This window comes from Lepidochelys kempii, chromosome 3 (assembly GCF_965140285.1).
Source record: "Lepidochelys kempii isolate rLepKem1 chromosome 3, rLepKem1.hap1, whole genome shotgun sequence".
Taxonomy (NCBI): Eukaryota; Metazoa; Chordata; order Testudines; family Cheloniidae; genus Lepidochelys; species Lepidochelys kempii.
In genome coordinates this window covers 139,268,070-139,844,785 of record NC_136382.1, presented here as the reverse complement: position 1 = coordinate 139,844,785, position 576,716 = coordinate 139,268,070, and the positions used below count along the sequence as shown (strand labels likewise).

Sequence of the window (576,716 nt, the reverse complement as noted above, 5' to 3'; positions counted from 1 at the left end):
CCAAAAAAGAAGGCTGACATTCAATAAATTTTAAAGTTGTAAACTTTTAAAGTGCTGTGTGGCATTTTCCTTCCCTCCTCCACCACCCCTCCTGGGCTACCTTGGTAGTCGTCCCCCTATTTGTGTGATGAATGAATAAAGAATGCATGAATGTGAAGGAACAATGACTTTATTGCCTCTGCAAGCGGTGATCGAAGGGAGGAGGGGAGGGTGGTTAGCTTTCAGGGAAGTAGAGTGAACCAAGGGGCGGGGGGTTTCATCAAGGAGAATTAAAGAGAACTTTCACACCGTAGCCTGGCCAGTCATAAAACTGGTTTTCAAAGCATCTCTGATGCGTACCGTGCCCTCCTGTGCTCTTCTAACTGCCCTGGTGTCTGGCTGCGCGTAACCAGCAGCCAGGCAATTTGCCTCAACCTCCCACCCCATCATAAACGTCTCCCCCTTACTCTCACAGATATTGTGGAGCACACAGCAAGCAGTAATAACAGTGGGAATATTGGTTTCGCTGAGGTCTAAGCAAGTCAGTAAACTGCGCCAGCGCGCCTTTAAACGTCCAAATGCACATTCTACCACCATTCTGCTCTTGCTCAGCCTGTAATTGAACAGCTCCTGACTACTGTCCAGGCTGCTTGTGTACAGCTTCATGAGCCATGGCATTAAGGGGTAGGCTGGATCCCCAAGGATACATATAGGCATTTCAATGTCCCCAACAGTTATTTTCTGGTCTGGGAATAAAGTCTCTTCCTGCAGCTTTTGAAACAGACCAGAGTTCCTGAAGATGCGAGCGTCATGTACCTTTCCTGGCCATTCCACGTTGATGTTGGTGAAACGTCCCTTGTGATCCACCAGACCTTGCAGCACTATTGAAAAGTACCCCTTGCGGTTTATGTACTCGGCAGCTTGGTGCTCCGGTGCCAAGATAGGGATATGGGTTCCCTCTATGGCCCCACCACAGTTAGGGAATCCCATTGCAGCAAAGCCATCCACTATGACTTGCACATTTCCCAGGGTCACTACCCTTGATATCAGCAGATCTTTGATTGCGTGGGCTACTTGCATCACAGCAGCCCCAACAGTAGATTTGCCCACTCCAAATTGATTCCCAACTGACCGATGGCTGTCTGGCGTTGCAAGCTTCCACAGGGCTATCGCCACTCGCTTCTCAGCTGTGAGGGCTGCTCTCATCTTGGTATTCATGCGCTTCAGGGCAGGGGAAAGCAAGTCACAAAGTTCCATGAAAGTGCCCTTACGCATGCAAAAGTTTCACAGCCACTGGGAATTGGCCCCAGACCTGCAACACTATGCGGTCCCACCAGTCTGTGCTTGTTTCCCGACCCCAGAATCGGTGTTCCATCACATGAACCTGCCCCATTAGCGCCATGATGCATGCATTGGCAGGGTCCATGCTTTCAGAGAAATCTGTGTCCATGTCCTGATCACTCACGTGACCGCGCTGACGTCGCCTCCTCGCCTGGTATCGCTCTGCCAGGTTCTGGTGCTGCATATACTGCTGGATAATGCATGTGGTGTTTAATGTGCTCCTAATTGCCAAAGTGAGCTGAGCTGCCTCCATGCTTGCCTTGGTATGGCGTCCGCACAGAAAAAAGGCACGGAACGATTGTCTGCCGTTGCTCTGATGGAGGGAGGGGCGACTGACGACACGGCTTACAGGGTTGGCTTCAGGGAGTTAAAATCAACAAAGGGGACGGCTTTACATCAAGGAGTATTTCAGGCAGGACTTTACAGAGGGTTCCAATAAGAAATGGTGCACCTAAGTTATTGTTCTTATTGGAACAAGGAGGTTAGTCTGGCCTCTGATTGATATATGGCTAGATTTACCTCGCTGCACCTTCTCTGTGAGTGACTGCAGTGTGACCTAGAGGAATGAGTCCCCTAGATGTGGGGGGGGAAAGCAAATGAGTACAAAACAAATCTGGTCTATTTCTTGTTTTGATCCACTCCATCTATCTTTTACATCTTTGGCTGGCAGCAGACGGTGCAGAAGGACTGCATGCCATCCACATCTCATGGCTGCTCGGCAGAAGATGGTGCAATACGACTGCTAGCCATCCTCATCTCTTGCCTGCCCGGCAGAAGATGGTGCAATATGACTGCTATCCATCCTCATCTCTTGCCTGCCCGGCAGAAGATGATACAGTATGACTGATAGCAATCCGTATTGCCTGCCTGCTCACCATAAGACGATTCAATAGGACTGACTGCAGGACTAAAGAGAATGACCTGGTCAAGTCACTCCAAATTTAGTCCCTGCGCCCATGTCTGCCCAGGCGCTCCCGGCCGACGTGGCCAGGAGCACCTCGGACATGACGATGATGGCTACCAGTCATATTGCACCGTCTGCTGCCAGAAGGCAATGGGTTGCTGTTACTGTGTAGCAATGCGGTACCACGTCTGCCAGCACCTAGGAGACATAGGGTGACGGTTACCTGAGCGGGCTCTATGCTTGCCCTGGTATGGCGTCTGCACAGGTAACTCAGGAAAAAAGGCGCGAAACAATTGTCTGCCCTTGCTTTCACGGAGGGAGGGAGGGAACGGGGGCCTGACGATATGTACCCAGAACCACCCGCGACAATGTTTTAGCCCCATCAGGCATTGGGATCTCAATCCAGAATTCCAAAGGGCAGCGGAGACTGCGGGAACTGTGGGATAACTACCCACAGTGCAACACTCTGGAAGTCGACGCTTGCCTCGGTACTGTGGAAGCGCTCCGCCGAGTTAATGCACTTAATGCACTTAGAGCGTTTTCTGTGGGGACACACACACTCGAATATATAAAACCGATTTCTAAAAAACCGACTTCTATAAATTTGACCTAATTCCGTAGTGTAGACATACCCTAAGTGGAACAAGCAATGGAAGGGAAGCAAAGGCGAAGACCAACAAGAATATGTCGTTCCATAGCCTAACTTTGCATACAGCTTGATAGTCTGAGCACTGTAACACTGAGAATGCAGTAATGTTAACTTGGCCACATTGCAGCAGTATTTTTTATTCGTTTCCCCTTTTTTGTACTGTGAAATGAATAAATAAAATACGCAAGATGTGGAATATGGCAGAGTTAATGTCATTTCAGGAACCTTTGCCTTTGAGCTTCCAGACTCCCATCTTCTTAGTTTCTGAATATTTAGTCACATCTGCCTGAAAACTGGTGTCTTCTGGGGGTAGGACAGAAGTCAATGGCTCTATATACACGTACAAAGGTTTGCCCCAAAGATTCCAATTGCAGGATTAGGGTCTGGTTTACGTGCAAAAATCAATTGCTCTCAATGGGATTCTCCATCATTACTGTGAGATTCTACACCATTTGAAAACAGAGTTAGAAAATGGAAACTTAAAGGATTTACACTAACCCTAAGGGGATGCTATCAAGTTAAAATTCACATGGGCTCACTTTCCTTCCCATTGATTTCAATGTATATGTTTATGGCAGCAATATTGGGCTCCTTGTTCTTTAAATGCATTTTCTTCCCTGTGTCACTAATGATGCCTTAAATTATTAAAGGACAATTTTAAAATAATCTTGTTTCTTATGCACTATTTATGCTGTTAGCTTCTATTGTGCCTTTCACTCTGTTTGGGCAATGAAGATAGAGGAGTCCATTTCTAATTATTTTGATTTCCTAGTTGTCACATTAGCAAGAAGCTGCAGTGGTAGGGTTGAAAAAATGGCTAGGGAACTTTATTCCTTTAAAAATAAATAATTTCTATTGAATCTGAAATTTAGAATACCAAGGCAACAACAGCTAGGCCATACTTCACTGGCTTGTTTTTTACCAAACCAACATTTGGGGGCTGAGCTATCTTCACCTACGCACCCTGAACATAGGAGCCCAGAAGCCCCTTTCAGCTGTGCAAGGATGTGGTCATTTAAATGAATAGGGCTGGCACCAAATTCTTTTCTCAGCCTTGTCACTACCTTGAGTATTTTGGATTACTAGTTTTGCATATCCTGACTTCTGAATGTTCTTTAAATGTGCCCACTTTACACAGATTATTATTTAAAAATTAAGACCTGATTCTGCAAACCCGTAAAATGGGACTTGTTTACATGATTCGGGATTACAGTTATGCAGGAGCAAGCCCTTAAATTGTACCTTTTACTTACAAAAATGTACATTAGTGTAATGTTATGCATTAGCAGCATGTATATAGCTGCTTAAAAACATTGTTTTACTTTCCGGTGGTAGTGAATAGACAAAAAGTTTCCTCTGTCCTTAAGTTTCTCCCTTGCTCTATTGATATGTGTTGTAGCTATATATAGACACAGTGAATAATCACTGGGCTTTCATCTGCCTTTAAGGCTAAAGAATGGCTAAGAGAACAAGGAAGAAAACAAATGCTAAGAGATGGCTGTAACAATCCTAGTTAAGAAGCTGAAGACAGGGTAATCATTTTTAAAGAATACTGTGGACCAGCTGCACAGAATGCTATGACTACTTTGTTATAACCAGAGTCCCCTGGATTTTCAGAATTCAGAGCAGGCTTCAGAAAGGAGCTTTGTCTAATTCCTGAAATGGAATGTATGAAACACTGACAGCAATCTCTTAACTGTGTCTCTTCTCACTCCTGGCTTAGCCAGTGTTTCTGAAATGGGGAGATAGAATGTGTGAGAGTCTGCAAAACTAGAAGACTGCTGGGAGGAAAATGAAGGGGAAGGAGAAAGGGAAGGGAAGAGGGTGAGGAAGAGGGAAAGCAGAGTGCAGGAGAATGAACAAATGGGGAGGTCGGTTTTAAAACATGCCTCTCTTCCTCTCCCAGTCCCCAAATGAGAATTACAGAATCCCATTCAGTTTTGGTGATAACCATTATTGCTTTGTGTCTAAAGCAGAGGTCTGGGAGTCAGGAGTCTTGGCTTATATTTCCCAGCATGCCAAAGGTCATACAGTGACTTCACTGTTGCAACCTCAACTTCCTCAGCTGCAGAACCAAACACACAACACTTTGAGATTCTGAAACATACTTCAAACCACCAAGAATATTAAAAGGGGATTTGAAATTGTATTAAACCCACTCACATGCTGACATTACAATCATTACACATTGCTTACATGCTAGTTGGCTGGAACTCTGTAACTTTCTTTACATGTACATGAGATGTTGGGTTTTCTGCAAATTTATAGTCAGTGGATTCTGCCAGCACATCCAAGTGATGCATAACTGACAACAAATCTATAAAAAACACTGCTGCAGAAATGATCCATGAAACACTGGTGAATTTCAGGGACTGTGTTTATAATTGAGGCTCAGAGAGCTTTCATCTTATCTTCAACTGTTTCCATCTCACTAAAAACTCAGCTGTGCATGTCTTTGTCCTCTGAGTTCACATTCAGGATGTTGTAATCCCTAGCCGTTTTCAGTGGAATTCAATTAATAATCATTGCAACACCACCACACACGAATTCATTTCCGGAGCTCCAAATAATGGGTTGTGGTTTCTCCCTTCCTGCAACTATAACATTCAGGGTGAAGTCTTTCCACTGTATTCCCAATTACTTGCACACGAGTAAGACAAGCAGGGTTTGGCCAACAAATAAATTAATAGGAAAGAGAGCAGTGTAATGAAGATGGATCTATCTCTTCTAAAATATATTTCCTGTAGCTTTAAAACAGCCTGAAAATTTGAGAATGGGATTGGCTAAAGAAGTTAATGAGATGACCTGTATTGTAACTGCATTGGATCTGCTTTCTGGTGAGGCTTTATATGCTGTAGTAAATAGGGCATTGGACTGAGAGTTAGGAGTGTGTGTTCTGCTCCCAGACCTGCTGTAACACCCGGGGAAGTAACTTCTCTTCTTTGTGCCCCAGTCTTTCCCCTCTGCAAAATGAAGATGATTATGATAACTTCATTCCTTTGTAAATGATGTGGAGACCTACAGAAGAAGCATTATAGAACAGTTACAAATTATTCCCTGTTTGACAAGATTAATCATTTAGGCATTACCAGGTCAAACATTAGACCAGCTGCATATCTGTGGATCTATTTCATTTTGTAAGGAAGAATTGCAAAATTGTGTGTGTTGAGAGGTGATCTTTGTCCAATTCCACTTATTAGTTTTCTTGATCTCTCTCATTTTCTGGAAATCCAGAAGGCCTCCTCAGGGAGCTTCCTGTTACTCATTCCCAGGTGTTTGATAGTAAAAAACTATTCAGTGGGATAAGAAACCCCCAAGTGCATCCCAGAATCCAGCACTTGGACAGTGCCCAGCATAACATGGACTGTTTTGCTCTCTGACTTACACCTGTTCTATACTAGCTACACCAACATTTGTACTATTATTAAGGCTGCATTTTCATCATGGCTATCACGAGACCCATGGATCCCATGATTTCATACTATCATTTCCATTTTTACACATTCTCTGTCATAACTTAAGCTCAGAATTTTCAAAGCTGACAAGTTACACCCTGCACAAAGTCCAGAATTTAAAAGGGAACAAGACAATTCATGATTAGGGCTAGCTGTCTGTGACTGGAGGAGCAGAAAGAGATCATGAATCCTGCTTGTAGGAAAAAATCATGGAGTATGCATATAGCTGACATTAAAAAGTTGCTGGCTTTGCCACGGCTGAATCAGGAAAGTGGAGCTGAAGGTGGGACCTGAACTAGCAGGGATTGGGAAAGAGGTTTTAAATTGTTTTCAGCCAGTGGCTAAATGTTATTTAATGGGCTTTGAACACTTTTTGTTTGCAAATTGTAAGCAATTTTAATTAAAATAATGTGACCTGTGATTCTTCGCACTGTCTACTATTAAAATGATTTGCTTTTTCTGCTTCATATGATTTGCCATAACAAACCAAGCATCCTCATTATTATTTTGTATGTATTTCTAAGGCAATCACCACCACAAACACAATTTCATTTGTAAATATGGCCAGTCCCTTGAAGAACCAAGTTCTCAGTCTATCCCCCTCAGTAATAAGGCTGCATATATTTAAAGGGGAAAATAATCCAGGTGTGGCTTGCTTCCCAGGACATGCAGCCAGGGCTATTCCACAAATGAGTTATGTATCAGAACCCCATTAAAGAAATGAGTTCAAAATTATACCCTAGACAAGAGAAAGGCAGACTGGCTCAGCCCAATTTACCTCTATACAGCACACACCTATTTTCTCTGTTTGCTGCTCTAAAATTGACAGGGGGAAAAAAAAAAGTGAATCATATAACAGAGATCTTAATCCCAGGCTTAATCCCACACTCCTTCCCCCAATGGAAATTTTGCATGATGGAGTACAAATCAGCCCCAATGTTTGTACATGCAAAACAATAAATCTGACATTTTGGAGAGAGCTGGGTGACATGTGGGGTGACCAAACTGGACTCTTGCTTGTGACAGTGGAAAACTGAAAGGCAGGATAATATAATGAAAGTGAAATGCACCTACCCAATCTTATTTATTTAGATGGATGTTTCCTCAAACTGATTATTCACAAAGAAGATTTCAGTTACTACATTTAATTTTTTTTAAATAAATCCTACAAAAGCAGAAATCTCTTACAAAATACTATAAATATGAATGAGGAAAGGAAGCAGCTTTCAGAAAACACAGTTTTCAGAGTAACAGCCGTGTTAGTCTGTATTTGCAAAAAGAAAATGAGTACTTGTGGCACCTTAGAGACTAACCAATTTATTTGAGCATAAGCTTTCCTGAGCTACAGCTCACTTCATCGGACGCATACAGTGGAAAATACAGTGGGGAGATTTTACATACACAGAACAGGAAACAATGGGTGTTACCATACAGACTGTAACAAGAGTGATCAGGAAAGGTGAGCTATTACCAACGGGGGCGGGGGAGAGGGGAGAATCTTTTGTAGTGATAATCAAGGTGGGCCATTTCCAGCAGTTGACAAGAACAGTAGGAGTGTGCCCTTCTAAAGAAACTAAAATAAAATGAGGTGCTCCCTAGATTTTCAAAGGCATCCTCAGGACAAAGGCTAATGGCATAAAGCATTTCTCTCCCCCCGCCCAGCAGACAGGAGGGCAGAATGAATGTCTCTCCAAACAGTTAATGTTTGCCACACGGAAGGCACAAAGAGAACCGGACACATCCACCCAGCTATAAAATAGCTCCTGCGTGCACGTCGCTTGACTACCGTGGCCAGTCCCAGAGGTGGGAGGTGTTTGCACGACCGGCAAGCGAGAAGTATTAGCATCCGCGCGGAGCCGTTTGAAAACCCCTCTCAAAAGGCAGGATTTTGCCGCGTGTTTTCATGGGATGTAAAAGTGCCCCCCCCCCCGCCAGGGTGTGTGTGTGTGTGGGGAGGGGGGTGTTCCCCGATTGTCACAGCCCTGAAGTCTCCATTCAGAAAAGCCCGCCGCCGCCCGCAGTCACTGGCAAAGCCACTGGCTCGGCCCCGCCGCGAGTGGGAGCTGGCGGGAGCGGGCAGCCGGGCTGGCGGAACCTCCATCGCCCCGCGGACCGGGGGCGGGGCGGGGCGGCAGCGCCGGCGGGTTTTCAAGCCCTGCCAGCGATGCCTAGACTCGCTCGCATCGTGGGAGCCCCGGTGACCCTCCCCTAGCAAACACCGCCACGCCCGGCACAGCCGCACCGCAGCCCGCACGCCCCAGGCTGACCCCGCACCCGCGGCGAAGGGGGCCACGAGGGGCGGGCGGCGGCGGCTCCTCCTCCTCCTCTCCCTCTCATTGGAGCCGGCGGCGGCGGCGGCAGCGGCGGGATGAGAGGAGCCGGCAGGGGGCCGCCGCCGCTGCTGGACCCGGGGCCGCGCCCGGCGTGAGCAGCCTCCGCCCGTGAGCGGGGAGCCGGCGGCCAGCCCCAGAGCCATGTACTCCGGGAACAGCAGCCACAGCAGCAGCCAGGCGCCCGGCCCGGGGCAGCAGGAGCAGCGGGAGGAGCTGCCCCTCTTCAGCCCCAGCACCTACGAGCTCCTGGCGCTGCTCATCGCCACCATCGGCATCCTGGGCTTGTGCAACAACCTGCTGGTGCTGGTGCTGTACTACCGCTTCCAGCGGCTGCGCACCCCCACCAACCTCTTCCTGCTCAACATCAGCCTCAGCGACCTGCTGGTCTCGCTCTGCGGGGCGGCCCTCACCTTCGTGTCCTGCCTCCGCAGCCGCTGGGTCTGGGACGCGCCCGGCTGCGCCTGGGACGGGTTCTGCAACAGCCTCTTCGGTAAGGGGGAGGGGAGGAGACCGCACGCCCCCAGCTCCTCCTCACCGCCTCCCACCTCACCCCCCGCCCGCCTATTGCCCACCTCCACCCCCCATTCGCGACCCACTTCCCCGCATTCCCCACCCGCCTCACCCTACTGCCCTCCACCACCACCACCTATTCCCCACCCATCACCGCCTCCCACCTCACCCTACTGCCTATTACCCACCTCCACCCCCCATTCTCTACCCACTTCCCCCCATTCCCCACTGCCCTCTACACCCTCACCCTACCGCCCTCCACCACCATCTATTCCCCACCCATCACTGTCTCCCACCTCACCCCATTCCCCGCCCATCACCGCCTCCCACCTCACCCCACCGCCTATTGCCCACTTCCCCGTATTCCCTACCCATAACCACCTCACCCCACTGCCCTCCACCCCCACCTCACGCACACCCCTCATTCCCCACTTCTCCCAATACCTCACCCCACAACCCCCACCCCCTATTCCCCACCTCACCCCTCCACCCACCTCACTCCACTGCTCTCTACCGCCATTTCCCAACCCCATTCCCCAATCACCACCTCCCACCTCACCCCCTTCCCCACCCACCTCACCTCATTCGCCTTCACCACCTCCACCCTCCATCCACCCACTATCAGAGGTGGATTGGGGGTTTATGGGGCCATAGGCCAGAGCAAATGGGGGTCCCTCCATACCCTTTCTGTCTGCAGAATCCCTGAATGAGCACTAGGCATGTGGTGGGAACAGGGTAACCACTGTGCCCCAACCCCACTCTCCAATGGGAACACCAGGTAGGCAGCAGCTGGGGGGGGGAAATTTTTCTGCCCCCGCTCCCTACAATTAGCTGGGACCCCTGGCTATGGTCTGTTGGCCCTGTGGCTAATCTGCCACTGCCCCATATCACCACCCACCTTACCGCCCTCCACCCACCCTCCCTACTGCCATCCACCTTCTTTCCCACTAGCCCTTCTCCTCTTTCCCCATCCCTGTCCTTCCACTTCCATTCCCCACAACCCTGCTACCATCCACCAACCTATGTACAATCATCCTTTCCTTCATTTCACTTCCTAACTCAAACCTCCACCCACGCCACTTTATCCCCTTCCATCACCACCCTAGCCCATCTCAGTCCCGTTACCACCTATTTATACTACTTCTACAACATGCACTACCTTATCTCCAACTCCCCTATCTGCATAACCTGGTCTCATACCACACTCTGGGACCATCCCAAACCACCATCAATGTATTTTCCCCACGTCACTACTGACCCTATGCCATTTTATCTCTCCACTACCATATCCCTCCAATTTCATCCTCCTATTGATACTATTCCTTTTTTTCCTCCAGCACCTGCCTTTCCCTTATTAGGTATCAATAATGTCCAGAAAGGCAGTTTTAATGTGAAGTCCTGGCAAAAAAGATGGTTTTCATGAAAAAGGAATGGGGGAAAACCTGCAGTCTCTGCTTACCGTGCTTTTAGTATGTAGGAGGCTACTGCTTGAAAGTTTGTTTCGTGTAATGACTAACATTTACAAAAAGTAAGCTCAAAGACTGGGACCTTCTGCATGGAAACGTACTTGTGTAGGGTAGATATTATAGTTTATGCCCCTTTTCGGTAACTTTTATTATCAGAAAGAAAACTACTGAAAATTAAGCAGGAAAGCTATAAATGAATCAGAGAAGTGTGCCTCAACATCCCCTCCTTGCTGCCAAAAGGGTCTGTTTTGAAAACATAGAAACCTCTTCAAAGAAAGTCCTTGATTTATTTGAACATTGTGTATCATCACTCCTAATTTGTAAGGAAAAACCTTACGGCAAAGGGAAAATTAATGACTTTAATGACACACCAGACACATCTCTGACCAGCCAGACAGCAGAGAAGTCTGAATATTATGGGGGCCACATCACAATGTCAGGAAATTTAGAAGTCAGCTAGGTCTTTGTCTAGAAAGTTATCCAAAACATGGAACATGTTTAGTTTTTTTCCACTCTCTGCATCAATTCTGAAGACACACCCATACTCTTGATTTGTCTGACTTGTTTAAAAAAAAAAATCATTAGTAACAAAAGTGTAATTTTGATGCTTCTCTTATCTTGAACGTTCACTTCACCCACATGAAAAACAAGTAGTAATGGTGTTTGTAGCATTCCTAAACTACTGAACACTGTAAAGTATGATTTTTCTATAGTGACAAGTATTTCTGAAACCCTTATTTACATTTTTTAAAAAGACATGAACATCTTTCATATTTTACTTTAAGTAATTTTTAGAGACAGTTTATGGAAGTCTGATAAAACACAGGTTGTATTCTATCAGTGCAGGCTGCTGGAAATAAGAATTTTTCTTTAGTAATTGATAATGTTGCAAAAGATACAGCAATTGCTGTAAACAATCAGAAGTAGTTAGAAAGCCAATACTCGTATTTCAAGTTCTTATCAGAAATTTGTTGACACGCGTATAAAATACAGAGATGAAGATGGGGTGTACACAAAAAAAAATATGCACCCGCTCTACAGTCTACCTCCAATAAGCAACTCCTTTATAAGATTTCCAAACTTCCCAATATAATTTTCATTTTATCTTCAGCTATAGTTAACCTCTAGTAGACAATCAATTTGGTGGTGGATTAGCTGATCACTTATGACTAGTTTCATTAATGCTACTAACAAGCATTTCCACTGTGCAATGGAGGGATGTTGTGGGTGCAAGATGCAATTAGACTGCAAACTCACTAGAGCAGGAACTATTTGCTTGTTTTGTATGGTGCTTAGCATGTTCCTGGGGGTCTTAAAAGTAAACCCATTAGTGCTTGCCATGATAGTAGGACAGAACCCTACTAGCTAATGTTATCTATATCAGTCAGGTATTTCAGACACTTAAAAAAACCAATGCATCTACCAGTGTTTATTTTGCATGTTACCTCATCCAGAGAGTTTACCATTAAATTTACTTAAGCAATTTAAAAACGCCATTCAATTTACTATTCTTTTTCTCACATATTGCACTGACTTCCAACAGCTGTTTTTTTTACATTTGTGTTTAAATACATATCCAAACTAAAATGCAAGATAAATGCATTATTATATATAGTTGAAATCATTTTCATTTCCTTTCTAGAAGTGTTAATGCCTTGTCTTTTTTTAATATATCCATACAATTGATTGCTACAACCCTCTCCCCCCGCCACCAACCCACATTCACACAAACAGAACCACCTGCCCACACAGAATTGTTCCAGAAATTCAGAAAAACTTTTAAGGCTGCATCTAGAAGCTGGGCCAGTATTTACACCACAGAATCACTGATGCACATAATTACTTTCCCCCTAGAATTTTCTTCCTCCTTGAATTGTGTAATGGAATCTGATACTTTAATGCATTTTGTTCAATTTCCATATAAAAACAAAATCACTTAACTATATGTATATATAAATAAAACCTAACTATCTTAATTTGAAGATAAATTACAGCTAATCTGAATTTTGCTTTTTTTTTTGTTCCCAATAACTGTAGAAAGAAGACTGTTTGTTTATAATCTAGACACACATGAAAAAGAACAGAATAGCCAGGCTGTATGTTTACAAATACACCAGTCACTTTAAAAAACAGGTGCATTCCAGACTACCCAAATTATTGAATAGGAAGAGTTTCACTTACACTTGCATATTAGCGACTTCTAAGGTGGAACTCTGACTCTGTCATGTGTACCATGGCATCTTTCTAAACGTGAATTTAGTGCTTAAAGAGAAGTTGAAAATTGACAGTTCTGAATTTTCTGAAGTTCATGTCCTTTTGTAAATAGACCAGGTGCAGCCTTGCACATTCCATTCTCTCACTGTCCCATGGCATAGTGACCTAACAGGGTCATTTCTAGAGTGAACAGCTAGTTCAGTCATCACACATATTGAATTCTTGGCCTTGCAAGTACCAGTTAGTGTTAATTGTGGTTAGTTTTTGTGTTGTTGACACATGTCCACTGAAAACTTGACTCATTTCGCACTGAACAACCAAAAGAGGTTTAGCTATAATCACTGTTTGTGCTCACATCTTAAATACAGACCAAGGCATTCCTCCCTGGCAGAATAGAGGCTTATTGCATTAGCTTATCACCTACAAAGGCCAGGTTTCAACTATAGTGATCTCATTATATCCTCTAGTAGAATTTACTACCATCATAAAACCACCTCACAAACTTAGGGCTGACCTACAAATGGGATATTAGAGTTAAGCATTTGGGATTGAGTTATATTAACCAAGCAGACTGGAGAACATCAGCCCACTCTATCTATGCCTGCTTTGTGGATTTCTAGTAGGACATAGTTACATGTAAATCCTCTCTTTTCTCATTCTTCACCTCTTGTGCTCACAGATTTCCCCACTGTAAACCTGAACTGTCTTCAGTTGAACAGCTCACATTCTAGGGTGGAGACAATCTTAGGTATCAGAGTTATATTCTGCACTTATTTCTTCACACACCACTTGTGCACAAGTCAGCTTTGAAGTGCTATAGGCAAAGATTTTCAAAAGTGATGTCAGGTTTCAGAGTAACAGCCGTGTTAGTCTGTATTTGCAAAAAGAAAAAGGAGTACTTGTGGCACCTTAGAGACTAACCAATTTATTTTAGCATAAGCTTTCATGAGCTACAGCTCACTTCATCGGATGCATACTGTGGAAAGTACAGAAGACGTTTTTATACACACAAACCATGAAAAAATGGGTGATTATCACTACAAAAGGTTCTCTCTCCCCCACCCCACGCTCCTGCTGGTAATAGCTTATGTAAAGTGATCACTCTCCTTACAATGTGTATAATGATCAAGGTGGGCCATTTCCAGCACAAATCCAGGGTTTAACAAGAACGTCGGGGGGGGGGGGGTTGGAAAAAACAAGGGGAAATAGATTACCTTCCATAATGACTTAGCCACTCCCAGTCTCTATTCAAGCCTAAGTTAATTGTATCCAATTTGCAAATGAATTCCAATTCAGCAGTCTCTCGCTGGAGTCTGGATTTGAAGTTTTACTGTTGCAATATCGCAACTTTCATGTCTGTAATCGCGTGACCAGAGAGATTGAAGTGTTCCCCGACTGGTTTATGAATGTTATAATTCTTGACATCTGACACCTACAAGATCTCTGTCAAACATTCTTACAACTACAATACCCACCTGTGGAAGTGAAGAAACAGATTGATAGAGCCAGAAGAGTTCCCAGAAGTCACCTACTACAGGACAGGCCTAACAAAGAAAATAACAGAACGCCACTAGCCGTCACCTTCAGCCCCCAACTAAAACCCCACCAACGCATTATCAAGGATCTACAACCTACCCTGAAGGACGACCCAACACTCTCACAAATCTTGGGAGACAGGCAGTCCTTGCCTACAGACAGTCCCCCAACCTGAAGCGAATACTCACCAGCAACCACATACCACACAACAGAACCACTAACCCAGGAACCTATCCTTGCAACAAAGCCCGTTGCCAACTGTGCCCACATATCTATTCAGGGGACACCATCACAGGGCCTAATAACATCAGCCACACTATCAGAGGCTCATTCACCTGCACATCTACTAATGTGATATATGCCATCATGTGCCAGCAATGCCCCTCTGCCATGTACATTGGTCAAACTGGACAGTCTCTCTACGTAAAAGAATAAATGGACACAAATCAGATGTCAAGAATTATAACATTCATAAACCAGTCGGGGAACACTTCAATCTCTCTGGTCACGCGATTACAGACATGAAAGTTGCGATATTACAACAGAAAAACTTCAAATCCAGACTCCAGCGAGAGACTGCTGAATTGGAATTCATTTGCAAATTGGATACAGTTAACTTAGGCTTGAATAGAGACTGGGAGTGGCTAAGTCATTATGCAAGGTAACCTATTTCCCCTTGTTTTTTTCCAAACCTCCCCCCTCCCCCTTCCTCAGACGTTCTTGTTAAACCCTGGATTTGTGCTGGAAATGGCCCATCTTGATTATCATACACATTGTAAGGAGAGTGATCACTTTACATAAGCTATTACCAGCAGCAGAGTGGGGTGGGGGGAGAGAAAGCCTTTTGTAGTGATAATCACCCATTTTTTCATGGTTTGTGTGTATAAAAACGTCTTCTGTACTTTCCACAGTATGCATCCGATGAAGTGAGCTGTAGCTCACGAAAGCTTATGCTCAAATAAATTAGTTAGTCTCTAAGGTGCCACAAGTACTCCTTTTCTTTCTGCAAAAGTGATGTGTGATTTTTGGATGCCAATTTAAGCCATTTTAACACAGTTTAAAGTTGGTCTGATTTTCTGAAGGTGGTGGGTTCATGACAGTTTCTGAAAACCAGATCCAAAATCACTAGTTTTCAGTCTTATTTTAAACAGCAAAGTTGTTTTTACAAGACTGCTATTGATTATACTTTGAAGATAGATATCAAAATGCTGCTGTGTTCAACTAGAGCATATCACTACTATAGGATAGGAGTGGCATGTACAAAAAAAAACATTGAGACAGCATCTGCTTTTGTATGGCATATTGTAGTTTATCATGTAATTTCTGAGAGGTCAGTAAACAAATATAAGGATACTTATTTCTGTAGGGATTTTGGAACAGTGCACTTTTAAGAGTTCCTGTTTAAAAGAGCCTTTCTTTTAGAGAACTGTTTTGACAGATTGCATGTGTCTTAGCTCCAAAACTTAGACTTTGTCAGCAAACTCCACATTCTAAGGTTTTTCAGTCAGGGGAAAAGTAACAGGTCTTGGAACTCAACTCCAATGAAAGCTGACTGACTCAGGATCCAATCTGCTCCAGGAATATACAGAGCTATTTGTTATGTATTTCCTGCAGTATCCTACTTTTGCATTAATTTTGGTTCATTAGCTGACAAGACCGTGTAGCAGTGGCTACAATCCAGGCAGTAATAGGTTGCTCGGGGCCTGCTGTTCACCATACCAGGCTCTCAGTCCGCTATTATCTTTGGAACCAGGAAGGGTGGTTATTGGTTTTGGAAAAGAAAGGACAAGATCAGACTGGAAGTATTCTGTGTGATAGACTCCCAAACTCTTAAATCATCTGCAATGTAGGACTAACTTTGTCCTTGTTTCATGAATAATAATCCACTCCTGGTTGATTTTTTTCTGAGCAGAAGCAAGGGGAAACTTACCTGTATATGTATTCACAATGGGGACTTTGAAAAGAGTGGGCATTTACACCATTACTGTGCCACCATCTGCAGGATTCCCTATACTTAGGGTGGGAAATAATATGGTAAATTTAATTACTACTCTTAAATTTTTAAGTGAATTTTACATTACCTTTCCCAGATCGTAGCCCCCATATAGTCCATTAAATCATAAGTGTGGAGCCACAGTGTTTCCAATATGATGGGAAGAGAGGTACTCCAATTAATAGGTGTATTTCAAGCTATAGGAGGTCTCCATTCTGATGGCTTTGTAGGAGCTCTGTACTTGTCCTGGTGAGCACCTCTGCCTGTGAGAATATGAACCTCCTTCCCCTCCTCCCAACCAATGGGGGCCAGTTTGGTAGCAGCTGGCATCTTAATTATATTTAGTCATAAGAGCTATATTCCTGAAGCTATCTGGAAGATTTCCTGTCTAGCATACATTTATCTATCCACGTGCTAGAGAAGATATGTGATAGCTGAAACACAAACCTTTTTAACAGACTCAGTGCCCATTAACTAAAGCAGGAATTTTGCTAAAGGACCACAGAATCAGAGAAACCATTAGATGTACATCTGGTAGCTTGTCATGAATCTAAAAATCTATAGCTAGTAGTGACCACCTGCAGACAAATTCGCAACTGCATATTAGGCTGTTTTGAAACCTAATATATGCAGTAGGGCCATGGTTTATTATCAGGCATAGGATTAGTCCTGTACAAGTGATAATACCTCCTGAGGTTTCAGAAAAATGCCTGATCCTCTTGCTACATACACAACTTCAGCCAACACTGATGAGGGTTATCCACCTATCAAAAATAGTATTCCCATAAATGTTTGCAAATACATTGAAATTTGTCTGATGCAAGCTCTCAAAAGAATGATGAATTGGTTGCATACAGAGATGGTCTTAAGAAAGGTTTCAGAGTAGAAGCCGTGTTAGTCTGTATTCGCAAAAAGAAAAGGAGTACTTGTGGCACCTTAGAGACTAACCAATTTATTTGAGCATAAGCTTTCGTGAGCTACAGCTGTGGCTCAGGAAAGCTTATGCTCAAATAAATTTGTTAGTCTCTAAGGTGCCACAAGTACTCCTTTTCTTTTTGATCTTAAAGGTATTTTTGAGGCAAGGGTGTTATCTTGCACAGATTTCACTGTCTCATTCCTAGTGATTTTAGGAAGTTCATGTAATCAGTTTGTGGGAACAGTACTCTAATTATGGATGGAAAGCCATGTCCTTACTAACAGCATGCTTTTTTATTGTAAAGATATATTTTGGAACATATCTTAAACTTCCAGCTCTTAATACCCATTTGTCTGAAAATATTCTTCCCACACTGTTGGAGAGATCATAGTATATGCAATAGCTAAATTATGGCTCATTAGCTTCACTGATCATTGGATTCTTGAGCTGCAGCATGTACAAATGACATTCCTTGAAAATTAAAGTCTGTTCTAAGTAGACCAGTTTATTAAAGGTGAACTGCCAAGTAAATATTACAATTGAAGGTTTTATGGTCTCCTCCACTAGTGTGAGGAATAAAACTAGAAAGTTTTCCCAGCCATTTTATAGCCTTTTCTCTCTTGGGGAATGCCTTGGAGAACAATGCCACAAACAACTCTTTGCTAAGGGTGAAATTCACCTAATTCAAACCCTGAAAAGCTTCAAATCATCTTGTACTAAATTGACAAGGAATTTTTCCTTTTTAAAAAAATTTAAGACCAGCTGAGTTTTTCCTTGAAATGTTAGAAGATGATATCCACTGCCAGAGACTCATCTGAAAGCCAGATTCTGGTGATAGGCTGTAAAAAGTCCATTTGACATAGATTCACCAGCTATTCAATTAGAAGCCCTTCCATACCCAATTTGAGAGCATTTTGCCCTCCACTAACCTCTCTCACACTGTCACCATATGTTGCATTCATAGCTGTATTCCCACTGAAACTAATGCTATCTGCCAGACAGCTTCATGGACCTGTCCTTTCTTGCAGCAACAAAGAACTTGCCAGATATACTCTTAGCTTTAGTCGTTTGTCTGAAGCAAATTAATTGCTCACAGGTGTGAACAGTGGATATTAATTCTACAATTGTTTGATAATAGGCCTCTAGACAAAAATATATTTGAAGTCTAAGTTTAATATTTCTTGAAAAGGATTTCCTTTGATTGAAGGAAATGCACTTAGTACTAAATATTGCTGAAAATCCTCAGTGATGCATTGTTGGTATCACCAAGAAATGTTCATTTCTTGACTTATATTTGTTTGCTAAGTTAAACCAGCTCAGATAGGGATTGTCAATGGGACGTAAAGCATCTTATTAGCATGTTGTTGTTTCAGGTCTTTGACCAGAGATTGCTACCATTTGATCGCTGTTCGGACTTTCGAATGAGTGGAGTCTGCAACTGAGTGTGGCTCCTCTCCCACATTTCCCCCCCGCAGAAACAGCATGAACTCCAGGTTGTGCTTTCACTGTATTCCGTATCCTTTTTATTTTAAGTTCCCGCCACCATGTCCCCAACAATCTCCATGCAACAGTCTATTTACAGCACCACCAGCACTTTCTGGCCCTCTCCCCAGGACCTGAAGGGAACACTAGCCCTGGTGCCCCCCACCATTTCCTTCCTGCCTCTCTGTCAGCCTTGGGCTGATTGGATGGGATAAGGAACCAGTTTCCCAACCTGATTGTCTAATTACCCCATCGGCTTTCTCCAGGGGCTGTAATTAACAGCTGAGTGATCAGAGTGCAAGCTTACCTCTTCACCCCTTGCACTCGGTCATAGGCTCTCTCTCGGTCTCTCTCGATGGGCAGGACACAAAATTCAACACCACATTTTGCAATAAGTCGGTGGCATCAGGACGTATATCAAGGACTGAACGGATAAGGAGAATGATGTCCTCTGACTAAAGTGTTAGTTCTGTCTGTGAAGAGTGGGAAGCAGGAATTCAGGTGCTGGGTGAAGCTGAACAAAAACCAGAATTTCTGTATCACGGGAAATACTGATATTTTGTCTCAACTTGGAACAAAGTCAATATCAAATTGTTTTTGTAGAACAAAATGTTCTGAAAAATGTTGATTTGGAAATGTTGAACACTTTCACTTTCACATTTCCAATAAAAGCAAAATGTTTATATATTCCCACATTGAAATGTTTAGTTTGTTGAACTGAAATGTTTTGAGTCAGTTTGATATTCTACTCCATCTGCCTAAGTTTGCCCAACGCTGCCTTACGGGGTATTAGTTTAACAAAGTCTTTAAGCACTCCCAGGCCTGGTATCAAACTGCACCCCCAGGGCTTCCTCCCTGAAGGCAATGTTTTCACCCTTTCTGGGTCTGTTCTGGCCATAGCTCTCTATCTGGGCCTCTTAACAGTTCAGATTCCCTTCTGGGGATTTATCACTGTCTAATTGTAGGCCACTTCTCCAGTGGTCTATGGTGGGGGACCCAGACACCCACAGTTCTCTAGGTCCCAGCCCAGGGAGCCTAAGAATAGCAGCCACGCATCACCATGTCCATTAAACAAAACTGCTTTCGGTTGCCTGGGCCACTTCCCCACAGCCCCAGCCTTCACCACTGTCTCATGCTTACCTAAGGGCTCTTGTACATTCAGGCCCAGGAGCTCCTCATTGCTTCCCTGGCCCCTGCCAGCAGTGAGCTGTCCATGATGCTGCTGTTTCCTTTAGCCAGCCAGGAGCAACACCTGCACTCCTCTAGCTCCAGTAAGGAGCTAACTCTGGTCTGCACTGCAGCTTCTTTTATACTAGCCCGTAACCCTCTGATTGGCTAGCCCCTTGCAGCCTCCCCTCCTGATTGGCTGCCTCCTGCTCAGTCTCTCTAGACCACTTGGAAGACTTAGCTCCACTTCTCCTTTCCTGGGAAAGGTGTGGCAGGAACCTGAGGTCTCCAACAAGGTTTGACGTTTAGAAGTAGTGAGATAGAGATGTGACTCCTGGGAAACTTGGTCTGATATCATTACATATATACTTCTACACCTTTAGATTCATCAGTCTAGAACTGATGGGCTCACTTTAACTTCTGCCAACAACAGGAGAAAACATCTTTGAAACATCAGTGAATTTGCGGTCTTTACTGCACTCAGATTTTCCTTCCAACTTGAGTTCTTATCAGACCTCCCAGCAAGTAAAATAACAACAATGGGTAACAATACTTCCTGTTATTACCCATTTTTTCTGCCTCATAGAAAGTGTGAATCATAAAGAATATCTTCTTAGACAGTAGGAAAGGGAAAAGAAAGACAGGAAACATATCTGAGTAATGGGGTTTTGGCAATTTTCTAAATAAGCACACTGAAGTAGGGGAACACCACAGGGAGAGCCCTGAATACAGAATTTAATAGAATCATCAACAAATTGAGGAATCTTCTCCCCTCCACAAAAATGTCTATTTAGTTTTAGTAATTCTGTGATTAGGATTTTTCCCCTCCTCCCCTCGCTTTCCAGTACCAATCAGTACTTTGAGAGTCTCTTAATAACTCCCACTGCTTAAAGGAGATGATTTACTAAATGCTAGTTCAGCACCACAGGGGAAGTGTGGCATTGAGGCAGACACAATACATATTGGAACAGTGCTAACTGCATTTGAAGTGTGGAATTGTTCAGTACTATATCTAGAGACCACTCAGGCTAGATTATCTCACAGGGAATAGGATCTGTGAAAAATGCATGCACATGGTGTTCGGCACAGTTATGAGCACTTTTACTCTGAAAAATAGGCTGACTAGCCAGCATGCCTCTAAATAACTCTCACGCACAACTATGCATAGAAACTTAGGAAAGAAACAGTTCATTGGACTAAATTTTTTCGCAAAAATACATTTAGCCTGAAGAATTCATTCCCACAGTATACAGAGGCTAATCCACAGTATCGTGAGGCTAACAGTACATTTCAAAATATGAGACCATTTATATGAATAAGAATAGCACCTGGAATTTCACTAGCTGAAACATAATGACAAAGGCCATCAATCCTTGTCATAGGATCATAGAATCTTAGGGTTGGAAGAGACTTCAGGAGGTCATCTAGTCCAATCCCCTGCTCAAAGCAGGACCAAACACCAACTAAATCATCCCAGCCAAGGCTTTGTCAAGCTGGGCCTTAAAAACCTCTAAGGATGGATACTTCAAGTTGTTAGCAGATAACCCAACCAGATCAGGAATAAATTGCCAACCCCTCTTATCTGTTTAATATTGCAGAATTATGCACTTTGTGGGGTTTGACAGCATAGACCATTATTTGAGAGTCAGGTAGACAAACAAAACTAAATCCTCTTTGTTTTGCTTAGACCTGTCTATGCAAATATGGCTGGAAAAAGAGGAAAGAATTCTAGATTATTAGTGCTCAGACACGGCTAGTGTTCGACTAATAAGAGGCTGATAGAGTTCAGCTATTCATAGTTGGGTAAAGCATGTGGTGCTGCGTCTAGGTGCCTTGTTCCAGCTTCCAGAAACAAATTCTTTATTCTCTAACCTGAGGATACAAATATCATCCTAAATTAAACTATAATCTGATGCAGATTTGTGTTCTGTTCAAACATCAGGGTGATCATGGATCTCTGTTTCCCTGGGTGGTTTTTCCAGAAGTATCATGTCAAAAAGACAGGGAACTTTTAACTCCTGGGGTGGATGTTCCATTAAGTCCCTTTTCCTGTCACCATATGATCCATCTAGTTCAGTATCCTATCTCACATAAATTTGCCCCCATGGGAAGGTGAAACTCAACTGGTGCAAGTTCCTCTGAAGCACAGATGAAGCCAGCAAATCAACATTTTTACATTGCTGAAAACATATTCCTTCATATGAAGCTCTTACCTGTGATCTACCCTTTGCTCCATCAATCCTGATGATGCAAGGATTTAGCTTTAGTATTTAGCAGAGATACAGGAGTGTGTATTGGCTATGGAGACTTAATTTTTAAAATGTAAATTAAACTGTCCTCTGTCTAATGAGAAAATTTGAAAAATACAATGCACTGAAGATAAAAGTATAGTTGAAATAAACTGAGCTGAAACCCAGTATAAAAAGGAGAATCTGGAGAGTGAAAGCATTCTAAATATTGTAGGTAAATTAAAAAACAAAAAGTTAGGGGTCACATCCTTACACAGACAAGACTTCCATTGACTTCCGTATGAGTTTTGACCGAGTAAAGACTACAGGATTAGGCCCATAAACTCTTTTCACAATGAAATATAAACAACTTAATTCAGGAACCTCATTGATGATATATCAGGAGAGAATTTGGATGTAATCTGTAAACTAAATGAAAAAAGCAAGCACTAAATTTAATGAATATGTAATTGTAAGGATGAATGCAATGTAGGGAAAGTTACATGTGCTTTTATTTTTAACTGCATATTTGAAACCACTTATTCACTTCTGTTAACTACATTTTACACCAAAACCAGCAGATCAAAAGGATTAATTTATATATATATATATAAACTTACTTTGAGTCAACAGACCAGGTTTCAAGGGTAAGCTGATAGATATACACACTGGGTTCTGGGTTTTCCAGAAAGTAACTCTGATGACAGATGTACATTCTGGAGATGCTGATAGTGCCTTCATATTTAAGGTTGCTTTCCATGTGCACTTAAGCAGGGCTTCGCTCTTTTTGCTTTGTATGAAGAACCTACTGCAAGTGATCTTTGATTTAAGACTGACTTTTCTAAAGATCCTCAAGTAAATCTGTTAATATGTTCAGGAATTAATTAAAAGTTAGACCTTTAAGAAAACTTCTATTTGTGTTATTTTTGGGGCCTCTCAAATCAATGGCTTCTTACTAACCCTTCAAACCACTGGTGATCAACCTGTGGCCCGCGGGCCACACGCAGCCTATCAGGATAAACCACTGGCAGACTGCGAGACAGTTTGTGTACATTGACTGTCCATAAGCGTGGCCGCGGTTCGCCGTTCCCAGCCAACGGGAGCTGTGGGAAGTGACAGCCAGCACATCCCTGTGACCTGCGGCTTCCCGAAGCTGCTATTGGCCACGAACAGTGAACCACAGCCACTGGGAGCTGTGGATGGCCATGCCTGCGGATGGTCAATGTAAACAAACTGTCTCGCAGCCTGCCAGTGGATTACCCCGATGGGCCACATGTGGCCTGCAGGCTGCAGGTTGCCCACCACTGCTTCTCGCTGTATTGTTAAAACTCACTAAAACTTCTAGAAATAAGTATATTTGAAGAAATTAGGTTATTATGAGGTTATAAGTAAGCAAAGTTAACAATTATTCTTTACCTGTGCCCTCCCTTGTCATGTTTGATTATCTTGGTCACTGAATACATTTGATATCAAATGGATTACATCTAAAAAGAAGTCATGTTTCTGACCATCAAACTCCAAGTAACAGCAGGGAGAGATATAGCTGCCTCACTGGTTGATAATATCCTAATGGATGTACAAATTTCAGCAACATAAATCTTTTCCAAGATGTCACATATGCCCCAACTGTTGCTTGAAACCTTGGGTGAAACCCTGGTCTCCCTCCATGTCAGTAGTAAAACTCCCATTGACTTTAATGAGACCAAGATTTCACGCATTGCCTCTAAGTTACATATTTCCTTTTAGGCTTCACTAAACAATGAGTAGAAAAATGCCATTCAGAATATGTCTACAGTGGAACTGGAGGTGTAATTTCTGGCTTGGATAGACATAGCCATGCTACCTTTGATCACACTAGCATAGTAAAACTAGCAGTGTAGCCATGGCTATGTAGGTGGTGGGACAGACGAGCTGCCTTGAGTACATACCTAGGGTTTCACATTGGAGCGTACTCAGGGTGGCTAACCTGTCCTGCTACCTGTGCAGCTGCAGTTATGTTGCTATTATTAGTACACATCTGTCAAGGCTGATTCTGCACTCTGGCACTTTGAGTGCAGAAGGTGGGGGCCCACAAGGATTCTAAAAATTAATACTGGCCACTCCGGGCTTGTATTAAACTCCCAAGGTTACAGCTTTTCTCTGACCTTGGATTGGTAAATGCTGCCAGCACTCAAGTGCAGAACCCCTTTAAAAGCCCAGGAAGGCGCACTTGTGGGGTACCCTCAAGCCCTTTCACCACCTCCACCCCCACGGGGAAAAGCTGAGAAAGGAAAACAAAGAAAATTAGCTGTTGCCCCCAGCTAAAGAAACATATGCACAAACCTCTTAGGACGCCAAAAATCCAATCCTGTTTTTAAAAAAGGTAAATTTTATTAAAAACAAAAAGAAAGAAAATACATCTGGAACTTAGGCTTTTGCTAGATTTAAAAAACCCACTTACAAAAATTAAACATCAACAAGAACCTTCTTGAGGTCCAGCTTAAACGTTACAAGCAAAACAAAAAAGCATTTGGGGTCAGCACAGAGGAGACCAAAAGCTAATAAGAAATAAACCTATTGCCTCTTTCTAGACATATTCTGATTTATGAGGTGGTTTTAGGTATGATCTGATGATTTCCATACCTGACAAAAAGCTTTTTACAGCATAGTCCCAGCCCTGTCTCTGCTCTGTCCCCTCTGCAGAGAACAACAACAGAACAGACAAAGGGAAGTTTTTCCCAATTTTAAAAAGTTCTAGCCCTCCTGTTGACTCTCTTGGTCAGGTGCCCACTCTTTTCCTTTTACCTGTGGACTTTTTTAACCCTTTACAGGTAAAGCAAGTAGAGAACAGCTACGAAGGGGATTTTATAGCTAACTGGCTGGCTGGGTGTCCATAAAAGGGAGTTACCCCCATACCCCTTTCATTTATCACAGCATCAGAGCTAGCTCAAGTAGGCATAACTGGAAATTACATCTTCTGCTCCTGTGTAAAAATACCTTCAGTCAACTGGAGCAAACCATAGAAGCCTGATCGGCTTGAGAGTGGCAGTACCAGAAAAAACAATTCCATATACAGCTGAAGTTTCCCTCTGAGACTAAGGCCCCTATTATTTTTTCCTTCTAAAAGGGTGTTACACACATTTATGTAAGAACAATATGGTGCACTTTAAATAGTTACAATCTGTCTGTGTGTTTATGTTTCTAGGAGAATGTTGTCTGTTGGAGTGGTTGCCAATGTCGTGAGGTAGAGATTACGTTGCATGTTACAATGAAAAAGTCACTCTCGTGGACTCTAGTTCTTGTTTCAACTTTTCATATAAATAGTCATTCCAACAGAGAGTCTGTGGTTGAGCCATGTATGGAAAACACACTTGACCTAAGCAAGTGAAAACTGATTTGCCTAAGAGAGACACCTCATTAGATGTCTGTATGAGGAATGATTGATTCGAGTGGGCACCTCACTGTATGTCTCCACTTTCACATTTCAGAGTAAAGTTTGTTTAACAATGTATTTTGAATATTGTCACTGAGAAGAGCATAGTCCAGGCTAATGACAAGAGGTAACATTTTCAAAAACACCTATGTAACTTAGTGGTCTAAAGCTCCTAAGTGCCTCATTCATTTCTGAAAATGGGACTTAGGCTCCAAAGTAGAGCTGAATGAATAATTGATATTTTCTATTCAGCCACTAAACAAAAAAACCCAGAAGGTTCATTTGAACTGACACTGAACCTTTCTGTTTATTTTTTTTCCTTAACAAATGAAAAAAAATTTTTTTGCCCAGGTCAAACAAAACTTTTTGAATGTCAGTTTGAAACATTTCATTTCAAAACAAAACATTGATTTAAAACAAAACAAAAACTGGTTCTTTGCGCAAATGTTGATTTGAAACATTGACATTTCTGAAGTGTTTGTTTTTTCAGCCAAAAATATTTGCCAAATTCAACCCAAATAGTTTCCATGCTCTGAAAAATTATTTGTTTTCAGCAAATTTACTATTTGTCAAATTTTTGTTGCCCAGATTTACTCCTCAGTCACTTAGGTGACTTTGAAAACTTTACCCAAAGCCTCTTCTAGAATTACTTAATCTAAAATGCAGAAAGTTGCAACAGGTATTTCAGCATTTTCTGGGGAAGGTACTTAAAGAACAGCATCCCCACATCATTTTTGTTTGTTTTGATGGTGACTTCTCCATCCTCATCAAAACCTAAATGCCAGACTTCACAGAAATGGGGGTGCGGAGCACCAGTGTCAAGCTATACATATATTATTCCACATTTCCATGAACTTTGTGTAGTCACTTACAGTACAGCAAAGTGAGTGCCAATAGTTACCATGCTAATTTGGTGATCTTTAAATTGACACCCATGTTGCAATGGTGTGAGTAGCTGCACAATGTACAAGCAGTGGAGAATCTGGCACACATGTTTTTGTTTGGCTGGCTCTAGTCCTGGGGATGTAAATTGTGTGTCCCCTATGCCTTCTTGTTGCTGTGTCCTATCAGCACAAGATGAGCCTCTGACAGATATGACAAACACAGGCATAACTTGAGACTATTGTATCCACTCTATAAATGTTATCTGTATCTCAGAGACAGGGATCATAGGCCGCTGGTTGGGAAGGGTTACAAAGCTCCACCCAGTAACTAAAATCCATATGATATTAGCATACAATCCTTTTCTAATTCCTGATCAGCTCTTTTGAAGCCCATGCTCTTCAGTGTAATTTGTTCTTGATCCCGAATCAAATACGCTGCCCTGAAGAACCTGTCATTAAAGAGCTTTCTTCCTAGTTGACCAGAGAACCTTCTGTATCTTCACTTCCCTCTCCTGCTCTGATAAAAGCTACTCTTCTTGCAAAGAATCCACTGAAGAAACAAATTGTGCAGGATTCAGGGTCAAGGCCACGTGCCTGGTTTTCTATGTGCTAGACACCATTGTCGAGTCCTAGCTACCATCTTCCTTTTCTTAATGATGAGTTTGCAGATACCAGCATAGAAAGGAAGTTCTCATACTAAAAGAGAGCTACCTTGTTTCTACAGAGTGTCTGGTGTTTTCTTCTTCCATCGAGCTTCAATCAGTTAATGTTCATGAACCCCTCTCATTACTTCTAAGGGAGGTATTCTACTATTACCACCACCACGTGCATTGATTGTGTACCTTCCTTACAGCGATCTTAAAACAATATCTTACTAACATTTATTAAGCCCCCCCAGTACTCCTGTGAGGTAACCAATTAATATTATACCTGTTTTACTGATGGATACTTTGACACAGGATACACGGAGGCAGAGACAACAAATTACATCTACCTTCACACATGCTTATTTGCTCCTCTAAAATTAATTTTAATATGGTGCCTGCTGAGACTACTGTTAACATCTGTTATATTGGTCATCCTTAAGGCATAACCGTTTCCCAAAGTGAAAAAAGTTTCAGTCGTCTATGATTGACTTTGAAGATTTTCTTCAGGGCATAATGGGTTTTCCCATTTCAGGGAATAATAAGACCTGAATGTTCAACAGTCTCACAGCAAAATAAAAGCTGATTTTGATAAATACAAATCTCCATGCAGAAAACAAACATTTTTTGTGTATGACAAAATATCCATTCTATTAGAAAGGACATATGTAAATTCTATTAGAGAGATTTGCATGAAATAAATACATTTGTCTTTAGGATTTGCTGTTAAGAGAAGAGACACACTTGCTAGATCAACAGTGGTAGCACAGGGCTTTGTTTGACTGAAAATTGCACTATGTGAACAAAATAGACATTGATCATTAATTTCCACAACTCAGACAGAGTCAAATCCTGCAGTCCTGATTGAGGCAAAACTCCCATTGAAGAGAATGAGTCACAACAAAAGTGCTGGTAGGATGTACTGTTCAGTACTGACCTTAATCTAAGGCTCCTGTCATGCTGTATTCATTAGAAGTGTGGGCTTGAAATGTGCCCGCAATTCAAAAGAAAAATATGGTGTTGAAACTCCCACTGTAGCTTCTGTGAGAGTTCAGCTGTCAAAAGTTGGAATTCTACCTAGTCATGTTGTTTGGGAGATTTAACTGTGCCTTTCAGAACATTCAAATGTTTTGATTGCTTTTACATTTATTCTTCACTCTAAATTTCCTGGGTTTCTAATAGGTGTGGTGGTTTACAACAGCATTTCTTTTATGGTGGTTTTACCCTTAAATGTACCTGCAACATTAACTCCCACTTAACCAAGCTGTATTTATGACTATATAAATTAACCTGACCCTTCTTCCTCTTCCATATGCCACGCATAGGCTGTGAAGTTCAGAAGTTGCATAGCAATCAGATTCTGAGACCCTTACTCACTTTGAGTAGTCCCTTTGAAATTGATGGAATTATTTGTGGAGGGAGCTGCACTCAATAGGCTTAAAGATGTCAGAATCGGACCCATAATGTGTAGTTTTTCAGTGACTGATGAGAGGTGGTAAGCTTCCCCTGCTGACAGACTACTAGTGGGATGACAATATATTCATGACTCTCTACTTATTGGTCACAATTACCTTTCTTTCCTTTATTTCTCCTTACAGGAATTGTTTCCATCATGTCCCTCACCGTTCTTGCCTACGAGCGCTACATTCGAGTCGTTCATGCAAAAGTGATTGATTTCTCTTGGTCCTGGAGGGCCATCACATACATCTGGTTGTACTCGTTAGCTTGGACAGGAGCACCCCTTCTAGGCTGGAACAGATATACACTGGAGATACATGGACTAGGTTGTTCAGTGGACTGGCAGTCAAAAAACCCCAGTGATGCCTCCTTTGTGCTCTTTTTCTTTCTTGGTTGCCTAGTGGCACCTGTTGGGATCATGGCCTATTGCTATGGCCACATTCTCTATACAATACGAATGGTGAGTTGAAACAAGCAAGCAGCATATGCAATGAATAATTTCAGTGAAAAGGTAAATGAGTAATTGGTCTCTGGAGATGTACATAGTCCCCAAGGTTTTATTAATAAGATATCCAATGCAAAGTTAATGTACATAAAGGGTGGGATTTTTCATGCCAAATTTCCATTCATTTTAATGGGAATTTGGTATCTACATCCCTTTGGCAACTTTGACAGTTTCAGCCTAGAGTACAGTGCTCTTTATCTCATGTAGTATGGGGCAGCATGGAGAATCGTGTACAATAGAACCTCAGTGACAGACACCTCGGGAATGAAGGTTGACCATAACTCTGAAATGTTCCGTAACTCTGAACAAGAGGTTATGGACTTCAGCCACAGGGGAAGGGAGTCAGGGCTTCTGATCCTTGGGGTGCCAGGTTTCCTGACAGAGGGCTCAGGGCTTCTGCCCCATGGGAGTACTGGGGCACAGGGCTTTAGACCTGGGGGGTGTAGAGGCTTGGGGCTCCCTAAGGCTGTGTTCTCAGCTTCAGCAGGTGCCGGAGCTCTAGTTATGGGGCGAGCACTGGGGCTGAAACTGGCACTCCCCTCGTAGCTAAAGCACTGAGCCCTGATAACCCCCACAGGGCTAAAGCAAACAATGGAGCTGCAGGACTGAAGTTCGGAGCCCTGGAGTTCCCAGCAGGGCTGAAGCTGTGAGGGGAGCCATGGGGCTGAAGCCCTGAGCTCAAGTGCTCCCCTCTGGTCGAAAGCCCTGAGTCATGATGCTCCCAAGGTCAGAAGCCCCAAGTCACCCGCGCCTGGGACCCTCCCCTCCTCACCCGCGCCTGGGACCCTCCCCTCCTCACCCCCTGATGCGTGCAGCCCCGACCCCCCTTGGCTGAAGCCCAGAGCCCTAGGGCTAAAGCCTGGAGGCACTATCGTATTTGCTGGAAATTTTTTTTTGTCTGCGCTGCTGCCTGATTGATTACTTCCAGTTCCACAGGGTGTCCTGTTGATTGGTAAGTCCATAACTCTGGTGTTCATATCTTCTGAGGTTCTGCTGTACTGGCAATTCTCATGCTATGCATAGTCTATATAGATAGATAGAAATAAATCTCCAGAATTGTTCTTTCAGCACCACCATATTCATACAAAATTTGAGAAAAAACAAACAAACACAGTCAGAGACCAGAAACTTTCTATGTTAATGGATGGGTGCATGTTAGTTTCCTAAAATGCTTACGTTTTAATGAAGAAAAAGTAATCAGAGGTCATTTGATATGTCATTCTTCAGCACATTCATTTTCCTGTATCTCCTCAAACTATATCTGCACTTTATTGACTACACATCATAAATGAGCAGGAAAACAGCATACACACCTGTTCAGTTGCAAAAGAACTAAAGAGTCTTGAAATGGGATTAATAGTCTCTGCTCCTAAAAAACTGTAGGCTAGGGAATTGAGAATTAACAAAAATTAAGAAAAATTAAGCTATTCATTGCATTTGTTTTCAGCCTTTTCCCTTTTTCCCCCTTGCAGCTTCGCTGTGTTGAAGATTTTCAGACCATTCAAGTGATCAAACTCCTAAGATATGAAAAGAAAGTGGCTAAAATGTGTTTTTTAATGATCTCCACATTCCTTATCTGTTGGATGCCTTATGCAGTGGTCTCCCTTTTAATAGCTGCTGGCTATGGCAACCTTGTAACTCCAACAGTGGCTATCATCCCATCTTTCTTTGCCAAATCAAGCACAGCATATAATCCAGTCATCTACATCTTCATGAGCAGAAAGGTAGGTTAATCACAAACTTACTTACCTGAGCAGTCAAAGGAAGCATATGGCACAGCTGTGAGGATTATAGTGGATATGGAATCCAGTTTTCAAACCTGAACACTTAAATTAAGGGAAGTTAATCACTCTCATTAGCAAAAGGTCAGAAATTGGCACTGAGGTGTCCAAATATCCACCCGAGCACACAAATATGGAATTATTACATCACATCCTCCCCATGGCAATGTTGGCAAACGGGGCGAAAACCAGACTCTTCCATTCCTCTCTGTCATTTGCTGCTGCTTCCATCACAAATATGGAAACAGATATCCAAACTTTAGGTGTCCAAGTCTGAATGTGTTTAGCTCAATATGTCCTTTAAAGCAGATCAGACTGGAAATGTATCCAAACTGTACCCGTATTGCACCCAGAACTTTGGTGATTCAGAGGAAGTTCAACCCAGATCAGAAGCATCCCAGAGCTACAGCAAGGCCTCTAACATCCATCTTTAATTTAGAACTGCTATAGCAATCTAATGACAGGTTTCAGAGTAGCAGCCGTGTTAGTCTTCTTATAGCAATCTAGCTTTACTGTTACAGTTTAGCAGGTTGCTGCAGTGCTCAGGTTAGGGTCTCTGAGAGACTCTAGATTGGATTAGAGAAATAATGATACCTAACTCTTTTATAGCACTTTTTTTATCAGAAGGTATCAAAGGAGGTCAGTATCATTATCCCACTATACAGATGGGGAAATTGAGGCACAGAGAGATGTGATTTGCCCAAGGACACCCAGGAAGCCAGTGGCAGAATCAGGAATAAAACCCATGTTTCCTGAACCTTAGTCCAGTGTTCTATCCCCTAGACCACAGTGTCTGGGTTTTACTATGAATTTAAATAAGACTTTAGTGGAATGCTTCTGCAATGAAATCCCAAGAGGTATGGATGCTTTAAAACAAAAACAAAACAAAAAAAATAAAATAAAAAAAAAACCCAAACACAAACCACACATATTTGACTAAGGAAAGTTTTACACAAAGTATTGATGTGACACTTTCCCGAGTTAACACTTATATATGAAAAAATAAGTGTTATTTTAACCAAAGGTATGTCCATTAATATATTAAGATAAGGATGTTCACTAGAGCTGACTGGAAAAAACAGATTTTTGGTAAAAAAAAAAAATGTATAGATTAAAATTTTGTTTTGTCACAAATTGGGGCAAAGAGTCAAAATTTTGAATTTTGTTCATGAAGTTTATTCCAGAAGTTTCTTTGGGCTAATCAAAAGGTTTTGTTAAAATAAAACAGCAACAACAAAAAAACCCCACACATTTCATTTTGACTTCAACCTTTATTTTTTTATAAATAAAATACAAAATACAATATTTCTAATTTAAGTCATTTCAAAAATAAAAAAACATTCTGTTCTGAAAATGTCAAAAATGTTTTGACGTTTTTATTCCATTTTCAATTATATCAAAATGAAAATTTTGTCAAAATTGACATGTTCCTGTCGAAAGTTTGCTTTGCTAGTTTGGCATTTTTCCAATGGAAGGATGTTCACTCAGAATAATTTGTGAATTGTAGCGAATTGCATTTTGGAGCAATTGAAACAGGGGAACAAAACAGAAAACACTTGCTTTGTATGAGAAAATGGAGATTTAATTTTATAGGCTTCTTTCCTAGTCTTTCTTCTGAGCATTAGGCTACTTCTCTAATGGCAGTAGCCAACGTATCCAAATAAGCTTTTACAGGACAAAAGGGAATGGAGATTTACAGATCAACATATTTATAAAGACACTTGTGAGGAAGCTAGGCATCTCTATGAAAATTCACTTGTATCATAATAAAGATAACCACCACTATGAAGCAAAGCATCATTTGGCAATAGCCTGCACATTGCAGCCCATCTAAACAAACTTCCTAGTTTACTTTAAGCAGAGTTTCAATACAACAGAGTTCTCTATATACACAAAGTAGCATAATGTGACAAAGAAAAGAGAAGTGTGAATGTTTTCTGAAAGACTTTCCCTGACTTTTGGTTACCTTTTAGAGATGAAGTTTTCCAGGATCTCCCACTTGGTCTTTGCAGTCATGTACATAAAGAACATTTGGAACTGAGTGATTTTGATGTAGCAGATCTGACTAAATCCCCAGATCACAAACTGATTCCCAGTACAATAGAATAGCAACCACATAAACCTGAAGCTCATGGGGACCCATCAACTGAGTGACATTCTGTAGGGTTGATTTCTACATGGGCTTAATTCATCCCAGACATAATGTCTAGAGCTGGTGGGAAGTTTTCTGACAAAACATAATTAAGTTTCATTGGAAAATGCCAATTTTCTAGCCCAAAATGTTTGGTAGACTCTACTGCAGATAAGACAAAACGTTTGCCAAAACACAGCCATGTTTCCATTGGAGATCTGCTGGGGTTCCAGTGTGAGCAGCCCCATAGCAGAGAGCCTGGTTGGAGTCACATTTCCAGGTACTGTTAGGCTCACTCACACCACTCTGCAGCAGATGGCTTCCCAGCCCCTCAATTGGGGCTGGGTCTCCAGGAGCTGTCAGCAGAGCCCTAGGGATCATTGGAAGTAGGCTGTCTACCAGGCAGTATTCCTCAGGGACACAAAGATGGGGAAATGATCGCAGAGGGTAGCCCCTAAAAATGTGGAGGGGTCAGCCACCAAGGACTCTCCCACCCAGATCCTGAAATTGAAGCGGGGGTGCTGGGGCTTTTTCAGAGCGTGGTTTTTGTGGGAATGCCCAACCATGATTCCAGTGATTTCTTTAGATCCCCTTCAAGATGTTGCCAAATTAATTTGTTTTGTGTTAAACTGGTGAGTTATCTCAGGGATCAAGTTCACTTTGAGTTTTTCAGGTTTGTGAAGATTTGGAAGTACTGTACACATGTTCTCATGGTGAAAGAAACCATATTTGCCACATTTAACACAGTTCTACTCTTGGAAGCTTAAAATTCTATCTAATCAGGAGAGTTGCCACTGAGTATCTTGCACTACATATCTGTAAAGTAAGTTCACATGTATCATAAGTGATTGTGGTTAAAATCAGGCAGACAAGTGCAGATCACATCCCAGATCTAAATCTATTAACGGGGGGAAGCATTTAATAGTTTTCCTTCCCACTACTATTTTTACTCAAAAGGAAATTAGTTAGTTCATTGTTGCCAACCATTGGAATGCTATTGCAAATTCATAAAATTTGGTGTTTAACAAAGTTCCAGTTTCTGGAGCCACACAAATCACAGGAGAAACTCCGATTCTTTTATTTTTTTTTAAAATGATTGTAGAGTAAAAAAAACTTACCATTATGAACTCTAGAGGATCCAAAATCTTGATTAAGCCAAATTCATGATTTTTGCGGTACCTGACTGATGATTGTTGAATATTTGAAGTTGGCACTATTGAGTTCATGAAAAAAATTATTAGAACGATTCTAAAGCAACATATGCTCATATGCACAGTAACCAACCCCACCACAGGGTGGGGCTCTGTGAGTGCTGTGGTACACCACCTCCCCTCCAGAGGGGCGGTACTGTACTCTGTAGAAAAGAGCTCAGAGATAAGCATTGCGGGCTGCCTTGCCCCCTCTCCATAGCCAGTTCCTAGGCTATTGTGCCTGGCCTACTGCCCTTACTTGCATGAAGCCTCTCCAATTAGCTCCCAGTCTCTCATGAGTCCAGTTCCCTGTTCCCTCCTTTTCCTGTTCTCTAGGGATTATGGAGCCCTCTACTGGCAACATATTTAACTGAGTAACAGCGATCTCAACCGGCTAGTTGTTCCCCTCCAGCTCATTTGAGTGTGTGGGGTACATAAGGAGGAAAGGTACCCAGTAATGAGCCAGTAAATTCATTGAACTACTCCTGATAATTCAAAACCAGTTGGCAACTACAGAAACTGGTATAACAATTCACTGAGAACTACTTGATACACTTGTCATCACTGGATGCATTGTGTGAAAGTGAGAGTTTTGAAAGGTGTAATTTAAGTCTAATTTTTCCTCTTTGCAGTTTCGACGATGCCTTTTGCAGCTCTTGTGCTTTCGCCTGCTAAGATTCCAGAGGACCATGAAAGAAATACCAGTGTTAGGGAATGAAAAGCCAATAAGACCAATAGTTATGTCCCAGAAAGCTGGGGACAGGCCAAAGAAGAAAGTGACTTTTAGCTCTTCCTCAATCATTTTTATCATCACTGGTGATGACACTCAGCAAATGGACAACAGCAGCAAACACAATGGCACGAAAGTAAATGTGATCCAAGTAAAGCCACTATAAGGGCTAAGCTACAACATGTGTCAGAACCTGAATGGACTTTAGCCAATTAAACTGTTCGGTCATCTTCTTTGATGATAGTGTAATGAAGAAAGCACTGTCCTTCAGCTGTGAAATACTGAAGCAATTCAGTGGGTGAAACTCTGTGAACAATTTAATCATGGTAACAGTATAGAAATATTTACATTTGTCCCCAAAATGTTGCTGGACTCTGAATTTTTTAAAACATGATCAATCAGCATTCCTTGCACCGTAGACTTACCAGGGAAATGCAGGGAGTTTCTGAAGTAGGACTTGGGTTTGCTGACCAGAACCTGATCTTGACAAAAAGAGTTGACTTTCAAATTGCCCCCTCTACAGTCAGACACAGTACAAAGCCAGTAGAAAGTTGCCCTTTGTTTAGTCAAAGTTGTCCTGTTGTTGTTTTGGTGCTACTCATTAGATGCGCTTAACCACTCTGAGAGGTGTTCTGGAGAAATAAAAATATATATTTGTAGAAAAAGGAAATAAAGGCACTGGTGAAGAGATGACAAAAAGGAGAGTATCCAAAATTTTACACACCACTACATCCTGCTTTAGTTTAAAAAACCAAAAAACCCAACCATCCAAAAAACAAAGAGAGGAAAATATAGATCAGCAGGGACTGAAAACCAAACCAAACCCATACACACATTTATCATTACATGGAACAGAGGCCCTGACTACTTTTTGATAATTAATTCTGCTGTGATATTTTTGTGAGAGTAGCAGGAGTCAACCCAGCTGCTTCTGCTTAAATTTCAAATTTGAGTGATAACTTTTCCTTCTTAAAATGCACTCAGCAGAACAGTTACAGAAGTTACTCTGTACTTACCTTCGTAAAAGGTCATGGGAATTATTGCTGGCACAAAATAGTTGCAGTGCTGCACTCCAGAGGTAGCTGCATTTCAGCAGTAGCCAAGTAATTCCTGTGTTGGTTGGACTAGAATCAATACACAGGACGTGAGTCTCCTCTCCACTACAATTAGTTTTACACCAGTGAATGGCACATAAGTCTATGGAATTTCACTGCTATGTAATGGAGTAGAGAATCAGGCCCACGGACTCCCTGGACGGGTGTTGTTTTAGGCCACCCCTTCAGCACTTGCTGCCAATAGGGCAATATGGAGCCCTAAATATAGCTTGCAGCTTCTCCACTCTGATGGAAACTGGAGGAAAACCAGACATTGGGGCAAAGGGACCAGGCTGGACACCTGTCTGCACTAACAAGAGTTGATCTGGCCTGAAAGAATTAAGCTCTCAAAGTAATCAATAGGGACCATAAACATAAGTTCTCAGCAGGAGCCTGATTCTTGAAGATACTGACTGAACTCAACTCACATTAAAGTGAGCGAGCCAGTCCCCTCCCTTTCCTTTTTAAAGAAGGTAATGACAGGTGGTACTAGCTTTGAGCAGTCCTTGAGCTCCCCAGACACAAGACTGAGATATTTTTTCTTGCATTTATGCAGGGGTGAAGTGGCATGAAGTACCTTGTATACACATCTCTCTAATGCATCTGCACTGGTAATCTGGCTCTATATGCAATGTTTTAAACACACACATACACACACGAGCATAAAATCATTAGTTCATCTGGGAAAGGACACAGATGAAACGCTTGTCTACTTCCCTCCCACTGCACCCCGACAGGTATTGATTTGAGCTGTTCCATGAATTCAGAAACATGTCCTTAAATGTAGGTTATCAGTTTTTATGTCCAGGACCCTTTTCCCCCCCACCAATGATCACTACCTATGCACATTTGTTTTTACCAAAGAGAAAGAACTGCACCAGAAATCCATATAAATTACCATCCTTTCACAGAATGTGTACATTTGATATTTTAGCATTTTATGTATCTTGAGCCTTTTATGAAAGATTACATTTACCTTATTTATAGTACATTAAATTATGGTCAAGTATTTTCTCCTTTTTAGAAGGAAATGGCTCTTAGTACTACCTACTGGTCAAATCTAGAGTTTCTTAGGAACTGACAACAATAGCTTTTCAGCTTTTGGATGTAACCATTTTGCTTTTTGCCCTGTTGAAATTGCACAGAAAGCTACTGATTTATTTTATAAAGAACTCTTATACAATCAACCTTCTTCAGAGATACACTCTCATGGATTTTATCCCCCCACTTCACGTGGGTAAGGAGTTACCATGAAATTAAAAATAAACGAACTACTAAGATTTTAAAATAATTTTTTCCCCTGCAGTATTTGCAACCCCAAAACAATATATGTTATGAATGTCACCGTATATAACTAAGTATGAGTAAATAGTAAATGAAAAACAAATTGTGAAATTTACTAGAAATTGGTTATTTCTACACAAGGCCATTTTAAAGAAATAACAGTACTGAAATTGATTTGTATATTTCTCTTGTGTGTTTAGCACACTGGTATCCCATTTCCTCACCATTTAGCTTCAACATTATTTTTGTTTCTTTGATAAAAGCAGCTTTGATGCAGACATTACAGCCAGCCACATGGGACCAGCTCCAGGCACCAGCAAAGGAAGCACGTGCTTAGGACGGCACAATTCCAGGGGCGGCATTCCGGGGCCACCCCCTTTTTTTTTTTTTTTTTTGCTTGGGCAGTTGTGCTCTCCGAGCTTGGGGTGGCAAAAAACCTAGAGCCGGCCCTGCAGCCACAGAATTCAAGGAAGCTAATAGGCAAGCTAAGGACCAACACCACATTTAATATCTTCCTTTTCTGATGTCCCCAAAGTAATTGGCTTAGTTTGTAGCAAGGGAGATTTTTATCTTCAGGTGACCTCTTGAAGTCCCTCACAGTCCTTTATTTCTATGGTTCTTCAGTCTACTTTGAGGATGATCATAGCTCATCAATCCATTTTACGGGAGACTTAGAGCCTGATCTAGCAAAGTGCTGAGTGAATGGAATGGGATTTAAGGGTGTTCAGGAGCTGGCAGAATAAAGCCTTTAACTGTCTAAAATAGCCGAAATACAAGAGAAAAAAAGAGAGATAAGAAAACACAGGTGTAACCGTCAGAGTTGGGGCAAAGGGACCAGGCTGCCCGTCAGAGTTGGCAGCAACAAGGGCCGGGTTCAAGATCTAGGGGATCCATTCCAATAACACAATGCAAACCGGCTCGAGCCCCCACCCAGTGACCTGGGACAAATATATACCACCCCCGCTGGGCGCCTCCAAGAGGCAATACTTCCCCTCTCGCAAGTACACAGTCTGAGTGTAGCAAAAAGCCTTTTAATAACAGAGAGAAACAATGTGGCATTATGTTGGGGAAACACCACCAACAGGATTCATAACACAACCCATGAGCAAAAAACCCACCCCAAGCAAATTGGGGCATGCCCTTTCCCTTTGGTTCTTGAGTCCAGCAACCCCAAATCACCCAAAGTCCAATGACCCAACAGTCTCTGTCCATGGTCAGGGCAGCCCCAGAGTTCGAAAGTTTATCTGTGGAGCTTTACCTCCCAACCTGGGTGGAGATGGGACGGGGGTAAGAGGCACCTTACGTGATCTGAAGCTGACCTACCCACAGCTCCATAGATCTCCGCTCCACTCCGCTCTGCCAGCCGCCCCACGAACTCCTTCGCTCCGCTCCGCAGCCCACCAGCAGCTCCCGCCATCCTATGAACTGCTCCACCAGCCTGTCCACAAGGCACTCCAGCCATCCCGCAAACTGCTCCACAATATAGCTTCAGGCTCCCCCACTACTTAACACAATGCTCAGTGATTTCAGCTCTTAGTCAGTTCAGCTCTTTGGTGAATTCAGCTTGTAGTAGGGGAGCCTCAGTGCTGGTGCACTATTAGCCCAAAGTGACCTCAGCAGCCTGTAACTAGACTCCTAATGGAACCAAAATTAGCTCTGATATTCCACAGTGGAGAGAGGAGGAAGTGCAATTAGCATGTAAGGCCCTCACCAAGCGGCCCATGCCACCAAGTATTAATACTTGTCCCCAGCCTCTCTCCCTTCACAGAGTTTTAAAACCCATGACCCTTGCCTAGCGAGTGCTACTTAGTTGATGGTGATTCCCTCCATCATAACAAAAGGCCAAGTACAGTTCCAAGCACAGTTCCCATAATCAGGGTAATAACAATTTATTCTTCCTGCCCCAATAACAGAGACACTGGGGATCCCACAGCAGCCAAAGTGACCATTTGGGCAGCTCTGGCCTCATTGTAGGCGGGGTGGGTGTGCCTATGCAAATGAGATCGGCCCCTGAAGTTCTTTTCCACAACTTGCCACACCTCACCACCAGATGTCAGGGTGGAGCTCATCCTGACACTGCTTACATCGGAAAGGGAGAAGGAGCAAAAAAAATTGATAAAATTTAGAAACTCTTTAGACAAACCTGTTGCAGAGCTGAACTTTCAATCCATTCAGTGTTTAAAAAGAAATAATCCAATTTAAGATGTTAAATTATAAAAATAAGACAAATTTCAGCTAGAGTGGCTAGAGCACCATTATGACCTGTGGTCAGCCCAGTTCATTTAAAATTTTGTATAATGGATTATAGCAATATAAAAGAAACACAGGTAATAATTTAGCATACAGAAAGCTATTAATAGCTTGGCAGTTGCAGTAGATTCAGAGGGTGAAATTAATCTGTTGTGTGGACAATCAGCTGAAGGCCTGCTGCACCACACAACCCTCTCTTTGGGGCTTTGTGAGGAGACTGGATAGAGTATAGCAGTTCAGAGGCACCTCCACAGCTCCTGCATGCCATGGAAGTGGTCCTGACACCAGATCTACAAAGGCAGGTATGAAGGGTTGTGGTGAATGTTGAGGATCTAGCTGCTCCAACATGCTGCGAATAGTGTGGAGGGGATTTGGCAGCTATTCTGCTCCACTCTGTAGGATAGAACCTATGAGGACAGGTGCTACTCTGCACCCCCGCTCTTTGGGTTATGGGGTGGGTTTCATTACTTCACCTCCCACAAAGAGTTGGATTACTTTGGCTTTATGCAGAACTGGACTTGATTCATGAGGAAAGGGAGAGCCTAGTCCTCCGCTTATAAAGATAAGTCAATTAAGTACTAAATCATGACAAGCATACTATGTTTCCAACTGGTATGTCTTAACTGAAGTGATTACTGGAGCACTGCATTGTGTTTAACCATCCAGAAAGAACAGTCTAATCATTGTCAAACTGGGTGGGAGGGAGGGGCATATCTAGTGGGCCCTGTAGGGGTCTGTCCTGGTGCTAGTCATTATTTTCATTAATTATTTGGACAATGGAGTGGAGAACATGTTTATAAAATGTGTGGATGACACCAAGCTGATAAGGGTTGCAAGCACTTTGGAGGACAGGACTAGGTCTCGATAAATTGGAGAATTGGTCTGAAATCAACATGATGAAATTCAATACAGACAAGTACAAAGTACTTCAATTAGGAAGGAAAAATCAAACACGCAAACATAAAATGGAGAATAAACAACTAGGCAGTAGGACTGCTGAGACGGATCTGGGGGTTATAGTGAATCACAAATTGAAGGTAAGCCAACAAAGTAATGCAGTTGTGAAAAGGCTAATATTCTGAGGTGTATTAACAAGCATGTTTTGAATAAGACACCTGAGGTAATTGTCCTGCTTTACTTGGCATTGGTGAGGTTTAAGCCCTGATCTACACTGGGGTGGGGGGAGAGAAGTCGACCTAAGATATGCAACTTCAGCTATGCAAATAGCATAGCTGAAGTTGGTGTATCTTAGGTCGACTTACCTGGCTGTGAGGACTGTGGCGAGTAAACCGTTGCCGCTCCCCCGTTGACTCCGCTTTCACCTCTCGCAAGCTGGAGTTCCAGAGTAGATGAGATGTGACAAATTGATCCCTGATAGATCGACCACTACCCGCCAATATGGCGGGTAGTGAAGACCTGCCCTTAGCTACAGTACTGTGCCCAATTCTGGGCACTACACTAAGAAAGTTGTGAACAAACTGAAGAAGGTCCAAAGGAGAGCAACAAATATGATAAAAGGTTTAGAAAACTTGTCCTATGAGAAAGGTTTAAAAAAGTTGGTAGGTTTCACCTTGAAAAAAGGAGTCTGAGGGGGACCTGATAAAAGTCTTTAAACATGTTAATGGCTGTGATAAAGAGGGCTGTGATCCATTGTTCTCCATGTCTACTAAAGGTAGGACAAGAAGTAATCAATTTAAACCTTCAGCAAGGGAAATTTAGGTTAGATATTAAAAAAAGTTTCCTAACTATAAGGATAGTTGAGTTCCGGAATAGGCTTCCAAGGAAAGTTTTGGAATTCCCATCACTGGAGGTTTTTAAGAGCAAGTTAGACAAACACCTGTCAGGGAAGGTCTAGGAGTTTTACTTGGTCCTGACTCTCTGCAGGAGGCTGGACTAGATGAACTCTCAAGGTTCCCTGCAGCCCTATGGCAAGGGTACACTTATACTACAGCTCAGGAAGAGAGAGAGAAAAGGGGCAACAAAATCTAATAGTAATAATGGAAGATTTCAACTATCCACATATAAACAGTTAAAATAATACAGGAGGACAAAGATTGGAGAAGGAATTTCTTGACACCTTAGCTTTTAATAATTGCTAGTTCTAGAGCACATTAAAGAAGGTTCTATTTTCAACTTAATCATATGTAGACTCACAAGAGTTGATTATAATTGTAACTATAGTTAACACACTAACAGTGGCCACAGTATTATCAGATTCAAATCCTAAAGGAAGGAACGGTACCAAAAACTAGCATGCTGACAGTTCACTTTAGAAAGGGGCACTTAAAAAGAAATGGGCGTGGGCTAGTCAAAAAGACTCTAAGATCTAAATAAAGACAGATTTCTTCAATTTGGCATGAAGTTTACTTAAAGATACAGTAACAGAGTCTTGGAAGGCATGGATATCACTAATAAGAAAAGAGAAGGCCAGTATGGCGAAGTGGTTAAGTGCAAGAGGTTACTCACACTAAATAGAGATCCTTCTCAAACTGGAAAACCAACCCCAGTGAAGCCAACAGAAAAGATCTTATGGGAGATATTTTCAAAAGCATCCAGGAACACAAGTCCGATTTTCAATGAGATTTGTACCCCTATTTCCTTTAGGAACTTTTTGAAAATCTCACCCACACAGTGCAGCAGAAGGAAATTTGGAAGGAAAAGAAGGATTCTTGAAGAGCAAATTGTCAAAGGTTTGAGACATTATTGAGCATCTTAGAGACAGGAAACCTGCAAGAGAACTGGTTAGTTCAGTGAGTCACCAAGGATAAGAAAGTTGACAGAGAAGGTAAGTGATTTCTTTCCATCTGTTGTCAGCCCAGAAGACGTTGAGGAAATGCCTACTCTGGACTCACTCACTCTTGTCAGGTAAGAAAGATGGGATACCATCAGAGACCATGTGTCAGAAAAGGAATAAATGGATAAAGTAAAGAGAATCAAGTGTCCATGGCTAGATGGTATATACCCAGGAGTTCTGAAGGAGATAAGAATGAAGTGGCTAAGCAGCTAACAAAAAGATGAAATCTCATTGACAGCAATGGCTATTCTGGAGGACAGAATTGCTTGAAGCAATAATTAATAAAAATAGAATTGGAAAAATATAGGCTGACTATGATAGGGTCTAATTATCATGTCTTCTGCAAAGGAAAATTGTGCCTAACTAATCTACTAGAATTCCTTGAACACATCAAGGAAACAGAGGCTAAAAGACAATCAGCTGACAATGTTCATCTTAGGGTGACCAGATGTCCTGATTTTATAGGGACAGTCCCGATTTGGGGGGCTCTCTCTTATATAGGTGCCTATTACCCCCCGCACCCTTGTCCCGATTTTTTACACTTGCTATCTGGTCACCCTAGTTCATCTGGACTTTTCAAAAGCCATTGTCAAAGTCCCTTAAGAAGAGGCTGGTAAGGAAATTAAGTAGCCATTGAGTAAGACTCAAAGTACTCAGACTAGAAAACTGACCAAGAGAAACCAAACAAACAATAGAAATAAATGGCCAGTTTTCATCATAGAAGCGGGTTAAAAACAGGGTTCCACGAGGTTCTGTTGGGAGGACCTCTGTTGATTAATATGTTTATTACTGTCTAGGGAAAGATGTGAACTGTAGAGTGGCAAAGGTTGCAGATGACAGTTATTCATGTTTGTCAAGAATGGAGAAGACAATGAGGAACAGAGTTGGTTAGAAAATGGGGTTTTCCCTAGAGCTATCAAGTGATTTAAAAAATTAATCGTGATTAATTGTGCAATTAATCACTCTGTTAAACAATAATAGAATACCATTTAAATATTTTCTACATTTTCAAATATATTGATTTCAATTAGAACACAGAATACAAAGTATACAGTGCTCACTTTGTATTTCTTTTTGATTACAAATATTTGCACTGTAAAAAACAAAAGAAAGTGTTTTTCAATTCACTTAATACAAGTACTGTAGTGCAATCTCTTTATCATGAAAATTTAACTTACAAATGTAGTTATGTACAAAAAATAACTGCACTCAAAAATAAAATAATGCAAAACTTTAGAGACTACAAGTTCACTTAGTCCTACTTCTTGTTCAGCCAATCACTCAAACAAGTTTGTTTGCATTTGCAGGAGATAACGCTGCCTGCTTCTTGTTTACAAATGTCACCTGAAAATGAGAACAGGCGTTTGCATGGCACATATTGTAGCCGGCGCGTTGCAAGATATTTACGTGCCAGATATGCTAAAGATTCATATGTCTCTTCATGCTTCTCCCACCATTCCAGAGGATATGCTTCCATGCTGATGACAGGTGCTGCTTGATAACGATTCAAAGGAGTGTGGACTGACCCATATTCATTTTCATTATCTGAGTCAGATGCCATCAACAAGGTTGATTTTCTTTTTTGGTGGTTCGGGTTCTGTAGTTTCCACATCAGACTGTTGCTCTTTTAAGATTTCTGAAAACATGCTCTACACCTCGTCCTTCTCAGATTTTGGAAGGCACTTCAGATTCTTAAACCTTGGGTTGAGTGCTGTAACAACTTTTAGAAATCTCACACTGGTACCTTCTTTGAGTTTTGTCAAATCTGCAGTGAAAGTGTTCTTAAAACAAACAACGTGTGCTGGTTTGTCATCCGAGACGGCTATAACATGAAATATATGGCAGAAAGCAGGTAAAACAGCACAGGAGACATACAATTCTCCCCCAAGGTGTTCAGTCACAAATTCAGTTAATGCATTATTTTTTTAAATGAGCATCATCGGCATGGAAGCATGCCCTCTGGAATGGTGGCCAAAGCATGAAGGGGCATATGAATGTTTAGTATACCTGACACGTAAATACCTAGCAATGCCATGCAAACACCTCTTCTCATTTTCAGGTGACATTGTAAATAAGAAGTGGGCAACATTATTTCTCATAAATATAAACAAACTTATTTGTCTTAGTCATTGGCTGAACAAGAAGTTGGACTGAGTGGACTTGTAGGCTCTGAAGTTTTATGTTGTTTCGTTTGAGTGCAGTTATGTAACAAAAAGAAATAAATCTACATTTGTAAGTTGCACTTCATGATAAAGAGTTTGCACTTCCGTATTTGTATGAGGTGAATTGAAAAATATTTTACCATTTTTACAGTGCAAATATTTGTAATAAAAATAAAGTGAGCACCATACACTTTGTCTACATTTTCAAATATTTGATCTCAATTTACAACATAGAATACAAACATCCAAAATATTTTATACATTTCAATTGGTATTCTAGTGTTTAACAATGCGATTAAAACTGCAAATTAATTTTTAATTGTGATTAATTTGAGTTAATCATGTGAGTTAACTGTGATTAATTGACAGCCCTAGTTTCCCCCTCCTACCACAGAAAATTTCAACTTTGTAAAAAAAAACCTCAAAAACCAAAACATTTTTGATATTTAGTTTTTCAACAAAGTGTCTAATTTTATTTTCTGTAAAAAAACTTTTTCAAAAAATCCAATTTTCCATAAAAATCAGTTTCAACAGAAAATTTTGGATCATTTAGTGAGGAACTTCAGAGCGACCTAATAAAGCTCAATGAATGGCAATACAATGGAAATGAAATTCTCAGTTTATAAATACAGGGTAATGCACACTGGAAGGGGTCATTTGAATGACTTGACCACCTTTCTGAGTTCTAAGTTAATGGTAACACAGGAAAAAGAACTAGGCGCCACTGTGGAGAGCTCACTGAAGACCATGTCCAATGTGTCCTAGCTATCAAAAGAGCAAACAAAATGTTAGGGGGCATAAACAGCTGGGGTGGACTAGAACACTGAAATGATCATACCATTCTACAGATCAACGGTGCGCCCTCACTTCAAATACTGTGTTCAGTTCTGACCACCCCATCTCAAAAAAGATACAGCAGAAATATACGGGGCTCAGAAGCAGACCGTGAAAATGATTAAGAGCATAAAAAATACTCTATAGAAAAAATTGAAAAGAATTTCTGAAAGAAAGACTGTTTACATTAGAGAGGGGATGAATGAGGGAACAGGATAAAGATATACAAAATAATGAATGGCATAAAGAAAGTAGGCACAGTGAATACACTTGGCCACTTATAATACAAGCAGATGGGTGCAGTCTGGGGGTAGGTCTACACTTCGGACTGGAGGTGTAATTTCTAGCTCAGGTAGATGTACACTCATGAGTTTTGATTGCACTAGTGCACTAAACACAGAAGCGTAGCTGTGGCAGTTTGGGTGGCAGGGTGGGTTAGCCACTCAGGTACAATCCCTAATTAAATAAATAAACAAACCTAATTAAATAAAAAGGCAGCAAATTTAAAGGCAGTAAGAACTACTTCACACAATGCATAGTTTGCTTGTGGAACTCATTGCCACAAAAGAATTTGGATGCCAAGAGTTTAGCAGGAGTCAAGAAATAGTTGGACATGGAGACATTATCCATATGGATAATGAGAACAGCCAAAATGACAACAGTAATGATTTAAAAGAGAGAGTTTTGGACCTGATATAAACTCTTAAGGCAAAAGACAACCTCTAGCCCAGGGCAATTAGGAGGAAACACTCTGCATAGATCAGTGATTCCTTTCATTTGCTTTGTGTTTGGAGAATGGATATAGTGGATGAATCAGGACAATTTTGTTCAGCTCCGCTGGGTAAAAATGTTGTGATTATATTCTTTAATTTTTGTAAATTTTAAAATCTTGGTGCTTACACCTAACTACTTAAATCTGAGTTACAAGATTATGTGAATTTTCAAATGTGTATTTTCAATGTTATGTTAAAGAGGACTAAAACTGAAGCAATCAAATAATTTTCAGAAAAGTGTAAATTTTCAGTGTTTTGTTTTTAACTAATAGAGATTACATCAATTTAAAATATGTTTCAAAGTAATATTGCACATTTGACCAGAATTAGGGAACTCTTTATATCCAATTTTAAAGTGTTTTATCACTCTCTAAATAAATAAATGTAACTTTAACCTCTGTAATATAGTTATTCAATTAGTAAGAAAACACAATCTATACAGAAATGAAATTGAAGAGGAAATCAAGGTTTCTACAACAAGTGAAAATACAAGTTACTATTTGCAGATCCACTAATATCACACACATTTAGCAATTTTTCTTTTCTGTTGCAGTTGCATTCTCAATTTCACTATACTTTCTGCATTTGAGCTCCCTCTTGTGGCTAGTTCAGCTAATAAGTTTATCCAAACAGAGAAGCCTACTTGCAATAGTAAATTGTTTCCACTAAACATTCTATCTGTATCTGGAAAGTTTCAGTGTGGTTTGGATGACTCTCTCATTACCATTTTGTCAAACCAAAAAAATAAAGCTTAACGTCAGAGAAAATCTGGTCTATTGCTATAAGAATGCCAAATGTTTGTATTCTTGCACAGCTGTAGAGACCACTATATGGACATAGCACAGGACCTGTAGTGGGAAAGTACCTTTAAGACAACTTTCTGCTCTCTTCATCCTGGACCTGTTTGTGGAAAGAACCACCCGTAACAGAACTAGAAGCAGCCTAAGAACTGGTCTAAGGTACTCCAGCTAGAGCAGTCCACACATACTCCCAGGCCAGCCAAGGCTCACTACATTACAGTATGGTCCATCTCTGACTCCTTCTCCCTTGACCAAGTCCAGGAACACCTTGCATGTCTGGCATTGGGGTGAAGGGTTCCACAGAGCTGGCCACACGGGCTTTACACCACCTAGGGATTCAATCTCTGTCAGCAGAAATCTTGCCTGCCTTAAGCAATGCTAAGCGCATGGGCCCAAAGACTGGGATGTAGCCCCAAACACACATAACCCATTTAAATAGGTATACTAGTGTATAAAGCCAAAAAGGACTGAGGCCACCATCCTTCTTCCACTGGCAAGATTCCCATCCACTTTAGACAGCCATCAGGGACATTTCAAGGGAAGTTGTCTCTCCCTATGGATTTGGGCCCAGGAGGAAAGTAATAATTTTTCATCTCTGCTCATCCTCTTGGCCTCCTGCTTTGTCCAATAGCATCTGTAGCCAGGGGTGCAAACAGAATTACCTGCCAAATAGCACAGGCAGAAGAGATAGAGGAGGCAGCATGAGATAGTGGTCCGGGGTTCTGGGAAATGAGGAGCCTGGTGTGAGAGAGACTGAATGGGATTCTCCCTTTTTCCCCTCCCACTGGAAAGACTGGAATCTCTTCCACCACTCCCATCCCACAGGGTAAAATCTATGGTCAAGGGGCTTCCCCACATGATATTCCAGTCTTAGCATCCTTCTAGCATGTCTGAGCACAATTCTCCTTTCATTTCGTTTGCTGTACTAGTTGTACTCGGAAGGTAGGTTTGGGGTTCTCCCACTCACACGGGAAATCTGCAGTTACTTCTTTGCCAAGGCACATTAAGGCCTGCAGACAGGGGTGCCCACAGAGTGAGAAAGGTATTTTTTCCCCTCCACCTGCAAAAGTATGCTGTAAGTCTCACCCTGCTGTCAACTCGGCCCAGGGAGTTGCTCCACTATGGACACGTTAGGCTGATGGATTAGAATGCCCATCCTTCACTGCTCTCAGGGCATTGCACAGGGTGTAATTGAGCAGGGAATTTAACCCGGTATGTTCATTTCTGAGCCCTCTTACTCATACTTAGATTGTAAGCTCTTTAGGGCAGTACCCATAGCTTTAATGTCTGAAGCACCATACTCAGCAATGGTGTGGATGCATCATCTCCATATCCTATACTGAAGCACATGCTACTGTTGCTGAAGTAGGGAATGGCTCCCATATCAGCTTCCACTATTGGGATCATTGACTGGTAGAGCTGGTTGGAAAATGGTAAGAAATAAAAGAATTTTCACCCAGGTCAGATTGGCAGAGACCTTGGGGTTCTTTGTTCTCCTACCTCTGCAGTACTGGACATGAGTGAGAAATGCTCTGGCTAATTACCCAATTCCTGGCCAATTCAGGCGCCTCAGGCATTGGTAGATCTTAGTCTGTCCTGTTCTCTGCCAGTGTCAAACAATAGCTTAGGCTCCTAAGGGCTGTAATAGTCACTCTAATTCTGTTTGCTAGGCTTAGTGTAGAGGTGGCTGGGTGGTGTTTGTGGCCTGGGATATATAACAGGTCAGACTAGATCAGTGGTTCTCAAAGCCGGTCCGCTGCTTGTTCAGGGAAAGCCCCCTGGAGGGCCGGGCCAGTTTGTTTACCTGCCACGTCCGCAGGTTCAGCCGTTCGCGGCTCCCACTGGCCGTGGTTCGCTGCTCCAGGCCAATGGGGGCTACAGAAAGCGATGCAGGCCGAGGGACATGCTGGCCACCCTTCCTGCAGCCCCCGTTGGCCTGGAGCAGTGAACTGTGGCCAGTGGGGGCCGCGATCGGCTGACACTGCAGATGCAGCAGGTAAACAAACCAGCCTGGCCCACCAGGGGGCTTACCCTGAACAAGTGGCAGACCGGCTTTGAGAACCACTGGACTAGATGATCTGGCAGTCCCTTCTGTCCTTAATCTCTATGACTCTAAAAATGCTATGTATTTGTTTCTAAATTTTCCAGGTCTTCAAAAACGGGGTGGGGGAAGGGCAGCTGGGAGGTGTTCAGGGTTGTTTTCCTGCCCCTGAACTAGGATATCTACTGTCCCACTAGTAACTCAGAGACGGGTAGTAGAGAGGGAGGGACCCGGGCCCACTCTCTACTCTGGGTCCCAGCCCAGGGGCCCTAGGGGTAGTGGCAAACTACTTGAACGAGTGCTTCCTTCCCCTGGGCTACTTCCCTCTCCTGCTCTTCAGCTTGTGGGGCTTCCTGCCCTCTCTCTGCACAAGCTAAGTGTCTCTTTACCTACGGTCTTGGTCTTCTAGCCAGCCACGGCACTTCTCCAAACTCTCCGCTGCTCCAACACCAAACCACTCCGCTCCAAATCCTTTCCCTGGCTGATTGAAGCAGGGGGTTTTTAATCAGGTGACTGGCTTCAGGTGCTCTAATTGGCTTCAGGTGCTTTTAATTAATCTATAGAAACCTTTCTTCCCTCTACAGGGAATGAGGCTTCTCCTCATCCTGGGGCTTACATATCTCTCCTGCTGCCTTCTGGCCATGCTGTATCACACTATCTATACATTTCAATTATTATTGATTAAAATATTTTGTTGGTTTGTGTACGTACAGTGAAATTGATGTTTACTGACATTTACCCAATCCTTGCAAAGCTAGCAATAAAAAAAATGTACCCACAAGTGGGGAACATTTGCTACAATAACAGTAGTGAAATAGTTGCAGTAACTGGTCCTAGAATAATAATCCTTTAGACTGATTTGTCATCTAACTACATTTTACACATCAAGATCAGGGTATCTGGGTTATCCGGGCTCATTTTTTAAAAATGCACTCTGGAGGAGATATGGTTTAATTTTCCAAGGTGAAATGGTCAATTGGTGATTAGAAATGGATATGTTCCTGTGTCAAGCAGACAGAATTTTTCCAAGGATAAACAACTATTCCAAACAGTCTACAGAAGTCTTACCTTTCAGCCACCTTTTTCTACTAACTTGTCCATAACCCGCTACAGAGGGGCACAAAAATGCTTCAAACACACAAAATTATGTCCAAAATATTGCAAAATCTGGGCTATGATGGTAGCAGTCACTTTGTAGTTGTTTGTGGGTCTTTATCATTTTCCCTTATGATCTTTCAGATTTAAAGTATGAGGCATTAATTTTCTTAGTAAAGGCCTCTAGCACGGATCTATTTCTCAGTCTTTCAGCCAACCATGACTTCTTTAGAAAAGAACAATACCCTTGACAAACAGAAAATCCCAAATGGCACATATTCTGGTGCTCACACAGAGAGCTATAATGAACTTTAAGAGCAGAAAGGACTTAGACTGTAAGCTGCCTGGGGAAGTGGCTTTTTTTGTTTTGAGTTTGTACAATACCTAGCACAATGGGGGTACTGTACAAACACTGGGGCTCCTCGGTGCTATGGTAATACTCATGATTAATAGTAATGTCAGCAGTACACTGAATATAAATTTTCTTGAAGTCATGTACGTTCACTTGGATATAACAATAAGTCAGGTTTTGCTCTTTGACTAAGAAGCATTTAGGGAAACATCAGTTATGATAGGCAGACTCACTTTGTCATGACAAAATTTCATCCTGTGATGGAACCATTAGAATCCAGACAAAACACCCAGGAAATTACAGCTTTTCAAGATTCATTCATTATGGTATTTTATTGCAGGAGCAGCTGATTTTTATAAAGAGGCTGAAGAGAGATGATGATTTTAGTTTTCTGCAGACTTTGCTATGTTTTGCAGAAACTACGCTCTTGCAGTGTTGTCCCTCCTTGTTGTGAAAATTGCCTTCATGCTGTTTTGTCTGCAAATGGATAGTCTGACGCAAGACAGCAAAAAGGTGCCCATGCTGTACCAAGAGCCCAATGATAGCACCTAATTTATGTAAAGTGGAGCAGATTACAGCAGACACTTCTTTAATACAGAAGGTATAGCATGCATAGCCTGCAGGTCCATGTATGCAGTGGGGCATCTTGATCAGAGCAGCATTCTGCTTTGAAATATGAACTTTGCATAGTGGAACTCCTACTGATAACACATGAGGGAGGCCACAAGGTGGAGCACTATGGTCCATCTGGGTCAGTCCAGAGCCCAAGGCCCTCTGACCCTCTCTAGTCCCAGTCCGGAGGCTTCTCCTGCTTCCAGCAGCTCATATTTAACAACCCCACATGGCCCTTCCCCAGTCCTTTGTCCTCCAGCTGGTCACACACCACTGGCCTCCTAAAGAGGGTGGGCTATCCATTGTCATTTGCTGCGAGGTGCCAAATGTCCTGCTAATTGGAGTAGCCATTGTCTTCTGGGACTCTCCAAGGGCATGGGGCCTCTGGCTCCAGACAGCTAGGCATCAGTCACACCTGTATCTTTGGGCCTCTCCAAAGAGTAAACACCCTTTTCGCACCACCTAGTTAACCATGCACCACATAGGGGAAACAGGCAAACACAACAGTCTGACAAATATTATAAATAATTCCCACTCTATCACATGAAGTGGCACAGATGTACCAGTTTTGGTGTGGCCTCCGAGAACAAAGTAAAGATGAACTAGCTTGGGTAGAGACTCCCACAAGCCTGGATACTCTCATGGACCTTACCATCTGTATAAACAACCGGTTACAGGAACTACAAGGGCAAAGCGGGAGTCTGGAAACACTCCAATTCAGGTACTATGACCCTTTCACCACTGCCTTCTGCTGAGCCAATGCTGGTGGATGTGGGCCATTGACAGCTCACCCCCCTAGAAAAGGAACTAGGGAGTCAGAACTATCTCTGCATCTACTGCAGTGAGTCAGGTCACTGCATCTTTGCCTGCCCCATATGAACTCCAAGAAAGCCAGGAAAAGAGCTCCCACAGACTCTAGTCTTGACTGGAACATGCCCAGAGCCCCTCCCGAGAGCTTCTCACTTGCAGGTGCTGACCCTGTAGAGACTATTGACATTTTCCTTTTATTTTCTGGTCCAGATACAGAAGAAACAAATGCCCCACAAGGCTGTGATTCAGCGGCACCAAGAGGTGTTACAATTTGGTGTGATCCATTCTCCACACTTTCCCCTGGTCTTCAGTATCTCCCAACTAGCCCTACACAACCCAAAAATTTGGTGATACGCACAGGAGATCTGTTTTCCCACCAGAGTTTTGTTGGCAGCTCTGCTGGAGATCAGCAGATCCTGTGCCGGCATCCAAACCTCAAGGGATTCAGATGGAGGTGTCCATCTAGGCAGATCCTTCCACATCTGAGCTCCCTTTGAAGTACCAAGCTATGCCAGTGTTTTTGAACAGAAGAATGTGGAAACCTCTACTTCTGCCCCAGGACTATGACTGCCCAATAGAGCTGCAGCTAGGAGCCAAAATACCATTTGGATGAATTTATACCATATCAGAACCTGATCTGGCAGCACTCAGAGAATACCTCCAGCAGAATCTGGCCTGAGGATTTATCTGCAAGTCAACCTCGGCAGCAGGCACACTAGTCCTGTTTGTCAAAAAGAAAGATGGCAGTCTCCGACTCTGCATGGATTACCACACATTGAATTAGAAAACTATCAGGAATCATTACCAACTACTCCTGATTCCTGAGCTGCTGGACTGCATTGGGGCTGCCCATATATTCACCACACTGGGCCTACTGGGGGGGGGAGGAGGGGGCGGGGGGTGAAGGGGAACAACCTCATGCAAGTCAGAAAAAGGATGAGTGGAAGACTGCCTTTTAGCTCTGGTATGGCCACTACGAACATCTGGTAATTCCTTTTGGGTTGACCAATGCCCCGGCTACCTTCCAATATTTGATAAAGGATGTGTTCTGATACATATTGGAATGGTACATAGTAGTCTACCTCGATGACATATTGATCAACTCCAACGACCCAGAGCAGCACACCGCTTTATGTCCAAACCCCCTGGGAGCGCTTGCGGCAGCACAGCCTTTATGCCAAGCTCGAGAAGTGAACCTTTGATCAGACCTCCACAGAGTTCTTGGGCTTCATCTTATCTCCAGAAGGGATCCAGATGACCCCATGTAAGGTCCAATCCACCCAGGATTGGCTGACTCCCCACATGGTGCAAGGCCTCCAATGCTTCGTGGGGTTTGCCAACTTGTATCGATGATTTATCCTGAATTTTTTCTAAACAAATTGAGCCCTTCACTCCTCTCCCCTGGAAAAAATGCCCAATCACGTTGGTCTCCCGAGGCTCAGCATGCATTCGAACAGATAAACTTCTTTTTATGGTAGTGCCATATTGGCTCACCCCAACATCACACAAGCCTTTGTTGTAGGAGCTGATGCCTCCAACATAGCAATCTAAGCAGTCCTTTCCCAGTGAGATGGTCCCAAACAAGTGTTACACCCAGGCTCTTACTACTCTAGGAAGCTCACCCCTGCAGAGCCAAACTATGAATTACTTGAAAAGGAACTCCTGGTAGTAAAAACACCTTTGCAAAATGGCAAAAGTACCTGGAAGGAGCTCACCACCCCGTCCAGGTGTTCACTGACCACAAAAACCTGGAATATCTATATTGAGTGAAAGCCTTAAACCTACTAAAGCTTCAGTGTGCCTTGTTTTTCCTCACAATTTGATTTCGCTATTACCTATTGCCTCCACTCCAAAAATGGCAAGGTGGATGCTCTGTCCTAAAGTACCACTCCACAAGATCCCAGCCAGGTACCAACCTCATTCTTAACTCCCACAACTCTTGGGCTTAGATCACTATAATCTGAAGGCGAGGAAAAGAAGTTTGTGGAGCCTAATTAAATAAATACTTTGCTAAAGCCAGGTACACTTTGGAGAGAGTAGCACATTAGCCATTTTATACCCAAATGTGTTCTTTCTCGCTGCTCTTGTAGTAGGCAGCGCAACCTGTGATGCAGGGAAAGATGGCTAATGAAGCGGGCAGGGTGGGGGAGGCAGGTTAGCCAGTGTGGAGAGCTGCACGAATGAAAGGTAGAGTGGGATCTCAGCCCAAGAAGCCCTGGAATGCAATTCCTTCCAAGGACATGCTCGTTTGAGATGTAAGGCTATTGACTTGGTGTGCAACAGAATGTAGTAAGAAGAGCATGGAATGGATTTTATTAACACTATAGAGCTACTTGTGAATGATTTGGTGACTATAAATATTGGGGACTTCTTTCTCTGAATGTCACTGTAATCGGAAGTGAAAGTCACTAGATTAGTCACTGATTACTTTGACACTTATTTCCTTACTTGGGAAACCAAAAAGTTGCTAAATCTAGTGACAAAGTAGCCAGTTGGCAACAGGGCTGGGAGTTGGCTGCAGAGAGAAGTGCCAGTGGGATCTGGGACTGAAATGCTCTGCAAGAGCTGGGCTGGGAAGTTTCCAATTGCAGCCAAGGGGAGGCCTGCTGCTCGGAGGGGACCTGCAAACAAGGGGACCATGTGGATGGGTCTGAACAAGACAGACAAAAGGATGGGGCTCTGGACAGGGGATCTGCAGGCCAGACCAGGAGAGGTGGCCTGGAGTGAGTATCCGTGGCACTAGGCCCACCTTCATACCCCTGATACTGGTTTTCCCCCCGGCAGCTGAGTAAGGAATGGTTGGTTCATCTTTTGGTAGTAACTTACAGCCATCAGTCCAAGGGTAACTGCAATGGTTGCTTCTGACAGCCCTAGTAAAACAGCTCTTAATTATTGATCAGGCTTTGAGTATTTATGGGAATCCACTGAGAGCTGGGCCTAGTGCTAGGAGCACCTATAACACTTACCTTAAAGTGTGTGGCACACCCCTGCTCACTGCCACACACCTAGGGGCCAGCAGTGGAGTCAGTTGCATTGTATTTCTTCTGATGCGCTGGGGTGGGCAGGGTGCTCCTTAAAACAGATTTCGCAGCATGGTGAATCTTATAATTCACAGAAAGGAACTATTAAGTATTTCAGCACTATTTCTGCATTGTCTGATCGCACTATACAGAGGCATTGCTAATGTCAATGGGTGTGCAAATCATACATCATGCATTGCTTTTTGCACCATCTGATTGCCCTATTAGCTCGGAAAGGGTCTTTTTGTACTTTCTATAAATAAAATGTGCACATCTTTATATACATAATAATTTCAGGACTTGCCTGAGGGCTTTTGGCATCTCAAAGCAAGCAACTGCTAAAGTAAATCAGGATTATGGGCTTGATCCACAGATGGTTAATGCCACTATAAAAGATGTAGGAAGAAACTGTTTAAAACCTTACCACTGTAAATCGTACTCCTCTTGTACTAAATAGCTTTCCATAGGAACAGACTATCAGGCTGACAAAGGCAACTTTGCCTACCTGAACTGTGAGATAAAAGCATCAGTAACTGTCAAATTTGTTATCCGTGTGTTCTGAAAGGCATTCAGCTTAATGCTATTTGCTAATTTGTGGATGATTCTTAAAATGTTTAAACAATGAAAATGTGTTGGAATTTACTCCAGTGGAAAGCGGATCTAAAATGCTACTGAATCAGGTTGGTGAAGTTTTACAACCCATTTGTCACTCACTTTGCCAAATGACTACACAGGATTCAGGGCAATAGAGAATCTAGCACAAGGTTTCTCTCATAGAATCTAATCTACCCTCATTTTACAGATGCCCTAGCCATTGGACCATCCTTCCCCTCGAAGTGCTGCCTTCCCATTGGGAATAGAACTTCTGACACTTTCATGATGGTCAGGGATACTTTCCACTAGACTAGAAAAAAAAAATAGAGCTGAGAGATGTTCCTGCATTGACTCATTGATGGCAAAAGTGACAGTCTCCAGCACTGCTTTCGTTAGCAACTATTTTATGATCCAGGTGTAAATGAATGTTAAATTTAAGTCTCGTGCCTAATTATTTTTTAGTCTTCACTCTAAAAGGGCATCTGAATAGAAAGGTCAGAAAATGCTAACTATAAATTTCATGGGTCATTGTCTTTCAGTGGTAGGTTCTATTACCAGTAAAAACATCACCCATTAAGTAGATAATGTGCCCTAAAATCTGCTTTATGCTCATTGTCTCAATTCACAAAGGCATCCCAAGCCATGATGTTCGAGTGTAAATTTGAACACTTGGAGCTTAATGGGTCTATTGGTCCGATACAAGTTTCCCTTTCAAGCTGTGCCGTTAACATTATTAAAACTGGTTGGCATTCCACTTTACCAAGAACTGGTTTAGTCACAGGGGACAGTGATAACTATAGTTGCTGGGGTTTTTTCCCCCAGCAGAATTTATAAAACTCAATACATAATTCTCAACAGTTTAAGTCTTCAAAATGCTGTGCAATCATGACCTCATGGAGCCTCACAACTTCCATGGGAGGCAGAGAAGTTATCCCCATTTTACAGATACCAAAATAGAGCATGGGTAACTTGGCCAACCTCTAAGATAAATAGGAAATTGTCAGATTCAATTATTAAAACACTAGATTTCCTAGTTCTCATTCCTGTGTTTGGCCTGCTATACAGTAATGCTGCGAGAAAAAAAATAGATGCAGGTAGGGTTGCCAACTTTCTAATTGCAAAAACTTGAACACCCTTGCCCCGCTCCTGCCCCGTCCCGCCCCACCCCTTTCCCGAGGCTAACTGAAAAATCCTAGGTTAAGGCAATATTACAGGCAGGAAATATAAATAAGGTTTGCTGGGCAACACTAATTCACACACATCAATTTCAATTAAAATACAACATATATGCAAGGCAAGGAAGTTAATGTTGCCCTGAGAAATTTTAAAGGAAGCTGACAGCTTGAACTGTTGTCAGTTTTTTGTTTTTTTTTAAAAACTTTAAGTAGTTACCACATAAACAACCAGAGAAATGGGGAAACTTACTATATACTAAATGCATTCAAATGTACTAAATGAACAAACAAAAAGAGAGGAAAATATTTTCTCCTCTAATCAATTTGAGTTATAGTATTTTCAGGTGTTACCTGTGAGACAAGACAAAAATGTGATTTTTAATTATAATGACATCCCTTAAGTGTTTCACTTCCTGACTTTTGAGTGTTTAAATCTGTACTCTGAATGCTACATAAATAAGATTACAGAAAGCTAATAGTCAGACTGTGAACTTCTATGGCATCATCCATATGTGCCATCTTCTGTGTGCATCCAACTCCTGCTTTGTGTAGTTAGAATGTCACTTAAACAGCTGCTCCAGCCGAATCCCTACTAAAGGCAACAGCTAGTTCCTTTCCTCCAACTTTACTCAGTTATTACACCACCAAGACTCTGATCCTGCACTGGGAGTAGTCCCATTGACTTCAGCAGAGTTCCCTTGGCCACAAAAGTCTGCCCACACGGAGCTCTTTGCAGGAGCTAACCCTTTGTTTGGGTGTTCTCTTTATTTTTCTTGGAACGCAGCAGCCCCAAGTCTCCCATAAAATGCGTGTGTGGTTTCATGAGCTGTCTCACTCTTTCCCCTACAGCTGAGGATTAGTGTAGGTATTATCATTATTGTGCATTTATACGGTGCCTTCACAAGGTATTAGGCATTTGTCAGAATCCAACAGCTTAGACCGGAAGGCCTCACGCTGCAGACAAGCAGGCATTGTCTGGGCTTCTGGCACTGCTCCCCACATGTGGGAGCGATCCCACACAGCAATTGGGACATGCACCTTCCGGCTCCTGAAGGATCATATGAGGGCAGCGGTCGGACCCGCAGTGCTGATCCCCGGCAGCCACACAATGAACCTGGTAGCTTCGGATTCACGTCCGCCACAGCTTCCCAGCCTATGGGAGCTGCAGAGCTGGTGCTCGGGACAGTGCCTGTGAGTGGGGGCAGCACACAAAGACAGATTTTTTTTTAAATAATGCTGTCAACATTCTGTGCATGCATGCCTAGGAAAGTGGGTGAGAATACCTCAATGTGTACTTATGAAATATGATTTGCAAGGGTGTACGTGGGATATGACAGGAATTTACTTTGATGTAAGCACTTTATGGCTCATGTGACTAATAATGGGATACAGAGGTTTTTCATTTCCAGGTCACAAATCCGGCCCAAGCAACGAGTGACAGAACAGATGAAATGGCCAGCAACTGGTCTCTCTCACCAGCCACTACCACAGTTGCCACAACTGATATGCTTTGTCAGTCTCAGCAGAGAGTCCCAGAGACTGAAAGGAGCTGGAGAAAACTATTATTTTTAATGCCTCAGATAATTCTCCGCAGGCCAGCCTGAATTGCTGCCCATGTTGTAGCTTTTCTGTTGATGAAATATGGGGCTTCAGTTTGCAGGCATAACAATGAAAAACTGTTTCTCCAATAAAAATATACATAGGAAATAAGCAAAAAGAAAAGGAGTACTTGTGGCACCTTAGAGACTAACCAATTTATCTGAGCATAAGCTGTAGCTCATGAGCTGTAGCTCACGAAAGCTTATGCTCAAATAAATTGGTTAGTCTCTAAGGTGCCACAAGTACTCCTTTTCTTTTTGCGAATACAGACTAACACGACTGTTACTCTATAGGAAATAAGGTTTCACATGCAGTTATGCACTGAACAATTAGCAACCGCAGTCAAGTTGCTAGCTATTTTGCAGAGGCAAATGAGATTAACTCTCAGGGTATATCTACACAGGGATAAAAGACCTGCTGTGGGATCTTTGGCTGCTGTGGGATCCCCAGTTTCTCTGTTGTTGGGGCAGGAAGAATAAATTATTATCCTGATTATGGGAATCAAGGACAGTGGAACTGTACTTGGCCTTTTGGTATGATGGAGGGACCTGCCATCACCTAAGTAGCACTCACTAGGCAAGGGCCATGGGTTCCAAAACTCAGTGAATGGAGAGAGGCTGGGGACAGGTATTAATACCATCCGGTGGTATGGGCCCCCTGGTGAGGGCCTTACATGCTAATTGCATTTTCTTCTCTCTCCACTGTGGAATATCAGAGCTAATTTTGATTCCATTAGGAGTCTAGTTACAGGCTGCTGAGCTGAATTCACTTTGGGCCAATGGTGCACCAGCACCGAGGCTCCTTTACTACAAGCTGAAATCACAGAAGAGCTAAACTTACTAAGAGCTGAAATCACTGAGTGTTGTGTTAAGTAGTGGGGGGGCCTGAAGATATATTGCGGAGCAGTTCGCAGGACGGCTGGAGCGGCTCATGGAACAGCTGGCAGAGCAGAGCGGCTGGTGGAGCAGAGCAGTTTGTGGGACGGCTGGAGCAGCTCATGGGGGTGGCTGGCAGAGCAGAACAATTCGTGGGACAGCTGGTGGAGCGGAGCAGAGCCCCACAGAGAGTGCCCCAGGTTGGGAGGTAAAACTCTGCAGATAAACTTTCGAGCTCTGGTGTTGCACTGAGCAGGGACAGAGACTTTTGGGTCATTGGACTTTTGGGACTTTGGGTGACTTTGGGTTGCTGGACTCAAGAACCAAAGGGAAAGGACACACCCCAATTTGCTTGGGGTGGGTTTTTTGCTCATGGGTTATGTTATGAATCCTGTTGGTGGTGTTTCCCCAACATAATGCCGCATTGTTTCTCTCTGTTATTAAAAGGCTTTTGCTACACTCAGACTCTGTGCTTGTGAGAGGGGAAGTATTGACCATTTGGGCAGCTATGGGCTTATACTAGGCGGGGTGGGTGTGCCTATGCAAATGAGATCAGCCCCTGAAGTTCTTTTCCACAACTTGCCCCAACTCACCACCATCAGATGTCAGGGTTGAGCTCATCCTGACTCTGCTTACATCTGTATTTTGTATAATTTAAAATGAAGGATAAAGAATGTATTAAATGTATTGGTGTATGATTTGACCATATTCTGCCAGCCACCCTTTCTGAAAGCAGAAAGGAATGGCCTAATGGGCCATTGGTAAAAATGCATCAGCCAGAATCTGTATCTGAGCTGATTTCAAAGCAGTAACACACGTTTTAGAGTTACCACTTCGTTGTAGGTTTAGTATTATTTTAAAATAAGTAAAAGAATGCAATGATTGTTTTCTCCTGCATTGCAATTTGATGTTCCTGTTAAAATGCTCTGTGTAAATCAATTCTGTGTAGTGTGTGAATGAGGTATGTGTGTGTTAGAAGATAATGTGAAAGCCATCACCGGACCTGGTTTCTCCCTAGAACATCTAAGACAGATGTAAGGAGGTTGCAACACACCCCTATTGAAATGTCAGAGAAGAGCAGATTGACAACTCTAAAGATGAGACAGGCACCTATCAATGGGGACAAGATAGCAGTGACCAAAACCAGCATGGGATAACTCCCTAAGAAAAAAAAAGCATTCAAACAATTGATTACAGCATAACGGTGCAAAATTCATTGGTCCCAATGAAGGAAAATCACTATATGAACAGGGTGCCTTGCCATAAAACTTTGGGTTTGTCCTGCCAAGACTTCCCTGGCTCCTACCAACCCACGATCAACTTAGCTGGCCACTAGATTGATCCGGACTCTGGACTGGTAACTGTAACATCAACTGGTGGGACTGTGTGTGTGCATGTTAGAGATTGAATGCATATGCTAATTGTTGTATCTTCAATAAACATGGCTTATTGCCTTTTCCCCTGAAAAAGATCCCGTGTGCTTCTTATAAGCGTAACAATACCCTCAGAGGACTACAGGACCTATGCTGAGCAGATCCTGGCATAAGACAAACCCAAGCCTGAGTTTTAATAAAACAGTCTCACTTTGTGCTGAATACTGAGCTTGTCCCAGGCTATGATGTCATAGGGACCAGGAGGGAAATTGGAAGTGCTGACAGGCTTCCAGCTGCCGGAACAGGGTTGAATTCTATTCATGAGAAAAGATTGAGCTGTATCAGCAATCATGCTTAACTCCTTCCTTTGTGCATATGCAATTCAGTGTGGTCTTTAATTACGTGATCATGTTTTTTAAGCAGTGTAATCAAATGGGCAAGGATTTTTTCCTCCTTTTAAAAAACTTAGGCCCAAATCTCACAAGAACGCATGTATTCTGTTAGCTTTAAACATGGGAATAGGCCCACAGGACTTGATCCAAAGCTTATTGACGTCAATGGGAGTCTTTGGTGTCCAAGGGCCTTGGGGCTATTTCCCTTTAGTCCCTTGTCTTCACATGATTTGCCATTTATAAACACAAGAAAAGATGTAGAATATCTAACTTTTCTTAAAGTTGCTGTATTGTCATCTTTCCAGCTCATCTCAGAGCAAGAAGGAACCACTTTTCTTCCCACCCTTTGCCTCCACGTAACAGTGGTGTAGCTAGGAGTGGAAATTTGGGTGGGCTCAGACTTTGGGGTGGATGGGCAACGACAGACGGTGCTATATCAGCTTCTCCCGACAGCACGCCCTCTTCCTTGCCCTGGTGTCCTCAGACACAGGGCTTCAGCTGCCTAGCTGGCACGTAAACGTGGCAGCTCAGAAAATGGCAAGGCAGAGCGGCCCGAGCGTAGCTTTCTGAAGGGTGTATGCAGAGCTCCGTCCCGGATTTCAAGTGCCCGCGTGATGCTCCGGGCCGCTGTGGTAGCACCACACCCCTGCCCAGATTAGATTGGGCCTGGATGTTAAGTTGGGGGGGGGGAGGGACCACAAGGCTCACCTGCCCCACCTGTAGCTATGCCCCTGGCGAGTAAGTACTGTCTCTTTTCCTCTAGAATGAGCGTGTGCTTTGGATGGTGGGTTTTATCCTCTGTGCTTCAAAAACAGCTGACAAGATTTTATTCCCAACAAGTGGGTTACTTGCAGCTAGAGATGAAGCATTGATGGGGTCAGCGGAAGAGGGTTTAATAAAGACGGCGTGTCTTCAACTAGGAAACTTTAATAAACTTTTGTAATCTTGACTAGCTTTTACTACCTGCAAAGTGCTATAATGAAGCGCTGTGAAAGCCCCGAGGGCCTCTTATGCTCACACCACATATTACTTGTTCAGCTTGTCATTCAAAATAATACATTTTTAGAGTGGAATCGAGTGGCCCATACATGTGACAATTAGGGCAGCCCTGTAGCCCCTAGCAGTGCTGAAGCCAGTGGTTGAGAGAAAAAAAAAAAGCTGTTGGAGGTTAATGCACTCAGCTCTTCAGGTAAGAGGCATTTTTGACTTGTTTTATATAAAAGATTTATATGGACTCAGCATGGGGTTGTAGGAACGTCACAAGGAAATGTATAAAAGTCTCAGTTAAAAATAACCAGAAGTTTAGGCATTAACAGATATATTCCTCCATCTAACTGTTGCAGTATATTTTGGAGTCAGGGCATTACTGGCCTTGGGACAGGTAATGGTAAATTAAGTCATTGGTTTAAAATCATGATTGGTTTAAATCCAGCCCAAGCAATTTTGTCCATAAGTCTATACCACCTAGTAGGTATGTGGTGGCCCTGCTGAAACAAACCCCCTAAGAACTGACACGTGTCCACGTCATCATAAAGTCCTCACAGACAGTGCTCACAGTGGGTCAAATGGGTATGGAGAGTGAATTTTCCTTTTACCAGGGTGGAGGTATCTCCTGAACATGATTAAAACACATGGTTTCACAACTATGCACCAGTGCTGTTGGCTCTGGTCTGTTAATAGAAGATTCAGGTTTCAGGGTTTTTTAGGTTTACACATTTAGGTAGTTTGACTTCTATAGTTGGTGGGGGGAGCAGTAAGATGCTTAACTGTAAGCATGAGAGTAGTCCCTCTAGTCTAAACAAAATGCGCTCAGGCCAGGATCTCCGCTACAATCGTTTTGCACTGCTGAGGCTACACAAAGCAGTCATAAAGGGGGCCTCAGAAGATTCCCCTGTTGCTGAAGAATCCACAGGTGATGGAAAGCTGTGTAACCCTCAAGCTCCTGGAAAGTACTTAATGCCATGCTCAGCTTGGCGATGTTTGCAAATATATTTTAAAGTAAGACTTCCCACTTGCTTCCCCTCTGCTCTCTCTTCCCTCTCTCTCATTAAAACCAGGTTATATAAAAATGATTTTTAAAGTCTTGAGTGATGCGTGTTTGGGGGGGGTGAAGGGGCGGAGACAGGAAAGTAAGTTTCAAGAATAGGAGCGAAGAGAATGTCGCAGTTCATGTCCTCTTCAGTGATTAAGCATTGTGGGAGCCATATGGCTGTCAAGGACAAGAAACCTGCCACTGCTCTCTCTTTCAAGAGGTTTTTCTAAGCATAAAAGTCCCAGTTTAATTAGCAGAAAAGCTCATCCCTGTAGACATACTGAAAACAGTGTTAGTTTCAAGCTTACAGGGGGATGAAGGGGGGGGAAATGTTGCTTGAAGGCTTCATTGAAGTACACTGCTGTTTAATAAATCTGTGCCTATAGGTATTTCACTACTTGACAGCTGCTTTCCTCCCCCTGCCCCCATGTGCTGATATCACATTTACTTAATTTCTGAGAATTTAACCTTCAGGAATTAAAAACTGATGGAGTGCACGACAAGTAAGGGAATAATGGAACTAGTGAAAATGAAATCTTTCATTGATTTTTTTCTTTAAAGGAAAGGTGACCCCACTCCATGCAAGGCTGTAACCATGGTAGCAGTGGCAGAAGGGAACAAAAACAAAACAAAACCCACTTAGCTGTTACAGTAGGAGGCAGCAACGGACAGAGATGAATGTTTTCAAGCCCATGATTGCAGGTGTGAGACATTTTAATTTAATAAGCTTTGACTTTGAAGATCAGTTGTCCTACTGTAGCTCTCTAGAGAAGGGTGTCAGTAGTAACACACACAGTAATTGGGCCACACAAGCACCAGAGAAGCTGAGGGATATTAGTATTAGAGGAAAGCTGAATCTGCTTTGATAATATTCAAGAATGAATAATCTGTGATAGGCAGCCCTAAATCTGTAGGGCCTGGTTGTCATTTACAGGAAGCCCCCTTTGTGTCACTCTGGCAGGGTAACCAAGCCATAAAGTAGGGGTAAATGGACCTTAGTGTAACTTAGAATTCAGGCCATAGTGCTTAAATAATGCCCAAGAGGGAGGATAGAATTGAAAGTGAGGAAACAAGCTTGAGTAACTTGCCTAAAACCAGAGAGAGAGAATAAATCTGTATCAAAGCTGGTGTTCGAATGCTCAAGTTCTTGTCTCAGTCCAGTGCTCAGAACATTCTTTTATCACCTGTTCATGCGCCAGCTCTCTCCCACTGTGCCCATGCCTCTTGCAGCCCCTTCCCCTCCTAGCAGGGGAATGCCATTTAGTGTCCTGTTAAGTTAGTTCTCTGGTCATCCTGATTTGTGTTACTCTAGAACATTTGGGGTTGGATTCTCAACCCCACCGATGTTCCATTCAGTCATGGAAAGTGGAGGCTCACAGACATAAGGCCAGTTCGGGTTTCCTCGTTCAGCACCAGCTAGTCCCAGTAGAAATTAAAGCAACTGCAGGCCAATTTATGTCATAGGCATACGGTTATGCCAAAATGGACTGGCATAGCCGAAATCTACCTCACTCCTCCCTGTCCTATCATCCTTCTGTCTCTCCCCTTATGCTGGATGGGAGCAGAGGCAGCTGGCACAACAGTAGCTCCTCTACCAGCCTTATAACAGTGAAGAGTTCCTTTATACAAGGGATATTCTTCAATGGGCTGCTTCAGCTAAAAACAAGAAGGTGAGTGGCATGGACCAGTGAATCCACCTTTCAGTTTATGGGTTGATTCCATCAGAATAGCATTGCAAGACCTAAGGCCATTCAAACTCATCTGCAGTGGACACAATTAAGATTAAGGTGCCTCTTTCTCATATTTCCTTCCTATGTTCAAGGTAAAATATGCAGCAGAATGGAGGATTGTTCAGTATACAAAGACATTCCCTGGGAAATGAGAGATTTCAGGCCACCTTGTCCTTAAGAATATTTTTATTGAAAGTGCCAGATAAAACACATCCCTATAAACTTGTGGTCCTTGTGACTCAAAGCAGATGTGCACAGGCACTTTGTGTGCAGAGCTTTTTAATGGATTAAAAATAGAATATCAGGGTTGGAAGGGACCTCAGGAGGTCATCTAGTCCAACCCACTGCTCAAAGCAGGACCAATTCCCAAATGGCTCCCTCAAGGATTGAACTCACAATCCTGGGTTTAGCAGGCCAATGCTCAAACTACTGAGCTATCCCTAACCTGGCCCAACCACCGGGGCGGGAGTGGCAAAGAGAAAGAACAGCAGACCCTCCCTCAGGGCCACCAGCAGTGATTGGGCATTGCCTCTGTCCGGAGACAACACCTGGAAGAGCAGGCGAGAGTTCCCCACCTTCTCAAGGATGGTGGAGTCAGACTCCAGCCCCGGGGTGGCGGACTCCAGCCCCAAGCTGACTCCCTGATCGCTCCTGGCCCCTGCTGCCTCCCCTGGTGCCCAATCAACCCTGGCCCCTGTGCTTCCGTACCCACCTCCCCATCCAGGGCTTAATTTGTCCCTGGGCTTGCTGGGGGTGCGTAAGTCTGCTGTGAAAAGGGATATTTGTATGTTTGTTAATACACAGTTTTCAGAGCAGACTGAATAGTCAGCAAGATTTTTTTTAAAAAAAAACCAAAAACAAAAACAAAGCAAAAGAAACAAGAAAAGAAAAAAAGAGACAAGAACATGCAAAGTGCCTTATTTGTTTTTCTACTCTGTTTAGGTCCAGTAAAGAATAGAGATAACTGTACATCATTTTTATTGAGTCTGCAAAAAAAAAATCCTACATAAATAGATTACAATGATTTGGAGACGTATATGTGCATATTTGTTTGTTTTTCCTAAAGTCAGGTATTTTAGGAAAAAAATGTCAGAGCAGCCACCAGCAAGAGTTGGTGGCTGCACTCTGAGGCCACCAAAAAAAAAAATTTGTTGTGAGAACCCCTGATTTAGAGGCATATGTTGCTTGACTGGTGTTTCCTAAATGTACACTTTTAGGAAACAGTAAGAGCACTTGCACTCTGAAATCTATCGATGGAAATATTCCATGCATTACAAAGAAGCTCTAATGCACACAGATCTGGATATTCATACTATTAAACAGTTCTTTAGGACAGTGGTCTCCAAAGTGGGGTGCGTGCACCTCAGGAGGTGCACAAGATGATCCATGGTGGGGGGTGGGGCGGGAAAGGAAGGGCAGCCGGAGGAGTACAACCTTAAGATTGGCCGGAGTGCCACCCCTTACAGTGTGCCGCCCCAGGCGGGTGCTTCCTACACTGGTGCCTGGAGACGGCCCGGCAAAGTATCCTGCGGGAAGAGTGGGAGTTCCACAACATGGAGGGGTTGACAGTGGCACCCTCACTCATTCGCTCGCTTTCAGAGTATTGCGACGTATTGCCCGGTGAAGTGGATTTACGGATTATCTTATCTAGTTTTAACTAAACTAACCCTCATAAAATGGACAAGTGGCTTAAAAAGATTCCTGCAAAGAAACCGTGGATTGAAGAGAATACTAATAATGCGAGCATAAGCGTACAAGAAAATGGCAGAGCTGAAAGTTCACCTACTCCTAGTGCAAGCTCTTCGTCAGCCACATTACAAGGTAAAAACCAATGACGATCTAATCAGATCTGACAAGAAGTCGGCCAAAAAAATTCAAAATCATCAAGAAAACTATTTGAAATATGGATTTACATCCACTATCGTTAACGATGAACCTCGCCCTAAGTGTATATTGTGCCTTGAGATATTAGGCAATGATAGCATGAAGCCATTACGATTAGCAAAACATTTAAAAAATGAGCATCCAGAACATGAAGACAAACCTCTATAATTTTTTCAGCGATGTTTAAAGTCATGCAATACTCAATCCAGTACTTTACAAAATTTCACTAAACGTAATAAGTGTTTAGAAGCCTCTTTTGAGGTTTCTTACTGAATAGCAGAAGACAAAAAGCCACATACCATTGGGGAAAACACTTGTTCTTCCTGCCACGGTAAACATGGATGAAATAATACACGGAAAACAATATGGCGACAAACTAAAATGCATTCCTTTGTCAGCAAATACTGTTGGAAGATGCATAGAAAACATTGCTGAAGATTTGAAGAAATAAGTATTAGAACAAATTACACAGCGTGGGAGGTTTGCTATACAGTTGGATGAAAGTACAGACGTTTCTAACATGTCTCAACTTATGGTATTTGCGAGATTCAGTTTCAATGATGAAATACATGAAGAACTATTTTTTTGTGAGCCACTAAAGGAAAGATGTACCGGAGAAGACATTCTCAACAGTAAATGACTTCTTTAATAAAAAGAATGTCTTATGGAAAAACCGTGTAAGTGTAAACACTGATGGAGCAGCTGCTTTGATTGGAAGAAAGGATTCTGGGGTAAGGTTACAGAGATAGCACCACATATGAAATTCATCCACTGCATCATTCATAGGCAAGCTATTGCAGCAAAGAAGTTGGAGCCAGAAGTGCACAAAGTGCTACAGGATGTCATCAATGTGGTTAATTTTATAAAAAGACCTTTAAATAGAAGAATCTTTATAATACTTTGTAATGAGATGGGGAGTGACCATGAAAATATTTTGTACCACACAGAGGTTCGCTGGTTATCTCGTGGCAAAGTGCTTAAAAGAGTTGTCGAACTTAAAGATGAGTTCCGCATTTGTTTTACAAAAAGACAAGTGTTCCAAATTTGCTGACCTTTTCTGTGATGACAAGTGGCTGTCAGTAGTATGCTAGCTAGCAGATATTTTCAAAAAAAAACAAAACAAAAAAAAAAACAACACACTTAGTCTGTCCCTTCAAGGTAAAGGTGACGTTTTAACAATGAGTGAGAAAGTAACTGCTTTTCGAAAGAAACTCATGCAATGGAGAGAGCATTTTGAAAACGGATGTTTGGAAATGTTTCCATCGTTATGTGATTTTGCTGCTGAAAACAATGTAAGTGTGTCACCTATAAAAAAAAATCTAAAATCTGCATACTTAAAAGACTTGGAAACAGAATTTTCTAACCGGTTTAAAAATCGTCCAAATGAAGAGTTTCAGTGGGTTTTGAACCCATTTGTTAAAAATATAAAAATGCAACACCTTCCGATTAGTTTACAACAACAAACGATTGACATCAGGGAAGATGGAAATTTACTAGCCGAATTTCAACAAAAACCTTTGCATAATTGGTGGATGGGATTGAAAAAGGAGTATCGTGATTTAGTAAGCGCAGCCAATGATGCACTTCTTCCATTTGGATCTAAGTATCTTTGTGAGGCATCTTTTTCAGCTATGACAGCCATTAAAACCAAGGTGTGAAATAAACTGAACTTAGAACCAGATCTTCGAATCGCTGCACCACAAAGTGTTAAACCAACATTTTCAAAAATAATGAAGCGTATTCAATCACATTGCTCTCACTAAATCATTTTTTTTAGTGAGAGCAAAAAGGTTTTTTGTACTGTTAATAAATAAATTTAAAAATATTATTTCATCTCTCATCCTTTTTTAATTTCTATTTTGTGTATTTTTTATAATGTACATATTAGTACAGTAGTACATGTATACAATTTATACATACACATTTTTGGGGGGTGCGTGCTCAAAAATTCTTTTACCGACAGGGGTGTGCGATCAAAAAGGTTTGGAGACCACTGCTTTAGGGTATGACGTGCCCCACGTACAAAGTGCTTCATAAATATCCGTTACAAATGTATTGCAAAGGGAAACGTGATGCAACACACAATCCTCTGTTCAAGTGGTTCTGCCAAATGGGTTAATGGAATATAATAGACTTGGTTTAAGAATCAATGTATTGGAACCCAAAAATGTTAATAGTTTCTTCTAACATGTACATGTTCTTTAGACTAAAAACATATTAAACTCTGTAAAGCTCCTAGGGGACACTTGTATTTCCTTCACTGACAACTGTGTGGGCTTACATTCCAACAGAGAGGATCAACACGCTAATGAGGGAGTCTGATGTGGGTGACAGTACTGAATCCCCACATAAGTAAATGCCTGAGGCAGATGCCTATTAGTCTGAGTATACAAGATATACATATTTGAAAGGTCTGCGCGTGAGCCAAGCAGTAACTTAGTTTTGAACACTAGCCTTGGTTAAAGACATTTTCTGATCAAGCTTTCACTCATTGCTTGACCAGAAAATTTCACCACATTTGGAGACAGGGGGATTTATAAAATGGAGGATGACTTGGCAATTTGTTTTGTTTGTCTTGTTTTACTGACCAGCCATTTCTGACTGCTTACCTACTTCAGTTCATTTTGAAGAATTCTACTAATAATCTGTGATACAGAACGCCAGACAATTGCACCCAGTGAAGGCCACCATTGATGTGGGAACAGTGCTGCAATGCCAGGCCACCTCTGCACATTTGCCCTTTTCTCTCCTCACCCCTTACAATGATGAAAGGAAGAGAAGCAATAAAGAGTATGGGATAGGGTGGGGGTAAAAGTGCAGCCTAACCAGTTCACGTGAACCATTTCTCCTGTGATTGTGTATGAATTTGATTTGGTTAACACTAGAATTATAAATGAACATTGAACTACAGTTGATAAATTGAACAAAGTACATCACATGACACATGCATGTCTACTTGCTCTTCCACACAATTCAGTCTGAGGGCCTGTCATGGGGTTACTCACCACACAGGTGTCTCCTGCTAGACATTTCAGGAATTAGCTCAGTCCCAGTGGGTTCGCCCTCAGATGGTGGTGGCTCTTCAGTCCTTGGCTCCGCCTGCACACCCGTTACAGCTCCTTTGCCCTCTTCCCAGGGCCTCGAGCCTGTAAGTCCTGGCAGCCCACCAGGAGCCCTCTAGGACACCAGTCATCTCCCTAGGGCTCCCTGCAACAGACTCCCTCGCTCTGGTCTGCAGCTTCCTTTTATATGGGCCAGCTGGGCCCTGGTTGGCTGGTCCAGCTGCTGCCCTAATTGGCAGTTTCCTCCTGCAGTCACTCCTTTGGCTGCCTGCCTGCCACTCAGCCTCCCTAGGCTGGTTTTAACCTTCTCAGGGCCTGTGCAAGGCAGACGCCCCCTCACCGGGCCCATTGCCAAAGCTGTACTGTATCTAGCGCTTGGTCATGCTTGCCAGTCTGCTTCATCCATCCACCCACCCAATTCCTAAAGTCCCCCTACTTACACAGTCGCTTTGCATGCTGACCAGCTGGTATATCCCTGAAACCTATGCATCAGACACGAGCAAAAGATTGCTGAGGCAAGAGAATTGGTTAACACACAAGGAAGCAAAGTCAGCACCAGGGATAGAAATTCTCTTCCAGAGGTCTCTCCCGATGTGAGGGTGGGGACTGGTCTTCAGAATGTGATGAGCACGGAACTACATATCTGAGCTACAGGAAAGGGACCTTTAAGCCTGCCAGATACAGGAATATGACCTTGCACAACCAAAGATTCACGTCTACACCCTGTCTTCTCAAGTCCTATAACATCTGAATGCAGTCCTCTACATAATTTGATAGTTACGAAACCCCATTACTGTATAAATAAAAAGACTTGTTCATTTGTTTAATTCTGACTGAATATTCAATGTCTTTTATTTAGTGAAGTCTTGAAAAATCAAAATTCCTGGTATTGGCTATTTTTCTTTTGAGTCGAGTCCTTTTGTTCCCTGCTCTGAAGGCTACAGAATTGTGTGTAGCATTTATTAAAGTTCAGTCGTGACATTTAAGTTTCTTCCTGGCTAAGACGTCTGGCTAAGACGTCAATCCTGCCACAAGGTGGCACACACACTGTATCGGTTTGAGATTACCACTACCTTTCTTAATTCATAATATACACTCTTACATGCCCTTCTGATTGACTTGCATTTTATAATCTGCTGATAATCATTAGCTCAGAGGGGCACTTCAGAAAACGTCCCTCCCCACCCCCGAAAAAAAAAAAAGATGGGGCAGAGTGCATCATCACTAATTTTAAGTTTGTGTTTATTCCAATTCACCAGGCCTTTCAAGGCATGTGCACATTAATTTGCTCTACATTCCATTCCAAAAAGAGTATGTATTGATACTAAACTGGGAGGAGTGGTAGATACGCTGGAGGGGAGGGATAGGATACAGAAGGACCTAGACAAATTGGAGGATTGGGCCAAAAGAAATCTGATGAGGTTCAATAAGGATAAGTGCAGGGTCCTGCACTTAGGACGGAAGAACCCAATGCACAGCTACAGACTAGGGACCGAATGGCTAGGCAGCAGTTCTGTGGAAAAGGACCTAGGGGTGACAGTGGACGAGAAGCTGGATATGAGTCAGCAGTGTGCCCTTGTTGCCAAGAAGGCCAATGGCATTTTGGGATGTATAAGTAGGGGCATTGCCAGCAGATTGAGGGACATGATCGTCCCCCTCTATTCGACATTGGTGAGGCCTCATCTGGAGTACTGTGTCCAGTTTTGGACCCCACACTTCAAGAAGGATGTGGATAAATTGGAGAGAGTCCAGTGAAGGGCAACAAAAATTATTAGGGGACTGGAACACATGAGTTATGAGGAGAGGCTGAGGGAGCTGGGATTGTTTAGCCTGCAGAAGAGAAGAATGAGGGGGGATTTGATAGCTGCTTTCAACTACCTGAAAGGGGGTTCCAAAGAGGATGGCTCTAGACTGTTCTCAATGGTAGCAGATGACAGAACGAGGAGTAATGGTCTCAAGTTGCAGTGGGGGAGGTTTAGATTGGATATTAGGAAAAACTTTTTCACTAAGAGGGTGGTGAAACACTGGAATGCGTTACCTAGGGAGGTGGTAGAATCTCCTTCCTTAGAGGTTTTTAAGGTCAGGCTTGACAAAGCCCTGGCTGGGATGATTTAACTGGGAATTGGTCCTGCTTCGAGCAGGGGGTTGGACTAGATGACCTTCTGGGGTCCCTTCCAACCCTGATATTCTATGATTCTATGTAAACTATAAATTGGGCATAATCAGCAGAAAAAGACGACGTTTCCTGCTTACAATAGCTAGTGTAGTACTAGATCCTCACCTGAGATCCAGTCCTGCTGTGATACTCTGCTTGAACAAAGGGGATGAAGAGCAGCTGTCAACTCCCCTGCTGAGGGTTGCCTATTTAAGTACAACTAGGCTAGACTACAGAGCATAGTGTATGCATCCGATGAAGTGCGCTGTAGCTCACGAAAGCTTATGCTCAAATAAATTGGTTAGTCTCTAAGGTGCCACAAGTACTCCTTTTCTTTTTGCGAATACAGACTAACACGGCTGTTACTCTGAGAGCTCCTACACAATCCCTTTCAGTCCCTGGCATAGGGGGTTTCAGAGCATAGCCAGAGAATTATTGGTTTCCATCTATTCTTGGCTGGTATTAAGGCACCCTGGGGCCATACCCAATAGTAGAATTTAGGTTATGGTGGTGTCAGAGCAGATGTAAAACCAGCACCAGAATTCGGGGACCCGTTGCCAGCTTTTTTGAGACACTTGGTGCAGCTGAGCATCAGGCCCATTCAATTTTGTTCGAATAGTGTGTCTCAGGATGTCAAGATGCCACGGCTAGAAATTCAGCAATTAATTAATGAAAGGAGAAGAAAAGGAAGAAAGTCATTGTGTTGAGTAGGGACAAACCTCACCAATTGTGCAGAATGCAAAATATGTCTAAGTGATTCAATAGCCAAAATAACTAATGTCTGGATTTGACATACTGTTCTTAACCCACCTCATCTGGGGAAACACACCTTGCATAAAGGTTAAAAACAGGAAGCCCATTTTCTTGCAAGGGCAAACTGGAGAAGGTTGCATGTGACATTTGTCTTCCTTTATGCAATTTCCCAATTGTGATTTGAGAAGTAGCTAAATGAAAATACCTGTGGCAAAAATACAAAACTGCATGATTCTACATTGCATACCACATGAAAGCTACCTATGAGATGCAGTCAGCAAAACTTACCTGTGCAAAGGGAGTCATAAGTTATTCAGTAGCCCATACAGAGATGGTGGGCATAGTGTACACCACATTAATATAATACACTGGATATTTAAAGTGTTGGGAAGTTGTTAACTGAATGTATGCTCTTCCCATAACTATGTTCATGCATGTCTAGTATCTATAACACTTGGGAAGTCAGCTTTGTCATCAGAAAATAGGAAGCCTGTCAAAACCATAAGACGACATATGAATGGTATGTCCTGGCACAGGTTGAGAAATACCACATTCCAAACCAGCTGTGTGTAGAGATAAGGAAAGGTATAGACCAACAAGTTCTTCAAGGAAATGGAGCCACAGAGCCCTGAGTTCAGGTGGTCATGGAGTAAGATTGTAAATCCAAGAAGACTCCCTATAGAAACAATACCCTAAAAGGAAAGGACTTATTTTGAACTAGATTTGTACCAGGGATGGAAGGGTCTTTCTTGGGCCCTGGCAAGATAGATAGATAGATGACAGGCATGTAATAATGTAATTCTCACAGTAACGAGGTGATGATCTGTTTCTTCCAGACTAGGTAGATTGAATGATTGACATGAACACGCTTTCTTGCTTATCACTAAAAACACTTTGCTATAAATTATTAAGCTGGACAGAACTGTAAAAGCCCACTTTTTCCCTACCCTTTTCAGCTTGGGCAATGAAATGCAGTCAGTTTTCACTTCCTTCTGTTGCTCCAGTAATAATTTATCGGTTTAAAAACAATTGGGCCTGGTTCTCATTTACACTAAAGCTTTAAAGTAGGAATAAGTAACATTTATACTTACCATTTGATCTCTTTATGCTGCCAGAGTGAAGTGGGGCCATGATGTAAGTGAGAATCAGGCCTAGTTTGTACTAAATATAAAACATGGTCCAAATTTGAGCTGACAGTGCCCTTCAAGTTTTACATGGATCTAGGCCACTATTCTTTTCCTAAGTCACAGAAGGAATGATTCATTGTGTGATTCCCTGAGCGGACAAAAATAAAGTTGTGAAAACTGGTGACTGTGCATGAATCTCACCAAAGCGACAGTTCTTCTGTGTGTTTGTTTTACAGCACAGCTAAAAATAGTTGGTACGATGTTTCGCTTAGATTTACTGGAGCATATTTCCTGGAGCACTCCCCAACAACAAAAATCTTTCAGTGACTTGGTAACACTGGTGCAGATGCTAGAGAATGACTAAAGATACAAGATCTGGATATTAGAGAGACATGGTGGGGGAGGTAATATCTTGTACTGGACCAGCTTCTCTCGGTGAAAGAGGTAAGCTTTCAGAAGACCTGTGTAATCTTGTTTCTTCTATTGGTGAGAGAGAGAAGAGCTCTGTGTAAACTCTTTTCTTTCTCACCAACAGAAGAGACAAGCTTCTCTATTTCACCAACAGAAGATGGTCCAATACAAGATATTACCTCACACACCTTGTCTCTCTAATATCCTGGAATCAACACAGCTACAACACTGCAAAGATCTGGCTATGACACATGAACAGGTTCTTAGGAAGGTCAGCGAGAAAACTAGTTAACAAGAGATGTGTTTAAGATATTTGTACCCTTAAATACATGAATGCATGTTTGCAGGTAGTTATATACAATTATTTACTTGATTATGTTCTATTAATACAAGAGTTAAAAATGGTAATAAGCACAACTTTGTTTTAAAGGGCCACTTCTTACCCTCAGTTACATTTATGTTACCTTATTTACTTCAATAAGAGTTGAAGTACTCTACCTGAGGGCAGAGTTGGCCCCCACATGATTTTAAAGCAAGTAAAATATGGTAGCAGTAGCTTCTAGTGTACTGATCATGTAGATGAACTTTCACTCTAGCCATCTCTTCTCTAACCCATAACCATGATTAAGCCAATGTTTCTTTTCTTGATTTTTCAACAAGATAGGAAAAGGCAGCCCAGGTTGCCAAGACAGCAACGAATGAACAAGGGGAAAGCCGACAGGAGCAGAGGAGCATATGATTCAGATAGACAGGGATTCTCTATATTAACAGGGATTCTCTATACCCTAGTAAGAGAAAGATAGAAGTACAGGTAGGAACTGAAGAGAAACAGTCAAATGATAAGTCCTATTCATTCACATCACATAATGGCAGAGAACTAAGAAGTAAGAAATTGTATAAGTATTTCTATAAACGTGCTAGAAGGCTAAATACTAAGATGGGTAAACTAGAGTGCCTGGTATTAAATAAGGGAATTGATATAATAGGCATCAAAGAAACTTGGTGGAACAATTATAATCAATGGGACATGGTAATACCAGGGTACAAAATATATAGGAATGAGAGAATAGGTTGTGCTGGTGGGGGAGTGACACTATGTGAGAAAGCCTAGAGTCAAATATAACAAATAATGAAATGAATCAAACTGTACCATAGAAGCTAAATACATTCTTTGCATTGGTGTTCACTGCAGGAGGTGGCGAGGCAAATTCCCTCACCTGAGGCATTCATTTTAGGTGACATCCTAGGAACTGTTCCAGATTGAGGTGTCAATAGAGGAGGTTTTGGATCAAATTAAGTTAAACAATGATAATGAACACAACAGATTGGGGAAGAGAGTCAACCCAACCCTTTCGTAAAAGGTAATCGTGGCTCACCAATTAGAGTTCTTTGAGAGGGTCAAACAAAAATGTGGACAAGGGTGATCCACTGGATATAGCGTACTTGAATTTTCAGAAAGCCTTTGATGAGGTCCCTCACCAAAGGCTCAAGCAAAGTAGGCGGTTGTGAGATAAGAGGGAAGGTCCTCTCGTGCATCAGAAACGGATTAAGAGACAGGAAACAAAGCATGGGAATAAACGGTCAGTTTTCAGAATGGAGAGAGGTAAATAGCAGGCTTCCCCAGGAATCTATACTGGGACCAGTGTTGTTCAACTTGTTCATCAATGATCTGCAAATTTTGCCACCTCACTGTTTGCCTCTTTTTTCCAGATGATACAAAATTACTCATAATAGTTAAGTCCAAGCAGACTGATTAGTGAGAGCCCTTTATAACTTAACTGCGTGACTGGGCAATCAAATGGCAGATTAAATTCAATGTTGATAAATGCAAAGTAATGCACATTAGAAAAAAATCCTAACCATACATACAAAATGATGGTTTCTAAATTAGCTGTTACCACTCAAGAATGATCTTGGAGTCATTGTGAACAGGTCTCTGAAAAACATCCACTCAGTGTTCAACAGTAGTCAAAAAAGCTAAAAATGTTAGGAATCATTAGAAGAGGGATAGATAAGACAGAAAATTTCACAATGCCACTCTATAAATCCATAGTACTCCCACACCCTGGAATACTGATGGGAGTTTTGGAAACCCCATCTCAAAAAAAGAGATACAGTATGTTAGAATTGGAAAAGGTACAAAGAAGGGCAACAAAAATTAGTAGTGTGTGGAACAACTTCCATATGAGGAAAAATTAGAAAGACTGCAGCATGCGGGGGGAAAAAAGATTACTTGGGGGGATATGATAGAGGTCTATAAAATCATGAATGGTATAGAGAAATTATTTTATTCAATGTTATTTACACCCTCCGCCCCATGTAACACAAGACCCAGGGGTCACACAATGAAATTAATAGGCAGCAGGTTTAAAACAAACAAAAGGAACTACTTCACACAAAGTGTGTAGTCAACCTGTGGAACTCATTGCCAGGGGATAGTTTTGGCCTTCACAACATAACAGGGTTCATAAAAGAACAAGATAAATTCATGGAGGGTAATTCCATAAATGGCTATTTGCTAAAATGATCAGGGATACAACCCCATGCTCTGGGTGTCTAGCCTGACAGAAGCTGGGAGGTGATGGATCACTTTGATAATTGCCCTGTTTATTCCCACTGAAGCACCTGGCATTGGCCACAGTAAGGAGACAAGATACTGGGCTAGATGGACCTTTGGCCTGACCCACTTTAGCCTTTCTTATGAAAACACTAAGGCTACATCTACACTATAGAGTCCATAACAACATAGCTATGCTGGCATAACCCTCTGGTATATATGCAGCCTACACTGACGAAGAGTTTTCCTCTTGGTGTAGGAACACCTTCTCCCTGAACGACGTTAGCTATGCTAACAGAAGTACTTCTCTTTTGCCAGAGCTACATATACATTGTGGATTTTGTCAGCCCTGACTGACTAACTGTAGACCAAGCCTAAAAAGCAGCTGTCAAGCTTGGATTCCCTAGGACAGAACTGGGTTAGTGAGTGAAGCCCAAAGTAATGCTCTTCAGTCATTTTATCAAACATAACAGGGAGTTGGATGGAAGGAGGGATATAGAACTGTACAAAACAAAATATTTTGCAGCCTGCTTCCATAGCCATTTGTTTAGCTATGAAGTAGAGGTGCTCTAGTACATTGGGTTAGTATAGTTCCTTAAGATATGATAAATACAAAGCAGATACTCCCCAAAGGTTAATGGCTACAACTGATGCTTGTATTGAGTACTACTGCATCAGTGCCAAAGATATTTTTCATGATCACCCTTTATGTATCTTATTGTATTTTTGAAAAGATACTTAAACTTGAACAAGTGATCTATTTCAATTGCCAGACGAAATCAGATATCTGACTGCTTGACAGACCTTTTTCTCCAATATATTTTACCATTGGATTCTGGAGTGAACTTCCTGTTTTCACATATGCCCTTAGAATGTGTAATTAATTAATTCCTCACTAAGCTTTTTGTGTGTGTTTCCTGCAGTCCCCTGAGATGGTGTGGTGTCCTTGCTATCCCAACTGCTGCTACAGAGATTATTAGAATGCTTGTCAGTTTGGTGTACTTTCTGTAACAGAAACTGAAAGTGTTTAAATACTCTTATACTGGAATTGCTTGGATAGGCAGCCTCGGATTTTGCAAGAATTGACAGCTAATACAGCTACCACTAGGAACAGCAACAAATTTCTCTCTCAAGTCTCAGTTTTTAAATGTCACTGTTCCACTATTGATTTATAGCACTCCTTTCATAACAGGTCCCATAAATGTTATATATCCACAGCATTGCTTTTTTCTTGACTGAAGCCAGACTACAGCGAAACATTATAAGTGATGCTCTTTGTGTAAGGGATTAACTAAATCAAACTTTTGGGGCTTTTCAAGTAGCAGTCATCTTGCTTTAGACAGAAGATTGTGCAGTGTGTTGAAAATACATTTACATTTCTCTGAAAGATCATGGTTAGACAGTCTAATTTTATATATTTGCATAGAAAGCCTGCAAGTGTGTTGTATGCTTACAAGTGCACTTTGAATTTGCCTCCCAATGTTTCACCTGATTGCTTTAACGTCATGAAAGACACCTGTTATATAACAAATGAGGTTTTCAGTGCACAAATCAGGAAACTCAGTTACACAGCAAATTTAAGATTGCTGTTTGTGTTACATGCTGACGCAATACACTGTGGTCACCAAGTCAGGATTTGCCAATAGTTGTGTCTGAGACAAGTGTTAATTCCTATTCTAAATATAGGATGAGATGTGTCTTGTTGCAAGACTTGTGGAGCTTAGGAGCTCTTTAGGTCTGCTGAGCTGCAGGTAGGGAGCCTGGGGAGGGAAGCTCGCTGTTGAGCTGCATGAGTGATGGGAAGCGTCAGAGTTCAACTCGCTACGTTGGGGTCTGTTGAGGTGCTGCTGATGGTGGCTGTCACTTCATCTCTAGTCACTAGGGCAGACAGCCTAGTCTGGCACATGCTGTACTAGTTGGCAGTGGTGTTCAACAAATTCACAGGTTTTGTGATTCTCCACCTATTAACTGAGCCCCAGGACTTAGCTTTGGTCTTTGCCAAGGGGAAAAATAATTTACCTTACCATACGGTAAGAAATCACAGTTCTGTTGTCATGCTACAAAGTGCCTAGCATGATGGGGTCTGACCTTTAGGCACAACTGCAATACAAATAAATAATCCTCCCACAAAGAGGCTATTGGCCCTCCCTGGAGAAATGGAGGGGCCAAAAAGGAACTAAGGGTCAAGCAATTACTTGGAGAATTCCAGGGCAAAGATCAGAGTGTGGACAGAGGTTGAACAGAAGAGGGACACTGATTAGATACCCCAGACAATGCAGACACTCCATTTGACCTCTGGAAAGGGTGTGGAGGCCCAGGAGCAATGATTGCCTCCACCGCAGAAGTGAGGTTATATGAAATAGATGGAGATCAATTAAATGTCTTGTACAAATATGGAGGGGGGATGGTGTTATAGGAACAAGAGAACCAGAGGAGATCACCAAGCAGAGGACCCGGCCCCAGACTGAATCAGATTTGTGCGTAAAAAGCATCTTATGTTTTATCTATGAACAGGTAGCAAGTTCAGAAACTACATTAACTATCCATACAATAAACTCTTACTTTGGGAACCTCCATACTTTCTTTAAAAACTGATCTTCTGAAGCTATAGAAAGAGTTAAAATTAAGTCATTTGCCTAGTGCTCAAACATATTTAACACTGACAACTTTCCATGCAATATCCAATACCTGGCCATGGAATAGAAATTGAAGGTTTCAGTGGGTAATGTTACTGTGCATTATAAGAACAGTTCATATCTGGAGAAATATTATAAGCGATTCATAAGCTTTAAAAAAGTAAAACAATGAATAAAAGCAGATTTTTAACATTAAAACAATTCATATGCTAGAAATGAAAATATGGAGCTGGAAGGGTCCTCAAAAATTCATCTAGTCCAGGCCGTTCATTGAGGCAAGACCAAGTAAATCTAGACCATTCCTGACAGGTGCTTGTCCAGCTTGTCCCTAAAAACCTCCAGTGATGGGGATTCTACAATGTCTTCCACTGCATAAGTATCCTTATAGTTCACAAAAGCTTCTAATATTTAACCTAAATTTCCCTTGCTGCGGATTAAGCCCATTAGTTTTTGTCCTACTTTCAGTAGACATGGAGAACAATTGATCCCTATCCTCTCTATATCACATCTCCCCCTTTGTCTCCTTTCCTCAAGGCTAAACATACCCAGTCTATTTGTTTAACTTTTCCTTTTGGTCAGGTTTTCTAAACTTTTGATCATTTTTGTTGCTCTCCTTTGGACTCTCTCCCATTTGTCTATGTCTTTCTTAAAGCGTGGCACCCAAAACTGAACGCAATACTCTTGCTAAGGCCTTACCAGTGCTGAGTAAAGCAGGACACTTCTGTTTATACACCCCAGAACAATATTAGCCTTTCTGCAACTACATCACATTGAATACAACAATTTGTAATCTACAACAACCCCCAATTCTTTTCTGCAGTACTACTGCCTACCCAGTTATGCTCATTTTGTATTTGTGCATTTGAATTTTCCTTCTTAAAATGTACTACTTTGTCATTTTGTTGATTTCAGAGCAATTGTCCAGTTTATCAAGGTCATTTTAAATTCTAATCCTGTCCTCCACAGTGCAACCTCTCTCAGTTTACCGTCATCCACAAATGTTATCATAATTTTCCACTCCACTATCCAAGTCATTAAAAAGATATTGATTAGTACGAAACCAATACATCCTCCCAGCTTGACAGCAAACCATTGATAAACTACTCTTTAAGTACAGTCTTTCAGCCAGTTGTGTACCCCACCTTACAGTAATTTCATCAAGACCACTTTTCAGAAAGGCAATATCTTGAGGGAATTAAAGATTTTTTTTTAAAGTCTGTGCCATTTCATTTAAATGGACATTATGAAAATCCTTTAAGTTTGCTTACAATGCACAACCCCTACAGGTTTGAAATTTGAACTTCCAATAAATGTTCTCCTTCTTACCACACATTAGGGATGAAATTCAGAGAAGGGATTGACTCTTAGGTAAAATTCCCAAGTTGCCAGTGAATATTCTAATACACTTTGGGACCATGTGGGGCTCCAGTGGCATTTTTCCCTGAGACATAAGGGTTAGCTGCTTCACTGCCCTCTCTGTTAGCCCTGGTCTACACTAGGACTTTAGGTCGAATTTAGCAGCATTAAATCGATGTAAACCTGCACCTGTCCACACGATGAAGCCCTTTATTTCGACTTAAAGGGCTCTTAAAATCGATTTCCGTACTCCACCCCTGACAAGTGGATTAGCGCTTAAATCGGCCTTGCCAGCTCGAATTTGGGGTGCTGTGGACACAATTCGACGGTATTGGCCTCCGGGAGCTATCCCAGAGTGCTCCATTGTGACCGCTCTGGACAGCACTCTCAACTCAGATGCACTGGCCAGGTAGACAGGAAAAGAACCGCAAATTTTTGAATCTCATTTCCTGTTTGGCCAGCGTGGCAAGCTGCAGGTGACCATGCAGAGCTCATCAGCAGAGGTGACCATGATGGAGTCCCAAAATCGCAAAAGAGCTCCAGCATGGACCGAACGGGAGGTATGGGATCTGATCGCTGTATGGGGAGAGGAATCCGTGCTATCAGAACTCCGTTCCAGTTTTCGAAATGCCAAAACCTTTGTGAAAATCTCCCAGGGCATGAAGGACAGAGGCCATAACAGGGACCCGAAGCAGTGCTGCGTGAAACTGAAGGAGCTGAGGCAAGCCTACCAGAAAACCAGAGAGGCGAACGGCTGCTCCGGGTCAGAGCCCTAAACATGCCGCTTCTATGATGAGCTGCATGCCATTTTAGGGGGTTCAGCCACCACTACCCCAGCCGTGTTGTTTGACTCCTTCAATGGAGATGGAGGCAACACGGAAGCAGGTTTTGGGGACGAAGAAGATGATATTGATGATGAGGTTGTAGATAGCTCACAGCAAGCAAGCGGAGAAACCGGTTTTCCCGACAGCCAGGAACTTTTTCTCACCCTGGACCTGGAGCCAGTACCCCCCGAACCCACCCAAGGCTGCCTCCTGGACCCGGCAGGCGGAGAAGGGACCTCCGGTGAGTGTACCTTTTAAAATACTATACATGGTTTAAAAGCAAGCATGTGAAAGGATTACTTTGCCCTGGCATTCACGGCTCTCCTGGATGTACTCCCAAAGCCTTTGCAAAAGGTTTCTGGGGAGGGCAGCCTTATTGCGTCCTTCATGGTAGGACACTTTACCACTCCAGGCCAGTAACACGTACTCGGGAATCATTGTACAACAAAGCATTGCAGTGTATGTTTGCTGGCATTCAAACAACATCCGTTCTTTATCTCTCTGTGTTATCCTCAGGAGAGTGAGATATAATTCATGGTCACCTGGTTGAAATAGAGTGCTTTTCTTCACGGGACACTCAGAGGAGCCCATTCCTGCTGGGCTGTTTGCCTGTGGCTAAACAGAAATGTTCCCCGCTGTTAGCCACAGGGAGGGGGGAAGGTTGAGGGGGTAGCCACGCGGTGGAGGGAGGCAAAATGCGACCTTGTAACGAAAGCACATGTGCTATGTATGTAATGTTAACAGCAAGGTTTACCCTGAAAGAGTGTAGCCACTGTTTTATAAAATGTGTCTTTTTAAATACCGCTGTCCCTTTTTTTTTCTCCACCAGCTGCATGTGTTTCAATGATCACAGGATCTTCTCCTTCCCAGAGGCTAGTGAAGCTTAGAAAGAAAAAGAAAACGCACTCGCGATGAAATGTTCTCCGAGCTCATGCTGTCCTCCCACACTGACAGAGCACAGACGAATGCGTGGAGGCAAATAATGTCAGAGTGCAGGAAAGCACAAAATGACCGGGAGGAGAGGTGGCGGGCTGAAGAGAGTAAGTGGCGGGCTGAAGACAGGGCTGAAGCTGAAATGTGGCGGCAGCGTGATGAGAGGAGGCAGGATTCAATGCTGAGGCTGCTGGAGGACCAAACCAGTATGCTCCAGTGTATGGTTGAGCTGCAGCAAAGGCAGCTGGAGCACAGACTGCCACTGCAGCCCCTGAGTAACCAACCGCCCTCCTCCCCAAGTTTCATAGCCTCCACACCCAGACGCCCAAGAACGCGGTGGGGGGGCCACCGGCCAACCAGCCACTCCGCCACAGAGGATTGCCCCAAAAAAAGAAGGCTGGCATTCAATAAATTTTAAAGTTGTAAACTTTTAAAGTGCTGTGTGGCATTTTCCTTCCCTCCTCCACCACCCCTCCTGGGCTACCTTGGTAGTCATCCCCCTATTTGTGTGATGAATGAATAAAGAATGCATGAATGTGAAGCAACAGTGACTTTATTGCCTCTGCAAGCGGTGATTGAAGGGAGGAGGGGAGGGTGGTTAGCTTACAGGGAAGTAGAGTGAACCAAGGGGCGAGGGGTTTCATCAAGGAGAAACAAACAGAACTTTCACACCGTAGCCTGGCCAGTCATGAAACTGGTTTTCAAAGCTTCTCTGATGCGTACTGCACCCTCCTGTGCTCTTCTAACCGCCCTGGTGTCTGGCTGCGCGTAACCAGCAGCCAGGCGATTTGCCTCAACCTCCCACCCTGCCATAAACGTCTCCCCCTTACTCTCACAGATATTGTGGAGCACACAGCAAGCAGTAATAGCCGTGGGAATATTGGTTTCGCTGAGGTCTAAGCAAGTCAGTAAACTGCGCCAGCGCGCCTTTAAACGTCCAAATGCACATTCTACCACCATTCTGCACTTGCTCAGCCTGTAGTTGAACAGCTCCTGACTACTGTCCAGGCTGCCTGTGTACGGCTTCATGAGCCATGGCATTAAGGGGTAGGCTGGGTCCCCAAGGATACATATAGGCATTTCAACATCCCCAACAGTTATTTTCTGGTCTGGTAATAAAGTCCCTTCCTGCAGCTTTTGAAACAGACCAGAGTTCCTGAAGATGCCAGCGTCATGTACCTTTCCCGGCCATCCCACGTTGATGTTGGTGAAATGTCCCTTGTGATCCACCAGAGCTTGCAGCACTATTGAAAAGTACCCCTTACGGTTTATGTACTCGGCGGCTTGGTGCTCCGGTGCCAAGATAGGGATATGGGTTCCCTCTATAGGCCCACCACAGTTAGGGAATCCCATTGCAGCAAAGCCATCCACTATGACCTGCACATTTCCCAGGGTCACTACCCTTGATATCAGCAGATCTTTGATTGCGTGGGCTACTTGCATCACAGCAGCCCCAACAGTAGATTTGCCCACTCCAAATTGATTCCCAACTGACCGGTAGCTGTCTGGCGTTGCAAGCTTCCACAGGGCTATCGCCACTCACTTCTCAACTGTGAGGGTTGCTCTCATCTTGGTATTCATGCACCTCAGGGCAGGGGAAAGCAAGTCACGAAGTTCTATGAAAGTGCCCTTACGCATGCGAAAGTTTCGCAGCCACTGGGAATCGTCCCAGACCTGCAACACTATGCTTATCCACCAGTCTGTGCTTGTTTCCCGAGCCCAGAATCGGCGTTCCACAGCATGAACCTGCCCCATTAGCACCATGATGCATGCATTGGCAGGGCCCATGCTTTCAGAGAAATCTGTGTCCATGTCCTGATCACTCACGTGACCGCGCTGACGTCGCCTCCTCGCCCGGTATCGCTTTGCCAGGTTCTGGTGCTGCATATACTGCTGGATAATGCGTGTCGTGTTTAATGTGCTCCTAATTGCCAAAGTGAGCTGAGAGGCCTCCATGCTTGCCTTGGTATGGCGTCCGCACAGAAAAAAGGCGCGGAACGATTGTCTGCCGTTGCTCTGACGGAAGGGGGGGCGACTGACGACACGGCTTACAGGGTTGGCTTACAGGGAATTAAAATCAACAAAGGGGGTGGCTTTACATCAAGGAGTATTTCAGGCAGGACTTCACGGAGGGTTCCAATAAGAAATGGTGCACCTAAGTTATTGTTCTTATTGGAACAAGGAGGTTAGCCTGGCCTCTGATTGATACATGGCTAGATTTACCTCACTGCACCTTCTCTGTGAGTGACTGCAGTGTGACCTAGAGGAATGAGTCCCCTAGACAGGGGAGGAGGCAAATGAGTACAAAACAAATCTGGTCTATTTCTTGTTTTGATCCACTCCATCTATCTTTTACATCTTTGGCTGGCAGCAGACGGTGCAGAAGGACTGCAAGCCATCCACATCTCATGGCTGCTCGGCAGAAGATGGTACAGTTCGACTGCTAGCCATCCTCATCTCTTGCCTGCCGGGCAGAAGATGATGCAATAGGACTGCTAGTAATCCGTATCGCCTGCCTGCTCACCATAAGACAGTTCAATAGGACTGACTGCAGGACTAAAGAGAATGACCTGGTCAAGTCACTCCAAATTTAATCCCTGCGCCCACGTCTGCCCAGGCGCTCCCAGCCGATGTGGCCAGGAGCACCTCGGACACGACGAGAACGGCTACCAGTCGTACTGCCGTCTGCTGCCAGAAGGCAATGGGTTGCTGCTACTGTGTAGCAATGCCGTACTGCGTCTGCCAGCACCCAGGAGACATACGGTGATGGTTACCTGGGCGGGCTCCATGCTTGCCGTGGTATGGTATCTGCACAGGTAACTCAGGAAAAAAAGGCGTGAAATGATTGTCTGCCCTTGCTTTCACGGAGGGAGGGAGGGAAGCGGGCCTGACTATATGTACCCAGAACCACCCGCGACAATGTTTTAGCCCCATCAGACATTGGGTATCAACCCAGAATTCCAATGGGCAGCGGAGACTGCGGGAACTGTGGGATAGCTATCCACAGTGCAACGCTCCGGAAGTCGACTCTAGCCTCGGTACTGTGGAAGCACTCCGCCGAGTTAATGCACTTAGAGCATTTTCTGTGGGGACACACACACTCAAATATATAAAACCGACTTCTATAAATTCGACCTTATTCCGTAATGTAGACATACCCCTAAAGGCAGTTAGCCCTCCAGCAGCCTATTTAAGGAAGAGAAAGACAGTTGATGGGTTTTGGGGAGTCAATCTAGTCTGTCTACACTGTGGGAAGTTTTTGTTTCACACCAGCAAACAAGACTGAAGAGAGTATGTTTGTTGCTTTCTTTCTCCCTATATGCAAGTCATGGGAGGGTTATGGCCAGCCAGAAAAGGGTTAACCCAAGAAAGAGAATGGACTTTGCAGGGGCTGTTTTTTGTTTCAACACATTCTTGAAGAAAGAAGGATTGGGGCTGTGGGTTGGTTATTTTTATGCAGGACTACACTTAGCTTTGGCTTTTTAAAGATGGGTGGAATTCCAGAGACTATGGCTTGTCCTCTGCCTAATTGACTTGGGTCGCACTCAGAAACAGACTCCCTTTTGGAGAGGGGATGTAATCTTATTAAGGCAGTAAAGGATTTGTGCACCCCTTCCAGAAATACAGCCTTTGCACAGGTCCTGAGACTGGTGCTCCCAGCTAAAGGAAGGGTGGGACCCCCATCCCACATGATACAAAGACCATCAAATTAACCAGCCCAAAATTGTGTGCCAAATTCCATCCCCAAGTACACCTGTGACAGTGAGGTTTTAGAGCAGAATTAGACCTATTTCTGAGTGCTGAGATGTTTGTTTGGGTTTTGTTTAAGAGAAATTAGATTGACAACTTTAGAAAAGTCACCACACTGACATGCACTTAATTTATTTTTTTTTATTAAAGTCAGTCAATTGTTGAGCCTACTGAAATGAACAGTCTCTTGATTGTGCTCCCATTGAAGTCAAAGACAGAACTTCCACTGATGTAAATGGGAGCAGAATTAGACAAGTCCTAAAGAATCAAAGCGTATCTAACTTCTAGCTTTGGTGACCCGAGTTCCTGGGCATCTTAACGAATGCTCCCTCTCCAGCCCTAGAACAAAGTGGGTTGGGGTTTTGTTTTTAAGTGTCTGTAGGGCCCAGGAGAAGAGTTGGACTAACACCACCAGAGACTGAATTCCTCTATCCATAGAGCAGGTATTCTGGCAATACAGCCTCCCTTCAACACCCTGCTGATGTTTACATTAGCATGGAGGGATCACTTCTTGTGATGGGGGGGGATTTATTGGAGTGATTCTGTTACATGGGATATTTCTTCACGACAAAGAAATACTATCAACTTGTGTTTCATATAAGACACTGAAAAGACACTGCTTGGCAATTACAATCCAGGCTTCCTGGGGCAGAAAGTACCAGTGATCTAGCTATGAAAGACCCCCTACCTAATTGCCAATCCTGTGAGCCATCCAGTCTGTCAGAAGAGAGAGTGTGCTGCATTTGCTCCTGAAAGTAGGGTTGCCACACAGCAGCATGATGCACTAGCCATTGAATTCACAAGTGTTCTTGAAATTGCTTTGCAGCAATCTGTCATCTAACTGTGAGCTATAGTTTATTTCAAAATCCTGATCCACTCCTGCTGTAACAGATAGTCTCTCCACAGCCATTTCCAAAATATACATAAGATTGTGTGTTCTCATGAATATATTTGACCTTTAAGATGTTGATCAACATGCATAGTCAGTGACTAATGCAGCATGATTCCTTTGTAAACGGTGTTTTGAACCGGTCTACAAAGAAAACACCTATCTTTTTCCAGTTGGCAAAGGGGTGTAGCTATATTGCTGGCTTAGTTTGTGCAAATATGCTTTTATTTAAGCTCAAAAACTGGAATTCCAAACAGTTGAGTTCCCAGATGAGACATGTTATAGCATCTAGAGGATTAAGTTTAGATGAAGCGTTAGCTACTAATCACAACAAGCAATGTTATCCTGAAAGTAGCTATTCCAGCCCACTAAGTGAGCATGATTTGGCCTCAAATTGGGACGACAAGTGCACTTTTTATCCAGTACTGTATAGCATCCATGAGATGGCAACTTTGTAAAGTTCAGTGTTATGCCTTCAGACATGTATAGCAAAAGAAAAAATAGCATGATGGAAATGAACAAAAGTGCAAGCAAACACTATAGATGAATAATAGTTAAAGGATGATAACCAGCACGGCGAACTTATTTAAACAAAAAACAACACACCCCTGATGCCTAGATACCCACATTTTCAGAAACTCATTAGGATGTGGCCTGACTTAGAGAGGTGCTCAGCAACCTCAGCTCCCATTGTGAATTAAGAGACTCAAGCTTTGCCTAAGTCTCCTATTAAATAACTTAGTTAGTAAAACAGCATGTAAGGCTATGTCTACATTAAAAGAAATAGAGGACTTGTGGCACCTTAGAGACTAACACATTTATTTGAGCATAAGCTTTCATGACTTACAGCTCACTTCATCGGATGCATTCAGTGCACTGAAGGTGAGCTATTACCAACAGGAGAGAAAAAAAAACCTTTTGTAGTGATAATCAAGGTGGGCCATTTCCAGCAGTTGACAAGAACGTCTGAGGAACAGTGGGGGTGGGGAGGTGGGGAATTGAAGTGTTCTCCAACTGGTTTTTGAATGTTATAATTCTTGACGTCTGATTTGTGTCCATTTATTCTTTAAATGTAGAGACTGTCCAGTTTGGCCAATGTACATGGCAGGGGGCATTGCTGGCACGATGGCATATCACATTGGTAGATGCGCAGGTGAACGAGCCTCTGATAGGGCCTAATCACATCAGCCACACTATGATGGTGTCCCCTGAATAGATGTGGACACAGTTGGCAATGGGCTTTGTTGCAAGGATAGGTTCCTGGGTTAGTGTGGTGTGTGGTTGCTAGCACTGTTAACTAAAACGTTTGTCAGTCAGGGGTGTGAAAAAACCTCACACCCCGACTGACAAATTACACCGACAGAAGCTCCGGTGTCGACAGTGCTATGTCAGCGGGAGATGCTTTCCTGCTGACATAGCTACTGCCGCTTATTGGGGGTGGGTTAATTATGCTGATGAGAGCACTCTCTCCCCTATCGGCATTCAGCGGCTACACAGGAGACCTTGTACCGATGCTGTAAGGTCTCTAGTGTAGATCTAGCCTTAGGATCAAAACAGCCAACTGAGCTACCCTGTGCAAGAGACAACCCACCAATTCCTTGCCTCAGACTAGTCTTTTCTGGACTGCAACTAAGGTTTTGCTTTAGAAGAGTCAGTCTTAAAATCAGTAACAGGTGAGAGGAAAAAACAGTCTTTCCTACTGGAACAGCGTGAGTGCAAAGAACAGAAAGACAGGTTCAAGAGAACTTGGTATTACACAGGGCCACCAGATGTGAGCCTTCTAGCTATATATTCAGCATCTATGATGAATAAGGGCTATAGTTAAGGAGTGGCTGTGAGCCTCAATGACAGGAGAATTGGGTGGGGGAGAACTGTGTTTCAATGACCTCCTAACCCCTGCTGAAGTTGAATATCATAGCCCGATATCAGTAGTGCTGGTGCGACATGTCCAGAGGAGCCAGGTTGAATGATCTTTTCATTTCACCCTCACATTCAGAGCACTGGAAACTAAGGCCGAGCGTGTGGCCAACAGAAGCAACTACATTTTAAATGGCATTTCCATCTAGTAATAGCAGGTACTTGGAACCACGGGTCTTGCAGGCCAGTGGCAGATGGAGTAGGTCCAGCCAAATTTTAACTGCCATCTTACACACTAAAGCATGAGATGAAAGCGCTAAATGTTATTAAAAAAAAATCTATTTTCAAATGCATTGCAGTTTAAGGTGGTGAGAAGTGCCGGTAACTCATGTGAATTGTCAGACCGTGCTCAAGAAGATGGTGCTGCTTTCTTTAGGAGATGTCAGCTACGGGACAAATAGTTACCAATTAGGTACCTAATAGGGATAGGATACAGAGGGACCTAGACAAATTGGAGGACTGGGCCAAAAGAAATCTGATGAGGTTCAATAAGGATAAGTGCAGGGTCCTGCACTTAGGACGGAAGAACCCAACGCACAGCTACAGACTAGGGACCGAATGGCTAGGCAGCAGTTCCTTAGAAAAGGACCTAGGGGTGACAGTGGACGAGAAGCTGGATATGAGTCAGCAGTGTGCCCTTGTTGCCAAGAAGGCCAATGGCATTTTGGGATGTATAAGTAGGGGCATAGCGAGCAGATCGAGGGACGTGATCGTCCCCCTCTATTCGACATTGGTGAGGCCTCATCTGGAGTACTGTGTCCAGTTTTGGGCCCCACACTGCAAGGAGGATGTGGATAAATTGGAGAGAGTCCAACGAAGGGCAACAAAAATGATTAGGGGTCTGGAACACATGACTTATGAGGAGAGGCTGAGGGAACTGGGATTGTTTAGTCTGCGGAAGAGAAGAATGAGTGGGGATTTGATAGCTGCTTTCAACTACCTGAGAGGTGGTTCCAGAGAGGATGGTTCTAGACTATTCTCAGTGGTAGAAGAGGACAGGACAAGGAGTAATGGTCTCAAGTTGCAGTGGGGGAGGTTTAGGTTGGATATTAGGAAAAACTTTTTTACTAGGAGGGTGGTGAAACACTGGAATGAGTTACCTAGGGAGGTGGTAGAATCTCCTTCCTTAGAAGTTTTTAAGGTCAGGCTTGACAAAGCCCTGGCTGGGATGATTTAACTGGGGATTGGTCCTGCTTTGAGCAGGGGGTTGGACTGGATGACCTCCTGAGGTCCCTTCCAACCCTGATATTCTATGATTCTATACCTAATTATTCGCATGGGGTGGCATGGCATAAGCTTTTATCTGTGTATTTATAACTGCATCCCCTCCTTTTGGAGGGAAAAAAAATCTTCAAGTATCAAACCAGGGAAAAGGAGTATTGCTCTTTTTTGGTTAACAGTAAAATGTGACAACTTAGAATTTTTGCAGTGAATATACGATTCAGGTACACATGATGACCTTGCGGACAATTGTCAGGAGTCCCGACAGCATATGGTCTTATCTGGATCATTCAGCTAACTTTCCCTCATGTAAGTTTCATAGGAGTACCATATTAGCTATGTACTCCAATCTTTGCCTGAAATGTTGTTGCCTATGTGAATGTGTTCTAAATCAGAAATCTAATTCTGCAACATATTAACACCTGGTAATGAAGACAAAACTGCTTAGACATTCTATAGTGCAAGGCAATAGCATTCTTTAATATATTTCTGAAAGTCCAAGGCTTTATAAACAAACTGCTGCATAATGTGCCTTATTTCCATTACAGCAAAGTGCAATAAAAATCCTTGCATTTCTGACACCTCAGAGAATTGACTTCATTTATATCTATCAGATGTGCTGTCAAAACCCTCCCAGTTGAATCATTTTGCCATATTCCACAATAAAAAGTAAAACATTGTATTTATTAGTATAAAGTTAATATAATCATTTGTGTACACAGTAATATTTTCAATTTTATATATTGAATTGGTTAGTAGAAATCCCTCCAACAACTCTCTTGCTACCTACTGTGTGTTCCTACTCAGTATTCCATTAAAACCAAACCTCCTTAAGGTAAGAGCATGCTAAAGGCACAGAGTTGAGAACTCAGAAGTCAATAATATGCTAAGTTAAGGTTGAACATGCAATCTTCTCTCTCCCTCCTTGTGCACTAAAGTTTTTAATGTGATTATTGCTTGTAATGTACTTGAGTAATTTTCTCCAACCCAACAGGCAGCATCTACATAGCATGTGTGAGAGGCACTTCTATGCCAGAAGTCCCGATTCACTGGCTGTACAACTTACAATTTTTTCAGGCACCTTTTGTGATATTCCTTTAGAAAATTAGTATGATTATGTAATTAACGATGCATATATAGAAGGGGCACAAAAGGTTACACATGCAGCCTTATTAACTTTTGCATTTCTTGATTTATGGGTATTCAAACATAGTTATACAGCTCACTCAAAAGGAAATTCCATTAAAATTAGGTTTGTTCTACGAGAATACACATTTAAACCAACTGAGTTCACTGTGTTTAGACCCAACTGAACGCTCTGTCCCATACACATGTAAACTCAGTGATGCAAGGACTCTGATCAAGCGCTTGGCACTTTCTCAATGTTTTCGCTCAAGATTTCCTTCAAAAAGTCACCTTTAAGCAAAGGCCAAGCTTAGACTATTCTAGACCAATAGATTAAAGTGTTAATAAACCTATAAGGAGCTCAGAACACTAGAACTGAAATGATTAAGATTTCCATATCTAAAAACCTAATGCTATCACTCCATCTATAAATAAATGCAAACATCTGATTAATTCAGCCTTAATTTCCACACTTAATTCTAACAATGAGGAAATGAAAAATAAGTTTCCATCAGCATTAGCTTGACTGCATTGCCTCTCCTTTTATAATCGTTTATAACACATTTGATTAAAGGTGTCACTTGATATATTAAAAGAATGGAAAATGTTAGACACAGAAGACACAGCTGTGTTAGTTGCTGTGACTTCAAACCTGACCTGGTGCATTTCCTCACTTTGCAAGAGCAAGGCCTTAAGTCACTGGTACAGAATTACACACTGGCCTATTGAATTCAGTAGTGCTTTTCATAGACTCAAAGTCCACACTAACCAACCCAACTGCACTACTGGGGTCTGAGTGGGTAACACTAACTTTGTAGCATCACAGATCAGGCTTGGCTGGGTTATTTTTAAAATTACTAAAGCCTTTGGAAGAATAGAATATTGCTAGTAACACCTCTGAATAAGCCAGTTCAAAGATGACAACCTCCTAAAGCAGAGGCTGTGGGAATGAGCTAGAAAAGAAGGTTTAAATGCTCAAATGCTTTTAATGGTACTATGCCAAGAAGCGCAGGAGTTAAAATGAAGAGCCAAACAGGTAGAAACACATACTTCTCACAAGCCCTCATGTGTATTTTGATAGGCAGCTCTTAAGGAGAAAAAAAACAAACATTCTTCTCTAGCCTCGAAAGTAACAGTCTCCATATAACCAGAGGGTAAATTTCGCTGTCAGGAAGGTCCCATAAACCACCCACCCTTTTTACTAAAAACAAAAAAAACAGAAAAAAAAAAACCACCCCCACATACCCAAGTTGATTGTAGGACTCCTGAAGGTACATCCCACCTAGAAGAGCAGCAAACAGCTTCCCCGCTCCTTGGTAAGGGGGTCTGCTCCAAGCAAGGTACAGGGAGCTCAAAAGAAGTTCTCCCCTCATTAAGATTCATTTCAACTCTCCCCATTTGTTTACAATGGTAATGTCCTGCTTTTCAATCACTTTAACTATTACAGCAATAGAGGCCTGTCAAGGTTCCTCCCCCACTCTGAACTCTAAGGTACAGATGTGGGGACCTGCATGAAAACCTCCGAAGCTTATTTTTAGAAGCTTAGGTTAAAATTTCCCTTTTCCCCCTGGACTTTATTGCTGCCACCAAGTGTCTAACAGATATATAACAGGGAAAGAGCCCGCTTGGAAACGTCTTTCCCTCCAAAATCCTCCCCAAACCTTTCCTGGGGAAGGCTTGGTAAAAATCCTCACCAATTTGCATAGGTGAACACAGACCCAAACCCTTGGATCTTAAGAACAATGAAAAAGCAATCAGGTTCTTAAAAGAAGAATTTTAATAGAAGAAAAAGTAAAAGAATCACCTCTGTAAAATCAGGATGGTAAATACCTTACAGGGTAATTAGATTCAAAGCATAGAGAATCCCTCTAGGCAAAACCTTAAGTTACAAAAAGACACAAAAGCAGGAATATCCATCCCATTCAGCACAACTTATTTTCTCAGCCATTTAAACAAAATAGAAATCTAACGCATATCTAGCTAGATTACTTAATAAGTTCTAAGACTCCATTCCTTTCTGTTCCCGGCAAAAGCATCACACACACAGACAGAGAGAGACTTTTTTTCTCCCTCCCTCCAGCTTTTGAAAGTGTCTTGTCTCCTCACTGGTCATTTTGGTCAGGTGCCAGCGAGGTTATCCTAGCTTCTTAACCCTTTACAGGTGAAAGGGTTTTTCCTCTGGCCAGGAGGGATTTTAAAGGTGTTTACCCTTCCTTTTATATTTATGACAAGGCCCCAACGCTACCCTATGTTGTTACAAGTAATTGACCCAGGTCACATCATTCACATGGTATAACTATTCAAGATACTTTTTAATTAAGGTGGCATTGCATGAAACTTTATATTCTCTAGGACTTCAGTGAGTGGTGCAGGGGGAAGCCAAATTGCTTTGAAATCTGTGAGGGGAATTAGTCAAAGGGGGAAAAACTGGCTATTATTCCTCACCTCCCCATCCTGTTTGATGCCAGTTTGCACGTCTGAGACTAGGAGCAGTGGGAAGGAGCTATATTTCATGACCTGCTCCTCCCCGAGAGCTACAGAAGGTCCACAGCAAAGTCAAGCTTAAGTTTTGCATCAAGCAGAAAAACTGTCCTGCACATTCAGATTCCCCTCCAAGAGGGCACAAAGCACACTTTGGGCCTTGAGGACCAGTAGAAATTCATTGGTCCATCTGAGCTGTAGGTGCTGCATGAACAAAGAGTCCCTCCATGCAACCAGCTACTAGGTTTCACAGCATTAGGGTCTGAGACTCAGATTCTAACAGATCCCTTGTTTTCCACTACATTTTCTGAAGTTGTTTCCTGGCTAAGTCACACCTGACAGGGGGTTTCAATTTCCAGCAGGGGTAGGGGATGGATAATAAGTAAACTGTTAGATCAGAGTTTTGAATTAGTGCTCCCCTACACCATCTTTTGCACAGAATGGGAGAATATTGGCCTCAGTGCTGAGCCATTTTGAAGAGTAACTGTGAAAACAGCAACTTCACAATCAACAGATGTGTTTAGCTTAAACAACAAAAGTTTTTTATTCCTTTTAGTCCACAGAACTAGTACAGCTCAGACTGTGAGCTGGAGTCTATTCCACTTTGTGCATCATCAGGAACACTATAAATTCCCATTACAGACCTGTTTTGTAGCATACGTGCTGTGTGCACATCCCCTTGTGTCAGAAAGCAACACTGCCAGGGGTCCTACAGGGGATGCCAGAAATGAGGACACCAGTTTTTGCACACCACTCACCTCTAGAGTCTTGCATAAGCTAGTCCTCCAGCCAAGTCTCATAAGAGTCCAAAAACCTCTTCTGTCTTAACAAAGAGGGCTCACTGCATATCCAAGTGAACCTCTAAACTATAAGTCTTTCACTCCCCTCTCTCTAGCCCCAGTGAAGTACTCTCACTGGCCCTATTGCAGACCCTACCCTACAGCCCTCAGAAGGTACCATCCTGCAGGAAATTCCTACCTCTACTCACTCTCACCTAGTAAGGTCCCTCAGCCTGTTCATGAAGCCCAGATGACTAATAGCTGATCATCTAGCTCCACCCCCTCTGGCTAGGATGAACCACACAGGTGCTGAGCATGTCACTAACTGAGGTTTGTTTTTCTTCTGTAGGTGGTGATGGGGACTTATGCCCTCACCAGGCCCAATCAGCTGCACCTGTGCAAACCGAGTGACAAAAATAAACACTTACCATTGAGAGTAGAGTGTCTGTAGAACCTTCATGCTACGTGAGGATGAATCCAGGTCACATTTGCTAGCCTGGCAGTTGCTGTAAAAACACCTTTTTGCTTGTTTTAGAATTTTGTTTTAGAATTATTGACACACAATAAACATAGAATCCCCATAATGTCACTTTCATAGAGCATAGCTTAATTTCAGCTGATTAGGAGGACAAAAACCCCCTATCTTTATGAATTCAGATATCTGGTTTAAAAAATGCTGTCCAGGTCTTTTTCCTCACTGTTGGGGGGTAGGGGGAGGAACTCCCTTATTGAGAACTCTCTTCCATAGAAACTCTTGCCTACTTCATCACATATTCCACATGAAGCAGTAGAAACCACTGCTAGATCTCTTCCCATGCAGGGTATGTAACACTCACAGTGTGTGGTATGCAGTACTGGGACCACTTTTGGAGTTCTGGTGGTTTCTGTGTAAGTGAGCAAGGTACAGCACTTAGTTTTTCATATCAAACTTTTTATCTGAAGAAAATATTAAGGTTGCAAAGTTAAGCTCTCAAAAGTATGGAAATATTTAAGTTAAGACTCCCCATGCAGTCTTAACTCTGCCTGCTCAAAGGTATGCATTACAATAATATTTAATATAAGCTCTAACAACACCATCACATGCTGTTTTTGCAAGACCTCCTGCCTCAATCATGTGCATGCTGGACAGAATTGTCATGTTGTGGTTAAGGCATTAGATTGGGACTCAGGAGATCTGGTTCTTATATTACTGCTTCTGCTACAGGTTTCCTGGGTGCCACCTTGCACAAGCCACTTAATCTGTATGCTTCAATTCCGTATCTGCAAAATGAGGCTAATTCTAATCCATGTCCTCCTGGGATACTGTAAAGATAAATTCATTAAAATCTGAGCAGTTGAATACTATTATGATGGAGCTATAGACAACCCATGGATTGGACATTCAGCACTGAGTGAAGTATGGTGCATAGCAAATGAAGTAGGGCCTCCTCCTGGTTCAAATTCTGTTAAATTAGAAGAGCGGAAATCTGGATTAACTCCAAAAGTAGAGTTAATTTAAAGCAAAATTTGGTCCTCATTGTGTAGGTTGGATGGTGTGTAGTACAAAGGGCAGTTGAAAATAACTTATGCATTTTTTCATGGATTAATGGATTCCCTTAAAGAAAAGTGATTTAAAGTGTTAGTTGGCAGCAATTAGCAACCGTAGCTTTCAACTTCACTAATCTTACTAATTTTAAAAATATTACACTTTTTTCACGTATAGTGTTGCACTCAATTTGTTCACTGATAGAAGCATTGTTTCTATGGAAATAATCATCAGTGAAAACTACTGTCATGCATTAGGGGGCTTCATTATGTTTGTGCATTCAAACATTGGATTTTCTTGACTCTTAAGATCTTAAAACTGCAACCACAGTGTTCTCACTACATATTCTTTTGCTCTCTGTGTGTGTAAATATGGGTGTATGGCCCAAATTTTTAAGAATGACTAGTGATTTTGGGGTGTCTGTCAGAGGGTACACTTACTGTTAGTGGCACCTCCTCCTAGTTACTCTGGGAACTAGCTGGCCAGGCATTTCTCCCTCCTCTGGCGCTCTCTCTCCCATCATCCTCTGACTCAGGGTGTTCCCCCACTTATGACTCAGCCCACCAGTCAGGTCACTATATAGTTCCCCCTGCGGGCAGGGGTGGGATTACAAAATCTTTCCAGAACAAATTGTCCCAGACTATCCACTGTCCTTTCCTTGGTCTGTCTGTGCCACATTCCCAGGGGCTGGTAGGGGAACCCAGGGCCACCCCCTTCTTTGGGTTCCAGCTCAGGGGCCCTCTAATCAACAGCCAAGAGCTGCACTCCTGTTCCTTGCTATTTTCCCTTCTGAGCCTTCTCCTACCTTCTTGGCTCTTCTTGTTTGCCAACCTCCCCACTCCTAGTGACTGCAGCCTACTGCCCTACAACCCCTTGCTGGTCTCAGCTCCTGAGCTTTATCCAGGCCCTCCAGTTCCTGTCCAGCTGAGCCTTGTGTCTAATTAATTCCCTGCTCCCTAGCTCCTCTTCCAGGTGCAGCCTGGGCAGTTAATTGGCCCACCTGGCCATCCAAACTCCTTCCAGTCTTGTGTGGGGTGGATGCCCCATCACAGTGCCCAACCTGAGATACCTTAAAGGGTGTCTGGATTTTCAGAGGGCAGCTAGTCAATACTCCCTGAAAATGGTGTTTCTTTAGGGTTTCCCCAACATAGGTATCCAGAACTGCTCAGTCGCTTTTTAAAAAATGTGGGTTGTTTGCCTGTGTATGTATGTGGAAGGTGCTCAGAAACTACGTTAGGTGAGTATCAAAATGTGGGTATACAGAGCATAAAAAAAAAAGAAAAGAAAAATGAGATGCATGAGGGTATGGACTTCAAACAGAATAAATGGTTTATCTTAAATTTATGCTAGTCAGACTATAACGTTAGTAGTGATGTAGCAACCCTTGAGGCTATCTTCAGGATTGATTTATATAGAGATATTAAGGATTAACTCCTTTTACAAGGAGTGCCTCTGCATTTATTATACCCCAGAAAGATGTTTTAAATAAAGATAATTTCTCAGTTAAAAGAAAAAAAAGATCTAATAGGACAAGAGATTGTCCACAAGAGATTTATTTTTTTCATTGAAGACACTGTATTTAAAAAAACCTGATTTATCATCTTCATTGTATGCTTATCCTACAACACCGCAGGAAACCTGGTGATGTTTCCCTTCTATTATTAAGCATAAAAGCTTCATGATATGTTTTCTTTGAAAAAGAATACTGATGAAATCATATTTGACTGCATATTTACCACCTTATCTACTATATGAACCAATACTGTTCTCGTGTCACTGGCATTGCAGTTATGAAATAAGACTAGGGCACAATTATCATGCAGGGTTTTTTACTCTAGTGCTCTCATGTTACATTTCATACAGCATTCACTCTTGTATTTCAGTTAACCTTGATGTTTTACGAATGCCATTTATAAGTCTGATGTCGAATGTAAGCGCTAAAACTCAGTCACCTGCTTAGAAAGCTTTACTGAAGCAAACACCGAACCCTAGGAGTATATAGGCTATGGTTCTAACAGCTAAGTTAATAGATCTTATGGGCCTGACCATTTTTTCCCCTTGTCACTTGCACCAGGGTAAATTCAGAAGTAGCTCTACTGAAGTAACTGTAAAACTTGCACAAACAAGAGGAGAGAGTCAGACCTAGTGTCAGGTTTCAGAGTAGCAGCCATGTTAGTCTGTATTCGCAAAAAGAAAAGGAGGACTAGTGGCACCTTAGAGACTAACCAATTTATTTGAGCATAAGCTTTTGTGAGCTACAGCTCACTTCATCGGATGCATACAGTGGACCTAGTGTGTTTGTGCACCAATACAGTTGATTTACATTAATTAGAATTAAAAGTTTTGCTACTGTGGCAGAAAATAAAGTCAAGCAGTCAGATTCTTAATGATGTAGTTCCTAGCTACCAGCAAGAAAATGAATACACAATAATTAGGCAAACTGAGTTTGAATCCCAACAGAAGCAAGAAATGTTCACAGGAAACTTGCATGGTAAAGCTTAAGGGTATTATGAATAGTCATGACGACTTGCTCACTAATTATTTGTTCTGAACTTAGCTACAGTTATTTTGATCTTATGGTTTTATCAGTGAATAAAGTTATTCAGTTTTCCTTATGTGTCAGAGGGGATTTGCAATACCTAAAGCTCTCATATACCTCTGATATTCTTCTGTTTATTTCCCTCATCCAGCTTTTGATGAATCACTGGATTATCTCTAAATCCCAAACACAGTTTGATAACAAGCTTTACTCATGAAATATCAATTTTTTTAAAAAAAAGAGGAGAAAGTCACATCAGATTAAATTGGTATCTGTGAATCTAGCTTTAAAACCAATTTTAAATAGATCTTCCCTGTACATGACTTTTTCAAAGCATTACCAAAAGCCTGGTATTGTGTGATTCACTTTAATATATATATATATATATATATATATATACACACACACACACACACACACACACACACATATACATACACACACACACACTTTAACAATGTACTTCTGTAGCACTTTCAATTTGAGTTTACAACTAGAAAACCCATTAATGAATTATGTTTAGAACACGGAAATAGATCTGTTCTCCAAAAATAAACATTAACTTTACTGTGGTAAATAAAAGAGGGCAAAAAATGCCAAATATTTCAATTTTCAGGAAAAAGAATTAAGTTTCCCACATTTTTGGTTTACACTGGGTTATGGAGCATAAATGAATCTGGGCCCTAGGCCATGATCTTGAAACAAGAGCTGCATGGTGGGAACCAACATGCTAAGAAAAATCATAACACAGTAAAGAGAGCAGGGTGGCACCACGAGTAGTGCTATATGCATGAGCTGCTGCCATGCAAAGCTGTAAAACCCACAGGAAGAACCGTACAGGCTATAACAGCAGACAGGCCTTTCTACCCCATTATCCAAATGCTGGTCCCAGCAAAGATGCAAGCTCATTTAAAACCCCAAAACAAAACTGAGTTTTGCAGCCACAGTGAAGGGGACATCAAGAAGACAGCACAAAGCTGAAGATAGGAACATGGGTGTCTCTTCCTCAGAGGCCACAAAAAGAGCTGGTTGGTTAAAAGAGAGAGAGAAAAAAAAGAAATACACAAACATTTTCATGAAACAATTTTTGACACAACTTCTCACCAGCTGTAGTTGCACTGGGTCCAAACACTGTAGAACTGCTCTTCCTCTAATATCAACACCAGCAAATTGAACACTGCTGTATTCTCTAGAAATGGTATGAGGGGAATAGAAAATGAAGTGCAACAACCCTGCCCCAAGACACAGATGACCATGGATGGAATCAGAATGTGGAAAGAAACTTCTATAAGAAAACCTGGCATCAGCTGTCCTTTGAATTCTGTGAGGTACCGTATCTAGTATGAACTTGAAAAGCAAATGCATTTGACCACGTTATGCTCTGTGTACACCAGAGCAACTTCATTGATTTCTCTATGCTCAGTGGGAATAGATTACTTTGCCCAAGAGCTCTATTTCACATTACACACTAAGAAGTTCACTTTCCTCTAGAAAGTAAAGGGGGAGGAGGGGGGAGAAAGGGGAGGGAAAAGGGAGGAGGGAATGTAATCTTCAGATAGACACTCAAGTCAAATTCAACCCACAAATTGTTAGATTTTATTTATATATATTATAAAAAGATTTTACAGGCTGCTTTTTCAACTCCAGATTCCTGTGACCAGCCCTGACACTAGGTATTTCAGAGAAGTGCTCACACCTGTGCTCTCAGCCCTATTACATAGTACTCCAGCCCTAGCTCTCATATCTCACCTACAGTAAAGAAGTAAATATCTTATTTTGAATGGCTGCAGTCTGTATTTGAGACTTAGCTCCCGCCTCAAAATTCCCCCCCCCCATAGTCTTTCATTTATTTTTAATAGAAGTTATATTGAATTATTGAGAAACAACCCTTTCAATTTCTTTTTTCATATGTTTGTGCTTAAAAGTTATAACTTTTTGTAACTATATTTTGACACTTGTTACTTTTTAACACCCATAACAACAGTCACCCCTCAAATTTAGGCAGTTGCTAATTTTATTTTTTTGAGGTGGCAGGGGACTTGTAGGTGGTTTTGTTTTATACATTTGATTTGTTCGGTGAGGGGTTTTTTGGAAGGATTTGCCTAAGAGGAAGGATTTAAAAAAATATATCTATTTTAAATGACACCTGAAAGGAGAACCTGTGGGAACAGCCCATTATCTGAAGCCCTTGCATACATTTTTATGGTTTGGATTGGCCAGAGAAGGTAGATTACAGTTCATCTGCTTCAGTTAATCCCTCTCCCTTCAAACTATATTTCTTGGAGTTTAGTTTTGTTTCATTTCAATGCAAAGGACTTTAGTGTTACTGCACAATTTTATGCGTGTTTATATTGCGGGAGGGGGTAGAGGGGATGTATATGTATACACACATTGTAATTTTTTCTCTTACAAATAAAGAGAGTTTTAAAGAACTTAACAGTAACAGAAGAGTTCCTTTTCAAGCAATTCCAATCAAAACACTATTAAAAAACAAATCACTTACACTGCTGCAACCCAGGCAGGCCTTATTCCTGGGGGAATTCTGCACCACTGCGCAATGCAGAATTTTGCAGAAATTAATGTTTTGCACACAGAATTTCCTTTCCCCCAACAGAAATAGGCTGCAGTGCTTCTGGACTCCATTAGGGGCCACTGGACCCAGCAGAGCCCAGCTCGCACATATAAAACACTGTCCGAGGGAGGGAGCTAGAGGTTTCCTGGCAGCTGCAGTTCCCAGCATGCCCCGAGGGAAGGAAACAGCAGTGCGCAGGAAACTCCATGCAAGCCTGGGACCAAGCATCAGGCTGTTTCTCCTTCTGGGTCCCTGGGTGGGGGAGGGGAATGGATGTCTGGGCAAGGGGTTGGGCATGGGTGGGGAGATGGAATGCAGCTATCTGGGCTGGGGGGAGTCCACGGCTGGGCTCAGGGGGGCAAGAAGGTTTCAGTATATTGTCTGGGGGGGGGGCACTGTGGCTAGGCTCTGAGGCGGAGGGGTTGTAGATGTCTGGACCCGTGGCTGGACTCTTGGGGTGGGGGAAGGGAGCAGGGAAACAGGAACTGAGTTGTCACAGGGGTTTCTTTAACTCTCTACTCCTGGGAGAAATTTTGTATGTGTCTGTATTGCTACAGACATACTTGCTGACAGGTATTTTGAAATAAATTACCAAAATAATTGAAATTGGTTGTTGGGATAAAGATATTCAGGCCAGTCTGCAAAGGCTGGTACTTTAAGAATTTAGGTGTATTCTTATCACTTGGCTAGTTCTAGAGGTATAAAAGAAAGAATCAAAATCATCGTCTGCTGGTGTAAGGGCCTTCTCTTACTGTGACAGTTTGTGGCCCTGTGCTTAGGCTCAGGCCTTTGGCTAAGCAGCAGAGGCAGCCATAAGCTAGGAAGCGAACGGTCACATCCTCACATTCCAAACTAGTCATATTGAAATAAGGTGCTATTGGTCTGTTAGGCACTATCAGGACAGAATTGTATTCCTATCACCTCCAGAGAAAGGGAAGTGCCTAGAAAATGTAAAAGGAAACTTAGTTTGATAGCATCCTGTCTGGCAAGAACTCACTTATCAATAGCTGGGATGTGAAATCCTCACTTCTGTATTGTTTTGTCATTATAGTTCCCACTTTGCTATTGTTTGTCTGTATAAACTCTCTGGTTCTGTGATTGTTCCTGTCTGCTGTATAATTAATTTTGCTGGGTGTAAACTAATTAAGGTGGTGGGATATAATTGGTTACATAATCATGTTACAATATGTTAGGATTGGTTAGTTAAATTTCAGGAAAATGATTGGTTAAGGTATAGCTAAGCAGAACTCAAGTTTTACTATATAATCTGTAGTCAATGAGGAAGTGGGTGTGGGTGGGAGGGTGAGGGTGAGGGAAATGGGAGCAGGGAATGGGGGTAAGAAAATTGGAATCATGTTTTGCTAAAGGGGGAAATGGGAACAGGGAATGGGAGTAAGGAAGTTGGAATCATGTTTGGCTAAGGGTAGGAATGGGAACAGGGACACAGGTGTGAGGCTCTGTGGTGTCAGAGCTGGGAAGGCGGATACTAAGGAAGGAAACTGGAATCATGCTTGCTGGAAGTTCACCCCAATAAACATCGAATTGTTTGCACCTTTGGACTTCGGGTATTGTTGCTCTCTGTTCATGCGAGAAGGACCAGGGAAGTAAGTGGGTGAAGGAATAAGCCCCTTAACATTGGTGTGATTATGTAATGTTATGTTGACAAATAAAATTTGCAGAATTTTAAAATATTGAGTGCAAATTTTTAATTTTTTTTGGTGCAGAATGCCCCAAGGAGTAAAGCCTTGCACAGTTCTTGTGCATGAGAAAAAGTGAAACTGACTAGGAAAAAAGTGAAATGGAACATTTTCATGCTCCAGCAGAGAGAAATTCCAAAAAAGTAAACATCATAAATGGTGAAGAGCAAATTTGACATAAACCTCTTTTAGTTTACTAATCTGGAGTATTCTTAGTAGAATCTCTGGCCTCAATCCTCCAAGCTGTTAACTTCAGTGTCTTTATGGAGCCCTAGTGAATTCCAATAGGGCTCTGAGTATACAAAGGGTTTATGTGTAGAACAGCTTGAAGAACTGGGGTTTAATGTTTTATTCTGAAGGATTTTTTAAAATGAAAAAATGTAATTATAAACCAAGAGAAGGCTTAATGGCACAGTGTACAAATACCTGTGGCAGAGTGCCACAAAGACTATATCTGCTCTTGCAGCAAACAGCATGTCAACGGGAGGGTAAAATTTTCCGTAAGGGCCAGATTGATATATTTACTTATGTTGACCAATACATTACACTACAATGGGACTACTTGTGGAATTAGAGACTACACAGTGTGAGCAAGGGTATTGCAATCTGGACCCCAATGAACAACAGTATTGTTAGAAATGTTAATTTCTTGAATGATTATGTAGTTTATGCTTTCATTAATAAAACTAATGGCAAAAAAAGAAAGCCAGATTTGTCACATGCACACTAATGGAAAGACAACACCAAACTACAAATTCTGCACGGTATTAGTTGAGTGGAAATTACTCAATTCTGAGGTAAATATTGCCTTGGACAAAGCTATTTTATATGATTTTAGAGAGAGCTGTGCTAAAAAAGAATTTTCTGAAACTAGATGTATGAGATAGCATGGAGTAAGTCCCATTCTGGGTCTACCAGAAACACTTCTTCCCTGGTCTGAGCTCATGATACAATCTGTTCCCCTCTGCTGCCTTTTCCTGGTGTCTTATTGAAGCCACTCTGTGAGAGAGCAGACACACTGGGAGGTCGGGGGAGAACAATGAAGTGAGCTGTGGAGTAAAGTCAACAGTGCTCAGAGAGAAAAAAAAACAAAGCCTTCAATTTTTTCCACTTGGTGTATCACTCTGCCCCACTGAGTGACTGGGCAACAAAGTGGCAGATGAAATTTAGTGTTGATAAATACTAAGTAATGCACATTGGAAAACATAACCCTAACTATCCATATAAAATGATGGGGTCTAAATTAGCCATTACCACTCAAGAAAGATCTTGGAGTCATAGTGGATAGTTCTCTGAAAACATCCACTCAATTGGCAGCAGCAGTCAAAAAAGCAAACAGAATGTTGGGAATCATTAAGAAAGGCACAGATAAGACAGAAAATATCATATTGCCTCTATATAAATCCATGGTACGCCCAGACCTTGAATACTGTGTGCAGATCTGGTCGCCCCACCTCAGAAAAGGTGTGTTGAAATTGGAAAAGGTTCAGAAAAGGGCAATAAAAATGATTAGGGGTACCTAACAGCTTCCATATTATTAAAGATTGGAACTTTTCAGCTTGGAAAAGAGACAACTAAGGACGGATATGATAGAGGTCTATAAAATCATGACTGGTGTGGAAATTAATAGGCAGGAGGTTTAAAACAAACAAAAGGAAGTATTTTTTCCGCACAACGCACAGTCAAACTGGAACTCTTTGCCAGAGGATGTTGTGAAGGCCAAGACTCCAACAGGATTTAAAAAAAGAACTAGATAAGTTAATGGAGGACAGATCCACCAATGCCTATTTGCCAGGAAGGGCAGAGATAGCGTCCCTAGCCTCTGTTTGCCAGGAGCTGGGAATGGGCAAAAGGGGACGGATCACTTGATGATTACCTGCTCTGTTCATTCCCTCTAGGGCAGGGGTCTCAAACTCAAATGACCACAAGGGCCACATGAGGCCTAGTACATTGGCCCGAGGGCCGCACCACTGATCACTGCCTCACCCGCTGCCCCAGCCCCACCCTCACTCCACCCCTTCTACGAGACCCTGCCCCTGCCCTGCCTCTTCTCACCCCTTCCCTGAAATCCCCACCCCAACTCCACCCCCTCCCTGCCCCCAGGAGGTGCAGGGTGAGTCAGAGGGCTCAGGGCAGGGGGTCAGGGTGCAGCAGGGGTGCGTCAGGGGAGCCACGGCCAATGGGAGCTTCAGGGGAGGTACCTAGAGGAGCGGCCAGGGCAACACACAGACCCCTGTACCACCCCCCGGTGCAGGTTCTGGCCGCTTCCTGGAGTGGTGCGGGGGCAGGGCAGGGAGGCAGGGACCCTTCCCTGCCCCTGGTGCGCGCCGGGTCAGAGCCACTCTAGGAAAAGCTTGGGGGAGTGGGGGGGGGGTCAGCAGGGAGCTGGCGGGCCGTGTGTTTGAGACCCCTGCTCTAGGGCACCTGGCATTGGCAACCGTTGGAAGACGGATACTGGGCTAGATGGACTTTTGGTCTAATACTTAACTTGACTGCTGGAAAAAAAGTAAGCATTTTGCTAAGGTGGTTTAACATATCATTGATTGAGGGTGAGTGAGAAAGGAGGACAATCCATCCTGTTAGCTGCAGGCCACTAATATAGTATGTGATAATGCTTTGCTGTCTGGAATTTTCCTGTTCTAGTGCTTGTTCTTTGCAATAGACATATTGTAACTGCCAATGCTAAAGAGTGAATAAAATGGCAAAAGGAAAGTAGTTGTGAGTGGCATAAGCACTCCTGTTTAAAAAAAAAAAATATCAAGTGCAAAACTTCAGGACTGCGTACCCATAAAATACAGACAAAATATAATCACTTGGTAACGATCACTTTAAATTATATTTGTTCTCCATCAACCTAACAAAAAACAGAGTTTGACAAGATATCATCAGAACTATAACAGCCCTTCTCTGCAACCTTATGAGGTCTACCAATACTGAGTTTACTCAAAACTGAGACCAAACTGGGTTTGCCTATGCTGCAGCTGGACACATGCTTCTAGCCCAGGGAGCCAGACTCAACTACCAGCATGCTAAAAATAGTGTGGAGGTTGCAGCACTGGGTAAGCCACCTCCCTGGGTCAGAGCTCAGATCAGGCAGACTCATACTCTGGCAGCTAGCTTAGGCTGCTGCCTGTGCTGCCATGTCTACACTGTTACTTTTAGCGCACTAGCTCTGCTCGAGCTAGCACATGTCTGTCTACCAGGGCTGGGAGGTCGTCTCCCAGCTGTGGTGGTGGTGAAGTCCCTAGACACTTAATCCCACTCTCCCACCCAAAAAAATCACATGACATTGGAAAAGCCTTTTTATAGGCAATGTGTTTTAGTTCTGTGTACATACAATTGCATTACTGATATTCAGCCAAGTCCTGCTCACTTGAGCAATCTCATCAAAGTCAATGGGATTACTTGTAGGATTTGGTACACAGACCGATGTGCATATTACTGACATTTGAGTTTCTTGGTTACTTGTGCTCCTTTTTGATAATGAGAAATAATCTGAACAAGGATGAAGCAATTAATAAAAAGGAAAAGCAAGCCTGCCAGCCATATAAGTAAAAAGGTATTCTTTCCTTTAAACTCCAGAAAATATGCAGGTGCCAGCCACAGTGCCTGTCCAAGAAACCACAGAAGGAGAAGCAGAACACCCCGCTGCCAGGACAATCTCACAACAGGCATTACAAGGGGCAAGAGGCAGAGGTACCAAAGAAAATATTGAGATGTGCACACTTTGTTAAAACTTACAAAAATAGCAGTATGTAGGAAACAACAAAAGACAAGGTCTTTGTAATAGGCTAAGGACACAACTAGAAGAAGGAGCAGCTGTGGCAGGAAAGCTACAAGTCCTAGGGCAAAACTCCATTCACTCTCTGCAGTCAAATACAGCATGTAGAAATAGGGGGAGAAGTTATGACGGATATCCCTCCTGGTCAAATGGTAGAGGTAGGTATGTTCCAAAAACTCCCAACCATAGAGGTAATAAAATGAAAGACTCAAGGCTGCAAATGTAAATCCACTAACTGCCACAAAAAGCAATACATCACGGTTCAGCAGCCTTAAAAAAAGCTGCCAGACAAGAGTAAACTTTGATTTTTTTAAATGGATAGTATCTGCTGTCCCTTTTCCACAGTATCCATCATTCTGCAGATGAAGGACTACTGGCAGAACATAAGTCACTGGGTAAATTTTCATATGCACTGAAAAGCCATAGAGTATAGCAGATTTCACTAGGTTTCCCTTTTCTATGTAATACATGGTGGCAAGCACAAGTACTGCTACAAGAGACTCTGCATTTCCTCTGCTGGACACAGCCATTGGTAGAGGATTGAGAAGCCAGAAAGCACAGTACCCGAAGGCTTTGCTGGAGTCCACTCCTCTGAGCAGCAAGATTTGGTATATGAGGTATGCAGCTGTTATATCACCAGTAATGAAAAGCAGCTTTCCATAAAGAGGAGTAAGGTAGATGTTTGGAGTTAAGATCCAGCCCAGCAGAGGGGTGTACCGGTAGGTCGCTCTTTGGTATGGAGAGCTCCCCTCTGTTACGAATCTGGCGGCATCTGTGAACACGTGGTAGTCGATGTCCGTATATTTTACCAGCATGGTCCTGTCTTGATAGACTCCGTAAAAGACTAGAGCAAGTCTGAGGACGACCGCCGTGCCGATCAGCACATCCCTCCTCAGCAGGGCCGTGGCCACTTGTTCGCTAAGAGTCGGGTGCGCTGGCATGTGTGTGGGGGGGGTGTCAGTCACAGGGCAACTCCAGAGGCCGAAACCGGACCTACCCTCGGCCCAGGCTGCTGCTGCCGAATGCGAAGCTAAGCTCGGCCTTTCCTCCCCGGCTACCTGCGGGCCGCCAATCCGAGCCAGCGCCGCCCCGGGGCCACGGCGAGGGGCGCTGCCAGCGGGAGCGGGCTGAGGCTGGCCAGGGTCGAGCCGGGGCCCCCGCGCCCTAAGAACCCGGGGCGCGCGTTCCAGCCCCGCGGAGCCGCACCGGGTCCCCTCCCCGCCGGGCTGTGAGGGAGGCCGCACGGGGCGGGGTCGGTACCTGGCCCAGCCGGGCAGGGAAGACGCTCCCGAGCTCCACCGGACTCGCCGCGGGAGAAGAGCCCAAACCGCCACTACTTCCGCGTTAGGGGGGGCGGGGCACCAGAAAACCCCGCCCCTCCACCCGCCGCAGGGAAGGCTCGGGCGGCCAGGAAGGGCGCATGCGCATTAGAAAACCTGACGCCGCTGCCTCAGCGCCCTGCCCGAGCCGGGGCGGGGCCCGGCCCATCGTGGGTCCTCTGCTGCGGCAGCGGCAGCGGCTGGTTTGCGTGGAGCCGCGTCTAGGTGTCTGAGGAAATCTCCGCGCCCCCAAGGGACACGGTTCCCAGGGGTGGGAGAGGATCCCCCCAAAACCCCAGCCCTGGGCGCAGCTGCTGCGGTGTCACCCTCACCGGCCGCTACTCTCCCCCGAAGAGTAACACAAGCCTCACACCCTCGCACGGGGGGGGCTGACACAGGCCGGTCTGCGCTGCCCATCCCTCTCTCCTCTCCTGTCACAGGGCTGCCAACACTAATTCAAAAATAAGGAACTGTTTTCTTAGTACCTCCCACTATTATTATTGATTAGCATTATTAATAACAATAAGCAGTACTCACCTACATTCCCCCCCACCCCCCACCCCGGGAGTAATTCTTGCTGCTTTTTGTAGCACTCTGCAACTCCTCGTCTTACTGTACAAAGATGGAAAAATAAGGGACTATTGGGAACCCGTCCTGCACCTCATTTCAGTCCCCCAGGTACCCACATTCTACCTGAGCTCCCTGTCCCCTCCTGGCTGAAATCTAGGAACATCAGAAATTAAGTATGAAAGTTCCTGCTACAGTACAAGATATTTACACTGAGGGAATGGATTCCACAGTATTTTGTTTCCTGTATGAATATTTTGGGGGGTTTCTCCTTCTTTAGGTCTCCATCACATTTAGGCTTTGGCAGGTTGACAGTTACACCAAGGACAGGGCTCTGTGCCATGTTTGGGTTTTTATCCCCTGTATCCCTTTCTCACTGTATCACACAGAAAGGAGCTGCCTGATGGGTGAAACCCTCCTGCCCACCATGTAGGGGTTTTGGGGGGCTGCAACAGGGAGTGTGTGAGATAGGAGCAAAGAGGCAGTTGTTAAAAAGCTAACTTCTCTAATACCTGGAGCTATCTTCTTTTTCTGTCTTTAATAACAAACAACAATTTTAATGGTGGCTGTTCCAATGAGAATAAGCCAGCAAAAACTTAACACAAAAGTTCAGACCACATTAACTGTGTAATATTACAACAGTAAACAAGGGATTTATTAACATCCTTTTTTCTACACAACATTTGTGGCCTCCCTTGGTGGGTTCAAAATGTGCTCACTCAGCCACAAATTGTGGGATTAACATCTGCCATCTGCACCAAAATTTGTAGGTTCAGATCCTTCTCGGTCTACATAATAATTGGCATGGGGCAACAAAAATGTTTTAATATCTTATGCCTTGTTGGGTTCAAGACAGCCACTTATCTACATAATATATCCCCATGTCTATTTGTCAGTTACTGTACATTTCTGTTCCAGGCAGGATGCTACCTATTATGACACTATTCTTGCCATGTCTCTCCCTTCCTCTAGGATTTTGCACAACTCGTCCTTGCCACCTTTTAATGGACCATAGGTTATCATTTCCAGTCCTTTGAGGAAATATCTTATTGTGACAAAGCTGATTCTTTCCTGCCAGAGTAGATTTCAAATAGAGTTTGGGATTTGAAAGTGTGAATATTCAGTTTGATGTGACTAAGATCAATAGTTTAATGGTACTGAATTTTAAAAAAAAGCCTTCACTAATTCACAGTGCTGTGAAGTCTTGCTTTAGTCAGGTTCTGTTTTCCATGCTGAGGCAAAACTCCCATTGATTCAAAGGGAACAAGAACGGTATGACTGTCAGCTTGTCTTCACTCCAGGGAAGTGGCATGTCTGCAGTGCCTGTTGTAAACACAGCCTCTGTAGGAGCAGGATTGTATAATTGTACTATAAGAATAGAGGTACTAATGTATGTCTTGATTTCATTTTATCAGCCACTCCATTTGAATAGCAGAAAGAAATGACCCTTTGGGGCTAGGAGAGATTCTGTTTCTCATGCATTACAAATTAGGCCCTTTTAGTTTTTTGTTTTAAGATTTAGCTAGTAAGAGACAGGATCCTGTATTGTGTCTACGTTAAACAGATTAGAGGAACGTTGAAGGCTTGGGCCCCAATGTGAATTCTTTTGGTTATAAGATGTAGAAAGCTTTAATCTATAATGAAACTTTAATTTACAAAGTCTTTTCCTTGATATAAAATACTGTTGTTTGTATTTTGAAAGGTCTCTGTGAAAGACTGTTTATGTGAATGAGGAATGTATGCATCAGGAAAAGATAAGGTGTGAAGGCCACTGTTATAGCCAGATGGTGAAGGAAGAAGGAGTGAAGAGACTTAACAACATCAGAGAACCGTCAACGTGCATCCATAATGAAGGAAGGGCACATTGAAGACCCTGAGGTGGAGGCTGGCACCCCTAAAGAAAAGACAATTGATTAAATCGAAACCAGGACAGGATGACCCTCTTGGAGGTGTTTTGGAATGTTAACATCAAATGATACACCAATTAAGGAGTAACCGGTCACAAACCGACACAGCAAAATCCATAGACTTCAACAGAGAAAAAAAAAGACTATGAGAACAGGGTGCTTGGCCATGGGACTTTGGGTTCGTCTTGCCACACTCCGGGAGCATTGGATCGCGACCGACAGAGCCCTGCTTTCCTCTGCGACCAATCTGGCTGGCCACTAGATTGACCCAGACTCTGGACTGGTAACTATAAACATCAACTGGCAGGACTATGTGCATGGTGTGCGTGTGTGTGTGTGTGAGATTGAAAAGCATATGCTAACTGTTGTATTCTCAATAAATGCGGCATGCTGCCTTCTCCCCTATAAAGATCCCATGTGCTTCTTATAACACCTATGGCAATGGAAGGGGTTTTTTACATTGCTGCCCGGACTCCACCTCCCTGAGCTGCAATAGCTAGGTCATTGGAAACATATTTCCATCGACCCAACCATATCTACAGCAGGGGTCAGGTTGGCTTAGCTATGGCACTCACAGGTGTGGATTTTTCATACTCCTGAATGATGTAGCTATGTCAATCTAAATGTTTAGATCAGGCCTGTATGAAAAGACAGCCCCTTCCTGGGGCCCTTTTCCTGGGTCAGGCCGTAGATGACCAGAATGCCTGCCTCAATTTCTCCTTTCTTCTGTAGACCACCAGTAACATCATTCAAGCTTTCCAAGCATAGATAGCTGTTTGCAGGGTTAAGTTATTACAGAAAGAGTCCCGCACTTGTAAACCAGAATCCCCCAGCACAGTCCAAAATGTATATTCACTCTTTCAAATCCCAACACTCCAGCACCAAGTACAGCTCCCATGTCTCTCACCATGCCTCCGCTTTCCAACACATCTCAACACACCTCACCCCAGCCAAGATGTTTCTCTCCACCCTGTTTAATCCTCAGGTCTGGTTCTAGCTCTCCCCTACAAAGATCAGCAGGCACACCTTGTCATCATTCTCTGGCCATCTGGTTTCAGCTCTCCAGCTCAGTAAACCAGCAGGCATCTCCGTCTGCTGCTCTCAGGTCTCTCCAGTCATGGCTTTCTAGCCTGGGGAAGTTTGAAGGCACCCCACTCAGCTGCCTACCACTAGCCTGATGTGAATCTACTGCTCACCACTCCTTCCTTAAGGGGCACCTCCTCCCTGAAACTCCCAGCCCAGCTTTGCTAAGATCTCTCTACCTTCAAGTCTCTGCATCCTGAACATTCTCACATTTGGTTCTGATCTCAACTCTAGGCTCTCTTTTCCCTTGGTTTGGGCTGTCTCCCATGTATAACTCACTGGGACACTCCTCATTACACCAAATGACGTCATACCTCAGCTGAAACAGGAGAGCTGGGGCTGATTTCATTTGTGAGTGTTTAACTAGATCCTGAAAAAAGAAAGTGTAGATAATTTCATTCAAAAGGGAAATGAGGTAAATAAAATAGTGAGTCTGCTTCAGCTACTGTTCTGTACTAGTGTGATCAAATGACATTTTCTGAGCTAAAGAAGCCATTGATTTTAGTTATCAATAATTTAACATCCTGAAAGAAAGCTTGACGCTCATCAGAATAATTAAGATTCTTCCTTTGAAGCAGTTTTCTTCAGGAGTGGTACCTGCATGCGAAACCTGATTGATCATGATGTATAATAATTTAGAGCAGGAAGGAGGATAGTCTTATTAAAACCATGAATCTGTTGTTTCTGTAAAACATTGATTTTAGTTATACAAGCTACCAGGAACCACTTTTATAACATGTCAGGAGAGAAAACTAATAGAAACATTAAGACTGAAGTTGGCTGATTTCATTGCATATGAAGGGGACAAATACATTGTAAAGAAGAAGGTGGTTTCAGCCACAGTTGCACATAAAATATAAACTGAATAAAAATATTTATGTATTCCACAGACATTTTCTTTTATCTTTCAGGTCCTTGCTTTGTAAAGTCTCAAAGTCTGTGCCTTTCAGATGAGGTCTTAAAAGCTGAGGTCCTGTCTACTCTGTATGTACATTAAAGATTCCATTGTATTTTGATGATAAGAGGGTAAGAGTTTTTTGCCCTGATCTCCTCATCAAAATTTTCCCTCTTCATATCTTCATGCTGTGTTGGTTGCTACCGTCTCCCTTAGAGGTAGAAGCATTTCAGTGAGGTAGTGTACAAAGACAAAAAAAAAATTGTTTCAAAACCCAGCTATGCTACTGTTGTTATTTAACACTTTACTGTGGTAGCCTCCTGGAGACCAACCAGGTTGGGGCCCTATTGTTCAAGACACAGATATATAGAAAATGAGTTTACAGTCTAAAAGACAAGGAGGATGATAAAATCACAGATTCAGGGATGGAGGAGATGCAGTAACAAAAATGATAGAAAACGTGCCCAATTCTTAGCTAGTCAGGAACGGTAATCACAATTCACCACCTGTCTGGGTGTCATCAGGTTGCTGTTTAGTGTGTGCATTATGGAAGAGTGGAGTTTGAGAAGAGAGTTGGTGGTGGCTTTTCAGATTTTAACAGCTTTCTTCAAACTAAAGCAACCCAAGGGGAAATGTGGTTGGCATCAAGGCCAGAAAGGAGATTATAGTAGTCAGGGGGGCCTGAACAAGAACCTTGGTAGCCGGAACAGACAGAAAAGGTCAAATGTTTGAAATATTATGTAGGGAGAAGCAAAAAGTGGCAGCATTTACAAAACATAATCACTTAAAAGCAAGGAAGTGAATGTTGAAGACCAATATGTGGTCAGTGTAAGGTTTATTATAAACACATTCTTAGCAAGTATTAAACTACTGCATTTTTCATCATACCACAACCTCAATTCTGACCTATGGAATGGTTTTCATGTATGATTTTGTTATGTTACTTTTGGAATCTAAATATTTTCTTTTAAGGGATATTGTTAAGTGGAAAATACTGTCACTTAATATACTTGTCAACTGACAATAGAGTTTAGAGAAAGTAATTACAGTAGTTGTTTCTTGAAAGTAATATTGTATATGTAGTTTAATAGGAAAAGGTTTATGGTAGGCTGGACTTGCATTTCAGGCTGTCCTCCTCTACTCTAACTTTCCATATACATTTGAATTAAATTCAAGATCTTGGTTCTTATCTTCAGCGTGCTGCATGGCTTAGGCCTAGGATATTTTAAAAATTGCCAAAATCTCCAGGATGAAGACGATGGCCAATAACTACATTCCTCTGGCACAATGGAACTCTCTACAGTAAGGGTAATACTCGACTGTGCAGGAGACAGAATTGTCTTGGGGGCCAGTCCACGATTGTAGAATGAACTGCCCCAGAAGCTAAGGACCATCAAAACCCACCGCCTTCTGCTCCAAGTGCAAGGTGCCTTTCTTTGGCATTGAATTCTCTAACATAAACACAGATCAATATATATATTTTAAACCAACAAAACACACCAAACATAAAAAAATACAAAAACCAAACCAACCAACTAACGAAAGAACCCCTAAAATCCTACCAGAATAGGACACTCCACTCTACACATGTCTGCCACTGGGGAGCGGATGAGAAAATAAACATGTGACAGATGTGTAGTCACATGGCATAATACATTATTGGAAGGCACTCAGAAACTACAGCAACAGTCAGCTTTGGCTCTTTTTGGAATAGTGCTTTTATTTTTATGGTTTGCTAAAATGTTTTAAAAATTATTGTAAGAAAGCAATGGTGTCATTCCCTGTTTTCACCTTTGTGTGCAGACCTGATCAATGAAGTAGAAAATCTAATCATTTGATTTCTGTATTGCTGTGCCATCCAACAAACCTTAAATGTGACTGTCTTGTCTCATGAATAAAGATCTTAACACTTGTTCTAAGTATCTCCAAGTTGTGGTATCATACTTGTTTTTCATAGCCAGCTCCATCACAATCAGAGAGCATTTGTAATACAGTTATTTTCTGGTGGTGGTTGACAGGTTGGAGGCCTGTTCCCCCACCTCCCCCATTTTTATTAGTGACATACTGATTTGTCCACTCCCTATCTTATGTTTTTGTGGAGTGCACAGAAAGCATGTAGACAAGAGTAGGGGTTAGTTCTCTTTTGAAGGCTTCTTTAGCTTTCCTTGATTCCACCAAAGGCATACAGGCACTAACATTCTGCTCTTGCTGAGGAAGTAGTTAGAATGACACCTCCCTTTTGCAGAACTAAGGGTAGGGTTTCACAAGCCTGTTCAGTAGTGGGTAACCAGGGCCTCCCCCAATCACAGTGGTGTGAGTAGGGTGACAAGATAGCAAGTGTAAAAAATCGGGACGGGGGTGTGGGATAGGTGCCTATATAAGAAAAAGCCCCCAAAATTCGGACTGTCCCTATAAAATCAGGACATCTGGTCACCCTAGGTGTGATACATCCTATTAACAGTTTTCAAGTACATAAAAGGTTGTTACAAGGAGGAGGGAGAAAAATTGTTTATGTTAACCTTGAGGATAGGAAAAGAAATAATGGGCTTAAATTGCAGCAAGGGCAGTTTCAGTTGGACATTAGGAAAATCTTCCTCACTGTCAGGGTAGTTAAGCACTGAAACAAATTGCCTAACCTGTTCTCAGAAACATCCAGTGACAGAGATTCTACAACCTCCATGGGCAAACACCTGTCAGGAATGGTCTAGTTATTACATAGTCCTGCCTTGAGTGAAGAGAACTGGACTGGATGACCTACTGAGGTCCCTTCCAGTCCTACACTTCTATGATTTTATGAATATCTATGGACAGAGAGAGCAGGGTCCACTCCTCTTCTCCCTTCCATCAACTTGCCAGAGTTCTTTGAAATTCAGGCTAAGTTAGGACAACACTCAGGTACCACCTCTGCTGACTCACTAGGGTGTGATGGCCCATTATATTTCAATATGCGGATCCATTTGTGGGATTATGGAGTTAGTCAAGTTTTTCATGGAGGGACTTTGCTCCATACTTTTTATGGCTATGGTATTTCCCTTAGCAATACTTTATGTCAGATCTTATCAAGTTCTTTTTGAAATCCAAGCAAATTATCTTCACTGGGGCATTTATCTACATTTCCCTGAAAATGGAAATTCTTCAAGAATTCTGAAAGGCTGTTGAGGCTTCATTTTCTGCTACAAAAACTGTATTGGGTTGGCTAATTGAAGCATAAGCATCTCTTTTTAAGAGAGAATGTCATTTTATGATAGACCTGGGGGTGGCCCCTGAGATGTATATGTGCTCACTCATCCTGCTGAGTATTTCACCAGCTCAGTCAATTGATGGTTCCTTCAAGGCCAGTCTGCAGGAGTACACAAAAACCAGCTTAAAACACTGTTTTCTGTAAAACTGAAGTTACAGGCCCCGAAAACAAGGATAGCCCTTATTTTATGCAACATATGGTTACCATATTTATTAATAAAACTGAGCTCATTCACACTAGTGTTGCGGACTGTATGCAGGATGGACAAGACTGAGTTGAAAGTATTTCTGTTTGTTTGGTTTTGGTGTGTGAGTGGGAAGAGGCAGGGAAGGTTGGTGGCAAAATGTTTCACGCACCTGGCAATGTATTAAGGCTGGCCCTGATTACTGTCTCTGAGTAAAGGAGGTAGTAAATGGCTTCCGTGATCAGAACAAATCAGAGGCCAGAAGTGCAGTACAATCAGTACATTTGTGGGAGCTGTTTACTTTGAGATAATATTTACTTACACTCTATTGCACACTCTGCTTTTGCACAACAAAAGAGCTTCTGCTGAGATGGCTCTGAAGGGTTCTTTATTTTGTAAAGGTAAATATTTTGTTAAGGTTGAAAAATATGGACAAGTGTCTTAGAGACAAATATGAGCAGCAATATGACACAAAATGTTGATTGGCTGTGGGAATGGCAATTTTCAACAAAATGCATTATTCCTTTTTTTAAAAAAAAACACTCAGGGCAAGTAATAACATAACAGAATTACTGGTGATGATACCAGTGTGACTGCATAAAGGTCCAACGAATAACTAATGGAGTGAATTCAAGTATCACTTGTTTTATGTTAATATATGGGTCTAAAAAACTGAAGGAAAATTATGTTGTAATTTTAGACTTTTGGTGGCAATAAATTACTCATTTCTTTTACTCTGTTTGTTAAATTTAAAATGCACTACAAAAAGATAAGAGATTAGACCTTCATAAAATACAATATCAACATTTTAGTTCTAGCTAAAAAACCAAAACCCGAAAAATGTGTACTTGAAATTAAGCTTGCAGGATCATCTCAGTGGCTAGGGAAGAATCATAGAATCATAGAAGATTAGGGTTGGAAGAGACCTCAGGAGATCATCTAGTCCAACCCCCTGCTCAAAGCAGGTACAACCCCATCTAAATCATCCCAGCCAGGGCTTTGTCAAGCCTGACCTTAAAAACTTCTAAGGAAGGAGATTCTACCATCTCCCTAGGTAACGCATTCCAGTGTTTCACCACCCTCCTAGTGAAATGGTTTTTCCAAATATCCAACTTAGACCCCCCGCCCCCGCAACTTGAGACATTGCTCCTTGTTCTGTCTTCTGCCGCCACTGAGAAAGCTCAGGTTTTTTTTTTTAATTTAAATTAGAAATCCAGGAAATTCAGTGATAAGAAACTCAAATCTTATAAAGTAGTGAAATTCACACGTATCTTAACTCTGGCCTCAGAGACATCAGCTTCCATTCTTCCCACATTTGGAGAGAGAATATAAAAAAGGTGCACCACAGAACACTGGTTTTATCTTAACATGGGAATATGTGTTTGTATATGTGGATACAAAAGCTGTCTATTGACACTTGCATTAATAATTGGCTGCCACGTAGAACTATAGCCACTGATCCTGTAAGATGCTGAATGACTCTCAGAACTTCGCAGGACCATGCCCTTAATGAAGAGTGGGGAGTTGACCACCTCCACCAATCTATTAGTTTCACTGTGAACTTGAAACATTTTTATGTATGCTATGTATAACGATGAAGTGGGTATAACACTTTATATCTAAACATAAAGAAATATGGCAGGCAGCAGGCTTAGGAGCCTGGGAAAGTGGGAAGAAACCTCTTCTTCATTTTACTACTCCCTTGCCCCATGAAGGGAGTCATGAGGAGTGAAGAATCCCTTTTGTGTTGCCCCGTGTTGATGTTCCTGGGGAATGAAGAACTCCCTTGTCACTTGTTGGACACGTCACCATCCTACCTCACCCCCAGTGAATTTTATGTTCAGACTATCAAGGACCTATAACTTTTTTACTTCATCTAAGACTTAAATATACTGACCATCAATCAACGATATATGGGGGAGTAAACTTATATTCAAACATTTGATGAAGGAACACAAGAATTTATCTAAAAAGATGTTCTCTTCTGTTCCTTCGGGGAATCACGGAATTCACAAATTCTTGATGTGAGAGATGGTTTCTAGAACTCCAGGCTTCTGGCAAATGTATATTCTTGAATCAATGAACTCTAATAGCCTTGAGTCTGTTCTTCAGACTTTTGCACAAAGACTTCAACAGCTTACTCGCACTAAGCATCCAATGCTGCTCACTGTATTAGCATGAGATGTCAAAGCTAGCACGTACTGAAGTCAAGACAATAGCAGCATTTGACCCTACATGACAAAAACTTAATGACACAAACAATAAAACTTAAATTAATAAACCCTCCTCTGGATGATCCTAAGAAGTTTAATGAGAGAGACATAGGAAGAATCTTGCTCTAGGGAGGCCTGTAGCAATATCTGGTAGCTTGTGAGCTACATTCAGCCTGCCAGATTTTTTTTTTTTTTGGCCTGCCAACCACGAGCTTTGCCACGGGTTTGCTGTTTTCAATTCCATTGCCTGGACCTGGCATGTCCTGCAGCAGCCAAAAGCATCAATTGCAGGGAAAGCCCTGCTCAGGCCCAGGCTGGGGCACGCCCAGAATTGAAGTCTCTCAAGATTCCATAGGTTGTGAAGATCGAGCAAGCCTTTACTGTCCATATGCAAACTGTGACTTGTTTCCACAGTAGCCAAATTTGAGCAGATTTTCATGGAGATGGCAAAAGGCACATCCCTGACACAAAGGCCAACCCGTGCCAAATTTTAAGTTCCTGCTCAAAGGCCTGGGAATGCGAGAGCATCTCAAATAAAAGGTTGTTGGGATTTTTTAAAATTGGGGGTGGGAGAAACAATGTATTTATTTTTCCTTAGAAAAATTGAAATGTCTGAACCCTTTGCAAATAATTCAGTCTGAAAAAGACACCTTCCATGGAAAATTTCAGCCTGAACAATTAAAGTTTGGCAAATTTATAAGCAACTGAAAAGAGGGTCTTATAATGGGAATTATCAGGCAACCTTAATCATAGGAGGTGCTACCAACACTGCCTGTAATAACATCCTTGGGATTTTGTTTTCTTGTTGTCATCTGAATTTTTTTAATTCATCACAAAAAACTTTGCTTTGTCTGAGCATTCAGCATGCTGCAGAAAGCAGGGGTTCAGTCAAGTATATGACTTGAACTAAAACAGAAGTTGGGTTGAGTTGATCTAGAATATGCACATTCCTTAGTGGAGGACTGCTGGTAGCACACACTGTATTTTAATAATATGATGGGTTGGGTCACAGATACCGCCTTGGGACTGCCACCTGATGTGCTGAGACTGCCTCTGAGCCTGCTTTCCCTGCCAGCTTGGGACTTCAGTACCTTGACTTGTTGAGCCAGACACGCTAGCCTGCTGCAAACACAGACACAGGTCTGAACCACATCCCCCCAAAAGCTGCAGACTTAACTGAAAAGGCTTAGTGCTCCTGTCTCTATCACCCAGATACCCAGTTCCCAATGGGGTCCAAACCCCAAATAAATCCATTTTACTCTGCATAAAGCTTATACAGGGTAAACTCATAAATTGTTTGCCCTCTATAACACTAATAGAGAGATATGCACAGCTGTTTGCTCCCCCAGGAATTAATTACTTACTCTGGGTCAATTAATAAGCAAAATGTGATTTTATTAAGTATAAAAAGTAGTTTTTAGGTGGTTCCAAGTAATAACAGACAGAACAAAGTAAATTACCAAGCAAAATAAAACAAAAACATGGAAGTCTAAGCCTAATACATTAAGAAACTGATTACAGAAGAAATCTCACCCTCAGAGATGTTTCAATAAGCTTCTTTCACAGACTAGACTCCTTTCTAAACATGTTAAATGGTCAATCAAAATGATAACTTTCCAAATTTTAGAAATAAAATCTTTTCACTGAACTGTAATTATTTTTTTGGATTTTTTGGTTTGCAATTAATTTTTTATGGATTGACTTTTTGTCCTGATTTGAGATGGGAAAACCTTTTTCTTTTTAACCTCAAATTTTAATGGGACAAGAAAACTGTTTCCTGCCCTGTTCTAGTAACAACCTCTCCAACAATGTAAAAACATTCCCCATTTAGGTGATTTAGAAAACAAACTAACCTCTCCAATGCTTCAAAGCTTCGAAGTGCTGCTCCATGAAGGACAATAAAGTCATATCTTAAGCTACGGTCAAACATGGAACAAGGTGTCTATCTCTGACTTGTTACACATCAGAAGTGGTTGTTCTAATCATATGTCTCATCTCTTTTACAAAGATCCTGATATTTTTTTCATGTCTCTCTGCTTCTTCATCAGCTCCATTACTTACCAATCTTTCCCTTGCTTGTTTTGCTTCCCATGATGTTGTACCTTCCTTATCTCTACTTATTAAGCAGCTAATAAATTCCCTTTCTGCTCCCAACCAGTTTCCTCATGCTATCTCATTTGTCGTATGCTGCTTTTGCTCCTGCTTTATTGCCCCTCCGGTGGAATAAACTCCCTCTTTCTACTTGTTCCACATATCATGTGTGATCCAGCTCTGTTAAAGGCCTAATGCTTCCACATGGTCTAGGAACCAGTGTCTTAACCAAGGTGTGCCCGCAAGGGCTGGGGGGGAAGATACCAGCGAAAGGAGGACACTCAGGCCTAAGAATAGTAAACTACGCTTTATTGAAGGAAGAAAGGACTTATGCTCCAATCTGCGCTGGGAGCCCCTAGGACGCGTGGAGGGGCTGCAGGGGATTCTGGCCGTTCGGGACAGCTGACCAGGCAGGACTCCGCCGGGGGAGGAGTCCTCTGCGGCGCTATATTTTCTGTGCTTATCTTGGGGTTACATGGGGTCAACAGCTGGCTACATTCTTATATGTACGATTTATGCTTATTACATAAACTGACTCCTTTACAGGCAAAAATATGCTGAGCTATGCTACAATGTCTTTTGGCAGGGTCTGTCAGACAAAGTTCATTGAAACTGCCTGCATCCTCCGCTTACATCCAGTCATATACTCAGTCCACCACTTAGCTCCTCGCCAATCTTCCGCAACCTTGCCCCTACACAAGGGAAGTTCTTTGGCTTGAATATGGAGCATAAACTGTGGTGTACTACAGACAGAAGCTGATGCACAGCGTGTGGGTGGAACTAACCAGGGCCACATCTCCACCCCAGTCACATGCCCTCTGAGACATGGAGTAAAGTGCTGGTCAGCCTTTCCTCATTCGTCCTGTATATGTCAAGCACTGAGCCATCCAAACTACAGATGCACTTAGAACCACCTCCCCATCATAATTTTATCTTCAGTAACCACCACCATTCTATTTAAGTACAAATTCTCCTGGTATCGTCTTCCTTCTCCCCCTCCCCCCCGCCCCGCATCAGACCAATGTTGGACAGACCTAATTAGTCCCTTATTTTTGACAATACACCAGTTAAACATTTTTTTGCCTCCCTCATTTCTTCAGTGGGTTGTCATTTTTTAAAAAAATTGTGCATTTACCTTTGGTAATGAGATTCTGTTACTTCTGTATTCTCCTGGTATTAGGAATAATGCAAATACTGAGGTAATGCCATTTAGTCACCTAGGCCACCACAGAAAAGCTTTTAAGGGTGACCACTGCACTTGCATTTCATGTCCTGTCTCAGTGTTTATTGGCTATTTTTTTTCTCTCCAACTTTATATTGGTTTCAAAAGTTTATAATAATGTTTCTATTAATAATGCTAAAGCACCAGGGTCAAAAGCAGTCGATAAGAGAAGAGATGCTAGGTTATTTATTTTTAAGTGTTGTGTGTCTACATTTGTTGGCCAGTAATTCAGTCTCTGGCATCTATTATTCAAGGACAGTATGCATTTAGTTGGGGTACATCTAAGGCACGCATTGCTCACGTCCAAGCCATTTTATTTAGAAAGTAGTGGTTCACATTTGGTTTTTAGTTCTTCAGGGGGAATTTTGCCCTTTAACCATGTCTAGATCTCTGGCAATTTGTAACAGCTCGTGGCAGCCTTTATTTTATCCTTCTTGGTCATTACTCACCAAGGCCCCCAACCAGATGTGTTAGAAACACTGTGTAATGTGTACAGCACATTCTCTAGGAGCACATAAAAACTGAAAAGGAGAATGATAGTCACTGAGGTAAGTGTCTTGATTCCCTCCCCCGCACAGACTCTGGGAAGAAGCTGGGCTGTTATATTATCCTCCCTCATTTGAAACATTTCTCTTTCATTTAAATGTAGATGTAGTATGGGAAAGAGGCGGGGGCGAGAGGGGAGACTGCCAGTAGAGAAATGAAATGCTTGCTGACATGTTGATACTGGAACGCTCTGTAGCTGAAGGTTGGAATTCAGACCCCACTGAACAGGTTGGACTTTGACTTCACCACACAAGGAATGAGTCTTTTCAGGTCAGTTAGCCTTTCGCTTTCTGAAGCTGGCATGTTCCTAATGAGGGAAAACAACACAGGAAAGAGAGTAGTTTCTCAGCAACCCGTAACTGACTCATGCTGCTGGCATCATAACTAGGTGTGAGAGAGCACTGCAGGATCCACAATGAAGATGTTTCTTTGGTAATCGTGACCAGCCCTAAAGAAATGGGGAAAGAATTGAAAAGTAAATAAGAGACAGATATTAAATCAACAAAAAAAGAGAAACTATCACTTCATTCCCAGTACAGCAGGCTGCTTATGGAAATGAAAAAAAACACTTCCCCTCAGGCTTCCCTAAAAATACGAGGCTTGCAACAGTTCATAATAATGATTCCAAAAAGGGAACCAGTATTGCATGGTCATGATACACACAATTGGGGAATATAGCTGTGGTTATAGAAGAAGTGTATGGGGTTGGACAAGACACATGATCATAAAACAAATGCAAATCCTACAAGTATGAAAGCTGTCCAGTTAAAATCAGAAACCACCAGGAAGAAGAAATGTTAAGGTACCTACAGCAATATTAACTCAGCCACATTGCATATGGATACTATTCCTATTTTCATCTGGTTCAGTGTATAGCTTAATTATATTGTTTGTTAAAAATGTATCTCAGAAGATATACAAGAATGTGCAGCATGGCCAAATTAATGTTGCTGTGGGAACCTCAACTCTTGCACTTCCAGATTGCGCATTTTTATTTTCTATTTTAGGTTCTGATTCTGGCACTTAAATATATGCTTAAGTTCATGTTAAATTTTCAGTTGGATTGAAGCACATGCTTAAGTTCCCTCCCTGAATCAGGGCCTTAATATTGTATTCACTTAGGGGTTTTAGCATTTAATTTCCTTTCTTTTTTAAAATAGGGGGGAAAGATGTCACATGTGCTCATAGTTAATATTAACATTTAAAAATGGTCCCAATTAGGGCTTGAAGGTGGCATGTCAGCTTTTGACCTTTGTTTCTGCTGTTTTGGTTTGAGACAGTTTTTTGCTGTGCTGGGTTAGAGGTGGTGTGCAGCTGCTCTGCTTACATTATGATGGCTGCATTTTGGTAATGGAAGGGTAAAAACCAGGATGTTAACATTTGTAGAATACAGCAGAAAACATTAGACATTAACACAATAGAATCTACAAGTTGTTCATGCCTATGATTTTATCCTTTTCCTGATAAGATAGAGTGGGACCTCTGTAGCATTTTGCTGAGTAAATATGCTGTTGAATCCATCACCTGCATACAAATTATTGCAGCAGCATCCTAAGAGCAGCGGAACCTGCCCCTGTCTACCCCAAGCCTCTGGGGCACGCTAGGCAGAGGGAAGGGCCATTGTGAATGTGACACAAAGGGTGTGGGACTTTACTGTAGTGCTAAAATATTAGCCGGTGCCTATAGGATTTTTATTTCAGTAGCTTATAAATAGCTACACACATATTTTTTTTAAAACTTGGTCGTGGACATTTCTCAGCAAGGCCTAGTTACATACCCAGGACTCAGTTCTGCCATTTGATAGATGGGCACTAGATGGTACTATGTTATAATAATTATATGAAATTAAATATTTTTATATTAGCTTTCAAAGGCCGCATTCTGGATTGGGAACCTCCTGTTAGGCACTCTACAAATGCACACTTAGATGTGAACTCAGCCCAAACATCTTAGTGTCATTAGACAAGTGAATGTAACAATGATAGGAAAGAAGGACGAACAAGGGTGAGAGTAAAACAGTATTGTGGTTATATAGGTTAAAATGTGCACAAAGTCACATTAGATATTTCTCTGACTCCATGGGCACCTTTCAACTTTGCTCCTTTCTAGATTTTGACTTTTCAGTTCCTCTCTCTGACTTCCAAATGAGCCCATAAGTCCCTGGTCTTTGCTTTCCCTGTTGCTGGTCTCACTCTGAGAACCTCTAGAGGAAATCCTGTGAGCTACACTGACTTCCACCACTGTGAGTTTGTCCTGGTGTTTGCAGCTCAGGTTTATTCTTTCTAAATAAATATCTTCACAGATCAATTCCTACACTTTAAAACCCCAGCAACTCTTCCCATTTGACTTCAGCCTTACTCCCTCCACTTATACCTAAGAACCTGATCATGCAAATTAATTTAAAGACAGCGGGGATTTACATTCCTTTTCCTCTCAATTACGTACTTTAACTTTCTTTTTTTCTTTTCTTTTTTTTAAGACTAGTCTCCAATTTGGTTTTATTCCCTTGGTCTGACTTACAGAACTTTCCTCTACTGCTCTCCATTGTTCATTCTCTTCTGGTTCTTCTTTCAGACACCAAGCACACTTTAAGTTCTTTCCTCAGTCCAACCCTGCATCTAGTTTTCTTTCCAACGTACCACCTTAATCATCTCATCAATTTCTCACAGTGAACTTGTCAAATTCTTCATCTTCCAGAATTCTCTGATTTTCCTCACCATTGACAACTGCATTATCTTCTGTTAAAAGAAAAGGAGTACTTGTGGCACCTTAGAGACTAACAAATTTATTAGAGCATAAGCTTTCGTGAGCTACAGCTCACTTCATCGGATGCATGCAGTGGAAAATACAGTGGGGAGATTTATATACACAGAGAACATGAAACAATGGGTGTTACCATACACACTGTAACAAGAGTGATCAGGTAAGGTGATCTATTACCAGCAGGAGAGCGGGCAGCGGGGGGCGGGGGAGGGACCTTTTGTAGTGATAATCAAGGTGGGCCATTTCTAGCAGTTGACAAGAACGTGTGAGGAACAGAGTATGTGTGTGTGTGTGGGGGGGAATAAAAATGGGGAAATAGTTTTACCTTGTTACACTCAAGTTTACAACCTCAGTTTGCTTTCTTCTGTCTCTCTCTCTCTCTGTTTCCCACTATATACACATTCTTACCAAATCATTGTGTTTTCTCTATAACATACCTAATGCTCTCGCAGGCTCAGACCCCACTACTAAAACCCTGGCTCATTCTTTTTTTATCTCTTGGCTTGATATTCCACTAACCTGGAGGTAAATTCTACAACAGAAAAAGACTTAAAACTTGTCTTGTATCTCAAAGCCTTCAGTGCCCTACTTCTTGAAGGATCTAGATTTGTTTTTGTTTTGTTTTAACATTCCTTCCCCCAGCCTTTTTTTTTATGATTTCATGACAATTATTGCCAAAGTACTATTTCACAAATTCCTCATTTCTCTTGCCAGCCATTTAATCTGAGCTATAGTGTAGTCTCAGATCTTAGAATCTAACTGGTGCATTGTTTCAGGCTCCCCACAGCGAGAGTGCCTGGGTGTGATTAAGCAGAGTTTCCACCTCTCAAGTGCCCCGTCTAGACATTCCCTTCCTCTTCTGATGACTTAGCCCTCCAGCCAGGTCACCTACCATTGCTCCCTCTTTCTGGTTATCAAAGTCCCATATTCAAAATAGTGTAACTCTGGTTGCTAATTTGTCTGTCTTCAGGTCCTTCTTTCTGGACCCCAGGGCCCTCAGGTTTCCCCCTTGGGTCCCTGCACACTAACTCAAATATTTCCCACTCCAGCTAACCCCCAACTTAAGTCCTCTTCCAACCCAAACTTCTATAGGGAAAATTCGGCAGTATGTAAAACTTCCAAACAGATATTTCTCCTTGTATTAGAATGTGTTTACCTACTATATATTCTAACAGAAATAATCAAAATTGGGCTTAGTTCACCTAGCAACATGGAAGTAGCCCAGTCCATTATCAGTTCCATAACAGTAATGTGATCTTGTTCTTAGGGTATGTGCAACGTGCCTCAGGTGGCATGTGACCAGGATTCATCACCAAATTTGGTCTGTTGGTTGGATCATTAGGTTCCACAGCCCTGGCCGGGTACTGATGGAGAGTGTGATGTGAACACTGATCTATGCCCCATGACATTTCTTTACTGTATTCTTTCTTGTTCAGTCCTTGCAGAAGTGGGAACTTCTTCATTGTAATGTTGGAAAAAGTAAGCAAGAAATGAAGAAAATGCACCTGAATCAAAACTTTAAATGCCAGATCTATCTCTTGGGGATTCTTATCTATCATCCATTTGTGGTCTTGTCCTGCAGTTCTTACATATGCAAAGCTCCCATAAGAGGTCTGCAAAATTTTAAGATGGAAGAAAATTTCCACGTTAAAAGAAAATGCAATATACACTCCTCACTGAACTGATTTAACATGACTTATCCCTTGCTTGACTTGTGAGGTTAGTCAAAACAATATAAAAAAAAGCATAAACAATGTTTTAGGATCTGTGTGGATAAAATCATATACTGCAATTGGGAAGGCTTCACCTTCAGTCTTGCTTGCTACTTTGATGTGGCTGTCAGAACAATGGAAAAATTGGATGGGTTGTAGAATAAATTAGTCCTCTCCTTAGCAGAGTATTCCACTATCCCAAAGAAGTACAACTCTGCCAGAATTTGAAATTGGAATAGTTAATAGGAAATGGATACATCAGAGACACATCTTAAAATATAGATAAGCTTGGAAGGATTAGATTTTTATCAGTAAATGTTGGTAGACATTGATTTCACTGTACATACACAAACTGAAAAAAAAAATTCTATTGATGACGATACCTGATGTTTACAGATAGGTGAAGTAAAAAAATGCTGCTTGAGAACTTATTAGAGTTTGATTTATTAATATTTACTTTTTATATTTTGATATGTCAGGTAGACAATTTGTTTTATTGGTCATAAAGCTTTCAACTTTTTGAATCTCAACATCTACTATCATCAAATTATTCAGGACCCCCCACTTGTCTGAGTCCCTCATAATTTACTGCAACTGTGAAAATTTAAATTGATAAAATAGAAAAATGCTTAAAAATAAACATTGATATCTGTCACAATTAAAAAAAAATCAAATTCTGCCAAGCCTAAATATAAACTACTTCATCCATACTATAAGGATTCCAGAACAAATTGGCTTTCTTCTTGTTGGTTCTCTCACTTAAATCAACAAGATGACATTACTGTAAGAAAGTAATATAATATAACAATATTGGAAACCCACTGGTATTTTCTTCCATGCCATTCTAATTCATACTATTATTAAAATGCATTCTCTGTTCATTATCTGAGTAATTGGAAGGAAGGAATATATGTGAATCTTTAATATTTTCCTGTGAGGTTTTACAAAAGATAAAATTGCATTTAAAAAGGTACTTTGTGCCATTGCCATTTATAGCCCCCTCATAAAAGCTGTTAAAATGCAATCTGATACAATAAGTGTTTGAGTTTGTGCTGTTTTTGATGCTCCCCAGCAGGTTAGGTGATTTGTGTTCTTAATACACCTTAAGAACTATGTTCTTCCACTGTATCTATCTAGTGCAATATAAAACCCTATCACTGAGCTATCTGAGCTCTTTAGTACTCTCCATTCAAGAGGTGATGCTTAGTTTGGAACCCCAGATGCATACTTTAGGAAATGTGGTTTATTTCTGTCTCTAATGACTGGACTGAATCACTGAGTCTGAACAAACCTGAACTTTTGGAGGTTCAAATTTGGATCCAAATGTCATGACTTGGGGACCATATCTAGTGCACTCCATGTGCATTCTTAGCAGGAAGCAAGAATATCTTCAGCCCCTTTGCCCACTCTTCAGTTTCACATTTTCCACACCCAGTATTTTCACTCTTTTTCACCTCTTTTCTTCTTTCCTTCCCTTTCATACACTCACCAAAATCTTATTCTTGCTCCTCTTCTTTGCTTTCCTTATGCTTCTCCCTCCCATCTCAAAGCACCAAACTATTCCCACATTCAAATCCCTCCGTCTGATACCTCTTTTCTCTTTCCCTCTGCCCCATCATGTTGTTCTCCCTCTCTTTCTGCTCCTCAGCCTAAGAATTCCATTTTCTGTTGCTGCTTCTTATCCCCACCATGAAGCATGATCGCTCTGACATTAACCTCCCCTCCTCTATCCCTCAACATCTCCCCCTTTCAATTCTGTCCCTGTTGACCTTCATTTTCACTTTGGTCACCTCAACTTCTGCTTTCCCGCCAGAACATTCCCACTCATCTATCAGATCTCTCCATCCTCTCCCCCAGTCTCTGTTCCAGAGACCCCACTCTAACTTCTATTCCTCCTCATCTCTGCTTCAGCCCATTTCCCTTTCTACTTGCCTCTGTTCCCACAAAAACCGCAACTTGTCTTTGTCCTGCTAAAAGACTCTCCTAGATGTGCCCCCCCTCAAAAAGCAAGACGCTACTATGCTCCAGGGAGATGACACCCAAGTCACCTCTGCCAACCCCAGAGGACTTTAATGGTCCTCACTCTCCATGTACCTCTGAATCTGCAGACTTGCCTTTGTCCTTTTGAAACCACCCTCAACTTTCCTAAAGAGCCCCTCAGCTGCCACTGCCACCCAACATCTTCAGCTTGGCTCTCTGATCTCCTCTAACTTAACTCTGTCCCTCTCAGAAGCACTCAATTTAACTCTTCCTTCCAAAACTGGTTCTATCCCTTTAGAAGTTCTTAATGTGGTGGTTTCTCCTCTAACACAGTACGTTGACTCCACCGCTTGCCTCCATCTCAGTTCTGGGTACCCAGAACCTCTCAGTTTGGTCTCCGTCCCCCATAATGCACATCATAACACCAGACTTCCCCTTGCCTGTACCTTCCTCTACGCAGAGAAATCATAGAAATGTACGACTGGAAGGGACCTCAATAGGTCATCTGGTCCAGTCTCCTGCCCTGAGGCAGAACTAAGTTTTATCTAGACCTTCCCTGGCAGGTGTTTGTTTAACTTGTTCTTATAATCGTCCAATGTCAGGGATTCCACAGGTGCTCAGCTACCCTCACAGTTAGGAAAATATTCTTAATGGCCAAAATAAATCTCCCTGGCTGCAGTTTAAGCCCATCACTTCTTGTCCTGTCTTCGGGAGCTAAGGAGAACAATGTATCACCCTCCTCTTAATACCCTTTATATGCTTGAAGACTATTATCATATTCCCACTCGGTCTTCTTTTCTCCAGCCTAAACAAACCCAATTTTTTCAAACTTTCCTTGGAGGTCATGTTTTCTAGTCCTTTTAATCATTTTTGTTGCTCTCCTCTGGGGACTTTCTCCAATTTGTCCACATCTTTCCTGAAGTGTGGTGCACAGAACTGGACACAATATTCCAGTTGAGGCCTTAGCAGTGCTGAATAGAGAGAAAGAATTACTTCTCATGTCTTGCTTACAACACTCCAGCTAATACCTCCCCAAATAATGTTTGGGTTTTTTTGCAATGCTATTACATTATGGACTCATATTTAGTTTGTGATCCTCTATAACTCCCAGATCCTTTTCTGCAGGACTGCTTTGTAGGCTGTCTTTTCCCATTTTGTATTTGTGCAATTGATTATTCCTTCCTATGTATAGTACTTTCCATTTGTCTTTATTCAATTTCAAATCATTTCTTCACTTTGTTAAGATCATTTTGAATTCTAATCCTATCCACCAAAGTACTTGCAAATCCTCCCAGCTTGGCATCATCATCATCAGACTTTATGAGTGTACTCTCTATGCCATTATTAAAATCATTTATGAAGATATTGAATAGAACTGGACCCCACTTGATATGCCCTTCCAGCTTGATTGTGAATCATTGATAACAACTGAATATGCTTTTGCAACCAGTTGTGTACCCACTTTATAGAAGGTTTGTCAAAGCTATATTTCTCTAGTTTGTTTATGAGAAGCTCCCCTATCCACAAAGCTTGTTACCCTGTCATAGGTTGGTTTGACATGATTTTTTCTTGACAAATCCATGCTGACTGTTACTTATCACCTTATTTTCATCTAGGTACTTACAAATTGTTTATTTGCGCCAATATCCTTCTGTGTACAGAAGTTGAGCTAGCTCATGTATTATTCCCTGGGTTCTTAATCTTTTTTTATAGTTGGGTCCCATATTTGCCCCTTTCCAGTCCTCTGGAATCTCTCCTGTCTTCCAGGAGTTCTCAAAGATAATTGCTAATGACACTGAGATCTCTTCAGCCTTAAGTTTCTATGATCTATTTCATCAGGCCCTGCTGACTTGAAGACATCTAACTTGTTTAAGTAATTTCTTAACCAGTTTTTTCCCCATTCATGATCTGTTATGGGAGGGTGCTGGTATATGTGGTGGACAATAGGCCTGGACTCCTTCTTTGAGACATCTCTGCTCTTCTACCTTCACAGCAACAGAGAGCAGACTTCCTCTATCAGTTCGCTTGTAAGCTCTTTGAGGCAGGGACTGTCTTATTTTGTGTTTTGCACAGCAAGTGACACCACCGTTGTAGGCATTTAACAAATAAACAACTTTATTTCCCGGTCAGCTGCTGATTGGCTGTTTGCTGTGCAAGGAAGAGCATCTCAATCAGGACATGTCTGGAAGGACAAAGTCATTATCCTCTCCTTCCCACTGCTGAGAGAGAGTCTGTAATTATATACAGGGGTCTCTTCCAGCTCCAATTGCTATGATTGTCCCAAAGCACGCTCCTCAAGAGGCAGCATGCCACAGGAAAATCTCTTCACCCTAAAAGATGGCTTACTCCTCCTGCTGCTATTACCAATATTTTCTGTTAGAAAATTTTAGCTTAGCAAATTTGGATGCCTAAAATCCAGCTCCCTAAATAAGGGGTGTAATTCCCCTCCAGAGGCGCTGATCATTCCCAGTCTCCGGGGGAGTCAATGAGAGCTGCAGCAGCTTCACCATTTCTGAAAAGTAGGCCCTTTCGCCATGAAAGTGGCTCTCTATGACCCAAGTTTTAAAAGGCTGGCCTCACTCCCTAAAAACAGGCACAAGCCCGGGCGCAGTGGGTGATCAGTCAGGGCCGTATGCTGGAGGAAGAGAGCGGATGTGGCACTTTCCCCCACTGCTGCCCCGCTCAATCATCCATCCCATTAGCCCGTATTCTATTCTTGGCCAGCCCTCCCGCGTTGCCTAAGCCCGTTGGCAACTTGCTGCCAAACCTGCAGGCAGCTGCAGCTCCTTGGCTGCCTCCCGCGGGGGCGGGGAGGAAGGGCTGAGCGCAGCAGCCGGAGAGCGGGCGGGATTGCCAGGCGCCTGGCGCTGCAGCCGCAGCACCTTTGACGTTCCATTGCCTCACGTGACGAGGCGGCTCCGTTCCAGGGAGGGGAGCCGCGGCCGCTTGTGCAAGGCGGCGGGGGAAGTCGCAGCCTCCGCGGCGGCAGCGGCAGCGGCAGCGGCAGCCGCCCGGGTGCGCATTGTTTGTGTGATGACCGATCCTCGCATCCCGCCCTCCGCTGCCGGCTGACACGGACCGCGCGGCGCGCGCCGGGGGGAGGCGGAGGAGAGGAGCCGCTGCCGCCGTGCAGCCAGTGACCTTGGCCCGGGGAGGTAAATAGGCAGGGCGGGGAGCGGGGTAGGGGGGGGGAGTTCGCCTCCCCCCGCCCCCCAGAGCGGCGCGGGTGAGGTGCCGGCCAGCCCCGGCGGCTGAGGGCTTCCGGGGCTGCTGTCCGCGGTGCTGAAAGCCCAGGCGCGGGCTTCTTGCCGCAGGGCAGAGCCGCCGGCCGCGCCAGCCCGAACGTGCCGCGGGGCTGCCTGGAGGCGCCGGGCCGGCAGGAGAGCGGAGCCCCCCGGGGCTGGCGGGGGGCGGGGCGCGGTGAACCCTCCCCCCGCAGCGGGCTGTGGGGCTGGCTGCTCAGAGCCCGGCTAGCCCTCTGCAGCAGCCGGCGCCCTCCGCCCGTGGAGGCGGGGGGAGGAGGCGACGGAGCCGGCATCGTGGGGGGCCGGGGGGCTCCCCCCACTCCAGGGGCTGGCACGGCTCTTTGTGCAGGGGGGTGAGCGCCGCACGGGCCGGGGGAAGCGCTGCAGCGGGAGATGCCCCGGGGCGGCTGCTGGGGCGCGGGGTGCGGGGCGAACCGCCGGCTGAACAGCGGGGCGGGCAGCCGGCTACTGGGCAGTCCCTGGCACCGGGACACAGGCGATGGGAACGATGCGGTGCCCAGTATTCGGGGGCGGGGAGGGAGCGTTGGGTAGGGAGATGCCTCTACCAGAGTGTGCTCAGCGGGGAGGCGGGGGGTGTGTGTGTGTCAGCGGAGCGGTGTGAAGTGACAATTCATTAAAGTGGAAACTGAGTTAGTACATTACACTCATTCAGTATTTACAAGGGGGTAATGGCAGTAAACGGGGAATTAGCTGTTTTGCCCCAGCGTAAATGTCGGGCGGAGAAACGGATGATGGTAAAGTGATGGGAGTAAGTCAGCTCTATTAATCACCGTCAGTAGGGGGAAGGAGACCTGCTGCAGCTGTATCTCACAGAGATCGCTCTTACCTTTCACAGTGGCCAATTGCTCAGCGCAACCTTTGCCAGAGGACCATAGCATTGGGACATGGCGCAAGGAAATAATTATGGGCAGAGCAGCAACGGGGTGGCTGATGAATCCCCAAACATGCTGGTGTACAGAAAGGTAGGAGGCTTTTTAATTTCTCTGAAACAGCTGGGCAAATGACATTAGGAAACTTTCGCTCCTGATTTTTTCCCCCCAGAAAATGTAACTATGTTAACATTTTGCCTCCAGTTGTCTTGTTACAAGCTGCTGCTCTGATGCTCCATTTGTAGGAGTACAACATGGTTTCAGAACACCAGAGATATCAGTCCTTTACTGTTCGAATATTATTGGAAAATTTGTATACATGATGTATACTTTACACTACTTAAATAGCAACAGTATGAGCGTGTGAAATGTTAGCTCGATATCCCAGTCCGTTTATCTGTTGTCTTTTATTTTAAGAAATGACCTAATCTCTTGCTCTCGATTTTAAAACACAGATACATATGCCAACTTTGCAAAGTGTTCAAGAACGTTTATTCTATAATGAATGCTTTAAACATTCATTTATGTTCGGCTCATTTTATGTATCAGATGGCAGAGCTGCAATATTTAGTTTATTTCACCTGCTATTTCCAGGTGCTTGGTACAGCTGATATGTGATGATAAAGCATTTTAAGATTGAGTTAGACTATTCCCTTCTAAAATCATTTGACTGTAAAATGAGTAAAAATATTATATACTTTATATTTTAGTTTTCAAATAACAAACGTGTTATGATTAATTAGCCAATTATTTACATTGCAATTAAAGTGTTAATTGCACAGGAAATTTGAGGAAAATAATTGTGTAGATTTTTTTTGTTTTGCAATCAATAGCATTTTTAAAATTTATATTCCAAGGATTCTCTCTGCAAATAGATTTCCCAACATGATAAATGTTTTAACAACAACATCAATAAACAAACTCCCAGACATTGACCTAAATAATGGGATTTATTTGGCTACTGTACTTCAATTAGAACAGTTGCTTGGGGAATTTGAGATAGGTTAGTGTGGAAACAGATTGTTTAAACGAAGAGGATAAAGTTGTCTTTACCTTTGAATTTGACATCTTTAAATAAATACAGCTAAATTATAATTAAATGAGAAAATTCTTAAATTGTGGTAGTGGTGAAAGAGAATCTTTCACACAAACTTGGATGCAGAATGTTTTAACTACCTGTTTACTCCCAGAATTTAGGGAGTTGCAATTAGTTTGTGGTTATTTAAAATAGAAAAATCAACCCTTATTTTGTCTTATAGGAGTTGACACTCCCCCCCCCCCACACACACACATATTGACTGCAATAAAAACATTCTCCGATTAATGACAGTGCTTCTTCAATAGTGAGAGTAATTGATGTGTCATCAGATATTGTGGTAATAGACTGTTCTTTCCAGAGATTTTAAATATTTTGTTAGTCTCAAATTGATATATAGTACATGCTTTCTTATTTTCAAAGGTACTGCTGACTTCAGTGGGATTTGGGAATGCCCAGCACCTCTGAAAATCAGGCTACTTTTATTTACTTGACTAAATTTAATTTTAGGAATTTGATGCACACAAGTTTGGAAAACTTTGCATGTGTGTGTGTGTAATGTCACTGGACCACCTTTCCATTAACTTTACAATTGTGTACAAAAATTTTGTCTATGCACTTATGTATATTTATATAGTAAGCAAACATGGGCAGAATGGTTATCATAATATGATATTTCCTAAAATTTTATTGCACCTAGTTGATTTGATTCAGTTCCCTCAAAAACATAATATTTCATTACATTTTATATATACTTAAGAGCAAGTTTATATATACTTAAGAGCAAGAGCAAGTTTCATTGTATACTGGATGGTATAACTATTGCCTAGGAGATATTAAAAGTACGTGGGCATCACAGTTGTTGCTCTAAAGGTGCTGTACTCAGATACACCTTTTTTAAAACCCGCTAAACTGATTCTTTTCTTTTTTTAAAAAAATATCTATCTCATTGCTGAAGTGTAATTTCCGGACATATGTAACATGTATAGGAAAGTACAAACACAGTGTTTATTTACCTAGTTTTTCTATGGTATTTTTTTAAACAGAGTTGTATAGTAGGACACTTTTCACATATCTTAATCTTATGCAATATAATCTGTCATGTTATTTTTGAGGTTGGGAAAGAATTTTACTCTGGGTCAGGTTGGCAGAGACCCTAGGGGTTTTTCACTTTCCTCTGTAGTGTGGGTTCCAGGTCACTTGAAGGTTTAAGCTACTATAAATGGTGAATTCTCTGTAATTTTAAGTCTTGAAATCATGATATGATGACTTCAGTAACTCAGCCAAAGGTTATGGGTCTATTACAAGAATGGGTGGGTGAGGTTCTGTGGCCTGCAATATGGAAGATGTCAGACTAGGTGATCGTGATGGTCCCTACTGGCTTTACAGTCTATGAGTCTATGCCTGCTTTCTTTGATTCCTTTAACTACTCCTCTTGACCTATCATACCATAGATTGTACTGACAGGTGTCACAGTCTCGGGTGAAAACTTCTAAGCAATGTTCTAGGAAACAGGAAACAAAATAAGATCTGGTATTTTATGTATTTTAAAAGTACATAGGTGTATATGACAGGATGCAAATATGATACTACCGTCAACAAATATAGAAGACTTCTGGGTTTAGACTATGAAAAGAGGTTTTTAAAGCATAAGTCATTTGACCTCAGATATTACCAGCTGCTTTTGAAGTCTTCAAATATGATGGTTTAATAGTGGCTGCTACATCACAGGAATTTTGTAATAAATTTCAAAACATAATGCTCCTCCATTTTCTAAGAAGACGCTGCAATGACTAGTAAATTTCGCTGCATTTTGCCATTGTATTAGGGATGAATGAACGGTGATGAGTAACTAGAGTACGGGCCTGCCAAATTAATTAGAAATTTTTTTTTCTAAATTAATTAGAAGTTACTTGAAACTTACTTATTAGATTAGATATTAATTAGAAGTTACTTGAAACTTACATTGTCTAAATTAATTAGAAGTTACTTGAAAAAGTTATGTACTTTTGTGGTGGTTGTCTCTTGGATGGAATATTTAGAATTCAAAATCTTTTTACATTTTGAATGCCATGGCTTCAATGTGACTGGGTTGAACTGTTTGTAACGATATGATATTTATGCAGCATGATTGTGTGGGATGGCAATCTGATATTTGTACCCATGAGAAAAAGAGGAAACATGTAATATTTGTTGTGATAGGTAAGAGACAGGCCTTGACTGTAGTGAATACAAAGCAAATTCTTTATTGAGGATGCTGAGCACAAACATAACCCTGTCATTCTCACTGTCTCTCTAGCTCCAGTCTAATTAAATACAGGCTGGACTGCCTAGAGTCACAGCCCAGGTCTTCCTAAATCCTGGTCTAGTCAAGTCATGAAAGGACCAGAAAACTTGAAGAATTGGATGATTTGAGATGATCCTGAGTCACAATGTTTGGATCTGAGATCTGATATGAATCTGCATTTTTATGAAGTTTAGGCGTATTTGGATTTAGTATTGAAGTTTGGTCCATCATAGAGAGAGTCTGAATTCCAAGGTCTGGATCTGACCGTTTTTGAAGGTCACAGGGTTTATAGATCCAGTGTTAATTTTCAGAGATGCCAAGCCCTGACAGAACCACAAAGATTACAGTAAACAAGCTCATCTCTCACCCATAGTTAGTTTCTGGTTAGTTACCAAGATAAGGAAGTTGAGAAAGATGATTGGTTTGTCTAGAAAAGGAAGATGAAGAAAACATAGTAGTATAAAATGAAACAATCTCGATTTAGGTCCCTTCTTCCAGTGTCCCATGTTCATATCCACAGAAAGTGTACTGCACATTTAGATGATTTTTTATAGAAAACTCAGATAAAATATTTGAGTTAAATATTTAGTGCATAAATGACTTGTTTAAATCTGTATTGCAAAAGGCACTAGCACAAATAAATAGTTCCTTATATCAGTATCATGCCACCTCTGAAAACTCTTTTACTTTTTTTCTTTTAATAGAATGTCACCTGCATTACTTTTTTTAGATGCTTGCCTCATTATAAAATAATGAAATATGACACATAGGTGGTGCCAACATACCTTAGGAAGAGTCCTAAAATTTCCTGGTATTAGCTTCAGACAAATATGAACATTTTGAAAGTATTACTTTTATTTCCTTTCCTACTGAGTCTATGTCAGTCAGCAATTAAAAGCCGAATTAGAAGGTGTAAGAACACTGGAACCATTAGTGTTTGAACATCATATAGAAATCTTTGATTTCAGCAACACTTTCCATTGTGGCTAGAAGTTGGATTGTAGAGAACTACTAATATTGGCTTTTTTTGTATCTTATGAGTTTAAATTTTCAGAACTTGAGGTTGTTTTCTTTCTTCAATTTGTGATGTGGAGAGGATAGAATTTATTGTTGGGAAAACTTCTAATTTTAGGACCACTACCCCATGCTGTATTTCCTTGAGTTGAAAAAAGCCATGGGATTCTAACTGATCACTCTCCTGTTCTGTTTTAAATGAGTCTAAGTTGAACAAGTTGAATCCCCCTATGGGGGATTATGAACTCTAATTTACAAGTTTACTTGCTTTATTATCACCTGTTTCAGATATTCCAATCCAGCTTTGGCCCTTTTTGTGATATCAGGACTACCTTTGTTGGAGTAATTAATTATATTCTTGTTGACTGAGATTTTGAGTTACCACCTCTCTCCCTGCCCTAAATATTAAAATAGCTTTTCATGTAGGTAATCATATTTTCATAGTGTTTGAGACTAACATGTTCTTGGTTCTATTTCTGTTCCAGTAATCAAAGGTCATACTTGCTGGTACCCACATATAGCAAAAGCTAGACTTGTATTATAAGTTTATCTGCCACTCCACTATAATTTGACACTACTCATAGAAGTGTGATATTTACAGGAATGGGGTCTTGCCATTCCTATTATCATTGTTCCTCTACAATCTAAGCCGTGGAAATGGTGATAACTCTCTTTAGTGCCCCCCCCACACCATTTCAAAGCTCCTCCCTCAAAATAAATGAAGTGGCAGTCAAATAAAATTGTATTGGTAATGCGTGGGTATTCTCAAGTATTCACTTAAGGAAAAAAGTTACCCTGTGGAAGTTAGCCTGACTGCAGTCTTCATATTTGGGAAGGACATGAAGGATAGAATTTTAAAAATGTTAAGCAATGGCCTATAGGAGACTTAACATTGACTTCAATAGGAGAAGAATTCGTCTGGCACTGTGTACTTCCGAATATGCCTATATTATGCCGGCACTACCACTGATACATAAATGAAAATATAAATTGAACCTACTCATGGACCTGAGAGCACTCCACTCAAATCCTTCCAGAGTCATCAGAAACATCTTTAACTGTTATATATTCATCCGTGTCAGCTATGGTTTTAAAATTATTATAGGGAACTCCTGGTGCAAAAATTAAGTTACAAGAACTGAAAAAAGTTGGCCTTTTTGTCCCCAAAATAACTATTTCCAATTTTCAGTGGCTCATTTTTAATTTGCATGTAGCAGTATCCCCATGGGCTATGATCACATTATACCTGACCACACAGAAAGGTCTGAAGGCCCAGTTAATATTTTCATGGAAGATGCAAATACCAAGAAAGACTGAGGTACTATGGGTAACTGTTATGATGACTGAGTAAGTGGTTCTCTTATTGTTGAATAAGGATCCATGAAAGTATTAACTCGGTCATTAGATCTCTCTGCTTGGTCAGACACACTGTGATCACAGCCCAAGGTAATATTGCTACAGGCACACTAAAGCTGAGCCACTGAAAATTGGAAATAGTTATTTTGGGGACAAAAAAGGCTGATTTTTTTTCAGTTTCTGTAACTTATTTTTTTCAACATGAATTCCTTATAACTTTAGATCCATAGCTGATGTATGTATAAAAGCTAAAGACATTTCTGATGACAGTGGGAGGATTTGAATGGGGGTGCTTGTAGGTCCATGAGTAGGGCCAACTTATACTTTTATTTATGTATTACTGGTCATGCCACCATAATGTATATTTCCTTCCAGGAGGTGGAGACAGGGAAAAAAGCTTTGAGCTATGTCACTAATACTATACAATTGGATTACTAGCTGCAAGACTCCATTTCTTCTGTCTTCAACAGGTGGAAGGAATTTCTTCTGGCTGCACTGAGGCATTGGCTGGCTTTCTTCCTTTAAACTGTAGTCTCACAGAAAGTTCTTGATAGAGCTGTTTGCCTGCTAGGAGGTGTTACTGCCTAAACCATTGTTTGGTCCACTGTTGTGGCTTATGTGGTCTGGTTGCCAGTCATCAGCTTCTACCTCCACCTTAAGAGGAATAGCACCATGTGATGTGGTGTCCACCCCACACAAGGCCTGCACGGGTAAATTAGGCCAATTAACCTATAGGATGCACCTGGAGGAAAGTAAGGGCATGCTAAGGCCTAATTGCTGATGAAGTCCAGCAAGGGGAAGAGCTGGATGAGGTTTATAAAGACAGGAATTGGTGGTAGAAGGGTTTGCAGGGGAGATAGTTTACAGTCACTTCCTGGGAGAAGGTATGTGTACTTGGGGTCCTCCCAAGGAGGAGGGAGTTTGGGCTGGTAAACCCAGAGATGGGGACAGGCAGAAGGTAGAGCTGAGAAGTAGGAAGGAGTCCAGGAAAAGGGCAACATAGTCTGCCAGAAAGGAGGCCACTGTTGCTAGAGATAGGGTCCCTGATCTGGAACCTGGAACATGGGCCTGTCCTCTACCAGACATTGGAGGTGTGGCATGGTCAGGGCAGTGAAGGGAAGATTGTCATTTTTTGTATGGAGGACTTTGATAGCCCAGAAGGGGAGGACTATAGTGACCTCTCTGGAGGGCTAAGTCATGAAGATAGAGAGCCTATAGGGGAAGGAACTGACAGAAAGGGGTGTCAGACCTGGAACCAGCTAATCCCCAGACCAACCAGGAAGCAGCACTCCAGCGGTGAGTGGACCCCATGACACACCTATAGGGAAAGGTCCTGCATGTATGTTGGGCCCCAAAAGTAAGTGTGGTGGTTCTGTTAGCTGATAATCCTTGCTGGGCGGGGAGAATTGAAACCTAATGCCACCAAGTGATAGGCATCTTCCCCTTCCCCCCCCCCCCAGTGCTGTAAGCTTGAAATTACAGCATTACTTGCCAGTGACTGAAACAAGTAGAAAAATGTTACAGCATGCCACGCAACCATGACACTTCTTTCTTATATCACATACATGCAGTTTAATACTTTATACGCCTGTGTGGATTGTACATTGTCACTTTTAGTCTCTTTGCTTTTTCCCTTTTGAAGCACTCTACATTAGTTACTATGGAAACAACCATTCTATTGATAGTGACGTGTGGTATAGTCACTTTTTTATTATGATTTTAAATTTACAGCATGTTTTTTGAAATGCCAATGTTCAATATATGTCTTATGATATAAAAATTGAGGGATTCTCAGCAAAGCAAAAGAGGACGTCTGTAAGACTGCAAATTCAAAGTTCACAAATAAATACAACCTGTTAAAATATATTTTTTCAGTTTAACAATGTTAAATGAATTAAAAAGGTGTTTAATAATGGATTAAGGAGAACCCAACACCATCCCCCATCAAATCAGAACATAAAAAACATTTTCTTTAAAATAAAGAGTTCCCAAATTCTACCCTGCAAACCCAAACTTTAAACAACAAAAATCTACAGAGGACATTAAAAAAAAGTCAGTAAAATATACTTATTGCATTACATTTCAATATATCTGTTTTCAACCCAAATGCTGGAGAAGGATAACATTACAGCAATGTATAATGATAATACCTAGCACTTTTCATTTGTGGATCTCACAAAACATTACCGAAGAGGCACATACCATTATCCCCAGACCTAACCAATCAATTTCTGCTGCTTGAAAGAGAAGAGAATGCTGAGTATGGAAGAGAAGAGACATCAAGGCTGGTCTTGCAAGGTACTAAAAACTGTCTGGGGATGCTGAGAGAGCAGGCATTACTAAATCAGGAGAGTTGGCAGCAGTGCTTTTTACTTCTATTTAAAGGCTAGTTACTTTCCAGAAGGCTCTTAAACACAAAACCAGAGTGACTGAGTTGCAGTTCTCACAGGAGAATATTTAAAACCAAACACCAAGACAATTCCATTTTAAAGTTGAGAAAAAAATTGAGACTTCTGAGGTATATCAGAGCCACTGCAGGCAGGAACAGAAAATAAACAGGCACAGGAGTTCTGGGAAGCTCTTCCTCTTGAAGGAAAGTTGGAGGGTCAAATCTTCTAGTCCTTAATCCAGTAAAATTTCTATTGCCATCAGCGCCTCCACTCATAGATACTAACATCACATTGAACAAGTGAGAACATGGTCAATAACTATATACTTCATACTTAAATATCTGAGCCATCTTATCCAGAGTACACATCTTATACACATTGGCTCAGGGACTACATTTTCTGGCATATTCTGAACAGTGCTGTGCACACAGATGGTGCCCATTGAATAATACAAATCATGACAATAATAGTCAACTTCATGGACTCTGGATGCAATCTGTTCTTTGTTCTGGAATTGGCCTGGATACAGCTGAAACCCTAGGAATTTGAGGCATAAACACATCTGATACTTGTATGACACTCTTTGATTCCTTTTCTCAAACTCGGAACAAAATATGACAAAACAAAATGGTTTTCAGTTATTTGCACAACAGCCATTGCTCTACAGCCCAGCATGGAGCAGAACCTGCCACCCCTTGGGAGTTAAGTGATCTCTTCTCATTTGACTCTCATTCTCCATCGTTCCTGGTCTCTGTGCTGCTTTTCATGCTGCCATCCATGACATCCGTCCCAACCTCCTGGGACCGTTTGCTGGAGTCTCAGAGAACTGTCCGCCTTGGTTTTGCTCCCATCTATCAGATCCTCTTTTTTTGCAGCATGCCGCAGAGCAGTAGGCTGATCTGCTGGATAGGGATCTAGCTCTGAAAAATCTGGGTTCTACTCCCCCCGTGGACTTCCTGTATGACCTCAGGCCAGTGCCTTAAGGACCGAGTTTCAAAGCATTTTAGGCACCCAAAGATGCAGCTAGGCATCTAGTGGGGTTTACAAAACACCTTAACTTCTAGGCACTTTTGAAAATCCCACTTGGTGCCTAAACACGTTTGAAAATCTGGCCTTTAGTCTGTGTGTGCCTCAGTGCCCCATCTATACAATGGGGATAACAGCACTGCTTTACCTTCGCAGGGCTGTGAGAATAAATAAGTTAGACACTGTGAGGCGCTCAGATACTATGGTGATGCGGCTACATAAGTACCACAGGTAGAGTGGGAACTTCTCTATACCATTGCTATCCCTTCCCTTGATTTTGGCCCCTTCTTTTCACCTATGCCCCCAAATCTCCCCCTTTTCTAAATGGCACCCCTGTGGCGAGCTCTCCACTGGTTCTAAAGTGTGTGTGCATGTGGGTGGGAATGAAATGAGGAAGACACATAGCATGTGGAGGACCCCTCCATACTCAGCTCAGAGAGGGTCCAATTTAACCCAAAGTAAATATTACCCGAGAAGAAAATGTATTCCTCTGTTCTTTGTGGTTTTTAATAACCTGCATGCTTATGTTTTCTTTCTTTTATGGCACAAGCCTGCAAAGAGTGCCACTGGCAAGTAGTCCTGTGCCAGCAGAGTCCTGCAGTATATATTAAGTGTCTGCTTTCCTGTCACACTTTGCAGGATGGGGACTCTAGTTTAGTGTGTTTCGCTGTGTTCATTTTATTTCATTTATTTAAATCCTTATTTGATCAGATATTTAAATAAGCAATGTGACCTCAGCTAATTGAAGTCTGGATTGTATTTTTTTTTCTTTTTGGTACTTGGAATATTAGCCTGGCAAAACCCAATTTTCTTGCATGCTGATTGTTAATGATTCATAATTAGCCTTAATTTAATAATCATGAAAATAAATGTTTGCTTTTTTGTGCATTTCGCCTAGATAATAAAATCTCCATCTCAGACAATTAATATCCCTTAGAATGATGATATCATTCAATGCTATTGCAGTTCGTCTTCCACATAGTACATCTCCTCCTGATCGTATTTATTTCTCCATAGTAAATGATATTCATGACTGTTAAAAACAAATCTGAAATTCCTGGTGCTTGGAGATTCCATTTTGGAAGATTAGGTTCTGTGGCTTCTGGGGGAAAATCTCTCATATTTTTCCGTTGTATAGATTTGTCTTTGATATACTGTATTATCAGAACGAAAAAATGATTTAGCTCATTTCCTTTGAAAGATAGGGACTTGAAATAGTTCATAAAAATGATTAATTTTATTGCTTCTTATTCACCCAAACTCCTAGAAATCTCCAAGATAGAATGCAATGTGTCTTCCATGTGGGCCAAACTCATGGCACCTCTTAATTTGTCATTAGAAGCCACTCACACACATTTGAACTGGAATGGACACCAGTAATTAGAATGTGAATTTACAATAAAAACAAGATTCAAAACTAGGCTTCCTCTGAAGCTGTTTTTTTTTTTTTTTTTTTTTAAAAACCCTTCTATTTTATCTTTTTAAATCCTTGCCCTGTTCCTTCTGAAAAGGGGGAAAAATAGTGTAAGAAATATAAGATTGGGTGGCTGTGCTACAAAATCCCTGATTTTTAGTAATTTTCCACAAATTTTGTCATGCAGGTACATAGAGGCAGTGTGGTCTGGAGGAATGAGAATGAGACTTGGAGTCATGAGGTGTTCTTCATTCCAACCCTGGCTATGCCACTCACTTACTGTGTGGCACGTAACAAATTATTTTGCCTTTTTGTCTTGGCTTCCTCATCTGTAAAGGTGTTTAATTAGACTCCCAATCCACCTATCTCTCAGGGGTGCTATGAGAATTCCTTGGTTAGTATCTATACAATGGCTGGAGCATATGAAGCACTATAAAAATTCTAAGTTATTATGAATGCAGTAATTTAATTAAAAACAATTAAAATGCTGTGAGCAATACAACTCACCCACCCACTCTCTCACATACTTACAGTAGATTACTAGATTTGAAATTTTGTGTGTGTGTGTGTGTGTGTGTGTTTTCAGAGTTGCCAAGCAACCACAAAACCCATTGAAGTCAAATGGGAACAAGAGGTGCTCAGCACCTTTGAAAAATCATGCAGTACCTCTGTTATTAAACAATGGGATCTTTTGTATTTAACTAAGTTAAACTAGATGCTCAGATCCTGGCTTCTGTGTCTTGAAGAACACAGCAAGATCATATACATTTCCACTTTGAGTAATGCTTCATTTTGGTTTCCAGGAGAGCTAGATGCCTTTCTCCCACACATGTGCAGCAGGAAAAAGCAACATAATGCTTTGTCTGTACCACTGCTTAATTTGTAATGAAAGAGGTGCTGGGTGCTGATGTAATTAGGTGCTGGGGCGCAAGCAATTTTTTTACATTCATAACTGATGCAGCAAGCCCAGAGGTGCCCTGGCACAAGTTAAGTACTGATCTGCACTAATGCCAGCTGTGACACTAAGCCCCATATTCTTCAGAGAGATATTGTTATGATATGATTATGGTGTAATTATGATCTATTTTATGCAAGATAGATCATGTGAGATATAATAGAAAAGGTTATGATTTACTGAATATGATTATCCTATTCGTATCTGAAGTTAGGAATATTGACTATGTCTGTATTACAAATACATTTACACCTGGGGAACGCCCACTAGGCAGAATGCAATCAGTCTAGATGGCTGGCTGGGAAGGGCCATTAGGGAGAACAATAGGTCTTAGAAGATGCTAATCTCCCACCAGGGAGCCTTCTTGAGGACACTACAAACAGTTTCTGACTCATGGCTGCTATGGCCCTAAAGAGGCATGTAACCAAGTCACCTGGTACTGGACTCCATCATAGAATCTTACCATGGTACTGTATGGCCTTGTTTGTATTTCAAAAGATCATTTCTTGTTTTTAATCATTGAGAATTAACACAATATCCAAATATTTTTCTTTGACTATTTCTTGATGTACAGGATTTCTTTGGAGTTTACATCTATACCAGCTGTCACCACCAATACATCATTTTAGTTCCTTAGAAGGCAATAAGAGCAGGTGAGTGAGAGTCTAGAGACCTTATTGTTTCTGACTCTTTCTCAAAGTCAAAATGAATCAATGGCAATCATTCAACCATTCTGGGTTTCTATTTTAACTTCAGAGGAATAAACCCTGAGCTGAGTGCATTCCCTTCCTGCTGTACCGCACTCATCAAATATGGCATATTGAAATCCCCAAATTGACCTTTAGACACCAAAAACTTCAAATAACGATTAAGTACATATATATTTAAAGGTGTAGTATGCTAAAATGTCCTACTTCTTCAGAAGATTGTTTGATTTATGGCAGAGATTCTAAAACTGTGGTCCGTGGACCACGAGTGGTCCGCGAGCTCCATTCAGGTGGTCCGCGGATAGTTCACGCTAAGGTGCACACCTGGGCGGCCGCACATGAGAGAGGCTGGCGTGGCTCCAATAATTAGGTGCCTGGACCCTGGAGATGCACATGTAGGGTGAGGTGGTGCCCCTCGGGGGAGAAATAAGGGTAGGTGGGAGGGGTAGTGGGGTGAGAATGGGGGGGGGCAATTTGGGATGTGCAGGGCTGCTGCGGCCAGAGAAAGAGGCAACTTTCCCCAGCTCCAGGGCTATGGCTGCTGAGGAGAGACCCCCTTCATTCCCAGCCTCAGCTCTGTGGCTGCTGTGACTGGGGAGAGACCCCCCTGCTTCCCAGCCCCAACTCAGGGGCTGCTGCAGTGCAGGAGAGAGGAGAGAGCCCCCTCCTTCCCAGCCCAGCTCCGTGGCTGCAGTGGCAGGAGAGAGAGGGCACACCCATTGTATTAGAAAGGTAAGACTACTGATATTAAAATATGAGTTGTGTGCTTTTATTTGTAGAACAAAAAATGTTAATTATTATTAAGTTTTTTTTACATAGTGCTTTTATCCAAATCACTTTACAGTTGTTAGCTAACAGTACGAACCTTTGGGAAGATCATTAAGTGGTCCGCCGAGACCCTCAGCAATTTTCAAGTGGTCCGCGAAAAAAAAAGTTTGAGAACCACTGACTTATGGGATACAGTTATAAAGATATCTGATCAATGAAATCAGAATATTAAACACACACTTTATGTACAAACGTGAATGAATGTAATTTCATACGTAAATGAACTGGCCAAACTTTGCTTTCACTTACCCTGGATTTACACTGGGGTAACTATTGACATCAGTGAAGTTGTGACAGACTCACATCAGTATGAGAGAATTTGGCCATTCCTCTTTTGCTGTCTTAAAATAAGCAAAAGATCTACTATACTCATATATTAACAGGGTAGTGAACTAGTCAGTGTGCTTTTAAGTTCTTCATTAGTACTCTCACTGGTGGACAATAGGCAACATTTTTTTGGATGAAGTGTGATTTCCTGCACGACAAAGATTGGAGGTGTACAGTTCACCATGGAAGTCTATTTAATATTTGAGGATTATTTCCTTATACAATAAAACCAGACCTGTTTATCCTAAAACATTCCAAATTTTGTGAATATTTTTACTTATTTTAAAATTATTCCTCCCCCCCCCGACTGGTAATAGGTTCTGTCTGAGTGAAACGTGGTTTCAAAATTTTTCATGTTTCTGTGGTGCTCCACCAATTGCTTTGTCAAAATGAATTAGCGGTACAAAATTGTCCAAACCAAAATCTCAACAGTGTTCAAGTGAAATGTCTCAAACACTTCAAATAATGTTGTATAGTTTTTACTAGTTGTATGTCTAAGTCACTTCGTGAAATCAAGTATCAGATTTGTGTTGGGAGATGGTCTGCATTGCTATAACTGGTTAAGAAATTAAAACCTAATCAGAGGGAAAATTTTTTGAAGTTGATTTTGTTTCAGAGTGTTTGAAATGGACCATTATTCATTTTATTTTTTAAAAAATGAAGCTTTTTAACCATTTAATAACATTTAATAACATTTTCATTTAAGTTTTTAATGACTAAAATGACAGTTTTTAGTAAATGAAAAACTTCAGTAATGTTTCTTTAAAAAAGGATGAACCAGCTCTACAGGTAACTAAGAACCATATTCTGGATCTAGATAATGTTTTCATAGTTCTGGAAAGCTGCCTGGTGATGGGATGCTAAATGAGGAGGGCTCTGAGTTACTACAGAGAATTCTTTCCCAGGTGTCTGACTGGTGGGTCATGCCCACATGCTCAGGGTCTAACTGATCACCATATTTGGGGTCAGGAAGGAGTTTTCCTTTAGGTCAGATTGGTAGAGACCCTGGGGGGTTCGCCTTCCTCTGCAGCATGGGGCACAGGTCAGTGGCAGATTTAAACTAGAGGTTTCAGAGTAACAGCCGTGTTAGTCTGTATTCGCAAACCTGGATTTGTGCTGGAAATGGCCCAACTTGATTATCATACACATTGTAAGGAGAGTGATCACTTTAGATAAGCTATTACCAGCAGGAGAGTGGGGTGGGGGGAGGTATTTTTTCATGCTTTGTGTGTATAAAAAGATCTTCTACACTTTCCACAGTATGCATCCGATGAAGTGAGCTGTAGCTCACGAAAGCTTATGCTCAAATAAACAGATTTAAACTATAGTAAATGGTGGATTCTCTGTAACTTGACATCTTTAAACCATGATTTGAGGACTTCTGTAACTCAGCCAGAGGTTAGGGGTCTATTTCGGGGTGGGGTGGGGGTGTTAGGTTCTGTGGCCTGCAATGCGCAGGAGGTCGACTAGATGCTCATGATGGTCCCTTCTGACCTTAAAGTCTGAGTCTACAAAAGCGCTTAAATCAATGTCTATTCAGACCATCCCTTAAGCAGTTTTATCACCTCCTTAAATGTTGTGCTGAATAGAGATACTTCTCTGAATTGGCAGCCAAGTGAGTGAATTGATCAACCTTTTAGTTGCAGAGTGCTTGATTTAAAATTATGAAATGAAGTAATCCTGTGTGTGATTTCTTAATTCCCCCACCCCCATATCTCAAAACTGTGATATAATCAAGCACTGATTTATAATAGCTGTGCAGGACAGGCACAGAACTAAAATAAGGGCAGTATAGATAGGGACAAAAATAATCTGCCAGAGATATGTACTAAGCCTTTCACAGCACCTGCTTCCAGTGTGTTGTGCCTGGTTTGTGATGCTACTCTAATTTCTTCTGTCTTCATGAATATTATTACATTAATTTTCCATAACATGTATATGAAAAGATGAAGCAAACTATGAATAATAAATTAGCTGGTGATGCTAGGATGTGGATTAGAAGCATTTCAAAGGCTTCAGTAAATAAAAACAAAAAGCTTATTCTTTTTCACTCCACATATTCCCAAAGATTTTGACTTCTTAGAGGCTTAGTTTAATAAATACCTTGGACAAGTAAATGTGTAGCTACTCCCTAATGAAAATTAGGTGATGCTGGGTCCTGTCTTGTTCCCATTGAAGTTGATGGAAATATCTGAGCTGACTTCTGTGAGATGAGGCTCAAGCCCACTCTTCCTTCAGGTTACAGGAAAAAAATACTCTGCAATATATTTTCTGATGGCTACAGTTAGCTCTTGGGTAGAATTTAGAGGTGATATTGTGGAGTAAAGGCTTGATCATGCATCATTTATGTCAAAGGGATTCTTATAATTAACTTCATTGGGATCAGGGCCACAGGCTCTGATTCAGGAAAGCATTCCTATTCAGGAATGGCACTTGGAATTCAGTGAGACTTAAGAAAATGCTTAAGGAAGTTAGGTGCGTAAATACCTGTAAATATCTTGCCCATGTTTAACTGCTTCCTGAATATGGATGGATGTAAGCATCACTTTTAACTGTAGGCATAGGCTCACTCCCTGAAAAATGAAATGTTGGGTTTTGTGGTAGAAAAAGCTTCATTGGTAAGATTGCTTTTATTAAATTTTATATTTGCTGTTTCCCCCCCAAGTTACGTTAGTAGTATTTTTTCATTTTTAATAAATTGACCTTTACTCCCAGAGTAAAGCTGAATTGCCATTTATCACTCTTTACATATCATTTAACTCTGAAATACTGTGAAAGACTTCTGGGAAGCAAGAGTAAATTAAATGTTTGTTAGATGAAATACAGCAAGTTAATATACATTTTTTTGATGAAAGAGGAAAAATGTCTGCCAATAATATTCTGCATTAGACTATAATAGAAAAGCACTTGCAGACAGAATAGTGTACTAAAACACAGTAGTAAACTCGATCACTGGTAACAGAAAACATAATTGTTGCAACATTGTGAAGAACTATCTATTGTTAACATATCCCTGCTCTTTACTGGGGAGAATTGGAACAGCTCAACTGAATCTATGCTATGGGGAAGCAGTGCATCCTAGTACAGTGACTCTCAGCCTTTCCAGACTACTCTACCCCTTTCAGGAGTCCAATTTGTCTTGTGTGCCACCAAGTTTCATCTCACTTAAAAACTACTTGATTACAAAATCAGACATAAAAACACAGAAGGGTCACAGGTTTCAGAGGAACAGCCGTGTTAGTCTGTATTCGCAAAAAGAAAAGGAGTACTTGTGGCACCTTAGAGACTAACCAATTTATTTGAGCATGAGCTTTCGTGAGCTACAGCTCACTTCAGCACACTATTACTGAAAAATTGATTCTTTCCTCATTTTTACCATATAACAATAAAATAAATTAATTGGAATAGAAAGATTGTACTTACACTTCAGTGTATAGTATATAGAACAGTATAAACAAGTCATTGTCTGTATGAAGCTTTAGCTGCTTTAGCTGTACTGACTTCACTAGTGCTTTTTATGTAGCCTGTTGTAAAACCAGGCAAATATCTAGATGATGTACTCCCTGGAAGACCTCTGCATACCCCCAGGGGCACAACATGTACCCCTGATTGAGAACCACTGTCATAGTGCATAGAACACTAGCCTGGGATTTGGGACATCCGCATTCTAACCCTGGCTCTGTAACTGGTCTGTCGCATGACCTTGGAAAATCACTTATCCATGTCTTCGTTTCCTCATCTGTAAAATGGGGCTAATGTAAAGTGCTTTGAGATCTGCATATATATATGACACTGTTTTTCATCTGTAGATGAAATAATATATAAATATATAAATAAACTGTTGAAGGAGACTTTCACTTACCTCAAGTTGTAGGTTTGTTACTAAGTAGAAGGATTTGAGGTTTATCAAAGTAACACGGACATTTGAATGGCCATTGTGTGCAGTGTAGTGACAACTGTGAAGTCCTATGTGGCTGTGGAAGTGTTTCAATATATATTATGAGTACTGTTTTTGTGTCTGAGGAACAATGGTCTTGTTTCAAGTAAAGTACTGGACTTAGACAATCTGGGTTCAATTCTCATCTCTGTCACAGATTTCTTGATTGATATTGATGCAACTTACTACATACCTCTGTGCTTCAGTTCACCACCTGTAAAATGGGGATAATACATCCTGACCCCATGGGGGGGGCAGGAATGATTTCATCCTCACATGGTTGGCACACAGATATGATGATGATGATGCAGGGATGGAGGGATATTTAAATATCTAGATAGTCAGTACTGCAAAATTTTTCTAGCATGTAATATTCCCAAGGCATTCCAGTTTCATAGCAAACTTTAAGTCTTGACCTTTTACTATTGAATTAATGGGATCTCTCTCATGAGTAGATCTTCATCAAAGCATCTGGGGATTTAGCTGTATGACGCCCATTAATGTTAATGGGAACTGTGTGGCTAAATCCCTGTGCAGAATGTGAACTCTTTAGTGTTATTGCTTCTGTATCTTTATCTACTTTGAATTCCTCTGTGAATGATGACAGGGAGAGAAGCTGTAATGTACAAGACCTACAGAACAGGCCCATCTGTGAAAACCAGATGGCATCTGTACCATTTTCCCAATTATTTGGTTATTTTCCCTTCCATTTCCTCTAAATTGTCTAGGGAAAATTTGCAAGCTGAAATGAGCAAGTACAATGGAGGTTCTGATCTTTACTGACAGAATGGTATTTTGTGTTTTCTTACCAGCATGGGCTACTCTTTCGTAGCTAACATCCTTAAATGGATAAAACACTTGCTCCTGTTCGCCAACATATGTTATTATGTATTGCACATCACATTTACATTATATACATTATATTATATGTGAAAGTTAGCACAAAGCTATGCTAAGTTGTATTATATTCACTGTTCCTCTCTTTTGTCAAGATATATATAACCCACAACAGTCTGCAAAGCTAAACATAGAGTTTGGCACTAGCAATATAAACCCTGTCAAAATCAAGATACATAAGTGTTCTACCCTGGTACAATGTACAGAGTGTCTTCATGACCCACCTGATTTGGGAAGCTGTGTTCAAAACTGAGAGATAAGGGGTACACTATGGTACAAGAAAAACCAGGTAAAAATCTGATTGGTGAAATATAATCTTAGGTGATCTACAGAATGTTCTTGTAAACTGGTATACTATAAATATAGCTAGTTTTTGGGACGTATTTTGGGGACTGCACCTTCTGTGTAAGGAGAACTGAACAGTGCTGCAAGAAACTGCTTCCTGGAAGGATTGGTATCGCACTAAGGCTTTGTCTACACTATGCAGCTTTACGAGGCGTGGCTGTGCCGTTAGCGCCGTGCCAGTGAAAGGCGCACAGTGTAGCCGCTGTTTGTCGGCAGGAGAGCGCTCTGCTGCTGACAAAAATCTTCCACCCCCAACGAGCTGCAGTAGCTTTGTCGACAGAACAGGGTTCCTGCCAACAAAGTGCTGTTCACACCCGTGCTTTTCCTCGACAAAACTTTTGTCTTTCAGGATTGCGTGTGGTTTTTTTAATGCTTTTGAATGTCAAAAGTTTTGTCGTTCACTTGCCAGTGTAGACAAAGCCTTACACTCTTTACTGTATTGATTTTTTTTTGTTTTTTTTTTTATCAGTAGGTTGGCTATATTTGGTTATTTGGTCTCCTAACTCAGGATCCAAACTTGGGGGTCTTTGGTGCTATTACGAAGAGCAGATGATGTTCACACTAAAGCAAAGTCCGCAGGCTGCATTCTTGACGCTTTGGTTTTAGTACTGTAATTAATGGTTCAGGAGAAACGCAAACACTGAACTCAGGTTCCGGCAGGCATGGTAAGTAGAGAAAATTAGTTCACAACTATTTTTGGTCCCAAGCTGTTAAATTTCATCATAAAGCCATTGTAATCATCATCATACAGGTATCCTATCCTGTCCTAGATCCTCCAGTCCTTTTTCATGAGAGAAGCCCTTGCTCGCATTAACATTGTTGATGATTTCAGTGTGACTATGTTGTTAGTAAAGGTTAAAGGAGCAGGTCCCATGTAATATAATTTAAGCCAGGTCTGATAAGGAAATAAATATTGTGTCTATAGTATGACTGACGACAGGGCTATTGTTGTTGGTGTTTAACCTCACCATCTGGCCTTGGTTGGCAGTGTTTTTTATAATCTCTACCACACATTCTCAGTACACACACAATTATGCTTCCATTCAGTTGTACTTATTCGTGTCCATATGAATGTGTCTCTTTCATCTGTACAGATGTAAACCATATAGATGAAGAGAGAAATCAAGTCTTGTGCTCCAAAATAAAAGGAAAGAATCTTCTGGGGGAGAAAATCTGCAGGACTAAGCAACTAAACACAGTGCATGTGAGTTGCTTGCTGCTGCAAGGCTAGTAGGGAGCTCACATGTTGTTGGGGCATTTAATGGTCAGTCTACATATCTTGTTTTAAATTTCTTGGTTATGGAGTGTTGAATTTTATTGTAGATTTTGGAAAAGATAGAATTAGATAAAAACAAGTTAGAACTACTATCTACCAAAATATGTGGGCTAAGCAGGTTGGTTGTGTCCCTTTTAAACTAAATCACTAGCCTTGTAATTCCTTTAGAAATTCTCATGTTGAAGCACTTTTTCAGTTATTCACTTACTATAAAAACTACTTGCCTTGATGATAATTTTCACTTGCTGCCCTCTACACCACTTGTTACATTTACTTAGATTTCAACTGGTGCCATAAGCTGTTAGCCTAAGCGTCACACTGTGAGTAGCACAATTTCTTTCCTTGCTTTCAAGGAAAGAGAGTCTGTCTTTCATTCTGTTCTGTATAAGACGAGCCTACAGCAAATATCACTCGAGCATTTTTAGTATGCAGTTTCCAAAATCTGGAGTGCTAGTCTAATATCTTTACTAAGTACACATTTTCATTACAGATTCTTGGATTTTGGTAATTATAACTATAAAAGAGTTACACTTTAGAACCAATATTGCTTCAAATGTCTACTTTAGCCATTAGTTGATAGACTCTTGCTAATGAGGCTAAGTCATTATCCTGGAAGGTGAGATGATTTATGTTTCTGATCATGCCGTAGGTCTAGTCATACTGTTTCCAGCTATTGTCGAGGATCACATTTGCAAAAACGTGATTTGAGAGAGAGAGCTATAGTAGAAGGCAGGAGCATACAGCTTCATTTAGGTTGCATTAAGTTATCAGAACCTCTGATTATTGCTACAGAATATATCTCCTTCCATTTGGAGTTTGCTCTTCACAGCTTCAATTTAATACAAAATTAGAACATAGATTTTTTGCTTTCTTTGGAAGGCTTAAGTTTTGACTGACAGATAAACAGAGCAGTTCTTGCATTTTGTTACTAGGTTTATGGTTCCTGTTTCCTCAGATAACTGATGGTTGAGATTTTTCTTATGAAATCCTAAATTCTGAAATTAATGGATCACAATTTACCTGTAATGCAGAGATAAATGTATCATGTCAAATTTCTAATGTGTAAATTGTATACATCATTATTATCCAAAAATGGGTACTCATGCGACCGAAGCTATTTGCAAGTGCAGTCTAGGAGACCCAGTGAAAATCATGAGCTTCAGCAAATGAGTGAGTAGGACATGGTCTACCACTCCGTCTCATGATGTCTGATCTTGCACCACTGAAGTCAATGGGAGTTTTTCCATTGATTTCAGTGGGTGCAGGATCAACTCCATATTGAATAGTGCATGGAAAATAGAATGGAGAACAACATTCCAAAAATGAATGGGATGTACATTATTCAGCAGAGCACCTGAGAAGACTAGCACTGCTTCTTCATATACCTGTTGTTCAAGCATGAATAGAATAGTTGAAGCAACTAAGATCCATGCTGTAGGTACTATTATAATTGTGATGAGGAAGAGCGCAAATTATTGTTTTTCAACTTACAGGACCCGTTGTAAGTAGTTTAAAAATGACTAAGTGTCCTCTCACTGTGAAGAAGCAAAAATTTGTCCTTTTGAGACTTACTGAGTAGTATGCACAAAAAAAAGGAGTACTTGTGGCACCTTAGAGACGAATAAATTTATTTGAGCATAAGCTTTTGTGAGCTACAGCTCACTTCATCGGATGCATGCAGTGGAAAATACAGTCGGGAGATTTTATATACACAGAGAACATGAAACTATGGGTGTTATCATACCCACTGTAACAAGAGTGATCAGGTAAGGTGAGCTATTACCAGCAGAATATGGAAATAATAAGGAAATGGCCCACCTTGATTATCACTACAAAAGGTTCCCCTCCTCCCCCCCACTCTCCTGCTGGTAATAGCTCACCTTACCTGATCACTCTCGTTACAGTGTGTATGGTAACACCCATTGTTCCATGTTCTCTGTGTATATAAAATCTCCCCACTGTATTTTCCACTGCATACATCCGATGAAGTAAGCTGTAGGTCACGAAAGCTTATGCTCAAATAAATTGATTAGCCTCTAAGGTGCCACAAGTCCTCCTTTTTGTTTTGCGGATACAGACTAACACGGCTGCTACTCTGAACACAGCATTTCAGCTAAAGTTGCACTGATGTTTACAGATGTTTTTGTGAAACTAGATATCCTTTCAAACAGTGTAACAAAGTGCTTGCAGTTGCTCTTTCTGGGAAATAAACACAATATTAAGCAAAGAAAATTAATGTCACTCAGAACATTTTAATTATAAATAATAGAATTCCCCCAGCCCCTTTGGCTCTTGGTAACCCCAATTAGTTTTCTCTACTGTTATAGCCTTTAGCTCAGTTGTACACCACTGTCTATTGACTGTGTTTCAGCGAGAAGGAAAGTGAAAATGCTTTTCATCACATGGTCTGACAAATTGATTTCCTCTACAGAGTACTATTGGATCTCCATGCTTAAAAGAAACACCAGAATAAGCTTTGATGTCCTGTTAATGTCCCAGATCTATTTCTGTTTGCTGTTCCTGAAATGGAATTGATATTGAAATGCAATATCTATTTTGCTGTCTAAACACTGTCTTTGAAGACAAGAAGTTTTTAGATGCAAGGTGGTGGGAGAGTCAGATACATTATTTCATTGACTTCACCCTCACCTAGCTTTTTCCCCAAAAGTGGGGTCTATGTTAGTTGCTTACATGCCACTTTTCTTTAATTTGTTGAAGTACTGTAAGTTCTGTGGTTTCTATTTTTTTTAAAGCTAGAACTAGGGATGTTGATTAATCGCTGTTAACTCACACGATTAACTAAAAAAAATTAATCGTGATTAATCGCAGTTTTAATCACATTTTTAAACAATAGAATACCAATTGAAATTAATTAAATATTTTTGGATGTTTTTCTACATTTTCAGATGTAATTGAAATCTATATAACACAAAATACAAAGTGTACACTGCTCACTTTATATTATTTTTATTTCAAATATTTGCACTGTGAAAATGGTAAACAAAAGAAACAGTATTTTTAATTCACCTCATACAAGTACTGTAGTGCAATCTCTTTATCATGAAAGTTCAACTTACAAATATAGATTTTTTTTGTTACATAACTACACAAAAACAAAACAATGCAAAACTTTAGAGCCTACAAGTCCACTCAGTCTTACTTCTCTTTCAGCCAATTGCTAAGACAAACAAGTTTGTTTACATTTACGGGAGATAATGCTGCCCACTTCTTATTTACAATGTCACCAGAAAGTGAGAACAGGCGTTTGCATGGCACTTTTGTAGCCGGCATTGAAAGGTATTTATGTGCCAGATATGCTAACCCTTGGTATTCTCCTTCAGGCTTCAGCCACCATTCCAGAGGAGATGCTTTCATGCTGATGACGTTCATTAAAAAAATAATGCGTTAATTAAATTTGTGACTGAACTCCTTGGGGGAGAATTGTATGTCTCTTGTTCTATTTTACCTGCATTCTGCCATATATTTCATGTTATAGCCGTCTCGGATGATGACCCAGCACTTTCACTGCTGATTTGACAAAACGCAAAGAAGGTACCAGTGTGAGATTTCTAAAGATAGCTACAGCACTCGACCCAAGGTTTAAGAATCTGAAGTGCCTTCCAAAATCTGAGAGGGATGAGGTGTGGAGCATGCTTTCAGAAGTCTTAAAAGAGCAACAGTATGATGTGGAAACTACAGAACCCAAACCACCAAAAAAGAAAATCAACCTTTTGCTGGTGGCATCTGACTCAGATAATGAAAATGAACCTGCATCAGTCTGCACTGCTTTGGATTGTTATTGAGCAGAACCCGTCGTCAGTCTGGACGTATGTCCCTTGGAATGGTGGTTGAAGCATGAAGGGACACATGAATTTTTAGCAAATCTGGCCCCTAAATATTTTGCAACACCGGCTACAACAGTGCCATGAGAATGCCTGTTCTCACTTTCAGGTGACATTGTAAATAAGACGTGGGCAGCATTATCTCCTGAAAATTTAAACAAACTTGTTTGTCTGAGCAATTGGCTGCACAAGAAGTAGGACTGAGTGGATTTTCAGGCCCTAAAATTTTACATCGTTTTGTTTTTTAATGCAGATTTTTTTACATAATTCTACATTTGTAAGTTCAACATTCATGATAGAGAGATTGCACTACAGTACTTGTATTAGGTGAATTGAAAAATACTATTTCTTTTGGTTATTTACAGTGCAGATACTTGTAATCAAAAATAAAGTGAGCACTGTACACTTTGTATTCTGTGTTGTAATTGAAATCAATATATTTTAAAATGTAGAAAACATCCAAAAATAGTTAAATAAATGGTATTCTGTTATTGTTTAACAATTCAATTAATCATGCAATTAATCGCGATTAATACTTTTAATCACTTGACAGCCCTAGCTAGAAAACATGGAATATAAATTATTTTACATATTTAAAGCACTACACATCTTTCACACAACTCTTTTTTTAAAGCAGTTGTGAGGAAATCTGAAAACTGACTTGTACACCTATTTATTTAGCTATAAAACATATTCAGACGATTAGGTTAGTACCTTACAAAAATGGTCAAGGATGAGTAGAGTTGTGGATCTTTATGCACAAGTCAAATCTTCCAAGAAACTTTGTGACAAATGTCACTAGTAACTAAGCAAATAGCTTAGTCTCATAAGTATTAACCAAGCCATGATCATTACTTTCCTTTTCAAGGGTAATGTTTTAAATATATAAAAAATATTGCTATAGTAATGGGTTACTGTGGATAACTAATCATCCATCCATCCATCCATAGATTGCTGTTTGCCTGTATGATATACAACCCCAATTTAAGAGCATCTAATTGCACTAAACAGATATAACTTTTACATTTTGTTCTCCAATATTTAAGTACAAATGACTTCCATATTAGGAATCTGTGACTATGAGCTGACAGAACTTGTGCTAGATATCTCTAGAAATTCCTCAACACATGAGACTCACAGGACCTCTCTGGCTGCTAGAAATAACAGAGAGGTGGATTTTCAGCACTGGCTTCTCATCTGCTAGTTTCTGTACATGCAGCCTTTTCCTTTTTAGTTGCATGAAGCTCTAAGTCTGAATTGCATGGCAATGGCAAAAAAGACTTGCTTGTAATCTTTTGGATAACCAGCCTTGTTAAGACTTAACAGGAAACAATCAAGCCTGCTGGGGATTGCGGACCATCTGCCAGTCCATACCAGTAAGGCAGCAACATTTATCAGCCTGAATAAATGTTATGAATTTCTAAAAACTGCTTGAAGTTCAGTAAAGCTACAAGGAGAATGATTCATTTTAATAACCAATGGCAGGTGATCACGCAGATGAATCAAAAACAAGTGGCATGCAATCAATAGTGGTCTTGTTCATATCTTTCATTTTTTGAAGGGATTAAACCAGTATAGCCTAACATCAGTGATGCATAAAATTCTTGTCCCAAGTGAAGAAAATGGATAAAATAGCCAAAATTAAAGTAGGAAGTTTATTGCGATATTGATTTCTTAAGTATAGATACATATGAGTATTGCCATGGGTATATATTAAGAATATTCAAATTGTCTGATATCTGATCTGAAATAGTGTTTCACTACAAACTGATCACTGTGACTATATATCCTGCAACTTTCTCACACCTGAAGGAGTTTTCCTTTAGCTCATATAGTACAAGCATATAGATTTGGTGTTGAAGAGTCTAGGTTCAAACCTCAGGAAATGCAGTATCTGTATGAGGCTAACAATTATTACCTTTAGCATCTAGACACCATCTTTACAAAGCACAATAATTAGGTGAGTTAATGGACTGAACCAATACCAGAGATCTAATTTAATGCCTAATCCTGTCATCATTGTATGACTGAAACTCTGACAGAAGCAAGTAGTTCTGTATGTAGAACAGCATTTTCCAGGAATTGAAATTAGTGGGGGGAGTTCAAATTTAAATGGTGGGGGGTGGGGGTCAGGACTGATGGGGGTGAGACCGTGAGGGTGAAGGTGGGCTGTATGGCACCATAGTAAAAACTGAAAAATGCTTCTTCCAGTACTTTTTCAATGGATAGCTCTCTGATCCAAATGTAGCTTCTATTGCTGGACAAAGATCTACTACTGTTGTAGCAGATGCCTGGATGGCATTGTTTAATGACCCAAGTGGTTTCAACAGTAGACTTACAAGAGAGAGAATGGCAAGAGTCTTCTCTGAACGTAGTAGCAAAAGTAATCCACCAGCCTCACTACTTAGATCCATCCCATCTTGGTAAATACTTTCCAAAGCCAGTAATAATGGCTGGTGTAATTTTAAGACAACAACCAAGGATCACTCATGAGAAAGCCAGAGGGTTTTCCCAGGTTTTCCCTAATTTGAACTTCAGTCCAGTGTATCTTCTATATTTTCCAAGATATTCAGACTTTTTGCACTCTTGCTGAAAAAAGAATATAAGGAAGACATGAAATTTATAGCTTTTACAATGTCTTTTGAAGAGTCTGCAGCTCGTACTAGCGCTAGTTGGAGTAGATGGCCTCTGCAGTGTGTACAGGAGAGACTAGGGTTACGCTTTCCTCTGAGCAGAGCTTGTGCTCCACCATGTCTTCCAGAGAAGTTTGCAGTTCCATCAAATACACAAGCAGCCATCTGTTAGAGATCCAATTGACAAGCATTTAACTCTTCTAAGATGTGGGTTGTCACAGATGCAGCCAATCTGTCTTCTATAACTTGAACATCTAGAAATGCATGTACTGGCCTACCTCTGACATCAAGATAACATACACAATGACTTAATACTTGATGACCATTTGCATTGGTGCATTCATCAGCCATGTATGCAACTGTTTTGAATGTGGTGAGAGAGTTCTTCACTTTTTCAACTGTTGAGTCTTTCACTGTTGTACCACATGCGTCTATCCATCAGTTGAGTTTCTTGCAGAAAGATAGCGAGCTGGTCTTGTTCGGAACCAGTGTTCAACTTCAAGATGAACAAGTGACAATGCACTTAACATTGGCCTCCAGTTTGTAGTGTGTGGTATCTCTTGTCTATATAGAAAGTATGATGCCACAGCCATGCTTGTTCACATGAACTGTGTTGTGTAACAGCCTCATTAACACTCACCAGTGTTGTCCTTGGTCAGTGGAGACTCAGAGTTCAGAGGTGGTTTCACATGAGTTCACCTCCCAGGTTGGGGGCAAGAAGGCGCCTTGCTCATTCCTCCAGCTGCTCACTGTTTGCTCTGGCCACTGTTGTTCATTGTGCCACTGTTCACTCCATCGCTCTGTTGCCAATGGCCCTGCGCTGTCACCTTCTGCTGCCACCTGCCACTGTGACCTCTACGACTTGGTCTCTTGAGGTTCCAGCCAGCTCTCAGTGATGTCAGCTGAGCTCTCAGTGGGGGAACCTCACTGCTAGAGCAGACTGGGCCATCTCTTCCACAGAAACACTGTCCCACAGCAGGTCTAAGCACTTAGACCTGATTATCAGTGATTTCAGCTGTAGTGGTCACTTAACACAACAAAAGACTATCTATGGAGCCTAATCAGCTCTGTCTTGAAACAGTGGAGAGGGGCAGGTCAAATAGTACTTGTGACTCAAGCAAACCCTCAAGCAAAACACCTGTCCTCACCCTCTCTCTTGATGCCCTCAATCAGCAGAGAGAAAGTACAGTTCTACTGCCCTTTACTCACACAATAAGAACAACAACATTTCTTTATTCCTCCCCTCCCCCCGCATTCAAGTGATTTGTAACCCAATCCCAGCCAAAATCTATCACTTGGGCAACACAGCTCTATTTGCAGGATACCTAGGTAGATTAGGTGTGAATGTAAATACAGTCTGGTCCTGAAGCCTTTCCCCCTAGCTCATGACTAGCTGTCAGGGAGAGCTCATTTAGACTTTGCTTACAAATCATAATTTCAGGTTTCAGAGTAGCAGCTGTGTTAGTCTGTACCTGTAAAAAGAACAGGAGTACTTAAGGCACCTTAGAGAATAACAAATTTATTAGAGTATAAGCTTTCATGGGCTACAGCCCACTTCATTGGATACATAGAATGGAACATATATATACAGATAAGTTGGAAGTTACCATATAGCAATGCCCCTCTGCCATGTACATTGGCCAAACCGGACAGTCTCTACACAAAAGAATAAATGGACACAAATCTGACATCAGGAATCATAACATTCAAAAACCAGTAGGAGAACACTTCAACCTCTCTGGCCACTCAGTGAAAGATTTAAGGGTGGCAATTTTGCAACAGAAAAGCTCCAGAAACAGACTCCAAGGAGAAACTGTTGAGCTTGAATTAATATGCAAACTAGATACCATTAACTTGGGTTATAATAGAGACTGGGAGTGACTGGGTCATTACACATATTGAATCTATTTCCTTAAGTTAAGTATCTGCACACTTTCTTGTCAACTATCTAAATGGGCCATTTCGATTATCACTACAAAAGTTTTTTTATTCTGCTGATAATAGCTCATCTTAATTAATTAGCCTCTCACAGTTTGTATGGTAACTTCCAACTTATCTGAATCTATATCTATATATCTTACTATATGTTCCATTCTGTGCATCCAATGAAGTGGGCTGTAGCCCACGAAAGCTTATACTCTAATAAATTTGTTAGTCTCTAAGGTGCCACAAGTACTCCTGTTTTTTTTGCAAATCATAATTTGAAATTATTAGGTTGGCCAACAGAACAACAGAGGCTTGAGCCATATTTTCCAGTCATCCTGATTTTGGATGGAATAGTTCTGGGTGCTTCTGTCTACTGGCCAGTGGAAATTGAAGGGATTTATTTATTTATTGTCCAGAGTTTTTGCTTTCCACTTTATGGGACTGTAGGTCTGTGGACTTGGAGGCTTCTTGTTGTATTTCTTTCTGGCTTTCTCACTCTTTGCTCAGGGAAGAGGCAGTGTAGATACCACTATTCTCTATTCGACCTCAGTGATGGTTCACTGACAAACTAGATGAAGCTTGTAGGAAGAAGACAATATCTGTGGCACCAATTCCCTTTTGGAGGTATATGCCATTGCAATAAAAGAAACAAAAGAGAACTTTCTTCTCCTTCTGCTATCTTGGCTAGCAGAGAATTTCCAAAGTGAACTGGCTAATCAACCCAGAATGCATAATCCAAAGATCAGAAAAAGGTATGACTTGTGCAAAGCACTCACATGCTTTGCAGAGAATACATGAATATAACGTGTATTTGTTAGGACCAAAAACTCTGACAGAACAGATTGGTGTTTGACCTTGGTCTGCTGGTGTTTGGCCCCATTTCTTCTTCTTTCGTATGGTGATAGTAGAACAGTAAAAGCAACGGCATGACTACTGTTGGATTTTAAGATCTCTTGTCCAGCCCAGAGCAGAGGAGATAGTCACTTGAATGGCTGCAACACCTCCAGAATGAGCATATATTGGGCAATTCTTGTGATACATCTGACAGTTTGCACCATGGTGATTCCCTCACTTTCCTACTATGGAGTAAGTATGTGCATCTTCCACACTGCAGGTACAGTTTAGAGCTGTCCATATGCGTTATGGGGTGGAGAAGCCCAGCACTTGTACCATTGGGTCATCGATTAGATTTCTGTTTAGGTATGTTGGCAGCTGCCCAGGCTTCAGAAAATCTTCTGCAAACATCTTTATGGTTTCAGAGTAACAGCCGTGTTAGTCTGTATTCGCAAAAAGAAAAGGAGTACTTGTGGCACCTTAGAGACTAACCAATTTATTTGAGCATGAGCTTTCGTGAGCTACAGCTCACTTCATCGGATGCATACCGTGGAAACTGCAGCAGACTTTATATATACACAGAGAATATGAAACAATACCTCCTCCCACCCCACTGTCCTGCTGGTAATAGCTTATCTAAAGTGATCATCAGGTTGGGCCATTTCCAGCACAAATCCAGGTTTTCTCACCCATTACCAGCAGGACAGTGGGGTGGGAGGAGGTATTGTTTCATATTCTCTGTGTATATATAAAGTCTGCTGCAGTTTCCAAGGTATGCATCCGATGAAGTGAGCTGTAGCTCATGAAAGCTCATGCTCAAATAAATTGGTTAGTCTCTAAGGTGCCACAAGTACTCCTTTTCTTTTTGCAAGCATCTTTATCTTTCACAAGGAGGACTGCGGCATGAGACAAGAAGGGTTTTCTTGATTTTTAGTTGATGGCAAGGGGTTTTTTCTAGGTCATGGTGGAGTGGTAGTGTGGTATTTGCCATGATGTTTATGTACTCCCTGTCACAGTGTCTCATCGGACATTTGATGGCACAATGTTAGCCAATCTGTTAGTCACAGAAGTGGCATTGATGTTAGGGTGCCGCTGATTATGCAAAGAGAAGTGTTAATTTAGGTGTCCACTAAAATGGTGTGTGGGCTCCTGCTCCAAACTGGGGAACAGAATTTCACTGTGTAATGGACCAGGGCTAGGATAGATATTTGGAGTGTGCCAGCGTTGCTTCCACAAGGTGTTCCTACAAGCTTCTGTATGATGTTGACCCTGGCCTTTGCTTTCCTTTTGGCTTGTTCAAGGTGCTGATGGAAACTGAGTGTGTGGTCCAGGGATATCCCCATGTATCATAGATTATGATTGTGCATCAATGGTGACCCATAGAAATGGATGTTTAATGTCTTCTTGGTCTGGGTATTATTCAAATGGAAAGCGGAGTCCACTGTTTTCGAGACATTTGGCTTTAACTGTTATGCCTTGAAATAGGTTTCCAGTGATTTTTAGGTCCTGTCCTAGAACCTTTTCTGAGGCTTCAAATGAGGAAACCCTAGTAGCCAACACAATGTCATCCACATACATGAACTTGCAGGAGGATGTTGGTGGAATATCACTGATATAAAGGTTGAAAAGTGCTGGAGCTGGAATGAACCTTTGCAGGAATCCATTTTTCAGTCTTCGTGGGCCAGCAAAGACTGACTTTGGCCCCATCATATTTGTTGAAGCTCAAGAAGACTTGTGAAATATGAGACAGCACTTTCAAAACAGATCTGTGCCTTTCCCAGATAGTGAATGCCAGCAAAGAACTCTGTTCATGTCTAACAAAAATAATCAATGAGTCCTTCAGAGAAGTGGACCTACCAATCATCTTGAAAGGCACAATAGACCACCTGGTCCTCAATACTTATATGTGATGCAAAAGTTTTTGTCAGCTATAAGCCTGTCTCCAAACTCCCATTCCTAAGCAAAATCGTTGAGAAAGTAGTGGCAGTCAAGTTCCAACAACATTATGAAATCTGCTAATACCTTGGATGCTTTGCAATCTGGCTTCAGATTAGACTTGGCACAGACAATGCCAGTTTCAATAACAGCTGACCATTGCCTTCTGGCAATGGATAGAGTGCATATTTCAATGCTTATCCTACTCTTTCCTAAAGTCTTCACAGCTTTTTGACAAAGTCCAGCCACATAGTACTACTGACCAGCCTACATAATGTAGTTGGATCATTCAAGTAACATTACCATGGTGCAAATCATTCCTTTCCAACAGAACCCAAAGGGTGGTGATGAGCAATGGTTCCTCTTATATCTTTGCAGGACTCTGTTGATGATGACATTTTTTGTCTCACTTCTTGGAAAGGTCATGATACATCACAGCTCTGTCACATATATAAATGACAGATGAATATTGCACTTTCTACAAATTAAACCAATGACATCACTGAGATATCCCAAAGCCTCCAAGAGATCAGTCCCTGGAAGATCAGCTGCTCAGCCTGCCCCTAGGCAAGACAAAAGTGATGCTAGTTGGAAGTGGAGATGTTGTTGAAGAACGAGCCAGGACACTGATTTCCTTTCCCACTGAAGATGTGTGCCCTCCTGTAACAAAGTGACAAGATTATCTTGCTTCCCCATCCTATTAGCAGGTGTTAAAGTGCCCGAGATAGCTTTCGTTTGGAGTCTGTGTGAGTGGAGACTCCACCATCTCATTAGTCCATATGGTACAAAGTCTTGAAGTTCTGTTAGACCTTGGATGACCAGGTAGTGAAATGTCTTTATCCATTTTAGCTAACCAGAGACTTGACCCGTTTCCTCTCAGAAGAGGATCTGGCTGCAGTGATCTACATGCTTGTTGTCTGCAGACTAGATTACTGTAATTTTCCATGTATAGGATTTAGCATGAAATTAATGCAGAGACAACCTGCCTTTTCAGTGGGATGGGCTGTCATGAGCACATCACCCCATGCTCCAATCTCTCCATTGGCTCCTAGTTTGCTTCTATTGTCAGTTCAAGACCTTGCTCCTGATCTCCAAATCCATCATTGGTTCAGGGCCCAGGGACCTCATCTCCATCCATAACCTGCCAGGAAAGCTGCTATTCTCCGAAGATGTACTTACAAACCAGGGTAAACAAGGGTTGTTCTCAGTTTATGGGGCTCAGCTATTACAGTGTACAGAAACTGGGTTGTATCCTTTTAAAGAATTTGTAAGTCCTCTAGTGGAGCTCAGTGTGTGTGTGTGTGTGTGTGTGTGTGTGGTTTTTTTTAAGAACCTTGCCAGGGCAGCTGTGTGTATGTGTAGCAAGGCCTTACATTTTTATATTTATATAAAATATAGTTAGTAAACATGGTTCTTTGGACCTCACTGTATCAATTTGGTTTTTTTATATTACACTTTGTGTACAATGTGAGAGACACAACAGCTATTAAATCAACCACAAGAGGAAATTAGACTGTTAGTCCAAATTTTGACAGCTTTTAGTACACATGCAAAACCCTGTCATGGCTGGAATGAGGACACTTCACCCAAACAGTTTCCTACAACCTGGGAAAAAAGAACAACAGAATACTCCATGAAGTCCACTATGGATCTTGCAATGCATATCTAATTACACATGGAAAATTGCATTAAAAGAACATGTCAGTCTTGGACATTGAATGAGGCATGGGCTCTGTGGGGAAAAAAGTGATCATGTAATTAGACTGTATTAAGATCGCACAGGTAGCCATAAACCTGGCACTTCCTAACTTAGGAGGGACTAAGTTTTTTTTAATGTAACTTTTTGTATGTAACTTCCTAAGTTTATTTAAAGAAAAAAGTAAAAACAAATTCTGTGTTGTGCAGTTGTGACCCCTTCCCTACACCATTGTGAATCATCAGCAATATTTGACACCTGCACCTTTAACACTGTAGCAGAGACTTCTTCTTGAGCAACAGGGCTAACAAAGACAACTGTTCGGCTGTTTTCCTAGAGTGAGGAATGAGTTGTTGGGTCCAGATGCTGGATCTGGTAGGGAGAACCCCAGAGAAGCCCAGCCTGACCTGGGTTTCTCTGTCCCGCACCTCTAGAATTGAGAGAGCTCCTGACCCATGTGCTGCCACCAGAGATGGGGACTGGCTACTGGAACCACATCCTGGGTCCAAGGGATGGTTGGGGGCACCCAACCCATTTCTCTCTCTACCCAGGAACAGGGGCAGTTGTGCAGGTTGGGGGCAGTTGTGCCTCTGTGTGTGGGTGTATGGGCCACTGGGGCCATGTGCTGGGTACATAATTTACATAGTGTGGGAGTTCAGCCTGCCTTCCCTCACTCCCCCAGAACAGCTGCTTTGGCAGCTCCCTGGTATTCTCAGTACAGAACGTGGTGGTGGTGCTGATGGTTTGGTGCAGTGTGAGTCCAACCTCAGAATGATCTGTGACTCTGGCAGGCTGCCAGAGTTTTCTGGAGGAACACAAGTGAGAGGAGAGAAATGGCAATTTTTAACACTTTTTAAATCTCACCCAAATCTAAATAAAATTTCATAGGGCAAAGAAAAGGTGCTTGTCTAGTCTGATGGTGTTCCCATTGTCAAATATCAAAGATCTGCTGCCAACAAAGGAGGAGTGAATGCTTCTCCAAAAAGTTGTCACAAGAATCCTTTATAATGGAAAGTGAGGTACCTTAAATATAGGGTTCACTATCAGCTCCCCCTGTAATATCCCTGTGCAGTACTTAGACTGTGTTAATAGAGGTTATAGAAAATCCTCAGAAGCGCAGGTTATAAGACCTGAGCTGAATGGCATTAAACACAGTGGTGCGCTGTGCAAGGGGACATGTGGCATACTTGGCATAATCCCACTTAGGGACATAGCAGTTAGAAGACAATATTGCTGGGAAGGTTTTTGTTTAAATCTTTTACTACACTAAAGAATGCTCTGCTTAGCAGCAACAAGATCTAGCAAGGTTTTCAGGCAGAAAAATGTGGACATTAAACTAATAACTACAGCAGTTAGCAGTGTGTGTTGATACACAACTCATCAGTCTCCTGAAATGCTTGCAGTGCTGTGAGAAGGCAGTGAAATTGAGTTGTGTGGTAGCAGAATTTTTTTTTCACCCAAGAAGATTCAAAGCTGCTATTTTCTCTGAAATGTCCATAAACAGAAATTCTCTCCTTATCCTGGAGGGTCTACAATACAACTGACTGATGCTGTTATCACTTCTCTTCCTTTTGCTTTACAGCTATTTCTTGACAGTATTTTTTGTTATGGGATATACATTTACTATTGAGTTAGTGTATTTACTTATTAATGGTGTTTGCGTTCATTTAAATTGTGCTTCTGTTTATTGAGAATAAAATTTGTTTTATTGTTACCATTTTTCATTAATTAATGCTGGCACGTTTTATTAATTAGCTGTTGTATTTTAACTCCTTGTTGCCATCATTAACTTGTTGCCATTTTTAATTAGTGAAGTGCTCAATCTACTGACTTGCATTTGTGTTGTACTGACGTTGTACAAGCATTACTACCTGTCTTGCCACTGACCTGTACCTGTTTGCTCTGATCTCTTAAGGTGCACCTTTTGCTCTTGTCCTTAGATATATGTAGACTTAAATGTGAGTTGAAGGCACTGAGTCTGTAGCAGGATTATTATCCAGTTGAAACTAACCGAGTTTAGAAAATTTTGTGAGTACATGAATATCTAGCTATAGCCAGAAACTTGCATTTGAAGAGAACAGCTTTGTTTAGATCAGGGGTGGGAAAACCTTTTGGCCTGAGGGCCACATCTGGGTGGGAAAATTGAATGTGGGGCTGGGGCAGGGGGTTGGGTTGCGGGAGGGATTGCAGGGTGTGGCAGGGGGTGTGGTGCGCAGGATGGGGCTCAAGGCAGGGGGTTGGAGTGCAGGACCGGGTGTGGAGTGAGGGAGGGGCGCAAGGCAGGGGGATCAGGGCAGGGGGTTGGAGAGCAGGAGGGGTGCAGGGTGAGGCAGGGAGCTAAGGGCAGGGGATTGGGGGCTCAGGGCACGGGGTTGGGGGCTTAGGGCAGGAGTGGTTTGGGGTGTATCAGGGGGCTCAGGGCAGGGGGTTGGGGTGTGGGGTGAGGCAGGGGGCTCAGGGCAGGGGGTTGGGGGCTCAGGGCAGGGGTTTGGGGTGCAGCATGGGGCTCAGGGCAGGAGTTGGGGTGCAGGAGGGGTTCACGGTGCAGGCTTTGGCCCGGCACCACTTACCTGGAGCAGCTCCGGGGTGGCAGTGGTGCACACCGGGGCCAGGGCAGGCTCCCTGCCTGCTCTGGTCCCGTGCCGTTCTGGCACCACGTCCCTGTGGCGCCTGGGTGGGGGCAGAGGGCTCTGCGCTCTGCCCTCGCCTGCAGGTACCTCCCCTGAAGCTCCCATTGGCCGTGGTTCCCTGTTTCTGGCCAACGGGAGCTGTGAGGGGTGGTGCCTGCAGGCGAAGGCAGCACATGGAGCCCTCTGCCCCCCTCATTCCCCAGGGGCCACAGGGACGTGATGCCTGCTGCTTCCAGGAGTGGCACAGAGCCCGCGGTGCCACTGGGGTGGCAGTTCCATGGGCTGAATACAAAGCCCTGATGGGCCGGATGTGGCCCATGGGCCGCAGTTTGCCCACCCCTGGTTTAGATGGTGTTGGTCATAGTTAGCTTCATGACCAATATTTCTGGTGATATCAACACTCTGGACTAGATTATCAGAAGTGACAAGTGATTCTGACTGCCTCAATTTTTGGGTGTCCAATTTGAGATCCTAAAAGGAGACAGATTTTTTTTCCCAGAGGATTGGTGCTTAGTTCTTTCTGAAAATCAGGCTCCTTTAAGGTTTCTGAAGTGGTGCACACAACATCCAAACATCCAAAATCACAAGTAGAGCTAGGGGATTTTTTTTTTTGAGTAGTTTATTCACTGAAAAATGTAGTTTCAGTCAACAGAGCCAGCCATAGGTGTTTTTGTTGCCCAGAATGGAAAACATTTGTGGTGCCCCCTCCGGACAGCCAAGGAAAAATAACCACCCAATTTGTGCCCTCCACCCCCACCCGATGCTGATCCTTATAACTTTTCTTTTATCCCATTAGTTAGGGCACTCACTTGGGGTGCGGGAAGGCCCAATGACTGTTTACTGTCATCATGAATATGAAGTGCTATTATGAATGAAAATGAAGAGTCACTGGGTCACAAATAGAGTAAGAATAATTCTGTAGCCTGGTGGTTCAAGCTCTCCTGTAGGCTGTGGAAAACTCAAGTCCTACTCCAGTAATTTAATTGTTTATAAAAGATGGGACAGCTTCAAAATGAGAAAAGGAGAAAGGCCCCTCCCCCTGAATATTCCATAGCCCAGTGGCTGGGCATACTCCTGTAATGTGGGAATCCCAAGTTAAAACCCCTTCTCCATGTTGTGGGAGACGGGAAGGAATTGAACTTGAGTATCCCATATTCTAGGAGTGTGCCCTAACCACTGACTTAAAAGTTATAAGGACAGCAGTTCCATCTCCTCCTGCAGCTGTTTTGAGAATCTAATCATCCTTTGCATTTGTTAAAATATCTGAAATGAAAACAAAATATTTTGAGTCACATAAAATGAAACCTTTTGTTTAAACCAACTCTAAATGTTTTGTGACTTTTCAACTCTCAGAACATTTTGAAAAAAAAATCATTTTTGGTTTGACCTGAAATTAAATTTTGTCTGATTTTGTGAAATTGCCAGCAAATAAAAAAATTCATTAGTTATTCAGTTGTAATCATAAGTCACTTTTGAAACCTTGGCTTCCCACTCTTTACATTCAAATTTGAGAATGCTTATACCTGAGCCAGCCTCATGGTCTAATTTGTTACATAATATTTTGTGGGATATTTCTGGACAAGTTTCTCATCATGTATCTTGGCAAAAATTATAAATGTTCTGGACCGAGCAATTTTAATTTACTTGATCAGTATCTGGGGAATCCCCAATTTGCTTTTGGTAGTGTACTACCCCAGCTACCGCAGGCATTCATTCAGACAATGATTTCTTCAGAAAGGTGGCTGTGCTGCGTCATGTTACTAGCTGCCAAACTAATATCTCATTCAGGCACCCAGCCCTGATGCTATGTGGCAAAGCAGAATATACTGTTTAAAGGGGGTTGTATGCTTGTGGAAAATGTGTAATTCTCAATGCATGTGGTACCTAGTGAACAAAAGTTACAGTCGTGGCAGATTCATTAGAAAACTCAGTAAATGAAATCTCTAGCCTAAAAGTTTTTCCTTTATTTGTGTTAGTTTATATCTTCAGTTACATCACAAGCATTGGAATGTTGGCTAATGGGAGCTACTAGGAAGTATTTGGGAAGTCACTGCATTTTCCTCTTAGACTGACCTGTGCCATGCTTACAAATCTGTCAATAATGACTAAGCAGGTGGTGCCTTGAGTGCTGCCTAGTATATGCAATATGATCATTTCATTGTTGCCTTGTCCTCCCCACCTTCCATTTCACTTCCCTCCCACACACCATTTTTTTGCTGTCTCTCCATCTGTTGATTCTTGTCATACACTCCACTGAAGGCAGGGCATTTTTTATTACATAGTTATACAGTGCTCAATCTCTGAGTGGAGTTTCTACTTCAGTACAAACAATAATAATATTGTATCGTCAGACAGCTGCAAATGCCCTTCTCATTTATGGCTAAATGCTCTCTTGTGAAAAAAAACAAATAAGGGCAAATTGTCCTTCCCTACAAAACGAATTTCATGGTGTTGCTGCTGCATTCTCTTTTCTTGGTGAGGTTTTTGGTTGTGCAGAGGGGGTGAGGGGGTGACCTAGGTATTCTGACAATAGCAAATTTCATCTCCATAGGTACGAGGTATCTATGTTGAAAGGTAGCACCAGTGCACTGTTTCCTGAATGTCCCTCTCCTTTGAGAGCATGGCTTACGCAGGAGCTGTGCTCCCATTTTTTCTCCTGGCAAACTGGTCTCTTTATGATCTTCCACCAATAGAGATCATGTAAAAAGAAAAAGAGTACTTGTGGCACCTTAGAGACTAACCAGTTTATTTGAGTGTAAGCTTTCGTGAGCTATAGCTCACTTCATCGGATGCATACTGTGGAAACTGCAGAAAACATTATATACACAGAGACCATGAAACAATACCTCCTCCCACCCCACTCTCCTGCTGGTAATAGCTTATCTAAAGTGATCACTCTCCTTACAATATGTATGATAATCAAGTTGGACCATTTCCAGCACAAATCCAGGTTTTCTCACCCTCCGCCCTCCCCCCCCACACAAACTCACTCTCCTGCTGGGAATAGCCCATCCAAAGTGACCACTCTCCTTACAATGTGTATCATACACATTGTAAGGAGAGCGATCACTTTAGATAAGCTATTACCAGCAGGAGAGTGGGGTGGGAGGAGGTATTGTTTCATGGTCTCTGTATAAATAATGTCTTCTGCAGTTTCCACAGTATGCATCCGATGAAGTGAGCTGTAGCTCATGAAGGCTTATGCTCAAATAAATTGGTTAGTCTCTAAGGTGCCACAAGTACTCCTTTTCTTTTTGCGAATACAGACTAACACGGCTGTTACTCTGAAACCAGATATCGTGTAGTGGGCAGTAATACCACTGGGAATTTACAGGCAAAAGATTGACTGGCTTGGAGAGGAGCTGAGGCATAGGCTGGATATTCTCTGGTTTCTCTCTATATATTGGCTCTATCTCTTCGCACTACTTTAAATCCCCCTGTGTGTTTTATGAAGAGGAGCTTCACAAGCCCATGGGAACGGAGAGGCATGCTACTTAGCTGCTACTTCCCCTTTTGTGCACAAATGCCACAGTCTGACATTTGTGAGTGTGCTTCTCGCAAGGGTGTTGCGAGGATAAATGCGTTAGAGACTGTGAGGCACTCAGATATTACCATGATGGGGCCCATATAAGTATCTATAATAGATAATATTTCCACTTGAATTTTGGCCACTGTGTATATAAACACCTAATGGAGAAGTTGGAGAAATACCTGTTGACTTGCAGTGCTAGGATAACCAGTTTGGAAAGACAAGATAAATGGGAATCACCTAGAAACAGCATATTTGGATTGGGTGTCGGAAGTTTTTGGACCACTGGGTTTTAAATGTTCTGTTGTATTTGGGTAAGGTGCACATCCTGAAAGCAAAATCTTGACAGCAGTGCAAAGGTCACAATAAACAAGCTTCACATTTCTTTTTATGCAGATTATTTAGCAGCAATCCAAAGTAGGAAAGAGAAGTACTACAGAACTGAATGTAGAGTACCATTTGTTATATCCTGCTACTGTATATGTCTAAATTTAGTTGCCATATGATGGATTCTCATTGTCCATATGGAAGTGGAATCCTATGTGGATTTCTGGGAGGAAAAAATTTTGAGGCAGCTTTAGAAGAGGGTGAGATGGAATAGGACTTTGGGGCCTCCACTATATCAACATAAATATGGTTTTATTCACATGTATTTCAACATGTGACATAAGACCAACATTTTCCAACTTGGGAGGTTAATGTTTTGCTTCCTACAGTAAAGCCAGCTTAAGGCACTTAAAGTAAAACTGGACTTCTTCAAGAGTGCTGAACGTGCACAAATTACACAGAAGGCAACAGGAGCTGAAGATGTTCAGCATCTTTGCACATCAGATCAGTTTTATGTAGATACCTAAATTTGAATTTAGGAGCCTAACTTCCTCCAATGTTTGATAATTTTGATCATGTGTGTATGTGTATTATATGCATATGCCTATTTAAAAACTTTTTGTGGTTTTTATAATGCCCATTGCAAACATGGGTTTCTATTATTTGAATCTCCCTCTTTACATGCTTAATTTTGCTTTAAGCAAATATGAAAACCTTTTTTTTATTGGCCCCCTCACAGCGGATGAAAGGATTGGTTGAACATCTGGTTTTCCATATGCCCAATTCTAACACATATAGGTAATGGTCCAGGTTTTCCAGTCTCCTAAATTACGTGGTCCATAATGGATTTAGACTAGCTGGACATTCCCACAGGAGACTTACTTCTGTGTATATGTGTGTGTGGAGGGGTCTCTGCTGGTGTAAAGCTGGCAGAGGCAGCATAGCTGCCTCTTACACCAGCTGCTCCCCATACTCTCAGCATAAGGGAAAGGAGGGTGGAACCCAGCTCTGCTACACCTGATGTTCCACTGGTATACATTTGAAGCTTATACCACTGTTGTCAGAGTAGTTAAAGTAGATCTCCTGCTGCTCTAACATCTGCCGGGGCCAGGCAGCCGAGGATCAGATTGCTGCAACCAGCTCCCTGTGGCCGTCAGTGCTCATTATGTCCAAGCTGTGCACAACCAGCATGATGCAGCTTTTTTTGTGCGGGGGAAAGGGGCAGGTTTTTTTAAGGCAAATGTGATCCTAGGATCTACCTGTCATAGTTTAGAGCAAGTGCTCCTGAATTTCTCCTCAGTGGTACAGCAAGCGCACCTGCTCTCAGGATTCCAGCTTCCCCACCATTGCCTTTCTTGGGTGGAGACCAGCGCCTTGATCCCTTCTGACTAGGATATTTCTAGGCTGCATTTTTCCTTGCCTTCCCAACAAAGACAGGTTGCCCATGGTTGCCCATAGTAGTGCTAAGATCTCATATAAAACACCGTGTGCAGTTCTGGTCACCCATATTTAAGAAAGATTAATTCAAAATGGAACAGTTGCAGAAAAGGGCTACTATGATGATCAGGGGAATAGAGGGTCTATCTTATGAGAGGAGACTAAAAGAGAGGGTATGATTGCTCTATCTATATTCATCAGGGAGTAAACATCTGGGAGGGAGAATAGCTATTTAAGCCAAAAGACAATGGTGGCACAAGAACAAATGGCGATAAACTGACCATGAATAGATTCAGGCTGGAAATTAGAAGGTTTCTAATCATAAGAGGAGTGACTTCCTGGAACAACCTCCCATAGGAGTAATGGAGTAAGCAAGTGAACTGGTTTTGAAATGGAACTTGATAAATGTATGAAAAGGATTGTGATGGGATTGCCTGCATGACCCAGGAGGTCCCTCCAGTCCTATGTCCTGTATTCCAATGTAATACCTTCTTAAAGCATGTCTTTTTTTCCTAAGTTTTTGTGGGCCAACTTACTTTTCCAAGTCCTCTCCTGGATGAAAGGCCTGTTCTTCGTTTTAGCAAGGGATAAATGTATTGGGAATATACTTTACAAGTTGGTACAGCATTAAGAACAGGAAACTATCAAATGTAATTTATTTTCTGGCACATCCACTAAAATGCTCTTGGTAGTCTTTTACCACTAGTCTTATAGTAGTACAAGGGCCACCAGGAAACAAATCTAACAAATTTAAGTATTTCCTAAGTGCACAAGTTCAAAATAATTGATTACCTTTCATATAGTGAGATCAGGAGCTAAAAATGCAGCTCCTTGCTGCTCCCTGTGCCAGATTTCCTCTCGCTGACACAGGGAGGAGCAAGGAACTGTTGTGCCACAGAGGTATGCACCTCAGGGGAAGGGTGTGTCCACTGCCAACTTCCTTTTTTTGAGTTCCATCTATGGAAGATAGCTTGAAGCTGTGCCGGGGCTGCTTAACCAACAATGTACCCCTCCCTGCCCAGTGTCACTTCTGGGACAGGGCTGTCTGCTTCCAGGCCCCCAGCAGCGGGAAATCTGGGGATGCATACCCTTCTACAACTGTCCCTTTTGGTGAACTTTCTGCCACTGAAGTTCTCACATCATGAGCCTAGATTGGAATTAATCTGACCTTTTCAGTAGGAATAGTTCTGGTATCTACCATTGTTCATGCTAAGTTTGTGCTATCCTTTTTTTTACTAGGTACTAAGGTGTAACTAATGTTCTGAATTAATATACTCATATAATTGTACTAGAGAGCACTTTGATTTTTTTTTAAAGACTCAAAGCAATTCTTCCTGAACCTTACTTAATCTGTTAGCTAAATCGCATACTGTACCCTGTATATTTATTAAGGATAATCTGTTTCTGCTTTTAGGACAAAAATGTTAAATGACAGATGCCCACAATTCTAACACCAGATGCCGCTGATGGAAAGGATTTATGACCTACATACTCTTAAAGAATTTCCTTCCTAAATGTGCATTCACAGCAATATGTGGTCTCACTGAATTAGGTACCTGGAGTGACTTCTGTTATCACCAGTAACATTAGAATAGATCTGCTGACCAGGTACTGTCAGTATCTTTTAGTTTGACTGGGAAAAAACACCTTGTTCGTGTAAAAAATACAATATTTCTGATAAATTAGCACAAGGACTAATTTCGGGCTTAATCTGTTCAGTGAAATCAGTGACAACTTCCATTGACTTTAATGCCTGCGGGCATTGGCTTATTGTTTGTGTACACACATGCAATACAATACTATCTGTATTGTATCAGGCCTGACACACCCATTACCCCCAACACATTATTGTCATAATATGTGTATTATTGTCATAATATGTGTCTAAAAGGTGTCATGTAAAGTATCCTATGTAAACTGATGGCACTCTGGTCCTGAAAATAATTGTGTAATGTATGAATGAGTTGTACACACAGAGTTATATATTTGTGCTGGAAAGATGTTCTTAAAACGTGTTCTGAAGGCAGTGCATAAATCCAGCCTGCCCTGAGCCAAAGGAATGTGGATTTACCAGTCTGACCAGCTTGATTACAGGCAGAGGACAATAAAAGAACATTTACATAGAAGGTAAACAATGCCATCAAGCTAATGAGTGGCAAAGAAGACAACTTAGTAAGCTCACTGAGGGACTGAGTCTACACCTCAGAATGCTTGCCTGGTTGTTGAGGCAGAGAAAATGAGCTTTGGATAATATAAGGGAAGAAAGACACTTTAGTTATCTATTTTTTAGGGGACATAGGGAACAGAAGGCTGTGAAACTTGTATCTTCTTGGCCTAAGGCCAGGAGCTGCTTATTTGCTGTGAGTGAGATTGTTTTAGGTAAAGATATAACTTGCTAAACGTAAGTTTTAGTCATAGTGTATTTTGGTTTATTGTTTGTAACCATATCTGTCTCTATTTCTCTTGCTTAGTATCTCTTAAGTCTCTGTTCTTTGTTAATAAACTTATTCATGTTTCATTACAAAATCATCCCATTGCTGTGTGTTAAAGTAAAGTGTGAATCTTCAACTAACCTAATAGGCTGATGTGTGCTTTGTCTCTTTGAGTGTCTAGTGACAGCGACTGGACACTGCAGGGGAACTTGGGAACTGGGTTCACTGATTATTTCTGGTAGGCAAGGTTCAGACTGGCAGAGTCTTGAACAGTTTGCTGGCAAGGCAGACAGGCTGGTGTATCAGGGAGCTAACACACAGTTTAGCAGCAACAACATTCTCACTCTTGCTAAGGTAGAGGGGTAACACAGTGGCTCACCGTTCTGGGTATTCTGAGCAGAACGTCACACAAGTTTGCCAGGGACCCTGCGTATGTACTCAGATTTTTAAGCCATGCTGAAGCCCAAGCCACTGAGTATGTACCCAGGGTTCCTAGAAGTCTTGTACTCTGTTTGCTAGCCTGTGCTGCTGCATTTTTATTATGGACCTGGGATAGCTAGATTAATGCTAGTGCAGATATACCTGCCTGTGTTACATTTACACCTTCACCTGTGGTGTAGATATACCTTTACTAGAGCTGCAGGTGCTAAGCACCTCTGAAAATCACGCCACTAATTTTTATATATTTATTTTTTGAAACTTAATGCTCCCAGGACTGTTTGGCAGTTGAGATACTTTTTAAAAACATATTGCTGAATCAGCTTGTGCATGTGACTTTGCAATTTATTTTTCACACACATTTTTGCCAGTAAAACTAGAATGTTTGAATGGTGTATGATTATCATTGGAAAGTATTTGGGAAATATAAATACAGCTAGAAAAGAGATACAAGACAAACATTTGTGCAAAAAGAGCAGCCAATCTCACACAAGAACAAGAGAAAATGTGTTTGACAATTTCAAGCTAAAGAAACAGCAAGAAAAAGTGGTTTGCTTTGGAGTCAATTATCTACCCTTTTCCTTGTGCCTTTCATTCTAAATAGAACAAAGAGAAACTCTTCTCAAGTTTACATATTTCATCAAACAGTATAAACCTACACTATTATTTCATAGCCAATGATCACTTAAAATAATTTCCCCAACTCTCTACACAGACAATTTCAAAATAACTCCCATAGAACTTGTTATGATTGTCTTTGAAGCTAGCAGTAGCTCACAAATGGAAAAAACGTGCAGTACTTTTTAGTCTGCCTAATATGGAGAATAGATTCTTGAAGAAAATATTTTTGAGATGAACTAGATGGAACAATAGATCTCTCCTTACATGACGGAATAGCATTTTTTTTCAAGGATACAAGGCTGGGCTAGCTGCAGGGATTGATATCCTTCCAACACACATGCTTTGGAGAGTTCGGAGATTTGGTGGTGAGCATCATGGAGGAAGTAACTCTAGAAAGGAAAACAAAAGGTAGGGATTTCTTTTTTGCTCTAGAATTTGGCTGAAGTGAGTCCAATCTATTATATTTACTTTGGGTCTGGAAGAGGGAAACACTGTTATATTAAGAAAAGGAGGACTTGTGGCACCTTAGAGACTAACCAATTTATTAGAGCATAAGCTTTCGTGAGCTACAGCTCACTTCCTCAGATGCATATCGTGGAAACTGCAGCAGGCTTTATATATACACAGAGAATATGAAACAATACCTATTCCCACCCCACTGTCCTGCTGGTAATAGCTTATCTAAAGTGATTTCCAGCACAAATCCAGGTTTTCTCACCCTCCACCCCCCCACACAAATTCACTCTCCTGCTGGTGATAGCCCATCCAAAGTGACAACTCTTTACACAATGTGCATGACAATCAAGCTGGGCTATTTCCTGCATAAATCCAGGTTCTCACATCCCCCCCACCGGTGTGTATGGGGGTGGGGGGGATGTGAGAACCTGGATTTATGCAGGAAATAGCCCAGCTTGATTGTCATGCACATTGTGTAAAGAGTTGTCACTTTGGATGGGCTATCACCAGCAGGAGAGTGAATTTGTGTGGGGGGGTGGAGGGTGAGAAAACCTGGATTTGTGCTGGAAATCACTTTAGATAAGCTATTACCAGCAGGACAGTGGGGTGGGAATAGGTATTGTTTCATATTCTCTGTGTATATATAAAGCCTGCTGCAGTTTCCACGATATGCATCTGAGGAAGTGAGCTGTAGCTCACGAAAGCTTATGCTCTAATAAATTGGTTAGTCTCTAAGGTGCCACAAGTCCTCCTTTTCTTTTTGCGAATACAGACTAACACGGCTGTTACTCTGAAACTGTTATATTAGTTTGGCTCTGAAAGCAGTGAATCATAGATTTCAGCTATGAAATCATTTACCATGTGGCATTAATAACGTTCATAGAGATAATGACTAGGCATAATCAGGAGCAGAGTTTCAAAAATAGATCTGCATAATTGGGCACACCTGACTTGACATGCAAATAGTATATTTGTGCATGTTAATGTATAACGGGACATGCCTGCTAGGAAAGAACTTATCTGTACACACAGTTGTGATATTTGCATGGGTTAGATACACTCTATTATGTACCATCAGAGGTGCACACTCTTCCTTGAAAACCTGCTCCATAATTTTTGGTTGATTTCGTAGAGATCTAATGTACACTGAATGTGCCTGTCTCAGGGATGGATTTAGATACACTAGTGTGCATAATCTATACAGATGAATTTATATGCAGCTGGAAATAAAGATATGTGTAATCTGATGTAGGCACTATATAAGCTCATCAGAGGACACATTTAAATGCATCCTTCTATGTGGATTACAACTGTTAGGTATAAGTCACAAAATGAGTGGAATAGCTATTTTAATATATTAAAATTTTATATAAAATACAATAACAGTATTCGCAAAAAGAAAAGGAGTACTTGTGGCACCTTAAAGACTAACCAATTTATTTGAGCATAAGCTTTCGTGAGCTACAGCTCACTTCAGCATCCAATGAAGTAAGCTGTAGCTCACAAAAGCTTATGCTCAAATAAATTGGTTAGTCTCTAAGGTGCCACAAGTACTCCTTTTCTTTTTGCGAATACAGACTAACACGGCTCCTACTCTGAAATAACGGTACTATACATGACTTTAAATTGTGGTAGTGTGTGTTGAACAAAACAGTTTTACTGATGTGACCTTTAAGATTTTCAGATTCATTTGAAGAACTGAATTCATGGCAATTCGTTGCTTTCTTAGACTACTGCTTGAAAGAGAATTGCACATGGAAAGGGTAGATGGAAAGCACAGAAAGGTGGTCAGTTCAATCATCACATTTCTAGCTAACCTAGGAGAATAATATCAAAATGACCAGTAACACAATAGAAGATCTGTAAGTAGTACTTGTTTAGACAAGAAGTGTTACAGCAGGTGAGCAAACATTGATATGGCTGCCATGGGATTCTTCTCCATTGTGTGTGTGTGTGTGGGGGGAATGTATGTGTGTGGCAAACATTCATTTTTTTATAGATGTAAAAGAATAAGTGACATGAAAGGACATTCTGGGGAAAACATACGGTTTTTTTCTTATTGCACAAGCTCATATCCTGAAAGGAATAAATGGCTAAATTTACTGGGCCAAATTCTGCGTTCTAATATGCTCAGATACCATGGTGATAAGCACAGTATATTTAGATGGGTGTGGGATGTTCTCATTGACTCACACCCAATTTCTATATAATTAGAGCTGGTAGAAATTAGTTAACAGAATGTTTTTTTCATAGGAAAATGTCAATTTGTCAAAACTGGTACATTCCCACAAACAGTTTTGTTTTCGATTATTGTTTTGTTAAGAAATAGTTGCTCAGGTCCAGAATGGAATGTCTAGTCAGAGAAAGAAATGCACCCCTCATTCAGGCTAGGGATTGGAACCTGGGTTTCCCACATGAGTGCGCTGACTACAGTGGTATTATGTACACTCCCTTGTTCAATGAAAAATCAGAGAGAAACTTTGACAGGTCTCAGTCTCATCCAAATGTGGAACAGTGACATTTTCAAAATGTTGGACTTTCCACAGGACAGGAAAACCATTTCCCACTTCTCTATCATCAATAGGAAAATTGAAAGGTGGATAGGGAATTGGTTAAAGGGGAGACTACAACGGGTCCTACTGAAAGGTGAACTGTCAAGTTGGAGGGAGGTTACCAGTGGAGTTCCTCAAGGATCAGTTTTGGGACCAATCTTATTTAATCTTTTTATTACTGACCTGGGCACAAAAAGTGGGAGTGTGCTAATAAAGTTTGCAGATGATACAAAGCTGGGAGGTATTGCTAATTTAGAGAAGGACAGGGATACCCTACAGGAGGATCTGGATGACCTTGTAAACTGGAGTAATAGGAATAGGATGAAATTTAATAGTGAGAAGTGTAAGGTCATGCATTTAGGGATTAATAACAAGAATTTTAGTTATAAGCTAGGGACGCATCAACTAGAAGTAACGGAGGAGGAAAAGGACCTTGGAGTATTGGTTGATCATAGGTTGACTATGAGCTGCCAATGTGATATGGCTGTGAAAAAAGCTAATGTCGTCTTGGGATGCATCAGGAGAGGTATTTCCAGTAGGGATAAGGAGGTTTTAGTACCGTTATATAAGGCACTGGTGAGACCTCACCTGGAATACTGTGTGCAGTTCTGGTCTCCCATGTTTAAGAAGGATGAATTCAAACTGGAACAGGTACAGAGAAGGGCTACTAGGATGATCCGAGGAATGGAAAACTTGTCTTATGAAAGGAGACTCAGGGAGCTTGGCTTGTTTAGCCTAACTAAAAGAAGGTTGAGGGGAGATATGATTGCTCTCTATAAATATATCAGAGGGATAAATACCAGAGAGGGAGAGGAATTATTTAAACTCAGTACCAATGTGGACACAAGAACAAATGGATATAAACTGGCCACTAGGAAATTTAGATTAGAAATTAGACGAAGGTTTCTAACCATCAGAGGAGTGAAGTTTTGGAATAGCCTTCCGAGGGAAGTAGTGGGGGCAAAAGATCTATCTTGCTTTAAGATTAAACTCGATAAGTTTATGGAGGAGATGGTATGATGGGATAACATGGTTTTGGTAATTAAATATTCATGGTAAATAGGCCCAATGGCCTGTGATGGGTTTTTAGATGGGGTAAGATCCAAGTTACCCGGGAAAGAATTTTCTGTAGTATCTGGCTGATGAATCTTGCCCATATGCTCAGGGTTTAGCTGATCGCCATATTTGGGGTCGGGAAGGAATTTTCCTCCAGGGCAGATTGGAAGGCCCTGGAGGTTTTTCGCCTTCCTCTGTAGCATGGGGCATGGGTCACTTGCTGGAGGATTCTCTGCTCCTTGAGGTCTTCAAACTACAATTTGAGGACTTCAATAGCACAGATATAGGTGTGAGGTCTTTTTTAGGAGTGGTGGGTGAAGTTCTGTGGCCTGCATTGTGCAGGAGGTCAGACTAGATGATCATAATGGTCCCTTCTGACCTAAATATCTATGAATCTATGAATCTATGAATCTATCTCTAATATACAATAGAGCTAATGAAACTGAGATTTAGGGCTTCTCTACATGGCGATACAGTGCATGGCAAGTCAGGGTGTGAAGTTACTGTTGTTCCAAACAGCACTGTATGTCAGAGCTCACAATGGAACTTCTTTAGTGTGTTATAGCATCACCCACGTGGCCACTTAGAACAGCAGGCTAGTGTGCTGGAGATGCACACCCTGGTTTGCTGTGCCCTAAATTGCTATGTAGATAAGCCCTTAGAGAAATGTATTAATGAAATGCTCAGGAAGGCATGCATATGGGAGTGAAGCTGTATCTCTGTGGAATAATTTGTTCAATATTTATGAAATAAACTTTTGGAGTCAGTTTATACTCTACTGTCATTGTTTGTGAGCAGTTATTGTAGAACGTTTGACACACTGTAAAGCATTACATTTGGAGAAACCAACTTCTCTGATCCTGCCTATTGTTCTGGTTTCCATTAAAAATAAAGTTAGCCCATTTTATACTTTTTTTTTTTCCAGGAAGCCTTTTCCATGTTGGAAGCTTCACTTTGAAATTTAAAAATGCAGTGAGTCAGATCTTTCAGATAGTTGTAGCTGTGCAGCCTTACTGAGCTCAACGTGGTTGCACCTAACTAAAAAAAGAGAATCTCTCAACAAAGCTTATTCTCTTAGGCTTCCCACCCCACTCAACTTTAACAACAATATTTTTCTTGTGACTTCCTTTTAAAAGAATATATATATATTCTTATCTCAAAGCACTTACGCTTTGAAAGCTTTAAACACTTTATTTTACAACCCATGGTGGTGGGGTATGTATGTGTATTTAAAAAAAATACATATGTAATAGATTTCCCCCCACGTTATCCCTTTCTTCTGCTGATCATTTGGTTCGCTTTCTTTATCCTCATCATTCAAGATGTTGGAATTCATGATAGGGTTCTCAGTTTTATTCTAGAATGAGTATTTCTCTTCAAAAAAATTTTGCATTGTTCTCTTGCTATTTTCTAGCAACCTAGAACACTAGATGAAAGTAGGAGAATGGGCTAAATTATTTTTTCTTTAGAAGATAGTGCCTACACAGTAATTTACAGTAATTTATCTGTAATACTGATAGCATATTAACATACTAGAATTTTAACATTACATAGGCTCATCCCACAGCTCACTTTGGTTTATGGATGACCTGTAACAACTGTAGTGAGAGGGAAGATGATTAGAGCTTTGGGATAAATGTGGCTATAACATGGATTCCTAAATGTTTTGGCCACAATGCTTATGCTTGCAGAAAGGGATAAAATAAGATCCAACCCAACCCTGTTCAACTTTTAGAAAAGTTTAATTAGCTTTACTGACTCCACACTTCCTAGTTGACTGTGGAAGTAGAAAATCTGAACTCACAAGAAAACTTGTACTCGTGAGATTCCCAAACAGTCCAGTTTTCCAGAGTGTAGAAATGGACATAATTTGTACAAGATTCTGATGGTCATCCGGGCTTTTGGGTGTTTTTCTAAACTGAGCCATTTGGAGGTTCACTTGTCAATTTACATGCGTCAAATAGGACTACTTATTGATTGAGACATCTTCAGACTCTAAAACGCTTATTTGAGAAAGTTGGTCACATGTTCCTTTTTGGAAAACAGAAACAGATGTCTCTGAGGAAAAACACTGTGAACCAAAGCTCTCCGTGCTGCAGAGCATGCAGGCAATAGCTAGTGCTTTCATTAAGATAAGCAAACAGATAATAGCAAACCGGTTTTCTTTCTATAACACTCCATGACTCTTAATATGAAATAGTTAACACATATCATGGCTGTAAAATATGGTGATAATAAATCAAGTATACGAGTACCAAGTGACATGGTTAAATCTGATCAGATACAATAAAAAGGCCCTCAGTGCTGCTTAGGTGTATGTGGTTATTTGTTGATTTGCAACCATAAGGAGATGGCATACCTGAAAATCAACATTGCATTTACAAATTTTAAATTACATAGACCTCATATGTTTTCTCCTCAGACAATTCTTGCCTTCATGAGAGATTGGACGCACCGTGATATTCACTTTAAATAATTTCCTAAATATCTCAGTTGCTATAGCAGCCAGTGCTGAAGATGGCATTTACATGCAGAGCACTTAGTGAGACGATTCACAGAAAAGTCCTCAAAAATGGTCAAGTTAGATTTTTTTCATAGCCCACCTATAAAGCAGTTCATTATGCAACTCTTTTCCTCAGGAACCAAAATATGTTATAGCTGGCAAAGCTAGAAACACAATAGAGGAGAAATTAAGGCTAAAGCTGCCTTCTGTATGGTCTTGGCTTAGTTTAATTAACTCTTTCAGGCTCTCACTTTCATGCAGGAGCAAAACCTTCCCTATTTTCCATTTCTCATATTCAGTAACTTAAGCATTGCCCTGTGATTTTTGCTAATAAAGCTGAGCTGAATACATTTTTTCTTTTAAAATGAAGACTAGTGTAGCAAATACATTAATTTAAAATTATTTTAATGTTTTAATGTTGATGTGAATTTCCATGGCCTCTGAAAGGGTTCTAGATTCACAGCTTTGCAGATTGAACTCTTCTGTCCACAGAAGAGTTAAAACATGGGCATCTTTTCCTCATTGCCTTACCAATCTACCCCAACCAAAAACTGTAGGTATCACCACTAGGTGAGAGGGTAATTCAGTCTCTCCCTCAGGCTTAGGTCTCTTAAGTTGCTTTGTGTCCTAATTGTGATGGTGACTTTTTGATGTGGGCACCTGAACCAAAACTCATTTCATGTTGGCCACTGAAGCATCATAGAAAAAGTTGAGTTTAATGAGTGCTGACCTGGGATGAATTTTAATCTGTGCTATAGCAGTGAAGGGCTTTTCTAGACCCAAACCTGTCCTGGTTGTGTGTTGGTCTTTCTATGGTGCTCTTCACTATAATATTTATATGCCTCCAGAGGTAATAGATTTAACCCCACAACATACCTGTGAGGTAGGAAAATATTCTGCATACACTGCTGGTGAGAAAATTGATGCATCAAGGTGAAATAATTTGCTCAAGGTCACAGACTGCATTAGAGAACAGATTAGAACAGAACCCTGATATGCCAGTCCAGTGCCCATAACCACAAGACCATCTTTTCTCCTCTTGAGCCAATTAGAAGAAACAAAATATTGCCTTACTCAAATTGGAAAGATCAATTAAACAAAACAGCATTCTGTTTTTGGATCCACATAGGTGGTAAAGTTGATTGGCAGGACTGGCCCTAGATTTTGAGTGATCCTGTAATGTAAATATATCCAGAACTCAAGACCTGGTAAGAATGATGGATTGTAACTACCCAGACATCCACTGGAAAAATAATATGGCAAAATACAAATGTACAGTAAGTTCTTGGAATATGTTTCAGATGGTGGAATAAGTAACCAGAGGGAAGCCATTTTAGACTTGATTCTTGCTAACAGGGAGAAATTAGTTGCAAATATGAAGGTGGAAGGCAACTTGGGTGAAAGTGATCATGAAATGATAGATTTCCTGATTTCTTAATAAAGGAAGGAAAGAGCAGCAGAATAAGAACGATGGACTTCAAAAGAGTGGACTTAACAAACCCATAGAACTTGTAGATAAGGTTCCATCGGAAGAAAATCTGAGTGGACAAGGGGTTCAGCATAGCTAGCACTTTCTAAGACACAAGTCATGAAGGCAAACTCTCCAGATGCAAAGGAAAGACAGGAATAATAGTAATAGGCCAATATAGCACCATCAGGAGCTCTTTAATGCTCTGAAAATCAAAAAGAAATTCTACAAAAAGTGGAGACGGACAAATTGCTAAAGATGAGCACAAAAGAATAACACAAGCATGTAAGGACAAAATCAGAAAAGCTAAGAGACAAAATGAGTTACATCTTGCAAGGGTCACAGAAAGGCAGTAAGAAGAGGTTCCTTAAATATACTAGGAGCAAAAGAGAGACTAAGAAAAGTTTAGGTTCACTACTTGGAGGGGAAGGAGAGCTAATAACAGACAACACCAAGAAAGCTAAGGTATTTCATGTCTATTTTGCTTCAGTGTTTGCTTAAAAAAACCCAAACAAACCAAACCCCTCCCTTCCCAAAAAACTCCCCTAATTGTGACTGTATGCTTAACACAGTTAATATTAATGAAAAGGGGGAAGGAATGTGAACCAGAAGAACAGATTAAAGAATATTTATTTCAATTATATGAACAAACTATTAAACAATCAATTTGTAAGCACCTAAAGGATGAGAGGATAAGTAATGGCCAACATGCAGTTGTTAAGAAGAAATCAAATCAAATCAATTTAATTTTCCTTCTCTGACAGGGTTACTGGCATAGTAGATGGGGGGATGGGAAGCAGTAGATATGATTTATCTGGATAGTAAAATGTATGACACATTCCCCCATGACATTATCACAAGCAAACTAGGGGAAAGTAGTTTTAGATAAAATTACTACAAGGTAGGTGCATAGCTGGTTGAAAACTGTATTTAAAGAGTAATTATCAATGGTTTGCTGTCAAACTAGGAGGAGATAGCTAGTATGGTCCAACAGAGTCTGTCCTGGTCCAGTGCAATTCAATATCTTCATTAATGACTTGATGTGACTCAAGGCGCCCCTGTATTCACTCCCTACACACTATCATAATAATCTTCGTACAAAATATACTTGTGAGGTATAATTTGAAAACTAATAACTCATTGGTTGATGTTGCTACACACATTTTATTTGTAAAGTTATAATTAGTTGTGAAATTTTTGCCAGAGAAGTCTGGGTAAACCTGTTTTTCAAAGACAAAGGACAAACTTACTCACCTAAGCAAGTGTCATCAAAGTTGATTGGCAATCATCTTGTAATTGGCCATTCTTTGGCAAGAAAGAGGGGCAGGAACAATCAGATCTGCATCTTAGCAAACAGCATGAACCTCCTTTCACCATGAGATTTCTTGTCTCCATCCTCACAGTGGGAATGAACTCTATCTAGGGGTAAACCTCAGAAAAATCCATTTCAAAGGGGGGACTGGACTATAAAGTGATGGGCAAAAACACCCCAAGTATTTGTCCCTATCTATCCATCTGTCTCTCTCTCTTTCTTTCAACTAAGAAGACAAAAGAAACAAACTTTTGACTTTGGGAGCAGATCCTTACCTGAGAATTTGGTCAGCAGTGTCACGGGGAACATATGGTAAGGGACTTCACCTTGAACCAAATCCAGTTTAAGTTTTAGTAATAGGAAGCATTTAATCTTTTTTCTCTTGTAACCATTTGTGACTTGAATGCCTTATACTTATAGTGAGAATTTTTCCTAAGTACTCAAATAGGTTACCAAAGGAGGTTGTGGAATCCCTGTCATAGGAAGTTTTCAAAGTTTCAAGTTACACTTTAGACAAATACCTGTCAGGGATGATCTAGATATGCTTGGGCCTGCCTCAGTGTAGGAACGATGGACTAGATGACCTTTCAAGGTCCTGTCCAGCCCTACATTTCTATGATTCTCTGTAGGGACTCATGCGACTCCTTCTATGTGCATTACCAAGTCCCCAGTGGCTATCTTCTTATGACAGTGAGTGGAAATATTGTGGTGCTTTTGAGCTTGTGGACTTGTACATAACAGCCACAAGGGGAAAAGATCAGACCACTATTAAGAGATTTCTCTGGTAGGGAGCACTTGCTAGAGGGTGACATTGCACTATGCAGACAGGTAGGGAGAAGGGGCTGAGAGAGATGGTGGTTCTGTTACTGAATTGCTGTGATTCATTCCCTGGTGTATAGGTTCTTGCCTTCAAGAGAAATGTGGGGAGTACGCAGCTACCAGAAAAGAAGGGACTAGTTCGGGGAGAGCTGGAGCCAACTAGAACTAGTTGATGCTCACTAACTAGTGACATAATTGGTTGGTTTAGGGTTATGGTAGCCTCTGACAATATATGACAATAAGTGTCTTTATCAATTACATATTTTGATCTGTATCCAAAATGTGATGTATATTTTTGACTTCTAAGATGCGTGTTAGACTAACAAAGGGGCTCAGACAGTTTCAGTACTCTCACCTCCAGGGAAGACCTTCTCCTGAATAGACCTTCATAGATATTCTGGCTAACTGTGGAAAAAAATGTCTCAGGCACTAGGAAACTTTGTGCCTAGGACCTAAAACTAAGAAGCAAGGCGGAAGCCTTAAATCCATCTTTCCTGAGAGAGAGGGAAGCACAGACTGACACAGGATAATCTGGGCTTGCTGGGAGAATGTAAGTTGGTTCTGTTCCATTCTGTAACTTAAAAGTTGTGATCAGCCAGCAGATGGCTGTCCTGGAGAATCAATGACCTAGAGGGGCAAGAAGCCTGGGGATTCCAGAACAGTTGGGAGGAGCTGGGTCAGGCTCCATCTTGGCTGTAGTATGTGTGGAGAGCCCCACATAAGGAGGAAGGACCATGTTGCCCTGGGTGCGGGTGTGCATGAGCCCAGAGAAAGAACTGTGATAGACATGACTAAACTAGGGTATGTGGTGAGCACTTTGGATGTAGACTTGTGTGTGTCCTGAGGGAAGTTGAAGGCTGAGTAGCCAAGGAGCAGTGTACCCCACCAGGCGAGAGGTCCAGACTGAGCTGCCATCTCAGCAGGTTGTGCATCTCAGATTTATGTGCACCACTTGTGTGATCAGGTGGGGAGTAAAGGTTTTAGGTACCTCCAAAGGTGGGGGAAGGAATTGTGCTTTTGTTTCATTGTTGTTGAATTCCTTTACGTTCCCCATCTCCTTTCAGCCCATTGCTTTGTCCCCCTTCCTTGCCTATTATTCTTTTATGTAAATGGCTTGAATACTCCTCTGTGTACAATTGGGTTTTGTGTCTGGGGTTTTTAGATCCATGTAAGCCAAGGGGGGAAATGCTTGACCTGGAAAGGAATAGGTGCATGCTCACTGCTTGAGGACATCTGCTAGTACCAATGTCCAGCACAGATGGGTAGTGGGGGTGGCAGGTTTGTTCTATCTAACTTAGCTTGTAAGTAAAGCATAAAAGTAGATGAGAGTAAATAGGCATGTAGCCTGTTGTTTTAAAATCCCTTCTTCTCTGGTGCTTTGTTTCAACTGCTAAATAAAAACACTTTTTTGTTCGTTTGTTTGTTTGTTTTAAGAAGGCTGTTGGTCATATCACTAGTCACATGCTCCCACAGGGAAGAAAGGCAAGTGCATGAACCCCACTAGGTTTTAAGTGGTTGTTACACACAAGCTACTATACCTGGGTCCTGGTCTGAGACTGGAAGAATCACAAGAGTCCACCCCAAGGCAGGTAAGAATAAGAAGATCAACACCTGAGGAAGGTGCACTCAGAGACCAGAAAGAGGTAAAGAGGAGGCTGGCCCTGTAACAGTCCATGACTTAGCCATAAAAGAGCATTAGCAGCAGCAAATGTAGTCTCAGCAGAAGCTGAATTCTGAGCATGTATTTAGACTGGGAAGGCTGAAATAAGACATACGGAGAAACCACTTGTTTTGAAAGCACCTTATTAGTAGAGTGCCTGCTCTACTGTAGGGAACTAAGTGATCAAAATCCTTACCACAACCCCTCAAATCATTACACCATCAGTGGTTTGACTGATTGTGGTGCTCACGCAGCTGTCTCGGGATGGTACCGTAAATGAAAGATTGTGAATGAGAACTGCTTTTGTACAACCTGCAGCAGAATGGCACCCTCAAAGGGAAGTACAGTATGAAGATGAGGCATTCTTTTTCCTCTACTGTAAGTTAACGCATGGATTAGCCACAGTACTGAGAGGGGAGAGCTTCCATTCATTGCCCCATCGATAAGCAGGGTCCCCTTAATACTGTATTCAGTTGCTTTCAGGAATAGTGAGACAAACTGATAAGTTGTGGACCTGCTTCTGTTCCCAAATAGATTCATTCCTTTTGCCTCATCCTCCAGTCCACGTGCAGGTAAAACTCACTTCAAGCTTAGTGGCAATTTTGTTCTTGTGTGAGGACTCCAGGATAGGGCCCACTGTGTTTATTCAAAATATGAAAAAGACAATCATGACTGTGATGGGATGTGTTCCCCACACCAGCCCTGATAGGGTTAACCGGGGCCTGAGAGGCTGGTTAGCTGACCTGGCATCATTTGAAAGAAAGAGGGCCATGCTTAATTGAGTGAAGCCCAGCAGGGGAAGTGCTGGGCCAACACTATAAAACCAAGAAGCTGAGAGCAGAAAGAGGCTGACCACTAGGAAGTGGGGCCTGACCTTATTTAACAATATGATAAATAATCTCCCAAAATGAATAAGTGCTGGGTAGGTGTCACTCTATTAGCTGAAAAAAGTAAAGGAGTACTTGTAGCACCTTAGAGACTAACAAATTTATTAGAAGCATAAGCTTTCGTGAGCTACAGCTCACTTCAACAAGTATATTGAAGTGGCAAAAAAAGAGACTCAATAAAGTCTTACGAGAGATCTCTGACTGGGAAAATGCATGGGGTTTCAAGTTCTTCATTGCTAAAACCAAAGGATTGGCCTTACAAAAATGACAGTTACAAAGGAATGTAAACTGTAGCAGTACTGGGCAGGAGGGTATAAGAAGACACTGCTGATGGTATACAGGGCCTTAATTGAACCAGATATTGGCAGTCATAGCCATTGGGTCAGCATCAAAATTAGAATTTAAAAAATTAGATTTAATACAAGCACAGGTAAGCTGTGTGCAGTGCATTTATGACCCATGTAGATGGTTGCTAGTGAAATGCCAGTTACACTACGAATGAAATCACTGGACCTAACTTTCTGGACCAAAATTAATGGGAATTGCAATGATGGAACTACCAAGTAAATACATAAGGATTGCTGGGAATTCAGTATGCGAACTATAGCACACAATGTTAGAATTCCAGATGTCATTCAAGTTAAAGTGCGACCAGAGAAGGTGAAAGACAAGGAAAAGCTACACAAAGTCAAAACATTTTTAGTCATGGGAAATTGGTTATGGATGGAAAGTTGTATGTCCAAATGTGGATTTAGATGGATTTTATAAACTTAAAAGTAAAAAGAGGTATTAAAAATGAAGGGTATCAGTATTCTGATGAAAAATGGAGTTTTTTTTGTCAATATATATATATATATATATATATATATATATATATATATAGATGGGTCCAAAAAAGAAAAAAAACCCAGAATATTGTATACCAAAAGTTGGAATTAGTACATCTAAATGAATATTTGATTTTGTAGCTGTCATGACAGCTGGAGTAGCAGCAGTAATGCTAGTGTTAAACTGGATCTGGGACTTATGCCCAGCAATGGTGGGGGTCTCAGTATGAAGAAGTGATTTAATCAATTAAATTATATTTCTAATAATAGTACAGATGGGATACATGTAGCATTAGCATGGATCCCAGTACATATTGGGAAAACAGGGAATGACATGGTGGACAAAGCAGATAAAAGGGCTGTAAAGAAATGAAAGGATTTACAAAGAAATACCCTTGTAAAAAAGAGTTCAGAACCCTAGTACAGATAAATCTAAAAGAGGAATGGCAAAAACTTTGGATTAATGAAAAAAAGAGGACATTTTTTTAAATTGTGGATAATGAGGATACTTGACATATTTCAGGGCTGGATAGGAAAAATGAAGTGATTTTGTTTAGAGTACTAACTGGCCATCGTTTAAACAGAAATCTTTTTAAGAATACATACACATAAAGATGGACTATGCATGTGTACTCTGTTCACTGGAGGAAATGATTGATCAATTTTTATGGGAATGTAGGGGCTTTGATAAACAAAAGAAAAAAAGCTTTCTGAGGAATTCAAATGTCTTAAGGTAACAAATGTCTTAAGGTAATATATAATATCAGGGAAATGGGGTCTTATTAGAAAGACATTGTTACATTACCTGTAAGACAAGGGCAGAACAAGAAAATACAAACAGGTAAGTATTGAGGAATTATAGGTGGTGGCAGCTATTGACTATTCAGTCAAGTCTGCTTCACCCTTAAAAAAACAAAAGAAGAAAAGAGAAAGAAAGGGGCTTCCCAGGAAGGATTCTGCAGTCACTCCCTGGGAGAAGGGAGGAAGCCAAGAACAAGGAGGAAGTCCGGGGAAAGTAAGCCCTGGGGTCCTGCCCTGGAGGAAGGAGTCTGGTAAGAGGCTAGGCTGGGTGGAATAGCCACAGGGAGTAGAGTGAGCTCCAGTGGTAAACCGAAAGCCAAGCAAGAGAAAATAGAGATGTTTGGTAGGAAGGAGCCCAGGGAAACAGCAGCAGGGATAGGGATTGAAGACCTGGACTGGTGGTTATAGAGCCTCTGGGCTGGAACTCAGTGTACTGGGTAGGCTCTGTTTCCTCTGACAGCCACCGGTGTAATGTCACAGAGCCCAAGCTGAGGCCCAGCATCTTCTGAAGAAGGCATTTGGACAGTGATCTTGTTGAACTTCATAATCCTGGAAGGGATGGATTAAATGGTGACCTGGCCAGAGTCCCAAGTAACCAGAAGAAAGACTATGAGCAATGAGAAGCGGGCAGCTGATGCAGCGAGAGCTACGTTCCCAGACCTAGATGCAAGGAGGTGCACTAATGGTGAATGGCAACCTCATTACAGTGATGATTTGCACTTCTATAGCAGCTTCCATTAAGAATTCCAAGAGACTTGCTACATCAATGAATTAGCTCACAACATCCCTCTGTGGTGAGGAGGTCACCTTATTCACAGTTTCAGATGAAAACTCTCCATCTGTATTTTTCACCACTAGTGGGCACCTCTGGCTCTCACTAACTTCTGACGAGTGCTTAACGCTTCTGATAATTGGGCCCAAAGTTGGAAGCCACATGTTTGAAAATGCTGGTACGTCTTCTCTGTAGCAGACAGAGAGGTAGAATCCAGAAGTGCTTGAATTCCAAGAATGACCGTCTCCTCTTGAATGGAGCTTGGACACAGCCTGCTTTCACTGCGGTGTGTAGCTACACATGTACTGCCTGTACTCCTATATGCTGCCATCGTGCAGACAAGGTATTAATTCATGGCAAGTTGGGATATAAAACTACCATGCGCTAGCCTGCCACACACTAAAGTGTCCATGTGGACCCTACTGCCTTGCACTAAAAGTTCCCAAGTGCACTTTGATCTTCTACCATTTTAAAGAGGAGAGTCTATGTAAACCGCTCCATAACAATTCTACGTCGTAGCTTCTGCCATGGCATTTAGAACTTTAAAACTACATTAATATCAGAATCACGATTCTCCTTTAATAAGGTTACTGAAATGTGAACTTTGATTTTTTTACAATCTATTTGGCAAGATTACTCTTAACTTTGAACTAAAAATTCCTTTTAGATGTAAGAGGGCCATTAGCACTTCTTACAGATTAATGGGCTTCACACAACAAAGTCTTTCGGCGGGGAAGCAAACATTCCTTTAGTCTTTTACTTGAGCATATAGATAAAAAGAACAAAATGTAGGTCACATCACGCCATCAATGAAATAATGCTTTCAGGAAACAAAAGTAAGATTTTAAGCCTTTCATATCTTGTAGAGAGGAGCGAAAAGTAAACTTTAAAAGCAACATTGTTTTCTTCTGGAGTGTAACTACCCCCATGGTTGTCAGATGATTTTAGTTTTCACATTGGCTATTCAGTGTTTCATCTATAAAAAAGAGCTTATACCACCCACTTCAAGGTTAATCAAATTCTGAAGATTTACATGACTGAGAAACAGGTACAATTTCCAACTTTTGGAAATTAATCACATCTGAAGTCAGGATTTTGTGTTTGTTTGTTTTGGGTGGGTGGGTGGATTTGTTCTCTTACATTCTGTACTCAGCCATGGAGATTTGAATTTTTCATGATTTTCTCATTGGTGACAAAATATAGTTGAAATAACTTGTTTGTCACCAATTGTGTGGTCAGGTTTTCAAGAGAATGGAAGGAAGCCTGTTTATGCGGCTCTGAAACTCTGTAATGACTTCCCATATTTATTTAAGTTCCATCTCTCTTTCAGATGCTTAATTTTACAGAGTAGACTAATGCACACTGCACACTGGAGGTCAGGTTTACGTTATTGTTCCTTATCATATACTCCTGCAATCAAATGTGACCCTTCGACAACATTGCATGTGTATAGCAAAGATTGTCTAGACATGAAGATGCCTCCATAGCACATGAAGATATGTACTTACGAAGTGAATAATCTTTGACATTCAAGGTTGCAAAAATTAAATGTTACATTGCTGTATGCTAGAAGCAATGAATATTAATTAAATTCTTAGACCTCTGGCATAACTCAGTTTGAAAAAAACCCAAACAAACAAGGAATTGCTTAGAAAAAGAAAAAGAAAAGGCCTATGTGCTGATGTACTTAAAGCCTTTAAGATTGAGTCTAAAAAAATGCATTTATTCACAATCTGTAACAATCGATCACAAGAACAACACATTCTTGGTGCTGAAAAGAAAATGTAGCCATCAAAACAAATACACTCAAAAAAAGGAACAAAGATAAATACATGAAGGACCTCTGTGAAAGAAGAGTCAACGGAGTGGAAGGATTTTCAGCACACTGCTTTCCCCTGTGGAAGCTTTCCTATGCAATGAAGGGCTCTGCCATAGAAATGACTACACAAAGACCCTCTAGTTCAGAGCTGTTTAGCTAACAGCTCTGTTAAGGTTGAAATAGTGAATTATATTGTATGCCCTGCCCTTTATTTCAGGAAGGAGTGTATTAGGTGTGTTAACTTAATGTAAGGAAAACTATAGTGACAGAGGTTAGAGAGACACTGTTCATACCTTATGGAAATAGTGAAACAACTTGTTAGTAGGCTTTTATGTAAAACATGCTAAAATATAACGTTTAATAAGCACACAAACATTTACTAATGTGATAAGGTTAAATCCTAAATGAGGTGAATATAATGGCTAATATACTACAGGGTACTCATCACTTTTGGTGATCTAGCAGTTTATTTATATAATGACTCATGCAGTTCACTTTAGGCACCTGCTTTTAAAAATCTTGATGAACGTCCCTAACATCGAGTGGTATGTTACATTACAGCCATTGTTATGGTTATTGTTATTGTTATTGCTTTGTAAGTAATTGGAACCCTATTACTCTGGGATCTGTAAATATGATTTAAACTTGGTCTTGGGCTGAAATCCTACAGTCTCAGCTTCAAAAATGGACCTGCCAATTGCTGTAAACTGTGATGGAGTCAGAGCTGGCTGTGGTAAGTGGGTTACATTTATACCTACTAGTCATTTATACACAGATTCACTAAAACTGAGAGGGCCATGTAGGCTGAACAGCAGCCTGTCTCTAATGCTTCTATGATGAGCTGCATGCAGTTCTAGGGGGTGCCCCTACAACTATCCCACACATAAACGTCGCCTCCTGCAAGGGATTCTCACACAACAGGGATGAGGATTTTGGGGATGAGGAAGATGATGACGAGGTTGAAGATAGCGCACAGCTGGCAAGTGGAGAAACCGTTCTCCCCGATAGCCAGGAACTGTTTATCGCCCTGAAGACAATATCCTCCCAACCCAGGCTCCCAGACATTGAAGGCAAAGAAGGCACCTCTGGTGAGTGTACATTTGTAAATATAATACATGATTTAAAAGCAAGCATGTTTAATGATTAATTTGCCCTGAAGACTTGGGTTGCATTCACGGCCAATACAGCTATTGGAAAAGTCTGTTAACGTGTCTGGGATGGAGCAGAAATCCTCCAGGGACATCTCAATAAAGCTGTCCTAGAGGTACTCCCAAAGCCTTTGCAAAAGGTTTCTGGGGAGGGCAGCCTTATTGCATCCTCCATGGGAGGACACTTTACCACGGCAGGCCAGTAGCATGTAGTCTGGAATCATTGCATAAGAAAGCATGGCAGCGTGTGGTCCCAGTGTTTGCTGGCATACAAGCAACATATGTTCTTGATCTCTCTGTGTTTTCCTCAGGAGAGTGATATCATTCATGGTCACCTGGTTGAAATAGGGGAATTCTATTAAGGGGACATTCAAAGGTGGCTGTTCCTGCTGGGCTGTTTGCCTGTGGCTGAAAAGAAATCATCCCCGCTGTTAGCCATGCGGTGGGGGAAGAGGTGAAGCGATCATCCCAGAGAATTGGGTGTGTGTGTGTGTGGGGGGGGGGGTTAGTTGGGTTTGTGTTGCATGTTAACCCAAAAATCCTCCTTTTAAATGGCTAATGTGTCTTTTTCAATTTTACTCTCCCTTTGTTTCCTCCTGCAGCTGCAAATGTTTCAACGCTGCTACTAGCATCTCCATCCCAGAGGCTAACACAGATAAGAAGGTGAAAAAAATGCACTCGTGATGAAATGTTCTCTGAGCTCATTCAGTCCACCGAAACTGAAAGAGCCCAGCAGAATGCGTGGAGGCAGACAATGTATGAGTCCAGAAAAGCACAAAATGAACGCAAGAACAGGAGGGATGCGCGAGAGGACAGGTGGTGGGAGCAACAGGAGACGTAGCGGGATCAAGAGGAAAGGTGGTGGCAGCATGATGAGAGGAGGCAGGATGCAATGCTGAGGCTACTGGAGGACCAAACTGATAAGCTTCGGCGTATGGTTGAGGTGCAGGAAAGGCACAGACCGCCACTGCAGCCCCTGCGTAACCAACCACCTTCCTCCCCAAGTTCCATAGCCTCCTCACCCAGAGACCCAGGAGCGCGGGCGCAGGAGTGGGGGCAGGACCTCCAGGTACCCAACCACTCCACCCCAGAGGTAACAGAAGGCTGTCTTTCAATAAGTTTTGAAGTGCAGTGTGGCCTGGTCCTTCCCTGTTCCCCCACCCCTCCTGGGCTACCTTGGCAGTTATCCCCCTATTTGTGTGATGAATTAATAAAGAATGCATTAATTTGAAACAACAGTGACTTTATTGCCTCTGCAAACGGTGATCGAAGGGGGGGAGGGGAGGGCAGTTGGCTTACAGGGAAGTAGAGTGAACTAAGGGGTGGGTTTTCATCAAGGAGAAACAAACAGAACTTTCACACCGTAGCCTGGTCAGCCATAAAACTGGTTTTCAAAGCTTCTCTGATGCGCAGCACACCCTGCTGTGCTCTTCTAACCGCCCTGGTGTATGGCTGTGTGTAATCAGCAGCCAGGCGATTTGCCTCAACTTCCCACCCCGCCATATACATCTCCCCCTTACTCTCACAGATATGGTGGTGCGCACAGCAAGCAGTAATAACAATGGGAATATTGGTTTCACTGAGGTCTAACCAAGTCAGTAAACTGCACCAGCACGCTTTTAAACATCCAAATACACATTCTACCACCATTCTGCACTTGTTCAGCCTGTAGTTGAACAGCTCCTGTCTACTGTCCAGGGTGCCTGTGTATGGCTTCATAAGCCATGGCATTAAGGGGTAGGCTGGGTTCCCAAGGATAACTATAGGCATTTCGACATCCCCAATGGTTATTTTTTGGTCTGGAAAGTAAGTCCCTTGCTGCAGCTGTTCGTACAGACCAGAGTTCCTGAGTATGCGAGTGTCATGTACCTTTCCCGGCCATACCACGTTGATGTTGGTGAAACGTCCCTTGTGATCCACCAGTGCTTGCAGCACCATTGAAAAGTACCCCTTGCGGTTTATGTACTGGCTGCCTTTGTGCTCCAGTCCCAAGATAAGGATATGCGTTCCATCTATCGCCCCACCACAGTTAGGGAGTCCCATTGCAGAAAAGCCATCCACTATGACCTGCACTACCCTTGATAGCAGCAGCTCAGTGATTGCATTGGCTACTTGGATCACAGCAGCCCCCCACAGTAGAATTGCCCACTCCAAATTGATTACCAACTGACAGGTAGCTGTCTGGCATTGCAAGCTTCCACAAGGCTATCGCCACTCGCTTGTGAATTGTGAGGGCTGCTCTCATCTTGGTATTCTTGTGCTTCAGGGCAGCTTCCGGAAAGCAAGTCACAAAGTTCCATGACAGTGCCTTTATGCATGCGAAAGTTTCTCAGCCACTGGGAATCATCCCAGACCTGCAACACCTTGCAGTCCCACCAGTCTGTGCTTGTTTCACGGGTCCAGAATCAGATCAGTGTTCCATGGCATGAGCCTGTCCCATTGCCACAGGATGGCCAAATTTCCAGGGCCCGTGCTTTGAGAGAAATCTGTGTCCATGTCCTCATCACTCTCATCACCACGCTGCCATTACCTCCTAGCCTGCTTTTGCAGGTTCTGGTTCTGCATATACTACATGATAATGCTTGAGGTGTTTACAATGCTCATAACTGCTGTGGTGATCTGAGCGGGCTCCATGTTTGCCATAGTATGGTGTCTGCAGGAGACCAGAGTTGCAGGGGAAGCGGTGGTTGGATGTCCAGTTTTGCAGACTACTGCACCGTCTGCTGCCAGGACACAACAGCTAAGCGGGATGCACGCTTGCCGTGGTATGGTGAAACGAGCAGCCGAGCAGAGTTGCAGTGGAAGCGGGACTGTGAGATCACCCGCAGAGCAGAGTGCCAGTGGAAGCGGTGGATGACAACGGTCATATAGAGGACCTGCGAGATGGATTCATAGCATCAGGAGAACAGGAAAGCAGAGTGGCAGCGGAAGCGGTGGATGATGATGACTGTTAGCAGTCCTACTGCACCATCTGCTGAAAGCGGTGTGGTGCCCGCACGGAAAAAAGGCGCGAAACGATTGTCTGCCATTGCTTTCACGGAGGGGGGGCGATTGACGACATGTATGCAAAACCACCTGCGACAGTGTTTTTGTCTCATCAGGGATTGGGAGCTTAACCCAGAATTCCAGTGGGCGGCGGAGACTGTGGGAACTGTGGGATAGCTACCCACAGTGCAACACTCAGAAAGTTGATGCTAGCCTTGGTACTGTGGACGTACTCCGCTGACTTAATGCACTTAGTGCATTAGTGTGGGGACACACACAATCAACTGTATAAAATCGCCTTCTAAAAAATCGCCTTCTATAAATTTGACCTAATTTCATAGTGTAGACATACCCAATTGTAGTGAGTGCAGTGCTGTTGGGATGTAGTTATTAGTGCTTCTGAAAAAGCTTTATTCCCTCTGAATATCCTGAAATTGGTGTACCTCCCATATAATCAAACAATCCCCCAAACGGCTTCTCAGGCCGGAGATCTCTTCTGGACACACGCTGGGTTTTCTGTTACCTCTTTGAGGACACAGCAAAGAGGTTGTTGGTAATTGCTAGAGAAATGTATTCTTTTATGGATTTTTTTCTGAACAGAGAATTCTTTGATTTGAAAGTTTTATAGTTTTAGTGCTTCAGAATGTCACTGCATGCTGATAAGCAATGTGTCTTTGAATGGAATAGGTATGCATTTTGTATGTTGATAATCAAAAGGTCTCGCTCCTTCAGAATGGCAACTTGCTTCTACATATTAATAAAACCTTTTAGAAAAGGACTTTGCTGATTTCAGAGGCAGCTGTTTCTATCTGTCTTTGAAAATTATTCATCCTGGAGCATTGCAAGACAGAGCAATTTTATTGATATGGGAGAGTGGAACAGAGCTGTAGCAAATGAGAACAAATAGCCTAAATGCTAAATGTTTTGCTGAATGACCTCAATGCCATTTAGCCTCCTTGTCCTGAGACGAGTGTTTCTCTCTCCACTGTAATCCATTAGGTTAATGGACATAGACTGCTTCTGTTTTTGTTTAGACTCTTGGACATATCAGGTCTCTTCTCATAGATCAGTTTAGAATCAGTTTTTATGATCTACAAACCTGGCAGTACCCAGCAGTTCTTCTGCATTAGTTTTTTACAGTTCTTTTCAGCCTGAGCAACAGTAGAAGGCCAATTAGGGCTAAGAATGCAAATAGAAATCTACTTAATGGAAAAAAATGTATAAAAGCAAAGACTTCTGAGCACCTCCAAAACATTTAACTAATTTGTTAAAAAATATGGTAAATTGCATCAAAGCTGAGCCTTTAACGGCACATACTGATGTTTATGAAGCTTTTTTTAGGCTTCTGTAGGGAAATGGAGATGATCAAGTCGAGCCTCACAGACGTTACAACTTCAGCAGAGTTCAAATACAAACTCAAAGAGCTGAAATATTACTGTAAGGGGAAACAAATCTCCCAATTATAGCACAGGTAAAAATTCATTTTCTAGTCTGAAAGCTGAATCCATATGGTCAATACAGGTCAGAGTATTGAGAAGGTAAGCCCCAACTAACATTCCCCCAAGGACAAATGGTGAAGACCAGAATAAGGTGCTGGTTCCAGAAATAAATAAAATAAGGGAATCAATCTCATCCCCCTGCCCAGGCAGGGTCCACTTACATACCTACTCATGTTCCAAGTGGTGGACCCTGGTCTCAGGTCCTGTGTTGTCTCCCCCACGCCTGCTGGAGGCCACAGCAGTATGGGCTGGGACTCCTAATCGCTGTGTGTTGTCAATGCTGCACCCCAATTCCTGGCTGCCAAGCAGAAAGCAGCAACGAAGTAAGCCGGGTCCCAATCCCTGCTGTGGGCTGGGCCAGATGGCTGGCACCCTGTGATGAGACACACCATCTCACCACCCTTCCCCCACTGAAACCAGCTGAATTAGCCCAGTACCATGATTTAGCAGCAAAATCCGCCCAATTCCCACTTTCACCTCCCCATGGATGGAAAAATCCGGGTACTGGGCTAATTTCATGATTTCCGTGCAGTCCGTGAAATCATGATTTATGCAGGGCCTTGTTAATAATAACCTAAACAGTTTATAATTGGGCAAAGGAAGTAATCTTAACTAAATCCTATGAATTGAAGAAAATATTTAAATCAGTTACTTAGAAGAAGCCATTTAAAGAGCTATCTGGAAACAGGCCAATTATGAATATTAATAATTTTAGATCTGTTAAATCCCACTATTTCTCTGTTTACTAGTGTTTAGACCCTGTGTCATCTCCAGGAATACATGGTCTAACCACTTGGTGATTAACACTTGCTTGTAGAGATTGACAGGATGAGTTGTGCAGTGCTAGCTGTTTAAGATGGGTAACAGAGTTTGTGTTTGTGTGAGGGGTGTTTATGTCAGAATTCTTTCTGCTCCTTCCTTCCTATTTCCATGAATTAGGGAAACACAACTCTTTCACGGTTGTTTAGATTCAAAGTTAGTTGCTGTCACCTTTTTATTGGCTCTATGTCTTCATGGGCTGTGTTTAGGAGCCTCTTTGTCTTATGAATAGTAGTTTAATGCATATATGCACTGGGATTGTAATTCTTTCTTGACAGTTATATTTCCTTTATCTTTGTGTCAGGGAGTTTTCAGATATCTTTAAGTTTAGAGAACATAAGAGCGGCCATACTGGGTCAGACCAAAGGTCCATCTAGACCAGTATCCTGTCTTCCAACAGTGGCCAATGCCAGGTGCCCCAGAGGGAATGAACAGAACAGGCAGTCCTCAAGTGATCCATCCCCTGTCATGCATTCCCAGCTTCTGGCAAACAGAGGCTACAGACATCATCCCTACCCATATAGAGTTTTAACTCTTTCTTTTAGTTAATTTTCTGAGATATCCCATTGGTTCCATTAGGGTTTAATGAGAGCTGAAACTGTGTTTCAAATGAGTCCAACTACTCCTGTTCTCTCTCTCAAAGTGAACTCTCAAAACAGCTTATTAGAATTAAATTTTTAGAGACTTTAAGCTTAAATGGTCATCAAAGAAGGTATTGTTTTTTTCTTTTTGGTAGCCTTTTTAGAGAAGGTCGTCTTGTCTTCATGAATTTGGTATGGGGTTGCCAGATAACTAATTTCCTATTAATAGAAATATTCTACTGCAGTGTCTTCTTACTTTAGTAATTAGTTTAGCAATGTCATGTTCCATGTTGATACATCAATCGTTTTACCATTTACGTAGAAAATTAGCTTTGCATTTAGCTAACGTATTTGTAAGTACTGTATGTACAAAGGTGTTTGCCATTTCAACATTTAAGGAATAAACCAAACGTTTAAAACACTTTCAACTACACGTTTTTTCTAGATGCTTTTCTGAGTGATTTTTTTGGAGTAATTATAAAATTCATTTCAAGTAAGATATTTCTAGAATTCTTTGAGTTTACGTTGATTTATTACTCTGATAACACACCCTACATTCCTTTCACAATTAGGTCTCTTCTTAAGATGTGGTTTGGCTTCTTGACCTAAGCTCCTTTGAGTTACAATCTATCTGTTACAATTAAACAATTACATATTTTGTACACATTTCAATAACCAATAAATCCTTTAAACATAGCACAAAGAAAATAGTATAAAGTTAAAGCAAGCTAAAGTTTAAAATGCAGCTTTTCTGAGTTTGTGGAAAACTGAGGGAAAATAAACATGATTATGGCTAAGGAGAGGTTATTTGCTTGTCTTTGGGGACAGAAAGCAGAAACCTCCTGCAATGTCTTTGATTATTTTTAGTCTTTCTAACAGAACTAGCTAACAGAAGTAGATAAGCATAATATGTATTGTCATTTTTTTTCAAGTGTCCTGGCTATAACATACTTGTAGCTATATCTTAATATTCAGTAAAAGCACAAACAAGTTAATAATAACCTTTTAAAAAGTTAGAGACAAGGTGGGTGAGGTAATATCTCTTTTTGGACCTACAGAAGTTGGTCCTATTAAAGATCTTACTTCACCCACCTTGCCTTTCTAATATCCTGGAACCAACATAGCTACAACAACACTGCATATTTTTAAAAGTTATAATTTTATAAATACCATTGTTTGCACCAATATTGCTCTCCTCTGAAAATAAAAATACCCAACAAACTAGGAAGGCTTTAACCTTGGAGTTTACAAAACAACATGAAAAATAATTATTCTAATGCCTCGCTAAAATGTGCAACACTAGCATGGAGTAAAGCAGTTTGTTATACAGAGATGGGACAGTTGCTAGTTAGTATGGTGCACAAAGAAGCAGCTTAATTTATTGGTTGGAGCATGGCCTGGGGGTAAGGTGATATTGGTTCTACTTGCCTCTTAAAAGAATTCTGATTCCCCCTGGTTGTTTTGTGCAGAGATCCAGTTGTATGGATTTGCTCGCTGTAGGGGAATCTCCAGGTGGTAAAGAGCTGGTTATGCCACTGACACATGGGGCATGTTGAGGGCATGACTCAAAGAAGGGGGTGTGGCTGGAGTCATGCAATGTTTCCTGTCTGCTTATTGAGCTTCTCTTATAGAGTTGTTGCAGCCTGCAGAACTAAGAACAACCCTAAAATTACTCTAAATTACAGCAGCGTCTGAGCTAGTTTTTGACCGCTCCAAGATTAGGGTATCACAAAGGTGGCTGAAATTAATTTTTATCCCCATTCTTTTCAGCTGTGGAGATCTGGCATCAGATATCATTATTAGTGTATAGTTCAGACTTCTTCTATTAGGGAGCAGTAGAGTGAGCTGCACTGATCAAGATGGCATTCTTCAGATAAGGTGTTACATTGAATAGAAGTCCTTTCTTCACATCTCTGAGTGTCTGTCTAGGTTTAAGTTAAAGATCTCAAAAGATATAAAAAAGCAACTGAAGTTGATTAATTTCTCTTCCTTTAGAAACGTTCCCACCAAAAAAGGATGTGTTCCTTAATTCTATCACTTTTGATTTGAATAATGTTAAGATGAAATGAATTGTGACATCCAGAAAAATATAGATCCCTGGGAATTTTCCTTTTAAAACTGTACTAATTTTGCAGGGATTCGTATTTTGTTCTTTGGGCCTGTACTATTGAACTTGCAAAGTAATTGCAAAATACTTTGGCATTTCTGTAGTGCCTTTCATGTGAACAGATCAACATGGCTTGAAAACATTAGTGAACTAAGCCTCAAAGCACATGTAGGGAAACATGCATTATTCCAATATGTGTACTGAGACACCGAAAAGGTTCAGTGAGACATCCAAGTTCATACAGCAAGTCTGGAAAAGCAGAGAATTCAGTACAAATCTCCTGATTCCCAGCCCTCCTCCCCTCAGACTTCTGGTTCCAATCTACTCCCTCATGCCTCCTGCAGGTCCAATTTTTATTGTCTTTGCATTTGAATCAGGCAGTTTCCTCCTCCACACTGCCTGGGTACCATCCAGGAGATCACTGAGAGCACAGGAGAAACAGACCTCTTGCTCTCAGCTCAGGTGCCTGGACCCAGCACATTCCATAGCAGCCCAACACTGCAATTGCAGGGAAAGTACTGCTCAGCCCCAGGATAGTGCATGACCAGTGAGGACAGAACATTTAGGGAATTTAGCTGCTAAAATTTAAAGTCTCTATTGAGCATGTGAAAACTGATTTTTTTTCCAGACGCTTATCACTTTATGTTGGCAGATTTTCACTGGGATGGCAAAAGGCTCATCCCTGGCATAAAGTTCTACCCCCCCCCCCCAAATTGTAACTCCTGACTGCAAAGCACGGTGGTGCTGGAACTTATTAGAGACAAGATAGCCAGAATTTTTTAACATGGGCAAAACAGCAAATTTTCTCAAGCCTCATTCTTCAAAATGACCAAACAGTTTAGGGTGACGAGGAGGGGAGAGGATCTGCCAGAGCCATAGACTACACATGGACAATTACAGCCCAGATGGTTAGAGTTTGGCAAAATTATAAGCCATTGAAAATTGGGTCTTACAATGGGAAGTGTTGAGCAACCTTAATAACGAGGTATTACCGCTCATGCCTACAATAAACTCTTTCTGTTATTGAATTCTGGCAGGTATCCAGTTGTTGGGATGGAAATTTTATGGTGGGATATTTGGGGTGTTAATATAGCAAGAGAATGGCAATTCTTTCTTCTTAGCTAGTTAGGTGGTTGGTGGTTATTGATTTACTCATATATAGTTGTTTTGTAGGTTCCCACAGCTGTATTAAGTCAATCCAAAACCCTAGGCACAAGGATACTGGGCTTCACATTGACTCACCCCTACAGCCTTGCCCCCAGTTGAAGTGGCAGGGGGCTGTATCTGTTACGGTGGGCAGACAGGACACACTGCACTCCTCTTCTGCCACACACACAGGCCTCTGTTGCGGCGGTATTGTTGGAGTTTTATATTTAACATGCTATTCAGATAAATGGGGCATTGATACCTCTCATAGTTAGTGTTTCAGGCTCCCTATAGACTCAGGCTGGCATTATTGCATCAATTCTGATGACCTAAAGTGGCTTTAAAGCTTTAAAATTCCCATGAGTCAGCTTTTAAGCTTCCCTTAGTCATAAGTGGGATAAGTTGTGGTGAGGTCTGTGTTCTGCACTCTTTGGTAGAGTCAGCAATGTATTCTTCTGTTTCTCTTTCTCAAGAATCCCCTTCACTCCTGTGCAAAGGTTTGTTTCATTTGAAATGAGACCACTCCCATCCTGGTGGGTGAGATAGTGGCAGAGTCTTACTATTCCATGGTCTTTATCAGGGTCAGCTTTTCAGAACAAGAAGGCTTCTCCTGGCAGCCCTTATTAATTAAGTCTCATCACAACAGGAGCTGCAGTTACATAGTTCTCTTTATTGCTAACCATCCTTATTCACTGTCTCCCTGTAGCAGTTAACCTTCAAAAGTACTGAGCACTGAAACTCACTTCAATTTATGGCAGTTGCAGGTGTTCTGTACCTTGTCAGATCAAGTGCAAGGTAACTAATATATGCAGCATCCACAGTAAGCCAGGGCACCTCCGAGAAGTATAATATGCAGCCTTTATTTTAAATAAGTGCAGCGGTAAAGACCTGAGGCAAAAAGACTGTTTGCTTCTCAAGCAAAAAACTATCCAATTAACTCAATACAGTTCCCCTCTGGTATAACATGACATTTGTAGAATATTCTTTACAACAAGATCTGTCAGAGTGAGGTGTGGAAGAGCTGCTTCACCACTATTTTATACCACCAGAAACTCATCCTATCATTAATAAATTGTGAATTTATCTTAAGTTCATTTTCAGAAAATCAAAGGATTGCTATAGACCATGACATTAGAAGACACAAAATCTTATTCTTAAGGATAAGAGTCAAATGAGCCCTTGCTAATTGCTAGGTCTCCAAAGAAGTCAATAGAATTAGTCCACAGAGGAATTTGGCCTTATGAATGTTATACTTGTCTAGTCATTTTCATTACATTTGTTTGTATATCTTCTAATATATGCATATTGTTTACTTAAAGCTAATACTCAGTTCCCATATTAACATCCCATGTATGCTTGTTTGAAAGGAAGGGATACTGAACTTAAGAGGAAGCCTACTTCCATTTCATGCTGTTGGGACTGGGCATGTAAACAAAGCCCTGCATACTCCATGACAAGAATGACTTAAATTCTGCAGCAGGACCCATACACTCTAGGGCAAAGGTTCTCAGACTGTGGTGGTCCATGAGCTCCATTCAGGTGGTCCGCGCATAGTTCCCTCTAAGGTGCATGCCTGGGTGGCCGCACACAAGAGAATGAAGGGTCACCCACCAAATTAGTGGAGCTGCACAGGTCTGGCACCAATAATTAGGTGCCTGGACCCCGGAGAAGACACACATGTAAAGTGAGGTGGTGGCCTTGGGTGGAATAGAGGGTAGGTGGGAGGTGGCAGTGGGGTGAGAAGAGGGGGTGGGGGCAATTTGGGATGTGCAGGGCTGTGGTAGCCAGAGAAAGAGGGGACTTTCCCCAGCTTCAGAGCTGTGGTTGCTGGGGAGAGACCCCGCTCCTTCCCAGCCCCAGCTCGGGGACTACTGTAGCTGGCGAGAGACCCCCCCTCCTTCCCAGCCCCAGCTTGGGGGCTGCCATGGTGGGGGAAAGAGGGCACATCCATCACATTAGAAAGGTAAGACGGCTGATGTTAAAATATGAGTTGTGTGCTTTTATTTGTAGAACAAAAAAACTTTTATTATTATTAAGGTTTTTTTATATAACTCTTTTATCCAAAGTGCTTTACAATAGTTACCTAACAGTACAAAGAACATTTGGAAAGATCATTAAGGGGTCTGCCGAGACCCTCAGCAATTTTCAAGTGGTCCACGAAAAAAAAGGGTGTAAGAGCCACTGCTCCAGGGCACTCCATTGCAGCAGAGTAGAAATTCTGCAGCAGTTGCAGATATTTTTTTTAAAATGAGGTTTTTTAATTCCGAAATGTTTCAAAAATGAATAATGCAATCACTATAGTATCCTTGGTGTTTGAACCAAAATTATATTCACTAGTTTATGTTGCCCCTAAATTTTTAATTTTCATTTTGCTTCAGAACATTAGATGGAACAAGGAAGACTGTTCATAGAAGTTGTCCGGTGGAAACTAGGGTAGGGGACAGTTGGGGTTTTTGGCATGCAGAAAGGTGAGGCAAGCAGTTTGGGTTTGTGGGATAAGCACATTTACTGGATGTTAAGATGATTAGCAGTGAAATCATTAACAATATTGTTGCTGAAATTGAATTTCAAAGTTCACACTTCAGACCTATTTGCTTCAGGCCCTCTGCAAATTCAGGCAGACATAACCATATTGGTTTACACTCAATTCACATTTGCTGGTTCTCTGTGCAACCTGAAGGGTTACACTAGAAACTTATTTTTTATAAATGTAGAAGATTGGATTCTGCATAATGATTCGGTAGCAGCAAAGTGTTTATTTTTAATAAAATTAGTTTTCCATTACATGTAAAATTACCTTGTGTAGCTAAAAATGCACTTCTTGTATAAATGGAAGTACTGAAAGATTTCCTAGCGTTTTCTCTCTGTGAAACGTAATCCATATAAGGCTACATAGTGCCACTGAATTTTTTAAAGCAGCACAAGAGCTGTCTTAGATAGAAAGCTGTATTTCTAAAAAAGAGGACCCCAGATTTGTACGGCTTGGTTAAAGGTCTATTTTTCTGACATTCCAGATTTAGAAATACAGCTGGCTTACTTATTAGTATATACTGTAAAAATGAGAGCTCTTCTCTCATAATAAAAAAAACACATACAATAAAATTATCTGGCTAAGCAGGTTAATGTATTTTATAATGTAAGATGCTAGGTCTAGGTGACTGATTAATGGGGGCTCTAGTATGAACTGATATCCAGTTCTTGTAATCCATTTCTATGGGGAATGCAGCTTTAAAAAAAATTAGTAGCACAATCTATTCCTGTGTGGGGTCCTGTTTCACACAGTGAATGCTAGGAAATCTTTCTGTACTTCCATTTATGCAATACAAGTGCATTTTTTTAGTGTTCAAAGTCGTTTTTAGGCATAATGGAAAAAAATAATTAAAAGTAAATACGTGTTGGCCTGGGGCTGTCAAAGTGATATTGTACCCATTGATGTCTCTCTGCAGTCATCTTTTTTTTCTGTCAACCCTCATAAACCCATTATTGTTAATAGGAGTCATGTGGCTAAATGTCAAGGCTCTTTTCAAGCTGGTGGGAGCAATGCATCTAAGGGTAGGATTATCTGGGTGTGTGTCCATTCTTTTGGAAGTGGCTGCTGTAAAAGTCGTGAATATCTTTGAGGTCCCCACAAAAAAAATCCTTGAAGAGAAGAGGAATATAACTCAAATACAATTCACTTCATTGGTGAAATTCCCTATGGAGTTGAACCTGCTTTCAGCAGTTCTGAATTTTGCTCCATATGTAGGCTGTTCGGCTTGTTGGATTGTAAAGCAAAGTCTCAGAACTGAGAGAATCTTTCTTTTAGGGTCTCTAGCACACAAATCCCTTGGTAATAGTAGAGACATGGAATCTGAAAAATAGTTAATAAAAACACTCTAGCTGCTTCCCAAAGTAGTCCAAATAATGAGAAACCTGTCATGCTTACTTCCGATGTTGTTTACTACCGATGTTACTTTATTTCTACTTTGTCACTGCCACTTTCACTTGCTGTCAGTATGTCAAGAGAAATTACATATTGAATGGTGCCAGATCATTTTATCAGAATGACATTGTTTCAGTTTGGGAAATTTATTGGTGGATTAAGAAAGTTTAAACATTTTGTTTTCTCTAATTGGGTAAGCTGAATAGGCTTCATGCTACAGAGGTTCAGAAATTCAAAATGATATTTCTAAGGTGCTTAGCACGTTGGCCCCAGGCTGTCCAACATCACTGAAAAATTTTACTTTCTTCTAGAGGAAATCTTGCAGGGTTGGAGTAGGAGAGGGAAGGAGGTTATTAATTGATTGGCATTTTACATGACTTAGCAAGGACAGCTATTCATAGTCAATACTTTGGTGACAATGGCTCATTTGCTTTCTCCCCCATTCTGTTGGCATCTGGCAGCTTACCCTGGACCCTGGCATTGCAGTCCAAGAATTAGCTTCACCATTGATCGACATGTCCCCACCATCTTGCAATATAATCTGTGTGTGTTAATATAAAGCTGCTGTAATTGACCTATTTTCATTAACCTTCATTTTTGGCACTTTCTATAGGTTTATTACCTGCAACATTCCCCATTCACTTGGAGATTAAGTAAAGTTTGTAGGGCAAGCACTTCATAAATGGACTGAGATTTGTCTGTCACAATGCTAGTCATTTGATCACTGTTTATCCGTTTTGCTCTCCTGTAAGAAATGATACAACACTTCAACAGCACTGCAGCCAAAAAGCATACAAGCTAATGTTCATTCTTCATAGTACTATGAGGCCACTTGAGTTACCCAGTCTGATTATTCTATATCCTCTCAGTTTTTCAGAACTATTCATTGTATAATTCCCACAAATGTCTTGCCTGATCTGTTCTTGAACCTTTGTATTGATGGTGCCTTGATCATCACCCCTGGAAGTCCATTTATTGCATACCCCAATTGCTTTTACTGTGAAGAGCTTTCACACTCTTAAGGAGGATCTTGGTCTATGGCATTTACCACTTTTTATGGAAGCTCCTTAATCCAGGGCGTGATTGAAAAGTATCCATCCCGCAGGGATAGAAATGACTATCTCACAGCAATTACCATGGCTCTTTACTTCCATAATAAAGTTAATGGTGAATGCAAAGAGGTTGGTAGCTGCAGGTAGTCCCTACTGGCTTTTCAGTTATAGTCAACTCTGTCCCAAGTAGATTGCTGATCAGATGTTGCAGAACCCCCACACCCCCGCATAGATTTGGAAGCCACTGGAAGAACAAGACAGTCATGACTGGAGGGATTAGGGCGTTTGAGGAGAGAAGTAAAATGAATGAACTAGTTCTGGAAAAATAAGAGTCCCCAGAAACCTTCACCCCTTTTATTTTAGAGTCAGTCTAATGCCAAATCTTTTTGAAAATCTTAATTTTTCTAGCAAAGTGTCTTTATTTTTGCACTTTCCAGAAATGGAAGTTCCAGAATATTATAGGAAAGGCAGTTCTTGAGGTGTGACTGGCTAGGACTTGTTATGAGCTTGTTATCCTGACAGATTTCCAGACAAGTAATACAGAATCAGGAAATTTGTTTTTGCTTTGGGGTGAAATCCTGGCCCCAATAAATGAATGGGAGTTTTGCCTATTGACTTGTCTTAGATGCAATACCGTAAAAGGTGGCATTACAACCAAAATTTTTGAACTCCACAACTTTACATTCTGCCATATCAAAGCTGTGTATCACCCTTTGGATGGGCTAGGAGGTATTGTGAGTATGCAGCTGTCATTTCTTTGGCAAGAAAGATAGCTGTGCAAATCTACTCTGAAATCTCACCACACAGCATTTGCATCAAGAGCTGGTATTTGCAGACAGCAACCACTGCTATTTTGTTTAATGCTTAGGTAGGGCTGAAATTTGCTTGCAAATATATATACTTGGATCCTATTAGAATTAGTGGGATTGCCCCCATCCATACAAGGACACCTTTGGGTTTTATAGTTCAGAGCTTGTCTACACTCTGAAGTTTTACTGCTTTAACAATACCAGTGTAGTTAGTTATATATAAATATACCATAGTTCTATACACCAGTATATAGTTAGTAATACAGCTACTTGAATAGATGCACTAAAAGTGCTTATACCGGTATAGCTTATTACCATATGGGGAGAGTAATAAACTATGCTGGTATAAGGCCGTATATAACTGATATAATTCTGTCCATATTAGGGGCTCTGCTGATTTTAACTATTTTGCTAAAAAAAAAAAAAATATCACATCCCTAACTGAAATACTTACATTGGTATAAAATGTGGCTAGACCTGGTCTGTGTGTTAAAGCTTAGGCTAGGTCTACACTATAAACTTACATCAGTATAACTATGTAGCTCAGGAGTGTGAAAAACCCACACCCCTGAGCTACACAGTTACAATGACCTAACCCCCAGTGTAGACAGTGCTGTTTCTATGGGAGGGCTTCTGCTGTTGACATAGCTACCACATCTTGCAGAGGTGGATTAACTATGCTGGTGGGTGAAGCTCTTCCATTGGTGTAATAGTGTTTTTATTGAAGCACTGGTCCAGCTGCACAATTGCAGTGTTGTAAGTGTAGACCTATCCTTAATCTCTTCACCTGCCAGCAAAAATCTCTTCATCTGCCATCAAATGTCTTCTGGCGTGTTCTTTTCTGCAACACGAGAGAACTAAGATGTTTCATTGCTGCCTTGGAATCCTCTGAAGAATAGTAACTATGTATGAGTTTATCAGTAATTAATAAGTCTCCTTTGTGTGTGTGCATAAAACTTTGCAATTCTTGTGTGTATGTATCTTGCTCCAGTAACACCTGAAAGTCAAGTTACCAGCTAATAGTACAACTCAGAACATCTCACTATGTCAATCTTTATTTTGAAGGCCAGAATCAAGTAGTTTTTAATATGGTGGTTTATTTTTTAGTTCTGGCTGCACAACCTTGGCTTCTGGCCAGTAGCCAGCTTCCTGGTGAACTTGCCTGGTACAGCAAGATACATCTATCTCACCAGCACATTTAACTGCAGAGCAGGGGAGTCTCAGACTGTTGGGCTGTCGTGCTGAAGAACCATTAGGATGTGAACCTCAAGCTTTCCTAAGTGGAAGGAAGTGTCCTTACACTCACTTGTAGCAGGAACTGCCCTGCCAGGTGAGCAGCAGTCTGGCCCTCCAGACTCTGCTTCTTAGAACTGAGTATGCACCCAGAGCTCCCTTCTAAACTCTACCTTAGCTGCCCAAAGTGACTGGTGTAGAATGTATGGTGCCAGCATAGTATGCTTGTCAGGGTCTGTGAGCATTGCTGTGTGGAACATCAGTTTAAGCAAAATTTGAGGTAGTACCAGTAGCTACTGAGCTCCTCACAGCTAGCTTGGATGAGGCTGGATGGCACGGTAACTTCATGGAGTTGAAACTTACAAAATAGGTAGAACAGGGAAGTGGGATGGGATGTTGCCAAATGCCACTTCAGTCTTCTTCCCACACACTAGAGAATAAAATTGTGAGGTTTGTTCTTAGTGTAGTTGTCCAATGATGAAGGAAGGGGAGTTGAGTCATTTTGTGTAGAGGAGAATGCAATAATAATAATTTGTACCAATTGCATTCTGTTACTGTGAACAGAAATGTTTGTATCCAAAGCAGGTCTTGGGAATAGCAAAAATAAATAAGTGATGGCTTCATTTAGAGTGTGAAAATCTTAATGCTGCTGTAGTTGGATTCCCAGAGTAAAAACCATTCCTTCACCCAAAGGGTTAGAATTTTCAGAAGCTCATGGTCCCAGCAGTGAATCTTGCTTCTGTTTTTGGGAGCTCTGTCAAGTAGTTGATTGTCCAGCTATACCAAAAGAAGGACAAAAGACATTAAACCCATGTGTAATCAAGCCACAACTTTATTATTAAATATCTTGGAGTACCTGACAGATACAAGTGTACAGTGTAGGTAATAACTTCCTGGGGGGCTTCCACCAGTTCCCCCCTTTTCCATCCAGATCCCTCAGCCAACCCATTGCTGGGACCTTACCATCCACCTCCCTGCCCCCCATAGAAGGGTTATGGTGGGCTATAAGAAAAGGGGATTGGCTCCCTGCTTTATCAATCATAGGAGCTCCAACCCTCCCCCCCATACTTTCCCTATGGAGTGCCTACACAGCTCTCCACTCCACTTATATAATTCCAACATATAGCCTGCCTACCTCCCTCCATGCCCAATGTCAACAAAGCCCTCCCTGAACCCACTGTGGTGAAGACAAAGAAAACCCAACTCCACCTTGACCAATCTGGTCATAAGGGAAAAATTCCTTCCCAGCCCCCTTAAAAAGGGGCATCTAGCACAATGTCCATAGCAGGTCTTGAACAAATCTGGTATTTCACCTCCTAAAGGGGAGGGAGGGTGAGTGCTGCCTCAGCCTGCTCCACATGAAAGGGGGCTTCACTGCATGGGCTGCTCCTTCCACACATCCAGATTCCAGGGGATGGGTCGGTGTCACCCCTTGTCCCCTTTTGCAGCAGTTTGACCTCTCTCTCTCTTCACATTTCCTTCCACTCCCCAGCCATAGAGCACTGTTCCCTTCATTCTGCCAGCCAAATTCCCCACACCTAAAGGTGAGGTGCGGTCAGTAGCTCCCAGCTTTTGGGAGGCTGGACCTCTGAACTACCTCACAGGTTCAGTGTATGTCACACAGCAAGCAATCTCCAAGCGACTGTTTATTGGTGACTTTAAAGATCAGTGTCTCAGTAGCCAGAAGCTTTAGGGCAGTCCCAGTTTCACTGCTACAAATAATTAATTGGCCAATAATATTTATTTATTTCATAGCTTATTATTTTATTATATTGCAGTGTTGTAAAAAGCTATAATAGTTGATGTTGTAAAAGTCAGTTGCAATGAGAATTTTATTTTTTTTTTGCCGAAGGTCAGCCATCTCTGCTAAATCTCTGGACTATCTGAGGACATTAGCTGGAACTATTGAAATGTAGATAAGCTCAAATACATTTTTGACTGGAGGTGAGAACACTGTTTTATGTAAGTGGTTTAAAAATAGTATATTTTAGTGGAACTATCACTGAAGTCTTAAAAATACCAAAATAGTGTTTCTTTAATTGTTTCTCTAATAATTTTTGAATGGAGTTGAAACTGCAACAATTGTTGTTATATGTAGATTGGTTAAAATATTCAGTTAACAGTGGTGGAAAGCAGTGCTTTTGTTCTGAAATATACTCATAGATGTTTTGCTCTGTACTATTATTAATGAGGAAGTTTCCATAAGTATTGAGTATTTTTGTTTTTTTGTACTTAATGTCTGGTATTACTTTGCACATTGTTAAATATCCTGGTTCACTTGCAATTGTGAATTGCACTGGCAAATTCTTCTGCCTGCTGTCTGATTTTTGGGTTTGATTTCTATCCAAGGTCAGCATTCTTCTCATCTGTAGCTGTGGAAGCTTTGGTGTTCAAATCTGGTTGCAATCTGCTTTCATGGATAGGATTGAGGCACTTCATTTTCTAATCATGAATGGAAGCCTCAAACTGTTGGAAATGGTTGAGTTAGTGTGAAGTTCATTATTCTTTTTCTTTTTTTGCTATATTCATTGTTATTTTAGTTGGATAAGATTTTAATTCATTCTTCTCATTGCCCACTTAACACACACTTTTCATGACATGGGATGACAAATTTAAACTGACTTATTGTTGATACAAACTTTTCTTCATGTTGGCAATAAAATCTGCTGATAAAATACTTGGGGATTGATGGCTGCAGGGCTGTTAGTGATTTTGTATTGGCAAAGCCTGTCCTTAATTCAGCAGGTGAAAATATTGTTTTTCTCAGCTGCAGAACATCATTCTTTCTTTGCTTCTATTATACATAAGGCCTTTTGTTTAAAATTTCATGCAAATTTATCAGCATTTATTACAAAAAAAATTAAAAATGGGTGAAAAAATTGTTCACAGTTTTCTGGATAAATTTTGGGGTTTATATTGGAGGACAGGAGGACAGAAAAAAGCAATAAATAGAGAACAGTAAGAAGATTGAAAGTAAAAGCAGTTTAATGGTGTGGTTTATTCCATGAAGAGTACATTAACAGTACCTACACATGTGCATATATGTATGTACTGTTAATCTTTCAATACATTGCCCTACTTCAACAGAGGGCCTCGCATTTACACTTAAACTAATTTATTATTAACATCAACACTTCTGTCTAATGTAATGTATTAGATTTTCTTAACTTAATGAGTATTTTCATGTACTTGAGTAGTCCAAAATTCAGGAGAAAAATCAATAAAAATGAAATAGCTTTTGTAAATCCCAGGACTTTTTAGTAAAAACTGAAAATGCAGGGTCTTAGCTATATAGTATCTGCATTTCCCCACTCTTGCTACACCGTGTACAAGCAGCTTTCTTATCCTAAACTTACCCATGAACTCTACTACAAGAAGACTGGCAGCGAGGTGAGTGGGATAGGGCTTTCTAGATTTGCTCTGCAAAGCAGTGGGAGGGCTTGTAAAAGCTTAAAGGAAAAATATTGATTGAGAACACTGCTCTTTCAAATAAATAAATGTCCACTGGTCCATTGTTTACTTGTTTTTGTTTACTACCCATCACAACCACACCTCCCCTCCATTAAGATTTTAGTTTTGAAAAATGGGCATAGGGAACAATAGCACTTAGTTAATAACCAGGGAGAGTTATATGTATTTTTGGCTTGAATTAACTGTTGACTCCAAAAGTTGGCATATGCTGAACCTTGTTCTGCATAAGTGGGAAGTCTTCCTTTGTTGGTATCCACACCAATGTCTGAAAATGCTTCCACAACCTAGCCTACCTTTCTGCTAAAGTATTAGGGTGGATGCAGACCCAAAACTAAAGGCTTCCACATTTTCCTCCCCACTGAAGGCTTTGCATCTTTTCTGAGGAATGGGACTCTAAAGAGTCTTGGTGCACAAGAAACAGCCAGATGTGAACAGATAATCAGAATGGTTCTTAATCTTGATGGCTGTATAATGCCTTACCGGTCATTCTTAATGAATTACATAAATGGTCTTTTGTAATGTTGGGTCTTTATTCTTTGCATTGGTTAGTAGTGTTCCTAATTTGCTTCCAGTGTGTCTGAAAACCAAAGTGATGTACATCAGTGGAAATCCCCTATTAATAGTTTTATTTAAAATGCTATTTCTTAAACCTAAAAATTATGTAAAATCTTCTATCTCCGCGGCATCAGCAAGATTACATTCAATCTACATGGAACTGCAGTTCATCATCTTAAATCATGATTGGGTAATTGGACACTCTTCATATGTGAAATATGATTCCAGCTCCAAAATGGCCAGACAATGAGGAGACAGGACTTTCTTTTCTTACATATGCATTCTCTCTCAGGTTAACCCATCTCCCTGCAACCAGAGGTTACAATGGAAGAAAGGGTCAAAGAAGGCTACTAGACAACTAATATGCCTCAGTTAGAGATCTGTCTTCAGTGCAGGAATAACTTGACCTGTTTCAGAGAAATCTGAAAAACTCAGAAGTGGTGATGGGTGTTTAAAATTTATAGGAACGACATGTACTTTTCCCTGTGCACAAGTCCATCTTGATGTGCAATTGATTTTGTAAGTATTTCAGTCACTATTGGAGCCCTTTGGGGAAAAGTAGAAAGGAAATAGATCCTTTTCTTCTATTTTGCTGCACAGCAGGTATATCGGAGTCTACACGTGAGCAAGAGATTCATCCAAAGACTCAGAAGAGAATCTTCTGGAAACCAAATCTTGCTCTACTTATGCAAGTGTAAGGTGAGCATGATTTGGCCTTAGAGCTTTTGCCAAGATCAGTTAATGCAAAATCAGACATCCCTGCACTCTTTGGAAGGAGGGAGATACAAAGGACCATTAGATCTCTCAGACAGAAGAGCAGGGGAATAATCACCTCCTTCAGCCAGTCAAGTGTAGCTTTGACTGGCTCTGAGGCAGATTCATCTGAAAGTATAGTCAGAGGTAGATTAAGGCAGGATTCCTAGGACACTGAAGAATTTTTTCCATTATAGAAATGGAAACAGAAATGCTATAGCAGGTTCAGACAGCATGTTCCTTGAACGAATAAATATTACATTTCTTTCGTACCCTTTGCTGTGGCCTCTGCGTGCATTGCACTCATTTGGAAAAAAAACAACCAACACATCAAGTGCAACCTGCATTGGTCAGCAATAATATCAAAACTGCTCGCAAGGTAAAACCTCACTCCCTACAATAGTCTTAGACCTAGTTCAAACATATATTCAACCAAAACTGCACATGGACAGCTAGCAAATTCAGGACCCTCAGGACTTAGGTGATATGACCATGTAGGTTGAAATAATTATATGGTTTGCCAGTAATTAATACTATGGTTAATCTTCAAGCCTGCTTCTGCAATAGTTCCCTATTCTTACATGCTCAGACATTTTTGAAATTCTGCTTTTCAGATGAAAATTTTCATACTTGGTCTCAGCCCAGAAATAAGCAAGAATGGCCGGGGGAAACTTTACTGTTGTGAAAAGATTAGCCTTTATTTTGAGCATGGATAACTCTAAAACAGTTGATTTGTAAGTTAAAAATACTGAACAAATTTCTGTAAGTTAACAAGGAAAAGAAAAAAAATAAAGATGGTATAAGCATTTGAAATATTAGATCTGTACACAAGCTCTCAGGGTGAAATTCTGCCAGCCCATATACAGGCATGTCAGAGAAAAGGAGGAGGAAGGATGGATGTGAAAGGAGTCCTTCTCTCTGCCTTTGTGAAGCATGTAGAAAGTAGAAGGTTAGGGAAAGTGTTAGTCTCTGTCAGTTGTTACTTTTCCCCATTCCCACATATAGTGATGTGGTGGTGGTTTTAAAAACCATAACATAGTCAAATTTCTGGAACACGAGACACTGTTTAACTCTGGAGTTTTCATAATAATCATGGTAATGTAGTAAGCAATTACTCAAAACAGATTGTCAGATACTTTAAAACAGATATAAAATGCTTCTCCTTTAGATGATACAACCCTCTCTGAAAAGATTAAACATGGGCAGAAGAGGAACAGAAAAATCCCAGCACAGTGAAGACCAATGTTTTAAGGATTCAGAATGCCATTTTGAATTCCCTGTAAAGACATTAAAGGCTGATCTCTATTTACTCTATCTTTCTTGTCAGCTGGTAGCGAGGGGAATTTGAGATGCTGAAGAAAGCAATCTAAGTCATTAACCCAGGGCAATGTTACTTACCCTTGAATGGCACTTTAGAAATAGATTGCACTATTACTGTAGTACAAATGGTGCAATAAGAATTAGACTTAGCCATGTATATAGTGGTGTTTCTAGGGCTTAGCATTTTGGGTGGCAGATGGGAAGGTAAAGAAATTGCCTCCAGGAGCAGTAGAACTGCATCATTCAACCCCGCCACCCCCCAAAATTGGTGCATGGATTTTTAATGTACAGCACTATTGATGCCAGTTTGTGCATATTATAAACGAAATATGCTATTTTTGTACTCCTGATTTACTATGAGCCGTGTAATATCATAGGCACCACTATTAGGGAAATACACTGCATATATAAGTGTCATGGTCTACCAAGAGAGATGCCACTATTAAGAGGAAGTGTTTTTGAAACGGGACATTTGGGATGTATTCCCACCTCTGCCATAGACTCACTGTGACGTCACTTCTTTTCTGTCTGTTCTAACTTCCTTTCAAATAGGTTCCTACCTCATAGCTATGTTATCAGACTTAATTAATGTTTGTAGCGTGCTTTGAGTTCTCCAAGTGAATCAACTGGCATGTTGGAGTGCTTCATGCGATCAGCTTCCACCCACACAAATGCCAACCTAGTGGACGCAACTCTGCACATATGGTACTATTAGTGAATATTAATAAAGGAAATTCTCTTCATAGTTGTACTATAGCTCCTTAATAGACCACTATGTATGTGCTGCAATGCCTAATCACAACATGATTAGTGTAAAGGTACTCTGAAGTCTAAACAGTCTTAACTCAATATTACTTTTACTTCTGTGTCTTTAGCTCACAACTTTAATGGCTGGTTTGTATTTCATTGCTATTTTTAACAGTGGCATAAATTGACGTTTTTTTGTGAAGTGTTTTCTCCAGACCTTCCTTGCCTTAAGTTGTTTTAAATACTTGGAATTTGATACTTGGACATACCAATTCTGCTCATGCTTGGGAGCTGTTTTTCAAAGTTAAACATCCGTGGCTCTTTCTAAACACTGTGGTTTGTATTTGTTGTTTTCAGAACTTTATTACTACAGCTCCCTCCTTCCTCTATGACCTCCCTAAATTGCTCATATCCAAGCTCCAGTCTGTTCAGAACAGCACTGCACATGTTCTCATCCATGAATTCAAATATGCCCTAGTCTATATCTCTAGTAACTCTTCAACAATGTATTTCCACTACACTATCTTAAAAGCTCTGCACCATATGATCAAATGGGCAGAGCATGAGACTATGAGTCAGGCAACTGGAGGTTTAGCCTGGACTTTGATTCTGACCTTGGGTAAGTTACTTAGGGTAAAATTTTCAAAAGAATTCAGTGTCTTATTTTCAAGTGTTCAGCATAAACAATTGGGGCCTAGTTTTTTCCCCCAAATAGCTCATGTCTCATTTCTGTACCTAAATCTGGTAAAGATTTCCCAAATTGCTCAACTCCTCACAGCTCCTTGAGTGACACTTGTGAGCAGATATTCAGTACCCAAAATGCTGAGCTCTTTAAAACTCCAACCACTAACTTTCATGCCTACTTGGAAGTTGAACTCTTTTGAAAAGATAGTCCTGATATGAGCTCTGAGTACTTCTACAAATTCTACTCCTAACCTCTTTGGGTTTTAGTGTCCTTCATCTGTGAAATGGGTACAAGCATCTGTTCTCAGCTTTGTGTGCTATTTAGAGTTATTTCATCCAAAGATCAGTGCATAGTATTATTCTGCATAGTTACAGTCTTATCTCTCTCCCTCTGCTCTTGTCCCCTCCTCTTTTCTGCTGGAGGTCTGTTCGTTACTGATGACAAAGCAGTTGTCAGAAAAAGCTAGTTGCATCCCTCTGCCACACTGATTCCTGACCTTTTTTGAACAGAGCTCAAAAATCTACCTCCCCTGTTATGCCAACATCTAGTTCCCCACACCTGCACTTACTACAGTATTACCAGCCCTTTACATATCTCCTGTCTCCCTTTCATTCTTACTGGATTTCCATTTCACATTTCTGTAACTGCTGTACATATTGAGAGAGAGAGCCTGACGTAAATGAAAAGAGGCAAGATATTAAACCCTCAAATTCAGTGTTCTTAGTGAAAATGCCAAATCAGTCTTAACAATGGGGCATTTCTTCAGGTTTTATTGTGGAAATACCCCATTTATTTCATTTGTAGCTTTGCCTGAGTAATGACTGAATAAGGACTTGTGGTACTCCTTACACAGTGGCCTTATAAATTAGACGTAAATGTCCTAAGATGGCAAACACCATTGCAAACAGGGATTTCCCGACACCCCCCCCATGGGGGTGTTTACCTCCCCTGAATTTCCCCAACACCCCCCAGTTTTGTGAACTAGTTACATGCAGTGTTGCCAAGTTAGTGATTGTTTGGAAATTTGAATTGAAATTGAAACATTAATACACACTTTAAAAGCATGTAAAGTGTACCCTAAAATATGTGTATCTGAAAAAGTATAATAGATTTGAAAAGTATGAACATAGGAACATAGACTAGCTTCCTTGTACAGCTGTTTATGACAATATCAGTGCATTCATTTCAGTGATGTTGGCCAACCTAATAATTTCAAATTATTATTTGTAAGCAAAGTCTAAATGAGCTCTACCTGACAGCTAGTGATGAGCTGAGGGCTGTGGGAAAAGGCTTCAGGACCAGATTGTATTTACATTCACACCTAATCTACCTAGGTATCCTGCAAATAGAGCTGTGTTGCCCAAGTGATAGATTTTGGCTGGGATTGGGTTACAAATCACTTGAATGCGGGGGGGAGAGGGGAGAATAAAGAAATGTTGTTGTTCTTATTGTGTGAGTAAAGGGCAGTAGAACTGTACTTCGCCTCTGCTGATTAAGGGCATCAAGAGAGAGGGTGGCGACAGGTGTTTTGCTTGATGGTCTGCCTGAGTCACAAGTACTATTTGACCTGCCCTTCTCCACTGTTTAAAGACAGAGCTGATTAGGCTCCATAGATAGCCTTTTGTTGTGTTAAGTGACCACTACAGCTGAAATCACTGATAATCAGGTCTAAGTGCTTAGACCTGCTGTGGGACAGTGTTTCTGTGGAAGAGATGGCCCAGTCTGCTCTAACAATGAGGTTCCCCCACTGAGAGCTCAGCTGACATCACTGAGAGCTGGCTGGAACCTCAAAAAACCAACTCGCAGAGGTCACAGTGGCAGGTGGCAGCAGAAGGTGATGGCGCAGGGCCATTGGCAACAGAGCGATGGAGTGAACAGTGGCACAATGAACAACAGTGGCCAGAGCAAACAGTGAGCATCTGGAGGAATGAGCAAGGCGCTGTCTTGCCCCCGACCTGGGAGGTGAACTCATGTGAAACCACCTTTGAACTCTAAGTTTCCACTGACCAAGGACAACACTGGTGAGTGTTAATGAGGCTGTTACACAACACAGTTCATGTGAACAAGCATGGCTATGGCATCATACTTTCTATATAGACAAGAGATACCACACACTACAAACTGGAGGCCAATGTTAAGTGCATTGTCACTTGTTCATCTTGAAGTTGAACACTGGTTCCGAACAAGACCAGCTCGCTATCTTTCTGCAAGAAACTCAACTGACTGGATAGACGCATGTGGTACAACAGTGAAAGACTCAACAGTTGAAAAAGCGAAGAACTCTCTCACCACATTCAAAACAGTTGCATACATGGCTGATGAATGCACCAATGCAAATGGTCATCAAGTATTAAGTCATTGTGTATGTTATCTTGATGTCAGTGGTAGGTCAGTACATGCATTTCTAGATGTTCAAGTTATAGAAGACAGATTGGCTGCATCTGTGACAACCCACATCTTAGAAGAGTTAAATGCTTGTCAATTGGACCTCAAACAGATGGCTGCTTGTGCATTTGATGGAACTGCAAACTTCTCTGGAAGACATGGTGGAGCACAAGCTCTGCTCAGAGAAAAGTGTAACCCTAGTCTCTTCTATACACACTGCAGAGGCCATCTACTCCAACTAGCGCTAGTACGAGCTGCAGACTCTTCAAAAGACATTGTAAAAGCTATAAATTTCATGTCTTCCTTATATTCTTTTTTCAGCAAGAGTGCAAAAAGTCTGAATATCTTGGAAAATATAGAAGATACACTGGGACTGAAGTTCAAATTAGTCCAACCTGGAAAAACCCTCTGGCTTTCTCATGAGCGATCCTTGGCTGATGTCTTAAAATACCTCCAGCCATTATTACTGGCTTTGGAAAGTATCTACCAAGATGGGATGGACCTAAGTAGTGAGGTTGGTGGATTACTTTTGCTACTACGTTCAGAGAAGACTCTTGCCATTCTCTCTCTTGTAAGTCTACTGTTGAAACCACTTGGGTCATTAAACAATGCCATCCAGGCATCTGCTACAACAGTAGTAGATCTTTGTCCAGCAATAGAAGCTACATTTGGATCAATCAGAGAGCTATCCATTGAAAAAGTACTGGAAGAAGCAAAGACTTCAGTCCAGAAGTTGACTAATGAAAGCATTTATATTGAATCCTTAAGTGAAGAGGACAAGAAGTGTTTGTTAAGACAACTGAAAAAGTACACAGACTTGATTCTTAAAAATCTACAACAGTGACTTCTAGATTCTACTCAACCTCTACGTAGCTTTTACAGATCCCTGTCATATAAAACACTGACAGTTGAGTGGAGTGAGGCACTACCAGCAATGGGGCTGCCATGTGCTCAGGACGGAATAGAGAATTTGAACACAGAGTAGAATATCATACAATGAATGAATGAAGATTTGACTTCAACCTCTTTTTTATCATCACTAGTGGCTCGACCCGATCTTTATGCTATGTTTCCTGGGCTGAAAGTAGGAATTCATCTCTTGCTACCCCCAGTCACAACAGCTACAGTTGAGCGTTCTTTTTCATAATTGAATAGAATTTTGTGTTTTGAAAGAAGTCACCACCTGCCTGATCATGTGAATGAACTAATGAGCATATCAGTTGAAGGAATGGAAGTACCGGACACATGAGAAGCCACCAAAGATGGATGCATTGCATTCAAGAAGTTCATTAACAGAGTTGTGCAAAATTATAACAAGAAACCAAGAAGGATGTAGATGTAGCGCTTCAATAAAGGCTTGAGTAGCCAACTTTAATTTGTGTGATGATTTTAAAATCTAATAAAATGGTCATGAAACATTTTTCAGTTTTTACTATCGTGCCACACAGCCCACCTTCACCCTTATGGTCTCACCCCATCGGCCCTGACCCCCCCCCCGCCCCTGCCCTGTAAATTTGAACACCCTCCATAATTTCAGTTCCTGGGGAAAATACTGATTGCAACTGTCTGGTAAATGAAAGTATAACATTACACCTACAGTGTATGATATGGTACCCCATTACTTCACAAAATCCCATAACAAATAGGAACTGAGATGCAGATTTTTCAAAGGCACAAAGGACAGTTAATGTGCCCAGAAAGTCAACAGGATTTGAATGCCTGACTCTCCTTTGTGCCTTTGAAAATCTCCTACTAAGAACATGATATCTTAACAAAAATATGTATTTTAAGCTACTAAATACCAAAGCACTGGAAACAAAACCATATGAGAGAGGACTGAAAAGAAAAATAAAAAAGCTTTAACAGCAGCAGATCATCAGTTGCAGGAAGAATGGTGAAAACCTGTTCTCAAATTACAACAGCCAGAGTGGCAGTAATTGCTGATGTAAACCCAAGTGTGAGTGAGCTCTCCCTTGCCATCTGTTGATGAACTGGGGGGAAAGATCTCAGGAGCAGAATGTATTTGCATGGACACACCTAGTTTGCCTAAGTGATCAGCAGACAGACCACCTGCTTTACCAAAGTGATCAATTTGGGCTGTTTTGGGTTAAAGTTCACTTTACTCTTGCATGTGGGAGTAATGAAATATTGTTATCCTTCTTGTATGACTAAAGGGTGGCAGAACTGTACTTAGTATGCCCTACTTGAGGGTATCTACCTATTTTTAACTTCACTCACTAAGTCATGTCAAAGCCAAGTAAAAGTCAGAGGGGCTGGGGACAGGCTTGTATGGACTCTGTTTAAAGGGTCCTAGATACCATTTGACCCTTCCCCTCCTTGTTTCTGCTCGGTGATCACTACAGCTGAAATCACTGATAAGCAAGTCTGGGGGCTAAGTCTTGAGCTAGTGTGGGGGACAGTGTTGCAACAAAAGACAACACAGAGGATGCAGCAGCATTGAGGTTCTCCACTACCCGGTAAAATCGCTAATCCTTGGTCAAAGCAGTGGAACCTCACAACGTGGCTGCGCAGCTAGAGGCAGAGGCAGCCCTGAGTGGCACGTGGTGGCAGACACAGTGGTGAGCAGCAGCAAATGTGGCAGTAACAGTGGCAATCAGTGGCAGAGACAACAGCAGTGAGCAGTAGCAAGAGGCATTGCGAAACCCTGCTTTATTGTACTTCCTTAGGGTATGTCTACACTACGAAATTAGGTCGAATTTATAGAAGTCGGTTTTTTTGAAATCGGTTTTATATATTCGAGTGTGTGTGTCCCCACAGAAAATGCTCTAAGTGCATTAAGTGCATTAACTCGGCGGAGCGCTTCCACAGTACCGAGGCAAGCGTTGACTTCTGGAGCGTTGCACTGTGGGTAGCTATCCCACAGTTCCCACAGTCTCCGCTGCCCATTGGAATTCTGGGTTGATATCCCAATGCCTGATGGGGCTAAAACATTGTCGCGGGTGGTTCTGGGTACATATCGTCAGGACCCCGTTCCCACCCTCCCTCCCCCCGTGAAAGCAAGGGCAGACAATCATTTCGCGCCTTTTTTGTCTGCTGCCAGCCAAAGATGTAAAGGATCGATGGAGTGGGTCAGAACAAGACATAGACCAGATTTGTTTTGGACTCATTTTCCTCCTCCCCTGTCTAGATCACACTGCAGTCAGTCACAGAGAAGGCGCAGCGAGGTTAATCTAGCCATATATCAATCAGAGGCCAGGCTAACCTCCTTGTTCCAATAACAACGATAACTTTGGTGCACCATTTCTTATTGGAACCCTCCGTGCAGTCCTGCCTGAAATACTCCTTGATGTACAGGCACACCCTTTGTTGATTTTAGCTCCCTGAAGCCAACCCTGTAAGCCGTGTCGTCAGTCGCCCCTCCCTCCGTCAGAGCAACGGCAGACAATCGTTCCGCGCCTTCTTTCTGTGCGGACGCCATACCAAGGCAAGCATGGAGGCCGCTGAGCTCATTTTGGCAATTAGGAGCACATCAACCACCACACGCATTATCCAGCAGTATATGCAGCACCAGAACATGGCAAAGCGATACCGGGCGAGGAGGCGACGTCAGCGCGGTCCCGTGAGTGATCAGGACATGGACACAGATTTCTCTGAAAGCATGGGCCCTGCCAATGCATGCATCATGGTGCTAATGGGGCAGGTTCATGCTGTGGAACGCCGATTCTGGGCTCGGGAAACAAGCACAGACTGGTGGGACCGCATAGTGTTGCAGGTCTGGGACGATTCCCAGTGGCTGTGAAACTTTCGCATGCGTAAGGGCACTTTCATGGAACTTTGTGACTTGCTTTCCCCTGCCCTGAAGCGCATGAATACCAGGATGAGAGCAGCCCTCACAGTTGAGAAGCGAGTGGCGATAGCCCTGTGGAAGCTTGCAACGCCAGACAGCTACCGGTCAGTTGGGAATCAATTTGGAGTGGGCAAATCTACTGTGGGGGCTGCTGTGATGCAAGTAGCTCACGCAATCAAAGATCTGCTGATATCAAGGGTAGTGACCCTGGGAAATGTGCAGGTCATAGTGGATGGCTTTGCTACAATGGGATTCCCTAACTGTGGTGGGGCTATAGACGGAACCCATATCCCTATCTTGGCACCAGAGCACCAAGCCGGCGAGTACATAAACCGCAAGGGGTACTTTTCGATAGTGCTGCAAGCTCTGGTGGATCACAAGGGACGTTTCACCAACATCAACGTGGGATGGCCAGGAAAGGTGCATGACGCTCGCATCTTCAGGAACTCTGGTCTGTTTCAAAAGCTGCAGGAAGGGACTTTCTTCCCAGACCAGAAAATAACTGTTGGGGATGTTGAAATGCCTATATGTATCCTTGGGGACCCAGCCTACCCCTTAATGCCATGGCTCATGAAGCCGTACACAGGCAGCCTGGACAGTAGTCAGGAGCTGTTCAACTACAGGCTGAGCAAGTGCAGAATGGTGGTAGAATGTGCATTTGGACGTTTAAAGGCGCGCTGGCGCAGTTTACTGACTCGCTTAGACCTCAGCGAAACCAATATTCCCACTGTTATTACTGCTTGCTGTGTGCTCCACAATATCTGTGAGAGTAAGGGGGAGACGTTTATGGCGGGGTGGGAGATTGAGGCAAATCGCCTGGCTGCTGGTTACGCGCAGCCAGACACCAGGGCGGTTAGAAGAGCTCAGGAGGGCGCGGTACGCATCAGAGAAGCTTTGAAAACCAGTTTCATGACTGGCCAGGCTACAGTGTGAAAGTTCTGTTTGTTTCTCCTTGATGAAACCCCCCGCCCCTTGGTTCACTCTACTTCCCTGTAAGCTAACCACCCTCCCCTCCTCCCTTTAATCACCGCTTGCAGAGGCAATAAAGTCATTGCTGCTTCACAGTCATGCATTCGTTATTCATTCATCACACAAATAGGGGGATGACTACCAAGGTATCCCAGGAGGGGTGGTGGAGGAGGGAAGGAAAATGCCACACAGCACTTTAAGCACAGCACTTTAAAAGTTTACAACTTTAAAATTTATTGAATGACAGCCTTCTTTTTTTTGGGCAATCCTCTGTTGTGGAGTCGCTGGTTGGCCGGAGGCCCCCCCACCGCGTTCTTGGGCGTCTGGGTGTGGAGGCTATGGAACTTGGGGAGGAGGGCGGTTGGTTACAGAGGGGCAGCAGTGGCAGTCTGTGCTCCAGCTGCCTTTGCTGCAGCTCAACCATACACTGGAGCATTCTGGTTTGGTCCTGCAGCAGCCTCAGCATTGAATCCTGCCTTCTCTCATCACGCTGCCGCCACATTTGAGCTTCAGCCCTGTCTTCTGCCCGCCACTTACTCTCTTCAGCCCTCCACCTCTCCTCCCGGTCATTTTGTGCTTTCCTGCACTCTGACATTATTTGCCTCCACGCATTCGTCTGTGCTCTGTCAGTGTGGGAGGACAGCATTAGCTCGGAGAACATTTCATCTCGAGTGCGTTTTTTTTTCTTTCTAAGCTTCACTAGCCTCTGGGAAGGAGAAGATCCTGTGATCATTGAAACACATCCAGCTGGTGGAGAAAAAAAAAGGGACAGCGGTATTTAAAAAGACACATTTTATAAAACAGTCGCTACACTCTTTCAGGGTAAACCTTGCTGTTAACATTACATACATAGCACATGTGCTTTCGTTACAAGGTCGCATTTTGCCTCCTCCCACCGCGTGACTACCCCCTCAACCCTCCCTCCTCCCCGTGGCTAACAGCGGGGAACATTTCTGTTCAGCCACAGGCAAACAGCACAGCAGGAATGGGCTATACTGAGTGTCCCTGAAGAAAAGCACCCTATTTCAACCAGGTGACCATGAATTATATCTCACTCTCCTGAGGATAACACAGAGAGAGAAAGAACGGATTTTGGTTGAATGCCAGCAAACATACACTGCAATGCTTTGTTCTACAGTGATTCCCGAGTATGTGTTACTGGCCTGGAGTGATAAAAGTGTCCTACCATGAAGGACGAAATAAGGCTGCCCTCCCCAGAAACCTTTTGCAAAGGCTTTAGGACTACATCTAGGAGAACCGCAAATGCCAGGGCAAAGTAATCCTTTCACATGCTTGCTTTTAAACCATGTATAGCATTTTAAAAGGTACACTCACCAGAGGTCCCTTCTCCGCCTGCTGGGTCCAGGAGGCAGCCTTGGGTGGGTTCGGGGGGTACTGGCTCCAGGTCTAGGGTGAGAAACAGTTCCTGGCTGTCGGGAAAACCGGTTTCTCCGCTTGCTTGCTGTGAGCTATCTACAACCTCCTCCTCCTCATCATCTTCTTCGTCCCCAAAACCTGCTTCCGTATTGCCTCCATCTCCATTGAAGGAGTCAAACAACAAGGCTGGGGTAGTGGTGGCTGAACCCCCTAAAATGGCATGCAGCTCATCATAGAAGCGGCATGTTTGGGGCTCTGACCTAGAGCGGCTGTTCGCCTCTCTGGTTTTCTGGTAGGCTTGCCTCAGCTCCTTCAGTTTCACGCGGCACTGCTTCGGGTCCCTGTTATGGCCTCTGTCCTTCATGCCCTGGGAGATTTTCACAAAGGTTTTGGCATTTCGAAAACTGGAACGGAGTTCTGATAGCACGGATTCCTCTCCCCAAACAGCGATCAGATCCCGTACCTCCCGTTCGGTCCATGCTGGAGCTCTTTTGTGATTCTGGGACTCCATCATGGTCACCTGTGCTGATGAGCTCTGCATGGTCACCTGCAGCTTGCCACGCTGGCCAAACAGGAAATGAGATTCAAAAGTTCGCGGTTCTTTTCCTGTCTACCTGGCCAGTGCATCTGAGTTGAGAGTGCTGTCCAGAGCGGTCAGAATGGAGCACTCTGGGATAGCTCCCGGAGGCCAATACCATCGAATTGTGTCCACAGTACCCCAAATTCGAGCTGGGAACGTCGATTTAAGCGCTAATCCACTTGTCAGGGGTGGAGTAAGGAAATCGATTTTAAGAGCCCTTTAAGTCGAAAAAAAGGGCTTCACTGTGTGGACGGGTGCAGGTTTAAATCGATTTAACGCTGCTAAATTCGACCTAAAGTCCTAGTGTAGACCAGGGCTATGGCAACTCAGATGCTTGGACATCAGTCTTCAATCAAGCTTGTAGTTTGACAGGGTAGAACATCATAGCTCTAATATCTCTGTCCCGGAAAGAATTTTTTACATCCACATCCATGGAGTAAGCTTATGTTTGTGTGTTGAAGCCTGGCAAGATGATGCCTGAAAATTACTTCCTTTTCATTGCCTTCATAGCAAGAGTGACTGGGCTACTCTCATCATCCTCATTCCATTTCACCTACAAGACTGACCGGGCTACTCTCATTCAGATTGTATAAGGTTGGACTTAAAGTGGATGTGACTACTCTTACAATGAAAGGTTTTTCAGTCCCAGGTTCCTTGGATATAAAAATGTAATAACCATAACCTACGTTATGAGAATCATCTGAGAACCTTAAAGCACTCTACAGACAAAACGTTCAATATTAAATATGGATTACTATTAACTACCATTTGTTTGTTCTTACTCCAGCAACCATAGGTCTCACTCAAGGTCAGGGCCCCATTAGGCAGTGCGTTATCAGCACAGACATAAATATGGACATTACTCTTCTTCAAAAAATGCAGAGTCTAAAATATTAACCAGTGAAGCCTCACAACACCTTTGACGTAGATGGATGCAATTCTTATCAAACATGGGTGAACTAGGCATGGATAGGCTGCCTGATGTAATTAAGGACATAACTAATTCTTTGGCAGATCTAGTAATATAACCCAGGTGTCCAGACTCCCACATCTCTACTGTAACCATTACACAACGCTCCTTCCTTTTGTAGTTTCTAATTCAACTTCTGAAATATGTATTTGTGCTTTTATACTGTACAATGTTCACCACCATTAAATCTGAGTGCCTGATGTTCCCCCCCCCCCATTTGGGGCATTTATTCATGTATGAAATCTCACTAATTTTCAGTGAAGTTCTGTTTTACCCTATATTACAGTTGGATTGACTGAGGCACAAAGACATCTAGTGAGTCTGCAGTCAGACAATAACCACTGGCAGATGGCTCTAAAGTCAGACCATAAGTCACCGGCAGGTGTCTTTGATCCCATACATTTAAATTATAACCATTTAAAATATTTAATTTAATTGTATTGTAATAATGAAGTACAGAGAAATGAGAGGGTGAGATTACATCTTCCAGTGTGTTTAGACAGCACCTATTACATTGGAGTGTGATTGGAATTAAAAAATATTAACTATGTGTAGAATCTGTTCTGTTATATTTTTAATTTCCCACATGATAAATATGTGATCCAGAAATTTCAAATGAAAGTGGTAGCTGCTCAAACTGCTTTCTTGCCATTATGAAATCTGAAATCCCTGAGTTTTGCTTAAGTGATAAGAACATAAGAATGGCCATACTGGTCAGACCAAAGGTCCATCCAGCCCAGTATCCTGTCTACTGACAGTGGCCAATGCCAGGTGCCCCAGAGGGAGTGAACCTAACAGGTAATGATCAAGTGACATCTCTCCTGCCATCCATCTCCACCCTCTGACAAACAGAGGCTAGGGACACCATTCCTTAGCTAATGGCTAATGGCTTAACCTTCATGAATTTATCCAGTTCTCTTTTAAACTCTGTTATAGTCCTAGCCTTCACAAACTCCTCAGGCAAGGAGTTCCACAGGTTAACTGTGCATTGAGTGAAGAACAACTTCCTTTTATATATATGATAAATGAGATGGGACTACAGTATTTCACCCAGGGCTTTTTTCCTTACAAGTATGAATTTAATTTATCATTCCTTAAAGAAGTGTGATCAGGAGAAATACAAATATTTGCATACATTTAATACTGAAATGCTTTCCAGGCTTTATCAATATGGGCCAGATACAAAACCCATTGAAATCAGGTGGAAAGACTCCCACTGATTTCTTTGGACTTTAAATCAGACACTTTATTTCTTCCCCTCTCTTCATTCCAGGACAGATACACATGGTGTTAGAACTTTGGTGGATAGGCCTGTTGCTTTATTTCCCTTTCCTCCTACCCAGTGAATAACACATCACTCTAACAGCCTATTGGGTACATGGGGGAGAGTGCAATCAGAAAAGAGTAAAAGATCAGTTTACTCTTGCTTCTGATCCTATTATAGTAGGTTTCAGATAGGTGATGGCCAATTTTACTTTCCCGCCATACAATGCTCTTACTTGTCCCTCCTCCCAGTCATGATGCTTTGCATTTGCAGCACTTTTTGTATGAGGAAATCAAAGCACTTTAGAAACTTTCATCTTTAGCACTCTTCTATGATCTCCATTTTCCAGACCAGAAACTGCAGCAAAGAGAGGTTACGTAAACAGAGGTATTCAGTAAATACTTCTGTATTTAGGTAAAAAACAGATGATATAGTCTCATTATATGGTGATGTCAACACTATTTCTAAGCCACTAGTATTTCTGGAGGGTGTTAAACAGAAACTAACAACGTTAGATATTTTTAAATCAGTAGGTCCTGATAACTTTCATCCAAGAGTTTTAAAAGAGCTGGCTGAGTTGCTCATTGGACATTAATGTTGATCTTCAATAAATCTTGGAGCACTGGGAAAGTTCCAGAAGATTTGAATAAAGCTAAGGTTGTGCCAATTTTTAAAAAGGGTAAATGGGATTACCTTTGTTATTATAGGCTGATCAGTCTGATGTCAATCTTGGACAAGATAATGGAGCAGCTGATATCGAACTTCATTAATAAGAACTAAAGGAGGTTAATGTAATGAATGTCATGGAGTTATGGGAAATAGATTCTGTCAAACTAACTTGATATCTTTTTTTTAAATGAGATTACAAGTTTGATTGATAAAGGTAATATTGTTCACGTAATATACTTAGACTTCTGTAAGTCATTACACCTGGTACTGAATGACATTTTGATTAAAAAACTAGAATGAAATGAAATTAGCATGGCACACACTAAATGAATTAAAAACTGGCTAATTGATGTGTCTCAAAATGTAACTTTAAACAAGGAATGATCATTGAGCAGGTCTGCTTCCAGTGGGGTCCCACAGGGATCGGTTCTTGGCACAACTGCTATTTAACATTTTAATCAATGGCTTGGAAGAAAACATGAAAGCATCACTGATAAAGTTTTCAGATAACACAAAAATTCAGGGAGTGGTAAATAATGAAGAGGAAAGGTCAGTGATTCAGAGTGATCTGGATCACTTGGTAAATTGGGCACAAACAAACAATATATTTTAATATAGTTAAATTTAAATATATATATATATCTAGGAACAAAGAATGTAGGCCATACTTACAGGATAGGGGACTCTATCCTGGGAAGCAGTAACTCTGAAAAAGTTTGCCGGGAGGGGGAGGGTGAGAGAAGGAGGAGGGAAGCTGAAAATGAGCTCCCAATGTGATGCTGTGGCCAAAAGAGCTAATGTGATCCTAGGATGCATAAACAGAGGAATGTCAAGTAGAGAGGTTGATTTACCTCTGTATTTCACACTAATGCAACTGCTTCTGGAATACTCTGTCCCGGTCTGGTGCCCACAATTCAAGAAGGATGTTGATAAATTGGAGAGAGTTCAGAGAAAAGCCACAAAAATGATTAAAGGATTAGAAAACATGCCATAAAATGATAGACTCAAGGAGTCCAATCTATTTAGCTTAACAAAGACAACGTTAAGGGGGACTTCATGGGGAACAAACATTAAATAATGGACTCTTTAGTCTCCAAGAGAAAGGTAGAACATGATCCAATGGCTAAAAGTTGAAGGCAGGCAAGTTCAGACTGCAAATAAGGTGTACATTTTAACGGTGAAAGTAATTAACCATTGTATCAATTTACCAAGGGTTGTGGTGGATTCTCTATCACTGATAATTTTTAAACCAAGTTTGGATATTTTTCTAAAAGTCACAAGAATTATTTTGGGGAAATTTGGTGGCCTGTGCTATACAGAAGATCAGGCTAGTTGATCACGGTGGTCTCTTCTGTCCTTGGAATCTATGAATAAGGATTAAGCTGTGGTCTACACTAGGACTTTAGGTCGAATTTAGCAGCATTAAATCGATGTAAACCTGCACCCGTCCACACAATGAAGCCCTTTTTTTCGACTTAAAGGGCTCTTAAAATCGATTTCCTTACTCCACCCCTGACAAGTGGATTAGCGCTTAAATCGGCCTTGCCGGCTCGAATTTGGTGGACACAATTCGATGGTATTGGCCTCTGGGAGCTATCCCAGAGTGCTCCATTGTGACCGCTCTGGACAGCACTCTCAACTCAGATGCACTGGCCAGGTAGACAGGAAAAGAACCGCGAACTTTTGAATCTCATTTCCTATTTGGCCAGCGTGGCAAGCTGCAGGTGACCATGCAGAACTCATCAGCACAGGTGACCATGCAGAGCTCATCAGCAGAGGTGACCATGATGGAGTCCCAGAATCGCAACAGAGCTCCAGCATGGACTGAGTGGGGGGTACGGGATCTGATCGCTGTATGGGGAGAGGAATCCGTGCTATCAGAACTCCGTTCCAGTTTTCGAAATGCCAAAAGCTTTGTCAAAATCTCCCAGGGCACGAAGGACAGAGGCCATAACAGGGATCCGAAGCAGTGCCGCATGAAACTTAAGGAGCTGAGGCAAGCCTACCAGAAAACCAGAGAGGCGAACGGCCGCTCCAGGTCAGAGCCCCAAACATGCCGCTTATATGATGAGCTGCATGCCATTTTAGGGGGTTCAGCCAACACTACCCCAGCCGTGTTGTTTGACTCCTTCAATGGAGATGGAGGCAACACGGAAGCAGGTTTTGGGGACGAAGAAGATGATATTGATGATGAGGTTGTAGATAGCTCACAGCAAGCAAGCGGAGAAACTGGTTTTCCCGACAGCCAGGAACTGTTTCTCACCCTGGACCTGGAGCCAGTACCCCCCAAACCCACCCAAGGCTGCCTCCTGGACCCAGCAGGCGGAGAAGGGACCTCTGGTGAGTGTACCTTTTAAAATACTATACATGGTTTAAAAGCAAGCATTTGAAAGGATTACTTTGCCCTGGCATTCGCGGCTCTCCTGGATGTACTCCCAAAGCCTTTGCAAAAGGTTTCTGGGGAGGGCAGCCTTATTGCGTCCTCCATGGTAGGACACTTTACCACTCCAGGCCAGTAACACGTATTCGGGAATCATTGTACAACAAAGCATTGCAGTGTATGTTTGCTGGCATTCAAACAACATCCGTTCTTTATCTCTCTGTGTTATCCTCAGGAGAGTGAGATATCATTCATGGTCACCTGGCTGAAATAGCGTGTTTTTCTTCAGGGGACACACAGAGGTGGCCGTTCCTGCTGTGCTGTTTGCCTGTGGCTGAACAGAAATGTTCCCCGCTGTTAGCCAAGGAGGGGGGAGAGTTGAGGGGGTAGCCACGCGGTGAGGGGAGGCAAAATGCGACCTTGTAATGAAAGCACATGTGCTATGTATGTAATGTTAACAGCAAGGTTTACCCTGAAAGACTATAGCCACTGTTTTATAAAATGTGTCTTTTTAAATACCGCTGTCCCTTTTTTTTCTTCACCAGCTGCATGTGTTTCAATGATCACAGGATCTTCTCCTTCCCAGAGGCTAGTGAAGCTTAGAAAGAAAAAAAACGCACTCGTGATGAAATGTTCTCTGAGCTAATGCTGTCCTCCCACACTGACAGAGCACAGACGAATGCATGGAAGCAAATAATGTCAGAGTGCAGGAAAGCACAAAATGATCGGGAGGAGAGGTGGCGGGCTGAAGAGAGTAAATGGTGGGCTGAAAACAGGGCTGAAGCTCAAATGTGGTGGCAGCGTGATGAGAGGAGGCAGGATTTAATGCTGAGGCTGCTGGAGGATCAAACCAGTATGCTCCAGTGTATGGTTGAGCTGCAGCAAAGGCAGCTGGAGCACAAACTGCTACTACAGCCCCTGTGTAACCAACCACCCTCCTCCCCAAGTCCCATAGCCTCCACACCCAGACGCCCAAGAACGCGGTGGGGGGGCCTCCGGTCAACCAGCCACTCCACCACAGAGGATTGCCCAAAAAACAGAAGGCTGGCATTCAATAAATTTTAAAGTTGTAAACTTTTAAAGTGCTGTGTGGCATTTTCCTTCCCTCCTCCACCACCCCTCCTGGGCTACCTTGGTAGTCATCCCCCTATTTGTGTGATGAATGAATAAAGAATGCATGAATGTGAAGCAACAATGACTTTATTGCCTCTGCAAGCGGTGATCGAAGGGAGGAGGGGAGGGTGGTTAGCTTACAGGGAAGTAGAGTGAACCAAGGGGCAGGGGGTTTCATGAAGGAGAAACAAAGAGAACTTTCACACCGTAGCCTGGCCAATCATGAAACTGGTTTTCAAAGCTTCTCTGATGCGTACCGCAACCTCCTGTGCTCTTCTAACCACCCTGGTGTCTGGCTGTGCGTAACCAGCAGCCAGGCGATTTGCCTCAACCTCCCACCCCGCCATAAACGTCTCCCCCTTACTCTCATGGATATTGTGGAGCGCTCAGCAAGCAGTAATAACAGTGGGAATATTGGTTTCGCTGAGGTCTAAGCGAGTCAGTAAACTGCGCCAGCGCACCTTTAAACGTCCAAATGCACATTCTACCACCATTCTGCACTTGCTCAGCCTGTAGTTGAACAGCTCCTGACTACTGTCCAGGCTGCCTGTGTATGGCTTCATGAGCCATGGCATTAAGGGGTAGGCTGGGTCCCCAAGGATAACTATAGGCATTTCAACATCCCCAACAGTTATTTTCTGGTCTGGGAATAAAGTCCCTTCCTGAAGCTTTTGAAACAGACCAGAGTTCCTGAAGATGCGAGCGTCATGTACCTTTCCCGGCCATCCCACGTTGATGTTGGTGAAACGTCCCTTGTAATCCACCAGAGCTTGCAGCACTATTGAAAAGTACCCCTTGTGGTTTATGTACTCGCCGGCTTGGTGCTCCGATGCCAAGATAGGGATATGGGTTCCCTCTATGGCCCCACCACAGTTAGGGAATCCCATTGCAGCAAAGCCATCCACTATGACCTGCACATTTCCCAGCATCACTACCCTTGATATCAGCAGATCATTGATTGCGTGGGCTACTTGCATCACAGCAACCCCCACAGTAGATTTGCCCACTCCAAATTGATTCCCAACTGACCGGTAGCTGTCTGGCGTTGCAAGCTTCCACAGGGCTATCGCCACTCGCTTCTCAACTGTGAGGGCTGCTCTCATCTTGGTATTCATGCACTTCAGGGCAGGGGAAAGCAAGTCACAAAGTTCCATGAAAGTGCCCTTACGCATGCGAAAGTTTCGCAGCCACTGGGAATCGTCCCAGACCTGCAACACTATGCTTATCCACCAGTCTGTGCTTGTTTCCCGAGCCCAGAATCGGCGTTCCACAGCATGAACCTGCCCCATTAGCACCATGATGCATGCATTGGCAGGGCCCATGCTTTCAGAGAAATCTGTATCCATGTCCTGATCACTCACGTGACCGCGCTGACGTCGCCTCCTCGCCCGGTATCGCTCTGCCGGGTTCTGGTGCTGCATATACTGCTGGATAATACGTGTGGTATTTAATGTGCTCCTAATTGCCAAAGTGAGCTGAGTGGCCTCCATGCTTGCCTTGGTATGGCGTCCACACAGAAAAAAGGCGCGGAACGATTGTCTGCCGTTGCTCTGATGGAGGGAGGGGCGACTGACGACATGGCTTACAGGGTTGGCTTACAGGGAATTAAAATCAACAAAGGGGGTGGCTTTACATCAAGGAGTATTTCAGGCAGGACTTCACGGAGGGTTCCAATAAGAAATGGTGCACCTAAGTAATTGTTCTTATTGGAACAAGCAGGTTGGTCTGGCCTCTGATTGATCCATGGCTAGATTTACCTTGCTGCACCTTCTCTGTGAGCGACTGCATTGTGACCTGGAGGAATGAGTCCCCTAGACGGGGGGGGGGGGGAGGGAAAGGGAAGCAAATGAGTACAAAACAAATCTGGTCTATTTCTTGTTTTGATGCACTCCATCTATCTTTTACATCTTTGGCTGGCAGCAGACGGTGCAGAAGGACTGCAAGCCATCCACATCTCATGGCTGCTCGGCAGAAGATGGTGCAGTAGGACTGCTAGCCGTCCTCATCTCTTGCCTGCCTGGCAGAATATGGTACAGTAGGACTGCTAGCAATCCATATCGCCTGCCTGCTCACCATAAGATAGTTCAATAGGACTGACTGCAGGACTAAAGAGAATGACCTGGTCAAGTCACTCCAAATTTAATCCCTGCGCCCATGTCTGCCCAGGTGCTCCTGATCGACCTCACAGAGGCAACCAAGAGCACCTCGGACATGACGATGACGGCTGCCCGTCCTACTGTACCGTCTGCTGTAATAGGCAATGGGTTGATGCTGCTGTGTAGCAATACAGTACCACATCTGCCAGCACCCAGGAGACATACGGTGATGGTTACCTGAGTGGGCTCCATGCTTGCCGTGGTATGGCGTCTGCACAGGTAACTCAAGAAAAAAGGCACGAAACGATTGTCTGCTGCTGCTTTCACGGAGGGAGGGAGGGAGGGAACGGGGGCCTGACGATATGTACCCAGAACCACCCGCGACAATGTTTTAGCCCCATCAGGCATTGGGATCTCAACCCAGAATTCCAATGGGCAGCGGAGACTGCAGAAACTGTGGGATAGCTACCCACAGTGCAACACTCCGGAAGTCGATGCTTGCCTCGGTACTGTGGAAGCACTCCGCTGAGTTAATGCACTTAATGCACTTAGAGCATTTTCTGTGGGGACACACACACTCGAATGTATAAAAACGATTTCTAAAAAACCGACTTCTATATATTCAACCTAATTTCATAGTGTAGACATACCCTAAGAGTTGGGACTAAAATCCAGAACTCCTCCCCTTTGAGTGCTTTGTTTAAATTACACTCTCCCCAAGTACAGAAAGGCATTACTCTGTATTGGAATGCCTTTGAAAACCAGGCTGATTGCACTGGAGTTGGCTGCACTAAATATACCTTTGGATCTCACCCTTTCAGCAGTATTCTGCAGACCTGACCTCTAGCTTTCTCACATTTACAATTTACACTTACAAAGCATTTCTATCACTTGCAGAGGAGGCTATTTTTAATAAGAATAAGCAGATGCCTCTTATTGCTTCTGGCGAGTATAATATGAAGAAAAAAATAGATTACTTTCTAATTAACATTTCCTCTTGCTGAGGCTGCTTAACTCATATGAGCCCAGTTGGTCACAGTTGGATTGCAAGTTTTATGTCCCAGGATTAACTGGCAAGCTAGCTGGACTGTGATGTGCAAGAGCTGTGAGAAAACATAATGCATTTTGTGAATCCAGAACTTTAGAATTTTGTGTGTGCTTCATATACAGTACCTGTAAGTTTGAGCTTTTAACAACTTTCTTCAAATTACTAGATGCCACTTTACTTTGTCTTCTAGAATAGGAATTTTAAGCAAAATTATTTGCCATCCTTCTGGAAAGCTGAGGGGAAATTATGTTAATGTAAGGAGCATAGTCTGTGGCCTCAGTAACCTCCGGTTCCTCCTGAATCTTGTAGACGATTTGGACAGATTCCCTCTTCAGATGCTAAAAACTGCCAGTTTTGATCTTTCTTTTCAGGAAAAGTTGACAAAATTTCAATGGGCAGTTCCCAGGAACAGCTGGCTTCTATGGATTTTCCTGTGTTCCTGTCACTCTGGTTTGAGACCAGGATATGAAACTGTGACTTTACACTTACCAATGGTGTTTGACCCTCATTAGTGATGAGCTGAAAGTACTCATGCTGATTCTGTTAGGGTCATAGGTGTTGCCATTCTCAAAGACTTGAACCACTAAAATGAATGCTTGCCTAAACTGTTTGTGTACTCATCTCATTCTTACTCATGACCTTGCTGTTCCTCCCCTCCTTGGAATATGGTAATCTTCACTGGTCTCTCATATTTGCCATTTAGATTTTAAGGCTGTCTTTGTATTTTCTATAAATCAACCAGCACACTATTTAAAAAACAATAACTACTAATAAATGAATGGTTTCCTCCTTTCTCCCTGATAAGTCATTGAAGGTACTGCTGGACATTTATTCATCCTCAGGGGAAGCAGTGTGTTCCAGTGAATTGGGCACTGGACTGGAAATCATGCTTGGGTTCTATTACTGGTTCAGCCACTGACTGACCTTGAGCAAGTCATTTGACATTGCCAGGTCTTTGTTTCCCCTCCCACTTTTTGTCTTGTTTTTTTAAGAATAGATGTCTGTCAAAAATATAAAGGGAAGGGTAAACACCTTTAAAATCCCCCCTGGCCAGAGGAAAAACCCTTTCACCTGTGAAGAGTTAAGAAGCTAGGATAACCTCGCTGGCACCTGACCAAAATGACCAATGAGGAGACAAGATACTTTCAAAGCTGGAGTGGGGAGAAACAAAGGTTCTCTCTGTCTGTGTGTTGTTTTGCCAGGAACAGAAAAGGAATGGAGTCTTAGAACTTAGTAAGTAATCTAGCTAGATATGCGTTAGATTCTGTTTTGTTTAAATGGCTGATAAAATAAGTTGTGCTGAATGGAATGTATATTCCTGTTTTTGTGTCTTTTTGTAACTTAAGGTTTTGCCTAGAGGGATTCTCTATGTTTTGAATCTGATTACCCTGTAAGGTATTTACCATCCTGATTTTACAGAGGTGATTCTTTTACTTCTTCTTCAATGAAAATTCTTCTTTTAAGAACCGGATTGCTTTTTCATTGTTCTTAAGATCCAAGGGTTTGGGTCTGTGTTCACCTATGCAAATTGGTGAGAATTTTTATCAAGCCTTCCCCAGGAAAGGGGGTGTAGGGTTTGGGGAGGATTTTTGGGGGAAAGACGTTTCCAAGCGGGCTCTTTCCCTGTTATATATTTGTTAGATGCTTGGTGGCGGCAGCAATAAAGTCCAAGGGGAAAAGGTAAAATAGTTTGTACCTTGGGGAGGTTTTAACCTAAGCTGGTAAAAATAAGCTTAGGGGGTTTTTCATTCAGGTCCCCACATCTGTACCCTAGAGTTCAGAGTGGGGAAAGAACCTTGACAATGTCTTTATAAAACATATGCTCTGCAGGAATTCTTGGGTGAATTTCTATGGCTTGTATTATTCAGGAGGTCCTTTCTGGCCTTATTACCTTGGAATCCCCCCGAAATGCCCTCATAAGCTGGGTACAGCTCAATTCTGTCCTGTTACCTTTCCTAAGGGTGAAAAAGATGATGAACTGTCCAGGACTGAGTCCAGATGAGATGGAAGTTTTATTTGTTGGTATAGGGAAGAGTGCTGTGTGAATAACTTTTTTTTTTGGTTCTCTGGAAGTTCTGAAAATTGGGGGGAGGGAATGGTTAGGATCAAACCAAAACACTTCAGAATTTTTTGGGGAATCAAAAGTCCGAAAAAAATAATTTGAGGCAAACAAAATATTTTGTTCAACTCAAATCACTTTGTTTGGGCACTTTTAACTCTTTTAATAAAAAATAAAGGAAATGGGGGCTAGATGTCCAAAGCTGGGAAGGAGTCAGAGATTTCACCCCAACCCCCACCTCTGATACCTGACAGCCCAGTTGTTAGGACATTCACTTCAAAGGGGGAGAGGGCACCTGGATTACAGGTTCTGCTGCAGAGGAGGGGATCCAAACCTTTGGTCTCCCACATTTGGTATAAGGGACACCTCCTCTTTGCTTTTTGAAAACCATGTAAACCCCATGTGAATCTAGGTCAAAAATATAAACATTTCCTTTTGATAATCTCAGTTTCTTTATACATTTCTGATTTTGCTGTTATTGTTTCAACCAAGACAATTTGCCAAAATCAACACAAATTCGCAAAATGTTCTGGACGGCATGAATCTTCATTTTGCACTGAAAAAAAATTGTCTGAAAAATGTCACCTAGCTCTAACAGGGAAGCCTCTAGAAGAGCTGGCTTAGCTACAAATGGGATATGCCTTCATTTTACAAAAAATGGCTTGCAGTCTGGAGGTTGTAGTGGGTCTAGACTTGCTCTCAAATTCTCAAGTCGGAGCATTGGCTTGAAGTGCTTTTTATAGTCTCTGGATATTTGGAAGTCAATGGATTTACTTGGGATTTGCACCAGTATAACTGATTAGAATTTGGCCCTCACTGTTCTTCCCTTGTGAAATGAGAGTGTTAAGAACTCCTCCATCTCAGTATAAAGTTGCTGTCTACTGCCATAGCTTCTAAGACCGAGTAAGGCTCTTGTCCAGCTATAAAATAAGTTAATGCCACTTACAGAAATTTCAAGGAAGAACTGAAACAAACTAGGATTTTTATTTTTGTATGTAGTCAGCTTTGAAGAGGCTAGGTTATTCTCATCAGATGTGTGTGGAGAATTCTATATAAAACATGTTAGGATCTTATGTTCTACTACCTAAGAGTGTAAAAAACAATGAAGCCAACGATATTTGCTTATGAACTGATTACAGTGTCCAAGGTGGGGTCCTGGCTATTCTCAGTTTTCAAATACTGATGTGTATGTGTATTTAGAACAGTGTCACTTTTTCTTCTTCTAAGGCAGGAGAAACATGCACCTTTTGACAGTGAGGATAAAACTCCTACAGATGTCCATATTCTTAACTCACTTACAAGGCATTAGCTCCACTGAAGTCTGTTGAATTAAAATGTTGTAAAATTGGTGGGGCAACAGAACTGAGCATCTGAGTTAGGAAATAACCAATAGCATTTAATTTTTAAATGAAGCAGCAAAGCTTTCAAATGTTCAAGGTAGATAAGACCTTAAGCACTCTAATTAATAATAAAAAAAACCAACATATGCCAAAAAAAAACACAAAACAAAGAAACCCAAAACCAAGAACAACCAACCGAAAAACAACCCATCCATAAAAGTAACACCACAAAATTCTTTGATTCCTCATAATGAAACAGCCTTAACTTCTTGCTTGCCTCAGCAACCTGTACACTTAATTCTTAAAAAGTTTGTTGTTCTGGCCTCAATATACCTTCTTCAAGAATTAATACCAAGTATCCGGTGTTCACTCTCATTCACTCTGTAGATCTGCACAGAGAATGCTGTATAATGCAATGAAACTTGTAAACTGAAGCCCTTTAACACAGAGTAAATTTCTTCTCCATAAAACATCATTATCAGGCCACAAGCTTTGTCTTACAGAATTAATTGTAATCAATTATATATAATTGAAGCTAAGAGGAATTTCATTCTAAATGAATCTTCATTAGAAGATCCCATTTTTACCATGATTATTAAACAAGGCCTGCATGAATGCTTGTATAATGCTGGTAGTGCTGGGCAGCCATTGGAATTCACTGATTAGTAGCAGAGCTACTCATCTTCACATTATTGGTGAACCCTCGATTCGAGTATGATCTCTACCATGGATTTACATATGGGTCCTGAGATGACTCAGGAGTCCAGTCCTGGAACCACAGATCTACCTGCAGTAAGTACAGACATTTCCTGGTGATCCAGCTGCCTTCTGGGAAAAAGTTATTTTTTCCTTCCTTCTCTCTCTCTCTTTTCAGCTTCAAGGGAAAGGCTCTTCTCCTTGAAGTGGGCCACTGCCTGATGGAGGATGTGGCACCATTGGGGTTGGTTGGTGGCTTGCTCCTCCCAGCATGTGATGTCTACATCAGTTTTCTTTCAGTGTGTCTTTGTAGCGTTTCTTCTGACCACCACGGGATCTCTGACCATGGGTGAGCTAAGAGTAGAGGACTTGTTTTGGGAGCCGAGAGTCTGGCATCCACACACAATGTCCAGCCCAGTGAAATTGGTGCATGAGGATCATTGCTTCAATGCTGTTGACATTGGCTTCAGTGAGGATGCTGGTGTTAGTGCAGGCATCTTTCCATTTGATGTGAAGGATCTTCCAGAGGCATCGTTGGTGGTACCACTCCAAACTCTTGAGGTGCTGTCAAGAGGTCACCCAGGTTTTGTATCCATAAAGGAATGTAGGAATAACAGTTGTCTTATAGACCTGGATCTTGGTGTTCTGCCATTCTGTGAAAACACATCTGAGTAATTTCCCAAAGGAAGCACTTGTGCACTGGATCCTGTGTGGGATTTCACTGTCAATTTTTGCATTTTTAGAAGGTTTGTTACCGAGATAGCAAAAGTGCTTGACTGTCTCCAAAGTCCGTTCCCTGATGGTGATTTGTGGTGTGTCATGTGCAAGGCCTGAAGCAGGCTGATAGTGCACTTTAGTCTTCTTAATATTGAGTGAGAGTCCTAGGCTTCGATAAGCTTCTGCAAAAATATCCAGTGTGAACTGAAGGTCATTCTCAGTGTGCGCAAAGATGGCACAGTCATCAGCATACTGAAAATCAGTAATGGATGCCCTGAGGACTTTAGACTTCGAGCGGAGATGTCAAAGTTTAAAAGGCCACCCATCCATTCTGTATTGAATGTCAACTCCATTGGGGATGCAATCTTTAACAAGGACCAAAATGACTCCTAAATAGATGGAGAACAGAGTTAGGGCAATAACGCATCCTCACTTAACCCTGGTTTTGATGATGAAAGGGTCCATCTCAAGGCCATTACAGAGAACCATGGCAGTCATCTGATCATGGAGAAGCCTTAGGACCTTAATAAATTCTGGAGCGCACCTGTCATAAATATAAATTTATATAAATATAAACCACCTTTCTGTATACAGTGCTATAAAATCCCTCCTGGCCAGAGGCATCATCCTGTTACCTGTAAAGGGTTAAGAAGCTCAGCCAAACTGGCTGGCACCTGACCCAAAGGACCAATAAGGGAACAAGATACTTTCAAATCTTGGGAGGGAGGGGGAAAGGCTTTTGTTTGTGCTCTTTGTTTACGTGTTGGCTCTGTCTTGGGACTGAGAGAGGCCAGACAGAAATCCATCTTCTCCAACCCATCCTAATCCAAGTCTCCAATATTGCAACCAGTATAGGTAAGCCAGGCAAGGCGGATTAGTTTATCTTTTGTTTTATGTGAATTTTCCCTGTGTTAAGAGGGAGGTGTATTCCTGTTTTCTGTAACTTTAAGGTTTTGCCCAGAAGGGGATCCTCTGTGTTTTGAATCTGAATACCCTGTAAAGTATTTTCCATCCTGATTTTACAGAGGTGATTCTTTTACCTTTTCTTTAATTAAACTTCTTCTTTTAAGAACCTGATTGATTTTTCATTCTTCTTAAGATCCAAGGGTTTGGGTCTGTGTTCACCTGTACAAATTGGTGAGGATTCTTTTCAAGCCTTCTGCAGGAAAGGGGGTGTAGGGCTTGGGAGGATATTTTGGGGAAAGATGTCTCCAAGTGGTCTCTTTCCCTGTTTTTTGTTTAAAACGCTTGGTGGTGGCAGCATACTGTTCAAGGCCAAGGCAAAGTTTGTACTTTGGGGAAGTTTTTAACCTAAGATGGTAAGAATAAGCTTAGGTGGTCTTTCCCCACATCTGTACCCTAGAATTCAGTGTGGGGAAGGAACCCTGACAGCATCCAAATCTGGCCAGCACCTTCCATGGGGTTTGGGGATTGAAGAAGTTGAAGGCCTTTTTCTAATGGATGAAGGCCATGTACAGCTCCTGATTTTGCTCCCGAGACTTTTCCTGGATTTGGTGGTGAACAAAGATCATGCTGGGTGTCCCAGGAGATGGTCTAAAATCACACTGAGATTCCAGCAATATTTCCTCAGCAAGGGAATGTAATTGGTTTAAGAGGATATGGGCAAGAATTTTCCCTGCTGTAGATAGCAAGGCAATGACTCAATAACTTCCACACTGTAACTTAGCTCCTTTCTTAAAGATTGTAACAATGTTGGCATTTCTCAGGTCTTCTGGAATCTTCTTGTTATACCAAATGTGAAGAAAAAGTTTTGTGGAGCTTCCTTACCAGTTCTTCAGCTCCAGACTTGTAGACGTCAGATGGTATGCCATCTGGCCCTGCTGCCTTTGTTGTTCTTGGTTTGCATAATGGGTCATGTTACTTATTCGAGGACAGGGGGGCGGGGGGGGAGGGTCAGCAAGAGATTCTCTTTCATGTCACTGAAGTATAGATTCGATAGTGGCATCAAGGACAGTTGACTCACGGTTCAGGAGTAACTCAAAATGCTCCATCCATCTGGCTTTGATGGCTTCGCTATCCTTAAAATACGTAAACCCATCTTGGGCTTGGAGTGGTGAGGGACCATGGGAGCATTGACCGTAAATGGCCCTTATTGCCTGAAAAAAGCTCCTCATGTCATGTTTATCAGCGTGAAGCTCAATCTCCTTGGCCTTTTCTTGCCACCACTTTTTTGTCACGGATTTTACTTGGGGCTTCACCCTTGAGTTGCTTGTATGACTCTTTCTTCTGCTGGTGTGATATGTCATTTTGCAATATGCAATGAGCTTTTATTCTATGGTTGAGTAGGCTCTGAATCTCAGCATCATTCTCATCAAAACAATCTTTGGTGATGGTGGATGACCTAGCTAATGGATTCAGCACTTGCCAAGCGAATGACAGTCTTTAATCCCCTCCAGAAATTTTCATTATCTTCCTCAGCTGTAGGCATAGTGTTGAATCTCTCTGTTGAAGTTTCTCCCAAGTCACTGTATCTTCAAGGGACTTGATATTTGAATTTCTTTCATACTGATTTTGCCTGCTTGCTATGCCTTGAGGCGATCTGGAAATTCATGATAGATCTAACAATGTGATGGTCTCTCCAACAGTCAGTGGTTCCATTCATAGCCCTCGTCATGTGCACATCCTTCAGATCTGTGCTCTAATAATAACAAAGTCAAGAACGTGCCAATGCCTGGAGCGAGGGTGTCTCTAGGTGGTCTAATACTTCTCACTTTGTCTAAAGAGCGTGTTCGTGATAACCAGGCCATGTTCTACACATTTGCTCAGGAGGAGGATGCCGTTGGAGTTAGCCTTTCCTACTCCTTCTTTTCCAATAGTGCCGTTCCAGAGATCTGACTTATGTCCGACTCTAGCATTAAAATCTCCAAGGAGAATGATCTTATCCTCCTTGGGAATGTTGGTCAAGACTCTGTCAAGATCTGTATAGAATTGTTCCTTGATATTCTCAACAGCATTGAGCATTGGGGCATATGCACTGATGACAGCAGACTGGTTGTTCCTGAGCTTAAGATGAAGAGCCATAAAATGTTCATTGATTATTACAAGAAATTCTGTAAGCTGACTGACAAACTTATTCCTAATTGGAAAACGGACATGATGTCTTCTGCAGATTTTCCTTTCCAGAAAAAAGTGTAGCCTACATATTCTTCTCTCAGTTGACCTTCATTTGGGCACCTTGTCTCACGCAGGGCAGATGTTGCTGCCCTGAATCTCGCCAGTTCCCTGGTGACAATAGCAGTTCTTCTTTCCGGTTGTACGTTATGTTTGTTTTCCAACAAGGTGCGAACATTCCATGTAGAAAAAGTCAGTCTTTTTATAGATTTGACCACAGGCAGAGTGATCCCACTGGATGTGGTGAAACAGCCTAGGTTTAGGGCCCCTTTTCTAGCCCTATCCCCATGTGGGGTGAGTAGAGGGGATCCTAAGGAGGACTACTCATTTGCTATATTAGCTGCTAATTGCACCCCTTTCTTGGTCAAGGTGCCAGACGACCATCTAACTACCACTGCCTATGCACAGATTTGTGACTAGGGACTGCCAGATTCACTAATGCTGTGCCTGTCACCACTAGTCCATCGCTGCAGGACTTGAACGGTTGGAAAGATGTTATTTCCCATTGTAGAAGCTTGCACATGATTTCTTTTAATGTGGGGAAGCTGGTGTGCCTGACACGATCATGACAAGCTGGAGGTCTGGGGCCCAGTGGCAGGGAAAGTCCAAGACAATTAGAGATCTCCAACTTGCTGCAGCCTTCATCTGCTTTCATGACAATTGACATCTGAAGAACCTGATCTTCTGCCTGATCCACCATTGAGGACTTGGGGTATTGGACGGTGCTTTGTCTGGGACCTCCCCTCCGACCTGTTCACCTTGGGAGACCCTACCAGGAGCACGAAGCTCTCAACAACATAGCTCTGAGTATCATTGGAACCATAAGACCCTTCACCACAACAAGGTGACAGTCCCTGAAGAGAAGCAGAGCTACTACAGTGTGACAGCAGATACAGTGAGAAAGGACATGTAACAGAAGCTACAGAGAAGATTTGAAGCCATCAACAAATAAGGTCGCTTTCAGTTATAAAGATGTTACAAAACAAGGAAAGCTTTTAAAGAGAAGAATTCTGGATAACTACATCATAGAAACACTTAGACTGTCAAAAACTAAGTTTAAGAGTGTGTTACAATTGGCATTTTGTACTACTTATACATCTATATACAGTGAGGGAAACTTGTATGCTTTTTCTGTAATTCACTTCATTTAAAACACCCTGTATCCAGTCTTCACTCTACAGACAATAGATAAACATCTTTAGGCTACTAGATTTGCAACCCTAAAGAATATATGCCAAAAGGAATATAAATCTTTGAGTTTAAATGAGAATGGCTAAATCCAGCTCAGGTTTATGTTGGTTTTCAGTGGTCCCCATTGTTGGAATATCCAGCAGGGAAGAAAATAGATTGTCCAAAGCCTTCACACTGTGCTTGTTGTGACTTTTGAACACTCAGATAATACAGTGATGGTGTTGGTATAAATATGCAAATGGATGAATAAGAGAGAGACAGTGATGGAGGAAAATGGCTGCAGCTTGATGAAGGAAAGTGGTTACTTCTTACCTTTTGCTATGGCTTCTCAGGTTAGCAGTTGGCCTACCAGCCACTCCTGCTCCAAAAGGTTAAAGTATTAAGTCCACCTATCCATTCCCAGAAGACATGAGTAAGGATACAGGCTGTTTTTGGTCATTAGGCCATGCCTGTCCCCCTACTGGAGGCCACTAAATGTAAGGGATTGGAGTGAGTGTTTGTTATTTGTATTGTGATAGTGCCCAGAGGCCCCAGTTAAATCAGTCCCATTATAGTAGGCACTGCACTAACTCATAGGCAGATGCAGCCTTTGCCCTAAGAAATGTACCTTATGACAGTGTTGCTAAGTAAGGGAAAATTAGATGTGAAGCTTTTTCTATCCACCTGCTGCTTTTAGATTATAAATAGTATCCTTTAAGTTTTAGAGCGGTTCTGGCTGGCACCTACGGGGCAAGACAGATGCTTGTCAGTTCTTCTATCATAACTCTGTCCTGCTTCATTTTGTAATGGTAAATTACTTATCAGAGAAATATGAGCTCAAAATCCCTTCTCTGATTTTAAGTGCAGTCAGGGGCCAAATTAATTCCCGGTGTAACTCAGTTGACTTTAATGGAGTTAGCCCAAGAATGCATTTGATTCGCCCTTTATCTAATTTTTTAATAGATTGTCAGAGGCTGATAAAGAGGTCAAGTAGCTTGCCTGTAGTCACCCACTGAGTCAATGGCTCAGCTGTGATTAGAATCAGAGTATTTCTGTCTCCTCATCCTTTATCCTAACCACAAGAACACATTGGCACCTCTTCTCAGGTGTTTATGAATCATCTACAAAACTGTGATCTGGGCTGCAACTGGAAGTGTAAAATCTCAGTCTTGGTGTCATGCTCTCTTTCAGACAGTATTTTGTTGTTCTTGTTAAAGATATAAGAATGAGTGAACTAAAGTTAAATAGGTTTCAGAGTAGCAGCCGTGTTAGTCTGTATCCGCAAAAAGAAAAGGAGTACTTGTGGCACCTTAGAGACTAACCAATTTATTTGAGCATAAGCTTTCGTGAGCTACAGCTCACTGCATGCATCCGATGAAGTAAGCGGTAGCTCACGAAAGCTTATGCTCAAATAAATTTGTTAGTCTCTAAGGTGCCACAAGTACTCCTTTTTTTTAAAGTTAAATAGAATTTTTGAATGTCTCTTGTTCTTAATTATTCCAAAAATCTTGAAGGTTTTTTTGGTCTATTTTAAGTACATTTTCAGAGCTGGCAAAATGCCTACTTGACAAAAGGGAGAGTGCATTATTTTTCTCCAACAATAATGTCCAATTTTTAGCTTGCTAACTTTGGATGTAGTTCATCCTGGTGTAGCAGGTCTGTGCAAGACCTTAGGCACTGCTTAAGCCTTTTAGTTTAAGGGTTGCATAGAGCCCTTTGTGGGATCTCTTGGCTGGAAGGAATTTAATTTATCTCTGATGTGCAGTAACAAACTGCAGTTAGAACTAAAAGGAGAAGTGAAATCTTGCTCAGAAATTTGCTTAGAGTATGGTGGTTGAGAGCTCTGTATCATGTTAGATCTGAATTTGGACCTATATGTTAAAAATGTTCCAGTGAACGCAATGAACTACAATAAGTCCCTATCTTCAGAGTTTATTGCAAATGCATGCACTAGTCACCATAATATTCTCTAGTGAAGGCATATCAGCTGTTCCTGTTTTCACTTTGGTGGTCTCTTGACATATTTTGTTCAGCTGTAATCAGTTTGCCTTATACCTAATTGCTAGTAAGTGCAATGCTTACAGTAATTAGCATTATGATACTTTCATTAGTCTCTCATCTCACCACACTTCTGTCAAATAAAATATGAAAAAATTGGGTTCCTATTAAGCTTTAATGTTACATCTCTAAAACCTGAAGCACTCTGCAATTAATTTACTTTACAGTGTGTGTAAGTTCTAATGTGTTTCTGATTTTATTGCAATTTGACTATTGTTTCTGTCCAACCTGTTGGGAGTATCTATCTTCAAGTGGTAAAAAATGGATGGTAAATGATGAATAAACAAGTTAAATCGTTAGATTAACTTAATTTTCTTTGTAAACAGTCTAATATTTTTTTTTCACATAACCTTTTAAAAGGCAAAGTGAAAATATGTTGATATGTTGAATGAAATTCTGGCCTTAGTGAAGTCGATAGGAGTTTTGCAACTGACATCAATAGAAGTAGGATTTCACCCATCATTTATTTTGTGCAAGGTTTTTTTTAATGGAGCTGAAATTAACATGGCTATTTTATTATGTTACTTGTGTACCAAAAAACCCCAAAGAAGCCTGTACACCTATGGGAGAAATGTTAATTGGTTAGATGTGGCTACCACAGCCAGTAGCAGTCACTTGTTTCTTAATTTGGCCACATTACAAATATTTTAAAAACAGGTAGCTCAATGTCAGAGATCGTTCCCAGCTGCTTATAATAATTTAAAGTTAGCTCAAATTTGGGAGACATGGTGGGTGAAGTAACATCTTTTATTGGATCATGTCTTGGGATGCTTGTCTGGTGCCTCTTTCTGGTCACTCAGGGGATTAGCTCTCGAGGTCGACATGTGGTCACGCACCATCACATTGTCACTCTCTCAGATCTGCAGCTCCTTTCTTACCCCAGGAACCACAGTGTCCTTTTTGTGACTCCGCCCTCCATCCAGATCACTCAGCATTCCCCTCTTCCAGTTTATACCGAAGTGTTTTGCAGTCCTGGGCAGTCTTGCCATTCACTGCCTCAGGTGCCATTCTTTCAGTGGCTGGCAGGGGAACCTGGTCTCACCCTCTACTCCAGGTTCCAGACCAGGGACCCTCAACCCAGCAGTTCTGAGCTTTACTCTTCCAGCCCTCACTGCCCTTTCTCTGGGCTGCTTCCTACCACTCTGGTTCCCACCTTTTCTCTGGGTGTACCAGCTTCAAACACTCCTCCCTCTTCCCAGGGAGTGACTGCTGCTTTTCCCAGCAGCAGCCCCTGCTGGTGCCAGCTTCCTGGCTTTCCTTTCAGGTGCAGCCTGTAGAGTTAATAGGTCTAACTGGCCACCGTAACCCTTTCCAGTCTTGTGTGGGGTGGACACCCCATCACAGACCAATGTCTCTTGGTAAGAGAGACAAGCTTTTAAGTTTTCACAGATCTCTTCTTCAGGTCATGTCTCTCTGATATCCTGGGACCAAAATAGCTACAACAACACTGCATGCACACATACTGTAAGTCTTGTGTCTAATGGAAGTTGTGCATGTGTGCTATGATTGAAAGTTGCTCAGGGCCACTGCCTTATTACTTTGGAACTTTGTGGGAGGCCTGAAGTCAGAACAACTGGACAGAGACACTCATTGAGGCCCTGATTCAGCAATGCGCTTAAACACAGGTGTAGTCCTGAGCATAAGTAGTCCCAGGGTTTTCAGTAAAGCTAATCATGTGCATAAAAATTACAACTTGCTTGAATATCTTCCTGAATCAAGGCCAGAAGCTTCAAGGTTGGGGAAAAGTCTAGGTTTTTTTCCATGTCTAGGTTCTTTACTAAGCATAAAAAATTAGCAAAGGCTAGAATTGCTGACCCTTATATTTAGGAAAAAGCTGCAGTCAATTAAAAAATAAAATCAACTCGGGTTTCATAGAGCTCATATTCCTGACTGTAATGGTTCCTCCAGAACTGCATCACTACAGCAAGCGACGGTAGCCTGGGCTCTGGCCCTCTGGGCAGGGCAGAGCAAACACATAATCCATAGCCTGCAGCCTCCTGGCTGGGGCAAGCAGCAACAGTCTGAGCTCTGGACCTCTGGTGGGGCAGAGCAGACCAACAGTCTTGTGCAGGCCTCTGGCTCAGGATGAATAGGCAGCCAACTCAGGTGTGAGGTGGGGCGGCAGGGGGACCTGGGCCCATCCTACTACACAGAGTCCCAGCCCTGGTTCTGATGGTGGTGGGCGGTCCCAAGATTGGGTCAGCAAGAAACAAAAGATTGCTGCCTCATGTCCTGGCAGCACAACCAGCCCAACATCTGATTTCCATGGGCTACTTCCTACCTGACTCTGCTGGCATTGCTTTTTCATTGCTGGGCTTGGGATCCGGCTCCTTCCATATCCTGGGCCAGTAGGGCGCTACTCTGCTCCATGGCAGGTCCTGGGCCTTGCTGAGGGCTTGGCATGCTGGGAGGGACATCTGCTTCCATCCCTGGTCTGCCTGCAACTGAGTTGGAGGGCCCTACTCCTATACTTCAGGTCCAACCCCTGCACTTCCTGTGATGGGGGCAGGGCAAGGTTAGCTAAGCCCACTGGAGGAGTGTAATGGTTCCTCCCTCTTGGGTCTGGAGAGAAGCCATTCTACCTCACTATGCTAGCATGTAGGTACTATGAATCTCTTTATCTTTATCTGGAGAGATCTTTATGGATCTCTTGGGATCCAGCTCCTTCCAGATCTTGAGAGTGGAGAGACATCTTCTGTTCATTCCCTTAATTAGATTGTTTAAAGTTGTTAATGGGGCCACCAGTTTGTCTGGTATGAGGAAGAGGAACTTCTGTTCACCCACTTTTCAGGAGTTCTCCTGGGAATCCACAAAATCCTCTTAAGATTCAGATCAGAATCAGCCTTTTTGAAACAAATCCTATAGAATTTAATAGGAAAAGATACGTTTCCATAGGTTGTGTAAATAATGCTATAGACTTAATAGAGGATTATATCCTTTATAAAGGATCATTCAAAAGACCCATAGAAGGGATAGAATCCTCTATTCAAACATATAAGTTTTTAGAAGAGTTTCTAGAGAACCCTACTTATTTTATCATTAATTTTTGTAGCACTCTTCCATAACATGATTTAATACAAGCCCATATTTATACACTGTGATTAGTAGCAGGCTCCCTGGCCACATGGTGGTGACATGTAAATGTCCTTGCATTGTTTAAATGATCAGAAAAATAGAGTAGAGTACTTCATACCTGACAGCTTAAACACCCTGCCAAAGACCCATTCTGAATATTTCTCTACAGCTGAAATATAAAAATGGTGTGCTTACTGCAGGTTATATTTAGTGCTTCCGCATCTTCAGTGTCCTTTGGAATGTTAATAAATTGAGAAACTGTTCTGGTTGCTGCCGAGAAATTGCCAAATTGCTCTTTCAATTTAGCTTATAATGTTCTGAGACTGGTGCATATCATTTACTGATAATAAACTTGATAAAAGGCAGCTTTATTAGGCAGACATGAAGAATTAGCACATGATATTTCTAGAAGTGAATGGCATTGTAAATATTTTATTAAACCATCTCTGTGCAATCCTATTTGGATCTTTGCAAGTACATAATTTTTTTTTTAAAATCAAGGTTCAATTATTTCCCAAAGATGGTACCAGATATTTTTTTCCTGCTAGTTTTCTACCACAGTCATGAAGGCATCTGATCATTGTAATATTGACAGTGGCTAACCTTTGTTTGAGCCACAATTCCCTTTGAAACAGTGAGGAATCTTAGCTAGATTATATAATTTTGCTGCCAAGAAATCAGGGATTATAGGAACAGTTTATAGATTGAGATTCTTTTTTTTTTTTTGTTAAGTATCAGCGGGGTAGTCATGTTAGTCTGGATCTGTAAAAGCGGTAAAAGAGTCCTGGGGCACCTTATAGACGAACAGACGTATTGGAGCATAAGCTTTCGTGGGTGAATACCCACTTCATCGGATGCATGTAGTGCAAATTTCCAGAGGCAGGTATAAATATGCAAGCAAGAATCAGGCTAGGGATAATGAGGTTAGTTCAATCAGGGAGGATGAGGCCCTCTTGCTAGCATGGGGCATGATTCACTTGCAGGTTTAAACTAGTGTAAATTGTGAATTCTCTGTAACTTGAAATCTTTAAACCATTATTTGAGGACTTCAGTAACACAGCCAAAGGTTATGAGTCTATTTCAAGAGTGAGTAGGTGAGGTTCTGTGGCCTGCAATGTGCCAGAGGTCAGACTAGATAGTCATAGTGGTCCCTTCTGACCTTGAAGTCTATGAATCTATACAATAAAATATTAAGCAGGCTATAAAAAAATGTAGGCTTTCTCACAAGCTTTGCGCATTTCCCTCACGCCAGACACAAACTCAGACAAATCAAAATAAATGTACGAGGAAGAAATGAACAAAAAATATACTTATTTACGGCTAGATGTGAGTTGGTCAGTTTAGCTAAGTATAGTATCGTCTTCGGAAAAGAAGAAATCCATGACCCTGGCTGAGGTTGGTCTGGAATTAAGTTATTCAGAATAGAAAACAAAAAGAAAGGCATCCATTAAACACACCAAAAGGAAAAAGACCCTCAAAATAATTTGCATTCATCATAACTTACAGTTTGTATATGGAAAAATACAAGCTGCTACTTAAGTGTTTATCAGATTTTACCAATTGTCCTAGTCATCCAAACAGTTGAAACTTGTAATCAGGGAAAACTTGAAACAGTCTGGGAATCTATAAACAAAATTTAAGTTCCAGAAAATTCCAGAAAAACTGGTTGGTCATTTCTTGAGATCTACTAATGAAAAATACTGTATAAAAACTAGGTATTAGTAGTACTAATGTCAGAATAGCTAAGTGGTACAGGCATTTTCTAGAGTAGTAAGGTATGAGGTAATTAGTCTATGAGCCTTTAAACACGTTAGTCACCTTTCCATTTAGTTGAACAGGGTCTCTTTGGTTCCACTGTCAAAACAGTTCTGTTGCCTGCCTCCTTCAGATCAGTCTTCCCTATTGTGCAGTGGCCCTTGCCTGGTGCAGGGAGGTGTCGGTTGGACCTTTGTGTGCCAGTGGAGATAATTTTAACCATTATAACTTTTGAAACAAATGCTAAGTACTCTATTTTGGAGGGATGCAGACTAAAAATGGACCCAAATCATGGATCTGTATACAGATCTGAATTTCCAGAGAGTTGGATTCCATGCTCTGATCTGTCCCCTTTTCTAGTGAACTAGCACTACATGAAGTGTGATAACTTCATTTCACCAAAGTGTGCTTGACAAACATTAGGATGTCAGTCCATATAGTGTCATATCCAACTGTTGTTTTTTAAATAAGTTTCAGCTTCAAACAATCCCAACAAAAATCTCAAAACTAGGAATAGACTGGTTTATATTACCTCTGTATTTGGCACCGGTGAGACCGCTACTGGAATATGGTGTCCTTTTCTCGTGTCAACCACTCAAGAAGGGTGTTAATATAAGCATAGGGATCAGAGAAAAGCCATGCAAATGATTAAAGGATTGGAAAACAGGCCTCGTAGTGAGAGAGACTCGAGGAATTCAATATACTTAGCTTATTAAGGAGAAGGTTAAGGGGTTCACTAATAATAGTTTATAAATACCTATAAGAGGAACAGAAATTTGATAATCTTCCAGACAAAGGTATAACAAGATCCAATGGCTGGAAGTCGAAGCTAAGTAAATTCTAATGCAAAATATAGTGAAAAATTTTAGCTATGAGGGTAATTAACTACTGGAACAACTTACTGAGGGGTGTGATGGATTCTCCATCACTTGTCATTTTTAAATCAAGATTGGATGTTTTTCTGAAAGATGTACTCTGGTTCAAACAGGAATTAATTTAAGAAAATTCTGTCAGAGGCCTGTGTTATGCAGGATGTCAGACTAGATGATAGCAATGGCCCCTTCTGGGTTTATAATCTATGAATCAAATGAAAATAATTTCAAGCCATACAGTTGCACCTGGCTTCTCAATGAAAGCCTATGGAACTGCAAATATTTGGCCAAACCATAGTTAGACCAGATTTAACCTAGACTTAACTCTCATTTACTTAAATTAGAGTTAGACACCTCGGAGCTTTAGAAAATCTCACTATGCACCTATGTGCATCTTTAGGCACCTTTAAAAATCTGACCCCAGGTTTACTTGGACCTTTAATTAATGTGATCAGTTTTGAATAATGCATTTTGATATGACTGTTTCACAGATTTATATTACAGACCTATGCATGCATGCATATGTTTATGTAAAGAAAATTACTTCCGCTTTCCTCTTAAAGTGTACCGGAACTGAGGAATCTTTCTTGATCTCACTTCCCATGCTGCATTGCTGTTTAGGATCTTCATCAGCACAGTCCAAGTCATGATCTGCTTTAAATTTTCAGTGAGTTTTGTACAAGCTTCAGTGATGTAGGCCTGGTATCTTACTTCTAGGTGAAACAATATTTGGGGCTTTATTTTACAGTGTATTTACAAGTTATCACTCTTATATCAGATTACCAGGAAAGTCAAATGACCTCTCAATAAAAGACTGCAGTAATCAAAAAGGTAGGAAATTCAGACAGTGCTTTGAAGTGTCAGTGGTAAAAGTAAGAAAAAAGTCTAATGAGATTTCCAACATGGGACTGCTACTAGAGCTAAAGGTGAATATTGATAATTTAGCATTCAAGAGTATCAAATTCTGGCTCAGTAGACCCAAGGATAATAGGAATAATTTTTTCAAGCTTTGGAGAGAGAGATATGTCTTTGTTTCTTCCAACCAGCAGATACCCACTAGAGTAAATCAGTTAATGAAGGCCCTTAGCCAGCTGCTATAGGACCTTTCCTTTCAGTGTGTGCCTGGAGTACATTGTCACGTCTAAGACTGAAAGATGCGGTCCATCGGCTGCATCTCCACCAGGTGAGGGACACAGGAGCTCACAGCTCTAAACTGCTCTCAGCTAGAAAGCATGTGACACACCCTCTATGATATTGTCATTGGAACAAAAATGGTCCAATTAGATTTAAATAGTTTGCTCAGCAAACTGGAAATTACTGGACTATTTATTATTTAATTGTCTTCCTGGATGGTGAAAAGAGATCCTTAGTGTGAAAATAAGTGTTTAATAGTCTCTTTTCCCCTGTAGCCTTGTCTCTTTTGCTCTCACTCCCATAGACATTTCTCTCCTATTAAGGAAAATAAAAGTGGTGCCAGGCAAGATTTAATCTTTTGTAGATACAGCCTGAAAAACAACAATAACAACAAAAAACCTTTGATCCAAACATCCTTAAACTTATGAAAATTAACTGTTGGGTCTGATCTGAACCATTAGGTTCTAAGTAAGGGAATACATGTGATGGTACTCTACCCAATTTCTGCCTACCAATTCCAGCCCCTTCTCACAATCCCAGAATACCTAGTTGTTTCTGCTGAATTGATCAGCAGTGAAATAGTTAACAAATAATTTAAATCATCATAGTTAGGCCTCAGGGTCAACACCTCATTGAGATGCAGGAGGACACTTCACATTTTTTAGAGCCATTGTTTCTCTCCAAGCTCTGCATACTCAGAGTCTAAAACACACAGTTGTACCAGTTTAAATGAGCTGGCATAACATCACATCTTTAGTTAAATCAGTGCAATGTGTGTGTGCAGACAACCTTTAGAAAGAGAACATTGCATGGTTTACACTTGATTCAAAGTGTGATTGTTCTCTTTTCAACCATAAGGGCTATAAACTTGTATTTATATTTTTAGCTGAGAGTTTAGATCATCCAGTCACTAAAAAGGGACGGTAAGTGTCTAACACTACAATCTAGCCCATTTCACACACAAGCAAAATACAAAACTAAAGATTAGCTCAAATCACAGATTCTAGATTCTGTTTCAGATCTGAAATTTCCCCTAATTTTCTGCTGTTCCAATGTTAAATTCCAATGGAGCTGTGACAGATATGGCAATATCCTGCGATATCCGGGACAATCCTTACTGAATTAAATTAAACTTTACTGAATTAAGTTTAAGTATTTTAGGAATACACTGTATTAAAAAAGCAAACATTTATGTATTATTGTGGGATTGTAAGAAACATCTCTAATGAGGAGACCTGACTAATGTAAACCCTGGGAAGTGTTATGAACTTCAAAGGACTGTTTGAAATAAAGTGAACTGTTAAAGTGAAGTGCGTATCCTAGAAAATACCTGTGGGAAAAGCATGCAAATTCCCCCACATCCGGACCCAAGCTTTTGAAGCTGGGCCTTGAAGAGAAACCCATTTTCTGACTGACTATTACCTTTTAACCATCTCTGAGGATCAAAGATCCAAACTATATAAAGGAAAGAAGGAACTCTACTTCTGAGTGTGCTTGTTCTGAGTCAAGGTGGTGATGAATTCGTAACCATGGGAAAACCCCTGGTGCGTGGGGGTTGAAGCACTATACACCTGCCAAAGACCATGATGGAGTTGCAGTGATCTTATTAGCATGCATGTAGGGATTTAAAAAAAAAATTGTAATATGTTTTCACCTTCAGAATAACTGTGTTAGCTTAGAAAGAGCTGTGTGGCAACTTAACAGTGGTAATTATGCTGTTAATAGCCACTGAGGTAGGAAGGCAAAGAGGCCTGCTTAGGGAGTCTGACTGTGCTGGGGAATTCACAGTGTAGGCAGGGAACTGTGCAGACTGGAAATACCCAGGTGAGGAGGGAATGAGATGTGTTTCTCCACCCAAGAGACTTTATGGCTGGGGAGCTGGAAACCTAAGAATGGGCGCCCTTAGTGGACAATAGAGGTGGAATGTAGATGCTAACTGTCACAGTTCAGGGCAATTGCACCTGTGTCCCCTCTCCATGGTTCCACAATGGCACCCACTCTTAGGCTTCTGGCTCCCCAGCTGTCACCTCTTTTTGGAAGATACATGCGTCTCTCTCCCTCTTGACCAGGATTTTTCAGGATGCACAGTTCCATGCCTACACTGTGTAATTCCCAGCAAGCCAGGCTGCCTAAAAAGGCCAGTGTCTGAACTTTGCTTCCTCTCCAGAGGCTATAAACAGTGTAATTGTCACAGATATGTTACCACACAGGTTTTTCTAAGCAACTACATTTATCCTAAAAGTGAAAGGATTACAGAGAAATCAGTAAAAACAATAAATGAATCGAAACACATGCTAATAAGCTTACCAGAGATCACCACCCAACTCCAAAAAGGGGTCTGGCAGGTGATCAGCCTTTCAAACCCCACCAAAGTTTTTTTCGGTAGTTACAAATTCAGTATAGCTTTTGCTCAGAACAAGAACATCAATGAATCTGAGACTCCCTTCTTTATACAGTTTGGGCCTTTGAAATGTAACCAGTGATCAGCAGTCAAAGGTCCTTTCCTCAGGGTATAGCTTTAAAAGGCTGGGTTTTTGCATAACTTGAGGGGGTATGTTTGCATCCACCTCCCCACAGAGATTTCCTGGGAAACCTACTTAACTTTGTTTATTCCAAAAGTCCATTTTTGGCTGGTACATTGTTTCAAATAGTTGTCTGAACCTCATAATACTTCCCACGATCTACGCTGGTCACATCTTTCTCCCCCCCCCCCCCCCCGCCCCCCATGGAAGTTCACACAATTCCACAATGATGCATAAACTTTGCATTTGTAGTATAATTGACTCCAAAGCTACATAAATTTAATTCAATAGGGTTTTTCAAGGATGTTGCAGGAAATTGCCATATCTGTCACACTCACATTCCACATTTTCTTTATATTGTGTCTGTTAATTTCTGAGCACAACAAATTCAAAACCATAAAGCCAGATAGTTATGATAGGTGCTGATCAATTGCTGGCATTCTGTTTCCATTTTTTGAACTATTCAGACTGTGCTAACATAGCTTTCCACATCATTAGCATTGTTCCTTTCTTTTAAATTAATCTTGTATTTTTCAGGGACCCCAGAAATAAGGCAGCAGAAATAAGGAAGTTAGCAAAGTAGTAGTAGTAGTCTAATTCTTAACAAAGTGACAACATTGAAAACCTATCCATTTTGCTTGTGCCTAACATATTACAATACATCTTTTCCTCACACTGGATGGGGAAGAACTCTGTGTGAGCTCTGTTCTTTTCAGTGCAAGTGGTAATATTTCTCTAGGGACTCTATTACCTGTGAGCATTTAGCTGAGCTGGTCAGATCATTGCTAAGTAAAATATATCTTTGTATTTAAAATATGATCCAAGGGCAGCAAATCTCTCTCATCCCAGAAGATTTTTGTAAATTTGTATAGTTCAGTCACAGAATAATTTTTATCCATTGCTCTGCTCAGAGTGTGTTTTAACCAAGATGCTTTGAAATTAGATCAATATCGCCTATATTTCCTTTATCAGTGTGGAACTGGAGAATATTTAAGCCCACATTTTTTAAATACCAACAAAATCTTAGGTGGCAGCAGAGTGAAAATTACACTTTTACATAAAGAAGGCAAAGTGAAATTATATTTGCCATTGACAGAGATTAGATATTAGCAAGTGTCCACATAAGGAAATGTGTGTGTTTCCATGAGGCATCGAGTGCATGTAGCAAGAGGACTCTGATTCAAGGGAAGCCCTTGAAAGTGCTTTGAGCTATATATATATATATATATAATGTGTTGTATTTAGAAAGCACATTAGCTGACACAGGTTGATTAACATTATTTAAAACTTGTAGTCCATTTAGCACCTAGTACAGAAAAAAATGGAGTTTACGAAAGGGTTAGCTGGCCATGGTCAACTTCTTAGGGTCCATGCATAGGATTAATTAGAGATCAGAAATAAAACTCTGTAATCATGTGACAAATTACATGGCATGAATAGGGAATACTCAAATTTTGTTAAATCATAGAGCAACATTTATTCTCAGACTATGGTTGAACAGTTGTGCACAATGAATCAATTAATGTGCTTAGGTAATTCTGAGATGGGAAAAAGGGCTAAACTTGCTGGATAATTTGCCACACTCTAGGACTGACCTCAGTCTCTACTGACTGACCCTGACCGGTAGAGTTTATTAATATAATAACAAATATATTTTATAAGCTATGAAACTGCTACTGAGGTGAATGGCATAAGGGGGTTACTCATCAGTAGACAGAATGTGATAACTCTTTTTCAGCACAGTAAAATACCTCCATGTTGAATTTAAATAATTTTAATGACATAATCTTAGATGATTAATATGTGATTTGATATGTGAATTAATATGTGATTTGAAGTAAATGTAATTTGCACATGAATACTAGACATGCCTAACAGATGTTTAGTGAAACAAAACAAAAAAAATTGATGCCAATTGTGTGAAAGATAAGTTGTAAAGGACTAATTGGTGACTTGATTTTACCAATCAAACAGGAAGCTGATCAGGAAATATGCAGAAAGTTGGGTCAGAGAGACAGTTGTGTACTGAAATGTTAAATGTGGAACTCTTCATTGATGCAAATTAATAAAACACAGTTTTAAAGCAGCAACCCTGAGATGCTGTGACTCATTTTAACTGAAATCTTCTGTATTTAATCATCACTTGTTTTTAACAGTTTTCTACCATGTTTGTTAGCAGAACATAGAATCATAGAATACCAGGGTTGGAAGGGACCTCAGGAGGTCATCTAGTCCAACCCCCTGCTCAAAGCAGGACCAATTCCCAATTAAATCATCCCAGCCAGGGCTTTGTCAAGCCTGACCTTAAAAACTTCTAAGGAAGGAGATTCTACCATCTCCCTAGGTAACACATTCCAGTGTTTCACCACCCTCCTAGTGAAAAAGTTTTTCCTAATATCCAACCTAAACCTGCCACTCTGCAACTTGAGACCATTACTCCTTGTCCTGTCCTCTTCTACCACTGAGAATAGTCTAGAACCATCCTCTCTGGAACCACCTCTCAGGTAGTTGAAAGCAGCTATCAAATCCCCCCTCATTCTTCTCTTCTGCAGACTAAACAATCCCAGTTCCCTCCGCCTCTCCTCATAAGTCATGCGTTCCAGACCCCTAATCATTTTTGTTGCCTTTCGCTGGACTCCCTCCAATTTATCCACATCCTTCTTGTAGTGTGGAGCCCAAAACTGGACACAGTACTCCAGATGAGGCCTCACCAATGTCGAATAGAGGGGGACGATCACGTCCCTCGATCTGCTCGCTATGCCCCTACTTATACATCCCAAAATGCCATTGGCCTTCTTGGCAACAAGGGCACACTGCTGACTCATCCAGCTTTTCGTCCACTGTCACCCCTAGGTCCTTTTCCGCAGAACTGCTGCCTAGCCATTCGGTCCCTAGTCTGTAGCTGTGCATTGGGTTCTTCCGTCCTAAGTGCAGGACTCTGCACTTATCCTTATAGAACCTCATCAGATTTCTTTTGGCCCAATCCTCCAATTTGTCTAGGTCCCTCTGTATCCTATCCCTGCCCTCCAGCATATCTACCACTCCTTCCAGTTTAGTATCATCTGCAAATTTGCTGAGAGTGCAATCCACACCATCCTCCAGATCATTTATGAAGATATTGAACAAAACCGGCCCCAGAACCGACACCTGGGGCACTCCACTTGACACCGGCTGCCAACTAGACATGGAGCCATTGATCACTACCCGTTGAGCCCGACAATCTAGCCAACTTTCTACCCACCTTATAGTGCATTCATCCAGCCCATACTTCTTTAACTTTCTGACAAGAATACTGTGGGAAACCGTGTCAAAAGCTTTGCTAAAGTCAAGAAATAATACATCCACTGCTTTCCCTTCATCCACAGAACCAGTAATCTCATCATAGAAGGCGATTAGATTAGTCAGGCATGACCTTCCCTTGGTGAATCCATGCTGACTGTTCCTGATCGCTTTCCTCTCATGTAAGTGCTTCAGGATTGATTCTTTGAGGACCTGCTCCATGATTTTTCCGGGGACTGAGGTGAGGCTGACTGGCCTATAGTTTCCAGGATCCTCCTTCTTCCCTTTTTTAAAGATTGGCACTACATTAGCCTTTTTCCAGTCATCTGGAACTTCCCCCATTCGCCATGAGTTTTCAAAGATAATGGCCAATGGCTCTGCAATCACAGCCGCCAATTCCTTTAGCACTCTTGGATGCAGTGCATCAGGCCCCATGGACTTGTGCACGTCCAGCTTTTCTAAATAGTCCCTAACCACCTCTTTCTCCACAGAGGGCTGGCCATCTATTCCCCATGTTGTGATGCCCAGCGCAGCAGTCTGGGAGCTGACCTTGTTAGTGAAGACAGAGGCAAAAAAAGCATTGAGTACATTAGCTTTTCCCACATCCTCTGTCACTAGGTTGCCTCCCTCATTCATTAAGGGGCCCACACTTTCCTTGGCTTTCTTCTTGTTGCCAACATACCTGAAGAAACCCTTCTTGTTACTCTTGACATCTCTCGCTAGCTGCAGTTCCAGGTGCGATTTGGCCCTCCTGATTTCATTCCTACATGCCCGAGCAATATTTTTATACTCTTCCCTGGTCATATGTCCAACCTTCCACTCCTTGTAAGCTTCTTTCTTATGTTTAGGATTTCACTAGGACTTCACCGTTAAGCCAAGCTGGTCGCCTGCCATATTTACTATTCTTTCGACACATCGGGATGGTTTGTCCCTGTAACCTCAGCAGGGATTCCTTGAAATACAGCCAGCTCTCCTGGACTTCTTTCCCCTTCATGTTAGTCCCCCAGGGGATCCTACCCATCCGTTCCCTGAGGGAGTCGAAGTCTGCTTTCCTGAAGTCCAGGGTCCGTATCCTGCTGCTTACCTTTCTTCCCTGTGTCAGGATCCTGAACTCAACCAACTCATGGTCACTGCCTCCCAGATTCCCATCCACTTTTGCTTCCCCCACTAATTCTTCCTGGTCTGTGAGCAGCAGGTCAAGAAAAGCTCCCCCCCTAGTTGGCTCCTCTAGCACTTGCACCAGGAAATTGTCCCCTATGCTTTCCAAAAACTTCCTGGATTGTCTATGCACCGCTGTATTGCCATCCCAGCAGATATCAGGAAAATTAAAGTCACCCATGAGAACCAGGACGTGCGATCTAGTAGCTTCTGCGAGCTGCCGGAAGAAAGCCTCATCCACCTCATCCCCCTGGTCTGGTGGTCTATAGCAGACTCCCACCACTACATCACTCTTGTTGCTCACCCTTCTAAACTTAATCCAGAGACACTCAGGTTTTTCTGCAGTTTCGTACCGGAGCTCTGAGCAGTCATACTGCTCCCTTACATACAGTGCTACTCCCCCACCTTTTCTGCCCTGCCTGTCCTTCCTGAACAGTTTATAACCATCCATGACAGTACTCCAGTCATGTGAGTTATCCCACCAAGTCTCTGTTATTCCAATCACGTCATAATTCCTTGACATCACCAGGACCTCCAGTTCTCCCTGCTTGTTTCCAAGGCTTTGTGCATTCGTATATAAGCACTTGAGATAACCTGCTGATCACCCCTCATTCTCAGTATGAGGCAGGAGCCCTCCCCTCACAGACATTCCTGCCTGTGCTTCCTCCCGGTATCCCGCTTTCCCACTTACCTCAGGGCTTTGGTCTCCTTCCCCCGGTGAACCTAGTTTAAAGCCCTCCTCACTAGGTTAGCCAGCCTGCTCGCAAAGATGCTCTTCCCTCTCTTCGTAAGGTGGAGCCCGTCTCTGCCCAGCACTCCTCCTTCATGGAAGACCATCCCATGGTCAAAGAATCCAAAGCCTTCTCTCCGACACCACCTGCGTAGCCATTTGTTGACTTCCACGATTCGACGGTCCCTACCCAGGCCTTTTCCTTCCACGGGGAGGATGGACGAGAACACCACTTGCACCTCAAACTCCTTTATCCTTCTTCCCAGAGCCACGTAGTCCGCAGTGATCCGCTCAAGGTCATTCTTGGCAGTATCATTGGTGCGCACATGGAGAAGCAGGAAGGGGTAGCGATCCAAGGGCTTGATGAGTCTCGGCAGTCTCTCCATCACATCGTGAATCTTAGCCCCCGGCAAGCAGCAGACTTCTCAGTTTTCCCGGTCAGGGCGGCAGATAGATGACTCAGTCCCCCGGAGGAGAGAGTCCCCGACCACCATCACCCGCCTCCTTCTCTTGGGAGTGGTGGTCGTGGAACCCCCCATCTCAGGACAGTGCATCTCATGCCTTCCAACCAGCAGAGTCTCCTTCTGCTGTCTCCCCCAGACATATCATCTGGTCCACTCTCCGCAATGGTACCTGTGGAGAGAACATGAAAGCGGTTAGTTACCTGTGTCCGCGTTGCTGGAACCCAGACATTCCCCCTTCTTCTTCTGGAGGTCACATGTTGCCAAACTTCTTCACTGGCCTCTTGGCTCCGCTGTGCAACCTGCTCTAAATCTTTAGAGCTTTGTGCCCATGAACATGTATTGGTTCTAGGGCCTAGGCAGTTATTGTAGGTCTTTCAGAGTAACAAAAATGCTGTTTATTTTGCCATGAAAATGTAGTTGGCAAGTAGCCTACTTAGATTAAAAAAAATAAATGACACATATTCAAGACAAGCCTATGTGTACATATACAGTAGCTATTACTCATAACGAGTTTACTCGATATTTGGCATTATCGAGAAATGGTATGCAAAATATTCTATTAATATTAGGGCTGTCAAACAATTAATCAGTTGGTTCGTCCTTTTTTTTTTTTTACCACCCTTAATGGGTTACATCAAAGTCATTGATGCAGATATCCTTACATTTTGAGAAAGTTGGGATTTGGATGTGAATCCAATAACCTTGCAGCTAGATCTCATTTCCATGTATGTGTATTATAGCTAGAAGATAAACAAAGGATGATTTCTACTTTTATTTGGTTATGAATGTGTGTAATATTTCTGGAGATATTCAGCATTGTCAATAGAGAAAGCATAATATTTTTGGAGGCCTATTATACAAGACCAGTTTGTCCTTTTCTTTATTTTCTCCTGGTTTTTAATTTACTTTTTCTGATCTTTCTTTTGCAAAGGAAGCACTGGTGTTTAGTCCTATTGTGCTGGCTGTAGGGGAACAAACTATTATGATTTCCTGGGAAATGCGTACATTCTTATTTAACCATTGGACTTGCAAGAAAATGTGATCAGAAATAATTTCCTCCCCCATTGTGATACAGTGTAGCTGTAAATGGGAGGGAGCACCACTAGAGAGAATATTATCCTTAACATCTTAATGAAAATATCCTGTATATTTTTTGTAATTTTTTGAGTTGCAAATAAGTTCATTTTTATTTAGAACAAGGGAATGGTACCAAGTTCATGGATTTTTCATAACAATATCTTTTCTAGTCCAGTCTTGTTTAAAAGGTCTCAAATGCTGGGCTTCCATCAGATCACATGGACAGATATTACACAATATGATAAATCTCAGTGAGGAAGATTTCCTACTATTGATTCTAAATTTTCCATTTTTCATCCCAAATACTTCTAGTAACACCTACTGGTACTACTCTAATTAATTCCAATCTGTCTGGCATTTACACCCTTCAGATATAGGTAGGTTATTTTCATGCTTTCTACACACAGAGAGAGACACTTTGCCACTTCTTGGCCAAGCTATCTAGTAAAGTTTATTTATAAAGTTTCTCATCGGTGTTCTTCCTCTAACTTTTCCACCTGCCCCAGTGATTTCATCATAAAATATCATCATCTGATCTCCCTCACACCCATGCTCATTCCTTCCCTTACCCTTGTCCTTAACCTCTCACTCGTTTCTGGTTCTTTCCCCTCCCAATACATTCAGTGTTTAGTCTCTCCTATTTTCAATAACCCCCTCGTGGCTGCACTTGCCTCTCAAGATACTGCATCAACTCTCTTCTCCTTTTCATCTCTAAACTCATTAATAGTGGCTGTTTGGAGTTCCTTTCCAATTCCATCCTAGACCATCTTAACATCTTTTGCTGAGCATGCTGCCATGTTTTGTCCATTCACATCCAACTCATATTTTGTTTTGACTCTCTGTTTCTGTCTCACTCTGTTTTTTTCCTCAGCTAGCCTCTCAAAGCTACCATCATTCCAAGTCTCTGCATCATCTATGCAGCACAAATCTAAAGTGTGCACATAGCATTTTTTGAAACAATATGTCTTTATCATTTTATAGCCTTTATTTTAAACATATTTTGCATACTAGGATGTCCATTAATTGATTTAACTACAAGGGAAAATACTCATTGATAGCTAATATTGTGTTCACAAGACTTCTTTAGGCAGCAGAACTAATCATTTCATTACAAAAAACAAATATCACCCATCATCACAAAGTATTTGAAATATCTTTTGCTTGAAAAAATCCTGGGCACACCATACAAATCTGTACTGGTTTATGACTCTAAACACAGATTTTCAAATAGACTAACTTTGTGAGAGAAAAATAAGCAGTCATGTATAAAAATGAACCAATTTACCTCTAGATTTTTGAACAAAATGAATGGTGGTTATATTGGTCCATCTAATCAGACATCCAGAGCTGGTAGTATATTATGGTCTCAGCAAAGTTTGACTGGTTTTGGTAGTATTGAATTTCAGCAATGTCTGTGGTGATCTGGTCTTGCCTATGACATTTTGTCAATGGCCTCTTGGCAGTTATATCTGCTCATGCACTTTTTCTCATGATGAAATGCTGCTTCCATAGCATATGTGAGGTCTCTAGGGATATTGTAAATGGCACAAATATATCCACAGCCAAACAGTATGTGGTGAAATCTTGTCCTTACCAAGTATATGTAGTGAAAAGTCATGCTCTAGTGAGATGACACTTATCCAGCATGTCACTAGGTCAGATGACCAATGAGGCTTACTGTAAGGACCCAGGGATTAGAACCCAGGTCTACAGAACCTTGGACAGCTGATGTTCCCACAGTGCTACTAGGAGGTCATGCATAGCTACAGTTAGGGAACACTGTGGAGAGTAGGTGCTGGAGGAAGTACCGCCCAAGACACCCAGTATGACAGTACTTTGCGGCCCTCTAGCCAAGCACTCTGTCTAACTGTGGAAGGTGCCCTAGGACATTGGCTGGGCAGTCACACAGACTTTGGGCCAGCTGAGACTCCAGACTTCACCTTGTTTCCTGATCTTCGGCATCAGATCTCGGTCTGATTATCGTCCTGACTCTTACTCCCTGATACTACCTCTGGTCTTTAACACCAGCCTCACTTTAACCCCAACTCTTGCTTATTGAACCTCACTCTAGTGATTCCTCTGACCCCTGCTCACTAACCAATGTTCTTGATGTGTGGCCACTAGGCCAGACCACCTACACCCTTACAGTTACGCCTCTATAATGGGACAAGAAATGTTCTCATAAAAGCATGTGACAGCACTGGGTCTAGGAATGTGAAGGTGCAGAGTTGATGAACCAGGTCTGTTTGCATGCCAGTAACTAAATGTTTTTCCAGCTCAACATACTGAAATAGCTGGTGTCCAAGTATAGACATGTTTGTGTAATATAATAAATTCTCTCAGATTCCGTAGCTGTATACTGATGCTGTTACTTGTTGATAGGACTGCCTACCTGGGGCACTGTTTTCCAAACAATAAATGGGTGAAGAAGATTGAATAAAAGAGGGAGAAGGGAAGCAAAAGACAGCTTTATTTTTTGAAAACTGATCCAATAGCAGGAACAATGAGAATCAGCTGTGCACCTCAGGCACTTGTTTTTTGAAAGTGTGTGGTCTTATGGCCAGCTTACTCAGGGTGTTTCATTCTAAAGTTAGCACCTCTCTCCACTAGCCTCTAATTGAGAACCTTAAAATGCACCATTATTTTCCATCACCTATCTCAGCTCTAGCACTCTCTCCTCCTCATGTCTGCTCCCCCTCATTTCTGAGCATATTATATCTTTTATAAAGATCATTAAATAAAAACCATACAATATTCTGATTTCTTTGTAACTAATGTCCTCTAAGGAGGAGTTTTCTTTATCCCCTGAATTTGTTTTATTCCTCCTTCTCACCAGAGTTTGTTCACATCTGTTCTGTGTTGAACTTACTCTGAGATTTTCCAATCACAAACCCTCTCTTCGTGTCAGTTAAGCACCAGGCACATCTGTGGTACTATGCAACTAATAATCTTCAACAACTTGGAGGGTTATGTTCCATTAGAGGGACAGATAGAATCTTTTCCATTAAAAGAAACCAGTCAGCAGCAAACAACTCACATCTGATGATGACTCACACAGATGCATTGAGCAAATCACTTAATCCTCTACATTTTTTTCACATCTCTACCTTTCCTAGAGAGGCAGGATGGACCAGTGTTTAGAGTTCTATTCCGGGACTCAGAAGACATGGGTTATTTTTCTGCTCTGCCACAGACATCCCATGTGACTGTAGGCAAGTCACTTAGGCCTCGTCTACACTGAGGTGGGTGGGGGATGGAATCGATCTAAGTTATGCAACTTACTTAGATCAAATTACCACGGTGTCTTCACTGCAGCAAGTCGACGGCTGACACTGTCCCATCCACTCCGCCTGTGCCTCTCGCCCTGGTGGAGTACCAGAGTTGACGGGAGAGCAATCTGTGGTCGATTTATTGCGTCTAGACTAGATGCGATAAATCGATGCCCGGTGGATTGTTCGCTGCCCGTCAATCCAGTGGGTAATGTAGAGAAGCCCTTAGTTTCAAGTAGATATACCCAGCTAGCATGCTAAAAATGTAAGAGTAGCCATGGTGGTGGGAGGGGCTCGCTGTTTCAGACAGGATCATACACAGTGTGGTTTACCCTTCCCACCACCATGGTTACAATTCTACACTTTCAGTCTCTGTACCTGAGTTTCCCAATGGTAAAATGGGGATAATAGTACTTCCCTACCTCGAAGGGGTGTTGTGAGGGTACATACGCTAAAGACTGTGAGACACTCAGGTAACATGGTGAAAGTACTTTCATGGCTCCAAAGAGAAATAGATAACACATACTGGGAGAGAGAATACATTAGTTTGTAAAAACGAGTTGGACATAAAAGTGCTGGTGATAAATATTTCTTTATTGTAACAAAATAAAAACTCAAATGGAGGGAAGAAAATCTAATTTGTATACTGATCTTTTTAGACATTACATTACTCCTTTGTCTCATTAAAATAATAATGGAGGGAAATCCCCCACTAACCCATAAATGCCAACTGTTCTGATTATATCAACATCCAGCTTCTGATCAGCTTTAGTTCCTCTCACTACTGTGACTTGTGTTCATATAAATAGGTGGCTGTTTACCTATGAAATTATTGCAGGAAGAAAAACAGACACCAAACATAAAACCAAAACAAGACAAAGCCTAAAGCCCCACTATCTGTATTTATGTGTCTCCTTTCATTTTGGAGAGGAAAAACTCTGAGGCATGACCACACGATAGTGCATTGCACCCCAATCCTGCAAAGGCCTACAGGCTTGCATAACTTTTGCACACTGTGAGTTGTCTCAATCACTTCTTTGGAGGAGCTCAAAGTGCATGAAGGTAAGCACATGCACAAGTCTTTGCAAGTTCGGGTCCTTGGCCACTTGCATACCCAATGACAACTTGATGGAAGGATGTAACTCTAAAGAGAAGCTAAATTTTGGGGTGACGAGATGAATATTTATTATTTTTCCCCTGTGAAGTACAAAGCACCGAAGAATCGGAATTAATGTGCATGGAACTGAGCTCAGCAGTTCTTAGTCAGATGCTTTAAGGCTGTTTTTTTTAAAAAAAAGAAATAGAATTCAGCAGGTTGATTTTCCACTCAGTTATGTAGATTTTATGCTGATGAAACCGCCTTTAGCTCATTGAAGTTACACTGGTATAGAACAGGTGTAATCAAGAAGAGAATCAAGCCCAAGATGTCTGTTTAAAATACATCAGTATCTTTTAAAAGTATAGGCTCTTGAGTTCTGTATCAAAGCTAAAGCAGGCTGTTAATGTTACGTATTTCAAGAGAGTTTTTCAATGAGAATTTGTTTTACATTCTACAGTTTTCAGTACAAGCATATCAAATAGATTCAGTGCAATTAAATTAAACTTCCTATGTTGCATGACAGCCCCTTCCCTCCCCACTCTAAAAAGCTTGCTAAGAAATGCTGGGTATACTGGCCATGCCTTTCCTGGCCTTAAGGAGGACTCACAGGGAGATTGCTCTTTGGGTCACAAAGAGATTAGTTTAAGTGAAGCATTACAGGATCTGGCCTAAGGGTCGACCTTTAAGGTTTGTAGCTACATACCTATCAATGGCTAATGTGTATATATAGCCCCATGCAGATTATTCTGACTTGTAATAGGAGCATATTCTGTGAGTGGCATGTAGGCTACACATCAGGTGCCCTTTAACTGTTTTGCTGTTTATGGCTGTGCCCACCTCTTTATGACTGTTTACAGTACCTGCCCTGCAGCTATGACAATTTGGCTCTGAGAACAAAATAAATAATGTGATTTTTAACTGATGATGTAAATTACGTTGGTAATTTTAAAAAAATGGTAAATTACGTTGTCGGATCTCAGTGCCGTATATGACTTTTTTCTGGATTAAACAAAGACATTTTAAAGAAAATATTCATTGTTCTAGAATAGATTTATTATTTATTTCTTGACTTTGACTTTAAAGATTTTGGAGCAGGTAAAACAAAGACAATGTCAAAAAGCTTTTTATACCTGTGGTAAAGGTGAATTCAGCAAAGAACTTAAGCATGTGCTTAGTTGTAAGCACTATAGTGCATGTCTGAAGTTATGCTTGTGCTCAACTGCTTTGTTGAATAGGGACAGATATAAGCATTTTCTTAAAATTAGGTATGTACGTTAAGTGCTTTGCTGAACTGGGACCAAAATAAAGAAATGTTCCAGCACCATTTGACAGACTCTGAAATATATACAACAGAGTCCAGTTCTGCTCTACAAAAGTAAATCACTTGCAATATCTTAAAATAGCTGCTATAAATGTGTGAAAACATCAGCATATTCTTTTTCCTTGGGGCCTGATCCAGAGAGTTGCTGAGCACTGAAGTCACTGGGAGTTGTAAACACTCGGTTGCTTTTTGACTTAAATCTACAATCTATATTGAAAGCAAAAGTACACTTATGTCAGATTGTTCCTTTTTTTTTTCTTAGACACACTATTCTAGGAAATAAAGTCTTGCATTTGCTTTAATTATGTTCCATAATATAGTTTGCAGGATATTATGGTTTTCCTTTAAATTCAAGACTGCTTTTCCAGTAGATGAATTCTATTCAGAAAACTACAAGTACCGTACTAGTACGCGTACCATGAATTTTAACTACCAAAATGGAATTTTTAGTGGAAATTTTAGAAGTGACCTGCCTTGCTTCCAACTGGCCAGCTAGTCTTGGAACAGAATGACATGTTTTTGGGGTCATTGGTCTCTCAGCTGAAACCAATACCAGGCAAATAGGAACCAAGAGTAACTATCTGAAGGAAGGATTCTAATGGAGTATACTGGAATTTCTGTCAGATGATCACACTAGGGACCCCACTCACTCACAACCATCTTTGTGCTTCCTTCTACACTGTCCCATGCTCCTGGAATGTCTTTCCTGTGTAGGTCCACAAGGAGAAGTTCCTCTCATGCATGTTGCTTCTTAAAACCAATTTCTGCTGTAAAACCTACACGAGTCAATGAAGGCATCTTTTATTAAAAAACAAAACAACAAAAATACACCAAACATGCAAGGCTCCACCCTCCTTTATACTCTGCTTTGTGCTAGATCTTGCTTAGTAAAAATAAGCTTATTGATGTACCCCGTCTATTCTTCCCTATCCCCGCTCACCCCGCCCCCTCTCCCCCCCGCACTGTTTTACTTCAACCTCTTCATATTAGTCTAATTTAGTCTGCAAATTCTTTGGAGCAGAGATCCTGTCTTTCTCATTTGGATTTTATGTAAGCCAAACTACTAAAGTTAATGGGAGCTTTGCCTGAACGAGGGCTGGAGGATTGGGGTAGTCATACAGATTGCTGAAGGCTTTGTTTTTTACAGTGTTAGGTGGTCTGCTTTAGTACTTACATGTTATTTCCTAAAATTCTTTGCTAATCTGTGGTCCTCAGGTAAACATTAATATACAAAGGTTGCATATCCTTTTAAAATTATTTTCTAGTGAAAGCTTACAAATGAAAGAACTAATGTCTTTAAAGCATAAAAGGAAAACATGAATATGTAATCTGGAAGAAGTTTCATATTGTTCTTTTCACCTAGTCGACAGAAATAATACATTATTTCTAGTATCCAGATGATGGATTAGTCAGTATCTCCTTATGTTTGGTCAGAATATCTCATTTTGGTTGATCTAATCACAATTTAGTCTTTCCAGGGTACTTCCCTCAGTATTCTTCAGTGTGTGCATTTTTCTAACCATGCATTTTGTACTTCCCATTTCTCCTACTGGATTAAATGTTATTGAAAACATCCATGCATTGCACACACTAACATTTATTTTACTATCCTCATTTCATCCCTTCATTGTATGAATAAACTCCAAACAGAGATTGTGCTGAGACAGTAGCCTCTACTTTTATTGGTAATACTTTGAGACTTGAAACGGGCTGTGTAAATTATATTTTACTATTTTCAAACTTGTGTTATATTGTTAAACTATCAATGAAGATGGTCATTAATTTTAGAGGATATAGAGAATACAGAGTGTCATATCAGTCCATTGAGTTTCTCCTATGTTAATATTTTTTTAGAAAAGGAAAGCAAAATAATATATAACTTAAGCAACTTCTTAATTCTGGAAGCATGATTTTTTTTATTTTGCTCTGCACTTTCCAGGTGGCAACCTGGACCGAGTGGGTGTCTTACAGACCTTGTGTAGGTCCAGCAGGGAAGTATTGGCCTGGGAGGGATCCATTCTAGCCACGAAGCTGGACTCTTTTTCATAGAATCATAGACTTTAAGGTCAGAAGGGACGATTATGATAGTCTAGTCTGACCTCCTACACAACGCAGACCACAGAATCTCACCCACCCACTCCTGTAACAAACCCCTAGCCTATGTCTGAGCTACCGAAGTCCTCAAATCGTGGTTTAAAGACTTCAAGGTGCAGAGAATCCTCCAGCAAGTGACCCGTGCTGCAGAGGAAGGCGAAAAACCCCTAGGGCCTCTGCCAACCTGCCCTGGAGGAAAATTCTTTCCTGACCCCAAATATGGTGATCAGCTGAACCCTGAGCATGTGGGCAAGACTCACCAGCCAGATACCCTGGAAAGAATTCTCTATAGTAACTCAGATCCCACCCCATCTAACATCCCATCACAGGCCACTGGGCACATTTACCACTAATAGTCAAAGATCAATTAATTGCCAAAATTTTTATGTTTGGCTGCTTAAATTGTCAGAGACTGGGACATGAGTGGTCAGACCTAGTGATTAGGGCAAACATCCATAGTCAGGAATTGGAGTCCATGGTAAGAGCTGGAGTCAGGAATCAGAGCTGAGGGTCAGAACTGGGTTACCTGGAGGCAGGGGCATGGCTAAGTCCTGGTCTACACTACAAGTTTATATCAGGTTTAGCAGCGTTAAATCCGAATTAATCCTGCACTCGTCCACACAACAAAGCCATTTTTTCAACATAAAGGGCTCTTAAAACCGATTTCTATACTCCTCCCCAATGAAGGGATTAGCGCTGAAATCGACATTGCCATTTCAAATTAGGGTTAGTGTGGACGCAATTCGAAGGTATTGGCCTCCGGGAGCTATCCCACAGTGCACTATTGTGACTGCTCTGGATAGCACTCTGAACTTGGTTGCACTGGCCAGGTGTACAGGAAAAGCCCCGAGAACTTTTGAATCTCATTTCTTGTTTGGCCAAGTGAGCTCATCAGCACAGGTAACCATGCAGTCCCAGAATCGAAAAAGAGCTCCAGCATGGACCGAACAGAAGGTACTGGATCTGATCGCTGTGTGGGGAGAGGAATCCGTGCTATCAGAACTACGTTCCAAAAGACGAAATGCCAAAACATTTAAAAAAATCTCAGAGGCCATGAGGGACAGAGGCTACATCAGGGACGCAACGCAGTGCCACGTGAAACTTAAGGAGCTCAGACAAGCATACCAGAAAACCAAAGAATCAAACGGATGCTCCGGGACAGAGCTCCAGACATGCTGCTTCTATGCTGAGCTGAATGCAATTCTAGGGGAGGCTGCCACCACTACCCCTCACCTGTCCATGGACTCCAATGATGGGGTACTCTCCGCCATGGCTAAGAATTTTGCAGATGGGGAAGATGAGAAGGAGGACGAGCTTGGGGAGAGCACACAGCACACCATTCTCCCTGACAGCCAGGATCTTTTTATCATCCTGACTGAAATACCCTCCCAACCCAACGGAGCCGGAGAAGGGACCTCTGGTGAGTGTACCTTTTTAACTATAATACATGTTATAAAAGCAAGCGTTTTTTAATGATTAAGTAGCCCTGAGGACTTGGGATGCATTCGTGGCCAGTACAGCTTCTGAAAAAGTTTGTTAATGTGTCTGGGGATGGAGCGGAAATCCTCCAGGGACATCTCCATGAAGCTCTCCTGGAGGTACTCTAAAAGCTTTTGCAGAAGGTTTCTGGGGAGAGCAGCCTTATTCTGTCCTCTATGGTAGGACACTTTACTACGCCATGCTAGTAGCATGTAATCTGGTATCATTCCGTGACAAAGCCTGGCAGCGTATGGTCCCAGTGTCTGCTGACATTCAAGCAACATCCGTTCTTTATCTCTCTGTGTTATCTTCATGAGAGTGATATCCTTCATGGTAACCTGGTTGAAATAGGGGAATTTAATTAAGGGGACATTCAGAAGTGGCCATTCCTACTGGGCTGTTTGCCTGTGGCTGAAAAGAAATCCTCCCCGCAGTTAGCTATGGGGAAGGGGGTGGGGCATTGTCGCTGAGCTGTTCGCATTTGGCTAGCAGGGATCTTCCCTGATACCAGTCAGGCAATGGGGGGAGGGGAAAAGCGATCATCCCAGAGAATTGGATGTGGGAAGGGGGTTAGTTTGGTTTCTTCTGCTGCACGTTAACTGGAAAACCGCAGCACTAAATGGCCAACTCAACAGGCTTTGCTTGGTATGGGAAAGGTGGGGGGCACTGCTGTTATGAAGGTTGCAGAAACCTATGGCTTACCATGGCCGCCTGCAAGCCAAATTCTGTTGCCCGGCACTGCGTGTGTGATCTCTAACACCAAAGCCACAGGCACTCAATATAAGATGCAAAATGCGACCTTGTACCAAAATCACAACTGCTATGTAATGTGACTAGTGTTCTTCACCATGAAAGAGTATAGCCATTGTTCTGTAAAATGTATCTTTTTAAATACTTCATTCCCTTTTTTGCCTCCAGCAGCTGCAAATGTTTCAAGCCTCCCTCCTCCGTCCCAAAAGCTATCTCAGATAAGGTGGCGAAAAAAACACACGCATGATGAAATGTTCTCTGAGCTCATGCAGTCATGCGCAGTGACAGAACTCAGCAGAATGTGTGGAGGGACACAGTAGCAGAGTACAGGAAAGTGGCTGATGAACGTGAGGAGAGGTGGTGGCAGGAAGATCAGAGGAGGCATGAGGCAACGCTGGGGCTACTGTGAGATCAAACGGATATGCTCCGGCATCTGGTGGAGGTTCATGAACAGCAGCAGGATCACAGACTGCCACTGCAGCCCCTGTTTAACCACCCTCCCACCTCCCCAAGTTCCATGGCCTTCTCACCCAGACGCCCAAGAACGCAGTGGCTTGGAGGCTCCGGGCACCCAACCACTCCACCCCAATGGACAGCCCAAGCAACAGAAGGCTGTCATTCAAGAAGTTTTAAAGTGGCCTTTTCCTTCCTTCCTACCCTTCTCCCACACCCCACCCAGGCTACCTTGTGAGTTATCTCCCTATTTTTATAATTAGTTAATAAAGAATACATGTTTTTTAAACGATAGTGACTTTATTTCCTTTGTAAGCAAGCTGTGATTGAAGGGGGGAGGGCGGGTGGCTTACAGGGAATTAAGAGGCAACCAAGGGAGTGGGTATTCATCAAGGAGAAACAAACAGAAGTGTCACATAGTACCCTGGCCAGTCATGAAACTGGTTTTCAAAGCTTCTCTGATGTGCAGCGCTTCCTGCTGTGCTCTTCTAACCGCCCTGGTGTCTGGCTGCGTGTATTCAGCAGCCAGGTGATTTGCATCAACCTCCGACCCCGCCATAAACATCTCCCCCTTACTCTTACAGAGATTGTGGAGCACGCAGCAAGCAGCAATAACAATGGGAATATTGGTTTCACTGAGGTCTGAGCGAGTCAGTAAACTGCGCCAGCGACCCTTTAAATGTCCAAATGCACATTCTACCACCATTCTTCACTTGCTCAGCCTATAGTTGAACAGCTCCTTACTACTGTCCAGGGTGCCTGTGTACGGCTTCATGAGCCAGGGCATTAAGGGGTAGGCTGGGTCCCCAAGGATAACTATAGGCATTTCAACATCCCCAACAGTTATTTTCTGGTCTGGGAAGTAAATCCCTTCCTGCAGCCATCTAAACAGACCAGAGTTCCTGAAGATGCGAGCGTCATGAACTTTTCCCGGCCATCCCACGTTGATGTTGGTGAAATGTCCCTTGTGATCCACCAGTGCTTGCAGCACCATTGAAAAGTACCTCTTGTGGTTTATGCATTGGCTGCCCTGGTGGTCCGGTCCCAAGATAGGGATATGCGTTCTGTCTATAGCCCTACCGCAGTTAGGGAATACCATTGCAGCAAAGCCATCTAGTATGACCTGCACATTTCCCAGTCACTACCTTTGATAGAAGCACCTCAATGATTGCGTTGGCTACTTGCATCACAGCAATCCCCACAGTAGATTTGCCCACTCCAAATTGATTCCTGACTGACCAGTAGCTGTCTGGCATTGCAGGCTTCCACAGGGCTATTGCCACTCGCTTTTGGACTGTGAGGGCTGCTCTCATCTTGGTATTTTTGCGCTTCAGGGCAGGGGAAATCATCCCAGACCTGCAACACGATGTGGTCCCACCACTCTGTGCTTGTTTCCTGGGCCCAGAATTGGCATTCCACGGCATGAGCTACCCCATTAACACCATGATCTCCAAATTGCAGGAGAACGCAGTTTTAGAGAAAAGTATGTTCATGACCTCATCACCGCGCTTCCGTCGCCTCCTTGCCTGGTTTTTCAGGTGCTGGTTCTGAATAAACTGCATGATAATGCGCGAGGTGTTTACCATGGTCATAACTGCTGCGGTGAGCTGAACGGGCTCCATGCTTGCTGTGTTATGGTGTGTGCTCCTGCTCGGGCAATCCAGGGAAAAGGGCACGAAACGATTGTTTGCCGTTGCTCTGATGGAGGGAGGGGCGACCGACAACATGGCTCACAGGGTTGGCTTACAGGGAATTAAAATCAACAAAGGGGGTGGCTTTGCGAGAAACAGAATGGCCCCCTCAAGGATAGAACTCAAAGCCTCAAGGATAGAACTCAAAACTGGGTTTAGCAGGCCGTTGATTTCACAGAGGGAGGGAGGAGAAAGTGAATACAAAACAAATCTGGTCTATTTCTTGTTTTAATCCACTTCATTTATCTTTATACATCTTGCTGGCAGCAGACTGTGCAGTACGACCACTAGCCATCATCATCTCCTGGCTGCTCATTAAAAGACGGTGCAGTAGGACTGCTGGTAGGACTGAATCACCATGAGATGAAACTTAAAAGGGTAATGACCTGGCTGAGTCACTCCCATGTTTGCCCAGGCCTCATTGAGGTTGGTTAAAAGAGCACCCTGGAATACATCGATGACGGCTACCAGTCCTACTGCACTGTCTGCTGCCAAAAGGCAATGAGCTGCTGCTGTTTAGCAATGCAGTACCGCGTTTGCCAGCACCCAGGAGACATACGGTGACGGTGAGCTGAGCTGGCTCCATGCTTGCCGTGGTATGGCGTCTGCACAGGTAACCCAGGAAAAAAGGCGCGAAACGATTGTCTACCGTTGCTTTCACGGAGGGAGGGAGGGAAGGGGGGGCCTGATGATATGTACCCAGAATCACCTGCAACAATGTTTTAGCCCCATCAGGCATTGGGATTTCTACCCAGAATTCAAATGGGCGGCGGAGACTGCGGGAACTGTGGGATAGCCATCCACAGTGCAACGCTCCGGAAGTCGACGCTCCCCTCGATACTGTGGACGCACTCCGCCGACTACATGCACTTAGAGCACTCGTGTGGGGACCCACACAATCGACTGTATAAAAATGCTTTCTACAAAACCGACTTCTATAAATTCGACCTAATTTCATAGTGTAGACAAGGCCTGAGTCTAAGGCAGGAACAGGACTAGAGCAAGGCTGAGAACAAGCAGACAGAGGCACTGTCGCAGCCATGGGCGAATGCTTTGAGCAGCCCGCAAACTACTGCCTCCGCTGGGCTTCAGAGTAAGCTTGCCAGCTCCCTCAGCCAATTAGGTGGCACATTCTGTCACTTAGTCTAGCTGATACAGCTCTGCTGAGCTCATTAGGCAATCAGGAGACTGAGTGGGCACAGCTGCAGGGCCTTCTTCCTGACAGAGATAGCAGAAATGGATTTGCGTGGTAGGAATAACAGCCAATCCATCATGAAGGGCTCAGAGCTATTGGAAAAAGTAAGTTTAGAACCACTGCAATAGTCTTTAATGATCAACAATAATATTTTAATTGAATCTTTGAGGAAGGAAAATATTAGTTGAGTGCTGAAGAACCTAGAAATGTGTCCTCTAGGGATCTTCAGAGCAAGAGAGGCTTATTTTATTCATCTTTGTTAACCATCCACAAGGTCAGGTTAGAGCTGAACATCAAAGTGAGCTAGTTTGTGGTGTAATTAGACTTGCTGGGTGGCGGAAGAGTGTTTGGGAAAGCTGGGACAGTCTAACTTGCTTTTGTCTAAATCTGGTTCTGTAACAAGGATTACCAAAGATCAGTAAAATATTTATATAAACCTTAAGGTATTTCTACCCCAGGTGTTCCTACTATTAAAGATGGCAGTGCTGCTGTTGGTTGTAGTTCATACATATCCCATAATTTGTAAGTATGAGGGATTTCCTTCACTAGATGAGTGGAATTGATAAGTATGGAACAGGAAAGAAGCCTAGTATCAACCATTATATTTATGTTAGGGGATCAGGGAGGTAACTCTCAGCCCAAAGCACTCCATATAAACAAAACAGAATTTTTTTGGTGGGAATATATGTAAAATTCAGTTTTACTCTCTAGAAGAAACTAATAATTCTCTTGGTGTAACTGGTATTCTGGACTGGAGGAATCAGATGTGACAACATGTTATATAGTAGTGTTCATCCCAAAGGATTTCAAAACATTTAAGCAACAGTACATAATGGTTTGTGACAGTCAGAAGAATGCTGTCTCCAATTGAAATGTAAGGATAGACAGAATCTAATGGCTTAGAATGGAATTTTTTTTCAATTTTTTAGATCATACGGCACTAAGATTTCACCTGTCAAATCTAATCAATCATGTAACAACACTGTGTTCTAATACATTTGGGGGCATTAACAGAAGAAACAGTGCCTCCTAATAAACCTTCACCACCATTTTCTACACAACTCAGGATTTTCTTTGGAGGTCTCCCATCTAAATATTGATCAGATCTAATGTGGCTTCACTTCTGAAAAGATCACAGCTTGAGGTACTATGAATTGCTCATGAAGCATTCTGCATGGTAATGGCACAAAAAATGTGATGCTTCCATACTCATTTGCATTGATTACTGAGATTTTTTTATTCTTATTACATTTTATATATTTTTTGCCTTTTGTCTCTTGTTTCCTTGAAAGAGCTTCCCTAACAGTATAGCGACAAGTTTATTGCAGTATATTGTTTGCCTGTTTCAGTCTTTTCCTGGGATGTGAAAAGCATTTTCTTGGAATATTTAATTGATGATATAAAAAGGGAAAAAAGGACAACCTGGGGAATTACAGAGCAGTCAGCTTAACGTCAGTACACAGAAAGTCAACGGAGCAAATAATCAATCAATTTGCAAACACCTAGATGATAATAAGGTGATTAGTAACAGTCAGCATGGATTTGTCAAGAACAAATCATGTCAAACGAACCTAATAGCTTTCTTTGACCAGGTAACAGGCCTTGTGGATGTGGGGGAGTGATAGATGCGGTTCACTGCTCCAGGTCAATGGGGGCTGCAGGAAGGGCAGCCAGCACATCCCTCGGCCCGCGCCGCTTCCCGCAGCTCCCATTGGCCTGGAGTGGCGAACCGCGGCCAGTGGGAGCCGCGATCGGCCAAATCTGCGGACGCGGCAGCTAAACAAACCTGCCTGGCCCACCAAGGGCTTTCCCTGAACAAGCGGCGGCCCTAGTTTGAGAACCACTGTGTTATGTCTTTAGTAAGGCTATGTCTATGCTACAGCCTTTGTCGGCATAACGTATGTCACTCAGGGTGTGAAAAAACCACCCCCTGGAGTGACATAGGTTGCACTAATGTAAACGCTCACGTGCACAGCCTTATGTCGGTGCGAGAGCTTCTCCTGCTGACATAGCTTCTGCCACTCAGGAAGGTGGTCTTATTATGTTGATACGAGAGCTCTCTTCCATCAGCTTAGAGCATCTTCACAGCTGTGCTGCTGCAGTAGTGTATGTACATACATGGCCTAAGGCTTTTGATACTGTCTCACATGAACTTCTCATAAACAAATCAGGGAAATACAACCTAGGTGGAGTTATGATAAGGTGAGCACATAATTGCTTGGAAAACCTTTCCCAGAGAGTAGTTATCACATATCAACTGGGGTCCTGGAGGGATCAGTTCTGGGTGCGGTTCTGTTCAATATGTTCATCAATTATTTAGATAATGGCATAGAGAGCCGATTTATGAAGTTTGTGGATGATACCAAGATGGGAGGGGTTGCAAGTGTTTTGTAAATAGGATGAAATTCAATAAGGACAACTGCAAAGTACTCCACTTAGGAAGGAACAATCAGTTGCACACATACAAAATGGGAAATGATTACCTAGGAAGGAGTATGTTGGAAAGGGGAGGGAGGTCATAGTGGATCACAAGCTAAATATGAGTCAACAGTGTAACACTGTTGCAAAGAAAGTGAACATCATTCTGGGATGTATTAGGAGGAGTGTTGTAAACAAGACACAAGAAGTAATTCTTTTGCTCTACTCTGCGCTCATTAGGCATCAACTGGAGTATTGTTTCCAGTTCTGGGTGCCACATTTCAGGAAAGAAGTGGACAAATTGGAGAAAGTTTAGAGAAGACCCACAAAATGATTAAAGATTTAGAAAACATGACCTATGAGGGAAGATGGAAAAATTGGGTTTGTTTAGTTTAGAGAAGAGAAGACTGAGGGGGGAGAGACAGGACATGATAACCGTTTTCAAGTACATGAAAGGTTGTTACAAGGAGGAGAGAGAAATATTGTTCTCCTTAACCTCTGAGGATAGGACAAGAAGCAAGAGGCTTAAATTGTAGCAAGAATGGTTTAGGTTGGACATTCCTAACTGTCAGGGTAATTTAAGCACTGGAATAAATTGCTTGGGGAGGTTGTGGAGATTTTTAAGAGCAGGTTAGAGAAACACTTATCAGGGATGGTCTAAATAGTACTTAGTCCTGCCTTAAGTGCTGGGGACTGCACTAGAAGACCTGTCAAGGTCCCTTCCAGTCCTATGGTTCTATGATTCTGTATACTAAAAGATGCTCTATCTTGTGTTGGTTCTGATTTTAAATAAAAAGAGCATATTTAATTTAAAATGCATTTGCAAGATTTTCGATGACTCCAGAAAGCCACTGTTTTGAAATATAAAGTGAGTTGGTCCTGGTTATATTTTTCATGATAATTGTTTTGATTCTTATAATCACAGAATCGTAGAAGATTAGGGTTGGAAGAGACCTAAGGAGGTCTCTAGTCCAACCCCCTGCACAAAGCAGGACCAGCCCCAACTAAATCATCCCAGCCAAGGCTTTGTCAAGCTGGGCCTTAAAAACCTCAAATGATGGAGATTCCACCACCTCCCTAGGTAACCCATTCCAGTGCTTCACCACCTCCTAGTGAAATAGTTTTTCCTAATATCCAACCTAGACCTCACCCACTGTAACTTGAGACCATTGATCCTTGTTCCGTCATCTGCCAACACTGAGAACAGCCTAGCTCAATCCTCTTTGGAACTCCGCTTCAGGTAGTTGAAGGCTTCTATCAAATCCCCCTCACTCTTCTCTTCTGCACACTAAATAAGCCCAGTTCCCTTAGCCTCTCCTTATAAGTCTTTTGCCCCAGCCTCCTAATAATTTTTGTTGCCTTCCGCTGGACTCTCTCCAATTTGTCCACATCCTTTCTGTAGTTGGGGGGTGGGTCCAAAACTGGACACAATACTCTAGATGTGGCCTCACCAGTGCCAAATAGAGGGGAATAATCACTTCCTTCGATCTGCTGGGAGTGCTCTTACTAATGTAGCCCAATATGCCATTAGGCTTCTTGGCAACAAGGGCACACTGTTGACTCATATCCAGCTTTTCATCCAACTACACTAACTAACTTTTCAAACTATAAACAGTTCTACATCCCTGATAGGAAAAAAAAGTCTCCTACTTTGTATCTAGATTGACCCATTGAAATTAATAGCAAACTTCCAATAGACGTCAATGGGGCCAGGATTTCACCTCCAAACTGGCAGTGATGAGGAGGCCAGCAGAGACTAGCAGTGATCCTATAGCAGGAGTTGTAGCATCTGCTACCTGGAGCCATATCCAGTCTCTCAAACAATCTAGCAGAATGTAGAGTCCAGAGTTCCTTAATCCTAGGGAAAGGCTTGTCCCTCCTCTCAGGCCTGGGGTGGCTGCCACCTGCAGGCATTTCCCTTGAAGCTTGGGTCTCCTGCTGTACCCTGCCTCAGGAGCTCCTGAGCTAGGTATGCACACCTTCTGAGATGTCAGGTTCTCTTTGAAGCCCCTCCTCCAAGTGGAACAGGCTCTTCAGGTGCAGTGGGGCTGGACTGCCAGAGCCCAGAACTGCTCCTTCAGTCTCGTGTGGGGTTTAAATATTCCATCATATGGGCCATGCAGATTCTTAGGGGTCTAAAAATGTTTCTGACAAACATCTTCCCCCTAGTTGTTGCAGTCATTTCTCTGCATTTGTATTCTGAAAATCAGTAAAGGCAGTAGGTATATTTCTTATGAGATGCTTTGTTGTTAGAACTGCTTGAAACTTGTGTTACCAGCTCTTACTTTGTCAGATTTTTCCAAATGTTCTCTGATGTTTCAGAAACATTCTGCAAGCCTGAGCCCATTATAAAGTGGATCTGGACTGAGTTCCTTCTTCAGACATAAATCACAAGAAACTTGGCTTTTTTTTTTTTTTTTTTTTGCATGGTTCTGAGTACCGTCTATCTCTGTAAGAGTACAAGAGACTCCAGGTAATGCTGCCTAGCAGTTATAGTAAGTGAATAGGAACTAGACAGCTAATCAAATATATTTTAATGTTTCCAATGAAAATATAAAGGAATTGAGCAGAGCTATTTTTTGTAATATATTTGATAACAATTTAGGATGTCAAATACTAGACATTCATCTTCACCTACAAAAGTAAGGTGGAATGTTTGCACATTTAAAGACCTTTGTGTAGTGCTCCTGGCCTTTCAGTAATAACACATTTGTACCTACGTATGTCTTTCTGTGTGTGTTTAATGGAAATACTGAACTGAATCATGACCAGCTCAACTGTAATAACTTTTCAAAAATATAAAGAGATTTTATTAAAGATAGATCTCCTTTGCAAGCATTGTGCAGCACTGTGATTCAAATGGACAAGTATTGAAACAGGCTGAATTTGTGTCTGTAACTTGAAAGAAAAGACTCCAAGACTAATTGCTTTCTCTACAGCCTAATCTTTGACATTGATGGGACTATCACACAGGAGAGGAATGCATGATGTGTTCCTAAGAAATACTGGAGAGAGAGGTCTTTTTAAAAAAGACACTTGTATGCTCTTGAGATTGGCGATACAAATTACATTTTACTAATAAATTACAAGCACATCTGGATTTTATATTCCAAGAGTACACCAAATTCTTTTTATGTAAAATCCATTTCAGACATCCATTCTAACCTACCCAGACCTGTAGAAAAGCTCTGTGGAGCTTGTAAGCTTCTATCTTTCATCAGCTGAAGTTCGTCCAATAAAGGATATTACCTCACTCACCTTGTCTCTGTCCACCCTAATAATACAATATTTTATTTATCTGTAATATAAGAAACCAAGCTTTATGAAAGATATATGTGTCACTGGAACTTTTCTAAAATCAAGGTTTACCTTCAATTATAAGGGTCTCTGGCATTTTAACAGATTCTTGTTTTGAAAGGTCTGACACCTTCATTGTTTGCAACAGTACTTTGATGCTTGATAAGGGTAAAATAGAATGTAAGTGTGTAATTATAAGTCTCTACCACAATGCACACTTACAAAGGGGCTGAATTCAGGGTGCACAGGCAACTTTAATTCTGGCTTTTCCTAACATTTGAGTGCGTGATTTTTGCAACTTAAATAACTTAAGTATGTATATAATGCAGGATTTTTATATCAAAATGTGTGGTTTAGTAGGCCATAATTAGACGAGGGAAACCCTTTTGATTGAAGTGAAACAAACATTTCCCTGTGTGATGTAAGGAACCCAACCATATATAATTTTGTAATACTCACCAAGCTATAAAATTAGCGTAGGCTATGTCACTTATACATTTGGACATAGCATTTTGTAGATGTTCAGTATTTTTATTTTTAAACACTTCTGCAAACTTTCAAGGGGTGGGCAATATCTTTCTGAATCCTAGAAAAAGGTTAAATAATGCTAAATTGGTCCATTTACATTTCAACAGTTGTGGAAGGAAATCTGAATTGGGGCTGAAGATGGACCAATTTATAATCTCATTCGTTAATATTACTATCAATCACATGGTACCATTGTGCTGGAAGATTTTTCTACCTGTCTCCATTAAAATACTATATATTGGCATTGTAATATTAAAGATAATAAAATTCAATTCTGAACGAGAATCATTGCTTAAAAGGGAATTATTTCTGTAGTCCATGCAAAGAATTAACACAATTGCAGTGTTAAGGGCCTCAATTCAGGAAATATAAAATTAAGATTGGAAGTTCCATGTTAACTTGGTTACTTATGCTTCTATCTTAAAATTAGGTCTTTTAACATCACTGTGTAATTTTTCCAGTAATGCTATACATAATGCAAACTTGAATTTCTTACATTCAGTAAGTGGAAGTTAGAGACACAGATGCGGAAACATTAAAAACTCAACGTCTGCCACTCTGCAGTGATTGCAGTACAGTAATAATATATGCCTAGTACAGAGAGACGCTGTAATTATTGCAGGTGCTTGCAGTGGGAATTTAGAGGTTTTAAAATGAATCCCAATATGCTTATTTGGGATGTCCTGTAAAAATCACTCATGAATAATGTGGTCATTCCATATTCATGCCAAACCTCCTTTATCTTGCACCATCTTGTATGGAAGATGTCAAATATGTATACATGCATACACTGAATACAGTCACGTAAAAGGTGCCACGAAAAGAACAAGAAGGGGACATTAAAGAACATAACAGCATGTTGCATAATAAAAAAGATGCAACGCTTGCCCCACTCTACCTAAGGGAACTTGTCCTATAAGAAAGCTCTCTTCCTATTTGGATCCTTTTCTGTGTTTTCAGAGGAATCTCACTCATTCTTTCTCCCTGTTATAACATTGTGGTTGTTGTGCTGTAGCTGTACAATGTTCTGTGGAGTCATGTTTTTTGTTTTGTTTTTAATTAAAAGAAACAATCAACCCATAACTGTTAAATTTTAGGTTACCACTGGAATTTCAAAGGTCACTTTGTTTCTTAAACACTTGGCATTGTATTTTCTCCCTGACACAAGCACAATAGAACACACAATGATATGCTAAATTAGCCTAATTAGAGTGGGCCCAATGAACTGAAGACATTTTAGAGTCAAAACAAATGGGTAAAATGAGAGAGTAGTAAATGTAAATATTGAAAATGGTTTTTGGAATATTGCAAAGAATGCTGTCTGTAGCTGTATCAATGAGTCTATAGAATTGGTATGCAAATCATGTAAAATCAAAACGTGTCCTTGACTATTTTTGACAATTCAACGTTTAAAAGCTTTATTTTCCTCTCAGTTAAGTAGCAGTGCTGTTTTCATCTGTCAGTCAGATTTTATACTATACTTACCTTCCTGTTTTTCTCCCATATAAATAATAAAGATGCAAGTGATGCTGCTGCAACTCTCTGAAGGATTCAGTTCATAAGGCGTTTGCACACTGAACGCTATGTGGTCTGTCATCCAAACTCCACAGGGTTGCTTGACAAATCGGGTTTCACAGAGCCCAGGTCTCTAAGGAAAACATCTGACACTAAAAATAGGGAGCAAGAATGGGTGATGGGGTTGTGGGGAGGAGGAAATGTTTTGAAATCTAGCTCTGTGTTTTGCGGTTCAAGCCTGTCTTTAGTAGAAAATGCTGTAGTAGGTGTTGAAATGTGTTCCTGTTTCGCTGCCCCTTGGACAGGAGGGTGTCAGACTGCTTCTTGGCTTCCCCAAGACTCTTTAGGTTCTGATAGAACAGTAGTCCTTACCTTTGTCCTCCACCATCTGTGGGAAATGGGCTAAGTAGCTATCTATCATAGCTGGAGTGGGGCAACTGACCTCATAAAAAGCCAGGAGCGTAGTGATGTCAGCAGCCCACTAAAAGACCTTAATAGCAATGTTGTGGGGGCTGGGGAAGTGTGTTCTAGGGGGCACAGGGTAGCTGATGGCATAGGAGGGTTAGTGTTACATTCATAGGATGCAGTGGTAGACATATGAAGTCACTCTAACAAGAATATAATATTTGTGGAAAAAGAGAACCTCAGATGCTGTAATCTAAATAGTGACATTTTGTGGGAGGTTTTGTGTAAGCCTGCCATTGGTTTTAGCCATAAACCATCTGCCTTAATCTGGAGATGATTTAATTGTTTCCAGAAAGGGCATTTTACTTGTGTTTCTTGTATCTTTTGAAATACTCGAATCTGTGTGAGTCAGGACTTCAAAATGTTTCATCAGCAGGCCAAGCTAGAGTGTCACCAAAACTGCAGATCCAGGGTAGCTCAGGCCTCCAAATTGTTTTTAATCTTCCCAGCGTGTAAAAGAAAATCAGAGTCCCAAATTGTACTTTCTCATCCTTCTGCGCATTCTCCTTCTGCAGGTTCTGACTATAGCATGACATGATCTGCTGTACTTATTCTAGTTTAGTTTACTGACAACTTCTCAAAATGAAGCATAAGCTTGCCTTGGAGAAATACCTATTTATATTTTAGTAGGATTTTATTTCAATGAGATTTCACTTCCCCCAGACGGTGATTTGTTGCGTCCCTGTGCTGGCATTGTTCACTCTTGGAACTCCCATTGAGATCAGTGGGAGTTCTACACAAACATCAGCAGCAGAAGGTAGATTTGAGAGGACCAGGCTGAAATGCTTTGGAGAGCAACTGAAAGCCAACATTCTGAGGACTTTCAACAGGCTTTTTCCTATGGAAGCACTCGATGCAGCACCTTATTTTTCTACAGCATTTAACTTAGCATCAAAAGTATTGAGAGATGCTAACAAATCTGAAAGAAACATAAAGCCAGTTACCATTGCTAGAAACCATAGAAAATAGTAAATCATTTTCCAAACTCTTTTATTCCTTTGAGAGAAGAAATGGTCTGAGCCTAAGAGGAACTGAGTACTGAGAACACCTATTGAACTTAAGGCGTTGCAAGTGTTCAGGATGTCAGTGTTTCAACCTTGCAGTCCTGGTTTGATTTGCCCTGTCAGCTGCACTCAGGTGGGTCTTACTAGTGCCAACTCAGAAGCAGCAAAAGGTTACCACTCACTAAAGCAGAGCGAACTAGGGATAAAGAAGGAAAAAGGGATATTGTGGGCAGAAACTCTACAAACAGCATAGTTGAGGACCCTTAGGTTGAGGTTCACCTTTGACAATAAAGAAAACCCCAGGAAGCACCTGTCAGGGGTGGGCCCCAAGGTTTAGGACTAGCTAATTTACTAAAGCCTCAGTCCCATCAAGATTTATGCATGTGCCTAATTGTATGCACAGTAAGTAGCTCCATTGTAGTCCATAGGGCTACATGTAAAGTTAAGCATGTCCTTACGCCTTGTCAGGATTGAAGTTTAAGGAGATCTGGAGAACTAAAGTTATGGGAATCAAGCAGAGACAAATGTGACTGGTGAATAGTGATATTAACAGTGCTAACCAAACTGACCAACGGTATTTTAAAGTTTTCTGCCCCCACCCCTCCTAGATTTTCAATTTGTGATAGAAACCCAATTTTTTCTGGTCCGAAACAGGTCAATTTTTCAGTCTAAGAAGCAGCAAATCAAGTGAAATAATGTTTCTTGCACTACTAGGAATACCAGAAACTCTTAAACCTGCTTGTGGTCATATGGTTTTATCAGTATAAAAACACATGCTTACAAATTATCTGATTGCTCTGTGACTTCCGATATAGCTCTTAATTTACCTTGGACAAGATGCAATATACTGGCCAACCAAAGGTGGGACAAGAGCCCAGGATGGAGAGAGAGAGAAAGAGAGAGAAGTAGAATATACTCTAAGAGTAAAATACCAATGACAGTGAGATGATATCCCTAAAATAAATTATTTAATCCATAAATTAATTTTCATGTTTTGAGATCAGTAGTACACAACAGGATAATTGTGGACTTGCTGTTTCTGTCAGTTAGCAGTGTGTTTTATGCAATAAATACAGGCTGTTCCAGTGGCAATTTCTTGTTAAAATTAACTTTCTTTTCAAGCAATTCCTCCCATCTCTTCACCTCCCCCCAATAAAATATGAACAATTCATCCTTTCAAAGCACTGGATTATACAATGTTAATATAAACAGGTGTTATAATAACTGTCCAAAACCTTGATTTATGGAAATTGAACTGACAGCCAGGGCTGTGTTTTCTGAAACGGAGAGTGCGTCTCTGGAGGTTTGTATTGAGTATATAGATTGCTGACAAGGAGTGTAATTGCATTGAAACATAAAAACAATGTAGCCTTTAAAGAACATAGCAGTGTGATCAACAGCATATGTGTAACATCTTCTGTAGCAACTAACAGAAAGTGATAACTTTTATTGCTGTTTTTGGAACATCTGATAGAGTATAAGAGATAATTGTATCCTTGCTATACAACTTTTCTTTAAGAGTCAGATCTAAATCTGGATTTTGAAACTGTCACATTCTGGGGTGCATTCAGACCAGTGACAGGTTGAAATTTAGCCTGGAGTGCTCCAAAATGCTTCTGCTGCTTGTGGCGCCCTGCCTGGGACATACACACAGCCAGCTGCACGTTGTGTTCGGAGTGCTGTACAGCTCTGACTCGACCACTTTGTGTCCAACAGTCTGCCAGAAGTTACCACAGAGACACTCTTGTCTTTACCAGACATTGGTTAGTGGTAGCAGGTGACTCCAATGCAACCCCAGTTTCAAACATTTCCAAACCCGACAGCTCTGTAATGTGTAGCCCTCTCTTGCAACATTTAGAGCAGTGGTGCTCAAACTTTTGCAGTTTTGCCCCACATTACCATTACCGGAATCTGTCTGTGCCCCCCTCCCCTCCATTACTGCACAGCCATGGATTCCTCAGCAGTGGAGCTGGGCCTGGGGGCTGAAAGGGTTGGAAGCATGGTGCTCCCTTCCTGCCCATCCTGTGGACTAGCCAGGGCCTGAAGACAGAGCAGGACTGGGGACTGAATGGGGTTGCAGGAGGAGCAAGGCTGGAAGCACAGCTGATTTGGGGATGGAGTGGGGCTGGAAGCATGGTGCTCCCTCCCTCCCCCGCATGGGAGCTGGTTTGGGCCCCGCCATGCAGTGTGCCTCCACAAACATTCCTCTACATACCCCTAGGGGGGCACACAGCACAGTTTGGGAACCACTGATTTAGAGGAATAATATGGTCCGTCTGCTCCTTTTAAAGAGAAAAACCCAACAACTTGCCCCAGTTAACAGCATTAACATTCAATTTAAATTAAACATAGCACTGGGTTGGGTTAGATTAAAAGTAAAACAAGTTTATGAACAAAAGGAGATAGGATTTAAGTGAGTTCAAGTATAAGAGATAAAGCTAGAAATGGTTATAAGCAAAGAAAAGTGAAAATGATTTCTATGTCTAAGATATAACAAAATAAGCTTCATCCCTTGTTCAAGATGTCTTCTCTGACACACAGTCTTCCAGCAAGATGGTAGCTGACCTCCTCCTTGATCAGCATCTCTTCCAGAGGCCCAGAGATGCTGGTTCCTTTATCTTAGGTCAAAGAGAACTTGGGGTTCTCCGCCCCTTTCTTTTATAGTCCAGTGAACCTTTGAAATTGATTCTTCTGAAGGATATACCTCAAAGTAAACATCATTCAAACTGTGAGGAAGGAGGCATAGAGTCTGATGAAGGAAGCTCCATGTTTTCTTTTACCAGTGTTTTGCTGTCTTGATGGTCCTGTTTACTTGTATTTTGAGGTAAACACACTTGCTTGGTTTAGGATAGACCTATTTAACAACTCCCCCTGACCTGCCTGGCTTACAAACACTTTAGTCATGATTCCACCATATACTCATAAATCTAAATACACAATACACATCGCATACATCCATCACACAAGAATATTAATGGTCCGTGAATTATTACAATACTGTGTATGGTGTGAATATAGGTTGCTTAGGGTCACGGAAACCTCTTCTGCTCTGAAGTTTTGGAGGGTTCAGATGGGAGATCTATAAAATGATTCCCTCTCTAACACAAGCCTTGTTTTAATATGCACATTAGTTGGCTCTCATGCATAAAGCAACACTGAAAAAAGGGTGAGTGAATTTTTCCATCAAAATGCAAGTACTTTATTGTTTTTATTGCATTGTTTGTATGACCCACTGAGAGCCTTGAAAAACAACACTTCCTAACTTATTGATTTTACTCTCTACTATTTGACAGAGACTGATGACTCATTTATCTGGGGTCTAAACCAGTGGTTCTCAAAGCCGGTCCACTGCTTGTTCAGGGAAAGCCCCCTGGCAGGCCAGGCCGATTTGTTTACCTGCCACTTCCGCAGGTTCAGCCGATCGCAGCTCCCACTGGCCGTGTTTCACTGCTCCAGGCCAACAGGGGCTGCAGAAAGTGGCGCGGGCTGAGGGATGTGCTGGCCGCCCTTCCTGCAGTCCCCATTGGCCTGGAGCAGCGAACCACGGCCAGTGGGAGCCGCGATCGGCCAAACATGGGGACGCAGCAGGTAAACAAACTGACCCGGCCCACCAGGGGGCTTTCCCTGAACAGGCGGTGGAATGGCTTTGAGAACCACTGGTCTAAACCACCACAGCAATTTATTTTAAAAAGAACTGTAAATTAGGCTTTGCTTATTACAGATGCACTAGGCTGGTAGTAATGTGTAAATAGAACAATAAATGAGAGAGATTTGCAAGCAGGTTCACAAGCCACTATCATGAAAATAACCTGTCAAAGAGTATTTCCAAGTCCAATTTTTTAATGCATCGTTGTTTCTAATAACCTCATAAATCCTGAAAATAATGGGCTAAGTTTTTAGAGTGAGACCCAAGAGCGGTGCACACAAATGCATACAGAAATACACCTATGCCTATTATCATGGCTAGTTTAGTGTGCAAATAACCACTTACTCATGCAGTCATTTGATCTGCATAGACAGTACCATAACTTTGACCAAAAATTCAAGCACACAAATGGACATCCATGTCTGTATGGTGAATCTGAGTCCTTTATATTCTGAAAATATTGACCCAATACACATCTTCCCAACTGGTATTATCCTTTCCAGCAGACGCTTGATAATCTACAGCAGTGTTTCTCATTTGGTGAGTCCTGACCTCTCAGGCAGGACACAAAAGGATATCAAGGGGCCATGAGCCATTGAAAATTTAATTACAGTCTAAAGCAAAGAAAACAAAGTTTTTCAAGTTCACATGCAGCTTAGCTTCACCCCTTTCATTTCCCTCTTATAATATCTCATTTCTCCACTTCCCATATACCATAACCCTTCAAGGTCAACTATTCTGTTAGCCTCTCAAAACATACACAAATAAATTATTTAGGCTTATCATTGTGATCATCAATATGTTTTCCACTCTTATAGTAAATCTGTAGCCATGTCTGTACCATCAGTATATACTGTGAATAGAGCACATAGTGGTGCCTATAGTTAAAGTTTCACAAGCAATTCCACTCCAAAGAGTCATTTTCAGCAGCTAATAATTTTTTCAAATGCTTTATATTTTGGGCTGAAATTTGACAGGTTTGGTTTCAATCAAGGTGTGATATATATATCAGCCCTTTTAAAAGAATGAAGAGTGTGTGCAGGGGTGGAGGGGGGAGGAATGTACGTTCTCCATTATGTTAAAGCTTCATCTTTTTCTTAGCACCTTGGCAGCCTATAGTAGAAGTTAGTCTGTAGGTATCAGATATGCCTTTCAGTGGTCTGGTGAACATAGGCCGTTGTTTGTGAATATTATAAGGATATTTTTAAATTAACTTTGTGTGTGATATTTTAATGATTCTGGCATCATTCTATTACATATGCCGACGTAGTTTAAGAAAATTCAAAAGGGGCTCTGCTTTCATTCTACTAATGAGCAATGACTCACAGGAATGAATTCTGTCTGGTCATATGGCATGTGGAAAAAACTCCTACTTTATTGATTACACAGTACAGCTGAATGTAGTAGAATTTTTGTTATTTTGTTGCTCTTTCTTATATTAAAAAAATCTGTACAAAAACTGACTTAAAACAACGTTCAGGTTGTAAGCTGAAGCTCTCAAAAGTGAGGAAATTATAAAGCTAAGGTTTCCTGTGCAATCCTCATATGTAAATCACAGTAAGAAAGACCAGTACCATAATGCATAAAGTCCTCTTCCCCTCCTCCCCAAGTATGTGGCTCATTCAGTGCACGTGGTGCAGAGAGAATGAAACGTGTTTGTGTAAGGCATTTCTGTATACTATATACTTCAGATTAGCATTTAATCAGAATGTAAAATATTCTCAACAAGAAAATTATGTTCTACTTTAATGTAAGGTGTCTATTTTTGCTCTAGCCAAGGCTGAAATAAACACGAGCTAGTATGCATTTTTGTTTAATTTTTTATCGGTAATGTTATGTTTATTTATAGTAGTATCCAAACAAGTATGATCATCTGTTTATAATTATATAATTGTTTGTCAATACACACTTGTGACAAAACTGCAGGAGACATTCATGAAAAAGATTGTTTAGGAATATGATATTTTTTAAATTTATAGCTGAAATTAAGATCAGGTTTGGGGGCAGAGGAAAGATACATTGGTAGTGCAAAATCAGTGGGCTGCTTTTCAGAGCGACAGAGCACCTGCAGCTGTTACTGGTTACAATAATTGCTATAGGAGCCAATAGGAACTGAAGTGATTGTCTGCAAGGACCTATGGGTCTTGAACATGGCCTGTGGGTTTTGAACATAGTCCCAAAGGTTGCCCAGCAGACCGCATACCCTGGTCACCAGTGGGCAGTTCATCCAAAGCTACTTAAGGCTGAGGGGCTAGCAGAACTTTGGCCCTTCCCAGTGGCACCACGCATGAGGATCCTCATTGTGATTTATGATGGCTCACTGATTGGCCCAGGCATACTATTTAATCCAGAAGGAGGCACAGGAAGTTGTTCAAGCAACTGAAACTTTCTGATCAGAGGTGGGAGGGGTAGCTCAGTGGTTTGAGCATTGGCCTGCTAAACCCAGGGTTGTGAGTTCAATCCTTGAGGGGGCCATTTAGGGATCTGGGGCAAAAATTGGGGATTGGTCCTGCTTTGAGCAGGGGGTTGTACTATATGACATTCTGAGGTCCCTTCCAACCCTGATATTATATGATTCATAGACTTTAAGGTCAGAAGGGACCATCGTGGTCATCTGGTATGACTTCCTGCACACTGCAGGCCACAGAACCTCACCCATCCCCTTCTGCAATAGATCCATAATCTCTGGCTGAGTTACTGAAGTTTTCAAATTATGGTTTAAAGACTTCAAGTTACAGAGAATTCACCATTTGCACTAGTTTAAACCTGCAAGTGACCCATGCCCCATGCTGCAGAGGAAGGTGAAAAATCCCCAGGGTCTCTGCCAATCTGATCTGGGGGAAAATTCCTTCCTGCTCCCAAATAAGGCAATCAGTTAGACCATGAGCATGTGGGCAAGACCCACCAGGCAGATACTGGGAAATATTTCTTTGTAGTAACTCAGGTCCCTCCCCATCTAGTCTCCTGTCTTTGGCTGTTGGGTTTTTTTACTACTGGCAGTCGCCAATGGCCACATGCCATTGTAGGCGCTCCCATGATACCATCACCTCCACAAACTTATAAAACTCAGTCTTGAAGCCAGTTAGGTATTTCCCCCCTTTGCTCCCCTTGGAAACCCGTTCCAGAACTTCACTCCTCTGATAGTTAGAAACCTTTGCCTAATTTTGAGTTGTTGATGGCCAGTTTATATCCATTTGTTCTTGTGTCCACATTGGTGCTTAACTTAAATAAATTCTCTCCCTTCCTGGTATTTATCCCTCTGGTGTATTTATAGAGAGCAATCCTATCTCCCCTCTTCCTTCTTTTGGTTAAGCTAAATAAGCCAAGTTCTTTGAGTCTCCTCTCATGAGGTAGGTTTTCCATTCCTGGAATCATCCTAATAGCCCTTCTCTGCACTTGTTCCAGTTTGAATTAATTAATCTTTCTTAAACATGGGACATCTGAATTGCACACAGTATTCCAGATGAGGTCTCATCAGTGCCTTGTATAATGGTACTAACACTTTCCTGTCTCTACTAGAAATCTCTCATGATGCATTCTAGGATTGCATTAGCTTTTTTCATGACCTCATCACACTTGTAGTCATCACACGGCTTGTAATCATCCTGTGATCAACCAATACACCCAGGTCTTTCTCCTCCTCTGTTGCTTCCAATTGATAAGTCCCCAGTTTATAGCAAAAATTCTTGTTGTTAGTCCTTAAGTACCTTGACCTTGCACTTTGCACTATTAAATTTCATCCCATTTCTATTACTCCAGTTTATAAGGTCATCCAGATGTTCTCGTATGATATTCCAGTCCTCCTCCATATTGGCAATACCTCCCAATTTTGTGTCATCCACAAATGTTATTAGTTCCCACTTGCTTTTTGTGCCAAAGTTAGTGATAAAAATGTTAAATAAGATTGGTTCCAAAACCGATCTCTGAGGAACTCCACTAGTAACCTCCATCCAGCCTGAAAGATCACCTTTCGGTATGACCTGTCGTAATCTGCCCTTTAATCAATTCCTTATTCACTTTTCAGTTCTCATATTAATCCCCATTTTCTCCAATTTAACTAATAATTTCCCATGTGGAATTGTCTGAAATGTCTTTCTGAAATCCTGGTAGATTAGATCTAGATAATTTGGTGTAAGAAATCAGATATCATCTTAAAGAAGGAGATCAGATTGGTGTGGCATAAACTGTCTTTTGTAACACTATGTTGTATTTTATCCAAATTACCGTTCACCTCTATGCCCTTAACTAGTTTGTTTAAAAATTTGTTCCAAGACCTTACGTGCAATTTGAGGTCAAACTAACAAGGCTGTAGTTTCCTTGTTTCCTGGATCACTTTTTTCCTTTCCTTTTCTTAAAAATAGGAACTATAATAGCAATTTTCCAGGCATAAGTACAATCTCCGAGTTTACATATTCATTAAAAATCCTTGCTATGGACCATGCAATTTCATGTGACAATTCCTTTAATATTCTTGGATGGAGATTACCTAGGCCCTCTGATTTAGTTCCATTAAGCTGTTGCAGTTTGACTTCCACCTCAGATGTGGTAATTTCTACCTCCATATCCTCATTCCAGTTACTTACCTTGCCACTTACCCCTTAGCTCTTCATTACCCTCATTAAAAACTGAAGTGAAGTATTTGTTTAGTTGTTGGGCATTGGCTACATAATCTTTTACTTCCATCCCATCCTCAGTGCTTAGTGGTCCCACTTCTTTCCATGTTTTCTTCTTATTTATATAGCTATAGAAACTTCTACTCTTTTAATTCCATTTGTAAGGTCCAACTCTGCTTGGCTTTTGGGAGTTCTCACTTTATCCTGGACTCTGATTTTGGCTCTGACCTCTGGCCTCATTCCAGCTCTGAATCCTAGCTTGGACTCTTGTCTCTGAATAGGACTGACCACTCATGTCCCGGTCCTGACACTTTCTCTTTGAAAATCAAGAAATTCAGTTATTTGTAATCTCTATAACCAATCTCTGAACCAAGATTTCAAAACAAGTTATTCTGATGCATGTAAACAATGCAAGGAGAAAGGAGATGGTCTGGTGATTAGTACTTTAGCCTACAACTTGACAGCAATAGATTCAATTTCCTCCTCTGTTATGAACTCCATGTGTTAGCTGGGACTGGACACTTAGTCTCTCTATACCTCAGTTCCTTCTCTGTAAACCAGGGATAATAACACTTACCTACCTCACATGGGTGTTGTAAGGATAAATACATTACAAATTCTGAGGTGCTTAGGTTCTGTGGTAATGGAGACCATATAAAGTACCTTAACTAGTTCAGTTATTAGTGTAAAAGTGTGTAATCTAACACTAGTTTACACAATTTTACAATTTCTAAGAACTGTATTGCTATCCAGATATATGCCCTGAAGCATCTAAGATGGTTCTGGTTCCCGCCCTGACTGGAGATGAGAAAAACTGGGGGTGATGTATAATGTTCTGTGTTCTTGAACTAGAGAGCAGGGATTTAGGAAGACCATAAAAAAGAGAATTGCAGTAGTCAGTCTTTCAGGGGTGCAGAGCAGCTAGCAGGTGTTCATTGCTTTTTCCTAACAATAGTTCTTTGCTCTTTTGTGGAGACTGTGATTGATTATCCATATCTTGAAGTATAAAGACTACATTGTGCCCTTGTTACATCCCCCAACAGTACGCAATAGTATCAGTAAAATAGGATATGGAAACAGTAGCATGTGAAGCTTCAGAAATGACAGTTTAGGCCTGATCCAAAGCCAGTTGAAGTCAGTGGGAGGTTTTCCTTTGATTTCAGTGGGATTTGGATCAGGTGCAATTAGCACTAGAATGAATAGCATGAGTTGAAGGCTGGGGATCTGATGTTTCCCAAAATTCATGGAATGAGGGCCAGATTATGAGGTAAAAGATGGGGTTCATATCTAGTGGATGCAATTCAGCTGCATTGTTGTGGCAGACTGGTGTGTGAAATAGACACGCTAGGGCAAAGTGAAAATTATCCACTTATACAGTAATGGAAAGAAAACCCTAATTACATTATTTTTAAAATGTGTATGTCACTAACAGCTTGCTCACATGTCAATATTAGTTTACACATTTTCTTTGTCTGCTTTTTTTCAGCTGGGGCAAAGAATGTGTGGTGAAATAGGCTACTCTTTCACAGAAGATTGCTTGAATTATCTCTCTGGCACACATACTGTAACTCCATTTTACTAAGTAGAAATATTGGGTTTTTTATCCCAGCCAGAACCTTGGTAGTTTGGAAGCTAGCATATGAATCACTAGTATAAATATAAATTACCCCGGTCTAAGACCATTGCAATCAGATTAAGTCCCAGAACTTTAGAAATGAGCAAAAATATGACATACCTTTTGTTTTTAAAAAAGAAAAAAGTTGATAGGTTATATGCTGGTCAGCCTGAGACTCCTCTGCCAAACCCGAAACATCCATTCACAGGCTGACAAAACTCTGAATTTACACATCATAGTATACATTTATCTTGGGCTAGAAGAAGGTTTAACCCTCGGACTTAGTAAATGGCTTCCATTTTTTCACTTTAAAATACCATCCACCCCCTCCATTCCATCCTGTTAGTAGGATCATGCATCTGTATTTGAATGTATGCAATTTCTGAAGGCTCTTGTACTGAATGTGTGAAATGTGCTAAGAGAATGTGGTTGGAGCTAGTCAGGAATTTTTCGATGAAACTTTTTTGTCAGAAAAGGCTGATTCATTGAAAGTAGGAAAGACATTTTCCCCAGGAAATAATATTTGTGGTATTGGGGGCATTTTAGTTATTTTTCTTAAATGTTAAGTTTTATATATATATATATATATATATATATATAAAATTTTCAAGATTTTGACTTTTTTTGTCCAAAATTGGGATAGAAAATTTTCAAAATCTAAAATTTTCATGGAACAGGAAAACCTTTGTCAACCCAGTTCTAAATGAGGATTTGTCCCTCTCTAGCAGTTCCACATAAGATGAGCGTGTACTACAAGTATCAGTTACAACCGTTTTTCTTCTAGCTTCAGCAGCAGAGGCATGCATTTTTTTTAAAACTGAAGGTCCTGAGTTCAAACCCTAATGATACCCTGAGAAAGGGTTCCGTATATGTGCATGCAGCTCCTCTTTTGGATCACTAGCTCCAATCCTCAAAGTAACTGTTGAGGACTGCTGAAGCTGTGGTGCAAAGACCTGGGATTGAGCCTGTGGATGGTTTTGCATATGTGACTGCATGATTCGTTTGTGTGTGTGTGTGTGGGGGGGCGCTACAGCATTGCACATTCCATTACACTTCCCTTTTCATGTTGCATCATCACTAGTGTGCCAGACCTTACGAATCTGAACAGTAGAAGCTGGTGGAATGATTCAGCCAGAAAAAAATTGCAGTCAGCGATGTCTTTTCTTCAATTTTGGGGGTATATAGAATGAGTTAATTTAATCAAAAGTAAACAGAAACCACTGCCCAGCTTGAGGGTAGAACCTATTCTTATGGCCTTGGGTTTGTCAGTCTCTCCTGCCCACCTACCCTACAGCAGTGCTTACAGCCCTTTATTGGGTCCTTGTATGAGAAGAAAGGGAGTTTGAGTTACAGTTAATCCCTCTTTACAAACACTTTTTTATCATAATATTTTAACCAGGATGAGCTCCTTTTTTTTTATCATTCTGCCGCAGTGTTTTGAACACGCCACAGTGTTCCACACTCCACACTGTTATTGATAGCTCGCTCATGACCTATCAATAACAGCCCTGCTTACAGACATCTAAAAGAAGCTGCAAAAATCAATCCACATACCTCAGTTACAAATTCACAAATACAATGGCCACAGTAGACTATTTGGTTCTTCTAGCCTGACCATCTGTGCTTTTCAGCATTACTTGATCCCAGATTGTTGGAAGATACTTATGCCAAACAAATTAAAAATATAGAGGACTAGCTCCTGTAGCCAAATGGTATCAGCAGGCTGTACAAATAATTCATTATAATGTCTAATCAAGGACTGTCAATCATATTAATTGAGAAACAAATAGCATGGGAGATATTCATTACAACTGTGGTGCTGGCATAGTCTCCTAAGAATGTCACCACATAGATACTGAAGTTCAGGGCTGAACTTTATTCCCTATTTGTTGGCCAATGGCTTCTGGTGCACTGCTAAGATCAGCAATACACATCAAGTCCTGAGGGGAGGGGACAGCATGCCTCTTTTGTTCTAGTGACCAACTCCCCTTTACCCAGAAGGGGCACATTGTCTCTGGGAGAGCTGCTTCCAGCCCAGCTTGACTGGGTGAGGTTCCCCATACGTTTCTGACGTATATGCTTAAGGCCAGCCTCAAGAGAGAGATGGGCAGAATTTAAACAATGGATTTAGCTTCTTCAAGCTAGGACAATAGTGACCCAAATGCCCTCTACCCTCAGTGCCTGTTACAGAAAGAGAAGCTGAGATGCTCCTCTCTTAGGCACCATAGAAATCCCTCAATATGAATGACTAGACCTCTGCTTCTTGGGTGAGAGAGATGGCCCCGTGAAGCGAGTATAAATAGCAGACCATATAATGTCAACTGCTTCTGCTGACATGAGTGCATTTGGATTGGGAGGTGGAAGAGTGGTCTGGACAAAAGCACACGTGAGGAAGTGTGCCACCCAAAGCAGCCATACTAAAATACGGACAAGGGAAGCCTGGGCAGTAACGTGGAAGGGCTGACCCTCCAGGCAAATGCTCCAGCCCTTCTAGAGGTTTCCAGAAGTATCTGTGAATTCTTCCACTGGTGTTAATATATTCATGAGGCTAGAAAACTGCATCTCCAGATCACCCCAAACCGCACCCTCGCTAACCAATGGCATGATACCTCTGGATCTCTATGGCAGCTCTTTCTACAGGAGTGTATGATTTAGAATTACATATTTTAGTGCCTTAAATACAATAAAAACAAGATATTTGCATAGGAAGTTTAGTTTTCTTTAATATTTTGGATCATTTAATAGTGGGTGGTGTTAGCTGCATCAGTTCTCATATGAAGAGAACTGGAATCAGCAAACATATCTAAAGATGTCGGTCACTTTTTATTAAAGTTTTCAAGTTAATTCTCTTTTGCTCCAGTCCTCTAAGGGTGAGAGGAAAATATATTGTACAGATTTATTGGGTTATTGTAGCTGTCTGCTATACTCAGTACCTGAGGAAGAACTGTGTTGTATGGATTTTCTCTGAACTGGAAGAATTAACTTGAATATTAACTACACTACCACAAATCTTCCCAGTTGACTCCATCCGCCCTTCTAATTAAAGTAGCTGACAAACACTGTAAGATATAGAACCTATGGACCAGCAAGCTGGTGTCGCCACATAGCTGGTAGGACGATGGTGACAATAAATCAATGCATTTGAAATCAAAGTTGTCCCAAATCAGAAGCTCATATTGGAACACAAATGCCTTTTTGAATTAAGTAACTGCCTCCCAAACTAAAGAAATACATAGGCAATGTATACATTTTCTAAATGAGTTCTGAAGGAACTCAAATGTGGAATTGCAGAACTACTAACTGTGGTATGTAACTTATCATTTAAATCAGCTCCAGTCATCTGGTACAGAAGGATAGCTAACATGAGGCAAATTTTTAAAAAAGGCTCCACAGGAAATTCCAGCAATTATAGACCAATACACTTAACTTCAATACCAGGCAAATTGGTTGAAATTAGAATAGAATATCAGACACATAGATGAACAGGATTTGTTGGGGAAGAGTCGACATGGCTTTTGTAAAGGAAATCATGCCTCACCAATCTAAATAGAAATCTTTGAGGGGTCAACAAGCATGTGGACAAGAGAGATCCAGTGGATGTAGAGTGTACTTAGATTTTTCAGAAGGCCTTTGACAAGGTCCCTCACCAAAAGTTCGTAAGGAAATAAGCTATCATGGGATAAGAAGGAAGGTCCTCTCATGGATCAGTAACTGGTTAAAAGATAGGAAAAAATGGTAGGAATAAATGGTCAGTTTCCAGAATGGAGAGAGGAAAATACGGGTGTCCTCCAGGGGTCTGTACCGGGACCAATACTGTTCAACATATTCATAAATGGGCAAACAATGAGGTGGCAAAATTAGCAGATGATGCATAATTACTCAAGATAGTTAAGTCCAAAACAGACTGTAAAAAGTTACAAAGGGATCTCACAAAACTGGGTGACTGGGCAACAAAATGGGAGACAAAATTCAATGTTGATAAATGCAAAGTAATGCACATTGGAAAACATAAATCCCAACTCTACATACAAAATGATGAGGTCTAAATAAGCCGTTACCACTCAAGAAAGAGATCTTGGAATCATTGTGGATAGTTCTCTGAAAACATAGGCTAAATTTCAGTGACAGTCAAGAAGGCTAAGAGAATGTTGGGGATCATTAGGAAAGGGACAGAAAATAAGACATAAAATATCATATTGCCTGTATATAAATCCATGATATGCCCCCATCTTGAATACTGTGTGCAGATCTGGTTACCCCATCTCAAAAAAGATACATTAAAATTGGAAAAGGTTCTTGTCATAAATATAAAGGGAAGGGTAAACCTCTTTGAAATCCCTCCTGGCCAGGGGAAAGCTCCTCTCACCTGTAAAGGGTTAAGAAGCTAAAGGTAACCTCGCTGGCACCTGACCAAAATGACCAATGAGGAGACAAGATACTTTCAAAAGCTGGGAGGAGGGAGAGAAACAAAGGGTCTGTGTGTCTGTCTATATGCTGGTTTCTGCAGGGGATAGACCAGGAATGGAGTCTTAGAACTTTTAGTAAGTAATCTAGCTAGGTATGTGTTAGATTATGATTTCTTTAAATGGCTGAGAAAAGAATTGTGCTGAATAGAATAACTATTTCTGTCTGTGTATCTTTTTTGTAACTTAAGGTTTTGCCTAGAGGGGTTCTCTATGTTTTTGAATCTAATTACCCTGTAAGATATCTACCATCCTGATTTTACAGGGGGGATTTCTTTATTTCTATTTACTTCTGTTTTTATTAAAAGTCTTCTTGTAAGAAACTGAATGCTTTTTCATTGTTCTCAGATCCAAGGGTTTGGGTCTGTGGTCACCTATGCAAATTGGTGAGGCTTTTTATCCAACATTTCCCAGGAAAGGGGGGCGTGCAAGTGTTGGGAGGATTGTTCATTGTTCTTAAGATCCAAGGGTCTGGGTCTGTAGTCACCTAGGCAAATTGGTGAGGCTTTTTACCAAACCTTGTCCAGGAAGTGGGGTGCAAGGTTTTGGGAAGTATTTTGGGGGGAAAGACGTGTCCAAACAGCTCTTCCCCAGTAACCAGTATTAGTTTGGTGGTGGTAGCGGCCAATCCAAGGACGACGGGTGGAATATTTTGTACCTTGGGGAAGTTTTGACCTAAGCTGGTAAAGATAAGCTTAGGAGGTTTTTCATGCAGGTCCCCACATCTGTACCCTAGAGTTCAGAGTGGGGGAGGAACCTTGACAGTTCTGAAAAGGGCAACAAAAATAATTAGGGGTATAGAACAGCTTCTATAGGAGGAGAGATTAGGAAGACTCGTACTTTTCAGCTTGGAAAAGAGACATCTAAGGGGGGATATGATAGAGGACTCTAAAGTCATGACTGGTGTGGAGAAAGTGAATAAGGAAGTGTTATTTACTCCTTCTCATAACACAAGAACTGGCTGGGATGATTTAGTTGGGGATTGGTCCAGCTTTGAGCAGGGGATTGGACTAGATGACCTCCTGAGGTCCCTTCCAACCCTGATATTCTCTGAGTTTAAGAACTAGGGGTCACCCAATGAAATTAATAAGCAAGAGGTTTAAAACAAACAAAAGGAAGTATTTCTTCACGCAATGCACAGTTAACCTGTGGAACCCTTTGCCAAAGGATGTTGTGAAGGCCAAGGCTATAACAGGGTTCAAAAAAGAACTAGATAAGTTCATGAGGATAGGTCCATCCATGGCTATTAGCCAGGATGGGCAGCGAGGCAAAACCATGCTCTGAAGTGTCTCTGGCTTCTGTTTACAAGAAGCTGGGAATGGGCAACGGGATGGATCACTTAATGATTACCTGTTCTGTTCATTCCCTCTGAAGTACCTGCCATTGGCCACTGTCAGAAGAAAGGGTACGGGGCTAGATGGACCATTGGTCTGATCCAGTATGACTGTTCTTATTTTCTAAATGGGAAACCTAAGAATGTCATCTGTCTAAAGGAACTTCTGCCTGGACATGCATTTATAACAGAGTTGCAACACCAAGTGTAGTTCTTTACTAGATGTTCACAGTGTTTTTCCCTCTGCCTTTTATTTTGTCAGTATTGTCTCTATGTAGTGTACAAATGTTCATTCAAATAGGTGATTGTCTAACCTGTTCTGAACAATCACATAAAGAAATGGCAAAAAATTGCCTGGGAATAGTTTGTCTTTAACTAGAGTTTGAAAAAAAAAGTTATGAAATCCTTGGAAGATACATCAAAGTATTCACTTAAAATTTAAAGAGGGTATGGAGTCTGGTTGCCGATAAGAAGCAGGCTTTAGTGCCAGTTTCACTGCATAGTTAGGAAGTTTGCATATTAAATAAAAAAGAGACTCTATTTTCTGGTATCAAATTGGGTTTCATGTCTGTAATAATCCTATGTTAAATCCACATGTTCAGAAGATACAGGTATTGGTTTGGTGGTCATGGTCGTGAAATATTTCTTCAAAGATCTGTAGAGGTCTGTAGAAAGTCAGCATCTCTGAGAGCTTTTGAAGATCTGTTTTAAAAATAGACGCTGTAGGGAACGTTGAAAATCCTGCTGTGCCAGTCATGCTAGCACTTTCTTTATGTAACTTAACTTCCTGAAAGATTGTAATACATAGAAAGAAGTCTGATAAATCAGAGCTATAAAACCTGCAATAAAAAAAACACCAGTAAGTGTTGCCAGAATATTATGACAGGAATTGGTCATCTCAGTTAACTTTCCAACTGAAAAATCATTCCTTCTCTGCTATCACATTCATACATTCTTTGATTCATTTATACTTAATTGATTAAAATGCTTGTTTATAAAAAACCCAGATTAAATTCAAAAGGCAATATGCATACTATTAGATGACTCCAGGTGAAGCCACATTGCAATGTGTGTACTGAAGAATCCAGGCATATTCTTAAGCACTTACACCATGCCCATCACCTTGGTATTTAAGTGCTTAAATAGAAGAGACATTCTATAGTAGAGTTTGGTACAGTATAAGGAAGCAGTGTCTATGTGTTTGTTCTGTATTCTTAGTCATTTCAGTTATTTATGTAGCTCCAGTAATATGTTGGACTAGGCATAAAATATTTCAGGTGGTTTGGGGAGAAAAACTAAAAAGCCAGTGGCTGGGATTTATAGATAGTTCCACAAGGCCTATGTTTTGGCCATTACCATGCCTATGTGACCTTGGGTTATCTGCTGCATACTTGCCAGACACATACATCCATGTGGCTTTGAAGGCGGGCAGCTGGTATTTGCTAACACTCTGCACCTTGATCTCAAACTGCATGGGATTTTTGGATGCTGTCTGTACATGTGCACAATGATGAGGAATGCTCTCAGTGCCTACAGTTTCTAGAAACAGCTAGAAACTGGCCTTTGAATGTGACCTTTAGCAGTATTGTGTAAGCAAGGTACTATTTTTGTATTAACACCTCATCCTACATGGTAATGCGTATTTCAAATATATCATGAATTTTGGACATCCCAACAGAATCTAATAATTCAAAAATGACTTTGCCAATTAATTTGTTCAACATCTAGTGTAGTCATGAAAACAATATGTAAAAAAGTTACTGCACCAATAAGTTTTTCAAGTGCAAATCTATAAATACAGTGTAGTGTGGTAGCAGCGCCCATGTAATTATAAGTTAAAGAAAAACAAATGCTTTCATGATAGAAACCCAAAAGTCAAAGCTGAAGATGCAAGGGCAAGCCAGGCTAGAAGACATTCAATTACTGATTGTTCACAGAAGTAGAAAAGCACCCACATCATGTCTCAGCTTCAAGTGCTTAATAATAAGGAATTGGCAATGGGAAGGGCAGAAAAAAACGTGCAGAACTAAATACTGCCACTGAGTGTGTCCCATTTGTTTTCAGAGAAAACGACCTTTTTTTTAATAAATACTGTACTTTCTTACAGTTTTTAAAGTAATTTGGGAAATGACTAGAATGCTAATATAGACAAGCTGGTAATGGACAAAAGCATTTTGGAAGGAGAACATAAGTAAACCCGCAAATTACTCTCCAAGAGGCAAACAAATGTAGAACAAATATTAAAGCAAGCAAGCTTTGAAATTCTGATGGGATATGTTTTTAGTAATATAAAAGCTTTCTGTCTTTCTTGTTAAAGAATATTCCATATAGCATATTCTTCTTTGACTTTTACCTAACATAGTCTGGGGGAATGAAATGGTCAACAGTGTGGAAGGAAATTGTTTAAATAGGAAATCACAGGTGGCCACTTGCTACTGAGCTTTCCAGGGCTATAATCAGCATCTTATTAGCATTACAGCTGAAATGACCTTCATTAATCCTGCAAAATGGTTCAGGCCTGGTGTTACCCATGGGCCCAATCACAGCAACACTGCAGCAAAAACTGACAAATAAATCTGCTGTAGTTTGTTACCTTGGCCCAGAAGTGTCATAATCCCAACTGAGGTTTCAAACTCATGATTAAACAGCTGAACATTTGCTAGCTTAGGGCATTTTAGCCTTGAAAATGAGGTTGACAACTGGAATCCCAAGTGCAATTTGTGCCATTCCACATGCAATACTTGTGTGTGAGAGTTGGGAGTAGGGATATTAAGTGAATGGAAGCCTACTGTTCTAGTACTTCAGCAAATGTGGCAGTGTTAAAGATACCTGTAGCCAAATCAGGGACCAAAGAACTATAAAAATTGCAAAGGATTGTGGCATGATCTTTCTTGGTATTTTGAAATCAGCAACTATAATTTTTGGCAATTTTTTTACGTCTGAAATGCAATTTCTTAATCTTCAGTGAGCTATGTCTAATAACTGAAAAAATGTACATGTACAGTACTGAGATAAGCTCTTTGACATTGGACAGTCACTTACCTTGCTAAGCCTTCGGGCTTGGCTACACTTGCGAGTTACAGCGCAATAAAGGAGCCCCGGGCGCACTAGCTCGCTACCCGTCCACACTGGCAAGGCATGTAGAGTGCTCTGACTCTGCGGCTACAGCGCTGCTGGTACTCCACCTTGGTAAGTGGAATAACATTTGCTGCGCCCCCGCTGGAGCGCCGCAACACCAGTGTGAACGAGGTGTTGCATTACTGCGCTCTGATCAGCCTCCAGAAACATCCCATAATCCCCGTAAGTCAAGTGGCCACTCCTGTCATTGTTTTTGAATCACTGCAGGAATGAGGATATGCCCTTTGAAAGCTCCGTTTCTGACAACCGGCTGCTTATCTGCTCTGAGACAAAGCAACCATTGGTGTGGAATGCTGTGTGTGTGAGAGAGAGGCAGGAGGGAGGGGGGGGGTCTGCTGCTCTCTGAACTTACAAGACAGCAAGCTGACATGCTCTCAGCCCCCCAAAAAGCCACTCTCTCTCCCCCAACATACACACAACACACTCCCTGTCTTACCCCACCCCACCCCACCCCCATTTGAAAAGCACGTTGCAGTCACTTGCATGCTGGGATAACTGCCCATAATGCACCACTCCCAATGCCTCTGCAGATGTGGCCATGCCAGTGTACTTGAAGCTGTCAGTATGGACAGACTGTAGCACTTTCCCTACTGCGCTCTCCGAAGGCTGGTTTAACTCAAAGCGCTCTACATCTGCAAGTGTGGCCATACCCTTACTTCTCCCTCTGGAGAGGAAGGCGGAAACAGTGAGTAGGGTGCTAGAGACTTAGGAGATGTGTTCAATTTGCTCCATCACAGATTTCCTGTGTGATCTTGGTTAAGTCCCTGGAAATTAAAATTGATGTGCGTCTGTATTTTAGCCTCCTTATACCTCCTTTTCCCCATCTGCAAAGTGGGGATAATAATGCTGCCTTACTTCATGAGGGTGTTGTGAGGATAAATAAACTAAAAATCGTGAGGTGGGAGGGGGCCTTATAAGTTCCTAAATATCTAGATTGTAAGATATAACTAAATAATATTGGTAAAGTAACTATATATAAGTACAAAAGATTAAACCAATCAGTGACAGATATTGGAATACAAATCAAATGTCCCTGTGTTAATCTACTGGAGTAACTAGACCATGCTACTTCTTTGGTTGCTGTCGCTGCTTCTTCTTCCCTGCTTACTGCCCTTCAGGTTTAAAATTCAGTAAATTTGAACTTTGAAGCAAAGCACTTTTTTTTTTAAAAAAAAAAGAAGCAATCCTACCCAAAGGCATGGAGAAATCCAAAGTAATGTGAGATGCAAAATTTCATGAAGAGAATTAGCAAAAAGTGCTCACACAAAAATAAGCGCATAGTCAGACCTGAAAAACAATGTACTGAACCACTGCTGAAACCCACTGTATATGGTGGGAAAATACATGAATTCAATCAGTTTGTGGGACAGTATGTTACAAGACTGTAAGTGCCAGGTCTTTATCTCTTGGTTAACTTTCCATTTTCATGTGAAAGTGCTGTTTGTAGCTCCTCAGTGTGCTTCTGTTTTGAGAGAATGCAGGCAAAACTATTTTCTCTAATTTACTGACTTTGGTTTCTCTTTGGTTATTCATTCTAAAATTCTAGCTGTAACATTAAAGTTTCCTTTGCAAAAGAATATGTATTTTAGTCAACACATTTTAGCAGTACTCATTCTCTGCTGAAAAATCTATTAGGCCCTGATGTCCTTTGTCTGGAAAAGAACAAATACCAAATGTTTTGTGAACAAATTATGTTGCCAGTTATTCTGGCAGAATAATCCAAATACATTTTACCTTTTGTGAGATAAAGTATAATCAAAGTAATTCTATCTACAGAATCCATTGGCTGGTTGAAAGGTTTTACTTTGTGCCCAATGAGAGCCCTTGCCCTCATCTCCATGGCTCCCCATTACCTCACAGGAGTGGAGCCCATGTTGATGTAAAGGCTATGTCTGCTTGGATTTTATCCAGAGGATAATGAGTTTCTAGACGAGTATTGATATTCCCTATATTCTGCTTTTCGTTCCTTTCTCTGCTGTATTGAACCATCCCCTCTCTTGCTGGTTGCTCTTTGAATGGTATTGTACATAGTGCCGTAAAAGAAGGCAAGTGGCTATTACCATTGTGACTTCCTGAATCATTCAGCAAGGTCATATGGAAAAGATGGACTTTCCCTCTAGGCTTCCACATGCCATATGGAAATATCCAGTAGAGAAGGTGAAGAGTTCTGAAAGTGTAGCAATGACACTGTGCTTTCACTAATAGAAATATCTAAAGAGTTTGGGACAGACTGATACGTTTGCTGACTGAGGGTGTGCAATTCTTTGAGGGCCACTGCACACAGAAGTCAACAAAAAGTCTCAAATTGACTAGAGCTGGTCAAAAAATGGATTTACAACCAATATGAAAATTTTCACAGGAAAAGTATTTTGATTAAAATTATCTGTTCCTTCGGTGACTAATTGAAAAATTTGTTTTTGGTATAAAAAGTAAGTAATTTTTTTTATAGATAATGGTTTTTGAAAACAACACTTTTTCAGTTTTCAGTTTTGTTTTTTATTGAATAAATGAAGAACAAAAGACAAAACAAACAATCCTTTGTGGGAAACTTCAAAGTTTCCTGAAGGTTCCCATGAAAAATAATTAGTTTGTGTGTGTGTGTGTGCGTGTGTGTTGTTTTTAATCATCTTTACTATTAGGGTGACCAGATGTCCTGATTTTATAGGGACAAATTCCGATATTTGGGGCTTTTTCTTATATAGGCTTCTATTACCCCCCACCTCCTGTCCCAGTTTTTCACACTTGCTATCTGGTCTCACCCTATTTACTATTCACTTTAGTAGCCTTTGAATCCAGCCATACATCACTTTCTCATTTCCCCACTTCCAGACCTAAAGAAGAGCTTGTATAGCTTGAAAGGCTGTCACTCTCACTGACAGAAGTTGGTCTAAAAAAATGTCTTACCTCAATCACTGTGTTTATTCTGGAATTAAAAAAAACATACAAATGAGAAAATATATCTAATGCCCTACATTAAACGCATGGGTAGCGCTGTTTATTTACTCACATTGATTAAATATGAGCAAAATATATCTTTTGCCATCATACAGTCTTTCATTCAGCTTGATTTAATATGTTATCTCAAACTATGTAAAATCAGTTGTTTTCAGTGAACAGGCACATGTTGAACAGTGTTTACAGACAGAATAGCTGACGCCATGTCCTCCAAGTAGGTAAAAACTTAACCACAACTGTTAAAATGGGAGAGAGATCCGATTTGCAAAATTCAGATCTGGATTGCAAATTTTCCAGCTAAACAGATTTCTGTGGCTGTCCAGTGGTGGTTCATTTCATCCATCTCCTGAGGGGGAAAATGCTGGTTGTGAAATTCATAATCCAGTGTAGGTTCCATGCCTGTCTAATCTCATTCGGGGATGTTGGGGATTTGATTCAAGCCCATTTCCAGATTAAGGAGCAGAGGCATGTTTAGCTTGGTAAATTTAATAGAGGGCAATGTTTGTGAACATGCTGATGAACTGATAGAACAACGCCAATTTTTGACACCTTAGAGGATAGATTTTGGTAGCTAAGTAAATCCATTTATTAATGCCTGAATATCAGGAAAATCATAGCAGAATTTTCTAATGCCTTCATGACCCAGTGCTACCTTTCAGCATTCAGCATCTGACCTTCCAATGATTTGCTGCACACCATTTATCCATGTCCTTGCTGGTCGTCCTATTCTATTATGACCTTCTCTACCATTCCTTCCATAAATCATTTTCTCAAGGTTATTTCCATCTCTGTGCCTAAAAAGCACATTTGCCTGGATGTATATGATTCCAGGTAATTGAATTCCTCTACTGCCTCTACAGCTTATCTGTTAATCAAGTTGTCTGTTGATGTACATTCATTTTTTCCCATTACATTCAGGAATGGTACATATTTCATTGCTAACTTTTTTTTACATTTGTTGCATTGCCTCAGTGATTGTAGCAAAGAGCATTGGTCATTAGCATATCTGAGGTCAGTTAAGAGATGTCCACAATAGAGATCCCAATTCCTTCCACTTTGTCAAAACTTTCTAAGGCTTGTTCAAGAGGCTTGGAGACAAAAGACACCCTTGTCTCTCACCCTGCCCAGTGGAAAATCACTCACTGTTACCTACTTTTGTTCTCACCATGGTCTGGTGATGGTGGCGGTATAGACCTGTGATGATTTCAATGAGGTGTTTTGGAATCCCCATATTTTCCAAAGATGGTCATGTTGGAAGGTATCAAATGCTTTTGAGTAGTCAATGAAACACATGTTCAATGGGTGATTGTACTCTCTGCATTTTTTCACTGATGTGATGGATATTCGCGATTTAATCACATGTGCCTCAACCCTCTCTGAAATTAGCTTTTGGCAGTGGTTCTGCTTCTATCTATCCTTCAATCCTTGAAATCTTGAATTATGTAGAGTAGAGCTTGGCTCATATGTGGTATCAGGGAGATGGTACAATAGTTACTATACTGTTTCCTGTCTTTGGTAAGGCAGAAAAATCCTCTTCATCGAGTCCTTCAGGTAGGTTTCTAGTCATCCATGCATCATTACAAATTTTCCACATACGGTTAGTATGTGGTTCACCAGTTGTTTTTAACAATTTTGCTGACACGTTATCTAGGTGCTCTCCAGGCTTCATTTTCATAATAGTACACACCACTTCCTCTTAGAGGTTTGATGGCTTGGTTCTGTACTCCCTTTTCTGTCATCCTGTATCATGATACAAATTGGCACAGTAATCTCTCCACCTGCATTTGATATAATCACCCTCAGTAAGGACTCAGTCATCATGACATTTTATTGAATTTGATCATGGGGAAAACCTTTTGGTAAGAAGTCTGATCACTCTGAATGTAACTTTTTGTATTATTACTCTCTTTATAAATCTCAAGTTCCATACATTTTTCACTTTAAATATTTACTCTTGGCTTACCTAGTCTGCTTTTGAATCTGTCTGCTCAGTTCCTTATATTCTCTCCTGTATTCATTCATCTCCTTCACTCTGCATACATTTTCTATCCACTCAAACTCCTTCTCAGTTAAGCATGGTGTAGTCTGACACTGACTTTTCAGACTGTGTTCTTTACTAGTTTCAAGTATAACAGTTCTCATTTTGTTCTAAAGTTTGTTGGGGTTGTTCTCCTCTTTCACCTGTGCCAATGCCTCATGCCCAATTTGGATATAAGTTTTATAATTTTTGTTGATTCTGGATAAGTCCAAATGCAGGGATCTTTTGAAAATCATACCTTTTTAAGTTTTAATTTTATGTTTGAGGTTAGTAGCTGATGATCTGATCCACAGTCTGCACTCAGGAAAGTCTTTGTCCATTGGGTACTCAATCCCTGGCTTTGGTGTTTCATAAGATAGTTGATTTGATTCATTGTCATACTATCAGGTGACCACAACCTGTATAAACATCTAGGACATTGTCTGAAGGTGGTGTTTGTAATGACCAGGTGATTAGAGTAGCAGAACTTGACTAACCCCCTTCCTCTCTCATTTTGTGAACCCAGACCATTGTTTCCCATTACTACTTTATGAGACCTTACAGTTCCAATTTTTGCATTCAAGTCCCCAGTTACAAGGGTGATATCTTAACTTGGTGTTTTAGTGTCTCTTCAAGTCATTCATAGAACTCATCAATCACATCATCAGCTGCTATTGTATATTGACTGGCTTCACTCAAAGGTGAATGTAATGATTATATCCAAGCACACACTTTGTTTCCTTGGATAAGTTAAATGCAACCTCATTTTCTCTTTTTCTCAGATCCTGAATAGTATACTGCTGATGCCTACCCTTCCAACACAGATCTGAGATTCCACATGTCTCCATCTTACATTTTTCTAATTATTTGGTCACAATGGCGAGCTTTCTTGTGTACATAGTGCTCACATTCCATGTTCCTACTCTGGTGATTTGTTTACAAAGGTTCAGGTCCTTCTTTTCCTTAGTGCAAACATTAGGCACTGTACTTCCCAAAGGATTTGGTACATCACCATCTGTAACCACAGCCTGAAACCACATCCTCAGTACAATTTGTCATGCCTGCTGGCCTGGGGGGGTCTCACCATCCAGTGCCACATGTGGATTGGATAAATTGGAGTAATTTCAAATAAGATCTTAATTAGAATGTAAATTCTTTGGGGGCAGAGGATGACTTTTTATTTCATGTCTATGTGGTGCCTGGCTTAATGGGGCTTTGGACTGCTGGTGTTACTGCAATACTAATAATAATCTAAACTTTTTATATCCAAGTCATCTTAATGTCTGAGTTAAATGTAGCAGAGGGTGGTGTAATGTAGGTTGATATAGTAAATGAGATACTGAAACTAGTTTGTCTCCTAGTTTGATCCTTGTGCTGACGTTAGGCATTCTTCCTGCCTGCTATACATCTATTTGTTCAGGGGTTGGAGGGTTTTCTATGAGGCTGTACAGTAGGGCAGCATACTGTTGTGAATAACTGCATAAAAATCCTACTTACTGAGATGCTACTGTAAATAAGGTATTTACTACTATGTTCAGATTACTAGAGTTGGATAAAATCTTAGCCTGATGGACAGAAAAGAAACAAAGCAAAAACAAAACTACACGATGGGGCAAACAATCATCATGATGCTCAGTTGCCACAATCTCTTTGTATAACCCATTACAGTACTTTGGCAGTAGCTGTGGAATAAAGTTTGACAAAGTTTGTTTGACAAAGTTTCAGAATGTGCCTCACTAAAACTGGATGCCTGTGTTTGCATGATAGCTGAGGACAGCAGTCTGGGACATTGCAATTAGAAATTCCAGTATTTCTTCAGATTCCTAATATATCTGTGAGATGTGATAGCGATTCTCAGTTGTATCAGACAAAATAGCTCAGTTGTCTTGTTGAGCTGAAACAAACATTAATCTTGGGACAGTCAAAGGAGCTTTCCTGGATTTTACGGTATTTTCTTGCCCACAATTTGTAATCTGGAAACTTATCACTGGATCAGAGAGCTATTAGAGTCCAAGGTCCCTGTGCTAGGTGTGGGATCATACTAAAAATTCCTTTGGGGTGTTCAGTAACCATTCTGGGCCCAAGGTGCTTGATAGAGATCCTCTTTATTCAGTGGCACAGATCCCAACTTCCTCTGCATAACAGAACATGAGTTCTGCAGTATCCCTACCCCAGACTTCCTGTCTTGGAAGTTAAAATACTTAAAAGAACTGTTCCCAATACCACATCCCTTATTTTAACTTTTTATTCCTGATTGTGATATCTAACATTAATTAATTAAAGGAGGTCAGAATACTTTTCATAGATTGGGCAATAAGTTCATTACTAAATTTTAATTAATATATGCATTTCTAGCATACACTTCATCATAGTGTCTAGACACCAATACTGTATATAAATAGAGGTATATGAATCCCCTCAGGAAAAGGAACACAGTTTTTACCTTCTCCCCTCTAAAATCATTTTCCTAACAAGAATAAAATCTAGATGGTTTACTTGTATATTTTTCACCTCAAATGTTTTGTAGCTCTTGCGGTTATGAATGCTACGTGTGGTTCTTTTTGACTTCTTGCTAAGGCTGTCATGGGTAACAGGACTCCAAGTGTAACAATGCCACTTCTGGCATCTCACCCAAACAAACATAGATAAGCAGCATTTATCTAGTCACACAAGTTGCAACACAAGTGACAGGCTAGGAAATGTCTTTATGGAACAGTACAAAAGATGGCTAGTGGTGTGCATGGTGAGCTAAAGGCTGATTTTGTTTAAACAGAGAACTAATCTAACTAAGGTGCCACAAGTACTCCTTTTCTTAATCTAACTGTGCCATTATACAGTAGGCAATATGGTATTGGGAGGGACCCCAGCTTATTAGCTTTCATTTGTTAAAAGATATGCACAGTGACATGAACCAAAGAATTTGTAAAACAATGAGGTTTAAGCATTGAAAAAACAACCCCTTTAAAACCGGTTTCAGAGTAACAGCCGTGTTAGTCTGTATTCGCAAAAAGAAAAGGAGTACTTGTGGCACCTTAAGGTGCCACAAGTACTCCTTTTCCTTTTAAAACTGCAGATTAAAAACATACACAAAAATTGGAAGAATTAACTATAAAGGCTACGTTTTTCAACTGGCTTACTTTCAAAGTTTTACATTAATAGTAGCACTTAATGATCAAAAAAGTCCACTAATCAAAATGGACATTAAATCAAATTTACCATAGAAAGGTGTGACACAAATAATGCAGATTTTTTTCCACTAGAGTGGAATATGATTATTTTTAACTATTTATTTAGGTAGCTTTAACCAGTTTATAAATCCTTGCCATGGAAATTTCAGAAACAGAACAATCATTACAACAATTCTTGTTTGTTTAAAGAGACATTATACAAGAATATAGTCATCAGATCTTTTTAACAGTATGTTACCATATTACAGAGTAAGCATCGTTCCAACACCTATGTTGTTACAGTGATTAATTAAATTGAGTGAAATCTCTGTAAATACATTTAACAGACCAAGCAAGTCTATCAAATATTAATAAAAAAAATTGCACAAGTATACTGGGTGCTTTTGCAGGTGAATATACTTTCAGTATTGAATAAATGTAAGCAAATATCTATGTTTTCTGCCTAATTTGCTGGATATGTAATTGGTATGTTATCTATTCCATAACCACAACTGTTTTTGAACCATTTTTTTGAACCGTTCTTGTATGGTTGGGGTATTTTTCTTTTTCCAATGAGAGGCTACCAATAGTTCAGGGGGCTACTAGCAGAGGAGAGATTAATTCTTTATTTCCTCTTGTGTGAACATTTCCACTAGGAAGCTCTAGGATGATTACCAAAGGATCATTTGGTAATAAATTTCCAATAGCTTATGGTATTTGGTTATGGATTGCATCCTAATATTCTATAATGACTGGAGATGTCTACCATATATACATAAAATCTCCTCTTTTACCTCAATTTCTCCAACATTTATCCCCACTGAATCTTTCTCTTTATATTTTTAACTGACTAGTGCGACATACCACTGAAACAGTATCTGAAAGAAATATTCTTTCATTGTGCTACAGTCTGAGGTAGCTGGTCCTCTTTTCCAGAGCACAGTCCATTCCCCTGGGGTAATTTGTCTATCCACATTGTTTTCCCCGCGTGTCATATGTGGACAATTTTTTGTTAGGAAAGGTGTCTGCAAAGATTGATATAAATTAGTTTTATTTTTTTTTTGTTTCCCAATTTATCAGACACCATCACATCTTTTAAAGTTAGCTTTCTGTTTAAAACAGGTTTTTCTAGAAAGTTGAGAAACATAATGCCTGACTTGAAAGTACTGGTACCAGGGGAGAGTGCGCCAGTTAAATTTAGTTTCAATCTGTAATTAGGTTAGAAATGTTTCTTTACTGAGTTGCTGGCCAACCATGTGTATTCCATGGCTCTCCCAATCTTGGAAGCAATCTGGTTCACAATTTGGGTTAAGATCTGGATTGTTTGTAGTAGGTGTCATTGGTGAGTGAAAAGAGTTTATTTTATCTCTAGTTCTATCCAAACCCACAGAGTAGCCTTTGCTTTAAATTTCTGGCAGATGTGATTTTTTTTTAAATTAATTCATAATAGCCTAGTGATTACACTGCTGTAATTTTCTTGTTCAATAAAGACCCGGTATTTGCATAGGCTAAAGAGCTCCCAATCCACTATGGCTTTGAGCTGACTGGCTTGATAGCATCATAAAATAATTGGAACAGCTAGTCTCCCTGTGCAAAGTATCTTCACTCAATTTTAGTCTTGTTTTATTCCATATAAATTCTAACGACATCTTCTATATACCTTCTAGGGTTTTATCTGGGTTAATTACAGAAAGATTTTGCAACAAGAAAGATATCCCTGGTAGAATATTCATTTTGACTGTGTCTATTCTTCCCAACCAAGGAATTGCATACTTCTCCCACCACTCCAGATTTTTTTTCATTTGCTGAAGGAACGGTTTGATGTTTAAATCATAGAACTCTTTTAGGTTGAGATCTGAATTTCCAGATATGTTATAGAATTTGTTGGCCATTTGTACTCAAACGTTTTCTGGAGTGTCTTTTCAGAGTCTGGCAAATGTATAGCTAGCATTTCGGATTTGGCATCATTTGAATCCAAATGCTTTCATAAAGTCTTGGATTTCTTTAGAAACTAATTTAGGGAAAGATTTGGTTTAGATAAAAATATTACATCATCTGCATATAATGCTATTTTCTGATTTTGTTTCTGCAAGTTTTATTCCTTTGCTGGATCCGTTGTTCCTTACCCTCTGTGTGAAAGGCCTCATGGCCAGTGCAAAAAGTAAAGGAGACAATGGACATCCCTGCCTAGTAGTCCCTCAGACTGTATGATTCAAAAAGGGGAGATTTAACCCCATTCACTCACCCAGCTGCTTTTAGATGTAGAGAACAAGTTACTCATTTAAGGAACTGGGGACCAAAGTCCACATGGGACAGGATTTGAAACAGAAAATTCCATGTTGTTCTATCATAGGTTTTCTCTGCATATAGTGATAAGAGAAATTGATCTTTTTTTCTGAACTGGCATTATGGATGATTTTAAGTACTCTCCAAATAAAGTCTGACGTTTGTCTATCCTTAATTAATCCAGTTTGGTCTCGGTTTATATAAGTTGAAAGCATAGACTAGTCATCTAGCTAGTATTTTTTGCTAAAATCTTTGTCATGATTCAGTGGAGATACGGGCCTATAGGAACTGCATAAAGTAAAAAGAAAAGGAGTACTTGTGGCACCTTAGAGACTAACAAATTTATTTGAGCATAAGCTTTCGTGAGCTACAGCTCACTTCATCGGATGCATTCTGTATTTTCCACTGTATTTTCCACTGAATGCATCCGATGAAGTGAGCTGTAGCTCACGAAAGCTTATGCTCAAATAAATTTGTTAGTCTCTAAGGTGCCACAAGTACTCCTTTTCTTTTTGCAAATACAGACTAAGCCTTGGTCTACACTAGGACTTTAGGTTGAATTTAGCAGCATTAAATCGATGTAAACCTGCACCCGTCCACACGATGAAGCCCTTTATTTCGACTTAAAGGGCTCTTAAAATCGATTTTCTTACTCCACCCCTGACAAGTGGATTAGCGCTTAAATCGGCCTTGCCAGCTCGAATTTGGGGTACTGTGGACACAATTCGACGGTATTGGCCTCCGGGAGCTATCCCAGAGTGCTCCATTATGACCGCTCTGGACAGCACTCTCAACTCAGATGCACTGGCCAGGTAGACAGGAAAAGAACCACGAACTTTTGAATCTCATTTCCTGTTTGGCCAGCGTGGCAAGCTGCAGGTGACCATGCAGAGCTCATCAGCAGAGGTGACCATGATGGAGTCCCAGAATCGCAAAAGAGCTCCAGCATGGACCAAACGGGAGGTATGGGATCTGATCGCTGTTTGGGGAGAGGAATCTGTGCTATCAGAACTCCATTCCAGTTTTCGAAATGCCAAAACCTTTGTCAAAATCTCCCAGGGCATGAAGGACAGAGGCCATAACAGGGATCCGAAGCAGTGCCGCGTGAAACTGAAGGAGCTGAGGCAAGCGTACCAGAAAACCAGAGAGGCGAACAGCCGCTCCTGGTCAGAGCCCCAAACATGCTGCTTCTATGATGAGCTGCATGCCATTTTAGGGGGTTCAGCCACCACTACCCCAGCCATGTTGTTTGACTCCTTCAATGGAGATGGAGGCAATACGGAAGCAGGTTTTGGGGACGAAGAAGATGATGATGATGAGGTTGTAGATAGCTCACAGCAAGCAAGCAGAGAAACCGGTTTTCCCGACAGCCAGGAACTGTTTCTCACCCTGGACCTGGAGCCAGTACCCCCCCGAACCCACCCAAGGCTGCCTCCTGGACCCAGCAGGCGGAGAACGGACCTCCGGTGAGTGTACCTTTTAAAATACTATACATGGTTTAAAAGCAAGCATGTGAAAGGATTACTTTGCCCTGGCATTCGCGGTTCTCCTGGATGTACTCCCAAAGCCTTTGCAAAAGGTTTCTGGGGAGGGCAGCCTTATTGCGTCCTCCATGGTAGGACACTTTACCACTCCAGGCCAGTAACACGTATTCGGGAATCATTGTACAACAAAGCATTGCAGTGTATGTTTGCTGGCGTTCAAACAATATCCGTTCTTTATCTCTCTGTGTTATCCTCAGGAGAGTGAGATATAATTCATGGTCACCTGGTTGAAATAGAGTGCTTTTCTTCAGGGGACACTCAGAGGAGCCCATTCCTGCTGGGCTGTTTGCCTGTGGCTAAACAGAAATGTTCCCCGCTGTTAGCCACAGGGAGGGGGGAAGGTTGAGGGGGTAGCCACGCGGTGGGGGGAGGCAAAATGCGACCTTGTAACGAAAGCACATGTGCTATGTATGTAATGTTAACAGCAAGGTTTACCCTGAAAGAGTGTAGCCACTGTTTTATAAAATGTGTCCTTTTAAATACCGCTGTCCCTTTTTTTTTCTCCACCAGCTGCATGTGTTTCAATGATCACAGGATCTTCTCCTTCCCAGAGGCTAGTGAAGCTTAGAAAGAAAAAAAAACGCACTCGCGATGAAATGTTCTCCGAGCTCATGCTGTCCTCCCACACTGACAGAGCACAGACGAATGCGTGGAGGCAAATAATGTCAGAGTGCAGGAAAGCACAAAATGACCGGGAGGAGAGGTGGCGGGCTGAAGAGAGTAAGTGGCGGGCTGAAGACAGGGCTGAAGCTCAACTGTGGCGGCAGCGTGATGAGAGGAGGCAGGATTCAATGCTGAGGCTGCTGGAGGACCAAACCAGTATGCTCCAGTGTATGGTTGAGCTGCAGCAAAGGCAACTGGAGCACAGACTGCCACTACAGCCCCTGTGTAACCAACCACCCTCCTCCCCAAGTTCCATAGCCTCCACACAAAGACTCCCAAGAATGCGGTGGGGGGGCCTCCGGCCAACCAGCCACTCCACCACAGAGGATTGCCCAAAAAAAAGAAGGCTGGCATTCAATAAATTTTAAAGTTGTAAACTTTTAAAGTGCTGTGTGGCATTTTCCTTCCCTCCTCCACCACCCCTCTTGGGCTACCTTGGTAGTCATCCCCCTATTTGTGTGATGGATAAATAAAGAATGCATGAATGTGAAGCAACAATGACTTTATTGCCTCTGCAAGCGGTGATTGAAGGGAGGAGGAGAGGGTGGTTAGCTTACAGGGAAGTAGAGTGAACCAAGGGGCGGGGGGTTTCATCAAGGAGAAACAAACAGAACTTTCACACCGTAGCCTGGCCAGTCATGAAACTGGTTTTCAAAGCTTCTCTGATGCATACCACGCCCTCCTGTGCTCTTCTAACCGCCCTGGTGTCTGGCTGCGCATAACCAGCAGCCAGGCGATTTGCCTCAATCTCCCACCCTGCCATAAACATCTCCCCCTCACTCTCACAGATATTGTGGAGCACACAGCAAGCAGTAATAACCGTGGGAATATTGGTTTCACTGAGGTCTAAGCGAGTCAGTAAACTGCGCCAGCGCGCCTTTAAACGTCCAAATGCACATTCTACCACCATTCTGCACTTGCTCAGCCTGTAGTTGAACAGCTCCTGACTACTGTCCAGGCTGCCTGTGTACGGCTTCATGAGCCATGGCATTAAGGGGTAGGCTGGGTCCCCAAGGATACATATAGGCATTTCAACATCCCCAACAGTTATTTTCTGGTCTGGGAATAAAATCCCTTCCTGCAGCTTTTGAAACAGACCAGAGTTCCTGAAGATGCGAGCGTCATGTACCTTTCCCGGCCATCCCACGTTGATGTTGGTGAAACGTCCCTTGTGATCCACCAGAGCTTGAAGCACTATTGAAAAGTACCCCTTGCTGTTTATGTACTCGGCGGCTTGGTGCTCCAGTGCCAAAATAGGGATATGGGTTCCATCTATGGCCCCACCACAGTTAGGGAATCCCATTGCAGCAAAGCCATCCACTGTGTCCTGCACATTTCCCAGGGTCACTACCCTTGATATCAGCAGATCTTTGATTGCGTGGGCTACTTGCATCACAGCAGCCCCAACAGTAGATTTGCCCACTCCAAATTGATTCCCAACTGACTGGTAGCTGTCTGGCGTTGCAAGCTTCCACAGGGCTATCGCCAATTGCTTCTCAACTGTGAGAGGTGCTCTCATCTTGGTATTCATGCACCTCAGGGCAGGGGAAAGCAAGTCACAAAGTTCCATGAAAGTGCCCTTACGCATGCGAAAGTTTCGCAGCCACTGGGAATCGTCCCAGACCTGCAACACTGTGCGGTCCCACCAGTCTGTGCTTGTTTCCCAAGCCCAGAATCGGCATTCCACAGCATGAACCTGCCCCATTAGCACCATGATGCATGCATTGGCAGGCCCATGCTTTCAGAGAAATCTGTGTCCATGTCCTGATCACTCACGTGACCGCGCTGACGTCGCCTCCTCGCCTGGTATCACCTTGCCAGGTTCTGGTGCTGCATATACTGCTGGATAATGCGTGTGGTGTTTAATGTGCTTCTAATTGCCAAAGTGAGCTGAGCGGCCTCCATGCTTGCCTTGGTATGGCGTCCGCACAGAAAAAAGGCGCAGAATGATTGTCTGCCGTTGCTCTGACAGAGGGAGGGGCGACTGACGACACGGCTTATAGGGTTGGCTTCAGGGAGCTAAAATCAACAAAGGGGGTGTCTTTACATCAAGGAGTATTTCAGGCAGAACTTCATGGAGGGTTCCAATAAGAAATGGTGCACCTAAGTTATTGTTCTTATTGGAACAAGGAGGTTAGCCTGGCCTCTGATTGATACATGGCTAGATTTACCTTGCTGCACCTTCTCTGTGACTGCAGTGTGACCTAGAGGAATGAGTCCCCTAGACAGGGGAAGAGGCAAATGAGTACAAAACAAATCTGGTCTATTTCTTGTTTTGATCCACTCCATCTATCTTTTACATCTTTGGCTGGCAGCAGACGGTGCAGAAGGACTGCATGCCATCCACATCTCATGGCTGCTCGACAGAAGATGGTACAGTACGACTGCTAGCCATCCTCATCTCTTGCCTGCCCGGCAGAAGATGGTACAATACGACTGCTAGCCATCCTCATCTCTTGCCTGCCCGGCAGAAGATGGTACAGTACGACTGCTAGCAATCCGTATCGCCTGCCTGCTCACCATAAGACGGTTCAATAGGACTGACTGCAGGACTAAAGAGAATGACCTGGTCAAGTCACTCTAAATTTAGTCCCTGCGCCCATGTCTGCCCAGGTGCTCCCAGCCGACGTGGCCAGGAGCACCTCGGACACGACGAGGACGGCTACCAGTCGTACTGCACCGTCTACTGCCAGAAGGCATGGGTTGCTGCTACTGTGTAGCAATGCTGTACTGCGTCTGCCAGCACCCAGGAGACATAAGGTGACGGTTATCTGAGCGGGCTCCATGCTTAGCGTGGTATTGCGTCTGCACAGGTAACTCAGGAAAAAAGGCGCGAAACGATTGTCTGCCCTTGCTTTCACGGAGGGAGGGAGGGAACGGGGGCCTGACAGTATGTACCCAGAACCATCCGCGACAATGTTTTAGCCCCATCAGGCATTGGGATCTCAACCCAGAATTCCAGTGGGCAGCGGAGACTGCGGGAACTGTGGGATAGCTATCCACAGTGCAATGCTCCGGAAGTCGACTCTAGCCTCGGTACTGTGGAAGCGCTCCGCCGAGTTAATGCACTTAATGCACTTAGAGCATTTTCTGTGGGGGGACACACACTCGAATATATAAAACCGATTTCTAAAAAAACGGCTTCTATAAATTTGACCTTATTCCATAGTGTAGACATACCCTAACACGGCTGCTACTCTGAAACTCTGTCTTTTACATCTTTAAGGAGAGCAACCACAATAGCTTCTTTCATAGGTTGTGGAGGTTCCTCCCCTAACAGGATTGCATTGAAGGTACCTCACCAGGGGTCCACTAATACCTCCTTAATATCTTCTAAAATTCATCTGGAAATCCATCAAGTCCTGGAGTCTTACCACTTTTAATACTTGCTGTTGAGTCTAGGAGTTCTTCTGTTATTTATTTAGATTAATTTTTTTATCAATTGTGCTTATCTTTGGTTTGCCTGCTACTTCCACATATTTTTGAATGAGTTTGGAGTATCTGAGGTATAGAGATTTTTATACTAAACTGCAAAAGTAGCACATATTTTGTTAGAGTGTGTAGCTATCTTTGGCTGATTGTTCTTCATTGGTAGAATAATAAATTGCCCTTGAAGCCCTTTAATCTTTCAAGCCAATAGCCTGTCACTTTATTTCCTTTTTCATAAAACTTTTGTTTTCTATACCTAAAGGCTTTTTCAGTGGCATCTGTCATTAACACATTCAATTTCCTCCTAACATTAGTTAATTGTAATGGCGGGTTTTGAGCCTGTGTTTTTATGAATGTATTGTAACTTTTTAATCTTCTGTTCTAGTTCTGATTTTTTCTTGAGCTCTTTCTTTTTTCACTTGAGATCAATTGACCCCTAAATACTGGTTTACCCGCCTTCCAGAGAAGGCCTCTTTTTATATTATCCATATCACTTATTTGAAAGCCTTGAACAATATCCTGTTTAATTGCTGCAACCTGATCTTTGTCTTGGAGAAATAAAGTGAGCTTTGGGACCATCTCAGCTATCAAATATTATTTCCGCTAGTGCACGATCTGACTATGTAATATTGCCTATTTCTGCAGATCTTATTTGCTTCATTAAGGATTCAGAAGTTAACATTTCATCTATTCCAGTATATAGCTGATGAGGCTTCAAATAAAATGTGTAATCTCTTTCCCCTCCAAGCAATTATCTCTAGCAATCTGAAAGATTGACTTCTCTGTGCCAATAATTCAATGTTGTACCTACTTTCCTAACCCCCATATATATTTAAAAACAACAACAAAAACAGGTTTGTCCCAGTAAGGAATCAGTGTTCGATTTGAAGTCTCCTTCAAATATATTTTCCCCTTCCCAAAGTTATTATTATGTGTTCAAGAAGTCATTTAAAGAGTTTTTTGCTTTTGGTTGGGAATATGCACTGAGCCTACTTTTATTAATAACCCAGCATTTATGCCCTTCAACAATATAAGGACTTCTCCTATCCTCAACTGATCTGAAAAGGGACATGTTTAGAAAATATTATGCTCACTCCTCAGTTCTTTTGTTTAGCTGAAGCAAAAAGTGTCTGTTGAAACCAATTACCTTTCTTGCCCATAATTTGTCCCTGCTGAAAATGAATTTATTGAAGTAGAATAATCTGAGTGAGTGTTTTTTACTTTCTGCTGGGTCTCTTTTCCTTTTCCTTTATTTAGCTCTTTTGACATTCAAATTCGTTAGTCTCAAAGTCTCTTCCTTTTAAAGTACCTAGTTAGCTAATTAAAATTATTGTGATTCTTTTGCTGTTGATGGCATGGGCGCTTTATTACCAATCTTGTTTCTAATTATATTGCATTCATGATTGTGTGTCGGAATACAGCTTTGTTTCTGTCTGTAAACTTCCATAACTATATCTTGTATTAATTCCCCCACCCCCACGCTGCCTCTTTAGTTCCCCTCCTCTTCTGCATTCCCCTTACTCTAAATCCACAAATGAAATACCAACATAACAGGTAGAACAATCCCCAAATGACTGTGCTTTGAACTTTAAATCCCTGGACTCTCCCTATAAGCACATGGACTGCTTTTCTTGCAACCCAAAGGAGGTACATTGTCCACCTGTGGGACCTTGACTCTTAAGGATAATTGCCGTCTGATCATTTGAGTTACCCCTAAAAGCTCTTCCCTATCCCCTCTCTATTTTCTCCAATCTCCTCTATCTTTGGAATCTCTCCATTCCCCATTGTCCATTATTTTCTCTGTTATAAAATACAGAGCACAGCTATTGCTGATCATCCCAATTAAGCCGAACTTCATACTATTTTCTTTATAACATTAACATTGTTACTGTTTAGCTGTTCATTCTTGGTGACTCCCAAGAAGTTCCTTCTGATTAGTCTTTAGATTACACCTCAAGTATTTGAATTCTCTTGTTCACTGTCTCTTCTGCCATTGCCCCATTGTGGTCTTTAGAATCTTCTGTCTTTTCTTTTCCTTTTTCTCCCCCTGGGTTTTGCTACTTGCCAAGAGTTTTTTAGCAGCTTATCTGTGGTTACTACCTCTGGAGAGTCTTTTTGTATGTCTGAGATTTGGATTTATATCCCAAGCAACTGGAGTGTATTTTCCTTTTTTTCAGCCTCTTACTGTATAATGCTGACTTAAGAAGCTGAATGAGAGTTTAAATGGGAATCCCCATCTGTAGCAGATACGTGCCTCCTGAGTGCTGCTGTAATTTCTCCCAACTCTCTTCTCTTTTCTAAACTTAGGGCAGAGAGGACATGGAAAATTTGCAGATTGTGGCCATTTAGTATGAGATCTGAATGCTCTATGGTTTTGTTCACAATTAAACTTTTCTACTGATGATCATGAATTTTCACAATTAGATCTCTGAGTTTTATATTATTATGAGGCACAGATAGGGGGAGGAGCACCCTGTGTGCTCTCACCACTTTTACCTCTTCCAGAGAACTCAGATATAGCAACTCCACAATTAAAGCTTTTACGCATTGGATTGGGTTTCCTCTTTCAGCATTTCAGGGCGTCCCTTAATTCTGATATTGCTCCTTCTTGATCTGTTTTCTATATTGTCCAATTTAAGATGCATCTCTCTCTCTCTCTCTCTTTTCTCTGCTCTATCAGTGCCATGTGGCTCTCTAGCCTTGTTTCTCGGTCACTCAGTGAGGTATCTTTTTAATTAAAAAAAAATGCTTGGAGAATCTATTCTCTGCAACTTTGAGCACTGTTTTGTTGTTGTTTTGTGGGGGCAGGGGAGTTAGGTTTTGGGGGTCAATAGAGACAGATTGTTTTGCTATCCCATCAGAGCTCAGACTTCAGGCTGTCATATTATTCTGGTCTCTTGCTGGTGTCTCATCCATATATGTAATAATTAATCCATAAAACTTTCACTTTCAGGTCAGTGCATGCATTATCTTAAAAAAAACCCTTAATTGATTCAGGAAGAAAACATTTGAAAGTGATTGTTCAGAAACATGTAGATCATCTTTGATCAGTTCGTCTTTTTCTGCAGTTAAAAACTTAGCATTATTAAAATTTTAAAATGACAATTTTTGGCAGAATCTCAGCATTATTCCAGGACATAAATTTCTTAAGGAAATAGGGACCTATATGCTTCTGAAGTTCATCAGCCTCTCCATTTCTTGTACCCAGTTTATCCACAACTACTGTTGTCAAGATTACTTTTCCCTCTGTTCAATCTGCCCACTGCCTTCTCATGTTCATTGACAGAATTAATCCTTCTCCTCTACCTCCTTCAAAGATCTCCATCTCCTTGCCCTTCCGGCATCCCCTGTTATGCCTGTTCCTTATGCTATATCCAAACTTCTTTACTGAGTTTTCCAAGCTTATTTCCATCTCCACTGTTGTTTTCATACCATGTCTTCTGCTTGAAGCAGCCTTTCAATGTACATCAAGGCCCCTTTAAAAAGAAAAATGCTACAGAAAAGCAACCTGCTCAGACAAGCGTTTGCCTTATAGCTACCATTACCATGCTGTGCATTCTATTGTACCCTTAAATGTCTAGCCTATAAATTCTTCAGGGATGGGAATATCTTTAATATATGTTTAGCATGTTATTGTAAAGTTTTGTGTATCTTATGGCACAAAGTAAACTATCATTTGACTGAAGTTCTGTGATTAACAAACAATAATAACTACTTGCCATGGAGCTGAATGGAATCGCTTTGTTGGTTAGGTTTGTGGATATTTTCAAATATGGAAAAAATATATCTTCGGGAAAGATTGGTTAGTTGTATATATGGCAAATAGCTATTTACAAGAATTTCAGCTTGTAATTCTAACTTGTACTGGGAAGAAGAATATACACAATACTTGAGTGTGCTTATGATATCAGAGAGGCACTCTTTATAAATTGCCTAAGCATTGTATTGTGAGGAGCAAGGGTGGGATAGAAAGTCTAACTCCTGATTATGTATTTATTGGAACTCGTTAATACCTCATTAAAGGTAAATGGACAATTCGGCCATATGTTCTGTCCCTGGGTATCATGAACTTTTATCATGTATTGCTGAATATGTGAAGGGGAAAAATAAAAAGATTGCGCTCACAAGTAATTTTGGCCAAGGACACATTACATGTAAACATGTACCTTTACATAAGGTAAAAATGTCAAATGCATCTAAGTGACTCAGGAGCCTAAGATTCATTATCAAAATGACTTAGGCACTTAAGAATCTGTTTCATTTAAAATCAATGGGATTTCTCCTAAGTTATCTAGGTGCTTTTGAAAATGTTACCCACTAATGTAATGGGACTTACATTGCCCGCTTTGATCATAGAATCCTCCTGCTCAAAGCAGGACCGATCCCCAATTAAATCATCCCAGCCAGGGCTTTGTCAAGCCTGACCTTAAAAACTTCTAAGGAAGGAGATTCCACCACCTCCTTAGGTAACACATTCAAGTGCTTCACCACCCTCCTAGTGAAAAAGTTTTTCCTAATATCCAACCTAAATCTCCCCCACTGCAACTTGAGACCATTACTCCTTGTTCTGTCATCTGCTACCACTGAGAACAATCTAGGTCCATCCTCTTTGGAACCCCCTTTCAGGTAGTTAAAAGCAGCTATCAATCCCCCCTCATTCTTCTCTTCCGCAGACTAAACATTCCCAGTTCCCTCAGCCTCTCCTCATAAGTTATGTGCTCCAGCCCCCTAATCATTTTTGTTGCCTTCCGCTGGACTCTTTCCATTTTTCCACATCCTTCTTGTAGTGTGGGGCCCAAAACTGGACACAGTACTCCAGATGAGGTCTCACTAATGCCGAATAGAGGGGAATGATCACATCGCTCGATCTGTTGGCAATGCTCCTACTTATACATCCCAAAATGCCATTGGCCTTCTTGGCAACAAGGGCACACTGTTGACTCATATCCAGCTTCTTGTCTATTGTAACCCCTAGGTCTTTTTCAGCAGAACTGCTGCCTAGCCACTCAGTCCCTAGTCTGTAGCAGAGCATGGGATTCTTCCATTCTAAGTGCAGGACTCTGCACTTGTCCTTGTTGAACCTCATCCGATTTCTTTTGGCCCAATTCTCTAATTTGTCTACCCTTCTGTATCCTATCCCTACCCTCCAGCGTATCTACCACTCCTCCCAATTTAGTGTCATCTGCAAACTTGCTGAGGGTGCAATCCATGCCATCCTTTGGATCATTAATGAAGATATTGAACAAAACCGGCCCCAGGACCAACCCTTGGGCCACTCCGCTTGATACCGGCTGCCAACTAGACATGGAGCCATTGATCACTACCCATTGAGCCCAGTGATCTATCCAGCTTTCTATCCACCTTATAGTCCATTCATCTAGCCCATACTTCTTTAACTTGCTGGCAAGAATACTGTGGGAGACCGTATCAAAAGCTTTGCTAAAGTCAAGGAATAACACATCTACTGCTTTCCCCTCATCCACAGAGCCAGCTATGTCATCATAGAAGACAATTAGGTTAGTCAGGCATGACTTGCCCTTGGTGAATCCATGCTGACTGTTCCTGATCACTTTCCTCTTCTCGAAGTGATTCAAAATTGATTCCTTGAGGACCTGCTCCATGATTTTACCAGGGACTGAGGTGAGGCTGACTGGGGTGTAGTAGTTCCCCAGATCCTCCTTCTTTTTTTAAAGATGGGCACTACATTAGCCTTTTCCCAGTCATCTGGGACTTCCCCCGATCGCCATGAGTTTTCAAGGAAAATGACCAATGGCTCTGCAATCACATCTGCCAACTCCTTTAGCACCCTTGGATACAGTGCATCCAGTCCCATGGACTTGTGCTTGTTCAGCTTTTCTAAATAGTCCTGAACCACTTCTTTCTCCACAGAGGGCTGGTTGCCTCCTCTCTTCCACTTCTTGTACGCTTCTTTTTTGTGTTTAAGATCAGCAAGGATGTCACTGTGAAGCCAAGCTGGTCACCTGCCATGTTTACTATTCTTTCTATCCATCGGGATGGTTTGTCCCTGCAACCTCAATAAGGATTCTTTAAAATACATCTTTAAAATGATGTACATGTGTATATGATTATACAGTTACATACATTTGATAATATTACCACTTATAGAACACATTACTGTTTCAGTACTGTTTAGCATGGACAATGGCTTTAGCACTGTAAGCTACAAACTATAAAAATAGCTCAGGTAGGGCATCAGATACTTCTGTGTTGTACACAACATAAACATCTAGCTAGAAATAAATATGGTCCTTGCCCTGAAGAGTGTGTCACCAGCTTCAGGGGACGTTAACAGATCACCATTTCTGCTTTCCTAACAATACGTTTCTTTTCTTTGGCACCAGCACTATCTTGTTGACCAAATTCTGGTTCACACTTTCTGATCTCTCAGTACAACTCAATTCAAACCCTTCAGGGTATACAAGAGAAATCCTCTGATTGGATAAGGAACATAATTGGTAAAAACAAAGAAAATAAAATAAAGCAAAACACCACTACCTCTCTTCTCAGACACGATGGAAATTTGCATTTGATTTACTTCTGACATCTCCTGTTCTTTTGGAAAAGGCCACTTGATTGCAGAAATGATTATTGTACAGTATACGTTGCAGAATGCTAATGTGGATGGCTTGATATGAAATGTTAACAATAGCATTCCAAAACATACCTTGTCACTGAAATGTCTAAATACAGGGTTTGCAAAAATACAGAACATAAAGTATTAACAGAATAAAAATATAGAGAAAATTTTTTTAAAAAAGCTGCTAGAGAAAATATTTTGGGGGCAAAAACACTAAGGGCCAGACTTTTTAAAAGGAATTTGAGCACCTAGTAAGATTTTCAGAAGGACCTAGGCACCTACAACTCTTTGATTTGGAACTCAGTGGGTTTTAAGTGCCTAGATGCTTTTGAAAATCCCACTAGATGCTCAAATTCCTTTAAAAATCTGGCCCTAAATTCTGAAACCTGGCTCAGACTCCGGGTTATATTTATACAGACTCTGAGTTATATTTATACAGATTCCATTAATGTTAATAGGGGTGCTTGAGTATATCTGAGGACAGAGTTCAGCCCCACCTGTTTTGTATGAATGACTTCAAATATGGTGCCTTCACAAAAGTTTGTTGAAATGAGGTTGGGTGCCAGTCTAATTCCTAGTGGACAGGTGTCAAAGGCAAAACCACAGCACTTCATATAGCACGGTCAGCTTTTGTTAGTTTTTGTAGATGGAAGTGGAGAGTGAACTAATCTCTTCTCACTATAGGTGATGTCTAACTGTCAGGATTGGGGTATGCTGGCAGTGCAGTTACATGAAAGCTGGCACTGCTGCTTTTCATAGATAAATGAAGGAAGTAATTTGGCTTAGTCATTCCTATGGAACATTTAACCACCTTTAAGGCAACTTTGAAAACATCTTTCAATAGAAAAATACACTTTTAAAAAATCAGTATCATATACTAATGGTCTAAATCATTGTAAGATGAAGTCTTTCAGGTGGGGCACAGCAACTCGCACATACAGGAATTATTGAAAGAAACAGTATGGACAAATTTAAGAGACTGCTTTAAATAGAAGGAAGAAATAATTTACTGTTGATTTCACTTGGCTCTCTGCATAGAGTATGGTGTGTTGCTTTTTGAAAGGAAAAAAATGATTTGACAAGTGTTCCTCTGGGTTATATTAAACAAAATTCAGTGGAGTGCGTGAAAACAAGAGAAAACACTCTATCATTTGGATTAATAAGAGTGTAGCAGTAGGAATATACTACTGACCACCTAACCAGGATGTTGGTAGTGACTGTGAAATGCTCTGGGAGATTAGAACGGCTATAAAAATAGAAAAATAATAATGGGAGATTTTGGCTGTTCCCATATTGACTGGGTACATGTCATCTCAGAACAGGATGATGAGTTAAAGTTTCTAGACACCATTAATGATGGCTTCTTGGAGCAGTTAGTCCAGGAACCCACAAGGAAGAATAAGAGATTAAAAGAGGCAGCTAGAGGCAAAAAAGCATCCTTTAAAAATTGGAAGTCAAACCCTGTTGAGGAAAATGGAAAGGAGCATAAACTCTGGCAATTCAAGTGTAAAAGGTATACTTAGTTAGCCAAAAATAATTTGAAGAGCAACTAGCAAAAGACACAAAAACTAACACCAAAAAACCCTTTAAGTACATCAAAATCAGGAAGCCTGCCAAACCATCTGTGGGCCCACTGGGGACAATCAAGGTGCTCTCAAGGAAGACAAGGCCATTGCAGAGAAGAAAAATGAATTCTTTGGATTGGTCTTCACTGCAAAGGATGTAAGTGATAGTCCCACACCTGAGCCATTCATTTTAGGTGACAAATCTGAGGAACTGTCCCAGATTGAGGCGTCAGTGGAGGAGGTTTTAGAACAACTGATAAATTTAACTGTGACTGTTGTCCGATCTTTAGATTATGCATTAATTATATTGATTACTTAAGAATCCCCAATTATCACTTTGAGGATTGACAGGCTCTTGCCCCAAGATCAGGCCCAATGTTATTCAAATTATTATATAGTTGGAAACCCAAATGTGCACAGTTTCAACACTCACAATATAGGAACTCTTTTATATTTGCAAATCTAGTTTATTAATATATTTAGCACAGTCACAAACACCCCAATTTGGTAAAATAGAGATACTACAGAATGTTCATCTGCACACCCATATACTCACACCGTACTTTGTAGAACAACTTGGAATGGTAGCTATCATCTTCCTCATCACCATTATGACCAGTGGCCGTCATTCTGGTACCTCCCAAGGGTTACATATCTCTCTCCTAACACCCCTAGGCTGTGACGCCACTTTTATAATACATTATGTTGACGCCACTATGTTTGATACATATTCAGTAGGGGATTTTCCCCCTTTCCTTATTTGTATTTAACTTACCTTATTAGTGTTGGGGTGACTTTCCCACATTTTTCCTGATGGAATCTAGAAACCAATTGCCTTTGCTTCACGAACACTCACTATGCCTGAGAAGAACTCTGTGCAAGTAAAACTGAAAGATTCATGCTCTACCTTTATCTTTGGAATTTGGAAATTCCACACCTATCTGTATGGTCCACATTTTACTTTGCTGACAAATCATTACCCGTTAATTTCAGTTTTTGGACCAAAACATGGAATTCTTTCATTAGCTGCTGCTGACATGCAACAATGAGCATTGCTATTTTCAGCTCATTCCTACACTATTCAATTCCGCAAAGGGACTCAGCAGAACAGGGCTGATGGGTTGTCACACCTGCCATGCCCAACCTCCTGTCAACCCAAAGAAATTTCAAATTAAGTGTTCCATCTCAGTTTGTTGGATGGATTACCCTTTACTAGCACAGATATCAACAAAGAAACTGCTAAGGGTGATGTGCTTTCTCTCATGAAAGTAATGGTACTACAAGGTTCAGTGTTGGATCAAAAGAATCTCCAGTTTACTCAACTGATGTTGACATGACACAAATTTTCTCCGAATTACGGTCACATCTTATGGGAAATACAGTGATTTTAGAATGATCACTCACAATTTCAGGTTTTGTAAGCTCTTCACAAAGGTCATTTTGGCATTGTATGGATGAAAGCCATAGTCTGGAGTCATGAGAGACTGGAGAAAAAGGCAAATCATTCCTTGCGATATGAGTCTGCAGTAGTCCATCCTCAACTCTTAGTTAGGCTGTCTCATGTTAGCCATGTAAACAATTGTGTGTGTGCATGTGTATAGTTGGAAAGTGTTTTTTTTTTTAAAAGTAGGGTGGAGGAATGTGATGTCCTATCCCTTTAAATATTTGAGCAGTCTTCTCTGCCCCCAGTGAAAAGCCTCGATTTTATGTTGGTTTCAGTTGTGCAGCCAGAACAATAAATATCCACAGCAGCTAGGAGCAGCATGACATAGATTGACAGCATTCAGGCCCGCCGACAGAAATTCCAGGCCCGAGGGCCAGAGCCATCCCTGGGTGAGGGTGGGTGGAGGGAGTGACGAATCCGTGACTTCCAGGACCGCCCATGCTGGCCCGTGGGGCCCCACAAAACGCAGGGCCCGGAACGGTCTCATATATCTAGGCACCCTGCATCCCACCTGGGTGATTTAAAAGGGCCTGGGGCTCCTGGCCACCACACCTACCACAGCAGCACTGGTGGCTGGGGGCCCCAGGGCCCTTTTAAATTGCCCAGGCCACTGAGCAATTGCCCCCTTTGCCTCCCCTCATAGGCAGGCCTGCCAGCATTCAATCTACTAAACACAAGATGGAAGCATTACACTATTTAAACAAACTCTTATTGGGAGGTTGGTGACACTGAAGTCCAGGTACTATTACCTAGCAACTTCTGAAGGTTGATTTGCCATTTCAGTTACACATGAGGTTTCCCTATCCCCAAGGAAGGGGCTGGCAAGAGTTGCTGAAAGGTTTATCCACTGAGCTCATGGCAAGTTTGAATACATCAATGACAATATGTCATTTAAAAACTGAAATGTCATTTTGGTTTGTTCAAAAAAAAAAAATTCTGCTGTTGCTACTCTCCTGCCCCTTGACATTTATGGCATTTTCCTGAAACACATTGCCCTGCTAGTAGATGCTGATGTTGCTGGAAGGAAGGTGAATGGGTTTTGCTTGACCCAGTGCGTCACTGACAACTTACTATCTCACCTGGATCTCTGGGAGATGGGTGTGACACTCTGAGGAGATAGAAGGGCCTACAGTGCAGACTGAGGAGTCCAGAGGGTAAAACCTTCAGAGCAGCTAAATCTTTGGATGAAGAGGAGATATGAGCTGATCTTTTTATCATGAGGTTTCCCTGGTTAATAAAGTGAAACCCCAAGAATGGGATAACTTTGGACTTTGCATAGTGTGAAGAGGCTGGGAGAGGTGCTTGCTTGCAGGATTCTTCCACATAATTGCGTGGTTGGCTCTAGAATAACATGATTGTTTTTCTTGGCTGTAATTGCTCTGTTGTATTACAGTGTTCTTTTGGAACTTGTCTTAGTAGTTTTATGCATTTAGAAAACCTTTGTAAAATGCAAATGCCACATGAAGTGAGCAGAGACAAGTCAGTGTATTACAGAACTAAAGATACTCAATCTGTCAGCTCCGTACTCATCCTGCTGAGTAGCTCAGAGCAGCAAATCACATAAACATAGACAAGTGCCTAATGTGCCTCAACATCTCTGTTGACATAATTACAATGAAGCCAAACACCCCTACTGCCACCTGTCTTTAGCTAACAGGGATGGAGAGTGTGTCACACACTTCATCTCCTATAAGCAATGGCCAATTTTACTTGAAGCTTTAGATATTTGTTTGTTTTGTGGAACCCTAGGGATCGCAGAATTTAAAGATGTAAATTATATTTTAGCATGAAGGCAGCTAAAATTAAGGATAGGGAAACACTGTTATGCTAAAATAAGAAATTATCCAACTCCAGTTTTCACCTCTACTTAATCCAAACCGATTTGAGGCTCTCAAATGTTCAGATGAGAGACAGATGTATTATTTTCCATCTGAGATCAGGAGTGCTGGATATTTAGAAGAAATTGAAATCCCTTGGTTATGGAAATCCAATGAGAACAAGCTAAGCTTTGTATAAGCACCAGGTTTTATTTTAGAGATATTGTGCTCCAGAAGACAGGCAGAGGAAGGGGAAGCTTCTTCGCGTGATCCTGCCAATGTGGGTGAAAAGGTAGCTCAGTCTTCTGTCCCATTCTGACCTGGGACTGTCTACTGAGAGACAGGTGTGAACTGCAATGGTGTTTTGTGATAGAAACAACTGTCTCATCAAGGCAAACTCAAGCCTTGAGATTAACAATGCATTTCATATATAGTATGTAATGGAACAGCCACCAAACAATAGTGTCCCTAGTTACTGGACCTGTTGGGATATATGTTCTCATATCCAGTTCTCATAAAGACTCTTGACACTGGGGCCAGCTGAAGGGTCAGTTTCAAATCCCTCTCTCTTAGGCTTGTTGACAGGATTCAAGGCACAGGCAGGAAAGAGTTGAGAGTCTGAGAGGTAAAGTAATCTGGAGTTTAGCAGTGAAGCAAGTCTAGCTCCTTTTATATAGCATGCAGAAAGAAGAAGCTGTGAGAAAGAGACTGATTGCAGGGAAGGAGATTGGTCAGCGGCACAAATCTGGAAGGTCTCTGTATGTCTGGCTACATGCTGAAGAGAAGAAATACATTTTGGAACTGTATTGTTCCTGAGTGGGGGAGAGTTCAAGTGGGTGTGTGAGCCTTGAATGGCCCACTCCGTGACAACAACTTAAAGGTAAAAAAATCCCACTTTATCCTATAACCAGCCCTTTTGAGACCTCTTTAGTGCATATGATTTAAAGACTGCTCTGTATGGATTCCTCAGAAATATATTTTTTAGAATATTCACAAGCTTTTAAAAGTTTCTGTTACCTAAATTGGTATTGAATTTGATGGACGTATTGCTGCCTCAGATTTAGGACAAGACCAAGTTCCATTCAGCTTGTGATGCAGGATGAACTTGAAGTGATGTCTCTAGAGGTAAACAACTAACGTGTTAAATCACTGAGTCACATCAAAATCCTTCATTATTTTTAAAAGTTCAAATCTGCCTCTATATATCTATTTTATTCTAGTTGTAAAATATACCCTATCAAAAACATCGTGAGCATGCACACCTAACAATTAAACATACTGAAGAAATACATCTAAACTGACAAAACTTCAACAGAAATCTTTCCAATTTCCCTGCCTTTTCCCCCTTAATACAATCTTGGTTGCTGAGAGATCTGGCTCAGCTTGCTTATTCAGGGCTTTGGTTGTGGAAGAGGGTTCTAGTGCTTTATTCTCCCATCAGCAAACGAGAGCATCCCAAGGAACAGTTTTGCCCACCATTTGTGATTACAAGAGAAACCACTGTGTCAGGTGTTTTACTCACCACCATCACTAATATTGTGATTAGTTCTAGTTTTTAGTTCACTTAGTACTTTCTTACCTTCTCAACCAGACTTCCAGGTCCAAAGTTTGAAAGTGTTGCATGCCTAAGTGTGCATCCCTACATGTACACACACAAATCAGAGGTTTTGTGTGCAAAAGTCAGATGAGCATAAAGTATATTTGAATTTAAGCACACCCCTCATTTAACAAAATGTTTTAAAGAATGGATCATTCATGAATATAAAACTCATATATGTGCATTTTCATCATGCATATATATTTCCAGATTTCATTGTTTACAAACTATTATAACAAAAGAACCTATAATTTCCTATTTCTCTATCTACCACATTGACCAACCAAAACTTTTTTTTATTTGCAGTTATTTGTTGTTTCTAAAATACCTAGTATCAAAATCACAATTTTCAGAGTCCACAGAATTCAAATCTGTTTAACAATTTCTGCTGTACTGGCCAAAAGCACTTTTGTATTACAAAAGAAACAAAAACTGACTTAATCCTTCTAATTGAGAAAAATCAATATATAGAGAGTAAAGTAAAGTGAAGATACAGTGAATATCTGACTATAATAAAAAAGATCAAACACAAGATCATTTAAAACTGATTTCTTGTACAAAATATTTAAACAAGTTGATGTCTTTTAGGAATGTCTAAATTGGCCGGTATTCTGAAGGCAAATTAGCCTTTTTATGAAGTAACTTCCCTTGTCCTCCAGGCCAGGGGTTCTCAACCTTTTTCTTTTGAGCCCCAACTATAGCACGCTATTAAAACTCCACGGCCCACCTGTGCCACAACAACTGTTTTCTGCATATAAAAGCCAGGGCCAGCATTGGGGGGTAGCAAGCAGGGCAACTGCCCAGGGCCCTACACCACAGGGAGCCCTGTGAAGCTAAGTTGCTCAGGCTTCATCTTCAGCCCTGGGTGTTGGGGCTTGGAACCCCAGGCTTTAGTATAATGGTATAAAAAGATAATCTTAAATATAGTGCATATTGATTGAAGATTGAAAACATTAACCTATGAAGAATTAACCATGAAGACCTTGTTCAGGAATTATCTGTAGTGTACACTATAGTCATGCCTAGAACAAAATTTCTGTTTTGTGAAGGATTCAAGTTTTTGAAATTTGGCTTAGTTCCAAATCAGGGAGAGAACTGAACATTTTGAAATTCTCAGAAGGAAGCTTCTGTTTCTGACCTGAAACAGTTCCTTTTTTCCAAAGTTTTTTTTTCTTCAACCAAATCAAAACATTTTGTTTTGATATTGACCTCTTTATTTGGGGTTGTAATAAGATACATAATATAACTAACATTGTAGAAAATTCCCCTTCGTAAAAATGACCAGATTTTGTGAAGTGCAATTTCTATGGAGCTGCATATTCCAAAGGAATATGGTTCTGTCCTAGTTTCTCCAACCGACTCTAGTCTACACCCAAATGTAGCTATATATATTCTTTTACAGAGAGTACCTGAAGGAAGTCCATTGATCAGTGAATCATGGCTAACTTAATTTTCTGTTTTCATTTAATAAGCCAGCGCTCTTTTTGTTCCTCTGATGGAGGTGACAGACCCAACACTAAGCTTAAAGGACTAACAAAACAGTATTGGGCCAAGAAGGCCCCACCCCTCAGCAGCTGTTTGGCTTCAGTCTGTTGGCCCCAGAGTGAAGCCTGCAGCAGTTCCCATTTACTCACAGTGGTAGCATTTTTTTTTGTCAATGCATATATTTGCATCCCACAAAAATGAATACCTGCCTACTGCTGGAGAGTCATATCTGCTACAGCTGGTATTTTTTTTAAATTAACTTCTAAACAATGAGAAATGTTATATTAGTCAGATAATTTTGTGTCAGTGCTGTGAACTGGTAATAATTCCTGGGGAGTAATTTATATATTTTGTGCTTCACATGTTTTTTGTGGATACCAGAGAAACATTTGCATCATATAAAGCATGGTATTGCATGTCTGAGTTACAGAATGTGTTAAAAGCCCAGTTCTAGGGCTGATTGGAGGAATTTTTATGGAACTATATTCCATCAGAATATGCAGAAATTGAAACCTTTCATGAAATTGCATTGATTTAGCCAGCAATTCATTTTTATGAGAAAAGTAGGGGGTCAATATAGTAGGAGTCAAAAGCAGGAGTCAATATATTTTAATGTTTAACATTTTTAAAATTACTTTTGTATTATGTTGTAAATAATACAAAATAAAATAAAGTCTAAATCAAAACAAGACATTGTTATTTTACCAAAACAGAATGTTTTAATTGACCCTTTTTTGAAATTCTTTCTTTAGAGAATTTTCAAAATTTGGGGGTTTAACTTTCATTCAGAATGAAACCATGGTTTGAAATATCAAAAATCCTTTGTGAAATGCATCTTCTGTCCTCAGCACAGTTCAACCCAGTTATCTATGCACAGGATGTATGTAAAAGTTCAGTGTAATCACTTAGCCAAAGGCACTTTGTTTTCATGATGAGGACAACCATGTATTTCTCTAAATTTGTCATGGTCTAATTAACAGGAAGCTTTAGCAAATAGTATAACAGACAAGAGACAGTGATGAATTATTGCTTGGCTTTGATAAATCCACTTTCCTGTCACCAGAGGGTTGATTAGAGTTCTCCTGCTTTGCTTTCCTTTATATAAGTGGTTATAGTTTGCATTATAGTTTCCAGGCTACTGGCAAAACTACTTTATGTTAGCGGTTTTTATTTTACATTACACACAATGATGTTTTCAAGAATAAGTATCTAGGTAACAGTGCTCACACTGCTACTTGCAGAAGGGGAAGACTCAATGCACTTCTTCAGTGAGAAGGGAAAAAGGGTCCATCTGAGCTGATTAATTTTGAAAGTAAATGGTTTCAACATGTCTGTAAAGAGTTAACTGTTATTGCCCCCTTGGTAAACACTCCTTTAGATACCCTGTCTATGTGATGGCCACCATATTAGGAATTGAACCTGGGACCTAAAAGCTTGAGTATAAGCTTCTTCTTTTCTTTTATTTATAAATCTTTAATTAGTTTACTAAAGAATGGCTGGCAGCATGGTGTTTGGGCAAGATCTGAGATACATATTGATCTGGTGGCAAGTCCTTGGGATTAGTACAGTGGTCATCAACCACAGATCGCAATCAACTGGTCGATCCTGGAGCCTCTGACAGTCAATCACGATCTCCGGTTGCTAGAAGTCTGGCAGTGCAGTGGGGCTAAGGCAGGCTCCCTGCCTGCCCTGGTCCCACACTGTTCCCAGAACCTGCTCCCCAGCACATTCCTGTGGTGGTGCCCTTCTTCCCCATCTCTTATGAGATGTAGCCTGGGTGGGAGACCCAGGTTCAAATTTACTCTGTACAATATAATCATTAGAGCAAGGACTTGAACTTGGTTCCTCCACCTCCCCAGTAAGTGCCCTAACCAGTGGGCTATTGGCTGTTCTGTGGTAGAAGATTTTAAAAAAAATCTTTTCCCCTTCTCCCATTTTTTTGTGAAGAATTATGAAAGGTCTCAGTTTCATCCAGATGTGGAATGAAACAAGTTTCAAAACCTCCAAATTTTTGCAAAAGAGAACTCGTGTTACCCACCATTAGGGCTGGCTGGAAAACTGCCCCTCCTCTCTGAAAGTTCCCATCTGCAGGGATCCATACTATCCCTGCTTCTCTTCAATGTCTACTTGAGAACACTAGGAGAGAGCGTGAGACCCCCCAGGGGCATAACAGGCAATGGTATGCTGATGGCACTTATGTATATATCTAATTCTCAACTAACACAACCACCGTTACTACCAAAACATCAGGCTGCTTACAAGGAATCAATTATTGGATGAAGAGCAGCTGGCCCAAGCTAAACCCAGACAAGACTGAAGTGATCTGGTTCAAAGGGGAAATGCTTTGAAGAACTAGTTGTGATGTTGTCTCCACCTTCCACTGAAGGCATACTGCCCTTGTTCATTGAAGTGGTGCAAAACCTCCAAGTCTTGTTTGTGTCCTAAGATGACCTGGCTAAGCCTGGATGACCAGTTAGCACCATTATTTAAAAATGCTTTTTTTTTTTTTACCTCCAGTTTGCTAAAAAAACTTTATCCCTTCCTACTTGGATGAAGACTCTGTTATCTCTGCATTTGTCATCTTCAGGACGGATTGCTGTAATTCACTATATCAGAAGTTGAACATTAAGATGATGTGCAGGTTCTAGATGGCACAAAATGCAGCTGCCCACCTTCTCTATGTCTTAAGGTGCTATGAGCACCCCAGTTCTGTGCTCAATCCTTACAGTGGCTCCAGTCAGCTTCCAATGCCAGTTTTAACAGATAAGGCTTTATTCCTCCAGTTACGGTAGAGGTCAAATTTCAATCTATGAAACACTGAGACAACTGTACTTCTCTGGGTCAATGCAGATTACAGAGCCCAGAAGGAAGTGGGCTCTTAATCAAGGGGATTCAGATATGGGACAAATTTCCAGAGAAGATCATGCAAATCCAGAGTCTGAGCACTTTTAGGAAACACTTGCCAAACCTTCCTCTTTGAAAAAGCTTTAGCATCACAAGGATGACTCACAACACTGACTCTCTCTTCTATTCAACAGAAAAAAAAATTTAAAACAAATCTTAAAACAAAAACCCTACCTCAAGCAGAGATATTCTTCCCCTGAAAAGGAAGACGTGCCAGAGACTCTGTGAAATCCACTAGGGGCTTTGCTGTTGATTTTACATGGAAGATAAATACTACGGTGATGGGTGTCAGTATAAAACTTCAAGATAGATACACATGAACACATAATGGGAAGTAAACCTTAATCTTTACCACACATAAACAGTGTTTCCCCCAGTCTTGCCGCATATCAGTAATGCGTTGATCTTGACGTAATCAAGAATAATATTACTAAAATAAAGTTCTAGCAAATATAACTAGATAAATTTAATTGCATTTCCCAAGCTATTTAGAATCTTAGGGGTAGATTCATAAGAGGACTTAGGCACCTAAGCCCTAAAATCAGGCCCCACAGGGAGTTACAAACCCCACCCCTCACAGCTGCTTCTGGACCATGTTGGAGCCTAAAATAGATTAGCAGCTAAAATTTTGCAGTAAAAGTTTTCTAGACACCTATGTTTTTGCCTGTACACACGTGCACTGCAGCCCCAGGTCAGGTATTCGGCTGTCTAAGCCTCAGAGTGAATGCTGGATCCATGGGTGATTTATTATTTTCCGTGTCTTTATCTGTGAACTGTCTCACAGAAGAGGGCAAGGCACATACCTATTGTGTGGCTGAAACTACATAAAATCTGATGTATGTTTGAAACTCCTTGTTTAAAACTGAAGGCACTGAATACTTTCGCTTCAGGAGGTTGACCACCTGCTGATGTGTTTCAGCTAAAAACTGTATAGGGTAATAAAGAAAAAGTTTTGGTGAGTTGTTCTGTGAATTTTGCTTGTTATATGTATGTATATATTCTAACAGTTCTGTTAAAACCCATATTTTACTTTAACTGTTTTTTAAAACAAACGAACATTTGAAAAATGATTACACAAATAATTGCACTGTTGTTTCATATTTTCTGCTCTAATTCCACAAGCACTTGACGGTATCAGTTTTGCATGCAGCTAACTGTATACTCAAGATAGATTCAAAGTTCAAAGAGGATATTTATGTGCGAGAGAATTATCTAGTATGTGGCATAATTCTTTAAGTGTTTTGCCCCAAGTTGCAGGAAAGCTTTTTCTAAAACATGTTACATTTTTCAATTGTTGCTATTTTGAGATGATATAGGATTACTGCCATAAGACATATTCCATTTGCAGCACGTGAGCATGAGAATTGAATGGAACAATGGTGTATATATATATTTTTAAATGGAACATATTTATTCTTAAATGGACTAAAAATCAGGATAGCATTGAGAACTTTTAGACTACATTCATGGATGTGTTGATCATGTTATAGTAAGACCATAAAAACATTCTGAGTGGGGTAGATCAAACAGCTTCATGGGACTAAATCTGGGGGCCTGGATAGTCTCCATCCAAGAATATTAAAGGACCTGGCACATGAAATTGCAATCCCCAAACCAAGGTTTTATAATGTATACATAATCTAAGGGGTCATACCCGGTGACTGGAGAATTGCTAATATAGTACCTATTTTTAAGAGTGGGGTGGGGGGAACGTGTTCCAGAAAACTACAGGCCCATTAGTTTGATCTCAGTTGTATGCGAGGTCCTGGAATAAATTTTGAATGAGAAAGTAATTCAGGACATAGAGGTAAATAGTAAATGGGATAAAATACAAGAAGGTTTTACAAAGGACATCATGCCAGACCAACCCAATCTCTTTCTTTGAGAAGATAACTGATTACTTACACAAAGGAAATGCAGTAGATCTAATCTACCTGGATTTCCATAAGGCATTTAATACAATACCACATGGGAAATTGTGAGTTAAATTGGAGAAGATGGGGATTAATACAAGAATTGAAAGGTGGATAAGGAACTGGTTAAAGGAAAGGCTAGAATGGGTCATACTGAAAGGTGAACTGTCAGGCTGGAGGGAGGTTACTATTGGAGTCCCTCAGGAACTGGTCTTGAAACCAATCTTATTTAACATTTTCATTAATGACCTTGGCACAAAAACTGTGTGCTAATAAGATTTGCAGATAACACACAGTGGGGAAGTCTTGCCAATATGGAGGAGTTCCAGAATATCATATGAGAAGATCTGGAGGACCTTGAAAACAGGACCAATGGAAATGGGATGCAATTTAATAGTGCAAAGTTATGTACTTAAGAACTAACAACAAGATTTTTTGCTATAAACTGGGGACTTATCAGTTGGAAGCAACAGAGAAGGAGAAAGACCTGGTTGTATTGGTTGACCACAGGATGAGAATGACCCACCAATGTGATGTGGCCATGAAAAAATCTAATGCAGTCCTAGGATGCATCAGGCAAGGTATTTCCAGTAGAGAGGGAAATGTTGTTATTGCCATTATAAAAGGCATGGGTGAGACCTCATTTGGAATACAGTGTGAAAATCTGGCCTCCCACGTTTAAGAAAGATGAATTCAAACTGGAACAGGTGCAGAGAAGGACTATTAGGATGATCAAAGGAATGGAGACCCTACCTATGAGAGAAGACTTAATGAGCTTGGCTTGTTGGCTTGTAACCAAATGATGGCTGAGAGGAGATATGATTGCTCGCTATTAACACATCAGTGAGATAAACACCAGGGAGGGGAAGGAGTTATTTAAATTCAGAGCCAATGTTGGCACAAGAACAAGTGGAAGTAAACTGGCTATCAACAAGTTTTAGGCTTGAAGTTAGATGAAGATTTCCAACCATTAGAGGTGTGAAGCTCTGGAACAACCTTTCATCAGGAGTTGTGGGGGCAAAAAACCAAACTGGTTTCAAAACTGAGCATGACAATTTTTTGAAGGGAATGGTATGATGAAATTAACTACAATGGCATGTGACCATCTGCAGCAACAGCTAGTAGCAAATATCTGCAGAGATGGGACACTAAATGGGGAGGGCTCTGAGTTATTACAAAGAATAATTTCCCTGGTGTCTGGCTGGTGGGTCTAACTGATCTTCGTATTTGGAGACAGGAAGGAATTTCCCCCCAGGTCAGATTGGCAGAGACTCTGGGGATTTTTCACCTTCCCCTGCAGCATGGGGCACTTACAGCTTTAAAAACTAGAGTAAATAGTGGATCCTCTATAACTTGAAGTCTTTAAATCATGATTTGAGAACTTCAGTGACTCAGCCAGAGGTTCTGGGTCTGCTACAGGAGTGTGAGATTCTGTGGCCTGCACTGTGCAAAGGTCAGACTATATGATCATGATGGCCCCTTCTGGCCTTAAAATCTATGAGCCTATGAAACTTATGAAATAACAGCCTATTTTTCATTTGATCAATGAGGCTTCTACCTGACAATCTTTCTCAGATGCTGTAGATTCGGAGTTTGTGAGATTTCGTCCTGTAGCCACTTTTCCTCATGGAGCTAGTGGTATAGTAAGGGGACTAGAATTTGGAAATTTGTCCACCTGTTGAAATTCTACAAAAGACTAAAATGGAAAGATCCCTTGAACACACAGATGTACCTGAGAATTGCAGGAGAATTAATTGTCTACAGAAATTCTTCAAAATGGTCTTTAGGTTTGGAATAAAAAGATGTCTTTCATACTTCATTATTAGGGCTGACTGGAAACTTTCTGAGGAAATGTTTTTCATTGGAAAATGGCACTGAAACTGTTTGTGGGAAAGGGTCTGTTATGACATACCTTCTGTTTTGAAAACAAATTGGAAAAAATGTTTAAATTGGTGGAACATCCCAATTTGACAATTTCAAAATGAAAAGTTTCACTTTTGCTTTGGAATAACTTTTCATTCAGAAACTTTAGCTAATTTATGCTAAAAAAAGTTTTAAAAAAGAGAAAGAAATGTCTGGAAATTATCCATACAAAATGTTTTCATTGTCTTGACCTAAATTTTTTTTGCAGATTATCAGTTAATGAAAATCTTCAAAATTTTTACTTTGCATCCTGATTCAGGCTGGGAAAAGTTTTCAAAATCTCAATAATTCTCATTTCAGAGTAGCAGCCATGTTAGTCTGTATTCGCAAAAAGAAAAGGAGTACTTGTGGCGCCTTAGAGACTAACAAATTTATTTGACCATAAGCTTTCATGAGCATCCAATGAAGTGAGCTGTAGCTCACGAAAGCTCATGCTCAAATAAATTGGTTAGTCTCTAAGGCGCCACAAGTACTCCTGTTCTTTTTGCAAATAATTCTCATGGGACACTCATTCTACCCTACTGTTGGCATAATTTTCTTTCCAAGTCTAATTTTGGTGAGAGCAATAAAAAACAAACACTTCTAGGAGTTCAATCTGAGTCAAGCATCTAGTACATTCTAATTACATATATTTTCTTCAATGTCAACATAAAAATGGCTTTCTTAGTTCTAGTTATAATAACTTTCATGTGTCACCTGCAGTGAACTGGATATAAGTCCCTATGTATTTAAATCTACAGTTTTTATTTCAAGCAAAGAAACTGGTCTAGTTGAAAACCTGCAATCCCTAATCACTCAAGATAATGAGTGTTTTGATGTACTAATAACTGCAGGATTTCAGTAGAAATGCCCTTCTATACAACTCTCATTCAAAGGTCTCAAAGCAGTATGCAAGCATTAAAAGTTAAACTAACCCTTTGAATTAGGTGGAGGAAACATTCCCTGCTAAAATGCATTTGTTTTTGTTTTACAGTGCACAACATAGCCTGGCAGCTTAGAGCAGGAAGTGAGCTACACTGTATTCAGTGGAAACTGTAGATGATGTTTAGGAAGATAACAATAGTGGTGTATCTGAATTTTTTTCCAGCATGCCAGGTCTAACACCCTTTTTCTTAGGAAAGAGTTATGATATCTTGATAAATGCTTGGTTTTACATCTCATCCAAAAGGCAACACAGTGCCATGAAGATGCGCACATTGGCTCAGCATCAGTAATCACTAGGATGGAAGAGAGTAACCTACTGAATGACCATTGCCCCATTCTACAACACCTACAGTAGGTGTTCCTTAAAGATTTTTCATCCAAATATTGCATCAGCTCAGCTCTTCTTTGTCAGATCTGATGGGAGCACAGCACAGCATTGGTATGAATAAAGGCTAAAACTCTTACTTTAAGGATATCTTTTGGTTTAAAATTGAACTATAAGTACCCTATTTCTCCATCTTGCTACGTTAACACGCAGAGGTTAATCATTTCCATGAGAGTTCAAAGAGTGTGCTTTCATCTCATCCTTCCCCCCCTCATGGTTAGGGCACTCACCCAGAAGAAGAGAGATCTGGGTTCAAATCCCTGCTCCAGAGCAGGGATTCAAACTTGCATGTCCTACATCTCAAGTAAGTGTCCTAACCTTTAGGCTATCTCTTATAAGAGGAGGGGGAAACTGCACTACAACTATCTTGTCCTCTGTTTTTCTCAACCTAGCCCTTTATTTTCTTTGCTTTTATTATTCTTAAAGGGGGTTAAATATTCAGAAACTAAATGTTCTGTTCAATGCAAAACATCGTTTTTGTTGACTTTCCCAATTCACCAAAAATTCCTAAACATTTTAGTTTCAACTCAGGTTGAATCTGTGTGTGTGTGCATGTGTGTGCTTGTGACTGCCAATGAACTGAAATATCAATTATTCATCTACCTCTGCACAGTACAAATAAAAGGTGGCTATTGCTTCCTTAAAGTAAGCATAGTTGGGTCTCTGTACATCCATGTCCATTCATCTTCTGTCGTGGCCTCTGCTTGTCTCAACCCTCGCACTTTCAATCTTTTCATAAATTCATAAAGAGCAAGACCAGAGGAAAACGGGAAGGAGATAATATATAATATGTAGTGCCACCCTCACTGAGATTTAATGTTATTGGAAACCAAACCAAAACACTATATACATGTTTGATCTTTTAATAGTTATTATAAAAGATTTTTTTTAAAGTTCTTTAGAAGTTGAAAAGCCTCAAGTCAACAATGAGTGTGGCCATCAGTGTGTAGATAGATTTTGCTTCAAATATGGGGACCAAGTTTGCATCCCATACACAGAAAAAACTTTGACTGACCTCTGGGACTTTTGCCTGAATATGGAGTGCTGCTTTTGGACCTATTTCCCTCAAATATAGATTTGGGAGATGGAAGCAAGGGGGAGACCGATAACAATATGTTCATGGATACCTGGTGTGAATTGCTGTTTTCCAAATTGCTGGATATTTTCTCCCTTACATGTAATGTGACTAGGTATTTCAATGTTACCTTGTCTGCCATTCCATCTTACTGTGACAAATGTTTACTGTATTGAACACCACCTCTGGAAAGGTGAGAACCTGAGAACCCATCACCCCAGCTTTTGTTGTTGTTTTTTTAAATAAAGGTTAAGACTAATAAATCCCAATGCATTGTCAAAGCTAGTCTGGTTTAAACAGATAGGCAGATAATAAAGGAACAGCAAGAAGCTACTACAGAGGCAAGACAAAGCAGCTTATACTTCACTTTTGACCATCAAGTCAGATGACCGAGCAGCAAACTTTGACACATTCAAGAAGGCAAGCTACTATGTCAAACGGCATCTTGTGTTTCCCAGATTAGACTTCTCAATCAAAATTAGAAGAGGATTTATTTTTATCTCCCTAATTAAGCTGTTCTATCCTTTGTATTGTTTGAGTCCATGTTGATGACTAACTGAGGAGAAATGCCTTGAGGACTGTTTCCCAAATATAATTAAATGAGGACATAATGTTTTGCAATGGAAGAGATTATACATTTGCTGAATTTAAAACAGGCAAAACAGGGGAAAAAGAATTAAACACACTCAGAATTGAGCTATGTACTGAGATATATTGAATTAGATGTTTTGGAGACTTAAATCCGAGCATTTTCTTCTACTTTTCATTCTGAGATCTCATGTTTAATATTGTACAGTGATTGTCTAAAAAAAAATCCATTTTTTGTGCTGTTGGTGTGAGATGAGACAAGTTAGGCTTTCTAATCCAACTAAGCACATGCACGAAACCCCAGCTCTGTTGTAACTAATTAGGAGGCAGGCGTTCTGTTATACCTAGATTCAGAACATCCAAACTCACTTAGACTATAATCAGTGCATACTGATTAAGTCAGTCAGTCCACAATGCTGATATTTAGAGCTTCAGCAAGGTTTTGTACAGGGGATCTTCATTTCTGAACTTGAAGTGTAACAACACTGCAGAGTCCTCTGAGGCAGATTCAATAGAACCATCCTAGGGCCAAATTCTGCTCTAGTTGTCCTAGTTACTTCAGTGGGAGACCTATGTACCCATGGTTGGAAATGGATCTTTAATCTGAAATGAAAATCTTATGCTAAAGCCAACAGACATTTTCTTCATTCAGGATTGCCATTGAGGTTAACAGTAACCTTCCCATTAACTTCAATAAAAGAAGGGTCTTCTTTATTCTTTAGATAGTAAATGCAGGGCCAGATTCCAACTCTCAGGTGATTTGTCACACTATTTCAGTTTCCTTAGTCAGTTCCTAATATCCAATTTTAGTTTAAAGAATGTGTATCCAAAGATCATGCACTGACTTCATTTATTCTTCATAAATATAATGAATATCTCCATTCCTTGGAGTTACGTTTTGAGTAACCTGAAGTTGTAAGCATTATTTTTAGTCTTCCACATCATGCTGTGCACTTCACACACAAGATATACATTGTAAGTTAACATATGTTTGCCTATACAGCTGGACCTGTGTGCTCTTAACTGAGTTGTCCGTATATAATCCACGTGCGATTGCAATAAATGGGTCTCCAAGTATTCTCTGTAATCAAAAATTTTAAAATATACTTTAACATAGAGAACCAAGGATTTTCCATGGAGCTTGGATTCTATTACTAATGAAGATGAAGGACTGTACAAGGGTAAAATCATTATTAGTTGGATTATTTCATTTGTATATTTTTAAAATATATACAGAGAGAATTTGTCTAACTTGTATTTCTTTATTAATGTTTACTATATATCAGGATAAAGTTTAGCATATCTTATTCCATATATAATAGATCCACTAATCAGCCTGTCAGGATTTTGGTCATGAGTCCCTGATAAAAGGGCTTGCTCATGCTTTCATTTGTAGCCAGCAGAAGTTTGGTTTTGGCTTTAATTAGAATAAGTGCAGGCCCAGTTGGCTTGTAAAATCTAGTCAGGCATAAATTAGCTAATACAATAAAAGTACCCAAAATAATAATACAAAAGGGCTGAAGACTTTTCCTGGTAGCTGGCTGGCCAAGAAAACAACCCACATTTCTGGCTGTACTGTCTCAGTGGGAGGCAAATCACACCATGAACATTTGTCCTTTCTTTCTCTTCATCTCAAGAAAGAAGTGGGAATATAGGCTGCTATTGACTTAAAGGCTTCATTTTAGTTTCAAATAACCTTTTTGATACAGTCCTCAATCACCAAAAAGACTGCATGGGTCTTTTCATGCAAGGAAGTGAGAACTCATAACTTCCATTTAAGTCAGGGACTGGGGCTTTTGAATGGAGGAAAAAGCTTTTACAACATCTAAACCATTTGTGAATGACACTATCACAGACACCATTTTGGAATCTTTTTTTGGGGGGGGATTTAGATAGCTGCTTTAGATGCTCTAAAAGCTACTGTTTTCTTTTATATTGGGTAATATTATAACATTAATAGAATGTGAGACTCTGTCTCTAATAATGGTTGTAATCTCTTTAGAATGAAATCTCCCTGCTATGCCTCAGCATTCCTCTCTCAAGTATTGTTGGAGCACAAATTCTCATGTCATTGATGTTGTTCTTGTGGTTTATTATCCTCTTGAAATAAAAAATGAAAATATTGGGAAAAAAAGTCAAATAAAGGTAGCAGGCCCTCATTTCTGAGAGGCTGAATTAAGGTTTTCAAAGAATGGATTTCTGCTAGGAAATAATGCTGGTTTTATTTTTTCTTTATATTCAGATGGAAGATGTCATAGCACGGATGCAGGATGAGAAAAATGGGATTTCTATTCGTACAGTCAAAAGTTTTCTTTCCAAGATTCCCAGTGTCTTTTCTGGTAAGCTTCAAAGTGAATTTCATACAGTTCAAAGCACCGGTGGTGCAACGGGGTTCTTGGACACCAGTCATGTACTTAACCTGAGTATTCTAAGAAATCCACATAGTCATCTGATCTGGGAAAGAATTGACTATATTATGAATCCACTGAAAACTGGACTTCTTGGGAAAAGGGTGTGTTTCTGCTATGCATTGCAAGGAATTCACTCAAAGGCTTTTCTAGATAGTCCGGTAAATTAAGCAATGGCAATACTAGATTTACTGCAGGAAAAGGCAATTATAGGTAGGTGGCAATATTTTTAATGCACCACATTTTCATTTCAAACTAATTTGTAAGTCTGTTTTTAGGCTACAGGTGCACTGAGTATGATTCTCTATGTAGTCCAGTATCTTAACATAAGAACTGGAATATCAGCAGCATCAAAGGAACCTTCCATCCCACAATGCCATGTGTGTGTTGTAGTACCATACATGAAAATTATTTACTGACTCCCAGAGAAAATCAACTTATGATCAGAAGCATGAGGGTTGCTGTCCCTTGTTTCAGTCTAGTGGTACAACTGCAAATGTATCTGTCTTATTTGTTCATATATGTAGTCAATATCATTATTTTCATTTTTTAAAATATATTAACTACTTGTACCTTGTGGATATTTATCACTAAATTACTGACACCAATTTGCATTTATCAGTTTCTGCCCAACAGAGGTGAATTCTGGAAAAAACAAAGATGTTGAGGCTAGGACTGAGCTGTACCATGAAAGCTTTCACAGCATCTGCTCCCTTCGTAGATGGTCCTAATGAATGTTGTTAGCGTCTCTCTTTCATAAGTGCAAAAATCCACTCCATTTTTTTTAAAACAACTAGCAAAATCCTTTTCATTTTCTTTGTTTCCATTCATGCTATCAAATGACTGTAGAATTCCTTTAAAGTACATCTTGGTTCAAACCTATACTTCAGATACACTGTAAAATGGCTAATAACTGCATAGGTTCTGTAGTGGAGAAGGTGCACCCATCACATAAAATATTTGCAGAAATTTGCATCATGTAGAGCAGCACAAAATGTTCTATATACCTTAATATTTAACTTCTGGGATGTCTTTTGAACAGTGAAAAGGAGGAGTGCAGCCAAAGATATTTCCTAAGAATGGATAAAAACCATTCAGGGTTTAAAAGAGAAAAAATAGCATACAAATAATGGCCTCTGAGAAGTGGACCTTTTTCTCCCATAAGCATGTAGAGTGTGGGGTTCCCAAGAATGGATTCATCTTAATTACCTTCTCTGTCTTTCTTTGACTGCTGTAGGTCCAGACTTATGTCTACAGTTTACTTATAGGAGACATTATTTCCAAAAGTTTTTTTTTTTACTTGTAAAGAAATGGTCAATCATACTAGTGAAAGTTATATTAAAATAAGGTACCTTTTCGTCAATAGCACAGGTTCCAGTGGAAATAACAGCAACTCCTATGAAGGAGGTTTGTTCATTACACAAGTTCATCTTAATTTTTTGTCTTAAAACTATAAGAATCAGAGTTTATTGTTCCTCCTCCAAATCCTCTCTATCCCATATTATTCCAGTAACTTTCAGTACCCAATATTAACCTCCATCCCAAACATATTATATTTTTCCCGCTGTTCAAAGTATCCTCATTTCTGTGGATGCAAATGACTGAACACATGAAAATATAATTAAGTTGATAACCCACCCTCCACTGTTCCTCAGACATTCTTGTCAACTGCTGGAAATGGCCCACCTTGATTATCACTACAAAAGGCCCCCCTCCCTCCCCCACTCTCCTGCTGGTAATAGCTCATCTTAAGTGATCACTCTCCTTACAATGTGTATGGTAATTCCCATTGTTTCATGTTCTCTAAGTATATAAATCTCCCCACTGTATTTTCCACTGAATTCATCCGATGAAGTGAGCTGTAGCTCACTAAAGCTTATGCTCAAATAAATTTGTTAGTCTCTAAGGTGCCACAAGTACTCCTTTTCTTCTTAAAAGTAAAGTTTCATGTATAGTACTCCCCTCTACTGGATGGCATCAGGACTGCTTGAGTTTGTGCTAGGCCCTTTCCTGCTGATAGTAATTCTTAAGTGAATGGGTTAAGAGTTCATGTTTATGGAGCAGGAGTATCTCAGCTCTGCCATAATGATCTGCCAGTTATGAAGCTCTAGGTGGCCACAGATTTCTTAAAGTATAATGTTGTACTGGCTATGTTGACTGCTACTCCCAACAAAAGTATCCATTTATTAATTCAGCATTAAAGGGAGAAAATTCATTAATTTCAAAAAATGTGGAAATTAATGGGTTGCTTTATAGCTAAACCTGAATGTGGAGTTGTCTATCTGGAAATGGTCTGGCCAATGGGAAGATGTTAAAATGATGAGCGTATAGGTGTCATTTGAGATGCGGCTGGCTGCAAGACAATATTTGGACTTACTGAGGGCTGTGAAGTTATTGGACAAGATCATGAAGTACTGTCATTGTGTTCTGGTATCATTAACAGATCACAGAGCCAGTTCTAGGGTATTCATTTAATGAACAAACCTTGACAAATGTAATCTTGTCCCAGGCCCACAATCTCTCAGACAAAAAATGGCCAGAGAACATTTGGCTGCTGCAGGCAATCATCTATCCTACATGTTATAATAGATCTGTCCCCCTTGAAGGAATCCCACAGTTTGATACAAAACAGTGAATGAATGTAAAATATTTTCAAGCCAGGATTCTTCACTCAGAGTTGTGTTGGAGTTCTAGAGCCGTTTTGCACAGGTATTGCATAACTTTGCAACGCGCAAGCTGTGGAGAATTGTGCCCAGAGTCTTCTCTTACACAATCCATTAAAACTAAGAACCATCATATTTTAATAGGCAAATATTTATTTAATAAATATGTTTTAACTTTGGGAGTGGGCAGGGTATTTAAATATTTCATATACTTAATGGAATAAATTCAGATTTCACAGTAAAATTGACATACAATATGATGGGTTCTCTTTCTAGTTGTCCTATTTACAATTGGACAGCAAGTGGCAGAGTTAATGGCACCATGGGGACCTTCATTCTGAATGTGTGGGTTAAAGTAAAAAAGTTCCATTTATACCAAACAGTATACTTGCTCTGAATGTCCCTGTATAAGAAGTTTGACTTTATGTGAAATGAAGAATTATCCTAAAATGATTTTTATGTTATTGTCATAATTGAATAAGACAACTTATCATTCATTAGACATTTTAAAGTATGGTGTATGGCTGTTTAGTTCACAAAAGGAAAGATGATTGAAAACTATATTTTGACATGCACAGAATGAAAAAATTAGGATTTAGCCATAAAATCCTGATTACCATTTTGGATTTTCTAAAATCCATGCATCAGGTTTTCACAGCAACACTTGCCCACATTCTCACATTACATAGGTGTTTGCAAAGCAACATACTAAGAAGCTTGCAAATCTCTCAAACTGGTCAGTGACACGTCGCTAAAAGAAGAAATTGAAAATTGTCACTACAAAGAAGATTTCACAGCTTTTCTTGGAGTCTTTAAATAATCTTGTAAATTTCAGTATGAATTGAAGCTGTAAAAATAGAAGACAAATTCTGGAATACAGTCCAGAATGATGGTCACAATGTAATGGAGGAAGGTTTTTCAACTGACTAATAAAGACAGGCTAGAGCTGTTGGTCTACCACAGTTAGGCCCCGATAGTGCAAGCACTTACACCCATGCTTAACTTTATCCATAAGAGCATTCCCATTGAAGCCAATTAAACTACTCACTTACGTAAAGTAAAGCAAGTGCAATCTTGTTTGCAGGATTAAGTCCTTAAGTGACAACATTACAGTTATGCCATCAAAATGCAAGAGTGAGTTTTTCATTTTCATTTACTTGTATTGCATATTACTGATCATGACAACACCAAGTGAAATATTACTTTAAATGGCGTTCTCTTTTATTTAGAATAATGTCAAATAACTGATTATACCCACTTAACGTTTTTAAAAGCATTACAGTTTAGCAAAATTCCAAATCAAGAATTGTATCTGCATTTGATTTTTATATAGAATGTTGTGTTTGTAGCTTGTCATTTTTGTATAGGCAATCCTTTAAGATTTTTACACATACAACATCTGTGCTACTAAATATCTCTTAATGTATAATAATTACAAATGGCTGTGATAATAAAACATCAAATGCAGGATTATATCAGCATGTAAACTTTGCACAAAAGGACAATTAGCCAACATTACATTCATGTGCTCATATAGAAAAAGCACATAGTGTGGGGGGGGAGGGGCTGACATCAAATCATTATTTAATTATGCACAAAACCATTGTTTTTGTTGCATTTTTTTTGGTCTTTTTTTTTTAAGTGCAAATTTGTTATATTATCTCACAGGATCTGTTTTAAAACAGATTTTTTCAAATAATTTGAAAACAAAGAATGTGAAAATATAGACTATATATGCATTTACACTCTGTGTGTGTGTGTGTGTGTGTGTGTGTGTGTGATATTATATACTTAAGGGCCAAATGCACGTGTGGTGTAACTTTATTGAGGTCGGTGGAGTTAAACCACAGCTGAATTTGGTCCATGGATTCCAAAGTATTTAATCCCATTATGTCCTAGTTTTGTGAAAAAATCTGCTCCCAGGCTAAAACCTTGCGTGCCAAGATTCAGTCCACAAATTTTTAACAGCTGATTATAAACCTCTGAAAACAGAAATATATAACAGCAATGCTGGCCCATGTATAGGGACTCATCTGCTCCTAACCTCTATTAACATTAATGGGAAGACGCACATGTGTGTTCTTCTGAATCAAGATGAAACTGTACTTCTTATTATGCAAATAACAACTACAGTTAACAATTTAATACATTATAAAATGTGTGAGAGAAAGGATCGGGCAAATTATGCATACTTGTATCCAAACACTGAAGAGGAATAAAAGCATTCTAAAAATAGCATACTTGGCAAATTCCTACTGGGACCCAGGCTGAAAGAATTACAGGAAGTTTGCCTCAGGACATTTCCTTCTCTAACATTTTACTCATGCTACCCACTAACCATTAGTGGTCACATTATGCTGATCAGCCAAATGATTGAAGTGCATTTTGATAGCCTTGTGAGAAACAGCGGTAAAAATCACATGCCTAAAAAATCCACTGTCTGCATTGTACTGTGATACACTCATATCTCACGCTAAGTGGGGTCAGGCTAGTACTTGGGTGTAAGGCCCAAGCGCTGCTGTAAGTGGTGCTTGTGGTCATTAAACATCCTATGGCACATCTAGCAAGAGCAGTGATCCTGGCCAGCTTCCAACTCGGGTAATTACTGGTTATTCTGTCTATCTAATTATCCCCCTGTAGTTTCCACTGAATGTTATTTTTCTTTCCCTATCTTAAAATGTTAGTATGCGGTTAAACAATTGTCCAGTGAGGTTGCTGATGGTAGTTTTTATAGTTTCATATATTGATATTGTTAAATTTACATAGCTTTTTGGGTTTGAGGATAAAAAGATACAGATATTTTATACTCTCTGCAAGAAGAGGCTGTTTTTCATTTTAACAGATAATTTCCAGTCTTCTTTCTCCTTATTCAAATACATGGCAGTTTTTATGTTTATTTTATACACCTGTCCTAAGATGTATTTCTCCGTGCCAGATAAGACCCTTATTCAAGATTATTTTCCACATTACTTGAGAACCAGGTTATTTTCTGATGAGATCTTCTGCCTCTAGTAGCAGCTCAGGAATGGTAGTGTCTTTCTCAGAAGCATGAGAAGAGGGTAAAATCTGTCTTCCAGGCAAAGTCCACACTTCTCAATTGCTAGATTGCCTTTGAAATCAATGGTGGTTTTTTTTCTAATTTAAAAGACACCCTCAGAATTTTCCTCCTGCTCATGTTTGAAAGAAAAAAAACACAGCTGCTCTTTCAGTGATTACATGGATTGCCCCATGTGCTCTGCAGCAAATTGGGCCAAAGTTCTGAAGCAAGGTCCCCCTGGCTTCTCTGGAACTGCTTTACGGAATTCTGCAGCAAACTGGAAATTCTGCAGCAGGAGCAACCAGATTTTAAGAATGAAGGTGTTTAATGCACTAAATGTGAAAATGAGCAGTACAAAAAGGATAGAATCCTTGTGTCATTCTGGATTTCCAATACATTTATTGTTTGCTGTACCCAAATCTGAAATTGTAATTTGCTGCTAAAATATAGAATCTATTCAGAAAATGCTTCCCTTAAAGTTGTGCATCATTACACAGTTTTCATTCACAAGTGGACAGCTCCTTCAAATGCCTTTGTAGTAAATTTGACATATACTGTATTGCTTGTGGCCTTTTGTTGACCTTCAACCAGATAGACCACGTAAAATAGGCTCTTTGGGGCAGAGATTTGCCTTTTTATCATGTTTGTATAGTGTCTAACATGCTGTAAAAGTATTAGGTGTAGTACCTCATTCGAATCTTGAGAATTTCATAATCATCAACACTTACTCTTAAAAAATATCTAGACACAACAAAAGGCGGTATTCATTTTTGTAACTAATCGGCTAGCGAATATGTGCATGGATCATTGCCCACAGCTGGATGGAAGTAGAACTGCCAGATCATGTCACTGGTTCTACATTGCTAACAGCTAATGGAAATTTCCCCAAATCTCCTGAGGGGATTACAGGAGTGTCTGGCTTATTTGACCTCTTCCCTTCCAGTTTGCTATTCAGGGTCTACACAAAGAAATGTCAAAATAATGGGAAGATGACAGGAATGGAGCAATAATATGTAGAACAGTGGATTGAAAAGCAATGAGAGATTCCTAATTTCAATTAAAATAGGTAATTTTATTTTAAAAAGTATATAGAAAACAGAAACAGTTTATCTGATAGGTTAATCATATATATATATATATATATATATATATATATATATATATATATATATATATATATATATATAAAATGTGTATGTGTATACGTCTTTAAATGATCTTTCTGTGTATCCCTCTTAACACACCCAGCGTTCTTTACAGTGCCTATCTGCATCACTGATGCACACTGCTCAGCAGCACCAGGTTTGTAGTAACTAAGCAGTCGGTCAAAGCAACAAATATGGTAAGGAATAATAGAACCTTTTATAGAAGTGTATATAGAGCACATTCCTAATGCATGAACTTCCTGTGGTCATACATTAATGCCTCATGGCACTCTGGGTTCCACAAAGACACAAAGTGGTGAGGAGACACATGTTGGCCTGCACCAAGCACTTACGGTTTCCCAAAGCCTTTGTGCAGAGAAAGATGCTAGCCTGCTTGCCAGCGTCCAGTTGGTATTGGGAGTCCACATTGTAATGAAGGACATTCTAGCTGACTTGTGTATTGTCCAGCTCCCATTGTTTTTAATGTGCTAATATGTTCCACCCCTCAGACCTCTGGGAAATCTGACGGTTATGCTGTAAAATACATGATTGATATCACACATTTGTTACCATTTCCCATATTATGGTGCAATGCTGTGTATAGTTTGTACAGGGCTGGTGTACTTTGAGTGATAATTTAGGGCATCTAGTATAATATGGCATATTTCCATACAAGTTCCTCTGTAGAGTATGTTACTGGGCTCAGAGAAGAGTAACTCATACCTTGATTAGTGCTGTACTCTCTGCTAACAATTATTTTATAATGTTGTTAGACTAAGATACGCTTTTGACAGGTTCCCCTGGGATCTGCAAAGTTCTCGTTGCCATCTTAGTTTTGCTCCATAAGAGGAAGCTTACAGATTCAATCCTGCACTTCTCATGAACTCCTTTTAATGGAACTTTTGGAAGTAGAATGAATCCAGTGGAAAAACATGTATGCCAAATATGCTATGCTACTATATAGCTAATGCTTAACTATAAAAGCAGTCGCAGAAATTGGCGTCTCATACACAGCAGTTTGCTTCATATAAATCTCTCTTGAAAAATATCTTCTATAAAGCCCCTCAGTGATAACCTTGAAATAATAATCGAAAAAAATCAAACTTCAGTGCCATGAAATTGCACTCTCTGCCAATGCATTGTTTGTGTCTCAACTGAAATCTCTATATTGCAGTTGAATTGTAAGCTCTTTGTGGCAGAGATTCAATCATGTTTATAGTTTCAATAGCTCCAAGCATGCTGTTGTAGGTCTATACATAAGTATCCAAGATGGTGACTGAGGATGAATCCCCAAAGCCCCTTTTGAAGCTTTGAGTGCTTGATCTTCAATTCTAAAATTCAATTTAGCCATTTCTAAGTGTCCAAATAAGCTTTTGTGCTTAGCAGTGAAGCTCAAAATCACAGGGCTTGAATTTTCAGAAGGCACAAATCTAAAATAGTGGTGTGCTGTGATATACAGCCTGCTGTGGTTCTGCTATGCTCTTAAGGTGAAGTGAAAATAATCTTATTAACCTGTTTTCATTTGTAGCATTAATTTGTGTAGGTACATAATGCAGCAAAACATACAGATCTGAGTGGTTGCTGTGTCTTTTTTGCCTTAACGTTTTGATGAAAGAAAGTCTTGCAAGAGGTAAGGAAAAAAGAGGGGGCTTGGTATTATTGTCTCCTTAGATTTAATATGCCTTGTGAGAATGAAGCTGCCAATCTAGCTGCCTCTTAATCATTTCCACAATCAACAAAGCTCTCATCACACCAAAAATTCTAAGTGTATTTTCAACTAATGTTGATTGGAATATCAGAAATTGATAGGAGATGAGTGATTTGCATAACACAGGGTTCATCTCTAGGGCTGTGAATGAATAAAAACTTGTTTGAAATAAATGTAGGAAATATGACATATGAATCATAGCGATTGTGAAGAGCACTGAGATCATTTTTGTTTTAACCAAAGGCACACAGCAAGCAAATGGAATAGTCTAGCTGTTCAGATCTGGATTTGGGCAAAAAGAAGCATTCATACTTTGCAGGTGATGCAACGCAGTAATTGGTTTTCTTTTGGCAAAATTCATATTGAAGGCTTCATAGATCATCATAACATGGCATATTTGTTTAAGACAGGATGTGATGGTGCCATGCAGCCTTTGTGGTAAACCACCGTATACATTTATGGAGATCTAAAATATATAGTACTCAGATACCATTGGTGGTGAGTGTGATATATCATAAAAATGGAGGTAAATAGTAAAATGCACATGCTATGCTGTGCATAGAGTTGAATCTGTGTTTGTACAGTGTCTAGTACAAAAAGGTGCTGCTGTTCCATGACTGTGGCTCACAGGTCCTACTGCAATACAAATAAATAATAATTGAATCAACATTGATCTAGGAATCTTTGAGACCCAACGTGAACCATAGGAACTCAGATGGATATGCCCAGTTGCAGTTCCTTTTCAGTTCCATTTGGAAGTGAATCTTAATCTGGGATGTACAGTAAGCAAAATGTCACTTTTGATAATCTTCCCTTTTTCCCATCTACCAGGGGCTGGGTTGCCAGATCAGTCTGTTCCAGCGTGCCTATCCAATGCTTGTTCCATTTTCACTCCATTCTCCCATGCACAGTCTAAGCACTGTTTTCTTGGCCTCCTCTTGTTCCCCACCCACAAACTCTAGTCTCAAATCCTTCCTGTCATCCATCCTTGGTATGTGCCTGTACCATCTCAGCCTCATCTCTTGCAGCTTCTGCTGATAACACAGACCTTGCTCTCACTCCTGATGATGTGTTTCCACATGTGATCCAGCAATGTCACACCTCTCACAGCCCTTAAACATCTCATTTCAATGGCTTCAGGTCTTCTCAAGTACCTCTCTCTCTTGTCTCGCTCACGTCTCTGATCAGTACAGAAGAGCTGGTCTTACCATGGTTTTATACAGCTGTCCCTAAATAGTCTGAGCATCCATTTATCATAAATCACTCCACTTATCTTGTGCAGAGTTCCCCATGCTCAGCAACCTTGTTTGCAGTTCTCTGTCAATATCTACATTTGCTGCTAACCAGCCCCCATAATACTTAGGCACTTGCCCTCTATGTTGATATTATCTGGCTTGGTTCTGTATGAGTCATACATATGAATGCAGTCTTTTCTTTACTCATTTTGGGGCCATAGTTTTAATTCCCTGTTCCAGGCATCAATCACCTGGACTAAATCTTCCTCTCTGTCAGCCATTAGGACAATATCATCTGCATAGATCAACTTGGTACTACCTCCCATTTGGATTTGCTTACTTCTGATGTCCATCACTATTATGAATAGTAATGGACTAAGTGCTGATGTCTGGTAAAGCGCAACCTTCACCTCAAAACTCTGTTACACTGAAGGGCATCCACACTTTTTTGTCATGGAATTGTCACACAACACCATCTGGACAAGGTCCTCTGCTATGCCATAGAATTGTAGCAGATGCAGAGGCAGAGGCACCAGCAGTTGCCTAGGTAACTTGACATTTCTCTCAGCTGCTTTTCTACCAACTGTCTTGTGATGAAAATACCACCTGTTGTCCCTTTTGCTTTTCTAAAATCAAACTGCTCCTTCCCTAAAAATGGGCTCCACATATTGGTGAATCACTTCTGATATCATTTTTTAAAGATGTTAGACATTCCTCTTTTAAAATAAATCATGGGTAGAAGAAGCCTTCTCTTTATTCTGTTTTTAAATTCAGTGGTGGTGTTGGCCAAGACATCTCAATGCAACCCCTTAAAAAAACAGGGCCTTGTCTTAGTGGACTGAATGGGGTTTTCCCGTCATATCCAAACACTGTGTACAAACTAAGCACTGAGATGTCAAGAACAACTAGTTTCATTTGAAGATACAATGAGGTTTGCAGGTGACTATTTCCACACAGTCCAGAGCAGTGTGGACTGAACAAAAGCATGGGTGTGGAAAAAGTCAAGCCTGAAAGCTTTATGGTACTTTGTGTTGGGATCCCAGATGTGTGATGAGTAGATTTTGCTTTGGGTTGCATCCTTTCCTTTCGCTGGCCACAAAAATCTGAGTTTATTCTAAACAATGCAGGTGAAACAAGACATGAGTATGTGATAATCAAGTGGAAACATGTTTATGCTAATCTAACAGTAGCACATTTTGATCACCAGGCAGGGCTTATCATTTGGTATCCATGGCATGTGCTTTGCTGTCAAGTCAGCAAAAGCTGCAAGAGAGGCAGACAGATGGTGCAGTTAGCCCCAACATAGGAGGTATGTTTTTTGTAGAAACCTTATTGGTTGTCCTGGGAATTAATGATATCCGGAAGTGAGAGTTGTCACAATTTAAGGCATTGATGATAGGAGAGGATGAAGAGCACAGGTAGTCATTAGAAATGGCTCCTCTAGAGTCTAAGGGAAAGTGAGAGGACGCCGCTCCTCTTTTCCTTATCCTGAAAATACAATGTATATACAGTCTCATGGGTGTTACTACACAGTTTTGGTTACATTGTTGAAGAATTTACCAAAACTTCATCATCCTATCTACTCGCAATTGTTTCAATTTCTGGAATAATAGTATGTGATCATGTAATGAATGACTATATCATAATGCATATGCACAAGGGGGACTGAATTAAAGTTGCACATGCAACCTTAACTCTGGAATTTCCTAACTTTGAGTGCTTGACTTTGCAACCCTAATGTTCTTTGAACGTAGCTTGTTATTTATATATAATATAAAACTTTATATATGTGGTAGTTGGGGGAGGTGTGTATACTTACTGCTTTTATGTACATATAGTGTAGAGTAAAACTTGTACAAGAGACCACTCTTATTAGGCAACACCTTCTCTTAATTGACTCCTCCAAAATATCTCCAGATATGAACTGTTACCTGGAATAATAACTGCACACTGTGCCTTTTCATTTGGAGTTTGAATATTTCTTCTCTTAAAAGAGCATCTATTCCTAACTCCATTCCTTGGAGTCATGAAATTTTCCTACTGATCCCAGAACTTGATCATTTTCCTGTTACCTGATAGCCTTAAAGACCTCAAACTGTTGTAGTCTTTTAGTTGTGAATACATTAATAATATTATCAAGTAGTGTGTGAAAGAGTGTTTTGGGAGGAAAACCGTACTACTCCTTTAAAGGACAGACTGGAGCCTGCCACCTGGGGATAATAAAGGAGATGCGGTCCCTGCCCTGTTGCTGATCCATGTAAAGAGGAACAGGAAGTGGTGCCATACAGAGAAGGGAGCAGAAGCTGGGCAGTTGCACGTCCAGGCGCTGGGAGACAAGCCTAACTTGACTCAGGAACTTGGGTGTGGACTGTAAGTTTGGGAGCCCTGATCCAGGCTCCTGATGAATTGTTCATTGTAATGATTCCTGACCTGAAACCTTATTTTTTTTAAAAGGAACATGGCATTTTGTTTATGTGTGCCAACTTCTCCTTGCCCATGGGCTGTTAAATATTAAATTAAATTAAATAGCTGCTCCACGTGGGGAAATTAAGGTGGGCCACATCTGCATTGCTGATCTAGCCCACAAGGGGGCATATGGGGACTGCCCACATCTTTACACCGTGCTTTATTTAAAGCATTGGTAGTGTGCTCAGCATTGCACTCGCTGCAGTTTCTATCCCAGAGAGCTGGCAATCTCAGTAGGCTGACGGGTTGCACTGAGAGGCTGAGAAGAAAATACTGTCATATTGCCTCTCCTCTTCTGCAAATGCTGGGTGAGTGAATCAAAGCATGAATCACAGTGGCTACCTGCAGCTTTCGTACAGCTGTCTAGGGGCAAGCTGCAGAGAGTAAAGAGCTGAACACTGGGAACTGGGTGACTCAGGGGATTAGTAATAAGAAAAAGTGTTTAATCTGTCATTAGTTCTGATCTCACCCATCTGAGTAATGATCAAAAGTTGTTACCACCTGATGACTGTTCAGTGCTGTGTGTGAGAAGAGTTGATGGGCTCACTGACATTACTAGGGGAGACACTTCCCTGTTAAAAATAAACAAAAAATACAATGAAATCCCCACAAGAATTGACAGTCTCAGAAGAGAGACAAAGGCCTGACACCTCATTCAGTTTAGGTGATCCCTTGAGAGTAGCGTAGGGTTGCATTATATGTGAATGGAAATTCCTGTATCCGTCTATTCTTGTTGCCAGATTACCCTTTCCTGGGATAAAATGGCCATGTGGGAAAAAAGCCAATGGTCCATCCCCCAGGTCCTTGATGTCTTGGTTTCTGCTGAATGCCATGTCCATAATGATATGGCAGTTCCTCTCTTCCCCTCCCCCTCACTACACCTGCAGGTGAAGACCCTCTGTATCATCACCAGATTCTGTAGGCCTAATTATGTCCTTGATAACATCTGTGCAATCTCATTGTTTTTAGGTTAGGCCCTGTATTACAACTGCGGCCTTCTGTGTATAGGTATGACTGGTTGGATCATAGTAAACGATGTTGTTGATGCACTGGAAATAATGGAATCCAGCCTGCTTAGCTGCGCTGGCTCTGCACGCGTAGTCAGAGTAATATGCAGATGGAGCTAGTCTGAGTAAGAAGTGGCATTTTTTACATTACCACTTTTCAAACCAGGACTTTTTGAAGATGGTGGTTGGTGAATATTCTGGAGAAACTGTCTATTCCCAACAGAACAGCTGTCCTTAAGGTGATGGAGTCATTTTCCCTTCCATGCAAGTTATTTGATCACCTCCTTAGAAAATCCCCAGTTGGGATTCAAATGTTCATGATTTCTCCAGAGTTAATACGTTTCAATGCTGGGTTCCGCCTCGTGTTGCTTTCTGCATGCTCCATATTTTTGGTGTATAGACGAGAATAGCTTTATCAACTGGATTCTTACGATTGGGGCACATTGTCTGCTACAGGGTACTGAGAAGAATACTTGATGACCTATGAGAGAATCTAAGAGCATTGTAGCCACTACCATTTCAAATAATAATGCAGATACTTCAATCTGCTCAAACTTCCAACTCATATTGCCTTTTTGGTTTGTCTTGGCCTGAATATAGGGATTGAACAGTAAATAAAGACAGGGAGGTGCATTAAATGGTATTTAAAACTTTACATGATTCTTATTATTTTATTGAAATCAGCTTAGTGCCCACATTACAATCCTGAGGCTCAGCATGTCCCTGTGACAAGTCTTACTTGGCTGTGATTAATGGTAGCTGGATGCTGCTTTTATTAAATGCAAAACTGTTTCCAGTATCTTTAGCATCGAGAGAGGATGCAGCCCTCAAATTCAGGTTTTTAAGCAGTGCGTGTATTAATATTGGTCCTTTCATTATAAGAACTAAAATCTTTCCAGGGTCAAACATCTAAAAATATATAAATACATCTTATTTATAGATAGTCATTTTCCTCCAAAAATACTTTTTTTTTCTTTATGATTACCTTACAACCCAGTTGGTATTCCCATCTGGAGAAATGGGAGAAAATATAATAATGGAAATCTGAGGGAATTTTGCAAAATTGTAATAGAGACTTAAAAGTGACTTAATAAGTCATATTTAAAAGTAATCTATGTGGAAAACAGTCACTGTATCTGTCAGGTCTCTTAAACCAGGAGATATGAAAAGCTTATTTTCAGAGGCATTTGCAGCAGAGGTGGGGCTAAAAGTTGTACGCTGATGGGCAAGAACATTTTAAAAATTGCTGTCTTATCATGAGATGGGAGATTATAGGGGATGTCCAGTCTGATTTGCTGTTAGTCTATGGTTTGAATCAGAGTTTCCTCTCCTTTCCAAATACTGAATGGGGACTTCCAGCTCAGCATGTTCCCAAGAAAATAGCTGCAGGTTTTGCTGATCATAGATAAGAATTTGTTAAAGTAACTTTTCTTAACATATTGTTTTGTCATGAAAATACATTTTACCCCTCTTTCTTGGGAAAACTCTAAGTCCCTATGTCCAGTAGAAGTAAAGGGACTGATGCTGAGAGCTTCTGAAAGGAGTTCAGAGAACCAAAGCTCTGTTAGGGCCAAAATCTTCTGTGATTTACAACCCTTATTACTTTGACACTGATTCTCCTGATACTGGATATAGGTAAATCCCAATGAAGCCACATTTTTTAAAATTTTTAATTATTCTTAATTCCAACCAGAAACTAGTGGCTGCTTAGCAGAGCTTAAGAACTACACTTTGGCTAGATCTATGCCTGTACATTAATGTCAGTTAGAGGTGTGATTCTTTACGGTTTTTTTGGAGAACTCGCTGTATCACAGTGGTTCTCAAACTTTTGTACTGGTGACCCCTTTCACACAGCAAGCTTCTGAGTACGACTCCCCCCCTTATAAATTAACACCATTATAAATGCTGGAGGCAAAGTGGGGTTTGGGGTGGAGGCTGACAGCTCGCGACCCCCCCTGTAATAACATCACGACCCTGAGGGGTCCCAACCCCCAGTTTGAGAACCACAAGGTGGGCTTGCTGGAATAACTACACTAGAAAATACTTTCTAGCGTAGCCAAGACCTTGGAAGAAACTAAGAATGTGGCCTCCATGAGAACCAGGTACTGAAGCAGACGTATGTTCCAAAGTTCTAGGAAAAAGGTATTTCTCAGCCATCACCTTGATACCTCATGATGTTTACTCTGCTTAATATTTTTGCTGGATGACAATATACGGCAACATTTGCTTCCCTCAGGTGACCTCACGATGAGTAACGTTAGCTCGGCAGCCCCACCAATGGCTCAGTGCTGATCTTAAACAACCCTGTATCACACCAATGCAGCAACAAACTCAAAATTTTCACTGTTTTTCATTGGTGTAGTAACTGGCATGAGTTAGACCAGGAAATAAATCACTTAATAATTTGGTTGGATCAACAAAAATTATCTTTACATTTGGAAGGAAAATTCCAGTGTTTATTTATTAGTTGACTAAGGAAGAATGTACAGAGTTGTGGTCTATCAATGGACAAAGGACACTTAAAGCAGACACCTACCCAAACTAAAACCCCAGATCCACACACCTCTGAACTTTGTGGAAATTTGAAATCTGAAATAAGACCTGGATATGAAGACAGTAGTCTTGTAAGCACTTACATACATACTTGCAGGATCTGGGCCTACTCTTGCAAATGGTTTCTTTCTTTATAATGGGCTGAGCCAATGGGATTTCCTTGTAATGGGCTGAGCCAATTTGCTGCAAAGCTTAGGCTATTAAAGACATAGATCCAGATCAGAATTTTGTGGCTTGACTCCACCTCTTCCCTTAGCAAGAGGATGTCTTATCACTTCCTCAATAGAGTGATCACAGAAACAACTTTTCATTAGTTGCTCTGAGTTTGAACCAGAAAATTCTGATTGGATCCAAAAGAACAAAAAGATGCTTGTGAGTAATAGATTTTTAAAATGTGATGTATAAAAATTACAAGCCAATTTATTTTCTTACTGATGCCTGTTTATCTGTGGAATGTAGCATTTCAGCTGTATTTATTGATAGTAATTCAGGTTGTGCAGTGGGTTAGGAATCAGACTGTGAAGCCAGCATCATATTCAGTTTTGCAGCTGCAAAACACTTAATCCTTCTGTGACTCTGTTTCCCCTCCCATAAAATGAGGGTAAAGTTTACCCACCTTTCTGAAGCACATTGGACTCTCGGATTAAAAATGCTGTGCTAACTAATTATTATTGGTTTTGGTGAGACAAGAATTGCAAAGAAATAACTATAGAAACATTTAAAACTTCTACTTCATGTTAAACTCCAAAACCTGCACTTTGCAATAAAAATTAAAAGCAAACCCATAAAAGCTACGGTTAAGTCAGTCTGGCATGTAAATATTGTACAATAGGGTTTATGATTACCATGGACAAAAGCTGTGACAGATATGGCAATTTTCTGCAATGTTCTGGACAAACCTTATTGAATTAAGTTAAACCTTATTGAATTAAGCTTTTGTATTATTCTGGGCCAGGATTTGTATGTAATTCCAAGGAGGAAGGCAATCAGAGCCTCCTAGGAACTAAGAACAGCAGGGAGTGATCAAACAAATTCACTTAGGTTGTAACATTGTCTGGCTATGCCAAAAGAAGGACATGAGACATTTGACATGGGTTTAATCAGTCTGGCAGATAACAGTGTACAGTGCAGGTAACCCCATGTTTACTCCATAATTACCCAGGGGTCTTTTACCAGCTCCCCCTCTTTTTCCATCCATGTCCCTCTGGCAAATCCATTGTTGGGACCTTACCATACCTGGGGTGAGGGGCTTCCACCAGCTCCTCCTATTTTTCCTTCCCAGTCTCTCCAGCAAATCCATTGCTGGGACCTTACCATCCACCCCTACCTCATAGGAGGGTTAAGGTGGGCTATAAGAGTGGGGGGTTGGCTCCCTGCAGTACCAATCATAGGAGTCCCCAACCACCCCCCATTCGTTCCTTTAATGAACACCTCTTTTTAAGTCCTTTTCCAAGCCATTTATCCAGTCACTGTATACCTTTCCTATGGAGTACCTGCGCTGGTCATCCTCCACAAGGAGGTGCCAGCAATTAGTTTGGCTGCCTCCTCCCCACGCCCAGTCGGGTTCCCAGACATCTTCTAATGCCATCTTCTATATCAGTTAAAAACATGACATAAGTTGGACAGCTGAACCCAATGCTCCTGAAACAACTCTGCTGCCCCATATACTATGCCAGGATGTGAAATTACTGTCCATCCTATGGTCCCAAGGATTTTGGCCACCTCCCTGTTCACATACCTCCTTGCCTTGTCCACCCTAGGTGGGGGTTCACGACTCCCTGGCCAGACCCTGCACTGAAGCATGTCTGACAAAATCTTGTTAACTCATGGAAAAAGTTAAACTGTCAGCACCAAGTCCCTCCTTGCCCTGAGCATTAGTTCCACCCCTTTAAGCATTCCCAAATCGTTTTCCCCAAGATGCACCACAATTATATCTGGGGGCCGCTGATGGGCCAGCACAGCATATAGCATTGGTATTAGTTGATCCCATAACATGCCTCTCCTTGCATGCCAACTGAATATCACATCATCACAAAAGCCCAGTTCCAAACCCTTGGGCAACCTGGGCACATGCCTATGGGCCCAAAAGATAATACTGTGCCCGCAGAGCCACACCACTGTCTTCATGGCTGGTCGTCCAGTATCTGTAATGAGATTACGACAAAATAATGCTGATTTACCGCCTGAGGTCTTACATACATTTGGTACCTATCCGAATGCCAATGCCTGATTGCCTCTGCTCCCATCCCTAGCTATGCTGCTGCCATTGCTACCCCGATTCTGAATGAGTGGGAACCAAATTCATGGGCTGGCAGCCCCAACCTCATCAGCCCCCATCTCAACACGGTAACAAATTGATATGTTGTGAGGGGACTCCTGTCACCATGCATAAAAAGGGGGCCTTTCCCCCTTGGCCATATAACGCTGTAGGCCTTCAAAACCCAAACTGGGCAGACCCCAGGTTCACCACCTTGATAGAGAATCACAGATTCACCCCAGCCAACTTGATCTGTCTTTGACCTTTGAAAGTGTAATATCACTGAATGCTCATGCCATTATATATCCTGCAGTTGCAAAGCCCTTCCCATAGAGTCCCTACCGGACCCAGGTACTGGCTCACTGTTCCTGAAAGCACCAACAAATGTTGTCAAGAATGCAGCCCTGAACAAGGCCACCTCCTGTCCTTTATGACATATGTTGCCGAGGATCTGCACAAGATCCCTAAGTTTGTAAACTTTGAAGGGATGATGGGAATCTACCCTGGGGCCACTGGTACTCGACCACCCAGCCCCAAAACCTTCAAATTAAAAAACTACTGCAAGGATCAGGATAACCATTTAGTCTACTGATGAATGTAATGGCAAAAAGGTGATCTGAGATTGTGGAGGATGCCAATTGATGGTTTTCCAATGACAGCATGTGCTGCAGCACCTGTTCCTTTGTAATGGCCCATATTGCTGACCAGCCTTCCTGATCCTGAAATTGCATGAAATCATTAAAACTTCTCTCATAGCCCTGCCATGTTCTTGGAGCAAATGATCTCCACACCACACTGACAACCATTCTACGCCACGGCTCCATAGCTCTAATGGCATCTGCATGGGTTCCTGGCTGGCTCCTGGTGCCAACTCCAGAAATCTGTGGACCTAAAAATGAGACAAGGCATGTGCTATGCCACTGTCAACCCCAGAGGGGTTATGAAACAGTGTAATTCCCTGGAGCCTTTCCGGGGCCAAGAAAAATCACCCCCCTGAGAGCTGCAAGTTTCAGTGCTGTAAAGCATCAGTGCACCAGCACTATTCCCCTCAAGGGGGTAGGTTTTTTACAGCACTAGGAGCGGTCTCTCCCAGCGCTGGTGCTGCAACTACAAAGCCATGTTAAAGTGCTGCTGTGCTTCACATTGCTAGTGAAGACATACCCTTAGATTTGCTGCCTTTATCCTGGGACTGAAGTGGGGGGAAGGGCTCCCCGCCCTACTCCCTGATCATCACCCTGCTTTGCTTCCATGTGAAGCCGAGTAGAGCTGAACACTGGAGCCCTCCTACCTCAGCCTTGGTCAGTGTCAAAAGGAAGGCTCCTGGCCCTGTGCTGCTCCTTTTCAAACCCTGAATTCCCAGGGAATGAGTCAGTGACCACTCTGCCCCTTTTGCAGCAGTTTTCATCTCCCCCCATAAAGCACTGGTCCCTTCACTCGGCCAGACCAGCAAAATAACCCCAACCCTGATAAAAAGTGCAGGGCGGTCACCTGCAGACAGGTACCACCCCTTGGAGAGGCTTGCGTATACTGCTTCATACTGGATTGTCCAGATACTAACAGACAAAGAAAGGACTTTTGGATAAATAGCCTGAGTTTAAACTGAGTCAGGACCTACTTTCTGATCCAGCAAATGGACAGGATCTTCTGTCCAAGAGAGGCCCCAATCCTTCCTCGGAAGAATTGGAGGGGCTTGACCTATTCCTGAGGGGAGGGGAGCAAAAGCTGTATGAACTTGTAACTACAGGGAACATCTCTTTCCGCTTTGAAGGACTGTTCATTGGCCCGAGCCCTTGCTGGAGTTGCAGTGGTCTATGGTAAGCTTATTAGCATGCATATTGGTTCTTTTGTTCTTTTTAATATGTTTTCTCTGTAATGCTTCTACCTTAAGAATTACTGTGCTTGCTTAGTTAGAGCTGTGGTAACTTATATCGGCAGGCAATTGCACTCTTTATAGCTGCGGAGGAGAAGGCAAAGCAGGTCTGCTTAGACAGTCTGACTTGCTAGGGAATTCACAGTGTAGGCAAGGAACTGTGCAGCCCGGAAAAACCTCAGTTAGGAAGGAGAGAGGGACATGTCTCTGTGCAAGAGAGACAGTTGGGAAGATGGAAGCCTGGGAATGGGTGCCTTTGCTGGGGGGAAGAGGAATACAGATACAGTTGGCCAGAACTATGACAATAGCTACATCAATGAGCAGATTATTAATGATATAAAAAGCTGTTGTTCATGACTGAAGAGTGCACACATATAATAATGACTCTGGCAATTGATTTGTTCAAACTCATTAGCAAATACAAATTATAATGAGTTTCCTGATTTTAAAAGTGTATAAGGGAGTGTTATTAGAATCCCAAAGTAATGGTTGGTTTGCAGAAATTATCACCCTTGACAAGACACTGCACTTGGGAGGCTGAAGAGGGAAGCACTATTGATGTAAGGGAAACATATAACCAATGAAATATAAACAATGTTGATAATTCTCAGGCACCTGTAATTTTAAGTGATTGTTTCTAATAGAAAGGAGTGCAAAGAATAGCTGTTTGACTCCATCTGTGCCCTTGATGCTTCCATGGCAACGGGGCTGTTTGTTTAAATAGCATGGCAGTTTACTGGCAGAACAATTCAGAACTGCAGAACAGGGGTATTATTTGAGGAGGCAGGTTTGCCACTGTATTTGTCATCCCTAACTTGGCACTTGACCCTGAGAGGAGCTAGACATTCACTGCTTACACAGAGACCAGAGGGGAGCAAGTATGTGTTGAGGGGCAATGGATTCCCAGGACCAGACCCTTAGTGAGTGTGAATAGTGGATTTGTTAGAATATGTAATCCATTCCAGAATTGGTATTGAGTAAATGTACATGCTGTGGGTTTTCAGAAACTGTCCCACAAACCTACATCCAGTTACAGACAAAAGGAAAAAAGCCCAGCATAGAGTTCTGAATGAGTTTTCCTGGGAGAAAAAAGTAACTGGAAAAAATCTTCCATTCCAAGAAATATGCATATATTGCTTTAAATCAGAAGCTCGTAGTAGTAATGTTGGCACCGTTTTTGTTTTTAAAGTGTATTTTTGTATGACTACATCACAATCCTAAAATTGCCACAAAAGTGCCCAGGTTTTCATTTTCAAAATATGGTCCCAAAATTTATGATTCTTTCTTAGACAGAAATTAATAGGGTTAATTATAGGTAAAGATCCATGTAAAACCACATGTAGGTATACAGATACAAACAGTTATTTCATGCAATATAGGATATGCACAAGTACTTGAATATAGAATTATTCTACACAAGTACATATATGCAGGTATCTGGTACTAAAGTAACATAATAAGAACATAAGAACGGCCATACTGGGTCAGACCAAAGGTCCCTCTAGCCCAATATCCTGTCTTCCAACAGTGGCCAATGCCAGGTGCCTCAGAGGGAATGAACAGAACAGGTAATCATCAAGTGATCCATTCCCTGTCACCCATTCCCAGTTTCTGGCAAACTGAGGCTAGGGATACCATCCTTGCTCATCCTGGCTAATAGCCATAGATGGACCTATTCTCCATGAATTTTGAACCCTGTTATAGTCTTGGCCTTCACAACATCCTCTGGCAAGTTGTTCCACAGGTTGACTGAGCATTGTGTGAAAAAATACTTCCTTTTCTTTGTTTTAGACCTGCTGCCTGTTAATTTAATTGGTGACCCCTAGTTCTTGTGTTATGAGAAGAAGTAAATAACACTTCCTTATTTACTTTCTCCACACCAGTCATGATTTTATAGACCTCTATCACATCACCCCATAGTCATCTGTTTTCCAAGCTGAAAAGTCCCAGTTTTATTAATCTCTCCTCGTAAGGCAACCATTCCACACCCCTAATAATTTTTGTTGCCCTTTTCTGAACCTTTTCCAATTCTAATATATCATTTTTGAGATGGGGCAACCACATCTGTACGCTGTGTTCAAGATGTGGGCGTACCATGTAATTATTGTCATACCATGGATTTATTCATGGAACATTCTGATATACTCAAAACCATCAATATCTGGTGCAGACATTTCAGTACACACCTGTGGTAGGTACATGCATATTTGGTGCAGAATTGTTACAGGTGCAAGTTTATTCAGTACGTCAATAAGGGAGGAGAGCCCTCTATCTAGATATAATTTAGGGCAATGTTGGTTGCTTGAGATGATTGTTCTCTTTCTTGTATTTTACATATTACCTTACAAGTCGCTCATGGGATGTAGTCTGGTGTTCATTCCAAGTGTTCTTGGGACAGTTAAATCCAACCTATGATCTCTGCCATTGACTCACTGTGTGACCTTGTTCAAGTTACCTAGCACAATGTGGCCCTATCATGGTAAGGGATTCTAGGCACTACTGAAATATAAATAATATTACTTAATCTCTCAGGGCCTCAGTTTCCCCATCTTTAAAATTCAGATTTTTTTAACATTTACTTACCATTGTAAAATTATTTGAGATCTTTGCATGGTAAGTGCAAAGAGGTGGCAATGTTTTACACAGATACTGATCTATCACTTTTAAAGTCACAGAGAAAACACCTAGCCATCAAGATCATAAGGGTGATCGTAGCACTCCCTGATGAATATGTCCCTCAAGACTCAATGAAGTTAGGCTAGTAGTGTTTAAAAGATGTCCTTCAGTATCACTTTCAACTATTGGGAAAAGGATTCATGATCCTCACACCAGCACCAGAAATGTTCTGACTCCCCTCTGCAACAGGACAGCCAGAAACAAATGAAAAGAACTGCATTGTTACTGGAGCCAAAAGTGCTTCACACATTATCAAACACCATGGATGCGGGAGCACTATGTCATGATGAATGCCACAAGCAACACTAGGATTCTTGATTCATTTGGGGAGGTCTGATAAGTGTGTCATTGAGTCATTGCTCTCTGGTGACATGTTTAGAGTCTAATGGCTTCTCCACAGGACCCCACAGTTTGGACTATGGGGGTATAAGTTGAAATACACACAGGGGTTCTGAGGTATAACTGTGCCATGTAGACCCTGCAAGCACAAACTTAAAGGTACCTTGTTCACATTAACGTAATCCTGTTTAACTAGGTACCTTTTAGTTAGCATCACAGGGTCTATGTGGGTCTGTGACAGCACAGTGTAGTACACTAATGTGCATTGCAGCTTACACCCTGTACTCCAGACTGGATGGCTGTGTAGACATGCCCAGAAGGTTGTTCCTTGGGCAACGCTTATGACATCTGATTGCAGTTGCTCTGTTTGAGACACAGGATATGTCCTGAGGAGTTATTGTCACTCACACTTTGTTTTAATAGAGACTTTTGTATTTTCTGGTACCAAAACTCTTGTGCCAGGGATTTGGGTTTGTTAGCCTGTTTGGAGATGTGGTTAGTGTGGGCCTATTTAATGAGATTGTCCAGTCCATATCATGATGAATCATTTGGTTTTAACTCTGTTGTGTAACCAGATGCATCAATGAGGCACAAAGTCTGTTTATATTGATAAGAGGATATTTATGTTGACAAGTGAAATTAAAAAGCAATGTTTGAGCTCACCAGCTGAAACACAGATTCTTGTATCAGGAATGCAGATAGCTATTGAATGAATATAAACATGTACAGGAGAAGGGCAAACCTGAAATAGGATTCAAATGTTTAACCATGAGGGTAATTAGCCATTGGAACTGATTACCAATGGGCATGATGCATTCTCCATCACTTTGAGTCCTTATATCAATATTAGATATCTCTAAATAATATGCTCTAATTCAATACTGGTTGTTGGATTAGATTTAGGAACCACTGGGTGAGTTATTTGGCCTGTTTTCTGCAGCAAGTCAGATTAGATGATTGAAATAGTCCCTGCTGGCTTCAGATGGATGACTGAAAATCTTACCTGAGCCAAATCCACAATATCAGACCCAACTGGGAAGGAGAGGAGGATTTGGAATCTTTTCTATAGCCCTGCTAGTGTATGGTTATTTGTTGACTTTTGGGAGACCTATTTTGGTCTGATGGGATAATACAGTCATTGCGGCTTGATTCTGAGTGGTGCTCAGCATCTGCAAATCCCATTTGAAATCAGCAGGAAATGCAGGTGTTTGGGTACAGGCCCTTAGTGGCAGGGTAATGTATACTGTTATGGATTTCTTCTAGATTAAACTTGCCAGCTCTCATACATGATGCCAGGTGTGTGCTAGATATTTGGTGTGAACAAAACTCTGCTGAGAGTCAATTGGCTCAGTTCATTCAGACTACACTAATTAGTGTGCCTGTTATGCAGGCTGGTTGAGAGTAGCTCTAACCCAGTTGCAATAGAGTAGAATGGCCGCTGACTCCACATCTTTCTCTATTTTGAAGCCAAAATTGCTTGTTAATTTCGGCATCAGATAAAATAAAATTTTCACACTCCTGAATTTTAGGCATTCCCTTCAGGTTTTTTTTAAGGGAATGATAATGGACATTAGCAGGAGATTGTGCCTGAATTCTAACCAGCTTGGAAATTCTGAATCTCAGAGTGAGACAATTCTCATTAGTTGTAGCAAATATTAACCTGTTTTAGAAATACTGAACCTCTTTTAGAACTGGAGAGGGTTTCTCTTTTGTACCAGTCTGCAGCTCGTTATAGAGTAGCATTTCTGTGCTGAAGGCAATGGACCTACTCATTCAACAGTTACCCATCTCCAAAAGCACATCACTGGGTTTTTAAAAAGTATCTTACAGGAAATATCACTTCACAATACAACAGCAGGTCATGGAATGCCGCTGAATTTCCATACAGTCCAGGATTTTGGCATTGGGATTTTTGGATTCTTGGACCAAGCTTGTCTCCAGTTGTCTGGTTTAACTTGATCATTTTAATGGTTGTTCTGAGGTGGCTAGCTTTTATGAGGCAGGTGTCTAAATAGCCAAGTAAGGATTAATCAGTGATTAGTCAAATGATTAGACTAAGTAGGGTGACCATATTTCCCAAAGACAAAATGAGACATCATGTGGGTCTGGGCCAAGCCACTCGCCCAACCCCTGCCCCCCATCCCTTGCACATGGGGCTGGCCCATGCCCTGCCCCGTCCCTGCCCCCTCTCCTCCCTCCATGCACGGGGTTGGCATTGCTGCTTGTCCAAGTCCTGCCTGCCTCCCACCCCACTCCCCCCACAGCTGGTGTCACTTCTCGCCCGAACCCTCCCTCCCCTCCGTGTGGCTGGCACTGCTGTTCACCAGAGCCCTGTTTCCCACCCCACCTCTCAGGGCTGGCATTGCCACTTGCCTCTCCGACCCCCCCTCATGTTCCTCTGTGCCCCACTAGGGGGTGCATTTCTCCTGTTTGCTCTTGCCAAGTGATGGCAAGAAAATGGGACAAATGCCCACTTTTGCCAAAAAAAAAGTCAGGACAGTAGGGACAGGGCTTAAAAAAGGGACTGTCCCAGGCAAAACGGGATGTATGGTCACCCTAAGCCTAAGCAAGGCCCTAACTGCCATTGAATTAGGAAATTGTATCAGGGGGTCTTTTGAGCACTGTAACTTCTGCCACCCCTGTGTTTCCCTATCCCCAACACCAGAACTGCAGTATAAGCAGTGATATAACACAAATGCATAACTGAGGGAGGAAAATCTGCGGGAAGATGCCACGCTGAGTACTCACTGTTTTTCTATTGTCTCTCTCCCCATTCATCCTGACAGTTTTAGGCTTCCTATTTCTCTGCACTATTTCTTATCCAATTTTCCTACAGTAGTGAGCTCTCTTTTTCACCAGTCATTGGACACTCTAATATCCTCCTCCATCTTGCTATATCACATTACTATAGTGCCAAGCACCCTTCTCTTTCTCTCATCCATACATTACTGCAGCACTGATCACTTTCAATTTTCTCCCCTAATCACTATTCCAAGCAGCCCTCCAAGCTCCACTTTTTCTTTTCCCCTATTATTGGCACTGCAAAAAAAGTAAAGTGTGTTCAGATTTGAATGTAGAAGAGCAACTCTCTGGATTTAAGTTATCACAAATTAAATTTTAAGTAATAACTCTCCAACTGTGGCCCAGCACCACTATTAGGTAGATCTCTGTTCCTAGGAGAAACAATAATATGAGAGCATGTTTCAAACTGTCATATTAAATGGTGTGGTGTTTGCATATCTGTTTCTAAAATGTAAAGTACAGTTTTTATACCCTGAGAAGTGATGGTAAAAAATTCCATGTCTATAGTCTCTCAGTGATGCAGATCTAATGTCCTCAGTTTACAGGTGAAAAGTGAAACTATTTTATTTTTGTTTTATTTGTTTTTGTTTTGTTTTTCTTTGTTTATTTTGTTTTATTCTGGTTTGTGCATCTTCACCAGAAATAAAGGAATTTAATTGACATTTCTAACGATGCAGAAGAAAACCCAGCTCACTTTTTCTTAGCTGTGTTGTTTCTACAGAGCTAACAGGAATAAGCAGTAGGTAAACTTAACATCTGTTGACTTGAATGACAGCATTATTTTGAACATACACAGATAGTAGATCTGTTAAGGAAATCTACTGTTCCATAGGAACTGTTCATCAGAACCATACTTTGAGGACCTTGCTTCTAATTTTTGGTATTTAATTAGGTCATTCCTCTTTTTAATTTTTATGTGTTTTGGAGGAATTTTTTTGGCCCCTAACAACTAAAGAACAGTGCAGTTCCAGGGTTCAAAATGTTGGAGATACTGTAGGGAAAATAAATCAACAGGCGTCAGAAAAGATTATGTGTAGTCCCTGTAATCACTGCTTTAAATCTGTATGTGACATTTTAAGAAGTATTTTGTTATTGAAGATCTTAGCAGCCAAATAAATGGGGAGATTAATGCCCAAACACAGAAACAGAGACACAGAATGTTAACGTTATCTAATATTAGATTTGGTTGGATGCTCCAAAACAGTATTTGTGAACATTAATTGAATTTTGAATGGCACTTTGATTGGAACATGCTCATGCCACTTGTTCACTACTGATAAACATTCACACAAATGGGGTTTGTTAACACACATTTGGGGAATAGTTGTGAGAGCAAAAGTACTTGTTATTCATTATTATCTATTTTTTACTATTTGTTCTCTTGCTTAAGAAGTTTGTCATCTGATTGGGAAGCAGAAGTCATGCCATATGACTTAGCATGTGACTGGTAATCCATGTATATCTGTGAGCAGCTCAAGGACGGTATATACGTTGTAATTTGTTTACATAAATTGTTGAAATAACTTATTTACAAATAAGTCTGTTTGTGAACAATTTGTTAACAGGAAATAAGAGGACCCAGGTTTATAATGAATATAATTATGAATATTATAATGAATATTATTCACAGGCCACTGTGTATTCCATGCCTTGCCAGCCACATAATTTGTTATGGACTTTCACCCCATGCTTCAGAATCTGAGGCTTTTTTGTTTCAAAAGAATGTTTCAAGCCCTTATGGTTGCAGACAGAGCCTTGAAAATATAAACTGAGTCTGCAGACAGCCTTAAACAATGGCTCAGAGGAGCATGAACTGCTCCACTCCTTACAGATCGGGTGCCATGGGCTCAGTAATTCCCTGGCTACAGAATATTGTCATTTTCCAAGTTGCAAAATTCAGCATTTCTGTCACAGATTTTGCCATTTTGCTACAGTCATGTGCCCAAAATTTTTTCTTTTTTGTCTCCCTTGAGAGCCAGGAGCTGCCTGCAGCTGCCTTTGGTTCCCCTGAGTTCCTCACAAAGGGGAGTTAACTGGGGTAAGTGCGTGTTCCCTGCACTGTTTCATGGGGCCAGGCAGCAGGGGATCAAGGAGTCAGAACTGGAGACCAGCTTCCAGGGAAGGCAGGAGAACAGTGCAGCAGTTGAGGATTCCGCCTGGGAATTCTCATAGCTAACCCTCTGAAGCTGGCTACCAGTTCACCTTTCCATAGCACACATGGGGGAAAATAAGACTGACTCTGCCAGGTTACAGGGGTGCAACATTGTGGGAGCCAAGGACTGGAACCAAGCAGCCTGGACAACATAGAGGAAACCCCTCCCCTGCCCTTCTTCCCCCAAAATCACTGTAAAATAATCAACACATTTTAGAAGGAGTATTTTGAGCTACAAACTGTAGCTGTGTCTGTGGGGAATGGTGCTGAGACTGTGGGGTATTTATTATTATAGAATAAGTTAATGTTATAGGCCTAGATCTTGCTGGGCATGAGAAAACTCACATATAGCTTGAATTGAGTGCAATATTAAACTATAAACAAGGGCGGGACAAGCTGTGTGCTGGAGATGGTGCTTTGGGGCTAGTTGAGATAAGTGGGAACACCTTCAGCTGAGGAGCTTGAAATGTAGACAAGGACAGGACATAAGCAACTGGTCCTTTCATGATCCATAAGATGTCCAAACCAATTAGATTCAAGCAGTATAGATGTAAGTAGCTAGGAAAATGTATATCAACTGTGTAGTGTGCATGTGATATGATTTGCACTTGTGATATCACCCAATACTTAAACCCAGTGCATCTAGGCCTGGCCAGCATGGGCATAGAGCTGTTACATGCCCGATAAAGTAACCTGAGTGATGAGCTGCAGTCAACTGAGTTTCTGTATCCCAGAGAACTGGATGAAGTGTTCACCCAGAACTGGACGAGGTGTTCTGGGTAAGCTGAGTGGAAAAGGTGTTGGAGGGAATCCCAACAAATGTTGCTATAGAACTTAGGAGTTGCTACCACAGAATTTGGTCTCATTGTGTCATGGAGAACACAAGGGTCCTATTTATTTGCAATAAATAATTCAACCAGTTCTGCCCTTCTCTGAATTATCTACCTCATAATGGTGAAAAGCAGTTCATGAAGGTTCAGTAAAGTATTAATTTAATTTACTTGCTTTGCTCTACATCTGCTTATCATTGGGTCACAGAAGGGTTGTCTCTGGCCTGCACAACTGCATGTCTATCTTCCAGATGCAAACACCACAGCTGCATGTGCAACTCAGGTATTTGCACACATGGCCACTTACACCTCAAACTGACCACATGTGCATGCAAATACCCCATTTGTGCATATAATTGTGGTGAAGCGCATGGAATTTAGCCACATACAATGGGATGCACTTAGCTTTGTTGTCCATCTTTCAAACTTGGGTCCTAAACATTTAAAGGAATTGTAGAAAACAATGACAAAATGTTATATAATTTTCAGAAGAGACAATTAGGTTTTATTTTTCACTCTTTAGAGCAAAATACTCCCATAGTTTGAACATGTAGCACTACCTTTGATGTTAGTGCCCATGTGCTTGTCTGATGCCACGATTTTTCCCCTTAAATTTTTTATGATCAAATGTGAATTAACTAAGAATAAAATCTCAGTCTGTCATAGAGGTTTTTTTTTGTTTGTTTGTTTTTAAGACAGACAGCCTTTTAGGAGTGGCACAAAGAGATGGAGCAGTGCTGAAGATTTGGCTGTAGAGAGCCCAAATGAGGAAATAAACAGACTTCATTTCAGTCAGCTTGCAATATGTTGTGCAAGAAAGTGCAATGGTCAGTCAGTTCGGTTTAACACTCAGCTACAAACTGGTTAGCAACATTATTGAGTAAAATGCATCACGTAGGAGAGCAAAACTAGTGGCAGGAAAAATATTCAGGATATATAAGTGGACACCAGAATATGTCTCCAGTAAAAACTTTCATTGTCTGTGGGTATCAAACCTTAGTGTCGTATCTGTTGGCTATTTGTGACCCCTTCACTATGCTTTATGGAAAGGTAAAATAAATATGTAAATAAACAAATTTAAATCAGAATCCTGGCTATCACAGAACTTCCTTAAAGTGAAGAAAATATTTTTTGCAAGATTCACTTTTTTTTTTTGAGAAATGTTTGGCACTGTGACAAAGCCAGACCGGACAGCTCTAGGATGGTGAAGGAAGGCAGGTATGTCACCCATAGAATGGTAAAGGCGCTTTTCCTCCTGAGCTGAAAAGAGGTTACCTCAGGTCAACTAGGGGGAACACCTGAATCCAATTAAGGGCTACTGTGACCTTTAAACACCCTCCCCTCATTTCTGGTGAGAGCGGGAAGACAGACAAGCTGTAGCAAGGCTAGTGGCAGCAGGGAGAAAAGATTTTCTGCTGCTCTCCTCCCTACAGGGGAATCAACCAAGCCAACTAGCTGTTTGGGGAAGGACTGGCACCCCAGAGCCACCATAATAAGGCAACACCCCAGAGAGGGGACAGGGAAAGGCATTTCCTTCCTGTGTTATGATAATTTGTTTATTTGGTTTGGCTGAAGAGTGCTCCTGGTGCCTATCCTGAGGCCGACCTTGTAAAATAGTTAAAAATAAAACCCGAGTGAGGAACAAAAAATCTGGAGTGGAACTAATTTACTCCAGGCCCCCACCACCAGAGGGGCAAACGCTAAGCCCAACAAGACAAAGGACGTGGCTTGCCACAAGCTCCTTCATGATTACTTGAACCCAACAGACCATGTTTTCATTATTTAAATATATTTTATGCTGGTGAAAAAACAGTGTGGTGATATCTGAGTGCTGTGCTGAACAGAGTGGAGTTTCCTGATTCTGTACCCTCCCCGTCCTTCCGTTCCTTTGGCAGTCCCCAAAGCCTGTTCATAGAATCATAGAATATCAGGGTTGGAAGGGACCTCAGGAGGTCATCTAGTCCAACCACCTGCTCAAAGCAGGACCGATCCCCAATTAAATCATCCCAGCCAGGGCTTTGTCAAGCCTGACCTTAAAAACTTCTAAGGAAGGAGATTCCACCACCTCCCTAGGTAACGCATTCCAGTGTTTCACCACCCTCCTAGTGAAAATTTTTTTCCTAATATCCAACCTAAATCTCCCCCACTGCAACTTGAGACCATTACTCCTTGTTCTGTCATCAGCTACCACTGAGAACAGTCTAGAGCCATCCTCTTTGGACCCCCCTTTCAGGTAGTTGAAACCAGCTATCAAATCCCCCCCTCGTTCTTCTCTTCCGTAGACTAAACATCCCCAGTTCCCTCAGCCTCTCCTCATAAGTCATGTGTTCCAGTCCCCTAATCATTTTTGTTGCCCTCCGCTGGACTCTTTCCAATTTTTCCACATCCTTCTTGTAGTGTGGGGCTCAAAACTGGACACAGTACTCCAGATGAGGCCTCACCAGTGTCGAATAGAGGGGGACGATCACGTCCCTCGATCTGCTGGCAATGCCCCTACTTATACATCCCAAAATGCCATTGGCCTTCTTGGCACCAAGGGCACACTGTTGACTCATATCCAGCTTCTCGTCCACTGTAACCCCTAGGTTCTTTTCTGCAGAACTGCTGCCGAGCCATTCGGTCCTTAGTCTGTAGCAGTGCATTGGATTCTTCCGTCCTAAGTGCAGGACTCTGCACTTGTCCTTGTTGAACCTCATCAGATTTCTTTTGGCTCAATCCTCCAATTTGTCTAGGTCTCTCTGTATCCTATCCCTACCCTCCAGCGTATCTACCTCTCCTCCCAGTTTAGTGTCATCTGCAAACTTGCTGAGGGTGCAATCCAGCCATCCTCCAGATCATTAATGAAGATATTGAACAAAACTGGCCCCAGGACCGACCCTTGGGGCACTCCACTTGATACTGGCTGCCAACTAGACATGGAGCCACTGATCACTACCCGTTGAGCCCAACAATCTAGCCAGCTTTCTATCCACCTTATAATCCATTCATCCAGCCCATACTTCTTTAACTTGCTGGCAAGAATACTGTGGGAGACCGTGTCAAAAGCTTTGCTAAAGTCAAGGAACAACACGTCCACCGCTTTCCCTTCATCCACAGAACCAGTTATCTCGTCATAGAAGGCAATTAGATTAGTCAGGCATGACTTGCCCTTGGTGAATCCATGCTGACTGTTCCTGATCACTTTCCTCTCCTCTAAGTGCTTCAGAATTGATTCCTTGAGGACCTGCTCCATGATTTTTTCAGGGACTGAGGTGAGGCTGACTGGCCTGTAGTTCCCAGGATCCTCCTTCTTCCCCTTTTTAAAGATGGGCACTACATTAGCCTTTTTCCAGTCATCCGGGACTTCCCCCGATCACCATGAGTTTTCAAAGATAATGGCCAATGGCTCTGCAATCACATCCGCCAACTCCTTTAGCACTCTCGGATGCAATGCATCCGGCCCCATGGACTTGTGCACGTCCAGCTTTTATAAATAGTCCCAAACCACTTCTTTCTCCACAGAGGGCTTGTCACCTCCTCCCCATGCTGTGCTGCCCAGTGCAGTAGTCTGGGAGCTGACCTTGTTCGTGAAGACAGAGGCAAAAAAAGCATTGAGTACATTAGCTTTTTTCCACATCCTCTGTCACTAGGTTGCCTCCCTCATTCAGTAAGGGGCCCACATTTTCCTTGACTTTCTTCTTGTTGGGTTGGTAGAATGACCCTGTCATCCATGATCTGCCTCCAGCCAATAGTCTCGGGTTAGGGTGGAATTACAGTTTATTGGAGGCCAAATGCATCACTGGCTGAAAGGAGAGCATTGGTGGAGGGGATGATGGTGGGAGAGGAGAGATTTTCATAGAAATGTGCAGTAATTGTGGATAGTAAAGACAAATTTTTCCCTTGGTTCTTGTGAATTGGCAAAAAATATTTTTACAGCACTCTTGTCATCTAGTGTTAAACTCAGAGTGTGGGCCCTGTGCCAGGAACCCTCTTTTAGCCTTCCCTACCAGTGACAAGAAGCCCAACCTGACACTCCGCACAGCTGCCAAAGTTCTCCTGCTGTCTGAGTGACAAGTGCTCTCACCTTTCTCAGCTGCCAGAGCCTTCCAGCATTTTTGGCTCCTGAGAACCAAGCACACAGCAAATGGCACCGAACAATAGCAGTCAGCTCTGCTTCTGCGAGATCCCTGTTACAATAAGCAAAGAGGCAATGTAAGGAAACAGCTATCCACTCAGGCTAGCCTACAGATAAGAGTGTAGAAGAAGGGTTGCCTGTGTGAATCACGGAAGTGTTCTCCATCATAGGGAATGAATCATCAAACAGGTTACAGGGGTTAGCAGTAAGCCATGACCCCTAACTCCACAATATGGTTATCTGACACAAGCAGAGATTGTGGCAGTACTTCACTATGTAGGGAAGCTCTGCCAGTTATAAATCAGCTGCTGCCACCACCTGCTGAACACCTCATTTCAGAGCACAGCATGAAAGCCTGATGTTGCTCCCTGGGAAACAGACTTGCTCTGTGCCACACCACTAGGAAAAGATTGTTTAATATTGATTATTACAGATCAAAGCCAAGGAACATGTATCAGATATGTGAGACCTGCTAACTATTACGAGCAGAGTCAATCACGGACAAAGTGCCCCAGACTCAACTAGTTCAAAGCAGAGTACCAGTCAGGGTGCATCTGGAAAGCCAAAGTTCAAATAAAAGACCTTGTCAACAGGATCCAGACCCAACTGACAAGTACAGTGTCCGCTGAGGCCAAGTGACTGGGATGGCCTGGCTGATGATTTCATTCCCACATGGAGAGGAGAAAACGAGCACTTGATTGCTGCTTTGAGAAGTTTTAAGTTTCCATTCTTTACTTGCTATTCCTACAGTATACTGTTGTTTCTGGGATGCAACACATAACAGAAGGAATTTGGCCTTGCCTTTGCCTCTGTTTTCGAAGATCATGCCCACTCTGTTCAGACACACGAGGAACCCTATGCACATTGCTTTCTACCATCCCTCTCCCCAGCTATGTTCTTGGTGGCTAAATCGGAGTTCAGTGTTCTTGCTCTCATTTCTGTCTTTTGTGGGTATAACGTGTACTATACTCTTGATATGATTATATGGCCTTCATTGACATTTAGGGCTTTCATTGTTCATCTCAATTGTTCCCCTTTATAAACACTGACCCTGAGAGGTGCTGAGCACCTGCAGTTCTCAATGAAATGAGTGGAATTGTGGGTGTTCAGCAATCACTCAGTATAAGACTCTGAGAAACTATTTTCTTTGTAATCTGTTATTTGTCTTCACTTTGTCCTTTCTAAAAACAGAGTCCAGTTGATTTAATAGGGGCTCAAGAGACACTTTTGCCTTGAAATGTTTGTTAATCGCTTTCAAATATTGTTGCCTGCTGCAATAATAATAATGTCTCAGTGAAGCGTACATGCAAATTATTAGATTCATTTATTAACTTTTCAATGTAGTAAATGCACGTATCAGCAGCTCTTGGCACTGATACAATGTATACAATTGAAACAAAACTAAAATGGCATAATGTCCTCCTGAAATCCTACCTCATCATCCCATGTGTGCATTCTGGGGTATTTTCAATTTATGTAGATAATAGTTGGGCTGTCTTTAGGTGAAACAAAAGAGGGTAAAATCTAGGTGACCTAAATTTATCATAAACCTTTTTTTTTTAAAGGACAAATTTTCCAACTGAATTCTTGTTATCATAATCAATGAAGAAGCTTTTGAATTGAAAATAAAACCAATACCCCCCTTCCAGAGTTCACTAAATTTAGGAGACTCAGTAGTACACTATCGAGTCATAGTGTAGTATATAATTCTTTTAAAACTAAACATGACACACAATAATTTGATGCATTCCTGGAGAATTGATAATGAATCTTCAGTGCGCTTTAACATTTCACTGGTATTTCAGAGGCTTTCATCTGATGAGGGGGGAAAAAAGAATGTCTTGATACATCAAATACAGACACACTGGGTCAAATTCCGTTCTCAGATACACCCATCCAACCTCAGTGAATTCAAATACAAACCTCCTGGGTTTACATTACCAAAATTTTGTTAATTGACAATAAATAAATTCTGCAATATTGTGTTACTCAAGATCATTTCATTTGCTTTTATCTTCTAATCTGATGATATAGCAAGATGTATCTATCATACAATACTATTGTATGTTCACAACAAATGCTTAGGTTGCTAATCAGGAATGTTGAAGTATTGACTAATGTATGAACAAATATGGTATTCAGTGAGAGATGACTTAGAGTGAAATCTCTTTCTAGAGATAGGCATTTATGGTATGTGCCTTGAAAGAAGATACATAGATTTGGGAGAGGACCCATTGTTATTTTTTGTTATCCATATGCATTATCTTTCTTTTTATGAATACATTTTAAATGTTGTGAAAGCACACATAGGACAGGAAGGATAGATCAGTCATTTTGCTACTATCCTGGGACTGGGGAGACCCAAGTTCAGTTCACTGCTCTGTTAGAGACTTCCTTTGTGTCCTTGCACAAGTCATTTAGTTTCTCTGTGCCTCAGTTCCTCATCTGTAAAATGGCAGTAATCATACTGCCCTGCCTTACAAGAGTGTTGTGAAGATAAATACATTGAATATTGTGAAGTGCTCAGATACTGTGGTGATGGGTGCCATGTAAGTACCTAAGACAGATAAAGTTGTTGTCCCTACATCCTTGTTGCACTCTGATTACTGAAGAGATGGTTTTGCATCACACTGGGTGTATCTTCATCAATAACTGGCTGGTTGCTTCCACAACTTGCAAAAGCATTTCAGATTAAGAGAACTAATTAATACTTGTATGGTATCCTACACTTTCCCTCTGCCTCCTGTCCTGTCTACCCATTGCCCAACTGCAAACATTTTTTGAGAGTAATTCCTAAAGCCGTTGAAAGATCTGACATCTCTGAAAGAGAGAAGGTACTAGACTAAGGAAAATGAGATCTCATGTAGTTATTTACACCTGTAGAAAGTGAGAGCCTAAAGTGAGTATAATGTAAGCTGCCACCGTTCTGATTTTACACCCACTTTCTACAGGTGGAAGTCACTCTCCAAGGGGAGGGAAAAAAACAACTCAAAAAACAACCCCCCCTACAACCATACCAAAACAAGACTCTCTACTCTATGTGCTTCTCCTTATGGGGAGAGAATGAGACAACAAACACATGACAGATGTATTGTAATGTTGCTTAGTACACGAGTGGAAGGCACTCAGAGACTATGTGGATGAGAGTGGTATAAAAACTCTATATAGACTAGAAAGCGAAAGAAAATCAGGCCCGCTGAGAGTCCCCTTTGCAGCAGAGCACACTGGGCAAGGAGGTTACCCTGGCCCCTGGTCTGCTGTGCATTCTTCCACAATAGCTTCTCAACATTTCTAAATATACAGATGCTTCAACAGCTCCTATTGCCAAAAGTCACCCAAAGAACACTTTCAGACTTTGTAAGTTGCTCTGCCATGGCTGTGCTATGAGATAAGTGATACAGAGAGGGGAAGAGGAGCAAGTGTTCTGTCAAGTGTTTGTGAAGAGGCTAGCGACCACAGCAGAACTGCAATGAAGCACATGGTCTCGAGGGAGGATTTGGGGTCAAATCCTGGCCTCAGCCCTTGAGCTCCACAGCCCGGGTACAACTCCATGTCAGTACAGCACTAAATATATTTTGACGTGGGTGGAGAGAAAATGACCCATGCATGTCAACTAAGCTGTACTCCTTCCCCAAGAGTTAGTCCATGATTCTGATTCCCCTGGCTCTTGGGAATATCACTGGGGTGGCCTCTAGCCAGTACGGTGCACCCCTGGATCTAGTGCAGAGTGTGGGTTTGGTCAGCCACTCATGTAGGAACTTAAATGCTCTGTGCATCCCAATCACCAACAGAGGCAAGTAGTTCCAAGAAAGAGGTGGACAATAGATTTGTGGGCCAGCACTCTCCCTCCATTCGGGCAGCCAGTGATGAGGCAGAGTGAAATACAGCTGGATCCGTGTAATTTCTCAGGTTTCCAGGTCACAAAGATAGTTTGTTTAAATAAAAAAATACCATCACAATTTAGGAATCCGATCATGTTCCCCTTCTTTTTTTGTGACAGTTCTGCATCACCTTGGACTCTGACCAGAGGGGACTAGTAACTGCAGAAGGCTTCTCTGGATGGCAAGAAACTCTAGACACCCCTTGAGTGTCCCACCACAGAGCAGGCACTAATTCCCTCCCCCCCGCCACAGCCCCTTGAGTCCTGAGGATCACTCAGGCAAATGCAGAGCTGGAATATATGAGAATGTGAGGGACTACAGCATCACTTAATTCCATGTAACATATGGTCAGTATCTGGCTGTAGATGGGTAACTGATGAGTCCTTCCCACCTCATAACAGGTTAAATGAGTTGTGTCAACTAATCCTCATTAGGGCTTGTCTACACTACCACTTTGGTCAGTATAGTTTATCACTCGGGCGTGAAAAAATCACCTCCCTGAATGACATAAGTTACACCCACAGAAGTGCCAGTGTGGACAGCACTATGTCAGTGGGAGAGCTTCTGCCACCAACACAGCTACCACCGCTCATGGAGGTGGTTTTATTATGTCAATGGGAGAGAGCTCTCCCGTCGACATAGCATGGCTACACAAGCGATCTTACAGTGGCGCAGCCTGATCGGTACAGCTTGTCACTGTAAACTTGCTAGTGTAGACATGGCCTGAGTAAAACTCTTGTTTCAGTGTTGAGGTTGATGTGTTGTTGTGTCTAATCCTACCAGTCATTTAAGTGGCTTGGGGTTGGTCTGATAAACATAATCAGCTAGGGGCAGTTTTAAGCCTGTTATTTGTGATTCTTAATGGCGACACAGAAAAATGATAGCACCCAGCTAAAGATTTGTATGGAGAAAATTATTCAAATGGAAGTGATATAGCATAAAGGAACCTGGGAGGTCTGCTAATGCACTGTGAAGCACATGGTATAGAAGCACTTTAAATACTGTACCAGTAGTGTTTACAGAAATATTATAATTGGAGACAAAATGAATTGACCTGCTTCCTTTTTTTCAATCTTCCTAGTGTATAAGGCACTAATTTAAATTAATGTATTAGAGGTGAGTCCTCTTGAAATTCTCTTGTTTGTCTGTTTGAGACTTCTCATAATTGTCCTCCAGAGAAGTGGCCTCTGTTTTAAAGGCTCTGGATCAAATTCTGTTTAACCCTTACATAAGTATACATATGCTCAAAAATGACATAAAAATCTGTAACTAGAGCTGGGCAAATAACCATTTTTTCTTGGTTTGGTGGCAGTTCTGAAAAAAAAAAAGGAATGGGTTGGGCACAAGGGTTCAAACATGACTCTCCTACATCCGAGGTGAGTGCCCTAATAATGGGACTAAAGATTATAAGGATGAGGGTGCAGTAGCACCTCAGCTGCCCCCATCACTACTTTCTTCTCCTCCTCCTTTGGCTGTTTTGTGAATGGCTGAAACTATTCACATCAAATTTCTGAATAGTTTCAGATCAACCAAAGCTACATTTTTGGTCAAATAAACTTATCTAATTTTTTTTTGCCCTGCTCTAGCTATGACCCAATTTTTAATTCTTTTCAAAATTATTGACACTTCATTCAAAACTAATAGTAAATCATAATAAATTTGTGCACAGATCAATATCAGGAATTCATAATGTTTTCTCTACAAAGGTAGCTGCTCAAACAAGAGAGATACCGAAGGGGTAGTAACATGAAAACGTTAAATTTGTGAAATCTCACACTTATACTATATATCTCTGATTATTTAACAATTGTTTTTTGTGTCATATAGTAGATTACACTCATTTGTCTCAAATCCAATAATCTATTGGATCAATGTCAGAAACATTATCATAATTAACATAGTTGTCTTTTCCATTCTGAATTTAGGAAGCCAAAATGTTTTGCCAACAACTTAGTCCAAAAATATAAAATGCTTTTGATCTTTGATTAATTTAAAACTTGGCAGGGAAGAGAAAAGCAGTAGAGGAAACCTAAAAAACCAAATTATGTTGTAAGCAAAAGATATTATTTTACACTGAGCTTGGGTAGCTTTAGATAAATCTTGAAATATATATATATTTTATTATTATACATAACATTTCATTTCCCCCTGACTAACTGCAACATACAGTCTCATAAGACACAGACACTACAATTATAGCACCAACTTAAAGAACAGACATGTCGAGGATTTGTACACAGAACTTTTATCCAGTATCTTGAAGAACAGACAATGAGGAATTTCATAGAATTATAGAATAACAGAGTTGGAAGGGATCTCTGGAGGCCATCTAGTCTGACCCCCTGCCCAGAGCAGAACCAATCCCAACTAAATCATCCCAGCCAGGGCTTTGTCAAGCCTGACCTTAAAAACTTCTAAGGAAGGGGATTCCACCACCTCCCTAGGTAACGCATTCCAGTGTTTCACCACCCTCCTAGTGAAAAAGGTTTTCCTAATATCCAACCTAGGATTTAATAAGAGCAGCATAGCATTAGCTAGATCCTCCACCATGGAGGGTCAAATAAAGGCACAGGTACAACAGGTATATGTTTTGGCTCCAAGAGTCATGTGATGATATATAACTCTCTATTCCACTTAGGGGAAAACATGTCTATAGCCCTTATGGTTATGGAAAAGGCCGGAGAATGTGAATTGAGTGCAATGGAGGTAGATGACCTCCATCTGGGGGAGGAGCAGCTACCTCTAGAATAGAGAGGAAGTCACCCACACTTGTCAACAGAGATCAGGCCTCCTTGCCACTGTTCTGTGGAAGGATGAGGAGAAAAGACCCTGTTGCTGCCTGAGGGTGTGGGGGAGGGAAGGGGAGAAATGGAGCACAGTAGAGCTCCATCCCCTGATAAAGTAATGACTCTAATAAATCTACATGAAGGGGGAAACTTAGGGTCTCAGTCTAGATTGCTTTAACCCAGCTCTGCCACTATCCATCCTGTTATTAAAGATAGACTCGGTATGTGGTTATATTAAAGGCTTTTCTAACCATGCCTAGATTGTGATTAACGATGAATACAACAGTTACTGTCTGGGGACCGTCATTCTTTTTCCAAAGCCCAGGACACTTTATATCCCCAAGGCTCCTCTCTACTGTTTTTCCCCTGGAGAGATTTTATTAACAGTGTCAATCTTAGCATCAAAAGAATCCAATTGTCCTAACAGGGGCATGGATAGCTGCAAGATTGGTTCAAATCTGACATCAAATAAAGAAGCAGTTTCTAAACTGGTTACTATATTAGCTAGCCTGATTGTTTCTAGAACTTTAAGAGCTAAAGGGGAAATGTGGTAGGGATTGAAATGCAAGGGAAGATCACTTTGTGCTGGACCCCTGTGGTACCATAAATTTATAGTGGAGCTCATTTCTGTTTTTCTGTTGCCCTTCGTTGGCTTTGCAAATTCACGAATAAAAATGGAATGAAAAGAAAAAATGGAATGGAATGGAGACCAGTGCCTGTTAAGCCAAGCAGCACCATCATAGAAATTATTGACAAGAAGGGCTGCCCAGAGTACTGCAGCATGATATACAGTTTATCAAGCAGCTTCTAGCATTGAAAAACAAAACCTACTCATTCTGTCTACCATAACAGTTTACAAGGTAGCAGAAGCAGGGACAAGTGATTTCGCTCCTGGATCCTTACTGTCAGTTCCAGTTGTGGCTTTGGGAGATAGCATCTCTTTTAAACTTCTTCAGACTTACAAGTCTTGTAATTTCAATAAATCAGATTTCCATTAAAAAAAACCCTCCATCTGAAGCGTGCAGCTAAGTTTTGTTTTAGCTATCATTCTTTAACAGAGCTTCAGAAATCTTCAGGCTATAGCTATTGAGTGAGTGTGATGGGTTGGGATAGGCCTAGAGGTCCCCTGCTGGAGGCCTCAGGGTCCTGCCACATCTGTCCCAGGAGAGGAGAAGTGGAACTAAGTCTTCCAAGCATCCTAGAAAGACTACACATGAGGCAGCCAATCAGAGGGTTGCAGACTAGTATAAAAGGAGCTACAGTGCAGCCCACAGTTGGTTCTTTGTTGGAGCCAGAGGAGTGTGGATTATGTGCCTGGCTGACCAAAGGAAATTGCAGCACCATGGACAGCTCAGTGCTGGCAGAGATTGGGGAAGTGAGAAAGGGCTCCTGGCTGGCTGCTGGGCCTGAACATAAGAGACCTGAAGTAAGGGTGAAGCATTAGTGAAGGCTGGGGCTACGGGGATGTGGCCCAGGGAACTGAAAAGAGTTTAGTTTTAAAAGGACATGGTGGTGTGTGACTATCATTCTTAGGGTCTCTGGGCTGGGACCTGGAGTAGTGGGTGAGCCTGGTTCCTCTTCATAGGCCACTGGGGAAGTGGCCTACAATTGGAAAACAATAAACCCCCAGAAGGGCTCTGAACTACTTAGTGGCCCAGCTGTAAAGCTGGGGCCAGAAAGGCCCAAAGAACGTGAAACCATTGCCTCCAGTTCTGGGGGTATGACTTGACCAGAGCCAGGACTGTCTAAAGACTACAGACACAGCTGTCCTGAAGGGGGAGCTTGCTGTTACAGTGAGTCTTTTTTCTTAAGCCAGGTCTATATGAGAAACTTTTGCTGTTAGAGGTGTGATTTTTATTATTTTCTTATTATTGTGACATTTCTATACTGACCTGTAAAGTCCTAGTAGGTGCTGGTATCATTTTACCAAAGATGCTTACCAAACCAGCATAAGCTACAGCAAAACTACCTTTTGGCTGATAGAAGCTGTGCCTACACTTGGAGGGTTTCCCTGTATACATATATTGATTTAGCTATACAAGCAAACCTTTTCTACTGTAGACCTAGCTGAAGAATTTTTAAGAACACAGGGACCAATTCAACCCTGGACTAAACATCCTAATGTGAATGGAATTTATACCATTGATGCATTTGGCCTATGATCTTTATTAGACTAGATTTGTCATTGTTTTCTCAGCTGGGCTTCCATCTGAATTTTGAAATAAAGGTGAAAGTCTTGTGAACTTGACCAAATGCTCAAAGGAAGGATTGTTTTAATTCACTAGATGCATCATACATTGTATAACACACTTTAGAAAGACAAACACTCCATGACAGAGTAGTCACACGTTGGGTAACATTAGGAGAAATATGTGGGGATGGCTGCTCTAAGTATTATAGGGCTCCTTCTGATCAACTAATTTGACCACTATAATAAAATGCTAAATCCTGTTTCACCTAACTGTTTCTCTTTCTTTAGTAGTTGGGGAGCCCCCAACAGTGGGGACAATAAAGAATAAGAATTGATCACCACCAAAAAATTGTCAATTCCCCAAACTATCACACCCTTAGTGTGTGGTATTCTCCCTCTCTGCTCTCCTGTATCATTCTGAGTGGGGGAGGCTACAATTCTAAACTTTACTTAGAGTGTATCTCTGCTCAAGCAATACAGACAATGGCCAGAATTTTCAAATGTGGGTGCCCAAAGCAGCCATATTTAGGCATGAAATTACTGTGGTGTGATTTTACAAGGTACTGAGCACTTAAAACTCCCATTGACTTCAGTGGGAGTTGTTGGTACTCAGCATTTCTGAGAATTAGACCACTTATATTAGCTGTCTCAATTATAGGTGAATAGCAGCCACTATTATTAAGGTTACAAAAGACTTCCCATTATAATCCCCAGTTTTCAGATGTTTATAACTTTGTGAAATCTCAACCCTTTGGGGTATTCTCTGTTAGCTTGAAGGGGACTTAGAATGAACCATTCATGAACACAATCACTTCGCGCACTCATAGCAACAGCAGGCAGCACTATGAAGGGCTAAATTGCTGCTATTCTGGATTTCAAACCTGATGGACATTCCCCACTATTTAGTTGTTAGATTTTTAAATACATTGCATTATTTCAGTTCGGACTCTGTCACAGATGGCAGCAGTGGAATGTTAATATATATCAAAGCAAAAAATAAACAAAACATGTAAGTCCAAGTCAGAGTAAAACGTGCTAAAATAAAGAGAATAAAAAATTAGAAAACTGATATAGTAGTTCAAAACAGTACAGGCAGCATGCAGAGAACTGTCATTTGCTAATCACAGCTGCAACAATATATCACTTCAATTTTCCAGGAAACATGAGACTACATCCTGAAAAGTGGTGGTGGTTCTTGTCCAACAGCCAAATTTGAAATTTTAGCTGCTCATGGACAAGTGTGATCAGAATTTTTATTTCTGATTTCCCAACTGTAGTATTGCTGAGACTGTTGAATTGCCGTTTTCCACCCAAGAGTTGGCTGCATTTTGCTGGAAGGGGAAGTGATCCCTTGTACATCTACTGTTTTGAAATCTCTTGATTGGCACTATATAAATGAAAGATATTACAGAATATTATAACTTTTCTGATATCAACACCACATTGTACCTTTTTTATTGATTGCATTTGTACGTGCATTTTACAACCACTATACTCTATCAGTCTTAATCTGGGAGATACTTAGGAAAGCAGGTAACTACAATGTAGCATAAAGGCAGACATGAAGTTTGAAGTCAAAAAGCTGTTTTTATTCCTGTTGTGTTGACTATATGTCTGACACAGTATGGCTGGCCCTTATAAAGGGGGAGAGGTCTCAGCCCACCATGAGATAACTAATTGGAGTTCTCGGGTTTGAGAGTATGAAGCAAACCACGTGATTAAACCAGGCCTCTGGGAAGGTAGAAAAACAGAGGCCTGTGGAAAGGGGAAAAAGCTGCAGAGTGAAACTGCAGGGAGAGGACCTCCTGAAGTGGTACACAAGGAAGGGAATTAGAGCTGGGTAAGAAGACCTAGCTGAAAGTCATCTTTTCCTTTTTGGAAGAAGATAGGGCAGACCCTACATCTTCTCCAGGGTCTACATCGTCTCTTCTTGCTCTCTGCTTCTTCAGATGAGGGGCTGTGGCCAGTTTAAAGTTAGGTGAAAGAATTTTGTTGTTTACTTTTGGAACTTTGTGTTAATAAAATAAGATGCCAAGAAGGGTGGCTATTAAATGAGACTGTGTGGAGTTAAGGGGCTCTGAAGAGGGGGAACAGAGGCAGGGATTCAGAATGACCACAGGCCACAAGAGGAGCTCAGGAGGCAGCTTTCCTGTTAAGATCTTCTATCACTAATCACAAAATTCATTGAGATTTTAGTGTGGGGGGGTTGTTTTCTTATTTTTTGAGGAAAGTGGGATCAAAATTTTGTAGATTAGCTTTGACATATTTAATGTATCTAAAAATGAGAGTCCATATGGAGTGAATAGGCATAGGGTAAATAGGCATTGTAAATATTGTGGCTCTACTTTAGCAACATTGGGGGGTTTTTTTACGTTAAGATGAATCAAAGATTGGTACTTAAAATGCCTTTTTAAAAACAAAAAAAGTTCTCATTTCAGAAAGTGATAAAATTAAGCACAAGAAAGCATATGTTTGGATGAGATAACACCTGGCTCAAGGGCATATTATTTAGGAAGTGTGTTATCTAGCAATACCAGAACCTCTGGAGAGTGAGATTGTGCTTATAAAATGGCAACTTGGGGGTGGGGGTGAGGAGAAGAATTAGCTAGAGCATGCAGCTGCAGCCAGCTCTTGTTTGGAATGTTCAAGTCAGGGCTTGTGAACAGCCAGGCAGCATATTTCAGTGAAGTGAATTAATTATGGGGGAGGGAATGTTAGCTAAATTTTGAATGCATATGCTAACATCTGCTAACCCAAAAACAAATTTCAACATAAATATCCTTAAAGCTGCTATAACTGGCAAGACAGCCAATGTAAATCAATACTCACATAAGTGCATGAGGGCCAATGAGGGGGAAAAGTGTGCACACTACTTTGTACGTTGTAGCACAAAGCCATCGAAGTCCCTGTGAATTTTTTAGCACAATGATCTAAAAAGAACACAGACTCTGCCCTTGAAAAGAAGCCTTTTAAAAGATCTTTCTTCCTCTGAAAAGGAAATAGGATGTAATGTGACAGGTAAAAAAGCCAACCCTTTTTCTCATGCCCAGACTCTACCACAAAAGATGCCTTTCTTTCGAGTGAAATTTCTGCAGTATGAACAAATCTGATCTTCTTAGGAAGCTAGATAGTTATTTTATTCTGAACTCTACATGCTGAATGCGGATACTTATGTACAAAATTTCCCTTATCTTGCTTCCCCTTACATAGTCTTTTTCCATATAAATGGGCTGAGGAGAATCATTATTAAAGAAGCCATTGTGACTCTACAAAACTGTTAAATAAGACCAGAGGATCTTGTTCATTCTAAATAGCAATAAAAATTGGACAATTTATTGGCCATTATTTCAATGTACTTTGTGTTCTGTAACATTTTGAGTGTACAGTGTGTGCAATAAGCACACAAATACAACAGAAAGCAACTTTCAGTCTTTCAAGTTGTGTCCATACCCTTTAGCATAGCCTAAGGTTTACAGCAGCGGTTTGGCATAAAGGACCCTTGAGTTCTTTTCACAATCTCTGCAACCAGCTTGGTTTTTGTGACAGTAGGTAATTTGCTTAGGCCTGGTCTACACTATAAAGAAAGGTTGACATAAGCTGCCATGCATTGAATTAGCTGCACATGTGTCTATATGCTCATATTTGACTCCCATTGTCTGCACCCCGTTACAGCGGCACAGTAATACCACCTCCCCAAATGACATTAAGCCATAGCTGATGTACTGTGGTCAACACCATGTGACCTATATTGACCTAGCAGTCCTCCAGCAGCTGTCCCACAATGCTTGACACTGACTGCTCTGGTCACAATTGTGAACTCCACTGCTCAGGGGTCACAGAGACGGGAAGCTACACACCTCCTTTTAAAAACTCTGCGTATTTTTGGAATGACATTGACTGCCCAGCTGGGCAAGCACACTTAGCAGCAATCCTTGGTTGTGTGCAACTGCCCAACTGACCATGCTGGCTACATGCTACAGATGCACTTCTGCCTGGATTAGACAGGAAGTATTGGCTCTTTTGGGCCTGTGGGGAGAAGAATCTGCAGGCACAGCTATAGAGAAGTAGTAGAAAAGTGAACATCTATGAACAGATTGCACAGGAGATGCAGGTGAAAGAATACAACAGAGATAAATAGCAGTGCTCTGTGAAAGTAAAGGAACTGCACCAGCTATACCAGAAGGCTAGGGAGACCAACAGTCAATCTGGGGCCGAGCTATGGACCTGCCATTTTTACACCAAGCTGATTCCATACCCATCATCACCCTGCAGAATGCTGTGGATGCCTTGGTAGAACCTGAGAGATAAACCCCTGCCATGAACTGCAGGGAGAAGGAAGAGGAAGATGGGGGACATGCAACTGGGGGGTTCAGCTTTGCCACAAGGCAGGATCTGTTCAATACTCCATTGCAGTCTGGTCAGTCCCACCAGCTGAGCACGAGTGAGCCCGATGCAGGGGAAGGAACCTCAGGTAAGTGTATGAATGCATTTCCTGTTACAATATTTAAATATATAGATGGAGCCTGACCCCAGTGTAGCAGGCCAGAGGCAGTGACTTTTCATTAATTTCTTCATACTAGAAGAGATGAAGTTGATATCTGCTTTTCATTCCCTGTAGAGCTCTTGTGGAGTGGGCATGCAGAGCAGTTTGTCTATGTGTACAGTGATGTCTCTTGTATTCTCCTGAAAGAGCTCAATGAAACTTCCATGGAGGTACTCTGCAATCCTTTCCTGAAGGTTTCTAAGGGTTGCTTCCTTATTTCTTCCTCCATAGTAGGACACTTTCCCAGCCATTCCACAATGACTGGCAGCCACCATTACTGTAAACACACTAGTGGCATATTGGCCCAGATGGCTTCAGGACACCAGTGGCAGCTGTGCTCTCTGTGCCTTTGTTAGCCTTGGGAGCGAGATAGCAGCTAAAATCACCACTGCCTGTGGACAACAGTGCCAGTATTGTGTGCCATTGCCCTGCATTCAGACCCATGGAAACTGAGGCCAAAATTGTATTGCTCCATGCAGCTGAACAATTCCCCTCATCCCTATGGAAGGCCATACTCACCAGGGCTGGGGTTTGGACTGGAGAATGGTGCTGTACTGAGGTGCTCCAGAGCTGCGGTGTCAATAACCATGTATTGTTTTAAACTTTTGGGGACCAAGGGAGGGGGGGTTCTGAAACATAATAATCTTTCCATTGTTTCTATACTAGGGTGACCAGACAGCAAGTGTGAAAAATTGGGACAAGGGGTGGGGGGTATATATGGTGCCTATATAAGAAAAAGCCCCCAAAATCGGGACTGTCCCTATAAAATCGGGACATCTGGTCACCCTATTATATACTGACAGTAGTACCTCTGTTTTGTAGCTGCTGCCATTGTGGCCTAGAGGGGGGTCTCGCCCTCCACACCTGCAGAACAACTGAGCCGGATGAGAAGAAAGAAGAGGATACATTCAGCAAGATTCTACAAACCAGTACTGCATTGGACCAGGGCCTAGAGAGTGAATATTACAGACAGCATGGAGTGGGAAAGTGGAAAGGAGAAAGGTGCAGGAATCGGAGGGAGATGCACCAGTACATAATAGAGCTTCTCTAGCAGCAAGCTCAGATGCTGCAGACTCATTGAACTTGTAGGTCAACAAAATTACAGGCTTACCTCCATGTTCAGCCAATGGAGAACTCCATTTTAGCATCTCCCTACAACCCCCTGACATTCCACGTGTCATTGGGGGTGACATCCATACCCCTACCACTCCACACCAGGGGACAGTAAAAACAATCACAACTTCATGCACATTGACCTGTGAGAGCCACAGCTATTGTATGCATAGCCAAAATGGACAGATGTTATCTGTTCATTTTAAGTTCTGTTCCATTAATTTATTTCGGAAGTATTTATTGTCTTTGTCTTATTGCACTTTTTTGTACTGGTTTTGGTATGCAATAAAAATCCATTTTTGGTGAATAATTCTTCTTTATTATTTCCCAACATGTGCTGCAGAACACCTAGTACTACTGAGGATGCCCACTACTTGTAATTTTACAGACCGACAGAACTCTAAGTATCAGTGACAAACACAGTGTAATAATTAATGTACAGCAAGTACCACATAACTGATAGGTGCATTAACAGAGATCATGTTATATTCATAAATGTGCACCACAGAATTCCAATACCCCACAAAACTTCAGGGCCAAGTAGAGTATAGTCTACTACACCATGGTACTGTTGCTGAGTCTTAAAATGCTCTTTCAAGGCCTTCCTCCACTATATAGCTCTGTGGTGAGCTTTTCTAATAGCTCTTGTGTCTGGCCATTCAAACTCTGCAGGTAACTGCTCCACCTCTGCATACTACCCCTACAGCAGATTTTCCCCCTCTTTGCCTCACAAATATCCTGCAGGACACAAGAAGTAGGTATAACCATTGGGATATTTTTCTCACTGATATCTAGTATTGTGAGTAAACAATGCCAGCATCACTTCAGTCTACCGAAAGGATGTTCAACTGTCATTCCGCACCTGCTGAACCTCCTTGCTGCTATTGAGGTGACTCATGTTTGGCTTCATGAGCCAGGGAAGCAAGGGCTAGGCTGGGTCCCCCAGGATCACTACTGGCATTTCAACATTCCCACTGGTAATCCTCTGGTTGGGAAAGGAAGTCCAAGTTAGAAGCTTTCTGAACAGTCCTGTGTTCTAAAAGATGTGGGTGTCATGCACCTTCCCTGAAGAAGCATCCCCGTGACCTACCAATGGTTGTATAACTGAAGAAAAGTAGCCCTTTCTGTTGATGTATATTTTGGCAAGGTGGGCTGGTGTGAAAATAGGCGTAGGCATGCCATCTATTGTCCCATTGCAGTTTGGGAACTTCATTGCTGTAAATCCATCTACTATGTCCTGCACATTGCCTAGAGTCTCAGTTCTGCACAACAGGAGATGATTAATGGCCCTGAACACTTGCATCACAATGGCCCCCATTGTGACCAGTCAGGAGGAAAATCCACAGTCTGGCTTTGTGGGCTTCCACAGTGCAATTGTCACTTGCTTCTCCACTGTCAATGCAGCTCTCATTCTGGTGTTGTTGCTCTGGAGGACTGGGGCAAGCTCATCTCACAGATCCCAGAAGTGTGGTCTTTCACAGCTGAGAGTCCTGCAGTCACTGCTTGTCACCCCAACCTGCATTAAGATAGTTTCTCAGGCCCACAAGGTGCGCTGTCTGCAGCTGCTCCATGAATGCCACCAACCACCTTGAATTTTCTTTTTCACTATGTCCCACAGCAATCTGTCCTCCACAATAACCATCACGTCCCCTGCTGCGTCCTGCAGCTCTGCAAATGCTGGATGATTGATTGTCCTGTGCATGCAATGCTCATGACAACAGTGCAGAGCTATGCAGACTCCATGCTTCTGTGAGAAGTGCCATATGGGTTTGAGGATTTTTTTTTTAAAGAAGCCAAAATTATGGGATATGGATGGCATTATGGGATGAAAGTTGCATGATGGGAACTGGACCCCTTGCTCCCAGTCACTCCTGCATGATTTGTCTCTGCCCCATCATCCATTGCCAAAATTTCCCAAAGGACAGTGAACCAGAGGATGGTGAGTTTCACATTGGGACACCTACCCATGGCACCACCACACTGTGCACTCGCACAAGCGTTCCTGGTGAGCATTGCACAAGGAGCCAAGTATGCATGTGCTCGAGTGATATGCTAACTGTGGCAAGTGTATGCTGGTGTAACTTTTGTTGGCCAAACTTTGTAGTGTAGACATGGCCTTAATGTCTCCGTACCTCAGCTTCCCTAGCTATAAAATGAAAATGATGAAACTTTCCTACCCTGGGGGGGAGTATTAGAATTCTAAAGTGTATCAAGTTCTTTGAGATACTTTGCTGTAAATTGTAAAGCCAAATGTATTATGTTCCACCTTTCTCTAGTCAATTACTCTAATAAGGCTTTTGATACTGTCTCGCATGACCTTCTCATAAACAAACTAGGGAAATACAACCTAGATGGAGGTACTATGAAGTGGGTGCATAACTAGGAACGTTTTCCAAACAGTTTATCAGTGGTTCACAGTCAAGAAGGAAAAGCATATTGAGTGAGGTCCCACAAGGATCAGTTCTGAGTCTGTTCAATATCTTCATCAATGATTTAGATAATGACATAGAGAGTACACTTATAAAGTTTGAGGATGATACCAAGCTGGACCAGAAGCAATGAACTTAAATTGCAGAAAGGCAATTTAGGTTGGACATTAGGAAAAACTTCCTAACTTCCTTCAGGGTGGTTAAGCACTGGAATAAATTGCCTAGGGAGGTTGTGGAATCTCCATCACTGGAGATTTTTAAGAGCACGTTAGACACAAACCAGTCAGGGATGGTCTAGATCAGTGGCTCTCAATCTTTCCAGACTACTGTACCCCTTTCAGGAGTTTGATTTGTCTTATATACCCCAAGTTTCACCTCACTTAAAAACTACTTGTTTACAAAATCAGACATAAAAATACAAAAATGTTACAGCACACTATTACTGAAAAATTGCTTACTTTCTCATTTTGTGTGTATGAAATTTTAGTCTGCACTGACTTCACTAGTGCTTTCTGTGTAGCCTCTTGTAAAACTAGGCATATATCTAGATGAGTTGATGTACCCCCTGGAAGACCTCTGCACAACCCCCATGCGTACTCCTGGTTGAGAATCACTGGTCTAGATCATTCTTAGTCCTGCCATGAATGCAGGGGACTGGACTAGAAGATCTCTTGAGGTCCCTTTCAGTCCTATGATTCTATGATTCAATCTCCTGCTAGTAACTATGATGAATCTTAACTCTTTTGGAAATATGCTCATTCTAAATGGTATTTCATCTAGGAGGATGCTCCAAATGCTGGGCTGGTTTTCAGATCAGTACTTCTGGAAAAATCTATCCGTGTGCCAAACTTGAGTAGCCAGGCTTGGCTGGTAAAATCTGGCCTTATCATCCAACCCCAGTCCATGGAGGAGCAAGACATGTCACAACACTTACACTCTTTCCCCCCCTACCTCCACTTCTCTCCCTGCATGTATGTGCATGTATGCACACACACACACACAGAGTGGGAGGGAAGTAGTGGTAGAAACATACGCCCTCTGGTGCCTCTTTATTTTGGCTTAATTGCCACAGTATGCTGCGAGTACAGAAAGCCTTGTGGTCTTAGGATCTGTGGCATGTAAGACATGCAGATACATCCTGTCCAGAGTCCTGGAATCTTGTCTCTCTTCTGCCCTTCCCCATGTAGGTAGGTACATTGATTCTGTTGCATAGCGGAGGAGTGGGCAGAAGTATTTGCTGCTTAAAGAGATGCTCTATCTGCTGTCCTGCCTTTTTATCCTCTACGGGTGATTCTGGGTCCTTTAACTCTTGGCCTGTAGTGGGCTCTTTCTTTTCAAGCATTGATTTAGGAACTCTATCAAAAGTGTTCAACTGTTTTACATATGCCTCAAATGACCAGCTCCTCTAGCTTCTTTCAACATAGTTCCTATGTGGAATCACAGCATCTGTGTTACTGCAATTACAAATGTATTTCTGGTTTGTAGGGAGGTTCCCTATCATTTTAAGAGGGCAGCACCCATACCTTTGCCAAAAGAGCCCTCTTTAACAAAAGATGCTATCTTCAGTGTATTCTTCATAGCAAAAATATTTGAAACCATTGTGTCAGAGTAGCTTGAATCCCATCTCTTTATAAATAGCCACAGTAGTGACTTGGGACCATTCAGAGAATGATTATTGCAGTTAATTTCACAGCAGAACTGACTTTGATGTTTCCCTAATCATATTAACAACTGGAGCCTTAATCTTTTTATGTTTTTAACGCATCTAGTTGTTGTAATAAGACAAGCAAAACCATTTAACTTCTTCCCTTTTTGTGAAGAAATATATAGTTAAAGAGGCACATTCTGCCCAGAATTGCAATCATGCAACCCCATAGACTTCATTGGGGTTACTTAATTGCAAGGGGGGAAAGAATATCATTTGCTGTATAATAAAACTAACTTCACTGGTGTTGATGTTAAATACCTAGTAGCTATATATGACTTTCATACATTTTTATATGCAGATAGACCTTGGTAAGAACTAGAAAACATGCTTTGTTTGAATTTTCATTCAATTTTGTATAAAATTTTTATTTATTGTAATTCTCAGCATGTTTCATGCTCCATGCAGGAGCAAAAATAGCATCACAAAATCCCCACCAATATTAAGCAAAATCTGATAAAGGGCCAAATCATGTACCAGTGTAAATTTGGAATATCCACTGACCTCAATGGAGTTGTTATGAATTTCACCAGAGAAGCTAAGACCAGAAGTTTCTCTACTGTTTACACTTTATATTTCACAATTATGGAATTCAAACTCTGTTTTATATTCAAAATGAGAGATGGCCTTGAATCAAAACTGTAGATCCAAAAATACAGAACTTTGGGCAAGTTTAACACGGAACTTAGTGTCCATTTGTGAGATAAAGATCTATCTTCTAAGTTAGCACATTTTAGAAACCTTTAAAGCTTCTCTAAACATAATGTTGTGATATTGAAGATCCCATAGCTCACAGTTAAGAAACAGCTCTGTTTGTTACAGGAGATTTGATTTTACTAATATACCATCTCTGAAGAGTGTCACCTGTATAAAAAAGTGAAAAGATGTTTTAAAGGTTCCTCAGCCAGGGCTGATGGAGGGGTAGCACTACCTCTCTGGATCTTACTGCTTGTATGCCACATCACCCTTTTGTGGTGTGTGGAAATATTACAAACTAACCAGTACCTGGCCAGTATAAGAGTGGAGAAAGAACTGGGAATATTTTCATAGCGTGGGTTAAAAATGTTGACTCATTTTGATGGGTGTTACCACATGGAACATCCTGTCTCCAGTGCTACCTGGGGAAGGGTAGTTAGGGATGCCCCTCTTTCTCTTTTCATTTTCACCCTTCGTCTAGAACCTCATTTTTATCCCTGGATATCATTGTATGTGGGTATTCAATATTACAGCAAACAGTGGTCCCCCCACTCAATTCAGAAAGATGAGACCATCAAAGTTTAATAAATTCACCTCATCCTTGTTTTAGTCAAGCCATTCCCAGCTCTTAATTTGAAAGAATAACTCATCCAGGAAGCATCTCTTTCGGGTAGGGTGACCAGATGTCCCAATTTTATAGGGATATAATATTTGAAACTTTTTCTTATATCGGAGCCAATTACTCCCCCTGCCCTCCCGGTCCCGATTTTTCACATTTACTATCTGGTCACCCTAGTTTTGAGGCAGCTAGTGATGCAGTGTGGATTCCAGTCTCAGAATTCCAAAGGAAAAGCGGGAACTTCATTGACCAGCCAGCTATCTCTGTCTCTCAGGCTATTGGGAACTTTTCAAAGTACTCATAAACAATGAGCATCAACATACAGTATGCAGTTAAGTATGTAACACATGAAATGCTGTTTATAAGCTCTTCAGGAAAGGGTCAGTATTTTCCTATGTGTTTGTGTTGCTCTTAATACAATGAGGGCCCAGTTTTTGATGAGGGCCCTCTGGACACTGCAGTAATATAATAATAGATAAAGCCACCACTTGGTAATGACATACTTACAGAGTTCTATGGCTCCAGATTGTGGAGTAGGTATACATCTCCTCTGCCTTCCCTTACATGATAGGCCTCATGGCCCTCAGCATTGGTAAGCTTGGTGCAGAGCCAGTTTAGGCATCAGTAAGGTGCTATATCCATGCATACTTGGCTCATGAATTGGTTCCAGGTATTGAATTTGATGCACCATCTTTTAGTCACTAGGCTCACAGCAGTGATTTTTGACCATTATTCTAGCATTTCTCTTTGACTGACTTTTTCTCGCGCAGCATGTGTGTGTGTGTGTGTGTGTGACATGCACACACGTTCTTGCCTCTAAACAGAAACGCCGAAGACTCAGGTTGTACAGCTGATTTCATAAGTAAGGTTTTCATCCCGCTTGCTGAGAAGAAAAGAATGCTTTTACAGCAAGCAAATGATGCTCCTGTAAGCCATGGTAAGTGGTTTAATGCACATAACATTACTAAACTGTCAAGGAATCTGGCACTGGTGTGGTCATGCTCAGAAGCATTCTCTTTACAACAATGATATGTAGTAGGGATCTAGCCCTCCAGAGGGAGGATAATATACTTGTATTACAGTAGAACCGTTGCTTTCTCTCACCAACATGTATGCTGAGGTGAGTGCCCTCGCCACCAGGTTAATGGCTATTCTCTAGTGGGTTTCTCTTGTGTTTTTTACATGAAAAGTTTTTTAACAGTCTCATTTTCATCCACATAGGCATTAAACTTCAAAACCTAATTTCTTCTCGAAAATGAATTGTTTTCCAGCCAACCCTACTCTTTGCTTTTTCTGATTGCTTTGTCTCACCACCATGTATGCTTGTCAGGGCCAGCCTTAGTGATAGGCCACCCAGGTGACCACCCAGGGTGCCCAGTGGTCAAGGGGGCACCATGTGGCAGTGCAGAGGTGCACGCTGCTGGTGTAGTGTCAGAAATTGTTCCCAGGGGACAGCTGCATGGGCGGGGGGGCATCCAGATTTCTCCCAGCTTCCTCTCAGTGGAGGAACATGGGTGAGGGAGCGGTGACAAACAGCTACTGGTCACCCCTGAATGGTCCTCCGTGACCCCCTAGGGGACTGTGGTCGGGGGAGTGAGGAGCAACACCAAGCGCTCCCTGCATCCAGGTCACTTCCCCACCTGGGCTGGGCTGGGCTGGGTTGTGAGGCGAGCATCAGGAGCTGCTGCTCTCCTGCCCTCCCATTATGCAGTCTAGGTGGGGAAGTGACCTGATGCAGGGAGCCCTGATGTTTCTCCCCACTTCCCCCTTCACAGCACCCTAGAGGTGTGTGAGGAGGAGCAGTGTTCCGAAGGGGAGCAGCAATGTCAGCTGCTCCGTGCATCCTGGTCAGTTTCCCCATGTGGATGCAGGAGTTGGGGGCGCAGCAGGGAGATGCACGGGTTGGGGTGAAGAGGGAGTGGAATCCCACGGGCCAGAGGCAATGGGGGGCACCCATGGATGCCGGGGGGGGCACCACACCCACTGGGGCCAGGGGCACCAAAATACAAGTTTGCCCAGGGCACTATTTTCCCTAAGGCTGGCCATGATGCTTAGGTTGCTGTTTCTATTGAATATGTTCTTTCGGTTATTGTTGAGGGTGGGAAATGAGATGCTACTCACCCGTGATTCTGTTCTGTCTCCTCTGCACAGGCAGATCAAGTGCAAGGTCTTAGGCCACCCTGTCCCCCTCTACTGCATAGCATGGAGGGAGTGACACCAGAAAAGTCATCCCTTAATCTCTGTGAACTCATTTCCACAAGTAATGGGAAAAGGACCTGGTGGACGACAGCTGCTGTACACAATTCTAACTCTTGAAGAATGTCGACCAGTAAGAGTCATAGCTTTGAGTGTGGTAAAGGGCAGCACGGTCTACAGTCATGTGCTCTGTAGATCCCTTTTAAGAGAGTACCCCCTTCAGAGACTACCAGTGTAGAAGCCAGCAGCACTTCTGATGTGAGGAATCAGGGAATGGGCATCTAGAAGCCGAGGGATCTCTTTGTTCTAGTCCCAGAGAGGCTGAGTATCAGTAGAAAACTATGTTGGTGGAGTAGCTGTGATGCAAAACGGGGGCTTATGATTTATGTCAATTGATATAGAATTAGTATTACAAAAAGGAGAATTGATTAAGTGCATGCAAATCTGTGAGCTTCCCACCATAAATCAGTCCAACCCAATGTTGAATTGAGATCTGCAATGGGGAGTAGTCTTCTAGCTGGACCATTAGCTCTAAGGTAAGAAGTGACCCATATTCCTCTTCTTTCCCGGGTGACTTCCTTTTCCAGTCACCCTATTATCTTCCCTCTCCTATTTGTGAGAGGGGAGTACCAATCTTCTCCTGCCCTTCCCACTTTGTAAAAAAATAAGAACACACTCCAAAAAACAGTTACACAGTTAGCCCTCATATCTCCTTAAATGACTGAGAAGTCTGTTTTTTCTGGCTGCTGTACCAACATAGGAGAAACCTCATGGCTGCTTCAGGTATGCTCCAGTAAGTAACTGACTGAATTTGTGGGGAAACAGTGGCCAACGCCAGCTTTGCCACAAAATGCTCAAAGGAATTAAAATGATACATGGAAAGGCAGGTTAACAAATATACAGCAAATGAGATTTTGTGCACAAGAACTGATGGCTTTTACAACAAGATAATATTTGTTCTCCCACTGACACTACAAATACCAAAGGTACTATAAGTAATAGTCATTCACATCAGTGCTTTCTCCTAGACAACACTATGCACTTAATATTTTCCCTTCTACATTGTTTTAAAAAAGGTGCTTTATGATGGTGACATGCAGTGAACCAGAGTTTACAGGCCTCCTAAAAAGCTTGTGAACACATGAGTCTAAGCCATAAAATCCCCATTCTGCAGTTACACTGAGACAATCATCATTAGTTACTCCTCCAAATGGAATAAAACATAGTCTGTAGAATGGAATAACACAAAGAATAGGGTACAGACTCCCACATATGCAATATTATTGATTACACCACTACCTACAAATCAATATGTTCAAAGTGCTGTTGTCCACCCTATCAACCCTGAACACCCTGTGCATGAGGTAGGGAATTATTATCATTCTTTTACAGATGAAGAAACTGAGATAGAATGGCTGTGACTTGCACGCAGTCACATGATAGGTAGTGGCAGAGCTTTGTCTCGTCCTCGTCGTTCCTATCATGCCTTCTGTTTTCTTCTTCAGAAAGCAGCAGAAAATAGCATCCTTTTACTTTCTCTTCTCTCATATCTTCTACTGTGGGTTGGCACACATAGAATCATAGAATCATAGAATATCAGGGTTGGAAGGGACCCCAGAAGGTCATCTAGTCCAACCCCCTGCTCAAAGCAGGACCAATTCCCAGTTAAATCATCCCAGCCAGGGCTTTGTCAAGCCTGACCTTAAAAACCTCTAAGGAAGGAGATTCTACCACCACTCTAGGTAACGCATTCCAGTGTTTCACCACCCTCTTAGTGAAAAAGTTTTTCCTAATATCCAATCGAAACCTCCCCCACTGCAACTTGAAAAGCACATACAGTGCTTAAAATGTCACAGTGGCTCTGCCATTCCCAAAACAGAAATAATGTTTCACAATCACTCTGACCTTACGCAAGACCTAATCCAAAGTTCCACTGCAGTCAATAGAAGGTCTCTCATTGATTTTTATGGATTTTGGTTCAGGGCCATAGTGAGCAGGTTGATAGGGGTGGAGGAAGGAAGGGGTTTGCTGTAAAGACACATTTTAGGCTCCACGAGGGCACCAAAGAGACTTTCCTAGTATGAAACTACTCCAATAGTTCCATGGTCACAATAAGACAGTTCTGCTGGTGGCAGGCTCTGACTTCTTGCAGCAGAGTAACAGAATGCTTTTGCATTTCCAAATGCCTGGTAAAATCAGTCTGCTTTTGCATTTAAAAAAAAGCAATTAAGTCATGAAACCACTTCTAGTTACACTGAAATTAGTTGTCCACAAATGCCTGTATGAACAAATATTCACTTGTATGAATATTCATGAAATTGAGTATAAAAGGGGAATGAATTTGGTCAGTTGAAATTTGAGTTTCATGTTTGCCAAAATATTTGCCTAGAATTTTTCCCACTATTTATCTAACTTTACCATCATTTGTGAGAGATTAGTTGATATGATGATTTGCAGGACGACACCCAGTATAAATATGTACCCCTGTATAATATGTAAGTATATATTTTAGATTTATTTTTTTAGACAAATACAGTATTTAGAGTGGATGGGTATTGTGCAAAAATAATGAGGCTTATTTTAAATCAAAGCAGCTGTTGACTGAAAATTAAAATGCTAATTCACATCTATTTTAATTTCTGATCAATCTCCATTGACAGTTAAATCATGTTAGAGACTCTCAATTGTCAGCATCACTTACATTTCAACGAGTCATTGGGAATTATCCTCTAGAGCTAATTGATTTTTGCTTGTGTTGTGACAATGTGCTTAGCATGCAAATAAAAAAGAGCTGCCATGAGAAAAGCCATTTGATTTTTATTCCTCTGTGGAAACCTGATAGTTTCTGCATTAGCTAATATCATGGCACACTTAGTCTTTCTACTGAAATTTTAAATAAATAAATTCATAATCTCAGGGCACAGATGAAAGACAGAAAATGAGATTACAAATTTGGTTGATAAAGGTAATATTTTTGATGCAATGTACTTAGACTTCTGTAAGGCATTTGACATGGTACTGCACAACAGTTTGATTAAAAAACTAAAACAATATAAAATTAACATGGCACACACCAATGGATTAAAAACGGACTAACTGATTGGTTTTAAAATGCAACTGTAAATGGGAAATCATAATTGAGTGGGTCTCTTTCCAGTGGGGTCATCCCATGGATCGATCCTTGGCTCCATACTATTTAACATCTTTATCAATGACTTGGAAGAAAACATGAAATCATCACTGATTACATTTGCAGATGACATAAAAATTGAGGGAGTGCTAAATTATGAAGAGAGATCATTGATACAGAGTGATCTGGATTGCTTGGTAAATGGGTGAAAAGCAAACAATATGCATTTTAATATGGATTAATGTAAATGTATCCATGAACAAAGAATGTAGGCCATACTTACTGCATGGGGGACTCTATTCTGGGAAGCAGTAACTCTGAAAAAGATTTGGGGGTTGTGGTGGACAATCACTTGAACATGAGCTCCTAGTGTGACGCTGTGGCCATAAAAAAGCTAATGTGATCCTTGTATACATAAACAGGAGAAGCTTGAGTAGGCATAGAGAGATTATTTTACTATTATATTTGGCAGTCATATGATCACTGAGATGACTAAAAGGTTATTTGATCACACTTTATAAGTACCTACCTGGGGAACAAATATTTAACAATGGGCTCTTCAATTTAGCAGAGAAAGGTGTAACAAGATCCAATGACTGGGAGTTGAAACAAGACAAAATGAGACTGTACATAAAGTGTACATTTTTAACAGTGAGAGTAATAACCATTGGAACAGTTTACCAAGGGATATGGAGGATTCATATCAAGCCTGGAGGTTTTTCTAAAAGCTCTGCTCTAAGAATTATTTTGGGGATGTCCCACGGCATTCAGGATGTCAGACAAGATGATCACAATGGGCACTTTTGGCCTTTGAATCTATGAATCTTGGGTCAGCATGAGACAAATGGCATTTCAGTGGAAATTGTGTCTGAATAAGGACTGCAGGATTTTCCCCTATAAGCATAAATTGTGTGGCAAGAACTACATTGTTGTATTACTTCCTTCCGTTGCCATGGTTGTGGGGCTGTCTTTGGGTGTCAGTGGAGTAAGAAATTGGTGAACAGAGTAAAAAGGAAAAATATCATATTACTTAGACAGGTTGCAATGAAAATATGATGAAGGAAAAAGATACAGAACCAAACAAAGGAATAGAGTGAAATTAATTACTTGACAAAACATTTTTGTTGAAGAGAAAGGCTTTTGTTTTTCCAGAGCACTTCCAAACTGCTGATTTTTTTTTTAAGAAAGTAAAACTGCTTATCGCAGCAGAGTTAACAGTCTCAAGCAGCTGTTACTGTGTTATGAAGGAGGTTATTAAAGTGCACATTGCAGACTGTTGTTGATGCACGTAGGATATAGAGCTTGTTTGGCTTAGAAGTGAGATGTAACTGGGGAAAAGCTAAGTGGTGAAAAGCTGAGGTGTGTGATGACAACACTAACAAGAGCTATTAAAGTGTCCCCAGCCTGTGCTTCAGCTGCTATGCTTTGGTTCTTTCAGCTTGCCTTGCACTTAGCTAAAACATGACAAACAGGGCCTTCTACCAGAAGCAAAGTGTTTTCACACAAGTTCTTAAAATGTAACTATTTTCAATTTATTGAAGTGTGAAATCTGACACATTAAGAGTTGTCCTGATTGGTAATAAAACAAAGTAAATTGTGATGCCAGGTGGTCTTGGGGTTGAGGGCGCAGGGCTGGGAGTGTGGACATCTGTTCTATTCCTGCTTCTGCCAAAAAGTCACTGTAAAATCTTGGGGGAAGCCTATTTACAATGAGACTTCCTTTAACCACCCACCTTGCAAGATATTTCCCCAGCCCCTCCAGCACCATTGTCCTACCACTAATACCAGCTCAGGTGAGTGATAGGAGAATTCTGGAGTCTTGCAGATCAATTTCCCACTAGAGGAAAAACCCATGGCATGGAGTCTGGGTGTATTCCAAGAGCAACTTGCTTTATTTAAACACATACACCAGTCCTGCATGAAAGGCAGTCACAAACAGCACACAGGCAATCCCTTCTTACAGAAATTTCAGCCTATGCTCCAATGCCTGATTTCAAGGAAGCATATTTGTCCAAAGAATTGCATCCAAATAAAGAGCAGAGATTTTGTTATCTGCCATAGCTTCTCTCCAAGGAATTCTGCATAACAAAACAACAATACAGCATTTCATCCAAGACTATAAAAATGTGCTTGCATACTAAGGAAAAGAACTTGTGAGACAATGTATAACAGTGCCATCTGGTGACTCCTGCCGTAACAGTAAACACCAAGTATTTTAAATCTGTATTATGGAACCCTGTATTATGAAAGAGCTTTCCAGCAAAATTATATGTACATAATGAAGTCTCTAATAGACTTCCGAGTCTTCTCTGCTCTTTGTTTTTCCCAAATGTTAGGGTGTTCTGTTTGGAGTGTGTACATAGAATTTTAAAAAATACATAATCTTTCTAGTTATAGAGGGGGACACTGTTCTTGTGATGTGCCCTAAAGATGGTCCGACTATGGTTTAGTCTAATATTCTCTGGAACTTCATTCCCCAAATGAGCCCTTCAGATGGGAATGTTTTGTCCCAGCCTATCATGTGTTTTGTCTTAGGCATTGTGAGTAGAGTAGGGGCAAAATATTTTCAGTGATTAGTTCATTCACCAAAAAAGAGGCAGTTTCAGTTGACCCAAATGAAGGTGCAAATTCACTGAATACTTTTGACTGAACTGAAAAAAATGGAACTGTTCTGGTAATGTCAAAATGAAATGTTCCCTTTTGACCTGACTCAAACACTGTGGCTTCTTAAGTCTTGACAAATTTTAATTTCTGTTCCATGTGAAATGAACTTATTATTATTAATTATTATTATTATTATTACTATTTATTATTCAGAATTGTCTGTGACGTGAATGCAGACATGATAAGCTCATGACTGCCTGTCCAACTGATATGGATTGGCTCATTTCTGCACAAGCTATAACATCTACATTACTTCCAACATCAATCCCAGGTACAGTTAGTTTTCTCCTTGGAACTGCTGTGGCCAGACTTAGCTGGAAGAAGCAGCAAATTTTCCTAGCTAATTGAATGTAGAATAGAGATTTCTTTCACCACCCATGCTATCTGAGCACTGAAGTATAGTGGTGAGTCAAACAAGACCCCAAGATTTCACAACAACTTAAAGAATGGTATAAAGGCTCTTTCAATAGAAGGGGAACAGCAGTGGCCATGTTAGTTCTTCAAATCATTTATCTTTTTCAAACAGCATCACTTTGGTCTTGTCCTTGTTGAGTTTGACCCAGCTGGTGGAGTTTGACCCAGGTGCTAATTTATTTTAGACATTTTGACATCTGTGGGATGATAGCAGTTGCTTCCATGGAAAATTATATACTGCTGGACATCAATAGCTTGCTGTTGGCAACACAGCCTTGCAACCTGTCACAGTGGTCTTATATAGATAATGAAGAGGAGCAGGGAGAGGATAGATTTTGAGAGACTCTGCAAGTGAAGGCTTTTTTGGGAGAAGAGGCAGCTGCCAATCACCACTTTCTAGCTTCCATTAGAGAAGAATTGGAGCCATTATAGTGCTGGGATGTCCAGGCCAGTGGGCTAGCAGTACCACTGTACTATACTGTATTGAAGGCTGAAGAGTGGCCTAATAAAATGGGCTTTTATTTATGGCCTCTGTCCATTGACATGAGGGGTTGTCTTCTAGTGGTGATAAGATTGTCTCTGTGCTATGCCCCACTCTGAAGCCTGATTATGAAGCACTGAGCATGTCATCAAAGTTCACACTACTGGAACTTGGTTGTCACTATGTTCTGAATGATTTTGTGAAGGCATGGGAGGTTTGAGAGATTTTCCACGTCAGATATTAGCTCTTAGACAATCAGGTATTGGCAAATTCACTTCTCTGAAGGAGGTGTTGATAACTTCCATTATCGGTGAACACACTTGTTCTTCATTGGGTTGCTCTATACAGGAGGCATATGGATCATTTGTGCAGGTCCTGGCTTGAATTTTTTACAATCTAGGATAAGGGGGCCAAACAGAGTAGATGGTGATTCACGTCATGTTTTCAGCCTCAGCAAATTCCTCTTCTGTTTTGTTGACCTTTAGCTCTTTGCAGAGTATCTTATGTTTTCTTAGAATTACCAGGTATAACAATATTTGTGTTTGCTTCTGAACAGTCATATACACTAAAGCCTTTAACCTATTGGTTTGCAGTTTCCTTATCTTTGCGTAGCAGAAGTAAATATGTTACATTTCAGAGAGGAGACAGAGCTCTGAAGTTCAGACCTGCATCTGGATCTGAGCTTCCCCTAGGTCCAAGTAGATTCAGTCCAGTGTTCTGGTTCCTTTCCATCTCTGATTGTGACAGGTTAAAATGTTGCCAAGTTCATATTTCTACTGCAAAATCAATCAATGGAAAACTACATCATTTAGAATCAGAGACATAAGTACGTGTGAACTTTTTCAGATGCAAATTCCATTCATCAAACTGATTTGATTAATGATGTTCCTTTGTAAAGGTTAATCTATTAAAGCAGAAAGGTTAATAGGTTAAATATGTGAAGTCAATCAGCAACCTATGCAAATTAGCACAAATTCATTGCTGGTGTAATTCCATAGACGTCAATAGCACTATATTAAGTCCATGGGTTTATGCTAGGTAGGAATTTGGCCTGATACGATGAATGGATGGAGAAAGAAGAGGGGAATCTGTCCACCTTAAAAATGGACTGGGACATTTAAAGCAACTTTCAATTCAGCTTCTAGCAAGTTGAATTAAAGAGCAGTCTTGCTGCCTGTGGAGCACTGCTGAGTGCTGCAGCCACAGTGAAAGGGGAGGTAGCAGTTTCTCATTGAAGTGTCACCACTAATTCTCCCCTCAGTGGTGGTGCTTCAAAGAGAAATTCCTGCTTCCCTTGAAAGTCAGCTGTGGTGTGCGCAGCAGCTGTAGTGATTCCTTTTTCCTAGAACTGTTAAAGACTGATGGGAGAGAGGTGCATTAAAGCTCTCCAGTTCAGTCTGAATAAGCTAGAGACCTTTAAAGGCAGGTACCTGTGACTGGAGGAGTGTTGGTAAATGGATGTACTATGAAGAGAGAAAGTGGTATTTTAAACTCTTTCCCTTATGAGTCCAGCTGAATATTAGGCAGCAGTCAGTGGTCAATTCAGACTTGTTTTCTGTTATTAAAAACTCCATTGTGAGTTATCTAGTATTTCCAGGTTTCAGAGTAACAGCCGTGTTAGTCTGTATCCACAAAAAGAACAGGAGTACTTGTGGCACCTTAGAGACTAACACATTTATTTGAGCATAAGCTTTCGTGACCTTTCACGAAAGCTTATGCTCAAATAAATGTGTTAGTCTCTAAGGTGCCACAAATACTCTTAATATTTCTAGTTTCCAATAGAAAGTGAGAGGTAAGTGGCAATAGGGCCACAGACTTCTGGTGAAGTGACATCAGACCAGACAGAGGAACAAAGAGGTCTGAATAGTCCAGAAAATGTGAAGAAATAAGTTAGGATTCTTTAACAAACAAATAGTCAAAATAGTAGAGAGGAGGTGTTTACAACTATTTCTTACCTGTTGCCTCTTAAGCTATGACTACACTGCACATTAAGCCCAGGCTCTGACTCAGGTTTGAGCCCAAGCCCCCCTTCCTTCCACACACAAATCAGTCTGACTCAGGTCAGCACTTACTCAGGACCCAGGTCCTAGGAACATGCTGGATGGCTGGGTCAGAGCCCAAGTTCTGCTGTGACTCAGTTCCAAGCCATATCAGTTTGCAGTATGGATGCAATTGAAGCCGCAGACCAGAGTCAGAAGGTGTGCATACTGCAGTATGGACATGTTATCATGACTGTAAGACCCGAGTCCAGCAATTGGAAACCCACCTTTACAATGTGGATGCTCAACCATGGCTTTGGAAACACTGAGTCCACAGTCCTGGATCCTATAGACGTGGGTTGGCAATGCTTCAGCCAGCCACGAACCAGGATTTTCTTGTATGTATCAATATTTTGTAACATATTTTTATGATCTACAACCCTCAGCAGGTGTAACAAAGTAATACCCTGAAGGAAGCAGTAAAACACAGCAAGCACAGAGAGCAGCATGTGAAAAATACTCTTACTGTTGGTAATGTTGTGTACAATTAAAAAAAAAAGCTGAGTTATTTTGCAGTGTAAAGTTTGTCAAAGCATATTCCGCATGATGAACTGTTCTGCAGGGTGTTTGCTGCACTAAGCAGTAGTGTGGTGAAACACTGAAGGTGACGTAGCATATATAGATGCGACACAGGACACTCTTGAGTGGTTTGTCACTGTCATTCTTCAAGCAAGCAACATAGTGCCCATCAGTCTAGATGTCAAGAGCAGGGACAGAGCCTTAATGAGAATGTCATGGCTATACAGACTCCTGATTACAGCCAAAATGTCCATTTCCTAGCAAGAGGCGGTATAGCCTGCTGGAAAGGGTACTAGACTGGGACTGAAAAGGCTTCTGTTCTATTCTGGGTTCTACCATTGGCTGACCAAGACCCTCTCTGTGTCTCAGTTTCTCCATCTAGAAAATGGGGATGATACTTTCCTCCTTTGCAAAGTGCTTTGAGATCTACAATGAAAAGTGATAAGAGCTAGGAATTAGTAGTATTAGAATAGTTTGAGGCTTTTTTAAACCAGATCTTGGCTCCTATGAAATAATATTAGTCAACTTCACTCCATGGTTAGACAGTTTGTAGTTCTGATAGCAAATTAGCAGAAAGTTAATAAAATGTATTTTCTCAAAACTCGATTATTTTTAAGCTATTGTGTGTTTCTGACATTGCAACCATGCCTTAGTGGGTCACAACTGAAGATGCCAAATTCAGGATGCTGAGAAATAGGGCAAACACAACCTAAAACTGGTGGTTATTCTTTTATAGGATATACCAAACCAGCCACAAAAGTAAACTCCTGTTCCACCACACTGGCTAACAAGAAAACATAAAGGCAGTTTCCTCAGACATTCCAGTTCTTATATCACCACCAAAAACACTGGGTTCAGAGATGAGTGGTTCTTTACAACCAGTCTCATCAAAAAATTGGTTCTTCTGATAACAAAGGACCAGCCACACACCCAGGTCAATATATAACTTAGATCTTACCCCAAAATCACACTACAGCCAATTCTTATTAACTAAAATCTAAAGGTTTGTTTATCTAAAGAAAGAAAGGTAAGTGTTAAAATTGGTTAAAGGAATCAATTACATACAGTAATGGCAAAGTTCTTGGTTCAGGCTTGTAACAGTGATGGAATAAGGAGTCTGGTGGCACCTTAAAGACTAACTGATTTATTTGGGCATAAGATGTTGCATCTGAAGAAGTGGTTTTTTACCCACAAAAGCTTATGCCCAAATAAACCGCTTAGTCTTTAAGGTGCCACCAGACTCCTTGTTGTTTTTGTGGATACAGACTAACACTGCTACCCTCTGATACTTGACACCAGTGATGGAATAAACTGCTGGCTTAAGTCAAGTCTCTGGAGTACATCCGCAGCTTGGATGAGTCACTCAGTGCTTTGTTCAGAGCTTCAGTTTGTAGCAAGGTTCCTCCAGAGGTCAGAAGCAAGATTGAAGACAAAATGGAGAAGATACAGTTGCCTTTTATAGTCTTTTGCATTGTGGCCTGTGCTTCCTTTGTTTCAAACACAGCTGTGCAGCACATGGTTTGGAAGCCTTAGAGTTCTGTCCATAGGCATGTCTCTGCATGCCTTGCTGAGTCATAAGGTGTATCTGCCTTCTCTCAGTGGGTCCATTGTATAGCTGATGGTCTTAATGGGCCATCAAGCAGACTAGGCAGAGCTGATACCCAAACTGTCTGGGGGTGTCCCCCAGAAGCATAGCACAAGTTAGAAATACAGACATAACTATAACTCATAATACAAAGGTGATACAAACATAAACAAGATTATCATATCTGGCAAATCATAACATTTTTGCAAATATCTTACATGGCATATCTGGCTGGGACTGGTGTCCCAGTGAGGGATAGCTATAGTCACTCAATTAGAGAGAACTGCACAGAATGGGGCAGACAATTCCCATAAAGCTGGTGGATATTCTAATACTTATAACTTCACAGACAAACATGATATGTGCATACAGATAGCATAATCATAACCTTTTCATAAACACCTCACTCGACAACCTTTGTAAAATATTTGCTGCAAATATATAACAGTGGTTGCAACAATGATCTATACGGTCATATTTTAATCAGATAACTTCACAGACATGTTCTAAAATGCTGAGACATTCTGGGAAGTTCCAGAATTGGTAAGGCATTTAGGATGTTGGTTTGTTTCCATGTACTCTTCCACAAACACTGCCCTGAAGTTTTTCCTGTCAGTGAGGTTTTATTAATCCCATTACAGTTTTTCATAAAAAGAAGTGGGTTTACAGTCCCTGGAAAGGCTTGCTCACAACTTGAAATGCAATTAACACCTTTTTAGCTGTGTTTTGTACAGGTTAGTCTAAAATTCGTTTTCTGCATGCATACATATATATTTCTGAAGTTGCTGCAATCCTTTTTCTTGGTATCACAGCTGTCTCTGAAGAGTTCATCCAGAAATCAAACTTTTCCTTGATCAAGAGATTTTCCTTACAGTTTGCGACAACTGAAGTGACTGATATCTGCAGGTCCCTTGAAGCCACAACTGACCACATGTTTGAATTTCTGTGTGTGTGTTGTTTTACAGAAAATAACACAAACTGTATGAATGTGTTCATTTGATTGTGGATATTTGGGTGGGGGGTGTGCCAGTTCATTGAATTAAAAAAGATTAGATATCTTTCTATAAATAACTAAAAAAGGACTTTACACCTAAGGGTGTGAGGAAGAGCTTATTTATGGTACAATATTTCCTTCCCTTAGACAGGCCTTGACATTTTAAAGAATCTTAATATGTATTCTCAAAAGCTTCAAGAGTAAAACCTTTCTTCTAAAGTTCTCTGCTTGCATAGGTTGTTTTGTCTTGTCTAGCTACATGTGCTGTAAATTTATAGTATTGCAGGTGAGTTTTCTCTTGGGCTTTTAAAATTCGATATAGCAATTTACTTGCACCACCATCCCCACCTACCAAGATTTAAAGTCCAGTTGCTAGTTCTTTCAAGGAAAAATAATAGTTTTATTACAGGGATTTTATTACATTCTTCATTGTAGGTGGGTATTAAATCAGCTACAAAAATGTGCTTATATTTGTGAAATTGTAAGCATTTTCCTTCCTTGCTTGTAGCTTTAAACTACTTGAATATTGCACTAACAGTCTGTCTGTCTCTCTCAATGCTAGCTTGGTCCCTGTTCTTAAGGAATTACAATTCCTATTTCCAAATTATATTTGCTTTCTAGGAAAAATGGTAGTTTATATTTTTAATATACGCAATATGTTATAACAGATTACAAAGTTGTTGTTATTTTTAACAACTTACTGTCCTTTTGAGTTTCCATACTTTGGGATATTTTAGTCCCCTTCCCCAACACATCTTAAAAGATAAAACCAAAACCATTTAATGTTTCCTTAATAATGCTCTTTGTAAATATTTTTGTCTTTTACAGTCTGGATTTCCTCATAATTTTTAGCTTGGGGTTGTCTTACTTATTAGCCAATGGCTCAAGACTTTTGGGCCATCAATCTATCATTGATATGGCCCCATTGTTGTAACACCTGAGTGCCTTATAATCTTTAATATATTTATTCTTATAACAACCCTATGAAATGGGGAAGTACTATCATCCCCATTTTACATAGGGGGAACCAAGGCAGAGAAAGACTGAGGGTATGTCTACACTGCAATAAAATACCCGTGGCACCAGGTTTGGAGCCCGAGTCAGTTGCGAGGCTTTAAATAGTAGTGTAGATGTTGGGTTTCTGGCTGGACCCCAGGTTCTGAAACCCAGCAAGGGGGGAGTGTCTCAGACACTAGGCTCCAGTCCAAGTGGGAACATCTGCACTCCTACTTCTAGCTGTGCAAGTCCAAGTCAATTGATCTGGGCTCTGAGACTTGGTGCTGCGGGATTGTCTTTGCAGTGTAGATGTGACTTGACCAAGATCACTGAAACGTGTGACAGAGAAGAGAATTACACTTAGCTCTACCAAGTCCTAGACTTAACTCTAACTACAGGAATATCCTCCCTATCATCATTTTTTTGTCCATATACCAAATCCTACTGGCTTTTCTTTGAGTTGGACTTCCAGCTGATAATGGAGGTGGAAAGGTGGGATAGAAGGGCAAGAAGAAAGAATAAACTTGCTATTTAAAGAATTCTTGTGTTGGAACAATTGAACCTGTGAACTTTGATCCTGACTCTTGAAGGGTGTGTTCTGTGTATGTTTCTGGTGATATAGGAACATCTGAATTAATATGTTTACCAGCCACCACATTTCAATTTACTACCATACAAAAGAAGAGTCTCCCTTTTCCTTGCAAAGCATCTGGCTGTTTTATTACCTTGTTCTTTTTGTGACCCCCTAAATGAATAAGAACTGATAGTGATATTCTCAGTATTTTAGAAACACATTTGCATAAGTAATGAAGCAGCTCAGAAAGAGCACAGAAGTCACAGGCAACTGACTCAATTAAGATCATTTTGGTGATTAGATATTTTAAAAATTGCTTACAAACTGCACAACAAGCTGTTTAAGACTAGATTTCTTTAGCGCTCTTTTCAATAACAAAATTGCCCACAAGGTATGGTAACCCCGAATGAAGAATTGATAACTTCCAATTTTGTAATTTGTTTGTAGTTTTAATTGAATAACCTGAGGAGAACACATACTTTGTTACAGGGAGTACAAATCAATATGATTCATACTAGCAAATGCTTTTGTATATTTTCCTTCTTTTGGCCTGAACTTGAGGTGCTGAATGCATGTAATTTGAATCAATGGGGCATAGGAATTTGAGAACAGATTTAAACCATGCTGTTTTTCTCAGGCACTGGGATACCATGGAGATGGCTGTGGTATAAGGATATGAATAGAATGGGACTAGGGGGCATTTGGCATCATTCAGAATCGGGCTCAGATCTGACCACACTTGAACTTGGGGAGTGCCTCCCTCCAGATCCAATTCTGAACGACATAGCTCTGACTCATCACTGTTGTCTCTTTTAACTATTTAAATAGCACGATAAATGTAAACAGAACTGTATGAAACATATAGAAAGATGGGAGCACTGATCCGTAAAGTTCCCTTACAAATATGATGTAAGCAGCTTAGTTGTGAGCAGATATGGAGGTAAGGCTGTCACTGAGGGTATATTTCATGAAAGAAGAAGGGTAGAAAAAGGGATTTGAACAGTGAAAAAAGAAGTGCCTAGTCTAAGAGAAGGTTTGAAGGGATCAGGAGTTTGAAACTCCACAATCTAAAGCTCATATTGTTTGACTACTTTTGCCCTTGCTCTTGAATTTTTCCATGAGAGGGAAGTACTTAAGTTATTATGTCATTCCTTACCTACTGCTATTTATTTTGCTAACCAATTGGTAGCAAGACATCTCTGGGCTTAGAATTACCTCACAGAAGTCAATGGGATTTAAAAATGTTCGTCTAAATAATTTGGTCTTCATGGTAGCCAAATAATTTGGATCAAATTCTTCCCTCATTTATTTGTCTGCAACCCTGTTGAGTTCACTGCAGTCCAATGGGTATAAATTAAGTCACACTGTGTATTTAAAATGCTCTCTACATCTGTATGTCTGTCTGTCTGCCTGCCTAACAATTTTTAAACTGTAGAAGTATCTGCCTGATATATATTTTTGACCAGCTTCTGTTCTCAATGATAGGTAAATCACTAATATAAATGAGAGCAAGAAGTTGGCCATTGAAGTCTAATAGCAATCAAAATGCACAGTTTAACTAAGTAGTAAAGATATTTGCTCTGCAAAAGGGATGATTGTGGGACCTGTATAATTTGGAAATGATGCATTCTAAGAAGACTGCATTCCTATGTAATCATTTAGTACTGCGCATATGCACATTAAATGTGATTACATAGTATACATAATTATTACCAACTAGGCTTGGAAAATACATGTTAAGCTTAGTGAATAAATGTGGTAAAATAGAAGCAGCTTAATGATAATAATTATCTACAATAAAAGCACTAAGAAGATACCTTTGGTTTGTTTATACTATTCTTATTTATATAAAAGAAAGAGAAATTATAGTTAGAACAACTCTGTTTAAATCTATCATATCCATATACCCCAAACCAGAGTATATTGACCAAATATGTAAACAGCACCATGAAGTTATGATGGCTTTGCACACCATAATGTATTGTGTGAGACCATGTCTTGTGTAGTGAATAAAGCAGAAGTCTGGAAGTTCTCGTTCTAGTTCCACCGCCCACTTTCTATGTGACCTTGGACAGGGCCTTTAACCTCTCTCCCTCGCTTTACCCATATGTAGAATGGGTTTGCTCATCATATCAATGTCACAAGGGCTTTAGAAGCTTGTTTAATGTTTGTAAAGTGCTTTGAAATCTTTGTTTAAGGTGCTACAGAGAACACCTTGCAATTGTATTTTAATTGTTTCATAAGGTAGTTCAGATAGAATAATCATCCTAAACCTTTAACTTCCTTTGAACCAAACCTTTTTGAATTTCAAAGAGGCATTAATGCTTCTAGTTTGACTCAACTAATATTCTTTTTGGATTATATCTGCATAGAGCCTACAGAGACGCAATAGACTGGTAATCAGTATCTCTTCTGCAGACCTCCACCATGAACTTCCCACTTTATGTAGCCCATCAGCATTGTGATAATAAATCATAGTGATGAAGGATAGTCACTGAGATCCTTTTACTGAAGCTGAAATACTAAAAACCCCACAAGTCTGCAGTGTTGCTCTTTAAACATCACCATTTACTTAGGAGAAAGAAGTATCTAGTATAAAAGAAGCTCCTTTATCATACTGCTATTCAAAAAAAGAAGATAACTTGGTAGCAGGTACAGCTCTTCATGACCATATGTCTGGGGGGAAATAGTTCTGCAGGAGATTTCATTGGTAGTTAAGAGCAAGATGGAACCTTGAAAAAGTTGAAAGATTCAGTGTTTTCTAAAAATTAATCTGATCACTTCTTGGCTACAAATGAGATTCAGCCCCTTAAGAGATGGATGGTACCCATCCCCGTCTCTCTTCCTTTACGCTGTACTTGTGGATTACTGGTACCAAATAACTTTCTTCTGGTTTTTGTCCTTAAAAATGATAAAGGGGACCCCCAGCATTTGGATATTTTGGAATATGATTCATATGTTCAGAGTTCGGGAAGTTTGCCAACATCAAACATCTGCATCTTTTAAGTATCGTGAGTCCTGATTCTTCATTCTCTCTTAATGTAAATTCAGTGCAACACTGAGTTTAGTAAAATAAGTCTGGTCTGAAACCAAATGAAGCAAAAGGAAAATCTGGATCCTTGAATCCCAAACAGAACCAATTTCAGAAATGCCAGACAGTGATTTATCTTCTCCCAATTCCTTGTTCGAAAAAATAAAATAGCTTCTTATAAACATCCCCTTAGTCGTTAATACAAAACACACAGCTACTCATACATGTCTCCAAAGCCATTAACCTATCTGTTCTTTGTACAGAAAAGGAACAACAAAACAAAAATGGAAATAAGATCTCTTTAGAATCTTTACGGGTCATCTTGAATCTCCTAAAACGAAGTCAAAATACCAGCTATTTATTTCAATTAAGGAATAAGTAGTGCATTGACCTTTAATAATTGAGTGTGACCTCATCTTAATTAAAAACCTACTTGGCTCTATTGGATCTGCAAGGCTTGATAGCATAGAGGTAAAACCACCTGCACTTGCACTACCTACCAGTGTAGACCCTATGTAGTAAAACAGGTGACGTTTTTCAAGTGTAGATGAGCCTTTATAGCTCCAGAGACTTTTTCGACCGATCAAAAAGAAAAATATGTCAAAGCATGCAGAACTGTTGTTTCCTAGATGTTTTTGGATGTTTGATGTAAATCAACAGTGATCAAATGTGCACACATCATCAAAAGGGGATGAAAACATAGGTATAGTGAGGTAAAATGCAAAGTAAAGGGGGGATGCTAGAGGAGGAACCGCAGGGAAGTTTGATAGTAATTGTCAATTCTCCAGGGAGAGGAAATGAACGGCATAGACAGACAATGTGAATATGTGACCATAGGACTGAACCTCTCACATGAAAGAGAATTTAATTTCCTCTTGTCTGTTTAATATTGTCCTGATATTGCTTTCTGGTGTAATCAAACTCTGCAGTAGTTGCTTAAAGGAAAGTGTGGAATCTGTATTGGGATGCTAGTCGTCAATGTCTAGGTCCATGGGAGGATTTTGACCTTAAGAAATGGTCCAAATCTTGATAAGGGCTGAGAATTGCTGTAGTCTACGACCAATTAACATTAATAAATGCTTGGGAGAGTGGCTCTTGTGGAGTTGGTGGGGCATAGGATTTTTTCAGCAGATTTATTCCTGTACCTTCAGCTAGATTATGTGGGTAATGGCAGAAGGAACTTGTACTAACTCCTGCTATTGTTTGCTTACTGTCCTTTCCCCACTCAATGTTACTTTAATTTATCTAATGTTTGTGTAAATCTGGAGTCTTACATCTGCCTCCTGCCCTTAAAACCCAAGATTTTAAAAAGAATGGTGTTAGTTCTGCTGTGAAGTGGGTAGCTCCTTTACAAGATGGTTTGATAAGGATGCAATCATTTATTATGTGTCTTCCCATTATACCTTAGGTATCTCCACTTGATTGAAACAGTAACATGAGCAATCTTCATGGAATAGACAGGAAATGCACATAAGTGTGTTGTTGCTTTTAAAAGATTTTCTTCTTAAAATTTATATTTGCTTTTTAAAATATTTTTGTTTGTCAGTAACCTTTTTGTTTTCCAGAGAATCACCCTGTCTCTTGTTTAAAGTAAACAGTTAAATATGTTTATAATGGGCCAATTCCCACTGGGTGGCTTACAGTGTGACAGACAAGCCTGGGAATAGTTCAGGTAATGCTGTGTGTAGAAGGCTCTACCAAGCATAGCACACTGAAGGAATGAAGGTGCAAAGCCAAGAGCATGAGAAGAGAGGGAATGAAAAAGGGGGATATGAGCAGGGAAATATGAAAGCAGAAATGTAGGTTGGGTACATTTATGGACAGAAACATAAATTTGGAAAAGGAAGCAACCAAAGCAATAGAAAGATTGGAATGGTGGGAAAGAAAGAGGACTCGAGCAACTCCAGTCGGAAGAGGTGAAGGTTACCCTTGGTATGGTAAGAAATGATGAAGAATTATGCTACAAAGTGGGGATAATGAGAAAAAAGGTGGGCTTGGGTAACATAAAATAAGAAGTGGTGACAGGATCTTAAACAACTAGATATGGGAAAAAATAGGTGAAGATGGATCAGGAGGAAATAAATATATTTTTAAAGATAGCTTGAAATATTGCTGGGATGTTGGTCAGAATTTGAGTTGCTGGTGGGACATGATAGGACCAACAATATATGTGTCTGTGAGGGGAAGAGAGAGAGAGAGTTGGGAGTGTCAGAATAAAAGTGATGGTTAAAGATAGAGGACCAGAAGAGGTCTCCTACAGAAATCATGGAGAGATTAAATGAGAGGTTCCTGGATGGAGCTGCTATTAGCACATATTAAATCAAAGAGTTAGGTTTTCAGTAACATCTTTAAATAGAGATTTTAGAAATTGCTAAAAAAAAGAATACAGACTTGAGCTGTTCCATAGATATGAGTGTGTATATATGCAATTACAATGTGTGCTGCATTAACCCTTTTTAAGTCTTGTTTGATAAAGGGTTTTGTTTGTTTGCTTTTGCACGTCAGTACAAGAATGTAATACAATGTTTGCTTGTTTGTCCCTGAAAATTTACAATAATTATTCTTTTTAAAATATAGACTACTGTCAGATAAGTAACATGCTTCTTGCACGATGAAATTGTGCATCAGTATTCCTGATTTGGAAAAAAAATAGTTTGCATAATGTGTCTCTTTTGTCGAAATTGTGGGGTGTTCTCTACAAATAAAATGGTCCAGTTGATTCTGGAGAAACTCAACATTAGTTACTTTTTACACGTTACCTGTACATTTATGGTGTCAGGGAGGTATGACTGAAGAATATAGAAAGGGCAAGCTTACTAAACTAAAAATATTTTTTTTTCTCCTAGGTTCAGACATTGTTCAGTGGTTAACGAAGAATTTAGCTATAGAAGATCCAGGTAAATTGTTTTTTCTCTATTAAAAAGTTCTGCTTGGTGGGTCTGTTATGTTCTAAGGTCTTGTTCTGTTCTCTGGCCCTGTAGGGATGCCAGCTAATAACTGGACAGAATTTGATCCATGGATTCTCGAGGATTCAATTTTACTAGCAAAGCGTACAGCATTCAATCCTGCAGACCTGCCTTAAGAACCATTACCGGGGCTGCAACACTTTATTAGTTTCAGAGCAGCAGCTGTCTTAGTCTGTATCCGCAAAAAGAACAGGAGGACTTGTGGCCCCTTAGAGACTAACACATTTATCTGAGCATAAGCTTTCGTGAGCTACAGCTCACTTCATCGGATGCAACACTTTATTAGTGTAACTTCTGGAAAATCAGATTAGCTTAATGGTAAAGAATAGGAATGACTATTGCTTTAACTGGGGAAATAGTCGTATCAATTCAGTTCCATGAGTACACATTCACCCAACCCCATGTTAAATGGCATCTAGCCAGTTGTTAAATAAATTAAATTAAAAAATTCTCATCTATTTCATACTGAAGTAGTCAGTAGGTTAAAAATTACATTTGTTTGATGTTTATTCAGTCTTTTTTATTATTATTGCACTGTTATCCAGTGCAGTATTGTATTTTCAATCTCCAGATATTTTTATGGGTCTCTTACGTGGAAAGACTGAACAGAAAGATACAATCCATGCAGCCCACCAAATGCAGTGAGGAGAGATGATCCAGTTTTTATGGTGCTTAGATTAGGACTTGGGAGACCCAGGTTCAATTCTTTCCTCTGTCCGTGACTTTGGGCAAGTCACTTAGTCCCTATGTTCCCTACCTGGTATGTCCCTATTCAGAGGGGTTTTGTGAGGATAAATTCTAGTGCTGGTCAGAAATTTTCTGGGGAAATGCTTTTACAGCAGGAAATTAGTCAAAAGCAAAACATTTAATGGACATTTTAACAAAATTGCACAAGAGGGATGGGATGGGGAAACAGAATGGTGCATGCTGATAAGGTTTCATTTCAAATTTTTCAGAATGGAACGTTTCAATTTTTCCATTTCGAAATGAAATTTTGTTTCAATGTTTAAATGTTTGTATTATATAACATTTTTAAAAACTCAAAGTCAGAATGAAACATTTTGATTTTATTGAAACAAAATATTTTGATTGACCTGAAACATTTTCCTTCCAGAAATTGGTTTAACAGGAAATTTTAAAAAATATTTTGGCTTTGTTCCATTTTAGAATGACACTCTCCTCCCCCCTCCCACCCACACCTGCCCAATCATGGAATTTCCCATGAGGGAAAATACAGTTCCTCCCCAGCTCCAATCGGTATATTAAAAATTGTCAGGCACTCAGATACTATGGCAATGGGGTCCATGTGAAGTACCTAAGATAGATGCTTTAAAGGAACCAACTGTGAACCTACCAGAACTGTCTCAAAAAAGAGGATGGTTACTAATCACTTCCAGGTTACTAATCATTTCCCGGTTAACATAACTTTACCTATTCCAGCAACCAGCTAACACTGACAATACAAAGAGTGTTCACATGCCTAATTCTGTTGATCATGCTCAATGCAGATAGTAAAATGTGAGCTCTTGAGACCTGACTTTGAGCTACTGTTACTTCTGTTCTCTTTGCCTTGTTTGTCAGATACAAAAATGTTCAGCAGCCCATTTGTATTATGATTTGAGTCTGTGTCTGTCTTACTGTTTGGCTGGGATGAGACTCCCAATTGTCAGACTATGGTGATTTGTTATATTAGCAGTAACTGACTTGCCCTTGAACTACAATACTGGGATCAATTGTCATTCAGTTCTCTCATCAACAGAGAGACGCTTCCAAATGAAAAAAAGATTAAACCAAAGGTGAAACATGGTTCCCTTTGTTAATACACAATCAAATAATAATAATTACAAAAACACTTAACACAAAACACTGGAGTGGCTGAATTTGGATAATGTCCTATCAGGGTTTTATGACAATCAGGCTCCAGACACCCCAGTGGAGAAACAGGGGGTCTGAACCCCAAAATATGCAATTGAATCAAGTGATTGTATACAATATTATCATATTATAAAACTGTATTTAGTAAAGTATCATATGAAATTAGTGATACGCTGGTTAGGAATAGCACTGTATGTTATGTACGGCGTGTGTATAAAGAGTTATGTATGTGTGCTGAAAATATGTTCCTAAAATGTGTTCGGGAAGCCGTGCATAAGTCAAGCCTGCCATAGACAAAGGACTGTGGCTTTATCTCTGTGACCGGCTTGATTACAAACAGATGGCTATGAAAGTATATTTACATATCATGTAAACAAAGCAATCACGCTAACAAGCAGCGGAGGAAATAGTGTAGTGAGCACACCAGGGGACAGAAAGTCTTCCTGGCTCTTGAGGACAACACCCTCTGATTCTGGGAACATCAGATCCTCCTACCAGGAAGCGCTGGAGATGCTTGTTAATTTGATGTGAAGATGCTGGTCAATGACATAGCTTGTTAGAATTAAATTTTAGGCACTAGAAAGGATGTTGTTTTTGTTTTGTCTGTAACCCTTTTCTATCTCCTTTATCCTTCCTTGGTATCATTCAAATCTCTGGTTTTTATTAATAAAGTTATTCTTAGGTTTACTATAAACCATCTCAGTGCCGTTACATTGAAGTAAAGAGTGAGTCCTTAGTGAACCTAACAGGCGGGGGTGTGCACTGTCTCTTTGCAGACAGCAAGCTTAATAATGTCTGTCAGTGTCGAGTGAGAGGGTCTAGAGACTGCAGAGACACATCTCTGGGGAACTTGGGAACTGGGGATCACAGTTTGTTACCTCCAAGCGAGATTTAGACTGGCAGAGTCCTGTGGAGTATGGGCTGGATGAATGGACTATAAGGTGGATAGAAAGCTGGCTAGATCATTGGGCTCAACGGGTAGTGATCAATGGCTCCATGTCTAGTTGGCAGCCGGTATCAAGCAGAGTGCTCCAAGGGTCGGTCCTGGGGCCAGTTTTGTTCAATATCTTCATTAATGATCTGGAGGATGGCGTGGACTGCACCCTCAGCAAGTTTGCAGATGACACTAAACTGGGAGGAGTGGTAGATACGCTGAAGGGTAGGGATAGGATACAGAGGGACCTAAACAAATCAGAGGATTGGGCCAAAAGAAATCTGATGAGGTTCAACAAGGACAAGTGCAGAGTCCTGCACTTAGGACGGAAGAATCCCATGCACCACTACAGACTAGGGACCGAATGGCTAGGCAGCAGTTCTGCAGAAAAGGACCTAGGGGTTACAGTGGACGAGAAGCTGGATACGAGTCAACAGTGTGCCCTTGTTCCCAAGAAGGTCAATGGCATTTTGGGCTGTATAAGTGGGGGCACTGCCAGCAGATTGAGGGACGTGACCGTTCCCCTCTATTCGACATTGGTGAGGCCTCATCTGGAGTACTGTGTCCACTTTTGGGCCCCACACTACAAGAAGGATGTGGAAAAATTGGAAAGCATCCAGCGGAGGGCAACAAAAATGATGAAGGGACTGGAGCATGTAACTTATGAGGAGAGGCTGAGGGAACTGGGATTGTTTAGTCTGCAGAAGAGAAGAATGAGGGGGGATTTGATAGTTGCTTTCAACTACCTGAAAGGGGGTTCCAAAGAGGATGGATCTAGACTGTTCTGAGTGGTAGCAGATAACAGAACAAGGAGTAATGGCAGTGGTGAGCTGGAGCCAGTTCGCACCAGTTCGCTAGAACCGGTTGTTAAATTTAGAAGCCCTTTTAGAACCAGTTGTTCCGTGAGGGACAACCGGTTCCAAACGGGCTTCTAAATGTAACCGGCCAAAAGTGGCACCTTAGGCGCTGACTCCATGGGTGCTCCAGGGCTGGAGCACCCAAGGGGAAAATTTGGTGGGTGCAGAGCACCCACTGGCAGCTCCCCGCCCCACCCCCGGCCTGAGCTCACCTCCGCTCCACCTCCTTCCCTGAATGCACCGCTCCGCTCTGCTTCTCTGCCCCCCCCCAGGCTTCCCGTGAATCAGCTGTTCGTGCGGGAAGGTGGGGCAGGCTGAAAAGCAGGCTGCAGCTTCCCGCTCAGGCCCAGGGAGGTGGAGGTGAGCTGGGGCGGGGGGGGGGGTGCGAGGAGGGCTACCCGCGCCGCAGCAGGTAACCCAGGGGGTGGGGGGGCATGCAGGGGAACCGCTCTTCACCCCAGCTCACCTCCGCCAACCTCAGCCTGAGTGTGAAGCCGCCGCCTGCTTCTCTGCCCCCAAGGCTTCCCGCGAGCCAGCTGTTCACGCGGGAAGCTGGGGCAGGCTGAAAAGCAGGCCGCGGTTTCCCGCTCAGGCCCAGGGAGGCAGAGGTGAGCTGGGGCAGGGGAGGGGGGCGCGAAGAGGGCTGCCCGCAGTGCAGCTGGTAACCCGGGGGGTGGAGGGGCTGCAGGGGAACCGCTCTCCACCCCAGCTCACCTCCGCCACCCTTGGCCTGAGTGGGAAGCCGCCATCTGCTTCTCAGCCCTCCCAGGCTTCCTGCTGAACAGCTGACTCGCGGGAAGCCTGGGGAGGGGGTGGAGAAGCAGAGCGGGGCAGCACATTCAGGGGAGGAGGCGGAGTGGAGGTGAGGTGAGCTGGGGCTGGGGGTGGGGCAGGGAGCTGCCAGTGGGGCTCTGCACCCACCAAATTTTCCCCACGGGGGCTCCAGCCCCGCAGCACCCAGGGAGTCAGTGCCTAAGGCGCCACTTTTGATGTGATCAGTGGGGGAGCAGCCGCTCCCCCTGCTCCCAACCTAGCTACGCTCCCCCACCCCTAGGAGCCAGAGGGACCTGCCAGATGCTTCCTGGGAGCTGCCCCAGGTAAGCATCTCCAGGACTCCCCACCTTGCCCCCCCGGCAGGTGCCTCTGGCTCTTAGGGGTGGGGTGGGCACCCACTACAGTGGCCCATGAGACCCTACTGTCCAGTTCTGGAGGCAGTCAGGGGACAGGGGAGGGGGGTGGATGGGGCAGGGGTCCTGGGGGGGGGCATCAAGGAACGTGTGGGGGTTGGATGGGGCAAGAGTCCCAGGGGGCAGGGGTGAGCAATATCCCCCTTGTGGGGTGAGGAGGGAACCTGTTGTTAAGATTTTGGCAGCTCATCACTGAGTAATGGTCTCAAGTTGCAGTGGGGAAGTTTCGGTTGGATATTAGGAAAAACTTTTTCACTAGGAGGGTGGTGAAGCACTGGAATGAGTTACCAAGGGAGGTGGTGGAATCTCCTTCCCTAGAAGTTTTTAAGGTCAAGCTTGACAAAGCCCTGGCTGGGATGATTTAGTTGGGAATTGGTCCTGCTTTGAGCAGGGGGTTGGACTAGATGACCTCCCGAGGTCCCTTCCAACCCTGATATTCTATGATTCTATGAAATTCTTCTCACTTGTGTCAGTGCAATCTCATTGGCATCACTAGTATAACTGACAAGAAAATTTAACCTATAAATTGATTTACAAAGTTTTTAAAATGTATCTCATTATGTCAAAAGGAAGATTAAGGGACTAATTCTACATCCTTTATTCATGAGAGTAATCCTGAAAGTGAGAAGTTCTCATGTGAGCAAGAGTTGCAGGATTGGACTTCAGCATTAAGCAGGAAGTGCTAGATCCAGCTTGCCTCTGGTAAAGGAGAGAAGAAATATTAGGAAAGGAAGCCGCATAAGACCATGTGAGAAAATATGTTACCTCTCCACATCAGTAGTAGTACAATACATTTTTTTTAAAAATAGGAAATATAACTGCACTATCATTTCACTGAGAGTAAAGGACATACAGATTTATGGGTAGTGGTAGATTATAATGGGGAATAGATAGGCAGCAGTATTTGTTTTCATTATGCAAATAAGTATAAAAGTGCTATCTGGAAACAGCAGTTTGAAGGAAAAAATAGTTACTAGTGTAAACTGCTAGTAAAAATATCATTGAATACGGTTTGTTCGCAAATGGGAAATAATTTACTGTAGAAGATTTGAAAGATCAGTTTGCAGTAAAGCTCAGCTCCCTGCTAGCTTCAGCTTAACACTTCCAACTAAGTTGAAAATTTTCATCCAGAAAACACACTAGTTAGAATTAATGGGTCAAATTCTGCTCCTTTATGCTGGGTTTACATGTCAGTGAAGTTCATCCAGTGTAGTGGTACAGAGCTTGCGCCAATATAGTATGGTTACTATTTTTTTCAATATGTAGCTTTCGATTTTTTGTTTGTTTTTTAATACATGTTTGTATTTGACCCTCTAGCCCTATTGAAAAGTTTAAAGGAGAAGAAATAAAAATATGCATAAAAGTATGCCTGGCCTCTACACAAACTAAGGCAATTAATTGAGTTTACAGATGTGCAGATATGCCCTTTGGCATTTGTTTGCAAAATTGACCATTTTAGGAGTGTTGACTCTTCAGTGATGGTGCCAATTAGTTTTAATGTGGAAAATCTATCCTCTGCCATTTTCTTTTTTAACGTGGTAATTAGTGCTGTGAAAGTTACCAGATGGACCACTGATGAGTCCACTAGAGACTAAAGTCTTTTTAATTATTTGAAAGATACAACAGAGAGGATGGATGGACTTGTTCAGAGCTCAGAATTAAAGCTTGGTCTACACTGCCAATTTATGTGGCTATAACAACATCATTCAGGGGTGTGGAAAAATCTACACCCCTGAGTGATGTAGTTATACTGATCTAACCTCTGGTGTAAACAGTGCTACGAGATTGTGGAGTACCTAACATTGACGGGAGAGCTGCGTGGATAGTGCTGCAGCAGAGCTATAAGTGTAGACAAGCTGAGACTCCCAAGATGTGAGTTATTTTCCTGTTTCTGCCGTTGATCTCTTTGGTAAGCTTGGGAAGTCACTTATCATCTCTGTGTCTCATTATCCCAGTGTATAAAACAGTGATGCTATTATTGCACCTTTACTGAGTGATAGCAGATTTGGGTGTCTTGGCAGTTTCCGTTTTGGTGTAGAAAATGGTAACATAGAGTCAAATATTTTCTTAGTGTAACTTGTATATTTACAAAATATATATGGCATCTTTAACTCTATGGAGTTTTATCCATCAATATGCATCAATGAACTGTAATGTGCAAGCCATTAGCACCTTTTGCCATATCAATTCCTACATCTCAGTGGGGGTCGTGTCTTTTAATTCACCAGCATTTCTAAAGCACTTTGAAATCTCTCGATTGAAGGCACTTTATGGTTGAAAAGTAACTATGTCAGGGACAGTGGTAATGAAAAGAGCTCCAGAGTGTATCATGATCCTTGTGCCCACAATAGTATGTGGCTATCTTTTGGGGTCACTATTTGTAAAAGAAGACTTCAGCCACACAAGCTGCTACAAGCCCTTTGCTTAACCTCCCCAAAGACCCAATTTAGAATGCTATGCAGTGAAAACTATTTACTGACAATTTTACAGAAATAAAAAGTCACTAAATATGATAGGCATAAGAATACATACCTAGATGGAAACTGCTGAAACTATCACTACAGGAGCCCTAAACTGTACAATTCCCAGGAATAACTATTTTGTTATCTGTCTTTAAAAAGTTATACAACCAAACATTTCTTGAAATATATTTGCATCATGATTTTTCAGCACCTCTTCTTTCAGTTTACTTTCCTGGTATTTGATAGATGTAGCTGATTGGTAACTAGATATCCCTTAAAAAGTACTTGTGGCACCTTAGAGACTAACCAATTTATTTGAGCATAAGCTTTCGTGAGCTACAGCTCACTTCATCGGATGCATCCCTTGGCAGCCTTGTGAGTTGTGTTCTGTGATCCAGTAGAATAAACAAGGAGAAGACAGGAGTTGAACATCTGTTTACATTACTTCTATTTTCTTCACATTAAAATCTCTCTCACCAGCAGCCAGTGCAGTCAAGAACCAATCGTACAGTTCTTGGGCGTGTTCAGATCCAAGATTTTGGTTAGGATCTTTTTCCTCTCTCCCTTCTATAAACAGCAAAGTCCCAATCTCGTAAACACTTATACACGTGCTTAACTTTAACTTAGTTCCACTCAAGTAAATGGAACTACTTACATATTTAAAGTTAAGTGAATGCATATGCTCTTGCAGGACTGAGATCTAATTTTTTATAGACTCTAAAGCTGGATAAATATTCCACATTTTGTTTTTTGAAACTGCATTCTAGCAATTTTTTCCAAACAGAAATACTGTACATCCATTTTCTCCAGTCTGTGACGATTAGGGGTGAGCTTGACAATATCTTATGAACTATGGAATTTTACCAAGGTTTAGTGATAACACTTGCTAAAAGAAAAGGAGGACTTGTGGCACCTTAGAGACTAACAAATTTATTTGAGCATAAGCTTTCGTGAGCTACAGCTCACTTCATTGGACACATTCAGTGGAAAATGAATGCATCCGATGAAGTGAGCTGTAGCTCATGAAAGCTTATGCTCAGATAAATTTGTTAGTCTCTAAGGTGCCACAAGTCCTCCTTTTCTTTTGGCGGATCCAGACTAACACAGCTGCTACTCTGAAACTTGCTAAAAGTATTAGTTTTCTCCAGTTTACGGAAATACAGTGTGAGAATTTGGTCAGATTTAAGTCATTTCTCCCCGCCCCCAGTTACTAATGTATGAGGGAACGGGAGAAGTAGCTAAGGGCATGGCTATACTTGCAATGTAGAGTGCTTTGAGTTAAACCAGCCTTCGGAGTGCTCAGTAGGGAAAGCGCTGCAGTCTGTCCACACTGACAGCTTCAAGCGCACTGGCGTGGCCACATTTGTGGCACTTGCAGCGGCATTGGGAGTGATGCATTGTGGGCAGCTATCCCAGCATGCAAGTGACTGCAACGTGCTTTTCAAATGGGGGTGGGTTGGGGTGAGGTATGACAGGGAGTGTGTTGTGTGTATGTGGGGGGAGAGAGGGTGGGTTTTGGGGGCCTGAAAGCATGTCAGCATTCTCTCTTGTAAGTTCAGACAGCAGCAGACCCTCCTTCCCACCCACCTCCCACTCTCACACACACAGCATTCCACACTAATGGTTGCTTTGTCTCGGAGCAGATAAGCAGCCAGCTGTCAGAAATGGAGCTTTCAAAGGTCCATCCACATTTCTGCAGCGATTCCAAAACAATGACAAGAGTGGCCACTTGACTTAAGGTGATTATGGGACGTTTCTGGAGGCTGATCAGAGCACAGAAATGCAACACCTTGTTCACACTGGCGCCGTGGCGCTCCAGAGGGGGTGCAGCACACATTGCCTAGGTGGAATACCAGCAGCACTGTAGCCGTGGAGTCAGAGCACTCTACGTGCCTTGCCAGTGTGGACGGGTAGTGAGCTAGTGCGCCCGGGGCTCCTTTATTGCCCTGTAACTCAAAAGTGGAGCCAAGTCCTAAGCAATGTATCTCAAACATAGCATTTAGGAGGCTGACCCAAATAGCTGTGTGCAGTTGGTGAATTAGGATCGCTCATTCAAGAATTTGTTACACAAGGAAACTAACCTTTTATGGGGAGGAAAAAATGTGATCAAGTGAGTAGCAAAATGTCTCACACACGTTTGTCATCCTTGTGTCAATTAAATATGATTTAATAACTTGAAATAAAACCACAATGAAAACTGTCCCACCTACCCATTTAACTAAATAAACCTAAATCAAATAAACTGGCTGCAGATGAGCCATGAATCTCTCCTTATGAAACCTGAAGTTACAGGAAACTAATCTGATTTCATGTGTCCTTACCTGAATTGAGCCAGGTTTGTAGAATGAGATTCTGAGATTTGCAAATCTTTTCAATGAATCTTGACCAAGTTTGAAGTGAAACCCCTCTCTCCAACTGGGTAAGTTTGCTTTGAACTTGTGAGGTCATGTAAAGTCTAAATGAAATTCTGGGTGTGATCTCACATGAATAGAAACTCGAAAGTAACAATAAACAAAACTTTCAAGGTGTTTGAGAATAGAAACTGCCTACTTATGCTGAGCTCCATGACTGACTCTCCTTAATACTGTTAGTGGTGGTGAAGTGTCACCTTACTGTGGTATCCAAATAAAATAAAGAAAAATAGGCCAAATTGTGCCTTTAGATATTATAATATATACCCCATATACTAGTTAATCCTGTTACAGCCATGGCTAAGAATGTTGGGTCTTTTTTGCTCAGATAATAGAGACTTCTGCTTTTAGATTCAGAGGTCCCAGGTTTGGTCCCAGATGCTGATGACCCACTCAGGGGTGCAGGATGTTACATATGCATATGGGCTTCCTGTTGGGATTAATGGGAGACATGCAACTGTAACCCTTCTGCCAGGCCAAGTTGATAGCAGCAAGGGCCGGGTTCAGTACACAGGGGCTCCCTCTCATCAAAGCAAATGCAAAACTGGCTCGAGCCCCCACCCAGTGACCTGGGAAAATCTTACACACCCCCTGGGCGCCTCAAAGAGGCAATACTTCCCCTCTCGCAAGCACAGAGTCTTGGTGTAGTAGAGAATCTTTAATAACATGAGGTAAACAACATCAGCATTAAATTGGGGAAAGACCACAACTAGTGTTCATTAACCAAACCATGAGCAAAGACCCACCCCAGCAAATTGGGCCACATCCTTTCCCTCGGGTTCTTGAGTCCCAGAACCCAAACGTCTCTTAAGTCCAGCAATCCACAAATCACCCAAAGTCTAAAAAAGTCCAGCCCCAGAGTTCAAAAGTTCATCTGCAGAGTGTTACTCCCCAGTCTGGCTAAAATGTGCCTGTGTGTGGGGGAAAGAGGTAAGGGGCACCTTACATGTCCTGAAGCTGACTGCCCCACAGGGCTCTGCTCTGCTACGCTGTCTCACGAACGGCTCTGCTGCACCACGACCGGCTCCGCTCTTCCCAGCTCGCCGTCTCACAAACAGCTCTGCTCACCTCGCCGTCTCACGAACACTCCGCCAGCCTATCCACGAACAGCACCGCTGTACTCTAGATCTTCCGGCTCCCTACTACTTGACACAGCGCGCAGTGATTTCAGCTCATAGTAGTGGGAGCCTTAGTGCTGGTGCACCATAAGGCCAAAGTGAATGCAGCACAGTACCTGTAGCAAGACTCTTAATAGACCCAAAATTAGCTCTGACATTCCACAGTGGAGAGAGACAGAGGTGCAATGGGTGCTTCAGGCCCTCACAAAGGGGCCCACACCACCAGGTACTAATACCTGTCTCAAGTCTCTCTCAATTCACAGAGTTTTGGAACCCATGTCCCTTGCCTAGCGAGTGCTACTCAGTTGATGGTGAGTCCCTCCATCATAACAAAAGGCCAAGTACAGTTCCAAGCACAGTTCCCATAATCAGGGTAATAACAATTTATTCTTCCCGCCCCAATAACAGAGACACTGGGGATCCCACAACAGCCAAAGTGACCATTTGGGCAATTATGGCCTCATTCAGGGCGGGGTGGGTGTGCCTATGCAAATGAGATCAGCCCCTGAACTTCTTTTCCACAACTTGCCACACCTCACCACCAGATGTCAGGGTGGAGCCCATCCTGACTCTGCTTACGCAACAAAAGACAGAATTTGCTTCTACATATGGGGTGTTTGTATTAATATACATTAGTACTGGTAAACTAAAATGTATAAATCCTCTTAACATTTCTTCTTATTCTATCACTGGTATTTTTCAAAGATTGTATGAGTCTGGTATGTGATTGAAGATTGAGATTCCTCTCCACAGGATTTCCCATTTCATTCCTGAAATTTCTCTGGTTCATAAATTCCCATTTAATTGTATTTCTTTCATGTCTAGGAAGCATCCTTCTCTCTCTCTCTGATGTCTCTGAGAATGCAGTGCATGAGTGGATTTTGTTGTTGTTTGTTGTTACTGTCAGGCTTATGATGATTGTGATTTTTTTCAGTGAAAAAATAAAGGCAAATGTATCAGAAAGTACAAGGGGCAGTCATTTTCTGAGGACACTCATAAGTAACACAATTTTAGACAGCAGCCATGTTTACTAAGGGTAATATTGCTTCAACCAACAAATCATGTAGAAACATCTGGCTTGGTATAATAAATTCTCCTGGCATTATAGCTACCCAAACTTAGTCATCTTGACCTACAACAGCAAAATAGGTTTTGCACCCGATATATGGCTGTCACTCTTTTGATGTCTCCTCTGAAATCCCAAAATTTCACTGTTAGTTAAAAACGTAATCTAGCCAGAATTATGTGTAAATCATGTTTACATTATATTTTTAGGAGAATCTGAATCAGTTCCCAAAAATCCAGATAAGCATATAAAATTTCTATACTTCTCTTTAAGTGAGGCCTACTCTATGCTAGAAAATTTTCAACTTAAATACGTGAAAAACCCATACCCCGAGAGGTGTAGGTAATCCGACCTAACCCCCAGTATAGACAGCACTATGTTGACGGAAGAATTCTTCTGTCGATTTAGCTACTGCCTCTCGGGGAGGTGGGATTACCTGCACCAATGAGAGGGGTTCTCCCATCAGCATAGGTCGTGTCTACACTGAAGCGCTACAGTGGCACAGCAGTAGTGGTGCAGCATTTCAAGTGTAGACAAGACCTCAGTAATCTTAGCTAAAAGAAGAAATTTACCTGTGGGGGTTTTTTTAAACAGTTTCTTCTCTGCTGCTGAAGGAGCAGATGTATCCCTGCTCATTTTTATTTCATTTCATTTTTTGGTTGGCCCATTTTTCTTGTAAAATCCAGCTCTGGCAATTGGTTTACTCTAATATCTTCTCTACAAGCCTTGTAAATCAGCAGGAGACAGGTGCTGAAGCTTTTTCCCTGTAGCTAGCGTTATTAGTTAATGCATCTATGACCTTATGAACCCCTCAGTGCCAACTGATAAAGGGTTCACTGTCACAACAGCAACTCCTATCAGGCCTGATAAACTCACTATGCCTAATCCATCGCTGTCATAGTCTTTATCTATAAAGAATATAATATAAACTATGAAATGAAAGATTATTTGTATTGGTCATCATAAGCATTGCAAGGTGCACATATGGGTGTCATGCAAGACGTTGTCTGTATGTAAAAAAAAAAAATTATTTAAACAGCCAGGGTTAATAAATAAGATTTTCCCAGATGAAGGAATGTTGATTTACCTATCAGCCTAGATCTCTGAGGTAAAGTAAGCAGGACAAGCCAACACAAAGGAAGCCCTATTTGCATATTAATGCAACAGGAAAATAGGTTGATGGGGTTTGAGGGAAATGTAAACTCAGCATGGAAGACCAAGGTCAAAGGGGTTTGTTTAGTCTCTGGTGTTATAACAGTGAGTTTTAGGGAAATATAAGGTGAAGCAAAAAGACAGTTTATCTATTTACTGAAGGGACCCCCTGACAGGATGTGGGAGAATCATGAAAATCTTGGTCCTGATTTGACTGAAAATCAGCAAGCTCTACAGAAAAACTTCGAGGGTGAGCAAACTACTTTAGCCAAAGGATTGTAGCTCGCTAAACTTATGTTTGGAGCCTTAAAAGCCTGTTATACTTTTGTATCATTTGTAACCAATACTGTTTCTACTATTCTTACTCAGTATCACTTAAAACTCCATTAATGAACTCCTCTTTGTTTTGTCATAAGTAGATCTCAGTGCTGTAATATTATGCACAATGTGAATTCTTAGTTGAATGAAACAAGCTGGTGTGTATACTTTCTGTGACAAAGGCTGGATACTCCAAGGAAATGCTCAGGACCTGGGGTGCACCAAATGTTACCCTGCAAGACAAAGTAAGAGCAGACAGAATCCTGAGAAGTTTTGTCTGGGGTGGCTAACAGTCTGAGGTGACTGGGAGCTGTCATCCAATTTGGCACCAGCAAATATCTCCCTCACTGAGGCAGGAAGATAACAAGGTGATTCATATTTCTGGGTGCCTGAGAAAGTGTCACAGGATCCCAAACTCAAGTCATCAGAAGGTACTTATATCGGTAACCATAATGGTTTGAGGGGCAGGGTTGGGTTTTTTTGTTTTGTTTTGTTTTAAACAGTGGGGCTAAATGCTAAACCAATTAGTAAGGACAAAGGAGAGTTATCTGTTGGAAGTGGCGCTGGATAACGCAGTTCGGAAGAATCTTTATATTTTAAGACATATATTGAGACAGCCCAGGTTATTGGGATGAACAGGAACCACGCCTTCCAACATAAGATGACAGCAAAGTATCTGAATCCTGCCAGGAGCCAGTTAAGTTGAACTGAAGGGTTTCTTGGGCTGTATCATTTCTGCCCATGATCCTCAGAGAGGGCAGATAAGTTCCATCATTATAGCCCATGAAACCCATCATAGAACTGCGCAGTTGGCTGTGAAGGTATGTTGCATGGAATAGGTCCTTAAAAACCTTTGTATCTCCAATGATTAGATGCAGTGCCAGTGTGGACACAGGGCATTAAAGCAAGTGTGTGAAACTCAGCTGCTTTTTTACAGTGTGCAGTGTGATCACATTCCCTTAAGTTAGGCCCGAGAAAGATAAGTAACTCAAAATTGGCTCAATTGCAGCAAGTATGTAGAGAAGACAAACTCTTTGGGCGTGAGCCTTCTATTAAGATGGGTGTGCAGAATTGGGAATAAAATGATCAAAATAATATACATCAGATTTCATGGATAACTAAAGATGTGATTCTACAGTATAACAGTAAAGCATGCATAAAAGTGGTCCATCTGAAGAATAGAGTTTCATCTTAAAAAATGCTGGTTTTTACTACTGCATTTGTAGATATTGAGAAACATTGTCTAAAATCTATGGCTGAAGTGTTTAGGAATGGCAAAGTATTATTGCTCTCAGTGTTAACAATGTCTGCACTGGTCCAAGATAAGCTACTCTCAGAATTTAGCAGTGAACTGTGTGAAGAAGACAACATTAAGGCTTGTCAACACATGGTGTCATGGTGTTAGCAGCACTAGAGAATCCTTTGCTGTAGTTCATATCTTTTTCTTTTAAAAAACTAGAAGAGGATGTCAGTGTTTGTGAATGCTGCCCTGTGGGGAACAATGGAATCTGAACAGCTCTTATCATGGGGTGAAATTCACCCCGAAGAAGGAGCAAGGGCAAGGCTTAGCATCACTTAAGTTCCCATCAAGATCATTCAGGTCTTCCCACCCCCACTGCTCTCTTCTCTGCTTCATGTTCCTCTTCACCACAAGCACCTGGACTAGCGTGATCTCCTGCCCCACTCCCTGGGTTGAGAATACTGTGGTAGGCCAGTATACTTTGATGGGACAGTTCTAGAGGATCCCCTAGTGCCTCAGGTTGTGGTGTTTCGAGAGGTGGCCCTCTTCCTTCCTAGCCCCCAAATCCCCATCACACTGTTATGAGGAGGCACTGTGCTGCTTCTTTTTGGATGAAACACAACCCATGTTCCTAAGCTCTTATGGTGATTGAGTATCTTTTGGCATCTTTCACAACAGTTGGGCTGCTAATCCTGGCTGCCTGGCCAAATTCTAAGTTTGGTATTTACATCATGCTTATTGTGCCTAAAGTCTGCCTGCAGTTCCAGTAAGACACAGCATTCTCCTTTCCTTGCTGATCTAAGATGCTGCAGTTGCTCTGTGCAGTTTCCCTGTGCTCTGTAAACAGTTTGTGCATTTTTCTCCCCAGAGACATCTGCATCCCAGTAGTGAGTAAAACCATTCCAAAATCTATATTTTGTACAACCTGTTGAAGTTTGAAAATCTCTTTGGAGGCTATTTGTATGACAGATAATCAAAGGCAATGTAAGGCATAGACCATTATCAGTATAACAAGATATAGGTAATTTTATAGCAACCTGTTATAACACATGTGTATATTACTATATAACCTATTATAATGTATGTCTAGATAATGTTATAGAAACCTAGTATAATGCATGTAAGATGCTGTAGGGACATATTCAAAAAGGGCAAGTGATGTCCTATTTCATCTTGCCCAGATCTGGTGCAAGTTAATTAGGTCTAACTACACATGATGATGACAGTTTTATTTTTATTTATTAGTATTATGTTTGGATACTTGAACTGTACTTCACAACAGCAGTATTAATATAGGGCCCAATCCTGACTCTTCCACTGACTGACATTAAAAATATTTTGCATTTTCATATAGCAGTAATAGGTAAGTATAGCTATCCACACTACAGATGGGGACATTGAGGGTCCCATGTGAAGTGACTTCCCTAGGAGCCACTGTGGTGTAGTAGATTAAGTATAGGACATTGAGTTGTTACCTTGCACAACTCAAATTTTCAGAAATGGCCTAAATTTTCAGAAATGGCCACTAATGTGGGGTGTCTCTCTTCTTTCTCTCTCCCTTTGCAGTTTTCCCTTCCTTCTGTTCCTCTTCCTCCCCCCAATTCATTTCTCTGCTTTCACTCTCCAGAAAATCCCTTGGTGCTTCTGCACTATTTATGCATGGTGGGATAAAGGAATAGGATCTCTGCTCGTGTGGCTTCTCATGTTCACAAGAAGATGAGAAGCCAGCTAGGCATTTTAAAGAGAGCCACTAGCCAGTCTGCTCCCCAGATTTAGACTCCCCATCTAGGAAGCACTTCTGTAATAAGAGAGAAGTCTATTAATTCCCTCTCTTCTCTCCTATACACACAGTTCTCCTCCTCCAATTTCTGCTGGTGTCTTCAGCTGCTATACCCACCCACTTCCCCCTACTTTCAAGGCAGCCATTGTACAGGGAAGGAAGGGCAGTCATTGGAATTGTGAAACTCTGTTTTTTCCTTCCACTGTTTGTGCTGCAGGCTGAGTCCAAGTCCACCTTCTTTTTGCACAGTACCATTCACAACACGGCCCTATTCCTGACTGGGGTCACTTGGCTCCACCACTGGATAAAATGTTTGATAGGTGCCAAGTTCCTGCTGCTCCGATTGGAGTTTGTTGAAATACTAAGAGTTGAATGCCACTAAAAATCAGACCTTAAAATCTAGATCCACAAAGGGGACTTAGACTTATCATCTCAATGTCTAACTTTTAGGCACTGTGCCACCCGGTGTAATCCACAGCCATAGATGACTTGTGCCTCCTGATACTGGGAGGGTCATGTTGTAAAGAGTGGGACAGAACAGCAGCTGCCTGAGAGAGAGCCCAGCTGGGTAGGCAGTGGCGGTCAGCCCCCTTTGCTCCCCGCCCAGGCCCTGCTGCTGAGGATGGGCTGAGTGAGCCAGAAATGTGCTGTGGGGCCCCCGGGTTGCTCGATCCCTCTCCCTGGCAGCCAAGCCCAGGCGGGGGAGGCGGGGGAGGACAGCAGCAGAATGACAGAGCACCAGGTTGAGCAGAAATTTGGGGGTGGGGGGACTTGATCTCGTGTCGCCTATGTCCACAGCCCTGAGTTAGATGCCAAGGCCCCCTGAACAATGAATGGAGAGAGTTAAGCACCTAAGAAGGGGATCCAGCATGCTCAGTGGAGAGTTACCCAAGCAAGCCAAGAGGATATGCTGAGGAGCGAGGTGTAGCCCAACCCCTGGCCCTCAAAGGGATGTAGGCACTGAAGTCTAATCTGGAGGGAGGCACCTCCCTCTTCTTGGATTTCACAGCCATGATCCCTCTCCTGGAGTTAGGCAGCAAAACCCTTTCTTTCAAAAAACAAGGAGGAGAAACTGAGGGTGGTGTTATGGCTCTCATAACTTTTAGCTCACTGATTAGAGCACTCCCCCAGAATTTAGAAGACCCAGGCTCAGTTCCCTCATCTGCCAGATGTGGAGAATAGACTTGAATTTGGGTCTCTCTGATCTCAGGTGAGAACCCTAACTACTTGGTTATGGGCTATTCTGGCTCAAGCTCTCCTGTTAATTGTGTTAGACGTTGTATACATAATTAAATATGAATTCGGACAGAGAGCATGTGCGTGACTGTGCGGCCCGGTGGTTAGGGTAACTACATGGATTCCAGTCCCCCAGTTCCAGGGGATATTTAATTATGTATATACAATGGAACAGCTTCAGCTGCAGAGATTGGGAACTATGTGCTCCAGAATAACCCACAGCCCAGTGGTTAGGACACTCTGCAGTGTTGTTTGTGTAGGGCCCATTCCAGTTTGTGTAGGGCTTCAGAGATATGTGGGGCAACGACTAGTTTATGGATCCTGCTGGGCTTAGGTGTGAGCTGAGTGGCTTTTTACGGGACTTCACCAGTGGAAAGTTAGGTGCCTAGGGACTTTGGGCACCCACAGAATTATGTGGCAGATGAACATGGATTTTGAGGATATATATTTTGTAAATAGATGCCCATAGTGGAAGTTAAGTGCCTAAATCTCTTTGTGGATCTAGATCTATGTTATCCAGTTGGGCAGTCAAAAACTGATATATCCAGAATAGGAAATTGTTTCTGAAAATTTGGACCTTATCTTTTGTTAATTGGAGTTGGTAAACTCTATAAAGCTTACTAGGAAGGTATAAAATTCTGCTGAGTGGTATGGTTCAAATATTCCTTATTAACATATCCAAAATTAACCACTCAGTCTACTAAAACAACAACAATAATAATAGTTAATACTAATTTAATGTTCTGTACTAGTGATTTCTGGGCAAATGAGCAAAATAATATTGGAGTTTCTAGGCCAAGCTCTTTCAGATAAATAACAAGATGTTAAACAAAAAACTGTTCAGAAAATGAAAAAAATTCACTCCCTGAGATTGTTCTATCTTGAAGCCACTAAGTCTTCCAAATTTTTGCCACCCGACTCATGCAAATGTTCCTGAAGAACAGAGGGTTTAAGAAAGGGGGGAAAGTCACAAACCTTCAATAAAAACTGTGATACACACTTAGTAATGAGGTGTGCTACCATAGCTGAATAAGATATGTAAATAAATGGTCAGACATTTAGAGTTCCAACTGTAAAATAATTTTATATCACCAGTAATTGAAAGCACATATTAATGAAACATTGCTAAGCCCATGCTTCGAGCCATCCCTAGCAAATGGAAGCTTACTTTCACAAAATGTAGATCAAAGGGGATCCATCTGGTATTGGCTTTTAATTACCATCATAACTGTGACAGATTGAGCCACATTGAAGAGAAGGATATATTTATGCTTCTGAAAATTATATTTAGAATATGGAAGATCACTAGGGAACAGCAATTATAGAAATATATATGTATGTATTTATATTTCAATTTGAATACCGAACAAGACTCCTATCCCCAGCTCCTGGTGCCCTGACAGTTATTTTAAGAATGGCCATACTGGGTCAGACCAATGATCCATCTAGTACAGTATCCCATCTCTGACAGTGGGCTGTGCCAGATGCTTCAGACGGAACAAAGAGAACAGGGCAATTTCAAGTTCTTAGCTTTTTTGACTGCCGCTGCAGTGTTTGATGTTTTGGTGTATGGTGACTCCAAGATCTCTCTCTTGAGTGGTAACAGTTAATTTAGATCCCATTGTTTTGTATGTATAGTTGGAATTATTTTTTTTCCAATATGCATTACTTTGAACTTATAAACATTGCATTTCATTTGCCATTTTGTTGCCCAGTCACCCAGTTTTATGAGATCCCTTTGTAACTCTTTGCAGTCTGCTTTGTACTTAACTATCTTGGATAATTATGCATCACCTGCAAATTTTGCCACCTCACTGTTTACCCCTTTTTCCAGATCTTTTATGAATATATTGAACAGCACTGGCCCCAGTACAGATTGTTGGAGGACTCTGCTATTTACCTCTCTCCATTGTGAAAACTGACCATTTGTTTTTACCCTTTGTTTCCTATCTGTTAACCAGTTATTGATCCATGAGAGGACCTTCCTTCTTATGCCATTGCTGCTTACTTTGCTAAAAGCCTTTGGTATGGGACCTTGTAAAAAGCTTTCTGAAAGTAAGCACACTATATCACTGGATCACCCATGTTCGTATACTTGTTGACCCCCCTCAAATAATTCTAATAGATTAGTGAGGCAAGATTTCCTTTTACAAAGGCTGTGTTGTCTCTTCCCCAACATACCACATTTATACTTCTGTCTGAGAATTTCCCTGGTACTGAAGTTATTCTTACCAGCCTATAATTGCCAGGATTGCTTCTGGAGCTTTTTTAAAAAATGGCATTACATTAGCTATCCTCTGGTCATTCAGTACAGAGGCTAATTTTACCAACATGTTGCATCCCACAGTTAGTAGTTCTGCACTTTCTTTTCTGAGTTGCTTCAGAACCCTTGGGTGAATGCCAACTGGTCCTGGTGACTTATTACTGTTTAATTTAGCAATTTGTTCCAAAACCTCTTGTATTGACACCTCAATCTGAGAAAGTGCCTCAGATTTGTCAACTGAAAAGAATGACTCAGGTGTGGGGAATGTCACACTCTGTCCTCTGCAGTGAAGACCAAGGCAAAGAATTCATTTAGCTTCCATCCTTGTCTTCCTTGAGTGCTTATTTAGCATCTTGATTGTGCAGTGGCCCCACAGACTATTTTGCAGACTTCCTGCTTCTGATGTACTTAAAAATGTTTTTTGCTGTTAGTTTTTGTGTCCTTAGCTGTTCTTCAAATTCTTTCTTGTCCTGCCTAATTATACTTTTGCACTTGACTTGCTGGAGTTCATGCTCCTTTCTGTTTTCCTCACTAGGATTTGACTTGCAATTTTTAAAGGATGCATTTTTGCCTTAACTGACTGTATGACTCAGCTGTTTTGCCATGGTGGCATTTTTTATTCCTCTTCCTGTTTGTTTTTATTTATTTAGATTGGGCCTATATCATGGTATTGTTTTTAAACAGTTTCTATGCAGTTTGCAAGCATTTCACCCTTGTGACTGTTCCTTTTAATGGTCTAGGTATCTCATGAAATCTGCAACCCTCACAGCTGACAATTTACCGCACGGTTCTCCTGGTCATCACAAATCCAACAATATATTTGTAATAATCAAGTCCCCCATTATTATTACCTGGGTCTTCCTGGTACAGGGGTTGGCAAACTTTTGGCCCGAGGGCCACATCAGGGTTGCAAAACTATATGGAGGGCCAGGTAGGGAAGGCTGTGCCTCCCCAAACAGCCTGGCACTGCCCCCTATCTGCCCCCTCCCACTTCCCACCCCCCTCAGAATCCCTGACTCATCCAACTTCCCTGCTCCTTGTCCCCTTACCGCCCCCTCCTGGGACCCCTGCCACTAACTGCCCTCCAGGACCCCACCCCCTATCCAATCCCCCCTTCTCCCTGTCCCCTGACTGCCCCAACCCCTATCCACACCTCCAACCCCTGGGAGGACCCCTGGGACTCCCACCCCTATCCAACCGCCCTCTGCTCCCTGTCCCCTGACTGCCGCCCTGGGACCCCCTGCTTCTCGTCCCCTTACCATGCCAGAGCCAGCCACACCACCGTGCTGCCCAGCAAGAGCGGCGAGACAGAACGCTGGCGACGCGGAGTGCTCAGGCTGCGGGGGAGGAGGGACAGTGGGGGAGGAGCTGGGGGCTAGCCTCCCCGGCCGGGAGCTCAGGGGCCGGGCAGGATGGTCCTGCGGGCCGGATGTGGCCCGCAGGCCATAGTTTGCCCACCTCCGTCCTAGTACCTGGCATTCCTTCCCAGGAGGGGCATCCTTAGTGTTAGAGGATACCATGACATCATCTGAAAGGAGGGTCCCAAGTACGGTATTGTTTCCCTCTGCTCCAGCTTGATGCTCTCCTTCCCTAAGACTTTCATCCTCCTTAACAGCACAGAGATTGTCAGACACTCTGTTGTGTCCCTGAAAGCGGCATCTATCTATTTTTCTGTCTCCTGTACTCTGTCTCTGAGGGCCATGGGTTGCTTGCACCACACGCACACATACAGCACATGCCCATCGTACATACTGCATTCAATGCAATAAACTCAATAGTCCCTGTTCTGCTGATGGATGTTTGCCTGCATTATTTTTACTCTTGAAGGGGTATTTTTTTTGAGGTGGGTTTATTATCCTGAGTTGAGAGTATGTTTGTTAGGTGTGTCTGCCTCTCATAGCCCCGCAGAAAACTCCCTTGTTTGCTGCCCCTGTTGCCTGTCATCTCTGGTCACTTAGGATGTGCCTTCATAAACCCTTGTTCTCCCTGAATTAGGCTTGCCCCCTTGTCAAGGGAATGTTAAAGGGACTAGGGATCAAAGGATAGCAGGCTAGAGCCTTTTGAGTAGACTCTCGGCCTAGCTTTGCAGGCTGCTTGGCTCAGCAAACAGCCCCCAAAGAGACCATAATATAATCTTCAAGCAAGCAAGTACACAACAAACCAAGAAACTCACTTCAAGGGTCATGTAGTTGCTCCTTCACCTGGAGAACTCCCTCACAAAACTCCCTGTGCAACATGCCCCCAAAATCAACAGATTTTGGTCATTTCAGATCAAAGTGGGGAGTAAATGCCAGAATCAAGTTTTAAATAGCCAAGGTCCAGATATGGATATAGGAGCTAAATTTTAGCATCCAGGTCTGAAAATTTGGGACTGAATCTTTAACACCAAATTTCCTAGGCCAAATTCACTACTGCTGTAAGCAACTCTATTGAGGTCATTGTGAAGCTTCACGGTGCACGAGGATACAGACTTGCTGTTCAGGGTGTGCAAATTCTGCCCCCTCTTTCATGCACCGGAATAAATGGGTAAGAATCCCTCTAACACTGGAGATGAAGGGGCAAAATTGGACCCTTTGTGACCATGAGTACTATGTATATTGCTCCATCTCTCTTGTCAGTCTGGGGGAAAAAAGGTTTGAAGTTGATTTCAGGAGATTGGTAAAAGATTTGGGCCCAATTTTTATATGTTTTTATACCAGTTCACCAATCAATAGCAATCAGGGCACACATTTCTCTGCAGCAGCTTCATTCCAGTGCAGTCTATGGCAACAAAGAGCAGGCTGTCATTTCCCCTTCCCTGGCTTCCATAGTCTGCTGCTGCCACTGGAACTGCCCTTTCTGCAACTATTACTCTGTTAGAAGTTTCTGTAATGCATGGCTGGGCATCACTTCAGCCATTTTGGCTAGTTAATTATACATCTGTCTGAAAGTCAGAGGGATTTCTTTAGTTTTTAATAATAGTGTGTGCTGCTGAACTATGTCAAACCTCCACAGCTTGCTGTGCAAATCCTCCACTCTAAGGGAAGTGGACAACCTTGACATACAGGAGTGGATTATTATTAGAATGATATGTAAATTAGATGATAAAAGGCAGCCTTGCAAAAGTGTCATGGAAATTTACTGGCTCATCCGTTACTCTGATGATGATAAAAATATTTTACTTTCCCGTCAGAATACAATGTTTGCCTCTGTTGAGTGGGTGAGTAGTTCTTTGCGAGGCTGACCTATATAATATTTACCAGCTGTTCAAATGGAACCATCACTGCAGATAGAAAATTCTTTAATTGGGAGCACATACCTGTATTGATCTGTGGACAGCTGCCTCTGCAATGTATTTTTATTATTACCTATGCCTGAGCTTTTATTTTTCTTTTTCGTATGTCTGCATGGCACCATTTGAGTCATCATGCTTTTTACTCCTGCTGGACAATAAAGCACAGTATTGTCTTCATTAAAAGAAACAAATGATGTTGTCTTTTGATAGCTAGCAGTGTGTATGGTATCGAAACTGATGTAAGGAAGATGAAAAGAAAATCATTTTTTTTTCTTTACTATAGAGACAAGTTGAAGAGGTGGCTATTATTCTAGCTATTGTTGCATGTTTCTGTTATCTGAACTGCTTGGTCACAAGTGGGTGTTCTGTGACTATTATAGCAGTTCATGACAATGAAACAAAATTAACGGTTGATGTAGTAGTAATTGATATCAAAACAGGCTTGATTCATCTTAGCCAAAAATAATCATAGCAAGATTTTCATGCTAAACTGTTCCTTGCCATCCCCCAGCCACAAAAACGCTTTCTTCCACACCTCCCTGAGTCATCAAAATAATCTGTTGTAGCCCACTCCAGAACAAGTGTTTTGTTCACTTTAAACATCATACGTCGATCACTGCTGCCATTACAAAGTATGGGTGGCCAATAGATTCAAACAATGCTTGGACCATTTGGTCATGCCCTAGCATTTTACCTCTGGCCTACCACTTCTGGAATACTGTGTCCAGTGCTGATGTCCACAATTCAGGAAAGATGTTGATAAATTGAAGAAGGTTTGGAGAAGAGCCATGAGAATTGTTAAAGGACTGAAAAACATGCCTTATAGTGATAGACTGAAGGAGTGCAATCTATTTTGCTTAACAAGAAGAAGATTAATGAGTGACTTGATCACAGTCTATAAGTATCAACATGGGGAACAAATATTTGATAATGGGCTCTTTAATCTAGCAAAAGAAAGGTATAACATGATCCAATGGATGGAAATTGAATCTAGACAACTTCAGACTGGAAATAACATGTAAATATTAAGCATTGAAAGTAATTAACCATTGGAACAATTTACCAAGAGTCGTGGTGGATTTTCCATCACTGTCAATTTTTAAATCAAGATGGGATTTTTTTAAGCTCAGTGCTAAAGGAATTATCTATGGCCTCTGTTATACAGGAGATCAGACTAGATTTTCATAGTGGTCTCTTCTGGCCTTGAAATTTCTGAATCCATAGAGTCAGTGGCATGGGCTGCAGGATCCAATTTGCATGACCTTTCTTCTTTGAGCAAAAATGATCAACACTCAACATTGGGTCTTCTGTGACTCCCTGGAGATGTAGAGGAGGATTGTATCCCCCAGAAATAAGAGAAAAAAATATACCCCATGCAATGGTCAGGGTGTGCTGATGTTTTTCTTTTCATTTTGGTTTTTGTATTATTGAGAGGCTCCAAATACCTAAGGATTTCATTTTCATTTTCTCAGCTAAACTCTGCTAGCAATGTATGCTGTAGAGGCTCTTGCCTTCTGGAGGTAGGGAGTTCAGGACTATAAATAACACATGAAGTTCTTATCTCTCTTCATTTTGGACTCTCGTTTCCCCATGTTTAACCTCCTCTCCACCACCTCCAAATGTATGTTGAGTCTAACATGAAGAGCATGATCTCCATGTTAAGAGAACTAGCTGTCTTCTCGAGACTGAAATGGCATGTTAAACCAGCTATCAGGGGAATTTTCTAAGTACTGGAATGATAGTTTGTATGATGCTACTAGCCAGCCAGAGGTGCTCTTAATGTTACAGGCATAGTAGGAATCCAGAGCTCAGAACTCAGCCTTTTTGTGTCTAAAACCTTAAGTTCCGAGGAAGTGCCAGGGGGCAACTTGGGTGAAATTTTGACCCCACTGAAGTCAATGGTTGTTTTGTTATTAACGTCAGTGGATCCAGGATTCCACCCCAGATTTTTAAATTTAAAGGGCCAGAAAATATCAGTGATAAAACAAAGACTGTGAACCCTATTAATGAATAAAATTGAAAATAGAAATCTTCCATCATAGTACTGAAATGAGAACAAATGCATAATTCTTATACCACCACTTATAGCAATGGGTAGGACAGAGAGCCAAACAGTTTTCTCCATTCTGTAAAATTGCTAATCTGATGTAAATAAACACTTAGTCTTTTTGTGCAAGAATTGTGTCCATGCCCCAATAGTTTGGGGCCAGTTCCTTTATCCCTGTATGTTTAGTGAAATGGATATCTGACTGCAGAACTTTTGCCAGCCAAGTAGTGATTTTTTTTTTCTGAAACACAAGTGAGTCTACTAGATATTTGCAGCTGGGAGAATCTCTTTTGCCCCACATGGCTGCTTGATTTCAATGCCCTTCAGGAAAATCTAGCCTTAACCACACAGCAAACTAGTTAAATGTGTGAGGCTCTTCTCTTTAAGCGCCCCACAAATGCTGCAATTCATACCCCAACTCAGACTCTTTCACTAGAAGTGGAACCAAAGAGGGATAGAGAAATTTGCTGCATGCTACACCTACAGCACTAGACAACTCCTGGTCTGATTCTCTTCCTGCCACCACCTTGGGACCTTGCAAATCATAATGCCAGCCCTTCCAGTTGTGCCAACATGATGCATGGGGTTGAGATTAGCTCAAACCCTTGGGCATCATGCAGCAATACAACATATTGCCTATTTGTCAATGAAGCAGTTGGGACAGTCCTTCAAAATTTAGTATTCTTAGGAGATGAAAAGCTAGGTTTTAACAGGAGACAGTAACTAATTCATTTGTGCTCTTGGGTGCCAAGTGATTCAAGTCTAAATTTAAACCCTATTATACAAATATTTGCCAAATATTTCATGAAATTAAAAATGGTGGGGTATGTTAGCGACAGGGGTATGTGACTGATTAGGCTGCAATAGGATTTAACTTCTTGTCTCTGGGGCTATCTTCCTTTCCATAATTTGATATTTTCATTTCTTTTATTGCTTTGGGGGTGGGAGTGGGAAGTTTCTTCAAGAAATTGTAGTTTAGGTCCCACTCTTCTGTGTATATTTCACAATGTCATTGTTTTTGTTGGTCCGCTACATATAGAATAAACCCATGGTGTTTATAGTGTTAAGGTTTGAGACCCACCTCAACCTACATACATCACATTGGCATAAGATGTTGGGTTGTCAATATGATTGATAGGACCTAATGGTGCTGGCAGAGCTTTGTAAAAGTGATAATACTGAAAAGCAAATGGGGATATAAGAAATAAAAAAAATGCCCAGACCCTCACCATAGCATTATTAAATGTCAAGCAATATATTGTAGCAACTCCAACCATTTCCATAACTCTCTTGTGAAATATGGTGGCTAAGACAAAAGATGACCTCCAATCAGAGGCAGAAATGGAGCTGTGTTTTGACAGAGCTGCTTCATGTTCACAAGATATGAATTATTTCAAAATGTAATTGATAGTGTCAGTTATGGTTCTTAATTTGTTTATTGTCTGTGTGCCAAAAACAATAGAAACGTTTAAAATTGTGTGGTTCATTCTGCTGCTGAAATTTATTTAGCTGTGTGGGTGAAGAAAACAACGCAGGTACAAGCAGATTAATTAGCAATTATTTTGCTGAGAAGTGTACGATTGCCCGGCCATCTGCTGCACCATTACTGGGAGAGTGATCTTGATGACACACTCATTAAACACCGGTCTTCTCCGCACGCCCCCCCTCCTTCAAAGTCAATTAAACTAAACAAATTAGGGCCACTTTAGTTCTAAATAACAGCATCCAAACAGGGATTTAATGTGATTTAACTAATCCACTTCAAATTCACACTTTCAGTTCATTTGGATTAGCTTTTTGGGTGTTCTGAGTAGACAAGCCCTAAAAAAAGTGATATTGCTTTTGGATGCTAGCAGGCTTCTACTAAAACATGCTTTCAACCTTAACAATTCTATAATAAAGTTTTTATATGGGATGAAAATAAAAATTACATACCTAATCTTGATGGTTTCGCTCAAAATGTAATTGGAAGCTGACCTGCATCCTCAGCAAATGGTGTTCCAGCCTGTAGCCTGTTTGTTTGACTCTGGAATCTGGAATAAACCGCAGTAATAAAATCCATTCCTGTGCTGAGCTGATGCCTGGAAAAGGGATCATTGACTTAGAACTTCAGAAGTATTGTAAGTGCTGAATGCCAAGTCATTATCACTTAGGGCAAGTCTACACTACAGTGCTACATTGGCCCCAGTGCAGCTGCATCGCTGTAGCATGTCTGGTGAAGACATGCTGTGCTAATGGGAGAGCACTCTCCCATCAGCATAATTACTCCAGCTCAGCGAGAAGTGGAAGCTTTGCTGGCTGGAGAGCTTCTCCCACCGACATACAGCCGGTGTGGACAGCGTGAAACATGTGTCACTCATGGGGGCAGGAGAGGGCTTTTTCACACCCCTAGTGACGTAAGTTATATCGACTTAGGCTGTAGTTTAGACCTGCCTTTATTCTCAGCTATCTTCTATGTCTGCTGTCATTTCACAGCCGGACTGAACAGGAGAGGCAAAAGCAAAATGATCAATTGTAGTTTAAAGTACTAAAATACAACCTACTTTCCACCCTCACACTGGGACCAGGAGAGAATTCACATTATCTCTGTGGACTTGCTTTCTCCCATTATAGGAGGAAAAGCACACAGAGGAAGAGAAATTCTTTAAACACTTCTTCAAATCAAAGACACTGTAAACTGTTTCCTTTCATTCCACCTAGTCTACAGAATTTGTAATGGGAGCAGCGCCCAGTGAGTGTGGTTTCAGTGAGGACAGAGGTTCCATAGAAGGAAGAGGCACCCAAATGTTGTTTAAAAACAGTCATCTCTGACTCCTGGACACCCATCACAAAGAACATTACCAACATAGCAGCCTGCTCAGATGTAATGGATTTTTCTAAATGCATAGCACAGAGACAATGGCAGCTGGTGACATCAGCAGAAGCAGAGAGATAGTCATCATCATAAGTATAGTAATTGGAATGTAGTTCAGAATCAAAGGCGAAAGTACCCATAAAGCTTAAAAAACAAATGCTTAATTCACTAAAATATGAATGTGTATATACACTGCTAATATGTACCATTTCCAATGGAGCTGCACATATGTTATCAATTCTGCTTTAGCTATGGATGGCTGTCTACTCTGGAATCAATGATACACATGTTGGAAATATGGAGTATTGTCATATTCAATCACAAAAATTTACACCATAGTAAAGTGAAGAGGGCTTATATCTATGACAGACAAATGACCCTTTTCAAAGGCAAATCATTCATCCACAGAGGAAGTCAAATTCTCCTGTTACACCTCTTAAACCCCATTACACTCTATCTCTCAGGTTTTCGCAAGGTACTTCTAGTTGTCATATCTAATCATTGTACAACAATTGAAGATAGTACTGAATATGCCCATGACAAGATATATAAATCCACACTGACCTGGAAGGGGTTATGGAGCTGCCTTGTGCTGGAGTATCCCCACCTGACTGCACCTGCAAATCATGTCTAGACTTCAGGAGGAGGTAAAAAATGGGAACTACGCTCACATGGGTGCAATGGCCAAGTACTAAAAGAAAATATACTGGAAATCAGAACTAAACCAGATATCATATGTATCTAGGAAAGAATGGTTGGTTGAAAAGCTTGCTTTTAAAATTTCAGCATATATATTGCCTTTAAGCAAGACCAAAAACTAGATAGCGGGGAAGGTGTTTGTACTTTCAAAAGGGAAAGAATAAACTACAGAGAAGTAGGAAATGAAGAAGGGAGTCTTCAATATATGACCTAATTAAATTATCCCCAATGAGCAGGAAGAAGGAATGGGAAATGACCATTTCCCTATACTTAGTACTTTTCAAGGACAAGTTAAAGTTGAGGTAATGGAGAAATGCCCACCTGGAATTTTCAGCAAGCTAACTGGGAGCTATTTACAAGTAAATGTACTGAATTTGTGAAAGATAACTGTGTGAGTGAAGACAGAGAGAATTTCAACAACAATGTAATAAAGGAATAATAGCAGCAGCTACTGTAGCTGTACCTAAGATATTGAAGTTACCTCAAAACTAGCAATTCACTTCTGGGGTTAAATGAGGAGTGGCCATTAAAGAAAGGAACAAAGCCTATAAGAAAGTGAAAAATACAATGAATAGTGAAGATCTAATGAAGTATAAAAGAAATAAGGCAATAACACAAAAAATTATAAAAAAAAATCAGAGAGTGGAAGTAGTTTTGTGGGAGGTTAAATAAAGATATTAAAACATGAGAGATATACAGGCAAATTGGAAGAATGACTGGAATTCAGAATAAGACTAGTTACATCCCAAGTCTTTTGGGAATGACAAAATACTTAGAATCTAGGAAATGAGAGAGCAGTAGTTTTAGCAGAAACTTTTCAAGGCGTGAGTAATGATGAAAAGTAAAGTGCAGTTTTCTGTTAGATTAAAAGACAATTAATTGAAGAGAGGCATAAACTATTATGTAGTTGGGGAAAACAGGAAGATACTATAATAAATTAAAGGTTTTATATGCCGGAACTTGAGAAAGTTATTGATATAAGCAAAATTACATCCCCAGTTAATGATAGTATATTCAATATGATGTTTAGATATCTTCCTGAAAGCAATTTGCAAGTATAGGAAAAATGCTAGCGTGGAAATATGTAGTAGTAATTCCAGTAAGAAAACCTGGCAAACTGATCCACTTTTGTGGATAATTACCCTTATAGCCTGTCTGGGTAAAACTATGGAGAGAATGGTGAACGAAAGATTGGTTTTCTATTTCAAAAACAATGGTATTATAGATAAAGTGCAGGGTGGTCTTAGGAGAGGGAAATGAACCATGAACAATACTGCTAACATGGAAACTGAAATACAAAAAAGTATGCGAAACAGAGGTTTCATGATAGTTGTATTTCTAGATATTGAAAAATAATATGATATGCTATGGAGAAAAGGCTTATTGTACAAAATAGGTACAATAGGGATAAGGGGAAGAATGTCTCATGGATTTGAGTATTTTGGAGTCAAAGATTATGCAGGTCAGAGTTGGGAAATGTTTGTTGAATGTTGTTATTATATATATATATATATATATATATATATATGCTATACCGCAGGGAAGTGTTATCTGCCTTACCTTATTTAACATTCATAGAAATCTGAGAATCATAGAACTGGAAGGGACCTCGAGAGGTCATCTAGTCCAGTCCCCTGCACTTGTGGCAGAATTAAATATTATCTAGACCATTTCTGACAGGTGTTTGTCTAACCTGCTCTTAAAAGTCTCCCAATGATGGAGATTCTACAACCTCCCTAGGCAATTTATTCCAGTGCTTAACCACCCTGAAAGTTAGGAAGTTTTTCCTAATGTCCAACTTAAACCTCCTTTGCTGCAATTTAAGCCCATTTCTTCTTGTCCTATCGTCAGAGGTTAAGAAAAAGAATTTTTCTTCCTCCTCCTTGTAACACTGTTTTACATAATTGAAAACTGTTACGTCCCCTCTCCGTTTTCTCTTTTCCAGACTAAACAAACCCAATTTTTTCAATCTTCCCTAATAGGTCATGTTTTCTAGATCTTTAATAGTTTTGTCACTCTTCTCTGGACTCTCTCCAGTTTGTCCACATCCTTCATTAAATGTGCTGGACACAATACTCCAGTTGAGGCCTAATCAGCATGGAATAGAGCAAAAGAATTACTTCTCGTGTCTTGCTTACAACACTCCTGCTAATACATCCCAGAAGGATGTTCACTTTTTTTGCAATGGCGTTACACCATTGACTCATATTTAGCTTGTGGTCCGTTATGACCCCCAAATCCCTTTCTAGGTAGTCATTTCCTATTTTGTATGTGTGCAACTGATTGTTCCTTCCTAAGTGGAGTACTTTGCATTTGTCCTTATTGAATTTCATCCTATTTACTTCAGACCATTTCTCCAGTTTGTCCAGATCATTTTGAATTTTAATCCTATCCTCCAAACACTCACAACCCTTCCCCGCTTGGCATCGTCCACAAACTTTATATAAGTGTACTCTCTATGCCATTATCTAAATTATTGATGAAGATATTGAACAGAACCGGGCCCAGAACTGATCCATGCTGGACCCCATTCGTTATGCCCTTCCAGCATGACTGTGAACCACTGATAACTACTCTCTGGGAATGGTTTTCTAACCAGTTTTGCACCCACCATATAGTAGCTCCATTGAGGTTGCATTTTCCTAGTTTGTTTATGAGAAGGTCATGAGAGACAGTATCAAAAGCAGATACTAAAGTCAAGATACACCACATCTATCGCTCCCCCCATCTTATGATAAATGATCTTCCAAAATGAGTAAGTGCCAGAGTGCGTGTCACTCTTTTTGCAGATGGTCATGTTCTATGGGTTAGTAACAGGAATATTGAGGTGGCAGAAAAGAGACTCAACAAAGTGTGATGAGAGACCTCAGATTGGGGAAATGCGTGGGATTTAAAATTTTCCATTGCTTTAACCAAAGAATAGATATTTGCAAAAAAGAAAGCTACAAAGGAATCTGTAACAGTGTGGACAAGAAATAGATATAGTTAAAAGGTTTAGATGTCTAGTGGAAGTATTTCATACTAAATTACTTTGGAAAGATCAGACAGATTATGTTAAAAATAAACGCAAAGGAAGGGTCAACCTCCTTAAAAGTATTGCTGACACTAACTGGGGGGTGAGTAAAAAAACACTGCTGATGGTCTCCAGAGCTTTAATCCAGACCTCTTATCAACTATTGCTGCCCAGCTTTTGGATCAGCATCAAAATCAGAATTTAAAAAATTGGATTTAATACTAGTACAGGTTATGTACAGTGCATTTATTACCATGCCCTTATACGCCCTGCAGATAGCTGCTAGTGAAATGCCAGTTGCACTATGAATGAAACTACTGGACCTAAATTTCTGGGCTAAAGTTAATGGGAATAGCAATGATGAAAGTACCAAGAAAAAATGAGTATTTTGGGGAATTCAGTAGGCAACCTATTGCACACAATGTTAGAACTCCGCATGCCATTCCAGTTAAAACGTGGATGCAGGAGTTGATAGACCAGGAAAAGTTAAATTGACAGTCAAAACTTTTTATCATTAAAAATTAGTTGTGGATGGATGTCCAAAGTGGATTTAGATCTATTTTATAAGTCTAAGAGTAAAAAGGAGGCTATAGGTATAAAAAATGAAGTGTACCAGCATGCAGATGAAAAGTGGAATAGCTTTTTGTTAGTTATATAAAGATGGATGCAAAAAAAAAAAAGAGGAAGAGTAGGGGCAGCTTATTGTATACCAAAATTGAGAATTAGAACATCTAAAAGAATATCTGATATTGCCAAACTAGTAGCAATAATGCTAGCATTAAACTGGATTTGGGATGTATGCCCAGCAGTGGTGGTAATTTTTTCCGATTCAATATCAGGCCTTATGGCAAGAAAAAAGGGTGTCTCCATATGTACAAGTGATTTAATCAGTGAAATTATATTTCTAATAACAGAGTTAGTACAGATGGGGATACATGTAACATTTGCTCAGATCCCAGCACATCTTGGGATAACAGGGAAAGAAATGGTTGACAAAGCAGCTAAAAGGGCTGTAAGAAATGGAAGGATTCACATAGAAATGCGTTGGGTAAAAAGGAACTCAAGAAGCCTACTACAGAAAAATTTAAAAGAGGAATGGCAACAAATTGGATCAATTAAAAAAGGTGAAGAATATTTTTTGAATTGTGCCTCAGAGTTGAGGATAATAATGTACTTCAGGGCTGGGTAGGAAAAATGAAGTGATTTTGTTTAGATCACTAACTGGCCATTGTGGATTAAACAAATATTTTTTAAATAAACAAACACAAAGATAGGCTGTTTGTAGGCTGTAAGGTAGAAGAAACAATTGATCACCTTCTTGGGGTATGTAAGATCTTTATAGTGAAAGGGGAAAAGCTCTCTGAGAAATTTAAATGACTTAAGGTAATAAAAGTTTCATTGTTCTTTAGCAAAGTATCAGGAATATGAGGTAATTTTAGAAGGGCGTTTTTACATTATCTAAAAGACACAGGGCATAGTGAGAGAATATAACCCGCTAGGTATTTAGGATTCAGAGTAGCAGCCGTGTTAGTCTGTATTCGCAAAAAGAAAAGGAATGCTTATGGCACCTTAGAGACTACCCAATTTATTTGAGCATATGCATCCGATGAAATGAGCTGTAGCTCACGAAAGCTTATGCTTAAATAAATTTGTTAGTCTCTAAGGTGCCACAAGTCCTCCTTTTCTTTTTAGGTATTTAGGAGTGATAGTTGGTGGTTGCTATAGACTATCCCGTCAAATCTGCTTCACTATTTAAAAAAAGGGGGGGGGAGGGGAAAGCAGGGGGGAAAGGACAAGATTGGGGCAACCCTGAGAAAGGAAAAAACTATTGAGCTTCTCCAGCCCCGTAGAGAGAACTGACAGTCTGCAGAGCCCCTACTCTTGTAGAAAGGAGGGTGTGGATCACCTGAGCTAAGAGGGGGGAAAGACTGAGATTTGCACTGAAGCCCTGTGAATTCTGAAGTGTACAGTGATACTTCCAGGCCCCTCTGAGGTAAGAAAGGCCCATATCCTGGATGGAGTGGCCTACAGATTTTTCTTTTCCTTTCTTTTGCTTTACCTTTTTTGCTATCTGTGGGCTGGTTTGTTGTTTCACCGAGACACCAGGAGGGGAGAAAACAGCCAAGAGGTCTTGACCGGGGGGTTGAGTGCCAACCCGCTAGAAAGACACACTCTGCAGCACTCGCGGAGGTGCAGGGGGTAAATGGACTCTGATACATGTGCTCCCCACATAGCTCCTAAAGGTGGCACTCTACCAAGGACAGATTTGTGACAATGCCCTAAATGGTGACTCGTCAGTGAACTTAGTCGAGTGTAACTGAGAGCATCATTTGGTTCAGCTATTCTTAGATGAAGTGGCTGATGAACTGGAAGTCATGCAACTGTGTGCGTATCACACTTGACATCCATGTATATATCTGTATGCACTTATTCAATAAGGTAATGCCGAATCTTCTCATTGTTCGCTGTATGCGCCAGGATTTCAGAATATATATTCAGTGTCTGATACAAACTTTTTTTTTCTTTTTACCCAAGAAGAATTTGCAAGGTAGTATGTTTTAAAGTATTTGTCAAGGTCTCTTTCAGAGAAGAGTTCTTCAACTGAACTTTCTCTTCTCGTGTACTTCACAGCAGTCTGTGGTGATCCCCTCTTCCTCTGTCATTCTTGGACATGAGAGGAGCTTTTTCAAATCTAAACCTCCTGACTCCCCTTGCAGTGATGTCTAAAAATGCAGAATCTGGATTGAATTCCTTTATTTAGGCACATAGGGCAATTATGTTACTGGCTCAATTTTCCTTCTCAAGCTTTTTTTTCTGTGCAGAAACTCTACTGCTGATTTGCCAAGCTTAATAGCATTTGTCTCTTCTTAATTTGATATTAGACAGTAAGAGATCTTTGTGCCAGTTGTTCACCTGCTTGAAAAGAATTTGATTGATAGTTTATTTGCCTTCTCTTCCTGAAATAATAAGTATCGTGAAGAAGCCTAGATTACATAATTGCCCCATGTATTAGCCTTTCATTGGTGAGGAGTGGGTTGAGGCATTCTTGGACCATGAAATGCCTCTGGCATCAGTATTCGTAGACAAAAACATGTGCTTTTTATAAAGTTGGTAACATGTCTTCCTCAGATTCCCCAGGTTAGAAAAGTTCTGATCTGCTATGTAGCTAAGACTCTTTGTGTTTCTATATATTTTTGTGGCACTGCAGCAGGGCTTTGAAAAGATGTTGGATTGACAACTCTAGGATTGGAAGTCCTCTCTCTAGCTGAAGAAGAGGTGGGATCTGTGTCCTGCCAAAGCACCCCAAGGCTCACTTGGAAGGACTGTGTTTAGGGATGACAGGATCCCTTACTCTTGACTGCTGCGTTAAACTTCTTTCCTCCTGCCCCCACTATACTCAACCTTCCTCTATCTTGAGAGCAGGGGTGGGCAAACTACGGCCCACAGGCCAGATCTGGCCCCTCGGAGCTTTGGATCAGGCCTGCGGGATCATCCCCCGTGGTGCCACAGGCCTCGCGCTGCTCTTACAAGCAGCCGGCACCACATCTCTGCCGCCCGACGGGGGGCAGAGGGCTCTGCGGGTTGCCCTTGCCTCCGGGCACTGCCTTCCCAGCTCCCATTGGCTGGGAACAGGGAACCGCAGCCAATGGGAGCTTTGGGGGAGGTACCTGGATGCGTGGCAAGGGCAGCGCGCGGAGCCCTGTGCTTCCCCCTCGCCCAGGGGCCGCGCAGGGGCATGGTTCCTGCTGCTTCCCAAAGCGGCGCGGCTTGGGGCCAGGGCAGGCAGGCAGAGAGCCTGCCCTGGCCCCGGTGCATGCCGCTGCCACCCCGGAGCTGCTTTAGGTAAGCGGCACCGGGCCAGAGTCTGAACCCCTCCTGCACCCCAACTCTCTCCCCAGAGCCCTCTGCTGCACCCTACACCCTCTTGCACCCCAATCCCCTGCCCTGAGCTCCTTCATACACTCCGCACACCTCCTCTGCCCCAATCCCTTGCCTTGAGCCCGTTCCTGCACACTGCACCCCCTCCCACACTACACACTACCTCCTGCATCTCAACTCCCTGCCCCGGCCCTGCATACAATTTCCCCACCCCTGATCTAGAGTGTGGCCCTTGGGCCAAAAAGCTTGCCCACCCCTGATCTAGAGTGACCTGGCAGGCCCCGCTAACTGCCTCCTTTTTCAGATGTTTCCATCCCCTGGCTATTGCTGTTCCCCCCACTCCCTGCTCTATCCCTACACAAACTCCTTACAGTCACAGTCTCCTTTCCAGCACCCACATGGAATCTCAGATATGCCCTCTCAGTACTTCTGATTTCTGGAGCTAACTGATGCATTCAAAAATCATAGCACACAAGCACAACAGTTCTGAGTATCTGGGGCTACATCCATATTATATTTGGCACTAGAATGTCACACGTACCAGTAGCTAATTCCGGCCTATCCCAAATATCTTTTTCAAAACCGAAAATGTACAGTGTGTCCAAACAAATGACCTGACAACTCTCACAACAAAGTATTATAGTAATAGAACTCAGTGTAGGAGGCTGAAACTCTGCTTCTAGCCCACTCTCGTATGTTTATGGATGGCAATGCAGTATATAATATGTCAAATCAGCCAGCGTTGAGAGACTTAGCAATAGTTAAGCGAACAGTGTGGTAAAGACATTTTCAGCCTAATCTCTGTCAGACCCGTTAATATTTTATGGGTTGTGGGTTTTCTTACTGCAGTCCCGGAAAGAAAGATAAGGGGGAAAGGGAAAAGCATATTACTTTGGTGTCACCATGCTGTTCCGTAAGATTAGAGGATCCCTTATGACCAATATTAAATCAATAGACTTGATGATTTAATAGTCTTGATTGGAGTTCTTATTCCCATATCTCTCCCATTCACAAACCACAGAGTAAAGGCACATTTCAAGTCCTATCCTGAATACTTTTTGCATGCAGAACCTCATTGAAGTCACTGCCGGAATCTCAGATATGCCCTTTCAGTACCTCCAACTTCAAGGGCTAACTGGTGTATTCAAAAATCATAGCGCACGAGGAGAGTAATAACTTCTGAATTGTTTTGCAGACATAGCTAAGGTGTGTTTGAGAGTGTGTCAAATTTTCAAAAGTGCCTAAGTGACTTTGAAAGTCAATGAGACTGGGATCCTAAGCTACTTAGGTCCTTTTGATGAAGTTACTTTGTATAAACAATTGTATGCATTATTAGAAATATTTAAAGGGACACTGCCAAGTTAAACTTAAATTTAAAGGTAATTTTGCTTGGTTATGTTGCTAATAACACTTTAGAAATCTCAAAGATAAATTTGCTTTCCTATGGGATTTACGTTTCTTCAGTTACATAGGAATTGCTCTACTGGATCAAACCACCTAGTTCATGAAGTATCTTGTCTCCCAAAGTGGCCACCACAAGCTACTGTAGAGAAAGGTACAAGAACCCTACAGATTGTTTCCTTCTAACCTTCATTAGTTTAGCTTATGCCCTGAGGGTTTATATTTATTCCAAACCTCATATTTTCTTTTTTCATCCTTGCTATTGTAATTCTGTATACTGTTGCCAACCATATAAATGTGCAATCCTTACAGTCATACATCTTGTATAGAAGAGTAAATTTATGTTCAGACTTAGAAGATTTGAAACTTTCTGGTGCTTCTTATTGACATGCATCAACATTATGATATCATCATTCAATGCTCTCCTTTCCCTCCAGGGGCTTGACCCTGCACCACTGAAGTCAATGGGAATTCTACTTTGGACTTCGATGAGAGCAGGATCATGCCTTTGGAGACCAGTCAGATCCTTCTCTCTCTGAGGAGAGAAACTGAGGAGATATGGATGTGAGAAAAGGCATTGAGTTGTTTTATTGTACTGTATCGCTGTAAATAAACCTATTAAAAGTTTTTAAAACTATTTATTCCTATTTGAGCCACCCTTTCTGTCCTTCCCCTTGTGAACCCAGCCATCCATAATCAAACTTACTTTAAAAAAGGAGACTGGTGGATTTCTTCTTTCAATCAATTTGTATCTGTCTGTCACTCTCTCTTCTCCCCTTTTCCCCACACAAGTAGAGATATAATTTAAATAGCTGCTAGATAAGAGAGTCTTCTGGTATTTACTCACTTGCACAGTGAAAGAATGAGGATATTAAAATAAAAAGGCATTTGATTTTAAAATAATTAGAGGGGGTGGGGTGTTTATTTATTTATTTTTAAAATAACCTGGCATTCATTGGCACAAGATATAGAATTTAATGGCTTATAAATACATATGAATAACAAGAATAGCTGCGGTTACATTAGAAAGTTTGTACCCATATGAAGATTATCCTATCATGTTTCAGGGCAGAACTTCTAAAAGCCTGGGGTCAAGAAACTTTCCTTCTGGTCATGTTGTTCCAAGAATGTCTGTTATGAGGGTTTGGTTCTTTACTCTGAAGCATCTGGTACTGTGGACTGTCAGAGACATCATGCTGGGCTACATCAATCATTTGTCTGTTCCAGGATGTCAGTTGCTATGCCAGCAGGACTGGGACTAATTTGCAGAAGATTACGGGAGCAAGAGGTGTTTGTCATGAAGCAGAGACAGAATTGGGGTTGTGGTTAGGTGGGTTAAGTGGGGAAGTTGCCTGTCCCTGAACCCAAGAGGGGGTTCCGGGGGTGGGTGGATTCAGGACAGCTACAAATTCCCACTCATCCTCTTGAAAAATTTAAAATACTCATGATGAAAGTGTTAAAGTGAGCGGAAAGGTGAAAAGAGAGTTTGCACATATTGCTCATGAAATATGGGTGAGCTAACAGAACTGTTTCATTCCTATAGCCAAGACTAACATAAGAAAGTGTAAAAGAACACATTATTAACCCATCCTTAAACTTTTGTAGCAAGGACAGGAGACAACAAATTGAATAGATATTTTTCCCATGTTGATGTTGTGACTGTAATCTCCTCCAATGCCACAAAGTCTCGCTGGTGTTTCTGTGCTAAACTTCTACGTCCAGGGTTTAGAGAGGCTATACAATATAGATCCATCCTGAAAAACTGAGGAATGGGATTTCAACCTAGTAATTAAGTATTAGGAATTTGCAACAATAGAGTCACCTCTTTTTAAAGTATGACATGAACATAAAGAAAGCAAAACTATAGGCATTTACCAGTTTGAACATTGTGTTGCACATAAAACTGTAACCGATTTTTCAGAGTGAAATTATGCATGCCATTGGTCCATCCTTGATAGAGTATTGTCAAAATTCCAAATGGCAGAAATTGTTGCGTGTCTATTTCATGGGTATATAAATATTCCAGAGCCTGGTTTGGCTTGTAAAGTTATATGGAGGGACTAGTGGAGAAATAGCTTAACCTTGTGGGCCAAGGAACTCAACTACCATAGGAAGTACAAGGTGTAACTATTACAATCCCACTCTTGTTATAGTATGGCTCTGCTGTCCTGACAGGAGAATTGTAATAATTGCAAAGTGTGTAGCCAATATCCTGGGACCTAATACTGAACAATGGTACAATGTAAATATAAGAATATGTGTAATACTTAGCATATGTAGTAGGTGACCCAGAAGTCACCTACTACAGGACTGGCCCATCAAAGAAAATAACAGAATGTCACTAGCTGTCACCTTCAGCCCCCAACTAAAACCTCTCCAGCACATCATCAAAGATCTACAACCTATCCTGAAAAATGATCCCTCACTCTCACAGATCTTGGGAGTCAGACCAGCCCTCATTTACAGACAGCCCCCCAACCTTAAGCAAATACTCTCCAGCAACCACACATCACACAACAAAAACACTAACCCAGAACCTATCCTTGCAACAAAGCCCGATGCCAACTCTGTCCACATATTTATTCAAGTGACACCATCATAGGACCTAATCACATTAGCCACGCCATCAGGGCCTTGTTCACCTGCACATCTACCAATGCAATATATGCCATCATGTGCCAACAATGCCCCTCTGCCATGTACATTGGCCAAACCGGACAGTCTCTACGCAAAAGAATAAATGGACACAAATCTGACATCAGGAATCATAATATTCAAAAACTTCAACCTCTCTGGCCACTCACTAAAAGACTTAAGGGTGGCAATTCCGCAACAGAAAAGCTTCAAAAACAGACTTGAATGAGAAAGTGCTGAGCTTGAATTAATATACAAATTAGATACCATTAAGGGTTTGAATAGAGACTGAGAGTGGCTGGGTCATTACGCATATTGAATCTATTTTCCCATGTTAAGTATCCTCACACCTTCTTGTCAACTGTCTAAATGGGCCATCTTGATTATCACTACAAAAGTTTTTTTCTCCTGCTGATAATAGCTCATCTTAATTAATTAGCCTCTTAGAGTTTGTAAGGCAACTTCCACCTTCTCTGTTTGTATATATATATCTTCTTACTATATGTTTCATTCTATGCATCCGATGAAGTGGGCTGTAGCCCACGAAAGATTATGCTCTAATAAATGTGTGAGTCTCTAAGGTGCCAGAAGTACTCCTTCACTTAGCATATATATTTATTGGCTGTGGTTTTGTATGCTAAGATAAATTTAAGCCATTCTTCATTCAATACATTGTCTATACTGAAGACTGTAGGGAAATCTCTTATCACACTGGTGCAGCTGGGAGGCGCGCTAAGGTGTACCAGCCCATGCTGTTTTAACACCATGTCATCTTCTAGACCTGTTCTAAAGGGAAGGGTTAGACAACACAAAGGCAGTAATTCTCAGTGAGAAATGGATGGAGTGAGTCAGTAATGAAGGTAGTGGGAATGCAGAGGAAAAGCTGTTGAATGGGAGAGATACAAATCAACTCCTTAGGAAGAGGAATAATTTTGGTACCATCTCTGTATTAAATAGTAAAAGAGCTGGGTGTTTACTCACAGGAGACAGGAAGAAATGTCACATAAAGGTCCCTTGCTGTAAATACAGAAAAGGTTAATTTTTTAAAAATGTTCTTTTCTTTCCCTACACCCCAACAGTGGAAGCTCTACATTTGGGGACGTTAATGGCAGCCCATGGCTATTTCTTTCCAATCTCAGACCATGTTCTAACACTAAAGGATGATGGCACCTTTTACCGGTTCCAAGTAAGTATGCTTAATATGTTCTTGGGTTGCTTAAATGAAGGTTTATATTAAGAGCAAGATGCTATTTATTGTAACTGTAATCGTATCGTCCCCTTTCAGTGGCCCACTTAATGATATCAATTCATCTTATACCTAAAAATGCTAATAGGACTATGTTCCGAAACTGTATGCTAATAATTTAAATGTAGAGACACTGAGGACCATCACAAATATGTACCTAAAATTATATGGGGGTGGAAATGTCCCTCTCTGAAATAACAATAATTCTAATGGCTTGAAAAGTCTAACAGCTGCAATAAAATTACATACAGCATAACCCTCCGTAGGACCCTCCTTTGTAAAGATCCAATGGAGTTCTGAGGTGTGGAATGAAACACATTATGGCTTTTTTCTCACAGGCCCTGTAGAGCACTTCAGACAGAATATTTCCTCTTCTGAGAGATGTACGTGTGTCTTCTACCAGCACATATTCGATTATGATCTAACATTTATAGTGAGAGATTTCTATGTTGATCAGTTGGTCACACTAGTGTTCATGGTAGAAATGAGCAGGTGTTCTAGTGCACAGTAGGAGAATACATCTGATTTTATATATGTTACTTATAGGTTTTTATTTTTATTTGCATACTTATTTGTACCTTTTTAATGTTATTATGCCAGTTTTAAAATTAGTTCTTTACTGTTTCATACAATGAATAGCTTGATTTCATGTTCTGTACATTGAGACAAATGTGATCCACAGTATTGATTGGATATCCTGGCGTTTGATAAATGTATTAGAACCAGAAAAGACTGTCTGATGGGGTGCTAGCATATCATCCCCCAGACATTTAAGACTAACTTTTACTTTAAAAAAAGAAAATGTAGTTCAAAGATACCTGAGAAGAACAATGTCTTTCAAGTGTAGAAGAAACATGACAGGTTGGAGAGTAATCCTACCTTCAGATCATGATCACCATTTTAGTTGTATACCACACCTCACCTTTGGCATTCTAGACTAATATGTTATGATTCGGTTGTTGCTCTACTACCCTTTTTTGGCAAAGCAGCATGATCTTTGGCCTAAAGCACACAGTATCAAAAATGTAGTGTAGATTTATAACTACATACCTGCAATACTGTCAATCTAACATGAAAGAACAGGAAGTTGATTTGGGCAAGGAGAGGGAGTGTTACTGCACAAATTTGACTAGTATTACAATACTAATACAATCACCATTACTAATCTATTCATATCCCGTACCTGGGAAATATAAGGCTTCCATAACACAACAAATCAGGGGCAGAAAAAAAGGTGGATTGGTATTAAATTAACTGTGTGCCTTACCATCCAGGGGTGGTAGCTGTAGCCAGCCTGTGCAGGGTATTTCAGGGAAGGCCCTTGTGTTTAACCTCTTTACTGATATGAGTATTTGATAGCAAACCAATAATGTGTAGAATGCATTTCTTCACAATAGATAGGCCAATAAATAAATAAATCAGTGACTCTGGGTGAAAATGTTTGGGAGGAACTTTTAATCAGTTTATACCAGCTGAGGATCTGCCCCATATACTCATATATAAGATAGATGGATATACACATGACTCATTAAATAAGGTAATTTCTAAAAGTGCCCCTCAATCCTCTGCTGTGGCTGCTGGTCTCTTTAATGCCAGGTGGTCGCCCAGTTCTGCTACTGCTTTGGAGCTCTTTACTGGAGCATTCATTAACTACTCTACACCTTGTCTGCACAGAGGAATTGTACTACAACAACTATACCAGAAGAGTTAAAGCAGTACAACCCCCTAGTGTGGACACAGTTATGCAGGTATAAATGCGCTTATACTGGTATAGTTTATTGACGGATGATAATGGGGGTAAGCTATACCAATACATGGCAGCTTTATACTGGTATAATTGAGTTTATAACTATTTTAGTAAAAATCTCACAGCTCTAACCAAAATTACACCAATACAAAAACTGTTAAATTAGGAGGTGGGAATGGCCCATTCAACCGGGAAAAGGTAAAATTATTTTACTTTGACTTTAATTTTTTGGGGAGGTGTGGAAAATCTCCCCAGGTGCATCAAAAATAGAACCATGGCTGGACAGAATCCAACAATTTCTAGACTACTGTGATACACAGAGAAAAAGCATTTGTAGTAGCCAATACTTCAAACTGCAGAGTCCATCCCTGCAGAGACTCTCCTACTACAGCGCAGTGACTTGCCATGCAGAAAATAGGTTAGCTGCAGTTATGTACTCTGTCCTTTTCTATGTCTGACAAAGGGTTCCAATCCCCTTTTTCTCTCTTGATAGTGTAATTATTTCCAGGTGTTTTTTGTTTGTTTTTTTTTAACAAGCTACTCCTCTGTATGAATGGCTGACAATATGAGTGGAGCTTATGTTCCACTTGTTCAATTGCCCTTTTGCAACCAAAATTATGCTTTTCTATTACTACTGTAGCCATCAGGAGGGCTGTAAAAATCATAAGTGCCCCCAGCTTTTAAAAAGTATGTGGGCATAGAAATAAGTGTTTTCAATTTGTACCATTTTTAGGTGCATCAGCACTAATTGTTCCTGGTGCAGTTCACCTAATATTATTGTTCAGAGGAGGAGATCTAAAAGTTACCAGATAGTTGCACACTTCATAGAGGACTAGATTTTGGTTAACACTAACATAGCCATTCAGGGAATTAAAAAGTAATGAGTCCCCCTGAAGTCCGTGAGCAGCAGGGCTTTTTTCATTGCATCCCTAGCACTGAAAGAAAACAGGAGCTGCACACATAATACCTACCCCCAACATATGAGCAAGTGGGTGGGATGTATAGCTGGCCAAGTATGGGTGGGGAGGGAAGCAAGCTGAACCCCAGAAAGAAGTGAAGTAATTTACTTCCCTCCCTACCCCATCAGAAGGAGGGAATTCCTGTCAGAATTCTTTCCTGGAACATCATGCAACTACATGTTTCCTTGTACTCCGTGTGAGCCAATAGTCTTTTAATCCAGCCTCATGTTTGTAAGTCTGCTTTCCTAGTGAAAAGTGCCTGACTCTTCTTCTCCACCTTCCAATCTTTCCCAGAACAACCTTCCAGTGATCGGAGTGTGACCACTTTCCAAACTGCATACCCATCCTGGCTCTCCTCACTTCAGTGGCAAGCTGGTGATATATAGCATGTCCACCAGGACCAAATTTGAATGAACTGACATAAGTCATTAAAAACTTCAGAAATACCGAAGAAGTCTCTTGTGCATGAAGGCACTTCTTGGCATACCTAGGGCTCCCAATGTCTCAAGGAAGTGTTCTCCCAAAACAGAGAAATGTTTACTGGTACTGTCTGAACAAGAACCACACTGTTAACCATCTATCCCTGGTACAGAAAGGATTTTACTTGTTTTTTAATTTAAATAAATAAATAGCCTAACATCGGGACAATGATGATAAACAATATTTACTAGTTGTTACATAGCACTTTTTCATCCATAGATCATAAAGTGCTTTATAAAACAGCTAAGAGCTATGTGTCTCCATTTTAAAAATGGGGAAAGAGACCCACAAAGAGGTTAAATGTCTTGCCTGAGGTCGCTAATAGAAGCACAAATAGAAACCTAGTCTCCTTAGTCCCAATCCAGTGCCTTATCCCCACTAGGATACAGTGCCTCCTGATGGATAGTACTAGAATAAGAATGGTATACTGTAATAAAATATGAATATCTCTTCCCTTGGAGGCAGTTTATCCTAATGAACGATTTTCATCATACAACATCTGAGGTTGCAAGTTGAATGCTTATGAAATATTTAACATATTTTTCCCTAAGGCTTTTTTTTTACATAGATATATCTGCCTAAAAGTTTATACAACATGACATAACATATAAAAAACCTTGGGTTTAGTCTTTAACTTGTAAGAGATGATGTCGCTGCTACTCTAATTAATGGAAAAATGACTCCCTAATAAAGATTTAAGGCTAAATTACGGGAAGGTGTTATAAGCAGCTTCTCAAAGGGCACACATGTAGAATGCAAAAGCAGAGTTAACATTACAGCCATGTTCTGGCTCCAGACCTTTTCTCCCCTGGGCATGCCTATTTATGCCTCTGTCATTCCTGGTTTGAAGGAATTAAAGGCCCTTAATGATTCAAAGGACCCATAAGCATAGCAGCTAACTTCTTTGCTGCAGGTCTGTGGCTGTATGAGAGTTTGCTCTTGGGTGTGTTTGTGTTAGGCATCAGTCAAAAGTTGGCCACCATACTTTTGTATAATTTCTTTCTGAAATACATTTGTTAAAATTAAATGAACATATGCAATAAAATACACTTAAACTACAAAAATTTTCAAAACATCAGTGTTGACAGGCATTAGTAAGTTTACATCTGTTGTGTCAGATATTCATCTATTCCTGTTGTTTATGCCACCCAAGACTATGGTTTTAACAAGATAAACTGAGTCAGACTTGCTACTTACTGCATGGAGTGGTTCTAGTAATTTAGTAGGCGTTAAGATAGAGAATTTAAAGTACTGCATTAATAAAGTCTCTCTTTGTATGTGAAATACATATAACAATATCAGGTGAATGGGATGAAGTTTAAGTTTCCATGTTGTAGATATTTAAAATATGTTTGCAGTCTCTCTACCTTTTCATATAACACAAGTAATACTCAGATGCTTTCATTTGTACTATTTTTAAAATCACTTTATTCTGGTAGATTAGGTTTTGTGCAGCAACGTATATACAAATGTAATGATATTGAGTGTATATTCATTTTTGTCATGCACAGTAGGAACCCACCCCGCCACCCAATGTCCTTATGCCATGTCTGATCAGCCTGGTATCAGCTATCCATTTGTGCATGTATAGGAAATCCAGGCTATAACTTTTGTGCCTTGTCTCTAAGCAAAGACCAAGGATGCTGTATCTTTGTGATAATCCCACCCCTGTCTATTGGTCAGATCAATATGTACAGATCAGTAATGTACAACTCATATTTTGGAGATGAATGTATTTCCTTTAAATACAGTCAAAGTTCTTAAATTATAATTAAATCACCAAGTCTTACAACAACAGATAAATAAAACAAAATTAAATATTTATGTGTAATATGGAGATTATTGGTTAAGGTTTCCATTCATTACAGGAGATGCATACAGTGAATGTTATGTGGTCTGATGAGTCAAGTGTGAGAATGAGAATCAGGATCCTTGTTATGAAATCCTGAATCTGTTGATGTCAGTGCCAAAAATCCCATTGATTTCAGTCAGGCCAGGGTTTCACTCTTGGTTTTCATACTCGTTTCTGTCACTGACTTCCTTTATCCTGGGCAAACCGCTCACTCTCCCTTGGCCTTAGTTTCCTTATCTTTAAAATGTGGATAACAAAACTTACCTACCATTGGAAAATGTTTGAGTTCCTCCAATGCAGATGTTAGAGAACATGAGGCATTTTAATATGTATATAATCAATTGTTTTTTATTTGATGATATTTTAAGATTATAGATCCCCATTTCTAGAGTTCATAACAGTCCCTAGCAGTTGTCTGGAGAGGAATGACAATATATGGAGCAAAAGGTTTACATTTGACATGAATATTCCTCACCATATACACTAATTAGACTAAACTGTCCCCTGGTGAACAGACCTTTCCCTTATAACTATTCAAAGGGAGGGATTAAAGTAAACTATAGGATCTTTCTCCTTTAAAAATACAGTTTAAACCATACAAACTAACAGTGCTTTATAAAAAGGTGTTGTGTTTGAATCAAAGTTTTTCTCTATTTGAAATAGCAAGCAGGGTTGCCAACTTTGGGTGGATGGATTCCTGGAGATTTCATCACATGACATAATCTTTGATTAAAGATTAATCTTTAATTTCTAGAGATTCCAGGACAATCCTGCAAGGTTAGCAACCCTAAAATTAGCAGGTGACTTCAATACTTAAAATTCTAGGATGATGAGGAGGATGATTTGTTTTATGATAGAGCCAAGATAGAACTGTTCTTAGTTCCTTTGCTAAATTACTAGCAAAATACCAATGCAAATAAATGTAATATGGGGATATATACTTGGATTACAGGAGTTGGTTTTATACATTTTTATTAGCAGAAGGGGCCTGGATATAGATTGCTATGGTTAAATTTAGAAAGTAATATAAAAATATAATCCAGATTGGACAACATAAAATTGCTTACCTAGAGCCACTTTTCTCTTTTTATAAGCTTGTAATGACCTTATAGAGACAATCTGTTCTATACAAACCAATCAGTTTGGGACTGTGATGATACTTTTGGTGCTAGATATGACCTTATTTCTCCAGCCACAGGACTGAATAGAACTGCCTGCCCAATTACAGATACATGTAGACCAAATGCTTTAAAATTGTAGTGATGTAAATTGGCAGCATTATTTCTGCCTGGGCTGATAAACACTATTTGATTTTCCCAAAACTATTCCGCAGCCCGCCTTCTTTCCAGCTATAAATAGGATGTCATGGCAAAGTAGTAAATAGGGAATGTTACCACTCATTCATGGCAAACCCCTTGACAGCCATTCCTCAGGAAAAATGAAATTTTTAACGACTGATAGGTCCTTCAGGTTTTCAACATTCCACTCAAAAAAGCTAATGTTTGATAATCTTCACTATGGAAATGGTTATCATACAAAATGCTTGTACTGCAACATCTCTGTAAATCTCCCAGTCAAAGCTTTCAATTGCCTGAAAATTGTAGAACATGTAATGGGGTTTTCAGGGGGGGTTTAATGTGTGTACCCTAAGGTATCTGTATTGTGAGGTACACAGCAGATAATTCTACTACAGTTGATGATTGAGGTGTGCAAAATAATTAGATAAAAACTCCACCACCTACTCAAACTCTGCCTAGGTTGGCAGTCACATGCATTTGGAAACCACAGTTCATGCACAGAGGAGATCATAAACATGGGCAGAGATTCTTTGCATAGCTCTGGGAGGTTCTTAACCAGCTGAGAGGTAAACAGCTAGTCTCCCCTTCCTTCTACACACACACACTTATAGTGAATCCCACGCCTCACTTACAAACACCCCACTCTACAATATGCCCTGGATCTCTTGTTTCTTATTTCTATAGGCCCGCCCCCCTCTTCTGTTCTTCCTTCCTTGGATAAGTTAAACCCCTTTCCTAAGTCTTTAGGGTTCATACTTTTCCTCATCTCCAGGAGATTCTTCATGGTCCACTATTTTACCCAGTTCTTAAATGCTGGGAAAGGTTGGGAGAGGAAGGAGAAGGATATAAACTAAATACTTGAATTGCAGAGATGCAAAGAGGCGTGTCACATATTTGAGATAAGACTAAGACCTATAGCGTCCATTTAAGAAAAGGACAATATTATTGCTCTGTCTGGAAGAACTGTTTGTTGGCTAAGAGAGAAAAGCTGCAACATATGGCTTACACATATCCAGTTCCACTCAAGGGATTGCTGTCCAAGACTCTGGGTGATATCAGTGTTAGCTTGTTTTAGTACAGCTTTAGGGCTAAATTCAGACTCCTGCATTTACAGCCATGCAGACTCAGGGACTGGGAAGGTGTGTGCTTTGAGAGTGGCATGCCTAGAGTCAGTATGTCTCCGTATGGATAAAGCAGGCATGATGCTGCCAAATACCTTGAGGAAACATATTTATTAGTGGGCCCTGCTGCATCTATTAAAAAAGGATTAGCATATGCTTCTGTTAATTTAGGCATAGAGTTGTGCATGGATTTTTGGGTGGGAGGGCATGTCTGTTTACCGCCATGTATGGGAGTGCTATGAGAAAGGCTCTCTGAGTCTCTCCCCAGGGTGGGCTGCCATTATTTAAGATTAACATTTAATCATTGGAACCTGGCAAAATGATCCTCAGTTTATGCAATGAGTTGTAATGTAAATTAACATCAGAGCTCTAGAACTGTGAATACCAATTAATTAGCAATGACAGACAAATGGAAAATATATTCCTGTGAAATATTTCAAAGGCATTTTAATTCTGCAGGGGGAACGATTTTTCATTTAGTAGCAATATTTCATGAACATTTTAATCAGAAATTTTTAGTTTTGACCATTTTTTTTGGAAATTTTGTTTTTTTCGTTTTGCTTTTTCACTTTTCACTTTCCGCCTTTTTCTCTTTCACCACCTTTTCTCTCGTTGTTTTCCATTGTACCACTGAAAAGGTGTGGGTGTGGGAGGATGAGGAAAAACAGAGAGAGGGAAGGGAAGGAAAAATAAAACAAACAAACAAAAAATCCACTCTAAAAAAAGACAACATTTTTCATTTTCCAGTTCCATCAGGGGAAACAATTCAAAAACAAATATTTTGTGAAAATTTCTCAATTGGACAAAAGGCCATTATTCAGCAAAAAGATCTTCCCTGTGAAAGAAAATGTGATGACCCCTGGGCAACATTGATGGGTTCTGAAGTCATCAAACCAGATTCATTGTGCTGTGAGGCCTTTGATGATGGTGGCTGGAAATACATAGTAAAACGAAGGGATATCCCAGAAGAGTTCCTTCTTTCTCCCCAAATGCAGGCTCAAACCAACACCAATACTGACATTTGACTATACTAATATGACATCTCAAATTTCATATTCGTGTATACATATGAATATTGTGTGTATATAAATACTAGAGCTGTCTGATTTTTTCATCAAACAAGGTTTTTCATTGAAATAGTCTTTTTCAAAAATGAATTATTTTCTTCATTACTTACAAAATATTAATAACTCTTAAAGATATCTTCCCCAACGATGTAAACAAAATTCTATTGAAATAAAAAAATTAATTTAGTTTGCAATAAAAGAAAAAAGTCAATAACATTTTAGATATTTTTCTAATGGAAAAATAAAGAAGTGCATTTTGAAGGCCTTGACAGTAATACAACTTTGAAATTTTGAATATTTTTGTGAAAACAGCCTGTCCTTTTTGACCAGCTCTAATAAATATCTACTAGTGAGTTGCCTAGAACCTTAACATATATTAATCACAAGTTCTGCAAAATCAGAGATTGAATGGGTCATAAAGAATGCAAAAACTTCTCACCTGTAAACGTTGATACTTCAGGTCGATGTGAGCATGTTCCTGGGGAAAGTAGGGCTGCCCTTTACCTGTTCCGTAGTTTTTCAATAATAATAATACTTCATTCTTCTTATCTGCCATTCTGGAACACTACACAAATACCATAAATAAGCATACAAAAGTAATTTGCCATTTTGATGCCTATTTCAAAATTGCTGGATTTATAGTACAGTGGATTTCCCAAGAAAGCATAAATAACCTTTACAAAACAGTGTCAGTCTAGGAATTGTATAATGCTTGCTTTGTCTAACCTGAATTCCCTGCTTTTTTGTTTTATTTTGTTTTATTCTATAGACACCCTATTTTTGGCCATCAAATTGTTGGGAGCCGGAAAATACAGACTATGGTCAGTGTGGATATCTATTCTCTTTCTATCAGGAGTCTTGTATTGTATGTATAAAAACATTATTAAAGGCTGTCTTGTTTAGCCATCCAACCATTAAAAACACTGTTGGTGTCTTGTTCAATCCCAGTGCAAGAACTGCTGATGCTCAGCTCAAGGTTGGCTTTGATTTTACAAAGTTTATTAAGTCAGAGGTCAAATATGAATGTGATCCAGGAATACAAAAATAGCATTGCATTGCTGTGCACGTTGTAAATACATATGGTGACAAAGTCTCAGTGAAACAGAAGGTACTTTAAAAGTAGTGATTCTTCCTTGCTGATGAGATTCAAACACATGCAAGTAACCCAGTTAGGACTCTTAAAACTCATAGTGGGCCAAACTTTCAAATATATGTGCATGTATGTATCAGTGCACATGTGGAAATCAGTTATTTGTTCCAGAGTAGCAGCCATGTTAGTCTGTATCCGCAAAAAGAACAGGTCACAAAGGTGCCACAAGTACGCCTGTTCTTTTTGTAGTTATTTTTTCGTACACATGGCCACACAAATATGTGTGCATGCATTCAGGTTCGCATGGATGGGAATGGCCATAACTGTGTACAATATGTTATTTCCTGCCATATGTAAGGAGGCCATTTGTCCAGTTTAAAGTCGGACAGTCCTAGAGTTCTGCCGTACTGTTCCTGTCCAGTAGAGACTTAGAACTGGACATGGCTTTGTCCATTGAAAATGAGAGTAGAAAATAGGAAGAGACTGTGGATGGAGGAGGATGCCAGAGGGGCGGGGGCTAATGTGGCACCTCCGTATGCAGTGGTACAAGCATGGGTGGACCAATGCAAGAAGGCTCACACACCGGGGCAGAGTCATGCAGGGGATGGGCTAGTGCAGGGGGCTGACATGGAAGGGGGTGGGGCTGCATGTGTGGGCTAAGATAGGGCAGGGCCACATGGGCAGGCTGATGCAGGAAGGAGAGGGGTTATATAGGCAGGAGAGTGGAAATCCTATATTCTGAGGAGGTGTCAGGGCCACCCTAGCCATGCTTACCATTTACACACATAAATTAGATGTGCCGTTATTTATGTGTACTTACATTTGAAAATCTGGGCATAGTTGGTAAAAAAAAAAACCCACTATAAAATGACTGAAGCCAAGATTTTTCAAAAATGAGTATCTAAAGTTAGGTTACTATGTCCACATGTATGCACCAAATTAAGTGTCCTGATTATCCGTGAAACTGATCAACCAATAGCTCCCATTCATTTTAATGGGAGCTGTGGGGTACTCAGGACTTCTGGAAAAACAGCCCATTTATTTTGGTGACTAAATATCCTAACTTCAGGCACCCATTTTTAAAAAAACATCTTAGCTGAATGCTTTGGAAATTCAGGGTGGTATGCACTACAGTGTGTTCAAGCTCAGTATTGGGGTTAAAGTTAGGCATCTAAATAGCTAGCCCGATTTTCAGAGGTGATCAGCACCAACAATTCCCAAGTCTGAAAATGCTGATGATAACCTCTCCAGGCCTCAGTTAGCCCATGTGTACAAGACTACTTGTAAAACACTAGTACAATAGAAGTCCAGAATATTGTTATGAATCTAATATTTAGGCAGCTGTGATTAGTCACTGAGGCAGGAAGATATTTGATTCAGCACGTAATCATTCTTTCTTTCTTTCTTTCTTTCTTTCTTTCTTTCTTTCTTTCTTTCTTTCTTTCTTTCTTTCTTTCTTAGCAGTTTTTCACAGCTTTCCTTTAAGGGTTGTCCAATCTATCCACAGTCTCCTTGGTTATGGAATACCAGAAAATTATGAAACATGTTCCCATGTTTCCCTATGGGATAACGGGGGGAGTTAATAAATATGCTAAAATGTCTGTTGGGACCCTTCACTCTCTAATAGTAGGTATGAGCCTGAAGTCAGCCTGAGAAAGTTGTTATTACTATCCACTGATGTTGATGGGGAGGTACAATGTCTAGCTGCCTTATTAAAGTGACCAGCTGAGAAAAAGCAATAATGCAGATTAAGAAAGAAACCGCAGAGTCAGAATCAGAATTAACAATTTGGGCAGGGGAGAGGGGTGGGTGAAGAGAGAGAGATTCTCCAGGGCATCAGAACCTCCACATAGTGATGTGCCAGGAGAGTTTATTTTTGCTAGGCTCCTCCAGTTATCATATAGACTTTACCACTACACAGCTCAGTTTCCTGTTTTTAGCATAGGAAGGCCATGATTTTAAAGGAAATTAGAAATCCTGTGTTGTGGAGTGCTGAGTTTTTAATGGTTTTCCATGGTATGTTAACCCTTTTGCTTATTAGGGTCTATCACCATGCATGGCCTGGAAGGGTGCTGAGATTTTCTGCTGAACATACAGCAATGATTTGAGCAAACAGATGCAATCTCAGTCCAGATAACTGGATCACCAAGCTATGATAGCTAACAAGAAATCTTTTCTCAAGATTAGCTAAATTCTAAGACTGCAGTGTTTAATTCTTGGACCTTAGGGCCCACATATTTTTAAACACTCAGTTGATGCCTGTAGGATTTCTGCACTCAAGATGGTGACAAAGCTAGACAGTTAAAAATTAAGGGTAAGTTTCTAACATTATTAGTCATGCTAAGAAATAACTTACTCCATTGATTACAGTGGCTGTAAACAAAAATACGGTCATTAAAAAAAATCAAAGAACCCAGGTATGTTCAAAGCATTATTTTTACTTACCAGTCATTTTTAAACTATGAATGCTTCTCGTGTTTCTGAAGGAGAGCTGACATTTTACTGCATAGCATTTAGGGCCTCATCCAATGAGTGCTCTGCTCATAACTTCCTCTTGGAACAGAAGAATGGCAATACCAGATCAGACCAGTGGTACATCTAATGCACTGATCCATCTTCAAAATTGGCCAGTAGTAGATTTTTCAGAGGAAGGTCTAAAACTCTCACAGTGGACAACTTTGCAATAATATCCGTATTGGGTAAACTTCTTCCCAATCCCAGGCAGTTAGAAGTTGTTTTATATCCTGAAGCGTAAGGGTTCATATTGTATTTATGATTTTTTATCGTAGTCTGTTTAATTGCATATATTGAATATAGTGGGAGTTCTGAATGCAGACCACTTGCAAGATTGCACTGATAGTTTGTAACAAAGGAAGTGCTAATCAATAAGATTGAAATTCACCGTTCTGCAGAAGACCCACAAAAGTTCTATGAACCCCTGAAGTCCTATTTTGAGGGCAAAATAGGCCTTAAGTAGGATTTCAGTGTCTTAAAGGTCTTAGGGGATTTATGGTACTCAATGGGCCCTCTGCAGAAAGGCAAATTTCACCCCAAAAGAATTCAAAAGAGATGCTGCAGACTTTCACAGTAGTTCTGTTATTTACTAGTAAATGATGTATAGAAAATGTAGGTAATTAAACCAATTTTTAATAAACTTACATTAAAGCCATTGTGAGTATCTCCACACTCTGTCATGCAGTAGAATGTTCAGTGGTATTTCCTTTGTTACAGACTATGGGCCAGATCCTGAGCAGCCCTGTGCACTTGCAGCTCCACCTAAAATTAATAGAAGAGGCAGGTATCCCGTGCCTCTGAGAATCAGTCCCCTATCAAACAAGCAAGAAGGACACTTCTTCAATAATCTTTGTCTATCAGAGTTAATGACAATGTAAACAACTTTATTGGTGATTGATACAATTTTACAAGCCAATGAAAATCTTATACTAATTGTAAAAAAGAAAAAAAAGGAAATGTAGTTTCTCTTTAAATAAAGGCAGGCACACCTACCATTACTCACCCAGTGCTGTACTGCTGCCCATGATGAAGAACAGTAACAATAAAATCATTAACCCTTAAGATAGAAATGAAATGAGGTTGAGACATTGCATTTGTTCCTTCATTACCAAGTTAACTCCAAAAATAAATTCTTTTTTATTCCTTTATAGAATATGTTTAAATCTACTCAACAATGTCACTTCATTTTCTGCTTTGTGTTAGCTAAGGGTATAAAATATTTTCATGACAAAGGTTTAGCTACAGGCCATGTGTGTAAAACAGATGATGTCCTTTCTTGACACATCCTTTAAAAAAAATTCCTAAAAATATATTTCAGGAGGCTGCTGGCCAATTCCTACAGCAGTGCTATAGGGAAGTGATGCGAACCCTGCTACTGTTACAGGCTTTAGACTTTTATCTTGTATCAAGGTGAAATATCTTGGCATCCGTTTTGAAGGTGACTAGCTGCCCACTTTTTGGATGCTCAAACTGAGACATCTAAGAAGCCCTCCTAATTTTCAATAAGGAGGGCTTTAAACTAGGTTCACCGGGGGAAGGAGACCAAAGCCCTGAGGTAAGTGGAGAAGTGGGATACCGGGAGAAGGCACGAGTAGGAGCGCGTGAGATGGGAGGGCTCCTGCCTCATACTGAGAAAGAGGGGCAATCAGCAAGTTACCTCAAGTGCCTATATACAAATGCACGAAGCCTGGGAAACAAGCAGGGAGAACTGGAAGTCCTGGCACAGTCAAGGAATTATGATGTGATTGGAATAACAGAGACTTGGTGGGATAACTCACATGACTGGAGTACTGTCATGGATGGATATAAGCTGTTCAGGAAGGACAGAAAGGGCAGAAAAGGTCGGGGAGTTGCACTGTATGTAAGAGAGCAGTATGAGGTGTACGAGGCTTTCTTCCGGCAACTCGCAGAAGTTACTAGATCGCAGGCCCTGGTTCTCATGGGAGACTTCAATCACCCTGATATCTGCTGGGAGAGCAATACAGCAGTGCACAGGCAATCCAGGAAGTTTTTGGAAAATGTAGGGGACAATTTCCTGGTGCAAGTGCTGGAGGAACCAACTAGGGGCAGAGCTCTTCTTGACTTGCTGCTCACAAACCGGGAAGAATTAGTAGGGGAAGCAAAAGTGGATGGGAACCTGGGAGGCAGTGACCGTGCAATGGTCAAGTTCAGGATCCTAACACAAGGAAGAAAGGAGAGCAGCAGAATACAGACCCTGGACTTCAGAAAAGCAGACATTGACTCCCTCAGGGAACTGATGGGCAAGATCCCCTGGGAGAATAACATGAGGGGGAAAGGAGTCCAGGAGAGCTGGCTGTATTTTAAAGAATCCTTATTGAGGTTACAGGGACAAACCATCCCGATGTGTAGAAAGAATAGTAAATATGGCAGGCGACCAGCTTGGCTTAACAGTGAAATCCTTGCTGCTCTTAAATACAAAAAAGAAGCTTACAAGAAGTGGAAGATTGGACAAATGACCAGGGATGAATATAAGAATATTGCTTGGGCTTGCAGGAGTGAAATAAGGAAGGCCAAATCACACCTGGAATGGCAGCTAGCAAGAGATGTTAAGAGTAACAAGAAGGGTTTCTTCAGGTATGTTGGCAACAAGAAGAAAGTCAAGGAAAGTGTGGGTCCCTTACTGAATGAGGGAGGCAACCTAGTGAGAGAGGATGTGGAAAAAGCTAATGTACTCAGTGCTTTTTTTGCCTCTGTCTTCACGAACAAGGTCAACTCCCAGACTACTGCACTGGGCAGCACAGCATGGGGAGGAGGTGACAAGCCCTCTGTGGAGAAAGAAGTGATTTGGGACTATTTAGAAAAGCTGGACGAGCACAAGTCCATGGGGCTGGATGCGTTACATCTGAGAGTGCTAAAGGAGTTGGCAGATGTGATTGCAAAGCCATTGGCCATTATCTTTGAAAACTCATGGCGATCGGGGGAGGTCCTAGATGACTGAAAAAAGGCTAATGTAGTGCCCATCTTTAAAAAAGGGAAGAAGGAGGATCCTGGGAACTACAGGCCAGTCAGCCTCACCTCAGTCCCTGGAAAAATCATGGAGCGGGTCCTCAAGGAATCAATTCTGAAGCACTTAGAGGAGAGGGAAGTGATCAGGAATAGTCAGCATGGATTCACCAAGGGCAAGTCATGCCTGACTAATCTAATTGCCTTCTATGATGAGATAACTGGCTCTGTGGATGAAGGGAAAACCGTGGACGTGTTGTTCCTTGACTTTAGCAAAGCTTTTGACACGGTCCCCCACAGTATTCTTGCCAGCAAGTTAAAGAAGTATGGGCTGGATGAATGGACTATAAGGTGGATAGAAAGCTGGCTAGATTGTCGGGCTCAACGGGTAGTGATAAATGGCTCCATGTCTAGTTGGCAGCCGGTATCAAGTGGAGTGCCCCAGGGGTTGGTCCTGGGGCCGGTTTTGTTCAATATCTTCATTAATGATCTGGAGCATGGTGTGCATTGCACCCTCATCAAGTTTGCAGATGACACTAAACTGGGAGGAGAGGTAGATACGCTGGAGGGTAGGGATAGGATACAGAAGGACCTAGACAAATTGGAGGATTGGGCCAAAAGAAATCTGATGAGGTTCAACAAGGACAAGTGCAGAGTCCTGCACTTAGGACGGAAGAATCCAATGCACTGCTACAGACTAGGGACCGAATGACTCAGCAGCAGTTCTGCAGAAAAGGACCTAGGGGTTACAGTGGACGAGAAGTTGGATATGAGTCAACAGTGTGCCCTTGTTGCCAAGAAGGCCAATGGCATTTTGGGATGTATAAGTAGGGGCATTGCCAGCAGATCGAGGGACGTGATTGTTCCCCTCTATTCGACATTGGTGAGGCCTCATCTGGAGTACTGTGTCCAGTTTTGGGCCCCACACTACAAGAAGGATGTGGAAAAATTGGAAAGAGTCCAGCGGAAGGCAAGAAAAATGATTAGGGGACTGGAACACATGACTTATGAGGAGAGGCTGAGGGAACTGGGGATGTTTAGTCTTCAGAAGAGAAGAATGAGGGGGGATTTGATAGCTGCTTTCAACTACCTGAAAGGGGGTTCCAAAGAGGATGGCTCTAGACTGTTCTCAGTGGTAGCAGATGACAGAACAAGGAGTAATGGTCTCAAGTTGCAGTGGGGGAGATTTAGGTTGGATATTAGGAAAAACTTTTTCACTAGGTGGGTGGTGAAACACTGAAAAGTGTTACCTAGGGAGGTGGTGGAATCTCCTTCCCTAGAAGTTTTTAAAGTCAGGCTTGACAAAGCCCTGGCTGGGATGATTTAGCTAGGGATAGGTCCTGCTTTGAACAGAGGGTTGGACTAGATGACTTCCTGAGGTCCCTTCCAACCCTGATATTCTATGATTCTATGATTCAGAAAGTGCTGAGTATTCAACCTCTGAAAATCAAGGTCCTTTAAAATGTCTCAGATTAGGCACCCAGAATCACTAGTCATGTTTAAACCTGTAAGTCCTTGGCTTTCATTTAACTGATTGTTTCAATTTTAAAGTTATGTACAGTGGGACCCAACCATGCTGGAAAGTTTCTCCCATGCAAAGTTCCACTGAATTCAGCAGGACTTGGTGCTTAAGTAAAGGTGTGGATCTTTTGCAGTAATTTAGATTGTTGGTGGAGTTTGAGTAGTTCTGCATCCTCTCTGTATTGGATAGAGTTCCTGTCTTATGGCTTATTCATGTGGCTATTAAAACTATGATTTCACAGTTTAGAAAGCTGGCTCTGCTTTATATTGTTGCTCTAGAGTGAGTGAGCGCACTAATGGCTGAACATACTTGTACTCTGATACAACAATTTATTCTGCAAATTAAACTGTTATATGCCCACCTCCCCTCTTATTTAAAATTTAATTTAGTAGATTAATAGAGGTTCTTCTGGCAAATTAAAAACACTTTTGTGTCATTGAGAGTTTATGAAATACTGAGGCTATTTATGTTCATAGTCAGATGGATCAGGGTTCATCTCAGTTTGGCCAAATCTAATAAATGTTAATCCATGTGCATATGGCATCAATTCTCATGAGGCTTGTCAATTCCTTTCTTGGGTTTAGTGACTCACAGCTGTTGGAAATTTGAGGAATTTAATTCTCCCACATTCTCTTGTTTAAATGTGATATATAAGAAAGATAAAAGGCAGATAAAATTTCCAAGGTTCACAGGTAATTACAGTCTATGTAAATACAACAAATAATTGTAACAATGTACAAAACAGTATTTTGGAGGGAGGAGGAGGAGGCGGTAATAAGAAATGTTTCAGGAGAAAGGTGAATAGAAGTGGGTGAAATTATAGAATGGATTGAGCAGAGGAAAAGTGAGAGTTGGAGGGGATTTAATTTTTGTTCTAGAGTTAGGAGCTGTAGTTCAAGAGAAGAGATGGATATGAGCTATCAGGGAATCTTCAAATAGGTAAAACGAGATGGGGAAGCTGTTCTGGATTATGGGGACAAAAGGAGACAGATATGTGCCTTTGAATGTGAAGAAACCAGTTGGAAACAGTGGAATGGGCTGAATTACAATGATAATTTCAGAAAGGGAGTTGGGCGGTGCTCGGGGGGGGGGGGGGGGGCAAATGTTTTAAGTCTGTGAGAGAGGTAATGTACTGGTTCCTGAAATGGACTGAAGGTCAGGTAATGTGTTCCCATTTTATGGTATAAATGAGGCGATTAGCTGGTATATTTTGGACAAAACAAAGTTAGAAGAATTAGTAGTATGGACTGAAGAAGTCCATAAAGGAAATCATTCCACTAGTTCAGGCCAAGAAGAGAGGAAGACATGCATAAGAGCTTCAGCAAAGGGGTTGAGATAGTGTCTGCTGTGAACAGGACAGTATTTTGTGGGTGATGGTAGGCAAATATATAGATCTAGGCAACGTGAAAAACAAAAGATTCCTGAGTCTAAAAGAATATGCAGCTTCTTCTGCACTAGAGGTGAAGTCCAGGGAATAGTAGTGGTTAGGATGAGAGGCTTTTACCAATTACAGTGTAGGCCAGGGGTAGTCAATTATTTTTTATCAAGGTCCAAATTTCTTAGTAAAGGTATAGTCAAGGTCCAGACTCTGGAGAAAACAATAAAAAACTCCAAACAATAATGATGATAATAAGTAAAAAAGATGTTGGGGTCTGTTCAAAAGTGTCTGACGGTCTGGATTTGGCCAATGATCCACCTATTGACTACCCCTGGTTTAGGCTATCAATCTGGGGTGGCTTCCTCTGCGTGGGTGCTCTGTGTGGAAGGCAGCACAGGGAGCCTCTTTGCCCTTTCCCTAGGACACTTGATCTCATGAGAAAGCAATAATTTATGCTCCCCTGTGCAGGGGTATAGCATCACCAGAGAGGACAAGTTGTTGGGTCAAAGTCTGGTAATGGTCCCACTTTCCTGGAACCAGACAGAACCTTGAGATCTGCTCTATAGGGAGCATGCACTGCACTCTTTCATCCTCTTCCTCTCCTGTCTGGGAGCTTTCAACTTGCTCCTCTTTAGGTAGTAACACATCAATGGCACTGCCATTCCTGCAGTACATGGCCTTCTATCCCCAGTCAGGCTCTGCCAGTAGGTGCCGTAACTTGCCCAACTCAGTTGGGAAGTTCTGGCAGATGAGAAAAGCAGAGAGTAAGAAACGGTGACAGATTGAATGTAATAGAGATTGGGAGAGAAGCCAAGGCAAAGCAGGATGTCCATAGTGTTTGAGGGAGAGAAAGCTACCAGCATCTGAGTTAGGACTTGTTGTTCTTGAGAGAGTTCTGGAGGAAGAGTTATACTGCTGGATGTACCACAGGCGTTCGGTATGACCTGTGTAAATCATAGACTGTATTTCATCTTCCTTATCTGTACAATGCAAATAATTCTTCACAAGGGTGTTGTGAGGCTAAACTAATGTGTGCTAAGTGTACTGAGATTCTCAAATGAAAGGTGCTATAAAAGTGTGAAATATTATCGTTATTTCTAGCTCTAATTATGTTAGACCAGGAAGACACCACTGTTTCTCAAGACACTGGCCATTCAGATAGCTGAAGAAGGTTTTTAGGTGCTTGGTTAGTGGGAAAGGGAAAAAATTGGGGAAAGGGATTAAATAAGTGGATATTGATTGATAGTGGCATCACTGCTGTTGTAGGATAGAAGAGAGGGAAGATTATAGAAGATGAGGACAGGATAAGTTCACAGAGATAAAATGGGCAGGAGATTGCAGGCTTGGGTTCTGGAGAGTCAAAGGAAGGAACTGGATTTTCAGGACTCCACTGATTCTGACTGAAAAGAAAAAAACAATGGTTGTAAAGTGATATGAAAGTTCATGTGTCAGACTTGGGCTGGTGAGGTACTTGCTTCTTCACGTGTGTGCAGGGGGGCAGGGAATTTAGCAGGTAGAAGACATGAGGTTAGAAGACTATAAAAACAACCAAGCAAATAGGCTGCAGTCAACTACAAATGCTAGTGAGTTAAATGTTACAGAATGCCAGACAAAGAATACTATGTGGAGAATCAGAAATGAATGGATAGTTCAGAATGTCCCTCAATGGTATTCTCTTCTTGCAAAAATTCATTTAAGTTTTTCATCTTGTTAACAGATTAGTTCAGTGTTTTGCATTTGGTTACAAAAATGCAGATCTGGGTAAAAAATAGAGAAACAGATGTAAAACTAAATTGGCATACAGTTTCATGCTGGCAAAGATCAAATATATCTGTACAAAATTTTGAGAGAGCTTGGAATTTACTTGACAGGGCAGTTGACAGGACAAGCTATCAATAGCTTCAATGCAGAGCTTCACTTCCCCATTGATATAACCAATAACCTTTAGCTTTCTCTCATGTGCTGTTTGTCTCTATTTTAATTCAAATGTACCTGTAGAAAACAGACCTTTTGTTATCCTTATCTGTCAAACAAAAGGAAAATCTGTGGATCAGAAATCTGAAGGTGACACTAACTAAACTTCTTGTGCAACTTCTATAACTCTAAGCATAATTTGGCCTTATATAAAAGATATCCATCAAATTCCACATGTGTACTTGCAGCGAAATCTACTTTTGCATTTTCAGAATCGCAAATATGCGCTTCACTTGAATAATGAGTTTAAAAAAAATTCTTGATTTTTGGGAAGAGCACTGAGCCAACTTCTGTTGGTGAAAGAGACAAGCTTTCAAGCTCCACAGATCTTCTATTGAATTAACTCACACAGCAAAACGATAAAAGACAAAAACACCATATCACCCATGGGCAAGCACTTCTCACAAAATGATCACTCCATATCAGACCTCTCAGTCCTCATCCTCAAAGGAAGCCTGCACAACACCTCAAAATATGAGGCTAGGAACTTAAATTCATCATTTTGCTAGACATTATAAATCATGGTCTTAATAAAGGCACTGAATTTATGTCTTATTACAACAATCTGTAACCCATTAACTCCCATTTTATGTCCTTATGACTGCAAAGGATTTAACTGGCTGCTTCACCTTGAATAGTCTCTTAAAATATATATTAACTACTTAAGTGATACAATCTGTTCCACCTTGTGTTTATCTGTGGCTCTCTGAGCATCTTTCCTAGACCTGAAAAAATGTGTAGCTTGAGACCATGTCTTTTTCACAAATTGAAGTTGATCCACTAAAAGATATTACCTCACCCGCCTACTATGAATGTTCATTACTCTTTTATCCAGGCTGAATTACAATAAAATAAGGAAATAATCCCCAGTGGCAGTTTACCACTTTTCTCTCTCTCTCTCTCTCTTTCTCTCAGTAAAGTGGAGACTGAAAGCTTCAGCTATCAGGGATTCTTTATGAAATGGGAGAGAAGGCAAAAAAAAGTCTATCTTTTTGCATTGCCCTGCCGAATTCAAGTGGCAATTTTCTTTTCCAGAGTTTTTCTTTCTAGAGATATTGTCTTTCCCAATCAGAGCCAAATTCAGTCATGGTACTGCTGAACTTGGCCTGTCATACCTCAGTTGCATCTGCAGAACATAACTTATACTAGGTAAATGCAAGCACAGACAGGCAATTGCAATCATAAGCCACACTTTTGTTCAGCTTAATTTTCCATGTGGAACGTGTTTGTCTACTTATTTTGCATTCACACTTTAAAATGCCTGTTTGAAAACTTGACCTGTTGTCTCAAACTTTCTTTCTCTAGTAGGCAGTCATTTTACTAATCTCTTTCCACTGAATAATTTGGCAAGTGGGAAGCATTCAGAGTAAACCTCTGTAATTTTTTTAACCAGATCTCAAGCAAGGGTCCTAGGGAAACTGCCAAGCCATAAGCAACCTGTTTTGAGAACTATTGAGCACCCACAGCTTGCACTGACTTCAGTGGGAGCTGCCTGGGTCCAGCATCTCTGAAAAATCAGTCCATAAATATGAGCCAGTGGCTTGGAGCAGGCATGGCAGCAGAGCATGAATATTCTGAAGCATTAATAGAAATTTGTTTCTTAAAATGTAGTTCCTCAGTGCTACTTGTGGATGAGTCATATGGCTCTGCATAGCAATACAGTTCGAATTCATAGAATCCACAGCTGGGAATAAGACCTCTTAGGTCATCTGACCCATCTCCCTGACGTTGTAGGTTTGGTTCTTAGAATGGTATTACTGGTATTAGTGTCTTGCCCTGTCCAATTTTATATATTGAGCTGTGGGGCTTGAACACTTCTCTTGGGAGACATCCACACCTTGATAAAATCTTACTGCCAAATGCAATCTTTCATACTTTTAGCCCATTGTTCCTAGTCATTAGTAATGATAAAATAACCATTAGCTTTTGGGTAGTGATTTTCTTCCAGGGATCTCACACCACTTTACAAAGCTAAGTAAGTAGCATTTAACTTCATTTTACTGAGGAGAAAACTAAGATACAAATGTGAGTGACTTGCCCAGGGTCAGACAGAGTCAACTGGAATGAGATCTTAGTCTCCAGACTTCTGTTCAGTTTTGTGCCCTAACTACTGGGTCCTTAAGTCTCCCTTACTAGGTACAGCATCGTGTTAACGTTGTTGTACCTGAACAGTGTTGCAGTTCTGTATCTTTTTAATGTAAAACAACTGAATGCTATAGAAATTGGCAGCATATACAGAATATTCTAGCCAGTAGCTTGGTGTAAGGACTGGCTAAAATGATAATCTATTATCATGTAGATTAAACCCACAATGGGAAAGCCCTGTTGCTCGGCACACACAAAATGAGACTGGACAAAATGCTAGTACATGTGTTCAAGGGAGCAAATGGGTATTAGCATGGAGTTGGACTAGACCTACAAGGTTTTTTCCCAGTTCTAGATTCTGTGAATTCAAACCCCATTGTATTGCTGTGCAGAACTACATTAGTCACCAGGAACCACCTCTGACGCATAAATGATTCAGTGAAAGTCTCCGTTCAAAGCTTGCTGGAACCAGGATGCCCTGTGTTTTGTCCTGAAGCCTGCCAAATTTTGATGCAGGTAGACGACCACATGGAAGGCTGTCCATCGGTGCGAGACCTCTGCTGTCCTTCTACCTGTCTTAGTGAACCTTTATCTTAGGAATCAGCAATTGACATGCCTTAGCTGATGTTAACCAGGTCAGCAGAATATAGGAGGAGAGGCAGCTTTTCATAGTCCCTGGTCCCAAGAGTAACTCCAAAGTGCAAGGCTCTTTAACACAGAACTGTAATTTTTTTCTGTCTCGTAACTGTGGCACTTAGGTTATAAGAACAAGAAGTTATAGCTGAGAATTCTCTTCTGCAGCCTGTCCAGGTTGTTTGCCAACGTTTTCATAAATGTGCATAGGAAAAGTTCTCAGGAACTTTCTAATCAAATATGACCCAAATAGCTGTTTTTAAACATCTGTTTGCTGTTGCATTACTATAAATGCATTGTTAATCTAGGTTTAAATCCTGGCCTTTATCCATATAAGCAATGTAATTTCTTATAGAAAGAATAAATGTAAAGATTTATAAATATAATTCACAATTTTCAGAATTACTTTCAAATCACTGCTTTGAATAAACTAAACTGATTTGACTGTTTCATTATTAATATGAAAATTAAATCTGCTAGTCTATTAATAGGGAGCTAACAAAAGACATGGGAGTGATTTTATTTGGGAGTGGTATATGGCCATGGGGAACTCCAAAACCATTGAAGCCTGCGATAACTGAACATCTCCAGGCTTATGTAAGAGGGTGTAATTGCATTGTAGATACTTGAGACTAAATGATGAAAGTTATTGTGCCCAGTTTGTTCACATAAAAATTGGCATTTTGTTTTTTATGCTTAAGTGGAAAATGAAACCTGAGTTAAGTAAGCATCCTAGAGACCAGAAATAATGAATTGCTTTATAGAAGCATCAGTGACGTAAAGATGGAATAATTTGTACTGTAAATGGTGGTGATACTTAAATTGGGCACTTGTTACAGATTTGTCTATTGGCAGTGCAGATTTACTCTAATCCTTTATCTGGCACATTCAAAGATTGCTAATTTATCTGTCCTCAGGACAGCATCTGTTTGAATTCTGTAGACCTTATTTTAACTTTTATTCTTTTGCCCTGGTAATACTGAATGTATGCATATAACTCTTATTGACTCTGAAGCCAGAATTTAGTCCTATAGCTAACATTAGCTGCACATGTATTCTGAGAAATAGGTGAAGGTAGCATCTGTAAATTCTCATGACTTATGTTTGTGATTAAATTAACCTATATCAGGCACTCTTAAACCAAATAAAGTGTCCATGCTAGGGTTTTTTTTTCATAATTTCATAATCATTTTTATATATTTTTCCAATCAAAACCATTTGGCAACATCAATACAAAATGTTAGTATAATTGAATCTTTATTTTTGGCTGAAAAAAGATTTTAACAAAAATATTTAACCATGCCATTGAAAGACACGCTTAAAAATAATCTCTTGTAAAGATTTTCTCCTTCTCTTCTGCCTCACAGACATTCAGCCTGGCCCTCAATTTCTTGTGATTTAAAATTCTCAGTGATTCACTGGAATCTTGCATAAAGATAACAATGTCATCCCCATGGTAGTAGTGTAGATGGGTTCCTCTGATCCTACTATGTGGGGTCTTCTATTGAGGTGTTATTAGGCCTAATTGTAAAGCCCACCCTGAACCCAACTAGACCACAAGTAACCTAACCTGATCCAAACCCAAATATGTCAAGTCATTGTCATATCTGACCTGACCTGACACGACCTAACTTGCACCCAACACTTGTAGTTGATTCCCATTGACACGGCCTAACTTGCACCCAACACTTGTAGTTGATTCCCATTGGGTTCAGGTCAGGTTGCAAGTCTGTAGTCTTCAAAGACCCAGTCCTGGTGCCATTGCAATCAGTGGGAGTTTTGTCACTTACTCCAGTGGGAGCTTGATCAGGCTCTATCTGAGCAACTAACTAAATTCATGGCCTTAAACTTTTAGAATGGGAGCTGTGGATTTTCCACTAAATGAGTGTATGTAATGTATAAAATTAGTTCTCTTCCTTGTTCATAGTGTGAAACCTCATAATTATCTGTATGGTTTTCTTTAAAAATAAAATAAAAAAACCGAACCCCGCAGGGGCTTTACATGAGCTTTAAATGATAATTAAGCAGTTGAGAGTTGAAAATGGCTAAACCCTGAAAATGGGTTATTGTGGCTGAATATATTTAAAAGCTGTTGCTAAGAGGCATCATACATCAATGAGACATGTTCAGTGATTTTACTGCTGAGCTGTCAAGTTGCCCACATTTTGTAACTCAGTTATTGTGGGTGAGATTTTCAAAAACAACATAGCAATTCATTAGCTCAATTCCCATTGAAGTTGAGGGGTACGTCTACACCCAGGCCCAAAGACTTGTGCTAGCAGGGTGTGCTAACGTCAGCTAAAAATTGCTGTGTAGATGGCACTTTGAAGTTGTGGCTTGGACTGGAATTGGGGCTGTCAAGCCCCTCCCCGCTCCAGACTTCAGAGTTCACGCTTCAGCCCAAGCTGCAACTTCAAAGCACCGTGTGCACTATTATATTTAGAGTACTAGTGTGAGCCCCACTGGCATAAGTGGAATGGAAATGGGATGGGAGGCTCATTCCTAGATGATGTGTAGATGGGCCGAATAGTTGAGTTATCATTGTTTTAAATAGATTCTTACCTTATTGCCCAGACAGATGCGGGTTTAAAGTGGGGCTTATGTCTAGTAGTTTGGAAAAACCGTCACTGCATGTTGGGTGCCTCAGAAAGCACGACCCTACTGAAAATAAGCAAACAGAAAAGTAAGTTCAGGGGAAGAGAACAAACATACTAATATAAATACCTAGCTCTTATGTGGCACTTTTCACCAGTAGACCTCAAAGTGCTTTATAAAGCAGGGCAGTGTCATTATCCCCATTTTACAGATGGAGAATGGAGGCATAGAGAGATGCAGTGACCTACCCAAGGTCACCCAGTACTGAAGTGGCAGAGATGAGACTAGAATCCAGGTCTTATGGGTTCCAGTCCAGCGCTCTATGACATCCCTTTGAGTGTGGCATTATTCTGTTTCCTTGTACATTTAAATTACCTTGGTCATCTAAATTTGTGGAACATTGCTCATTGATACGGTCTTTAAAAACGTTGCTACTCAAGCTCTGTTTTTCCATGGTACTCCAATCTGTTCTAAATCATATGTTAGTGCTACAACTATATAATTTGTTTTACTGGAAGGCAATCACATTGATTGCAAAATCATGTTAAAGTATACAAGCACTAAAATAAGATTGTATGTTGCAGTCCATGTTTAGCAAACTGAGATTACGAATCAGGCTTTGTTACATTATATATCATTTGTTTTTATATCAAGTAATTTTTATGAAGTACTCTGTTGCATTTGGTTACTTCCAATGAGATTGTGGCTTTATTGTAAGAGATGCTGAAAATGAATGGGCCAAATTCTGATCTTTCACCAGTGATAATCCCGTTTTTGACTGCTTTGAACTAGTTTGTAGCTGATGGCAGAATTTGCTTCATGATTGGCCCTAAGGATGTTTAGGACCCTATCTTGTCACTTATGCAGTCACATATGCCATATGTAACTTAGAGTTTAGCACATGATGCTGTTTGGTGAATAGGTTTAGTTCTCCTCAGTGCAATTAGTAGTATTCTGAAGGTTTCAGAGTAACAGCCGTGTTAGTCTGTATTCGCAAAAAGAAAAGGAGGACTTGTGGCACCTTAGAGACTAACCAATTTATTTGAGCATAAGCTCACGAAAGCTTATGCTCAAATAAATTGGTTAGTCTCTAAGGTGCCACTAGTATTCTAAAGGCTTTCCATAGAGCCAAATGACCAGTTTGTAGAGCAGAACAGTTTCCAAGGTAACTGCACCTCTGACCACATGGTGGTCTCCTTGTGGGCATCCCACCTATTTAAATTTGTCAACTTGACCCCTCACCCCCCAAAAAAAAGTATATGTAAAAATAAGAGGCCTTTGTTGTTAAAAGCATTCCTACAGATCATACTTCCAGCTCTAGCTATGTATGCATGCACAGCAGAAACGTGAATTCAAAATAGTGGGCACTCTGGTCTGCCTCTCCATAGGAGTAGTTTGTCTTCTATATTTGGTGGGACAGCTCCAGTCAGGCCAATGGGGGCGTGCACTGGAGGTGCAAATTCTGTGCCTGCCAGAGGCTTGTATTTTTTTGGGGGGGGGTAATGTCCGTCCCCCCCAATTATGCCCGTGTGCCTCTCACCTTGTTGTTGAACCAGCTATTTATGACTGACTGCTTTGGAAGAAAGGAGGAAAACAGTTGACTTATTTACTCCCTCTCCATGCACTACCAGCCAGGCTTCACCGACTGTAGTAACTGCAAACCACTATTGTTACAGATGGGACAAAGTAAAGTCTGGGAAGTACTGTGCAATCAGTGCCTTAGAGATGCTGCAATAAATATTTTCCTCAACTCCAACTCCCATTCTTCTTAAGGAAAAAAAAATACTTCTCTGCACCTCCATTTTCTCTTCTGTAAAAGGAGGGTGATATTTATCTTCTTTTGTAAAGGGCCTTGACGTCTATGGATAAAGTATGCTTCGAAAAGTTAAAATAGTAGTATTGTCTGGGAAACCGCAAACAATTCAGCTCAAATTCCTGAGCTGCTGCTTCCACAAGAAGCCCTTAACAATATCCCAGAATGGCCGCATTCATGTTAAAAGTGAGAGTGCTGGCAACACAATGATGGGATGGGGGGCAATTGAACCAAAGAGTTGAAGTTGTCCTTGAGCATCATTTTCTTCTGCCTTGGCATCAGCAGAGATGTCATACTTCTCAGATAGATAAATCCTCACGGGCACACTTTAGACTCTGCCTTAAGTACACTGAAATGTAGAAAGAATTTTAATGAGCATAAAAAAGGCCAGATGGTATAATCATTAGACTCCTAAAATAAGAGAAACATTTTAATACCCTGGAGGAAAGGCTTTAGGGATAAACGTAACCATTTTGAAGTCCTGGCTCAGAAATGTGCATACTAAAAAGAAGTCAGATGGAAATTTCAAGGAGACAGGTCCAGGACTCGTTGCCACAAGATACTACTGAGACAAATAACGTAGTATAACAGCAGATGTTTTAATTAAAGGAATCTAATCCTGTTCTGAAATTTACTTACTGGGGTAAAATGACAAAGGCTGATAATCCTCATGCTTCAGGATCAGACACTGATCTCCAGGTGTCATACCTCTCTAATGAAGCTCATTTCAATGGACCTCACTTCTTTAAGTCCCAAAATTACCTACACACCATACAAATATGGTGTCACATCACTTTTATTGTTGAAATTGATTTACTTTGGAAATAAAGAATCTTTAGTCTGAGGCTACAGAAAGTTATTTACATTGAAGGAAAGTATCCTATAGCATCTCAAGTTCCCTACATGATATTGTGTTCGTCTTTTTGGATCTTTATAACCATTTAAGAGTTATGCCAGGGGCCTGAATCTACAACTCTTGCTCAAGTTAGGTAGCACTTACATAAGCAGTCCCGTTGATCTGCGATGAACACATGTCTGGAAGCATGAGAATTGTTAGCCCTTTTCATTTTACTCCAGATAGTAAATGTTGAAACAGGATTAGACTATTACACTTGTGTGGGCCAGTACTGTTTATCTTGGGGTCACCATGAAATTGCCCTGGTGTAGCCGAATTAGGCAGATTGTGGGGTGTTCAGACCTTCAGTTGACACATCTTGGATTGGACACAGCCAAAGAAAGGCTGCCAGACAAAAGTGAATCATTGGTCTGTTTTGCTATGGACATTATGATCCTGAAGAAATAACTGCTTTAGAAAGGGAGATTAGGCTGATGACAAAGAACAAAGTACAATAAATATATTGAAAATAGGTTGGGTGACTATCTTCTAAGAATATTAGTGTTACAGTAGGCCAAGCAAAAGAAGAGAGTGGGAGTTTTGTATTTATATTTAAAGAGCTGTTAGGGTTACCTGACAGGCTTAAATTCAGCTCATGGAGTTCCTGGAACCCTCTCCGCTCATCTTAATAAATACATTTTTTAAAAATAATCCTCACAATGTCTTCGAGCTAATGTTGACAGGAGTTTTTTCCTGGATCCGTCAGTTAAGAAAATAATTTTGAAAGCAATAAGAAAAAAAAAAGATGGACTGTAATGAGAGCCCAATTCCGCCCTCAGTTATGTACCAGCAGCTACCATTCAACTCAGTGAGAAGAGCCAGAATTCAGCACTTATTCTCTTTCCTAGATTTCAGAACAAACCCTAAGGCAAGAGTATAAATGTATGGTGCTTTAAATATGCAATGAAACTGGGGCTGTTAAGTTCTGTACCTCAGCCTGCTAAATTATGTGTGACAAATAGATATATCTTTGTAGTACCTGAGGAGGGAATATCAGAGAAGGCAGAGGGTAACGCTTTTGAAGAAAATGGAAAGAATACAAATGGAGAAGAGAACAGAAAAAGTAACATAGATATCAAATTTTAATTCTTCTTTCCATTAAGTAATATCTGGAGCCCAGTTACAGCTCAGAGGCACTTGCAATGAATGTATGTTCTCTTCTGGTTTTCACCCTGTGTGATCCCAGTGAAATAATAGAATGCCTTGGAGCTGAAGGAGCAAGTCAGACTGAAACTATTTTTAAGATTTATTCTTTTGTCTGAAGAGAATTTTGTCTCTGGAAATCTTAAGTATTATTGATTTGGCCTCCTTAAACTACAAGATTAGAATATGTGCAAGGGACTTTTGCTTGTGTACGGACTGTAGGATTGAGTTCTTAGATGCAAATCTTATCTATCTGTGCCAGCAGTGGAAATTCATTTTTCTATGTAGGGATGGGGATGGGTGGGCCAGGATTCCTTCCCTCAGAATATATTGGAGCCTAGCTCTGTGAGGGCTCTATGTCCCCAGCATAGAGTCCATGGATGGGGTTGGTGGATTCTTGCCTATACAAATCAAATCAAAAGGCCACGATACCCCACAGAGGGGATGGGTCTGTGGAGGCATGAAAAGGTTATGATGTTTCTCTTCAGCCTTGTGAGGGAAAATTCTGCCCCACCCTACACCTCATTTCTGGAGGAGTCACCTGTACTGAATCCAGTTACACAGGCTTGAAATGAAGGATAGGATTTGCCCCTAAATGAAAAGTATAGGATTTGCAGTTTAATTCAATAGGAATTTTGGAAGCATAAAGGATTCTGGAGGATCAAGCCATTAATGTAATGACTTAGTGAGTAATGTTAACATCTGTCCTCTGTCTCACCTTAGTTTGATTTTTAACCCTTTTCTTTTCAGCATTTGTTGCTTGTAATATATTTGGCAAAATTCTGTTCAGTTACACTGGTGTGAATCCAGAACAGCGCTGCCAAAGTCAGTGAAATTACTTTGGATTTGCCCCAATGTAAATAAGACTAAATTTGTTCCCAATGTTGCATGTAAAGGTATGCTCCTACTCTTTCATTTTCACTCCCACATTATTTTTTCTTATAGATATATTGGAGTGATACTTTGAGTCTTTATTTTTATTTGTATTGTTCCCTTTTTCTTTTTAATTGTGAGTTTCTCTTGTTGATGTAGATTAGTGTCTGTGCAATGGGAAAATAATAATGTATAAATAAACAATAAAGAAAACCCTTCTACTAGTGAAATAGGACAGCGCCTCCTGATAAACCTCTTGGTTCTTTTAGTCCATATGCAATACTTTAAAGATAAGGGGCCATTTAGCTTTTTAACAAATTATTTCCTGGAAAAACAAAAAAACAAAAACAAAACTTCACCTCCAACATTTTGTTTATTACTGCTATAATGTAAAGTGAGCTAAATAATTATGCCATTAATCGCTTTTGCAGAAGCTACACTTCAATAAAAATACCCTTGTATGTATTGACCTCCTTGTTCTAAAAAATTGACTATAGAACAGGGGCGGATTAGGGTTTTGTGGGGCCCCTGGGCCAGAGCAAGTGCAGGGGCCCCTCCCCACTCCACCCCTTCTGCCTTCAGTCCCCCTGGTTTCCCCTCCCGGCACTCCTGTCAGGAAAATGGGGTTGGAGTGCGGGGGCTTGCCCCGCCTGCCCGGCGCTCCAGCCCAGGAGTGGGGTTGGGATGTGGGGACTGCAGGAGTGCTGGGCAGGCAGGGGGAGCTGGGCAAGCCCCCGCATCCCAGCAGGAGCACCGGGCAGATGGAGCGGGTCAGGGTGCCGGGGGCACCCATTTTTCTGGGCCCCCCCAACTGGCCAGGGCCCTGGGCACGGACCTCGTTGATCCAGTGGCTAATCCAACAGTGCTATAGAGGGAGAAACACAGAGGTAAAAAACCTACCAGTTCACGTCAATGTGGAATGTGGATGACCTTGAGATCTTGATTTCTGGGGCATGGATGTTTATGAAATAGCAAGAAAGGATTGATTGATTGATTGATTTGATTTGATTTATTTTTCTGTGTGTTCTAGCGGTTTACCTCTGCAAGCGAACAATGCAAAACAAAGCACGGCTTGAGCTAGCAGACTATGAAGCAGTGAGTATGTGAGCCTTTCCTGGAACTGAGATGTCAAATAAATGAGATTTCCAAGCTCAGCAGAATGTAGGATAACATGAGAAACAAAGGCCACCGCTTTTTTATAGTGCAGCAGTTTATAAATTGAGCAGTTTAAACTTGTGTCGAGGCATGTGACAACGGGCACTCAAGTGCTAGTGTTTCAGAATCCATAAATGCTGTTGTACATGAGAGCCTGCTGTATTATATTAAGCAATGAAGATTGAGTTGGTGCATTATGAATAGAGATAGAAACAAATCCCAAATGTTCCCATGGTTTTGGGGTGTTGGGATCCAGGTTGTTGGTGCAACAAGCCTTAGAGGGGGGCCAGCAGCAAAGTTTGAATTCATACCTCCCCAAAGTTCAGGGGTGTTTGGGAACTAAGACTTGGGCCCATCTCTAATCCAATTGTGCACAGATCCTTTTCCCAGCATCGGTGAACTGTTCACCAATCCCATGCAGTCGGAATCAAATATGTCCCAATGTCTGCCAGAACTGTACTACAGTGTGTAAGGCCTCCAATTATATATTTAAAGATCTAGCTTAAAATTTTCGAAAGGACTCAAGTCAAGAAGAGTCAAGTCCCATTTTCAAAACTGACCTAGACAGGGCCAGATTTCTAAAGGTAATCACTGAAATCAATGGGAGTTAGGCACATAAATACCTTTAGACATCTGACCTTAAGTGTCTATGACCCATATACTTTCAATGGGCTCTTAAGTCACTTCGGTGCTTTTGAAAATTGTACCCTTAGTTTTAATGATACTAGGCCAATTTTTGCCCTGCTGTAACTCTGCTAAAGCCAAAAGAGCTACAGCAGGATGAGTATGGCCCATGGTATCTTTATAAGAGTATGTGGGTTATTGATTGAATTATGAAGACATATCCCTTTACTTTTCTGCAGTAAATATGTAATACAGTTTCAGTCAGATTATTTGATAGCAAGTTCCCAGGCATTTTTTCAGTTAACCTCACTATAATTAACACAAAACGGGGGGCACAGGGAGAAATTGAGTACCTGAAACTCCCTTGAAGTCAGTAGACCAAATTCTGCTTCCATTTACATTAATGAAAGTTCAGAATAATTCTACTTCAACCAGTGGAGTTGCTCAAGATTTACCAGCATATCTGAGTGCTGAATTATGCCAAGTCTCATAAAAATATTATTAAATAAATGTTCTATACAATAATAGACAGCTTTAGTCTGCAAACATTTTTTTATATGACCAATGGTCATATATGACTGTGACAGGGTCAGGCAGGATGGCTATAGGAGAGTAATAGAAGGCAGCTATATAAGCCCCAGGCTATGTAGGCCCCTTTTCCCTGGGTAAGGTAACAGGGAAGGTTCCAGAACAATCAGGAACCTTCTGGAGACAATTAAGACAGGCTGATTAGAACACCTGCAGCCAATCAAGAAGCTGCTAGAATCAATTAAGGCAGGCTAATCAGGGCACCTGGGTTTTAAAAAGGAGCTCACTTCAGTTTCTGGTGTGTGTGTGAGGAGCTGGGAGCAAGAGGCACTAGGAGCTGAGAGTGAGAACCCGGACTGTTGGAGGACTGAGGTGTACAAGCATTATCAGACACCAGGAGGAAGGTCCTATGGTGAGGATAAAGAAAGTGTTGTGAGGAGGCCATGGGGAAGTAGCCCAGGGAGTTGTAGCTGTCGCACAGCTGTTCCAGGAGGCACTCTAGACAGCTGCATTCCACAGGGCCCTGGGCTGGAACTCGGAGTAGGGGGCTGGCCCAGGTTCCCCCCAAATCCTCCCAACTCCTGGTCAGACACAGGAGCAGTCAACCTGGACTGTGGGTTCAGAAAAACGGCCAAGCTGAGGGCTGCCGTGAAGCTTCAAGAGAGAAAATCCGCCAATAAGCGCAAGACCCACCAAGGTAGAGCAGGAACTTTGTCACAATGACCAATGGTCAATTTTCTTTAGAAGAAGTTTGTATTCCCAAAATATCTTTCTAATGTTCCAGCTAAAGTCATCTTATAGTATACAACACAAACAGCTCATGTAGAAGACAAATGGAGGTTTTAGTGTGAATCAATGGCAGTATCAAGTTAATGTCATTGCTAAATGTCCAGACCTCGCTATGGTTCAAAGTTGGAGCATTTCATTGAAATATTTGGAATAATCAACCAACCAACACACCCACAAAAGTTGGTGCTATTGTGTTTTTCTGGAAGTGCCAAACTCTGCAGCAACCGACCCAACTCACTAGAACTGTGTCCATACCTTTCAGCAGAGTTCCAAACCTTAAAGAGATGGGGGCACAGATAATGTACACTTTGTGTTCTATCCTGTACTGTGTCAGACACTTTCCACCAAATAAATAGATTACATTTACACTAGCCTGTGCATTATGGCTTTTGAGTGCAACATCATCTTTGGAGGTTTTGAAGACAGTCTAAAAACTGTTAGATAATGAATAACTTAAAGCACAGTTAAAGTCATTTACACTGTATTTTCAGGAGAGTTTGGCCAGGCTACAGCGATCATTTGCCCGGAAGTGGGAGTTTATTTTTATGCAAGCTGAAGCACAAGCAAAGTAAGTTCCTTTGAAGTTTTATTGCTGGATTTGTCTGTGACTGATTTTGGAAGCACTACAATTAACATTGTTTGTCTTAAATATATGGCAACATTGACAGAGTGGACAAGAAAAGAGACAAGATAGAAAGGAAAATCCTTGATAGCCAGGAGCGAGCATTTTGGGATGTACACAGACCGGTGGTAAGTAAACATATGGAACTTCTGTTGATTGTAAGAATTTCAAAGGATAAACATGGAAATCCATGCAAAGCTGTGATTTGGGAGCAGGAGAGAGGGGCATCTGTTTTGTTTTGGGAGGACAGATCTGGTGGTGGCATGTGGTCTATTCACATTTTTTCCACTCAAGCATCACAGATATGCCCAGGTTCAGTGCTGTTTTCTGGATATGGAGATATGGTGTGGCTGGATTTTTTAAATCAGAAAAATGTATTTGATTCAGCTATTGTCAACTCAAAGCATTCAAAACTGATGAGACAGGACTCCAGAAATCACAAGACTGGCTTAAAAATAATGTGATTTTTTTAATTTACATTTCTTGTTCTTTCTGTTTGATTTCTGAGCCTTTAGGGTGCACTTGGGTCACATTTCCAAGCTTTTCTCCACAACCATGAAGGATTTTTTAAAAAATGGAACTTGAAATTGTCGTGTAATCAGTTGATTTTTGGGTGCTGGGGCTTGAAGAAAAATCACCAAATATCACAGAACTTGCAATAAAATCGTGAGTGCTGGCAACATTGTATTTGGACCATTGCAGCATATGTAGAGAACAAAAAGTTCTCTCCTTCCTTTGCACATGAGGAGAAGCCTAACATCAATGCCAGTTAAATAGCATACAGAGTGCATCTTGCACTGCTATCTATAGAAGGACATTGACAGGATAAAAATCCTACTTACAAAAATAGAAAGTTCTTAATTGTTAATAGAATTTTCAATTACTACAACTGTAGGCATTTTAAAAATACAACTAGCATTCCACTGATTACTCTTAGACAGTAAAATTAGGGTGGTAGCAGTGGTAGAGGAGTTGGAGAGGGTGCTATGAAGAATTTTCAAGGAGAATGAATGAGCTTGGAGAAGCACCAAACTCAAGTTTGATTTATTTGTTTGAGAGAGGGTGTGGTGAGATTAGGGGAAAGACAATTTAAAATAAATGTTAAGTGGAGAAAAACATGGAAACTGTTACAGTTGAGGAGCATAACATAGGATAGCATAGGAGCAGTATTTCCACCAACTGTGGAGAAGTAAGAAGGAAGGATAGAAAGATACTTGGTATTTGCTGTCCATAGCAATGAGCTAAAGAACAGAAAAATGTATAGCGCTATTCAGAGAAAGGTGATTCTGTTTCATGGACCATTTTAATAAAAATTAGTTTTGTTTACATTTGGAATGAAAACCAAACATTTCAAAATTCTCCAAAAAAGGAAATGGAGCCCTGGTTCGGGGGTGATCCCCCAGAAGCAGACCCTGAGAGCCCCTTCTGCTGAACACCTGCAAACCTGAGAGCTTTGGAACCAGTACGCCCAGGGCTCCCGGCTCCTCATCAGACTGCTTGCTGAGCTGTAAATGAGTCAGGAGCCTGGGAATGGAGGGACCCTAGCGAAGCAGGAAAGCTTCCAGGGTCTAAGCTCCCCATCAGCTGGGCTGCCAAAGAGTCAGGAGCTGGACAGATGAGCTAGTAGAAAGCCAGGCAGGAGGGATTTCATCACAAGTTCACTGAAATTGAATATTTTCCATGAAAATAACTATTATGATCTATCAGCCTTCCATCAGGGAATTTCTGAGAAGCTCTAAAAGATTAGGAGCAACTCTACAGGCTCAGGTAATCTTGCTATCTAAGAGAGACTTTTGCACTAGATTCTGAAATGGATGTAAAGATTTTGGAGACTGGCAAAGATGTGTCCTATTTCCAGATCTGGGTTGGGGGAAGAGTCACTGTAGTTAGAAAAGTAAAGATATAAAGAGACAATAAAGGAATAAATTACAGGAGCCAGGATGAGAGCAAACAAAGTGTGATAAAAGCTTGGCCTTAATCATCGTCAAATGTGCCTGTGTGAGATTATGTTTCTAATTTGACTAGACAGACCTAGGTGTATGGGCTGCAAAAGGATTTTGGGTCTAAATCAGAAATCTAAGTTCCTGACTGTCAAGATAGCATGACATTTGAGGAGAAGATGGAGAGGGAAGCATTGAAGATTTGGTTAAAATGGCTTTTCTTTCCAATGAGTAGGATAGTAGTTTTGGATACTCTGAGTTGAATTCAGTCCTATCAGACTCAGAAGTAGGTAAGTTTGATAGAGAGAGAAAATGAAGACATGGTTGAAATCGTGAAGGTGATACAGATTTGTGTGTACAAGGGCTGGTAAAAAAATTCTTTGAAAAATGGCTTTTCGACTAAAAAGAAAATTTGCACAGGCAAGTCAATGAAAAGCTGTAAACCAAAACCTGAACATTTCTAGGTCTAGATTAGAACGTTTGGTTAATCATTAAAAAAATACGTTTTTTTGGTTTAGTTTTTGAAAAATGAAAGAGTTTTACCCAAAATTACAAATTATTACTGAGAACAGTTTTTGAAAACCATAAAATATTTCAGTTTATGGTTTGAAAAAAGGAAAACATTTTGTAGGGTATTTTGAATAAAACAATTCCCGTCACTCTGTAATTTTTTTATGAAAAAACAATTGGCTTTTTTCAGCTAGCAACTAGAAATCATATCCACATATGATTTCAGAAAATAGATGGCCAGAGATGATGATGATTTAGAAAAGAGGAAGAAGTCAAGATGTGGATCCAGGGAGATATTGTAGTGGTGGAATGTAGAAGTGGGATTCACACATAAGCATAGTTGAATAAGAGTGAAACCAGGAGAACAAAGTTCCAGAAATGGAACTGTATCAGGTGATCAAAAATAATGTCATAGCTGATCATATCAATTACAGCACTAAGATGAAGAAAAGTGATCCAGAGTCTGCTGGGGAAAGATCATTTGATTTGCCACATAAAGGTCAAATAATGTCTCCAGCTCATGGTGGAACTCTGTGAGAGGTGTGTGCTCAGACCAAGGGGAGCACTCTGTAACCTACAGAAGGCTGTGCTATATTGTGTATAGAAGGTTGACTGGAAATGATTAAGGCAATTATTTTTGGTGTGGTGATTAGATACTGTAGATGTCTTTTTCCAAGGTTTTGCTTAGAAAATGATGAAACCTGATTGATGTTTCAAAGAAAGTGTCTTTAGTGGAGGATTTTTTTTCAAACTGGGTTGTTTGTGCTTACATTTGTTATTTAGAGAGAAAGAGAATGTCTTTGATATTGCACTGCTTGGTTTCCATTTTAACATTCAGTCTAGTGCAGTGGTTTTCAACCTGTGCTCTGCAGACCCCAGGGCTCCGCATACTATGTCTAAAATTTCCAAAGGGGTCTGCACCTTCATTTGAAACACTTTAGGGGTTCATTTGAAATGAAAAAAAGGCTGAAAACCACTGATCTATTGTAATACTTTTATTATATAAAATTATTTTCAGGCATAATCTGTCTCATTTCCATATTTTCCAGTTATTGTGTTGTATTGCTAGCTGTTGTACCTAGTAACAGCCCCCTCTTTTTCCACGTGTTCCCCAGAAACAGTACCACCAACTTCTACAACTTCTACAAATATTGGACTAAAGAAATCCACAAAGAATTGGTCAGAAAGATTAGCACATTAGTCAACTGGGTTTATAAATCAAGCTATACTCAGGGAGGTCAGTTCTTTTCAAGGCAAAATAAATTAAGAGGTTATTCTTGTTTGAAAAGAAAATATCAAACTTCTGATTAATGTTTTTATAAAAGAATGCATAACCTTCCCGAATCATTATCTCAGTTAAAATCCATAATCTTACAGCTTGTTTAAATTGCGCAAACAGGTATTAAAACAGTAAATCCCCTGATATGTTCTCCAACCCACTACAGAACAGTATTTCCTGTGCTTGCTGTGAGATTAACTCTTTTAGGTAATGATCAAGGACAATTGACACATAGCTAACTTGCTGCCATAAACCCTTCAATGAATGCACTTTACTTGCTAGGTTTCAAATGAATCTCATTCAAATGCAAAGTCTTGCTGGACAGTACTTAGTATTCAAATTCATTTATCAGTGTCCTGATATAGGGGGAAATAATCTCTTGCTGTTTAAAATAATCTATAAATCTTTAAATGAAAGCAAATTATTTTCAGAAAACCATGTTGATCCCGGCGTCTTCGAGAGACATTGTCCCTCTAACATTGCCTTTTTGTCATGAAGAAAGGCAATGTGCCCAGAGTATGTGTAATTGTTAACTGTAGCACCTTCGGTGGTGGCAGATGTGGAAGGGGTGTTGAAATTATCCATGGTGCAAAAATCAGCAACATGATCTTTTTTCCTCAGGATTTCCATCAAATCTGACCTTTCATAGGATTGGATTTTGGTAACAGTCCAATACGATGGAAATTTCTCTTTTTAAAGTAGCTGCCACCTCCCCTCAATTTTCCTCCATATTTAAATTTGCTGCAAGCTTCCATTTTATGTTTAACCCTGTTTTAAGTTAAACTATAAAAATAAAACCCTAATGAAGTGTGGCATTCCATTATCCCATCCTCAACAACTGACGTACTAAGTAGAGTTACCATCTCACTAGAGTTTAGCAGGAGAGTCGTAGGTATTTTTATGTATCAGTACCCTGTCCTTCAAGGTCATCTTATAGGACATTACAAAATGCTGAGTTTAATTTGGGGGGGGAGGGGGGAAGGGAATACCTCTTTGAACACTACAAATCCCATACGATTTTTTAGCCATAAAATATTTTTCTAACATGTTATTTATTTTAAAAGGTTTCAAACAATTTAAATGAAGCAAATATAAATCATGCCATCCAGCCCTCTGAGTGATTCCTCAGCCTACTAGTTCATGTCCTATATGCACATATGTGTATATGACCATAGGTAACGCACCTGTCCATTAGGCAGCTAGCACTCCCAAAGCTGCAGTTGGTATAGTCTCCTAAATTGCATCATGGGTAATGAAACAAAGCTTTGTAAAAGATGTTATTCTGGGCATACAGTTAGTGTTTATGGCACGTGCATACATCTACAACATTCTTGTGACAATTCTGTTCAAGATAGAAACAGGTGCACATAGTGTGTCTTTTAAACTTTATAGTTAACCCGTTGTGTAATATCTTTACAATCAATGTGATAACTGTCCGCTGGTAGGTTTACAGTATTATAGCATGGCTATTAAATGGGATTTCTCCCTTACAAAAAGAAGTGCAACCCCATGGACATTTAATGTTCAAGTGAAAATTTAGGATGATTCAAAAATGGGAAGCTATGGAATCTATAGGAACGGTAGATAATTACAGAAACTTACGGGATGTCAACTGTTTTGTAAGAGTCAGTTCAAACAGCAAGTAAGCCAAGTAGAGTAATAAATATGAAAATTCTGTGGAATATCGCCCTGTGTAAAATTCTAGTGCAGATGCGTCACGTTTTGTGGTCCTATATCAGTTTAGTAGTTCCAGGGTTTTTGTGTGGGTTTTCTTTGTTTTTTCCCCCCTGCTTATCAGTAATATTGTCTCAAAGATTCTTGCATAATGCAGAAGGCAGATTTAATAATGCTGATCAGATTAAGGCAACAAGCCACTAAACTCCCTGTTATCCTGCTAGAATGGCAGTTGGGGCAGACTTCCTTGTTGTAGAAAGTTATCCTCCTATTGAAGAGACAGGCCTGTGCATAAAATAGTTCACTTTGGATCCTAATCAGTAAAATTGAATATGTCTGGTTTCTGAGTCATGTGCCAGCATTGCCAATATCTTAATATTAATGATCACAAAGCTCAGATAAATATAGAATAACACAGTATGCATAAATGTATGTGTATTTGGTGTCCAAAATCAAATTTCTGCCAACCAATCAGATTACCAGTAGTTACTATAAATCTAAAGCAAACTACCTTCAACCAGTGCTAGCCTGAAAATAAAATAAATTAGCTTTCAAAAAAAGTATGTCCATCTCCTGCTTCCAGTGCAGTAGTGGATTCTCTAGTGCTTTTCCCAATCTAGTTTTAAATAATGAAAGACTTAAAGTTCAGTCATGTTTTCAGGTAGCTGCTGTCTATTTGGCCGATGATTAGTATTACTAATCATAATTTTATAAAGCATAATTTTGACTGGCCACAAAAGCTCTCAAGAGACTGTTCACCTCCATAAAATCAAATTCAGTATTTTAAAATATCATTCTCTTCAAGTGCAAGCACATGTACACAATAGGGTTATCCTTTAAACCAGTCAGACTGCAGCAAGTTAATGGTACAATGAGCAAACATTTACATACACTAATTAAACATACAGCATTTGTTTGTCAAGAATCTCTTTTTAAGCTGCTTGAGTGCATTTAGAAATTGTTATGGATCAAATAAATGTGAAATCAATATAATCCGACACTGCCTCATGATCAGTGTTTGTAGTTTGGTGAATAAACATCTTTAACTCAACATTTATGCAGAAACAAGGGAGCAACCTTCCTTTGCAACTTTTTGTTGTCCTCACATTATCTCTCTTCCATTTGCTTTAAAAAGTTTTTCAACACAAAAATCCTGATTCCAAAGAAAGTAAAGGAAGTTTTGCCATTGATATCCATGGGAGCAGGGATGGAATCACAGATTGTAGCAAAATATATGTCTATTATTTTAAAAGCACCAGAAAATATGATTTGCAAATATACAATAACAAAATGTGCATCCCCTTCTGGTGTAAGCACCCAGTGAATTCTTTTGGCAGTATTTGATAAAATCTGTGTATTCCAACTATATTTTACTTCATATATAATAACTGTTGTATTCATTGTTTAGTGGATTTGGGTACCCGCTTTTCAACTCAGAATTGGGCACCCAAATCCCTTAGGTGCATTTGAAAATCTCAGCCTCTTATTCCTAAAAGGTTCTGAGCAGTGGCTCATGGAGTCAAAGCTATGGGTGTGTGTATGTGTGTATATATATATGTTTAAGATAGGACCTGAAAGAAGCAGAATAACAAGCCTTATTGCAATTATCCCATATAAGAAACGTCTCTCTACTGCAGCTAAAATTCTTCTTTGTGTAATGTCCATTTGGGTGCCCCCCTTCAGGTGCACATGCATCTTTGATCAGAGATTTTTGGTAGCCATGCTCATTTGTCCCACACATGAACTCTAGGCATCCTTATGCCCTGTACCAAGGACATACAGAGCCACACATGCAAACCACCCTCAGTTCTTTCTCATATGCCTCAGCTTGCATGGTTTCTTGCACGGCTTCTTCTAAGAATAACTTATTCCAGCCTTAGCCTTAGTTTAATTTAGTTAGTCTAGTTTAATTTCAGTTTAGTTGTTAGGTTTTTTTTTTAAATTATTCATTATTAAGGGGGTCTCTAATGTAATAAAAAGACACACTTCTCCCTTACCCCCTCCTTTTTTTGAGGGGTTCTCCCCTTGTGAGTTCTTCCCTAGGGTATGCCTGGATCCCGGGGGTTCAAACATTGCATCACATGCCAGAAATCTATTCCCCACTACTATTACTTGTGTCTTTCTACTATCTGGGGTCCCTCCCCTGGAGAGGTAGCCTCAGTGCAAGAGGATGCCACAACGTCATCTGGAAGGAGGGTCCCGACTATGGGATCATTTCCCTTCACTCCATCTTGATGTTCTTCTTCCTTGAGACTTCCATCCTTCTTAACAGTGCAGGGGTTGTCAGACTGGGGGTTGGACCACTTTACTGTGTCCCTTAAAATGTCATCTATGAACCTCTCTGTCTTCCTTAGCTCTTCCAGTTTTGCCACTCTGGTCTCAAGAGCCCACAACTGGTCTCTAAGGCCAGATCATACGTGCTGCATTCAGTGAAATAAGCTGGATACCCACCACTCTGCTACTGGACTTCTGCCTGCATTTTTTACTCTTGCAGGGGGGTTGTTCATTTGTTCTTTGTTTTTTTTTTTGTGGGGGAGGGCTTCCACGTGTGGGGGTGAGGGAGTTAGTGGCCTACGTTTAGAGTATGTCAGTTAGGTGTATCTGGCTCTCACACTCCCTATCATAACTCCCTCGCAAAACTCCCCTGTTTGCTGCTCCTATTCCTTAGCTCCTCTAGTTGCTCAGGAGCTGGCTTCTTAAACTCCTGTTCTTCCTGAGTTAGCGCTGTCCCCTTGTCAAGGAATCCAAAAGAGATTATGGATAAAAGGATATCCAGATAGAGTCTTGTCAATTTAGAGTCAATTTAGCCTAGCAAGCCACTTGGCTCATCACACAGCTCCCGCAACAGACCATGCTATGAACTTCAAACAGGCAGATAGCAAACAAGCACACAACAAACAAACAAACTAACAGACAACAAGCTCATCCCAAGGATCATGTAGTTGCACCTCCTTCACCTGCAGAACACCCATGTTTGCTGCTTCTGTTCACAATATATCGCTTTGAAGAAATAAGGGTGTAAAAATACAGAGATTTAATAAGTGGCCTATAAGTTGTCTTCGGAAGTATCTTTGCTTTGATCTGTCGTGGTCCTTGCAGATTAAGGATAACCCAAACTTCTCTGAGGTCTTTTTGAAATTTAAGATATAAATGGGAATGAAACTGGAAAATCCAGTTGGACTACTCTGCATGTTGTGACACTAAGCACCCCTGTATTCACACCCCACACACTGTTGTAATACTCTTTGTACAAAATATGTATGATATCATTTTAAAACTAATGACTCACTAGTTATTAATATTCTTGCATGGTGTAGGTACGTGATGGCTATTAATAGTTATGGATATATGCTAGAATTTTGACTGAAGTGTGTCAGGCAGGGGACTGGTAAACAGGTCTGCACTAGACAAAGGAATGTGTTTTCCCCAACTGGGAGTTACTTACAAAGTGCTCTAAAAGACAACAAGAATACACATTCATAGTGCATAAACAGACTCATCAGGCTAACCAGGGGTGGAGGCAAATCTCACTCTAACAAGTCAGGGAGAAGACAGCATGGCATCTACACCCAGCAGGAAAGAGAAGCTCAGTCTGGGTTTTACTTCTTAATGAATACATTGCAAAGGCTTACTGGTCTATAAAGACAGGAGGGCTGACCCTCAAGTGATAAGCAATTGAATCAACTAATTGTATACAATAATACTGTATTATAAAAGTATATAGAGTAAAGTCTGTGACATGCTGGTGATTAATATCATTGTGAATTATATGTATTAACACTATGTAAGGAATAATGGATACTCATTGGCTGTATAGTCTGCCCAGTTAGGAGGGACTGTCACAGCTATCTACCTGTCTCCTATGTAAATTAAGTGTGGTGGAATCAGAAACGATGGAAGTCCCATTTACACAGATATCATACAGGGGGATGGGAAGCTCACAGAAAAGCCATTTTTGGTATCCATCACTAGACAGACACAAGGGAACAGAGCTCTTGAAAGCTGAGAAAGATGGGTCCTTCAAACAAGTGGGTGTTGAAGTCTCTGGGAGGTGAATATAGATGAGAAACCTGCTTAAGCAAAGCTTGTACCTTGCCAGCTTAAGTTGTATATGCATGTTTTCATTTTTATTTGCTTGTAACCCTTTCTAACTTTATTTTCTTTTACTTGGCATCATTCAAGCTATGTCCTATTGTTAATACATGTGTGTTATTTTTACTATAAATCAACTCAGTGCAGTGTTTAAATGGAAGGGTGTATTTACCCCAGTTAAGTTAATAAGCTGGTGGGTTTTGTGTATTTAGAGGAACAAATGGACCTTAAAATTTCTTTGAACAGTCCAGGAGAGGGCTGGACATTACAGAACACACAGTTTTGGGAAAATTCAGGACTGGGAGTCACCTTGCTGATTGTAACCAAGGCTGGTGGAAGCCAGAGCAGGGCTATGGGCAGGCTGCTGGGGTCAGAACTGCTGTATCAGGGCTGGCTAATACACAGACACTCAGGGTGTAGCTGCATGTTTGTAGAGTGGCTGTGAGTATCCCAGGCTGGGAAGTACAACAGCAAAGTATTGTGAGGCACCCAGGGTTGCAAGGGCACGTGGTGGCACAACCCCTCACTGGTCTGGATTGCACCTTGATTCGAACCTCATCACGCATGCTGCCATAGAGACGCAGATTTGAGTGGAATCTCAGGATCTGCTGTTTGTTATTTAAATGGGTCTAAGGTGTATCATTCAGAGGCTACATTTATGCCCTACAGAGGAGATCACTGATGGCTCAGGAGATGGTCAGAGGGTAAAATTTAAAAGAACAACAATACATCTGATCAGAAGCTGGTCTTAAATAGCATATAAGCCTTGAGTTCTGGGCATGTGAAAGAGTCTAATGGCGTGGACACATAAACCTACCATAATATCTAGAAATTCCCACGTCATGCCCAAAATATTTCAGTAGCCATTTTAATTCTCACTTCATTCAACTAAAATGTTCTCTTTCTATATTTGCTTCTCAATGGAATCATAGTCCAGGTGGGACCTAACAAAAACACCTTATCTGAATGTCCCTTAACTCGGAGGAAGTTTGAATCTGTTTCTAAACATTAAGGCTTAGATATCAGCCCATTTTTAGTTACAGAATAATGTGACATACCAAAATATCCACCCACACCACACTTCATAGAGAATCCCCATGCAGCATGCAGTGTTACCTAAGCATTTTCACTGGAGAATCATGAAAGCTCAAATATCAATTTACTTCTGTTTCAAGATTTTAAAAAATGTGTCTTATATTACTCAGGCAAGAATTAACGTTATGCAGACCAAGATCTCCTGAGACCCATGAATCATTTGAATCGCTGAAGTGATGGCATTGTAAAACTAAAACAGAGTGGGTTGCAATTTTTCATACAAGCTGGTCCCATGCTTCCTGAGTCATCTATTAATTAATGATCTGAAGGTAAAAGCTTAAAAGGACACCATTCCTGATGCTTAGAAACCAGGTGTCAGTTCAAAGCCAGGTGGGGGATCAGCTGAGTCAAATATTTGTTTGTTCTAGGGAGGTATCTGTGCCAATAGTGTGTGCTCAAAAGCTGGGGGGATATAATAGAGAATTATCTATAAGATGTCCATATGCATTCTGAAAAGAGTAGTGGAGAGACAGAAAACTTAGTGATGATGTCTCCCACTTCACTTATGTCATTCATTAATGTTGACTCTTGACACTTACTAAAAGATTAAGACTTTACTGTATATCAAATTCGTCTGACATTTATCATCTGTCACAAGATAATAACAGCTATAAATCATCTGAGAGCCCCGAGGTTGGTAAACTTATTAACTTACAGTAACACGCTTGTCTGTAGTGGAAGGGGAGAGGACTTTTTTTCACTTTGCAACTTATCATCTGTGCTTTAAAAGGTTGTGCTGGGTTCACCTTATGACAATTTCTGTTCCATTTCTCACTCAAGCATTTCTGCTCATTTACTTGTGGTCTTGTGAGTATAGATGACATTAATGTTGTCAAGAGTAGTCTCTATATTACTCATAAGGACCCTGGCCTGAACATGAAATTATGATTGGCCTCTGCACTGGCTTGCCACTAGAGATTTCAGTATTTCCACTCAGCGACTGGATGCCTTCCCAGCCTGGGTTCAACCCTTCTCCCCTCAGTTCAGGTCTTACTTCCATTTTTTTTCAGTGTCTCTTTGGGTGGGGAGGCAGAGGAGAGCCATGATGATGTCACTCCCCTGCCTTCTATAGCTCTGGTGTATGGCGGGAACCCTTTGTCTCCCAGTGGGAGAACACTGGCATTCCAAGGGGTGAGTCCAGTACCAGGTGGCTCAGACCCATGTCTCTCTGCAGAACTGTGACAGCCATTACTCTTGGGCTGTCAGGAGAATCCACAGGAAGACTAAGCTCTTTCACAGTCCATTGTCTCTGCAAATGGCCCATTACTGATATGTTTTCGTGAAAATTCCAGGGATGGTGCTGTTAGGCAAGGCTAGGATGCCTTATCCCTCAGAGGTGTTTTTTATTGGAATGATATGATAATGCAGCTCCATACAGTCTACCAGCAAGCATCAGGAACTTAAACAGTAGTATCCAGTAGCAGGGCCGGCCCTAGACCAAATGGCACCCAGGTGAGGAGCATCTTTGGTGTGTGTCGTTCCCCCCCCCCCGCAAAATTATTACCTTCTTTTGTATTGAATTTGTAGCCCATTTCACAGCTTTGATGTATGATTTAGATGCATGATTTATCCGTGTCTCATAGGACAATACATTTCCCTTTTGTTGCTCACAGCGAAAACAGCACCCTGTGCCTGGTACCCCCCAAACCTGGCACCCAAGGTGATCTCCTTGGTCACCTGCCCCTAAATCTGGCCCTGCCGATTAGTACTAGTGCTTAGTCATCCATCCTTGCCTCTGTCCAGTTTCTTAATAACATACTCATGTCTTTGAAGTTTGCAGTGCTTAGCCTTCCCAATTGGTATAGGATAATTTATTCAAGTACATGATGTACTACCAATTTTTTCTGTGTCACATCTAGCTGAAATTGTTACTAACCTCTGAAGGCTTTAAATATATATTTTTAAAAAATACTGGCTTAGTCAGCATGAGGAATTCATAGTAAATGCCATGTCTAAGCTATTAATAATATCCTCCCACCTACAATGGGCCAAATTTATGTCTTGCAGTGTTTGAACTCCTTCGACTTTAGTGGAGTTGCAGACATTTTTTTCCAGTGAATTTTCCCTGGTATGAGTGATAAATCCTTGGCTCCAAGTCTCTCATCATCAATATCATGCCATACACACTCTGAGATAAGGAAAATGTTAAATGATAGATAGAAAGGGGCTAAGTTTGATTTTAAATATCTGACAGAAACTTGGCAAAAGTACTTCAAGACATATCAAGGGCAAATTATGTTCTCAGTTATATTCTTCCACTCCCAATGGTATTAACAGGGTTGCTAGAGTTTTACTGAGGGAAGAATTTGCCCCATACGGTATCCAAGCTCTACAGGAAATAAATATAGTGCTTAATCATATAGACTAGGTTTCAAATCTTCCAGGAAATCTTTTGGAAACTCTTTAAAATATTAGTGTACAATTTACATACTATACACTAAATAGAAACCTTGCAGCATAACTCTATTGAAAAACTTGTCTCTAGCAAAAGTAGGGTGGTCCTGTAAAAAGGCACCATAAAAGAAAAGCAGCTAGTGTTAATTATAGCTCAAAACATAGTTATTATGTTAAGGAGGCACATGATTAAGAGCAAATTTTTGTCCATAAAGGTGCCAAGTATCAGAGGGGTAGCTGTGTTAGTCTGTACCCAACCAGACAGTCTCTACATAAAAGAATAAATGGACATAAATCAGACATCAGAAATGGTAACATACAAAAGCCAGTAGGAGAATACTTTAATCTCCCTGCACATTAAATAACGGATTTAAAAAGTAGCCATACTTCAACAAAAAAACTTCAAAAACAGACTTCAAAGAGAAACTACAGAGCTACAATTCATTTGCAAACTTAACACCATTAATTTGGGCTTGAATAGGGACTGGGAGCCCCTCTGCAGCTCCCATTGGCCGGGAATGGGGAACTGCGGCCAATGGGAGCTTTGGGGGGGATACCCACAGGCGAGGGCAGCGCATGGAGCCCTCTGTCCCTCCTCCGTCAGGGGCCTCAGGGACATGAGGCCAGCCACTTCCCGGAGTGGTGCAGGGAGCATGCCCTTGCCCTGGTGCGCGCAACTGGCAACCCGGAGCTGCTCCAGGTAAGCGGCGCCAGGCCGGAGCCTGCACCCCAAATCCCTCCTGCACCCTGCACCCTGCACCCCTGCCGCACCCCGCACCCCCTGCCTTGAGCCCCCTGCTGCACCCTGCACCCCTCCTGCACCCAACCCCCTGCTGAACCCCAACCCCCTGCCCTGAGCCCCCTGCCGCACTCTGCACCCCTCCTGCACCCCAACCCCCTGCCTTGAGCCCCTCGTACATCCCGCACCCCTGCACCCCAACCCCCTTCCCTGAGCCCCCTTGTACACCCCACAGCCCGCCTCTACCCCAACCGCTTGCCCTGAGCCCCTTCCTGAACACCGTCCCCACTCCCACACCCGCACCCCTGCCTCAGCCCTACATTCTTGGCCCTGCATGCAATTTCCCCACCCAGATGTGGCCCTCATGCCAAAGAATTTGCCCACCCCTGCATGCCTGTATCTCTAATTTTCACTCCAGGCATCTGAAGAAGTGGGTTTTTTACCCACAAAAGCTTATGCCCTAATAAATGTGTTCGTCTTTAAGTTGCCACCGGACTCCTCGTTGTTTTTGTCCATAAAGGGTTTCCCACAAAGACTCTACATTGTTCTAGGGAAATCTTCAAATGATATAAAAGCTTTTAAAATAGTAATTGCAAAGACATTTGATGATTGTTCCTACATAAAGAAAGATGCAGTGTCCATCTGCAGAAACCAAAACGGGGAAAAACTTGTATGGTATATGTAAATCTGCGCACTAATCAAATCGTGGTTGCAAAAGGTTTAAGATACTGCAGAAAGCATTTGTCCCCTTCTCTTTCATCCATTGGCCTAATTCGAGAGTAGATATATTCTTTACTATCTAAATTGATAGCAGAATATTCTGCCTTGGGAACAATATTCTGCCTCGGGAACAAATTATAAAAGGTTTAATATTTTTAAACTCCCAACTTTCAGAGTGAGCTGCAAGATATTCTGAGTTAGAAGACTGTATTTTTTGCTTTTTCATAGGTGAAAATTATACCTTTCTAAATCTACTACAATACTATTTTAATATGCTTTCTCAAAGATTTTTGCTCACTTCTGGGTATTTTTTTATTCTTAGTAACTAAGGAGAAAAATGTTAATCTTGTTAATGCCATGTGTCAAGTTTTAACAAAATGTTAATTTATCACAGTAATGTAAAAAGTTGTGGATGAAAGTCAAAACAAAAGTATTAAGTTTAATATATTAAAGAGTTGGTTTCTTTGATATACAGTACCTATGTCTAGAGATCTTAAATCATTATGTAGGGAGATTTATGTATTTCCTGACCTCAAAAAAGAATATAAATGGAAAAATTGTAAAATATTGTAATATCTTATGTCACTGGGATGTTAGTCATTCCAGTATTATTTTGTGGTCCTATTGCATCTAAAGTTGGAATTTGAGAAGTAAATGTAATGTCAACTTCAATGGCAGCAGAGTTAGGCCAATACTGAGCGCTGGTGAAAATCCTAATCCTTGTTTCTTCCCGCTGCCTTGAAGGGAATTAATCAGCATTAAATCAGGTAGCATGACTCTCTGACCAGAGTTCTGTTTCTGTGGAGGACTGGGAAAGCAGGGAAACCAGCAAAACCAAGTATAGCCTAAGAAAACTTCAGGATTGTAGGTTAAAACTCTGAATGCCAGACAGGGGTATAAGGCCACTCTGGAGGTTGTTTTTGCCTTTCTGGTTGTGAAAGATGCTGGGTGGATAGCCTTGGAATGTTTAAGTACTTCATTCACAGAACAGGTGTGTCCAGGAATGCCAGAATTATACATGTGGATTCTCCCCATAGGGACTTTCCACACTAAGAGACTGGATGTCTCAGAGCATGAGACCATTATTATTTTAACACAATATTTTAAGTCTGGGGTTTTTGTAGTCTTTGTTGTTGGAATGTGGGAAAAGGGATGCAAGTGACTCTCAGTATGTTTTGTATTTGGATCTGAACTTTTAATATCTCCCCTCCAAATCTGAGTAATGCCCCTAGGTCATTAGACATATTCTGCCCTATCAGTTTCAGTGCTGTTAATTAATACACTCCCAGTTTCCTTCCTTCTGGTGCGATGTATGCCACTCTGCTTGTGTCACACCCATTGTTTTATTGTTTAGGAGAACAGAGTAGTGTATGCTGACTGTTCACATACAGACTTTCAATTATAATATTAGCCTCGGCCATAGAAAGAATACCAGGGACAATCCTGTGAGTTTTCGAGCAGGAAAGAACTTCCTGCTAATTATTACTAACAGAATGGGGCACTGTATTATGGGAGGCAGTGACTCTGAAAAAGACTTGGTCATGGTAGATAATCAGATGAACATGAGTTCCCAGTATGATGCTGGGGCCAAAGGGCTAATGCAAATCTTGGATGTATAAACAGGGCAATATTGAGGAGATGTAGTGAGTTTATATTTCCTCTGAATTTGGCACTGGTGTGACTGCTGTTGAAATACTGGGTCCAGTTCTGGTGTTCACAATTCAAGGATTTTGAAAAATTTGAGACGGTTCAGAGAAGAGCCACAAGAATTATTAGAGGGTTGGAAAACATGCCTTATAGTGAATGAGCTCATTGAGTCTATCTATTTAGCTTATCCCAAAGAAGGTTAAGGGGCAACTTCATAGAATCATAGCATATCAACTTTGGAAGGGTCCTCCGGAGGTCATCTAGTCCAACCCCTTGCTCAAAGCAGGACCAATCCCCAACTAAATCATCCCAGCCAGGGTTTTGTCAAGTCTGACCTTAAAAACCTCTAAGAAAGGAGATTCCACCACCTCCCTAGGTAACTCATTCCAGTGCTTCACCACCCTCCTAGTGAAAAAGTTTTTCCTAATATCCAACCTAAACTTCCCCCACTGCAACTTGAGACCATTACTCCTTGTTCTGTCATGTGCTACCACTGAGAACAGTCTAGATCCATCCTCTTTGGAACCCCCTTTCAGGTAGTTGAAAGCAGCTATCAAATCCCCCCTCATTCTTCACTTCTGCAGACTAAATACAGTAACTCCACACTTAACGGCCTCTCACTTACTGTTGTTTCGATGTTACGTCCCTGCTCCATTACAGAACATGCTCATTTAAAGTTGTGCAACGCTCCGCTATAACATCATTTGGCTACCTGCTTTGTCCATGGCTGGCAACCCCTCCATCAGCTCCCCTTCCCCCCCAGTGCCCGCTGGCGGACCCCACAGACCAGCGCCCCACAGCACCTACTTCCCCCTGATCACAGTCGTAAGTACCTACGTGGAGAACAGAAATTTGATAATGGAAGCTCTTCAGTCTCTCAGACACAAGTATAACACAGTCCAATGGCTGAAAGTTGAAGCTATGCAAATCCAGACTAGACAAAAGGTACACATTTTTTATAGTGATGGTAATTAATCATTGGAACAATGTAGGAATGGTTGTAGTGGATTCTCCATCAAGGGCAATTTTAAAATCAAAATTGGATGTTTTTTCTGAAAGATATATTCTAGTTCAAACAGGCATTAATTCAGGAAGACCTATGATGTGTGTTATGCAGAGGTCAGACTGGATTATCACAATTGGTCCTCTTGACTTTATAATCTCTTCATTCTGTCATTCACCTTTTTCCTTTTTTTAACATTTTAATCAAATCTGACTTTAGGCATCATTCTAGGCATATACATTTGTGGTTTCTTACTTATCCTTCTAGATCATATAGAAGTTTTAAGACTAAAGGTCATTTTCTCAGAGGTACTGAGCATGCTCAGCTCCTATTGCCATCAGGAGCAGTTGTGGCTGCTTGCTATTTCTCAGGATTAGACCCTCAGTCTTAGCCTATAAATCTGGCCTGTCAAAACCTCAGGCCCTTTCTAAAGATTATTGTTTTATTACTTTTATTCTGCATAACAGCTAAAGGCTTTACAAACACACAGGAAGAAACAGCCCCTGCCCCATGGATCTTACAATATAATTTGAAATGTGAGTGTGACAAAGAGTGGAGATTGGGATTAGAGTAATAATAACATAATGCCCAATTTGCGATCCCACAGTTTAAGATTACAGACCACTGAAAGGCTTTTATTTACGAATAATAAATTAAAATAAAACAACCATCCCTGACAATAATTCCACCTACTCCTCATTGGGTGATTATATTTTTGTATGCATCACAGCATAAATGGGATTTGAAGGGAGAGATTGGAGCCTCTGCATAGGTTATTTGCACACTGGCCTTTCTCCCAACCCCCGAGGGACACTTCCTGGAAGTCCCACTCCCTCATACAGATGGCTACTTTTGCCCTTCTTCCTACTGCTAATCTTTATCTCTACTTTTTGTCTTCCACTCATGCTCCTGCAAGGGGGGTTGTCCCTCACTCACTACTGTGTTATGTCCCCTGAGACAACTGAGCTGCAGTTTTATGCAGCTTTATACACTCTGTGTTCTTTTCAGACTTTTCCCCCTCTAAAAGTGACTGTATCCTTTTGATAATATTATGTCCAAAAGCAAACTAAATATTTTGAGATGGGAAAGAAAAACTCTTTTCTGATGAACAGTGTAATTCACTCATTGTGTTTCCATATTATCCACCTTCTCTGGCTATTAGAAAGCTGCAAAATTGGTTGAATATATCCATTCCAAACATCACAAACCTAAATAAGATGAAAAACAGGACACCTTCTCTGCCTGTAGTAATTTCTTTCAACTATACTGTGTGCATTTTCACATCATGTAGCTGTTCTTGCCAAGAATTCACTAATATGGCCCTATGTTTCTCTGCAAAAGCCTCTTACGCTAATTTAATTCTGTCCTTCTGTACTTATGCACTATATTCCAGCCCAATGAGTGTTGTTTTGAATTTGTCAGCAGTTAGTTTTAGTAAGGTAGCTTGAAAATGAAACTATATGAATTTTTTTAAACTTACTGTACAGTTTTTACAACATCAGAAAATTTAACGAGTCCTTCAAATAGAGCACTAATATAAGCGACAAACAGTAAGATGTGAGGACTGGTTTCTAGTCTGCCCACAAAACTTTCCCCAGTTGAGTATAACTCCTCTTCAGCATTTCATTTGTTTAATCTCTTTTAAAAGGGCAAATTCGGCTCAGTTACACTGGTGTAAATTTGTAAGAACTACAATGAAGTCAATTGAGCTGATGAAATCAATGGATTTCCTCCGGATTTACACCAACTGAGCAGAATATCTTCTTCTTTTTCTGCCTCAGTCACAAATTAAAATACTCCTACTTTGGTATAATAAATTTTACCCATAGTCTACTTTCCTACATCAGACACTTTTTTTTTTTCATTTCTCTGATGGGCATTTCCAGTCATCCAGCACTTCATCTGAATCTTTCAGATTCCTTTTCTACCAGTCATCTTCTGGGCTTTTAACACCCAAACTTCTTAGTAGCAATAAGCACACAGACATAATATCATTTTGCAGGAGCACACTTGGATTAATTCTTTTCTCTTTCTGAAGACACTGCTGATGTTTCATAGATGATGATATCCTTGCATTTTTAGGGGAATGGGAAACCTTGGCTTTGTGCTAAGGAATTTTTTAATGTCTCAAATATCGGAAGGGTAGCCGTGTCAGTCTGGATCTGTAAAAGTAGCAAAGAGTTCTGTGGCACCTTATAGACTAACAGACGTATTGGAGCATAAGCTTTCGTGGGTGAATACCCACTTTGTCGGATGCATGTAGTGGAAATTTCCAGAAGCAGGTATAAATATGCAAGCAAGAATCAGGATAGGTGTCTCAAGACATTTAAAAATTATTTTACTTCCTGCCCCATCACTGCACTTCCTCCGAGGAGGAAGGGGTGGGACTAACTGCATCCAACAGGGTGAATTTCCCCTGTATTCAGCCTCCCAGTGCCTCTCACTCTATTGCCTCTGGTTATAACCAGAAATACCCCCTCTAGTGCTACCTGTTAAGAAGAGTCTGACATTTCCATTATAAACTCCTAATTCTGTCAGGTTTCAGAGTAACAGCTGTGTTAGTCTGTATTCGCAAAAAGAAAAGGAGTACTTGTGGCACCTTAGAGACTAACCAATTTATTTGAGCATAAGCTTTCGTGAGCTACAGCTCACTTCATCGGATGCATACTGTGGAAAGTTTAGAAGATCTTATATACACACAAAGCATGAAAAAATACCTCCTCCCACCCCACTCTCCTGCTGGTAATAGCTTATCTAAAGTGATCACTCTCCTTACAATGTGTATGATAACCAAGTTGGGCCATTTCCAGCACAAATCCAGGTTTTCTCACCCCCCCCCCACACACAAACTCACTCTCCTGCTGGTAATAGCTTATCTAAAGTGACCACTCTCCTTACATTGTGTATGATAATCAAAGTGGGCCATTTCCAGCACAAATCCAGGGTTTAACAAGAACGTCTGAGGGGGAGAGGTAGGAAAAAACAAGGGGAAATAGGCTACCTTGCATAATGACTAAGCCACTCCCAGTCTCTATTCAAGCCTAAGTTAATTGTATCCACTTTGCAAATGAATTCCAATTCAGCAGTTTGTCACTGGAGTCTGGATTTGAAGTTTTTTTGTTCTAAAATAGCGACTTTCATGTCTGTAATCGCGTGACCAGAGAGATTGAAGTGTTCTCCGACTGGTTTATGAATGTTATAATTCTTGACATCTGATTTGTGTCCATTTACTCTTTTACGTAGAGACTGTCCAGTTTGACCAATGTACATGGCAGAGGGGCATTGCTGGCACATGATGGCATATATCACATTGGTGGATGTGCAGGTGAACGAGCCTCTGATAGTGTGGCTGATGTTATTAGCCACCTGTGATGGTGGCTAATAACCTGTGATGGTGTCCCCTGAATAGATATGTGGGCACAGTTGGCAATGGGCTTTGTTGCAAGGATAGGTTCCTGGGTTAGTGGTTCTGTTGTGTGGTATGTGGTTGCTGGTGAGTATTTGCTTCAGGTTGGGGAGCTGTCTGTAGGCAAGGTCTGGCCTGTCTCCCAAGATTTGTGAGAGTGTTGGGTCATCCTTCAGGATAGGTTGTAGATCCTTAATAATGCGTTGGAGGGGTTTTAGTTGGGGGCTGAAGGTGAGGGCTAGTGGCTACATTGTAAGGAGAGTGGTCACTTTAGATAAGCTATTACCAGCAGGAGAGTGAGTTTGTGGGGGGAGGGCTGAGAAAACCTGGATTTGTGCTGGAAATGGCCCAACTTGATTATCATACACATTGTAAGGAGAGTGATCACTTTAGATAAGCTATTACCAGCAGGAGAGTGGGGTGGGAGGAGGTATTTTTTCATGCTTTGTGTGTATATAATAAGATCTTCTAAACTTTCCACAGTATGCATCCAATGAAGTGAGCTGTAGCTCACGAAAGCTTATGCTCAAATAAATTGGTTAGTCTCTAAGGTGCCACAAGTACTCCTTTCTTTTTCCTAATGCTGTGGTATTTATAACAACTCTATCATTTCATTGAAGGCTCAAATTGGCCCAGTAAAGTCCCAACTTGGAGCAACTGTGTTTGCAACATTAAAAAATGTATGCAACAATATAACACATTTAAAATACACATTTAAAATAAAATAAAATACATTAAAATGACATAAACCCAGGGACAAGATATAAGGCTCACAAAGAGCTAGATATAAAGGCTTACAAAAGTAAGGGAAGGTTAAATTCTGTTTTCAATCACTGTCTTGACATCACTGAATATAATTAAAGACAAAATCTGGCCCAGTCTTTTTAGTGAGACAGAATTTAAAATTAAATAATGGGTTGAATTTGTGCATGGAGTTATTTCTGGGATGAATTTGACTCCTTTCCCTACACTTTACATATTATTTATAATTGTTACAATAAATCTTTAAAATAAAATCTTAAAGGGACATAACCACTAAAAGCATAATGAAATGGTGGAAAAAGAAACATCTTTCAAATTTTGTGTGGTGTTTGCAACATGGTTCCCAGATTATCTACTTTTATGGATGTGTCATATCCTAAGTGGTTGACTGTTGAAATGTTCTGCAGTAAAGCAAGTCAAAGCGAGTAAAAGGCTTGAGTTAGGTCTGTGTAAAAATTTTGGTATGAAAACCCAAACAATACAAAACTCACCATGTTTGATGTTTGGTAAAATTCTGTGGCCTGATGGTGTTCCCATAGAAGTCAATGAGAGTTTTGTCGTTGAGTTCAATTGGTGTATGATTGTACGTGTGAAAGGTAGCACAGGGTTTTCTAAAGGTTCTATTACATTTTAGTAACCACGAATGATTTATGATTTTTCATAATCTTAAATTGGCCAAGTTTCACTTTGAGTCAAAAACTCAGAGCAGAACATGGGGTTCAAACTAACATGAACTGAAACTGATGAAAAGATTCAAATGACTACACTGTGCCCCAGAAATGAATACTATTGAGTTTCACGCAGCTTTGGTTAAAACGTCATCTTTGGCTCACCATACCATGCCTAAATATCAGGGTAGTGGCATCACATTCTAGAATTCTTCAGTTTTGGGTGCAAAACCTTATTTAAACACAGAAAGTTGCACTTGTAACAAAGTGTACAAGCAGATCTTTAAAAAATGGGTTTTGTGTCCTTTTGTGCTTCTTTATGATGTGGCAAAAAGGACTGAAATGTACATTTGTTTGTTGCTTCCATTTGCTTTATTTTTTTCAATTGTAAAGGCTTGTTTGACTGAAGGACTTTCTCCGGCCCCACCCCAGAACCCACACCCGCAGCTGAAACCCTCACCCCAACCCCCTGGCCCAGCCCGGAGCCCCCTCCTGCATCCCAGGCCTCTCCGCCCCAGCCCTGAGCCCCTGCTGCACCAAAACTCCCTCCCAGAGCCTGCACCCATCCTGCACACTGAACCCCTCGGCTCCAGCCCAGAGTCCTCTTCTTCACTCTAAACCCTCACCCCGGCCCCACACCAGAGCCCGCACTCTAGCCACAGCCCTCACCCCCTCCCGCACCTCAATCCCCTTCCCCAGCCAGGAGCTCCCTCCCACACCCTGAACCCCTCATTTCTGGCCACACCCCAGAGCCTGAACCCCCAGCACACAGCCCATTCCCCCTGCCACACCCCAACCCCCTGCCTCAGTCCAGAATCTCCTTCCACATGCCAAACTCCTTGGCCTCACCCCCCCAGCCTGGATCCCCCTCCTGCACCCAAAACCCCTCATCCCCAGCCCTACCCCTGAGCCTGCACACCCAGCCAGAGCCCTCACCCCCTCCCGCACCCCAACCCCCTGCCTGGTGAAACTGAGCAAGTGAATGAGGGTGGGGGAGAACAAGTGACATAGGGAGGCAGGATGGAGTCGGGGGGCAGGTCCTTGGAGAAGGGGTGGGGAAAGGGCAGGGCCTTGGGGAAGGGGCAGAGCAGGGGTGGGGCAAGGGTATTTGGTTTTCTGCAATCAGAAAGTCGGCAACCCTATTCAAAATAGACCAAACAACATTGTTCTGGAAACCCTAGTGATCTTTTACAGTAATAAATTAAGACAGCAGATTGTCTGCTGGAGGTGGATCTCAGTGCAGGTTTCAACATATTATTTCCTGAAGGCATTGCTTTTGCATTATAGTGGCATCCATATTGCTACATAGATGCAGGGTACAAACAGCTAATATTCATGGTCCTGTGTGCAGTGTTATCTCATATTTTTCCAGAGGAGTCTACACTCAGGCATCTTACATTTTTGAATATAGGTTGTCATCCTCAGGATAGATTTATCCATACTTCACAGTTTTAACCATGTCTCTGCTTATTCTAACCCGTAGTACAGGCTTCACTGTGCGGTAACTAAATACAATAAATATGGAGTTCAATGTCAGATTCCATTCTTATGTTATTTTTAATTTTAGCCTGGATGTGTAAACACTACTGAAGTGGATATTAAAAAGTCTTCAAGAATGAAAAATCCTCACAAAACCAGAAAGGTAAGTACAGTGTTTGGATAGAAAGTGATATATTTCCAGAGTTGTTTATTTAATATGACTGAAATATGTAAATCCTTTTTTTCCTTTCTTTGCATTGAAAAAATACATCAAAAATTCCATAGCCTGTTGTGACTTGAAACTACTAATTAGTAAGCCATTTACTAAAAATTAAAACAGATCTGCTTTTTCTTTAGGAAAGGAGTACATGTGGCACCTTAGAGACTAACAAATTTATTTGAGCATAAGCTTTCGTGAGCTACAGCTCACTTCATCGGATGCATTCAGTGGAAAATACAGTGGGGAGATTTAAATACATAGAGAACATGAAACAATGGGTGTTACCATACACACTGTAAGGAGAGTGATCAGGTAAGGTGAGCTATTATCAGCAGGAGAGCGGGGATGCGGGGGAGCCTTTTGTAGTGATAATCAAGATGGGCCATTTCCAGCAGTTGACAAGAATATGTGAGGAAAAGTAGGGGGAAAATAAACATGGGGAAATAGTTTTACTTTGTGTAATGACCCATCCACACCCAGTCTTTATTCAAGCCTAAGTTAATTGTATCCAGTTCGCAAATTAATTCCAATTCAGCAGTCTCTCCTTGGAGTCTGTTTGAAGTTTTTTTGTTGAAGAATTGTCACTTTTAAGTCTGTAATCAAGTGACAAAAGAGATTGAAGTGTTCTCTGACTGGTTTTTGAACCCTGACCAGGGATATTCTATCTGCTACCCAAAATCCATAAACCTGGAAATCCTGGACGCACAAATCCTTCCTCTCAGGCATTAGCACCCTGACAGCAGAATTGGCTGGCTATGTAGACTCCCTCCTCAGGCCCTATGCTACCAGCACTCCCAGCTATCTTTGAGACACCACAGACTTCCTGAGGAAACTACAATCCATCGGTGATCTTCCTGATAACACCATCCTAACCACTATGGATGTAGAAACCCTCTACACCAACATTCCACACAAAGATGGACTACGAGCCATCAGGAACAGTATCCCCGATAATATCACGGCAAACCTGGTGGCTGAACTTTGTGACTTTGTCCTCACCCATAACGATTTCACATTTAGGGACAATATATACCTTCAAATCAGCGGCACTGCTATGGGTACCCGCATGGCCCCACAGTATGCCAACATTTTTATGGCTGACTTAGAACAACTCTTCCTCAGCTCTCGTCCCCTAATGCCCCTACTCTACTTGTGCTACATTGATGACATCTTCATCATCTAGACCCATGGAAAAGAAGCCCTTGAGGAATTCCACCATGATTTCAACAATTTCCATCCTACCATCAACCTCAGCCTGGACCAGTCCACACAAAAGATCCACTTCCTGGACACTATGGTGCTAATAAGTGATGGTCACATAAACACCACCATATACCAGAAACCTACCGACTGCTATGCCTACCTACATGCCTCCAGCTTTCATCCAGACCACACCACACGATCCATTGTCTACAGCCAAGCTCTTCGATACAACCGCATTTGCTCCAACCCCTCAGACAGAGACAAACACCTACAAGATCTCTATCAAGCATTCTTACAACTACAATACCCACCTGCTGAAGTGAAGAAACAGATTGACAGAGCCAGAAGAGTACCCAGAAGTCACCTACTACAGGACAGGCCCAGCAAAGAAAATAACAGAATGCCACTAGCCATCACCTTCAGCCCCCAACTAAAACCTCTCCAATGCATCATCAAAGATCTACAACCTATCCTGAAGGACGACCCATCACTCTCACAGATCTTGGGAGACAGGCAAGTCCTTTCTTACAGACAGCCCCCCAACATGAAGCAAATACTCACCAGCAACCACACACCACACAACAGAACCACTAACCCAGGAACCTGTTCTTTCAACAAAGCCCATTGCCAACTGTGTCCACATATCTATTCAGGGGACACCATCATAGGGCCTCATCACACCAGCCACACTCTCCTGCTGGTAATAGCTCACCTTACCTGATCACTCTCATTACAGTGTGTATGGTAACACCCATTGTTTCATGTTCTCTATGTATATAAATCTCCCAACTGTATTGTCCACTGAATGCATCCGATGAAGTGAGCTGTAGCTCACGAAAGCTTATGCTCAAATAAATGTGTTAGTCGCTAAGGTACCACAAGTACTCCTTTTCTTTTTGCGGATACAGACTAACATGGCTGCTCCTCTGAAACCTGTCATTTTTCTTTACACTTTTTCTTACAAGGCTATTTAAGGGTACTTAGCACCTTCAACTTCTGTGTTTCATGCATAATAAAGTCTTACAGGAACTTTCCAATTTTAACTGCCCTAAACAAAATATGTTGTTTGCAAATGTAAATTCTATGGCCCCAAGGAATCCCTCAGAGGCATAGACAGGGACCAAAAGAATAGGAGACCCATATTTTGCAGTGCAGAACATATTGTCAGTATGTTGTTCAGTATATTGAATATTGCATGGTAAATACTTAGTATCCCTGTCACAAATTTTCTATAGTAGTTAAAGGGAAAAATATAAGTAAAAATGCCCACAGAACTTTCACTTTCAGTAAGTACAAACATGCAAGAAAAATAGTAGTAGCAATGGATCCCTGAAAAAAAAACAGGAGTACTTGTGGCACCTTAGAGACTAACAAATTTATTAGAGCATAAGCTTTCGTGGGCTACAGCTCACTTCATCAGATGCACAGAATGGAACATATAGTAAGAAGAGATATATATATACATACAGATAAGTTGGAAGTTGCCATGCAAACTGTGAGAGGCTAATTAGTTAAGATGAGCTATTATCATCTTATCTAATTAGCCTCTCACAGTTTGTATGGCAACTTCCAACTTATCTGTATGTATATATACCTCTTCTTACTATATGTTCCATTCTATGCATCCGATGAAGTGGGCTGTAGCCCACGAAAGCTTATGCTCTAATAAATTTGTTAGTCTCTAAGGTGCCACAAGGACTTCTGTTCTTTTTGCGGATACAGACTAACACGGCTGCTACTCTGAAAAATGGATCCCTGCACATCCTTGAAGGTAAAGAGAAACTCTAATTTAGAATAAAGATGTCCCCAGATAAAATCCCTGGAACTTTGGAGGAAATAGATTTGATAAACCAAACCAGTTTTACAAATTGCCCAAGTCTATATAACAGGTTGGACCAATACCCCAGGTCCAAACAGCCCTAAATTATAAGGTATTTCAGATCCAGAGCTGGATCCCAGTTCTGTACATTGATCCCATTTTTAATCTAAAGCAGGGATCGGCAACCTTTGGCACGCGGCCCATCAGGGAAATCTGCTGACGGGCCGGGACGGTTTGTTTACCTGAAGCATCCGCAGGTTCGGCCAATCGCAGCTCCCACTGGCCGCGATTGGCCATTCCAGGCCAATGGGGCTGTGGTAAGCGGCAGCCAGCACATCCCTCAGCCCATGCCGCTTCCCGCAGCCCCCATTGGCCTGGAATGGCCAACCACGGCCAGTGGGAGCTGCGATTGGCCGAACCTGCGGATGCTGCAGGTAAACAAACCGTCCCAGCCCGTCAGCAGATTTCCCTGATGGGCCACGTGCCAGAGGTTGCCGATCCCTGATCTAAAGTATCACTTTGTAATTAGAGTATAGTGTTGTTACATGGTAAAGTCCTGAATCTGAAGGAAGACTGGATTTGGAGATGTCATCAGCACAATTTGATTGCATTAGTGAAAGGTCCCAGGCATTAGTCATTTATCAAGCACCTGGCACACATTTGGGAACTGTACAAATAATAATTCATCATGGCCGTGTACCTCTCAATTTCCTGTTCCTTCTCTTCCGTGCCAACCACCTCCACCCACTATAATAGCTGCCCTACTGTGTCATCCCTAATACGTGCTACATGCAAATATATATAGAGAGAGTTAGACATAAAATCCTATGTTATCATGTAATAGGGCCTTTCCTCAGAATTCTTTATTTCATTTTGCAACATTGTGTTTCAATGCATGGCATATTTACAGGACTGTTGAACAGTGATGTAAGGCTTGTGAAAACACAGGGGTAGCTAACTTCTTGAATACATAATACAAAAATATATATGATGATGTTTGTATAAGATAAGCACTCTTTAAAAACAAATGTCTTTCTTTCCATACTTTTTCATAGTCTGTCTATGGATTACAAAATGACATTCGAAGTCATAGTCCTACCCACACACCAGTACCAGAAACTAAGCCACCTACAGAAGACGAATTACACCAAGAGGTTTGAAAACAATTATAATAAACTTCTAAAATTAGAATAAAAATGTACCATAACTGTCAAGTATATTTCTTTAACATTTAAATTAGATCAATTAAATGGTTAGAGGAAACAAAGTTTGAGAGTATATTTCTTCTCATCTCAGTACATGGAGATTTATGCATATAACTTTCATTAATGGTAATGGGAGTAGCACTAAATTTTTTTTAGTCTTTATTAACAGTGTAAGGCTTTACCAATAACCCAGTTAGTGTGTTCTTTTTTAAATTAAATGCATTAGCCTTTCTTCAGTAACCAGGTCACTCATTCTCTCTTCCAACACTCCACTATAAGGTTTGAGAGCATAGTTGTATCTCAGTGTATGTAGATTTACTCACATATTGCCATTAAAGTTTCATTAATCTTTCCCAGAGCAATAGAAGTGGTAAAAGGTGAGTGGGAACAATTAATGGGTTTCTCTGTAAAAATTAATATACTAATTAGATTTATATTGATGAACCTTTAGGAAAAAATGTTATACTTGTCCATTTTTAGCTATGTATAATGTCTTGTATTTATAGAGTTCCATCTACTTTAAAAATATTATGATAATATGTCATTATAGCTCAGATACACTTCTCTGTGACTTAGAAAAAATTAAATCTACATTGTAGTCCTAATAAAAAGTTCTAAAAATAAAACCAAGCAAGACATTACTCATGCCACTTTTTGCCTTCACTTTTTCAGATAACATATTGGCAAATACAGTTAGACAGACATCGGTTAAAAATGTCAAAAGTTGCAGAGAGGTACGTATATTGTCACATTTTCTATTTTTGAAATGGTCTAAGAAGTATCTAGAAAATATCTGTGAGGAGGAGACAAGGGAGTTGGGATGTTTATTCAACTTGACTGAAGACAGTTTACTTTATGTGAGCAATGAAGGCATGTCTATTTTCTGATTCGCTAATATGGTATGATTTAATGCCATTTCTCTCAGTTCAGTGAAACAGAAAAAAAGCGCTGAATTTAGAAGAAAGCTGTGGCCTGATCATGTAACTGCTTTGTACACTAAGCTCCCTGACATTGCCTACCCTAGGAAAATCTGTTTTTCAGGACCAGTGTGGAGAAAAGGCTACAAAATTCCTAATGTAGATGTAACCTACTGGTTATTGTATGTTGCATATGTTTATCTGTACCCTATGTACAGAGGCTGTGTCTGTTACAGCTCTACAGTATAGAGCCTGGCTCTTTAGCTTCATTTAGAGCATCTCTTATTTTCAGCTCCGGAAGCCCCTAGTTCAGCCCCTGGTATTGGCCAAATTGGTGGCCGTCTCACAAACTCCTGTTGAAGTCATCGGGTACCACCGCTGGTGTTGATGATTTTTTGTGGGCCTGAAAGACAGTTTTGCACCAGGACATTGTACTAAGTTCATTCCCGAGAAATTTTTAAAAAAATGACCCCTGTTTCATTCTCTCCCCCCGGCACCACCACCATCATTAACTGACTCTTATCCTGCATGTTCTTACCCCACCCTGAATTAATATGACTGAACAACCCAGTTTTTATAAACAAATAGGGCAACTATATCTCCCAGAAAGCCAGAAATATCCTTATTTTCAGAACTGGTGCCTGTTTTAGAGAAACCAGAGTTTGCCCTGTTTTTTTGTAATTTTTCCAACCCCCTGTAGTCTGGCCACCCGAATGAGCCATTGCACTGCTGAGTTGGTGAATCAGGCCGTAGGCTGAGCGACAGCACCTATGCAGCTCAGGGACCTATCCCCAGATCTGTTGTACAATAATGTTGCCACTTTGCCTCAATTAAGCCTCCCAGTGAGCTTCCCTTCCAGTTCAGCCCTCCTCGACTCAGAGTCAGATCTACTTAATTAGTTTTTTATTTCAGCTTCTCTCTGTTGCCTTATTTCAATCTCTTTGCACTTCAGTTGCCTCATCTATAAAATGAGGCTGAAACCTGATTCATGGGGTGCATGTTAGACTTTATTAATTAATCCATTTGGAATTCTTCAGTGAAATTCCATGCAGAAATGTTTAGAAGTATTAATAAAGCTTGCCGTTTATTTTATTTCAGCCCTTGATAAAATAGAAAGCAGTATCCCACCACCACCAGAGTTTACTTTTGAAAAACAGGTTTCTGATCATAAAGCTCGTTAACATGACAATGTTTGATGGTTTTTTTTTAGTCTGTTAGCTTACACAGAGCAGTATGTGGAATATGATCCATTTCTTGTGCCACCTGACCCCTCTAACCCTTGGCTATCAGATGACACTACATTCTGGGAACTAGAGGTCTGGTATGTTATTTCTTCCTTCTTTTCCGATTAATAATGTATGTAGCAATAATTTCTGTCTTTGTTTGAAATGTGCAGATTTCCACCATACATTCTGCAGCACAGTACTGAGGCAGATAGGAAATGAGATTACCATGCATACCAATTTGCTCTTGGTCTTTTCAGCTGTACAGTTTCCTGTTATTTTGAATGGATTCATATACCTGCATGAAAAACTGCAGGGTCCACAATGGCCAATATACAGGGTTCCACTGGGAAGGGGGATGAAAAGGGGAGCCCCATATGTGTGTGTGTGTATGTGTGTATACACATACACGCGCACTCCTATGCTACATTGATTAAGCACTGACAGTGTGCTTGGCACCGACCATTAAATCTCTGTATAACAACACCATACAAGCACAAGTGACTTGGAGGGTGAGAAACCTGTAGCTGAACTTTAGGAGTTCCCATCATTACTTGCATATACAACACTACCACGTGCTAGCTCAGTCTGTGACTACTTTTTTTCTTGCCCCCAGCAAAGAGCCAGGGCAACAGAGGGTAAAGCGATGGGGCTTTGGCATGGATGAAGCATTGAAGGACACAGTGGGGAGAGAGCAGTTTCTCAAGTTCCTGGAGTCAGAGTTCAGCTCTGAAAATTTAAGGTGAAGCGGAAGAGTTGTTATCTTTTAACAACAGCTAAGAAATGTTTTGTGTGTCTGTTGCCATTCTTTTATATTTATTTTCTCCCTTATAGATATAGTCCCATTTCTGCTCCTTAAGGGTCCAAACCTACGAGGTATCACAGGCCCTCATTTTCCGATGGCTTTGGGTGTTCATGGTGCTCAGGCCAACACCAACAAAGATATAAATAGTCTGTATCCCTAAACACACTATTTTGGTCATGCCCAGTTTCTAGAGAGATCCTTTTTCAAATCATCATATTACATGTCTCAGAAACACTGACCAACCACAGGGCATTTGGTATCTTTTAATATATACAGCATTATAAGGACAGTAAACTTACAGTGGGAAATTTTCAAATGCAACTAAGGGATTTAGGAGCAAAAATCCCATGGATGTTTGCTCCTAAATGTCTTAGCTGCTTTTGAAAATCTCCCCCACAGTGGTTAAAAAGAACAATAAAATGCTCTTAACTCTTAGTGTAAGGTTAAACATGGTATGACTGATGTGACTTGCTCCTGTCATGCAAGTTTTTTAAAAGCTTGTAAATCCCCAAGAAACTTCTCTTCAAAAATGACATAATAAAGGTGCTGTGTATGTGTAGGACAACTTGTCAAATCTAAAATTTTCTAGTATAAAACAAGATCTCTTTAAGCAATGAACAGAAAAGGCCTATTTCACAGTATAGAATTATAGCCAAACCACTGGCAAAAGCCATTTTTGGTTGTTGCTGTTCCAATGAAGCTGTATTAAAACCATATGCATGTGAGAAGAACTTAACAATGAATATTAATTTTTGCTTTTCTACGACCAAAAAAAGTGAATTTTGTTTCTCAAAGGTATGTACATCAAAACCCCATCCCCATACTAAGTTCTTGTGCTTTCACCCACACATCACTTTTCATTGCCCAGCTGTGACTCCCTTAAAAATGGGATTCACCAGACACCTAAGCATTATGGAGAGAGAGCCTGGTCTAGTGTAAAAGCCCTATTTTGAAAGATGCCAAGCACCCTCAGTTTCTAGAGATGAGAGTATATAGCACTGAAGTTATTCCAAATTTACACCAGAGTAACTGGGAGCAGATTATGCCATGCTATTGGGCATTGTTTTACCATACTGTATTTAACATATTCACAGTTTGGCGATCTGCAACATTAAATTTGGATTTAATGTGTTAATACAGGAAAACCCTTATCTAGACAAGTTATGGAACAATTTTGGATCAAATATATACATGAAATATTCTAGACCCTATCCTTTTCTCAGCTGTTGTTTTGCATTGATTTCAAAGGGAATAAGATCTGGGTCAATGGGTGTTTGCTAAATAACATGTTACTTGTAGGTGGCAATTTCTGAATTAAAAAAGCTAAGCGATAATTAAAGGGCAAACCTTTTATCAGCCTGGTACAAAGGAATGGGAAGGGTTTTTTTTTATTTATTTAAAAAATGTCCCAGTAAGGCAGCTGTTCAAACATGAACCTGTTCGACCTAGCATATGCTATGTTTTCTACACTTTTCTATAACTATTTTGTCTTGCTGCCAACCAGACTGTTACCACATAATCCCAGGCTCTTTCCTCTAATCCTATTTACAGTCACAGGCAAACTGCAAGTGACTGATCCAGCAAAATACCCTAGAGGATTTTGTTTGGAGCTAATTTCTCAATGTGCCATCTACCATTATATCTATCTATCTAGGTTCCTATATTGGCGTAATAAAGCATAATATCTGAGCGGTGATGGGTGCCAAATAAAAAGCTATGCCTGTGATATGTTAGAGAGCACTCATTTTAAAGTCTCATATGTATGAGACTCAAAATGCCACCGATTGCAGTGATATAAATAACATCTATTTCTGACATAGTAATTCCATGCACAATGAGGCAAAAAGTACCTGTTGATGCACAATGGCACACCTAAAAGTGTCAGCATCTTTCCAAATGCCATCACAACTCAGTTTTGATTTCTTTAAATTTAAGAGCACCTATCTGCTTACACAGCTATTAACCACATAGCAATAGAATTTGTAGTTTGGGGGATTTGACAGCATCTTTCTAATACTGTGCAAAGGGGATTTGCTTCCATCAACAGCTCCTCAGCTTAGGAACATGACTAACATAACTTCACATTCATGTTTATTAGGTGTCATCCCATTGCAGATTTGACCATGATTGAATTTAAAACAAGTGTCATCAAAACTAGAGGAGTAGCAAACAGATGGGACTATAGTAGCAAGCTGTGAAATGTCCTGTAGAAAATACAGCATCAGGCTTCAGGCAGTAAGGAAACATTCACTCCTAATCAATGTAAAGCCCTGTGCCCATGTCAATGGAAGAAATGGAGGAGATATAAAAAGAGACTGTAATCAAGGAGCCACACCAATTACATGAAACCGTGTTTATTTTCATGGTTATATCATTAATACTCTCAATATGACTGTTTTCATGCTCTTGAGTTGAGAAGTGTGGAATCAGGATTGGTACTGGGAGTGAAAATGGTCCACACTAGATTCTTTCTGAAGGAGTGCAACCCAATGTGAAGAAATTTGAAGCAGGGGACTGAAACTGAGAGGAAGGATAGTTCAGTGGCTAGGATGCTAGCCTGGGATGTAGGTTCAACAAAGGTAGGTTCAGTTTCCTGCTTAGACACGTACTGTGTGACTCAGGCAAGTTAATTAGTGTCTCTGTGCTTTGGTTCCCTATTTGTAAAATGGGAGCAATATTATGTCCCTACCTCATGGGGGTGTGAAGATAAATAATTAAAGACTGTGAGGTACTCAGCTACTACAGTAATGGGGTGGGGAAGCCTTGTCAGCACCATAAATTGATAAATTATAATACTGTACTTCTTGGGTAAAGAGGCAGTTCAGCTGGATGAGAGACATCCCTAGTCAATGTAACTACTGGTTGGTCCCCTCTTGCTCTTCATTCAGCTAATATTTCTTGGAAAAAGGCTGCTCAGGGGTGTTAGTACTGTAGCTTCAGTACAGGACATGGGATTCTGAGTGGAACATTTAACTCAGAAGGCTCACAGAACTGCTCCTCCATGCATCAAGCGGATACTATTACACCCTGCTTAGTAATCATCCACTGAGAGCAAGTCCCTTTGGAAGCACTGCTTTATGCTTGGTTCACTAGGAGGCCAAATATTACAGTAACACAAGAGATGAGAGTATCATTTTTGCAAAGTTCCTAGCTCCTGTTAGGAAGCAAAGAACTATATTTTAAAGGTTTCAGAGTAGCAGCCGTGTTAGTCTGTATTCGCAAAAAGAAAAGGAGGACTTGTGGCACCTTAGAGACTAACCAATTTATTAGAGCATAAGCTTTCGTGAGCTACAGCTCACTTCCTCAGATGCATATCGTGGAAACTGCAGCAGGCTTTATATATACACAGAGAATATGAAACAATACCTATTCCCACCCCACTGTCCTGCTGGTAATAGCTTATCTAAAGTGATTTCCAGCACAAATCCAGGTTTTCTCACCCTCCACCCCCCCACACAAATTCACTCTCCTGCTGGTGATAGCCCATCCAAAGTGACAACTCTTTACACAATGTGCATGACAATCAAGCTGGGCTATTTCCTGCATAAATCCAGGTTCTCACATCCCCCCCACCCCCATACACACACAAACTCACTCTCCTGCTGGTAATAGCTCATCCAAACTGACCACTCTTCAAGTTAAAATCCAAGTTAAACCAGAACATCTGGGGGGGGGGGGTAGGAAAAAACAAGAGGAAACAGGCTACCTTGCATAATGACTTAGCCACTCCAAGTCTCTATTTAAGCCTAAATTAATAGTATCCAATTTGCAAATGAATTCCAATTCAGCAGTTTCTCGCTGGAGTCTGGATTTGAAGTTTTTTTGTTTTAAGATAGCGACCTTCATGTCTGTGATCGCGTGACCAGAGAGATTGAAGTGTTCTCCGACTGGTTTATGAATGTTACAATTCTTGACATCTGATTTGTGTCCATTTATTCTTTTACGTAGAGACTGTCCAGTTTGACCAATGTACATGGCAGAGGGGCATTGCTGGCACATGATGGCATATATCACATTGGTGGATGTGCAGGTGAACGAGCCTCTGATAGTGTGGCTGATGTTATTAGGCCCTGTGATGGTGTCCCCTGAATAGATATGTGGGCACAGTTGGCAACGGGCTTTGTTGCAAGGATAAGTTCCTGGGTTAGTGGTTCTGTTGTGTGGTATGTGGTTGTTGGTGAGTATTTGCTTCAGGTTGCGGGGCTGTCTGTAGGCAAGGACTGGCCTGTCTCCCAAGATTTGTGAGAGTGTTGGGTCATCCTTTAGGATAGGTTGTAGATCCTTAATAATGCGTTGGAGGGGTTTTAGTTGGGGGCTGAAGGTGACGGCTAGTGGCGTTCTGTTATTTTCTTTGTTAGGCCTGTCCTGTAGTAGGTAACTTCTGGGAACTCTTCTGGCTCTATCAATCTGTTTCTTTACTTCTGCAGGTGGGTATTGTAGTTGTAAGAAAGCTTGACAGAGATCTTGTAGGTGTTTGTCTCTGTCTGAGGGGTTGGAGCAAATGCGGTTGTATCGCAGAGCTTGGCTGTAGACGATGGATCGTGTGGTGTGGTCAGGGTGAAAGCTGGAGGCATGCAGGTAGGAATAGCGGTCAGTAGGTTTCCGGTATAGGGTGGTGTTTATGTGACCATTGTTTATTAGCACTGTAGTGTCCAGGAAGTGGATCTCTTGTGTGGACTGGACCAGGCTGAGGTTGGTGGTGGGATGGAAATTGTTGAAATCATGGTGGAATTCCTCAAGGGCTTCTTTTCCATGGGTCCAGATGATGAAGATGTCATCAATATAGCGCAAGTAGAGTAGGGGCTTTAGGGGACGAGAGCTGAGGAAGCGTTGTTCTAAATCAGCCATAAAAATGTTGGCATACAGTCTCTACGTAAAAGAATAAATGGACACAAATCAGATGTCAAGAATTGTAACATTCATAAACCAGTCGGAGAACACTTCAATCTCTCTGGTCACGCGATCACAGACATGAAGGTCGCTATCTTAAAACAAAAAAACTTCAAATCCAGACTCCAGCGAGAAACTGCTGAATTGGAATTCATTTGCAAATTGGATACTATTAATTTAGGCTTAAATAGAGACTTGGAGTGGCTAAGTCATTATGCAAGGTAGCCTGTTTCCTCTTGTTTTTTCCTACCCCCCCCCCCCAGATGTTCTGGTTTAACTTGGATTTTAACTTGAAGAGTGGTCAGTTTGGATGAGCTATTACCAGCAGGAGAGTGAGTTTGTGTGTGTATGGGGGTGGGGGGGATGTGAGAACCTGGATTTATGCAGGAAATAGCCCAGCTTGATTGTCATGCACATTGTGTAAAGAGTTGTCACTTTGGATGGGCTATCACCAGCAGGAGAGTGAATTTGTGTGGGGGGGTGGAGGGTGAGAAAACCTGGATTTGTGCTGGAAATCACTTTAGATAAGCTATTACCAGCAGGACAGTGGGGTGGGAATAGGTATTGTTTCATATTCTCTGTGTATATATAAAGCCTGCTGCAGTTTCCACGATATGCATCTGAGGAAGTGAGCTGTAGCTCACGAAAGCTTATGCTCTAATAAATTGGTTAGTCTCTAAGGTGCCACAAGTCCTCCTTTTATATTTTAAAGGTTTCAGAGTAGCAGCCATGTTAGTCTGTATCCGCAAAAAGAACAGGAATGCTTGTGGCACCTTAGAGACTGACAAATTTATTAGAGCATAAGCTTTTGTGGGCTACAGCCCACTTCATTGGATGCATAAAATGGAACATATAGTAAAAAGATATATATATACATACAGATAAATTGGAAGTTCCCATACAAACTGTGAGAGGCTAATTAGTTAAGATGAGCTATTATCAGCAGGAGAAAAAAGCTTTTGTAGTGATAATCAAAATGGCCCATTTAGACAGTTGACAAGAAGGTATGAGGATACTTAACCTAAGGAAATAGATTCAAAATGTGTAATGACCCAGACACTCCCAGTCTCTAGTCAAACCCAAGTTAATGGTATCTAGTTTGCATATTAATTCAAGCTCAGCAGTTTCTAGTTGGAGTCTGTTTTTGAAGCTTTTCTGTTGCAAAATTACCACCCTTAAATCTTTTACTGAGTAGCCAGAGAGGTTGAAGCGTTCTCCTACCGGTTTTTGAATGTTATGATTCCTGATGTCAGATTTGTGTCCATTTATTCTTTTGCATAGAGACTGTCCGGTTTGGCCAATGTACATGGCAGAGAGACATTGCTGGCACATAATGCTGTATATCACATTGGTATATGTGCAGGTGAACGAGCCCTTGATGGCATGGCTAATGTGATTAGGTCCTATGATGGTGTCACTTGAATAAATATGTGGATAGAGTTGGCATCGGGCTTTGTTGCAAGGATAGGTTCCTGGTTAGAGTTTTTGTTGTTGTGGTATGTGGTTGCTGGAGAGTTTTGCTTCAGGTTGGGGGGCTGTCTGTAAGTTTTAGTGTGATCCAGTACTGCCTAGATCAGTTGGTTGCCCAGGCACTCTGGGATATTCAAAGGAGCTCATGGGATTGAGGCACTTAGTTCCCATTGAAATATGAGAGTTAGACACCTAACTTCCTTAGTCTCCCTTGAAAATCCCAGCCTCTCTCCTTATGTGATCCTTGCCATGTCTATGTATCACTGAGGTCTCTGAACAGTGAGTATTTATATGTTGTCTGCCTATTAGTTTCCAGGTGGAGGTTGTTATTGATTTCAAACTATAAAGACCTAAATGGTTTTGAGTCTTGCCTAGATGACAGACCATCTTTCTCCCTATGTGATACAGCAGCAGCTGTGTGCTCAACAGAGGTACTTGTGCTAAAAATAGCCCAAAGGGTTAAAAAGGAAGGAAAAGTGGCAGGGCATCTTCTGAAATGTGCCCTTCTCCTTGATCAGATAGACCTTGGATTTGTTAACTTCTTAAGATGCTGGAAAGCTCGAGGGAGAGAAGAGTTCTGGGTGCTTGGTAGTGTGTATATATGTGGGGGGGGGGGGCGAGCGGGGGTTAGAGAGTGGTCAGATATGGGGTTAGCATGCTGGACAAATATTCTAGTTTCAGCAAGCCAGTGTGCACTGGAATTTTGTGTGGGGTTTATTTTTGTAATCACACACCGTACTTGCTGTAAAAATGTCTAGCACCAGGGATAGATTCAAATTAATTTGAATCAGATTAATCCTTCAATTAATCCTTCAATTAATCAGATTAATCCTTTCAATAAATAAGTCAAATAATTGTATACAGCTCAGTGGTGTGAAACACAGACTATATCAGCCTTATGTCTGAATGGTCATACTTTTGTTTACTTTATCTGAAAGAATATATGCATATATTGTAGTTTAATTATTCCACAATAAAATGATTTGATTGGTGGAAGAGGGAATGATACAGGAGATAGGCATATTGGTTTTGATTGATTTTTTTCCCTTTTGACCTCACCTTGTTTTTCTTGTTGCTATTTATTATTAATCATTGTTGTAGATTATTTTAAAATGTTTTTATGTATTTAAATATATTTATCTGAAATGCCAGTGTGACACTAGTTCTGCAGTTAACAGACCATGGAGAACAGTTACTGGCCTTTGTTGAAAGGTATAACAGGCAGAGCTTGTAGCAACCTACAGTTAAGATTGCCTAACACTTTCTATTAACTCCTGTTTTCAGTTGCTAATAAAGGTGTCAAACTTTAATCTCTCAGACTGAAAATTTTCCATGCTTGCTCTCTGCCTCAGAATGAATTTTTGGAATATTTCAGCGAAAGGGAGAATAAGGCTAAGGATTAATAGGTAGTTTGGCCAATGTTAACATTTTTTCCAACCATTCCCTTGAAGAGCTTTAGCGCCTCCTTGTTTTGGAGCAAGACTTGGTATTTGGAAAAGGGGTGAGCCTAGGTGTCAGAGAGAGGTTTTTTTCTGTCCCCATACCAGAGTTACAAAGTGCACGTGCTCAGTGGAGCTTGTTAGGAGCTTGCTGCTAAAACCTCCAAATGTTCCACCCAGCTCCATAAAGCTACCTACATGCCAACTGCACTATGTTCCAGTCCTACAGAGCTCCCCACACGATAGGCACAAAGCTAAAGCTCCAGATATAGGAAAGCTCCAGTAGCTTTGGCCCATGGGTGGTTGTATTGCATTGGGAGTGAGGAAGAGTGAGCCTGTGAGTTCTAGTTAGGGTTCTTCCATTAGCTGGGTGTTAATTCTATGTATGTCACTTCCCAGGCAGTCTTAATTTGGCCCCTTATGTGTATGCATGATGATGGTATTTAATTGCATGTTTACATACTACTTGTTCTACAGAACCCTTGCTTTATCCAGTGCACTGGAGAGACCATGATTGAGAAAGAGGGCTGTAAGAAAAGAAAGGATGTTCTCTTGTGTTTAAGGCAGTGCACAGGGACCCTGCAGGTCTGTGTTCCAACCCTGGCTCTGCTATTGATTTCCTGTGTGATAGCTGGCAAAATGACTGTGCACACACAAGGCGGTGGCCTTAATGCTTGGCTCTTCTGTGGGAAGAGGGCATACATTTGGTTTTGAAAGCTCAGTAAGCAGATTAAAATGTGTGTCTGCAGTGAAGTAATCTCCCTAGACAGCATCTTGCAGCTCTCAGCACATTTTTTTTTTCCATTTTAAAAGAGGTTTCTACAATTACAGTCTCACGGTTTCTGTTGGGTTTTTGGAATACTAATGTTAGACATGTAAAATAAAAATTAACCTACCAGTGAGGAACTTGTGCTCACCTTGATAAAGATGGGTCTGGATTGCCTTTCTTTTCCATGCTAGAAGCTACATGTTCCTCCAAAGTAGTTCAGTTTATCTCCCGCCTATTTTTCCATCACCGTCTGTACCACAGCGTAAAGGCAATGGTTTATCTGCAAAATAGCATCCTGGGTTTATTCGTGGGGCTCCCAGAAATATTGGTGATGGCAAGAAGAACAAACCAGATCACTGTCCTAGGATAGATCCTAATGGATGTCTGGGTCAGGCTAACTGAAAATGGCTGTGGTTACAAAGAACATCTTCCTTCTTTCATTTCTCTGCTCTTTACCTACCTTCTGTACACATGAATAATCAGCCAATCCCAGTAGGTGCATTGAAGTGGGGCTTGCACTGCAGGACATACCCTCTGAAATGTAAATATCTAAAGCAGTTTAAAACAACAAAGCAGGTTGCCCAAACTCGACAGAATTATTTACTGGGTCAGCTGAATTAGTCTGTGTGCTGTGCAGTTGTTAAGCGCGTGTAAGAAGAACACTGTTCTAGGTGCATTGCTTTCAAAATTACAGACCAAATACAGTAAGACTATCAGATTTTGGTGGTTCAGTGGTTAGGGCACTAACCTAGGACTTCAGAGATTTGGATTTTAAGCGCCTGTTCTGACACAGACTCCCTGTGTGATCTTGGGCAAATCACTGAGCACCAGATCCTCAAAGCAATTTAGGTACCTAAATATCTTGTTTCAGAGTAGCAGCCACGTTAGTCTGTATCCGCAAAAAGAAAAGGAGGACTTGTGGCACTTTAGAGACTAACCAATTTATTTGAGCATAAGCTTTCGTGAGCTACAGCTTACTTCATCGAATATTCGATGAAGTGAGCTGTAGCTCACGAAAGCTTATGCTCAAATAAATTAAATATCTTTTGAGGATCTAGGCCTTAGTCTTCCTATACCTCAGTTCCCCATCTGTAAAATGGGGATAATAGCACTCCCTTCCATCATAGGAGTGCTGTGAAGATAAATACAGTAAAAGATTGTGAGGCACTCAGATATTACACTAATGGAGGCCATATAGGTACCTAAAATAGATATCTCAAAAGATAGAGGCTGGTATTAGGCAGTTGAAAGTCAAGTTGAAGGAAAGCCATAACAAGTTAAGCCGCTGAATGAGGTTATCAAGTGCCCTTTTAAGCTTCTGACCAGACAAAAAGGAGAGGTGAGACAGAACAGGTGACTGGGGAAGGGACCTATCTTTATCTCACTCCCCTGCTACAAAGAAGTACTGGGCTCATGTGACCACCCTGCCTACCATTTCTCAGAGTTAAGCCAGTTGAATAGGGGGACTGTGAGAGACTAATTGCTTCCAAGCAGGTAAACTGTCTGAAGTGAAAGAACTGTTTCATAAGGTGATGTTCTGTTTATTTGCTTTGCTTTACTGTGTTTATGCAGCAGCCTTACTAGACCTGTAAGTACGCAGTGTTATTTCTGACTTCTTGGGAGACCTGGGTAAAACACAATAGTTCCTCAACACAGTGAAAACATGCCTTGGTCTTGCACTGTAGTCAGGACAATACCACGTTTTAACCATATTCCCAAATCATGTTCTCATCATGTGAAGTCCAAGCCAGAGCACAGTCAATATCAACTGAGTTCCAGCTTCTCTATGTTATTAGACCAACCATGTTGACATCATATTGGAAGACTATATTGCATCTGGCTCCTCCAAGATGGCAGAAACCACATAGTAGTGTCCTTAGGTCCTGTCTTCTCTGAGAATAAAACTGTGCAAGTTAACTACACCATGTTTAAGTCTAGTTTTTCTAGCAGGATTCCCAGAAAAGGGATCTTATATGTTAACTGTGTTGTACAGTCTGTGGACAACCAAATAGTGATTATAATACAGTGATCAAGGTAATCATGCTAGTATCCTAATAGCAATAATTGTATAATTGTGATTCCAGGTAGCACAGTTCTGATCACATTTGGTCAAGGCCTTTTTAGTGATATTTTATTGCGGGAAAAAAACATACCATGGTCCCACACATAACCTTACATGGCCTCCTGAAGTGTGTGTGCTCTGTATAGCAAGATTGGCTAGATTGGGCACTATTATTTACAGTTGCTCAAAATACCAGGTCAAGGGACAGACAATGAAATTGAAAGGGGGCAAATTTAAAGCTGATAAAAGGAAATATATTTTCAGATGATATGCAATTAGCATGCACAGTTCACAGCCACAAAATACAGCTGAGGCTTAGCAGGATTCAAAAGAAGATTAGACCTTTACATGGATAGCAAGAGGTCTGGCCTAGTGAATAGGGAGGAAGCAGTAGATGTGATGTATCTTGATTTTAGTAAGGCTTTTGACACAGTCCCACATGACATTCTCACAAGCAAATTAGGGAAATGTGGTCTAGATGAAATTACTATAAGGTGGGCGCAAAACTGGTTGAAAGACCATACTCAAAGACTAGTCATCAAAAATTTGCTGTCAAACTGGGAGGGCTATCTAGTGGGGTCCCACAATGGTCTGTCTTGGGTCCAGTACCATTCCATATTTTCATTAATGACTTGAAAAATGGAGTGAAGTGTATGCTTATAAAATTTTCAGATGACACCAAGCTGGGAGAGGTTGCAAGCACTTTGGAGGACAGGGTTAAAATTCAAAAGAACCTTGACAAATTGGAGAATTGGTCTGTAATCAACAAGATGCAATTCAGTTAAGACAAGTGCAAAGTACTACCCTTAGGAAGGAAAACTCAAATGCACAACTACAAAGTGGGTAATAATTGGCTTGATAGTAGTACTGCTGAAAAGGATCTTGGGATTATAGTGGATCACAAATTGAATATGAGCCAACAACCAAATGTAGCTGTGAAAAAGGCTAGTATGCTAGGGTGTATTGACAGGAGTGTCGTAGGTAAGACATAGAAGATAACTATCCTGCTCTAATCAGCAGCCTCAGCTCGAGTACTATGTCCAATTCTAGGTGCCACACTTTAAGAAACATATGGGAAAATTGGAATGAGTCCAGAGGAAAGCAACAAACATGATAAAGGGTTTAAAAACCTTGACCTATCAAAAAAAGGTTTAAAAAACTGGGCATATTTAGTCTTGAGAAAGAAGACTGGGGAGACCTGATAACAGTCTTCAAATATGTTAAGGACTGCTATAAAGAGGACGATGATCAATTATTCTCCATGTCCACTGAAAGTAGGACAACAAGTAATGGGCTTAGTCTGTAGCAAGGGCAATTAAATTTAGATAGTCGGAAAAACTGTCTAACCATCAGGATAGTTAAGCTCTGAAATAGGCTTCCAAGGCAGTTTCTGGAATCCCCATTACTGGTTGGACAAAAACCTCTCAGGATGGTCTAGGTATATTTGGTCCTGCCTCAGCACAGGTGTCTTGAGGTCCCTTCTAACCCTACATCTCAATGATTCTATAAATCTTACTCTTCAAGGCAACCTCTGTCTGATGGGGGTTAGGCAGAAATTTCCCTGTGAGCAGATTACCCTGTAGGATTTCTTGCACCTTCCAGTGAAGCAGCTGATACTGGCCACTGTTTAATATAGGATACTGGACTAGATAGACCACTGGTCTGAGCCAGTATGGCAATTCCTATACAGAAGCTATATAATCCTAACACAAAATTCATGGCTATCACTTTGCTCATTGTTGTGTATTGTTTCTGTGATGTCTGTAAAGCAGTTTTTTATGTCATTAAAAACTATACTAATGAGAAAAGGCCATGAGAGGCTGATTAAACCAGAACCTAGGAAAGAAATTAACCTTAGAATTCAAGTTGCCATATTTTACCATAGGTTCTGGTTAGCAGTTGAAGATTTGAAGAAGAGACCTAATCGTGAAGTACCTGCTCGAGTCCAGGAAATCTGGCAGGAGTTTCTTGCTCCAGGAGCTCCCAGTGCCATCAATCTTGATTCCAAAAGTTATGACAAAACCACACAGAATGTGAAGGACCCAGGAAGATACACATTTGAAGATGCTCAGGTCAGTATATGATCTTCATCCAGGCACTTCTGAGGTATAGCACCAGCCACTTGATGCACACTCTTACAAACACACATATTTGGTAAATATAATATAGTGTTCACTTTTCTAAAAATATCAGTATCAATGCAGTATGGGGGAAATTCATTCCTTTGATTAAGACCTATGCATTGCTTAAGTGTCATATGAGCCACAATTTTGATGACTGTAGTGGTGCAAAGGCTTCAAGCTGGCCCTCTGCAGATGTGTGAATTTGCCCTGCTAGCAGGGGGTGTAGTGGTGAATATAGGTACAGTGAAACTAATTCTCTTCAGGTACCAGTTTTCTTAATCCTTTTGCTCGATTGCATTAAAAAATGCTACAGAAAATCAAATGAATATCTGCCTCTCAGGATCTGCTCTTGAAGGACTTTTCTTAATCAAAATGAGGAATCTGTTTTCCTCTGGATGCATGTTCATAACTCTCATTAGCGTTTATAGGAGGCAAAAGTTTATTCCAAGGAAAGATTGTTTATCCCATAGGAGAAATAAATACAAAGGCTTGTACTGAGGTTATTTCTGAATCCTGACCTATGTACAAGTGAACCTTATAAACCTCATTGTAAAAGTAATATCCACAGAACAGCATGGTAGGCTTCTAGGAACTGTTCTTCAAGGAGTGATATTCTAGGAATGAAGGACAGTTTGAGTATGACTTCCTAAGGTTTTTTTAATAAAGAAATATGGTACCATACACATAGCAAACAGATAACTCCAATCCGAGTGGCCTTTGTTTTAGATTGAGAATAGCAAAGCACAAAACAGCAAAATTTCCACGAGAGAGCACACAATATATGTCTCCTCTGTAATAGTCTGCATTAAACTAAACACACAATGGATGTCTGCCTCCACTGAACCTTTAGAGATTTAATGGTACAGTACACAGAAAACAAAGACATAAATTACATAGTTAAATACTTCAGAAGCTCTGGAAGCAAAGCTATGTTTAAACTGCTATTGCTAAAGAAGAGCAAGCTTCCTTGCCATTATCCTAGTTTTGAAAATGGGTATGAAAGTTCAACACTCCTTTATTTTCTTTCTAGAGTTTTTCCATTTGTGTATGGTCTGAAGTATGCAGTCTCTATGCAAAGGGGCTTTTTCCCATCAGAACTCCTTCCTTTGATCCAGTTCAGCATAATTTAAGTCTGGCAGTGAACACTTCTCACTCAGAGCAAGCAGGATAGGACTCACCTGTGCTGCCTTGAACATTATGATCTTTACCCACGGTGCTTAAGTGGCAAAGACTTTTTCAGTAGAGGACCCCTTCTTCTGGAATTTGCTGCTTGTGATGGTCTGCCAGGTTTTAAGTTGAAGAGCCTCTAGGGCATCAAACAAATAACTTTATTTTTGTTTAAAATACAGCTCTACTCTGTAAGTGACTCACTATAAAAATGGCATCATGGGGTTCCATATTTGTCTCTTGTAGAGTCCAAATCTAATGTGTTCAATTTACAAGTAAAAAAATGTTTTTTCTAACTCCAGCTTTGCCAGCTTAACCTGGAATCTGAGAAGCAACCTGGGTTCATTAGTTCTTGTGCATTACTACCAGTAATAAGTTCTGCAGGTTAAGTTATTCTCTGTGACACTTCTGTGTGGCTGCTGTTTGCAATGGTGTTTGCAAAGATTTAATTGGCTGAATATTGTTAACCAATTCTGTTGATACTGTGGATGAAGGAACAGAATCATCTTTGTTCTCTCTTAGCTGCATTAGCTGTGCTTACAAAAATCAAATGGTGTAAAGACTCACTAAAGGGGCCAGATCTGACTCTGAATGCATGAAGGTAGCATGTTGGGTTAGAAGATGCTATTTTTACATGATCGCTTTTCAGAGATTATAAATGCATTAGATTATCAAAACTGAAAGAACTTTGAAAATTTGATCGACTTCTACCCTACATTTTGTCCCCTTTTTGTTTACTTTCTCCATTCACTCAGCTTGCACTGTATAAAGTGTTAGGGGTTTCATTTTCAGGTTCATTCACTAGGTCAGTGTTGTTGTGCCAGCATTTCCCCTATACTGCAAGAGAGAGTTTAAGTTATTTTATAAACTGGTTTCATTGAATGTTTACAAATCTATATTTCTATTCATATTGGGTTTTTTAAACCCTCCCACCCCAGCTGTATAAAAACAAATACAGACTCATGGACTTAGACTACTTTACATTTTAGCCCTTCAGTTTTTAGGGCATTCTTTGAATTTGATTTCTGAGCATTCTCTCTCTCTGTAGCAGAGGCCGCTCAACACAATCTGTTGCCCTAGGCACACTTTAGTATGCTGTCCCCTGCGCCACTCAGGTTTGGCCCAGTCTCCCCTCTGTCATAACAGATGGGCGACCAGGCCAAATCTACTACCCTGGGCAACTGTCCAGAAATCTGCAGCCCTTGGAAGCTGCCTAGCTTACCTATAGCTAGAGTGGCCTCTGCTCTGTAGATATTTGTAAATTCTTCAGGGCATGACTTCACATGCATCTGAACGGTACCTGGGGTATGATCGTGTGGCCCAGTTCATGGGGCATGATCTTGACTGGGATCTCAGGACACTACTATATATAAATACTACCAGATAACTACATTAAACTGGATTTATGTCTGAGTACATATCAGTAATTTTCAGATAAACATATTACAGGGATATTGTAATTATCTGAAAACCAGATCCAGGAAATAGTTAAGGTTCAATTTAAAATAAATCCAAACATGTTATGGTATGGAAATGGACAGTTAAGGCATCCAAACAACTTTAACGCTGCCCTATAGTGAAGTGATGCAGTTACAATCAGTGCATAATAGTGTTTGCAGTCCCAGATTAGATTAAATTTAAAGACACATTTGACTCTGCACCCCTCATGGTATCACTACAGAGTGGAGTTTAACAGAATGGCTAATTTAACCCTAAATACAATGTCTTCAAGTGTAGCCCATGGATTAAATTTTAGTAAATTTATCTATAATGGAAGTTTTGAAGAGTCTATTTAGCTGATGTACTTGTAAATTCTCAGAAAATTCATTCAATACAGAAGGAGTGCTGTAATTTAAAGGGAAGGTACACTGTATTCTTCACACATGACAAAGTGGTGGATTCTACTTTAAGTACAAAAGTCAATTCAGCCTTAACTTTAGAACTGCAGCGAGTGCTCTTTCCATAAAAAATATACGAATAATAATCTCTAGTATCTCTAGTATCTCTCGATAATGGCATTAAATATTCTGTTATGCATCTTTTTGATCTTAGTCCACTGCATCTTGTTTTCAGAACATTAATTCAAAATGTCAATTTTTTAAATTTTATGTCTTTTCTCTTTAGGAGCACATTTACAAACTGATGAAAAGTGATTCCTATCCTCGTTTTATACGATCCAGTGCCTACCAGGAGCTGCTACAGGCCAAGAAAAAGGTATTAGTCCATCTTGTCTTTTTGTTGCCACTGTGCTCAGTGGTGGTGATGTTTGCTACAATACGTGGATTTCTCTCCCCTGTGCAAGTGCTGCTGGATATCTGGTAGGTAACCAGGTTGGCTTATTTAGAGTGTCACATACATACAGTAGTTTGATAAATGGATCCTGCACGTGTGTATGTTTTAATAAGTTAAATTAGCCCAAAACCTATTTTTATTTTTACATCTCACATTGTAGCACTCTTTCTGTTACCAAGCAATTTAAACTGAAAAGTAGTTTACAAGTACGTTAAATAAAATAAAATGCCTGCAGTATAGTCTTGCAAATTTGCAAATATAATGATTTTCCTTTTCTTTATTTTTATTTTAAAAACCTACTAATTTGTTTAAAATTGATCTCACTGGTATGAATAACTTCTGATTTCATTTTTTTTTAAAAGTATCCTAGGATTTTGCTTTCTCTCCCTGTTATTAGATGTCTAGTTTTTATGAGGTTAGGAATCTGATATGAATGTAAGATCGTGTTATACTCAGGCAAACAAAAAATCTTACCATGATACATGACCCTTGCTTTTTAAGGTTCAGATTATGCAATGAGCTCAGCACAGACAAACCCTCACTGTGTGGAGCATCTTACATGATAGGGGGGTCAAAGTGCTGAATGCAAGGAAATTCCAAAACATTTTCCGATGCAAAAGTCTATAATGAAATTGTTGTTTGTTATTAGTGGGTCTGATTCTGCAACCACCACAAATTCTGAAATCCTATTGCAATCAGTTGGGAACACTGTTTGCAAAATCACGCCCATTATCCTATGTAGAAGTAGTAGTAAGCTAGTTATGATCTTGATAATACTAACCTGTGCATAAAATGAAAACCTAAAAATTATATGGAAGTACTGTATGGTTTTTTTCAAATGTTAGTTTCTGAACATCCAATATGGAGAAATGTTGAAAGTTCCAGAGAGCTGCTACTGTGTATGCGAAGTCCTTAAGTTTTGCAAATCTCAGTTCATTGACACAAGAAATGCTCTTCATTATTTTTTTTATTTTCAGTTTTTCTTTTTAATCAAACCAGTTTGATCCACCTGAGAAATGTTTTTTTAATCAAATATTATAACTGCTTTGCCTGTCCATTGTTATATAACAGGCATTCATTAGCAGCTTCATACCTACTTTTGCTTCTTGATTTGTACATGAGCTTTGTTTTGCAGTCCATTGTTTCATCATCCTTCTTTTCTGCTCTATTTGTTTCTTGCTCTTCTTCTTTTTTCTCCCCTTTTCTTTTCTTTTTCCTTTTTTTATTTCCCCCTTTTTTTAATTTAAGTTGGAAAACACACTGGATCGTCGAACATCTTTTGAGAAATTCACACGCAATGTGGTAAGTTTGTTACCTTGGCAAACTAATAAGCCTGATCGATTAAATACCTTTCTCCCCACCACCACCCTAATCCCTCACCTTTACTCCTGTATGACAGCAGATAAAGTTTTGCATTCATGCAAGTTTACAACTTTACATAGAAATGGCAGCTTTGTACTAGGCTTTCATTACAGTTCTCCCCCAGCTCTCTCTCCTTTTACTGACTAACCTCAGAGAAAACCAGGTTGTTATTGTTGCCATAAATGGAGGAAAGGACCTGTGAGAGCCATACTGTCTGCATTAAGGAACATGAAATACACCCTAGAAAATGGAGTTAATTCACTCTTCATTTTTTTTATTAAACTAAAGGAACATCTGGAAACCTGCTTCATGCTGTTACTTTTCCTAGTGCATCATAAGAACAGACATACAGGGTCCATCTAGCCCAGCATCCAGTCTTCCGACAGTGGCCAGTGCCAGACACTTCAGGGGGAATGAACAGAACAGGGCAATTATCAGAAGATCCGTCCCCTGTTGTCCAGTCCTAGCTTCTGGGAATCAGAGGTTTAGGGACATGTGGAGAAATAAGTTGTGTCCTTGACTTTCCTGGCTAATAGCCATGGATGGATCTATCCTCTAATTCTTTTTTGAACCCAGTTATAATTTTGGTCTTCACAAAAGCCCCTGGCAATGAGTTCTACAGGTTGACTTCACGTTGTGTGAAGATGTACTTCCTTACGTTTGTTTTAAACCTGCTGCCTATTAATTTCATTGGGTGACCCCTGGTTCTTGTGTTATATAAAGGGGTGAATAACACTTCACTCTTCACTTTCTCCACACCATTCATGATTTTATAGACGTCTGTCATACACACACACACACCCCTTAGTCATCTTTTTTCTAAGCAGAACAGTGCCACTCTTTTTAATCTCTCCCCATATGGAAGCTGTTCCATCCCCCTACTGATTTTTGTTGCCCTTCTCTGTATCTTTCCAATACTAATATAACTTTTTTTGAGATGGGGTGACCAGAACTGCACACAGTATTCAAGGTGTGGTCGCACCATGGCTTTATATAGTGGCATTAAGATGGCCTCCCCAAATACTATGTTTGATGCATTTTTTAATACATTGGATTCCTTTCCTTTTGCTATTCCTATTTTGTCCTAGATGGGGTCTGGCCAATTTTATAATGGGGCATGGAAAGGGGTGGGAAATAACCTGTAACAAATGTCCCCAACTTCTCTCAAGCCTAATAATGCTTCTCAGGTTCAAAGGTGCCTTGTGAGCAGTTGATGCTTATGATGCACTAGGGGTTTCTTTGAATGTCATTTCAGTGACACAGTACAAGCAGCCAAAATTCCTGCCTACATGCTTCAATTCTGCTCTGTTCCTTATTCACTGAAAAGTAAGAATTTATTTTTGAAAGATGTTCCAGCAAGGTAAAAATGGAGGTTGGTGGATTTCCTATCCACATTTTCCCACCACCAGCTATGAGTTCCACTGATGTCCTCACTTACTGGATTATTTTTATTTGTGCCAGTCTTTGGGTTTTTTTTGACATTGTACAAGTTCAAACTAAAGCATTCAACACATTTATTTTTGTAGGGCAGAAACATCCCTATTTTTCCATGCCATAAAAACTGTACACCAACACTGAGGGCGAGCACTAACCTGTTATGAAAAGAGGTAGAAAGATCTTGGATTATACTCAAGTTTGTCTGCATTGTCTGTTGAATTGTGCAGTTCACGCTGCTGTATGTGTTTGTTGTGGCTTTTGCTGTGACAATCAGTTAATGGAGCTATGTGTGTTGAAATGAAAAGTATAAAGAGCTTCAGCAAAGATCATGGTTTTTGTTTTTAGTTTCTAAGGGAGGAGGGGCAGTTCTCATAAACGGCCTCCTGTATAATGAGTTCTTAACTCCTTAAAATAAATTTATTTTATGCTAAACATAAAAGAAACAAGTGAACTGAAAGAACAAAGTTCTATGAGGCTGTGGGGGTATCTCACATGCTAAAAGAAAACAATATATTTTTTGATGTTTCATTATAGATAAAGGTTTCCTGTAATACATATTGGGTATCTTATTTTGTAAATTCAGAAATTAATTTGGATTCAATGGGACAAAGCCACTGAAAGTCCAGGTAAAAGTTGTTAGCTAAAACTCATTAAAAATAAATAAATAGCTATGAAACAAACAAAAAGTTTGAAACAAAAACCCCTATTTTTTGCATGGTGGTGTTGCCACAGCATGTTTCACTGTGATTTATGTATTGTCTAAAGAGATTGTTCTATAAAACAATTTCATAATATAACACTCATACTTTCTTTCACTGAGATGTTTAATTGGAGTTCATGTCTTATATAATCAAGGCTGTACTAGTAAAGAAAACATGGGAACAATTACAACATACTGTGACTTTTGAGAGCTAAACTTTTCCCAATCAACAAGTGGCAACCTACAATAACTGGGATAACTATGGGAGTTTTGAACCAAAGGTGGCCCAGTGCAGATGAAATTATTTCAGTCTGACTAGTGCTGTTGAGAAGAAAATTTAGCTGTCACTGCTAATATATAATAAAATAATAATATCTAATATAATATGTAATGTCCTATATATAGATAAAACCCAGATAAAATATGAACCAGAATGTTAAATTTAATGCACAGTAAATTGTTGAAGAATGTTACCCAAAGTAAATTTTAACTTTTCTGCAATGTATTCATTCTCACTCTAAATGTATCTCCACTTTTCCTCCACTCCCTTTAATAACTTTTGTCTTTCGAACTTTGTCACCCTGTACCCCAGAACAAGGTAGATGCCACAGAATGATTTGGGAAATTTGCATTAAGTAATAACAATTCTGCGATAGGGTAAGAACAATAAAAAATGGTGGAGCATAAAAGAAAGAATGTAAGGGGAAGAGAGTCTGGGCAGGGGAAAGATTTGGGGGTGAATATAGCACTAAAGGAGAGCAAGTGAGGAAAGAATGGGTGAAATAACGGAGTAGTTGGCTAGAATTTAAGAGGCTGACAAAGTCTTCCCAACTATATGTTTAGCATTTTGCCTTGATATATAGGTATTTGGTCCTTTATTTTTTTATTTTTTTATTTTTGTGCTGGCATGTTACTGGGGAGTGGGAATAAAGTATCAGTACTCTTCTTATTTCTCCCACCACTACCAGGATGTAAGAAGGTTCCGGATAGGCCCATTTCTGCAAGGTGCTGAAAATCTCCTGTGTGGTGCCGAAACCCTCAACTCCCATTGTAAACAGCAGACTCTTGGCAACTCCCAGAATTGGCCCTAAAATGAGAGCTATGTATTTGCGACATGATTCTATCGTCTGTGATATCTCTTTTTTACTCAGAAAAACTCAATTTAGCAACACTTTTACAGGAGGTCCTGCTCTTATCAGCTGTGTCTACTGCCATAAAAAGGGCCAACTATTCAAACACAGGCACTTCAGTTGCCACTGTGTAGTACACATGCGCACACACTGAACAGTAACAGCACAGACATATCTGGACTTGTTGCTTGCCAATGGGAGTACTTGTGCACTCAGTTGCTCACCAGCTGCCCATATTCATATGTACAATGTCCTGTTTGTGTATGCACATGGATAGTTTGCATGCCCAGCAAAGGCATCTCTTTGAAAATTTAGCCATAAAAAGTTCTAGGCATAGTCCCATCACCCAGAACATCAGTGATCGTGACTGGACTGGAAACCAGGAGGACTTCCCCATAAAGACTCTGTTGGGGACAATTCTGATGTCCTCACTCTCAGTGACTTTTGTGGTAGTTTTGCTTGAGATAAAGACTGAGGGCTAGATTGATTCACAAGGGGGACTTAGGTGCTGTGAATACCCAGGGTGTCTAAATGTTAGGCTTAGGCACCTATGCCCCTTTTGAAACTAGTCCCAGGTGCCTGATTCTGCCATCTTTACTCAAGGTGAGTAGTACCCTTCTCTTCAAGCAGGTTCAGTGACTTCAATGCATTGATCTCAATGTAACTGCTTCAGTAGCAAGGTGCAACTCAGTGTGAGTAAGGCAGGTAGAGTGAAAAGTGGACTTCTGGATTTTGCAAACCAGCACCCCGTCAGTTTACAAATTGATATAATTGTATAACAATACCCTGGCTAGATTGTTTGTGGGGCTGTACCCCAGAACTCTGAAGCTAAAAGCATGGCCCTCTAACAACTTAGAGAACCATAGAGGGGGGGACAGAGACTCACTCTGGGTTACACTTGCCTGCAAAAGCATTTGCTAAATCAGAAAGTTCTCTTGAGTCTTTCCCTTCATTACACAATATAGTTATTTCTGTAATAGAATGATTCATTTTTCTGGCCGTGTGATACAGTAAAAAAAAATAAAGGACAGAAAAGCTAAATTCAATTTTGTATTTCTTGGAGACTGGAAAAAAAATCTTTCTAGAAAGCTCTCAGTAATTCAGTTCATTTTGTGAAAATCCTAAATGTACTACATGCTATCAAATATTGATGAGCTATAGATATCTGCATGTTTATATTGCCACATAAACTTCATAGCTGCAAAATTATAACCCTCCTGGTATTCTCTACTATAAACCAATATCAATCAATGATGCCATAAAGGTGTGCACTATATAGACACAATAATAGCATGGTGAAAAGATTTCTATATAAATGTGGCATTTATTACTGATCACAATACGTTTTACGAGTATATAGAAATGAATAGCAAAAAGGCAAAATTCTTCTCTTTATTTTGCTTTTGTATACTCAGAACTCCCAAATAACTCTGCAGAAATACATTGCAGCACACCGAAAATGAAGTGACATGTAGATGTTCAGTTGAGGCATGTGCACTGATTTGGAATAGTAGCTACAGGCAAGATTATCACAAATCTTTCTCAGCCATGCATGCCTTTGTATCCCCCTGTGGAGCTGCTCAGATTATGATGAGACCACTGTGGGAAAAGCAGGTTTTATTTGCCTGATACCCCTATTCTAGTCCCGTGGGCAGGCAGGGTGGTGGAGAGGAATCAGAGAGTGGGGGAACCCTTGGCTCTTCCCACCTCCACTTGCCTGCCCAGCAGCTGGGAGAGAGCCTCCCAGCCCAAGTAAACAGACTCCTGCTCACAGTGGTTGAGCTAGAGATCTAAAAATAGCAATGAGGCCGCAGGCCCCACACCATTCTCAGAAGCGGCCAGCACCACGTCGCTGGGGCCCCAGGGGCCGGGGGCGCAGAGTGCTTCATGCATTGCCCTTGCCTCCAGACACCACCTCCACAGCTCACATTGGCCGGGAACAGGGAACCGCGGCCAATGGGAGCTTCAGGGGAGGTACCTAGAGGCGTGGCAAGGGCAGTGTGCAGAGCCCTCCCCCAGGGGCCACGCAGGGACGTGATTCCGGCCACTTCCTGGCACGGCGTGGGGCCAGGGCAGGCAGGCAGGCAGGGAGCCTGCCCTGGCCCCGGTGCGTGCCGCTGCTACCCTGGAGCTGCTTTAGGTAAGCGGCGCCAGGCCGGAGCCCAAACGCCTCCTGCACCCCGCCCCCCCCCAATTCCCTGCCTGCACCTCGCAGCCCTCCTGCACCCCAACGCCCTGCCCTGAGCTCCCTCCCACACTCCACACCCTTCCTGCATCCCAGTCCCCTTTCCTGAGCTCCCTCATACACCTCGCACCCCTCCTCTGCCCCAATCCGTGGCTCGTTCCCGCACACCGCACCCCCCCCACACTCTGCACTCCCTCCCGCACCCCAACTCCCTGCCCCAGCCTTGCATACAATTTCCCCACCCAGATGTGGCCCTTGGCCCAAAAAGTTTGCCCACCCTTCGTTTAGACAGAAATCCTGCATCTTGGCAGGGGGCCAGACTAGATGTCTCTTCTGGCCCCTTCTAAACCTAGGATTCTATAAGTAACTAATTTACTCTGTCTCCCAGAGCAAGAGGGGAATTGTGACTGAGTCAGGACTTGTTCTCTGATGTGCTCCTGGGGAGATGCAACAATGTAACACTCCCTAGACAAGGTAGATTGTAAGGTTACAGCCTATTGAGGGAAGTCTGTCTGTGTGGAGGGGAATTATAAGCAAAGCACCACATTGCTCACTGGGGCAGTGAGTAATAGCAAACTACAAACTTACTGCAACTTGAGCAGAGAGGAAGGAAGTGATAGTTGGCTGCCAGTAAATAGAACAATCCATGCAACAGAGGGAGGGGGTTTACTAGGTCAGAAAAAGAGCCTGAGGTTAGGTTGAAGCTAGCTAATATGTATTAACTAACCGCAATATAGAACCATGACCTTTCCTTAGTGTGGATGCAGGTTAACACCTTTACCTCAACTTAGTTGGCTGGGCTTGCCCCTGACGTCCCCCTTAATGCAATATGTCAGATGTGTGTGAGCAATAAGTGTGCTGTCTGAGGGCTTTGCCAGCTGCATGTTTGATTGCAATGTCAAAGTCCTCCACCTTCAAAGCCAGCCTAGAAGTTCCCTGGAATAACGTATCTGTGTTCACTCTTTTTGTAGGACTTCAACAGTGTATTTAAATCCTATCCTATCTCCTTTCAGATATCATAAATAGAGCTGGCTGAAACACCTGTGACACATTTTTGTGGGAATTAAAAAAAAATGACTGTAAAAAACCCATCGGATCGCAATAATTTTTCTATGAAATTTCTAATCAAAATTCTTTGGGGGATGTTTTCATTGAACATCAAACATTTTATGAAAAAGATCACATAAAACTTAAGTCATGAAATTTCAGTCAGCTCTGGTAATAAATTTAAGTGTAGAAACAAAAAGAAATATCTATATACATTTGTTGCTATGTAAAGGAGCACAGATAAACCTAAGAGGCTGTATAGTAGAGAAGTCCTTGAAGGATGACTTCTGTTTTTTAACTTTTCACAGAAATTTAGGATTCATGAAAGGTGCTGGACTGATAGCCTATTTACAGATGTTTTCCATTTATGGGCAGTGCCAGTTTCCTGCACCCTGCTGTGCTCAATGTTCCTGAAGTCAAAACTGAAGAGATTGTCTTTAAGGTGATAAGCTAGTTTTATCTCCACATCCAGTGAGTTATACTGCCTCACTCCAGAGACAGCCAAGAAGTGTACAAGTTGCAGATTGGTTTTTGTTTTGTTATGTGGATATACATCCACAACGAAACAAATAGACCACCAAACTCAGTTCATATAGTATACCAAGCAGCCATCAGATGATAGTAACCTTCACTCACTACCTATTAGGTGAGAAGTGAACCAGTGACTTGAGCAGAAAAGGTTTATAGGGCTCAGTGCTAAAGCCCTAAGGCATCCACTCCTGCTTGCCTTATAGGCATATTTACCAGTGTCCCTTGATGTTATCATCTCCAGCCAAATGAGCAAACATTAGAGTATTTGATGCATGAGATGTAAAATTGTCGGGACCATTAAACACAGCGTATTTTCACAATGGCTCAACAAAATATCACTTAGCATTGACGTGTCAAATTGTGGCATACAGAAGGAAATTCAAATTGCTTAAACTGTCCTTCACACTTATTTCCATCAGTGGGTGATGGACTTTGTGTGTTCTTAGAGTTGGTTTTACATCCAATCCTTTTAGGATCATGTTAGACAATAGATGTGAAAATGGTAATTGATTCTTCATGTTATCATTCTTAAGTGATCTTTGTGCACAAACGTGTAAGATTTCATATGTAACAATGAAAGGAACTTAATGGAACCTCAATCATTGGACATTATGAATCCAATACAGAACTATGTGAGGTTATTAAGTTAGACTTATCGAGTAAGTCTTCACAGAAGCCAATTTTGAAAATTAAAATGTACTAGTTTATTACTAACAGCTAGAGCTATTCAGGAATCTTTCAATGAAACATTTTTTGTTAGAAAACCAAGTTAGCCAATTCGCCAAAACTGAAACTTTTCAGGGGAAAGTGTTGGTTTCTATGAATTTCTTGACATCTCCCCACATGCCCAAATTGTCAACAAATTCCATTCAGACATTTTCTAAACAACAAATTCTTGTTTTCTGATTCAAAATTACTTTTTGTTTCAAAATGTAAGCTAAAGATTGTAAATATATACACATATAAATTAAAATATTTTAAAATAAAATATGGTCAAAATCTAAACAAAACATTTCACAGTTATTGAAATAAAACATTTTGATTGACTCAAACCTTTTTTTTTAATTGGTTCAAGATTTTCAAGATTTCAACTTTCTTCCTGATTTGGGACAGGAAATATTTTCAAAATCATGCATAGCATTTCCTGCCCAGCTCTGCCAACAATTAACCAAAATAAACAAAGAGCAATATCTTACTCCATTCCTAGTAAAGTTTTGCCTGAGTAAGGCTCCAGGATTTGGCCCAAACAGAGTAACAGGACCATATTTGTCAGGGTAGGTTTGAGATACAAATGACTAGAACCTAGCACCTCAAAGGTGCTTCCCCTTATGTAACCACTGTCTCTGTCTCTTCCTGTTGTGCCAGGCTTCAATAACACTTGATGGCTCCTCTTTCCAACCCCATTGGTCACTGCTGCAGTCTCAGAAGAAAATAAAATCATTTCACAAATCAGTCCCATTTCAAACTAACACACAAACCTTGGGTAAAATTTTCAAAAGTACGCAAGTGACTTAGGAGCAATTGACTCTCACAAGACCTTCTAAGGCTTCTAAGTCACGTAGGCAGCTTTTGAAAAATTTACTCTCTAAGCCTTATTTATTTTCTACCCCACACGTCAACTGTTAAGCAAGTCAACCTTTCTCCCAGGTCTCAGTCTAGGGAAGGCCTGAAGTTTCATTGAAGGAAAGAGTCACCTTTTAATGAATAAAAGGAGGAATAAAGAGGGAGAGACAGTGGAAAAATGGGGGGAGATAGCAAAACAAGGAAAGCCACTTACTCTAAGACCCATTTGCTCCTCCTCTATTCACTCTGTCAATTAGTCACCACCGTTGGAAGTGGTCTGAATGGAGCCACATCTTTGGCCATGATCAGACATTTTCCTTCTCCCTAGCCACAGGAGTGCAAATCCTTACAACACGTTGAAGGGAAGAAGAATTTTGACCCTGCCCTGAATCCCCCCCACACACACACACAAAGCCTATTGGGCTCCTTGGTACCACTGTTGTGGTGAGAATACTTGTACAAGCTCTATAAATCTTGCTTCTTCCTATTTCTTGAAGCAGAAGCATATCCGTGCGACTGCAGGCACAGCCATCTGTAGAAGATGGGGAAGGATTTTTGGCCCAGAAAGTTACATTAAGGGGAATAATGGCTGGCTAAAGCCTACAAAAGTATTTCTTTGAGTATTACTGTCTGCGCTCCTTGATCTCTCCAGATGTCCTACTCCGAACAAATAAAGCCTTTATTTGTAGAAAGCTGGGATTTCACTTGGGAGTTTCTCATGCTGAAACCAGCCATGTTGCCAGCATGCCACATGTGTGCAACACATGAGCAGATGAATAACTGTGAGAGCAAAGGGTATGGTAAAATTTCTTGATCTCATTATGTTCACGCCAGTGTGCATATTATGCATCTGTTACACAGTTAGACGCTTGGGATTTTTATTACTAGTAGCTCTAGAGATATTGAATCAACTGAGCAGCATCTGCTCTAATAATGAAAAAAAAAAACATAAAAAGGGGCTGTTGGGCTGATGAGAATTAACCTTTTTAAAGGTTAAACATGTATCTTCTTCTTTCCCTCTACCATTCCTCTTCCATGTGTTTCAGTCCCAGCCCATATGGAGTTTTAACGTTGGCTTGTATAAACCAGTAACGTATTTTATTGAAATTGTTCCTGGGATGTTTGTGAATTATTTGAGACATTAGTGTGGTACTATGTAAATAAGTCAATGTGTCTTCAGTTCTAATATGGAGTTTAATTGGATAAGATTTTATATGTTTCTTCCTGGCCCTAAATAATTCCTAAAATTGCTCAACTACTTGGTTTAGCTGGTTGTGTAATTTTCTCTGTATACTTTAAAGTACATTTGTACTCTGAAAAGTAACTACATAAAAGGTGCCACAAGTCCTCCTTTTCTTTTTGCGGATACAGACTAACACGGCTGCGACTCTGAAACCAGACATAAAACATTAGCACCTTAATCAACGCGTCTCTTGCCTGTGTGTATTCAGTCATACCTGCTCACTGTGCCAATACTTCTGCTCTCTAGTCTGTTAGCCTTCGAAAGTCAACACAGCATTTGAGCTGGATTCTGATTTAGCATGTCCATTATACCATAATTGTTATCCAGATTCCAATTGCAGGGCAATATTCTTCTCTGCTACACCTGTGCAGACAAAATTGCTGGATTAGAACATCCTCTTACTTTTGGAAAAGTTCAGATATGGGCCTCAGAGTACTACTCTGAAAAGTAACTAAGTATCAATATCATCTTGTTACTCAACAGCTGTGTTGCCTGTAAGTATTCAGAAGCCTATCTGCTGATTGTTGTGACTCAAACAATTTTCTATTGTTTTTACTTCTGTTAGCACCCCAAGAGTAAATATATCTGAGAGAGAGCAAGCGAGCTGCACTCTATTCCTTTTTGTGCTTCATCTACAGAATTGTTTACTAAATTCCAATCAGTTACACCTGTTCACGCACTTTTAATGGAGAAGCAGAGGTGTCACTGAGATCATAATTTGGCCTGCGGAATCTTTATTACAGTGATGTGATGATGCACAAGAAAAAAAGAGCCCAACTTGACTGTCTGTTCACTGGATGATTTAGGAGAGGTGACATCTAGACAAAAACCAACTTTTTTGTAAATTGAGCACATCTGGAAATCCTTGAGAGGCAATAAATATAAAACCCTACCATGCTTTTTTAAAATAGTCAGCTTTCAGAATAGAAGTACACTTTAGAATGGATTTGAGGTGTACAGCTTTCTAGACCTTGAGGTCAAGATTCTGCAAACTGGAACTTATTCATTTTGTTCGATGTCCGAGCCAGAATGCAATCCAACTTTCTCTTAGCTGCTTGGGCTCCATATATTAATACAAATAGAATGTAGTTAAATCTTGTTTTCACACTAAAATGCATAGATATGATTCCAAATGCACAAAGAAGCAGATCTGTTGAATAAGAAGCTGCCATGTTTAAATAGCCTCTTTTCTGACCAGAACCACATTTTTCTTGTAAAGTAGATCTCTTATGATCTTCTAGAGTGGGACACGTGAAGTTTCATGCACACTGTTCAGCTACCATTGCCACATTTCATATTTTTAAGCAGTAGAATAGTCTTCCTGGGGAAGTAGTGCAGCCCCATTGCTTGGAAATTTGAAAGCCAGAGTGGCCAAAAGATTGGAAAACATACTAGGGGAGCAAGATGGAGCTATAGAGGGTCTTTTCCATCACTCACGTTTGTTGTTGTGTGAAGCTATAGTATGTTCAACTGTCCTGTTTTACTTTAAAGCTAATTTGTAAATACTAAAAACTGCACATAACCACTTACTGCATCTGTGGAGCAAATTTAAAATAGTGCATGTATTGGATTGTGCATGTCTCAAAATTCAAAGTAATTTAATCAAAACTGCCACTGTTTGCCTGGTTTTGAATCAAAATTATTTTTACAAGATATCATAAATACCTCCCCAAAACCAGGCAAAGAGGAAAGGGATAAGAACTTAGCATTAGTTCATTGAATGTTTCACGAACTTCGAAACTTTCAAGAACCTGGTGCTAGTATGGTATTTGCAGCTAAAAACTGAGTAAGAATCTTCTGTTGCCTGATGTCATAACAAATGCTTTCTCACAGTGCTGATAATTGCTGATCTGTGTAGTTTTCTTGGATCCTTGTTCAAGAGCATGCACTGTTGTTCAAATTAATGTCCTAGTGAAGCCCACACCCTTCACAGAAGGGATTTCATTATCTCAAGATCTTCTGAATGAATATGTATTCAGAAAGTTGCAAAGCCCATGTGCACCAATCCCTATACTTAAATACATACTTAACGTTATGCATGTGAATAATTTCATAAAAATCAGAGTTAAGCATGGGCTTATGTATTTCGCTGGGATTTTCAAATCAGCCTAAAGGAGTTAGCTACCCAAATGCTACTGAAATTCAATGGGAGTTGGGTGCAGAACTCTCTTAGACTCCTTTTAAAATCTCTCCTTAAATTATCTATTTAATTATCATACAACTGACATGACATTCCTTACCTCCTTAAAAAGAAAAGTAGTGAAAACAATGTAATGTTATGGATTATAAATTGCAGTTTGGGAAAAACTACTTTTTTCTCAAGGCTTATCCTGGACAAAGACACAAACCCCACCCAAATAAAGTCAGAATAATCACTCACCCAAGAGAATTATAATCATAAATAAATAAGCATGAGACTTAAAATTTCATTACAAACTCATTTCATTATTGAGCAATGACAGATTTGTCACTTCTTTGAGACCACTTAACTTTCAGCCCCAATTCCGAAAAGAACTTAATCATGTGTTTAAAGCTTAAATATTAGGAACCCAATCTTAGATGAATTGTAGCACTCAAAAATATTAAAAATAGGAAAATGCTGAATGTATGAGTACAAAATAATTTTGTAACTTAGATAGAAAAATGTTTGTTTGTTTTTTAAAGTAGTTTATTGGCAGAAATTTCCTAAATTAGTTTAGTTGCTGACCAATTTATGTAATCTGCAATCTGGAACAGTGAGAGTGGACATGTGCATTGAAAGCGTTGCATAAAATGGTTGCTTCATATGCAGCTTAAGCACTGTAAAATGGGATATGGGTGAGCGAGTGAGGAGGCTGAAGGTAGAGATAGGAGAGAGTAGTTGGGAGCAGACTTGCCTTCTTCTGAAGTACCAACTATCCTTACTGTCAGAGGCAGCATATTGATGGCCTAGTAGTCTAATCCAGCATGGCAGTTTATGTGTTCTGTTAAAAACAAATAGGTTGTAGGGGGAAAAAATTGCATCCAGATCTACTGAAAGTTCTGGTTCTTGTAAATGTAAGAGTTATTGCATTTCATTTTTGTGAAAACCCACTCCAGTTGATACGCTGATGCATCATGTTTCAGCAAGAGTTTACAGTTGAGTTATGAATCCCTATAAGGGGAAAATTGAATTTATGGTGAATATAGATATCAACATCAGATCTATTTGTGTAAGTCAGCTGAGTAATAATAAAACAGCAAACATAACAGAAATAGCTTTTCACTGGCAGGACAAAAAAAGGCTTGTTTGTCCTGTAATTACTGTTAAAGATATAGAATTTGTCTGAAGTTTTGATTTTTCCCATTTCTCATATTCTCTCTGAAATCTGCTTGCTCCTTCCGTGAGTAGCAGCAGACTGGCACTAGTTATGCTGCATTATAGATTTTCTTCTTCTGCACTCTAGATCCAATCCCTGGGGGCATTCATTCCACCTTATTACCAGGGTTAGTTAAGATGCGAAAATATACCTTTATATCAGCAGGAATTCTTAACAAAGTAATGAAATGGAATCCATGGGCCCTCAAAGCAGTGCACGTGGGCACCTGTTATGTACCTGTACAATGCTTGTAAACAGTAGGAATATTCCTCCCCTCCTGCCCCACAAAAAAAACAACAACTTTAGCTTAGCTCTCAGGAAGGATGCTTTCCTACTTGTATTTAATGTATAATCTGCCTTCTGCACTTAGCCACCCTTCAGCGTGGATTATGTAACTTCTTGGTCTGGAATCACTGCAGTTCAGAACATTCATCTTGATGCATTCTGAGGCATGCTGTATTGTAGTAGCCTTCTTGAAGCTATTTTGAGCCATAGGCTTGCTGCTAAGCACAAACAGATCATTTTGGATGTTACTGTGTAGTATATAATTTTCTGGATAATTATGCAAAACAATCTCTCTGTTGGCAGTTTTGGATTCAGGTTTCTGCAGGTCTTCAAAGTATAAAGCAAAAACAGTTTCCAAATTTAAGTTTTGACATTAGCTCCCATTGGTGCCCCCATAATGTTGCCACATCACTGTCAAATTGCTAGGTGTTTGCTGATGAACAGGTTTTCAGTGATCATGCCTCTGTTTTCTGTTTTTTGTTTTTATCTTTTCCTCAGGGGAAATCGCTCACTTCAAAGAGGTTAACCAGTCTAGTGCAGTCCTACTAAAAGGATCATCCTTGTAGCATGGAAGCAGATTCAAATCATTATACATACTTTGTAGCTCACTGATTGCCTGAATCAGAGGACAGTAGAACAAGATGTTGCATGAGCAGGGACCTGACTTGTTTTCTTTTGTGTATACTAAGGCATTACAGACTCCGAGGGACTCTCTAACCTTTCGATGCCTCCATTTTGAAAAATGTCTGCTCACTTCCTCCTTCATATCAAGCTGGATCTGTGTCATTTTATTTTCTGCAAGCTCAAGTACAGTGAAAAAAAAAGCTTCTGCTAGACACAGTTTATTAAAAAATACGGTCAGTTCACGAACTGGAAGAAATGTAAAAAAACATGCATATACTAATAAATATACATATGGCATCACATTTATTGCACAATAAATTAGCACAGCAAGTTCCATTTCACTGACGTATTCACACTGAGAAAGAAAGCCTGTGTCTTTGTCTGTTGTCTGTATATTCTCTGTTAATGTTTCTTGCATTTATTTTTATACCATATTTAAAAAAGAACACCTTTGAATCCAAATGTATTAAAGTTGATCCTTTCTCTGTAAATTTGTGTATGTTTATATTGTTGTTTTATCTTTCATTAAAAGATGCAGAATCTCTTTCCTTTGGTAAATTTGGGATTTCAATGCTGAGTCAAAAAACAGAAAGCCATCTTGAAAAGTTATTCAAAGTGGAGTTCTGAGTGCACTTTCAAATGGCATCCTGGAGTTCCACGTTTGCTGATTAACTCACTCCAGATCAAACCCACCTATTTTACAAGTAAAAAAATGTTTTTTTCTAACTATCAACCAAGCCAAGTCAGCTTGTGCTTTGGATCAAATTGGGTTCTTTTCATCTTATTCATCATCACCAGTAAATACATGAAACTTTTGCAGGCTAGACTAGACCCCTTTTGTCTGCAAATAATGTCCCCAGTGACACCTGTGAAACCAGATAGAAATTTAGCAAATATTTCTGCTGAAGCGCAAGAAGAAATAGAGTTCAGTTCATTGTTTTAACAAAAAGCAGTAAAACATAAGTCACTCACTGAAGTGGGCAAAGCTGACTGAATGCACAGAGAGAGCAGAGCTGTTGGGCAAGAAAATGTTACTTTCCCACAATCATTTCTCGTAGTATTTTTTTAACTAAAAAGATGATACTGTGGTTCAAGATACTGTTTTCAAAGAGCAGTCCTTTGACTGCAAATGTCATGTCTCTGAATTCCAATTCAAGGACTCCATTCTGCTCAATCATTGTGCAAATAGTTCTTTCTTTGAGAAAGGGGTGATTGGTATGTATAACACACACACGTACGCTTAGCCCCACTATAAAATAGGATAAACAAATGGGATGGGAAAACCGTTAATGTATATTCCTTTTCTATCACATCAGCAGTAGGTAAATTTCCATAATTGGGATGGAACGTGGTAGGTGTTATCCTTGGGAAGAAAACACTGCATCCCAGCTTTGGGCGGGAACTGAAGAATGCCATATCCACATTAATCTACAAAAGGAAGTTTATGTAAGATTAACTACCCAAACTGTAACTTTGTCTGCTCTTTAGCCTCGGTCCAGTAAAGTATTTAACTACATGCTTAACTTGAACCATGAATCATGCCACTGATTTCACATTAATGCTCTAGTGCATTGCTGCTTTGGGGCTCTAATGAACACAAGCAGTAAGGACTTCACTCTTACACCTTTAGAGCTCATTTTTTGGATAACCTAACTTGAGTCACCTTAGAGCTCTCTCTAAATAAATAAATAAAGGTTGGGACAATCTCAGAAACACTAGATGGGTGACACATCTCGGCTCAGTCATTCTGTACCGTGGGTAATGATGAGCAAATGAGTGTGAATAAAATAAATGAACCAAACCTTTATACACAGCACAAAATCATCCAGGAACCCAACTTTTTTGATGTTTTAGGATAGTGTTCCTTTCCACCAATAATTTGTTATTTTTAGGTGATGCTTCACCTAGGCTAGTTTCCAGCTAGGATTGGAATGAGAGTATTCTAATACCATGTGTGTTTTGTTCTTTTGATTCATCTGACGCTTTAGCAGGAAAAACTGGAAATCTCACATGGGAGCTTGATTGTACAGGATCTCCATTCAGATGAACCCAATACAATCAAGAGGTTTGAGTAATTCAGATGGTATTGAAATAAATATCCAGGCTTTGGAGTGGTTATTCAAAATGAAACCCAAACTCTCAACTGTTTAAGATTTACTTTTCCTTAACCACAGGCCAATTTATCAGATACAAACTTTGAAAGCTCTGAAGCATCTGTGCTGGGCAATTTACTGAAACTAGGTGCTCTTTTCCACTTCTTGGAGCCATGTAACGATATATATTTCTCTCTTCTGCTGTCATTGTGATCATTCTTCCGACAATTGCATCAAATGGTGCATCACCTGTATCTCATTAAAAGTTAACTAAGTAGATACCAACGTCTGTTTTGAATCATCACCATTCAAGTGGGGGGCATTTCAAATCCATGCAGTAGCTATTCCAGATGGAGCACACTCACAAGAACATAGATTCTTCAGATCACTTTGGAACAGGTTGGTCGATCAAAAAGTTTGGTAAGTATATTGAAATGCATCCAGTTGTGTGTGTTCTTGCTCCTGTATTATCTTTAGATAGTAAACTGCTCAGGGCAGGGATTGTGTCTTTTCTGTGTTTGTACAGCACCTAGCACAATAAGGATTTACTTTGATATAAATACAATAAGACTAACTTCTAAACTGTGGGAGTTGAAGATTTAAATTCAGCCTCAGGTTAAGTGATACAACTCTATTAACTACAATGGACTTATACCAGAGGTGAATTAGGCCCAGGGTTTTGGTGTAACAAAGATGGGGGATTTTGTGAATGTTAGAGCTCATGACAGTTACTAAAATAACAGGCCTAGAAAATAAAATTCTCTGTAGCCACAAACTTCACAGCACTGCCCCATGCCAGTGTTTCAACAGTGAATGTCAGGAACGATCTCCAGCAAGAAAAAGATACTTAAGCTTGAGCCTATTCATTCTTGACCTCACTGCTGTGACTGCCAAACAGGTGTCAGGCCAATTGGACTGGTGATTTAAGTGACATGGAGACATGGCCACTTGGAAGTAGAGTGAGATCACAGGCCTGAAACAGAAATCACTCCACAGGGAAACTCCATTTCGATCTACTGCCTTTCACATTTCTCCAGCTCTTGGGGAAGGGCAGCCATTCAGAGCCTCCCACCTCAGCACAGGTAGCTGGTAATGTTCCCACCTCCTCACTTTACTCCTGTGAAAACGAGTCTGAAGTGCTCCAGACTGATCCAAGAGTTGGCTGGAAGTGGTTTATTCCCTTCTGGCTCTACAGCAATTCTTTTGTCCCCATTTCCCATGTGTGGAAAGGAAGAGAAAGGCTTCCTGGTCCTGCAGCACACCTTACGCCAGTGACTCTCAGCCTTTCCAGACTACTGTACCCCTTTCAGGAGTCTGATTTGTCTTGCGTGCTGCCCAAGTGTCACCTCACTTAAAATCTACTTGCTTACAAAATCAGACATAAAATTACAAAACTGTCACAGCACACTATTACTGAAAATTTTTTTATTTCTCATTTTTACCATATAATTATGAAATAAATTGATTGGAATATAAATATTGTACTTACGTTTCAGTGTACAGTATATAGAGCAGTATAAACAAGTCATTGTCTGTGTGACATTTTAGTTTGTACCGATATCGCTAGTCCTTTTTCTGTTGCCTGTTATAAAACTAGGCAAATATCTAGATGAGTTGATGTACCCCCTGGAAGACCTCTGCGTGCCCCCAGGGCTACATGTACCCCTGGTTGAGAAACGTTGCCGTAGGCCTATGAAAAGAGCTTCTTGTCATGCTCCCCACCCTACCCTGGTAAGGAGATGAAAATAACAGAGTCCTTCTCCTGCTGGAACTGCCTGGTTGGGGAGGCTGAGACTGCTGCTTTGCAGGCCCCAGGGGAGGCAGTTAGGCATTCACCAGCATCTCCATGGGAACAGTGAGGGAAATGTCCGCCCATGCTTTGCTCAAGATGAAGACAGCTGAACATCCCAAATCTTGTAGGCCAAGGGGGGAGGAGGAGAAGGTGAAGGGGAATAGGGTAAAATTCTTAGGTGGTGCTGGAAGAGAGGTAATGGAAATGATCTAAAATTGAATTTATTGAAGGGGAATGTGGAGGTGGTGAATGAGAACTGACTAACTGTGGTGGCCAAAAACTGAACTGACAGGGGAAGGTGGTATTGAAATTGATGAATCAGGAGAGTAAAGAGGCCAGATTTTAATTGATGAAGTGCAGTATTGCCATACACAACCATTCAGAGATCTTAATCAGAAACCCTTCCCTCCCACCCATCCCCCATTCATGATTGGCTTAGAAACGATGAGCTAAGATAAATTGTGGTCGATTTAAAAAAAAAAAACTGCCAGAGAAATGTCCAAAAAGAGTGGAGTGACTACTAACTCCAGGTGATTGCTTCTTTCAAACTGCACCCTTAATATTGTTGGAAAAGAGTGAGAAGCAAGTGAACAAAACAAATCCAATAAGAGAGCAAGAATCACTTACTATAGGTAACGTATAACAGATGCTACAGAATTCATATAAAAATGCATTATTACTAATAAATAATAATACTTAAGAAGTAAAAATAATAAAAGAACAAGCAGTTTCACAATTAAAGTAAAAGAGGGATTAAATCTAATTGTTGGAGCAAGGATTTGGAGATAATTACTTATGTCTCCTACCCTTAATTTTTGAGGAGCAAACATATAGCTTTACACCTGCCGCTGTTTCTCTATCGGCAAAGTTATTATATTTATACTTTATTTCCTCATGGGGATGTTGTGCATATGAATGAACATTTGTCAAATGGTCCTATTTAAAGAAACAAAGCAAACAGCTTTTGTTCAAATAACATGAATACCAGCATACAAATTCTTCAAAGAAGTATTTGCCGTTTGTTTATTTTAAAAAATGTATTGTGTTCCATTATTAGTGTAAACAAATTTAATGAATGCTTTTCTTCACTTCCAGATGCCTGCACAATTTTGGAATAATCAAATTTACCTTTTATACTGGCTGCATTGATTTTATTAATACATGTTTCCCGCTTCAGTTTGTTGGAGATATATTATAAAACTGCATGTTCTTTTCTTTTTCTCCTATCTCATGCACAAATCTTATGGCAAAGTGAAAACCCATGAAACCATCAGCATTTCTATAGGATATCTTCATGTGTACAATTTAATTACAGGCACCATAGTTATCAAAGTGGTATGAACCTGGATACCTCAGTTGCCCCTATTTATTGTTTTGGGCATGGATATTTGGAACAAGACACATCACGTGATTTCTACTGTTCTCTGTTGTAAATAGTAATTTGTTACTGGCAACTACCATAGGAACTGTTGTTCTGTTCTTCTTTCACCCAAAAGCATTTATTGGGATCACACTTGTTGGCTCTTTTGAGATAACCAGATTCTGAAAGTTATCCTCAGATTTATTATTGATGCCCTTTGTCTCAGAGAACTTATTTGCTATCATTGCTATTAGCCATTTTTCTCATTCTTTCCTGTTCTGTAAAAAAGGATCTTAAAATTATTCTTTTAATGTTTGTATTTATTGGGTTAGGGCTGATTTATTCTTTTTTTGTACAGGCACGAGGCTTTACCATTTGTATGTAATTTAATTTTCCATTTTCTTGTGCGTGAGGTACACTTAAATCTAGAGGCAGTTATGACCTTTTCTTTGTAGGCATCTGTTTTTTCTACTCTGCTCTTTATCTAGGCTAATCTTTTCTTGTATTCTCTCTTTTTTCATCAGTGATGTATCTTTTTTTTGCTTCTCTGTGTGGCTCTTTCTTTTCATGATGCTTTCTTTTTACTTTGGTCCTCTGGCTCTCATTCCATTGATCTCTTGCACATATTCCTCTGGTGACTTCAGATTCTCTTTCCATTCATCTTTTCTGAGTTGATTTGTCTTTCCTTCAGTGATTTCTGTTCTTTCTTTCAGTTCAAAGAAAGGATGGGCCTGCAATTAGGGCACTAGCCTGGGACTAAGAAGAGCTGGGCTCAGGTCCCTGCTCTGCCACAGACTTCCTATATGACCTTGGGAAACTCACTTAGGGACAGAATAAAAAAAAAAAGATTTAGACCCTTAAAATGAAGCCTAAGTAGAATTTTCAGAAGCACCTAACTCTGATTGATTGATTGATTTCAGTGGTAATTAGATGCCTAGGTACTTTTGATAGTCCCATTAAATCTGCAACTTTGGGTGCCTAAATAGGTTTAAAGCTCTGTCCCTTAGCCTCTCTGTGTGTCAATTCCCCATCCATAAAATGGCATCATAGCACTTACTTACCTCATGGGTTATTGTGAGGATAAATACATTAAGGATTGTGAAGTACTCAGATGCCACAGTAAGGGAGGTCATACAAATACAAAAGATAAATAGTCATCTAACAATAGTTAGTTTTAATTTAGACCCCAATCCTGCAAGGCAAGCAGTTGCACACGGACAGCCCCCTGTCCTTGCATGCAGCCCTGTTGACTTTGATGGAATTCTGCACAGGTGTCGGGGTCCATACAACTGGATCAGTCTGCAGGACCAAGGACTTGGAGTGTACTAGTTTATCATTTTTTTTACAGGATCAGACCAAAAGTGTTGAGGTTTATCATAGAAATATAAAGCTGGAAGACACCTCGAACGGTCATCTAGTCCAGCCTCCTGTGCTGAAGCATGACCAAGTAAACCTGGACAATCCTTGATGTGTATTTGTCCAACCTGTTCTTAAAAATCTACAAGGACAGGGATTCCACAGCCTAGCCAGAGCTTGAAAGCCTAATCCAGAGTTTAACTACCTTCATTGTTGGAAACTTTTTCCTACTGTCTAACCTAAACCTCCCTTGCTGCAGATTAAGCCCATTAATTCTTGTCCTATGGAGAGCAATTCATCACCAACCTCTTAATAACAGCCCTTAACATATTTGAAGACTATCAGGTCCCCCCCACTCCAAGTCTTCTTTTCTCAAGGCTAAACATGCCCCGTTTTTTTAACCTTTCCTTGTAAATCAGATTTTCTAAACTTTTTGTTGCTCTCCTTTGGACTCCTTTGTCTACATCTTTCTTAAAGTGTGGCATGCAGAATTGGACCCCAGCTGAGGACCCACCATTGCCAAGTAGAATGGCATAGATACTTCCTGTTTCTTACATAAAACACTCCTATTATTACACCCCAGAATTATATTAACCTTTTTCAAAACTGCATCACATTGCTGACTCAATTAGTGGTCCACTGTAACCCCCAGAGCCTTTTCAGCAGTACGACCAGCTAGCTAGTTATTTGTACATTTAATTTTTCCTTCCTAATTGTAGTGTTTGGCACTTGTCTTTATTGATTCTATCTTCTATCTTCTTGGATTCTAATTCTATCTTCCAAAGTGCTTGTAGAAGCTCAGGCAGGACAGAGGAAGAGAGGAGGAAACTAGGGGTGTATGGGGGAAAAGCAAGTGAAACTGTTTATACAATCAGAGGACTGGGAGGGACCTTGAGACAGGGGTAAAAGTAAGGCAGTACGGGCTGGTACAGCGTACCGGTAAAAAGTGACCACAAATGGGGCACAAAAGCACTTTAATGTCATTGCCCCTTTCCCCGCACATACCCTGGCTACCGACGGGGAGGGGGGCGCAAAAGAAGTAGCTGCCCCGGGGCCCCAATTTAAAAGGGCCCGGGGCTCCGGCCACTGCTGCTGCTACTGTATCTGTGGCAGCCGGAGCCCTGGGCCCTTTAAATCACTGCTGGAGCCCTAGGCAGCCTGAGCCAGGCAGCACAGATGGGCTGGCTGGGGGTTGCTGACCCCCCAGCCCCGCCCCTTCTGCCCGAGGCCCCGCCCCTTCTGGGGTGGGGGAGGCCAGAGCCAGCCCTGTACCGGTAAGAGCTCAATTTTACTTTCACCCCTGCCTTGAGAGGTTATCTAGTCCAGTCCCCTGCCCTCAAGGCAGGGCTAAGTATTATCTAGACTACCCCTGAGAGGAGTTTGTCTAACCTGCTCTTAAAAATCTCCAATGATGGAGATTACACAACCTCCCTAGGCAATTTATTCCAGTGTGTAACCATCCTGAGCGACGGGACATTGGTGAGGAAGGGATATGGGTAAAAGTTGACAAGTCCCTGGATCCAGCCAATTTTATGATCCAACGCTTTATGTATGTTCCATTGCCCCAATAAAGAAAAAGTTTAGTTCATTCTAGTTCACCTAAAGGGCCCATGGAGGGGGACTTTTGCAGTTAAAGTGACTGGTTTATCTTCTCTCAGAATTCTTTTGTCTCAGGGTAGAATCCCAGCATTCACCCTGCCTTTAGACTGGGTTGGCAGACAACAGTACCATTCCCCCATGTACTAACCAGGATCACTCTGCACTCTTACTCAGTATCAGGACTGAAGTTTTTAATCACTCCAAGGTTCTTTCTTTCCTTTTGCCCACTTGGATTTCCTCACCCCCACATCCTGGGATGTTACCAACCAGTCTCCTGATCAGAACACGGTGAAAGTAAAACTCCAAAGAAATTGGCACCTGTATTATTAAGTACCAATGACTGGGTTATTTGAAGCTATTGCCTTTGTTTGCTGCACACCTGCAAAACCACCTAGTTATCCTTTAGCTAGCAATGTCATAACCATCAAATAAGCAGAGGGTCACATAATAATCATAAAAACATTATGGGAAGCTGTCATGTCTTTCTGCTTAAAAATAGTAAAGAGCGCAGAGGTTTAGGGTACAGTCCTGGCTGAATTCACTATTGAGGACAGTCACCAGATTGTTGTATTAGACCCAGACCTTGGATCCCACATGCTTTCAAGCCAACTGGTCTGAGCAACATCCAGACACTGGCTCTCTCAGGCACACTCCTGCGTGCAGACTATCTGGTTCTCTTTCTTGGGCCATAAGGGCCAGTTAACAAGGCCTCACGATCATTGTTGAACTCCTAATATCACCCCAATAGTTTATGCTTGCTGTCACAAGAGCTCCACCCTCATGAGCACCCCAAAACCCAGTTTAACCCTCAACGGACCACATGACAGTTAAAACTAGAAACACAGGCTTCTCAATAAACTTCTTAAACACATACACTATCTTCATAGAAAAGCACCAAAGAATTACAGATCTATGAGAAAATAACAAACACCTGAATGCAAACCCCTCCCTCCATTGTCCTGACCACTCCCAAGAGATTTTGGGGGTTTGGTCAGTGTCCTCCAGGGGGTTTGGGCTCTACCTGATCCCCCATTCCTCCTGCCCAGCCTTCTCATTCTGCCAGTGGTGTCCCCTGCTCTGCTAAAAAGCATTTCTTTTTAAAACTAGTTTGGTGCGCCTTCCATTCCCTTCTCCACCACTCTGTGGTCCTTAACAGTGAATGACTCTACTGTTAGCCTCCATTGTCCTGCCAGAGCGAAGGGCAATTGTCTTCAGGGGCTAAATGGGAGAGACTGTAAACCGCTGACTCTGTCAGATCATGCAGAGCCCCTTGGTTTTAGCTTCTTTATCTCACACTGTTTTTGAGGATTATATTCCAAATATTATAAAATCACCTGTATGCTGCTCATATGGCAAGGAGCCATCATGTTGGCTTGGATGTCCAAGTCCTTTGAACCTTACATGTTAGAATGGGGTTAATTATATCTCATTGCTGCAGAGGGTAAAATTTTGTGAACCCAGGAATGATTACCCTCCTGTTGCTCTCAGCTCTTTCAAGGAGGCACTGTCTGCAGCATTCAGGAAGCTGCCTGTGTGCTGGCTGCATGTTCCTCAGCAAAGTGCAGACAGTTCCTTTTAACACCTCTCTTTCTCTGCTGGTTACTATTATCCCTGTTCGGGGGCTCTAATCAGAACATAACAGTGATGACAAGACAGTGGTCATCAAACCAGCACTGTACAAGAGGCGATGCAGATGAAGAAACAGCACACTCAGTAATACTGTAAGATTTAACATTTGTAGAAGGGGGCAGAGCCTTTTGATCTTACCAATGGCTTGACAAATTCCTCACAGCAAATGAAAACAGTATTTCGGTCCATAGTTAAGTTGTAATATTTCTCAGTGGATTTTTGGCTCCAGTGCCTCCAGACAGACACCTCTCGAATCCTTCAACAGACAACAACCACACACTCAGTAGTATCTACTCAAGCAAAACAGGGTTCTGCGCAGTTAGATTTCACAAAAGTTGAAGGCCAGCAGGGGCTCATTAGATTATCTACTCTGACCTCCTGATATCCCAGGCCATTAAATTTCACCCAGTTACCCCTGTGTTGTGCTCAATAACTTGGGCTTTAGACTAAAACAATTCAGTCCTCAGGTGACTGAACTGTTTGTTGTGTGCCATAGGCAGAGAAAATAGAGACTGAGCAGCTGCCAATGCCAGGTCCCAGCAATGGCAGGGAATTGATAGATGGGACACGCTCAGATGATGGTAGATACACTTCATACTGCAAAGGAAGGAACTCCCTGCCCCAAAGGTCACTGCCAGTCTGACCTGGGAAAATGCCCACCCAACCTCAAAGATGGCAAGCAGGTTATCCTGCATATGTGAACAAGACACATCAGACAGACATCTAAGAAAGGATCCTCTGTACCACCTCAGAACATTGATCCATCCTGTCCAATCTTCAGCTGTGGCCAATCCCTAATGCTTCAGAGGAAGGAGCAGAAAATAAACCCAGAATACATCTGACCAATAGTGCACTGTTGGGGGAAAAAATTCCTTCCTGACCCCCTGAAGGCTATCCGATGAAGCCCTGAAACATCAGATTTAATTATAGTCAGGTATGTATTTCCTACCAGTAGCCAGCAGGCAGAAGAATCAACTCTAGGTTATATTGCACACTTGAAAGGCCTAGCAGCAACTGACATATTTTGGACACATTACAGCAAAGATTGTCAGAATAATTAACTGTAGAGATGGTTAGCCCTGATTTGAGGGATAAGCTTTTGGCTGTATGATATTTAAATGTGCTGACCTAAGAGACCCATCCAAAGAGAATTTTCAGTCCTGAAAGGCTTATGTTTACCCTGAGAACAAAGTGACATGAGCTTTGGGGACTCAGCTGAAGCACTTAAAAATAATAAATAAATAATAATAATAATAAAAGCACTATGGGCTCCAAGCAAACTTAGTAACTTACATGCTGGTTTCTCAAGTGACTTTCATGTCTGGTCTTCAGAGGCTGTCCTTTTGGTAACCGTCTGCTGGAATCAGAAATCCAGGGTTAAGAAAAAAGGCTGACAAGTGAGTATTGTTCACAAAAAGGAATTTAACCTGGAAAGAGCTGTGGATATAAATTTGAGCCCACCGAATGAAACATCCAGCAATGCAAGAACCCCCTCTGCCAGTGTAGCATGAATGAAAGAAGGGCCAGTCCACAAAAAAGGAAGACTACAGGAATCTCTACACTCATGAGATCATCAACAACTTTGACGCAGTCATGTTTTGGTTCTTGGGAACATCATATCATTCAGAGCATCGTTTCTTCAGTATCTGAAGGGCAGGTGATCTTGTAAAATGCGGCATTTGGCTTGTGCTTTTCATGCACTGCAGCATAGAAGGAAATTAAAATAAAAGAAATACTTTTTTACCTCAGAGTATGAAACTCTGCATCAGTAGTGGAAACATGGAGGAGCCTATTAGAAAGTCTGTGTCAGTTCATAATGAGATGGCTTATGCTGTAAGAACTGTTTGTAGTACAGAAAAGGAGCACTCAAATGCTCTATCTTGGGTTAATCTCCAGAATGTAAATATGAGGATGGAATATAGGTGAAGAGATGTGCAAGAGAAAGAGATCTGAAGAGATGTGCAAGAAAAAAATTTGCTAGTTATACTAAAAGCGAAGTAGTGTTGACAAACTAAAGTCAAAGCAAGATAAAGGTTTGAGGTGCCTGCAGGTCACTATTAGTACCAGGATACCTGTTTGTTGTTGCCAAGAACTGTTAAAGAAGGAAATGGTCTACTAGAAATGTTCTTAACAAGAAAAAGCTGGCGTTGAGCATTTGAAGTTTGAATTGGGCAGTTAATTGATGAATGAGCAGCTGGGCCTGATAGGTGTTTACAGAGAGAGAAGCTAAGGGAAGGAAGCTCCCAGAGAACCACAGTCCCCAAGGAGGGCTGTGCAACCCCTGAACCCTTTAATTCAGAGCACCTCTCACTACGGCCCTCATCCTGCATCACTGAGGTCAAGGCGAATTTTGCCATTAATTTCAGTGACACAGGATCAGGGCCTATTGGCATACATTACATCTCTATCATGGCTTGGAGATAATCTCTACACATGTCAAAAGAGGAAAGAGAAAACCACAGTGTTTGCTTTATGAATATAAACAAAGGCTGAAAGAGATTCAAATTCAGAATTAGGTGTTATTTTTGGAGAAATTAAACGTTTGTGAATACGTAGTCCAAAAGAAATTTACCTTTATCATTGATCATAATCCTCTGGTAAAGATATCCCCCCCCCCTGCCATTAGACAGGATGTAGAATCTTAGCTGAATTTCTGTATGATACCTAGTACAGCTTGTGATACAGAAGGCTAAATGCTGATTCATTCTCTCAATTGCCTTTAAAAGCAGAGGCACAGACAGAAGTTTGAATGGAAATATAAAATCTCTTATTTGGATGATGTTTTCATTACTGCAAACGGAGGTGTATTGTGACCTATAATTTGTGATCTTTGGAGATTTGTGTAATTCATGCTGTACAACAGTGGCGAACGAACTATGAAAAGTTACCTTGACCGGTAGGCCTGTTATGTACTGCTGTTGTTGAAAGAGAACACAAAATAGAGTTAAAGGAATGATGTAAAGGGAGTTTGTTTGTCTGAATGAAAAGAACTGTTGATTATGGGTTTTCAAGAATCCTCGTGAGTTTGCAGAATTGTTTTAACAGACCAAAATGTTTTTAAGATGAGAGGAAGTGTGCATATATGTAAAATGCAAGGATAGCAACTTCCATAGCTTCATCTATCCACTCTGAAAGTTGTGTCAGGAACAGGCTTTAATACCTGCCTATGCTTTTGAAATTGTTTCCAGTTGTGTTAGTCTCAGGATATGAGAGTAATCAGGTGGGTCAGGTAATATTTTTACTGAATCTATTGGTCAAAGTGACAAGCTTCTGAGTGTCACAGAGCTTTTCCTCAGGTTCTGAGCTTGTCCCTTCCACCAACAGAAGTTGGTCCAATAAAAGATATTACCTCACCCTCCTTGTCTCTCAGACTTTTGAATGTAATATTGTAAGGAAAGTGATGCTCTTCTGATTTGACACCTTGGATCAAGCCCTTGCAAAGGACCATGTAAGAGTCACAGAATTCATTATCAAACTTCAGGGTCTGATATGATTATCGGGGGAGAAGACAACAACAACAACAACAACATGAACCAGGGTAGCTGTTTGCTGTTAGCATTCAATGTTTCAGAAGGAAATGATCATGCACTAACTGGCAGAAATTAGCCTAACAAGGTGAACCTGGATTTGAGTACTGTGTGTCAGAGGTGCCGGAATGGGGGTGGGCAAGGGGCCATGGCCCATCCACTTTTCACCATAGGTCTGGCCTCCTGTCCCTCCACTTTGCCCCAAGGCCCTGCCCCCTGGCCAGCGTGGATGATGGAGCCTGGCCTGGGTCAGAGCTGCTATGGAAGCCCGGGCAGCTGTGGGGAGCCATGTACCCTCCACCTTCTCAGGATAGGGGGGACCGAGAGCAGACCCCGACCCATGTCCCCTCCCACAGGGCAGGTGGAGGTGACGGCTTCCCACACCTGCCTGAGTGGCTCTTACCATGTCCTGGCTGTGGCTCTTTGGCGCCTGAGACCCCACACCGAGGCCAGGCTGGAAGCGTGTGGTGAGCGGTAGGGAACCACTAACCCTCCATCAGCCTAGCGGGTGGGAACATGGGCTGGAGGCTGCTCTCGGGCCTCCCAACCCCAGGCAGGTGGAGAGCCCTGGGATCCCAACTCCTGGTTCCAGCTCCCGGCCTTGGGGGAAGAGGAGGGGCAGGTGTGGGGCCATGGAGGAGTTGGGACCTCATGACCGGCCCCCCCTTGCTTTTAGGAAGAATCTGTCACCCCTGTCATGGGTTAGATCCACTGATGGAGTTAAAAGAAAAATTAAATTTGGTTTTGATACAGACTTGTATCCCTTGAAAGGCTTAGCAGCAAACGTACCTGCTGGCTAAATGTACCCATCCCTAAGTTTCTTAAGACATGTAAGATGCATTTATTCATACAGGCTGTGTGGGAAGTTTTACGAAGTGGGTTAATGCTGTTTACTGTAAGTAAATTGCTGTCTAATTTTATTTCTGCTTTTGTACTGTATGTCTGGCACCTAGGGGCCAGATTCACAAGGGGGACTAAGGCATTGCAAGTCCCTGCTCATAATTAGGCAGTATTGAGATTCAGACTACCAGGGAGATTGATTCTGCTGCAATTGAAGCAGCAGGGGTTGATTTAGCAGGTTTCTAGTGAAAATCTGTGAAATTGATGGCAGAGCGCTCTCCGGTCCACTCCGGTACTCCAGCTCCCTGAGAAGAGTAAGGGAAGTGGACGGAAGAGCTTCTCCCTTTGATGCAGTGCAGTGAAGACACCGAGATAAGTCAACCTAAGCTGTGTTGACTCCAGCTACATTATTCACATAGCTGGAGTAATGTAACTTAGGTTGATTTACCCCCATAGTGAGGACAATCCCTGTGACTAGACCAGGGTTTAGGCATGAGCTAGAGCAGTGTTTTTCAAAGTTTTTTTCTGGGGACCAAGTTGAAGAAAATTGTTGATGCCCGCGACCCAACAGAGCTGGGGATGAGGGATTTGGGGTGTGGGAGGGGCTCAGGGCGGGGGTAGAGGATTGGGATGCGGGGGTGAGGGCTGCGGGGTGGGGCCGGGAATAAGGGGCTCAGGGTGTGGGAGGAGGCTCTGGGCAAGGGGTTGGAATGCAGGAGGGGGTCAGGGCTTTGAGCTGGGGGTACAGGCTCTGGGGTGGGGCCAGGGATGAGGGGGTTGGGGTGCAGGAAGGGGTTCCAGGTTTGGGGGGGCTCAGGGCTGGGGCATGAGATTGGGGCGCGGGGTTGGAGCATGGACCTACCTCTGGCAGCTCACAGTCAGCAACAGGACTGTCTCCTAGGTGGAGGTACGCAAGTGGTTCCACGTGACTCTTGCCCACAGGCACTGCCCCCCCCCGATCGCATTGGCCGGTTGCCGGCCAATGGGAGTGCAGAACCAGTGCGCGGGGTGAGGGCAACACACGGAGTCCCATGGCCCCCCTGTCTAGAAGCCAGACCCACTGCTGGCTGCTTCCGGGACACAGCATGGTGTTGGGAAAGGTAGGCACTAGCCTGCCTTAGCTGGGCAGCACTGCCGATGGGACTTTTAACGTCCTGGTCGGTGGTGCTGACCAGAGCAAGGCAACCCAATGCCTTACATGCTGCGACTCAGTAGCGGGTTGTGACCCACAGTTTGAAAAACACTGAGCTAGAGGGCCAAGCAGCCCAGCGGTTTCAGGACTTTGTTGGTTTTGTACATGTCCATCAGTAGAAACGTAGGCACCTTGGGGACTTCACCAGTGGAAATTTGAACAATTATGGATTTTAGGAGCCTCTGGAGTAGGCGGCAGCTAAGCAGGGTTTTTATGAATATCAGTGGCACCAAATTTTGAACTTAAACTCAAAGGAGCAGCTAGGTACCTAACTCTCCCTTGCAATTCTAGCCCTTAGAGTCTTGGTGAAGTGCCCCCTTTCATTATTGTGGAAATCCAAATAAATACATAAATATATGAACCAGCAAATACTTGTATTAGTCGGTTGATTTTGAGGGAACAAGGATAATTTCTGGACAAAACTTGAGGGTATCAGAGAGCATTAACCAGCATCACGTCATGGCTGTCATCAACATTGTCATTCCCACCACTTCTCATTACTTAGGGACATGGCATCCCACTGTTTCAGCTTTCTCAGCTTAGAAAGATGTCCTAAGCAGACCAGGCCAGGAGAAGGAACCTGACAACTCCAGACAGCTCTATCATGAAATACTAATGGATTTAAGAGATAGGAGTCCTGCTTGTCTCTCCTCTTGTGTCACTTTCATCCCTAGTCCGTTTATTGTGTTTCCTATCCTTGTTTTTGGCCTCTGTCTAACTGACATTGAAATTACGCAAATTCACCATGATCAATATCAGAGGCTAATACAGCTTAAAGGGCAGTCCCCTGTAGCGGGGCAGTCACCCCACTCTGGCCCTGAAGGGGTTAAAACAGTCCTGGGAAAGGGCTGCCCCTGGGAGGCAATAAGCTAGGCTGATGGGGGAAGCAGCCGCAGCTGGGGCCACACCCCAATCAGGCCACAGCTGGCCCTATAAAAGGGCTGTGAGCCAGGAGCTAGAGAGTTTCTGTCTAGCTCTAGAGAGAGAAGGACCTGGCTGCCTGGGAGCTGAGCAGGGTACCCAGAGGGGAGCAGGGCTGGGGGAAGGTGCTGGATAAACCCCCAGGCTGCAGGCCTTGCTAAAGGCTAGGAAAGGTACTGGGGTTACAAAGGTATAGCCTGGAAATAGGCAGAGGCAGCTGGTCCAACCCCCTTGCTGATGATGAGTGGTTTACAGACTGCAGTCTGCCCCAATGAGCAGGGACGAGATGGTGACTGGCGGTAGCCTCTGAGGCAAGGTGGGGATAGAGGGTTGGGGGTTCCCCTAGTAGGGGAGACCCAGAGTGTGGGGGCACTGCTGGGGGTAGCACCCCAAGATAAAGGGGCAAAAGGGTCCCGGAGGGACACAGGAGCTCGTGGCAGGTGAGACACCAGCTTGCAGAGGGTGCTCTGGGCTGAAAGAGCTTATTCACAAGACAACCAGCAGGAGGTGCTGCACCTGTGAGTCATCGCCTTGCTACATCCCCCAACAGGCAAGAGAGTCTAGGGAGGACCAGGAGCATGCCAGCCAGATGCTGTCTGAGACCATGGAAGTGAGCTGAGTCCAGGGCCTCTTTGTG

General features: G+C 41.2%; 3 protein-coding genes and 1 long non-coding RNA gene across 19 annotated transcripts; 3 read left to right on the top strand and 1 right to left on the bottom strand.

Moving 5' to 3' along the window:
- The first annotated feature begins 8,431 nt into the window (after positions 1–8,431).
- On the top strand, positions 8,432–35,773 carry OPN3 (opsin 3). The gene is made up of 4 exons (XM_073338237.1): positions 8,432–9,151; positions 28,712–29,031; positions 30,549–30,800; positions 34,811–35,773. Exons 1-4 carry the CDS (start codon positions 8,803–8,805, stop codon positions 35,072–35,074), a joined length of 1,185 nt encoding a protein of 394 aa, XP_073194338.1. The 5' UTR covers positions 8,432–8,802; the 3' UTR covers positions 35,075–35,773.
- Positions 35,774–106,089: 70,316 nt separating this feature from the next.
- PIGM (phosphatidylinositol glycan anchor biosynthesis class M) lies at positions 106,090–107,891 on the bottom strand. The gene has a single exon (XM_073338236.2). The coding sequence runs from the start codon at positions 107,512–107,514 to the stop codon at positions 106,231–106,233; it is 1,284 nt and encodes a 427-aa protein (XP_073194337.1). The 5' UTR covers positions 107,515–107,891; the 3' UTR covers positions 106,090–106,230.
- A 23,243-nt stretch (positions 107,892–131,134) lies between these two features.
- Positions 131,135–560,318, top strand: RGS7 (regulator of G protein signaling 7). 16 transcript variants are annotated; one of them, XR_012158164.2, is made up of 20 exons: positions 131,135–131,451; positions 132,398–132,524; positions 348,075–348,171; positions 422,527–422,577; positions 463,426–463,532; positions 472,886–472,937; positions 494,626–494,690; positions 497,183–497,259; positions 497,360–497,441; positions 520,810–520,884; positions 525,019–525,117; positions 525,841–525,902; positions 527,296–527,406; positions 527,925–528,050; positions 540,629–540,815; positions 544,158–544,247; positions 545,574–545,627; positions 547,214–547,294; positions 552,495–552,628; positions 559,645–559,929. XR_012158164.2 is itself a non-coding variant. In XM_073338226.2 (19 exons), the coding sequence occupies exons 2-19, from the start codon at positions 132,447–132,449 to the stop codon at positions 559,710–559,712; spliced, it is 1,518 nt and encodes a 505-aa protein (XP_073194327.1). In that variant the 5' UTR covers positions 131,135–131,451; positions 132,398–132,446; the 3' UTR covers positions 559,713–559,929. The 16 variants fall into 16 exon arrangements, 14 of the variants coding, with proteins under 14 accessions (XP_073194327.1, XP_073194330.1, XP_073194331.1 ...); XR_012158163.2 differs by having other exon boundaries at positions 559,836–559,908; XM_073338226.2 differs by lacking the exons at positions 547,214–547,294; positions 552,495–552,628 and adding an exon at positions 548,793–548,829.
- On the top strand, positions 360,693–395,897 carry LOC140909285 (uncharacterized). Its single transcript, XR_012158165.1, has 3 exons — positions 360,693–360,802; positions 394,225–394,423; positions 395,318–395,897. It is a non-coding gene; the product is annotated as an uncharacterized LOC140909285 (long non-coding RNA).
- Positions 560,319–576,716: the final 16,398 nt, after the last annotated feature.

Excerpts from the sequence above, each read along its gene's own strand:
- OPN3 (XM_073338237.1), top strand. The coding sequence starts at position 8,803 with ATGTACTCCGGGAACAGCAGCCACAGCAGCAGCCAGGCGCCCGGCCCG. Across the intron at positions 9,152-28,711 it reads GTTCTGCAACAGCCTCTTCG|GAATTGTTTCCATCATGTCC; the intron begins GTAAGGGGGAGG and ends TTCTCCTTACAG. Across the intron at positions 30,801-34,810 it reads ACATCTTCATGAGCAGAAAG|TTTCGACGATGCCTTTTGCA; the intron begins GTAGGTTAATCA and ends TCCTCTTTGCAG.
- PIGM (XM_073338236.2), bottom strand. The coding sequence starts at position 107,514 with ATGCCAGCGCACCCGACTCTTAGCGAACAAGTGGCCACGGCCCTGCTG.
- RGS7 (XM_073338222.2), top strand. The coding sequence starts at position 132,447 with ATGGCGCAAGGAAATAATTATGGGCAGAGCAGCAACGGGGTGGCTGAT. Across the intron at positions 497,442-520,809 it reads GGGATGTACACAGACCGGTG|CCTGGATGTGTAAACACTAC; the intron begins GTAAGTAAACAT and ends TTTTAATTTTAG. Across the intron at positions 545,628-559,835 it reads AGAAATTCACACGCAATGTG|GCATTACAGACTCCGAGGGA; the intron begins GTAAGTTTGTTA and ends GTGTATACTAAG.